The 460,316-nt window shown below is 46.5% G+C and overlaps 9 protein-coding genes, 2 long non-coding RNA genes, 1 other non-coding gene and 4 pseudogenes across 17 annotated transcripts; 9 read left to right on the top strand and 7 right to left on the bottom strand.

Annotated features, from left to right (window-relative positions):
• The first annotated feature begins 23,535 nt into the window (after positions 1-23,535).
• Positions 23,536-26,157, top strand: LOC135903263 (uncharacterized). The gene is made up of 4 exons (XR_010564772.2): positions 23,536-23,624; positions 24,780-24,814; positions 25,736-25,810; positions 25,875-26,157. It is a non-coding gene; the product is annotated as an uncharacterized lncRNA (long non-coding RNA).
• A 26,303-nt stretch (positions 26,158-52,460) lies between these two features.
• LOC135903262 (uncharacterized) lies at positions 52,461-53,214 on the top strand (annotated as a pseudogene).
• A 14,126-nt stretch (positions 53,215-67,340) lies between these two features.
• LOC135903221 (uncharacterized) lies at positions 67,341-101,715 on the top strand. Of its 2 annotated transcripts, none has more exons than XR_010564755.2 (3): positions 67,341-67,674; positions 79,792-79,836; positions 98,683-101,715. It is a non-coding gene; the product is annotated as an uncharacterized lncRNA (long non-coding RNA). The 2 variants fall into 2 exon arrangements; XR_010564754.2 differs by lacking the exon at positions 67,341-67,674 and adding an exon at positions 68,640-68,804.
• Positions 83,160-83,287, bottom strand: LOC135903283 (U5 spliceosomal RNA). The gene has a single exon (XR_010564779.1). It is a non-coding gene; the product is annotated as a U5 spliceosomal RNA (small nuclear RNA).
• Positions 101,716-120,271: 18,556 nt separating the features above from the next.
• Positions 120,272-120,449, bottom strand: LOC135903282 (U2 spliceosomal RNA; annotated as a pseudogene).
• Positions 120,450-123,796: 3,347 nt separating this feature from the next.
• On the bottom strand, positions 123,797-123,925 carry LOC135903284 (U5 spliceosomal RNA; annotated as a pseudogene).
• A 1,657-nt stretch (positions 123,926-125,582) lies between these two features.
• Positions 125,583-125,711, bottom strand: LOC135903285 (U5 spliceosomal RNA; annotated as a pseudogene).
• Positions 125,712-135,143: 9,432 nt separating this feature from the next.
• Positions 135,144-144,226, bottom strand: GluProRS (Glutamyl-prolyl-tRNA synthetase). Its single transcript, XM_065433628.2, has 2 exons — positions 140,936-144,226; positions 135,144-136,665 (listed from the first exon to the last, which is right to left on the bottom strand). Exons 1-2 carry the CDS (start codon positions 144,065-144,067, stop codon positions 135,211-135,213), a joined length of 4,587 nt encoding a protein of 1,528 aa, XP_065289700.1. The 5' UTR covers positions 144,068-144,226; the 3' UTR covers positions 135,144-135,210.
• A 293-nt stretch (positions 144,227-144,519) lies between these two features.
• Sbds (SBDS ribosome maturation factor) lies at positions 144,520-158,753 on the top strand. Its single transcript, XM_065433627.2, has 5 exons — positions 144,520-144,885; positions 149,249-149,378; positions 151,347-151,547; positions 154,231-154,398; positions 158,224-158,753. Exons 1-5 carry the CDS (start codon positions 144,758-144,760, stop codon positions 158,350-158,352), a joined length of 756 nt encoding a protein of 251 aa, XP_065289699.1. The 5' UTR covers positions 144,520-144,757; the 3' UTR covers positions 158,353-158,753.
• A 20,576-nt stretch (positions 158,754-179,329) lies between these two features.
• Mvk (Mevalonate kinase) lies at positions 179,330-215,441 on the bottom strand. Its single transcript, XM_065433626.1, has 9 exons — positions 215,047-215,441; positions 214,505-214,649; positions 212,797-212,947; positions 189,827-190,059; positions 188,357-188,405; positions 186,653-186,743; positions 185,681-185,794; positions 180,551-180,722; positions 179,330-179,660 (listed from the first exon to the last, which is right to left on the bottom strand). The coding sequence occupies exons 1-9, from the start codon at positions 215,122-215,124 to the stop codon at positions 179,554-179,556; spliced, it is 1,140 nt and encodes a 379-aa protein (XP_065289698.1). The 5' UTR covers positions 215,125-215,441; the 3' UTR covers positions 179,330-179,553.
• Positions 215,442-215,616: 175 nt separating this feature from the next.
• On the top strand, positions 215,617-243,456 carry LOC135903216 (3 beta-hydroxysteroid dehydrogenase type 7-like). Of its 2 annotated transcripts, none has more exons than XM_065433624.2 (7): positions 215,617-215,893; positions 216,974-217,083; positions 226,946-227,088; positions 229,836-230,000; positions 235,392-235,607; positions 238,448-238,593; positions 241,983-243,456. In XM_065433624.2, exons 2-7 carry the CDS (start codon positions 216,995-216,997, stop codon positions 242,400-242,402), a joined length of 1,179 nt encoding a protein of 392 aa, XP_065289696.1. In that variant the 5' UTR covers positions 215,617-215,893; positions 216,974-216,994; the 3' UTR covers positions 242,403-243,456. The 2 variants fall into 2 exon arrangements, with proteins under 2 accessions (XP_065289696.1, XP_065289697.1); XM_065433625.2 differs by lacking the exon at positions 215,617-215,893 and adding an exon at positions 216,346-216,700.
• LOC135903214 (uncharacterized) lies at positions 243,024-248,355 on the bottom strand. Its single transcript, XM_065433623.2, has one exon. It carries the CDS (start codon positions 245,265-245,267, stop codon positions 243,963-243,965), a length of 1,305 nt encoding a protein of 434 aa, XP_065289695.1. The 5' UTR covers positions 245,268-248,355; the 3' UTR covers positions 243,024-243,962.
• A 3,720-nt stretch (positions 248,356-252,075) lies between these two features.
• Positions 252,076-252,863, top strand: LSm1 (U6 snRNA-associated Sm-like protein LSm1). The gene has a single exon (XM_065433622.2). The coding sequence runs from the start codon at positions 252,249-252,251 to the stop codon at positions 252,654-252,656; it is 408 nt and encodes a 135-aa protein (XP_065289694.1). The 5' UTR covers positions 252,076-252,248; the 3' UTR covers positions 252,657-252,863.
• Positions 252,864-253,001: 138 nt separating this feature from the next.
• Positions 253,002-304,469, top strand: LOC135903212 (clathrin heavy chain 1-like). 4 transcript variants are annotated; one of them, XR_010564753.2, is made up of 9 exons: positions 253,002-253,403; positions 253,563-253,663; positions 254,544-254,622; positions 264,090-264,242; positions 269,695-269,813; positions 270,079-270,372; positions 275,537-275,707; positions 293,554-294,773; positions 294,826-304,469. XR_010564753.2 is itself a non-coding variant. In XM_065433621.2 (8 exons), the coding sequence occupies exons 1-8, from the start codon at positions 253,326-253,328 to the stop codon at positions 293,653-293,655; spliced, it is 1,149 nt and encodes a 382-aa protein (XP_065289693.1). In that variant the 5' UTR covers positions 253,002-253,325; the 3' UTR covers positions 293,656-304,469. The 4 variants fall into 4 exon arrangements, 3 of the variants coding, with proteins under 3 accessions (XP_065289693.1, XP_065289692.1, XP_070389756.1); XM_065433621.2 differs by having other exon boundaries at positions 254,492-254,622; positions 293,554-304,469; XM_065433620.2 differs by having other exon boundaries at positions 293,554-304,469.
• Positions 304,470-306,934: 2,465 nt separating this feature from the next.
• On the top strand, positions 306,935-411,776 carry SppL (signal peptide peptidase-like protein). Its single transcript, XM_065433618.2, has 13 exons — positions 306,935-307,952; positions 366,362-366,439; positions 370,797-370,852; positions 374,393-374,512; positions 384,472-384,550; positions 385,798-385,910; positions 390,040-390,146; positions 393,962-394,033; positions 395,341-395,429; positions 398,351-398,396; positions 399,833-399,980; positions 400,436-400,545; positions 402,393-411,776. Exons 1-13 carry the CDS (start codon positions 307,936-307,938, stop codon positions 402,459-402,461), a joined length of 1,104 nt encoding a protein of 367 aa, XP_065289690.1. The 5' UTR covers positions 306,935-307,935; the 3' UTR covers positions 402,462-411,776.
• A 6,168-nt stretch (positions 411,777-417,944) lies between these two features.
• Positions 417,945-457,690, top strand: unc-119 (unc-119 lipid binding chaperone). Its single transcript, XM_065433617.2, has 5 exons — positions 417,945-418,368; positions 434,820-434,942; positions 441,187-441,307; positions 444,698-444,870; positions 455,107-457,690. Exons 1-5 carry the CDS (start codon positions 418,179-418,181, stop codon positions 455,226-455,228), a joined length of 729 nt encoding a protein of 242 aa, XP_065289689.1. The 5' UTR covers positions 417,945-418,178; the 3' UTR covers positions 455,229-457,690.
• The last annotated feature ends 2,626 nt before the right edge of the window (positions 457,691-460,316 follow it).

The following is a 460,316-nucleotide window of genomic DNA, read 5'->3' on the forward strand; positions in this document are numbered from 1 at the left end:
AGACTTTTTCTCCCGGTATATTTCCCATTTACCGGTTACTTCATCCTGTGGCAACTGCGCCTTCTTTGCCTGCCTGTGCTCTCGAGATGCTTTCTGTCTTTCGGCGATCGCTTCTCGTATCTCCTTGTTCCACCAGCTTTTCGGTTTCTTTTTTCCTTTCCAATGAACGTGTTGTTTCTCTTTCCGTATTTCTGTCGTTACTACACTTAGAAGCTCACGGCGCCTTCAGCGCCGCCCTGGCGGTCAGAACGTGCACAATGCAGCCTCTCCCGCGGACGAAAATTGCGTTGCGTGCCCTTAAAGTCGAAGGAAAACAAAAAGGTGCCGACGATACTGTTGCGTATACAAGTATCACAAATGCATCCTTCTGCGTCTTTCCATCTAAATCCTACGAACAAGAACGGAGGCGGCGTTGGATCCAAGCAGTCAGGCGAGCGGAGTAAGCTCCCGTCTTGTCGCCTTGTCAAGCGGTGTCGGGCTGGTTTCTAAATCAAATTTCGCGTATATCCTTGGTTTATTCGATAGTGAAGACGGTCAGTCACGGCAGACAGTACCAAACAGCAGAATCTGCAGTCGGTATTTCGTCGGAAACAAAATGACCAATAGCATGCACCGGTCCGGCATATGTACAATTTTTCCTTCGCAATGCCACCGCCAAGCCCCTTCCAACGCCACCGCACCAAGTGAACGATACGAAAGGTAAAAATTATCCATTCATTGCCAAGAATTATGTGGGAGGGAAGCTGCCTTGTAATACGAGTTCTATGCGCATAGTGCCGGCGCACGCGCGACTAAGCCACCGATATGTTTATAAAAATGCGCATGAGGATGAGGACTCGGCGCTGAGATGCATCCGGCAAATTTATGTAATTAGTGCTAAACGTAGCCAGGATTGTCACGGATCAAGCAGCGGAGCACTCAAACCTTTGCTTGCGCGAGTCAGCTGATGCGATAAAGCTTTCTTCTCCATTGACTGCTGTGGCGAAGTAACATCAGAATTTTTTATGTCTAGCCACAGAAATATGGAATATCTTCAGGCCAACTAACACTTACGAAACCATAGCGCAGCACGACCGGAGCCATAACTGCTAGATTTGCGAGGCAGGCAGCCACGCAAGCATGGCATCGATACACGACGCAACCGTTAAAGAAAAACACGTGCTCGCCGCGACGCACTGTGAAAAATATATAAAGCTTAAAAAGCTTCTTTCGTCATTTCTTCACTTGATGACGCTAGCTTCTTTACAAAAAAAATGGCTGTGGCTTAGGTAAGGTTAAGCCCAGGATGCGAAGCATACTAGCCTTTATTTTAGTTGTTGAACCACTGTTTAGCCTGGTGAACTGCTGTTGCTTGGCTATATTTGGTTCGGCTAGACGAAGAAACAACTCATGCATTACTTCTTCGCCTTCAAGAGTGGAACGCGACAGCGTTCCCGTCGACCCGCCAAGGGGTGTAAGACAATGGGCTACAGGGCAGCGACTACGCGCCCCGCATTGGACGCGGTGAGCGTCGAGCAAAGCAGCGTTCGGCGCAGCAACGAAATGTGCGCCTGAGCAAGAGACGCACGCCTTAGAAACAGCGCGTTTCTAAGGCAACACCGCATTCACTAGAGGCGCTTTTGTACCGCTTTGAAGCGTTGTACTCGTGGCTCAGTGGTAGCGTCTCCGTCCCACACTCCGGAGACCCTGGTTCGATTCCCACCCAGCCCGTCTTGCAAGAGTTGAGCCAAAGCCACTTCTCCTCTGTCGTGACGTCACGGTGTCACGTGATTTCATGGTCACCGCCGCGCCTGAGGAGCTGGGTTGAGCCCTCGTAATATGCTTCGCATAAAACTCCACTTGAAGCGGCGCGAAAACGGCACATACGAACTATAATACGGCTGCGTATGTGTGTGTGTCGTCCGTCTGGTTGTGTGGCTGGAATATGCCGCGTTTCGTCGCCAGGGCGGCGTGCAACATACTCTTTTACACACAGACTGGGTACACAGACTCCACAGGTAACATGCTGCTGGATATGTGTCAGAGGCTTAACTTAGTTGTCTGTAACTCTACTGAAAAGTGTGACAGGGATCATAACATGGGAGGTAGGGGGTCGACACTCGACAATAGATTATGCGTTAATGTCACATAGGATGTACGATAGATTAGGAGCCATGATTATAGATGAACAGGGCTCCAGAAGTATAGGTAGCGACCACAAACGTATCAAGTTGAGTTTTAAGAGGGAAACTAAAGCACGAACGACGCGCGAGGAAACGCCAGATTTGATTTTTTACTCAGAAGACGAAGTGGAAATAGCGGCCAAACAAATTGAAGAGGAAATATCAGAGGGTACTGAAACTGATTGGACTTACCCAAAGTTAATGAGACTATTTGAGCGTGAGCTAGGTAAGGCGCGAGTCAGGAAAACAAGGCAAGGGATACGAAAACTCAAGAGCTGGTGGGATGAAGAGGTTAAGAAGGCCATAAAGAAACGTCAGGAAGCCTCCAGGGAACACAGGTACTCCAAAAGTAAGGGAGAACCTGAAGCAGAAGTAGAGAGGAAATGGGTAAACTGCATAAAATGCAAAAGGGAAGCATGTTATTTGATCAACGAGAAAATCAAGACAAAAGGGTCCCAATGGCTGTCAAAAATAAGCAATAAAAAAGATAAACAGGCAGCTAGAAAATTCTGGCAACAGCTGAACTCCTTGGGTAATAGGACAAGCCTAGAGCAGAGGTATATAGTAACAGCTCAAGGTACTCGGTTAGAAGGAGAGGCGGCAATGGAGCATATAGGAACCATGATGAGGGAAAAATTTGCAAAACAGACAAATGGTACATGCAGTACGTCGGAGAGGGATAGCCCGGTCAACCCACTGCTTTCGCTTGGACAAAAAGAGTGGGAAAGGGCGGAGAAGAGGGTACCAAGTAGCACATCGGCAGGCCCCGATGGTATTCCAATTATGTTAATAAAGAAATTGGGCCCGAAATCTAAGAAAGCATTGAGGGAGGTGGTGAGCAAAATGCTAGTGGATGGTAAAGTACCTGACGAATGGAGGCTAAGTAGGATGACAATGATATATAAGGGAAAGGGGGACAAAGCTGACTTAAATAACTACCGGCCTATAACAGTGACGTCAGTGGTTTACAGGGTGGTTATGCAGATTATAAAGTACAGACTGCAGGCATGGGTAGAGAACGAGGGGGTACTTGGAGAGCTACAAAATGGGTTCCGGAAGCATAGGAGGCAAGAAGACAATCTGTTCTCGCTAACACAGTGCATTGAAATAGCTGAAAAGGAACACAGACCCCTATGGCTGGCTTTTTTGGACATCAAGGGAGCCTATGACAGTGTACTTCAAGAGGGCTTGTGGGGCATTCTGGAAACTTTAGGAGTGCAAGATGGAGTAACCAATTTCTTAAGAGATATCTATAAAGGTAACCGGGTGATTATACAATGGGAAAAGCAGGTTTCGGAGCCTGTGATGATTCGGCGGGGGCTTAGGCAGGGGTGCCCATTGTCACCTCTGATGTTTATGCTGTACCTACAAGGTCTAGAGGCCAAAATACAGCAAAGCGGACTCGGCTTCAACCTATCATTTCTCAAGCAAGGAAAATTGATTGAACAGTCATTACCAGGACTGATGTACGCGGATGATATTGTATTAATGGCTGACAATGCAGAAGATCTGCATGAATTAATGGACATATGTGGTACAGAAGGAGACAGGTTAGGCTTGAAGTTTAGCAAAGAAAAATCAGCAGTCATGATTTTTAATGATAACAGTTGCGGCGAGCATAAGATACAGGAGGCCACGCTGGAGACAGTCGATAAATACAAGTACCTTGGGGTGTGGATAAATAATGGCATTGAGTATCTGACAGAGTACGAAAAATATCTAACGACTAAAGGTAACAGAAGTGCAGCGATTATGAAGAGTAGGGCACTGTGGAACTACAATAGGTACGAGGTAGTACGAGGGATATGGAAGGGGGTAATGGTACCAGGCCTGACTTTTGCCAATGCAGTTCTATGTATTAGAACAGAGACCCGACAACAGTTGGAAATTAGGCAACGTGGTGTGGGTAGGCTCGATCTGGGAGCACATGGCAAGACACCAAATCTTGGAGTGCAGGGGGATCTGGGATGGTCTTCTTTCGAGGGCAGAGAGGCTAGTAGCAAGATAGCATTTGAGGAGCGATTGAGAAAAATGGGGGAAATTCGGTGGGCTAGGAAGGTTTTCAGTTACTTATACACGAGGAATGTTGACACGAGGTGGAGGAAGCGAACTAGAAAATTGACAAGCAAATACTTGGGCAGTAGCGGGGGAACAAGTAAGGAATCATCTGTCAAGAAAAAGGTTAAGGAGGCAGAGAGGGGTATGTGGAGTACAGAGATGCAAACCAAATCGGCATTGGAGACATACAGGACGTTTAAGCAAGAAATAGCCAAAGAAAATATTTACGATAACTCTAAGGGAAGCTCATTGTTGTTCGAAGCCAGGACAGGTGTACTGAGGACTAAAACGTACCGAGCCAGATACCAGGAGATAGATTTGGTGTGCGAGGCGTGTAGAGAGGAGGAGGAAACGGCGAAACACCTGATACTTGCTTGTAAACAACTTCACCCTGCAGTTGAATCTAACGGGGAACTATTCAAAGCCTTGGGTTTTAAAGACAGTGAAAGTAGAATAGACTTTGAACAGGTAGAAATAACTAAACGGAGGCTATCTGATTGGTGGACAATATCATCATCATCATCATCATTATCAGCCTGGTTACGCCCACTGCAGGGCAAAGGCCTCTCCCATATTTCTCCAACAACCCCGGTCATGTACTAATTGTGGCCATGCCGTCCCTGCAAACTTCTTAATCTCTTCCGCCCACCTAACTTTCTGCCGTCCCCTGCTACGCTTCCCTTCCCTTGGAATCCAGTCCGTAACCCTTAATGACCATCGGTTATCTTCCCTCCTCATTACATGTCCTGCCCATGCCCATTTCTTTTTCTTGATTTCAACTAAGATGTCATTAACTCGCGTTTGTTCCCTCACCCAATCTGCTCTTTTCTTATCCCTTAACGTTACACCTATCATTCTTCTTTCCATAGCTCGTTGCGTCGTCCTCAATTTGAGTAGAACCCTTTTCGTAAGCCTCCAGGTTTCTGCCCCGTAGGTGAGTACTGGTAAGACACAGCTATTATACACTTTTCTCTTGAGGGATAATGGCAACCTGCTGTTCATGATCTGAGAATGCCTGCCAAACGCACCCCAGCCCATTCTTATTCTTCTGGTTATTTCGGTCTCATGATCCGGATCCGTGGTCACTACCTGCCCTAAGGAGATGTATTCCCTTACGACGTCCAGCGCCTCGCTGCCTATCGTAAACTGCTGTTCTCTTCCGAGACTGTTAAAGATTACTTTAGTTTTCTGCAAATTAATTTTAAGACCCACCCTTCTGCTTTGCCTCTCCAGGACAGTGATCATGCATTGCAATTGGCCTCCTGAGTTACTAAGCAAAGCAATATCATCAGCGAATCGCAAGTTGCTAAGACATTCTCCATCAACTTTTATCCCCAGTTCTTCCCAATCAAGGTCTCCGAATACCTCCAGTAAACACGCTGTGAATAACATTGGAGAGATCATATCTCCCTGTCTGACGCCTTTCTTTATTGGGATTTTGTTGCTTTCTTTATGGAGGACTACGGTGGCTGTGGAGCCGCTATAGATATCTTTCAGTATTTTTACATATGGCTCATCTACACCCTGATTCCGTATTGCCTCCATGACTACTGAGGTTTCGACTGAATCAAACGCTTTTTCGTAATCAATAAAAGCTATATATAAGGGTTGGTTATGTTCTGCACATGTTCTATCACCTGACTGGTAGTGTGAATATGGTCGATTGTTGAGTAGCCTTTACGGAATCCTGCCTGGTCCTTTGGTTGACAGAAGTCTAAGGTGTTCCTGATTCTATTTGCGATTACCTTAGTAAATACTTTGTAGTCAACGGAGAGTAAGCTGATCGGTATATCATTACTTCAACACTAAGGTCCTCTTCCTGAGTTAAAGCCGAATACCTGTTCTGTAGCTTGATCTGGAATTGCTCTATTTTCCCTCTTACCGCTAACTCATTGATCGTCTTCTTATGTACCAGTTTCTTCCGTTCCCTTCTCAGGTCTAGGCTAATTCGAGTTCTTACCATTCTGTGGTCACTGCAGCGCACCTTGCCGAGCACGTCCACATCTTTTATGATACCAGGGTTAGCGCAGAGTATGAAATCTATTTCATTTCTAGTCTCGCCGTTCGGGCCCCTCCACGTCCACTTTCGGCTATCCCGTTTGCGGAAGAAGGTATTCATTATCCTCATATTATTCTGTTCCGCAAACTCTACCAATAACTCCCCGCTGATATTCCTAGTGCCTATGCCATATTCCCCCACTGCCTTGTCTCCAGCCTGCTTTTTGCCTACCTTGGCATTAAAGTCACCCATTAGTATGGTGTATTTAGTTTTCACTCGACCCATCGCCGATTCCACGTCTTCATAGAAGCTTTCGACTTCCTGGTCATCATGACTGGATGTAGGGGCGTAGACCTGTACAATCTTCATTTTGTACCTCTTATTAAGTTTCACAACAAGACCTGCCACCCTCTCGTTAATGCTATAGAATTCCTGTATGTTACCAGCTATGTTCTTATTAATCAGGAATCCGACGCCTAGTTCCCTTTTCTCTGCTAAGCCCCGGTAGCACAGGACCTGCCCGCTTTTTAGCACTGTATATGCTTCTTTTGGCCTCCTAACTTCGCTGAGCCCTATTATATCCCATTTACTGCCCTCTAATTCCTCCAATAGCACTGCTAGACTCGCCTCACTAGATAACGTTCTAGCGTTAAACGTTGCCAGGTTCATATTCCAATGGCGGCCTGTCCGGAGCCAGTGATTCTTAGCACCCTCTGCAGCGTCGCAGGTCTGACCGCCGCCGTGGTCAGTTGCTTCGCAGCTGCTGGGGACTGAGGGCCGGGGTTTGGTTGTGTTGTTCATATAGGAGGTTGTGGCCAAGTACTGCACCAGGGTGGCCAATCCTGCTCTGGTGAGGGAGTGCGTTACCGGTTCTGGTCACCGGGATCAGGCCACACTCCAGGCCTGTTTATGCAATTTTATGAACACGCGGATTTTTTTTTTATTCCGGTGGAAAATTGCCGGCACCGGGATTCGAACCACGGACCTCTTGCACGCGAGGCGGGTGTTCTACCCCTACGCCACCGCTGCAGGGACAATATCAACGCAAGAGTAAAGGAGTAAATACGTAGGTATGCATGCATATAGAACCATTAAAGGCTAGGTGGCGCGCGCCGCCGCCGCCCGATTCAAAGGGTTGAGCCACAATCATCCATCCATCCATCCATCCATCGACGCGCCGCCTATCCAGCGCTGGTTCCCCATAGCAAGCTATAGCTTCTGCACCGCCCAAACTACACGAACCGCACGTTTCCAACCTATCGCAGTGGCGTACTTATCGCACGTATTGGTTCCACTGAACAGTCTGGCCATCTTCACAAGTACGTAATCACAAGTGCGCTAGCCTTGTGGCCACTATTCAGAACGCGTACTTGCGTCGCAGGCAAACTTTTCATTACGCCTACTCGCGTTTCTTCCTTTAGTTCCTACAGGACACGTAGCTTAAACGAGCAACTAAACTTGCGTAACCCACGCACTCCGCAGAACCCTTAAAAAAATTGCGTCTGCTAATAACTCGTTCTACGCACGCTCAATAAAGTCAGAATACGGCTACCCTCAACACACACGAGCAACCCAGTCATAATTCTGCTTCCTTCCTTCCACACAGGACAGACGCTAAATGAACTAAGGACGCTTCTCAGAGTAAATCATGCACTCACTGAAAACCTACGCGGTTAACCTTAGAAAATAAAAAAAACGCATAAAAAGAAGAAGGTTAACTAAAACACACACGCGTTACCATAGGCCTCTCATCGATAACCTTGACACTCAGGTTACTCACACACACAAAAAAAGAAAGCCTATATACGCATTAATGAACACCTCGCGAGACTAAATTTTTACCTAAAAGGCATCTTTCCAATGTTCAAAAATAAAACAAAACATGTCACTTCTACTGAAGCTCCCTTGGCCTCCCGTTCCAAGCATTTACAACTGACTCATACCTTTGAGCCGTACTCGAGGGGGTCGCGGTCCGAAAGCTACTCTGGTTACCGAGGAACAACAAATGGCTGACTCACTAACAGCTCCCCCGAGACGTTACAATCCCCTGCCAATTTGCGTCCTGGCGCCCCGCTTTCAGCATGACCTCGATTGACCGCGTCGCTACTTCCCACCTGGTCTCGTCTTGCCACCTTGCGCTTCTTTGTACTGCACGCTGAGCTTCGAAAAGAACGACGGAACGACGAGGAATTTAACTGCCCCGTGCCCTTTGTCCGCGTCCGTGCAGAACATGCTTCTCGGTCCCCTTTTGACCGGTGGCTCGAACGTGTTTGATGCGTCAACATCGTCCGTGACGACCGCACCTTTCTTTTCGCTGCGCCCTGCCTTTTCGCGCCTGTTGCCGTCTTTGGCTTCGCTACTTCAGCCATCGCATTCCGATCCTTACGGCGCTTCTTTCTGCGGCGCTTTCTCTTTGAATTCTCCTTCATGTCGCCTTCTGACGCCTCGTGCTGGCCGTTACACATCTCATCGGCCCGGATCGGTCTCTTGCCCGCACAGTCTGAGTGATTATCATTTAAATCGACTCTATCTTTGCCTAGACTGGCGGACAGCTCAACCGACTCTGGCACAATGCAGCAGGCTTTACTCGAGTTATGCAACTCGCACTCTTGCGAACTGCCCTCTACTGCATTGCCCAGCTCACGCTGTGCATCGACACACAGCCCGTCGGTCTCGAGCGCTGTCTCACACGCACAGTCCGAATGATTCCTAATTAAATCATCCATCTCTAGGCTACCTAGACTGGCGGAGAGCCGCACCCATCCCTGAACAATTCAGTTGTTCTCTCGTGAACTAGGGAGCTCGCCACCACGAGAACTACTCTCAACTGCATCGTCCAGCTGGCACCTCACTTCGGTACGCAGATCTGACTCGACCTGGGTGCTCGCGTCTGTCAAGTCCGCAGTATTCTGTACCTCGCTAACGACCTCGCTACCATGAGATGCGACGCACACGCGCGGTAACTGTGCCAATTTGTTCGCAGCTGTCCTAGCTGTCTCTACTGTCCTCTGTTGGCACAACACCTCATCGCTCTCACTCTGGCCTTTAAAGGCTTCTGTTGCCACTAAGGCATCGTTAGCAGCTAGCCCTTTCTGTTCGCGTATGAATGGGCCGCTAATCTCACAGGCAATACTTTTCTAGTCGGCTTTTGGCGAAAGTCTGCTAGATACATTCTCATTCTTTTGCTCTGTACTGCCTACAGAATTTTCAGACAGGCGTTGTCTTTGTTCTTTTAACTGCTGAAAATATTGTATCTGCTTTTTCAATGCCGCTACCTCTTTCTCGTGCTTTTGCTTACGTTCTTCTTTGGCCTCACGTGCAGCGCGCTCGCGCTCCTCTTTTTCCCCTTTCTCTATTCGCTTACGCTCTTCCTCTTTCTCTTTAATGCTCTCTAGGCATTCCGTCAGTTCCTCGTCGTCTGCCCCGGTCGCTTCGATCGCCTCAATGATCTCCGGCTTTCTCTTTGATTCGGCAATTTGGAGGCCCAACTCTTTGGCCAAGCTCAACAATTCCGGCTTCTTTAGTGCCTTCAAGTTCATGGCTGCCCTCAGTGCTGCTAAACCTTCACTCTATACAACCTTGACGTACTTAAACTTCCGTCAACGGTTTAAAAAAAAATCACTGCTATGTACTTTCCAAAAAATACGTAAAAGCCAAGTGATATCTCAGTGAAGAGAAGCGCACTCACCATATGCAGTCATGATCCAGACACCTTCTTTCCGAACGTTGTCGCCAGGACGAAGAGGCTACGATCTCGTAGTTGTCGTCCAAGTTGGGGTCTCCAGGATTCCGTATCCTAATCGCTGCCAGCCAGTCTGTTGCGTACTCCAGGGTAGCGTACCGTACTGCTGCCGAGAAGTAGCGACGCCTGCCTATCGAAGCTCGACCGACATTACTTATTGGGTAGCGTGGCGTTGTCGGCGGGCTGCAGGCATCCGGTAGACCATGGCGACCGAGCAAGGGCGAGACGATTTGCTGGTGCGAAATTTGCATGGTTTATTCAAAGGTAGTTGAAATAAAATGAAAAGAGAATGAAGTATATCAAAGTACATTTCGGAGCCCCTTAAATAGGCTCTCTACAAGTGTGGGCGCGATCTTGCTTCCGTCGATGTCACGTGACAGGCACAGAGAGAGGGCCCCTCCTCCTGCATTACTGAGCACGGGAAGGAGAAGTCAATCCTCTTTTCGCCGAATCCTGGGAGAAGGCCCTTTGTGCGCAAGCTGACTGATGTTGACCTTTGCAGGAGAAGTCAAGCCTCATTTCGACGAAGCCTGGTAGAAGGTCGGGTGAACGACCTGTCGCCCGAGGTGTCCGGCCTGGTAGAAGGTAGGGGGAACGACCTGTCGCCCGTGGTATCCGGCTTGGTAGAAGGTAGGGGGAACGACCTGTCGCCCGTGGTGTCCGACGCCAACCCTAACATTGCCTTCCAAATTTCTTTTTTTTTTTGGCTTGCACTTTGTCAATGTGACCGACCACTCTGGAGCAGTCTTTTTTTTCTTCTGGCAGATTTAGAACTCCAATTCTGGATGGTCAGCACATAATGTGAGTCTGGAACTGAAAGAACATCACACTGTTTCTGCCATTAAATTAAACAGCTAAACTCCAGCCACTTGACATATGTGTATCACCGCTGGTAAAAGGCACAGCGTGCCTTTTTTTTTTTGAGGATTTGACATGTTTTTTAAATAAAAAGGCCCCAGACAATGCACTGACATCCTTAGGATGTCCTGCTTAGAAGGTGTGGAATGTGCCATAGAAATCCCCAAATCCTCCTATATGAGAAAAGAAAAACTGCATCCGCTGGGTGTACACCCAGCCAGATGAGCTTATGGACCACGGGATCTCGGAAAACATTAGATTGCCGAGCAGCCTGTAATAGTAGCCAGTCAAACTGTATACGACAATGTTGGTAGCATATTCTAGTCGAGGCCCGAAATACAAATACCAGGCTGCGTTGTGAGGTTGCGGAGATAATCAGCTTTTTCTCAGATTTCATGGTTCGTAATATTTTGTGGCCAGCTGTACATGAAATGTCCTCTCCGGGAGATTCTGGGATCATATTTGGATATTACATATTCCACTGTTTTCAGAAATTAGTGGTGCATGCAGCATTTTAACGCACGTACCCACAAATCGAAAGAATTGTCTTTTTGAAATTTGTACATTTCTTCAATTATTTGCAAACTTTAATCACCCTAACAGGCTCTACCCGAGATGCAATTCGCTTGTCTTCCTGCATTTTCCCATCTACAAGCTCATGGCCTTCAGTGCTTCTAGCGTTTTCCTCTTTATGTGTATATCTACGTAATCTTGGAAGCAATGGAAACAGTGCTGTGAGGGCGGAGACACACACAGCTACCTAACACAGCACTGGGTTTCTGGCAGTTCCTAACTTAAAATGAGGCAACAATGAATCTTGCTTTCCATGATTCGATTCCAAGCCTGAAGCAAGAATTTGAAAATGCTTTCAGGAGGAGGAACAGGTAGACACAAATGACAAGAGCACTTTAGGCCATCATCCTGTAATAATTCTAGAACAGCAATGAGTAATAGAAAAGGCAATGGGACAAGTGCAGTGCATATAATGGAGTTTTCTGAAGGTGAATCACGTCTAGAAATGCATAGACTAAAAACTGAATTTTTTTTCAAACATTTGGATTTCTTGTCGTAAGTGTGAGACACCAATGTAATGTTGAGCAATGAATTACAAATGAAAAGTTTGCCACAGTTAAACTTTTGAAATGTATTCTTTATTGCACATACACTTCCCTTAGAAAATGAGCTCATTATAATTGAGACACATTATTTTCACAGGTGTTGTTAAAAAAACTACTGTAGAAGGCAGCTTGTTATATGTAAAAGTAAGACAAGCTAAATCAACATTGATGAACACCATCGAAATGTTATAAGGTAAACAGAGCAGTGTTCCCATGATAAAGCAAAAATCACGATGTTAAATAATGTTAAGTGAGTTCGATTCTTTTCCACAACCCGTTTTCACGGCTGCAGTAAGTTGCGTGGACACATTGATTGGATGTAGTTCCGTGAACAGTGAGCGACAGATGGTTTCTGCCGCCATTTCTTATTCTTTGAGAAACAATTCGCACTCTGTCGTCGTATAACTAAGAATAACTCAAAGCTCAGTCACCGGAGCCGTGGCCGCGTGCATGAAGAAGCAGCAGCCTGTGGTACGGTAGGCAGTGGGCGCTAAAGTTAGAATAGCGCTCGCCACCGGTGGCATGTGCAGCCGAGGCTGACCGAGGAATTCGTGTCAGGGCTTGGGCTTCGAACAGGTTCGCCAAAGCCTAAGATCAGGGCATGAGCTGACATATCGCTTGAAGGGGCGACATGGTTCGCGCGGTAAGTTGAGTTTCAGAACATCGCCACTTTTTTTTCTCGATTTATTGTAATAAGTTGGTGTTCTCTTGAAGTGAGTTCAATTCTTTTCCACAACCCGTTTTAACGGCGGCAATAAGTTGTGTGGCCACATTGATTGGATGTAGTTCTGTGAACAGTGAGCGACAGATGGTTTCTGCCGCTATTTCTTATTGTTTGGGAAATAATTTGGTATCCGCAGTCATATAACTCAGAATAACTCGAAGCTCAGTCACAGAAGTCGTGGCCATGTGCATGTAGCACAAACATGTAGCTCGGTAGGCAGCGGGCACTAAAGTAAATATAGCGTTAGAAACGGGTGGCATGTGCAGCCGAGGCTGGCCGAGGAATATGTGTCAGAGCTTGGGTTTCGCACAGGGTCTCCAAATCTAACATCAGGGTACGAGCTGAAATATCGCTTAAAAGGGCGATATGGCTCGCGCGGTAAGTTGAGTTTCAGAACATCGCCGCATTTTTTTCATGATTCGATCTAATTCGTTGGTATTCTCGTGAAATGACTGCACCACTTTTCCACAACTCGTCTGAACGACCGCAATAAGTTGCGTGGCCACAGTGATTCGACGCAGTTCCATGGACAGTGAGCGTGAGATGGTTTCTGCCGCTATTTCTTATTCTTTGAGAAACAATTCGGCATCCGTAGTTATATATCTCAGAACGAATCGAAGTTCAGTCGCCGGAACCGCGGCTGCGTCCATGAAGCAGCAGCCTGTGGTACGGTAGACAGCTGGCGTTCAAGAAAAAATAGCCCTCGCCAGCGGTGCACATGGCATGCGCAGCCGAGGTTGACCGCGGAATTCGTGTCAGGGCTTGGGCTTGGAACAGGTTCACCAAAGCCTAAGATCAGGGCATGAGCTGACACATCGCTTACATGGGCGACATGGTTCGCGCAGTAAGTTGAGTTTCAGAACATCGCGGCTCTTTATTTTCTTGATTCAATGTAAAGTGTTGGTATTCTCTTGAAGTGACTGCGATACTTTTCCACAGCTCGTCTCATAGACTGCAATAAGTTGCTTGGCCTCAAATATGAATACCGCACAAGAGAGCAGCAGGCAGCGTGTCTCATCCGGAGCAGCTCAGGCAATCTCGAGCTCATGCCTCCCGGGCGACTGGCGATGTGGCTGCGGCTCCGGGCATTCCTCTTCACTACAATTGCACCCCACAGGAAAAGTAGCCATACTGGCCACTCATGGTGAACGTAGAATAATAGGGTCAGACTACGGCTTCAGGCATTGTACATGGATGGTTTCACGACCATGACAGCGTTGGTCCGTAAGTGGCGTGAGGCTCGACAATATATTTCACAGGCGATGTCTGCGCTACAACACGGTAAGGTCCTTGATATTTGGAGACAAGCTTGGATGAGAGGCCAGCAGGAACGGTGGGAACCCAAAGCCACACAAGGGAGTCCGGAAGAAAGTGACAGTGCGGGTGATCATCGTCAAGTCTAGATTTTTGTTCCCATTGGTCGACGGCTGTAAAGGAACGGGCGAGCTTACGGCATTCCTCTGCGCGGCGGGCAGCTTCAGAGAGGGGCGTACATTCGGATGAGTCGCGTCTGTACGGAAGAATGGTGTCGAGGGTAGTCGAAGGTTCGCGGCCATACAAGAGGAGGAAGGGGGAGAAGTTTGTGGTTGCCTGTGGTGCAGTGTTGTAGGCGAACGTGATGAACGGCAAAATGAGGTCCCAATCAGTGTGATCAGAGGCGACGTATTTTGGAGAGCATGTCGCCAAGGGTGCGGTTAAATCTTTCCGTCAAACCATTAGTTAGAGGATGGTAGGCTGTGGTGGTGTGATAAACGATGCGACATTCAGCAAGGAGCGCGTTTACGACTCTGGAGAGGATGCCACGTCCTCTATCACTTAAAAGTATGCGATGTGCACCGTGACGGAGAATAAAGTTTTTCAGCAGAAAGGATGCTATATATCGCGAACGGTGGCAGCAGGCAGAGCGGCTGTTTCTGCGTATGGCGTCAAATGGTCGATGGCGACGACTATCCAGCGGTTCCCGGAAGCCGTGCTCGGAAGGAGTCCATACAGGTCAATGCCAATGCCATCGACAGGCTTGCAGGACACTGGATTGGTTGGAGTGGACCAGAGACATGCTGAGCAGGAACCTTGCGGCGTTGGAACTGACGGCACGACCGAATGTACTTGCACACAAAGGTGTACATGCCACGCCAATAAAACCTGGAGCGAAGCCGGGTGTACGTCTTGAAGACACCCGCATGTGCACACTTCAGGTCAGTGTGGAAGCCAGAACATATTTCACCACGAAGATGTCGAGGTATGACAAGCAACCACTTGCGGACGTCAGAGACGTAATTCCTGCGATAGAGAAGTTCATACCGAATTTCGAAGTGAGATGTTTGACGGCGCAAAGCTCGAGGAGGTGAAGGAACAGTCGACGAGTTAGAAAGGAAGTGGATAAGAGTACTAATGCAGGCATCCTTGCGTTGCTCCGAAGCCATGTCGCAGCCTTCTGGGAACGAAAGTACTTGGTCAACGGCAGAGAGGCAGGCATCGCTTTCGGTTAACACGGGTGAAAGGGAAAGCGCGTCGGCATCGGTGTGATGGCGGCCAGACCTGTAGACAACGCGCACGTTGAGATCTTGCAAATGCAAAGCCCAGCGAGCTAATCGACCTGAGGGGTCCTTCAACTTGGACACCCAACAAAGTGCATGGTGGTCTGTAATCACGTCGAAGGGACGGCCATAGAGGTAGCGTCGAAATTTACCAAGTGCCCAGATTATGGCCAAACATTCCTTCTCCGTAACGGAATAATCCTTCTCGGCTTTGGTTAGAGTGCGGCATGTGTATGCAACGACGTACTTGTCGAAACCAGATTTGCGCTGCGCGAGCACAGCGCCGAGTCATACACCGCTGCCGTCGGTGTGTACTTCGGTCGGAGCTGTCGGGTCGAAGTGACGCAGTATAGGCGGCTAGGTCAGTAGACGACGCAACTCTTGGAAGGCATAGTTACAAGCGGACGACCATGGCGTAGTCATTCGTAGAAGCTGATTCAAAGGAGCGGTGATGGACGCGAAATTCCGAATGAAGTGGCGAAAATGAGAACACAGGTCAAGGAAGCTGCGAAGCTCTCTTACGGAGGAAGGTTTGGGAAAATCAGCAACTGCACGGAGCTTGGCGGCGTCAGGAAGGATACCGTGTTTGGATATTACATGGCCAAGGATGGTGAGAATACTTGCGCCGAAGTGGCATTTCTTCAGGTTGAGCTGAAGGCCGGCGGCAGTTAGGCACTGCAAGACTTCCTCCAGCCTAGAAAGATGGCTGGGAAAATCGGTCCAAAATATAACCACATCATCTAAGTAGCACAGGCACGTTTTCCACTTGAGACCACGCAAAAGATTGTCCATCATGCGCTCAAATGTTGCGGGGGCATGGCCATGCCCGAAAGGTATGACACGAAATTCATATAGGCCATCTGGTACGAAAAGGGTTCTACTCAAATTGAGGACGACGCAACGAGCTATGGAAAGAAGAATGATAGGTGTAACGTTAAGGGATAAGAAAAGAGCAGATTGGGTGAGGGAACAAACGCGAGTTAATGGCATCTTAGTTGAAATCAAGAAAAAGAAATGGGCATGGGCAGGACATGTAATGAGGAGGGAAGATAACCGATGGTCATTAAGGGTTACGGACTGGATTCCAAGGGAAGGGAAGCGTAGCAGGGGACGACAGAAAGTTAGGTGGGCGGATGAGATTAAGAAGTTTGCAGGGACGGCATGGCCACAATTAGTACATGACCGGGGTTGTTGGAGAAATATGGGAGAGGCCTTTGCCCTGCAGTGGGCGTAACCAGGCTGATGATGATGATTATGATCTGGTGTTACAAAGGCCATTTTAGGTTGATCGGGTTTTAGGTTGATAGGGTGCCATGGGGACTTGCATATAGCCGCTGCGCAAGTCGATAGAAGAGAACTCCGCGCCTTGGAAACAGACAAGGGCTTCGTCAATTCTCGGAAGAGTGTAAGCGTCTTTACGAGTTATTTTGTTAAGACGACGGTAATCCACACAGAATCGTATCTTCTTAACAAGAACAACTGGAGATGCCCAGGGGCTGTCCGAAGGCTGAATGACGCCGCGCTTAAGGATGTCAGCTACTTGGTCGTCGATAACACGGCGCTCTGTCGCGGATACGCGATGTGGTCCTTGTCGCAGTGGCGCACTGGTACCCGTGTCGATGCGATGACAAACAGTTGACGTGCGGCCCTAGGGAACTTGCTGGCAGTCGAAAGAAGTATGGAACTTGTCGAGAAGGCGTAGATGCTGGGCGCGTTGAGAAACAGTCAATTAACGTGTCGGCGATGGAGCTATGTAAAACACCGGGCGAAATCGGCTCCTGCGCGGGGTTACAGGTAACTCCGGCGACCTCATGAGTGGCGATGGCACCAGTTAGCATGTCAGTGATGGCAGCAAGGTCTACACACTGGGCACGGCCAACGCACTCCCCACGAAGCAAAGTGAGAGGACAGGATAATCGGTTGTCGAAGAGCAATCTGCTGATGCAGGCATGAACGTCCAAAAGGGGGAAAGGCAGAGGGGAACATTTGCGACGAGCCAAAATTGCAGATAAAAGGTGCGCTGGCATCAACAACAATGTTGCATGTAAAAGTTAAAAAAAATTAAATTATGGGGTTTTACGTGCCAAAACCACTTCCTGATTATGAGGCACGCCGTAGTGGAGGACTCCGGAAATTTCGACCACCTGGGGATCTTTAACGTGCACCTAAATCCAAGTAGACGGGTGTTTTCGCATTTCGCCCCCATCGAAATGCGGCCGCCGTGGCCGGGATTCGATCCCGCGACCTCGTGCTCAGCAGCCCAACACCATAGCCACTGAGCAACCACGGCGGGTGCATGTAAAAGTGGCAAGGGCAGATGAGTGCGGTGGAATTGTAACGTCTTCGGCAAAAAATACTTTATCTTCAGGTTCACGAGCGACAAGGAGTGGGGCATTACACGCCGTTTAAATGCCACTTCAGCACGAGAACAGTCGATAACGGCCTTATTAGCGGAAAGGAAGTCCCAGCGCGAAATAAGATCGTGGGTGTTCGTGGGTGACGCAGTTAATTCTTGCCTCTGGAACTGCGGCGACTATTTTTCCCGTTCCGGCGAAGAAGGACGACGGCGCATCGGCGAAAGCGAGCGGCGGCGAGGCGATGGCGAACGGCGGTAAACAAGAGGGCGGTGGTCCGAGTAGGAAGACATCTGGCCGGAATTCTGAGACGCGGAAGATGGCGGGTATGGGGAAACGTATGGTGCGGCGTCAAAGCTACGGCGGTAGGACGTTGCGCGGCGACGACAAAATCGTGCAACGTGGCCAGGTACACCACACGCAAAACATATTGCCTGGTTGTCAGGAGTGCGCCATTGTCCACTGCTGTACCGCGGCTGAACGAAGTGAGGAGCTGGACGCAGTGGCACGACCGATGGGGACGGCCCAAAGGTCGGAGCTGGTGGCCGCGCGAGAGCCTCGGCATAGCTGAGAGGTGCAGTCACCTCGGGAAAAGCAACGGTAGTCGGCGGAGTCTCGCGGGAAGAAGGGAGAGCTGCGCACACTTGCTCCTGGATGACCTGGCGAAGGTTGGCCGGCAAAGGCGAAGCTGGTGGCGTGGCTGAGGACAGCAGCGAAAGCTGACGAGCGACCTCCAAAGCAGGGAGTCCATCTCAGGAACTGCGGTCATGCTCGCGAGAGTTTCGTCGGACGCAGGAGGGCGCCGCGTGAGAAGGCGCTGCATGAAGAGCTCGTCGAAACTCTGGCAAAGCTCAATGACCTGAGAGACAGTGCCTGGGTTTTTGGACAGGACCATATGAAAGGCATCGTCGGAAAGGCCCTTCATGATGTGACGTACCTTGTCGCCTCCGCCATCGTCGGGCTGACACGCCGCCAGAGGTCGACGATGTCCTCTATGTAGCATGGTGAGCGTTTCACCAGTTTGCTGGGATCGGCTTCGTAGGCCTTGTTCAGCGCGAAGTTTGCGCATTCCAGGGCGGCCGAAATCTTCTGCGATGCCGGTTTTGAAGCTAGCCCACGTGCGGAGATCGGCTTCGTGGTTTTTGAACCACCGCTTGGCGACGCCCGATAAATAGAACATCGCGTTGCCGAGCTTTAGGAGATCGTCCCATTTGTTGGTGTTGCTGGCGCGTTCATATACGATTCCAGCCAATCTTCAACGTCTTTCTCATCGGTGCCGCTTCCTCATCGGTGCCGCTGAAGATATCAGGATCCCGCTGACGCTGGGCACCGGCACACACGATGGCTGGAGTAACCGGTGGGGATGTCGGGCTGGGTTCGTCAGGCATTACGGATGGCAGAGTTCGGGTGCGTAATTTCAGGTTGGGGAAAACCGTAGCACCTCCACAAGAGTCAAATATGAATACAGCACAAGAGAGCAGCAGGCAGCGTATCTCAACCAGAGCAGCTCAGGCGATCTCGAGCTCGCGCACCCGGGCGACTGGCGATGTGGCTGTGGCGCCGGGCATTCCTCTTCACTACAGGCCACATTTATTCGTCGGAGTCCCGGGGACAGTGAGCGCAAGATGGTTTCTGCCGCCATTTCTTATTCTTTGAGAAACAATTCGGAATATGTTGTCATATAACTAAGAGTAACTCAAAGCTCTGTCACCGGAGCCGTGGCCGCGTGCGTGAAGAAGCAGCAGCCTGGGGTACGGTAGGCAGTGGGCGCTAAAGTTAGAGTAGTGTTCGCCACCGGTGGCATGTGCAGCCGAGGCTGACCGAGGAATTCGTGTCAGGGCTTGGGCTTCGAACAGGTTCGCCAAAGCCTAAGATCAGGGCATGAGCTGACATATCGCTTGAAGGGGCGACATGGTTCGCGCGGTAAGTTGAGTTTCAGAACATCGCCACTTTTTTTTCTCGATTTATTGTAATAACTTGGTATTCTCGTGAAGTTTTTTCGATTCTTTTCCAAAACCCGTTTTATCGGCGGCAATAAGTTGTGTGGCCACACTGATTGGATGTAGTTCTGTGAACAGTGAGCGACAGATGGTTTCTGCCGCTATTTCTTATTGCTTGGGAAACAATTCGGAATCCGTAGTCATATAATTCAGAATAACTCGTAGCTCAGTCACAGAAGTCGTGACCATGAGCATGTAGCACAAACATGCAGCTCGGTAGGCAGCAGGCACTAAAGTAAATATAGCGTTAGAAACGGGTGACATGTGCAGCCGAGGCTGGCCGACGAATACGTGTCAGAGCGTGGGCTTCGCACAGGGTCATCAAATCTAACATCAGGGCACGAGCTGAAATGTCGCTAAGCGCGATGCAGAATAATTAAAGCTACGACCAACACTGTGGAGGTCACTTCGCGAGTGCGACTACAAAACTGCTGCGTGAGACTCTTTCGGGCGGCGGCGTATAGCGGCCGCGCACGCAGGAGCCTCGAAGGAACGATTCTCACTCGTCGGGGTACGCTTCAAGACTGAACGTTTAGTCGATCAAAGCTGAATGCACCGTAATAAAGCCGAGTCCGAGGATTAGGTCATGGGGACGATTGGTCAGCACTGTAAAAAGAACAGGAACGTGGCGGTCGGCAATACTGATACGGGAAGTACACATTCCAGTGACTTCAACAGTGCTACCATTGGCCACGAGCACGGCTCGAGTATTAGGAGGCGTGGGAACCTTCTTCAGTCGATGACGGAGGTTACCACTCATTATGCGTAACTGGGCTCCAGTATCTATTAACGCCGTCAAAGGGACACCCGTCGACATGAACATCGAGTTCTGGTTCGTTGGGAGCGTCAGTGGAAGATTTCGACACGACGAAGATAACGCAGCAATATGACTGTACAAAAGCTTAATGTACGTAACCTAGTGAGGGTGTGAGCCTTCAAGTATGGCTCATATCCCAAAAGAAAGGAGAGTGCCGCACATATGAGAGCTCATGAGTGCGAAGAATGGATAATTATACATGAGCTGTGTATACATTCCTTTAAACATATAATGAGTGACCGGGGAATAAAATTTTCTGCACTTAACTGTTGCAATACAGTCGCAGAGGTCGAGTTCATGGGTGACGTGGGTAGAATGTTGAATGCCGTACTGGTTGCTGTGCACTATGTACCACAGCGACCACGAAGCCATCAGGCATATTCGGTCGGCTAGCTTTCGAACCCAGCGCAGATTGCCTCCAAGATAGGACGAACGTGACCGCGCTTAGCCGCTGTAGCTGGAATGGTTGGGATGAAGCGCACTAGCCTGTCCCCTTCCCCCCTCCCTAGCGAGCGTGAGAAGACTGCGCGCACCCTCCCCGCCTTCCTCCCTTGTGAGTGCGAGAAGAGAACGCGGCATCAAGCAACCATCTTTTTCACCCTCGCCAGCTTACGCTCGTACCTGCAGTGGTTACGATCGGCCAGCGGGGACAGGAAACTTCTAGGCACTCATGATTTGCTTTGACGCATTTCTTCAGCATTGTGAAGCTAATAGTACGTCCCACCAGTCAGACCAGCGGCCATACCATGGTGTGAGACGTTCGACGAATACGTGGTTGGTGGATGCCACTTGGCCGCCGACCGCCAGACGAACCAGCTAATCGCTGGACCATTCCATGAGCCAAGGGGCGACAATTGAGACAAGCCCGAAACCTTCTGTCAACGAGCGTCCCCTCCTTTCTCTGGGGCAGTGAACCGTGTGCGCCTGAGGGCACTTCCCACGTCGTGTTCAGTGAACAAAAATGCCGGAGTGATTTCGCGCACCCTTGCCCTCAAGGTGGAGCCTTCGGCGAGTCCGGACGCTCCGTTCCTGGAAGGTATGACCGCAGGTTTCCCTGGCTTATAGGGATTTTGGGAGGACAATGTGCTCCTCTGGTGTGCTCTCCCGAGCTGTAGTAGCTGACACGCAGTTTCTGCGTGCTACGATATATTGGGCTCCGTGCTCCGGTCAGTACGAGACGTACGACCTTTCTATGTAAATAAGTTTGCCTCTCCTATGTAAATGTACCCCCTGTTCCATTCCTCCAGCCTCTCGACCTCGTACTCTTCAAGAAAGGAGCAACCCTCGTCGGGAAGGCCCGGACGACGGAGGCTCGGAGGCCACGACTCCCGAATCCCAGACGGCGCGCGGCCGCGATGTTATCGTACTTGGGCTTTATGCGGAGCATCACCGTGATGGCGAAAATTCGCGCAGAGTGTCCATAATAAAATTACGCTGCTGCTCGCCGTTCTGATCGCTGCCCCTAGCTCTTACGACGCGCCGCACGCAAAATAGGCTGCATCTTGAGTCATTTTCCGCCTTCCTCTTAAGAGGAAGCTTTAGCTCGGGTGCTCCTATCTAAATACATGTAAAAGGAGAATTCGTTTTTCTCGGCAACCACTGCACTAAATTTGACTGGGTTTGCTGCATTTAAAAGAAAAACTTAAAATCTAGTGACTGTTGGTTTCGAATTTTTGAGTTAGGCCGTCAATATTTTATAAAATATTGACAAAAATTGCAAATTTTCAGAAAACGAAACTATCAAGTTTACAACTCTGTAACTCAAGAAGAAAACATGATATCGCAATTCTGTGAATTGTATCTGATAGCACATCTAAAGCGGACAACATTGATATGTTACACATGAACCTAAAATAATATAACAATATGTAATTACAAGTTTTGCAGAACCCTCGTAAACAATGTAACAAATTCACGTAAGATGTAAAATGACACATAATATTTGTCCGCTTTGAATGATCTAATGGATGCCGTTTACAGAACCGCGATATCTGTTCTTGATGCAGAGCTATTAGTTTGTAAACTTCATGCTTCTATTTTTTTCAAACTTCTGAATTTTTGAAAATCTTTCTAACAAAATTCAAGCCCTAAATCAAAATTATGCTTCCAACAGTCACTAGAATTTATCTTACTCTCTCAAATGCAACAAATTTCATCAATATCGGTCCAGGGGTTATCTCAGAAAAACGTTTTTGCGTTTTTACATGTATTTGAATAGGCCGCGTCGGAGCTGGGCCCGAGCTAAAGCTTCCTCTTAAGCGTAGCATACGTAATTAGTGCTTTTATTTCGTTGTAAAATCTTACTTGATGGAGTGGTGATAATTGTTACGACGTCATGTTAGCATAACGCAAGCCCGCCCGTCTGTCTGGCGATTGGCCGGTTGGTCGGTCGGACAATTTGATACTTCAGATGTAATTATGCAAATAATATGATTAGGATTCTTTGGGAACTTTAGCCAATTTGCGATATGAGTCTATGTCGGTATCTAACCTCTTTCACTCCGACTTGGCTAACTGGGTAGTCCATGGTCTAATGGGTATCGAAGCCAATTGGGCTGCTGTGCTGTGAGCCGGTTTCGAAACCAACCTCTGGACCAAAGTTGGTCACTGGGTTTGTGACACTGCGCGTGTGACACTGGGTATGTACCGCTCTTCAATAACAAAGAAAAATACTTTAACAATCCAGTGCTAAGTGTATTTGAACCCACGTCATGTATATTTGGACAATCTTATCTGAATATAAATTCAAACACGCGCCACGCGCGAACTTCGCGGCGGCGATGCTAGATGGCGCAGCGTGCCCAGAAGAGCGCAGAAGCCCCGCTGCAGTACACGCACCATAGAGTTAGTAGAACAACTCTAGAGGAAAAGCTGGGCCGGAAAAGTGGGAACCTCTAGGGCGCCGCCCTGTTGCTACTGGTCAATGTGGCCAGCACAATTACTATTGAAAGAGCTGAGAACAAGTACAGGTCACCTTATGCTTTGTCACCTAAAAACGCATACCTGATGGCTTTATGAAGGTGGTACGTTAATATTAAGTTTACAGAAAGCGATCGCTAAGTCCGTGACTTATGTAAATCACGATGTACGCATTCATGCAATAAAGGATGACGCGAATTTCGGTTTCGAATCTGTTTTTTGGATGCGTAGTAGTTTCGTTTGACATGCGATCGCGCGTCGACATCGGACGCTATGACACACTCGTGCCTTATGTGCCACCGAAGCCCCGAAGTGGTCTGGCATATACCTTCACATGTAAGTAAACGAATTTATCTCCTTGTTGCGAATATCACGCGAATAGGCAGCTCTTGTGGTACATCACAATCGTTCGAGAAGCGTCACAGTAGAGCATTTTTCTGCATGCGGAGCGGTGTTTTTATTTGCAGGTTTCCCTTCAGTAGGAAATTGCTGGACAGGCGGACCAGCGCACCGGAATTGTACTGGCGAAGCCACAAGCAACTCAAAGAATCTGTTTAATTGTTGCACTTTGAACAATCATGCTTCTACAAAGGCCACAGCAGAAAAACAGCCTGATGACCGAGTATTTCTGTGCCACGAAGTAATCAAGAGGCGAGTGCCTAATGCGGACGAAATAGAGTGCATCGAGACTTAGAACGACAGAAAGCTGAGCTAGTTTGTAAGGATTCATTATGCAAAACAGAGGTGAGGCGTGCAGACAGGACACAAGAGTAGAGAAGTGGGCGGCGCGCGTGTTGTTTGCTTGTAAATACTCTACTCTTGTTTCCTGTCTGCACGCCTCACCTCCGTTTTGCATAACGAGTGCATCAAGCCACATATTAATAGCTTAGGCGTTTTATTAACTGTGCAATATTTTCAACACTTCCTTGCATGCCATTTCATGTGGCATATCTTTTCTGGTCACAAATTTGTGCAGCGAATCTATTTGCATGATCGACTCCGGGCCTGTGGGACCGTTCACTTGCACTTGATGCTGAGTCTTTTACATGTACCCATAAACTGCAGATATGCACATCAGATCCCTGCGAGCACTTTCAAAATTCAATTATTTTCGACAACAGGCACATATGCAATACTGACATAATCCGGAATACCACTAAGCAGCTGGGACACATTTTTGTTGACCATACTCGCAGGTAAAATAAGTACATCATGTGGACAGCTCCAGCTCATTTTCCTTAAGTCAGTGTGTACAAGGGTTATGCAAAAATAATTTTTTTCTCGCGCACCGATCATTTTGCTTTATAAGCAAGAGAACCCACCACGTTAGTGTAACGTATCTTGTGCATCACACTAATATGTGCTTTCATTTACCAAGTGAGATGAGTTACTTTTATGGCTCATTCAGTCATATCACACTGCAAGCTGCATTCATCAATCTTCAATGGGATTTTGCAAATGTTTAATGAAACATGTTTCCCTTTTATGCAGATATGCAATGGCAAGCCCTTCCGTCTGTTCCAAAGGTAAAATTTAAGCTCTAAATTAAAGAAGACATTTCTAGTCAGAAACAAGCAAAAATAGTGAATGCAGAGTATCAGAAGCCCAAGGTACAGAAATTATGAGAAGTGTCGAATGATTTTAAGGAAAGAGTCGTATTTAAAAATGCAAGACCCTTTAGTGGAGGTCAAACAAGTCAATATAGGTAGAATACTCTGCAAAATTATGCGAGTGAGGGGATGTCAAACAATGGGTCAGGAAATGCATTGTTTTTCTGCAAAACAAAAGCTGATTGCCATTACATAAGTCACTTTAGCATCATGATAAATTCAGAAATAAACCAAAAAACAAGACACGCAAAAATAAACAAAACATTTAATGATATTTCAGCAGAACTTTTTGTTGGGCTAGTTGGTGCATATTACTGAACTACTATAGCGCCAAACAGACGACACAAGAAGAAGAGACACGGACATAAGCGCTCGTCCGTGTCTCTTCTTGTGTCGTCTGTTTGGCGCTATAGTACTTCAGCCATTTAATGATGCTCTCTCCACACTGGGATAAATAAAAACAAACACATCACATCTAATGTGGACATATCAGATGCCTTGTGAAACATAAAGGAACAATTCAGTTTCGAGCTATGGCACTTGCCGCATAGATGTGGGGGGGCCTTGCACCAATAGTGATAGTTACCACTGCATTTAGAAATTGAAAGCATTCGTGCAGACAAGGATGATTCTTTATATTTTTGGCTACCACTTCAAATGCCTCCACCAAGTGTTACAATGCTGCACGCAGCCATACTAAGGATCTCGCAACAACACCTGCAGGTAAAAAGCAGAAGCAGTCAAAGTGCTCTTTTAGGCAAGAAGAGTGCAAGAAGCAGACATAACTGCATTTATTTCCATAATTCCCCATTTAAATGGCCTTTTCTTTTTGCTTAGACAATGCCTACGCCTAGCCACAGCAGCTCCCTCATACAGACTCCGCAAACCAAGAGGCCGTGGAGGCAAATGCAGGTAAGAGGCAATAAACAATAGCACTGGTATCGACATTCATCTAATTTCTTTTTATTTCGTTTAGGCAGCCAGCACACCTCGAACAGCCACCTTGACTGCGGGTGTGTCACCCTAGTCGCCAAGGAAACATTTGAGGGAAAGTGACAGGCAATGTGAACAGCCACTCCTCCATGTAAACAATACTCTTTCTCTCGGATGACTCCTACGCCTCACCACGCCAGCACACTTGTGCACAAAGATGCCGCAGAGGCACGTGCAGGTCAGAGGCAAGAAGCAGTGGCACTGGTGTCGACATTTACCCAATTTCTTTTTCTTACACTGAGGCAGCCAGCACACCTCCAACAGCCACCTCGACTGCGGGTGTGTTAGTTGATCCCTGTTGTACATATGCTCATAATAAACTTCAGTAAACTTGAACTTCATAATAAACTTGAAGGCAAATGGTACATTGATGCATTGTATTTTTGAACATTTATTGTACACATACAATATATGTTATACTATGCAATGCTACAGAGCGTATTTTGAAGCTTCCCCCTATATTTTGCACCTTTAATTACGTATGTGTTGTGTGGCCCTCAATGCAGTTCATGTTGTAGCAGCTGCTTTGTCTGTGTATCGCACATTGGCTTAAGCTCGTGATATCCACATACTTCTCTCACATATACAAAATAAAGTTCTATGTAGTCCTCAGTGTTACAACAAAAAATGAAAGTAAACAATCCGATCGTGGAATTATGTTTATTACAGTGATTCCTACGACAGTTACTGACAAGTTGACAACTTGAACTGGTCAATCGGTCCATAGCCTCCTCTATTTTTCAAAAATAAAGGAGGCTATGATCCGTCATGGCAAGGAATTGTATGTATACATAAAAAAAAGGGGGTATGTTTGTATTTGTAGTGGGGGTATAGGATTAGGGCGGTACGAAAAAATGTACCAACACCGTCCTCTAGACCTATTCCGTTGAGGTACCGTAACAAAACGTATTATGCATAAAGTTCATACAACCAACTCTGATATTACTACAGACGCCAGGCGACGCGAGCTACATTTGTCATGATGCATTCGCGACTGCACCGGATGCCCTCCACATTATTCTCGTTAATCGTGCTCACTGCGCCGAGGCAAAAGAAAGACCATGGGCGCAGGTGCCTTTAAAGTATCTCGACCTTGCGAGGCACGGCTGCGCGTGCCAGGGGAGCTGTCCGTGCGAACACTCCCTGGCACACACCTGCCTCGGCGGCCCCAACCTACGTACCGTTCTGCTTCGAACTTTGATCCCCCCACTGTCCCTCGGGTGCCCTGGAGTTCCTGCGCCGCCTGCTCTACTACCATCTCAGGTGCTCTCCTGAGACTTCCGTTTGTCGGTTACATGTGCCCTACAGCTGGATCATTACTTATAATAATAAAAAACCCGATCTATCGTCACGACGATAGATCGCGAAAGCGGCTTTTGCAACATACCGCGCCCGTGCGAAGATAATTACGGAACGCCAACGAGGAATCTGACCACAGCTTCGAGCTCGTAACGTCGTCGAGTGACACTCCTGCAACAGGCGTGACCGCTGAAAACCGCATACCGCCAGAAGCTTGAACAGGATCATCCCTCGGTTGCATAACTGCCAGCTCTACGGCCAACATGGACCACACCCACACCATCCCCCAAATAAAGAACCGACTTATGAAGCCCAAACACACGGCTGCACGCACACATCACAACACTTCAAGCGAGACGCCATGCTACTACGCTGCTACTGTTGCCGGATTAAAACTGACTACTGTCACCAAGTCTAGCAAGCGTCTCAGGAGCTGGCAACCTCGGCGCGTAGCAACATGGCGGCGCTCTTGAGGTTCCCGATTTTAATGCATGGGCCCTATGGGTAGCTTGTCCTCTAGAGTCAGTATAGTAACTCTATGACACGCACTATACAGGACGCGTTTCAGAGGGGGCCGTACGGTGTACCGCTACATTGCTTAAATGTTAATCGCATTAACGTCGACAGTATTCCTGAGATGGCTTCTGCCGGAATCTATTTTCAATTAGGAGTGTGCGAATATGTAAAAATTTTTAATACGAATCGAATGGTTCCCTGCTGCTTTATTAGAGAATTCGCTATTCGAACTTGTCGAATATTCTTATCTTACAAATGCATAAGGTAAAAAAATTGGAGGACGCTTAAGCTTCGCCTTCAAGAGTGGGACGCGACAGCGTTCCCGTCGACCCGCCAAGGGGTATAAGACAATGCGCTACGGCACAGCGATCACTTACGATGCGCCCCGCATCGGACTTAGCGCCCACCTATCACGCGGTGAGCGTCGAGCAACGCAGCGTTCGCCGCGGCAACGAAACGTGCGCCTGAGCGAAAGAAACGAACCTAAGAACTCGGTGTCTCGGAGGGGAAACGATCTACGCCAGCCGTCAGCCGCCAGCCGCCAAACGTCGTGATCGGCACGGGCAGAGAGATAGATAGTAATCTAAACAGGCAGCACGGCGAAGCGTCGTCAGGGGAGAGGGAGTCCCGCGACGCGCCTGGCAGCGGTACAGTGCTCTAGAATATGCAGCGGTCCCAATGCGCGCGCGGCGCGCCTCCTGTCGGGGCAGCGCCGTACATTGAGAGGAGGGGGTCTTCTGTGTTTGCCGCAAGATGGCTCTGCGTGTGCGGAAAGCGCAGAAGAAATGCAGCGGAAACGCACTTCGCAACTCGTGTAATTGTGACTTCTGTACGTTACATGTTCATAATTACCGATATACACCGCAGTATAACTTTCCACGGCTCGTTTCGAAGGCAACACCGTATTCACTAGAGCCGCGTTTGCACCGCTTTGAAGCATCGAACTCGTGGCTGAGTGGTAGCGTCTCCGTCTCACACTCCGGAGACCTGGGTTCGATTCCCACCGGGCCAATCTTGGTAGTTGCTTTTTATTTATGAAGCGCCTGCCGTGATTTATCGCTCACGGTCAACGCCGCCGACGCCGACGCCGATGACACCGGCTTTTCTGCGACACGAGCTCCTTAACGCTATCGCGTTAAAAACTGGAGACCCGAGGGAGCCAGAACGACGGATGTGACGACTGTGCCGAATTGCGCTGCTGCAGGGTAGCCGCGGCTGTTCATCAATGGACGCCAGTTCCCGAGCCGAGTGCACGGGCAGATAACTTATTCTGCTCTTCAATTTACAATAAGTCAGTAAGAATGACCTCATTTTATGTTAGGCAGACTATATAGGCAGTCGTGCTTTCCTGTACGTATACGAATTTGTTCCGGACTATTATTTAGTCAGTCTCGCTATGTTTGCATTCATTTAAAACAATGTGCTCTGCTGTGGTATGACGCTCTCTCAAATAATGGAAAAGAGTTGCTAATGGCTTACAAGCTTCCCAGTTATTTGGGCGTGTAATTGTGAAGAATGCACTGTAAAATAATGTACCCCCTTAAAAGTGAATAGAATGTAAATTTGTCTACAACCCACACCCTTAGCAATAAAAAGGGCGTAGAGGTGTGAGTTATAGACACACTTACACGTTTAATTTACTTTAAGGGCGTAAGTTATTTATACTGGGTGTAATTATTTATTACATATGTAAATTATGTATGCATGCATGGGGGTATCAATGTGTATAACTTAAGCCTATCTTGTTCATTGGTTTCTACACTCGCCGTACAAACTTCATATTTCTCGTTGCTTTAGAAATCAGGAAATATTCGGTTCAATTAGATTGAGAAGTTTCACTATTCGAGCAACCCTAACTTTAAGTGTAAGAAATGGCAATATGTAAAAAATAAGACGAAAAGAACAGGGCAAGAAAACAATGCGGAATCAGATACAAGGGCGCTAACTCGATACGCCATGCAGTTTATTGCATTCCAAGATGTTAACCTAAGGGAAAAGTTTAAGCAACCTGGAAGCATCTTCCTATTTAACGAAAAACGAAAAAAGAATTGACAGTCATTTTAGCATACGCCAAAGAGGGTGACTGGGGAAAGCATGCGCGCTCAAGAGAAATCCATTAACTTACTTGACAAATAGTTATGGGCTGTCCATCGGGCCCGCGACGCAGCAGAGAGGCTCGGCCTTTCTGTACCGGCGTGGGAGCGGCCCGCTACGTGCTGATGCGCGTTCCGAAGGACCAGATTAAAGTTTTACCATATCATACCATTCTCATTCGAATGCGTTGTTACTTCTTATTGCTTGTTTTCTCCCACGAAAGGTCGTGGGTTCGAGTGCCTGAATTAACTCTGCGATGGAGGACTACCAGATAAGAAGCCGTTCGGAGTAAGATTCCTAATCCATAATAAGGGCGTAGCGGGCAACATTGACGAATTCTACAGCATTATTGAGAGGGTAGCAGTAGTCGTAATAAAGCTGAATAGGAGGTATAGAATAATGGTAGTAGAAACCTACGCTCCTACCTCCAGTCACGATGATGAAGAAATAGAACACCTTTATGAGGAGATTGAATGGACATTTTGCAAAAAAGCTGCTGCGCATGCGTTAGCGCGCCGCTCGCGAGCGCCCCCTACGCGGTTGGAAAGCCAGCAGACGACTTCCCGCCTGGCTGGGCATTCCGGCACGCTCAGGCAAGCTCCCGTGTTCACGTTTCTGAATGCACTGCATCGCGTAACTACGAGTTACTGCGGCAAGAATAACGTTTTATTTTTATTTTCTTAGTTGTTTCCGTCCGAGTAACGGTACCTACTAAAAACAGCGTCATGAGTGAACGCTCTAAAGCCGTTGAATGCGCACAGCTCAGTGTACGAACCAGACGAGCACTCGGGGATTCGGATTCGCAGCGAGCACTTTATAACAGGTATTCGTCATGAATTTTGGCCTGTAACGAGTCCTTTCTATTAATATTTGCCCTTCTTCAATTTTTAGACCGGTCTTTAAACTTTTCTAGCCGCTCTGACTACGTGCTAACTGTTTCTACATACATCCGAACTTCCGGTCAAGCTGCAGTTATGCCGCACGGTCGTTGCATGGCTAAAGAAGCATTCAACAGCACGCACGTTAACTACAGCGAAGTAGGATTTCGTTGTGGCATTGCGATTTGAAATGAAAATGAAAAGGCCGTATTTGCTAACGATTATTTAGAAAATAGTGTCATACCGTCTCGCACGTCGCTACGCTTCCGATAGCACATAGATTGACTACTCGATACGACGAGTTATACGGCATAAATGCAATCTGTTGGAAAATATGGCGCTGAGTCCGCGATCATTCTATGCTGCCTCTCTAAGTGCGAGATAAGTGACCGATATAAAGCAAAGGCTAGCCGACGGAATGCAGCCTGCTTCGACAGCTGACAACACGACAGGTTGTATGTGTTAGCGTCTACCCAAGCCGCCGGTTCATCCCTGGGCTTCATTTTAGTTTTGTTTTAATGCCTACATGTAACAGCATGCACAGCAGTGAACGTGCATTGTAATGTATTTAGTTCAGCTTCTACAACACTGCAGGAAGAGAAAAGCAAAAGTGAATCTGCAGACGTCAAACCCAATGGGGCAGGTGCAAGCTGGCCGAACAAGACCCACTTGTGGGTCACTGGCGCTCAGATGAAGCGTAACGTTCTTCACACAACCCTCTTCTTTAAATGCCCAACCACGATGGACCTGACGCACGGTCGCAGTTGTTGTGTGCAGGGAGCTCCACACCTGGTCGCGATCGAGCATGGCGAAAAGTCAAGTCCATCCCGTGTCCAAAAAGAAAAACGGAATGCAGCCTTCCTCCATCAATTTGACATGTCGTAAAACGACTAAACAAACAACGTGAGCTGAATTTTACGCCATCAAACTCGATGACACAAGTAGCAACTAGGCGACAACGGGGAATGTTTTCCCACACAAATACTCGCGCACCCAGCGCCCCGAACGCTTCTTCACGCCTACGGCAGGGGGCGCTCATTTTTTGCAATGTGTCCATTTGCGATGCCAAAAGCGCAAACTCATTATACTGTAGTCATGGGCCACTGCAATGTAAAAGGGGAGAAAAAGCAGGCTGGTGAACAAGCAAGTGGCAACTACGTCGTGGATTCTAGGAACACTTGTTGGTGTTGGGCTGCTGAGCACGAGGTCGCGGGATCGAATCCCGGCCACGGCGGCCGCATTTCGATGGGGGCGAAATGCGAAAACACCCGTGTGCTTAGATTTAGGTGCACGTTAAAGAACCCCAGGTGGTCTAAATTTCCGGAGTCCTCCACTACGGCGTGCCTCATAATCAGAAAGTGGTTTTGGCACGTAAAACCCCAAATATTATTATTATTAGGAACACTTGAGGAGAGATGTTGGTAGAATTCGCGGAAAGGAATAAGCTACGAATAATGAGCACCTTCTTGCGGAAGCATAGGAACAAAAAGTGGACCTGCAAATGCCCTAATGGTCAAAGAGGAAATGAAATTGATTTCGTACTTTCTGCCAATCCCAACATAATGCAGGATGTAAAAGTGTTAGGTAGGTTCACCTCAGTTTGAAGAAAGAAAAGTAAATTCGGTCACGAACAAACATGCCAACCTAGGCACAGTAAGGGAAAAGCAGACCAATTCAGCCTGGCACTTGAAAACAAATATGCAGCCTTAGAACAGGGAGATGAAGATGACATAGAGGCAATGAATGAAACCGTAAATAGGCTGGCTTCAGAAGCAGCAGTTGAAGAGGGAGGTAAGGCACCAAAGGTACGAGTAGGTAAGCTCTCCCGAGTAAAAAAGGAGCTAATAAAGAAACGACAAAGAATGAAAGCGTCCAACTCAAGAGATCAGATAGAATTCGCGGTGCTATCAAAAGTAATCAACAAGAACAAAATAAGGGATATTCTAAATTATAACGTGAGAAAGACTGAGGAAGTAGTAAAAAAGTGGACGCAGCCTTAAATCAGTGAGAAGGAAACTTGGCATCGGACAAACCAAGATGTATGCACTGAAAGATAGGCAGGGTGGTATCATCAGCAATCTTGAAGATATAGTAAAAGGAGCGGAAGAATTTTATACTGACCTGTACAGTACCCACAGCATCCATGATACCTTCATTCGAAGTAGTAATGAACAGGTTACAGGGGCTCCTTCTATAACTAGCGATGAAGTTAGAAGGGTCTTGCAAGAAATGAAACGGGGAAAAGCGGCAGAAGAAGAAGGACTACCAGTCAATTTATTCAATGAAGGGCACACAATGCTTGAAAAACTAGCGGCCCTTTATACGATTTGTCTGTCGACTTCAAGGGACCCAGAGAACTGGAAGAATGCCAACATTATACTAATCCACAAAGAGGGAGACGGTAAAGAATAGAAAAAATTGTAGAGCCATTATAGCTTACTTCCGATATTATATAAAATATGCACTAACATGATCTCCAATAGAATAAGGGCAGCACTGCACTTTAGTCAACCAAGGGAACAGGTTGGTTTCAGGAAGGGATACTCTACAGTGGATCACATCCATGTGATCAATCAGGTAACCGAGAAATCCGCAGATCACAATCAGCCTCTCCATATGATTTTCATAGATTACGAAAAGGCATTTGATTCAATCGAGATACCAGCATTTATAGAGGCATTGCGTAATCAAGGAGTACAGGAAGCTTACGTAAATATCTTGGGATGTATCTACAGAGACTCCACAGCTACCTTAATTCTCCACAAGAAAAGTAGCAAGGTACTTACGTATAAAGAAAGGGGTCAGACAAGGAGACACAATCTCTCCCACGCTATTCACTGCTTGTTTGGAAGAAGTATTCAAGCTATTAAACTGGCAAGGCTTTGAAGTAAGGATCAACGGCGTATATCTCTCCAACCTTCGATTTGCAGATGACGTTGTCTCGTTTAGCAACACTGGGGACGAGTTACAAGAAATGATTGAGGACCCTAAAAGAGAGGGTATAAGACTGGGGTTGAAGATTAATATGCGGAAGACAAAGACAATGATCAATAGCCGGGCGAGGGAATAAGAGTTCAGGATCGCCAGTCAGCCTATAAAGTCTGTGAAGGAGTAAGTTTGTCTAGGTCAATTACGCACAGGGGACCGTGATCATGAGAAGGAAACTTACAGAAGAATAAAAATGGGTTGGAGCGCATTCGGCAGAAATTGTCAGATCCTGACTGAAAGCTTACCATTGTCATTAAAAAGAAAGGTGTACAATCAATGCATTTTGTGCTGACATATGGGGCAGAAACTTAGAAGTCTGACAAAGAAGCTCGAAAACAAGTTAAGGACCGCGCAAAGAGCGCTGGAACGAAGAATGTTAGGCATAACGTTAAGAGACAGGAAGAGAGCGGTGTGGATCCGAGAGCAAACAGAGATAGCCGACATTCTGATTGACAATAAGAGAAAGAAATGGAGCTGGGCAGGTCATGTAATGCGCAGGTTATGTAACCGGTGGACCATTATGGTCACAGAATGGGCGCCGAGAGAAGGGAAGCGCAGTCGAGGACGGCAGAAGACTAGGTGGGGTGATGAAATTAAGAAATTCCCAGGTGCTAGCTGGAATCGGTTGGCGCAAGGCAGGGATAATTGGAGATCGCACGGAGGGACCTTCGTCCTGCAGTGGCCTTAAAATACGCTGATGATGATGACGAATTAACTTTGCTCCTTTTTTTTTTTGGCATGAGAAGCGGCATTGCAGCCAGCTGTGAAGAAGACGACGGTGAACGTGAGAGCAGTGGCACGAGCGCGTGTCTGAGCGAGGCGTGTTCACATGACTTTCTGAACCGCACGACACGTTTTCGAGACCATCGGGGATATGAGCCACATAAGTCTTTCGCCTTGTTATTTTCTCGCATGAGAGGATGCCCTAGGCAGCCCCGATCTCGGAGCACAGCTATGGGCTGTTAATCGGGCCCGCGACGCAGCAGAGAGGCTCGGCCTTTCTATACCGACGTGGGAGCGGCCTGCATACGTGCTTACACGCATTCCGAAGGACCTGAATAAATTTTTACCATACCATACCATGCCACGAACCAGGTGTGCCATTTATATTTGTCCCCGCCCTACGTGCGTTATCTCTGTTTTTCTAACGTGACTAGCCAGTACAAATAATGAATGAATAATGCGTCACGAAATATAAAATGCTATTTCCCTTCTCGCTCGTAAAAATGCCAAAATCGTAACTCTCTGCGATAGCAAATTTTGCAGGGTATGTAATGTGTAGTTATTGCCATGTTTTTCGCTGTTTACATCTATGGGCGCCGCCGCCCGATTTCGATGCTCCGACGACACGCTCGTTAACGCTAGAACGTCCTGCTGCGTTCTGGTTAACGATCCGCGACATGCTACGCGCCGGCCATCCCTTATGCAAACGCGCAAATGACACGCCCTGCGCACGAATGAGCGCAGCGCGCTCGTGGCCTCCATTAACGCTCGTTGCTCAGCCTACTGTAAACTGCACGATATTAATTGACCGGTGGTACAATGCGGAAGCTATATATATAGGCGTGCAACTCGGGAAGGGGTGAAGGTGGGAGAGGGGGTGCGGGAGAGCGGGCTCAATTTCCCGTGCCCTGACGCCGCAGTGCTTGCACGAACGTCGTCTTGAGCCACATGTACCACGTACGCCCATTTCTACGAAGTTGTCGAGTTCTAGTGCAAAACGGTAATTGAATTGAATTCTGGGGTTTTACGTGCCGAATGCGCGATTTGATTGTGAGGCACGCCGTAGTGGGGGACCCCGGAGTAATTTTGATCACCAGGGCATCTTTAACGTGCCTCCAATTAATGCACAGGACAAGGGCGTTTTTGCATCTCGCCCCCATAGAAATGCGGCCGCCGCTGCTGAGATTCGATCCCTCGACCTCGTGCTGAGCAGCGTAGCACCATACCTGCTAATATTAAGACGTAAGCCTTTAGTGGCTCATGTGTATCTGTGCACGGTCCGTGGTGGACGCAGGAAAGCGGTGGTCAATCGCAGCCCGTGACAGCTGTCATAGCGCTTGATGGGTGACCCCAGGTGAACAATGGGTGTTCCATCAAAGTTTACAGGTGGTTCCGAGGCAAAAAGGGACATAGATATTAGCAACCACGGCGGGTGTTGCAAAGCGGTAATTGTCATCGTTCCTCTTGTCCTTTCATCAACGCTGCGCTCCCAGCTTTTCTTACACCTCGGCTCCCAGTAATTTCCTCTCGGCACCGACTCGCCCGTCAGAGAATCGTCAAACTACATGAAGCGCATTTACAGCACGTTTCCAGTACATTAACGCGATAGCATTAAGTTCCCTGTGTTGCAAAAAATCCGGCATCGTCGCCTTGCGGTGAAAATCCTTTCGCGAAAAATCATTCCGAACCGCAACCACGCAGGCCCTCCGCGTAGCGTAGAGGCCTTGCTCAACTGGTTGAATTTCTCAAAGTAAAATGCGTCAGAAAAATCCTAAAGTACAGCTTACACATAACCTACAGGCATAATAGCGTCGGAGTGTAATTTGAATATATGAGCGAACATAATTTTGTTACGCGGAGACTCAACCAAACTCCTTTTCCAGCGTTACGACCATTCACAGCGCGGCGCGCGCGCTCAATTCCTTGCAACTGCATCCTGATGGCGCACGACTCCAGGCATCTGCGCGAAGGTGGATAAAAAAAGCTGCGCTTGCCGGGAAGCGTGACAATCAGTCACGGATCTTTGACTGCTATCGCGTTCCACTCTTCAAGGGGCCCTCACCAGGTCTGGCCATGTTGAGCTGACGAGCGCAGAGCATACATTGCGCGATAACGATCGTGTCTGCAAAGCATTACACCGCTACGCGCCGCGGAAAGATCTGAAATTTCCAACCGAACGCTGTTTTTTCTTCTCGCGGCCACCGCGCTCCAAGCCGGGCGGTGACGTAGTCGTGTCCCTGCGCCTACGTAGTCGTGTCCGCAATGCGACGTCGCTCGTGGTGACACGTGACTTCGATAATTATTCAACACAACATCTGTTATCTGTGCGTTCTGTTGCTTGGATTGAGGGATTGAAGTTTGGAGAAAGATTAAAACACACAAACAGAATCTCTGCGTGTGTGTGTGTTTTTTTTTTACTTCGCACCGAAGCAAGGGAGATGTACTTCCGCTACGTCTGCTTGTTCCCACGATCACCCACCGTGGTTGCTCAGTGGCTATGGTGTTGGGCTGCTGAGCACGAGGTCGCGGGATCGAATCCCGGCCACGGCGGCCGCATTTCGATGGGGGCGAAATGCGGAAACACCCGTGTACTTAGATTTAGGTGCACGTTAAAGAACCCCAGGTGGTCAAAATTTCCGGAGTCCCCCACTACGGCGTGCCTCATAATCAGAAAGTGGTTTTGGCACGTAAAACCCCATATATTATTATTATCAACAATGCCAATCAACATTGATCACCGTTCGCTTAATACACACCGTTATTCTTTAAATGCTTGACTACATTTAATAGGAACAAGTGTTATACACAAAAAGAAAACAGACCGAGGTATAACGTTCCAGAGAGAATAAACTTTTTTTTAAATTTGGGAAAAAATGCTTCAGTGGCTTGAGACACTGCTCGGCGCGCGTCTTTTTATTTTCTTCAAGTTTTCAAATTAATCTTTAGCCCGAGCAGGCCAAACTAATTAAACAGTCAAATGCCTCTACAACGAACGCCTACGGTGAAATGACCTCAATAACGAGGGAGTGATTATGTTTCGAGTTGCTGTCTTTCGCATGTATTGTAAAAAGGCTTAAACAAGTTACAGGAAAAAAAGTAAGCAATTACAATCGCATCTTTAAAAAATGGAATTAATTCCAGTTATCAATTACTTCACCGCGACATTAAATTGAGCCGTCACTAAAAAGTAGTCGATTCCTTTAACCATATCATAGGTAGCCAACAAACACACCAAGGACAACACAGGGGAAATTACTTGTACTTACTATATGAAATAAACCCGCCGTGGTTGCTCAGTGGCTGTGGTGTTGGGCTAGTGAGCATGAGGTCGCGGGATCGAATTCCGGCCACGGCGGCCGCATTTCGATGGGGGCGAAATGCGAAAACACCCATGTAGTTAGATTTAGGTGCACGTTAAGGAACCCCAGGTGGTCAAAATTTCCGTAGTCCTCCGCTATGGCGTGCCTCATAATGAGGAAGTGGTTTTGGCACGTAAAACCCCATAATTATTTTAAATGAAATAAAGAAATTATAAATTAATGGAATTGTAATTAAGTGAATGAAAGAACTTGGTGCAGGTCAGGAACGATCCCACGTCTTCGCATTACGCGTGCAATGCTCTACCAATTGAGCTACCGCGGCGCCGTCTTCCCATACACTTCGTGGGGGTATTAATGTGTTACTACTAGAGCTAACCCTGGGAGTGTTAGCCAGCGCCACCACTCAGAAGGCTTAGCGGCGGATGTGGAACATCCTTTCTGCAGCAGGCGCCACGAGTACGTGATCTTTTTTAGCGTGAAGGCAACTGGTCAATAAACCCACGCGTGCTACCTGAAGGCATCAATGCTGCCGGATTCGAAACCCTCGTTATGTAATGAATGAGAAGAAACGGGGTTAACCGAGGGGCCCGAATTATATTATTCATATCACAAGAAGCCAGCGAACAAAGACATCAAAGACAATACAGGGGAAATTACTTGGGCTTACTAATTGAAATAAATAAATTATAAATAATTATAAATAATAAAGAACTTATAAATAAAATATTAAAAATTATTAATTAATGGAAATAAAAGTGGGTGAAAAACCAACTTGCCGCAGGTGGGGAACGATCCTACGTCTTCGCATTACGCGTGCGATGCTCTACCTATTGACGCGGCGCCTTCTTCCCTTGATAGGGCATCGCACGCGTAATGAGAAGACGTAGGATGCTGCTTTTATTGGGTTATGTGTTTATATGTTTAGTGGTGGCCCTGCTAGCTGTGTATCTAAAGCTTATATATATATATATATATATATATATATATATATATATATATATATATATATATATATATCTCAAGCTTAAAAATACTCTTCCTCTGTTACAACGGAAAAAGGGGTGTATTTGAGTCACGTTACATCAAACTGATAGAAATAAGTGCGTTCAGCATAAAAGAACGAAAAACTATCTAAGGCAGCTTAAACGCGCGTTTAGAGAGAGACAGCGAGAAATCTATTATGAGAAAAAAATGTCAGAGGTTGGATTTCCAAAAAGGTCTACGACTTTGCAGGCCCGCTGTGTTCAACACGGTTGTTCTTTCGGAACAATAGTATCAATGCATCTTATGCAAGAGAGCGTTTATGTCGTTTCATTAGCGCGTGTTCGGAGAGGAGGCACAAAAGCCGAACCTTAGTGCGTAGGCCGCACAAGTCTGCTAATGACAGCAAGGTTTGCAGTTTTACCGCGATAGCGTTAAGGATCCCATGTCGCAAAAAATCCGGGGTCGGGGTTTAGAAAACGTTTATTCATGCAACAAGAGACGATACGAACACTGAGTCACAATCGCGGCACAATTCCACTAGGACAATTACATATACAATGTACGAAGCTCTGTATACACGGCACGTTTTCAAAGAAATGTCCGAGTCCTCACTCACTAAGACATAACCACATAGACCCGCGCAACACACAGTTACACAGAAACTAATTGTCAGGTTATATAAAATGATGTTGATATATACAGTGTGCAAAATGGTTATGTACAATGATGATGCGACAGAGACATTTTACATAATTTTGAAGTGTTACTATGAGGTGAATATATACAGAAATGATCAGGTATACCAGATCACGAACACACAGAAGTTTCAGGCACCTACATTCTGTGGGGTCCTGCGTCCAGCGTCAACCGTCAACCGATTGTGTTCCTTACGTCTAAGACGGCTATATAAGTGCGTGGTGTGCCTCCGATTAAAGCAGTTATAAGTGGCGCTCTGTCCCGTCTCCTTTCTTGTTTCTCGATGTGTTCGCGCCTAGTACCCACGATGAATTGTGACCAACTCGCCCAACAAGACGTCCATTAAAAAAAAAACAACTAGTAAATATTGTTTCCAGTGCAGTGGAGTAGCTTCAAGTAATTATTTCGTTCTGAAATTTAATTCGACAATTGCAATTAATGATCTAATTCGTGAAGTACTGTCCTAACTATCAAAGTGTCAATGAGTCATTTGTAAGCACCCCAAAATAACATCTGACTGCTGTGTTTTCAACGATGTATTAAATGCGTGCAATTTTTTTCCGACTGGCAAACAGACCTCACTAATTACGAAAAACACCACGTGATCCTGCACTCCCACCCGCATCCCACAAAGCAGCGCCCTTGAATAAGCTGATTGAAAGCAACTGCGTTGCCTGTCGCAAACCCGGAGAGACAGCGCATCACCTTGATAGTGGTACGGAAGGAGCGCCAACAGCAGGTTTCGCGGCTTTGCAAGTTATTCCTTCCTCTCTACGTGAGACTTATTATCCGTCTCTCAAGGCCGACTGAAGACATCGCTAACAAAAGCCGCTTTATAACACGGCCGAAGCGCCGCTCTTACCACTCACAAAACGCGAAAAGCCATGTACATAGGCATAGCACGTTTCAAAATCCCGTCTTTGCTTGCACCGCATTGACAGTGTGCGCGCGCAGCTATATTACGCAGCAGAAACATGCGTCGGACCAAAGCCAAATTACAGTGATGGTTTTAGTTTTCTCGAGAGTGTGCACGTGCTGCAACAACAGGTTCATGGCATAAAATAAAAGCGAAATAAACATACCGGGAGGCGACCCACGTGTAGAGAAAAGGCAAAACCAATGCGCTCACGAAAAGTAAATAACCACTTCTAAATGAGCCGAATTGGTAGTCCGGACGCCTGCACAAAAAAAAAGAAGGTACATCAAATTTGAATGGGCCCTTATTATCTATGAATTCGTAAGCGCCGTTGAACACCAGCTGCTGCCTCGAGGACGCGATCGAATAGGTCTCCTTCTGCAGATACGCAATACTGACTCCGCTTTATCACGTCTTCAGTGGCTTTCTTGATGACCGACGCCCGAATTCTACGGCGAACATCCGTTATCCTTGTCTTGAGCTAATCTGACGTCCTCCTCGATCATGTAAGCACGATCTTTCACATAACCCAAAAGAAAGAAATCTAGTGGAGAGAGGTCAGGTGACCTAGCCGGCAAATTTACAGGCCCGCGCCTTCAAACCTATTGTACATGAAATGTCGCATCCAGCTAGTTTCGTGTTCGGCTACTGCCGTGTGCTGGCGCCTCATCTTGCTGATAGCACAGAAGTGGAAGACGTGACAGCGATACTTCTGTGAGAAACTCATCCACCACTCCTTCAAGGATTGCTTCCACGTAACGCTGTCCAGTCAGAGTGTGGTCGAAGAAGATGGGACCGATTAATTATTGCACCAGCGTAAATTCCACGGCCAATATTGAACGACCACTGTTACTGGTGCCGATTGCGCTTTACTCAGAATGCGTTGTAATCACTCCAATAGTGTGCATTATGTGAATTTACCTGGGTGTTTCTGGGAAAATTGGCTTTATCTGAGCACAAAGTCCGGTGGCTCATCGGCTTTTGTGAGAACCCAGTTCGAGAAATCTAGATGATTCTACAAATCCGTATCTTCCAAGCATTAGTGCTGGTTAAGGTGGTACGGGTGAAAGCCTTTCGTTTAGAATCCTCCGCACAGATAACTTATAACTTGGTACCTGGGCGGTCACGTCTCGCACGCTAGCATGAGGGTTTGAGGCCATAAATGCTAGAACATCCATGCGTATAGGCTAGGACTCAAAGATGGAGTCCTAACGCTACTGTTTCTTGAAGCTACCGGTTTGTCTCGGGTTTTCATAATTTCTGATGACAGTCGGCGCGTTTGGTCTACCTCCACACTTCCATCACTGACATATATTTGCGGCCTTCCTCTTGCCTAGATTTGCAGCTCCCAAGACAAGGATCATTTTCATCTTCTGCTCATTAGAGAAAGACATGGCGACCGGGACGAAACAAAATGCACCTTTACACATTTGCACTGACGTTGTCAATTCGCTTTGGTGGTGGTAGGTCTTGTGGCAAAAACAAAAGAGCTATCCGCGCACTTTATCTACCCTAAGACAACAGCTATCACAGCTTGTTTCCAATCAATACCAAAGGCGGCCTGTTACATCGGCCAAGGCGCGGCAGATAAGGCACTAGCTCGATCAAGATGTTTTACAGTGAAGCAGTCTATGGCTAGCCGATTCGTCTGTCCGTCTGTCGTCTGTACGCCAAAAACTCCTCCGGCGCAGGTCCATGCGAATGGGCAAAAAATCGAAAGAGAGGCGCATGATTGGATGCGCCAGTAGTGACGTCGTTGCTCTCCGTCACAGCCGAACGGGCACGCAGCAGTTTCTCTCCGGCTCCGAAATGGGTAGGCCACGCGTCATACTCCTGAGGAGCAGGCAGCTTTCGATCAGCAACGCCGCGAGCAGGACAGGGAATGAGCTCGTCTACGCCATCGCGATGCTGCAGCCTGGGCGCAATAACAAGCTCGGGCAGCCGAGCGCAAGCAGCAACTGCGTACCGAGGATCCGGCAGCGTGCCAAGCCATCGTTTAACACGGTCGGGATTAACCCAGTGATAATCACCGGGAGCGCACGTTTCAGCTTCGCTGGTTAACCATCTGTACGGATTGCTTGGTCGGTGATTTTTTTCCCCTTCGTATCGTACGGTCTAACTCGGAAGGAGCCTGTACGAGGGCGCTGCTCTATGATGCGGGTGGGAGTGCAGTCCCGTGGTATCGTCATATTTCGCACGGCTTATTTATCAGTCGGAAAAAATGAATACGGAATCAGCACATTGCTGAAAATACCGCAGTTACATGCCCCTAGGTTGTGCCTACAAATGCCTCATTGACATTTTGATATTCATGATTACACTTCTCGACTTAGATAATTAATTACAATTTCCGAATTAAATCTCAGTAACGAAAAAGTTACTGGCAGCTTCTCCAATGTACTGGAAACTATATGCACAAGGTTTTTTTCCGAATAACGCATTGCCTTTCTTTTTTTTTAATCTTGGTGCATGATCTTTAATTGGGACACCCTGTACATATTTATGACCTCTGCATGCAAGGGACGATGTTTCCATCCCTAATAAAGGTTGTAAATTATGAGAAGTGTTCTTTGATATAGTGGTTAGCTTTGCTTACTGGAAAGCGAAGCGATGCTAATGGATGGATGGATGCGAAACTTTAATAAGGTCCTGAGGTACGCGACTCAGCGCGCTGCGGGCCGCTCCCACGTTGGGACAGCCAGGCCTTGCCCGACCGCCGCATCGTGGGCCCTCTGGACAGCCCATAGTTGCACCCCGGCATCAGGGTTCTTAATAGCGGAGAGCCACTTGTCTTCATTGATTTCTTCTGTGCCTCGTAACGAGGGGCAACGCCAGAGCATATGATCTAGGCTAGCGATGTCATTGCAATGCCTGCAAGAACTAGTGGCATAGGTGTCGGGATAAATTTTGTGGATTAAAGCCGGGCTGGGATATGAGCCTGTTTGCAGTAATCTGAGGGTCAATGCCTGCGCTCTATTTAACTTCTTGTGTGGAAGGGGAAACTCTCTCCTGCCGAGATAAAAGTTCTTCATGGTCGCGGAAAGTGAGACCTCGCGCCTTGGAGTGGGCCAGCTCGTTGAGGTTTCTGGGGCCTCCCGTGATGGATCCCATGTGAGCAGGGAACCACGTGAGAGTGTGGGTGGTGATGGTTTTGCCGTCGAGGATGCGACAGGCTTCCTTACACACGGCGCCAACGCTGAAGGCGCGGATGGCTGCCCTGGAGTCGCTGAAGATATTGGCATGTTCGTCATCCAGGAGGGCCAAGGCAATGGCCACTTGCTCCGCCGCACGCGACGACGTGCTTCGTACCGAAGCCGCGTTAACGGTCGAACCCCTGTGGTTGATTGACACTACGGTGAAATTGTCGCTGTTGCCATACTGGGCCGCGTCAACGAAGCAGCTGCCGCCAGGGAGTTCTGTTGCGCGGCGTAGGAGCGCCGCCGCTCTGGCCTTCCTTCTTTCTACGTTGCGCTGGGAATGCATATTGCGCGGGGCGGGCGATATGATGATGTTATCTTTCTGCTCTTTCGGAAGGCCCTGGTAGGCGTCTTCGACAGTGGCCGGGGGGACGCCCATCTCAGTTAGGAGTCGTCTGCCCGCCCTGGTGCCGGAGAGCCTGAGAATCTGTGCCCTTTCTTGTGCTTCTGCAATCTCTTCCAGGGTATTATGAATACCCAACTGCAGGAGTCGGTCGGTGCGTGTGTAGTTTGGTAGTCCGAGCGCGCTCTTGATCCCCCTCCTTATCATGGCATTTAGTTTGTCTCGCTCGGCCCTCTTCCAGACGTGCATGGCCGCTACGTACGTAAAATGGCACAACAAGAAAGCGTGGACTAGCCTTAACAGATTCTCTTCGCTCAGACCTCTCCTTCTGTTAGCTACCCGCCTGATTAGACCGATGACGCTATCCGTCTTCTTTGCTAATTTGTGAATGGTGATGCTATTTGTGCCTGTCCCTTCGAGTGTCATTCCCAAGATTCGAATGGACGCGACTTTGGGAATGGGATCTCCGCAACTGGTGTAGAGATTAATGTCAATTTCAGGGGGGGTTCCAGTTCTGTGGCTTGCGGCCCTTTCTACTTGGGCTGTAGAGAAGGAGCTCCGATTTCTTTGGGGAGCACCGGAGTCCCGTGTTGGTTAAAAAGCGCTCTGTAGTGTCGACAGCTTCCTGGAGAGCGGCTTCGACTTGTCCGTCACTGCCACCCGCGCACCAGACAGTGATGTCATCCGCGTAGATCGTGTGACCGATGCCCTGGACCTTGCCTAGATACCTTGAGAGGTCAACCATTGCGATGTTGAAGAGGAGTGGTGAGATGACTGATCCCTGGGGGGTGCCTCTTCTACTCAGCTCCATTGTGTCCGATTCCAAATCTGCAGCCTTGAGGATGGCGCATCGTTTGCTCAAGAAAGACCTGACGAAGGCATGGAAGGACGAGCCCAGGTCGAGCTTGGAGATGGCGTCAAGGACGAACTCGTGACGGATGTTATCAAAGGCCTTCTCCAGGTCCAAACCAAGGATGGCTCTCGTGTCCCGAGTGCAGCGTTCCAGGATTTGGATCTTGATAAGCTTCATGGCGTCCTGAGTGGAGAGGCCTGGCCTGAAACCTATCATGTTGTGAGGGAAAAGGTCGTTGGTCTCGATATACTCGGCAATTCTGTTATGGATGGCGTGCTCGGCCACCTTCCCTACACATGACGTCAGTGAGATTGGGCGGAGGTTGTCCAGGCTCGGCGGTTTACCGGGCTTTGGGATTAGTATGACCTTCGCCAACTTCCATTCTTCAGGTACAATTCCCTACTCCCAAATCCGATTTATCTCATCTGTAAGAAACTCGATCGATGCGTCCTCTAGGTTTCTGAGAGCCTTGTTGTTAATGTGATCCGGGCCTTAGCGATGCTAAGACACATATAATTCACGTGCATTTCACACGCCGTTGATGAAAGATTATGCCGAAAGAATCACCGAAGTTTAGAGGTTTTTTTCAGGGTTAAAAGATGCACGCAAAGCATTTTGAAGCGAGGTGAATATACAGCAACATATTCATTCTCTAGGCATAAGCTATGCATACCTAAAGAAATCATTGTTCATTGGCTACCTCCTTCTCATTAAAGATAAAATAAACTTTTCTCTGTGTACATACTTAAAAAATATTGTGTATGTGCATGGTGCTTACAGTGGAAATTTAAAACAATGCTCAAGTGAGAAAATACAGATGAAGTAGCCGCCGCTCGTTCTAGCGCGCTTGTTCTCCTATTGTCAGGATTTGCAGAAATAAAACAAAGTATGAATTAAAATCCGTGCATGTCCGCGCCAATAATGATTCAGTAAGCTATTAGCCTCAACAAAATTTTAAGCCAAAAGATCGTCAAAAGATATAAGTCAAAAGAAACCTAAAAGGATGTGGGTGACAAAACTCTGGCAATGACACTTTAGGAGATGGAGGGGGGTAAGCTTCGGCATCGCCTGGGATGGGGGGGGGGGCTCAGTCCACGCCAGAAAAATCCGGAGGGGGTTCAGTCCGCCCCCCCCCCCCCCCCTGTAGTCGGCGCCTATGACACCAACCCAAACCGGAAACTTCTTTTTACGAAGAGCTTCTAAAATTATTAAGGCATGCTGTTCGGCGGCTCGCCTATAAAAAGTTTTTCTATAAACCTGTTGACTATGCTTCCATAATGTGACCCTTTTACTCAAAATGATGTTGGCAATTACGGAAAAATAAAAAAGGCTGTCCGCTTTGCATATGACATTTTTGCACGTTCTTGAATAACAGCTCTCTTGGCCAAGGCTGAATACCTGTCTTAGAGAAATCGCTGTTACCGACTGAATTCTTGAACAGCTAGGTAATGGGCACTCCAACACTGATAAACTAATCTCACTCATTCGGATAAGCCACTAGACGAAAACATAATTTTAATGTAACTCCCTTTCACACATGCGTTAATTTATTCAAGTACTCCTTTCCTAGAGTTGTTAACGAGTTTGACAGAATGATCAAGTTCTTCACTCAGGAGTTGACTCTTTGTTTCGAAACTAGCGTCGTGAAATTGTGTTGATTTTTATTTGTAAGTGTGACTTGTGCGCTATTGCATTTCTGCAAATTTTGTAATCAGTTTTGATTTGCAACCAATTCGGCGAAAATCCCCAGATACAATTTCAGGATAAATAAATATATAAATAAAAGCACTCTAACACCTCCTGGTAAGTGTACTGTTTTTCCATAACCTCCACGGAAGTTGGACAAGCGTGAAACGTCGATGTAAATAATTTACTTCACGTTAGCTTATAGTGTCCCAAAACCTCTCTTATTTAAAATTTACTTGACAGTTTTAGTGGGACGTTTAGCGACTCTCTTGTTTCACTTCAGCGATGCACTGGAAAAAATTTTGTCAACCCTGGACTGTGATTGATTACGTGAGATTAACATTCAGGTTTGCCAATGAGAAAGATTAATCACTGATAAAATGTTCGGCCTCTTTTAATCCAGAGGTACAAATCACACACACACACACACACACACACACACACACACACACACACACACACACACACACACGCACACACACACACGCACGCACGCACGCACGCACACACGCACACACACACGCACGCACGCACGCACGCGCGCGCACGCACGCACGCACGCACACACACACACACGCACACACACACAAACACACACACACACGCACACACGCACACGCACACGCACACACACACACACACACGCACGCACGCACACACACACACACGCACACGCACACACACACGCACGCACGCACGCAGGCACGCTGAAAGATTGTTTCAGTTTGCTTCGGGTTCGGGCTCAGATTTCTGGATATCTTTCGGTAGTTTCAGCTTCAGCGGCAGAGCAAAAATACTGAGATTTGAACCGGTTTTAACCGGTTCATATAGATTTAGAACTGCGCTCATAGATGGAAGTAGATTTTTTCGAAGACACACGATCTGCAGGACTTCATTAAAGTTTTACCATACCATACCATACCGTTTTGAAGCTCGCTCTTCAATGTATTTAAACAAAACACAAATTATCTTTTTTCTTACGCTACGTGGACCTATCTGCGAGGCTTTTCTCAAAAGTTCGTGCAGTGAGTCGGCGAAAAATTTGAAAAATCGGTTTGGAAATACCGATTGCAGAAATAAATGGTTGATGGAAGCATCGGTAGCAAGAGCAGAAATGGATAAAAAACAAAGAAAGAAAGAAGCACGCGAGCAAGCAAGCAAGCCAGCAATTGGGAATCCCACTATCATAAGTACGAAATGTCATGATTTTGACTCCAACTTTATGCTTTTCGGAAAACAATTTGATAATAGTTGAGTGCATTCAGATAAAATACTTTCTATTTCGAGCAAATTATTTCGCGTGTTTTCTTTGTTGGCAAGACTGAGGTGTATTCTAAATGCTAAGTTGAAAAATTGGACGTAAAAATGGGTCCGAGGACGGGGGTTTGCTTGACACAACATGCTCGTATGAGATTTGAGAAGTTGCCTCCAAAAGTAGCTCTGGCAATCCAGAACGAATGTTTGGGTTATGGTTTCAACAACCCAAATAATTGTTCTGGATTGCCATTGCTGCTTTTGGAGATAACCCATACAATTGTTCTGGGTTGTCATTGCTGCTCTTGGAGGTGACTTCTCGTGCGAGCATATAGTCTCAAGCAAACCCCCGTCCTCGGACCCATTGTTACGTAACATTTTTCCGCACGGTGCTAACTACGGAACCCTTCCGCCGTGGTGGGCCTTGCGCAGCCCCAGCCTCGGTGACCAACTCTGGGCCGTCCAGCAGGCCCGCGAGGCGGCGGCGAGGCGACACCTCGACGTCCCCACGTGGGAGACTTCAGGCCCCGTCGCCGAAAGCTCTGCAGGACTATAAATAAAGTTGTTACCAACCAAACTGAAACCATTAGCCTAGAGAAAGGAAATGCTTCTAAGGAGGGGGTACTCCCAAAGAACCCAGCGACCCTAGTGACTGTAGCATACCAAGCTGATACACTGGAGACTAACCCTTAACTTCCGGTTCCCGTTTACTGGGTACCGATATAAGCGGGCAGTTTGAATGCGCTGCTCGCGGTAACGGGAATCCGCACAGTATTTCGATGTGCTTCTATATTTTTAGCGCGTCTATCTTAATATATAGTTCTCAGCTAGTTGACTGCATGCGTTTAAGGGCAAAGATTTATTTCTTAAAGGGACCCTGAAATGATTTTGACGATTTTGTACAAACGTAGAATCTTTACAGTAGGTCCTTCTGATCATTAATTGACGCATCTAAGTGCTCCGTGGAAAGCGTGTATTTTATTATAATGTTTTAAAAATGGACATCGCTGTTTATCGCGGCACACTGCTTGGCGGAATTTTCAGCCGCCCCTACCCATACACGGCCGGACTCGAGTTCGGCCGTGACCCATACGACGTAAATCACCCAATAGACGTCAGTAGGGCGAGCTATCTGATTCGCTGCCCAGGGCGCGTCGTCAATAATTTTTCCACCTTTATGGTGAACAAATGATGTTCGTAATGGCTGGAATGATAGTGAGTTTGTTTCTATAAAAAGAAAGTAACAGAAAGAGAATGCACAAGAACAATTTCTCGCTACACTTAAGCACTTCCGGCACACAGCAAGCGTCGTCTGCTTCTCATACAATGTGCTCCATTTTGACGAGAGCGCGGTGCAGAGTCGGTCTCAGTCTTTTCGCGAGCACTGTGATTCAACTTTGTTGCGTTGTGGACTGCAAACGTAGTGACTGGCAATATGTCAAGCTGCGACATCGTGTCCCTCTGCAAGGCAGCAGACGAGCGGACTGGCTGCAGCGCATCCGACTGCCGCTACCCGATCGGCGCCATGATTTGCGTGTTTGCGGCCGTCATTTTACACCGGAAGACGCAATCGCGTTTCGCGAGTCCGGTATTACAGTAAACGCAAGCGCAAGGGGACAGGGCCTGGCTGTTTGACTGTATGGAGGAGGGTAACTTGCAGTCACCCGTAGCTCTCTTAATATGAGACGTTTCACACAAAGTGGGGCGCGAATGAGGCTCCTTCGCACGCAGGAGCCTCGAAGGAACGATGCCCACTCGTCGGGGTTCGCTTCAAGACTGAAAATTTATGTTACAAAAGACATCGCAGTGAAGCGAAAAGGAAGAGAAAAGAAAAATACAAAATACAAGTTGTCCGTTGGCCACACCGACGCCTTCGTCCTTCTCGGAGGCGCCGGCCATTCGCGCCCAGCAGGCGTTCCGCCGAAAACACGGGGCACTGATCATGTTGCGGGTCGAGGCGCTGGTCGGGACGCCAGCCCTGCAGGGCGGTGCGCCTCTCGTCCGTTCGCCGGCTCCCACGGTGCGTCGCCGGGCCCCCAACCATGGTTGCAAGAAACGTGCGACGGTCGCTAGCAATTCTCAACAGAAGCTACTGTTGAGTGTGCAAGCACCTGGCACAATTTGTAGCGATGAAGATGACGACCGAGTGGGTACGTGCAGAACGTTAAAGACCGCACCTGCTCCCGACCTGGATAGCGTGAAGCTTCTCCTTTTAAATGAACAGTGTGAGCTGGAGAAAAAGGAATTGTTCATGAAGCTCCTAAGCCACCGGCGCTGGTGGGTACTTTGGGAGAACCGGAAGCAGGAGTCAGAATTTTACACAACGGTGAGTTCGAACTTGTACAGGAAGCTTTTGCTCCGGGGGGCTCCTACAGATAAACATGGAAAAGTAAAAATCGTTTGTGCTGTGCAGCTGCCCTTGCTGATGTCGCGAGACAAGGAATACTTCAGAAAGTATTACAGAATGTCACCGGAGGCCTCTGAATCTCTGCACTCACTTGCCGAAGCAGGTTTGATCAGGTCGTGCGCGAACCACTGCCCTTACGTGCGCGGCTCGTTATTGCACCCAGGTAAGCAAGCTATACCTAAGCAGCATTGGTCTCAGTCAATGCCTGGCACCACTTGCGATGTAGTTATCTCATCTTACTATTTTTTTAACCGTTTTGACGCCGTAACTATAGTGATGTTCAGGAAAGAACACTGAAAGCTGATTCTGGTATATCTGTCTAAATATTCTGTTTCATTTCGGCAAGACGTCTTGAAAAGCCGCATAAAATAACATCTTACGCTTATAGATCTCTTAACGTGTTGCATTTATAGGCAAAGGAAATGCTAGGCTATTTCTGCATGCAGTTAACTTTACATAATTACAAAAACGGCGCCGAATAAAACAACACACGAAGAAGGGAAACACGAGACAGCACGTAGGCGCGAAACACGAAACACGAGACAGCGCCTACGTGCTGTCTCGTGTTTCCCTTCTTCGTGCGTTGTTTTATTCGGCGCCGTTTTTGTAATCATGCTTAACCAACTAGCCCACCAACACATGCTCAGTAACTTTACATACACCATTATTCTTTGGTCAAAATAGAAGAATGATGCAGAACACGAGAAGTTGCTCTAACCTTGTATTTTTGTGTTCTTGTATTTATTTAACCGCACATGCGCATTCAAGACGCCTTGCCTATAACATCGGCGTTGCTTAGAAAAAGCGAAACGAATCCTCGTGTGGCCGGAATGGAGAGTGGAGACGACATCAGCTCGACGGAGGCAGCCTTTGCCCTCGGGGTTTGGTAAGGGCAGGGCGTCGCTCCTGTTGTGTTTACATCTTGGAGCAGGGGTGGAGTTTCGACGATGAGAGGGGACGGATCGTGCACGTGTGCGTGTGCATGTGTGTGTGAGAGAGAGGGACAGACCCTTTGTATCTGATATCCATTGGAAATATTAAATTGGTAAGGTATGTTCCAAATTGGCGTATGGTTGTCATGTATCGCTAAAGCCCGTCAATGTTTTGACCCTCAAGTTTTGCGGATACTTTGCTTTTATACAAAGTAACCTTTATTATTGTTTACAGTCTTGGGGCAGTACGTACAAAACCTGTGTAGAACCTGTCGTCGGTCTTCAAAAACGGGCGCTACGAATAGTTACCTTTCCTCAACATGCTCATCCATGTAAACATCTGTTTCGATTGTTTCGTGTTCTGCCGTTCAGTGTGGCGTATAAAGTAAGAGTTGTTCAGGTAGTTAATGCAGTAATACGTTATAATATTCGCTACCTATCACAATATTTAATTTTCCGGCACGAAACACGAGGGTAGCTAGTAACAACTGTATTAACTTACCACCATGTCACAATTTATATGGACAGAGACTCGTGGAGTACAACGGTGCTCTAATATGGAACGCACTCCTACTCAGTATAATGACCAGCCGATACTTTGTGCAATGCTTAAAAAACTTCTTTCATGAATGCTCACATGGTCTTTCCATTTGTATCCCCTGATGTCATGGCAGTCTTTTGTTTATTCTATATTTTCCATGTAAAAATGCTTTCATAACATGTGTTTAAGTTGTCTCGTACTATAAGTACGCTGTTCTTCTTATGTCTATATTGTTATTGGACCCCAAACTAGCCGCCAAGGCTATGACTCCAAACGGTATTGTGTGTATGCAATGAAATAAATAAAAAATAACAAACGACCGGACAGAGCAGACGTTGTGTCTTACGCTGTGATGTTTTCCTTCGTTAAACAGAACATAAGCTTCCTTTAATTTTTTCTTTTTAAACCGAGTGCTGTGTTATCAATCTTAGCACCTTGTTCTTCAGGTACCTCGCATCTGACATCTACGTGCAAAATGTTGCAATAAGCTTCACGGTTGGCATCTCAACGGTGGCGACCATTGTGCATCACGTATGCAGACTGCTGTGGAGAACAGGGCAACCTTTATACCTAAAGGTACGCATTTAGCCACTAGACATGGAGGCTGTTTACTACCGGAACTTACAGTGTGGTTCAAACTTCGACTCCTTGAGCTAGTTTTCTAAAGTACCTGTGCGCATGAACTAGCTTGCTTCGGGTGCGCTTCTATCGAACAAATCTTTTTTCACACGCTAAGAGCGACTTTTTTTCGTTACTGAGCTGCAGAGTACTGGCGCCTGGCAAGAGGTAGCCCAAGAATTCGAGGAAAAATGGAATTTCCCTCACTGTCTTGGTGCTGTCGACGGCAAGCACGTTCAGATACAATCCCCTCCTAATTTAGGCAGCTTGCATTACAACTACAAGGTAATTAACGCTGTAGGTCATATTTTCATAACATGTGTTTATAGTCTTATTTTATTACAGGGCACATACTCCGTCGTCCTCATGGCCGCTGTTGACAGCAATAAGAAATTCATATGAGTTGATGCTGGGGCGTATGGACGTCATAGTGATGGTGGTACATTGTGTGCTTCTAGCTTTGGAAAATCACTGGGCTTGCTCGGCCTTCCACTTCCTATAAGCAGCTGCCTGGCACAAACATCGTTGCTCCTTACGTTTTCGTTGGAGATGAAGCATTTCAGCTTCGTCCGGATTTCCTGCGGCCATATTCTGGGAGGTGACAGGATGAAAACAAGCGCATCTTTACCGTCTAAACAGAGCCAGACAACCAAAAGCACAAAATTTGCCCGTCATTATGTTGAATTTTTTTTTTACTTACGTTTGCAGGAGGTGCGTTGAAAATGCTTTTGGATTGATGGTCTCCCTGTTCAGGATCTTTCGGCGTGCCATCAACCTGCGGCCACAAGATGCAGACTGCGTTGTCATGGCATGTTGTGTCATACACAACTCCTTGCGTGATGCCATGATCTACATGACGGCGAACTATGTGGACACTGAAGATGCATAAGGCAACATCACCAGTGGCCAGTGGCGCACCACCCAGGACAGTGGCACCTCAGCAATGTTCAGTCTGCGTCCTCCAACTGGGCACAATTATACAGTGGCAGCGGAAACAAGAGACCTTTTCTGCTCATACTTTGTGAGTAGGGAGGGTTCTGTGCCTTGGCAACAGGCATTTGCTGGTCTGCGGCCGTGAGAGACAAAAGAAGCAGCCACCAGGAGTTTGCTGGATGTGCAGTTTGCAAGCCGATTCTTGTTTGATGTATGCCACAGTGACACTTAAGCATGTAATGTAAATAAGAACAGGCATTTATGTGGTTGGCTATTGAAATGCGTGCACGAAACGTGAATTCTGTACTTTGTGTACTCCTCCTGTTTGAAGGAATAGTGTCGCATATTATGTCCCACTTTGCTATCGAATAAAATGTTTAACAGTGCACACCAGTTGTATGTTTTATTCGACTTCCGTGTTGAACCTTTTCGTTCATTAATTTTATTTTACGTTGTATATCTATATTTATATTTACGGCCAGGCCAGTGCATTTGCTACTTAATGCACCACTCCCTACCGCCCCCCCCCCCCCGCTTCCATTTGTGATTTCTCAGCTAACAGGCAAAACGGAAACCATTTATTTCTTTTTTATAATGTTAATTTGCTTTGCTTTGTTGTATTGTCACTGGACTGCAAACTGACAAATTGTATTTTTGATTTTTTTATTGCTTCAGTGTGGTTACAAGTTTTGACGGATATGCAATACAACAGTAGGTCCCATGGTCAAAGGCTGTATTGGGGCCTCCGGTCAAGGTTACGTGGTCAGTGGACTTACTATGCGGCAGCGAATTAAAACAATATCACGACATTAACATACAGTTTACAAAAGCATCTACAAGGAGGCCACTTTTTAGAACGACCTCGGCCGACTCTATGTCATGCTAATCATTTTTCAACAACGCTAAATCGGAAGTGCTGTTTCATGTACTTTTTTTAAACACGCAATGACGTTGTAATCGTACTGCAGAAATTGTTGTGATGCCGTTTTCTTCCTAAAGTCACTGGGCCTGGGAAGACATGTGACTGCTGTGTACAAAGGCTTTGAAATCGGTTGCAAGAAAAATCGCGCGCATGTTCCCATGTTTCTGAGACAGACTAACACAAAAGTGGTCGTTTGCGCCAATGCACATGCACCTACTAAACAATACGAATGACACTCAACATCCCCGAAATGCTATTAGCGCTCTTCGCATTGGAAATAAATAAACAAGCAGTACTTAATCTTCGTTTCACACATTTGTAAGCCTGGTGGCTTCTTTTGCATTGAAGTGGTGTATACCGTAAGCTTTATGTTGCAGAAGATCTTGTTGCCGAGGCGCGAAACATACTGGGCATTTGTGATTACATCTTATCTCCACGTTTTAATTAACACACCACACCGAGAGGCGCAACATACGCTCGCATTTCTTGGGGTTCCCTCCGCGAATAGTGCCTTCTGCTCAGCTTCCGGAAGTGACGCTTCTGCCACAACTTCCGGAAGTGGGCGCTATAGTTTACGCATTGCTGTTTTCGAATCAGTACACACGCTACTATTCAACACACAGCGACGCGAGCGCCACGAGTGACGAGAGAGAGAGAGAGAGAGCACGTGCTCTGCCGTAGAGAGACAACCCCCAGTGGCACGGTGACGCGACCTCAAACAGAAACTTTCTAACATTGGAGGCGCTTTCAAGAGGTCGCAGTAGCACCACCTGGCGGAGGTTGTGAAGTCTTTCAGAGCGCGCTGTACCGAAATCTTCCAGCTTCCGTAACGCGTGCTCTGATAGGCGAAATTCGTCGCGACACAGTTCCTAATTGTATTTTTCCGAATCCAAACGTCGATATGACTTGTATGGAGAGCTCACTTAAACTGCTTGATTACGAGGATCCCCTTGAAATTAAACGTCTAAAATTATTGGATTCTTCTTTTCTTTTTTAGCAATCGCTAAAGAAGAAAAGAAGAATCCAATAATTTTAGACATCTATCACCCCAAGGTTACCGCCGCTAACGACATGTCTCAGGATGAAGCGCACTTTTATTTCAAATTGGCTATTTCAAATAGTACTTAGTCTTAGTAAGAACTCCAGGCATACCTACCAAGTGCGACACTGAATGTAAAGAGTAGGCTATATAGACGGTAACAAGACCTTAAAAGGTACTTTTTCATCTAATTAGTTCGCCATATTTGACCACTTTATATTTTACCTGTCATATTCAAAATGAAACACAAATCTTCCGATAGTGAAAATGTAACTAATAAACCGTAACAATAGAACTGTAAAAAGAAGTTGCATCGTTAACTCCGGGGGTTAAGAGGGGCTGTATTGGCTTCAGCAACTTTTGGTGATATCTGCAACAGCTGCTTCAGTCGTTCCATGTTGAAACGGTGAAAAACGATTACAGACAAAAGAAGGAATCAGTGAGATGACAATACCGATAATTGTTGAGGCGCTTGTCTTCAACTTCCCTATGTTCCTTTAAACAACCTGCACATCTTATCTGTGTAGCTCAGTCGTAAATCATAAAATTTGTTACCTGCTTTAATTCTGACCTTAGGAAAAAAGGAACGTTCCTATTACACAGAATAAGATAAGGCAGCTCTGAACTGGAAAGCAGTGATTGTGGCGAAAATTTATGTTTTGCTCTAGCTTATTGACTGTTGCTCCAGACAGCACAAGTTTGCAGTATTCGCGAGGCCAGACACTGGTAAAGAATTGAGCGGAATAACATCTATAACACATGCTACCAAGACAAGACATCAGTAATTCAGTGGATACGTAGCATGCTGACCATGGTGAAGCATTTCATTTAAACTGCAACTTCAGTGTCATACAATGGAGAAGTCTACATATCAATATAAATCTTGTGATGAGGAAGTTACTTTTGAAATCCGCAGTAGAAGACTATATTGCTTTTTCTTTTAGGCTAATGCTTACCATGCATAACCCCGGCCACGGCGGCCGCATTTCGATGGGGGCGAAATGCGAAAACACCCGTGTGCTTAGATTTAGGTGCACGTTAAAGAACCCCAGGTGGTCAAAATTTCCGGAGTCCTCCACTACGGCGTGCCTCATAATCAGAAAGTGGTTTTGGCACGTAAAACCCCAAATATTATTATTATTACCATGCATAACGAGCAGCAAACTTGTTCACGAGGGTTGCAATGTGGGCTTGTTGGTAATGCATCTTCAAGGGGAGTACGGTAGCGCGATTCAAAGACGGGACAAAAGAAGACGCTGTGTGTGTCCCTTTGTGTCTTCTTTTGTCCCGTCTTTGAATCGCGCTACCGTACTCCCCTTGAAGAAGCAAACTTGCGAGGCTCGGAAAGCAAATTTGTTCCCCGAGCCCAGCTGCACAGCAGTGCGACCGCCTTAGAGATGATGCGTTGGAGCACCCTGCGAACTGCGTCTTTTGAATCACTGTTACCAATTAGGGGGAAATGGCTAACCAGCAACAAAAGTGCAACAAATCAACAAGAAAGTTCAGCGAAGAAATGTTACGGTGTGCTTAAAGGGTCTGACATACATCTAAACCATGCCTTGCCATGCCAAACCGTGCCTGCCTAAGTTCGAATAGGGAGCTTGGAATAGAACAGCAAGTGCTATTCAATTGCAATAGAAAAAATTGAATATTTTCACTTCCCCAGTTTACCAAGAACATTGAAGAAACCAATTACCAACTTCTAATGACGCACGAAAGTAGGGGAGAGCGAGGGTTCAGTAATTATTTGCGCCACTTCTAGTCAGTCCAGACGTGAAAATTTCGCCACACATTACTGATATTCTCCCTATTTTCGCCAAATTTGAAGTTGGTATCTGGTGCGCTTGTTTTAGGTGTTTGTAAAACATTGCGAATCACGGAAGTACGCCACTCTGGAACGCTGGAATGAGTAACTTTCTACAAAGGCTATTATTACTCTCCACGGATTAAACATCTTATCTTTCGTTACTCACAACATGCTTACTACTTCAACTAAATGTAAAGAATGTGTCTCTCATAGCTCACTCAGCAGACAGCGAAAAAGGCAAGGATGAGAAAAAAGAAGTGAAAGACGGGGAGATTAGCCAGTGTAAGTACCGGCTGGCCACCCTGTTCTAAGGAAAGAGGTAAGGGGAATAAAAGGTGATAGAAGAAACAAAACAAAGTGAGAAAATTCACAATATAAAGCGATGCTACGCGCTACAACATTCAAAGTCAGTCGCGCAATTCACAAGTCCTTAGGAAGTTGAGCAGAGCACTTAAGGCCTTGAGTGCCCGAAGCAGCCTGGAAGAGCGTCCTGGAACTTTTTCCTCCGATAGCAGGAAAAAGGGGGCGATCGCCCAGTTTTTCTATCGCGGTCGGGAAAACTTTTCTTGCCGCATTGAAACGGGAACAGCCACCGAGAAGGTGCTTGATCGGCTCCTCACAGCCACAGCTGTCGCTATCAGGGCTGTCGGCCATATCAATACGGAAAACATTGGCATTCGTGAATGCCACGCAGAGCCACAGGCGGCGCAGAAGTGTTGCTGCCGTTCGTGGTAACCCAGGTGGAAGACGGAGTTGTAGACGTGGATCCAATCTGTGGAGACGTACATTGGTAAATTCAATCGTGTTTCACAGAGTTAAGCTCGCATGCGAGGGAGCGAAGCCTTGTGGCTTCATCTGTTGTCGACAGTGGTATTGATATAAAAATGGGCGCTCTGTTGGATCGATCGGGCAGCAGCATCCGCACTGTCAATTCCAGAAATTGAACAGTGACCCGGTACCCACTCGTAGATGATGTGGCAACTGTCGCTTGCGCGATGATTAAGTAGTCGGATGTATGCGACTAACTGCAGGCTAGGTCCGTGGTTGAAAGGGAACAGCAGACACTGTAGAGCTACCTTCGAATCCCAAAAGGTGGATGATGACTGTGATGGGACGTGACCGATAAACTTAAGAGCGGCGTGGATAACTACGAATTCTGCAGCCACCCGGTCAGCCCATAAAGAAACCCTGACAGTTCCTACACCCTTATCAAGAAACGAGGCCGCGAGGGGTCTTGGTTTACTTGCTCAAACCAAGACTGAAAGTTCATGGAACAGCCCGATTTTCTCCAAATGCCACCTCCCCTAGCTGGATCCTACAATGAAGCTGCAGATTCCACGGAACTTCTCCCGCCGTGATGAAAATTTATTGTTCCGCCTCTGGTTAAGGGTGACTGTTACGAAAGCCTACGCATTCCTTATAGGCACGGGTGCGGGATGAGTTTGGACTGGTGGCGCCTTCATGCGGCGGTGCCACGAATGCAATGGCATGTTACGGCCGGGCCGGACTCAGCAGGCGCTGCTGCCAGCTACGTTGGTTTAATATGTTCCGTCGTTTATTATTGTTACTTTTTTATGCGAAGCATATTACTGGAGCTCAACCCAGCTCCTCAAGCGCGGCGGTGTCGCCTTCAATACCACGTGACACCGTGACGTCACGACAGAGGAGAAACGGGGCTCCAACTCGCGCCGTCGCTCGCGGCGACGCCTTCAAGGCTGACCACGTGACACCGTGACGTCACGACAGAGGAGAAACGGGGCTTCAACTTGCGCTGTCGCTCGCGGCGTCGCGGCGGTATATAAGCAGCTGCGCTTGCCTCTGCTAGACACTCACGAGGTGAGATGCCTCCTGGAGACAGAGCTGCTCGTTGGAATGAGAAGCGAAGGTTGCGGCGTGCTACAGAGACTGTTTCTAGGTGGCTTTGCTACGGCGCAGCGACTACGCACCCCGCATCGGACGCGGTGAGCGTCGAGCAACGCAGCGTTCGGCGCGACAACGAAATGTGCGCCTGAGCCGACGCCGACGACACCGGCTTTTCTGCGACACGAGCTCCTTAACGCTGTCGCGTTAAAATAAAGGCTAGTATGCTTCGCATCCTGGGCTTAACCTTAGCTAAGCCATAGCCAGTTTTTTCATTGCTGAAATAAAATACCCACTGAAATCAAGTCTGATCAAACATGCTGCGTATTCCGTCGCACAAACAGTTACTGAAACATGAATAAAGCAGGTCAGGCCGTTCACTTCAATCGTTTTTCATCGCGGCCTCACCAGATGGAACGGAGGAATGACCGGATATGCGCAGTCAGTACGAAACAGTACGTATATTGCTCATCAACTGAAACGCGATACTCCAAGCGCATGGTCGCCGGCGCTTTTTGCAGCGACCGTAAGCGCTGGGGACATCTAACTGGTGCATCGTGGCATACACTAAAATCGAGAACCTTTATGAAGCATTCTGATTGCATTTGGTCTCACGGCGATCACCTAGTGTTCAACTGTGGCGCAAAAAGAAAACTCAGTACCCTTCCTCTCTGTAAATGATGACGAGCGAAGCTGAGTATACTCAGCTTCGCTCGTCACAGGGGCACATATATGTGCCCCTTAATCGCGAACTGCACCTCGTGTGGGAAGTGCTTAAAGCCTGCTTCATCTCCGCCGCGGATCGGCCCGGCATTGCACTATCTTCGGGATCGGCCCATGTACGGGGACGGCTTAACGCCTGCTTCACCTCCACCCCGGGTCGGCCCGGCTTTGCACCATCTTCGGGATCGGCCCATGTACGGGGAGCGCTTAACGCCTGCGTCACCTCTGCCGCGGGTCGGCCTGGCATTGCATTACGTTCGGAATCGGCCCACGCATAAGAAGTGCTTAACGCCTGCGTCACCTCTGCCGCGGTTCGACCCGGCATTGCACTACGTTCGGAATCGGCCCACGCATAAGAAGTGCTTAACGCCTGCGTCACCTCTGCCGCGGTTCGACCCGGCATTGCACTAACTACGGGATCGGCCCACGTACGGAGAGTGCTTAAGGCCTGCTTGACCTTCGCCGCGCGTCGGCCCGGCATTTCACTACCTTCGAATCAGCCCACGCATGAGACGTGCTTAACGCCTGCGTCACCTCCGCCACGGTTCGGCCCGGCGTTGTGCTACCTTCGGGATCAGCCCACGCATGAGAAGTGCTTAACGCCTGCGTCACCTCCGCCACGGTTCGGCCCGGTGTTGTGCTACCTTCGGGATCAGCCCACGCATGAGAAGTGCTTAACGCCTGCGTCACCTCCGCCACGGTTCGGCCCGGCGTTGTGCTACCTTCGGGATTAGCCCACGCATGAGACGTGCTTAACGCCTGCGTCACCTCCGCCACGGTTCGGCCCGGCGTTGTGCTACCTTCGGGATCAACCCACGCATGAGAAGTGCTTAACGCCTGCGTCACCTCCGCCACGGTTCGGCCCGGCGTTATGCTACCTTCGGGATCAGCCCACGCATGAGAAGTGCTTAACGCCTGCGTCACCTCCGCCACGGTTCGGCCCGGCGTTGTGCTACCTTCGGGATCAGCCCACGCATGAGAAGTGCTTAACGCCTGCGTCACCTCCGCCACGGTTCGGCCCGGCGTTGTGCTACCTTCGGGATCAGCCCACGCATGAGAAGTGCTTAACGCCTGCGTCACCTCCGCCACGGTTCGGCCCGGCGTTGTGCTACCTTCGGGATCAGCCCACGCATGAGAAGTGCTTAACGCCTGCGTCACCTTCGTCGCGCGTCGGCCCAGCATTGCACCACCTTCGGGATCCGCTCACGTATGAGGAGTGCTTAACGCTTCCTTCTCTTCCGTAGTGGATCGGCAAGGTATAGACGGCGATAGCGAAGATAGCGTGAGGAAGAAAGCGATGGAGAAGGGTATGGCGAAAGCGTAGGGCCGCGCAAGACGGTATCGGCGACGGCTACCGCTACGAAATGGCGCCATGGAGAGCAGTGCGCCGTCGTCTGTTCACCAAATGCATGCGGGGAGCGCGTCCACCGATACCATATATGTAACAAAGCGCTGTGTGAGCGGAGGTCTGCCTGCAGCGGCTGCTGTGAATCCGCCTCTCAATCACTCACACGCATCCCCTCGCGATCTCCCGATAAGCGATGTAGTCGCGCCACATTTCGCTCCGTCCGCAATGTGTGCCCGAAACAGATTGTCCGCGCCAGCCAATATATCGCGAAATGAAAGCACGTATATATTTGGCATTAGGGAGTATCATCATCTTCGGTGAATTTTTTACTCCAGAAAGAAACGGTGCACCCTGGCCGTACCCGAAGACAGTGCAATGTCTCGCAGCGTCTTCGTAGCGTTCTGCTACGAGGAAATGACTGGGGGATGAGAGCCGACCCCGAAGGCGCGGTCCAGTTTAACAAATCGTCCCAAAGCGTTCGCTGCCACGAGGCGATCGAGAATGTGCCAAATTGACACGCTCCCGCTAATGACGCAAGGAAAAAAAGTCATTCATTCTAGTCGCCGAATTGAAGCTAGAGCGCACACAAGTGCTATGTGGTACGCCACGTATACGTGTCCGTCGTGTCAAACAAACGTAATACAGTCGAACGCATTTTTAATCGCTCAGCGCATAGCTCACACAAGAACAAGGACGGAGTTATTCTTTCGTTATACAGGTCATTCCGTTTTAGAGGGGTTCGTTGTAGAGGGACCTGACTGCAGTTTGCGTCGACATGAGATAAGCCTGCGTACGGTTTGAGCGCCAGGCCTGGCCCCGCACACTCAAGTTCTAGCGATCGCCACAGAGGGCGAAAAATCAACCGCGGCGCGTTCCAGCATAAGCGCTGTTGCGTGTGCCGAGGTATGCGTGGCCGGCAGGTGGTCTGGACCCCGCTTCACGCAAAGTCAGAGACGAGGAGAGCTTTCTCGGCGAAGAATTCTATATAAAATGTGTACAAGTTGGCGTGGTTATCAGGAGAGACCAACAGAGCAGCTGCAAGCTGCTTAAATAACACTTCCCGTGCCCAGATTCTCCAGACAGTCCCTAAGGACGAACAAGGTCGAGAGAGAGAGGGTCCGAGCAGCCTCCGTGGACCCAACGCCGCTTTCTGTGGCCGGCGCCTCCGGGCACCGCGCTGCGTCGTCGGGCCAATCTGGCGCTCGGTCGGAATGGTGCGCCGGGCAAGTTCAATGGCCCGGCATAGGACAAAGGGAACCCACTGCAAGGCACGGTGTCGAAACATAGGGGTGGGGGGGTGCAATGCTGCCCGCACGAGGAGGGGTCGAATAGCAGTCCGTTAGCCGGCGGCCGCTTCCGTCGTTGACGCCGTGCAGCCGCGAGGAAACCCGAGCCGCGCACGTAGTCGTCGTGTGCGCGAAGCGGGCACCATGTGAGGACGAATGCTGCCTCCACGGTCGACACACCAATGCACTGGCCTCCCGTCAGGCAAATGCCAAGGCACAAACATAACAGCGCGTAAGTCGAGCTACTGTAATTTGGTCGCTACTTTGTATTTTTTCTGCTAGGGGCGCTCAACGTGGCTCAATATTTGATCTATATATGTACGCATCATATCCGTCAAACATAAGTTAACGTGCGACTTTCTGCAAAATAAACAGACAGTTGTTTTTATTAAACTTATGTTATTACAGCCTCTGCTTTATTACTTGAATAAAGGTTTTGAGACCTCACTGATGTGTGATAAGCAGCAGCCCGCTGGTAGCGATTGCAGTCCGTGCCGTTTATCGATTCAAATTTTAGGCCGGTTACAGTTACGAACGGGGTGGTCGTTTCCTTTGTGCGGCATCAGGCAGGTTCGTCTTAATTAGCCAACAATAATATCTCAGCCAGTTTATGCATCCGACATTCGATAGCCGCTACCAGACGATCGTGTTTAAAGGCGGTGGATTTTATCAGCTGCGGCGTTTCACTGGCGTAATGGGTACATACACGGCTTCCGTCGTCAGTGGTCTGCCGCGTCTAGTCGCGTAATGACGGGTTGCTTGAAAAAAAATATGCTAGCTAGCGTGAAAACTCGTCGCTGGAACCGAGCACAGTCTGTCTGGAAACTACCCAAGAAAGCGGATTAACCTGGCAGCTTCTGGGTGTCTGTAGCGGTGAGTCAAAAAACACTGATTCGCATTTTCAACTTTCAATTTCTTCGGGTGTAAGGCGGGTAAAACAGATTGCTGTAGTCACTTTTTTTTTTTTCAATGTGGAAAATCACAATAAGGTTATTGCTCTTCAAAGGCAATTCAAACAAGGCTCTTGTTATTTTGCCACGTTGCTAAAATTCCTAACACGGAGTACAGTATAATAAATAAATAGTTTTGGCTGTGTCTGCATGAATGATACACTGCGATAAAATCGCAGCACATTAGTGCAAGTGTACTTCTGGTGATGAAGTTGGATTAATATCCTTTGATACATTACAGAATTACTGTGTTTATTACATAGTCGCTGGCAAAAAATTTAATCGAGGCTTCACAAAGCACAGCCCGCACAAGGACACCATTGTAATGCACACTCAAAACAGTGTTGTGTCTGTGTGTTTTCTGTCATGGAACGTTTTGTGCACTGTTCTTAGTCATACATGAATCACAAACTCACCCACGCTTTCACTATCGTAACTGCGGCTTTCTTCTTTTGCCTCCAGCCTCCAAGATGCTGCTCATATTTGATCACCACTTTGGACTCTATTGTCTCTGGACGCACAAGTCACCAGTGAATATGTCACCACAGATGCAGAATCCTCGCAAGGTATGCTTCTGAACACTTCAACTAGAACTGTGATTTGTTCATTCATTGGACAAACTTTTGTTTCACCATTCTTTGCTTGCATGTTTGTCATGGCTTCATGATTTCTCTTTTCAGGAAGAAGGACAAAAGAGAGATTATTGGTTTGCAAGCTGCCCACACCAAGCCATAAGAAGCTCAACGGACACCATAATGACAACAGGTCCTCTTGAACTACGTGACTAACCATGAAATGCTTGCAAGTTTACCAGATAGAGGGCTGTGAGCCCTATCAGGAAAGCAGCAGTCTACAGTATTGTATCGTACCGAGCGGGAATGCTTAAATTTGACATACAAGGTTGCTTGATTTTCAGGGCATTTTATGACAATCGGACAAGTAACAAGTTGAGTCCCAACTTGTTTCTTTTCTCGTCATGCAGCAAGCTCCTCCTTGGTAATGCACAAATTCTGTCGTCTGCTATTTTAAAATCAGATTGACGGGCATTACCAACAAGTATCACATGCTCCTTCATAGCGCTAATTTGTTACATGACACTGCACAGAATTTTAAAGCCTTCAAGACTGCTCAGTGCAATTTTGAGGAAATGATGCTTCATGTTCACTGAAACTCTGGCAGTCACTCTTCACTTTATTATTCTATTCTTTATTTAAAGTACGCTCAGGGCCGTATGCCATTAAAAAGGGGAGTGGTTACAAAGCGGTAGGGTAAAACAAACAAACAAGAGCCGTGAGTTTTGGTAATACAATGATTCTCCTGATTATACAATGTTAGCTAATGTTTTGCAAAAAAGTTTGTTATCGGTGATGGCTACGATACTTGAGGGAAGGTGGTTCTATTGCTGAGATGTACGGATATGAAAGATTGAAAGAAAGACTTCGTGTAGCAAGAATCAATCCCTGTGTTACTGCGATGATCGATGCAGTTTGATATGTACTTGCAAGTTGCAACCCCACCAGCCGCTTCTGGAAAGGTGTGTGATGGTGTGTGAGTGGTTTTAAAAGGGGAAAAGGAAGAGATAAGTACAGCGCTGTTACTGCCTCTCGTGCGAGGGCACCTCCACGGATTCTGGAAAGGTGCAGTTCCCGTTCTCCAAGTTTCTATGGGTGTTCTGTGGTCAGGCCGCTACTTCGCTCGCTAGACTGCCATTGGAGCCGATGAATGCATGCACAAGCCTACGAGTTATCGCTCGTAACCGCCGCAGTTGATCTGGCAGTCTTTGTAGTCCTCTGACAAATACATCGTCATTGTATGATTACCGAGAAATTTAGAGCAGTATTCGTGAACTGCTTCGTTAGCAACGAAAGCCTCTTAGCTCAATATCTCCCATGGAAAACCCTTAAAGAGCACAAATGCGATATTGAAGGCCATGTTTGGCAAGAACACGCTTTTTGAGAGCCGAAAAGACCACAGCGTCGACGCCTACCCTCATTTGCAAAGAAAATCACATTACGGGAACGTCACCGTGTAGGTGTTGTCAGGATTGGGGGTTCAATCCCACCGTTCGTAACTCGTTGTCAAGATTGGAGTCGGGCATGAATAGTAGCTGGCCCATGCCGTCATCCAACTTATCCACGCTGAGGACGTTGTTGAACGGAAGGACTGCTTCTCATCGAGAACGAGGAATATGTGTTTATTTACAGTATCTACATCAGTCTAGCATGACTGGGAGAGAAAGTACGTCAGTCTAACATGACTGCGAGAGAAAAGTGCATCAGTCTAACATGACTGCTTGAGAAAGTACCTCGAGCATCCACACAACAGCGGTTTATAAACGCTTGGTCCCCCCTTGATTCCAAAGTGACGGAAACGTTCGTTCACACGTACTCATACTTACAGGCACTCAGCCACCTTCATATTCACGTGCATTCGCACTCACGTTCACACTCCCGCCTACTCACGCTCACTGACACTCCGTCACGTTCATATTCACGTGCATTCCCTCTCACGTTCACACTCTCGCCTACTCATGCTCACTGGCACTCACTCACGTTTACACTCACGCCTACTCACACTCGCTCACGTTCACACTCACACCTACTCATACTTACAGGCACTCAGTCACGTTCATACTTACACCCCAATCTTACACGTACTCAGTCCCGTTCATACTCATGTGCATGCACACTCACCGGCCCTCACTCACGTTCGTACTCACGTGCAGTCACACGTACCGGCCCTCGTTTGCGTTCACACACACCTAATCACACTCAAACGTACTCACTCGCGTTGCCACTCACATCTACTCACACTTACAGGTACTCAGTCCCGTTAATACTAATGTGCATCCACACTCACCGGCCATCACTCAGGTTCACACTCACGCTTACACATACAGGTACTCAATCAGGTTCATAGTGACATTTTTTTTTCAATTTTCAGTACACGTCCAATATAGAGTGACCCCCATTTTCTCAAAATAGGAAATCTTTGCGGTTTTTCCTCCTCCCAACCAAGTGGCATAACATTTTACGCATTTCAGATAGTGCTTATAAAGGAGCGATGGGATTAGCAATTTTTTAATTACCGCCTAATTGACACACAGTTCAAAATTTGTCATCGTATCACCCGTAACATTACCTCTCAAAGTACGAATTTCGTGAGTGATCCACTTTGCTTTTTATAAACCGTGACAACACGATAACATTTTCAGTGCTTGTAATCTTTACAGCTTCGCTGTAAGAACCCTTTTTATTAAATGCTGCTTGTAAAGCTGGCTTCTCCACTAATATAGTGTTTATGCGCAGCAGCCAACCCTACCTTCCCATTTTAGGCAGCTGGTTGTGTGTGTGTGTGTGTGTGTGTGTGTGTGTGTGTGTGTGTGTGTGTGTGTGTGTGTGTGTGTGTGTGTGTGTGTGTGTGTGTGTGTGTGTGTGTGCGTGCGTGCGTGCGTGTGTGTGTGTGTGTGTGTGTGTGTGTTTGTGTGTGTGTGTTTGCGCGCACGCGCGTCACTGGGCTGTCCGCGCATGTAAGCGAAGACTATTCCGTGTCAGACAGCGCTCATTTACCCTCGCGTTATCAAACTTTATTCAACTAACCCTGAGGGCCCGTCTGTAGGATCAGTATGCACTGGGTCCTGAAGTCACGCCTCCTCTCCCTGTGTCACCGACTCCCTTTTCCCCGTGTAGGGTAGAAACTGGACCAATTAGTCAGTCGCCAAGCTTTCAGCGTCTGTAGCCTCACCCAAAACCTGGCAACGCCGCCTCTCGGAGCGATAGCGTGTATTTTACCACGACGGACAACATCTGTGCACCGCTTTAAAAAAAGGCGCTCGGCGTGCGATGTATACTACTGCCGGTCGCAGTGGCTTACCGCCGTCGCTGCCCAGCTGCAGATCCCACGAGTTCTTAGAAGGCGGAAATTCGATCCCTCGCGCACGCAATGCACGAAATGGAAATGAATGCCGAGTGTTACATTAACCCTTTCGCTGAGTGTGGACACCAGCAAGCGCGCGAGCAATGTAATCCTTATCGGGCACCTCAACTTGTTCTTGTAAGAAAGTGTCGTTCGCCGAGCATCGACCCGCCCCTATCCCGCTGCCGCCTTTCCGAACGGCCCCACACGCCAACCCCTACGAGGCCCACTTTCACCGGTCATCGACAGATCGCGCGGCAAAGCCCCGACCATACAATCAATTAGCGCTTTTCGACGGAGAAAAACCGCGCCGAGAGGGAAGCGAGCCAGCCCGCTTTGTCCGGGCGACGGGGCCCCCCGCCGACACTATAGCTTCGGCGCGCCCAAAGAGGCGAAAAGAATGCGCGCCGGGATGTTGGGCCTGCGCTTCCCTCGCTTCCCCGCGCGCCCGCTTTTCTTCTGCGCAGCGGGCCGGCGCCAATCGATTGAACGGCGCACTGCGTTCTCCCTGGGACTCCAGCCCCGAGGCCAGGCAGTCGGCGCGGCAGTCCGTACCGCGCTCTCTCCGATAGGCGACGACGAGGACGCCGCGGTGCGCGAGCCGGCGCAAGCTCTTGTCGCGCGGCGTCACCAGTAGTTTCCCATCCGCGCTCTACCGGCGGGCAGCCATGTGCGTCGAGTTCGTGATCTTCGTGAGCAACCTGGGAGCCCTGGTCAGAGCCACGGTGGGAGGTCACTCCGTCGATCGGCCTCAGGTACGCCCCTTCGTCGTTGCCACGTCACCCTGCGACGCGACCGCTGACGGCGCCGGGAAGGAGGAGGCGTACGCGCCCGCTGGTGTGCGTGCGTTTCTGTCGGGGTCTCACGGGCATGCTTCTTTTTTACACGAGGGCGTTCGCACAGCGGCTCGCCTCGAAACGTTCTGTCGTCTAGCGATCCGAGTGTCACCGCGTAGCGCGCGGTCGCCCGAGTGCAGCGTGTGTCCTGGAAAGAGATCGCCCGGCCAGCGACACTCTCGCGGATTGCGCAAGCGGTGGCTACGTCCTACATGAAATGCCTCGACCCCCCACCTCCTCCGTCGTCGCCGTGTCTCCGACGTGCTCTAAGCCCCGTGCCGCATGCTGCATGACGTCATGCGCCCCCGCCACATGGCGCGTACGACGACGTGCCCGATGACCCGGTGTGGAAGGAAGAACGGACGCTGTTAATGACTCGATCGGGGGCGCCTCCGCGCGTTGGTCCCCCTACGGCGAGTGCGCCCTTCTTCCTTTCCGCGAACGGGAGACGCCGGCGCCGCCAACTGCGTACGCACACGCTCCGCCGTCGCTGCGCACTTCTCCTTTGTCTCCGGCGCGCACTTTCCAGACGCTAAGCCCCCGGCGCATCACGTGTTTCACGTCTCAATCGGCGCCGTAATGACCGCCGCGCGCGGGCACCCTTTTCTTTCTTCTTTCTTTTTGTTTTCTTTTGCGTCGTTTCTCTTGCACAGTATACGTTCAGTGCGACAGATTGTCACGCGCGTCTTCCCGCTTCCCGATAAAGCTTCTTTCGGCAATAGCGGACGAACTGTCAATCTCTCCTTTGTAACGATACTTCGCGGAAGGTGTGGAACAAAGGACATGCGTGCTAGCGTTACTTTTCCGGTCTTTTTTTCTTTCTTTTTTTTCTTCCTTTTGGCCCTTGCGCTTGCTTCGTTCGAAAGCAGGCTGTGGGGAATAAATGTTATTGCCAGGCAACCGGGCTGCTAAGCGGACAACTTGAGGATAGAGGCTCATAGTGACAGCCGTGCACGCGCGAGTCCGGTGGGTTGGAGCCCGATAGAGTTTGTGGTGCGCTTGCGTGGCTGATCGTTCTCGAAAGTTCGAGTTTTGTGCTTCTTCCCAGGGTGAGTTAATTTAATTTTGTTGAAATACGTCGACCAACATTTAATTTCCTGTAGCATTTCCTCTGCGATTACTCGGGTCCTGCTTCAAGAATAAAAAAAAAAGGAAAGACTGAGAGCAAACCAGGAAACGCTCTTTCAATAGAAACCATGCCACCTGCTTCGAGCGCTAACGAAGCGTTATAGCAAGAGGTTACACAAGTCGCGCTTCCTTCATGTTTATTGAGGGTGTGCGAATACTCGAAATTTCCAATCCGAGTTCAATAACCTTTGCCATTAGATTCGCGTTCTATTCGAGTATTCACTATTCAAAGTCGACGGCTCTTGACTTCTTTCAGTGTGAGAGGTGGCACTTTTTCGGAGTATGCAGGAAGAAGGATGTAAGTGGTGAATGTTGCGTATGATCCTGCCCTGATACAGCCGCGGTTGCTGCCCTGGGATTCCAGTCGCTGCGCGAGCGCACAGAGTCGCTAACTTCTGGTCTGTAATTTGCAGTCATTCAATAAGGTTAGCTCGGCTGTAGGCAGCTTACGAAATTGTTTTCTCGATTCCGACGAAGCAATATATTAGTTTGGCAATCTCACCACGTTCGCATCCCTCTGAGATAGTGTGCGGTGCTGTGGTATTACACTTTGCACATTTCAATAGTACGGTAACGAGATGTTTCTCCGTTTCGCTACAACGATTGTGATAGTGCGCCAGTTGTTATAAGATTTTAGTTGTGTCTTCTCATTTACAGGTTTCTAACTTGACTGTGCGCTAATTAAGTTGTGAACGGTATCAGATGTATCAAATGATGAAAATGAGCCTCTTTTTTTGCCTTACATACGGGACTATACGCACGACCTTTATATTTCATTTAATACAGAAATGGCATATTCGGTATATTATTGGATATTCAGGGGTAATTTATTTCTCTCAGATATTTGCACTCGATTTGATAAGAAAATTTCGCAATTCGAAAACACCTAGTTTTTATTGAACAAAATTTTGAGGTCTCGCTACGTATTTGCAAGCTCCTTGTCGGTTAGTGGTCGTTTTGTTACGCACACTAATTTAGACATTAGTTAGGCTATTAAAGGAAGTTTTGTATGTGCTGTCAATAAATTTGAATCGAAAATGTGAATTTGACTTAGGGCACCGTCACGGCATGAAATTGCATTCTTACATTCGACATATATATATATATATATATATATATATATATATATATATATATATATATATATATATATATATATATATATATATATATATATATATATATATATATATCGGGCAAGTTGGTTTATGATTAGCGGTAGCACAAGGGACAAGGACGAAGCAAGACGACAGACACGGCGCTGAACAGGTAACTGGATGTTTATTAAAGAAAGGAAAAATACATGAACATATGTGCACAGTGCACATCACGTGATTTGCAACAAAGACGTCGTCATCAGCAAGGCATCCCCCTCTCCCAGTTTCTTTTATCGACTAGTGCAAATCGTTTGCTCAACGGTGACACGTGAAGCAGGTGTAGCTACGATTAGTATAAGAGACGCGCGCGCTCGTATCTATCTATCTATCTATCTATCTATCTATCTATCTATCTATCTATCTATCTATCTATCTATCTATCTATCTATCTATCTATCTATCTGTATATATGCCTCTTTATCTCCCGGCTATTTCTCTCTTTCTCTCTCTCTCTCTCTGCACGTGCGCGCGTGTGCGTGCGTGCGTGTGTCCACTGCATACACTGCAGTACCAGCTGATCCAGCAGTCGCCTCTCAGTGTAAAAAGTTTCGCCATGAACAGTAAATGATGGGTCTTCTCGTGCAGCTGCCGCTGATGTCGCCCTGCCTCTCGTTATTTGCACAACGCCGTGATCCTCGCGTGTTCTTCAGGAGTAGCTGACCTTGAAGTTTCCTTTAGTCTGGGCTCTTGGCCCCCGGGGGCCGACCCCGTGTTACACGTCACGGCGCTCGGAGCGGGCGCTGGTCGATGAAGCCGTGCCGCTGCCATATATAGAGGAGGCATAGGGCTACACTGCTAAGGAGGCTGTAATGACTTGCCTCACGCACGTGGTGTCGCCTTTCCTTCGCCTTTCATATCGGCTATTTTTTTTTTCATAACCCGCACGTACGTCCCGAGGCATTACGGCTACATTCATATCGTTCACGCGGCCCAGCTTCGAAGGTGCGCAGCTCGATCGGGGTAAAGCGCGGGCGTGTTTTGGCATTCTGTCCGTAGAAGTGAGGCCACGCCAAAGCTCTACATACATAAGGCTTAGCTATAAAGTGGGTAATTAGTTCTCTGCAGCTGGACATCTTCAGCTAACTTAAGGACGCGTGTGGAGAACTACGCGTTTCATCGTCTTAATGGTCTTCTTAATCGCCTCACTTCTACTTTTAGCGCTTGCCCTGTGGTAATCATTAAGAATAATAGACCGGCGAGCAAAAACTGAGATATCCATCAATGCGGCACCCAGGGACGAATATTTTTTTTTTAACGGCATGCGGAGGGATCTTTCTCGCTCTGTCGCTTTGAATAATATAATCTTTGGTTAATAGATTTATATATAGTTTTGTTTATATGGATATGGAGGACTCATAAGGGTTGTGGTGACAGGTGTAATGCATTGAGAAGTGCGTCGATGTCTAAATACATTTAAGGCTTCTGTACCCCTGGTGCCACAGTAGCACGTACTCTTCCTTGAAGATTGGCCAAGAATAGGCGCCTGCCCAGTTGCATGTACTCACATACTTAGTGGGTCAAGTTGCTGTCTACCAGGCAAGACATCAGCCACCTGCAAAGTGGGAAAAGGAAAGTCAGGGCTTCGCTTTAAAAGCTAGGTTTCTTGACTGATCGGCTCTTCGCGATGTCACCGCATCTGCGGCAGCACATGATTCGGCTGGATTTGCAGCCAGCGATAGGACGCATCTTGAACGTGACCATTCATGTCGGGGGGGTCGCACGCCCGGGAGCTAACAATAATTGCCTATCTACTGTTTAACGAGTAAATCGCACATTGCTCCCTTACCGAGCTTTCTGACATTTCTGGCATTCTACCCTGGTGAGGGTAGAATGCAAAAAATGCTCGCGTTTTGGGTGCGCGGTAAAAGGGGCCCCTAAAAAAGCAACACTGTATCACTTTCCATTGGTAAAGCCTATTTTCGAAAATCTACACTCTTAGGCAAAGTTACACCCTTTGGAGTGCCCCTTCTGCCACACAACAATAATCGTAATCTGCCTTGATGCGCTTCCTTTCTTTAACGCTGCGAGCCCGGTACTTTCCAGTAACGAACGGTATGCGCGTTATCAGCAAGATAGTATTCCCGACAGGAAAGTAGCGGGCCCGGCGCATTCAAGAAAGGAAACGCATCAAGGCAGATAACGATTATTGTTGTGTGGCAGAAGGGGCGCTCCAAAGGGTGTAACTTTGCCTGAGAGTGTACGTGTAGGTATTGGATCGAGTATATGGGTACTTAATAGTGAAAAAATGAAGGTTAAAGCTCGGCTTTGTGTTTTTATTTGGCGTTCCCACACAAAGTGAAGAGCCGGCATGGTTGCAGTGTGACTTCCTGGATTTCAAGGCACTTTTGTTTGTACGGGCCCTTTTCCTGCTCTACTTTTTAACCTCGTTTTAATGCGAAAGCATCACATGCCCCGTTGCGCGAAAATTCTGCGTTGTAGTCGGCTGCGTGACCGAATGATGGCACCAAAAACGGCCGGCGGCAAACAGTAAAAGCACATAACGAAACTCGCGTTATTACGGTCCGGGTGGGAATCGAACCCGGGCTTCCTGGGGTGCGAGGCGAGCACGCTTCCCTAAAGCCACGGCGGCTTTTTTTATTTTATTTTATTTTATTTTTTATTTTTTTTTTGCCGTGAAGCCACGGCGGCTCCACGGTTTGGGCCAATGTGCGCCTATAGCGCGAGTACGTCGTTGCACCCGTCACGTCGTAGCCTTCTGGCTGACTAGACGTGTGGCCTAGTATGTACGTCATTGGGCACGTGACGACGTACCCAATGGAAATGAGGAGGCGCCACGTCATGAATGTATAATATTTGTGTATAAAATGAAAAAAAGACATTGATGTATTAATGATGTATTAATGGCGCATTTTCATTTCGCCTTACCGAGGTGCAGTTAAAACGCGGGCGATAGTTTTCGCGGACGAGGAACGCGCAGAAAAAGACATTTCGCCAGTGCGACTACAATGTTTTCATATTCCCACACGCAAGCAGTCTTAATTGTCTCTGCCGAACTTTTTTCTTGCGCGAGACCTTCCCAAAATTCTCTTTAGTTTCACTCTTTGGCCGCTTTCTAATGAAACGAAACGGTTGTCCAACCGCAAACAGGCAACCAGTCTCGAGCAGACGCCGTCAAAACTTTATGACGTCAGGTGTAGCTAGTGCGAAAACAACACGGTGGCGTCGCTACCCGTTTATTTTATTTGCGTATTTTACGTCTCTTATGATTCGCCGCTCAAAACAAGACTGAGCGTAGCGGCATTTGGGAGCTGTAAATTCACCAATCCATCTTGACTTTGTATTCCTCTTTATTGGCCCTTTCATTATCCCCAGGAAGCCAATATTAATTAGAAGCACCGGCCCTACGGCGCCTCTGATAGCTCATGTGTTTCTTCGAAACGTTAATTCTTTTCGCCCAATCAATCTGTCACACATTGTTGAGTCTCATTCAGTCAATTCCCTTCTGTAAGACCCAAGTGCCCCGTATACCATAATTCTATATGACCATGTGGGCTTATGCGCAAACACACGGACTTTGATACAAGGTCCCGCATGATCATATAGGACTATATATATAGAGGACTTCTGTTAAGCATACGTGCTTCTTCATTAGTACGCGCGTCACCTATTCTCATCTATCTCACTCTCATTCAGCCAGTCACGTTATTATCTTTCTTGTAGCGAACGCATTTCGTAAAGAACACAAGCGTCAGAAAATACGAGCAAATCCCAAAGCAATGAATGCCAGGAAATCGTGCCCAGCCGGTGCGTGGGGTCTACGAGGGCACGGACAATATAGTGGACAAGATCCGGCTTGTCGCGAGCACAGGCTCCACGGTGCAATGTCCAGCGAGTTCCGTTGCTGGCAGCCCCGGCATACTTGGTGCTTCGACACTTGACCCACTTTGTCACGTTCCGAAGAAATGCGCACGCCCGCAGTAGAGCCCGCCCCTCTCCCCAGCTGCTGTTGCTGCTGCTTCCTCTATCGTAACTGCACTGCCTGATCAAATTGAGATGAATGCCTCTCCGCGATGCATGTCGTCTCAGTTTCAGCGTATAATACACGCTTGTTCCTCCGTTTCTTTTTCTTTCTTTCTTTCCTTACTTCTCTTGTCTCATGGTGCGGGGAAGCTTCTTGTTGACATGGCTTCTTGTTTATCTTTCGCAACACAAGACGCATCGATTTTTTTCCTTTTTTTTTCTGGAACGATACGGTTTCTCGGATCGGCGCCGCTGGTCTTCGAGCAGTGGCTTCAATCTTCCTCCACAACTTGTCCCCTTCCTCCAATGTGACCCGGCGGACGTGTGGCTATCTATATGCGCCTTCTCCTCGTCGAGTTTTCGAAAGCTGCCACGCATTGATCTAAGAGAAAGACTAAGAAAAAGAAAAACAGCGAAAGCTCTCGGCCTTGCAGCGTTTAGTTTGGCAGCTACCGAACCCCACTCTCGGTAGCCGTCTCACGGCCCCCGTCCTGTCAGACAGGAGCAAGTTGCGGGAACGGCGTTTCCCTCGGCTCTTCTTCCGGAACACAATCCATTGTTTAAGGCACTCAAGGGCTTCTTCGTTGAACCGAGGTTGAACGAGCACAGCGATGTTTTGTTATAGCCATTGTTATGTTGTGTGTTAGCTGCGACAGTTCAGAAAGTTTGACTATTCAAGAGTCGGCTATCCCAACATTTTAGCTAAAGATAAGCAAACAGAAAACACACTAAACAACCAAATAATGCAGATAGAAAAGAATGCCACTTAAAAATTTTACAATTCCATAAAGTAACGGAAACTCGAACTACATGCTAGAAATTTCACATAAGTTCGCAAATAACGTGCGTAGCGCACTAACCCCCTCGTGACCTGTTACAAGCATCTGTGATGAGTCTCTACATATGCTCAAATAGTTCTGTTCACAACAAAGCGCTTGAAAAATCGCTCTTTCACACGATTGCATGTCTGACACATACCGCTTGATTATATATACACGTTCGAAGAATTCACAGCGCACACGTCTCAATGCACCGTTTAAGGAATTACCCAGCATTCTTCGCATCCCCGCGAAAAACAGCACGAAACAAAACACAGTTTGGGTACAGCTCATCTACGGTGGCCATCGAAGTACGTGAATAGCAGAATCGCGTCATCATGCGAGCCGGGTGCTGCAGCCCGGCTCCTCTCCCCCGCGCTTCCCTCTGGACACTCGGCGCCATCTAGCGAAGCGTCCTGGATGCCCGCCTCCGAGATGCATGGAGCGCCAGTGCGTGGAAATAATACCCTACCTCTCCCTAGGCATTTGCGGTGCAGCGCGCTAAAGCGTCGAACTGCTGTGCTTGTTGGGACTCGCGTGACGCCGGTTCTAGTCCGTCCATGCGCTGGAGAAATGTTCAGAAATTTTAGGCTACGTTACCTTCGGGATCGGCCTGCATTATTAGACGGCACTCACGTTCAGAATCGGCCCATAGAAACGATCAGAGAGGTTAGATAGCTGCAATGAAACTTGGACAGACAGGCCAAGAATGCTATTCGCATTAAACAAGAACAAGAAAAAGTTCAAGAAATTGTAAAAAGAAGTCAGGATAGCAGCCTCTCCATGCTGTGAAGCAAAAAAATCTCCACATTTCTATTGAATAGACGATCATTCTGTTTAGTACCTGTACTTTTATACAAAGGACAGAAAAAAGAGAGGCAGGCTCACATACATGTGTGCAATTTGTAATTGCACATTACTCACATGTGTGTCAGTCTCTCTCCCTCTCTTTCTCTCTACAGATATATATATATATATATATATATATATATATATATATATATATATATATATATATATATATATATATATATATATATAATTTATTTATTCATTTATTTACTTATTTATTTTCGTCCGTCGTATGACAGTATAGCGCCGTAAACAGAGCGATATGTCATACCAACTAGCCTCAGTCGAAGCCTTAGTGCATAGACGAGCTCACGTGGATCGCAATCGCGCCTGTAGAGTACGTATGTCAAGGAATGAAATCGAGGGTATCACGGAATCCCGTTGGCTCAGGACGGAAAGTTATGAAAGTTGAAGACGAGGACTGGCCACAAAAGATTAAGGAAGGCTGACTGTTTGATTGATCTTCCCACGTGCATCCTGTGATCGCTCTTTTCCTCCCTCTATTGCCCCATTTCCCTTACCAGCAAGGTAGGGTAGCAAACTGGATGCTCGTCCGGTTCGCCTCCCTGCCTTCCCTCTCGCTGCTCTCTCACTCTCTCTCTCTCTCTCTGTCTCTCTCATTGCGGTATGCATCGCTGGTCCTGACCACCCCATAAGTGCGCACACCGAACATTGCATGGCATCTATCACTTTCCTCCTTTTGGCGTTCTTCCTCACTTTTTTCTTTCTTATTCCTCTTGTTTTTCTTCAACCTTTGCTGCTCTTTTTGTTTTCTTTCGCTCTTTTTTTTTTCATTTGACTCATTTCGAGAGGTCACCTGATCCTCCAGGCTCATGCGCGTGCACAAGTGAGGGGAGATGCCTCTACATTTCGGCCTGAACTTTCGCTCTATATACAAGTACCGATACCGCTCAGGCGACAGCTCGCTCGCTCGCTCGCTCGCTCGCTTGCTTGCTTGCTTGCTTGCTTGCTTGCTTCTTCTCTCTCTATTTATTTCTTGAGATGCTGTCCAAGTAGACCATATAACCAATGCTAACTAAAACAGATCGATAACACCTCTAAAAGACATTCAGGCGAAATATTGAGCGGGAGATAAGTGGGGTGGGTGTGCAAGGTCACCTTTGGAGTGCAAGTATACTGTACAAGTGCACAACAAAAGTAAGACCGCGCACAGCGTAATGCGCAGTCGAGGGTGGTTTGTGGTCGCGTCAGCGCTGCCTCGCTACCGCGGCTCCAGCCTAAGTGCACTTGGGCCGTATCGCGGTGTTCCGTGCGCTTTTTTTTCGCTACCTGAGGCACTAAAATGTCTTACAAAACATCAGACGGCTGTGTACAGAGTCCGCTGACTTTATTGCGCATGTGATCAATTTTCAGCTGAATGATGATGATGATGAAAAACTTTATTTATCCCTCTTTAAAGGGAAGGGGGCAATGGAATAGAGGGTGGAGGGAAGAACTACTTGAAGTAGGCCTCCTTTATCCTCTCAGCCCACCCCAGGATGGCCTCCTGGAGATCGGGCCTGGAGCTGCGCAAGGCAGCCTCCCACTGCTCCTCACTAGATATTAATTGCTTGAGGAAAAGGGGAAGCGGGTGCTTAGGGCACCCCCACATGATGTGGTTTAAGTATGCTTTGGGAGAGACACAGAATTTTCCGACAATAGGAAGGTGCCTTGAACGCTGATGTCAATGCTTGTGGCCCGTATCAAGACGACCACAGCGAACAGCGTTGCTTTAAATTTGTTATTTGACAACTATTTGAAAAGAGTGGAACGCTTGGTGTACAGCGTACACAAAATGCTCTTGTATGGACTTCGTTACTTCGTTCAGTTGACCCAGTTGAACAATCGGTTTATTTTTATGAGATGTGTGTGTGTGCGTGTGTGAGAGCTTGCGTGCGTGAGTGCGTGTATCTGCGTGTTCTCTTTCTATGGGTCTGCTTCCCTTCTCTGCTTTCCATCTTTTTGTCTCCTGTTACCCCTCCCCAAGTAAAGGATAGCAAACTACCTCTTATCTCATTTATCGCTCTCTCTCTCTCTCTCTCTCTCTCTTGCTAGTTACTTATAGCCTCTTCACTAATGATGATTATTGGAGTTTATTGGCGCAACGCCTCTTTAGTAGCTACCACAAAAAGTGCAGGCAAGCAGATAATTGACTTATTAAAATTTGATTTCACGCTGTTTCAGGAGCTCACGGAAAACAATTGGTGACATAAAAATTATTTTGAAGCAAGCGAAGTCGCAGTTTCACCGGGAAGGCGTAGCATTAATTTACGTAGCAAATTGTTGGACAGCTATAACAAGTAATGTTAGTAGTTTTATCGGTCGTACAACGTGCACGAAACATTCGTTTGCTGACTGACTTGACAAGGGTGGCGTCACGCGCGCACAGGCAAACACGTACGCATATCACTCGATGACTGCGAACCCTCGTTGTCAGAACACTGACGTGATGAAGAGCGGCAAAAGTGGCGAGTGAATTCTATTTCGTGCTGCGTCTCGCTTCAACGCCAACTAGGCGCATGAGAAAAGAGCGCAAATGAAGCCATCAGACATCTCGGATCGCCTAAGCCTTGCACCCGCCGCAGATTACATCCAAGATAGGGCACGGGCGGCGTATGCCACCCGTACGCCCATGCGCAGCCACGGCCGGGCTAGCGGAGAAGCACGCTCACCGGCCCCCCCCCCCCCTCCTTGAGCGCGCTTTATCACGCGACCTCTAACGTTTGGCTCGCATCAAGCCGTTATCCTTTTCGTTTCACCCTCACACGCTTTTCCTAGCACCCACAACATAGGGCATGCGGGGCGCGATAGGATCATATCGCACTTAGACTATTTACAGAACCTCACGGGGCACACCAACACCGACGGTGAGAAATTGCCTGTGCTGTCCGTGTAATTGATATTGCAATAAAACGTCTAGAAGGTTAACAAAAGAGACAGGGCATATAAGGTAACGTGTGCATCAAGTGTAAGATTGCGTATATAAGTGTGCAACGTGTACATATGTAAGCTTTGAATAAACTTGTCAAAGAGATGTACATTAGATTGAACAAACTTAAATGTGTGTCTCAGTGCATAGTGCTTAATTAAAGGTTTCAAAAAAAGCTTCGCTCCAACATATGCTCTGGATCTGCGTGATCATTCTTTTACCAACTATGAAAGAAAATTCAGCCATTACTGATGCTTTCTACGCACTCATTTAATATGCTCCAATAAATTTGCAATATTCTGGCTTGACGCACTTGACATTCATTGTTTGCGTGTTTATCATAGGAGCCAAGAGAAGCCCACATCTCTACAGCATCTCGCTTCTTTGATGGCCATTCGCGCTAGCGTAGACGCTGTGGCGTATTGCATGCTGAGCTCGGGGTCGGAGGTGCGAATCCCGGGGCCACATTTTGATAGCGGCAAAATGCAGAAACGATGGTGCGCCTCAGTTTAAGTGCGCGTTCAAACATCCCCAGGTGGCCAACCTCAATCCAAAGCCCTCCGTTGCGGCATGCTTCACAATTACACCGTGGTTTTAGCGCGCAAAACCCCCCGAATTTAATTGAATTTCTCTGATGGTGATACGCACACGCAGTAATTTTTTTTCCGGGACAGAGGCAGACAAAGAAAGCCAGCTGCCAAGTGCCTTACTGAACGACGCGGATAGAACAAAAAAAATCGATGTTGCGAATTTTGGGTGAAAATAGAAATGCAGTGGTAAGCACAAAACGTTACTTTTTACACATTTTGTCTATTTCTCTCTCTCTCTTGTAAGGGGATAAAGTAAAAAATTAAGGGGCACTTAGCATCTTCCCATTCGTCCCGACGTGGATGAATGCGAAAGCATTGCGACCACTGCTCGATGCTTAGACATTATGCGACAACACAAGGTCGTGGGTTCGGCTTCTACTGTGGTTGCGGGGTCGATGACCTTTTGGACCATCGGTGGTCACGCCAAATCCACCAACAATGCCGGATTTTCCGCCTCAAGAGGCATATAATGCTTTCGCACTAAAAGTGCAAGTCGTTGCTCGCTATATGTTTAATCTAGCTATGGCCAGAATATTCTGATACCTTACAATTACTTGGCCCTTTTCTCTTGTTCTTTGCAGCCAATGGACACACCCGAACTCGGCGGTCGTGTGGTTGAGCGATCGGTAAGTGTAGCGCCTTGCGTCGTTCTTTGCCGCTTCACGTTTTCCGTGTTTCTGACTATCATGTGTTTAACGGAGAACGTGCGTCCATATATATGGCAGGCACGCTGTTCACGCAAGGGTTAAAGCTGCTGGAGATTTGTGTGTAGGTGCATGTGCCACCAATATTCGTCGGCTTTGTGAGTGTATCAAAAAAAAAGTATACTATAATGCGGCTGCTGTTGCTGTACATTCCGACGAGGAGAACGAGAAAAAATTCAGCAACAAGCAATGTTTTGCAAGAACATCGAGAATACGTGCGCGCAACGCTTGCTGGAATTGTTCAAGAGCTGTACATCGAATAAAAAAAGATGTATACAGTGATTGAAGCATTGCGCACCATGTTCGCCGAGTCTGATAGGTCACGTGATGGCCTCATTTTAAGGATCTGCGGGAGGTGAGGAATAGAGGGAAAACGGTGTCACAAAAACATGGCTCCCGAAGGAGATGTGTGTCAGAGTGGCGCCGTGCTTCCTCCTATACATTCTCTCCTTCCTCCGCGGTTTCGGGGATTTCACTTTGAGCGCACCCTGATTTTGCTGCGGCAGCAACGGCGGGTGTGGCCAAAAGGCACGTCCCACCCATCGTCGGCGTTACGTCTGCGCATCTCATTACAGGGGCGTGTTGGCAGTGTCGCTGCCGCTGCGGTGGGACTCGTGTTGTTCGACGCAAAAAGCGAAAATATTCCACGTGGGTCATATATCGGGGACGCTGGCCCAGTTTTTCTCATTTCCGGGATGTCCGATCCCTTTGGTGTTGCTGTCGTTTTTGTTTCCGCGGCAACTACTGAGAACGAAGCCGCGGGTCCGATTCGCGGCTGCTGCGGCGCATTCAATGGATGACGCCGCTCAAGAAGAAAGTATGCATAAAAATAAATATTCGTTCGAAAGAATGGTGGCATACAACCTGCGTGAGGTTGGCTTCGTTCTCTCTCTGCCCTTTTTTTTTTCTTTAAGGCGGTGGGGAGTGGTGGGATTCAAAGGATGGGATTACATTCGCTCCCCTGGCGAGAAACTACGGAACAGTCAGGTGTCCCTTGAGTGCACTGTAAGTTCAGAATATGCAGTGCTATGTGATCTTCCTCGTATTTGTTTGTTACTGGGTCTAGAACTGGGCATTAAAAAAGAAAACACCGTCATGAGCACAAGTAGGCGAGTAATACCACAGCGATGTTAATTACTTGGCGCGTATGAGCGCATTTAGAAACACTGTATTTGCGCGGGCAAGTATCGTGTCTCGCGGGCGTTTGTGAACGTGTATCCGCTATAGCGTTTGTGAAAGCAGGCGTGTCGGCTAGACCGGCGCCATCTATAATATCGTGACACGGCTCTGTGTAGGAGCATAGAAAAACAGCGAGAGGGGCGGGCGCAAATGATTGGCGATCGACTGTGTCATTTCGCTACCCTTTTCATTATTTTCACGCTGTAGTCAAATCCATCACATCCGTTGCAATATTCAAGTAGGGCCAGATGGGCTTCGAGGGCGACGCGGAGTCAGAGCCCCGTTGCGCCCAGAAAGTGATGACGCGGCATTTATCGGCGAACGGTATCGACATGCATTGCGGCACTCCATTTTCTCTTCCGACATACTTGCATGCAGTAAAAGGTACAGATATCTTAAGCTACATCGCATACGTACGCTTTGGCTAACGGGTGGTCAGTGTCCCCGAAGGAAACCGTATCTCTATCGTTATCGGGCGCGCTGTTTTGAATGACGCAGAGGTGCGAGAGAACACGGTACTTCTTACTCTGATTGGTTGACATTACTGCGCGCGTTGCTCGTCCACACTGTGCCACGAGCACGCATGCCGGACCGCCAGAACTTTCGATCGCAACGGCACCTTCATAATGACGAAAAGCGAGAACAACGGGAAAGTGAAAAGAATTATCGGGAGCTCCTATTTAAATACATGCTAGCTAAAAAAAATCCTTTTGAACAGCACTTACATACTGCATCGAACTTGATGGGCTTCGTTGCATATAACGAAACAACAAGAAAATGTAAGATCTAGTGACTGTAGGAAGCGAATTTTGTTGTTGTTGTTGTTGTCGTCGTTAACGAAAAATTCGGGAAATTGCAGAACTGAAAAGTAGCTGAAGTACGAAGTTTCGAATTATGTAATTGAGTAGTAAATAACTATATGACGATTCTACAAGCAGCGCCTATCAAGATACCTGAAGCGAACAGAAATACATTAAGGACTACCATACTTTATTATGCGTCGTGTTTCTATGCGCCATGCACCTCTTCATCTCCCTTTATTCCTCTCGACGAGCGTCGTGCGTCGCCTTCATGACATCGCTTCGTCGACCTCTCACACTGTGCCTCCGGCTGATTTGCCGTTTGCATTCCGGCGTAGATTGTGACCGGTGTGTAACGCGTACAAATAAGCATTGACATTACGCTTTAGCTAACCAATTGTTCTTTAATTACCGAATTTGTAATCACTAGCTATAACGCGGCTTACCTCCCTGTGTTTGTACATCTAAAATACTGTACAAAAACCACCGACAGTAATTGTCAACGTAAGCGAACAGCCCAGTGCTTCTAGAAAGCTATTTGTTTTACTGAAGTGGCTTTTATATACTTGGTGTCTCTTCCAAACTTGCGATTTCGTGAACACTGTGACTTTTCACCTCGAGTGAGTCAAGTGCTGGTGAAGTCCGCCTGAGACGTTATATAGAAATGTGCGACCGATGGTGGCAGCGAATTGCTCTAACCATTATAGCCACGATCACACGCATGCTTCTATCGTGCCAAGGAAGCGCTTTGAAAGGCTTGGCGCGTGCGTGAGACTATAGATTTACAGCGAAGCTGTTGCCTCTGGTTCGTCGGGATTTTTCGTCGCCTGCTCACCCCCCCCCCCCTTCAAAAAAAAAAGAACGGCAGTGCACATCATTCTTATTTTCTTCGTGACAGCCCCCAAAAGCTGATCTGTTAAAAATTATGGGGTTTTACATGCCAAAACCACTTTCTGATTATAAGGCACGCCGTAGTGGGGGACTCCGGAAATTTCAACCACCTGGGGTTCTTTAACGTGCACCTAAATCTAAGAACACGGGTATTTTCGCATTTCGCCCCCATCGAAATGCGGCCGCCGTGGCCAGGATTCGATCCCGCGACCTCGTGCTCAGCAGCCTAACACCATAGCCACTGAGCAACCACGGCGGGTAAAAGCTGATCTGTGTAGTGGAATAACACTACTATAAAAATGCGACGAGCGAGTGTGTGATGGGGCACAGAAATGCTCATCTACCACGGGATCTGTTTTTAGTTTGTTCATTCGGCCCCACCCAAACAGGTAGGGCCTCCCAAAAATTGGCCTATAGGCTCATTGCAGTGTCCCTCCCCACGGTAACCTTTAGTAAAAGGCGAAAGGTTAATTCGTGTGGGTGCTGAGGAGAGACCTGAGCGAGGATATCGAAGATTCTGGGCCAAGCGGCGCCGCATTCGAACAGACCCTCGCACTTTAACAAGTTTATCTGTTATATTGACGTGAATAATTGATTTTATGTTCCATATTACGAATAATTATTTAAATAAGCTGACGGAAGCAAACTCTGCCTGCAAGATCTTTATTTGAGTTTCATTAAATCCTTACGTTTTATAGCGTATTATTGCAGATAGTGTTCAGCGGCCCCATGCATCAGGACCTCGGAGCAGCGTTGGCAGTTTCAGCTCGCGACGAAAGCAGTTTTTAAACCTTGGTAGAAAGCTGGTGAATGAATGAATGAATGAAAAACTTTATTGCCACAAAGAAGGTATACCGGCGAAGGTGGAGCTCTCAGTCCAGGGCCCCAGTGGCCTTTGCCATCTTGCTGGCTCTGTCGATCAGCTTGAGCTGTTCTTCGGGCTTCGAGCAGGATAGCGCAGCCTCCCACTGCTCCGGTGTTGGTGTTTTGTGTAATGGCGCTACCTTTGGCTTTTGGCAGGCCCATGTAACGTGGTAAAGCGTTGCGTGTTCACCGCATAGCGGGCATTTATTGTCGTATGTTGACGGATAGATTTTGCTGAGCAGACTCAGATTGGGGTATGTATTAGTCTGCAGTTGTCTCCAGGCAACCGACTGCTCTCTACTAAGGTCTTTGTGGGGAGGGGGGTAGATCCTCCTTAGGGCTCTTTGGTTTTCTAAAATTGCTCCATAGCGTCTGGTGACTGTGTCCGGTTCCCGGTCGTGGTGCGCCCCCCGGTTGGCGTATGCTCGGGCGTTGGCGTGGGCACGCTGGTTCCCTGTCACAGTTTCATGACCTGGTGTCCACGTAATGAAGCATCTCGAAAAGGTTATTTTTCTCGTCTTGAGTATGCGGATGGCCGCAGTGGATATGCGTCCACTGCTGTACCTTCTGCACGCTTCTTGCGAGTCCGTAAGTATTGTTGTAGTGGCCTCTTCGCCCTTGTGGGTGATGGCGAGTGCGATTGCCGCTTCCTCGGCCTCCAGGATGTTGTTGCCTTTGATCGAAGCGCAATTGATTTCTCTAAGCTGGTGATCAACAACGCTGACTACCGCCCCGGAGTGCTCATTGTATGTGGCCGCGTCGACGTATAACACGTCTTTTCTCGCCGAGAAATATGTGTTGTGTGCTTCTGATCTTGCCTTTCTTCTGGCCTTGTGTAAGTTAGGGTGCATGTTTCTCGGTATCGGGCTAACCTCAATGATCTCTCGAATCTCTTTGGGTATGCTTTCCGTGCTGTTAATTTCTCTGCAAGCATCTGGTGAGTGACCCGCCGTGGTTGCTCGATGGCTATGGTGTTGGGCTGCTGAGCACGAGGTCGCGGGATTGAATCCCGGTCACGGCGGCCGCATTTTGATGGGAGCGAAAACACCCGTGTACTTAGATTTAGTTCACGTAAAAGAACTCCAGGTGGTCGGAATTTCCGGAGCCCTCCACTACGACGTACCTCATAATTAGGAAGTGGTTTTGGCACGTAAAATCCCATCATTTAATTTTTTTAAAGCTGGTGAGTGTGTTATGTGGGGATTTCTAGCGTGCGTTTATTAAACAATGGGTAGAAAGCATCGGGCCACTGTGCTTCGGGCTGCTGTGTTTAGGGAACCGTGTTCGAGAATAATTTTCTTTTAATGTGATTAAGATCTTCCACCTCCCTTAGCCATATTGAGCATATCATATATATATATATATATATATATATATATATATATATATATATATATATATATATATATATATATATATATATATATATATATATATATATATATACGTGTGTGTGCGTGTGTGCCGACCTTGTGTGCCTCTTGGGCCACTAGGAGGTATGTACTCGTGGTCTTCATGCCGTTGTAGTTGTTCAACCGTCGTCATTCCAACTTAGTCGTCCAACTCTCGTCACGCCATCGTAGTCATGCATTCGTTGTTATAACGTCGCTGTGATACCGTCGTGGTTTTCCCGTCATCGTCCCTCTAGCTTCGTCATCCGAATCTCGCCATGCCGTCGTCGACACAGTAATGGTCACACCATCATCGTCATACTGTTTTCAGATATAGCCTGAAAACGCCGGAAGAGTTGCGAAACTGACCGAGTCGACCGAGTCGCAACCCGTGAATAGACAAGAACGGCACCGAGAGCGGCGCTGCTGCGCCGGCGTTGAGAGCGCCGCATGCGGAGCAAAATTCTATTAGCCGGTGGTACCCCTCTCCCATCTCTCGTTCGCGCCGCCTTGATTGCCTCCTGCACTGCGCGTGTTTGGGCACGTTTCGCGCCGCGCGCGGTGTGTGCGCGTGGACATTTCCTTCGAAGGGCGGTGTACAGTCTCTCTCACATTTAGGGGAAAACTCGAAGCGCAGCAGCTCGCGCAGATGCTCGAGGGGCGGGATCTTGAACGGCGTCGTCTGCTACGGCGGCGCACGCTGGCCGCATTGTCGAGAAACGTTCTACTGTCAGGTGCAGGGCGCTGATCACATCGTTACTGCGTGAAAGGAGCCGGTATTCTTTGCTAAGCGTTGCGCGACGCCCACTGATACGCCTCGAATGTAAGTTCATCGCTGCACGGCAGTCATAGACGACGTACTGATTCCATACATTCTTGACGGCCCGTTTCTGGAAGGCGACTATATATTCTAACGCGATAGGACGCCGATCCACACTGCTCGTGCTGTGCAAGAACTGCTAGAAGAGCGCGCAGTCACTCTCTTGGAGCGGCCGCCTCAATCCCCGGGCGCCAACATCATTTAAAATGTCTGGGGCTCGTTGAAAGTATCGCTGGCGCAACATCCCCTCTATCAGTCGCCCGAGGATAGGCTTCGATCCACCATCGTCAGTGACTGAGACGTGCAGCGAATGAACACATCCCTGATCAAGTCATTCTACACTTCACTGCCTTCCAGGATGAGCGCTGTCATCGCTGCCGCTGGGGACATGACGAGATACTAACTGAAGTTCCGAGCGTGACGTGTCCAATTCCCCACCGGCGGGCAGGGTCTGTCTGGTGTAGCGAATGATTATCGAGAAAAATCACTTCCAGCTCATTGTCTGAACCTAAAACGTTCATTTAATCGTGTCCGTTTGTTTCACCGTGTTCGACTCCCATTGTTGAGTGCTTTGTTTTCCTTTCGAGTCAAACAAAGACTGAGCACGTTGCGCGCACATCTTGGTGCGTTTTGTCGCTGCTCATTACGGTAGCACACACAGTGAAGAAATATACGTGCACACGCTCAGTACTCCGGCCGTTCGAAATTACAAATGAACGATGTTGTCAAAAGAAGTTTGTGGAACTCCATTAGCGCCAATGAAGGATCAGAGTGTGGCGACGCACAACGTTTAGTAAAGAACATCAGCTCAGTTCCCGCAGTACCGAGGAAATCGGTGCACTGCCCCTGACAGTACCACGCTTCCCGAAAATGCGGCCAGCGCGCGCCGCCGTAGCAGACGACGCAGATCACGACCCCGCCCCTCAAGCGTGTGCGCCTGCTCGAGCTGCTGCCGCCGCACGACTCCATTGCTTGCCGCATCGCGATGCAATACGTTCCGAGTTTTCCCCTTAGTGTGAAACAAACTGCACACGCTATATTTGCCTTTAAGAAGATCGGTACGCTTGACGATTATTTTTATGGCTGCAATGCGGCGAAAGGGCAGCGTCTGCTTAACCATGTAAGGGACGCTGAGCAGGTAATTGGAAACGACATCGTATGTGCCGCCGGAAAAATCGTCAGCACATACGATGCGGCACATACATACGGCACCTACGAGCTAAAGTCATTTTTGCAGTTTCTCACATTATGTTTGCTACAAATCCGTGTTGTCTCTGATGGCGACAACGGACTTCTATCGACACTGTGCGGAAATAAACAAGATATATCGCTGCATAGCACAAGTACGACATGCGCACACAATTTTAACTAGTACGTCCCCTACAATATGGAATAGAGGCAGCAATTTAGACAGCTTGGTCATTTTTTAACAGTACTCAAGAGACGGAAGTTGAAAGTATTATTAATCATTCCTGCTTCAGCAATGCCGGCGCGACCAAGACGCGGGTGTGTATCGTCCAGTAACCCGATCGATCGGTGCAGTGGTGAAGCGGGAATGAACTCCGGTCATGTTCAATGCATCATGCACATATTCAATTTCTCGGCACGCGTGAACTTCGGCCACTGCTAGCGCATACAACAGACGTGGTTTCCATTCTCAGACAGCGCACACACAAACGAAACACGAGAAAGAAGACAGGACAAGCACTCGTTGAACTTAAAGTTTTTGTATGAATAAAAGGATTATGTACCGAGTAATTATTAATTTCACGTGGGTTAGATATAGAAACTGTCATACACTCAGGAGTGATCAATAAACGATCTCGCTTCGTTTGCCAGATGTTTACTTCGCTCGGCGCACCGCAGTAATCCATGTCTGTCGTCTGCTTCTTTCGTACCATTTTCTTGTGAATCGGTATAATTTCACTGGTGGCATCAACCTTTTCATGTTTACATTGCTGTCGTGACAGTTAACAACACAATAATAATTTCCGGTCATCCGAAGAGGCGCCGTCGCAAACAAGAGACGTTTCGCGCGCAGCGCGAACTGAACGCGGGCGCGACCGCGAAGGGAAGCAGCGACGGAAACCTACACCTTCTCGCGTGCAGCGCGGAACCGGCGGAACCGGCGGAAGCAAACCCCCGGGGGATTGGAAACCGTGCCGCCAGGGGAGAAACGAGCGCTGGCGTCTCGGGCGAAACTTGGCGTGCGCTCGTCTATAGGGTTGCGACGAGACCGAGAAGAACTATTTTTGGATTGACGTAGTAGGATATCTGGAATTCCGGGCTGCGCGCGGCCGCACTCGAGCGGACCCTCACACTTTAACAAGTTTAGATATTATATTGACGTCGTTCTTAACTGTTCATACTGAATTATACAAAGCGTTGTTTCAGCCAACTCAAAGAAACTTGTAGTGCCTGCACGTCCTCTAATTAAACTTTACGGAAGCTTTAGAGTTCAGAGAGTAGTTTTTCAGAAAACATTTAGTGTACCCGTGTACTTAAAATGGGTACCTCACAATGGGGGAGGGAAAACAGCCCCAGATGACATGCGGGCTGTTGAGGTGGTTCCAAGAATGTCTTCAAGGTGGAAGGTATTCTGTGAGGAGGCCACGAAGGAGGTGTATGCGTGCAGGGTCGAGCAGCGTGTTAGTGCCTGGCGAATGAGGGTCGCGAGTGCGCGAGTGAGGCCAGGCCAAAGCGTTGGGAATTTTCTTCGCTCGTCCCGATACGGGTGCAGCTTTTGGGCTGTCGCCACGCGATCGCCTGGGCTTGGCGCAGGGATGTCGGGAGCCTGGAGTAACATCTCACAGGCAAGCTGGTTAGCTCGTTCATTCCCCGACAGTCCTCCGTGACCAGGGACCCAGGCGATCTCTACTGGGCTATGTATGTATGTGTTCGTGCAGCTGTTTACCAATGGGTGCCGGAGTTTGTTGCGAATGATTTTTCTGCACGCCGCCATGGAGTATGTGAGTATTATGGGGATGGTATTGTAACTTAGGGGGAAAGTGCTCGACAGCTCTGCCGTTGTAGGGTATCGGGTTGGGACGAGTGAAGTGCATACGGTAGAGGGGGAGTGGTCAGCCATGGCAAATGCCGAGCCTTTATCCCTTCTGCTTGCATCTGTGTAGTAGTACATGTCTTTTTTTGAGTTGTGCGATGTGTAGCATGTGTAGTATGCAACTCGTTGCTGTATGTGTGCTCTTTCACGTTCGGGGTGCTTGTGGCGGGCTAATGGAGCAATTTTAAGGAGAAATACAGACGCTGGTGGCAGAGGTTTGGATGCTGCAGAGGTGGTTCCGTGCCCATACTGCGCAATATTCGTCGACCTTGCACTGAGCTGGAGGCGTAGCTCTTGGCATTTGTGGTTTATTGTTATAATTTGACGACGTTGTGGTGTCAGAAGTTGTGTGTTTGCACAGTGAGGCAGGTCCCATGGCAATCTTCATCGTTTTTCAGACAAAGGCGTCGAGCTTGTTGAGGTCTTGTTTACGTAAATTTGTATATAAGGTGGTATCGAAGTCGGGACATGAGCAAAGCATCACGCAGCCGCCGCATATCTCGTTCTTTGAGGCCTCTGGTGCGGTTGGAGACACGACGCATCATGTATGTCGCATGTAGCCGAAGCAACGGAAGTCTCAAAGACTACTGGGGATTCTAAATAAACGTGTTTTCGCAAATACGGTGTGTCGCTAAATTGCTTGAATGGTAATCGTATTACCGTAGACAGTCAGCATGATATAGGTTCTGCTGCAATCTCTTACAGCGAAGCTGTATACCTCTACCGCCCAAGGAAATTTTCGTGTCATTGGTGTGGTAAGAAAAAAACTCACCAGACGTGGGCCAATCCCAAAGATAGTGCAATGCCGGGCCGACCCGCGGCGGAGGTGAAGCAGGCGTTAAGCACTCCCCACACGTGGGCCTATCCCGAAGATATTGCAATACTGGCCCGACACGCGGCGGAGGTGAAGCAGGCGTTAAACACTCCCCAAACGTGGGCCGATCCCGAAGACAGTGCAATGCTGGGCCGACCCGCGGCGGAGGTGCAGTTCGCCATCAAGGGGCCCACATACACAGCTTCACTGGTCATCCTTCTTCGCAGAGTGGAAGGGCACTGAGTTTCTTATCTTTTTCCTCCACTGTGTACTCGCTATCATGTGGAAAGGCGTAGCAGTCCCGGATGTGGGTCTTGTAAATAATTTGTAAGTCTATAGTGTTAGGCTCAACGAAAGTAGATGCCCACGCGGTTAGTGGTCGTGCACACGTGGCTTGTCGTAGACACGTGCACTACTTATTCTTCGAGGGAACAAAGTGTACCTGGAGAGCGCCGACAAGGAAAGAAGAAAGTCACGCTGACGCGCTGCTTCCGTGAACTCGGCGTACGGAAGGGCGTCATCATCGACAACTCGGCATTGAAAATTAAGCGCAGACCTGGATCTGGTTCATTGAGGAAGGCAGAAGCCATCATTTCGACGGGCAATCTAAGTACGCTTTGTTTTGCGCTGACCAATGAAGGAAAAGGCCAAGCGCTGCTCGGAATGCGGCAGGGCTTCGCAGCCTACGAATGCGCTCTAAACCTGCAACCGTGTATCGGGCACAACAGGGGCGATATCTGTTCTTAGGGGACCGCGCGTTGTGCAAAATGGCAGGACATGCCCGCCGTGCTAAGGTCGCCCACACCCCGCGTGCAAGACCGCGAGCCATACTATATGGGGCACGGCGTGGCACTTTGGAGCCACCGCGTTAGCGGAAACCTGAGGTTAGCGGAAAGAACACACACACACACACACACACACACACACACACACACACACACACACACACACACACACACACACACACACACACACACACACACACACACACACACACACACACACACACACACACACACACACACACACACACACACACACACACACACACACACACACACACACACACACACACACACACACACACACACACACACACACACACACACACACACACACACACACACACACACACACACACACACACACACAAACAAACACACACACACACACACACACACACACACACACACACACACACACACACACACGCGCGCGCGCGCGCGCGCGCGCCAGCCGCTAACCCGCGAATATACGCAAAGTGCATCGAGTGGCCAGTCGCGCGGCAATTTTGCGTGTATCCGCGGGATTCTTTCACGCTCGCAAAAACACTTTTATGTAGAACGTAATACGCAACAGAAAGCTGTATCGGGAGTCCTCCTTGTTGCTCTACAATTTTCTCATTGACGTTGCTCATCTAATCGTAATTCATTAATTAATTAAGATTAGTTATGTAATTAGGCCGACTGGAAAAAATAATCTGAGTATCCCCACGCGACGGCACACAACATTAGCTTTGATCTTTCCGGCTACGTGGCACATGCGTATTTCTAAAGCTTGATGCATGGTAGTTGGGACGCCCTGTGTACAATGTGTACAGCCCTGCAGCGGAGGCCTGCAGGGATTCGCGTAGACTGGCGTTCTTGCGTGCATTCTCCAATTGTACGCAGCCTTAGGGGCCGGGCGTCGAACCCGTCCCCATTGCAACACAGTCGCGCAAAGCCCTAAGCTACTCTGCTACTCCGAAGTGTGGAAGTGAATTCACAACACGGCGAATATAACATAGCATAGTTTTAGTTATAGAAAGTGACATTCGATGCTCATTCAAACTATATATATATATATATATATATATATATATATATATATATAGAGAGAGAGAGAGAGAGAGAGAGAGAAGGTGCGAAAAGTGACATTTCTCAGCAACGTTTGTGAATGCGGAATTGGTCAAGGTTAAGCAGCTTGTTTACGACGCTCAAGCTTTGGCGCAGATACGCATCATCGCATTGGGAAACCGGTTACAAGGTTTTACAGCTCGCTTGCGATGAAGTCAGCGGACGTGGCGGCGTTCCGTTTGTCTAATAATAACCTCGCACGTGCAGTCGAGGCGGTCGCTCTCCAACAATGCCGCCTAAAGCTTTGTTTATGTCCTCGTCGGCTCGCGTAAAAGACAAAGTCGGCACTGCTGTCGACGTTCCGCTTTCGTAGAAATCTGCGCACGTTGCACTGGTCGTCATGCGCGTGAGTTCACTTTATTATAAAAACAACGCGCTCGTACCCGTCGTCGCCCGTAGCACTTAGAAGTTGTTCTGTATTGTGGTTTCCTTGTGCGATGCAGATGACGCCCTGTTTCTTCTTGTTGTTTTGATCCTTGACAGCAGGTACTTATTCCTGTGTCAAGAAATAAAACGCTCAGTTGTTAGTTCGCCTACGTGGTTGTCTCGTGTCTCCTTCCTACGTCCGTTGTTTTATTTGGCGCCTTCGTTGTAATCGCGCTCATATTCAACGCAATGTCGAAATATAAATGACGCGAAGCTTGTGTTAGCAGGCTAATAGCCGTAGCTGATGTCACGAGCGCAGCCTCGTGACATCAGTGACGTGATCAGTCATAGTCATAGTGATTAGTCATAGTCATAGCAGCCTCGTGACGTGATCTAGCTGCTAAAGCTCGATCTGTGATGCTAGCTTATAGGGAAGAGTGGTGATCACCATAGCTGTGTAAGGGCGCAGAGGGAAATGCGACGCATGTGTAAGAACATGCAATATTTCTGTGCCACTCGTGTCACAGCGGCACATACCCAGTCTAGGGGCTGTAGGCCAAGAGCGGGCACATCGGCACGCACCCAGAGGCACATATCCAGCTGCACATGTCGCCGTCTGTTCGGGCATGTACGCAGTTGCACGTACCTATAGTGAGCCACGTTGTGTATTCGGCGGGAAACCTGCACACGAGGATGTGGACGCAACGCTCAGCTGTTTACATACGTTGCTGCCCTGGTGGTACCGCGCCGTCATTGTGACTCAAGATGTTCGCGTCGCCTTTTTGTTGGAATGAACATTTTCTAAACATCTGATATTCCTTGCCTATACAATACCGCATTCCGCAACCTTTCTTAATAGAACCATTAAATATGAATATTAGGTTAGGCTCCATTTGTAAATCACACCTCTGCAATAACAAAATAGGTCACGTTTTATCGTGAAGAAAGGCCTGGTAAGCAAGAAACGTCGGAAAAGAAATAGTAAAACAAAATAACAAAATGAAAAAAAAAATGGCCCGAGTGATCACGTTCCCCCCACTAGCACGCCGTGATGTCATGGATCTTGACAGCATCTACGCGTGGACCTACGTTTATGTCTATCTATAAAGAATGGCTGAACTGCGTACTCAACGACCCGATGACTAAACCTAGCAGGTTTTGAGAAAATTAATTTCGAAAGAAAAGTCAAAATATTTGAATTTCGTGGCCTCACGATGGCGTACATCACTGGGACTTCGGCCCGAGGCTCGTGACAGAGAAGTTTGACATTCATTCTCCCCGGTTAAATTCAACCTCTTACCCATTTTTAATAGAGACACGAACCTATTTTTTTTTTTAACCTATCGCCTGTTTAGCCTGTCAACCTATTTTTGTTAATAAAAATAAGTTCGAGGCCTCCTAGATTCTGTTTGGGCTCTCGGAGTAGTATTTCGCCATTCGCAAGCATCAGAGATAGGACGAGAAATTCCACATGACGTCTTCAACACACAGTTTAAATATGTAGCCTCTTCACGACAGCGACTGCTTTAAAGAAAAAAGTAATTCTGAGGTTTAGGAGCGAAAACCACGATATCATTATGAGGCACGTCTTAGCGGGGGACTCCGAATTAATTTTGAGCACCCGCGGTTTTTTAATGTGCACCCATCGCACGATATACACAGTCGAGTTTCTTTTTTCTTTTTTTCATTTCGCTTTCATTGAAATGCGGCCACGGCGGCCGTGATTCGATCCCGCGCCCTCGGCCTTAGCAGCGCAACGCCAAAGCCACTATACGCCATCACGTGGAGTAAGTGCAATGCTTAGCTGGAACGCACTGTGTCCGCAGACAAGAGAGAGAGAGAATAACTTTATTGAATTGGGGAAAGGAGGATAGGGGATTAGGAGCATGATGGGCGGCGCCCCAAATCCAGGGCTCCACTGGCTTCTGCCGCCACCCGAACGTGAACAAGAGCTTTCTGCACCTTCGGGTCTGAGCTGGCGAGTTGTGCCTCCCATTGCTCCAGTGTGTTGCTCAGATTATACCTAAGTATAGGCATTTAAATTCGGCGGTCTGTTTTGGCATCCCCATGAGATGTGGTACAAAGACGGTGGCGAGTCGCTACACCACGGACAGGCACGCCGTTGGGAAAATTTTGGTCAATCTTAATAAATTTGGGTAGACCCCCGTTTGAATTCTGCGGAGATCTTTTTGCGTCTTCCCCTATCAAAAATGTGTGTGGGGCGCCGTATCTTTGCCGCATACCGCGCTGGTGAGCAAGAATATCGCGTGGTGCCATACGTGCCGGATCGTTATCCTCCTCCTCGGGACGGCTTTCCTGTGTAGTGGCGGGTTGTGAATGGGAGGGTGATAGTTGCTCCGCTCGGTTCTGAGCTCTCGAGCTAGAGCGTCAGCCCTCTCATTCCCCTCCAGGCCTGCTAGTCCCGGATACCATATCAGTTTGTGAGTATTCTTGAGTTCCATTACCAGGAGGTGGTTAACCTTGAAAGGGAGACGACCGTTCATAAAGAAGCTGCACGCCTTCTGAGAGTCTGAGATGATGGTTTTGTACGACGGCTAGCAGGCATTGATCTAAGCAAGGTGCAATAAATGCCCTTGTGATTGTTTGCACGACTGTGTTGTCGTTCCTTTGTCCCAAGAGTACGGAGGAGAACCCCACATCTGGCCCCGTCCGTTCCCGGTCCTTGATTGCCAAGGCGATGGCGAAGCATTCTGCCTTGGAAATAGAGGACGTGATCAGGGAGGCGCTTGAGATTAGGATAGTCTTGCCATTGCCTATAACAGTGACTACCGTACGTTTCCAGTTGTACTGAGAGGCGTCAACATAAACGGTATTTTCATTATTTCTGACTAGTTTGCCTAGCCATTTCACCCTCTCTTCTCTTCGCTTTTTGTTTCTGTCTTCGTGCATATTTCTCGGGAAGAAGCCTAATTGTAATGTTAGGTATGGTTTAGCGTATAACTCGAAGCCGGACGGTGTTCGATGCGTTTCCGGTACACCCGCTTTTGCGAGCAACGTCGACATCTTCACTCGACAGTCCACGTGCGCGAACAAACGCGCTGGCGCTCGCCAGCGTCGACGACTCTTGTAAAGCACGTCGTCGCTTTTAGCTCGGAAAGACAGCGTTGACTCGCACAGACGTTGCACTTGCGTAGATTAATTTAGTCTCATGGGCACTTTTAACCGCGGACTCGGGGGTATTCATTGCGCGGCAGCAAAATATTGCAGTTATAACCGGGTTTCGCGGCGCGCATTCAGCACGTAGTATCCCATTTTTAAAAGGACACTAAAGAAGAAGAAAAATACCTAAGCTGAGCTGTACCTTTTTTTTCTTTTAATTTTATTGCATGATATTTAGGAGATGTTAGCTGCTTTTAGGGGGCACCTACTACTCCTTTGCTCGTACAAGTGTATACTAAATATGACATCCTTCTACGATACCGAAAGAACCACTACTCTTACCATTACATGATGCATGTTAGACCAAAAAAAGAAGAAAAATACGCCAAAGTGAAACAAGACTGGCAACACACCGCTCTAAAGTTCACACGCGAGTTCGCCGTGACATCATGGATTTCGGCACCGTCCCATTGCGATAGGTAATTTCTTATCGGCAAATATATTTACGTCATATTCTTTAAAAAAAAACAAAGCTATAGGTGCGTTGTAACAGTGAAACTTCCGAATCGAATCGAACAAGAATATTCGAGGGAATACTACCAGCGAATATCGAACCTTTCCTCTTGTTTTGCTTGTGTATCCGGGCCCCTATAGCTGTACCCGTCGGTACATATTAATTCTGGAGGATTGGCCAAGAATGTTCGCGTACCTAGTGTCAAACGCATGATCAGTTGCACATATACAATGATCCAATACTCAATGGTAGATACCCAGTGGTACAATGGTACAATACAATGGTAGATACCCATTGATCCAAGTTGGCGTGAGGTAGTTTAGATAACGGACATACGTCATATACATATCGCAAAATATGTGCAGTTCCCCCAAAATGCCAATCGCGTTAAAAAAAAAAGGGACAACCACTCCACTCTGAGAAGATGAAATGGCAGCGAAAGCTGACGACAGTCAAAGCTCTCAAACGAAAAGCAAAGTGCTTTTGCTGCCATTCCAATCTTCACAGAGTGGAATGGTTGTCATTTGTTCGTTCGGCATCGCGGGAACCTTCTTCGTCTGTGGTCGTTTCGCGCCGGCGCCGTTTACATTCCCGTTGCTTTTCCCTCCGGCGCTCCTCGTACGCACGTTCTTCTTCGGCTGTACGAACTGTATTCGTCCGCCCCATCGATGACGGAGCTGTCTTTAGCGCCGATACCTATCCTGCTTATATGCTGCGAGAACCTTGACTTTCACGGCGAGCGTTCTAATCTGTTCCGCATTTTGTCATCTGCGCCGCCGCACTGCACCCGTACGTGATCACACACAAAGCAAACAATGAAACCCATTCTGTATGGGTTTGTTAGAAATCGCTAAGTCCGTTTGTCTTGCCGGACGCCGAAAAATACCGCGGAAGGTTAGTCATGTACAGCTTTCGCTGTAAAAGAAAAGGTCGGCCACTTTAGAGTTTATTTAGTATTACTTTTCGTGCTGTTTGAGTCCAACAGACAAAAAAAGACAAGGAAGGCATACGAGAAATTAACTCCGTTTCCAATTGAAGTGTATGCACGTCATAACGAAAAAAGGGAAATGCAAGTGGAATAAAAGTCAACTTGCCGCGCGTGGTAGCAGAGCCCACAAACTTCGCATGAACATGAAGCGCGCTATGCTCTACCACTCGAGCTAGGGCAGCGGCTGTGCCTAACGAGGACTCTTCCTCGATGAAGTAATATTTCACAGCTTACCCGAGCAGTTACTTTGTCGCAGTTCATGTGGTTACTATACTCGTGAAAACTCCAGCCCTTCAGTTCTCCTGTTTCCTCGCACCCGTTGTGTGCAGTTCGTATAGCTTACGTATATGAGTGTGTCAGCAGCCGAGAGTTTTAACGGCCGAGCAGCAATCCCGCCATCGTATGCGTTCGGGCTTGTCGGTAATCCGTGGCGCTTATATAACGCGGAAGAGCGACAGACAACGCGAAACATTGCATTTGTTTATGGATTTTGCACGGTTCGGCTCTGTATGTACTTACTTCATACATCGATAAACCTTCTGTGTGCACTTTTTTTTTTCATCCGCCAATAAACCCGTTGGATCCCTGCTCTCTTCTGTCTTTCCCGCGCTAAAGGCAATAGCTATAGGGGTCCCTTCGCTCTCCGTGTTGTTACTTGTTTAATAACTGTAAACATATGGAGAGATAACCTATATTAGAGCCGGCGACTCCATAGCACACAAGCGTCGCATGAAATCCATTTTTACCGCTTGCTCGGCGTCAATGGGCTACGCAAGACGCCGTTGTGGGGGTTGTTGTTATGATTCCTGTAGACAACACGCTGTTGGTCATGCGCAAGAGTGCAATGCGAGAGCCACGCTTGGAAGATGGTCGGAGGACACTTCCAACGCGATGTCGGGCGCTGCCAATTTTCCCGCAACGAGCTCCCCTTGTCAGAGAAGAAGCGCCACACAGGGAAGAAAGAGTTGCCACTCCAGGGGAGGCCGAGACGAGACGAAGGGCTCATGGACGTTTCCCGGAAGAAAGACGCTCCGAAGTGGTGCCTGCCCATTACTGAGAAGCAGCGGAGAAGATTGAGGAGTAACAGATCTCATCTCCCATTCCCACAGTCGGACCCTCTCTCCGCCTTTGTGCCCGCTGCGACTCGGTGGGGCCACCGGTCCGATATTCCGTCTGCAACAAGGTTAATTGGCTGTCGTCCTGGTGGGATGGAAACTCTGTGTGATTGGCTACCGCCAGGAGGAGGGGGTTGGAATAGAGGTGTTTGAATGGCTGCGCGGAGCGAAAACAAGGTGCTCTCGGACATGGAAACGATGCTCATCCAGACGCTCGTTGCTAAGCACTTGACTTTTTTTTCTGTTTTTCCTATTCAACGACGTAAATAGGTTTTGTTCAAGTACCAGTAAACCTGTTGGTCTTCGTTTTCCGAGCTTCTGATTTCTTCAACCCGAAGCCTCCGCCACGCTACCATATGGAGCCGGGTGCGAGATATTATCTAGCGCCGCAACAGGGTCATCGAATTAATTTTTTTTTTTCTTCGACCTGCTCACTAAGCTCCGCATACGAGTGAATCCTTCCGCTATAGTTGTTTGTGCTCGTGGCACTGTTTACAAAGCTAGACACGACGAGGTGATACAAGAGCTTGCTCTTTTTCTGTGGTGTCCTACTGCCTTGCTTTTTGCGCTATGCCACAATAAGGAACCGCGGCATACGCGAGCATATTCTGAATTCAGCCCCTATACTAAAGCAGACGCCTTAGCAGGGATTCGAACCCGTGACTTGGTGCTCGGTATCGCAAACATGCACTGGGTGCAGATTTCGTGCCCTGACCTTTTAACCTCCACTCGAGGGAATACAGGGAGGCCACGATGCCACTGCTGGCATGAAACTCGCCCCCTACCGAGCCAGTGGCGGTAGCCTGCTCAGCGGGTAAACGCCGTAGCCAGCGATTAAACGCGGTGCAATGTAATTGGAGGACAGCACCGCGTGTGATGCACACGTGTACGCGACTGTAATTGTGTATGGCGAACCGTGACCGTTATGTTTCTGTCTCTCCGCTTTGCAGAGTCGGGAGGTGGGCACCAAGGTGAAGGAGTCCTAGGCTGTGACGTAGCCGTGGCCGGTGCAGCTGCGGGTACCCTCCTCGTTCGTGACCACTAACACCACCACTACACCACCACCTTCCGCTGGTTCCCGGTACGGCGAGGCCTGCGCGGGGCACGTGACTTTGCCGTCTTTTGGGCAGAAACCGAGATCTCCGGCGCCGGGCTGCCCACCACATCGTGGGCGGAATCGTCGGTTGTAAAACATGATGGTTGTTACATTGACGGTTGTAAAAGCATGAGAAACGTAGCACCCACGTGGTCTCACGTACACACCCACACACCTTCGTCACACGGCAGAGTTCGAACTTTCGTTCTTTCAATCAAAGCGCCGATATAGAGCGAGACAGGTACCGAAAACGTTTAGTAATGCGGTCCGGTAATTCCATATGTTTGCGGAGTCATCCTCGAGGAAATCGTGCGGAATCTGCGCTGGTGTGCACCCCGTGTCCAAGTCGCGAAGAATAACGCTGGAAACATACGAAATTATTCAGATGTCTACGGAAATGGTACAAGGGGAAAAAGAGTGAGGAGGTGGCAGTGCAACTGAACGACCGTAGCACATAGCTTGTTACTGCACGGTCAGAGACAAAACGTGGACGCTACAGAATATCCTCCTGAGACCGGGCAATAGGAAATTTGTCCAACAATTCTCACAGTCAAAATCTTGGTGCAACAGTTTTGAAAGCAGCTCTTGAGACCACACTCAAATACGTTAGTCAGGTGGTATTACCATGCCAATACCACTACCTGCACCGCAAGCCTGTGAGTATGGTCTAAATCCCATTGCTCCACGCCTTACCCCTGAGTTCCCAATCTGGTAGGGATCACCGCGATTGCGTTTTGCTGTGACTGTCGGGTGCGTTAGTACGTGTAGGCGTATTTTGGCATGTACTTTCGCATCGTTTAAGGGGACACTAAAGATAAAGCCAAATGTACGATGTATTAGTGAATGTGATGTATTAGTGAACGCGACAGGGAGGACGTCCATATTGACTACGAGCGGAGACTTGGTAACACGGACAAGGGGCGCTAAACCCAGACTGCTGGCGACGCGGGTCCAGTTATTAATTTCGTAATAATTAAGGACCACCGTTGCACCTATATAAGAATGAACTACTCAATCTAGCAGTTCTCGATTACATTAGCGGCTGTAAAACAGCCCAAATTCTAAAATATATTTAGAGATCGGTGGCAGCGCCCCGGCGTTGAGGTTAATCAGGGGAAAAAAAAAGCGAAATCCGGCCTTCATTTCCTCGATTATTGGTCAAACTTTTATGCCAAATAAAGGAATATAGCGTTTAGATCTTTGCTCTTGGGTCCTCGATGACGTCATTTTAACGCATTTGTCAGTATTGATAACAATACAACAATGTTGCAGAAAGACGTATTTGAGGGCAAAAAAGTACCTCCAGATATACAGCGGACGAGGACCCATCGTAAATTTCGAAACGTCTGCACAGACGGAGCTTTATTTATGTTAACCTTTTTATTGTTTTTTGACCAAATTAGCATAATTGGTGCAACGAAATTCAATTTGGCAAACCGTAGTATATAGGGTGTCCCAGCTAGCGTTAGCCAATCCGTTCAACGATAAAAAATTATTGATAAAGACACGGCGCAAGATACAGTCTTAAGACCTGCGGTGTTCGATCATCAGCGTTCTGACAGCTTAACACAGTATGTCTGAAACCGTGTCTTGCACCACTTTTTATCTTTTTTAAACAACTTGGCTAAACGTTAGCTGGGACACACGGTATAACGCAGCGCTTGCACGCTTGCACCCGCGATCTCACGCGAGTGGGCCGACGTTGCCGTTATGAATCACGACACGAGCTGTAGGTGCAACAATTCGACTAATTCAAAGTGCTATGCTATTGAGATACGTGGTCAGCGACGGTCAGTGAGTAATGACGCATTCGTGCTTTCGCCATGCAATGTTTCGGCGACGGAAACAGTCGAACCACTTGTCAAGCACGGCCTCCGATTCCGGGCTGCGCGCGCCGACATCAACCCAGTGGACATTCCGTAGATTGGCTTTCTCTTCTTTTGTGTCTCACAAGGACGCATCCGTCATTTCGTGAGCTTCGACCATCCGGTGACTCGATTGCTGCGGCGAAAGTGACAATTTCTTGCGGTGCAATATTTGTTTGGTGCTTCTTTTTAGGGAATTAAATGCGAAGTATACGTATGCTGCATCGTTTCTCTCTCGCACACGCTAGTTTGCAGCTGTATGAGTATGTCCCTTCTCCCGACGTTCGAGTGACATAACGTTGTGCACCTAACGAGTTAGTGTCTGCACTGGCTGCTGCTCAAGTTCGATGTTCCATTACCTGCAAGGGGGTAGCTTTCACACAGGGGAGTAGGTAAAAATGCGCGGCATTCCAATACACCAAAGTGGAGAAAACGATAGGAACGACACTGTAGCGTAGGTGTCGTGGCATAGTTTCCTCGTTTGCTTAGCTTAAATACGATAGCAGAACTACCTCTACTGTACCCGAGATCTCATTCAGTCGTCGCCAACTGCCGTGTGGCGCAGGGTTTGTCGAACCTATACAGACCACACATAGAGACACATAGTGAAAGCTAAAAAAAAAGCAAAGCATCGTCATCCACCTCCTGTCTCGTCGGCGTATCATATCTGTCGTGTATGTGCCCCAATCCATGCCCGCGGACTGCGTAGGTGCCCCCGCCCCGCGCACTGTGTGGTCTTGTGTACTTTTGTGCCACCCGGCACCTATTGTCTCGGTTGCTCGTTGGTGATCATCATCGCACCCACTTGTATCCCCTCACCCTCCCCCCTCCCTCCCATCGCGCTCAAGTTTGATGGATCCTTTGTGAACGAGAGTGACGACGAGCCGCCGCCGCTCAGATGCATCCAAAGTAACATGTGTGCACCCACTACACTAACACGTTGTTTATAACTCCGACTACTGTGCACCACTTGTTGTTCGTCGTGCATAGAGGAAAGAATAAAGGCCGTCTCCTGGTTGTCAGCTGGTTGTCATTCAATAATTGAGGTCATGGCGCTAGATTCACGCGGACAAGAAAGACGACAAGACGTCCGCTAACTATCAATTGATTTTATTTAAGAAGAGCATGGAGCTTACACCGACAAAACGAGTAGAAATCATCGCACACTCGTCCGCTATGACCTCAATTAATGCAATGAATCAACAGGCTCAAAGATCAGCGCTCCTGTCATTTGTTATATATTACTATTATTAGTACTACGGACGCATGATTCCCCCCCGTGGAGGGTAACAAGTACACTTAGAGTGAAAACCAGCGAACACTGAAGAATTATGCATCAATGAATAACACAAAATTATTATTGCAAGGTCAGGACCGGGACCCAATAAAAGAATTGCATTCTGGTATAGCATTGGCGATAAAAGAATATTTGCATGTTTTCATTCGTGCATGAAGCAGTCTTCGTGCGTCCCGACTACGATGATAGATGAGCCTTTTATCGATAACTGCGCTAAATATAGAAATAGGTAAAGGAATAATATGTTAGCACAAAGTGGGCTTTAGGAATACGGGTCTCCGTCTAAGTTATAGTGATTGAATGTCATTAATTCTCATTATTTCTCTCGGAGGAGGAGATATTGAAATTTTGTTGAATATAAAACAGCTTTTCTCTAGCCTCTGCATTCTCCTCTTCTTCATCCCAGCTCATACAGAGAGGGAGACAGGGTTACAACGCCTGGTTGGCTACCCTGCACTAGAAGAGGAGAGATATGGGAAAGGGAAGAGAGATTTGTCATAACACTTTGCAGTCCGGATGGTTAACATCCTGGAGGAAAAGAAAAGAAAACAGGAGGAAGCGTGAAATGATAATCTTAAAGCCTAGTCACCAATAAAAAATGGCTGTGGCTTAGCTAAGGTTAAGCCCAGGATGCGAAGCATACTAGCCTTTATTTTAGTTGTTGAACCACTGTTTATCCTGGTGAACTGCTGTTGCTTGGCTATATTTGGTTCGGCTAGACGAAGAAACAACTCATGCGTTACTCTGCTTCGCCTTCAAGAGCGGAACGCGACAGCGTTTCCGTCGACCCGCCAAGGGGTGTAAGACAAAGGGCTACGGCGCAGCGACTACGCGCCCCGCATTGGACGCGGTGAGCGTCGAGCAACGCAGCGTTCGGCGCGGCAACGAAATGTGCGCCTGAGCAAGCGACGCACGCCTGAGCCTTAGAAACAGCTCGTTTCTAAGGCAACACCGCATTCACTAGAGGTGCTTTTGTACCGCTTTGAAGCAGTGGCGTAGCCAGAAATTTTGTTCGGGGGGGGCTACGCCACTGGCCCCACGTATATATATATATATATATATATATATATATATATATATATATATATATATATATATATATATATATATATATACAGGGGGCCAGTGGCGTAGCCAGCAATTTTGTTAGAGGAAGCTTTAGCTCGGGTTCTCCTATTTAAGTACATGTAGAAGGGGAATTCGTTTTTCTCTGCAACCACTTCACCAAATTTGAGGAGGTTTATTGCATTTACAAGAAGTTTAATTCTAGTGACTACTGGTTTCGAATTTTTCATTTAGGTGGTCAATTATTTATTAAAAATTGGCCAAATCGAAAATTTTCAGAAAACGAAACTATCAAGTTTAGAACTCCGTGACTCAACAATGAAAAATGATATCACGATTCTGTGAATTGCATCTAATAGTACATCTACAGCGGACAAAATGGATATGTTACACATGAATCTAAAAAAAATTAGTATTGTGGAAATACGGCTTGTGCAGAACCCTTGTACACAACGTAACCAATTCACGTAAGATACAAACTGACATAGCAAACTTGTCCGTTTTGACTGTTATAATAGATGCCGTTTACAGAACCACAATGTCTGTTCTTCATGCATAGCTATTACTTTGTAAACGTCGTGCTCCTATTTTTTCAAACTTTCGAATTTTTCAAAATATTTTAAACAAAATTCAGGCCCTAAATCGAAGTTGTGTTTCCAACAGAACTAGGATTTAACTTTCTCTCTCAAATGCAACGAATTTCAACAAAAGCGATTAGCAGGATAATCTAAGAAAAGCGTTTCTGCGTTTTACAAGTATTTGAATAGGCCGCGTCGGATTGGGCCCGAGCTAAAGCTTCCTCTTAAACAATTTCTCAAGGGATCAAATCCATGAATAATAACTGCATTGTCATTTCCAAAGATGCTGCAAACGAATGCTTGAACGCTACGCACAGTCAAAACAATAAAATATGTATTTTTTCACAAAAGAATATACTCGTATGTGCCAAACATTTTGCCCAAAATAACTGGTATCAATGCTTCCATATTTTTGTCTATTTAGGTAAAGAAAATATCACACGAACTTTAGAACTACATCAGTTCGAACCCAGGAAAGCAGTGCATGCCACTGATATGAAAAATTAAAAGGCAATGAACTGAACAAGTTGAGGACAAATATGTTAACGAAACTTTGTCATTCAAGAACCGTGCTTACATTCTTGTATATATGCAATGGCCAGTGAAAAATCTCAATGACGCTGTAATTTGTTTTAATGTATTACGCAGGAGCAGCTGTCACCGGTCGTGTATCGTGAGTAATTGCACCGAAATCATAGTCGCAACAGAGGGCACGTATAAAAAGCAGGAATTCTGCAAGATATACGAGGGCGAGTCAAATGAATGTGAGCCAACAACGGGGTACTTTATTTAAAAGTAGTCTTCATGAGAATTTAGACATTTGTCCCATTGACTAACGAGTCGCGTGATTCCCGTATTATAAAACTCCTTGGGTTGCTGCTTCAAAAAGTCTGTATCTGGTTCCCTTGAGCTGTTTTTTCGGCTGCCCCAAAATGTAGAAGTCGCAAGGCGAGAGGTCTGAGCTGTATGGCGGATGCTGCAGCGTTTCTGACTTGAATTTTGCCAGTTTTGTATTAACCACATAAGCGACGTGGGGACAGGCATTGTCGTGGAACAAGATGACCCCATTCGTCAATTTTCCACGTTGTTCGTTTTTGATTGCGACACACTGCCGTTCTGGCGTTTCACAATACCGGAAACAATTGATAGCCTCTCAAGATTTAGCAAATTCTATCAGTAATGGACCCTGACGACCGAAAAAAAAAGTCAACAACACCTTTCCAGCGGAAATGATGGCCTTTGCGTTCTTTGGGTGTGGTAAATTCGTATGTTTCCACTGTAAGATTTCCCGTCCTGTTTCAGGCTCGTAGTAGTGGCATCAAGGTTCGTCCCCAATCACAAATTCAAACAAGAAGTCGTCATCCTTATTGTGATACCCGATCAGATGAGTCAAGGCAGCGCGGAACTTCTCCGTCTTCTCGCGATGGATCAAAATCTTGGGGATCCATTGCCACCAAAGAGCCGATAACCGAGAAGCTCATGAATCATGGCGTGAACCGAACCGTGACTGATGTTCAGACGGTCTGCCAGTTCATCGATGCTTATGCTCCCTTCTTGTTTCATCAGCTCATGAACCTTTGAAATTGTGTGGGAGGTGATTGCACGATGGTTTTGGCCCGGTCTTGGAATGTCTTTACAATGTCCTTTAAACCGTTTGCTCCAACGCTTCACAGTGGTCAATGAAATGCCATGTTCAACGTAAACGGCAGCCATACGGCGATTAATTTCTGTTTTGGAAACACCTTTAGCTGTCAAAAACTTCGCGACACCGAGCTGTTAAACTTTTGAAGTGTCCACCATGCGACGCAACCATATTCAACCCAGTGTATGAGAGCATTAAAGAACAGTTATCTTCATACCTGCGTGCCACTTTTGTAAATGAGACATGCTGTTCTCCTACGCGCATGCCTCGCAGATAATGAACCGAACCATTATTGCGCGGTTAGGGTAGGCTCACTTTCATTTGACTCGCCCTCGTACATTAGAAATGCAAAGATACAATGGCATATACAAATGCGAAAATACGGCTTGATAAAGGACAAAAAAGTGTCACTGGAAACAAAGTTCACTGCATGTATACACAAAACCTCGCAACGAGATATCTAAGTATACGTATAGGTCTCCAATGAGTCTACGTATGTAAGAAAAAGTAACTGTATGTAATGCGTCAAACAAGGCAAATAAACATGTTGCACAATCATACATTCACAGAATCCTAGATTCCGCCCCCATTCCATCCACTCCCCCCGATGTATTGCGCGCGACGGAAGGCGGCGCGCTTGCTCCCCGCTTTTCTCCTTTGCGCACACAAGACTGAGCCACCATCGTCGGCTCACCCACTCCACCTCCCCTCCTACGCTTTCACTCGCACATACAGCATGCAGGGGGTAGTCACGATTTTATCACCCTTGGACTTTATACGAAACATGAGGGCGACGGCGACGGCAGGAATGCGCCTGGAGTGTCCATATAATTGCTTTCGCAATAATACAATAAACGTATCCGGAAACTGAAGCGTCCCGTCGCCCATTACTTTCCGCAAAAGAAGTATCAAAATCGAACTTTCACCATGCGACAATTCGCTGCGCCGCAACAATGTATTTTTTTTCTGTGGGGCAGAGGCACCGAAATGAAAAAAGAACGCATAGGAAAGTATGTTGGCCAGAATCGAATGCCTACATCGGGCACCTAATGGGGCTACGGAATTAATACCGAAGAAAACATGAGATGATTGGCCCATTGAGAACCATATACGCATACTGCTCAGTATCCTACACCGGCGAAACAAGACTTTCCGGAAAGGTTCCGCTCAAGGAACGCGGTGCTATCCTTCGAGTCCCCACAGTGATGGCGGCGAGCGACCATTGTTTTTTTTTTTTTTGCTCGTCTGCTAGCCAGAAAGCTTCCAAAACTCTGTAAGGGAAAAATCCACTCGGCCAGAGCAAACCCAACGCCCACCGAAGTGCACCGCGCGGTGGTCGGGGCCATACGAGAAAAACATATGCGCTCTGGCTCGCTCTGGCAGCCCGCGGGTAGGGTAGCGAGAACAAAAAAAAAAAATTGAAGAGGCTCAATGTGTCCTCGGTGAATAAAAGCCAAAGTAGAAAAAAATAAATAAGAACGTAGTTACTTTGGCTGGCTTTAGTGTCTTGACATGGATGTTCTGGCGTAGGTTAAAAAAAATGTTGGTAATTTTTTATGTGACATGACGGCACAAATGAACCACCCCAACGCATCGTCTCATTGGACCTCGCTGCGTGCTTTGTCAACTGGTCTGCTAGTGTGTTGATTTGGCTTGTCTCGTTGTATGTTCCGATGTAAGACTTTAGAAAAGTCAATGGACCTTTGGCGTCAAATGTTTATAACCACATTAAACCCACAAAGTTCCGCAATTGAAAATTTAAAGCACAACTTTGGAAATGTCAATGCACGTTTCACATCTAGAGCTTATGAGATTTATACCCATAAAGTTTCGCAATTGATATCCATGCGCTCCATAGATTCCGTGGCCTCAGTGAGATGCCGCGGCGAGCCCGCTCACCATCAAAGCGCCCTTGAAACTTTGTGCTCGGATGGGACTGCTTGGCGTTATATGACTGCCGGTGTATGGGCGTTGCCACGAAATCCAGCCCGAGTTCGCAATCTTCGCGGTTAAATCTCTTTTCGAGCGTCAAAAAGACATTCTAGACAAAATATAGAGTGATTTCCGGCGCCAGGGGTCGCTTTGGTCGGCGGTGCATGGACAGCACGAAAAAATTTCGGGGGGGGCTGAAGCCCCATAAGCCCCCCCCCCCTGGCTACGCCCCTGCTTTGAAGCATCGTACTGGTGGCTCAGTGGTAGCGTCTCCGTCTCACACTCCGGAGACCCTGGTTCGATTCCCACCCAGCCCATCTTGCAAGAGTTGAGCCAAAGCCACCTAGAAACAAGCGCAGCTGCTTATGTACCGCCGCGACGCCGCGAGTGACGGCGCGAGTTGGAGCCCCGTTTCTCCTCTGTCGTGACGTCACGGTGTCACGTGGTATGGCATGGGGTCAAAGGTCATTGACGGTGACACCGCCGCGCCTGAGGAGCTGGGTTGAGCTCTCGTAATATGCTTCGCATAAAATAATTTTAAAGGTCCGGCGCACTCTGGGAATCAATTTTATTACAGCGAAAGCTGTATATGACTAACGTTCAGTAGCTTTTAGGCGTACGGCAACAAAAATGTTTCATGCACGTGGGCCGATCCAAAAGGTAGTGCAATGCCGGGCCGACCCGCGGCGGAGGTGAAGCAGGCACTAAGCACTCCCCGTACGTGGGCCTATCCCGAAGATTGTGCAATATCTGGCAGACCCGCGGTAGAGGTGAAGCAGGCGTTAAAGGGACACTAAAGTGAAATATGATGTCTTCTGCATCAGTAAATTACCGTTCTAAAACACCAAAAACACCACTCTTACAACGATAAGACGTTTGGTAAGCCAGAAAAAGCGCAAGAACGAAATACGGGTGGCGACGCCTGCTTAAATTCCCGCACCTGGGGGCTGTGACGTCTTGGATTTCGATGGCATCTTCTAGGGCCTACTAATTATATACAGCGGTACAGATTAACTACATTGTGTTCTAAAGGAACCAAATATTAAACATTGCAAGTTTCTGGAACCTTTATTCAGCCAACGCGATGCAAATGCGAAAACATACTTTGCAATCCCTGACGTCACGCTGACGTAACGGCGCTGGGGTTTCGGCGCGAAATTCAAACACTGATACTTGGACTTTCATTTTCTCACCTAATAATCAATCTATTTTTTTAATGATTGCCTGCAGGGTTCTCAAACAATGCTTCATTAGTCTAAACTGATTTATTGTTTTACTTTAGTGTCCCTTTAAGCACTCCCCATACGTGGGCCGATCCCGAAGATTAAGCAGTACCGGGCCGACCCGCGGCGGAGGTGAAGCAGGCATTAAGCACTGCCCGTACGTAGGCCGATCCCGAAGGCAGTGCAATACCGGGCCGACCGGCGGGGGAGGTGACGCAGGCATTAAGCACTCCCGATACGTGGGCCGATCCTGAAGATGAAGCCATACCGGGCCGACCCGAGGTGAAGCAGGCGTTAAGTACTCCCCATACGTGGGCCCATCGCGAAGATTGTGCAATACCGGGCCGACCCGCGGCGGAAGTGAAGGAGGCATTAAGCAATCCCCATACGTGGGTCGATCCCGAAGATTGTGCCATACCGGGCCGACCCGCGGCGGAAGTGAAGGAGGCATTAAGCAATCCCCATACGTGGGTCGATCCCGAAGATTGTGCCATACCGGGCCGACCCGCGGTGGAAGTGAAGCAGGCATTAAGCGATCCCCTTACGTGGGTCGATCCCGAAGATTGTGCAATACCGGGCCGACCCGCGGCGGAAGTGAAGCAGGCATTAAGCAATCCCCTTACGTAGGTCGATCCCGAAGATTGTGCAATACCGGGCCGACCCGCGGTGGAAGTGAAGCAGGCATTAAGCGATCCCCTTACGTGGGTCGATCCCGAAGATTCTGCAAATACCGAGCCGACCCGCGGCGGAAGTGAAGCAGGCATTAAGCAATCCCCTTACGTAGGTCGATCCCGAAGATTGTGCAATACCGGGCCGACCCGCGGCGGAAGTGAAGCAGGCGTTAAGCAATCTCCTTACGTGGGTCGATCCCGAAGATTGTGCCATGCCGGGCCGACCCGCGGCGGAAGTGAAGCAGGCATTAAGCAATCCCCTTACGTAGGTCGATCCCGAAGATTGTGCAATACCGGGCCGACCCGCGGCGGAAGTGAAGCAGGCGTTAAGCAATCCCCTTACGTGGGTCGATCCCGAAGATTGTGCAAATACCGAGCCGACCCGCGGCGGAAGTGAAGCAGGCATTAAGCAATCCCCTTACGTAGGTCGATCCCGAAGATTGTGCAATACCGGGCCGACCCGCGGGGGAAGTGAAGCAGGCATTAAGCAATCCCCATACGTGGGTCGATCCCGAAGATTGTGCATACCGGGCCCACCCGCGGCGGAAGTGAAGCAGGCATTAAGCAATCCCCTTACGTGGGTCGATCCCGAAGATTGTGCAATACCGGGCCGACCCGCGGCGGAAGTGAAGCAGGCATTAAGCAATCCCCATACGTGGGTCGATCCCGAAGATGGTGCCATACCGGGCCGACCCGCGGCGGAAGTGAAGCAGGCATTAAGCAATCCCCTTACGTGGGTCGATCCCGAAGATTGTGCAATACCGGGCCGACCCGCGGCGGAAGTGAAGCAGGCATTAAGCAATCCCCTTACGTGGGTTGATCCCGAAGATTGTGCAATACCGGGCCGACCCGCGGCGGAAGGGAAGCAGGCATTAAGCAATCCCCATACGTGGGTCGATCCCGAAGATTGTGCCATGCCGGGCCGACCCGCGGCGGAAGTGATGCAGGCATTAAGCAATCCCCATACGTGGGTCGATCCCGAAGATTGTACCATACCGGGCCGACCCACGGCGGAGGCGAAGCAGGCCTTAAGCACTCCCCATACGTGGGCCGATCCCGAAGATTGTCAAATACCTAGCCCGCCCGCGGCGGAGGTGAAGCAGGCATTAGGTACTCCCCATACGTGGGCCCATCCCGAAGATTGCGCAATACCGTGCCAACCCGTAGAAGAGGCGCAGTTCGCCATTAAAGGGCCCACATGCACAGCTTCGCAATGCATCCTTCTTCACAGAGTGGGAGAGCACTGATATTTTTATGCGAAGCATATTACGAGGGCTCAACCCAGCTCCTCAGGCGCGGCGGTGACCATGAAATCACGTGACACCGTGACGTCACGACAGAGGAGAAGTGGCTTTGGCTCAACTCTTGCAAGACGGGCTGGGTGGGAATCGAACCAGGGTCTCCGGAGTGTGGGACGGAGACGCTACCACTGAGCCACGAGTACAACGCTTCAAAGCGGTACAAAATCGCCTCTAGTGAATGCGGTGTTGCCTTAGAAACGCGCTGTTTCTAAGGCGTGCGTCTCTTGCTCAGGCGCACATTTCGTTGCCGCGCCGAACGCTGCTTTGCTCGACGCTCACCGCGTCCAATGCGGGGCGCGTAGTCGCTGCCCTGTAGCCCATTGTCTTACACCCCTTGGCGGGTCGACGGGAACGCTGTCGCGTTCCACTCTTGAAGGCGAAGAAGTAATGCATGAGTTGTTTCTTCGTCTAGCCGAACCAAATATAGCCAAGCAACAGCAGTTCACCAGGCTAAACAGTGGTTCAACAACTAAAATAAAGGCTAGTATGCTTCGCATCCTGGGCTTAACCTTACCTAAGCCACAGCCATTTTTTTTAAATAATCTGCTGCAGATATATAGCTGGCAATCCAGCATATCGTTTGGGCTTCCGCAAAACGTTGCTGGGTGGAGCGACCGTAAGCCGAGCAATTGTATCGTGCATGTGTGTCGACAGCAGCAAGACGATGACAGTGACGACGATCTCGTGACGGCGACGGCATGATGACTTCTACTCCGCGGTCGCTCGACGCGAGTTAACAACAAGCCGAATGTTGAGTTCTAAGCTCTTCTTGACTCTAGTCAATGCTGCTGTCATCAGAAAGCGAATCTCGTATGGAACGAACGCGACTATAAGACGTGGTGCACCTAAACGAACTCGTGTAAAGCAACACTGAACGTAGTAATGGGAATCCAAGCTAATGTTAGCCATGCTATTAAATTTTTTTTTAAAAATGACTGGTACATCAGACCTCTTCAGCCAGCAACGTAACTTTTTGTGAGCCTAATTATCACTTGAATAATTAGACAAAATATAATAAAGCTTGGAGACGCCGTCTACTTTAGTGGCTAGGTGCATTGCGCCCTTATTTTCTGGCATCCACTCGCACCTCTCGTTACTATATAGGATGGCTGATTCGTGTGTTTTACCTGCGAGTTGCCGGCACGGCGCGGTATACTGCCAGTCACTGCGCTCTCTCAGTGCGGCCCAGCGGGCAATGCGCACGCTGACTTCGCTGCTGGTTCGGCAAATGGCAACTCTTCACAGTAGATTCCGACACCTCGACACCTAACTTCTAAAAGTGACGGTTCAGCTTCACCGTCTTGCCTTGCGTGGCGCTCGCAACGTGCTATACAAGGACCATCACTGAGCAAGCCTGCGCACGTCCATTCGCACTTGTCACCTAATTCAGAATTTCCGCACGCCGTGAGGCCTGGACAAGCGTCACCGCATGCATGTCTGCAACGGTATTCGCCGGAAAGCGGCCGGCGCAAGGAAGTATGCTTCGTGCATAAAACAAAGCGGATGGGGTCGCCGTTATGCCCTGCGTGTAATGTGCGAAAAGACGTCGCACACTTACTCATGCTCTTGCAACCCCTTCGCTATCCAAAAGATCGATGCCGAACGTACCTCAGGGCTCGCACCTTGGGCTACAAGTGTTTGCACCACGGACCGGTGCGCATCCTGTGCGTCCCGCACCACGAAGGCGCTTTTAACTTTCCTGCGAGCCACTGGTCTCACTTAGATACCTTTTTTTTTTTTATCGCGCATCTTTTCGGCCGATACTGCTCTCGAAAATCGGGTGCGAATTCAACAAAACACGTTGCATAATCAAAACAGTCAACTACAAAGTCAACAGCCACTCATCGACAAGCTGATCCAATGCAAACAAAAACAGCAAGACAACATAAACAGGCTTCTATGGAAGTGCGAGGAGCAAAGGGATCTCATTGACAAAGTGCAACAGAGATGTACGAAAGTCCAAGAGAACATTGCACGGCCGCGACCCTCAGTTCCCAACGCAGGTGTCGAACCCATAGTTGACGCAAGATTCCAAATCCTCCTAGAAACTCTCATGAAAAGTGCCCACGCCACAATTGAGAACATCGTCCAGGCAGCAATAGCGAATTTCGCCGCAGGTATAGCCAATAGGATTACCATGCTAGACGCCAAGGTCGACGGACTTGCAACGCAGCAAGAGAATTTCATAGCCAACGTCAAGAAGACCTGCGTAACAAAAGGGCACCTCAAGACGTCATTAAATGACATTACAGAAAGCAGCCGAGAGCAAACGGCCGAAGTGCCTCTCGTTCAGTTTCACCTACCCGCGAGCGCTGGCAGGGAACAGAATCAACCAAAGATGGAGGTCCGTAATCACAGGACCACAAATGCGCTCTCGACTCTCTGCATATGGAAGCGAAACTGTCGTTCCTATCGACCACGGCATGCTACCTTATAATAATTTGTCAAAAAAGACCCACCCGACCGAAACAAATACGCAAAAAGTCTGGCTACAAGGGTACAACGCCCACGCACAAACAAAACGCATTGAAATTATCACTAAGAAGAATCTCACTCTACACGAATTGGAACCCGTCAACACACCGATCGAACAAACCCTAATAGAAATCATGACGGAGAGGAAATCGCTCAAGAACGTATTCGTAGTGAGTGCGTACAGCCCTCCCAGAGACCACCTTTAAGACTTCGACCACCTTGCCTGAAAAATTAAGAAACGCGTCATCAAGTCATCATAGTACGAGACTTAAACGCCCCACACATGGCCTGCGGACACCAGACCACCACGAAGAAAGGAACCCGAGTATACGACACTGCACAACAGCACAGACTCACCATGTGGAATGACCCACTCCAAACAACGAGAATAGGCAATAGTGTCTCCAGAGGCACTAACCCGGATCTCACCTTCATGCTAAACGTGCCCTTTGCAGAATGGATCTTACTTACAAAAACCCTGGGCAGTGATCACCACATCCTCCAACTAACCGTGGCTCACACTCGCAAGCCCGCTAGGGTTGGAACGGCCCGGGTAAAGGAGTGGAAGTCATTTAGGGACATGCTAAATGTCGAGACCACCATCGATACCATAGATGACAAGCTGAGGAAAGTCCTCGACACGGCAGAACGCTACACCAAAAGAATACAACTGACAGAAGTAGTGCCAGTCGTCGACACGCACAACCTCCACCTCTGGGAAAACAGAAAAGCTCTCCTCAAGAGATGGAAGAGGCAGAAGCGAAACAAGAAATTGAAGAAGCGAATTGCCCTCCTCACCGAGCAAGCACTGGCATACGCGCGGAGATTAGGAAGGCAGGACTGGCACGCATTTTGCGACAAATTCCAGGGAACCCTGAGCACAAAGACGACGTGGCACCTCCTGCGCGCCCTTCTCGGCAACGGCCCTACGAAGATGCAGCAGCGAAAGCACCTCTGTACGCTCGTGCACAGCCACGCCGGATCGAAAGAGAACTTCCTCCGAGAAATTCAGAAGAAGCTGTGCGGCGACCCACCCGTCAATACGATGCCACATGACAAAGTCTACGGTGGGAAACCAAATCACGAACTTGACCAACCCTTTAAGCATGCTCATCTCTCTGCAGCACTATCGACGCTCACCGGAAACACCAGCCCGGGCAAAGATCGGATCATTAAAAAGCATCTCCGGAACCTCCCGCAGCAGGCTACCGCAGCCTTGCACCAGTACTTCAATGCATGCTAGGAGAAAGGAGAGCTACTGGCTGCCTCGAAGCACTCGGAGATTACCATGATTCCCAAACCAAATAAATACCTCAGCATTGAGAACTTGTGCCCAAATTCCCTTACCTCGTGTGTAGGGAACTTTTCGAGCATATGATACACAACCGGTTAACCCTTACCTCGAAGACAACGGATATTTTCCAAACACTATGTTCGGCTTCGGGCAGAACCTGTCAACGCAAGATGTCTTCCTACTACCGAAGGGAGACCTCATCAACCACCTGAGCACCAGAAGCGAATCATCGATTTTAGCCATCGACGTAAAGGGAGCTTTTGACAATGTCAGTCACGAAGCTATCCTCTACAAGCTCGAAGACTGGGTTACGGGTCTCGGACATACAACTATGTCAGGAATTTCCTCACGGGCTGTACGGCCATACTTGGAATATAGAACCTGCGCAGCGACAGCTTGAGACTATACCTTTTACCCCGCAGGGTTCGGTCATATCGCCGTTGCTCTTCAACGTCGCCATGATCAAACTGCCCAGCCTCCTGGACGCGACACCAGGCCCAAGACACGCTTTTTATGCAGGTGATATCACGTTATGGACAAGGACCTCAAACACCGAAACGCAAGAAACACACCTACAGGAAGCAGTAGATACCATCGAGAGCTACTTGCAACAATGCGACCTCCGCTGTGCTCCCGAGAAGTCGCAACACCTCGTCCTCAAGTCAAGAACGAGAGGCAGACCACCCGGCTACGATGAACCCGTTCCCAACGTCACCCTCAATGGAACGCCCATTCCAAAAGTGGAAACCCTATTACTTCTAGGGCTACACATCCACAAAGACGAGCCCGGGGCGGCCACCCTCCCGCGACTACAGCGAACGCCATCATAGCTCACGCATCTCGTCGGGAGAGTTGCAAGTCATAGAAACGGACTTAAAGAACAAGACACTACGCGGGATGCAAGCACTCCTTACCAGTCAAATAAAATAAGGCACGCCCTACCTCGCACTGAAGACTGCAGAGGTAGAAAAAACATTAAAATACGCAAAGCCACCAAAATAGCCCTGAGCCTAGCATCCACGGCTTCGACTACGAGACTTCTGACGATGGGCGTAAACAGCACGTGGCAAAAACTAGCTGAAACTCACAAAGCCATTCAGTTAGAACGACTGAAGCTCACGCCCACCGGAAGATCAGTGCTGCAACGGCTGAGCTTTGGTGAAACCTTTATAGCCACCATGGACCGAAAAGAAAGAATTCGTCCAAAGATACGCGAATCTCTGCATAGCATTGGATTGGATATGAGCAAACATTATTTGTGCCTGCAGTTGGGCGCTCGCGCACCCCGAAGAATGCCTACGTCATTTAACATGTAACATGCACGTCATGTTATGACCTACGTCATGTAACGTGCACCCCACGTACCACAAGGAAAGAAGTGGATGCCTGAGTGGATACCCTACGGCGAAGACACAGGCAAGATCCGGACGCCAGATACACCGACGCAGCCAAATACCCACAAAGAAACGTTTACGCCCTGATAGTCGTAGATTCTCAAGGAAGAGAACTAGTGTCTGCCACACTCCGCGCACAAAACCCTGGGATTGCAGAAAAGACTGCGATCGCCCTAGCACTACCTCCTGCATAGACGCAGCTATCGTCTTTTCTGATTCTGAAGCATGCAGCTGTGAGGAACTACGCTAAGGGTTGCGTGTCGCAGAAGCACTAAACATATTGAAGCACCGCAGCACTCCGATCCCTTACGCCTGCGTTACGTGTGTTCCTGGGCACCAGAGGCTGCAAGGGAACGTAGCAGCACACGCAGCGGCCCGAGGCCACACTTGCAGGGCCAACCCTTCCTACTCTTGAGATGCCCGGTCTGCGTCAGCGGGGGCAGAGACCGTATCCATCACCTACCCAGCTATCCTTAAACATCACAGGCTGGAACGCAGGGTGTACCCACCACCTGACTGACCCAAAGCTCAACAAAGAAGAAACCACCACATTCAGAAGACTACAGAGTAACACTTAAATACACGGAATATACTCATGCACAGACTCTACCCAACAGCACCAGGATAACACTGCCTGATATGCGGCGTAGCGCACACCTTGGTGCATCTAATCCTCGAGTGTCCATGGCATCTAGATGCAGACGCAGCCCCTTCACCGAAAGGCTGTAACGCCAGACAAGAAAGCGAAGACCTGATCGAAACGTGGGAGGCCAAGCTCGTCTCCGAAGATTTTGAACAACAACGACGCCTCGTCGCCAGGGCCAAAGAGGCAGCGAAGGCCAGATGGTTCCTGGAATGAGGAGACCTCCCACCTAGAGTAGAACCGGGGCTTACCCCGGGATACAGTTTCGAAAATAAATGTTTATTCCCCCTCCTCCTGCTCCTCGCGCATTTTATGTGTGTTACATGTCTGTTGACGTAATAATTCTGCGGAAACCCGCAAGGTGGAGAGAACTAATTAACAAAGGGAAAATCAGGCATCCATCCGTATGTAGCAATTGCTTATACAAGGATCTCGAAAGAAAAGCCTCGCAGTTGAAGAAAAATTCGTCCTGGTCCGGGGCTCGAATCCGGGATCACCGCAGTTCTGGGGCAGCGGCTCTTCCATCTGAGCTAACAAGGCGGCTACAGACAGCAAGGCGAAGTCGAATTTGTCGACAACTCGAAGCAAAGGCAAGAATTTGACGTAATAGTTCTGCGGAAGTCCATAAGGTGGAGAGAAATAATTAATAAAGGGAAAATCAGACATCCACCCAAATGTAGCAATTGCTACAAAACCTCTACAGTTTTCACTAAAGAGCCCCTCACCAGGTCTGGCCATTTTGAGGTGACAAGCACAGAGCATACGTTGCACGATAACGATCGTGTCTGCAAAGTAGTACTTCGCTACGCACCGTGGAAGCATCTGAAATTTTAAACCGAACGCCGCTTTTCCTTCTCCTCGCGGCCGGCGCGCTCGAAGCCAGACGGTGACGTAATCGTTCCCCTGCGCCTACGTAGTCGCGTCCGCAGTGTGACGTCGCTCGTGGTGACACGTGACTTCGAGAATTATTCGAGACAACATCTGTTATCTGTGCGACCTGTTGCTTGAATGGACGAATTGAAGTTTAGAGAAAGATTAAAACGCACAAACGAAATGTATGCGTGTTTTTGCTTTACTTCGCACCGAAGCAAGAGAGATGTACTTCCGCTTCGTCTGCTTGTTCCTACGGTCGTGTGCTCACGTGCGCAGGTACCGAAACCATGCCATTTTCTACCGTGTTCCAGTGCGTGATCATGCTCTGCGATCCGCTTGCTCTGCCTCAGTATTCGTGTAGCACTGAATTATACCGCTAGTCTTGTTTCCTTGTGCGCAGCGGGCAGTATCGCGCACTGCGCGGACGAGACAGCAGCTCGCGCGTGACGCCGTCGGCGGAAGTGCGTAGCGCCGAAAACAAAAAGTGAGGAGAAAAAAATGAAGGCGGGGCCTGTGACGTATGCGTCACGCGATCCTCGAGGTCCGGTATGAGACAACGTAGGGAAGGAATTTTGCTTGCGGAGGCTAGACAGGGCGAGTGAAGAGGGCGTCTTGCTTGGCAATGGAGCCCGCCTGCTGAAATCATGGGTTCGCAGCACGGAAATCTCGGCTATTAATGAGCCGGTTTTTAAACTTTTTTGCGGCAGAACACTCCCTAGAGGACACGTAACAACTGCCAGTGTATAACCACAATTTGCTGTGGCCTGGTGAGGGGCCATTTAAAGAGTAGGTGTCTCTCTCTCGCTCTCTTTCTCTCTCACGAGTTTTACCAGCCCAAAGAAACACTGGGGAGAACTTCATTGAAGGGCTCCGGATTGATTTTTACTCCCTGAAAACATTTAATGTTCACTCAAACCTAAGTACCCGAGCAACTTTCTTTTTATTTTTCAAATTTCGCCCCCTGATACTTAGGAGCATAAGTAATAGGGAAACCATAGTTAGGAGGACGTTATCGAACACCCTGTGAAAGAAAGAAGAGAGAGCACTTGATAAAACCCAAGCGTCGTGTGGGTTTGCTCGAAGTCTCCATGGTACGTTTCCTTCCTAAAACTCTCTGCTATCTAACTTGACAAAGGTAATCGTACCTGCCTGGACAGCATGAGCGCTAAGGGAAGATGTATTTGCAGCGCCATTCTTATTAACGATTCGTGGGGATCCACAGAGCTGTCAGGAAAAATGTGCGTGCGATGGCTAAATTGCGCCATCATGTGCTACATAGTTAAAAATAATAATAATAATAATAACAGGACGCAGTCAAGCATTGTGGGCTTTCTTTCAATTTCTAGGGTTGTTGTCATAGGTTCGTCTCACAGAAAGAACAGCCGCAGTGTAAGGTCTGATTAAACGGGGCGCTGAATGTTTGTCGGGAGGTGAACAAATGGCTTGCGAAAACGCTATCGATGCCAAGCAATTTTTATTGTTGCTTGTTTCTTGTTCTTGCTTTCTTTTTCGTGTCCTTTCATGTCTCTTTCCATTTCATTTTTCATTTTCTTTCCTCTTTCCTCCCCTCCTTCCTATCTTCCATCTCTGTGTTTCTGCCACCTCCTTTCTGAAGAGTACAGGCAGGCGTTGTGCCCCTTCTGGCGGCAGTCGCCAGCCTGCTGCTCGCTTTCCGTTTTTTGTCAAATGTACATATGTTTTCAAAACGTTCATGTCTGTTTGATCGCTCCATCTAAAGCAGCAAACAGTGTTCAGCTTTCATTAAACTCTCTCTCTCCCTCTTTCTCTATTCTGATTACCCGGTATGGCATTGTGTTACCACAACAGAGGGGCGCGATATCTCATGAAAAACATTGATTTGCACACCATCGGTCTGCAATACATGCGGAGGTATCATTGCGCATGCGCTTTTCTCCTCCGGCCAAAAATAATGAAGAGCGAGGGAAATAAGCACTCTCACACATTCGACGCCGGTGTGGTGCCGGCGCAAGTTAGAAGAGCTCAGTGCTGTTTGCGTTGCAGACATGTGGCGAGGTGAGAGAGAGAAAAAAAAAAGAACAGTTCATTGTTCGTACCCGATGTCGGGTGAATTCGCTTTCTGCTAGCGCGCCTCGTGGCTTCATTGTTCTTTCGTATATCCTTCCCTGCCACTCGGCGCAATGAATGTCGCGAATGTATCGCGCTTTCATTGGCTCAACGTGCTTTTTTTTTCTTTTTAACGCGCGACGACACGACATCCAGACGCACCCATTGTTCTTAAATGCAAGAGAAAGCTTAACGACGGCGAAAAAACCGAGGTTGGGGTAATGTAACGAATACATTCGAATGGCTTTTTCCTTCGCCCTTTGACGTTGGTCCGAGCGACGCGCCGCCAATGTTGTGAGCCGGATCGGCCGGATCATAAGGCAGTTCTAGAATCGCGCGAGGTCTCGCCGAAATCGTGTAAAGGACGGCGAAGTGAGGGTTCAGCGCGAGTTCCTGTTAGTTCTGATGTGTAGTTCAGCACCTTGTGCGGTGGCGTCTGCCGAGATTGGCGTGTCCCGTATTTCCGGTGTGAAACAATCGTACAGTTAGTATGGGAGTATAATGCACGACACACTGTCAATCCCGTGTACTGAACGAATGCGCGCGCAATAGAGTGCGTTGAACAGATAACATTCGACACCGATGGGGGGCGAAATGCGAAAACACCCGTGTACCTAGATTTAGGTGCACATTGAAGTGGTTCATAAAGTAGTTCTGGCACGTAAAACCACATAATTTAAATATTTTTTAACATTCGGCACAGCAAGCACGCATTTCCGCGCAATTAGTGTGTGGTCACTAAGCTAACACTTATTACGACCCGAAAGTGTACAATCGCACGTTTGTGTTACTCTGCCGTACCACCGTTCTCGAGGAAAAATTTTGGAGAAGCGCTCTCTACTTGCTTGGAACATCATGAATTCTAGAGGTGGGCTTCTCCCGCAGCTCTCCACATTTCGAGAGAAAACAGCTTTGACGAACGTCTTTCAGTTAGCCACACACGTGACTTTGATATCGCATCGTGGTTCTCCTATCTAAGAAATTGAGTACCAGGCGCGAAGACTCGGCGCCACCACTGAATCGCTGTTTTATTTTTATTATTTTTTTATTTTTTACAGGCAAGTTGTAATGGCTAGTTCCCAGCGGATCGACTTCCGTGGACCAAAAACCGTGGGCCGATCCCGAAATGTGCAATACCGGGCCCACCCGCGGCGGAGGTGAAGCGGGCTTCAAGCAATTCGGCAACTTGCAAAAATAAGCTTAACATCTCGGGTCCAAATACAACCCGTGTCAGACATTAAGCTGCTAAGAACAGATACTACACTTTGACCCACGTCGGCCATGTCTACTTTCGCACCACCCTCTCTTTGTCGGCGTTCCACGCGCTTGCGTGTCTCATTTCCTTTCCTTCCGCTCTCCCGGTGGCGGTCCCGTCGAAGCGTCACGCGTGTCTATTTCCTCCGGCTCCTCGGGCCGGCGGTCCCGTCGTCCATGCAAATGTATGTAAAAGTTATAATACGGTAAATGAGTTCATAATTATGTTCAAATTTATGTGTCACATATGTGTCGTATAATAAACAGCTTCGCTGATCATCCACCTTCACAGAGTACAATGGCTCATGATATTCTTTTTTTCTTCAGTTGTCAAAATTTAGCTTTCTTTCAATAATGCAACAAATCTTATTTTAACCGGTCTAACAGTTGTCTCGTGAGAACATTTCTTCGCCTTACGTGAATTTCAATCGGGTAATCAGAGTTGGCGCCGAGCTAAAGCTGCCTCCTAAACTGCGATCGACATCGCCTAAGGAAGCAACAGACACAGTACGTATATAGCACGCTTTAATACAATCGCCATATGCTCCGCGGTGTCGCAATGTGCCGATAGAGAGAGAAAGCGTGATTTTGTTTGTTCGGGCTTTGTTATAAACGAAGAAGCGAGTCCAGTCAGCATACAGCTACTGCCATAGTCCAAACTAAAATTGCACGTGAGTAGAAATACGCGGGCAAGCGAATAGAGAACCACAGCTACGCAGCATGTGTCGCCTGTCGCGCTAACTTATGAAACATTCGCAGCGTCGCTACCACAATGCTAGGCTCGTTTAACGCAGTCGATGTGCTGATCTCACTATCTTCGCCTACCTCGGGGTTTTTTAAGAGTACGAGAAAGTTTCTTGCCCAATAGACGACTCGTATACAGCACTTAAGTTCACCGAGAAAATAGTGCCAGTGAGCTCACCTCTGTTCTGGGCCATTGAATGTTAAATCACGACATAGAACATCTACGTGCTATAATATAGGCTACGGGCATCTTAATGTAATAGCGCATGATATTCAGCAACTCGTTTGATTTTCTTAAATTTCTTGTAATTTTACCCATCCATAAAACATTCGGTATATTCCCATTCCAGGCAAGTCCATAACATGCGTATGTGCCACTGTGACACGAGGAGCATAGAAAGACTCAGATATGTGTCGTAGTTTTCCTCGCATACACATCTACGATCATCCGCTCTACAAGCATCATACATATATCATTCGTCCTGCTGTCATCGCTGCGTCGACGCTGTGCGTCCGCCTGATATGGCGTTTGCATTTCGGCGTAGGCTTGCGCGCGATTTAGTGCACAAACATTGTCACCACGCACTGCAGAACCAAGCAATGCGTAAGTAAAGCGTTACCTTCCCTTTGGCTCTTTGACCGTCATTGGCACTTGCGCCATAAAGCACCATATGCATATCATCACCTTCCCTTACTTTATCCCCTAAAAAAGTCGCAGTTCCGCCTGAAAGGCGAAGTATTGATTGCGATAGCAAATTATTACGCAGCTGTACGAAGTAAGGTTAGTCATTTTATCAGCTGCATAAAGTGATGTGAAGATTCGCTTACTATTCAAATTAGCAAGCACGTTGTCATGCGCGCACAGGCAAACACGAACACATCTCACTCGATTACCGTAAATACTCGCTCTCAGAACGCTACCTCTGTGAAAAGCGGCAGCCGTCTCGCGCTCAACTCGAACTGGCCGGACGAGAACACAGCGCACATGAAGCCACCAGCTATGTCAGGTCTACCAGCCTTCGAACCCAGCGCACATTGTCTAAAAGATAGGATACGCACAGCTACCTCAGCTACTGTAGAAGATCTGCGTACTAACCTGGCCCCTTGCCCCCACCCTCTCCCCTAGTGCGCGCACATCTTTCGTCTCCCCCCCCCCCTTGAGGGCGTGAGGAGGCGGCGCGCACCATCCCCACCTTCCTCTCTTGCGACCGCGAGAAGACACCGCCACACCAAGCCACCATCTTCCTCGGCTCCCCCTCGCAAGCTTTCGCTCGCACCAACACACATCGCGCGCGGCCGCGATATTATCGCACTTGAACTTTACTTGGAACATCACGGCGATGCCGACGACGTAAATTCTCCTGGAGCGCCCGTATAATTGCTATCACAATAAAAAAAATTACGCAGAACTCGTCTCACGATGATTGTTCGCGGTAATGCGATTAGCATTCGAACGATGTAGCGACACATCGTGTTGCACTGGTCAAGTTTATTTCAAATGTGTAGTGGTCATTCGGAGAATTACGTTCCTTTGACTGCGACATACGCTGTCTCCAGTTTGGCCAACTTTGCTCGGGCACTCGCTTGCCAATATCACCCGTGAATGCGACGGCATATCGGAAACTGGATGTCGACGACGCAGTGGCGACAAGGGAACGACAAAAATGAATGAAGACGATGGAATGACGACGACGGCACGATGTCTATGAGATGACAATTATGAAATTATGCAGATGGTATAACGACGTTTCACGCATTTCCAGCGCATTAAAGAAATAGGACAAAAATAAGGTGATTTTCCAACTAGCCCCACTGTCCCCTTTATGCATAACGATGGCAGCGTGACGATCGCGGCACGAAAACAATGGCGTGGCGACGAGTGCGTCACGGCGATGGCGTGACGACAACGGTATGACGACCACCGAGTGACGACGACGGCGGGACGATGACGGTATAAGAGCGGCATGCATGGCAGCGACTGTGCGCAATGACGGTGATAGCGTGAAAGCGGCGACATGATCATGATTTTATCACGATTGTGTTAGCAAAACGAAGAAGGAATGATGTCGATGAAACGACGGGGGCCACGTGGTGACACCGTGACGACCATGGGATGACGTTTCTGAAGCGATGACAACGGTAAAACTACCGCGTGATGGCGACTGTATGACGACACTGACATGACGAAGACCGAGTAAAAGGCGATGGAATGACGACGATGACGAAACTTGAATGCAGACGACAAAGGGACTACGATGGCATCACGACAACCGCACGACAACGAATGCATGATGACGACTGCATGGCAATGACGCCTATCACATGACAGTGGTATAGATGAGAACAACGGGATTGCAACGAGTGTATTACGACGACTGTATCAAGAGTACTGTAAGATGACCGTGTGAGGACGACGGCATGAAGAGAGTGTGATGGCGAAGCTGGAGCGACGACGATGAAACGACCCTGACGGCTTCATAATGGACGGCAAGAGAACGAATGCACGCCCAAGCGGCAGACAATTTTGATCACTGCGCTGACGTGAGACGCTATGCAAATGGGCTCAAGTCGCAACCCATAACTAAGGAACCATGAGGGAACGAAATGAACTACTTTTTTATTGACGTAGTAGGCCCCACCCAAACAGGTAGGGCCACGCAAAAATTGGCCTATAGGCTCATTGCAGTGTCCCTCCCCACGGTAACCTTTAGTAAAAGGCGAAAGGTTAATTCGTGTGGGTGCTGAGGAGAGACCTGAGCGAGGATACCAAGGATTCTGGGCCGCGCGGCGCCGCACTCGAACAGACCCTCGCACTTTAACAAGTTTATCTGTTATTTTGACGTGATCAAGTAATTTTGTATACTATATTACGTATAATTATTTATATAAGCCGACAGAAGCAAACGTTGCCTGCAATATCTTTATTTGAGCTTCATCAAATCTTAACGTTCTTTGGCGTAGCACTGCAGAAAGTGTTACTGGCCCCATGTACCAGGACCTCGGAGCAGTACTGGCACTGCTAGCTCGCAACAAAAGTTTTTAAAGGGACACTAAAGAGAAAAATTATTTGTTTTGCATCAGTAAATTACCTTTCTAGAACACCAAAAACACCACTCTTACCACCACAAGATGCCTAGTAAGCTACAAAAAGCACAAAAACGAAGTACGGGTGGCGGCGCCTTTTTGAAGTTCCCGCACCTGGTAGCTGTGAGGTCATGGATTTTGATGGCATCTTCTACGGCCTACGTAAATATATAGCGGCACAGATTGACTACATTGTGTTCTAAAGGAACCAAATATTAAACATCGTAAGTTTCGGGAACCTTTGCTGAGCCAACGCGGCCCAAATGCGAAAATATACTTTGAAATCTCTGACGTCACACTGACGCACCGGCGTTGGGGTTTTGGCGCGAAATTCAAATCTGGGTACTTCGACCTTCATTTTCTCATCTATTAATCAAAATATTATTTTGACATGACTGCCTGCAGGGTTCTCGAACGATGCTTTATTAGTCTAAACTGATTTATCGTTTCGCTTTAGTGTGCCTTTACACCTTGGTAGAAAGCTGGTTTTCTAAGCGTGCACTTATTAGACAATGGTGGGGAAAGCATCGGGCTGCTGTGATTAGGGAAGCGGGTTCGAGAACAACTGTACAACTCTACCACAAATAATTTCCTTTCGATGTGGTATATATATATATATATATATATATATATATATATATATATATATATATATATATATATATATATATATATATATATATATATATATATATATATATATATATATATATATTACAAACGAGAAGGAAGGGGGTTAACCGAGGGGCCCGATTTTTATTAGTCATATCATAAGAAGCCAACAAACACTGACACCAAGGACAACATAGGGGAAATTACTTGTGCTTAATCAATGAAATCAAGAAACGATAAATTCATGGAAATTACAGTGGATGAAAAAACAACTTGCCGCAGGTGGCAACCGAACCCACAACATTCGCACAACCTTCATCCACTTTAATTTCTATTAATTTATCGTTTCATATATATATATATATATATATATATATATATATATATACATAATATATATATATATATATATATATATATATATATATATATATATATATATATATATATATATATATATGTGTGTGTGTGTGTGTGTGTGTGTGTGTGTGTGTGCGTGTGTGTGTGTGTGTGTGTGTCCGCGACCCTAGTTGTTTACTAGCTTCTACCACTAGGAGGTGTACTCTTGGTCGTGACGCTGTCGTTGTTTTTCCGTCATCGTGAATCTAGCTTCCTTCCAGACCTGCTCAAAACGCCGGAAGAGTTTTCAACCTGGCCGTGTCGCAACCCGTGGATTGGGAACAACGAGACCAAGATTAGCTAATTTTGGATTGACGTTGTAGGCCCCACCCAAACAGGCAGGGCCACACAAAAATTGGCCCAAAGGCTCATTGCAGTGTCCCTCCCCACGGTAACCTTTAGTAAAAGGCGAAAGGTTAGTTCGTGTGGGTGCTGAGGAGAGACCTGAGCGAGGATACCTAGGATTCTGGGCCGCGCGGGGCTGCACTTGACCGGACCATCGAACTTTAACAAGTTCAGATATTATATTGACCTGATTCTGAACTGTTCATACTAAATTATACAGAGCTTTGTTTCAGCCAACCGACAGAAACGGGTACTACCTGCACGTTCTCTAATCAAACTTTATGGAAGCTTTAGAGTTTAGAGCGTAGCTCTGCAGAAAGCATTTAGTGTCCCCATGTACTTGAGATGGGTACCTGGCCACCGTGCGGTAGTGCCAGAACGCGCAAGTTTTTAAACAAAAAAAATAAAATAAACATTAAAGTATGCGGTTTTTACGAGGCGAAACCACGATCTGATTATGAGGCACACCGTTGTGAGGGACTCCAGGATAATTTGCAGCACCTGGGGTTCTTTAACGTGCACCTAAATCTGTGTACATGGTTGTTTTCGCATCTCAGCCCCATCGGAATGCGGCCGTCGTGGCCGGGATTTGATCCCGCGACCTCCTCCTGTTTTTAAACCAAGCATTATTCATAGAAAGATGGTAAGGATGTTATGGATTAATAGGCATACATCCAGGTGTGCGTCCATGGTCTTGTGCATGGTCTAGAGGGTAGATGACGAGGCTTCTGTGCTAAGGGAACCGGGGTCGAAACCAACTTTGGACATGTAATGTTATTGTAATGCTCACACTTTCTAAGTATCTGTCTGACAAAATATGTGAGCCGATCCCGAAGAGAGTGCAGTCTAGTGGCGTAACACGACCCCTTTCGATCGCGTCCGAATTCGTCGACCGGTATTGGCTCCCTTACTCCGTTTGCGCTCAATCGCGATCGAGAAATTTCATCCATATCGGTTTCGATCGCGATCAACAGGGTGCCGTGTGACACAGCCTATACCGACCCGAATATGGACCGATCCCGAAATCACTGCAGTCACTGCAACGCAACAGAGCGCCTCGAAGCGCTAGCTGGCCCGCCGTGGTCGCTTAGTGGCTTTGGCGTTACGCTGCTAAGTATGAGGTCGCGGGATCGAATCCCTGCCGCGGCGGCCGCATTTCGATGGCGGCGAACTGCCGAATTCGCACCCTGTCTGTTTTCATTCACCCCTCCCCCACCACCACCACCATGCATGCTCATTGGCAAGAGATACACACAGGTGGAGAGGCAATATATGTAAACATCCCTTTTATTTGTTTCTGAAGTAGAACGAATATGCTAAATAGAATGACCGCATGGTCCTTAAGATAATAAATAAATAAATGAAAGAAACTGAAAAACACGTACACTCTGGGCAGGCATTCATAACGCCCTTAGTCGAAGTGAGGGAACACATTGGGCACCACGAAAGTTTCCTCAGCAAGCTAACAATTCAAATATTACAAACTCATTACCATGGACGGACGACACACGGAGAAGCAGAAGAACTTGATTTATACGACTCTTCAAAAGCAGTTCAGTAACGCACACACAGAAGTAAGAAAAGCTCCGCTCTCAGCTACCAAAGCTCACTAAACACTTGTGGCTCAGCTCGCAGAGCTGACACAACACTTAACACTTGAGCTCAAAGCTCAAACTTCACGGCTTCACAATCCGGGGTTGTCTGCTTCACTGCTGGAAACCTGGCTTGAAAACCAAATAACAACATGCAGTACGCCGAGCACGCTCTTATATAAGATGGCCGGAAGACTCTAACATTGGGCGGCGGCGCTGAGAAAATGAGCGGGCTCCGCAGCGCGCCGCTTAGTTGCTTCTCTCTCCCCCTTATCTCCTCCAAAAAACTCTAGCCTTCTCGAAGTGTCTCTCCGCGCGTGCGTTACGTCGTCAAAGTCGCCGGGAGAGGAGGGCCTGTGCTCTTGGACGCACTCGCGGGCATGAAAATTCTCTATCTTTATCTTCCCCCGGCAACCGCGCCGAAAACGTCCGGCGTTACCCATACCGGCCTTACAAGTCGCTTCCAGAGACAACTTTGGCATACCTTTCACTGAGCAGAGCAGGAGTGACGTCGATCATTCGCAGAATATGCAGCCGTCGCTTGTTGAGTCTGCAGTCTTAATGGCCACGTTGATTCCGGATGTCGATGACGCACTCGATTAATATTTTTTTTTTTGACCCGCGGTAGTTGCGATTCGGACAATCGGCGGCAGGCTTCAAGTCAATTTAAATCGCTCTGGTTGACATATATTCTCGGAATCCGAAGGGGAAGAATAATAAGTGCCGTAACTGCTGCGTAACAGGCTGCCACGCCACAGTGGCGAAGGAGACCCAGGCGAGAAATGACGGCTTCCAGTAGAGACCGTGGGACGAACTCCCCCGGAATGCATCACTCTTCACAGAGCGGTGGGTCGCCCTTTCTTGAGAGGTGCCTGTGGGTTAAGTGTGCGCGGCCTATTCCCGGAGGCACAGGACCACCTCGTAGTCCTCATTGTCTGGCACTAGTCGCGCATTCGCTCAGGACGGGTTTAATGCTGTGAAGTTTATTGTGGAGTCCCATTCATTTTGCTATAAAGATTTTAATTATATTCGCAAGGATGACGTGTAGTGTGTACTGGGCTTATTTTTATAGGTAGTTCATAGTTGAAGTTTCGAGTAAAGAGTTTTATTTCGCCGTTCGGAAAGGGTTCGAAGTCTTAGAAGAGTATGTGCACGAAAGAAACAGTCGCACTTATCAAGGGGCCGTTCATTTTATTCCGCACAGACTTGGAACAGTAGACGTTTGGACAGCTGTCGTTACCAGTCGGAATCCCTGATGGTGAACTGGATCTAAAACTTTTCTTGTTGTCGTCCTTCTGCTTTGCTGGCGCCAGACAAACCTATGTAGCCGCGGCAAATTTAAGGTTGTGCTATTCTTTCAACTTTCAAGCCACTTTAGTTCTTCCATCGATTTGTCCAAAGCCGTACAAAAAAAAAAATACGTGGTGCCCCCCTGACCCCATCGCTAATATCCGGAGTGGGGAAGGGGGGGAGTGCACAGCCCACCGGAAAAAAAAATTTCGTGGAGGAGGGGGGAGGCTCGCGCCCTCACCCGGACGTAATACGGACGAAGATCGTGCCGCAAACGCCAAGCGTATGCACCTTTGCTTGGATCACCCCTACCGACTCCACTCCCATCGTAATTGTAGGTGGCTTCAACATAGACGTTTCTCGGTCAGATGGAAAGTGGTCCGTGCCGTTTCTCTCGTAAAGGTGCGGCGTTCAAAGTTTCACAAACATCAGCGTGCCCACGACGCGTCATCGGTCGTGTACAGTCTTCACGTTGGCAGAGAACCTTTCCAGTGTCACCACAGAGCCCCTGGCCGTATAGTGGTAGTAGTAGTAGTAGTGATAATAATAATAATAATAATAATAATAATAATAATAATAATAATAATAATAATGCCTTTATTTTCTATCCCAAGGATGTGGGAGGGGGAGAGAAAAAAATGGCTGTGGCTTAGGTAAGGTTAAGCCCAGGATGCGAAGCATACTAGCCTTTATTTTCGTTGTTGAACCACTGTTTAGCCTGGTGAACTGCTGTTGCTTGGCTAAATTTGGTTCGGCTAGACGAAGAAACAACTCATGCGTTACTCTGCTTCGCCTTCAAGAGTGGAACGCGAGAGCGTTCCCGTCGACCCGCCATTACAATGGGCTACGGCGCAGCGACTACGCGCCCCGCATTGGACGCGGTGAGCGTCGAGCAACGCAGCGTTCGGCGCGGCAACGAAATGTGCGCCTGAGCAAGCGACGCACGCCTGAGCCTTAGAAACAGCTCGTTTCTAAGGCAACACCGCATTCACTAGAGGCGCTTTTGTACCGCTTTGAAGCATCGTACTCGTGGCTCAGTGGTAGCGTCTCCATCTCACACTCCGGAGACCCTGGTTCGATTCCCACCCAGCCCATCTTGCAAGAGTTGAGCCAAAGCCACTTCTCCTCTGTCGTGACGTCACGGTGTCACGTGGTATTGAAGGCGACACCGCCGCGCCTGAGGAGCTGGGTTGAGCTCTCGTAATATGCTTCGCATAAAAGCTAGATATCCAGCTTGACGGGCTCTCGCCTCCCCGATTGCGTAGCGATCATAAAGTGATAACCACCTTACTGACCAAATAATAAATAAAAGCAAACAAATTAAGGTTAAAAAGAAGCATTGAGTATACAATTTAGAAAAACGACAAGAACATCATGAGAAAAACGAAATTCATTGTGGTCATCATCAACCTGTTTTATGTCCACTACAGCACGAAGGCCTCTCCTTGCGATCTCTGTCCTGCACCAACCGGTTCCAACTATCGCCCGCGAATTTCCGAATTTCATCGATTCACCTAGTCTTCTGTCGTCCTCGATTGCGTTTTCCTTCTCTTGGTACCAATTATGTAACAATAATAGTCCAACGGTTATCTAACCGGTACATTACATACATGCCCAGCTCCATTTTTTTCTTTTTTTTTTACATGCGAAATATGCGACCGCCTTTGAATGTTGTAGCGCGTAGTATCGCGTTACTGTGTGATTTTTATGGTTTCCACTTTTTTTCCTCTGCTTCTTCTTTCTCCTTTTATTCCCTTTACCCCTTTCCCCAGCACAGGGTAGCCAGCCGGTACTGTTAGGATTGGCCTGCAGGGGTAGTGCTCTGCAAAACTATCTCAGCCCGCTGCAGGTGCTTCGATCGATCCGCGGTGGTGCCGCCCTTCAGAGAACCAGCGAGAACGACAGCGCTAACCAACCATGAACTACCTTTGGAGAACTTGACTAAGGCGGCGTTAATCCACCATGCGCATCGTTCGGGAAATCGACGACTACAGGAGAAAGGCAGCTCTGGAATTTAGAGGCGCCGGACAAGGGACAACCGGCGGCCACGCGGCTGGGGTTGGGCGTGGCCACCTGGCTACGGGGACGCAAGACAATGGACACCACGACGGCCGCGTTGCGAAGGTCAGCTCCGAGTGCTGCGAAGGTCGTCTGCCCTCGGAGGGGGGCAGTGAAAGTGCGTACGTGTGTGTGTGAGCCCTCCTCCTCCAAAAAGGCGGAAAGTCTACGAGGACGTCGAACGACGACGTCGAACGGAGTGTTTATAAGCAGCTGTTTGTCGCTGCTACAGTGTGCTCGTGCTCGTTGTCGTGCTCTGTGCTCGTCAATGTACTCGTGAGCTGTGTGCTCGTAAGATGTGTGCTGTATGCTCGTCTTGCGTGCTCCATTTGGGAGCCACGCATAGGCTGTCGAATGTATCTCTTGTTTAAAGGGGTTGGGACACCAAATTTTGAGGCGATAAAAAGCATGTTGTAGGCTGCTTCCGTATGCAAGGACACCCAGAACGAGGTATTGGACGCTACAAACATTTCCAGATAATTTTAATTCAGCTCCAAATAGTAATTAAAACCTCCTTCTCGTTGTCGAGACCCATCGCTAGCGCAGCAGTTACTACGTCACAGAGGAGGAACGAAAATATTGACGTCATAGCACACTAGCACAAAAACGTGACGTATGATGAGTAGCGATGAATTGCCGATTACGGAGCCTGCTGAGCCAAGCGACCGAGCATAGCCTCCACTATGACCGAGCTACAGGCATATAGAAATCCTTTCTTAATGCAAAGAAGGGGTAAGGCGTGCAGACACGGACACAAGAGGAGAGAAGTGGACGACACGAACGCCGCACGGCGGCCCGCGAACGGCAAACTGCGTGCGGTGAGTTGCCGTGCGGACGGGCCTTCACGTTTGAGTCCGGCCGACTCCGAAAGGGACCAGGATATGCGGCGTTCGTGTAGTCCGCTTCTCTCCTGCGTAGTCGCATAGTTCGGCAGCTCGGAGCGGTCTCTCGTTCGCATGGCCTTTCTCAAGTCCACGTTGCCGGCACGGAAACTCGCCGCACGCCGTTTGCCGTTCGCGGGCCCCCGTGCGACGGCGGTTTTGCTCGCGAACGGCGAGATTTCTTTGCCGTAGAGAGGACGGTCCCGGGACCCATTTGTGCGGCAGCCGTACGGCGAAGCGGCCAATCAGCGACCGAGAAATGGTCACTCTGGCACCGACGGCAGCTTCACCGCCTCTGATCACTCGGCGCCGCCGATATCGTCGCTAGGCCTTTTCTGGTTCACTTGAAAGCTAAAGCTTACGGCGCTTCGCAATGAATCACTGACTCTCACAAGCCGCAATATTTTCTTACCGTTGTTGTCGCTCTTCGCAATAATTATAATAATCGCGACATGCACTTCGAATCGCCAGTTGTTGACCTCTGCTGGCAGAGCACGCGTATGCGCGAGCAGACGACGCAGCATAGTTTTACGTCACTATATTTTGCGGCCCACGTGACCAAGCCATGTTGCGTTTCCTCCTCTGTGACGTCATAGCATCCCCCGGAGCCCAGAAACCGAAACCGAAATCGCTCGGTATAATAATGCTATTATTAAATTATTTATCGGATATATATGAATCCCGCTGTGTGTATCGTGCTCCCTGAAGCATGACGCAACGTTTGAATCAACAAACACATGAACGAAAATTTTGATGTCTCCACCCCTTTAAACTGTAAATACTGTAAATAAACCCTGTACGCCTAGTTCCTCCCAAGTTCCTCTCTACGACCTTCAACCCTTACAAATGGTGGCAGCGGCGAGATCGTCCGACAACTCCTACAACTGGTAACAGCGGTGGGATCGTCCGACAAATCTTACAATACTTACACTGGCTAACCTCTCTGTCTTTCCTCCCCTTTGTCTCCTCCTCCTCCTCCATTTTTTCCTCTTGATCTCAATTTGAATATCGTCTATACTCGTTTGCTCTCTGATCCAAACCGCTTTCTTTCTGTCTATTAACGTTATGCCTAGCAATCTTCGTTCTATCGCTCTTTGCGCGGTCCTTGACTTATTCTCAAGCCTTTCTGTCAGTCTCCAAGTTTCTACCCCATATGTCAGCACTGGTAAAATGCACTGATTATTATTGATATATATATATATATATATATATATATATATATATATATATATATATATATATATATACGAAGAGAGTAAAATACGCAGCTGCAACAAGCACTGTATAAGCAAACAACGTCGACAGCATTTTCGTAAATGGTTGACTATGCCGAAGACCCACGGCTATCACCACTGTAACATCGCGAGTCTGGAAAAGCAAGCACAGTTGCCACATGTCGCGGCAAGGCATCCTATGCGCAGAAACAGCTCGAGGAAAGGAAGATAACATTCGAGCTCGCGCATTTTACAGCTGTGGTTCCGTCTATTTCAGATGCGTAGCACAGCGCTATCGAGGCATTTGAATGCGTCGATTTGTATTCAGGTTTCTGCAGTAAGATTGAACGTTCACCGCTTAGACACACGTACCATAAAGTTTCAAACAATAATTATTGTGTGAAACTCTATAAGACGTACACACATGTACGCACGGACTATGGCTGAACTAACGCCGTGAAGGCGAACACGCCAACACACGCAGTACAACAGCTATCTAAATACACGGGAAAGGATATTTCTTTCCTTTCTTTTCGGAATCCACTGTACAGATGATGATCAGGTTTGTTGCATTTCAGAGGACAACTCTACCGACTTTAGCACGTAGATTTTCAATCTATGCCATCGATTTCCTTTAGAAACGCTCTTGCTCCAATCGTGACCTTAAGCATAAAAAAAGAAAAAAAAAGAAGGAAACTGCCGTACGAAGCTTAGGAGTGTAACTCGTCAATGTAATCCCCCCTGCTGTAATGCCCGCATGGGCGATGCAGGTATCTAATAAATAAAATAAATTAATAATAAACATTATCATATTTATGTAAAACTGCATATACGAAACAAAACGTCCAACGAACAAAAATATGATGCGTTGTACATTGTTCCGAAATATACCCCAAATTTGCGAGTGTAACTTTTGCAACAGAATCGTAAGCATTGTAACAGTTTCAAGTAGGCTGCGAACTTACACCTCACGTTTGACCGCTTTCGGTGCTACGGCAGATGCAGTTAACAGGTCTCGGATGGGAAGTGTTCTTTGTAGTTATACGTGACACCGTGGGCCAGCTCTGCCGTTCGTACCTTATCGGCGCCGACGCCGTGGCAACGGAAGCTACGCTGATGTAAACCTGTATATCATTTTCGCCAGCGACTTCTGCTGTACGTATTCTTCTTTCGCATGCTTTACCACAAAGCCTGACATGGAGGGTCCCTACCAAGAGGAGCGGAGCGGTGAGGGGGTAGGTAGATAGATGCCGTTTTAGGGGCCGCAGACCAATTAATAATGACACGTTGATTTACTGTAATATGTCCATTTGGAGGTTATAGTGAAGTTGATGTTCACGACTGGGCAGATCATACGCAGTGCGGGCCCAGCTCCATGGCACGTGCATGAAAAAATCGCCTCAAATCTGGGATTCCCGTTTTTGGTGCAGACTCTTAGAGTTACGGTTTTGTTAACTTCGTGCTTCTTTTTTTTTTTTCCTGAAGCCTTCCAATTTTCGGCTTGTAAAGACTACAAGGCCCTAAACTAAAATTCTGCTTGTACAGTGGGTAGAACCGAACATAAAAAAAAAATTACTAAGTGTCATAAATTTCGTTCAGATCGGTTCAGCGTTTGTCTAAAACGCGATCACTACCCACGCGTCTTGGCGCACGAATGTAGGCAGATGCAGACAGCAGCGCGCAAACAAAACAAAAGCGGAGCTGACGCAATACATATTCAGTGGTCGACGAACCTCCACGTAGCGATATACAGAACTTGGCAGTGAAACCAAGTACCGCTTTGAAGAAGTAATCGCGATACGGGGGCTCGCGAGCAACCTTCGTGGCTGAACCAACGACTGGGACGGTTACGTGAGAAGGTTGGACGAGCAGGTGCGCTTGCATCACTCGATCCGCGTTCGCCTCACGTGGTGCCGGCTCTGCGCGATACGTTAGCTGCCAACATGCACTTATTGCTCAAGAGTGGCTACAGCAATGACCCCATGAACTTAAAGGGGAAAAAATGGCTTCGGTAGAAATTAAATAACTCGCTTTCTAGCCCATACCTGTACAAGTCAGTACCTTTACGCATGCATAATTGCGCGCGCCTAAATTAATTCGACTGTAACAGAAAGAAAAAAGGTGACCGTAATGCATGGCACGTGCATTATCGGTTTTTCATAGATTCCGTATATCGCTGGAATGATTTATGTGACGGGCACGTTTGAGCTGCTGTACACGCACTGGTGCATCATGATGGAAGGGGGCAGCCTCACTCAGCCCCTTGAGGTTACCGTGGGCCGTACCTGGCTGCACGTTAGACCACGTCCAGCGACCGATTCAGCGTTTCCGGGGCTACAGGTAGACCGCAATCACTTGGCATTCCTTATTTCGCGCACCGCAATCCCAAGACACAGACAACTTTGTATTTCGTGTCCACCAGACTGCGTAACCGCCACGCGAAACAAAACCGAGCCTGCGACGCCACGCGAGAAGGCTGTAGAGTACAACTAGAACGGGAAAGCTACAAAAAACGAAAATCTCATTTATTGCGTCAGATCCTGTTAAATTAAGAAGCGAGATGAGTGCCGATCAATAGCTTCGTCCGAACATTGTGTAAAACGCGGGTTTTCTCGTGCACCCGGGGTTGACGCACTTGTCTCCCTCCTCGACCTTAGCCGGCTGGTCGAACGGGATGCACAGGCTCTTGGCACCCATGGCCGGTGCCCCGGGCTCCGCCTCTACGCTGTCCTTGGCGCTGTTCTTCTTGATCTCGTCCTCGCAGTCCATGTCGCCGCAGAAGGGGGCCATGATGACGCACTTCTGCTCCAGCTTCTGCAGAAACACGTCCCAACTCTTGGTGACCGCCTGGAACTTGACCTGGTCCGCCTTGGCCCGATCGTACATCGACTTCTGGATGGTCTCCAGCAGTGCCTTGATGTCCTTGACCGCGGTCGCAGCGCTGTACGTGATCTTTTCACCCGTGTCCCTCCGCACGGCCACGAACTGGTTCTGCTGCATATCGCGCGGACCGATCTCCACCCTGACGGGAACTCCCTTGAGCTCCCAGTGGTTGAACTTCCATCCCGGCGAGTAGTTGTCCCGGTAGTCGCCCTTGCACCGGACACCCTCCTTGCTGAGCGTGGACTCGAAATCTTGGCAGAACTTGATGAGCGCCGCCTTCTGTTCCTCCGTCATGGCGGCCGTGATGCCGCACGGCACGATGACGATCTGGTAGCTGGCCACGCGGGGAGGCAGCACCAGTCCCTGGTTGTCCGCGTGCACCATCACGAGCACGCCTATCGTCCTCGTGGTCAGACCCCACGAGTTCTGGAACGCGAACTTCTTCTCGCGCGTCTCCGGGTCCTCGAATTGGATCTCGAACATCTTGCTGAAGTTCTGGCCCAGGTGGTGCGACGTGGCGCCCTGGATGCCGCGACCGCTCGCCGGCACGTAGCCCTCCACGGTCGTCGTGAAGTCGGCGCCGGCGAACTTCTCCTTCTCGGTCTTGCGGCCTCGCACCACCGGAATCGCGAGCAGCTCTTCGTAGACGGCCGTGTAGATGTCGAGGATCTTGTAGACCTCCTCTACGGCCTCCTCCCTGCTCGCGAACGCCGAGTGGCCCTCCTGCCAGAGGAACTCCCTGGTTCGCAGGAACGGCTGCGGGTGCTTGAACTCCCAGCGCACGATGTTGCACCACTGGTTCAGCTGGAGCGGCAGGTCGCGGTGCGACTGGATCCACTTGGCGTACGACGGGTACATGACCGTCTCGCTCGTCGGCCGGATGGCGATGGGCTCGGCCAGGTCGCTGTTGCCGGACTTGGTGACCCAGGCGACCTCGGGGGCGAAGTCCGCCACGTGCGTCTTCTCCCGCTCCAGGGCCTGGGCCGACACGAACATGGGGAAGTAACAGTTCTGCACGCCGATGACCTTGATCCTCGAGTCGAGGAACTCCTTGATGTTCTCCCAGATGCTGTAGGCCCACGGGCGCAGGATGTAGCAGCCGCTCACGTCGTAGTACTCGATCATTTCGGCCTTTGTGATGACCTGCGTTTTCGGAAAAGAAGAGAGCGGTAGTTCACGAGCGTCATCTTACATGATGCCGTACTATGCGTAGCAGCACGTGGCAAATGACACAAATGAAACGAACAAAGGGTAGGCACAATGTAAACAGGAATCGTTCATCATTTTGTACTGTTCTAGTTAGGAAAACTTGACAAAGGGCGCCTTTGACAGGGTTACTGAACATTCAAGGAGAAGCTATCACAGCAACTAACTGTTTTACAGTGTTAGCACAGTAAAGACGTGTACCAATAGGACATGAGCAGCAACACCAGTTGTGACAAGCATCACCAAAGCTCTCTTTGCAATCAAAAGCATGCAGAATATTTATTGCACTCGCAATGTGCACACTGATTGGCTAGCCTAAAAAGCAAACTGCAATGCTATATTCGTTATGAGCATATTTCCTAGATGTCCTTTTTAAAGGGAGGAATCATACAACACAAACATTTCTAGCCTGTTATGCTTGGTCAAAGTGCCACAAGTTGCTGTATCAATTCTGCTGTTGTCAGATATCTCTCAGGTATTCCAGTAGACATCTATACTAGTATGTCTCTACTATGCTAGTACTGTTTAAATGCCACATTTCTCAATCATTCTGCCACGAAATGTTAGGCAATATGGTATATACTTTTAGTATTCAAGCATCCGTTTAACACTCACTGCACCACTCAGGGATTCCCTATAAGACCTGGATGGAGTGAGGTCACAATGAAAACACTAGATTATCACCAAGAAACTGCGTATATTGCTTAAAGGAATACTAACATAAAATGTTTTTACTTGTCATTTCCTTGCGTTAAACAAAGGTACAAGCCCTCTAAACCATAGAAAAAGTACTAACACTTGTCAGGGCACCCTAAATAAATTGTGGTTTGCTCGATTCAGAAAAGGTGCATGGCACCACAAATGAAAAGGTGCAGGTGGTGCCAGTTATGGTGTACCAGGCTGCACTCACTCCTTGCAAGGTTCAGGGGTGCACTGCACTGCGGCGGCACCTTACCTTGAATCACGTTCAATCGAGCACAAGGGTGCAGGGTGCACCACTGCACCTCAGGGAATCAAAGGCCTAGGTGCAGAGAAACTTGGCTTAATCAAATACTATAATACCTTATTTACTCAAGTAAGGCCCATCGTCATCCCATTTTGGAGTGCGAAAGTTTGGGAACAGAGTTTCATGTAATGTCACAAGCATACCTGAGGTGTGGTGAATGCCCACAAGCCACTGTAAGATGGCACTAGCCCATGTCCGAAAATTAAGTCGGCGACTGTAAATGCATCCACAGTTGGCCACCAGGGGTCGCATTTATATGCATTAAAGTTAGAGTGCAGTTAAGGGCTTCAGTGAGTAGTCATAAGCCTGGCTCATTTAACGGCCGTACTTAGTACAAATTCTTTAAGAACAAGACTGCGGGCCTTACAGGAAAAAATACAGTACTTGTTTCTACAAACAAGCTTCGGTTTTAAAACACAGGAGGCGGGCACATCACGACACCACGATACACTGTCTCGCTCTATTTCTGCAATCCCTGCAGCTGCTACAAGTGAGCTTAGGCAGCATAAATGGGTGCAGCATTGTTGTTTAGCTTTCTTATGAGCAACGTCATTGTATGCGACGTTACTGATACAAAATGTCTGAAAATATTGCTCCATCTCATGACGCCGCGATAATGTCGATGACACCAGGCCCAGCACTTTAAAATCAACTTTAGGGTCAAATATTTTATAATCACTTCTCAACATTCATACTTGTTAAGTATCATCCATACATGAGCAACAAGCATGTGGTAGAGTTTCAACAAATTTGAAAATATGGCATGGTACTCCATTATACTACTTCACATGCAACACAACACCCCTGTACTATTTACACATTTTTATAATAAAGGCCAGTGTCACGCATAAATGGCTTCATGTAGAACAGCTTTTGATATCCTGTCACCTCTTTTACCATTCAACTTTAAAATTTTAATGCCTGCTATTTTAAAGTGATAGCTTTCTTTGGCTCTTTTCCTCACTTTGAGGTTTGTCCGTTTCTGGCCGTTTAATGCGAAATTGGGACACGGCCTGTCACTAGATGTGGAAGGCGCCAGATAAAAGTACCAGCAAACAGGCTTGCATAACTCTTTTGTATGCCAAGCAAGTAGGCCCACCTTTGTTCCGCACAGCCAAAAAATAACTGCCCACAAAAACCCGAACATATAAAGACGGCTCAAAGCACACTGATCTGTCAATGAAATGGTGAGTCATATTCACCAAACTCTTTGTTTTAGCCACTCAGTATGTGCCAGTGGATGTGGGCCCATTCCAGGCCAATCCTCTAGAATGGGTATGTCCCACTAAAATATTTACATAAAACTACTCAGAGCAAAACAGCTTTTGTACAGCATCAAATAGACATCACCAATAAACATAGCTTTGCTTCATATTGATTACATGTGTATTGGATCTGCATGCAATATTAACGGGACCAGATTGAAGAGGTATCAGAAGAAAATCACACGGAACAAAGAAGAGAAGAAGGCATGAACATTTAATGGAAACCATTGCAAAAAAAAAAATATGAAAAGAAATCAATGTCAACATGCACGTACGGAAACACGTAGCATGTATACATACTGTATACTATATGTGTGTATGTGTACTACTAAATAACATGCTGTGCTAAGGGACGCTTAGAAAGATATCAATCCTATGTTTGTTCTCCCTGAATTTTGGGGGTAGAAGAAGATAAATGTCCTAACATGATGTTTACTTTTTCTTATGTTTTGTATGCCAGGCAGATACGTAATGCTATTGTTAATGTACTGTGCTACAAAACGTGTACTTTGATGAAGTGTGAAATGTCATGTAAAATGGACTTTGCTGCTAAACTGTACAGGGGCTAGGGAGCTCTGTTAAGCTCTTTAGGGCTTTATTTCCTGGCCCTGGGCTCTTTGAGGTGGAAATAAACTGATTTATTTATTTATTTACTTATTTGTTTATTAATTAATTTATTTGTTTATTGACTGATGCTTGAAAATACTCACTATCTTCCAATAATCCTCATCTACATCAATGACTTACCTGCTAACATTAAGAATAAATTCCATCTTTTTGCGGACGACTGTGTAATATAGTCCCCTATCAAAGGCTCAAATGACGTCACCACACTACAACAGAATCTCGATTCCATCGCAGTATGGTGCGAGAAATGGCTCATGCCGCTTAACCTTACTAAATGCAAAGCTCTGTCGTTCACCCACAGCCACAGCTTAATCAACGACACCTACACAAAAAAAAATTCAGCTCCTATCTATCATGCCCCACCTTACATATACCTTAGCGTTCACGACATGGACACTATCATGGTCAACTCATATGGACACTACCTGTTCTAATGCTTCACATACCCTTGGATATTTAAAACGTAACCTGAAAACAACATTACCAGAAATAAAAAAACTGGCATATCTATCATTCGTACATCTGCAGTTAGAATATGCGTCATCTACCTGGCACCCTTCCCAATCATATTTTACCTATTGCATAGAAGCAATACAAAATCGTGCAGCTTGGTTTACAACTTCCAATTACTGTCGTGAAACCAGCACAACTACACTAAAACATACACTTGAACTACTATCACTTGCTTCTCGCAGGATCATCTCTCGTCTCTGCTTGCTTCACACCTTTTCTTACCATCCACATTCCAGGCATTCCCTGTTCAATCCATCCTTATGTACATCCTCGCTCTTAAGCTACAGTCGTCCCATAGCACACGTTATCACCCAATCACCTGTCATGAACACTTCATTCTTTTCTGACACAATAACCCATTGGAACAGTCTCCCAGAAGATATTGTCTCATGCACTGATGGCAAATCGTTCTGCAAAATGTTACATGACCACACTGCTTAATTACCAATCCTACACACCCTTACTCCAACACGATGTCCCCCTTTTTTCACAATTGTTCCTGGCTTGTTTTTGTTTATTGTTGTTTCCTTACTGCTCTGTACATTTGTTCTAACATTGTCGCAAGGATTAAAGCCCTCCCTTATGTAATGCCTCCGGGCCCTTAAGGTGAAAAATAAATGAAGTGAAATGTGAAGTATTTTCCTACCTGATAAGTAAAAATGCAATTTTTACCAATCCGTGACCCCATGTGCCTTCATAAAGAGTCTGAATGTAAACCTCCAATGGAGCAACTTCTTCAACAGCAATGACTAAAGGAACATAGATGCCAGTTGTGAAACTGCATGGCATGCCCTACCTGTGAGTACCAGTCTGGAAGGTTCTCTTCCTTCTTGGCTTCCAGTCCAAGACGAGTGACCTTCTTGGGACCGTCCTGTGGAGTGGGAGTGCTCTCCTTCGTCACCGGTTTCTTGGCCTTTTCTGCTTGCTTAGGCTTGTCTGCTTTTTTACTTTTGTCACCTTGATCCTTTTGCTTTTCCTGGGATGACAATTTCGTGCTGCTACTTGACGACTGCTCCGCTACTGCTGGCTTCCACTCCTGGCCTGTAACGGCCTTGTAATCTGCCTTCAACTGGAGCAGGGTCTTTACCTCAGGGTCAATGGCATCTTTGGCAGCCTTGCTAGCCTTGAGGGCCCTAATCTTGTCTCCTTGTGCTTTAATTTTTTTGTCCAGTTCCTGCGCACCTCCCATCGCTGCTGAAATGTCACCCGTGCCGGAAGCAGGTGGCACGGTGGGATTGCCAGGCTTCCATTCGTTTCCAGTGGCGGCCTTGTACTCTGCCTTCAACCTCAGCAGCTCCTTTATCTCAGGCTCCAGTGCCTCCTTTGATGCTTTTTCTGCCTTCAACTTCCTGACTTTGTCTCCCTGTGCTTGGATGCTTCTGTCCAGCTCACTGACAGAAGCGGAGTTTTGCACCGCAGGGTTATTGTGTGGGTTACCTTGTTTCGCAGCAGGTGCTGCCAAGTTTGGCTGCCAGTCCTTACCACTAAGCTTCTTGAATTCGGCTTTTAACGAGAGCAGCACCTGAACTTTAGCATCTATTTCTGGCTTCTGTGCTTTGCCCGCCTTTAGCTGCCTGACTTCGTTTCCAACATCCTGTATCTTGCTTCCCAGTTCCTCCAACTGTCCAGACTGTGCGACCACAGGTTTGCTGTCTTCGACAGGAGACTTCTCGAATGCTTTGCCCTTGGTTCGTTGCTGCTGTTCTTTCAGGCTCTCTCGTGCATCGTAAAACTTCTGGACCACTTCTGGAAGTGTTGACGTCGACTGTGTTCCGTCGGGAATGTAGAAAAGCACTAAGGGTCCCTCCACACTGGTGTGTCGTGCCGCTTCTGGATCGTACGGCTGATCACAAATGAAAAATCCTTTCCTTTGGAGCTGAATGATGTCGCATTTTTTAAGGTTCGCTAGAAGAGGATCACCCAGCATTGGCACCTCAAGGCGGGTGTCTTTTCTCACAAAATCTTTGAAGTCATCATCTTTGCCTAACACTTGCTTTGAAAGAATGTGGTCAAAGTAAACACACTTGCAGGGCACCAATGGTGCTGAGGATGTCTTTGCAAGCCATGTGACCTTGAGTGTGTTTTTATAGTTCTTGTCATCAAGATTTGGCTCTGCTATAACCTTGCTTACTTTGCCCTCAGCATCCTTTGCTACATTTTTTATTTTTAAGTTGCCAAGTCCAATGAAGGTGACGTTATCACCAGCCTTCATGACCTGAGCATCAACCTGGTCGACGAGCAACTGCGGTCCCACAACAACTTCACGCTGTCCAAGAGCTGGGTTCTTTGGGTGAACTACAACCTGGAGCCTCTCTTCTTTCAAACCTGGCACATCAACTACAACAGCATTTTGTTTCTCCACAGCTGTGTGCCGAGGAGCCACCGGGTCAATCACCTTCTTGTTGAATGCCCAGATTTTGTCCCAGTCCATCATCACAACAGACCTAGATGACCCTTGAGCAATGATGAACTGTTTCAGACCTTCTACGGTCATGCCTCTGCGAAGAACTCCACGAACAGTGGGCATGCGCGGATCATCCCAGCTGTCCACAATCTTGTTTTCGACAAACCACGTAAGCTTTCTCTTTGAGAGCACTGTGTTCATCATGTTGAGCCTGGAGTATTCGTAGATGTGCGGCTTCCTCATACCTAGACTGTCGAGAACCCAGAAGAACTGCTCATCTCTGTCATGGTACTCAGTAGTCCTTAGAGCATGCGTCACGCCCTCGATGCTGTCAACGATAGGGCACGCAAAGTCATACGTGGGGTATACCTTGTACTTGCCACCTGTCCGTGGATGGTCCATGATTTTGCACCGATACAAGGCAGGGTCCCTCATGCAACCGTTGTTTGAATTCATGTCGATCTTGGCCCTGACGCAGCACTTGAGCCCACGCTCGCTGCCTTTCTTCATTTCCTCCCAGAGCTTTAGGTTCTGCTCGACTGTATTGGCCCTGTTCTTCGACTCAACCCTCTGCTCACGCTCGGCTTTCATCGTCTCCGCGTCGGTGTCATCGACGTAGGCAAGGCCCTTCATGAGCAGCTCCTCGCACTTCTGGAGCAACAGCTCGAAATAGTCCGACGTGAACGTGAAGCGATCGGGAGTGATCTCGAGCTTCTTGACGTCGTCCAGAATAACTTTCTCGAAGTCCTCCTTCTCCTTCTCTGGATTGGTATCGTCGAAACGCATGATGAGCTTGCCCTTGAAGGCCTGCTGGTAGTACTGGTTAAGTAGGGCCGCCTTGGCGTGACCCACGTGCAGGTAGCCGCTCGCCTCGGGAGGGAATCGGACCACCACTTTGCCCATCTCAGCTCCCGGGAGATCGACGAACTTGCCTTCCTCCTTGCTGATCCTGCTGGCGTCCGCAGCAGCCGTCGCCACCTTGGGTTGCTCGCGCGCGGCGACATCGGCCGGCAGGCTGGCGACGACGTCTTTCACGTTGGGCTGCTCCGCGATGAAGCGGTACCAGCGGGAGACGTTCTGCGGGCATCTCTGCGCTTCCAGCGCCGTGTGCCACGCCGGGTTCCCGTAGAGAGCCTCCCAGACGAGGATGTCGGCTAGCGTGACCGCCCGACCCACGAGGTAGGTGACCGAACCGAGAGCCTTGTCAAGGCATCCGAGCGCATGGGCGAAACCGGCATCGGCAGCACGGGACAAGCGCGCGGCTGCGAATTCGATCCAGTGGTCGACCTCAGTGCGTTCGAGAACTGTGTTGCCGTACAGCTGGCCGTCCGGAGCGGCACGGGCCAGGTAGCGCGAGATGAGCGCCGACGATCCGAACGACTTGCCGCCGTCGAGCTCCAAGCACGTACTACTTGTACTGCTGTCCCAGTCCACGTTGACGAGGACGGCCGGCTTGACGTACGCGGCAGTGATTAGGGCACCCACGAGGGGCTCTGTTTTGCTGCAGCTTAGCTTGAGTTGCATCTTGGAACGCGATGCGCCGCCTGTCACAAGCAGAAAGGCGGTACTGTTCCGACTCCAGAGCGCAAACTCTGCGGAGCGGATGCGGTGCGTAGCACCACGCAGACACGGATTGCCGAGAAAGGAATATTGAATGGGATGATGAAAACTTTCTTAACTTTCGCTTCCTCTGGGGTCCGCGAGCAGGGGCCGCCACTAAGCAATCGACTGTGCAATAATGCTTCCTGTAAGTTCTTTCAACATTAGATTAAAAATAAATTAATATTAAGTAGTTGGAAAATGTTTGCATTATTGTGCTTTATTTGACGCGAACGCACGTGGAGCTCACGAACTAACCAATGCTAACCAAGGGCTTTCAAAAGCGCGTATTAAAGGGTCAATCGACATCGAAGTCACTGTTTCGTCAGCCATTCGTCAGCAGACGCGTCTCGGTCGCCTAGGCAACCCCGCGCGTGCGCAGAGTAGGCCCAGCGCTTTATACCACGTGACAGGTGGAATGCGCTACCGAAATGCTCTCCGCCTCTCATCCGCTTTTCGTGTGGTCGTATCGCTGAACACCTAGGTCGGCAATGCAGGATTTTGGCTCATTTGCAAACAAGTTTTTGAGTAACAGCTCTTAGGCATACTCTCGCTGTGCACGGTAGCCCTCGGTTGTCCCATTTAAAGCGTTTGTTTATTACTTAAGGTTTCAAAATGTCGATATTTACGCCAACTAACCAGATACGGTTGACCAACGTTGCCGTAGTGCGCATGAAGAAAGGTGGCAAGCGCTTCGAGATCGCCTGCTACAAGAACAAGGTTTTGGCTTGGAGAAACAACGTGTAAGCTTGGTTTCTGTTCTTTTATCTGTAGGCGACGGGCGCCATGGTCTACGGCGCAGGAATGGTGGAAATGTTGCGACCGCCCATATGAGCGCGAGGCAGTCACGTTCGGTGATGGTGTTCAGGCACAGAATACGTTTAAGTTTAGTTTCTTCTCTTCTGTATATAGGGGACGTTCCCACAGGCCGCCGTCTGCTTCCGTGAAATGAAGCAACATTAGCGAGCTATTACCGTAGGCGCGTGGCCTGCAACATATCGGCCAGAGTTATTGTTTTTGTTGCTGTCAACTGCATGAGACGGGCGGAGGCGTTGTGTTGGGATGCTTGCAAGTAGTTTAAGCCTCGTCAGCCGGCTTTGCCTGTACAGTTTATAGAAATGAAAGGCCGAAACCAAAATAGCTTTGAGTACACTACAATCCTTCTAATGATAGCGATGAGTCTGTACACACGAACCTCTGCGTTTCTAACGGATAGGTGTGTTTGTGCAACACGTGAAAACGGCAGCTCAATTTTCAAGTGGTACGTGCCCAATTCGACGGAAGCTTTCTTAATAAGACCGATTATGTAGGTGCTTTTGACTGCCCAATTGCCTGCAGGTGATTATACAAGTGCTCTGACGGCTGTTGATATGCTTAACTCGTTCATGGTAAAAGATATACGAACCGCATGGACTTCACCTTACTCTGAAAACGCACATGCAACCTCACAGAGGACAGGCGGATAAACACCTGCCTTAGTGCTGTTTAGTGTTGGGCTAAACAGGTATTTTGGGGAACAGAAAAAGGCATTCATCTGAGAAGCTTGTATTGAGACCGCATCTTTCGCAAGTCAAATATGGGATAATGAACCCTGAAATCTCTTCATATGACACTCTATTAGCTGCACATTGCAACATGCGATAAAGTGCTGGTCAGGTCATTAACCAATGCTAACCTAAAGGACCGTAGCTTCAAGGATAACAAAGAAGCTTGAGAGGAATCTAAGGGCTGCCCAACAAGTGATAATAATGATATCTGGAATGTTAAAGGACAAGAACAACAGAGGTGTGTGGATGAGAGAGCAAGCTGAAATTCTAGTTGAGATTGATAGAAAGAACCGAAGTCTTGGCGGGTCGTGTGATGTGGAGAAGGCAGTCAAGAATAGCAGATTTCAACGGTTGGTATCAGCGATTTCAATTCCAATGATACTATTGCTCTCGAGACAAGCATGTCACCACAGCTCTCAAAGAGCGCATTGCACGAGAAAGAGAAACGGAGAAGTACACCAAGCAAAAAACTCGGTGCCCTTCCACTCTGTGAAGAAGGATGACCAGCGAAGCTGTGTATCTGGGCCCCGTAATGGCGAACTGCACCTCCGCCGAGGGTCGGCACGGCATTACGCTATCTTCGGGATCGGCCCACGTATGCGGAGTGCTTAACGCCTGCTTCACCTCCGCCGTGGGTCGGGCCGGCATTGCACTACCTTTGGGATCGGCCCATGTATGGGGGGTGCTTCGCGCTGTTACGTTTCGCCTACGACGCGCGGTAAAGCCAGCGCGGATGCAACGTACGCCGGAGCTTCGTTCCAAGCGGCGGACATTTTGGCCCGTTCGGAGCGGCCGCGAGCGCGCCCCGCCGAGCGCGTCCCGGCATGTTCAGTGCCACGTGTCTTTGTGTGTTCGTGTGTGTGTGTGTGCCCACGCTTGTCAAAGCGCGGCAGCCGGGGAGAGGAGCTCCCCCAGTGTGAAGCGAGGAGGTCTGTCCGGCGCCGGCCCGGCTGATGCGTCACCTCCTTGTCCCAACGTGTCTATCAGTCCGTCCGTCGCCGTTGTCACGTGGCGTCATCTCGTGACCTTCCCTCTTGCTCTCAACTCCGAGAGTATAAGAGCAGCTGCCCCCGGACGCCAGGAGAGAGGCTCCGATTTCTGCTGTTGAGTAACGTGCTCTCCCCTCTCTCTACTTCGGTCGACCTGACCGCCCGCTCTTTGCGATGCTAGAATAAACAAGTTGTTCTGTTAGCAGTCGCCTCATGTTTTGCTGGGACCTTCGGATGCTTCCAGTGTGCCCCGGGCCGCCAGGCCTACGCTACCCTTGGGGCTTGCGACCCAGTTGCAATAACGGGCGTCAGCACTGAGGTTCCAACAGCCGGTGCCATCGGTGCGGTTCAAACAGCGCCTACTTCACCTCCGCCGGGGGTCGGCTGAGTGTTGCACTACCTTCGGGATCGGCCCTCGTATGGGAAGTTATTTGCTTGCCACGCCAACACAATAATTTGCTTGGATGGTAGAGGTATACAGCTTTGCTGCAAAAAGAAAATGACATGTCGGCAAGAGCAAAAGGACCTGTGTTCCTTGCTAGTTCTGATACACCGGAAATGTTGCTTAGACCATTTGGCATGCATTCGCTTGGTCTGTGAACTTTGTCAACCAACTGCACAAGATATGTGTAGAGCAAACACAAGCTTAACTGATGTCTAACATACTTGGGTGCAAGGCAGGGAAAACAAAGAAGTCTTTTTCTTTTCGTACGTCTCTAGCAAAGCTTTTAAAGCCAAAACACAAGTTTGGTTATTCACTGTGAATATTCATGAGTAGGATTGTACATGTTATTGCTGCATGTTTATTCAATGCTAGTGATATGCAAACACAACTTGTGTTTTGGCGAAGACACACCAACATGTGAGAAATGTAAACAGCCACTAACAGTTATGCACATATTACTCACATGTACGCAGATTGAAACACACAGACGAGCACTCTTGCAACACAACAACAACACATACCGTTACACCCTGCTCTAATTTTAGGCGATGATCCACTAGTCCCATTTTGTGATGTCCGTAAATTTTTAGATGACACTGGATTTTTACATAAAATATAGATTATTAACACAGTCTTTCACTTTATAAACTGTATTTTAGAACACCTCGTGTTTGGCGCAGCATAGCCTTAGCTGCTTTTGCGCCATTAAACCCTATTAAACTAACTAACTTGTGTTTTGGCGATGTTGAATTGTAATATTTGTTCTGAGATCAGTTGGGTAAGCAGTCGGACTACTCTTTTGCAGGTGCTTGCATAGCTGTCATTAGAATGATCATAGCTAGATCATAGCTGTCAATTCCTTCACTATAAAGGTCGCCTATATGAGAAGTGCATAATTGATCTTCAGCTGGAAAAGCTTCTTACAGTGCACACTTAAAGCACTTTAAGTAAATGGCATCCGCTTTATTGTGCAATTGTATTTGAAACATTGTAGACAACTTTGGCTGTGGCTTAGCTAAGGTTAAGCCCAGGATGCGAAGCATACTAGCCTTTATTTTAACGCGCCAGCGTTAGGGACTCGTGTCGTAGAAAAGCCGGTGTCGTCGGCTCAGGCGTGCGGCGCTTGCTCAGGCGCACATTTCGTTGTCGTGCCGAACGCTGCGTTGCTCGACGCTCACCGCGTCCGATGCGGGGCGCGTAGTCGCTGCACCGTAGCAAAGCCACCTAGAAACAGTCTCTGTAGCACGCCACAACCTTCGCTTCTCATTCCAACGAGCAGCTCTGTCTCCAGGAGGCATCTCACCTCGTGAGTGTCTAGCAGAGGCAAGCGCAGCTGCTTATATACCGCCGCGAGCGACGGCGCGAGTTGGAGCCCCGTTTTTCTTCTGTCGTGACGTCACGGTGTCACGTGGTCAGCCTTGAAGGCAACGGCGCGAGTTGGAGCCCCATTTCTCCTCTGTCGTGACGTCACGGTGTCACGTGGTATTGAAGGCGACACCGCCACGCCTGAGGAGCTGGGTTGAGCTCTAGTAATATGCTTCACATAAAACAACTATTGAAGTTACTTTTGTGAAGTTACCTGTTCCTTGGTTCATTTTGGGGGGGGGGGGGGGGGGGGGGCTCTGAAAATAGAAAATTGTGACAAAATGGTGAATTCACTGCATGTGTGCTCTTCTGGATTAAAGCTCCTGTCATGCGCATTTTGAAAGAATAAGACCAGCACACTGGCTCAAAGGAGCGACTTGCCTCCAGCATTGGCCAGGCAGCCGTATCAGCAACTTTGTTCCAAACATGAGTGACCGCTGCTGCTATGTATATGCAAAATAATGTGTATAGACTATTGTACAGAGAAAATAAAAATTGTTTACCATTGCAACATGGTATTACCCTGCAAGTTGTTCTCGTGATGCAGGCTTAGTCCAGATTGAATTCACAGTATTCCCTGCACTTGCAGATGAGGCGTGCGCATGGGACTGGTTTGAACCTCTTCAAGAAATAAGCTATAGACTGGCATTGTCGATCGATTACAACTCTGGTGCTTGCTTCACCTCTCAACCATCTACAGAGTGCCACTTTCTTTGTTTTCCTTTCGTTTAAATATTTGCTCTTATTTTTTTTTGCACAGGGAGAAGGACATTGATGAAGTCCTTCAAATGCACACAGTGTACACAAATGTCACCAAGGGCCAGGCTGCCAAGAAGGAGGACCTGGTGAAGTGTTTTGGTTCAGATGACCAGACCAAAATCTGCAAAGAGGTAATGGAACGTGTTGCTGCATATGCTGTCACTGGCCAATGAAATGTGCAGAGTAGCTTAGCTTAGTAATGTTCTGTCTTCGGTGTAGCATTACCTTATCGCAAACAAAAACAACTCTTGTTAGGGAAAGTCAGGTTGCTCTTTCAGGCTTTTGAAAAAGTGGGAAATGGAAAGGTGCCATGCTTGGCTAGCTTGTAAATGTCAGTCCAAACCTCTCTCAATATTGCTAGCTGGAAATGACCATAATCCAGAAGACAATGACTCTGGCACCTGGGTGCGGCCTCTGGGATTAAGCTGCACCTGCGGTGAAATGTAAGTCTTGAAGCCCACGTTCTAGAATCTGTGTCATATACATTAACTACCAGGTACCAACATTGTCTGCGTAGGTACTATTTAAGGGCCAGCTGCAATGAAATTGTGGACTGTGTAAAAATGCCTAGTTTCTGAAAGTCTACATCACAATACAAAGCAAGAAAGCATATGCACATGCTCAATCAAAAGCAGGGTATCTGAGGTTGCGGAGGAGGTTGCCATCACTCTGGCTATTGCTTCTCCCAAATGTAGACACATTATTGGTGACTCTCAATCGGCTGTACGAAATTGTGCCAGAGGATGGATCTCAGTTGAGGTTGCAAGAATTCTTAACAGTAAAGTCAAACTCATATCATCTGAGGAATTTCATGGCAAGGCAATCACAGCCACCCCCAACCTTAATGAGTCTGTCCATTGTGTTGTGCGAGCACTCATGAACTGTGCCCGATAAGTGGGGGGTTCTGACTGAGGAGGAGGTGGAACGGAGGGATAGACTCTTATTCAGTGACATTACCGAATTCTGTAGAAAGTCGAGATGTATATATCCACCTCCTAGCCCGAAATCGGACAGGTCTCAGGCGGTTGACTGGAGGCGCCTTCAAACCAAAACTTACACAAACCCGGTACATCTTAACCGCATATTTCCAGAATTATACCATGTTGCCAAATGTAAATTATGGGAAGATAGGGGAGCCACCCTAGAGCATATACTCTGAGGTTGCGAAATACTTCAGGTAAGAATTGCAGTCCCCCGGATGAACTAGAGACATGATGCAGAGCAGCACTGACTTGCTCAGGTCTTCAAGACCAACTTAGGGCCATCCAGCAAGCTCATGATGCTGCCGAGAGACACTCTGCTGCCCCCTGCGCAGCCTAGACCCAGGCAATCAAGATGCAGGATATTTAGTAAAGTTTTGTAGCTTCCGTGCAGTATTTTACATTTGAAGTATAACTGGATGTGTTATAAAAAGCTTGTAAAAGTAGATGTTTTCGACACCAAAATTGAAAAAAAATGTGCTGCCATTACTGCTTTCCAGAAGTGAAGCACAACCGAGAGCAGCCGACTCCTTGGCATGATATATGAGAGTGGGTATCACCCACGCTGCGCTGAGAACTCTGATAGGCAATGTGCTTATGTTTACATGCTATACACTAACCAGAAGGTGGAAGTGCCTTCTGCTCAGGCTGTTAATCAGAAAATTAGACAATAACCAGCGCTGCAACTTTGCCACGATTGCTTTGCTAGTATGTACTGCTCATTTGATACGTGCAGCTTTAAGAGACATGAAGACAGCGGTGTGGATTAGAGAGCAAACGGGGATAATCAATATTCTAATTGACTTTAAAGGTGAAAAAATGGAGTTGGGCAAGACATGGAATGCGCAGGGCAGGTAATCATTGGTCTATTAGAGTTACAGAATGGGTGCCAAGAGAAGGGGAGTGCAGTCTGTGATAGAAACTATAGATGGTGTGCTGAAATTAGGTTCGCAAGCACCAGGTGATGTCAGTTGGCGCAAGACGAAAGTAGTTGATCACTGGGAGAGGCCTTTGTCCTTCTGTGGAAATAGACGTTGACTGCCTATTTATAACCAATTTAGCTGGAGTGAAATACTGTTGCAATTGGCCTTTGACCCTCGCTAATCAATCCACGTCCAGATCCTGGCCAAGGGTGAGCTGCAGGTGTCAGAGAAGGAGCGACACTGCCAGCTGGAGTCGAACTACCGGGACATCGCCACCATGGTGGCCGACATGTGCATCAACCCGGAGACCAAGAGACCCTACCCTGTCACCATTGTCGAGAAGTCCATGAAGGAGGCGCACTTCTCGGTGCGGCCCAACAAGAGCACTAAGCAGCAGGTGGGAGGCACTTCCCAGATGGGAACGTACATCGGGTTGCTTTATGAACGCAAACACACGGGCATGTGGCCTGTGCTTTGCGGCGGCTGCTTTGAGTGCCGGCAAATGGCAGCAGGACCAGGCACATCCTCTTGTGGTGTCAGCTATACATGGCCGGAATAGCCAGGCACGACCAATGAAAAAGCGTGTGCTAGACCCCGCCCCTGCTCGCCAACATAGTTGCGCAAGAGGTGGGGCTTGCAGCACAGCGTCTGCTGCTAGCAAACCCTGCCCTTTTCTCAACCATCTTTAGGGTGCTCTGGCATGCACCCTAAAGTTAGCAGAACTTTTTGTAAGCTTTGCGCCTTCTTTCTTCCACTTTAGAGCACAGCTCTTAGGCACCCGTTCCTGCGTTGAGCATTGGTGTCTCTCGTAACCAAGTGAAAGAGCGCAGCAAGGAATGAAAGAGCATATGCAGAGCATAGCAGGAGATGAAAAACGGTGATGGTGAACAGAGGTGAATAGAGTGCGAGGAGGAAAGCGGAGGTGGAGTGTGCAGCGAAACCATGAGGAGAAAAGCAGGGGTGGATACCGTGGAGGAGGAAGGGTAGTGTCGCACGAGACATGCTCCATGGCAGAGACCCACTCTGCATGCACTACTTCACATATGCCGCCTCTGCTAGAGAATGCGCTCCACGCGCATTTGTTTTCTTTCTTTCTGAACAATCAGCGACGTAACCGGTGGAAGTGGTTCGTCTACCGCTGCTGCCAAACAAGCTGCACGAGCAGAGGCTCAGCACTGCTGGCGATGGTGTCCTGCTGTTCAGATTCAAATTCATTGCCTTAATATAAAGCGAATTCAAGACACCTGAGCAGCTGCACTCAAATTTCACATTATGAAGTGTCATAATTGTTGGTGCATATTTTTGCTTGCCAAATTTGGCCAATTTCTGTAAAAAAAAATTATGGGCTAAATCAAAATTATTCTTCCTAGAGTCACTATAATTTAATTTTCTTCGTTATGTGCAACAGTTTTCATTCAAATCGGTTCAGAGATGGCCTCATAAAAGCATTTCTGCATTTTACATGTATTTGAATAGATGGCGTTGGAGCTGGGCACGAGCTAAAGCTTCCTTTTGAACACCTTAACGCTCAACAAAAAGTCAATTGTAGCATTTCCGATAAGCTATGGAGAGGGTTTTCTTTTGGGTAGTTCAGCAAACCAATTATTAGTTAACTACCGTTGTAATTATTTACTACTAATTGTTTCATTTTTCTTTTGCAAATGTACTCTCCGCATTCCTACTAAAACATTCCATATGCCATTCCAATAACTCTGCATGATTTTCATTATTTTCCTCCGATTCTTCATGGATTCCATATATATCTTGTGCAATTTCCATAAGAATATATTGAAAACAAATGAATTGTTGGAATGCATGCAGAACGTTTTAGTAGGAATGGCCAGAAATTGATGTGAACAAGTTGTTTTAATTTCATTTGATGTGGAATGGTGCTTGACCTTTCTCAGGTTAATTCAGTACAACAAGACTGACCTTTTTCATGCACTTGAGCTAACATGCAGTGCATTCCGTTTGTCTGCAGACAAGCAGCAACATAGCATTATGCCAGAAGCACAGCCTTCAAGGTTATGGTGCTGCACATTGCTACAACAGCGGAAAGTTGCAAATCTTGAAGGCTACGAAAAACTTTTCACGCATGCAAAACATTTTCAGTCCTATGAAGTTGAACAGTACTTGCTAGTACGTATTAATGAAAGTGTAATGCCTGCATATCGCTTACAAACCCAGCTGCTTTGGCAGTTAACAAACTGTGGCACCAATGTGATAGTTCCCACATTTATGTTTACCTCCTTTCATTGTCAGTTCTTATTAGTTTGAGAAAACCGTTGCACTGGGGTTGGATGCTTCTTACTTGTAGATTTTAACACTCGCAGCATGTTAACATTTTAAGGTCTTAGAATTTTTTTTATTTACCTGGTAGCCCAGAGAGCTTATATTGCCAGCATTTTTTGGTGTGTGGGGAGATTGTGTATAAAAATGATGCTTGAGTGTTTCTCATTTGCACAGTAAACTATTATTGCATTAATAAATTCAAGTTTTTCACTTGTTTTGGCCGCTGGAATATTGTTGATGCAAGTATGGAACAAGCTCCAATAGTGCTACTATGAAGAGCACCGATCAGTCGAAAAAATATAATAAAGTAGGAAGAGGGATGAATTGCTATGAACACGGTGAGTGCGTACAAGTGTGGTTAGGCACTTCAAAGGCATGATGAAGTAAAGCTTTCACAAAAGCCTCCCAATGAGCAGGAGCACTGTATTGTTTGGTTAGCACACAGGGGCCACCTTTACTGGCCATTTTTCTCTGACCTTTGTAGGAGGTATCATTCTCTGGACATTTCCAATGTTGTCACAGGTTCAAGTCAGCCACGTGCAATGTTACGAATTCGACTCCCGACCGCTGTGACCATATTCTGTTAGGGGCATAACGAAAAAACTTGTGTGTCATGCTTTAAGCATACAGCGAGGGACATCAGGTGGTTGAATGCAGTCCACACACACACACTTCAGTGTCTCTCGTAGTGTCTACGCTGTGTAGTGTCTACCCTGCGTCGTAGTGTCTACCCTGCGAAATGAAACTGCATAATTGAATTTAATGCTGTGTTTTAATGTCCAATGCAGGCACTGGAAGCAATCCGTCAACTGCAGGATGTCATACCCCTGCAACGGTCGCAGATGAAGCTGCGCGTTGTGGTGCCCCAGGGCAAGGCTGTGCGGTCGCGGCTGGAGGCGCTCGCGTCCTCTGTCGAGATGTCCACCGTTCTTGGTGACACGGGCACCCTCGAGATGGTCTGTGCACTAGTGACCTTTGTTGTTATGTCTAGCATGCGTGGTCTTTCAAGGTCGGCGGCGAAGCATGCTTTTTACATGCCCGAGAATCTTTCATTCCTGCTGACAAATGACGGCACGTAAGACCAACGGTGTGACCAGAAGATTCACTCATCCTCTCTTTGCTGTCAGTGGCTTCCGTGTAAATTTCCATGCATAAGTCGGCCTGAAATATCACTTAACCTGGACTGTTCGGAGGCCACTGAGCCCACCAAAAGAGAGGAAAGAAAAAGACACATCGAAAACACAAGTCCTGACAAATTTATTTGCCCTGTCAAAGTTGCAGCCCTGGTCACTACTTGTTCAGGAATATTGGGCCTGTGTTGGCATTGGTAGAGCAAAGGCTTTAATGCGTAGCATTCTACTCCTGTCAAGCCAATGTTTGTAGTGGTACATCATGTATCATAGGCTTCGAATAATGAATGCCTTCTTCAGGAAGCACAGTAACACGAAGTAGGCCTGGAAAAGCACTAGTGGAGAAACAAGAAATGTAATAGATTTCATACTCTATGCCGATCCCAGCATAGTGCAGGATGTAGAGGTGTTAGGTAGGGTAAAGTGCAGTGATCATAGGTTAGTGAGAGCTAGGATTCACCTCAATTTAAAGAAAGAAAGGATAAAATTGGTCAAGAAGAAGCAGGCCAACCTAGATGCAGTAAGGGTAAAAGCAGACCAATTCAGGTTGGCACTTTAAACAAATTTGCAGCCTTCAAACAGGGAGATGAAGATGACATAGAGGCAATGAATGAAACCATAACTAGGCTGGCTTCAGAAGCACCGTTTGAAGTGGGAGGCAAGGCACCAAGGCAACCAGTGGGCAAGCTCTTCCAAATAACAAAGGACCTAATAAAGAAACAACAAAGAATGAAAGTGTCGTACTCAAGATATCAGATAGAATTCGCGAACTGTCAAAACTAATCAACAAAGAGAAAATAAGGAATACTCGAAACTATAATGTGAGAAAGACTGAGGAAGCAGTAGAAAATGTACGCAGCCTGGAAACAGTGAGAAGGAAACTAGGCATCGGACAAGCCAAGATGTGTACACTGAAAGATAAGCAGGGTAATATCGTCAGCAATTTCGAAGATATAGTAAAAGCAGCCGAAGAATTCTATACTGACCTGTACAGCACCCAGAGCAGCCATGCTATCTCCATTCAGAGTAGTAATGAACAGGATACAGAGGCTTCTTCTGTAACTAGTGATGAAGTTAGAAGGGCCTTGCAAGACATGAAACGGGGAAAAGCGGCAGGAGAAGATGGGATAACAGTCTATTTAATTATGCAACGAACAGATATCATGCTTGAAAAGCTTGCTGCCATTTTTATGCAGTGCCTCGCGACTTCAAGTGTACCAGAGAGACGCACATTAAGCACTGCATTAGGTGTGCAAAAACCGTCGTCACGCGTCGGTAGCAACATGCGTGCCGCTTCAAACAGCCGATCAACAAACAAGATGGCAACCATGACGTGTTTCCAGCTCAAGCAGTCACTTCCGGTGCTTGGTTGTTTTTGTAAACGAAAATGGCGGTGCCCGTGCAAGTATAATTTGGTGGTATTTTACACAATTTTAGTGCAAAGCAATTGCATTTGAGTACAATATGGAGTCTGCTAGCCTTGCGCAAGCAGGTAATATGTGGGGTTACGTTCTGGCTAATTTCGTTGATGCGGAATTGTAGCACAGCAACATTTCGTTGTCAAGAAGTACGAAATGCATTGACTCCTATGGGCATTCACCGGGGATACGAAAATATTCCGTTGTCGCGGGATTTCATTATTGCGGGTTTTGACTGTACAATGAATGAGTGCAGATGACATCGTCTTGTTTAGCAACACTGTGGACTCATGACAATGAATGATTGAGAACAATAACCGAGAGAGTGTAAGAGTGGGGTTTAAGATAAATATGCTGATGACAAAGGTAATGTTCAGCAGCCTGGCAAGGGAATGAGAATCCAGAATCGCCAGACAGCTCTAGAATATGTAGAGGAGTACATTTATCTAGATCAATTACTTACAGGGACCCTGATCATGAGAAGGAATGTTATAGAAGAATAAAAAGGGGTTGGAGTACATGTGGTAGGCATTACCAAATCTTACCACTGTCATTGAAAAGAAAAGTGTACAGTCATTGCATTTTACCAGTGCTAACATATGGGGTAGAAACTTGGACGTTAACAAAGAAGCTCGAGAACAAGTTAAGGACCGCACAAGTAGCGTTGGAATGGAAAATGTTAGGCGTAACATTAACAGACCGGAAGAGAGTGATGTGGATCAGGCAGCAAATGGGGATAGCTGATATTCTAGCCAATATTGAGAGAGAAAAAATGGAGCTGGGCAGACCATGTAATTCGTAGGATAGATAACTGGTGTACTGTTAGATTTACAGAATGGGTGCACAATGGGTACAGTCAAGGACGGCAGAAAACTAGGTGGGTGATGAAATCGGGAAATTTGCAGGCGCAAGTTGGAATCGGCTAACGCCAAACAGGGATAATTGGTGATCGCAGGAAGTGGCCTTCGTCGTGCAGTGGACATGAAAATAGATTGATGATGATGATGTCGCAGTGTATCTCGATGTTTTTGTAGGTTAATGAGCAAGAGGCCGCCTGGATTTGCAGTTGGGATGAGAAGTAGCCAAGGCTGTGGTTAGCAGCCATGAAGTGGTACGACAGAGGACAGCCAGCCGAGCACGTTCAGTGTGAACTCAATGCGCATGTATGACGCATTCTGGGAGTGCCTGCTCTTATGACACACCTGTTTGTCCGCTTTCGTATTAGCTGGAGCAAGAGAGACACTAATGAGCTTCAATAGCAGAGACTTGGCTCATGTTCGAAATCGGGATCGCCTGCAGCGCTCTCTGCGACCGTGCGCTATGCGCTTTTATAATTTTATAAAGTGCTCTGTGTAATGTCATTTCTGTCGCCGAATGATGCAAACTCGCATCTGAAATTTGTTGTTGTCCAGAGCCATCTTGACTAGGTACAACACTCGTGAGGTGGCTGCTGTGTGCTGCAATTGTAGTCTCCAGTGAGCACGATTGAATGGCACTTCCCCTCAACTCCTTCATATGCCTCCCTCTAGTGAGGTTCATCTCGGGTAGCAATCCGCAGCAGCCACGCTTCTGAACACTCGTGTCATCTGGCCCCCCAGCAGATGCAATCCTCTCCACATTTGCCTTTGCGAATTGGAAGGCATGCGCTTCAGGGACGTGAAACACATGACTACTGAAGGCACACGGCGTCACAGCTGATCCTGTGATCCCACCAGCTACTCTCTTCTCATAGCAATGCACGCGCATCCAGCAACCATTGTTTGTGTCTCGAGGTTGCCTCGCTGGGGAAATCAATTTGGATGATTGGGACTCGTAGAGCCTTTCTCTACAAAACATAAATGCCTTCAAGTTACGTAGACATCAACTACAGTTTGGTCTGCCGCTAATTTTTTTAATGCTGATCAGCACTACGTTGCAGGAGAAAAGGTGGTCATTCCGTATAGGATACAAAGAGTGATAAGTAATGCTACACCTATGCACCTTTCCAAATGAAAGTGGGCATGTTGACTACGGTGCGACCTGTATGTGGCAGGATCTGACTTTTCTTTCTTTTACATTCAGATTTCTGCAAAGCACATTGCCATGCATACAAAGAGACTCTGTTTACAATAAACACTTTCTAAAATAAAGCCTAAAAAGAAAATAAAACATTCTAACAAAACATTGCAAATGACAGTCCAAGAACAAGTTCTACTCAAGCATCTGACTTTTGGCATATGTGTCGGTCGCACAGGTGTTCCTGACGGACCCAGGCAACTTCCGGCAAGTGGACGAGCTTGTCAGTAAGGAGAGCAGAGGTCGTGGTCAGGTGGAGGTCATCAGCCTCAAGGAGATCCAGGAAGGAGATGAGCTGCTCGAGTGATCACCTTGCCATCTCGTCGGCCACAGCCTTTGGATTGTGTGTCATCAAGAATGTCCCCACTGTATGCCCTTCTATATGCGTAACCACGACTGCAGTGTTGAAAGACCCGACACCCGGTGTTGCTGCTGAGGTGGTAGAGTGGAAGGTGCATATAATGGTGGAATGTAGAAACCGGAGGATGTTGTATGTTGGTTGTATCTGATTTTGTTATTTGGTACTGATTCCCGTAAAAGACTTGCTCGCAAGAGGGTTGTTTGCTTCGTTACAGCTGTTGTGATGGGACATGCCAACAATGCGCATAAATCTGCTATAAAGGTGGTTACGGTGAACTATGAAAAATGCTGCTTGCATCATGTTTTGTCATGCACTCTAGAGGAAAATAATAAACTTCGTACAGGTCAGTGACGTGTCTGCCTCTCTCCGTGTCAAGGGTCCTCGCACATATAGGTATGGAAGTGCTGCGCCAATTGCGCCATCTTGCACCAAACCATCAAGCTGCGCCAACCTGCTCCAACACACTAATTTAGAATGAAGTTGCCAAATTTATCAGGATGTGCTTATTCAGTGGCAACCACACAGCCCACAGACACGCGTTGGATAGCACTTAATCCTTCAATCCAAGCCTAAATAATCCATTTCATTGTCGGCGTCTTGAAGTGTGGGTGCGTTTGGTGTCATAATTGTAACTAGGCCACAAGAAAATGAAAACTGTTTTGTGCTATACAATGCATTACGAACATTTTATAAGTGTTATGCGTTTGGGTATATGCAGACCAGCTAAACATGTGAACTGGCTGAACTCGCCCAAATGTCGATCCTTCTACATGTGAAGTGGCACTCATTTCATCGGGTGGTCAAGAAGGAGAGCAGCACTGAACAAATAAGGTCGTGCAGTCTCCTCTGTGTGTAGTAGCTCATCAGTTTCTTTATACATTTTAGCACTCAATATAACGCCCTATTGGTACATATGTATCAATTAATGGGTGAACGCCGTGGACCGGACGTTGTAAATCTATTTCACACGTGCACCACATCCGCTTGCCAAGATGATAGTGTGACACGCCAACAAATGATTGGCTTGCTTTCATGGAACTTCTTGGTCGCAAATATCTAATGGCAATCGCAATCGTCACCCAAGTTTGCACTCGGGCTACACTGTTTATGCCAGGCCACACCACACAAAATCGGGCTTTTGCCGTCGTGGAACACAAGCCAAGGGTGTGAGGTTTCGTATTAATCTTGGCGGCCAAATTGTGGTCGTAATTAAACTTTCAGCAAAACCACGAACTCCCGAAATTGCATTCGCGGCAATGATGTTCACGACACAATTAGCACAGATAGAGTCCAAGAATTCGAATAACCATCGTTCGGTGCACAACATATCAGTTTCCATTTTGCACAGGGTTGATGGCGTCTGCGGCGGAACCGCGAACAATTGAGTTTATTCAAAATATTAGGTGACGATGCAGGCTGGAAAGCCAGTGAACATTTTTATCCCGTGGTTGTTTTCAAATACACCTTGGAGCATTTTCTCAACAAGTAATGTGAAATACTGGCAAATGTGCAATGACCAGTATGTCACTTTACATTTATTTTGCAGTATTCTGCGATTTTAACCGAAGGTTGCCGAGAATCAGACATTACCAGTGGGCACTACGCAAACGGCATTCACTCACCCTTGGTGGGTGTTCATGGTGACCACTGTGAATATTTCTCGTTCACTGTGCACAAATGCGTTTAATTAGCTGAGTTTATAAATTTACCTAATCGATGAGATGTCAATGAAAAAGTTGTGGAGGATGTTGACAAATGACCAATAACGGCATTTAAGGAAACCAAAGATTCATGAAGACGTTCTTTAACAAGAAAGAAAGCCTGTTAAATAAATGGAAAAGAACACAGAAAAAATCGCTGTGACCGTGACAACGCTTCTGTGTACCAAAGGTTGCATCAGTCTATATGCAAACCTCTTCAAACAGTGGCACTGGGAACAAGCAGCCACTCTTCTTTTTTGCCGCATCAGTTGTTTTGGAACGCATATTGTCTCTATCGCGTGCGAAGTAGGGCGATCTTGTAACGGTTCGCTTTGCGAACCAGTTGCAAGTCCGTGGCTCACGTTTGACATTCGTAATATACACAATGCACTGGTGAAATTTACGTCTGAGACCACATATTACTGGTGCGAGGATCCGTTGTCACGTGGATTGAAAACAAAAAAATTCGCAAGCCTTTTTTTTTCTTTTTGGTAAAAAAAAAAAAGACCACGCGAGACCTAGGTCGCTATATATGTTATCGGTCATTTCTTGAATTTCTGCACCTATTCCACAACCTTTGCATTTACACCTTATTGAATAAGTAAGGTAATAGATGTTAGTTCATAAAATTAAGTCTTAGTTGCATGAAAAAAAACTTGATTAGCATAACAGAAGCCTATGAATGGAAAGCCTTTTGGTTATTTTTTTCTTGGCCACATTTAGTTGGCGCATCCAGTATGTCACTTTATGGTGGTTTTTGACAAACCTGTATGGGTTTCTTTGTACCTTCATGTTACAGACCTGTGGATGACAATTTTTCCTTGTCATGAATTTTGCCCACCTTGCAGGCTTCTGCAGGAACTTGTGTGCCGTAACCTAAATGTTCTGCAAAGTTAAATAAGGAACACATTTTCTTCCTATGCCTGTATTCACTCATATTGACCTTTACCAAGCTGTTCCAAAAGGCATGTTTACCACTATCCTCGGGTTACCCTCATACATTTTCACTCGCACCCAAAGCGTACAGTGTGGGGCACAATAGGATCTCGTCACACTCGGGCTTTTTAGGGAATGTGATGCTGCCCTGCTTTGGTTGTCCCTCTTGGTTACATGGTGCGCGATTTGAGAGATGTTTCCAAGCAGCTGCTTATAAGTTAAACTCTTCACCATCTGCGGAAGTTTCATTTATTGGCTGAGCGCTCTTTCAAAGTGGGCGTGAAATTTTATTGTATTGAAATCATGTGTAAATTCACTTCACTATATTGAGGTTCTAAATACATAGTGTTCTATGAACAAGAAGTTAAAGTTAAATACTTTGTTATGTTGAGAGTTTCGTTATATCAACGTTTGACTGTAAAATATTCATTTTAAGCTGGTCTATATCACATGATCATGTAGTGGCAAGATTAATTCTAAATAACCATATTTCGTATAATTCATTTTATGTGCATTATAGTATGGAGGTTTGATTGCATTGTAAGAATTCTTGAGCCTTAATTTTTTTTTTTTTCTAAATGCTGATAAAACTAGTAAAACATCTTTATTTGCTACTGATCGTACTGGAGATAGATCCCCCAACTGCTAAAGCTCATTGCAGTCAACGAAGCAGTCTTCGAATCGAATGGCATAGTAGATACGTCCCTGTAAGACACCCACATTGCATCAACTTTCAAGCTTGGCACCAAGACTCTGATGAGAATAAACTTTTTCGCAACTTCTGTGCTACAAAAATTATAGTGGTCAGTTACAAGGTTCATGTATGTGCTTCAAGTCACGTTCATCTTGCTGGAAAAGCAAAAATCATTTTTGAAAAAATGCTCAATGTTAAATCCATACATAAAGCTGCTGTCTAGAGATAAAGCAGGGTAGGTGTCCTGTGCCCTTTGTGCCATTTTTATATTCGAGCAAATTACTACGGCAAAAGTGAGAAGGATGACCTAATTTGTGCCACACTGTGCCAGAACATCCTTGGCAGCTTTGGCTTTGGCAGACGCCAGCAAAAGATCGCCGGCTCGGTGAAGAGTGGTGTGTCATTGGTCTCGAAGACCATGTAAATGTAGCTGTCATATTGCTACGGAACAATATGTGTGATCACGAAAAGGCGAGCAGTGTGAAGACGACGATGATTAGAAGCTAGCGCGGGCTGTTGCCTCTTGGCCAAGCGCAGCGTATCTTCTTGTAAATATACTTGTACATATCTTTTCGTCTGTGTCTTCCTACGTAACAATATTCTGGCTACCAGTTGGCATGAACAGCTGCACGTGATTCCTCTGAATAAAACTCAAGGAAGAGATATTCATTTTATCATCCTGCCCGAGCCGGTGAGCGAGGAGGTCCGAGGCTTATCTTTGCCTCCCTTGATGGAGCAGATGCATGTGGTTGCGGTGGTGCCACTTGCGCAAAAACCCGCATGCTGCCTGCCGTATCTTTTGTTTTTATTGCGATCGCAATTATACAGACACTCGTCGCGCATTTTTGCCATCACCATGGTGTTCCGTATAAAGTTGAAGGATGATAACGCCGTCGCCGCAGAGCGTATGCTGTATCTACGAGTGAAAGCATGTGAGAATGATAAGCGGCCCAATCTGGTGCCTGTGAGGAATGAAAATGGACAGCAAACGCGCCATCTTCTGTCACGCAAAAGGCCGTGTGGGGATGAGAGGGAAGGGAAGGGGGGGAGGGGCGACGGCATTGTGCTCCAGCAGCAATTGCATATTTTGTGACAGGGCGCAAGGGGAACTGACGCTCAATCTGACACGCGAAAGGGAGGGAAGTGGAGAGGCAGCGTGGGAAGGAGGAGGCGCAGCTTCTACTCTTCCAGAATCTTCATACAATGCGTGGTCGCACAAGCCATATCTTGAAAGTGATCTTCAAACCGCTCGTACCTTTGTGTGTGCTATGTTTTCGCCACTCAGTTTCTGTTTCTAGATATTTCTGGGTACTTCATTTTCACTGAAATATTGCCATCTTGGCTAATAATACCTTTGTCACACACTCACTTTCAATGATCATTAAATCTAAAGACTTGTGGGAGGAAGCCGATGCGTGTTGTCGACTTCGATGGTCTTCAGTTCCAGTGGTCATTGGAGGTGAGCATGCGACAGCTGCATAATGCACACTTCTGGTCTGTCACCTACCCGCTGCAGTGGCTGTGGTCTTCCAATGCCAAGCACGATGCATGTCACAGGTTCAATTCCTGACAGCAGATAACATATCCCAAAGAGGGCCAAATGCAGAACATTCTACCATACTGAGCTTTCGTCGCACATTAATGCGTTCGCTATGGCAGCACTTTTCGAAGTCTCGATTCCTGTGTGTGATGACCCACTGGTGGGTCCCCTGGGAGTTGTGCTTCTATGAAACTTCGAGGTGCAGAAAGATGGTGCCACAGCACGTCTTATCTCCACTGATCTTTAGCTAAACGATGTCTCCTGCACCCAATAGGAAAGCGCTGCACAGAGGAAATATACTGCTGTGATCCACCTGCGACCCACGTTACAGTGTACGTGCTAAATAACATCAGGTGGTCAAAAATAATCCGGGGCCTCCACCACAGCATTTCTTACAGCCTCTGCGTTTCTTTGGGTTGGTAACCCCTTAGTCGTTCATCAAATTCCTTACTCAGAATGGTTCTTTTCAGCACAATGCGTTGGCGGGCTAGTTGGTGCGAATCCATAATTACTTGGTTTAGCGCAAGATGGACACAAGAAAGATGCCTTGTCCTGTCGTCTTTCTTGTGTCTGTTGTTTTGCGATAAACCAAGTAATTACGGTTGTTCTTTTTATTGCCGATTGTGAATATCCTCGTTATGAAAAGTAGGTTTTCGAGACAGGAAAAAATAACTGGTATATACAAAAACTAAAAGCAGGTTATTGAAGTTTAACTACACCATAGTACAAGTTCACCAATCACCTGCTAGTAATCAACAAAAATTATGGAAGAAATATATATATGGAGATGTTTATATTAGTAAAGTTAGCTGAGGATGCTAACAGTGCATTAGTTGACTAAGCAAGTTAGAAAGCATGTGGTTTAGCTATATACAAAAGATTACGCAGTCACATTTTGGTTTGTTTCATTGACTACTGCCAAAACCAACTTATCCCCCAGAAAACACTCAATATATTCAAACAATTCAGCTGGCTAGCTTACAGTAAACTTCTGACAGGGTGCAGAAAAAAAAGAAAAACACTGGATACTTTTGCAGAACACTGTTTGAATCAATTTTTGTCCACAGATGCACACATCCAATGTCCTCCTGTGACCTTCCTCTTCGTCCGAGAAGCTGCTGACCTCAGTCATCATCACGTTTGTCTTCCCTTCCTAAAACAATGAACTCTAGATATCTGAACCATCATCATTGGAAGAAGGCGACAAAGGAATGCCTATTTTGCCAGTGATCCACGCATAACCTCTGTCAGACGCCATTTTGAAAATACCACTTGCGACACGAAAAACATGCTTCAGATTTAGAAGAAAGAAATCACCACGCACGTTCTGCCATCTGCTGACTGAAACGCCACTTAAGCCACAGATGAGTGTCTCTCGGAACACTCAAGGAGAAAACAAATATCGCAAGGATGAGCCGCACTCATACTAAACGCTTTGGGGATACGAGGGGTCGAATGAGCAGGGCTTGTCCAAATTGGTTAAGGGGTTAAACCTTGTCATCTGTTGCCTGTCATGTGAATAGGTAATGTCCATATCTACGCCCCAGCTTTCTGGTGTGCCTTGTAGTCAGATCGCGGTTTTGGCACGTAAAACCCTAGAATACAATATTTTAGCAATGGCTCTCTCAGAGTAACAGGTACTGATCTCTAAGGCCATGCTTTTGCTGACTGCATGCTTTTGCTGACTGCATGCACCAGAAGGCACTGCAGAGTTGGAAACATGTCGTAGATGCCGTTTTACACACCACCTGTTGGTGTTCTAGTGTGTGAAAGCTGATGTACACACACGCACACAACAAAAGAAAGGTGCTCGAATGAAGTGAAGCCCATTTATTAGTCTAGAAATGCTTTCAATAAATACATAGTCTGGAGATTACAGTGAGTTACAGCATGCAGCTGCTGTTTATGCATTGTGCACCTAATTGTACGTACATCACAGTATGAACTAACTGGCCAGAGAGGCCAAGTTGGAAAGTGTATTCAAACAATGTGTGGAATTTATGAAAACTTGTTTCTTGACACAGTGCAGCCAATGACAGCTGTCAAATTGTCCACTTCTAAATGTGTGTGGATCAGTGGATTTGCTTTTGTTAAACCACCTCTTCTGTGAAATGGCTTCTTTGTGCAAGAAGTGTTTGCATTCACTTCTGTAGCATCGTATCTGCAGAAATGCAACGTGGTAAATTTAGGGTAGGCTTTTTTTTTTTTTTCAGGTAAGTGTTAGCTTCAGTGTAGCACATACTATGTGGCGCTCTGATACACCCGGCGACCAAAGTAAAAAATGACCTTATGGTGTGTGTGATGGCTCAAACTACCTGCAGCTCTCTCAACAGAAGTCCACTTTATTGTTAGCATAAACAATAATACTTTGTGTACAATTAGATCAATGTGGTTGTCGTCCATGATGGCACAGATTCTTCTGGCTGTGTAGCACAATGTTAAAGGAGTGCTGACATTTTCGAAGTAGTAAAAACTTCTTGCACATAAAAGATGGACACTTAGCAAGGTTGTATATTAATGTGATACTAAGGTTAATCTCAAAATGCCGTACCTGACATCATCATTATCGCGATGTCATGACGCATAGCAAAATTTGCTGATGTCATGTAGCAATAAAGCTGTGTGTGACGACATTGATCAGAAAAAGATATCATGCAAATTGTATGCACATGTTGGGAATCTATGTGAAATGAAGCTTTAATGAAGTGGTTAATTAAATGCTATACAATTAATGTCAATGTGCACAGATGTGCTTGCTTTCATCCTATGCAATGCGTTTTCATTGGTAAGGTAAAAAGTTGGGTTGGTGGGTGATCCTGAATATGCTTACATATTTATTTAGACACGCTGTAAGTATATTCAGGATGTAATCTCATTCTGTTTGTGTTTGTGCACCACAAAGGTCACAACTTCAATCTTGCATGACTCTTATGTCTGTGCACTGCACCTCTCACAGTCTGTGCAAAAACTCAAATGCCAAATCAGCTTGATGCACAGTGTGACATGTAAATGCAGTGATGTCGCAAGGACGAAGGCAATGTATGATGCATGTCGAGGAGAAAACTGTGATGACAGGTGTGTGCACAGAGATGAAATGACACACGTCTAGCTACCTTTAAGGATTCTGTAACTTTCGTGTCGCAGTGGCACATGCCCATTCTTGTGGATTAGCCAAGAATAGGCACACACCCTCAGGTGCATACTGAATGGCTAGCTAAAATAAAGTCAAGTAAATCAAAGGATCCCATTGAATAATTCAATTATTACATTAAGAGGTCGGTTTGTTTGAGATGCCTCTGAAACGACATTATATGTCCAGTTTTTATGTAGGAATTTACTTTTCTATTGCGCAGTACAGAGGTGCGCTTACAGGCACAACTTTGTCGGTATCAGTCAGCATACAGAGTTTATGTAAGCTTGTTTGCTGGTATACTTGCATTCAACACGCATATAACCTTCATATACCATGTGTCCTATGTAAAAAGGTGTAAGCAACTAGTCGTCCGGCACTTTTTTCCTGCTTTCCTACTCATGGTATTAAGTACAACATGATGGGACGCCGAACTTAAGCCTAATGTCCCAGAGGTCTACACTTGTTAGGTAAGGCACAATAGATATGCAAGCCCATTGCTGCAGTATGTGCATCATGCAAGCTGCGTGCATTGATTTTATGTCCTTTTTAAAGCAAAGCTTTCTTTGCCTCTTCCTTCGACTTTCCCACTACTGCTGCTGCTGTCTGGCACACCGCGTCTGGAGGTGGTTCAGAGCGTGTACATACATTAGGAGTGCTGCAGAGAGGAAAGGCGACGTGAGAAACTCGTTTGGACCTTTGCACCGTGTGGAATGTGCACAATCCCTTCTGAAGCTCCCTGGGCGTTGCCACATTAGCATCTTGACAGCTGTAATTAGCCATGACCCCCACGAAGGCATTGTGCAGTGCTTACCTTCCTACTAACATGCGAGTCCAGAGGGAAGCTAGATAGAATGATAGGGAGGAGGTACTAGGAGGGGTAAGAGGAGCCAGACAATGGGTAGAAGCAACGCAGTCACAGAAACGAGTGAATAACACCTTGCCACTCTTTGCTCACAGTTCCTATACAAGCGGGGGGGGGGGGGGGAACGATAGGGAAAAGGTGATGTAGAAGGCAAGAAAAGGCTAATACTAGAAACGACATTGGTTGCGCGGAAACGGGATAAATTGAATTTCAAGGCTCGGTACAGTGCGTTCCTGCTATTTCTGAAAAATAAACACCGTGTAAATACGTCAAGCGGACAACTTACGCAGGGCATGCAGAAGCAAAGCTGCATTAAAGTGCACCATAGGTTCTAGACAACACTACAGAAGTGGTTGCACATCAAATCAACAATTCTGTGCCCACCACGGTAGCTTTGCGGCTATGGCATTGCTCCAGGTTGCGAGTTTGATCCCGATCGTTGCAGTCGCATTTCAACGGGAGCAGAAAAAAAAATGTGTGTGCACTTAGGTTTAGGGACACACTAAAGAGCACTACGGTGTCAAAATTATTCCGGAGTCCACCATTACAGTGTGCCTCATAATCTAATTGTGGTTTTGGCACGTACAGCTACATAATTCAACTAAAGTTTAATACTTCTGCCACGATTCAATGTGCCATGTGAAGCAATGACAATGCTCAACCCTCTCAGAGGTTACTAAATATGGCACACAACAAAGCCTCAAGCAAACACATCTTCCTATGTGTTCTGTGTACTAAGCAGACAAACAGCAGTGGTGTATACAAGGTAACATTTAACATCAACTCACCACTCTCGTGTTAGACTAAATGTTGAAGAAATCAAGCTTTTGCCGTGAACATCACTGCTAACTATCGTCAATTGAATCAAACAGCACAGAAAACTTCACGCACATAGATTCCTACAGACCGTGGAGTCCGCATAATTTTTTTGTTTATTTATTTACGTCTATGCCTCGCAACAAACTCATCCCCAAACCAACCATTGGCATTAATAGCACTCTGTGCTTTGCTGTTGGAACTAACTTGTGCTACGATCCTTCCACCTCCTGCACTTCAATACTCATGATCTGTTCTTTTTCTAAGTTTAGGAAAAAGGTGCCGTTGCACCACCCTTTCTGTCCAAAACCGCAACAAATAGCTGGGAAAATATGGCAGGGAAAATTTATTTGCTTTTTCTATGCACTCAAAGCATGCATAGTCCAGCAAAGGTGGAGCTATATCAGCAGCAGCAGGTCACATAGCCTACAACCTTTTGTCGACATCAGTGCATCTCACTTTTGTGCATCTCTGTTCAGAAAAATGGTTGCAGTGTGAGAGGTAGGTTCGCCATAAGGAGAAAAGCACTCGAATTTTTCAGCATGCTACCCATGCAGAAATGATGGCAAGTTGACATTCAAAATCGAAAAGATAAGCTTTGATGTGAGAGGGAACAGCTGGCATGTGAGGCGAAATTTTAAAGCTTCAGAAAAAGAAAAGAAAAACAATAAGAACAAAATGCTTGGTGACTATTCACCAAAATAGCCTGTGCAGTTGTCAAAGGAGAAATTCCCTCGCATAAAACGCAGACAGCAAGTGTCGCACTCTCAGATGTACAGTATGACCCACCTTTGAAGCGTACACCAAATTAAATATGGCTACTGACTACTACTGCTGAATCATAGCATGAAGGCAGACTACATTTTAATGCACATATGTCGGTCTCGTGCATCCTATCCATGGGACAGCAAACAATGCGAGTAGACTCACTCGCGACCATATGTTCCCCTGAGTAACTTTGACTTAGTACCACAAGTGAGACATATTTAACTAGCGCTAAAAAGAGGCAGGATGACAACAAGAATCACTCAGGATGTGAAGCTAGTGGAATTCTTGAATACCATAGACCTACCAGTGAAACCAGTCAATAAACCCACACATGCTGTGTGGGTTTATTGACACACATGCTGTGTGGTTTTATTGACTGGTTGCCTTCACACAAAAAGATTACATTCTCGTGACGCCTGCGGCAGAAAGGATGTTCCACATCCGCCGCCAAGGTCTGTGAGTGGTGGTGCTGGCTAACACTCCCAGGGTTCTACTAGGAAACATTAATACCCAAGAAAGCGGATGGGGAAATGGCACCGCGGTAGCTCAATTGGTAGAGCATTGCAGGTGAAATGCAAAGGTTGTGAAATTGTTCCCTACCTGCAGCATGTTTTTTCATCCCCTCTCATTTCCATTAATTTATGGTTTCTTTATTTCATTTATTAAGCACAAGTAGTTTCCCCTATGCTGTCCTTGGTGTCAGTGTTTGTTGGCTTCTTATGATATGACTAATAAAAATCGGGCCCCTTGGTTAACCCCTTTTCTTCTCGTTTATGATGTAGTGAAAGTAATTTGCTCAGTTCATTTGCCTCTAGGATTTGCAGCAGTGCTTGTGTGGCCTCGTGCAGCTGTGATGTGCAAGGCCAAACGTTTCACGATCTCGTCCAATGAGAAAGGTCTTCCATCTAGCTGGTTTAGGGTGGTGTGGAGGTCAAGCCTCTTAAGAAGGGTAGTCGTAGAGAAGGTGTTCTACAGTTTCTTTACCACCACAGGCATTGTATTCAGCGTTATCGGTAATTCCAATGAAGAATGAGTGTGCGTTAGTGAGTGCAATGTCGTTTTAAGCTAAGCAGTACTGTTTCTTAACTTTGTGGAACACCAGGTAACAGATGCAGCTGCATAGAGGGGTCGAGTGAATGCAATCAATGGTGAGTGACGTCAGGCGTAGGCCACTGTTGCAATGTCATATTATGCAGTAGCTTGCTTAGGTACTCGGCTGCGTCAGTCTTCAACAAAAGTATTGAAACAAGATTTATTCCTCCATGTGTTTTACTATCATCTTCATCAGCGAGGTTTTTGCCATAGATATCACAATAACCTGGCAACAACTGAAACACGATGTTGTGCCCTTTCGAGATCACACACTGGTGCATTTCTCATATATCCCATACGAGTTGAACACAGGACCCACAGCAAATAGCTGACAAAAGACACTCTAGGGCCGCCTTTGACAATGCAAAACGTGGCCCACTGATTAACCAGTTGTTAATCAATATAATCAACAGCACCTCAGAGGTCAATAAATTCTGATCCTGTCGGTGTTGTGATGTAGGAAATTTTGTACCTGATGCTGATTGATCATGATGGGACAACCACTGTGCTGATGAAGTTGTTCAGAGAATCAAGTAGCTTTATGTGGGTTCTAACAGTAGTGCTCAGCACACTGAAGTATAATGGCTTCCTTCTTATTGATTCCATTAATTGCTGTTCAATATTGTTCCATAGCTGGTTTTCTCTCCACAACCCCTATCCACTTATGTTGTTCTCCCAGTTCAGTTGAACACACTTTCCTCTACCATTGTCTTCACACCTATAAACATCTTATTTACTGGCTAGTTCTGTGACATATTTGCACATTTTCTCCACTCCAAGTCAATGTTCTTCTAAAGTGCCAACCTTTTCTCGTGTTATTCCAATGCCCTCTTACAACAATGCGAGAGAGGAGTTTGTTGTAAATATGGAAAACCACCGAAGTCTCCCACACTGTTTGCATATTTTTTAAAGTGTCTACCGAACGATTGAGGGCAGTTAATGACAGCCAGCACATTCTCTTAGTCGGAGTGTTATCTGCTGTTGTACTGCTTCTTTATCTGACGAGTACAAAATCAAAATGTGTCTTTTGCAAAGCCATCATCAGCAGTGCATACTGCTCCAAGTCAAACTTTAACATTCGCTTGAAATTACACACACTTTGTACATTGATACAAGCTCACAAGCCGTTGCAATGATAATGATAATGAAGATTTGGGCATCTCATTTGAAACGACGTGGCGGTAAATCTCACCAAATTTGTTCCTTCAACTTTTTGGTGTTTCTACATATTTAAGTGCCTTGATACCCTACACAACATTTGCATTCATATAGAAACAAAGCTATATAGTGCAATGTATTTTTTACAATTTTTTTTATGTCTGTAGAATGTGCATGAACGGTTCAGTGCATAATATGCAGGTTATGCATTGAAGCCTAATGTGCGGCAACTGCGAACAAATACAAATGAACACATAGCAAAATAACATGTGACCCGTATAATGATTGTGCCATAAAAGCAGTACGTTATAACAAGTGTGTGAGTGGCATCATTTCATCATCATGCTGTTGTATTATCATGCAGTGATCATACCATTATCACACTCATAATCATGCTGTTGTCATTCGATTGTAATCATGCATTCATGGTCAGGCTGTTGTTGTAATGGCATAGTCATCGACAGTCACTGTCCATCCAGCATTGTCATCCAATTGTCATCACGCCATCATCATTCCAGCATCATCACCTCACTGTCATCCTGGCATCGTCACGCCATTGTCATTACATTATGGTCGTCATTCCAGTATTGCCTCCAAATGTACAGTCATCGTCGTGCTGTTGCTGTCATTGTTATTCATCATTCCATCGTTGTCGTACCATCATAATGTCATCACCAGGCCATTATGGACATTCCACTGTTGTTGCTCTGTCATGATTACAGTGTTGTCATCCCATAGCCATCACGCTGCCATCATCTTAACATTGTCATCATTAAGTTGTCATCATACAGTTACTGTAATGCCATTATGGTCATTCCATCTTTGTCATCTTGTCATTATCCTTCTGGTGTAGTCAACCATTTTCATAATTTGTTTGTCATCATGTGTACAGTCCACATGTGCGAGCTTTTAGCACATATTCGAGAACAAGTTTATGTTGAGCGAGCTGTTTCTCAACAAATATCTGTCCAACTTGTTTGTGTACGCTATGCTTAAACATTATTGCAAGAACAGCAGTCAGTGAAAGCTTTGCCGAAAGTTATTCCCACATATGTGGGATACACTTATTTTTTCTTGCTTTGTGAAGCCCTGCTTGCTGCTTAAAGGGAGTAATTATTCAAGAACAATTATTTAGACACAACTCGTTTACTTTTCAGTTAACTTTTATTTCTTGCAGTACAAACTGCAATAATGAATTTAGTGATTTTTTTTATATTCATATATTTCTGCTCAGACAATATTTACGCAAAAATACTATATGAATTGTATGCTGTTATACGAACAGGTGCGTAAATGATTTAAAGACAATAAAATTAAGCCAATCACCAGAATTCTCACCATGCCAGTGAATACAAATATATTGTTGACTTTCAGCACATGGAAATCTATTAGCGCTTACATACCACCTGCACCTGCTTTGGAAAAAAAGTAATATTTCTGAAGGCTGTGCATTGAAGAATGTATTTTTATTGGCAACACAAGTTAAAGCAAATATCAGTAAGTGAATGATAGATACTAATCAACTAATTACAGTTGACTCCCGTTAATTCAATAATTTCATCATCATCATCAGCAGCCTGGTTACGCCCACTGCAGGGCAAAGGCCTCTCCCATACTTCAACAACTCCGGTCATGTACTAATTGTGGCCATGTCGTCCCTGCAAACTTCTTAATTTCATCCGCCCACCTAACTTTCTGCCGCCCCCTGCTACGCTTCCCTTCCCTTGGAATCCAGTCCGTTATCTTCCTTCCTCATTACATGTCCTGCCCATGCCCATTTCTTTTTCTTTATTTCAACTAAGATGTCATTAACTCGCGTTTGTTCCCTCACCCCATCTGCTCTTTTCTTATCCCTTAACATTACACCCATCATCCTTCTTTCCATAGCTCGTTGCATTGTCCTCAATTTAAGCAGAACCCGTTTCGTAAGCCTCCAGGTTTCTGCCCCGTAGGTGAGTACTGGTAAGGCACAGCTATTATACACTTTTCTCTTGAGGGATAATGGCAACCTGCTGTTCATGATCTGGGAATGCCTGCCAAACGCACCCCTGCCAATTCTTATTCTTCTGATTATTTCCGTCTCATGATCCGGATCCGCCGTCACTACCTGCCCTAAGTAGATGTATTCCCTTACCACTTCCAGTGCCTCGCTACCTATTGTAAATTGCTGTTCTCTTCCGAGACTGTTAACCATTACTTTAGTTTCTTGCAGATTAATTTTTAGACCCACTTTTCTGCTTTGCCTCTCCAGGTCAGTGAGCATGCATTGCAATTGGTCCCCTGAGTTACTAAGCAAGGCAATATCATCAGCGAATCGCAAGTTACTAAGGTATTCTCCATTAACTTTTATCCCCAATTCTTCCCAATCCAGGTCTCTGAATACCTCCTGTAAACACGCTGTGAATAGCATTGGGGAGATCGTATCGCCCTGCCTGACGCCTTTCTTTACTGGGATTTTGTTGCTTTCTTTATGGAGGACTACGGTGGCTGTGGAGCCGCTATAGATATCTTTCAGTATTTTTACATACGGCTCGTCTACACCCTGCTTCCGTAATGACTCCATGACTGCTGAGGTTTCGACAGAATCAAACGCTTTCTCGTAATCAATGAAAGCTATATATAAGGGTTGGTTATATTCCGCACATTTCTCTATCACCTGATTGATAGTGTGAATATGGTCTATTGTTGAGTAGCCTTTACGGAATCTTGCCTGGTCCTTTGGTTGACAGAAGTCTAAGGTGTTCCCGATTCTATTTGCGATTACCTTCGTAAATACCTTGTAGGCAACGGACAGTAAGCTGATCGGTCTATAATTTTTCAAGTGTTTGGCGTCCCCTTTCTTATGGATTAGGATTATGTTAGCGTTCTTCCAAGATTCCGGTACGCTCGAGGTCATGAGGCATTGCGTATACAGGGTGGCCAGTTTCTCTAGAACAATCTGCCCACCATCCTTCAACAAATCTGCTGTTACCTGATCCTGCCCAGCTGCCTTCCCCCTTTGCATAGCTCCCAAGGCTTTCTTTACGTCTTCCAGCGTTACCTGTGGGATTTCGAATTTCTCTAGACGATTCTCTCTTCCATTATCGTCGTGGGTGCCATTGGTACTGTACAAATCTCTATAGAACTCCTCAGCCACTTGAACTATCTCATCCATATTAGTAATGATATTGCCGGCTTTGTCTCTTAACACATACATCTGATTGTTGCCACTTCCTACTTTCTTCTTCACTGCTTTTAGGCTTCCTCCTAACTGAGAGCATGTTCAATTCTATCCATATTATACTTCCTTATGTCAGCTGTCTTACACTAGTTGATTAATTTTCAATGTTCCCAGTTCTATTCTAGCTGTAGGGTTAGAGGCTTTCATACATTGGCATTTCATGATCAGATCTTTCGTCTCCTGTGATAGCGTACTGGTCTCCTGTCTAACGGCGTTACCACCGACTTCTATTGCGCACTCCTTAATGATGTCCACGAGATTGTCGTTCATTGCTTCAACACTAAGGTCCTCTTCCTGAGTTAAAGCCGAATACCTGTTCTGTAGCTTGGTCCGGAATTCCTTCATTTTCCCTCTTACCGCTAACTCATTGATTGGCTTCTTATGTACCAGTTTCTTCCGTTCCCTCCTCAAGTCAAGGCTAATCGAGTTCTTACCATCCTATGGTCACTGCAGCGCACCTTGCCGAGCACGTCCACATCTTGTATGATGCCAGGGTTAGCGCAGAGTATGAAATCTATTTCATTTCTAGTCTCGCCGTTTGGGCTCCTCCACGTCCACTTTCGGCTATCCTGCTTGCGGATGAAGGTATTCATTATCTGCATATTATTCTGTTCCGCAAACTCTACTAATAACTTTCCCCTGGTATTCCTAGTGCCTATGCCATATTCCCCCACTGCCTTGTCTCCAGCCTGCTTCTTGCCTACCTTGGCATTGAAGTCCCCCATCAGTATAGTATATTTTCTTTTCACTCTACCCATCGCCGATACCACGTCTTCATAGAAGCTTTCGACTTCCTGGTCATCATGACTGGATGTAGGGGCGTAGATTTGTACAACCTTCATTTTGTACCTCTTATTAAGTTTCACAACAAGACCTGCCACCCTCTCGTTAATGCTATAGAATTCCTGTGTGTTACCAGCTATATTCTTATTAATCAGGAATCCGACTCCTAGTTCTTGTCTCTCCGCTAAGCCCCGGTAGTACAGGTTGTGCCCACTTTTTACCACTGTATATGCTTCTTTTGGCCTCCTAACTTCACTGAGCCCTATTATATCCCATTCACTGCCCTCTAATTCCTCCAATAGCACTGCTAGACTCGCCTCACTAGATAACGTTCTAGCGTTAAACATTGCCAGGTTCATATTCCCATGGCGGCCTGTCCAAAGGTGGCCTGTTCAATAATTTAGAGAGGGAAATATTTGGTTGAATTACCCAATAGGTCAAATTAACTAATGGTGGTAAAATGAACTAATTGAAATCTTTTTTATTGCTTGAAATAGTCTGTAATGTCTTTTTGTTTCTCGCTCTTGAAATGAGACTCAATCAGCATAAGGCAAAGAATGCAACATGTTTAAACGCTGCTTCAGCGCGACACAACATGAAACAAGTGGGAACAGATGGCTTCAAGGGCCGAAGGAATGCCAGCCACTAAAGGACAAAAATACATTTAAATAAAACGGCTTCATGACCAGGGAAGCAGTAGCATTGACTGCTGAATTTCTTGTGTTTTCAAACTTTTAGTAACTGTTGCGACACATGAGGGGGCGCCGATGGAGGTCGTATTAATTGAAGCAGCATGTTTTTGAATTTGAACTCGATGAGTTTTCCTTTCGTAGAAATATAGGGTTTCTTGCCAAGGCTTTCCAGTGCATTCGAATTAAGCAAAAATTTGAATTAATCGAGTTTAAATTAATAGGAGTTCACTGTATTTGCTAGTGATTAGTTGGTTACTAGTACTACATCCTGCGGCAACACTAGCAATGCATCGCCGCAAAAAGGACAATGTCAAGGACAAAGGACAAAAGGAGAAAAGCCTGTGAACTTGTCTCAATTTAGGTGATGCAATTTAGTATTTAGCCGATTTCATAGCATTTTGAATGATGCGCACTGCTGCAGCATAAAACTTCGGCTACCTTAAGCAAACACAATTCCACTACATGACCTAGGTGACAAGCCGCTCCTTTGTTTAATGCTGTCATTGTCACTGGTGCACCGAACATGACCAACTTTTATTTATTCTTCATTTAGAAGTTTCCCAGTTCACCTGACATCCAGTTGCCGACGTCTTTACGTGTACCGATTAACTTCAAGAAGCCTTCTTCATCTTTCGAAAGTACTCTATGTGTAACCTTTACACCTTGCTTGGGAAATGTTAATTATTTGATTCCATAGATGAACATTGTTTTTCTCACACATTCATACTCTATTAGGGAATTTTCATCACTCACGCACTCCTAATTAAACTGAAAAAAATGTCAAAAATATACTACGATTTATATAGAAATTTGGCTTTAATTTTGAAAAAACATCACAATTTGGTGCAGGAAAAAAGTAGAGGCAGGTCTTTTGGTCCAAATTTCTCCCTTTAGGCCATATAGCAATGGTGGGGTCAAAATACGGCTTGGAATTGCAACTTGTATCAGTAACACATAAAACCATAATCTACACTTATTAGATGTACAAAGTGGTTCCGATCAAAATAAAATTAAGTGGGGTTATTAGGTTTTTCTTGGTCATGATTCAGTGAGGCATTTCGAGTAATTATCATGACTTGATGGGCATCTCTTTCTCCTTGCAGCCTGCCTGTCAGTCTGTTGATTGTGATAACAGTACATCTAGAGCTGACACTGAATTAAGGTCCGAGTTGATTCTGAATACTTTTTTTCAAGAAACCCCTAAAGGCCCCTCACAACGAGGGTATTACACTGGGGGGTGGCAAAAAATTTCATGACAAACAAGAAAAGTGCGATAAATGAATAAGCAACAAGGATCAAAATGTGGCAGAACAATAACACCCAATAAAACATTGCATGACAAACAAGAAAAGTGCAATAAATGAATAAGCAACAAGAATTAAAATGTGGCAAAACAGTGACACTCAATGAAACATAATGAAAAAAATGCATCATAATAAACAATACAAACGAAAATAAAACACATTGTGGTGAACGGAACTACAAGAACTAGCAGAACTAGAAGAAAAGCTATGCATCGCTTTCTTCTTTTATAAGTTCATGAAAATTTGTTGCATTCACTTCAATTGCAAATGTAGCTGGTTCCACTCAATAATGGTTTTGGGTATGAATGATTTGGCAAAGGTTGAAGTGTGGAATGTATTTTGTTTGCTCTTGAAAGGATGATCATGGCGTGGAAAGACAGCTGAGGGTGAGTGAAAGAAATCCTCATGAAGCAACGGATGATGGTACATTTTGTGAAAAAAAGTAAAGTGAGCAAGTTTACGACGATGGAAAAAGTTATAGAGACCAGCACGAGCTTTTAACGCCTTGACACTAATGAAATGTGAGTAATATGAAAAAAATTAAATGAGCAGCACAGTTCTGCGGGGATTTGATGTTATCTATGACGTAGGCTTGATCCGGGTCTTATATGGCTGAAGCGTACTCTATTTTAGGTTAGATTAAGTTAATATAAGGAAGTTTACACACTTGCACAGAAGCATGTCAAACATTACGTTTTAAGATGTCAAGAGAATGGTTAGCAGCCACTAGAATCAAATCAATGTGATAGTTCCAGGTTAAGTCGGACTAAAGGTGATCTCCTAAATATATTTGTAAGTGGAAGCCGTCTCAACTGTTATGTCATTAAGAGTGTATGTGGTTGGGATGCGGCAAGAATTTCTTGTAAAGGAGACGAGCTTTGTCTTAGAGTCATTTAAAGTCATTAGCTATGATGAACACCAAGTGCTAATTGAATCAAGGTCAGTTTGTAAAGATTGGAGGTCACAGCATCACTTTTAATGGCTCGGTACACAACCCAGTCGTCAGCAAGCAGTGTAATTGGGGAAGATGCACAATTCGGTAAACCATTAATAAATCTTAGAAAGAGCAGGGGACCAAGCATGCTCCCCTGCAGTACACCAGATGTGACTTGAGCCATTGAAAAGTTAGAACCATTAACAGAGGTGAACGCGAAATAAGAGGAAGTCTTCAATCCATGCTAAAACCTGAGGGTGAATATTAAGATGCGATAACTTGAGTAGTAGTCTATGGTGGGGGACCCAGTCAAATGCCTCGGAAAAATCAACAAGCAATGTGTCAACTTGAATCCCGACGTCTATTAAAGTAAACGAGTCGTTAGTAAATCCAGCAAGCTGAGTGTCAGAAGAAAACCACTAGCAAAAACTGTACTGGTATATAAATACGATGCTTTGATCTTCAAGATAGGTAATGTAATGATATGGGTGTGTATGATGTGTTCAAGGAGCTTGGAGAAAGTGCAAGTCAATGAAATGGGTCTGCAGTTTAGAGGATCAAAGCGGATGCCCGATTTGAAAATTGGCATTACTTTAGCTACTCGCCAGTCGTGAAGGATGGAGCCAGATGATAATGACTGCGAAAAAGGTGAAAATAGGACTTCAAAAATACTCTGATAATGCTTTTAAGCATTTTGTTGTTAAAGACAAGCAGATCCGTACTTTTAGTATATTTAAGGTTAGTTAATAAGGACAGAATACGATCTTTAGTTATGGCTATTGAGGGCATAGAATAATTATGAAATGAACTGAGAAGTCGAGAAGGGGTAATGACTTCATGACAGAAAAACAGATGAAAAAGTGTAGTTAACGAGTTGAGCAGAATGGGCATCATCCAGCTGATTGACAATAGAATTTGCCAAGGATGAATCAGGATGTGAATGTGGGTTAATTAAGCTCCAAAATCTTTGGGGGTTATTAGATAGCACAGTAGGTAAGACGTGCTGTAAAACTGGCACCAGGTAGCTTTAGGCAATCTTTGGCAATCCTTGTAGCTTTTCTGTAGATTTCCCATGTAGTTTATGGATTGTTAGCAACTGCCTGCCTATACAGATACTTTCTATATTTACTGGCTCTTCGCAACTGCTCATAGAACCAAGACACACTTTCACTGCACCTAATTAAAATAATGAGTATAAATCTTGAAATGAGGTTAATTAGGAAAGTGTTGAACAGCGCACAGTTCTGTTCAATGGAACGGAAAGAACATTCAGCTAAGAACCACCCAGAAAAAGAGGTTAATATCCTTTTCATTAGCAGCTTATTCTGAGTTGGGTCTAGTTATAGTACATCTTTGAGCCCGAGTTCATGATTCCGTGAGTTTGGGCGAGTCTTATGGTTAATTCGATGGGTTGCTTTCGAGCACTCTAGAGTGCTCTCACAGTGCAGTTTACATTCCGCTGACCTAAAACATGCTCTGGCCTGAAGTTAGTTCCCTTTGATCAATGAGCACAGCTCAGTCTAGCGTGACTCCAGGACAACCCAAGTCCACCTCCCAGTACAGGAAGCCTTCCTCTTCGAGCTGCTTGCACACTGCTAGCAGTTGAGCTTCACCACTTGCACCTGCACAGAATTTCATTTGCAAAAACACGGCTGTTATTCCCTGTAGAGGCAGTGTGTTTCAGCTGAAGTGTTCAAAAACGCAAAACTGCAACATATTTAAGTGATTCCCCTGAGAGGAACTTCAGCCACAGTTGTGGCCTTTCAGAACACCACGAAGCGAATAATTAAACAGATAGTTAATAAAATATAGTAACTAATCTTTCTATTGCTAAGCAATATGGGTACTTCCGTAGTAACAATAAACTTGTACTTAGTACTCATTTCTAGGTATACAACATAACCTGGAAATGAGTACAAAGCAGAATGAGTACTGCACCTCTAGCTGCTTTTGACATAAGTCCCAGCTTATATGACAGCCCTAGCCAAAATGGAGGGCGTTTTGAGCATGTCTGCCATGCTTGAAGAAACCCCTGTCAGCAACATACGACCTGCAGTTATGAACTTACCCCCCCCCCCCCACCTCTGTCCACATTACCGTGGCCTCAAGCCACAATCAACCAAGAGTGATTTGCACGACATCACTTTCAAACATTGCTTGGCCAATGTTTAAATAATGAGAGAAATGAAAATGACAGTGGACATAAAGACAGTTTGCCACTGGTGGGAGTGCAACCCAGAACTTTTAACATTACACATGCAGTGCTCCATCATTAAGCTATGCTGTGATGAACTATTCATCCCATTGCACATTTATTGCCATACCATTCAAAGAAGGTGCCTGGGCAAAGCAACTGCTGGCATGCCTTTGTTTAGAAGGACAGATTCAGCCGTATCTGGCACCATCCCCCTCCCCTTACAGCGGTGGCTCCCCCTGATGCATGCCTGATATATGTACTCTGCATGAATGGGCTGCGGTCAGGACTGTTGGTCTTTAGCAAACCTGTACGCACCCACTCCATTTTGACAGCCAACACGGCAGAGGAGCAGCGCACAGCCACCACCGCCTGCCCCCGTCAGCTTTGCGGCAAGACCGTTTTGGGCAGCAATCTCAGCAACCCTGTCCAGTCGCGGGTGGCCTACTCCGAGGCAGTTGAGCAGGGACTGGTTCATCTCCACCAGTTCCTGCATCACACACATATGCAAATTCAAATGCAAAGCAAAAGAAAACTCGTAAGCCCTCACGCTTCAATCGAGTGACTGCAGTGACAGTGTGAGATTCTGTATAGCTTTATTCCCTACTGGCATCCGCAGGAATCCTACTGAACTGAATAGAACAGTGAAAAAGGAGGACAAAAAATGGACAAGACAAGACAAAGCGCTGACAGTGCTTCGTCAGTGCTGAATCTTCTCTCGTCTGTCCTTCGCTTTCTGTTCGTGCTGTTCTATTCAGTACGGATTACTGAAATGCCCATTTGTATATTCTGTTAAATGACTTCTCCTATCTCAAAGTCACCTGTGAGTTATTGTGGCATTATGATATACAGGTGCTGTCTACATGAGTACAATGACAACAGCACCCTGCTAGTTGCTCCACCAGTGATGCACCACTTCTCTACATTGCTGAATGCCAAATTCTGATCTGTATAGTAATTCCATAGCATTAAACTCCAGTAAGGACGCTAACCCGGTGGCACTGCCAGTATGCGGCACGCAACCCGTTTGCATTCATTGTACAGCTGTCCTTTGGCCTGCTGCTTCATGCCGGGGATGGAGGCACTGCGCAAGCCGGGGCGACCAGGGCGGCGCAGGAGCTCTACGCTACCCGATGCCACATGCTGGATCCACCACCATACTCATCGTGAGAATTGCATCGTCAACACCGGAAGATAGCATGCTCAGAGATCTTGGCCCGTGATCTGCGTTCAGCGCCACTGCTCTCCGCTGCTTTAAATAGCCTGCCTGGGATCGACTCGGCCACTGGACACGGTGGCACTGCCAGTATGTGGCACACTAACCCGTTTGCATTCATTGTACAGGTGAGAAAGGATTTTGGATATTGCATCCGCTCAAGCGACCCTTTCTTGCTAGTGCTGCCGTGCCCACCGTTTTGTATTCTGGTTTTTGATGTCGCCTTGGCCTTGACAAAATTGCTGCTATTAGGTGGTGATATTGAAACTAACCCTGGCCCCGATCTAACCCAAATTTCAAAACAGCTCAAGGATATTGCAGCCGAGATCAAAAATATTAAAGAAGAACGTTTAGTAGATATAGAAAACAAGCTTGACCTCCTTGCAGTCCTTGAAAACAGAGTCGAATCCTGTCAACAAGAAATTGCCTGTATGAGCGAAGTAATAGACATTCTTCAACATAAAATTGACGACCTTGATAACCGCAGTAGGTGATCTAACCTAATTATCTATGGCCTAAAGGAAAAAAACGATGAAACTAGCGAGTCGTTAGAGCAAACTGTAAACAAAGAAATTATCGAAGACACCCTGGGACTAGAAAAAGTTGCCATCGAGCACATACATAGGTTGGGGAAACGCGCCACAGATAAAACTCGACCGGTAATAATGAAGTTACTTGACTACAGACAAAGAGTGGCAATCTTAAGCCAAGGTTTCAAACTAAAAACAACTGACTACTTAATTGGTGAAGACTTCCCTAAAAGAATAAGAGACATACGGAAGGAACTTTGGGATAGTGCAAAACCAAACCGTGAAATAAAGGAAAAAGTATCACTTTCTTTTGACAAACTTTACATTAACAAATGCGCATATATTTGGTACGCAGAGAAGAAGGACAAAGTATCGATGCAAAAAAACGACGCAGAAACAAACCGCCGAATAACCCGCAGAGCCGCTTAAGCGGCAGTCAAAAGGTTAACATTGATAAATGTAAATGCCCGCAGTGTCCTAAATAAAACAGAAGCCTTGGAAAGCCGTCTAGTAGATTACGAGCCCGATATTGTGGCCATCACGGAAACATGGCTATCACCCGCTATGTTCAACCACGAGATTGCCCCGCCAAACTACACAATCATCCGAAAAGACCGACCTTCACGAGGTGGAAGAGTGGCCTTACTGATAAAAAAACTGTCTTCACCTTGCCCTTCTTCCCGAGGTGAACAACGCTGCAGCCATTTTTTGCAAGCTTTTGTGTGACGGGACGTCAATCGTAACCGGTTGCGTTTATCGGAGCCCTTCCTCTGACAATGCATGCCTTTCAGCAATTCAAAAATATATGCAGCGTCATGTCCATCAATCCAGGATTATTCTTGCGGGCGACATTAACCTAGCTGACATAGACTGGCCCACAATGCATCATACATCAGAAGCTTCAGAAGTGCTAATAGACTTAATGCTAAATTTTAACCTACATCGACTTGTCACTCGTCCTACCCGCGTTCAAGGCTCAACGAAAAATATCCTCGACCTCATATTTCTTAGCAACCATTTTTCTACAAGTCAAGCACAAATAGACATTATTGAAGGAATATCTGATCACAGTATACCTATGTGCACATTCCAGCTTGATCATTGTATCACTACCCAGTCTACAGTAAAAAGCTTGTTTAACTTTCATAAAGCAGATGACGCCAGCATACTAACTTATCTGTCGCATGAATTCAATTCCTTTTCGGAAAAAGCATCTCAGGAATCTACTGATGTAGATGCATTGTGGCTACATTTTAAGAACATTGTCCTGCACTGTATAACTAATTATATTCCAATGCAAAAGAAAAAACAGCACCTTAAGAATCCATGGATCACACACGAAATCATCCATGCTAAACGGCGCGCAAATCAGCTATGGAAGTCAAACAAGAATAACCCAAAACCATCTACAACCTTGAAGTTAAAATCTGCAGTTATGCATTTCAAGCAGAAACTAAAAGATTCAAAACAATATTACTACAGTGTCACTCTTGCTAGCTTCCTAAAAAATAACCCACAAAGATTCTGGAAACATCTGCGCAGTACCGAGCAGACTACAACCAAACTAACTGAAGAAGAAAAAAGTGCAACGGCAAACAAATATAACAATTTCTTCAAATCAGTCTTCACGGAAGACAATGGTACACTCCCCCCTCTTCCATTATCCTGTACGTCAGTGCTTGATCGGTTAATAATAACGAACGCCGGAATCCACAATCTTCTCCTTAACATTGACCCTAAGAAATCAAACGGGCATGATGAAATTCCAGATGAATTCCTAAAAAAATATGCTGAGTGGTGCAGTAGATATCTGGGACACATTTTTCGTAAATCACTAGCAACTTCTAATCTACCACACGACTGGAAAAAGGCTAAAATAATACCGATCCACAAGAAAGGAGACAAAAATAATGTTGCCAATTTCAGACCCATATCTCTCACCAGCACTTCGTGCAAAATACTAAAACACATCATTCTAAAACACATGACAGTATTTCTAGAATGTGAAAACATGCTATCGCCTCACCAGTATGGTTTTCGATCTAGCTTGTCAACCATCACTCAACTAACAGAGGTAGTTCATGACCTTGCTCTTAGTACTAATAATCGTTCTCAAATTGACATGATTTTACCTGACTTATCTAAAGCTTTTCATTGCGTGAGTCACACTAAGCTAATTGCAAAAGTAGAGCAAGCCATAGGGAAAGGAGAAGTTTCTGCTTGGATAACAGCTTTTCTAACACACCGCTCACAACTTGTTATGTTTGACCACACGCCATCTGATGTCGTTCCTGTCACATTTGGAGCATCACAAGGCTTGGTACTCGGGCCGCTGTTATTTCTGATTTTTGTTAACGATATAACCAATAATATAGGGTGCAAAATCAAACCCTTCGCGGATGAGTGCGTGATATATAAAGAAATTAACAGCCATAACGACCATCTCGATCTTTCTGATTCCCTTAACACACTAGCCGAGTGGCGCTCCCAGTAGCAAATGTCTATTAACGTCAATAAATCAGTGGCAATGACAGTAACAAGAAAAAAAAGCAACCCTCTCATTTTGCCTATACCGTTAATGGCATGCCTCTTTCCATGGTTGAGCAACAGAAATAATTAGGGATAACACTGACATCAAACCTCAATTGGGAAACACACATAACTAATATTACAGCTACTGCACTACAAAAGCTATTTTATCTAAAAAGACACCAAAAGATCGCTACAACGAACATTAAGCTTCTGGCCTACAAAACATTTGTGAGACCTATTTTAGAATATGCTAACACAATTTGGTTTCCTTACACAACAACTAGCATAGCTAAACTTGAAGCTGTACAAAGAAAAGCCGCAAGGTTCATTCATAGCAAATATCATTCTACTGACTCACCTTCACGTCTCTTAGCTTCCTCAGGCCTCAACACATTATCGACGAGAGCGAAACAAAGTCGACTAAAATTTCTGTTTCAAATGCTGCACTGTCAGTATAAAATTGATACCACGCGGTACATTTCATGTTCGCAATCTAGAATAACACGGCATCAACACGAACATACGCTAACCGAGTATTCCTTTTCCAATGACGCATTCAGGTACTCATTCTTTCCTCAAGTAATCAGAGAATGGAATGAACTTAACTCGTCATTAACAGCGACAAATTCTTTATCCCTGTTCGTTTCACAACTGGAGCTCACCACAAGAGATTATTAACGACTTCTCATGTTTGTTCCCTATTCTCTTTATGTTAAACTAACAGTACTTAGAAAAAAAAATGTACATGTATACACTTGTTTGTTCCTAAATACTTCACGTTTTTGCTTTGACTATGATATGCCCCGGTTGTTGTTCATTTTATTCTGCTTTGTTTAGTGTTCTGTTGTATAGCTTATCTACCTTATCTTTTGTATATTGTTGAATATCGTTGCTTTTTCATTCTTTGTGTAGCTCGCACATGTATTTATGTAGGGAAAAGGAAGTGTTCACGCCTGTCTGCTAGTCTCTCGGCTGAGAGCGGCAGTATTGTAAAATAAGTAAATAAATAAATATCACACGCTTGTATCAGATTTGGCCTAGCCATTCCCTTGAGTACACTGTAAGATTGGTCCACATTGCAATCTGGGTACATCAATGGACCAATTTTGATCCATTTAATCATTGCTGATTGTGATCAGCACTCAGTGAATAGTTTTGGTAGAGGCTTACCAAGGCTTTGGAGAAAATGTTCTCTGCCATCTCAGGTGCAGTCTTCAGGAGCTTCCAAAAGGTTTCAGAAATTGCTTCGATGGATTCCAGGACTGGCTTTATAACTTCTGGAAACTGAAGAGGAAGACAATTACTTCAATTAACTGATCAGAACATTGTTGGATTTGACAGTGACTGAAATAGTAATACAGAAGGTTATAATTATGTCGCTGACTGTGGGATTACCTCATAACATTGTAATTAAGCTGAGTCTAGTAATGAAATTAATTATGCAGAAACCCGCTAGGTGTAGACTTATTCACGAAAGAGGCAGTATCACATGGGGAGAAATTTTATTTATATTTTTATGCACTCGCAAAGATATGGATGTACAAAATACTAGCAAACACATGGGGCTTACTTTGCCCCAAAATTTATCCATGAGCTATTCTGATTGTTACATACTGTCACATATCACAAAGATAACAGAGATCCTAAACAAGAGAGAGGTTCCCAGGATGATGGAGGGTTGAAGCGATTAACTGTGGTAGAACAAGGAATGTCGCTCAAGCCAAGGTTTCAACAAGGTGAGTTGTCTTAATTGGGGTGTTGCTTCCCTGACGAAGGGAAGCAACACACCTTGTCAAAGTGTTGGCTTCAGCCAGTGGCGTAGCTAGGTCACGTGGCACCCGGGGCCCTTAAGTCTTCTGTCACTCCCCCCCCCCCCCCCCCTCTGGGTGTAGCCGGCGGAAAGAGGGGTGTCTTCAGACGTATATGACACCCCCCCCCCCTCCCTCACTGGCCCCTTGCACCCGGGGCCCACGGCCCCCCGGCCCCCCCTGTTGCTACGCCACTGGCTTCAGCGACATTTCTTATTCAAAGATAACAGAGGCAGGTTTTCACCACTGTAATGAAAATGATCAGACTAAACATTCTGATTTAGACAGTCTAGACATCTGACAGCATTCGGAAGGCACACTGAACACACGTTACCTGGTCGTGCCTCTTCTTGACACCTGCCACCAGAATCTTGGTGTTTCTGGGAACTTGGGTGTTCACCAGCAATACCTTGTAGCTGGGAATGCTGAAAAAAAAAATGCCTTATAATGCTGCCATGAGAACATTTACGTGCTGAGCAACTGCCTTGGTATCAGAAACAACTAAGACCCCAGAAAAGGTCTATGCATCCCTATGAAAGAAAGTTAATGCTTAGTCCCAGTGCTGTTACCTTTTTTCTGAACAATTCCATCACGCTGTCTCATTGTTTTCCAGCGGCAACACTGACTGGGACAGCCTTCAGCACAGAAGTGCCACTGCAACATTGCTACACAATGTTGCCATACTCACCTGCTTTGATTAGTTTAATAAACTTGTATGCATTCATCTCAGTTATTAAGTACTTGCACTTTATTCAGTGTGCATGAATGCATACAAATGTGCACACATCCACACGTACACTTTTCATTCTCTTGTTCTCTGCATGTACTTGCATATATGCCCATGTCTTATGCAATTGAGGGAAGCCTTTAAGGTAATAAAATTAAGCGAAATATACAGTATTTCAATAAAATTGTTATTTCTGTTTTGTCATTGGCATGCTTTGGCTTTGCTGGTGGCAGCAACTTGCTCACTTTCAATCACGATACCCGAGACAAACTAAATTTTTGCCAAGCCCTCACGAAACAGTCAGGCAAAACTTCATTATATTTCTGCTGCATGCACATATGCCGATTTGCGGAAGAGTGTAGGTGGAACGCGAGACTGTGACACAACCACATTCACATTATTATGTTTCTGACGTGTCCTCCCCGCCACAGACGTACATGTGTGCACATGCTATTTCATTTTCTTCGGTAACACGAACAAAAGCACTTCACAAAAGCCACATTTGTCCACATAATCAGTAATAGGTTGTAAAAAGCAACACTGTTACCTGTTATTTTATTATTGGGGGAGAGAAGAAGTAAGTTATGTGCAGCTTGTATTTTCTAGGTTTCTGAAAGAAAAAGCCGTCATTCACTTGATTTGTAGCACGAATCTATTGCTACACACGTGTGGTATTTGATGGTTTGAATTAGGCGCGTGGGCGCCATCACTCGAGAAAAGAGGAGAAAGAACAAACTGGGCTCGCGCTGTGAATCTAACCAGTCAGCGCTGCAACCGCCATTGTAAATATAACCTGAAAATAGTTGTTCGTTTTACTGACTCATCCTTTGCGTAACACTATGAAGAATGCCCATGCGGGTTTTTCAGAAAGAAAGCTTCGCAGTTGAAGAAAAATTCACCCTGGTCCAAGGATCAGACCCAGGACCAACTCCTTTGTGGGGCAGTGATTGTACCACCTGAGCGAACCAGGAGGCTAGCAGATTGCATAGTGAGGCCAAATTATTCGGCAATTCCAAGCACAGGGACATTGAATACAGAAGACCAGTTCTGCAAAAGCCCGCTAGGTAGAGGAAGGTTCAGAGCTCAGATGGTAGAGTGACTGCCCTGGAAAGGCATTGGTCCTGAGCTCGATACTTGGAACAGGACGAATTCTCCTTCAACTGTGAAGCTTTCTTTCTGAGAAACCCATATGAGTTCCTGTTGCAGCTTCGTGCTACTGTTTAGTAGATGACAATTTTTCCCTTTTATGAGTCTTCCTCTACACTGTGGATTTCCTGCAGAACTGATATGCAATTACTAGGTTTCACTCACCTCTCAAGAATTTCACTTATTTTCCCACCCTTGAAAAGCACGGCACCTCCTGAAAAAAAAAGTGAAAGTCCGTTTTATATGATTTCAGCAAAAGCCACTTACTTTTTTTTCAACTCTTAGATATCAAGGTTGGGTCCCTTCAGGAACCATGTATGACATGGCTGGCCATGACCGTAACCGATTTCAGTTAAGGCCACCTCTGTGGGTTCGGAATAATAAAATTCACCAACAATTATGATATTCCATAATGCGAAATTTGAGTGCAGCTCTATACATGTTTTCCTTTCATGATATATTGTCGGGCATGCACAATCGATCTCGTGCGGCACGTTGCTAATGGAGTGAAGTGCATCGCCACTGCCTTGCTAATCTTGAGATCGCAAGAGGCAGCGTGTGGGTGACACGTGGGCACGATTCACAGCCGCTGCCACCGCCGAACCTCCCAGACGACATACATTACTCTGGTGCCATCTCATAGCTATCATCTCCACACTACGCTTTTCTTCTCACACTTTTGCCATACTCTCCTCCCCCCTGTTTCCACCTCATGGTTCTGTTGCGCCCTCCTATCCGCCTTAAATCCTCCTTGCACTTCTCCCTTGCCACTTTTATTTGTTTCATCTCCCGCTGCGCGCCACATTCACTCTCGTCTTTCATTGTGCTCATTTGCTCGGTTATGCCGAAAAAGCTGACGCTCACTGCAGGAATGGGTGCCTAAGAGTTGTGCTCTAAAACAAAAGTATACATAAAGATCCAGTCAAATCAATTCCTTCCTAACTCAAATAACGTTTTCTTGAGTCAGTACAGAGTAAACATGAAATTCAGCAGCGTGAAAGCAAATTGGGAAGTTACTGAATCATTGCTTTATCATAGGAAATAAGTTAAATGAGTTAAAAAAGAACAGACACAGCTGGGACACGAAACAGCACAGCCGTTCACTATTAACCAAAGTCATTAACACCACCACAGGTTGTGTGTGTGTGTGTGTGTGTGTGTGTGTGTGTGTGTGTGTGTGTGTGTGTGTGTGTAAAAGAAAGCAAACTAACATTACTTGTAAACAAGCACCTGTGCTGTTCCCTGTCTTGCCCGTGTCTTTCATTGCACTCCTATAATTTATTTCGTGTAATGAGCCAACTTTAACAACTGCATACTTCATACTGCAGTCTTCATAAACACCCAAGGGCATGGAGACTGAATACTACTATCTACGACAGCATACTTCATAAGCACCCAAGGACACTGAGAATAGCAGGCTCAGCCTGAAGCCATTGCTCTATTAAAATAGTTCATCAATGGTCCTGATGACCATGATGATGGTAAGGACCATGTTGAAACGCTGTATTCAGGCTGTAACCTTGCAATGTGATCCTCTTGCCAGTTCTTCTTGCCTGTCCTTGCCCTAAGCGAACATATAAATGTATCTATTCATGTATTTCGTGAAAGGAAGCAAATCATTTAATTGAGAAGTACCGTAGGTGCAGATGGTGTTGTCAATGCCCGAGGGCTGACCGTGCAGGATGCACTCTGCCTGGAAGGCCCACAAGGAGATGAGCTCGCGGTCCTTGCTAGAAAGAGTATGTTGCACAGCTCCGTATTTTGCCAGGAGCACCGTCGCCAAGGCCGTGCTGTAGGATGCTGATGATCCGAGACCAGCCCCCAGTGGCAGCCTTGAATTGACAGTGAACTTGGCAGGGCCAAAGTGTCTGCATCATTCAAGCAATATTCCAGCTCAAGTTACGTCACCGACAATATTTAAAAGTACGAGACTCGTTCATGCCGGAGCTAGAGTAGGTGAACAAAGAAGTTGCAGCTGGTGATTAAGGATTTTCAAGACACCTTCTTGGATACCTATTAGGCTAATTGTGTGCTGACCGCAACCCTTGTGTTCTTTTGTGTCCTTAGGAGTAATAGTTGGAGTGTTATTGTACTGCTTGGTGACTATTAGTAAGGAAGTTTGGTGACTGCGTTATATTTGAATGCCTAGCTGGGAGTTGTGTGCTTTGTTGTCTGTAAAGGGCCTCGAACAATTTCACGCTACTGAGTAGTGGCTTTCTATCTGGGCTAGTTTCCCTTAATTTGAAAACTAAGGGTACTACAACCTTGAAGCAGTCCTAGGCATCATGACTCGCCTATTTCATATCCACTGCAGGACGAAGGCCTCTCCTAGTGATCTCCAATTGCCCTCGTTTTGTGTCAGCTGACACCAACTTCTGCTTGCAAATTTCCTGATTTCATCACACCGCCTAGTCCTGAGCCATCACTCGACTACCCTCCCCTTCTCTTGGCATTTATTCTATTGCATGAATGGAACATGTACCAGCTGACTGCCCTACGCATTACATGGCCTGCACAACTCCAATCCTCCCTCTTAATCTCAAGTAGAATCAAGTAGAATATCAGGTACACCTGTCAATTCCTTTTGTCAGTTCTGTGTCTTCACCGCGATTCACAGGCATCAACAACTTGCCCAGCTCTCGATCTTATCAGCTAGGCCTGTTTGCTGCCTAATTTATATTGTGCTTTTTCCATCTCTTTATGTTACATGAATAATTTTTTGTTCCATTACTTACCGCACAGTCAGCATTTTTTCAAGCTTTCTTTTGTTTAACCTCCAAGTTCAACCTTGACAGGTTAGTAGATAATCCATAGGTAATGAAAGTGTGCCCATTTAAGAAGGACGTGGCAGTTATAACAATGTATCACTGGTGAGTGACATTGGAAATTTTACATATGATTGACAAGGTGACACTTCAGACAATATGCAGGACCAGATACCAGCAGTGTAGCAATGACAAGGAAACCCAGAGGCAGCAAGGCCCAATAAAAGAAAGAATGGAAAAGCAGAAAGTCATCTGTCAAACAGTTAGCAGAAGTTGTTCAATTGTGCTAAGAGACCAGAAAAACATTTGCACCTTAGAGCCACTGAAATTTGAGCAAGCTTGTAGTGACCTTGCTTTAAAGGGCACCTAAACTTCCTCTGATAATTCAAAAAGCAGTTGTGTGCTTCTTTCCAGGCTTTTCGGGTAATTTTTTTGTGCATCATGATGCTAACAAGGGCATACATGCGACATCACCAGGGCTGTCACTTGGCCTGCATATGAGGGACATCAGTTCCAATCCATCTGCTGACACGTGTTTGGCATGCAGTCGTGTACCCATCCTTACTCCTCGTCTCACTTGCCTGTCATGTGCAATTAGCTGATTTCACCTCGCGTAGCGCGTTTAGCACAGCACGTGTGGTGGCAACAGTGTGTAGCCAAGAACTGTGGGGTCCTGATAAGCAGAAGTTGACGGTGCTTTCAAATGAGAAAAGAACTCCAACATGATGTTCAGTGCTGATGTAGTGTCCATGTGTCTTCTACAGAAGTACAGAAGTATGTGGCAAGGAGAAAAGGGCACCCGTGGCAAGGTAGTGGACTTGACAGGGAAACTGCTCACTCGCCTTTGAACTCGAAGCAGTTTAGAGGCCCTGTAGGCTATACCATTGCCAGACGTTTTCCTTTTTTCCTGCTTACATCTTCCACGCATATCAATATGTTCACCAGAGGAAGTGTGTGCTGCAATATATAGTTGTTTCACAGGGAGTCATCAAAGAATGAAGTGGAAAACGATGCTGCGTTAAAAGAGAAAGCAGGAAGAAAAAGAAAAATATCAAGGTCTCTTATCGGAATAGTGAACTTTTCAGCAATTATAACCCCACGAGAGCTGAACAGATGCTGAGCGGCGAAATTTTGACATATGCCTGAAGCATGGACATAATGGTGCAAGATGTGCTGCCATGTGAGGTATGCAACATATTAAAAAAAAAGAAAGCTTTAGAAACCAAACAATTGGAATTTTCTTTTACAAGCACACAAAATAAAAAGTCATGTAGCCCCCATAATTTACACTTGTTTTGAAAATCCTTGAGTTGTTCCAGATATGTTGCGCACAACTCGAAAATGCACCCATAATTTTGTTATTTTCACTGCCGTGAGGGTGCACAACAGTTGTGCGTGACTGCAGTAACAATTTCAAAAGATGAAGCGCCAACAGAGACAGCACGCCAATGAAGAAATAACAATGACAGAACAAGGCACTACTTGCATCTGTTTATTGAGCTTCAAAAGTGGCTGAATATGTAGCCATGGGGAGAGGGGGAAGAAAAAGAGGGAGCACTGAATGGTATGAGTATGAATGGTAATGTGTGAGAACACAGAAGATGTATAGGAAAGGAATCACAAGATTAATCAAAATCTAAAACCTACCTAAAAACACATGCTTTCATTTCTGTAAATATTCAGAGACACAGAAACAGGATTGACAAAGATGTCCCCTCTTTTCTTAATCTGGTTGGCCTCAAACAGTGCACGCACCACAGCATCTTTGCTTTGAAAATGATTGTTGCATCATGAAGCCTTGCTTCACATACTTGCTTATTCTCATTCCCACAGGCCTTGCAATGAAGTGGCAAGTTTGAGCTATACCTAACCATTTTTCAGCGAAAGCTTGTGTTCCCGCAGGTGTTCATTAATACATTGGACAGTTTGACCTTTTCCCACAGTTCAGCGGTATGTGGTATGCGACCCATTATTCACATTTCACAAAAGGGTTTGTATGTTTAATAGAAAATTCTGCTTTCTTAGAGTCATCAGATATAATCAGGCGGCAAAAAGTAGCAAGTTTCCGAGGCACAGAAAAGAAACCCGGAATTTGATATTTCACGGCGACGTGTTCAAGATGATGTGCCACTTTGTGAGAATGCGGTATCACCACTGGTTTAGCTTTCTTTTCCAATGCTTGACCTTCTTCACTGCTTCTTTTTCTTTCTCTTTTTGCCTTCTTCAACAGTGCCTCCAAAACTGCCCTCAAAACCAAACAAGAAAAAACAGCCTTTCTTAACTTCAAAATCTGTTTGTCAAAGCTTTCATGTTCAGTTCTTGTTCAGTGCCCCCTCTTTTTCCTCCCCTTCTCCCCATGGGTATATACTCAGCTGCTTTTGACCTCCATAAACAGTTGCAAGTAGCGCCTTTTCCTGTCATTGTTGTTTCTTCATTGGTGTGCTGTCTGTATTGGCCCTTCTTCTTTTGAAAGCTATGAACCAACTAGCCCCACAACATGTTCTACTGTATCAACAAGCACTTCTGTGTATATAAAGGCTGTAGTTTTAAATGCAAATGCATTATATAGCTCATGAGGTGGAAAATCCGGCATAGTTATCAGCATTAGCATGACCACCAAGGTCCAAAAAGTCATTGAACCCTTGACCTTTGGTGCGAGTCTAACCAATTACCTTTGTGTTTAATTAAGGTAAAGCTAATTAATGAACAATTAATTATGATAGAGTTAATCAAGGTACTCAAACCCACGACCTTTGGTGGGAGTCGATATCTGGACCTGTGGTGGGAGTCGAACCCACAACCATGCGTTGTGCACACCTTGTGGTGCGCACCGTTGGTCTTGTTGGGACACTTCTGCTGATGTGGCCACTTGAGTCACATGACTCCGCCAGTAGTGCCACTGGATGTCACCACACTTCTGCTGACATGGCCACAATGCTTCGCATTCATCCACATGGGGATAACTAAGTGCTTCTTGAATTTAAAAATTTTTGTTAGTGTGTGAATTTTCATCACTTCTTTACCAAATTGGGTCAGGCGATTACATGTAACGATGTATATTTGTTGGATAATTAATTTGATTTGGATACGCACTTGGCTCAACCAAAATACTTAGAAAACCATTATTGTGTATGAGCCTAGCTACAGAAAAGCAAGGCCAGGCCGGCAAACAGGCTAGGCTTGATACATTGCACAGACAGGACAGACAACTAGATGTGGAGGGCCAAGACAGCATTCCTTCTCTCATCTCTTACCATTAGCTCATTGCTTTAGTCATTAGCTCATCTTCATAGCTGGCTTCAGCTTTGATGTTATTAAAGGGACGCTAAAGACAAATAAAAAGTCAAGCTAAAGTGATAGATTACTGCTCAAGAATCTCTAAGGCGTCAATATTATAGTGAACAGAGCTTTAATAATCGAGAAGTCGAGGTAAATGCAGGACATGATTAGAGACTCCCCTGGGGCATTCAAGCACTTGCCCGATGATGAAGGCACTCCTCAGTTAAATTCTGTCTCTAGTACTCAACTACTCATTGCAAAAAACATCCTCGTAATGTGTTATAAGATGAAATAAAATGCTACTTGTTTAGTTCCATTTCATGGTCAGAAAAAAGAACTCATTGAAATTACCATTGACAATGACGTGGGCGGTCGAAAGATTTTGTTTTCACTCGACTCTGCGCCACCCATGCTTTCGTGTTTCAGTACTTTCCTGATCGCATAGTGCTGCTGGTTTTGCTTGCTCGCGAAACTTGTACAAACTGCAAATAGCAGAGAATTCAACTTCCATGTGATGTCGCGGGATGCCCGAATGGTCTATGTCACTTGACCAAAAACAAGCTGCAGTGGCGAATTCGCCGCTCTGTCTTGGCTCAGTGCCGCCATCTGTCAGGCGCTGTTCTACTCACCGACAGCAGCAAAGGGCGGTAATAGCATACGCAACGTCACCACTCCCCCAGTTGGATGGCGGGAGATTTGAATTTCGAAAAAGGTATTCAGACCATTCGGATACAATTTTCTCGCAAACTAAGTCTCTTCTTGGCACTAAACAAGCGTTTCAAGGTTTCTGGAATGGTATTTAAACAGTCCACATCGACTTAGTATTTGCCTTTGGTGTCCCATTAAATTTCCACACAACAGCTTTAATGAAGCAAAGTGACGTCACATAGGTTTCACAGCATGTACCTGCATAGGAAAGCACAAACTAAAGTACATTTGATTCTTTTTTATCACATAGATTTCTGTATAAGACATGTGTTAGGCTACGGAGTCCAATACAAGCTTCAGCCACATATGGTAGCACTATGAGAAAAATCATGGCTATAAAATTGTTGTTCACATGATCATGTTTGGACACATTCGCTTGTTCTTGCACATTTTCCTTTCATTTAGCAATGCTATTTCGTAGTTGCTGAAACTCAGTGACAGAGGTGGTGTCGCTCGAATCACACCCCAGTTACAATAAACGAGAGGAATAAAGAGGCCCGAGGGACTAGGTTTTTTTGTTAGCTACAACGATGTGAAGAAGACTGACAATGAAGCCAGAGAAAGTAGTGGCAAATTAATTGTCATGTTTAATTGAAATCATGGAAATAATAAAAGAAAAATGGAAACAAGAGTGGACGAAAAGGCAACTTGCTACAGCTGGGAGCTTAGCACAGATGTTCCACATTACACATATGGTGCTTTAATTACCAATTATGCTGCTGCAGCGGCTATTCTCTGATCCACTTTCTTGGATATACGCGTATATGTGCAAGATTATCCCTGGTAGTGTTGCCCAGTGCCACTCAAGGCCATATTAGCAGATGTGGAACACACTTTTTCACCGTAGGTGTCACATAGTGCGTGAGCTTAGGAGCAGGCCACTGGCCCATAAAGCTTCGTATGCTACCTCATGGCATCAAGGCTGTCAAAGTAAAGGCCCTCGCTATGCCATGAGCAAGAGGATCTGAGGGGCTTCATATTTTTGTTGGTTACAACCATATGAAGAAGACAGACTATGAAGCCAGGCAAAGCATAGGGAAAATTGACATATTTAGTTGAAATGCAATAATATGGAAAGAAAGAAATGAAAGTGGACTGCACTGAGTGAAGATAAAGGAAGTGCCAAGATGACCAGGCGCAGAGGGACAAGAAAAGGAAGAGAAGGATGACGAAGTGTGGCAACAGGGTCCCACTGTGGCTGGAGCACATATGCATGTGACGTGGTCAAATGAGCAGTGACCTCAGCCTGCTGCGATTAGGTTATGCGTGTGCACAAAAGGGCATGGTCACTAGACAAGCTGGAGGAGAAGAAAGACAGTGGCTGTCAGCCGAGATAAAAAAACACATTAAATTAAGGGGTTTTATGTGTCAAAACCACGATCTGATTATGAGGAACACCGTAGTGGGGGACCCTGCAAATTTGGACCACCTGGGGTTCTTTAACGTGCACCTAAATCTAAGTACACAGGTGTTTTTGCATTTTGCCTCCACTAAAATGCGGCTGCCGTGGGCCGGGATTCGATCCTGCGACCTTGTGCTTAGCAGCCCAACACCATAGCCACTAAGCAACCGCGGCAGGTAAACGATATTGGATGCAGCTGACATTCCTGGGGCCCTCAACAATCTAAAGCAGCCAACCAGGTACCACTCAGCAGGAGCGAGGTCCAAGGCTGTCTCGCAGTTCTGCGGTAACGGGAACTGGCAGCCAAAATCCAGGACGGCTATGTGGGCAACATCCACAGAGTACCAGGCCGAGGTGTGTACGGTTGCCTGGGACAACTATTAGGCAACTCTGACTAATTGCGACATGATAGACTTCATAACACATTATCTTAAAATCCATTACACAGTTCATTGAGGCAAACAATGTCCTCCATCCATGCCAACATGGCTTCAGGATCGGTCTGTCTACCGTTACTCAACTCGTTGAGATACTACATGATTTTGCCAAAGCAATTAACGACCAGAAACAAATAGATGTAATTCACCTAGACTTCTCAAAGGCCTTTTATCGTGTCTGCCATGCTAAACTACTTCTAAAGCTTAAACATATACTAGGAGATGGGCCAATTTTTCGTTGGATTAGCAATTACTTATCTGACCGCCGCCAGTTTGTTCAGTTAGGCTTCCACGCTTCTGAATCTGTACCAGTACTTTCTGGTGTACCCAGGGTTCCGTTTTGGCCCCTATCCTGTTTCTTTTGTTCATAAATGACATAACTAATCAGATTGAATCCAAAATTAGGTTATTTGCAGATGACTGCGTCCTGCATAGAGAAGTACTAAACCAGCAAGACCAAATTAGTTTTAACAAGGGTTTTTCTTTGATAGTCCAATGGTGTGAAAACTAGCAAATGGCCATCAACTTCGATAAAACAGTTTCAATGTCAGTAACAGAAAAGAAATCCAAGCATACTTTTTCATACGGCTGTGATAATACTATACTTAACACTGTCACTCAGTACAAGTACTTGGGCGTTATCATATCATGAGACTTAGGATGGTCGGCTCATGTAGAGCACGTAGCAAGTAAAGCGATGCGAAAGCTTATGTTCTTAAAACGGGCCCTGCGACACTCTACGAAGGAAGCCAAGCTCTTGGCCTATGTTACAATCATACGTCCTGTCTTAGAATATGCGAACGTGGCGTGGTTTCCCTTTGCCCAAAATCAAATCGCTACTCTTGAGGCTGTCCAGCAAAAAGCCGCGCGGTTTATCTAACCGATTTCGGCGCACTGACTTGCCTACTCAGATGCTATCAGAGATCGGCCTTCACACACTAAGCAGTCGTGCGATGCTGTACCGACTCAAATTTTTGTATCTCATCCTGCATAATAAGGTTCATGTGGATTCTAACACCTATATTTCCTATAACACATCCAGAGAAACCCGTAACAAGCATCACCTTACACTCCAAGAATATTCTTGCACTAACAATACATTCAGCTTTTCGTTCTTCCCGCAAGCTGTTCGTGATTGGAACGCTTTAGCCCAGATGTCGCACAGCCCACTGTTGACAAATTTGTTGAATTTGTTGGCCCAACAGTACTCTCAATCATAACTAAATGATGTTATCAACATTCTCTTTATCATTGTATTAATTATCAAATGTTTTTGTAAATGTGTGATGCGAAATGATGGATGATGTTATCAATTGTATAACCATGTGCTTATCCTTCTTTTCTTCCTTTTTGTCTCTTTGCAAAACATCATATGTAACTGAAATAAGCTCTTTGTGTGTTGTGTTTTTGCCATGCTTATTGCTGTTAACACAGGTCAATGAAATTCTACGCTTACTAAGTACCCTTTTGTATTCTTATGTAAATGCCTGTCCTACAATGTCTACAGACCCTTCTAACCCACTCCTGTAAAAATCCCTGATGGGATTGACAGTATCACAAAATAAATAAATAATGACCCCCTCTCCTCTGCTTGCCATCACCAGCCTATAGCATGAGCCCCGCCACACCTGCTCATCTGAGTACTAATACAATAGGAGTGTCAAATCTAGTTTAACTGCATGTTAGCAGTTCATGTAGGAACGTGTGGAACTCCTTAGTATTGTAGAGACCAAGCTAAGACTTTCCGCAGTAACCTTGAGCTCCCAATGTATGCTCCTACTGTGTTTTATGTGCATGTTTTGTTTATTTTCTTTTTCTGATACTTTAAAGAGACTTGTGCATGTTTTGCTTATAGTGAGTGCCCTGTCTGTCTCTTGTGTCCATTTCTCGATGCACTGCACAAGCATGGTGAAGGTCCACTAAACGACCACACTACTTGGATAGAAAGATGAATTGCCAAAGTGGCAGTAATAATGCCAATTGACAGCAGGAAGACCCTGCTAAACAAAGAGAAAACAAAGAGAAACAAGAATGACTGAATATATCTGAGAATGTATGACTGAACTGCTGGAAAGTTGCTTTGCACCTTTCAATTTTTCACTCCCCCAATCTTAGTAGCAGGCTAGACTCTTCCAACTGACACCTAGACCAATCAGAATACCACCACAGTCATCTCTAAGAGACTGTACCCTCGACTGTCACTTAGGATATTGCCCTGAATCCAGCACAGCAGTAATATTCTTATGTTGGGAATGGTGTTTACACATTGGTATGTGCACTTTATGTGACATGCAGAGGTCACATTCATGATTTACAGTGTGCAAAAATATGGAGACAAGGAAATGTAGGGGGTGGTCACTGGTATTCTATTTTAACTACAGGTTTATCGAAAATATGTGATGTGTGAATATACAGAAACACACACGCACACACGAAAAAACAAACGAAGAAAGCAGGGAACAATATTTGGAGCACATGTAGAAAGCACATGTAGAGACGTTTAGAAAGAAAAGGTAACAAAATCGGGATCGACCTGGGGTGACGTGTACCTGCATGGGATCTAGCTAAGCAATCTCATTTTCAGTTAGAGTGATAGATTCCCCGGTGACACAAGATTGTGTATGCTTTTCAATATAGATAGCTTTGACAATTTAACATGTCTGCTGATCTATGTGCCTCGTTAGAATAAACCTTTAAATGAAAGTCAGTGCTCCTGTCTTCCCTACTTTTCCTTGTCTCTGTCATTCTGCGCTAAAAGTCATGGATATGTTCCAACTTGCCTCGTGCTACAATCTTGTACAGAACTTACACAGTGCTGTGAGTTATGTCATGTGCCTCAAACTGTAGACCGAACAGTATGTGTTTGCCCTCCATTACGTGCACTATGGACCAGACATTAGCTATTACTCTTGCCTTTCTCGGCAGCCAATCACCGTCGGAGCAAGTTAGTCGAGAGCCCTTGGCAGGACCGTAAGTATAGTTTTCAGGCCTTTCTTACCTGACTTCTCAAAGAGCATGGGTTTGGACTCCAGGCTTTGAGCAAATCAGTCCGTCGCATGCCTTGCCTCTTCCCTCTCTCTCTGTCCTTGTCGCCGCCCTCTTTCTTTCTCTCTTCCCCTTCCCATAGCACAGAGTGAGTGGCTAGAGAAACCCAAACAAAACTGCATTTGACAGGAAAATGCAGGCCTGAAGTGATCAACTGTGGTTGAACAATGACTGTTGCTGTAGTCAACATTTCAACAAGGGGTCCTATGTTTGTCACAGCAGCAGCTGCTTTCCTTAACAGAGCTTGCATACACATAGCTCGCTCTGCCCCATCCCCACTAGTGGAGGAGAAGGAGAATAAGCTGGTGCAGGGTAGGGTGATAGAAGTTGGGGTGTTCAAAAAAATAAAAAGTGGTTTGGCATTTAGTTTAGGAACGGGCTCTTTCCTTTTAAAGTGACAGCTTTCTTTATAGCTAGTTTGGCCACCTTGGATGGTTGGACCATCTTGCAAAATGAACAGTGGCACACAAGCAGTGACCCAAGTTGTCTTCACTAGCTTTGGCCTCTGGGCCCGCAGAGACGACTTGCTGCTGTCTATACAACTCCGGTCACTGGGCACATGCCCAGACAGTACTGCATTATGTGATATAGGTATGTGACCATTCTTGGCCAGTCCCCAACAACGGCAAGGTGACACATGGGGTATGTAGGCCTAAATATATTACAGCAATAGCACCCCTTCTGCAAGAGATACCTCCATGTCAAGCATGGCCACTTGCTGGACAGCCATTGCGATGAAGTTGCAACCAGGATACTAGTGACAGTGGGGGTTACTACGGAGTTTCAACTGAGGTGCAGTGATTACAACAAGATGCACTGTGTCCAGGCGTCATTCGGCATTGTGGTTCCCTGAGAGATTGCCACTTCGTGCATCTGCTTACCCAAGCAACCCTAGCCGACTGCCGATGCTGGTCCGATTGTTGAGAAATAGTCGGAAGCCGGCTTCACTGGCCACCTGCCTTCTGAAAACAGTTGGCCCGACATCTACTTCCAGCTACATCGGCACGTGGCCGGCCACACGGGCTGGGCCCCCGTCAGAGCGCGACTGGACGGCGAGTGCGCCAAACGCTCGTCGGTGCGACAAGCCGGCAATGCATCAGGCCTGCTTTAGTTGCCAATTGAGCTTTGGGTCCACACATTTTTTTGTTAGACAGCATAAAATATATTGCACTAAGTACATAACTACGATCATAACAAGCGTTTTGCATGCTGCCACAGCTGATGCAGACTGCAGAAGCACCAGACTGCGACTCTGGACTTCTTTAAATCCTTTTTTAATGACTTTGCTCGTACTGCTGCTTGGTTTCAACTCATTTTTTGCTAAAAGGCTGCATTTTTTTTTTGTTCGCACTGGTAAAACGTTTTGCATTGCTGTTCAACTGGTTCGTTCACAGCTGGTTCGGATCGACTGGGTAGGAGGTGCCTTTTCGCATGAATTATGGCAAGAAGAAATACTAATTAAACACTGTGAAAAACGCAAGAACCTCTGCAAACTTTGAGTGCGAATGAACAAGCAAAGTAAAGGATTCTTTTAAAGCTTGTTAGAGCAAACGCGCATGCCTACTTCCAGCGACAAGCTGATATACCTTCTGGTGGCTCGGGCTAAGCGAAAATAAAGAGAAGGAAGTAAAGGAAAACATGATCTTGGATTATAGCGCAAAGTGACACAGACAAAGACTAGAAGCAGACAGGACGTATCTGACAGGACGGTCTGTGTTCATGTCACTTCGCGCAACAATCCAAGATCATGTTACCCTGCCAACTCGCCCAATTTTCTATCCTTTTGCAAAGGAAAACAGTCCAGCAGCGAGAAAGAATGCGGGCAAGAAGGGAGAACTGAGCCCAACGTCGGGTAGCGTGGCCGGGTAACCACAGTATGGAGCTAGGAGGGGAAAGAAGAAAAAAAGAAAAAGAAAAAAAATGTGCGCCACCAGGGAAGGCAGGGGAGAAGCGCGCGAAACTTTTCTTTTCGACCGTTTTTATTTTCCCTCCATGTTTTCGACTAGTCTCTGCAGCTGCATGACATCATCTGGAGTTGTATGCTGCGCTTGCGGCAGAGAAGCCAGCAGTGTCTGTCGTCAGTAAATTTTTACTAAACGGTGCAATCTATCTGAGCCCAAGGTGAAAAATTCAGAAACATGGCCAAGGCAGCACCACAAAAGCACTTGCATGCGGAAAAAATTCACATTGATGCATACGCTATAGTGCATTGCAATAAATGTACAGACTATTTGGAATATCTCTTTTTATTCAGCATAGTTTTACCTATACAGCTATACCTAATATAGTTATAAATTTGCCTGAAACCATGGAATGGCTTAGAACAGGCATTATTATATAGGTTTCTTTTTTCTTGCCCATCAAAGCTGCTGTCAACTTTATATGCTTTCACGTATAGCGCTTTCATACATCGCTCTTTGCCAAGACGACGGAATGACACCACTTCCCAAACGAAAGACTGCGCGCTGCATGCAGGCGCCCACATAACCTAGCTCCCACATAACCTATAGCTCCCATGTGAAAGAAAGCTTTGCCATTAAAATATCCGACTCATGCGTGTAGTGCCTCAGTATACGAAATCGCATCCGTGGGAAGTCTCATTGTGGATATCTTATATATGTGAGTAGAATATTACCCTGCACTTCTGGCACATTTACGAAAAAAAAGAGTTGTTCAATGTGATCGAAATTTCGGTTTCCGCGTTAGGATATATATGTTTTCTGGTTTGTATATGAGGCTATGATGTACTGTCATGCTAAATATGAGCTACAACGCAAATGTGCGTGGTAAAGCGGTCACGCATTGTATTTCGCACTGAGCGTGATGGTACCTGTCAAATCAAGACAACCGAATGTCCGAAATAATGTGTACTTGTTAAAAACATATACCATAATGCATAAACGGAGATTTATGCCTAAATGAGCATTTGTAGTTATTAACATAATGGAACGAATGGGTACAACCACACACAGAGACACACCTAGCTGGAGTGCCTGGATGCTGGCGTAAGTTGACCATTGTTAGTGTTTACTTTGTACAATTAAAACAATATGATCAAATAACAATACTATAAAAGGTGGTGGTCTTTGCGTGCTGCTACCAGTGTCATCGGGTATAGTAGAGGTTCAATTCAATTCAATTCAATTCTTTATTTGCAGACATAGAACACACAGAAATACCAGAACTGGTTGGACCCATAGCCACAGGCTAGTGTCGGGTCCAATAAAAAATGAACAACAATTGCAAGTACAAAGCAATTAAAATACATCACGTGCATACACGTATTTGTCGCATACCATTAAGTTGCACGGGCGTACACAGTGAAATGCGAAGCAGTGAGAAGCATCTTATACTATTAAACATTTCTAAGTAAATACAATACACTAGTTAGGAGAATTGCAGGCAAGCTTCTGCATTATTATGAACACACAATATTAATCTAGACAAAATCGAAACTCTGCAGGTGTCAGCGAGTTACTAAAGAAAAGAAAGGACATCATGATTGGTACCATTGAAAAGTATTATTGAGGCTAAGCAAGTATTTCTTAAGTACCGATGAAAAATTATTTGCTTGTTTTATTTCTGCTGGTAGTTTATTCCAAATTTTTTACCCTGAAAACTGTAGCAAACGTTGTCCGTAAATATTTTTAGTTGGAGGAAGATTAAAATTACCGCACGTTTGATTTCTGGTCGCACGATTAGATGAGTAAAATATAGAAACATGAAAAGGGAGGTTGTGTTTAACAATGTTGAAGACACACGTGGCAATTTTTAATTCGTGTATCTTGTCATACGGCAACACATTCATTCTATTAAATAAAATCAGACTTGGTTTATCGAAACTTGAATGGGTAATTATTCTCAGGGCGCGCTTTTGTAGTTTGCGTACAGGTTCAAGATAAGTTTTGTATGTCGTACCCCATGATTCATTACAATATGCGATATGGCTATGGATGAGTGCAAAATATAAAATACGCAGTGTGTTAGTATCGAGACTATGCCGTGCTTGTGAGAGCGCATAGCATCCTGATGCGAGCTTTTTACAAACTGCGCTTATTTGTTCCTGCCAGTGCAGATTGCTGTCGAAAATCACGCCAAGATAATGAAATGAGTTGACTTCGTCTAATGGAAAATAGTTTATTTCTAAATTTAATGATTTAGCAGGAAAGGTATTGTTACGCGTTCGAAATACCACATACTTGGTTTTACTGACGTTAATCGTAAGTTTGTTCATTGAGAACCATTCACTTGCTTTTTTCAACTCTTCGTTTGCTTTAGTTTCAAGATCACAAGTGTTATCGGCTGTTACTACAATACAAGTGTCGTCGGCGTACATAAGGGTTTCACTTGTACCAAAAATAAGTGGGAAGTCGTTAATGTATAATGAAAATAAAAGAGGTCCAAGGACGGATCCTTGAGGGACTCCAGTGCGCACATGCTTAGGCGATGATGCAATATTGTTCATTCTTACTACTTGAACTCTTTCACGAAGGTAATCAGTAAGAAGATCTAATGAGCGACCGCGGAAGCCATAATGTTGTAGTTTATGTAAGAGTATGTTGTGATCAACTGTATCGAATGCTTTTTTTAGGTCCAGGAATATGACACATACAAGTATATTATTTCGCAAAGCTTCATTAATCATTTGAGTTAGCGTTAACACTGCTGACGAGGTTGAATGATTCGGACGAAAGCCATGTTGCTGTGGGCACATAACCTTGTACTTATCAATAAATTTGTGGAACCGATGCGTTAGAATTTTTTCAAATATAGTATTAATGGTACTGAGCACGGATATCGGCCTGTAATTGCAAGGGTCATTTCGGTCTCCCTCTTTGAAGATAGGGACAACCTTAGCTATCTTCAGCTGAGACGGATATCTAGAACAGTTCACGGAGTGGTTAAACAAGTGGCATAATACTGGCCCTAACATATCTATATTCTCTTTTATCATTCGAATAGAAATACCATCTAGTCCGGAGGCTTTAGAGACTGACATCTTATTGACTGTTGCCATCACGTCTTCAAGTTCAATGGTATACATAACGAAAGTGTTAGGTACGGGACTCTGGAAGATAGATATATTTTCTGATTCACTAAACTTTTCAGCCAGGGATGGACCGATACATGCGAAGTATGTGTTAAAATTCTCTACAACGTCATTATCAGTGGTTTCGGGAAGCACAGTTAGCTTGCGTTGTTTTCCAGTGATTTCGTTTACGATTTCCCACAGCTTTTTTGTGTTACCAGCGGTCTGTGTAATTAGGTGAGCATAATAGGCCCTTTTGCGCGATCGAATCATAGCGACAGATTTATTCCGCTGTTCTTTGAATTGCTTTAAGTAGTATATGTTATCTTTATTATGGCGCCATTTGTCATGCCAGTATTCTTTGGCCTTAAGTGTTTCAAGTATGTGCTTTGTCATCCAAGGGCACATGGGCGTATCATGTCGACCCTTCGAAACCTTGCGATTACTCCTATCTACGGCGATATTAAGATATGCAATTAGGTTATTTATTTCAATGTCGATATCCTCGTGCAAGATGTCACTGAAATTAATGCGAAGTATTTCTTCTCGTAATAGCTTGTAATCTATTTTCATTCCAATGCTGTTTCTTATTTCTTTGGTACTAGTTGGATGATCTAAAGCGGCAAAGATAGGTAGATGATCAGAGATTGGCTCTTGGTAAACGCCTCCGGTAACCCCTTTGTGTAGATTTGTTAATGCGTGGTCAATTAAAGACGAAGATGCCTTAGTTATACGCGTCGGCGACGTAATTAAATTACGATAGTTGTAAGATTGCAACAAATAGCTGTAGTCGTGGTTGTGCATGTCATACGTGTTTATGTTCATGTCACCTACTGTAATCACTGGTTCATTTCGCTGCTTTGACACAGCGCAGAAAATTGTTTCCAGCTTATCGAGGAATCCTGCGAGGTTACCACTCGGTGGCCGATAAACTACACCAATGACGACGCCACACTCTAGCCGAATGAAAAGGGATTCAATGTCATTGCAACTATATGTGGCCGCTGGAACTTTACTATACGATATATTATCTTTTACAAACAATGCAACGCCGCCCCCGCGTGAACGTGAGTCGCGCGCGTTTGATTCTGTTCTGTAACCTGGAAGCCCGATTGTTTCACTTTTCCGCAGCCACGTCTCAGTTGTTGCAATTACACTGAACGAATGTTCATGTAGCGACAGGAAAGCAGAAAGCAAGTCTACGTTTTTATTAATACTACGGATATTGCAATGAAAAACTGATGTAGATTTTGCTCTAAAAAGATTGTCAATCTCTTTGATTGAATAAGCCATTGTTAACGAAAAGGGTGTGCAAGTTATAAAAGTACTTAAACTATTTCTGCTAAGTCTTCTTCACGTGTTAGATGCACTACTTTGGAGTTCTCAGATTTCTGCATTAGTATTTTCCCCTCAGAAACCCATGCAAATTTCCATCCTTTCTCTCGTTTTTGTTGAATGGCTTTTCCCAGCAAGATCTTGTTTTCGGGGCACAAGTGTTCGTTTACGTACACTGGATCGCTATTCTGAAAACCCAGCATGGCTGTATTCAGTCGCTTCTTTTTGGCTGCCTTCAACAGTTTGTCACGAACTGATCTGGATGTGAACTTCACAACTACGTTTGGAGGCGTATTGTTCTTCGATGGGACGCGGTGAGCTACGTCAATGTCACCATCAGAAAGCTGGACGGACAAGGAAGATGCGACTTTTCCGATTGTTCCGAGGACGTCTTCATTGTCAGCCTTTGGTATACCTCTTAATTCCAGGTTATTACGCCTGCTGTACTGCTTTAACTCAATAAGCTGCTTTTTCGTTTCCTGAAGCTCTTTGTTTAGCCTTAGGTTCTCTTTCTTGCATTCCAGGCCCTGGTTTTTCACTTCGGTAAGCTCAAGTCGAAGACTTTTCATTTCTTTGTGGTAATCTTCAAAGTTTTCGTTCATGTACCCGATTGATTGTCTGATGGAAGTGAGCTCAGCTTTCACTGAGTTATTCGTCTCATCAATCTTGTTCATCTCCTTTTTTAGGTCACCCATTGCGTCAACAAATTTAGAGGACATCTCAACGAGCACCTTTGATACTTCTTTAATACTAGCTGGCGCCTTTTCAACCAAGGCCTTAGCAATATCCGACAGAGCGTCAGTCTTGCTAGAAACCATTTCTACAGTTAACTAGGCACACTTGCAAACCTTAACACAACCGGGTAAACACTATAGAGACACACTGTGGTACACTGTGGCAGCAGTGACAGCAAAACTTCAGAAGAAGTTTAAAGAGGCAAAAGAAAAAACAAATGCTAACCTGCAATGTGAAGCAGGAACCGTTTAGCAGATGCACAGTCGATGCTGTCACTGCTGCCAAATGATGTCTCTCCGGAGCATTGCCGTCTTTATAAGCTGCAAGTTGGTCACGAGGTCCTGGTGTCCAGCGCCGTTTGAATAGGAACGATCCGGCTTTGCGCAGTTGCCCAGCTCAGTCGGTCGTCACCTTTATCGTAGGCCAGTTCGCCAGCGATGCTGATACGGTTTTCGGGCTTTTGTAGGCGGCAAATCTGCAATGTGAAGCAGGAACCGTTTAGCAGATGCACAGTCGATGCTGTCACTGCTGCCAAATGATGTCTCTCCGGAGCATTGCCGTCTTTATAAGCTGCAAGTTGGTCACGAGGTCCTGGTGTCCAGCGCCGTTTGAATAGGAACGATCCGGCTTTGCGCAGTTGCCCAGCTCAGTCGGTCGTCACCTTTATCGTAGGCCAGTTCGCCAGCGATGCTGATACGGTTTTCGGGCTTTTGTAGGCGGCAAATCTGCAATGTGAAGCAGGAACCGTTTAGCAGATGCACAGTCGATGCTGTCACTGCTGCCAAAATGACAGAGGTTGTGCAGCATGAGAGCATGTGAGCTACAGAAGAGACGACACACGAGAGATACACATATTATAATATATAATATACTAATTGCACGAATACAGCGCGAGTTTTTTCCCCAAAATTTCCAGCCTCGGAACGTGCCTCGCTATATATTCGGGTTCGTGACATGAACATAACGTGTTCTATTTTTCCTTTACTTTATCTAGTGCTGAGATTTCACCGTGTGCAAGAGCGCGCGAGCTGGGAGTCGCCACTGTGCATTTCGCACCGCCTTTATTCTCCCCACTTTAAAACGCTTTTAGTGCGGCATCAATGTGGTTACAGCGTATTAATCGAAACCTTGTGCAGGACAATTGGCAGTGATGTGTAGGTGCACCAAGCGAGCAGCCTTCGTCATACAATGCGTGAAAGGCTTTGCCATGTTCGATTCTATTACGGGCATTTCTGAAGCGCTGCCTGTCGAATAACTGAGGTCGCATGGGGAGCGGAAACAGTTCCCGCCGATGGTGACAAAGAAGTCAGCAGTAACAATGAGTAATTCTGCAGGCACTCGTGCTTTCACGAGTGCCTGTATTTTGCGTCGGCAGTTCGCAGTAATGAGGAATAAATTGTGCCTTGCAAGCACCGACTTTTATGCATCGTTTCGTGTTTCCTTGCAGCATGAGTCATATATATATATATATAAGTCTTCCTAAAAGTTGTCGTCTCTTTCCTGCTTTCCTGCATGTGTATATCTATATCTATATATATATACGCACACACACGCACACACATACATATAGTGTTTTCTGAGACCGACAGTCCACTCTTGCGTTATATTCGTGGTCGCGTCATTTACGTGCATATATGGTAAGTGTTTAGTTGGTTTCTGAGTAATGTGTTACACGGGACCATGCACACAGTCCTACAGCGGCTGAACCAATTCTTATATTTTAAGCTGCGTAAATGCAGCTTTGCCTTGCAGAGGCCGCCAAATTTAATGTCTTGTCATCGGTCACAAGAAAAGTGAGCATAATAAAGTAACGTGGCACGAAAAGTCTTTACCAGTGGTTCAGGCAGGAATTGAACACTTTACATTGAAATTGAGCCTTTGGGCCAATGCATTCACATGCACCAGTGCATTCCGACAGGCTGTGCAGTGCTTTGAAGAAGTGAGAGGCAGCAATTTTTGTTGTTGTTTCCGCGTAATGAATGTTGACAGATGAATATATGATGACGGAATATAGACCAGCTATATAAAAGCAACAACGGCGGTTCGTTACATGGGGAAAACAGCAACCTTCACATACAGGTGCTAGTGACAGTTCATCTGGCAGTTAGATCAACTTCTGGCTAAAGGATGGGTCTGTGTTTTATTCTGGACTAATCAAACCCTAGTAATTAGAGGGAATTGTGAAATCAGAATCAAATTTATTTTCGCCATATATGCGGGTGCGCACGAAATGACCACTATTATGAGAGCAAGAGTATGTGGAGACCAGTGTGCAACTTGCAAGAAGAAGACATATCACGGAAGTATTACATTTCCTTTACCAAAAATCACAAGATTTCAATACTTCGGAAAACGGATATGTTTGCAACACTATTATATTGTTCATTATTGCTTTCTTTTTTTGTAGGTAAACTATAGAGAAAATAACTATTTAAGGGGGAACAAAATATAATAAAGTGGATATTGCATTATATAATTCTCGTAATAGTCATCTGCACAGCGGAAAGAGTCAAGCAAAATTGTTCGCGGACGGTGTGTTAATTGTAAACGGTCCTGTCGCATCTCAGTAAAAATCGTCAGACGATATAAGTGCAGGCGACTCGTGGACTGTACAGTTCAGGAAAACATTTCAGTTGGATGTTTCCACTGGGGAGTGTGAAAGAGGTGATTACACGAAGCCTAATGGTGAACTGATGTCAAAATCTGCAATTTTTGCAGCTATTGTGAATTCATCTAAGAATAATTAAGGCTGTATATCTCAGTCAATGTCAGTCATACAAATGGAGCATTTCTGCTGTCGATGTGTATTTGATTGGGAAGAACTAGAGTCAGATCAAATTATTCCAACGTTTGCTCAATGAACTAATGACCTTCAACAATCAAGCAGTTGAGAATTAATAAATTTATGGTACATCATGAGTGTTTTTTCAAGCTCCATCTCCTGCTAGGCATATCTACCATTTTTGTTCAAAGCTCCCTAGAAGTTTGCATTAATAAGATCTTGATGAGGGCTAGTTGGTTCATACTTAGAACTGAGGTTTAAACAGCGCGAGAAAGACAAGGACACAAGGAAACAAAATACCACAGACAAGCGCTGCCTGCCAACTGGAAGCTTATTTGAAATTCACCGGACATTTATACCTTTTTCAGCATAGGCATGCGCATACCAGTCACAAAAACGTCTGCAAATCAGCAACATTATAATCATTCATCCAAAAATGTTATTTCTTTTCCCGACAAGGCAAGAGAGGGAGTGCTTTCCATGGAGTGGAGCTGCCGTGTCTCGCTGTGCAAGATATACGCACTCATAAGTGGCATTTTAATTTCACGTTGAGTAGTGCATGACCGCCTTTGTCAAGTGAAAAAAACTAGCTTTGTATTGCGCAAATGGTTTTGCAATGTATGAACTCCTTGTTTTTTGTCTTTTTTTTTTCTGACAGTAAGAAAAAAAAGAAGAGCTTTATATGAGAACAGGTCAAGTGTTAATTTGAGGTGTACTTTCAGGTATATATTTTTAATATTATTTTTTCATCTTGTAAGCAAGGCATATTTTCTATTATTTTTTTCTAGGAAACACTGGAACGACCCTGCTTAAATCGAAGCATGGTGTGCGAATGACCTGTTACACTCAGAACTGTTATCACCATTCGGGAAGAAATCGGGTAAGACGCTTGTCTGGTTGTCATTGCGGAAAAGTCATAATTAATTCAAAGTCGCTTTTGCTCCTTCCCACATATTAACAAACAAAACTGTAAATACCCAGTACTGTAGGATATACGTCTGCTGCATTGTAGGTAAGAATGGATTGTGTGTGGCACACCCCCGCATGTGGACTAGAGTAGATCTAGGAACATCGGACAAAAAGACACATACGTGAAACACTGTGGATAACCCATATGTAAGTTGTTCCTCAACTGTTCTGTTGTCGCATTTTCATGGTTTATGTGTAAAACTTTGTCACCGCAGTCTCGACGTGATGTAAACCTTTATACTTATCTCATGGCAGTCTTCGTGCTATTTTGTTTGCGCATGACATGTGTTGTCGTATTCATTTATCGCGCTCCCTGGATGTATATCTTTTTCAACTATATTCTGAGCCAAGCCAGTAAATCGATCCTTCCTGTCCTCGTATTTCCTTGGGTGATCCTAAAGCGTGAATCACGTCACAGAAGTTGAACGCACTAATTTTCACTGGAAGCGCACAGTATATGTCTATTACATGCGTGTGCAACAACAAAATAATAATTTTGTCTCTGGCTGTACCAGGATCAGGATTTCTTGCACACAAATGTGAAAAAGTCCACTAAATCATCTGCATGGTTCACAGAGTTATTCATTATTATATTATTTGTTTGTTTCAGTTTGTATGAGCACTGTAACTATCCAAGTTACGCTCTCGATGGGGACAGAGAAATGCCGGATACTGTACCATTCAGAGCCAAGAACATGGGAACGGCTGAGAGAGCCTCCCAGGTAGTATGCGAAACTCTCACAGCAGACCAGCGCTGTCCTTTAGCTGTGTCATACTATTTCAGTGAACCAAGACTGCTCGCAAATTGTCCACACTGCTGCACGAAAAAATTATAGTACTTTATAGTTGCAAAATAAACACCTAAAGAGAGAAAACATCGCGTTCACATGTTTCTTTTGTTGTGGGTTACGTATTTATACTAACGAGTACAGAGAATAATTAGTGGTGTTTAATTATGTTTCACAGGTGAATTACGTGCATATTGCATATATTAATTGCCAGCATGGGTTAACGCCTCAAATAAACTGTATATCGTTGACCTAAAAACGCAACATGCAGCAAAAAAAGAAAAACCTGATGTGTTTTTTTTATATATAATAAAAGAAATAATAAAAAAACATCTGCACCCAGCCGATGGCCCACGGCAAACCAGTGCTTACAAAATGTTGGGTTGTAGTCGGCCCATGTGCAGTGTGCACTTGGCCACGTCGGCTACAGAGGTCGGGACTAAGTCACTTGCTGATTGTCGCTATACGCGAGGCCATTGTCAATCCCCGATGACGGCCCCCCCTTCGGGTGCCGAGGTCGGGCCAACCGTTTTGCAGTCAGCCAGAGACGTCAGACCGATTTTGTAATGGGGACTTTCTGCTGCTTAAGTATGTGTCCACAGAATTTCATGATTCACGGATGGCATGGGGATATATGCAGCAGGTTACACAAAAAAGCTATCGCTTTTCATGTTTGATGGTTTCTGCCACTATTTTTCCTTGGTTATTTCTTGGTCGGTGGCTCTTCCTTTTTTCTTCTATTTTTACTGCTCGTTTTTAAAACATCTGGACCGTTTATCATCTGAGTTTTTGTTTTTTTGAAAAACTGGGCACACCTGCAGATTGACAGTTCCTGCTTACAAACATAAATTCTTTTCCATTTTTTGTTATCCAAACTTTTTGCGGGAACCGACAGCAGTACCCCACAGTGCTTCCTCTATCACAGCTGAACAACAAACTCCATTTTTCTTCCTTTGTTCTTTGAACACTTCGACTTCACCTACCCTACTCTATGCATCAGCTTATTCTTCTCCTCCTCCCCCATTTAGGATGAGGGAGAGAGAGAGAGAGCTACCTGTACATTGATGCCGCAAAGGAAAGCAGTTGCTGCCCTGGCAAGGACAAATCCTCTTGTTGATGCATTGGCTACAGCAACATCTTTGTTGAACAACTCTGGCTACAGGAATGCCCTTTACTTTTCATAAGCTTACTCTGTATCCCTCTCTCCTTTGGCTGACTTATGATTGTTTTTTGAAATTTTCTCTCTCGGTACTGTTGTGTGCAGACTATTTAATTATATAGTTATATCTGCATGTAAACTACAACTGCGGTTACAGTGCATTCGTACCTACCCATCGTTGTGCCTTAATGTGATGCCAGTGAATAAAAAGAGGAATGCAAGCTTCGCCTGGTCTCCAGGTTTGAAGGACCTTGCATCAACGTCGAAGGTGCTGCAAATATCTGGCAGAAGGGTGGTGAACGTGATGACACTGGCCGTGTAGCCTGCAAGAAAATTCTGAATATGTTTAATGTGTGGCAACCATGCTGCCATATGGCTTTAAGTCACATGCGATCAACTTGTGCTACTTTGGACTTGTGTCTCACTTAATGTCCTCTTTTATTTTAACTCTTCCCTTATTTTTCTCCATTCTTCCACTCTGTATCTTCTTCCCTTACCGTGGGGCATGTATAAGGTGTCCACTTGGAAGTTCAACAGTTATTACACTCGTGGCTTTTTGTTCCCCACTCCCTCCTTCCTTTTCTATGAATACAATAAATTACTACAACTGCCAAATGCTCTTGTTCAAACTAATGTAAGTGTGAACTATGCAAACCAAAAAAATGGCTGTGGCTTAGGTAAGGTTAAGCCCAGGATGCGAAGCATACTAGCCTTTATTTTAGTTGTTGAACCACTGTTTAGCCTGGTGAACTGCTGTTGCTTGGCTATATTTGGTTCGGCTAGACGAAGAAACAACTCATGCATTACTTCTTCGCCTTCAAGAGTGGAACGCGACAGCGTTCCCGTCGACCCGCCAAGGGGTGTAAGACAATGGGCTACAGGGCAGCGACTACGCGCCCCGCATTGGACGCGGTGAGCGTCGAGCAAAGCAGCGTTCGGCGCGGCAACGAAATGTGCGCCTGAGCAAGAGACGCACGCCTTAGAAACAGCGCGTTTCTAAGGCAACACCGCATTCACTAGAGGCGCTTTTGTACCGCTTTGAAGCGTTGTACTCGTGGCTCAGTGGTAGCGTCTCCGTCCCACACTCCGGAGACCCTGGTTCGATTCCCACCCAGCCCGTCTTGCAAGAGTTGAGCCAAAGCCACTTCTCCTCTGTCGTGACGTCACGGTGTCACGTGATTTCATGGTCACCGCCGCGCCTGAGGAGCTGGGTTGAGCCCTCGTAATATGCTTCGCATAATAAAATATGACCACAAATATATTCATGGGTTATCACACATACACTAACCCGGCTGCAGGTCACATTCAAACAGATACGTACAGTCAGAATAGATACTTGCATGGATACATGCATGGGTCGTTAACAGTGCTTTGTTTTTTCACAAATACCAAACACGGGCATGTTTTGGCCAGTGATTCCCTTAATAAAATGCACTCTCGGCCTGATAATTCTTGTCAGTCTTGCTCCACCCCTTGTGAAACAGAAAAAGTTGAACATCACACTTTAAATTGTTTGAAATAATTAAGCGACTTCTGGACATAGCAGCACAAGCAAAATTTCGAGGTTTGTTTGAATTAACTGGGATTTTGAATTATCCGCGTTTAGATGTCGCGCGATCGAGATCAGTATGCACTATATCTATCTATCTATCTATCTATCTATCTATCTATCTATCTATCTATCTATCTATCTATCTATCTATATATACATATATATATATATATATATACATATATATATATATACATATATATATATATATATATATATATATATATATATATATATATATATATATATATATATATATATATATATATATATATATATATATATATATATATATATATATATATATATATGCGGATGTTCAACGCACCTTCTTTGGGAACAGTGAAAACTTCAAACTTGCTGACGGGCCAGGCTTCGACGAAGTCGAGATCCGAAGCTTCCAAGACAATGAACGACTCATGCTCGCAGCGAGTGACGCGGGTCCGCAGGTTGACGCTAGCTGCGACCGCGGCCTCGAGAAAAGGGGTAAGCAGAAGAAATATTAAAAGCCCTCGACAGATACATATATATTCAATGCGCGACACAAACGACATGCAATCTATATGAAACACGGCCCACTCGATCCGCAGCTAAAGCTCGATCGAGCAGCACGAGGGGAAAATATATACATATATATATAGAAATGAAAAAGAAAAGATAAACCAGCGACGGCGACGAATATCGAGTTCGAGGAAAAAGTGGCGCGTTTTGTTTTCCCAAGCAGGACGGAAGCTCACGCACGAGCGAGCTAGCTTCGGCTCGGTGGACTCAGCGCATAGTACAGGGAAAACGCCGGCTAAAGTAAACTTTGTTGAGATCCGCCTAGACGACAGGAAACACCAAGTATATTGCGCAGTACTGCAAACTCACCTTGCCGTAGACGACGGCGTGCTCTCCGTGAATTATGGTTTTTCCCGGCGCTGATGCTGCAGTGGTACAGACGGCCATCGTAGCAGACGATGCCACGCGCTCGAGTCACGAAACAAAAGCGCGATCAAACCGGCCTACAACATACTTAACATGCGCTTTGTTTTGGTTTTGGTTTTTTCCATTGTACGCAGACTGTAGTTGCTTTCTGGTCTAATTTGGCGCGTCTTAACTTTACAAAGCATACCTAAGTTCCTAGCTGTGGGTGACGTCTTTCAATACACTTACCGTAATATGTGTTCTTATATTGAAATAAAAGCAAAATAATTAATACCTTAGAGAAGCCTCACAAACTGAGGCTTCATTTAGAAAAATAAATATATCAGAGTAGACTTACAACTTTACTGAATCCATAGTTCTAGAATAAATATTTTTAATGTCGCTTACGGTTAAGTTTTGCTTACTATGAAACTTTACAAAAATTGTGTTACTGCTACGACGTTTGTAACTCCGCGGCCTAAACCAGCGTACTTGTCCTCCTCTCTACGCCGCCACGCCGCTTGCTTTCCTCCTTGCTCATTTCGTTGACGGTCGAGCGTGGGCGCGACAGCGCGTGTGGTTCGTGTTTCGGTGGAGAGGCGGGCTTGCTAGGCCGGTTGTTTTTGTATGTGCTGGAGCAACTTGCTGCAGAGTTCAATCGAGTTTATTCGTTCCTGCGGGCCGGCACCGTTGTCAGGCTGCTCAACAGGTTACGTCAGCTTGGGTTCACCGGCTGTCATCACCCAAGCACGCCAACGTCGCCGGAACAGAAACCGTCTCGTGAAGCGGCAGGAATATAAAGTCGACGAAGGTGAGCTGCTATAGAAGTGGACCGATGGAATCTCTTAAGGTCTGATGTGTCCTCCGATTAGAAAAAGGAAAACTAGATAAGCAAACGGTGCACCGACGGCGCGCAAATCGGTGCGGGGATCCAGCAGCGTACCCAACACTGCATCGGCCCAGCATGAACGTTTTCCCTCGATCGTTATCAAGCTTGGCCTTTGCGGTCTCGCTGTTCTCGCCGGCTCAAGAAACACCCAAGGCTAAGCAGAGAAAAAAAAAGTTGGAAACTTTTCGTCGGTCGGGATATAGTCGTGCGCACTTGTTGAGACCGCGCTTTCCTCGAAGGGAATGGGGTATTACTTTATAATTGTGGACTCGCGCGATAGCGTGTTGCGTGGCATCTATTACGGTCGACCTTCGCGTGAGAGATGCAATCGTTGTCTGTCTTCGGGCAAGAGGAAAAGCAAGGGCCCCGGACGGATGGTCTTCGCGTTCATTCTGTCCGCTGCGCGCGACGCGATTGGTCGCTGCTGTTGCGCGAGAGCAGACGGTCGCTCCTCACAGAAACGTGCCGCCGCGCAGGACAGTGAGCGAAAACTGAAAATCCGCTACCGTTTAACGGCGGTGTTATCCCTATGCACATCCTCTGCGAAGCCGTCGCGACCCGTTGCAGATAATTGCGTTGCGTGACAACCGGTTGTAGATGATCAAGTGCTTCCGAGTTTGACTCTGCAGTGGATTCACTGAGTGACGTGTTTATCCCGTGTGTATTCTGCTCGTTGCATCATATATCACCTGCCTGGCGCTTTATTGCGCGCACAAAAGCGTGCGCAGGGTACGTGCACTCAGTGCCATGATTTCTTTTTTGCTGAACTCGCAACCCTTATAAACACCTCTTTTCTGCTATACTTGCTTGAAGTTCATTATGTTTTTGCATGCCTCGATATTCACCTATGTCTTTCCTTCTCTAGAACATTGAATAGCTGAAATTTATATACGTGCGCATGTGTACAGCAATAAGCTATATACTAAGGGTGGCAATTCTTGGTGCACTGAGAACTCAAAGCAAGACGTATGTTTCGATTAAACTTGTGGTGTGTGCTGGCAGGCTGAAGCAAGCTGAAGAAAGATGTCCTTCGACCCTGAGCGCAGCAGCACCAATGGCAATGAGAGCCCGGAGCTTGAAGATGTGGATTCCCCGTGGGCAGCACCCTCAGCGTGAGTGGCTCTCTCACCATGTGTGTGTGTGTGTTTCAAGTGCATACTTACAGCACGGCAGGTGTACAGGTCAAGTGAGCACTGTTTCAGGAAAAGTTAAGGGTCAGGACACAATGCGACATATGCTTGCACACATTCCATTGACAAGCAGCATATATTCTGGTCACGGTAGCACCAAAGTAAGCCTGCAGTATGCATGGGCAACGAAAGTTTTTGTTTCACCGTTTTGAAGCTGGCACTGTTCCTTAGGGAGGGGGAGAGAAGATTTGGCAAAAGGGGGAAAAAAAGGAGGAAACATATCGCCCAAATGAACATCACTATGGCCTGATGATCATTGTGCGACTAAGAATGTAGACGATGATGAAAGGGCAGAGCGAGTTAAGTAAGTGAAGTTGAATGTGTAATATCTGCAGTTTCTACAGTCAGTTCGCTCACTAGCATATGGTGCATATGAAATGTTAATGCAGTATATGTGAAAATTATGTATGCATGCAAGCTATAAACACCATGTGCTCAATAGCACAAAGTTATGCAAATGCAATTGAGTATGTCATCTCCCTTTGCACCCATGCCACAAGGGCACAAAAAAAGTTATATTCACTGCTGTTTAATTTTGTTCGTGCAGTACCACATGGACATACCTAACAGCGTTAAAGTTAATGCCACTGCAGCCATAGTGGCATTCTCTCAACTCATTTATTTGTCGAATGCGTATTTTTTTGCCCAGTGAATTACATTCAGAAATGTATGAACAACACATTTATGGAGTAAATTAATGTGCATAAAATATGTCAATTAACATCTTTAGTGCCATTTCTTGGACCTTTGTCTGCAGAACAACTTTTTGATGATGTTACTATTGCCAATTGAAATAACTGGATTCACTGTAGCTGTCATCATTGCGATATTTAATGGCCTTAAAATGTGTGTGTAGCAGGAACTTGACACATAATCGCATTTTAAGGAACTTAAGGTCCTAGACACTTGATGGCACTTTACTTCATCCTGTGGGAATAACAGTTTCTGCATCTAATTTTCTCGGGAGAGTTTGACTTGTTGTGATGGTGGTCTTGTCAAACACCTACTTAATCGGGCTGTCTGGCATTTTTGGCATGTAGCATGAATTGCCCAGCTCCTCTACTGCCTAAAAATTGGCATATGGCTTTCATGAAATAATTGGTCAGCGGAAATTTTATTACATCTGCAGTGTGCTCAGCATGGTTCTTTAGCAATGTGTAGTTGGACTTCACTACTGGCTTTTTCCGTTGATCAAGCCAGAGATCGATTAATGCTGTCAATAAATGTTAGTGTCATACTGTTTTCTACTTAATGCAGGTAGAGAAAAGAAAAGCTTTAGTGTTCTGTGTGTTGAAAAAGGCACAAAAATTTATGCTAGATTGCCCCCACATTCAGTTAATAGGATAAACTGTTCAGATGTGCTCGAAACAATTCATAATAATAGGCTGTGTTGCTGTACTTGAAAATGCTAATTATGTGAAATTTTCTCCTCGGTTGCCTGTAGTATCCTGACTAGCCAATAGGGTACTAGTGTAACATCTTCAATCTCGCCGTGTGCTTCAGCTCTCCGCTGGAGGTTTATGTATGAATAACATTGAAAAAAAACAACGATCTGCCAGCAAGCTTGTGTTGTCCGTCAGACACGTCCTGTGTTTATCACCTGGCATCTCTGCTTTGTGTAGAGGCACTTCAGGGTGAGCTATTGATAAGACTGCCGTGTCCTCGTCCTCTGCAAGTTGCAGTTACTCACATTCTTATCTTTTGGAAAAGATCACATCTAGCAGGAGACTGACGAAGGCTGCTTAGAATGGCCACAGTACGCCACTATCTCTGTTTGGTTATGCAAGACCAAGGCAGCTCATGGCTTTCTTTGGCTTTGCCTCAGCGATCCAATAAGATACGATTAGTGCAAGGCATAGGCACCCAGCAGTGGTTAAAGATTTTTGTAAGGGCTTGAACTGTATGTGACTTTTCTGACCGTAGTAGCTGCATGTTAAACAGCACAAAATAAGAAAGTCCATTTAGGTAGTTGTTGAGGTCCAGTGTACGTATTCTCCATGTGGCCTTTGCTCCGTTTCACACTCGGCAGGCAATGCTGCTAAAGCTATGGAAGTAGTGAAGCTATGTAAGTCTCACTCCAAACAATTTGCTGTTGTACTAGACCTGCAGCACTTTCTTGAAAGCAACCGCTTCAGGTATTGCAACTACAGCATGCAAACGTAAGGTTGCATCAAATCACACTTTATTTGTGCACTTTAGTGCTTGCAGTATGTGTGGTTCCAGTATTTGTTGGTCGCGGGCCCAAGTGGTGCGCTGTGGTTGCCGCTCACAGAAATGCGTCACCCTACTTGTTAGGTGGTAAATAGGTTCAGATCTGTGACACTATTCATTTAATAATTACGCCACACCTTGCAACGTCAAATTATCAAAAAAACAAGGACCTGATTTACAGGGAAATGGAGGCTTGAAGTGATAAACACTGGTGAAACAAGTAACCTTGCGAAAGCCAGTGTTTTGACAAGGGCACTTGTCTTGGAAACTGCTTTCCTTAGCAGCGTCTTTATGTATGCGTATCAATCACTTTCCACAACCCTCAATGGGGGAGGGGGAGGCGGATAAGAATAAGCCAGTGAGAGGAGTAACCGGAATTCAAATTGTTCGAAGAAAAGGAAAAGAGTGTTGGGGATGGCGTTTAGTTCTTCTAAAGAGGCAACCGGTAAGGGAAGCATTGCTGTCAGAAACAGAGCTGACAAAAAAAGGAAACGAATCTGAACGTGCTGCAGCACTGACAATATGGTGGACCCATTTTTGCACAGAACAGAAAGTAAAAAGGTATGCTGTCTAAACACAGGAAAAGAAAAAGAGAGAGAAAAAAAAAGGAAGTACGAGAAGATTAAAACTGGTAGAAGAAACTAAGTTTTAACAAGACATGTTTGGTTGGGTGTGAAAAAAAATTGGGCAGGAACTCCACTGGAGTTGTCCAAGTATGTGTAAGCATACCTCCAAATTTAAGTTGGCCCACCTGCAGATTTCAGCTTGGCCCACCCCCATATTACAGTTGGCCCACCCCTACTGTAGGCTTGCCCATGCATTTTTATGGAGCCCTATGTATCTCTATGGGCATTCTCTCTGATCAATTTTTTTCTGGTTTCAATTGTTCCTTATCTCTTTGTCAAGGTTCGATTAATGAAAGCAACTTGAAATAATATCTATATCCATATTTCCTTTGCAGAGAAAAGATGAGAGCGTTTGATTTCAGAAGTGAAGGAAGAATGTACACTTGCACAAAGAATGCAGCAAGAAAATGCAGACATAGACAGAGGGAAAAAGAACACTCTACACTCCTTATAATAGACACGGTTTCCAGTAGCTAAAACAAGACATCGAACAACAAAGTTAAATGGTCATTTCAGTTCACACCTTACAGTTCTATGAGTGTCCTGCTACACAGACAGTGAACAAGGGTTGGTGCGGCTCACCAGCAGTTTAGGCACTGGTCACATAGCTGAAGAATGCTGAGACGTCGTCGATGGAGGGTACTGGTCGCTCCTTGAGCGAACTCCAGGTTGTCACGCGGTAGGACCTTGTACTGGCTCAGGAGGTTAGGCAGTCCAGGTTCTGCCGGTAGGAGTCTGGAAGTTTGTGCCCACGGCCCGGCGGCTCATTCCAGGGTCTCTCCCTCACCTCCTCTTCTTCCTTCTTTTTCTCCTACGTCAACCACCAAGTACTGTCCTTAATGGCCGCTTCCTTCTTTATATCCTTTCTGATGGTGCATGAGATTTTGCACACGTGGCTTCTTCTTCATTGTCTTCTTGCGCTCGTCCATTCGTTCTGGATGTTCAGTTGTCTTCGCCGCTCTACTCGCTTTATGTACACCACTGGCTTCGTGCACTGTCACTTCCCGATAACTTGACACACAACACTCTCATAAAACTGCCAGTCATCTGCATTTATGTTACTATAACAATTAAACGTTCTAACTTTGCAAATTACGCATTTTTGTACAGATACAAGGTATTACAATTTTCGCCTGGGACAGATTTCGCTGGGGTACTTGCCAAAGAATGCTTACGCGTTAACACAAATCTTTTTAAACGCTGATGGAGAGAGAAATGAGGCTGACCAAATATTAAATAAATGACACAGTAAACTTGTACTAGAGGACATAGTAGATTAGCAAAGCACTGCTTATGAGAAAGAAATATTTTTGAAGTTCAATAATTAATAATAATAATAAAAAAATATGTAATGACATAATAAATTGGGACGGGTGATGTGGTCTAACCAGCTGCAAGACCACAAAAAATTAAGGGCTCCTTATTATATTTGTGCCATTGGCGTAATGAATGGATTCAAGAACTTTTGAAACATTTATGTCTGTTGGTTACAGTGTAATAAACTTGTAAACAAGATATAATTCTCTATATTTTCTGTCTCTGGGCAAACAAAAATGTGATTGTAGGATATCAATTTTAAGTTCGTCGACATTGTGACCTGGCAGGTTATAAAATTATTGCTTTCGGAAGATTTTAGCCGCGCCATTGCGATGTCCATCTGATCCAACATTCATTGGCTGTCCTCTTTCACAGCTGTATTGTTTGTGGCAGAACAAACATTCCAGCAAATAAATGATGCTAGATCCCACGAAGGTAAGACTGGATTTAATTTTGCGCACATAACGTAAAAGTACAAGACTTGCACTGCATCTTATCATGCATCTTTGTTACATGCTGGTCTCCTTTTCAAATGCGGCACACTATGAGTGCGAGCAGACAGAGAAGTTTTTGTAGCATTCGTAGCTTTGCCTGCTACTTATGAAAAAAGAAAAAGAGTATACTATTAATCCACTGGCCTTTCACAACATGGTCTCACATAGACTAGAGGAGAAAAAAAGGTCTAAAAAGCAAAATCCTTCTGCTGCAACATTAATATATTGGTTCAATCATTTCATGATGATGAACTTTGTTGAGATTAGGGATTGCTTCTGTGCATCTGTTTCTTTGTTACATTTAAGATGGTAGTGAATGTTGGAAAACAGTTTGTCTCATTGTAAGCTGTGGTGGATCGGCACGAATCAAGACTTCCGAGAGGCTGGTCGGCACGTGAAAGATACACTGCAAAATAAATATCAGGTTAAGCTGGATCAGCAGATCACTCTTCTGAAATACCAGAAACGCTGTTCTTGCTGTAAGCAGGATCTTGGTACAAAAATGTAAGGTGGGCTTCCCAAACCAGCTCCTTGTGACATCATGCTATTAGGACAGCATCTGGTGACAGCATCTAGTCCGGTGAATGGATTATCCGGAAACAAGAGTCGCATTACATTCTATGAAATGGAACACTCAGCCTCGTGTGCTATAAGGAATTTTCTCGAACAAGTACAGCCCATAACCACAGGAAAGTACTTTAAAACCTGTGATCCAACACTGAAGTACTGGCTGTCTGATTCAAGCTCGAATTTCCAAAACGGGAGGCTTTGACCTTCGCTTTATGCACTGATAACGAGCCTATTTCCACCAAGTAAATGTCCATTGATGATCAGGCTAAACTAACTTAGTCTTCCACCTTAATGTTCCTTTAAGGGGGGATGTGGGTTTAACTCTGTATGCTTTGAGGTATAGCACTGATAACTTGTACATATATGTAACATTATGTGCTTGTTTGAAATATATGGTCCATTTTCATTTATTTCCTTTGTTTCAAATTTTATGCGAGCTTTATGCAATTTTATGCAAAGTATTTGATCCTGAAACTTCGCTGAACAGGGTACCAGTGGCTTCTGTACGATTCAAGGAATGCAATAGACCAACCTTATTGCTCTGTCTTACCTATAACACGAGTTGTGAGGTATGGACTTTGGAACTCTGAAAAGTGTTTTTCTGGTGAATAGCTTTAAAGTTCTGCAACTTTTGTTCTAGGTAAGGCAAAGCAATAATGGTTGGTCATATTGCATTCTTTGAATCATACAGAAGCCATTGGTACTGAATTTAGTGAAATTTCAGGAACTGATAGTTTGCAAATCTTTGCTAAAAATTATTTAATGGAAGCTTGCATAAAATTAGAACCAGAGGAGATAAACAAACGTGGACTGCATATTCAAAATAAGCACATAATGTTACATATATCTAAAAATTTTCAGCACCATTTCTCAAAGAATAATTTTTTTTCTAAGACCCACCACCCCCCTTTAATAGTGCCCGTGTTGGCAAGGGGGACATGCATTTGAATTGACATGCTGGTAACTTTAGGTTCTTGAGTGGTTTGCACATCTGTTTTTTTCTTCAACCCATAATGTGTGCTTTGTGTCTATCTGACATACTGTGTGTATTTGCATATCAGTTGCCTAAGTTGTTTACAGCCAACACCGCAGCTTTTTTAAAACGAAGAAGATAAAGGACAATAGGAAGAGCTACAGTCGGTCGAATGTTGTGCAGTGACTGAATTTCACTAGCAGCCATTGCCGTGATCATGCTAGTGTAGCTTTTAACCTGCTGAATGTATAGCTGCCTTTGTTTAGGCACAAATGCTGCAGTTCAGTAAATGGCTTTATAGAATTGCAGGTAGTAATTCATTGCTAATTTTGTTTTTGCTTTTTCTGCTAACGCTTCTGCTTCTGAAAGGATTGTAAAAATGTTTGCAGCTTGTAGATTTGCCCCACTCTTTCTTTCTTTCTTTTTTCTTTTAGAGTTTGCGAGTACATTTTGAGTGCTTGGGAAGCTAAGGCACTGAAAAAAAAAAGAGAAAAGATAGACATTTTTATATGTAGTTTCTTGAATATGGAAAAAATTCTCAAGAATAGCTACATTGTACATACATGCATGCACACACATGCGCAGTATGAGCTGGAGATATTGCCCGTGCACATCAATGACCATTGTCGAGCTGTTTTTGCTATGCGATATAGCACGGGAAAAGTTTGCAGTCGCCGTCTGGCCTTGTTATCTTCAAGCCTACCTTAGTCCACACCCCATGAAATTTCAACTTTCAAGCTTGTGTAATCCGTGGAGGAAACTTCAGGACGACAAGAAATCTTATTGCCTTCCAGGTTGTTCACTCGGTTGGCATGGTCAAGGAAATGAAAATGGAATTACAGGTAGTCAGTCTGCTATTGTTGCACATGCAACGTGCAACACTTTTGCCAAAAGAAACTAGCAAGAAGAAACTAGTCGTGTACTGATGTAAAAGTAAAACCCAGCTTAACATCATCAAATCATGTGCTTTGACGTGTCGGTTTCATGACGTAAGTGTCACAACTGTTGGCCTTTGTGATTTCTAGGTCTTGTCAAATGTAAAAAAACAGGCAGGCATAACTTTCGCAAGAAGCTTGGCTACTCAAGTTCAACTCATTTGTACGTGCATCTTCCGTGTCAGTCATTAGCATACAAAAGGTGGCAGCCCATAGCAGGTGCTCTTCTAACATTAACATTCCAGGTGTACTCTTCCTTGACACTAAAGTTAACCTCCGCAGAAAAAAAGGGGGAGAGAAGGGGGGGAGAAAAACTTTTCCTTGAAGTGTCTGGAAATTGCTTTATTCCTTCTAGACTGGTTGCTACTACTAATGAGAACAGATGACGTCATGTCCCTGATAAAGTTGCGCCCTACTTGCACTGGAAGCTAGTAGCAGTCCCTTCTTTTCGTTGGTTTAATTCCATGCAGCATGCTTGTGATGTGAAGATAAAGCACTTCTGGGTCACCCAACCTTTTGTCACACAATGCACACCTTGCAGGGCTATGGAACGAATTGTGCTTAGCGTTTCTTCACAGGATTCTCCAGCTGATGTTTGCTGTACTGCTTTTTGTTGCTGTTTTTATTATTTTAGCACATGGGGGCTTTTCATTTATTTAATAAACACTACATTAGTGGCTGCTATTATGTTGGCTGCCGTGCTCCCCCACGTGAAACATACTTAGTGTGCATGTAGTAAAGGGATGCTAAAAGGCACCAAATTGACAAATTGGGGCTATATGTTGGATAGATATGCACTACTTCTACGAAGAACAGTGGTCTTATTAAGCGAAAAAGTTGAGTAAACTTAAGATAGCATTGGTGCTGTCAGTGTGAAAATACAATGTCATTATTCCATGTCATGACATGGTGGTGTAAACAATTTTAGTGGAATTTCTGACACAGTAATTTGCTGATGCTATCTCTTGAGACTGTTTTATTGGCACTATATATACAGGTGTGTTGTGCCCTCTCTGTGTGAGCACCTGACTCAAAGTAGCTGCTTGTGTCCGCCAGCCAGAGCATGACCTTTTACTTAGTCTGGGCAATATGAAGTGCAAAAGTGTGCAACCCTTTAATTATGAAGTCTTAGCTTTCTCTAAAACAACTTGATGAAAAGCAGTAATCTTTATGTAAAGCAATAATCATGAGGTTTTTAAATGTGGGATCAAACAGCCTAGATTGATTTAATCTTTGCTTGTCTTTGGTGACATTTCAAAGACCACAAAGGCCGTCTAAGAACAGAAGTATGCCATCTGGTTGCTTTATGATGCTTAAGCCCACCAATTTGGTCGACATTGGCATCAGTTTTGAGCATATTTCCATGTCTTCTCTGTCTCATCCAGCTATCATACATGATGTCCATGCTAAACCAACTTGTAGACTGTACTGAAGTTTGGGTAAAATCTCATAGCCAGGTTGTGACTTTTGAATGTAAAAGCCGACAGCATAATTAATTAAATTTTGTATATTGCTGATGTCATTGTTAGCATTACATTACCTACTGGATGTGACCTACAATTTGGCTGTTTCATTGTCTCTTGAATGAATGAATGAATCCTTTATTCATCCCAGTCAGCTAGGCAGTGGACTCTGATCAGAAAGCTACATAACAGTTTTGTTACATGTAATTAACTGAATCTTCTGCTTTATAAATTAGAGATGGTAGTGTTGCTTGCATTATTGCTTTAATAATATTAACAATAATAGCAATGATAAAAGGACTGCGAAACTAATAGCATGCTGCTCTGGTTCTGTTTTTTTTTTATTCTTTTCTTTTGATTATTGAAACTAAGCATGTCCTACTTGCACACTGTCTCGCAAATTTTTTCCTGTGCAAGTGTGAAACAGAGGCCTATAAGCCTTGCTGCCCACTGATGGCTATTATTACTGTAGTACACAATGCCAAAAAAATTCATACACAAATAATTAAAAGTTTTAGTTAGTTACTACAAACAAAAAAAAGAACTTCTGTTGGCTATGTTGTCAGTGCGTTTTGAAGTCACTTAGTTTGAATTAGTCAAAGAGGAATTCCGGAGTTAGAAAAACTAGTTAGAAAAGTTAGGATTTAGAAAAACAATTTTATTCTTTGCATTGTGCAAGGAAGTGGCATTAAGTTGCGAGGCTAACGTGCCTGCATGTAATTATCCTGTGTCTGGTTTTGTGTCCTTGTTCAAGTACGCTAACGCGTGTGCCGAACAGCAAGGAAATTAAAACGCAGACTCACAATTTTACTAAAACCTTTACACTATTGGCAATAAAGAGCGTTAGAAACTGTAGATAAAAGCAGCCTGCGTATGCTCAAGGACAATGTGCATGAAAGAGAAGGTTAACTTGGAATTAGCACCTTGGAGGAATTTTGATTATGTGGGATTGTTTAAAATGCACCGAAACAAGAATGCAGCATAATGACACAGCCACCGTGGTTAAGGCAGTGTTTGGTATTACTCTAATGTTGCACTAGTGAGAATCTTTTTATTATTAGTGACTACTCCTAATTCAAGAGGCTGTGTTTATTTCACTATTCTACACATGTTATACTGGCCTATGTGTGTAATGCTTACTTGCTTCTGAAGTGAAAATGAGTGAAATGTCTTCGCACCCTCTCTCACTGACCAGGGACAAGCGCAAGGTTGAGGTGGTGCTCGTGACCGGTTCGAGTGGCTTCTTGGGCCAGCACGTGGTCAAGCTGCTGCAGGAGCACGACAAGAATGTCAAGGAAATCCGCCTCTTTGACATCAAGCCCTACGAGAACAAACTCAGTGGGTGCCGTTCTTCCTATCTTAGCGTCACTTACCCTCCTCTGTCATCCTGAAGTGTGTGTGTGTGTGCGTGTATGTGTGTGCGGGTGTGCGTGTGCCAGCACACTCTTGAGATTGTACAGTCGACCAAAAAAGTTTACGGACCAAGATATCTGACAAAAGGCTGAATATCTCCTCAGTCTCAAGACACAGCTTGTTATTCCTATTCCCAGCCTTTTGTGGCATATGCGAACAACATTGTGATGCACAATTTTACTGGCTGCTTTTAAAGGCTGCTCGTATATTTTGAATTTTCTGAGATCCTGTGGTCCGTAAACTTTTTTGGTCGACTGTACATATAGTGCCTGGTAAATGTGAAAGCATCTCATAGCTCTTCCTACATATGGTGGTGTCAGTGTTTCAAGCAATATTAGCATCACAGAGCTGCTGCTGGCGTTGTCTGCTCTGCCAGAGTTGCTCGAAGATGGCCAAGAGTTTGGCCACTGGCCTAGAAACCACAACATCATCAAAAAGCGTAAAGGGATTCATTGTTGTGCTTCTATACTTGCGGACAAGTAACCGTGGCAACGAAGGATTGACACTTCTGCATACGTGTTACTGCGTCGAGCATTCTGGCCGCATTTGACAGTGCCTTTGGTCTCTTGGAACAGGTACTGGGAATAAACGTAGCTTCCACGTGCAGCGGTTTTGCATTTGCGCAGGCACGGAAAAGAAAAGAAGGAAAATAAGTCCGATCCCTCAGTTGTCTATCTTGCGTTATATGTTTTGTTGTAAAGGTGTTTATGTTTCCTCTTCCTCAGCTTAAACTAATGCGTTCCTGAACTAACGTGCCTGAACAGACAACTTCGACACTGTCTGTGTGATAGTGTATAAGTATTTGCCCATTCTTGGCCAATCCCCCAGATTCGGTGCATTCGGTACCGGTGATTCGGTACACCTCCTCGGCAAGTGCATTCGTTTCATGGGTAACCATTTCAACGAAGTTGCAGCCAGGATAGGGGGGTGTTGCCAAAGATGCAACTGGGGTGCAGTGATTATAAAAAGGCATACGGTGTCATGGTATCATTCAGCATCCTGGTTGGCAACGAGAGGGCCACTTCACATGTCTACTGATGTGTCCATAAGGTTTTGTGATTCACGGATAGCATGGGGATATGGCATGGAAACATAATAGTAATCATAATAATCTTTATAACATATGAAACATACCACTGCCAATTACACCCCCATCATAAGAAAGATTTCTAAAGAATAGTAACTGCGAGTCGGCCTAGTTGGAACAGATTCATCTTAAAACTTTTTTGTGTGCAAACAAACAGGGACGAAGAATAGAAGAACCACAAGGATGAGCGCTTCCTAACAACGGCCTGTTTGTTTGCACACAAAAAAGGTTTAAAGATTTCTAATTGCATTAATGTTGCCAGCAATCTCCAGAGGACAGGTGCACCACCACTTATTTTCTGTTCATCACATAAGTTTGCTTCCCGACTAGGCGAGAAGTCTTGTCGATTTCACTGAATACCACATTGCCTTGCTGAAACGATTCTCAGTGATTTCTTCGATGAGGAGTTAGTTCGGAAACTCACATTTATCCTAGTGCATTTGTCTTGATGCCGAGATTACATTCTTACATTTTTTGGTCAGGAAACATCACAGGGTGTCGTTGAAGTGCAGTGATTACTCCAATTGAGAGGTAGTGCTGCCACCCACTTTCTTGAGTCAAAGTGGAATGTTGAGTGGAGGGGGACATTCTAGAATACTGGGGCGAGCGTGCCCCAAGACCAGTGGCAAGCACTCATAGTACGGGTGCCTGTAAGATTCGAAAGGCACTTTGCTGGGCAAGTCTGTGCAGTTTTACTGTGCATTATTCTTCTGTGCTGTGGAGCAGACGTCACGCACAGACTGGGAGTGTTTTGAAAATGGTTGGTAGCGGCACTTGTGTGTGTTCCCATTCTCTGTATGTTGTCTGTTTCGCACCATTGAAAAGGATGCCTGTTAAGCCGTTTCTTCTCTCCATCGTCTTTGTTTTGCTTCTTGCTGCCATCGTTGGAATGTTGCAACCTAATCAAGCATTCAAACCCTCACCAGCCACAGCTGTTGCAACACGTGCCAATTTGCTTGCCTGTCAAAGTGCCTCAGTGGCGGGTGTGACGTGCTGCTAAACATGAGGTTCTATTCCCAACCGAAGCTGACTCATCTGAATAAATCAGTATGTAACCATTCTCATCTGTCTCACTTTGGGTACCCATTAAAGGAACCCAGATGGTCAAAATTATTCTGGAGCCTTCCAATATTGCATCCCTCCTAACCCGCTGTGCAGTTTTGAGACAATGAACCCTGTAATGAAAATTAAACTTGGCTTCCTTTTCATTATTTAGGCATTTGATGGCTGGCACATTGCAGTGTAAAAAAATTTTGAGCAGCTAAATATATAGACAGTGAACAGCTGCCAGTGTCGTTTAACTTCTTTGACCTTTTTTGCTGGTCTGCATGCACTCTGGCATGATGTGGCAAGGGCTGTGCTGCACCAAAAAGGCATGGTGTGAGAAAGGGTGAGCAGTTTCAAGGCACAGGCAGCTGAAAAAAAAAATGAGAGAGAAGTTGTTCATTCAGGCACGGTTTTAAGATATCGCAACATTTTGAGATCAGAAACTAGAAAAAAAATGAAGGTCACAATGTGTTCATTAAAATCGGGTATGTCAGGGCATGAAATGGCTGCAGTAAAGGTTCGAATTTTATGTCCGCAGAGCACAGCACAGAGAAGCCCATGAAGGCCACCGTGGGCGACATCTGCAATGCCAAGGCGGTCCAGGAGGCATTTGCGGGCGTCGACTGCGTCATCCACACTGCGGCCCTGGTCGACTGCACCATTTTTCCCGATGCAGAAGCCATGGAGGCTGTTAACGTCGAAGGTACGGCACGCTGAACAGCTGTGAAATACTCGGTAACCAGCACAGAAAGTTGTTGGCTGCAGTAAAGAAGGTCGGTCTGTTTATTTGGCATGGTGTACGTAAGCATTGCAGAACTGCTGCTTAGTCCTGCTCCACCAGAGCTACGCTGAAGATAGACACGAGTAGGGCCACTGGCCAGGAATTGGAGCATTGCGTAGAAATTGAGAGGAAGGACGGGAGCTTGACTTCTGCGTGTTTCTTTGCATCGTTTCCAAAGCACTGTCCGTTGTCTCTGTCACCGCAAAAATTGTTACGTGCTGATTGTTGTGTCTCAAGCAAAGATCAGAATTAACACATGTTTGAAGGGACACTAAAATGAAGCAATAAATCTGTTTAGACTGATCAAGTATTCTTTGAAAGCTCTGTTTTCGTTAATTTCACGAATAGTAGGTCGATTAGTACAAAGAAAATTAAGGTCAAAGTTCAATTTTCTTTTATTTCATGCCAGAAGCCCAGTGCCGGCGCGTCACTGTGACGTCACAGATTTATTTATTTATTTATTTATTTATTTATTTAGTCATACTGTTAACCCTCACTTGAGGGTCGTTACAGGGAGGGTCAGTAATACATAGAACAAACATTGAAGATCATTTGGAGAACATTTGTAATACATAGAACATTTGTAGAAAAAGAACACACAGCTACATACAAGGAACAAATATAAGCTATACAGTGTGAGCGAAATACTTGTCAAGGCCAACCTCAAAATCACTCATAGCATTTTTTTGTACCAAATCATTCGGTAATTCATTCCACATTTTAATAGCGTCAGGAAAGAAAGAAAAGCGGAATAAGTCTGTTCGAGCTAATATTGGTTGCACGAATGTACTGCGTGTTGTTCGTGGTAACCTTTTGTGAAAGAGCGTCAGATAATCATCCTTGTTTATTTTCACATCTGCGTGTAGTATTTGAAAAAGCAATTTCAATCGCTGCTTCTGCCTTCTTGATTCCAGTGGTTCCAAGTTACATATTTTTAACATTTCAGTTACCGAGTCATGTCGTCGATATTTAGAGCAGATAAAGCGAACTGACATTCTTTGAATACGTTCTAGTTTATGTTTTAAAGCCTTTTGATGTGGGCTCCATACAGCACCAGCGTATTCTAGGCTCGGACGGATATATGTCTTGTAAGCAATCAACTTGACTTCTTTCGTTGCCTGGCGTAATTTCCTTCGCAAGTAGCACAACTTCCTGTATGTTGATTGACAAATATTTTCAACATGAGGACGCCAATTCAATTTATCTGTTATGGTTATACCCAAATATTTGAAGCTACATACTTTTACCAGTATATTATCAGCAATATTATATGTGAACGATAACACTTCCTTTCTTTTTGTTATGTGTGTGTAAGTGGTTTTTGTTAAATTAATTTCCATACCCCATTTTTGACACCATGAGCTTAAGTTTTGAAGGCACTGGTTGAGTTTAAATTGATCTTCCCTGCATGTTACCGGACAATAAATTAGGCAATCATCTGCGAAAAGCTTAATTCTTACAGGTGATTGGACAACCGCTGAGATATCATCAATGTATAGCAGAAAAAGTAGTGGCCCTAGTACGGAACCCTGCGGCACGCCCGAATACACCTGACGATTTCCTGAAATAGTATCTGTCACTCGGACTGCTTGTTGGCGATCAGTTAAATACGCTCCTATCCAATCGAGAACATCCTCACTAAGACCGACATTGCGAAGCTTGTAGAGCAGTTTATGGTGTGAAACTTTGTCAAAAGCCTTCGCAAAATCTATGCATATAACATCGACTTGTACACAGGCATCTATAGCAACACAGAAATCATGAATCGTTTCGATCAACTTTTTTAAAAGTATTTACTCATACTTGGGCCGCGTTGATTAAGTAGAAGTTGCCTCAACTTGCCTTGTCGAAGCTTTGGCTCCTTTAGAACACAGTGTAGTCTATTTTTGCCACTGAAAGAATAACTAGGCCCTAGTAGCTGGCACCATCAAAGTCCAAGACATCATGGTGAGCGGGAGCAGTTAAATTCAAGGCGGCGGCGCCACCTGTTATTACTTTTTGGCACCCTTTCTGGCTTACCACGTAAAGGGGTAACTTGCTATTGCATTTGAAATAATTTTTCTCTTTAGTGCTCCTTTAACGAGAAGTGACAGGTAATGTCAGCGCAGGCAGCATGGCAACCAGATTAAAAGTCTACATCCGCGAGCTGCCAATTGCTGGGGATGGGGGAGCGCGGCTCAAGATGTCCTTCCCCAAAATTTGCTAGAAAATGGTTGGTGTTCCATTTGAGATTGCACCAAACTGTTAGAGATATGCCTTTAGGAAAGTTCAAACTGGGAGTGCCAATGTATTCTGTTGCACGTTTTAAGGTCGCATGTCTCAAAAGTGGTGCTAGTCTGAGGGTTGCCGCCAAGCAGACACAAATTCACTGCACCTCCGCTTCAATTATGCAATTATAATGTGCATGCTAAAGTTAAAAAGCTAATTAAGAAAGTTATCGTTGAATGTTTCCTTGCTGGTACTGTCTGCCTAGACACATAGCCTATCTGCAAGAACAGCAGGGGCCTAGACATGACAGTTTCTTTTTCTTGTTTTAAGTGTCTCACACACACAAAAAAAAATATGCACACTATATATATGCATACACACACACACACACACACACACACACACACACACACACACACACACACACACACACACACACACACACACAGACGAAAATCACAATTTCAAATGTCTGCGACATTGCTGCATTGCACAAGTGGGAGGCGGGATTGGCTTTTTTATATCTTGCAAACTTTCTCTTAAATGCATAAAGACAGAGCCACACAAGAGATAGCCCACTGCAAACGATTGAAATTAATGTTTTCGAATGAGTGCTAAAACATAGTGTCAGCATATCTGTTGTAAAGTGTATTAAGGAGTTAATTAGTCATTGCAGTTTAATTAATTATGACCAGCACAAGAAATACTGAACAATACTTCAGGTTGTTGTTAACATGCCCATTTCTAATTTCACACTTACAGAAAGGCTTTCTTTAAAGCTTGGTGCATGATAACCATGATGCACTGTAATACATTTTGTTTGACGCTCGTAACCTGAGGTAAAATAAAAAAGTACATCACAAATTTAATGCAAGAGCTCCTCAACAAAGTCTTTTTAATTATTTGTACTAATGGTCTGGCAATCCAGGCAATTATAAAGTGTTTCATGCAGATTTCACATATTTCATTAGTTCTTATGTAGCTGCTGTGGTTCTTGAGTTGTGTCCTACACAGCAGCAGAATATAGCGATCTTAGTGGACACTTCTTGTGCCCTAAATTTTTTACAGAAAAGCATTGTGCTGTAGTTTATGTAGCTCTTTGTTGACTGCAAAGTGCCAATATTTATCCAAACAGTGTGTAAAGTTGCTGGAACTATAAAAAAATATTATATAACACTGCCCCTACTTTTTTCACAACCCCATGAAAATAACCTTGTGCACTTGTGCCCTATATTACTAATGAAACTTAGCATACATATTTTTGAAGATATGTAGTATGCTAATAGCTACTTGAAATAGCAATATTTCCTAGCAATAGTTGTGAACATACAATGTGATATTTCAAGGAATTGTGAAGAAAAATTTGTTAAAGTATCCTAAGTTTTGCACATTATTTAGCTAGATATCGGCACTTTGCTGCTTACAAAAAGCTAAATAAGCTACAGCATGATTTTTTTTCTCTTTTTTTATTTAGTGTATAAAAGAAGTGCCTGCAGAGATCTCTATCTTTTGTCATTGTGTATGACATAGCTCAAGAACTATAGCAGCAATGCAAAAACGAATGAAGTATTCGAAATCTGCATAAAGAACTTTGTTGATTGTTTGAATTTTTAAACCTCTAGCTAGTAAAAAAAAAGGTTGTTTCGAGGAGTGCCTTCCCTTAAATACATTTTCGCTCTAGTATAAAGGTTCAGCTCAATTTGTGGCGATTCCTCACTTTTGTCATAAACTTTTGGGATGGAAACATGCATTTTCTTCTCTGGGACTACTCGGTCAATAGTATGCAGATGTCATTGGTGATCCTGACCTTGCTTCTGCAGCTGGTTAAGGCATTTGTTTGCCAAATATTTCAGTGGGACTTTCAGTTGATTCCTGCACCTAGTGGGACTATAATGCAGACAACTCCCAAAGACTGATTAGGCTTAGTAACTGAGCAAGTTGGTTAGGCTTAATGTCCAAAGTGCAGTGCAGAAGCAGACAATGATATAAAGAAGAGACATGATATTATCAACTGGAAATTTTCTTTTGATGGAAACTTAAAAAAGAAAGGACTGAAGCCAGCAAATTTGCAGTGTCCCAAGTACAGTCAGCATCAAAAGCTTGTGGACTGCGGGAACTGAAAAATTTTATTTCTGAGGTTTTACATGCCAAAACCGTGATAGGATTGTGAGACCTGCCATAGTGGCGAACTCTGGATTAATTTTGACTAGCTGAGATTCTTTAACATGCACTTAAATCTAAGTACATAAGCATTTTTTTCACTTCACCCTCATAGAAATGTGACCTCTGCGGCCAGAATTGAACCTGCAAGCTTGAGCTCAGCAGGGTTGGGCCATGTCCACTTGCCTGCTGCGGCGAGTAAGACTGCAGGATCTGATAAGATTAATTTCTGAGCATTTTGTGACTGTAGCCAGTAAATACCCTACAGCTCTGTTCGCACACACAAGTGGAGAACGGAAATCCGCATACCAGGCTGCAGAAATACTCGGTTTTTATGCGAAGCATATTACGAGAGCTCAACCCAGCTCCTCAGGCGCGGCGGTGTCGCCTTCAATACCACGTGACACCGTGACGTCACGACAGAGGAGAAACGGGGCTCCAACTCGCGCCGTCGCTCGCGGCGTAGCAGCTGCGCTTGCCTCTGCTAGACACTCACGAGGTGAGATGCCTCCTGGAGACAGAGCTGCTCGTTGGAATGAGAAGCGAAGGTTGCGGCGTGCTACAGAGACTGTTTCTAGGTGGCTTTGCTATGGTGCAGCGACTACGCGCCCCGCATCGGACGCGGTGAGCGTCGAGCAACGCAGCGTTCGGCGCGACAACGAAATGTGCGCCTGAGCAAGCGCCGCACGCCTGAGCCGAAGCCGACGACACCGGCTTTTCTGCGACACGAGCTCCTTAACGCTGTCGCGTTAAAATAAAGGCTAGTATGCTTCGCATCCTGGGCTTAACCTTAGCTAAGCCACAGCCAGTTTTTTTTTTATCAGACACCACGGTCTGTAAACTTCCGACACTGACTGCACACGCGTGCGTTGTGGCTGCAGGCAACATGACCTTGAGAATGTTGCATAAGATTCCAGAAATCTTCCTTGATATCGTCTGCCGCAGGTACACGGACAGTGATTGATGCCTGCATCCGACAGAATGTGCCCTACTTGGTGTTCACGAGCACGGCAGACGTGGTCGTGAGCAGCAACCACATCTTCTTCGGCGCAGAGAACACCACCTTCACGCCAAAGCACTTCCTCATGGGTCCCTATGCCGAGACTAAGCACCGTGCCGAGCAACTTGTACTCCAGGCCAATCAGCGCGTGCTGGCCGATGGTGGGTTGTGCTGCCACCTTCTTCCTTCCCTTGTGAAGGGACTCCCCTCACTGGGTTTCACTCTTAACGACAACACTGGAGAAGCTACGCGAATACTGACATTAAATGCATGCACATGAGATGGAATGAGGCCCACAGACAGAGTGAGATTGTCAGCTATGTTGCGTGCACTTCGTGATTGTCATAATAGGAAAGAGGAGACATTCTGTTGTACGTTGACGTGAGGAAGCTGCTGTAAGTTTTTGAGTTGCAGCTTCTAGCAAGAGACAGTCACCCTGCTGTGTGTCGTAGGCTCATCATCAAGGTGCATCAGGCCATCGGTGTCACATTAACGTATGCAGGTTTTACTGATAAAATAATTGTGTTTGATCTTGTCCCTCCGAAGCTGAAGGCAGTCTGTGGGCTATACAAGTAATGAAGTGCGAATAAGAGAAAGTGCTAGACAGTGTCGTTAACTTTAAGGCCCCCTTTCCTTGTTTGTGTACTTGCGGTTAGTTCCCACAAACTAAATGTACTGGCCATGTGTCTAGATGCGATGAAGCTTACAGAGTGTTTCCGTTGTCTATGAAAACGGCACATTTAGACTCCCAGTTGTAGTCTGACTATCCCGGCTACTGGTGTCGTCCTAATTTCGTGCACGTTAGTGTACCATCCTTGGGTCATTGAGTGCCACACTGTTTTCTTTCTCTCTAGCTGCATGTGCATGTTGTTTTCATTTTCATGCTGCATACATTTGTCCCGTCTGTGTTGCTATTTCATTTATATTACTCCTTAATTTGCTATTTTTTGCTTCTTTTCGAAACTGTCCGCTTTCCTCACCAGCTATCTTAATTTGAATTGCCACCTTTTTCCCTAATGGCTATGGCTGTCCGGTACTGAGCACGAGGTCGAAGGAATGATTCCCGTCTGCTCCTATCGTGCTCTGATAGAGGCAGAATACAAGGAAGCCCACATATCAAACTTGCGTTGCACATTAAAAATACAAGGAAGCCCACATACCAAACTTGCGTGGCATATTAAAAAAAAAGAGCTTTCCACTTTGGCGCCTTTCATAGCCCCTGGTGTTACGTTGAGATGTTAAAACCAATCAAGTTATCAATAAAGTAAACAAACAAATAAATAAATAAATAAGCCTGGCTGGCTATAACCTTCGCTTGAGCCCAGCAGGCGAGCGGGCAATTCACTAAATTCTGCAAGTAGACTGCCCTGCAAGTCTTTGCTTCAGTTAGGAACTCCTAGACTGAATTTTCTGCACCAGTGTGAAAATTTAAGAAGTACTGACAGAAAATTTCATGCCGATATTATTGCCTTATTAGATAGCTGTTCACCCAATGGTCACTTTATGCAGCATTAATACCTCGAAAGTTACCGTTAATAAGGCCAGTTAAAAATGCATGCCAAGTGTAACTGACTCCTCATGTGATGAAAGAGACTTATCACATCATTGAAACCTGTTATGGCGGTCTTGTGGTGCCAGGTACCACTGACGTAAATACACACACTATGGCTGTGCTGCAGATCATTTGACCGGACACAGCCAATCACTGATGAGCCAACCATAGAAACATGTAAGCAACATGCTTTCTGTGATGGCTTGCACCTCGTTATCACAAAGTCTGGCGGTAAATTTTTGTCACGGCCACACTGTCTAGCTTGTTACGCCTTAATCGGAACTGCGTCCTCAGGTGTTGGCGAGTAAAATCATGTTTTGGTGCCAAATTAATGCAGATCTATTTGTAGGGGTCACATGGTGCTCAGAAAGCCAACAAACCACTTTGCCAATGAAAGTGAGTGTACCAGGTGACTATTGCTCATAGCAACCATCTCTGCGAAACACTGTACGACGACCTCTTGTTTCAAACACTGCTCGTAGGCACACATCAGTCTCTTCTCTAACTTTGAGCAACTTGTCAAAAGACTAGCTTCAGATTCAGATTACGGGTTCGGAAATGTGTGCCACCCAGCTGCATACGCATTTACACGTACGATAGATGGACGCGGACAAAGGAGAAGGGGTGGTGTTACGTGTTTCTTGCTGCGGGTCTCCCAATTTGAGAACTTATGCCAGGCAGCAGACGAAGTCAAACCCAACAGTGAAAAACCACCCGACGACTGCACGAAGCAGTGTTGAGTCACGTGATGCACTTCCCCGCTTTTGTCTCGTGCAGATTGGCCACAATGAGATGGCAGTAACCCACAGAAACCACCTGCCATTTAGATGTAAAAACCATTGTTTTCTGAAAGAAACCTGGAAAGCAAAACTTTCCAAGTAGTAATAGAAAATCACCATAATAATTACACCTTGGGTAAACAGTGCAAGGCAGACCCAAATGTCAGTTCCGTAATATTAATTACAGTATGGCCCACTATTAAACTAAAAATCTGATTGGTATTCATAGCAACATAACAAAATGTTTGCAATACTAACGGGCTGTATGAAAGACGCTGCAGTTAATTATTTTGGAGTCTTTGTACCGTATCGATGGAGTCGACAGCTACCTAAATAACAGAGACAAAAAAAAATGCATGACACCATTTTCATGTCAGTGCTCCATCAAGGGACAAAGCGTGAGTACAAAGTGTTGCTATGGGACATTAAACCCCGTGAATGAATCAGCCTCTTTCCCTTCAGAGGCTGTGCCCTTTCTGGTGGCAGTTGTCAGCCCCAGGCCTTTCCTCTTCTCTCCCTTTCATCTCTCTGTGATCATTTTTATGTTTGCGAACCTAATAAGAATGACCAGTTTGCGTGGGACTGCATCCCTGTTCCATTTGTGACCTGGATCAAGTCAGAGCAGCAGCAACGGCTTGACGCACGCTGCTGTCGCCCTCTCATTGTGCAGGCCACACCAAGTTCAGCACGCTGGTGCTTCGGCCAACAGCAATGTACGGGGAGGAGGACCAGCACTTCGTGGTGCAGTTCTTGCGTGTTGCCAAGTCCTGGAAGAACACCCTGACCAAGATTCGCAGCGTTGATGAGCGCTTCCAGGTACGCACATGTATTGCCACTTTACTACTACAATAGCATCAACATCTTACAGGATGGTACTTTGATGTGCAAGTGCTGATTAGGAGAGTTCAATCTTTAGACAGCACCACAAAACATGGGCAGCTAAGGTACTGTATGTGTTGCTGATCAGGAAAAGTAGGAGTAAGAAGTGTCCTGAGTGGGGTATTGTGTGCCGTGCTGAAACAGGATGATATACATTCACGCTCAATATGAGCTGCAACCTGGTGCCTGTGGTTAAAGGAGCTCGAAAACTAAACAAAATTTTAGGGTAAACGAAACTGTATTCGGTTCTCTAATTTTTTGTATGTCAGCTCCACAGTGCCATCTTGAGGCCTATAGTGCTGGAACGAAGTGCAAACAAGAATAAATAAATAAGCACACTTCATTTGCCTGATTGCTTGAAAGTGAGATGTGTGATCATGCTGCAGCTGTGCGCTAAGAGCATGCTGGTCTTAAAACTAAGCCTTCGTGAATGAATCATCCGATTGTCACAACCAGTGGTAAACGTGGAAAGGTAAATCCTCCTTCTAAGTCATTTTCTTAAGCTTGCATTTTCATTTGGGGTGATTGTGTGTTTGTGACAACTTTATTGAATATCCTGCAGGTTGATGGCCTGGTTCTAGGCTGCACCGGGGGCAGCAGAGAGACCCTGTCTCTCAGTAGCTTCCCGGGCTAGCTGGATGGCCCAAAGTTGGTCGTGGAGATCTGAGCTAGTCGGTGTGGCCCTCCACCGCACCCCTAGACCATGGGGGGTGCTGCAATTCCCCTCTGAACTATTTCGCAATCCCAGAGTATATGCTCTAGGGTGGATCCTCCATCATCACATAATTTACATTTGGCATCGGGGTATAATTCCGGAAACATGTGGTTAATGATGTGCCGGGTTCGTGTAAGTTCTGGTTTGAAGGTGGCTGCACTAAACCGTCTGAGACCTGTCCACTTTTGGGCTAGGAGGTAGATACAACTCGACTTTCTATGGAATTGGGTAATGTCACTGAATGAGAAAAGTCTATCCCTATCCTTCTGTTCCATCTCGTCCTCGGCCAGAGCCCCCCCCCTAATTGGGCGCAGTTAATGAGCCCTCGCGCAACACGATGGGAATATTCGTTAAAGTTTGGGGTGGCAGTGGATTCGCACTCTGTATGGGCTGGGAACCAGATGACTTCCTTGTAAAATTCCTCAGATGATATGAGTTTGACTTTATTGTTTGGAATTCTTGCAGCTTCAACTAATATCCATCCTCTGGCGTAATTTAGTATAGCCGATCGAGAGTTGCTAATAACATATCTATATTTGAGAGAAGTGGTAGCTAGAGAAATGGCAACCTCCTCTGCAACCTAAGAGATCCTGGTTTTGATTGCGCACGTGTGTAAGCGTTCTTACTTTGTATTAATTGCTACTGCTGTAAATGCTTGGTGATTTGAATACTCCACGGCATCCACGAATAGCGCTTCCTTGTCATTGCCATAGTGTTTGAGTAGAGCATTAACTCTGCCTGTTATCCTGTTCTGATTGAATTCCGGGCGCATATTTTTGAGTAAATTTGAAATTTGAATCCTGCTCCTGATCTTTCTGGCCAATGCAACCTTGGGTCGTTGCTCGTTATGGTAATTTATTCGTAATTTAGCAAACTGACGACTAATATCTGGTTAACCTCCCTGCCTTTGTCTTCATCTCTCTCTCTCTCTCTCTCCCTATTCGTAATTTATCGAGTATACTTCTGTCAGTCCAGGTGCTGGCTAGTCTTTCCAGCTGGGCTATCTGCTGAACTTCTATCAATTCTGAGGTGTTATGCATGCCCAGCTATATTAATCTATCTGTACTGGTGCCTTCAGGCAAGCCTATGGCCTGCTTAAAAGCTTTCCTTATGTGCTTATTGGTTTTATCCTTTCCTACCTTGTAGTACCAGTTGAAGTACACAGCCACGTAAATGAGGCGGCTTATAGAAAAATTGTTAATGAGCCTAACAATGTTAGCCTCCTTCATTCCCTGATACTTGTTCGAGATTCTCCTGATCAGCCTAATGGAATTAGTGACCTTGGTCACAAGCTTTCTGAGAGTTTCAGCATTAGTTCCCTTTGACTAAATGTTGAGTCCCAGGACCCTAATTTGTTTAACGATGGAGATGGCCCCGCCATTCTTTATACGAATCTGTATATCCTCGTACTCTCTCTCCTTAATGTATTCCTTGTGTGGCCTGTCCTTGAGGGTGGGTCTGTAAAGGAGAAGCTCTGATTTCTCTGGGGAGCATTCAAGCCCCGTGCCTGTCAGGTACTGCTTTTACCTACTGCTTCCTGTAATTTCTGTTCTATCTCTCCGTCACTGCCTTGCGAGATCCATATGGTAATATCATCTGCTTATAAGGAGTGATTGATTCCTTCAATGTCCTCGAGCTCTTCCGATAATCCTATCATAATGAGGTTAAAGAGCTTGGACGATGTCATGGAGCCCTGAGGTATACTCGAACTGCCCATGTCCCTCAGCTCGGACTTGAGTTCCTCCATGGTGAGGGTAGCTTTCCTATTCGTTAGGAAGTCTCGGATGTAATTGTGTGCCCTTTCTCCTGGGGATAGGTTGCTGAATCGACTGAGTATGGCCGAATGTGCTGCTTTATCAAATGCTTTCCTGAGATCCAACTCTAATATAGCTCTGTTAGATCTCACTTTACTGTCTAGTACTTGCTGCTTGTTTTCAGCATAACGTCCTGAGTAGAAGAGAGCCCAGCCCGAAAGTCCAACATAGTACTTAAATATATTTTGTTTTCTTCCTGGTAATTGTTTCCGGGTAACTAGCTAGTTTGGCGGAATGATCACTACAGCCAACATTGGCCAGTTCTTTTTGATAGCCTGAACTCTGCTTTGCCTACTGCCACTGCAGTCAGATGACAAATGCAGGCAATGAAGTGTATGTACCTTTAATTACATTTCAGTTTCAATGCTGGCCAGTGTAGTCTGCATTGGTAGTCGGAAGCAGCCAGTGCTAACTCAGTTTATGTTTGCACATAGAGGGGCGAGGACACTGCTGCCCTCCCCTTCCAACCCCACAGAAGGGAGGGGGGGGCACAGATTTGGCTCATGGCATACAGTCTTCTGAAGAACTCGCAGATGGCTGTGCCTATGAAAGATGGGAACATTCTGATCTGCAATGATGGTTAATAGTGCTGATTAATGAGCACAATGAGCTATTCCTCAATTTTCTAAGATGTAGTATTCTGAAATGGCTGCATTTCTTGGGGTGCTTAGAAAATTTTCAGATTGAGCTAGCATGAGCCAACAAGAGTGTTGATGGGGGTTCTTATCTATCCAGTAAACCACCTAGCTTGTTTCGCAACCTCATTTCCTTCTGATTTGTTTTCACTGTAACAACAGGTGACATATGTGGGAAATGCTGCCCTGGCACACTTGCGGGCCATGGAGAAGCTGGCCATCGACGAGTCGGTGGCAGGCGAGGTGTTCTACGTGACAGACGACACGCCCCTCGAGGATATCTACGAGTTCCTGCGGCCGTTTGTCGAGTGCCAGGGCTGCCGGCTGTCGGACTACACGGTCCCCTACCTGCTGGCCATCCTGGTGCTCATGCTGCTGGCACTGGTGCTGCGGCTGATTCGACCCCTGTACCGGCCGCGCTTTTACGTGCCTCCACCCTCGGCCGTCACCTACATATGCACCTCGCTCTTCTTCAACCGCACCAAGGCCACGCTGCGGCTCAACTACTACCCTAACGTGACGCCTGACGAGGCTGTCCAGCGGTCTGTCTCCTATTACAAGTCCCTCCAGTTTCCAGGATGATGGCATTGTCTCGTCGTTGCCGATGCTGCCCTTGCCTCTGTGGGCACCACACCACGCCACACTCTAGAGGTCCCTGTTAAGCTTGTGGAAGTGCTCACTGGTCGTTCCCAAGAGTTCCTAGGGGCAGGTTGGGGAAGTACTAACGTGATAGGAGTTGCGGGCAACCACTGCTGATAGTATTTTCAGGCTCATTCCCTTCTTGTTTGCATCCGAAATTGTCATTTTATAGCGTGCTGATTAGCTGGAACCACGTATTGTGCATATGACACTCATAAAATATACCACACTCAGTAGATCAAAGAGGCACATTGTCAGATACTCATAGCATGCGCATACTTGAGCTGAAGTGGCATGGCTGTGGTTGTTGCAGCCACACGGCATTCCGCATCAAATACTGGCTACTTCTATATAACTGATGGACGCTTGCTTCATGGGAATGGTGTGTTCTTATACCAGGGTGGCGCTTGCTTGTTAGTGCTGGACTTAGCTCCTTGGTTAGCATGAGTTTCCAGAAGAGGTAGTGCTAAGCCTGCTTTTCTTGCATCTTGCAAGAGTTGCAGTAGCAAGTCGCATGCTCCCACAGCACTCTGTCATGGAGCGTGCTGTCATCGCTACCACATGTAATCGCCAGCCTCTGCCAGAATCGGTGGAGGAAAGAACTGCCACCAACAGTCTGTATCTTCAAAGCCGCTAGAAAAAGAGCACACCACTATCACCATGGCCACTCAGGCTCGGAGAAAAGCCAGGCCAACCATCGGGCGTCTCCTTCCACATGTGTTGTAGCACACCACTTTTGCTCTACGCTCGGTTGGCATGTTGTCATCCCGAAGCCCGTGAATGACTCGGTGCTTCTGAAGCCATGGTTTCACAGGACCGTCTGCCTGGCACTCCCTTACCCTAGAAATCACCCTAGAAGTCTCTAAAAATGCCCTCATTAAGGGGAGAGGCTCCTCGAAACAACTTTTTTTTTATTATTTGTACCAGAGACTTCAAAATTCAGCCAACTGAAGAGTTTTTTATGCAGATTTCAAATATGCAATTAGTTTTTGTGTAGCTGCTATAGTTCTCGAGTTATATTATACTGAAGTGCAAATTATAGGGGTCTTTACGGGCACTTTTTTATGAACTAAACTTTCACAAAAGGTATCGTGCTATAGCTTATTTAGCTCTTCCTAGATAACAGAGTACCGATATCTAGTCAAAAAGCGTGTTCAGTTATAGGAAGTGGGAGAAAAAAATTTTGGCACTTCGACCATTGTTTCTTTTAGTTCCCTGAGACATAACTTCGTACTATTGTAATTACTGACGACTGATATTGAAATTTCAAGTAGATATCGGTATTCTACATACCTTCAAGAGTATGTGTGCCAAATCTCATTAGTATACACCAATTCTAAGTGTACAAAAGGCTTCCCGGAAGACACGAAAATATAAAAAAAATTGAAAATGAGAAAAACAGGTTTGAAAGTTTCAAAACCTTCTATTCTTCAAAATCCAGTTGTTTTTGCATTAATCTTTGTCACACTCAAGAGCAGCTTCACAGAAAGCACACAAAAGTTTCTAGAATGCTCCTGCACTGTAGCTTGGCCCTTCCCGGCTCCTACTGTTGGTCTCCTCGGTGCAAGCCCTTTTCACTGCGCTACGACGGTGCGCCCTTGCTTCTGCGGTTCGCTTCAAGTTCATTTTCTTTACGCGCATGTCATCAGAATGGTCGCTATGTGTGACCAACTCTTCTGGGGGAAGTACTCCAATCTCTTGTAGGACTTCTTCAAAGCCCGCATGGTCTTTATTGTACCACAGCACGGCAATAGCCGTGGCTGTCTCCACAGATGTCCGGGAAGCAAATTTTGTTTTTGGACACAGCAGCCATATCTTGCTGTTGAGTGACTCTGCTGCGTTTTGCGTCTTGCCATGAAGGCACCGAGCCAGGAGCTTCTCATCAGTAAGGCGCTTATATATAGGCATAATTGCCAAGCCCTGAGCTTTTGTCAACAAGGGGGTGTGGCGTGGTGTAGGCTCCCCCAGTGCTTCAGCACGCCTATGTTTGCACCAGGAATTTGGTTCAGCAGGGCAAAATTTGTGGCTGCTGGCCCCATCACTGGAGCAACAATGAAAATATGAGGCCCATATAGCAGTGTACATGCTGCGCACACTGCCCTTGTTATTTGTTATGGCTATTTGGTAGTATGTCTGCAGTTTCTGGATGGCTGCGACCGTTAGCTTTTCACCTCGTGGCAGTGGCGTTGTCATTTTTCGCAGAGCAGTGCCTAGGCGTTTTGCAACGTGGTTGGTGCACTCTTCTTTTTCGATGACAGTGTCACCGTACACCTCAGCCCCACAGACGGCAGTAAAGGCTTTGCTGTCCCCATCACTCAAGAAGCTTGTGAAGCGCAGTGGGGTCTCGTATGACAAAGTCCTCTGCCATATGCGCACTGCTGCTTCAGGTTCCATTGCATGGGATGAACATTCGGTGTTTTTTTCACATACAGGACGATGAAAGGCTTGCCATACCTCATCATCATCACCCATGTCCTTGTGGATACTGCAAGCAAGACAGTAATTTGAAAGGACTTCAAAGTCCAAGCAAAGACCTGTGTCCAGGGAAACAGCTGTGCCCACTCCGTTGTGGCTTTTATGGCCCCTTTTTTGCCAAGTGCCGTCAAACATGACTGGCACATCGCCGCCGTCAACGGCGTCTTTCGTGACTTTTCGCGCCAGTTCCAAGTTTTGGCTAACAGCTTCCATTGCAGCACCATGGAGCTTCTTAGAAATAGCATGGAATGGCAGAAATAGCATGGAATGTGGACCCACTGCACAAGCTGCATTTTTTTCTAGGTGATAACCTAGATGTTTGTGTGAGAACATTCAGGTTGTGCATGGCTGCACGTCTGACCTCTGTAACCCTGAATAGCATACATCTAAACTCACTTCAGTGGGAAGTATGCGCTGACATTATGGAGCTTTAGTAATATGGGATCCAAGATTAGGGGACGCTATAGGCTGAGCGTACAAAAGAACCCAAGATACAAAAGAAAACAAAAGGAGTGCAAAAGAATAGGGTGGGAATTTGGGTACGCAAAGAGGCTTGTGGGCGGTATTTAATAAATTAGCTACTGCTGCAGTGGCTACCATAATTTACATCTGCTATGGTGAATGGTTGCACATTGTCCTGATCTGCATATGTCTGCTTTATGTCCAGCCATGCTGCAGAAGCAGTGAATAGGCCGACAATACAGCTCTCATGATGTTGCTTGAATACACCAAATGAGTACACCAAATGAAGTTTCACTGTAGTGAAAATACACCCGATATTCATTATAAGCATACTCGCTGATGTCATTAAAAGAATAACAATTTCTCGGTTGAGTCTAAGCGAAAGGAATGCAAGCATGATGCCTTCAATGAGACAGTTAAGGCTCTGTCAATTTTAGTGGTCTGTAGGTACCTTACCATGGTGATACGTGGCACGTAAACAGCTCGAAATTACGAATGCCTTTTGTACCATTACTCCGTGATGGTGTGGTTGATCCAGTTGTACAGAATCGGCACGTTGGGGCAGGCCAGCCAATTTGAGCCATTGGCCCAAGCATGCATGTCCAGAATGTTTCATCTCAAATTGCTCTTGCCGAGTATTTGACATTTCTGCTACCGGAACGCATACTTTGAGCTGTAGGCATACTACTATTCGCTTCACTGTAACCAATATTATCTCTTATTTAGATTTTCCAGTTAATTCGATCCCAACCGAATTTCTCAGCCAGCGCACATGCATTTCGATGGGCCCAAACAGGCATTATTTCGATTCTAAAATTGACCTTCACCAGGTAATTCAAAGTTGACCATTCAGCATGCATGCATTTGACCCCTGTGGTAACACGATTAACGATCCCTTTCGTGGCAGCATCTGTCACAGCAGAGCTTAAGGAACTGTGAATGCATTGAACACACGTCACCTCCCGTCGAAAATGCTTATTTCCAGCCAGCCCTAGGAAAATAGTCAAGCAACAATGGTAGCACGTAATGTCTGACTATGGTGTTTACCCGATTCTAAAGCGCGCCTTTTGTTTTCCTAGGAAATTGTGGCGAAAGTAGCCTGCATGGTGCAATCAGATACGAAACCAAAACTGCCCTTGTGGCATTTGTACGCTTTACCTCAAAACACAGCTGTATTGCGGTGAAGCGAAGTTTAGGAAACTTGCCACCATCCTAAAAAAATGGTTTCACTTTTAAAGGTGGAACACGATATCATTCAAAGATCCCTGGGCTTCACGCATCCCGGCAACTGCAGGTAATGTTTTCCTGGAAATGCTGGCGGCAAACGTTATGCATGTAGGTTCTTTTATTTTGATGGTGTTGCAAGGCACCAAGTGGGCCACACCACTCCTACTAAGACAAACCTCAAATGGCAGTTGGAAAGGGGGTTTGCGTTTGAGTTTCCGCATAACAGAATGATGCTTTCTTGCATATTCAAATTACAATCTGACGCTATCATGTCTGTAGGTTGTATGCAAGTCGTACTTGACAAATTTTCTGATGCATTCTACTTTGAGAAATTCACTTAGTTCAGTAACGCCTATGCGTCACGCAGAGGGTCTGCATGGTTTGGAATGATTTCCTTGGCTGCGGACGCCGTCGCCACATTTTATGCGACACAGGCCCTTAATGCTCTCGCGTTAAAATCGGGTCCGGATTCTATTTATACTTTGTTTAGGAGCTTTAATTTCATTTATGCTTTAGTTTTCTACTTCAGATGCAGATATTGGGTGCGCATTTGATTTGGCGGTTTGTTAGACTCGGGCAAACGCAGTCAAATGTATCCGCAAAGTGTTTTGGGATTTTCTGCATCTTGTTTAATTTGACCAGCCAGATAATTCGATCAGTTTCGATGGTCTTGTCAGGCTTGAATTAACTAATGTTGTCTCTATCCGTGCTTTCTTTTATATTGAGGCTTCACTGTATTCCCTATATCGTAAGTAGCTGATGTGACTGCCAAGGAAACAAACGAATGAAGCAAAGTAGAAACTAGGTTTTAGTTCTTGTCAATTGTCCTGTTGCCGTTAGTGCGGTGTTTTTATGTTGTATCTTTATCCGATGATTACTCCTAATTACATTGTGCCCTCATATATATCATAATTCTTTATTTTTTTAATACGGTCTACCTCGGTGGAGTGACCATTCATAGTGGTGATTGTTTCACTGGTATTGTTGATCGCACATATGCATTTGTATACACTCTTATGGTGGAAGCTACATATTGTTTTACATCATGCAAAGGCCAGGGTCTGTACAGATTATCTTTGTTTCAACTCCGGAAGGGGCCGGACCTCTCTGTGTGTGCTGTTTCCCAATATTCAAGAAATGTGTCACACTGTTTTCACTGTAGACAGAATGGTGATGTGCCTTCTTTTTTTTTGCAACAGTCATCCATTGTTTATTGCAACTTTTGTGCGCTGTCATGTTGTTAACCCACCGTGTGTCACACTAACATGGCTATATCTGGGTGATTTCTCGAGGAATACATATCCAAACGTGTTGAGCGTGTTTTCAGGGTAAAAGTTGTGATGATGCATTGGCTGATGCTGACTTTGCACAAACAATTAATGATTGCACACAGTGCATATCAGTAAAACCTCGAGCACATCGTCAGTAATTAAAAGTTTGTGGGACCAAGTGCAGTCAAAGCCTTTCCCATAGAAATGTAAACTGTGATTTATGGAGTTGCGCTGGTTTTTGATGTTCTTTACTAATGATTATACTAGTTCTTTTATATGGATATTTTTCTACGATATTTTCTTTGCCGAGCTCTGGCCTTCATACAAGTTTACAACTCTGTGCTCGTATCTCTCTGGACAGTGGAGTCAATTTTTATGACCATGTGTGTGTGCTGAATGGTGGAACATGTTATCTTCAATAAAAGCTATTTTTGCAAATGAGTGTACCCGTAAGTGCCTCAACTTACTTTGTAAGCGAGTCTTTGGAAGCTATCAATGACTGGTGTGCTACATGGGACATGAAAATTAATTTTGAAAAAACTACCTTTGTGACAGTTACAAATAAGAAGTCCCCCTTACAATATCCACATACCATTAATCAGAAAGAAATCAAGCATTCCAAGCATGTAAAATATCTCAGGACTTTCTATTACTGATAATTTGAAGTGGGACAAAGGTATTGAGTCATTTGCGGATCTATCCAACATCAGCTTGGTTTCCTAAAAAGGAAGCTACGGAATGCCACTCCTGATGTCAAACTCGCGGCATATAAAACTATAGTAAGGCCAGTACTGGAATATGCAGGTATCGTTAGGGATACCACACAAACCGAAATGAGTAAATTAGAGTCTAGAGGTCAGGTTCATTTTTTCGTGCTACGACAGAAAACAATCCATGACTGCGCTCCTTGACAGGAATGGTCTAAAACCCTTGTCTCAATGAAGAAAAATAGTGCGGCTGAAATTCCTGTACGAGCTTTGTAATAAAAACTGGAAAACAGATCCAGACGTATAGCTACGACATCCAGTACGAGCATCAGTTCATACAAATCACCCTCTGGCCATTCAGTCTTGCACGCCAAGGGCTGACACATTCAAATTTTCATGTCTCATTCGGGCCATTGTTGAGTAGAACAGACTCGACACCAATGTGTTCACAGGATGCCACTCAGCCGAGATGTTTCAGCAAGAGGCTGGAAATGCTTTTTGTGTGAATGTGTTTGAAATGTTCTTCTCCCACTCTGTAATGCCCTCAAACTCTGTAAGGGCCTAACAGTATTGGGAATAAAAACGACTAAATGCTTTATTTTATAAGTTTTCGCAGTAATTTAAGGTTTAAATGTGGCCAATGTTTAGGGTTGATACTTAAGCAAATACCAGATTCACATTTAAAGCTGGTAACTGCCCTTGTACCCTTAGCATACATTGAAACGCTAACAGTAAATAACTGATCAGAACACCTATTATGCGTAATAGTTGTGATCATTAAACTATTATACGACTTGTAATCACTCCGTAGCCAGTTTCTAAGCGTGTAGTAGTCCACTGAGTAGTCCTGACTACATAAAAAAAAAAAAATTGTGGGGTTTTACGTGCCAAAACCACTTTCTGATTATGGGGCACGCCGTAGTGGAGGTCTCCGGAAATTTCGACCACCTGAAGTTCTTTAACGTGCACCTAAATCCAAGTACACGGGTGTTTTCGCATTTCGCCTCCATCGAAATGCGGCCGCCGTTGCCGGGATTCAATCCTGCGACCTCGTGCTGACTACCTTTCAGTCTTATTTAAGCCACTGTGACAAACGCAAGTGAACCTGGAAGGGAGATAATGTATTGGAGTACCTTCAGAATTGTTTGCATTTCAACTTATGCTGATAGTACCCGTATTGATGCAAACTAAAATTCCGCAGCAGGGATTCTTCAACATGAGAGTTATAGAGCAAATAACCGAGTATTGTTCCCATACTTGTGGCATGTCCGCAGGATCGCGATTGCAAATGACCGTGTAGCAACACCCGATCAGGATAAAGCTCGATCTGGATTGGCCCCGGCATATATAAACCGGCATAAAATTCCTTCTCATTATCAGGGTTCACTGTGAGTAATTGGCCTAGGTAAATGAGCGCCTTCACAGACTCTAGAGGCTGGCTGGCAATACTGAACTTTGTTCCCTTGCTTGACTGTTCATCATTATCTTTGTCTTCTGCATATTAATCTTCAACCCCACTCTTACACTCTCTCTGTTGAGGGCCTCAGTCATTTGTTGTGTCTCGTCCCCATTGTTACTGAACAGGACAATGTCATCTGCAAACCGGAGGTTGTTTGGGTATATTCGCCGTTGATCCTCACTCCTGAGCCTTCCCAGTTTAATAGCTTGAATACTTCTTCCAAGAGCGCAGGGAATTGCATTGGAGAGATTGTGTCTCCTTGTCTGACCCCTTTCTTTACAGGAATCTGAATTCCTACTTTTCTTGTGGAAAATTAAGGTAGCTGTGGAATCTCTGTAGATATTTTCCAAGATATTTACGTAAGCATCCTGTACTCTTTGATTACATAATGCCTCTATGATTGCTGGTATCTCTACTGGATCAAATATGCCTTTTCGTAATCTATGAAAGCCATATAGAGAGGCTGGTTGTACTCTGTGGATTTCTCGATTACCTGCTTAATGGATGTGATCCATTGTTGAGTATCCCTTCCTGAAGCCAGCCTATTCCCTTGGTTGACTAAATTCCAGTGTTGCCCTTATTCTATTGGAAATTATCTTGGGGAATATTTTATATATTACAGGGAGTAAGCTAATGGGCCTATAATTTTTCAATTCTTTAACGTCTCCCTTTTTGTGGATTAGTGTAATGTATGCATTCTTCCAGTTCTCTGGGACCCTTGAAGTCGACAGACACTTCGTATAGAGAGTTAATTGCCAGTTTTTCAAGCATTATGTCTCCTCCATCTTTAATTAAATCGACTGTTATATATAAATATATCTAGGCACGCAATACATTTTGTGTCACAAATTTGGAACATGCCCATTCTGGAGAATTAGCCAAAAATGGGCACATGCTTTACCCAATGGCCCAAGAATGCGGTAGCCCAAATATATAAGAAAAGCGGAGTACCTGTTGAACGTCATGCACTATCCCATTAAGGGGTGTACGTGTGTTTTAGAGATACCTAGGAATTAAGTGCCACCTTATGTATAGGTTAACTTGCAAATAAAATTTTATGTTAAATAGACTAGGCACAAAACGGACCAGTTGGCTCGAATAATTAAGCCAACTGAGACACAGACTGATTTTGTTGTACGTCTGTTGGCAGGTAAGACTTCCGAATAACAATATATAATATAATAGCAGCGCAGACCAACAAATGTAACTCAGAACATTCCTAGCTTTTATTTTGGTTTCCGAGCACAGCTGCTTCGCACATTGGCACAAATGCGCTGTTTCACGGAGTATAACAAATGAAAAGACAGAAAAAAATATTGTTACAACAATCTTTTTTTGAAGTTGATAGAACAAGAACAGAGGTTCCTTGAGCTTTACTAGCTACTTGTAACTACTAAAGCTCAAGTAGTTAGCAGTAGGTCACATTCCTACAGTAGCTGTTCAGTAATCATTTTTGTTTTGCGTGACAACGTACGCAGTGGTTCAATGGACAGCGAGTAGCCTGAAATATTAAACTGACATTGGACCAGTTTCTGACCCGTGATACGCTTGCTAAATTATAGCAACTACGCTTCTATAAGTTTTGTAGTTGTTCAGAAAATATATTTATTTTCATTGTGCATGCAACTTCAGCAACAATGCGGGCCCTTAAACGTAAGAGTGTGTTTCTATTTTATCGCGACCGCCACATCACTCGTCCTTGCGTCTTTTACTTAGCACACTACGATAATTAGAATGAACAACTATGATACAGAATGTTCGAACTGTTGCTTAAACTTAGTACTTGTCTTTGAAGTGTTTCATGCCGTCTGCTTCTAAGTTCGCGGCTGCGGGGTTGTCACAAAATGAGAAATGGAAGGAAAAGATTTCTGCATGATTTCTCTCTCTGAAACAAACATTTTCTCACAATATATAAACACAGCGACATAACCTAACTAAAAGATGAAGCTAATAGGATCAAATCTACAATTCGCGAGTTCGAGAAGCGAAGGCAGCTAACTCAATTTGTGCTCAATCGCCTTTTGGAAGCCGTAAACAACACGTGATCGCACGTTTCTCCGCACGGAGCGCCGGTCGACGACTACGGAAGTGTGGTCATGGTTTAGTATTTTCTCGGTTTAAGACATTTTTCGGTTCTCTTGTGATGCGAGGACTGCGGTGTGGACAGTCGTAAGCAAAGTACAAGGCAATGACGCTCTTCTACTTGCCCGGTACGGCGAGCCTCCTCGAGGAGCTCGACAAGAAGCTTCTCGTGTTTCTCCGCGACGGACGCACCCTGATCGGTTACCTACGGAGCATCGACCAGTTCGCCAACTTGGTCCTGCACCAGACCATCGAGAGGATACACGTGGGCAAGCAGTACGGCGACATTCCTCGGGGCATCTTCGTCATTCGCGGCGACAACGTCGTGCTGCTGGGCGAGATCGACGAAGACAAGGAGAAGGACGCCGACCTCGAAGAAGTGAGCGTCGAGGACATACTCGAGGTGCAGCGCATCGAAGCGGACGCCAAGCAGGAGCTCGAGAAGCAGAGGGCGAAGGCAATGAAGGACAGGGGAATGCACTACCACCAGGAGATTACTCACGACGATTACTGACGACGACCCCTGCGTGCGCGCTCGCTGGTCGCGAGTGCGTTTGTGCGTGCATTCGTAGTGAATTTACTGGCGTTGAAAACGTTCCGTTGCCATGTGTGGACAAGGACACGCTTGTTTCTCATTTTTAAGGCTCACGAACGAAAGCAAGTTCGTGGTTAAACAAGGCGCGATTGTTTCGTTCATGTGAATAAAGATTTCATTCAGTCACGGCTGGCTTGCTGTACGTGATTGACAGGGTGTGCTGCGAATATTTATTTCGTGGCCGACACCTTGTCAGTAGATATCTCTTGCTTCTCGTAAAGAGTCTCAAAGCACAAATGCATGTTGGCTCGGTAGATAGGGAACGAATTCTTATCTGCACCCCTGCTTTTGTTGCAGCTCGCGCGATGACAGTTGTCAAGTGGTTGGGACGACGATACATGTCGCCATGGCCATCGTCATCAGCATCACCGCCGGCCCGAGAAGTTTATGCGGATGTTTGCGTGCGCCCCGGATCCCGTTGCTTGAAGCACTGCACGTTGTGTAGGGTGTCCCGCTGGCGGCAACGCCGCGGTTCGCGTTGACATAACGCGCTACTCGATGCCCCCATGTTCATGTACCGGCCTCCTCGCGACAAACTGTCATTCGTTGCCAAACGCGACGACGTCTGTCCGATGACAGCGGCCGACGATGTCCGCCGTCAGGAAAAAGTCGACCGCCGACCCGAAAAGCGTTACCCCTTCACTCTGCGTGACAGAACTTGTCCAGGTAATTCTCAACTGCTTCCCCGAGCTCTGCACTTAGCAGAAAACACCCTTGGTCCCCTTGGCGGGCCAAAAGAGTCGGCGTGTCCGGACTAGCGCGCTGTTTATCAGCGACGCCGCGGCACCAGATCTGACAGCTGCGTTCTCTCCTGTCGCGTTTCAGCTGACTCAGCTGGGCATTCCGCTGGAGCACGTCACATGGCCGCGTGTCACGGTCACCCCGAGCCAGTGGCTCTGCATTCGTCACACCATGACCTGCCGAAAGTGAGTGTACGGTCGCACCTTGCCCGCGGAAGCTCGCGAGCGTGGCATCTGTCGGGGGCTCGCGCTGCAGGTCCACGCGCCCCGGTGCGCACGTTCTCGCTGTGTCAGGCACCTGGAATACGTTCACAAGCTCAGTCTGCTGAAAAGTCCGAAAGCTGCGCACTAATTGAAACACGAGAGCGGCAGGTCTGCGCTGGGACCCATCGCCTATGCTCCCTCACGCATGCGGGGACACTCACGCGCTGAAATGGGACATCTTGGATTAGTTCGACATCGAGGAATGTGCCCACATCAAAAATACGTCCTCAAGGGTCAAAGAATTTGCATGGTTGCCGCTATCTTTGCTGATATAGCAGCAGTGTCTGAAGGAAACTTAACTTTTGCGTGGTCCGCAGGAGAGACAGAAGTATCTTCAGCCTTGCAATTTGTCATCTCACACTACTTTAGTCCCTGTGACATGCATACATGACACAGGTTTGGAATTTCTTCGACTTACCTTCAAGGCTACATGGGACACATCTTTCACATAAAAACAATTTTGGAGTGGCACAGAGACTGTGGAACTTTCATAGAGAGAACAAAGCCACAAACTGTGAATATTTAGAACTTTAGCATGATGTGCAGGTGTCAGATAAGGCTTTGGAAACCATGTTTGTATGTAGCTGCCTGAATCCTGACCTTATCACCCTTGTTCAAGAGCAGTGACATGTCTCCCCAGCTATAGTGTGCCAATTTGCATGTTGATCGGAAGCAGGAAAATGGTTTGTCAGAGGTAATTGGAACTGACCGGCACAGGGGGCGTGACGCTTTATATGTCATTTGCTGCAGTGCTTCCAGCAGCGCCGACAGGTGCTCAGTGGTGACTGTGTTCAACCCACAGCGATCTGCGCCGCAGACTTACAAGGTCGAGGCACGCTGTGCCAAGCTGAATCCAGACAAGCCCCTTTTAGCCATCACAGGTAAGAAATACATCATTGCAGTTAGCGACTTTGGGCATTTATGTAGCTGAAGTATCATTGAAGGAATGTTCACAGTTGTGCTCAGAGATTATTCATGGGGTGTTGGAGATCATCTGACGAAGTGGTTAAAGGAGACAAATCAAGGCAAGAGAATGCCAGGGCATCAAGCGGTGCTGTGAAGGAAGCAGATGGGCACAGATGACAAATGGAGTAAGTGCCAGAACATTGCTTGTTAAAGGAGTGCAGACACCAGATTCTCCGGTGATATTTTTGGTACTCTTCGATAACAATAAAGTCCGGCACATGCATGATCATGTACCCAGTAATTCAATATGATTTTCATCACGCAGTTCCATATTTCATAATTCCCACCAGCAGGGTTGGATAGCCTTTGGGCCTCTTTGATTATGCAGCCCCAGTTTATCCGCAAATTGTCTGCAGCTTCCGGTCTGACTAGCCCTGACAGAATGGCATGTCACAGGCATGTGATCCAGCTATCGGAGACCATATCTCGTATCTGAACCACATACCTGAACAGCAATCAGTGAGGGTTCAATTGCATACCACCCCAGCTATCAGTGTGAAATAGCCACATGCAATATGGTACGCTGGCTCGCACAACAGTTTCACTGACCTGAAAAGCAAAATTCACCTATTTACTACACATATAGCAATGAGCGTGACACATTTAGGAAATGTATCAAAAAAAGCAAGCATGTGCACCTGGTTGCTGTCCTTGTCTCTTAAAAGAAGACAAAGACTGAAGCTGCAGCGATTACATGGCTCATGAAAAGCTCGCATGATGGCACACAAAGCACCAATGTAACAGATGCAATAGCTGAGTGCACGATATTTGCCATCTGGAATGCGCAAAGCATGCAGGAGCACATGGCATCTTTTACAACATGGCGGCAAATGTCTTGCGGATCTTTTTCAGACAGCTGTTGTCTGCTAGCTGCTTGCGCTTGTCCGAGCAAAAATCTGCTGGCAGCTCCAACAGTCTGTGGGCAGTCCAAGACATCCGGTCCATGAAAAAAAATGAACACGTTTCTGACAACTCTTGAACTAGTGGGTGGAGCTTCCGAAGCTGTCAGAGCAAAATCGAATGTGGCTCAGCAGTCCCAAGCAGTCTGGGACTGTCAGGGACTGGTAATCGAAGAGGCCATCTGTTGTGTGATGTAAATTATGAGCAACCGAGGTCACAGAGTTCTGGTGAACCGCCACAGTGTTGACGAAAGCATTTGTGTCTCCTGGCTGTGTTTCAGCAGATGCACATGCAGCCACTCTAAAAATGTGCTACCACCATTGTCTTTAACATTGCACTGTTTTGGTCTCAACAATGACGTTTTCATGATGGCTGTCATAATGAGTTTGTAGAAGGGAGCCACATTTAGTTTGTAGGCTTTAAAATTGAAATAAATTGCCTTTTAGCCATCTGCTGTCAGTCATACTTTGTGAGAGCATTCCTTGTAAGCATGGAAAGCTTGCATTGTAGTCAGTTTAGCCTCCAAATTTTGTACGTACACTCCTTTAATGCTTTATGGCTTGTATATGCACATGATCGGATGTTATAGCTTTCAGTGGCGGTGATCATTGCTTTACATGGCAGCAGTGGTTATGACACTGGCTCTCCATCAGGATCCAGCGACACAGACGTAAAAATTCACGTTGCACTTTCACAAACATGACAGCACTTTGGACAGTATAATAAAAAGAAGGGTGTGATGACCCTAATATGGGGACAAAGGTTCGTGTACTCGAAAGGTTCTGATCGAGAACCAAAAGGTTCAGATCAGAGCCTCCGAGAACCCAATTGAGGACAAAGCCGTTCGTTTCGAACACACAAACGTTTAATGGAACTAAAGAAGGCTTGAAAATAAATACAATAGCAAACATAAAAGAAACACTCAAATACACATCAAGACACACATTTGGGGCTAGTATGGAGCTAAGTGGTGCGCGAGTCCGGGCTTGCCACGACGGCAGGGATACATAACAGTCTCGAAGCTGCGACGCTGCGACAAGTTGGTGAAAGGAGCGGCGCCTGTCTCACCAAAGGTTCTGGTATAAGTTGGTTGACCGGGCGACCGGAGCTGGCAGCTCTGGCTCGGAGAGGTAAACCAGGCGGCTTGGTGGCACGAGCAGACGGCGGCGGCGTTCTGGCCGGGCAGCTGGGTGTAAAGCTCGGGCCCGTAGCCCGACTGCTCTTGTCCTGCCCACGGGCACAGAAGCTCAAACGCCGACCTCGGGCAGCAGGCGGCATGACAGACGGGGGCGGCGTTCTGGCCGGGCAGCTGGCATAGAACTCGGGCCCGTAGCCCGACTGTTCTCGTGCTGCCCATGGGCGCAGAAGCTCACCGGCCTTGAGGAGCTGGCGGCACGCTCAGGTAGACGGGCGACGCACAGGAACAGGTTGGCAGGAGGCCCCGGTCGGGTGAAGTCCTGGTGGCTCGGGTCCGGAACCTGACGGCCCGTCTTCAACGCCCGCTCTGGTGGTTGACCTCCTCCTGCCGTCGCTTCCTGGGACTCTCCTGGCGTCTCCCCTGCGTCTCCCTGCGTGTCGTCTCTTCTGCCAGCGCACCATGCTTTTTCTTCTGATCTGGCCGATTTGGCATTTTCCGATTGGCTGCCTGACTCCCCGTGGTCTTTCCTAATTGGTTGCTTTTCTTCTTTTTGTTGTTTTTCATGCGCCGTGTGTTCTCGTGCCGGACGCTCTTCGGCGTCGTTTTCCTTCTTCCAGCATGGAATCCGCCTCGGCGCGCGCACTCCTTGTCGTCTGCTCTTGACCGTCCCGATCACCGCAACATGTCGCGCACCACACATCACGAAGGGACACGGACAGACTAGAAGCAGACAGGACGAGCGCTCACACTAACGATCATGTCACCGTACCAACTCACCCAACTTTCTATCCTTCTGCACCTCACAGAAGTTCCTCATTGATGCAGGAGCCCAGGTTAGCATCCCATCAGCGGCATGCACGGATTGTACTATAAATCGATGCAGTACTTGCAAGTTGTTAATGGCTCTTGCATACGTGTCTACAGGCAGCGTTCACTGATATTGAACCTGGGTTTCCGCGGACCTTTTCATTGGATCTTCCTGGAAGCTGACGTAAGATGCACGATGATTGGTGCTGACTTCCTTACAGCCCATGGCATCCTTGTCAATATACGACAGCATCGTCTTCTCGACCCCAAGACATTTTTTTACATTCAGGGCACTACTTTGTCGGCAACTATCACTTCCATGCCTTCCTGCGCTTTAGTTGTCGATAGTCCTATCACGGCTTTGCTGCGCCAGTTTCCAGAATTGACTGCCCCACCTGACTCGAAGCAGTCTGTTCACCACGAGGTGGTACACCACTACATCACCGCTGTAGATGCTCCCCTGTTCTCTTACCCTCGTCACCTGGCCCCCAACAACCTTAATGTTGCCCATGCTGAATTCAAACACATTTTGGAGGGGGCGATACTCCATTGCTTGATGACTGCATGGAGCACAGAAATGGAAAAACGGTGAAAACACAGAACTTGCATATTTGACAAGAGAAGCACAGAGCTGGAAACAAATAGGTAGCTCCTTTTGATTGCACAGTTTCTGTCACTCAAGGGGCCCTGCAACACATTTTGAACATGGTAAACAAACCTACCTTGTCGCTAGACAATACTATCATAATTATTGGAACACAATATTCTTGCTATACTCTGCGGTGAATTTATGTCTCCTTACAAATATATTTCAACTCCTTTTTTTTTTTTGCAGGCTATATTTGTGAATTGTTTTGAACTCTGCTTGTCTTTTTTATGTATAGCTCAGTTTGCAAAAGGCACTAATCTCATTTCCCACTTGACCTTCTCCCTGTTGGTTTGTGCATGGCACAAAATAAAAAATAAAAAAAAATATGAAGTTCAGCAGCATGTTACACTCCTGTAACACAGGAAGGTGAAAGTCTGCTGCACACATGGTAATGCATTAAGTTATGCAATCAGAGGGGTCAGACTTCTTGTAAGACGTAACAAGTCGCAGTGTGAAATAAACGTATGGCACTGTAGGTCAACCTCCTCAGCGACACATGCGAGCACCTAATGCACTACCTAAGTGAGTGAGTAAAAACTTTATTGAATATAAATAGTAATAAATATAAATAATATAAATATATAATATAAAAAAGAATATAAATATAAAAGTAAGGCACTATGGTTGGGACCCCTATTTCAGGGCCTGTAAGAGTTGGAGGACAATCCCACCGCTGGCAAACAGTTGTATGAGTTGGGGTCGGGCATGAAATAGGTGGTAGCTGGCCCATGCCGTCGTCCAATTCACTCACGCGTATGACGTGGTTGTAGGGAGGAACTTGCTCTCATCGAGAACTAGGAGTACGAGATTTAATTACAATATTTACGTTACGACAGGAGGTACATTTCAACAGTCAAGCATGACTCCCAAATGGAGCCCGAAAAACGAAGCACACAGCACACGAGCATGCTGAGCAGCCAAAAAAACTGCTGCTTAAAAACCCTCTGCCCTCCCTAGATCCCTAGGTGAGGGAAAACTGCCGTTCAACCTCCGTCCAGTCGAACCGTCCAAAGTCATCGTTGGAGGTGTAGTCGACCCGCCTTTGACGGGGAGGGCTCGCACTCTCACACCTGCACTTTGGATTCACAGAACACACCGAGGTGAGCGGGTCCTCGTAGACATGGGTTGTCACGCTTGACCCCAGCCGGTGCCTCTTGATTGCAGAGTGAACTCCTCAGGTAGCCGTCGCAACTGTCAGCAGACTGACAAATTCTGGGGCCCATGAAAACGCACCGCAAAACACTCTTTTCCATGCGTCCTCTTGCTCCAAGTAGACCGTGAAGGCGACAGCAAATCAAGTAACAATACTCGGTCCACCGAGCGTGGCTAGCCTTGCTGGCATCGCCGACTCTCTGAAGGAGGCGCATGGTTGATTAACTTTGCTGTGGTCGCCAGTTCTCCAAAGGAGGTGCATGGTCGGTTAATTTTGCTGGCGTCGCTGGTTCTCCGAAGACGCTCATTGTTGGCTCTCCAAAGCCACTTGTCGCAGCAGGCTGGGAAGAGTTCGAAGATCGCTACCCCCGCAGGACAATCGAAATAGCTGTGGGGGGCCGAGAAAGGTTTGCAGATCAGTATCCCTGCAGGCCGATCATAACAGGCCCCAGTGGCACGAGCGGCTCGCTTGGCTTGGTCCAGAAGAGCCAATTGGCTCTCCCGACCCTCCTCCGCAAGCCATGCCTCCCACTGCATATTCCTCATTAGTGGATGTTGGTGTAATATGGGGCTGTCTATGTGTGGAGGCCTCCTGGGGCACTCCCATGTGATGTGTCTTAGTGTGTGTGTCTGTGCACCACGGGCACTCGCCAGTGAACCTTGTGGGGTGTATTCTGTGTAGGTGATGCAGGTTGGGGTATGTGTTCGTCTGAATACGATGCCAGACCCTCTCCTGTTTGCCGTTTAAATCGAAGTGAGGATGTCCAAAACTTCTCCGCTCCTGCCTTTGCTGTAGGAGGATGTCACGAGTATTTGGTGGAAGGTCGTCGCTAGGCCATGCCATTGCTTGGATGTTTAATCCTCGAGCAATACAGTCTGCCCTCGCGTCTCCTACCAGTCCCTCGTGTGCCAGACACCATATGGTTGTGTGGTACCCTTCTAGTTGATTGTCTAAAATTTTGAGTATTGATTGGGGTGCCGTTTCGTTTAGAAACAGTGGCAAGCCACTTGCGAGTCGGATAATATGACAGCTGAATTGGTTTGGCGCTCGGTGTCCTGAATGGCCAAGGCGACGGCTGCAGCCTCTGCCACACATGCAGAGGTGATATTGAAGGGTGCTGTCGTTATGTTGTTCTTACATGTAGAGACTATGGTGAAGGTGCCTGAGCTGGTTTGACTGGGATCCGTATAATACACTCCTGGTCCCATGCCAAAACGTTTGTGAAGAGTCTTTATCCTTGCTCTGTGTCGTCCAGGATGACACTTGGGGTGCATGTTTTTGGGAACTGGGGCCACTGCGATGTGCGATCGAACATTGCAGTCTATCTGTGCCATTTCCTCTCCGCAGTTCTGGGGTCTCAGGGGAAAGCCTAACCTCGGCAATACTTCCCTTCCCTGAGTTGAAGAACTAAGTCGTTCTTTCTGAGCATGTAATGTCGCGCCTGCATACTCGTCAAAAGTGTTGTGCAGACCCAGTCCTTCGAATCTCTCTGTGCTAGCGCATTCGGGGAGACCAAGGGTGGCTTTGAAGTCTTTTCTTATTATTGTGTTTGCCCGTATGATTTCTTGGTTTGTCAAGGCCTGATGAGGAAAGGCGTATGTGATGCAGCTAATTACGAAGGCGTGAACCAGGCTGATGGTCTCTCCCTCACTTAGGCCGTCTCTGCTTCTTGCCACTCTCCATATCATTCTGGCCACGTTTCCTGTGACCCCCTTCAGTTTTTGAAGGGTGTGGGATGTTCCAGCATTCTTCTGTATCCACATCCCCAATAATCTGAGTGTCTCCACTTCATGAATCCTGATTTTTTTTGGTGCGCATGCCATGTCCTCCACCCTCGCGTATTCCACGACTGCGTCTATAGCCTTTTGAAGAGTTTCTTGCTTGTCTCCATAGGATCCCTCGTGAGCCCAGAATGTGATGTCATCGGCATATATCGCACAGCCGAGATTTGGGTCTTTATCTAGCTCTGGGGCTAGCTTTCTCATCCCCACATTAAATAGCAGTGGAGAGAGTATAGCTCCGTGAGGGGTGCCTCTGTCTGGACAGTTGAATGTGTCGGAACTCATGGAGCCTAATCCGATTGTGGCCGTGCGGTCACTGAGGAACGAGCACACGCAGTTATAAATTCGTGTTCCGCAGTTCACTGCTTCCAGTCCCTCCAGTATAGTGTGATGGGAGATGCTGTCGATGGCCTTTTTGATATCCAATGCCTGTACAAATTTGTTGTCCGACCTTCTGTTGGGGTGCAGGACCTTGTAATTTGGTAGTAGAAAAACGTCCTGTGCCGATACGTAGGGTCGAAAACTGAACATGTTGGAGAGGAACATGGTGTTTAGTTCTAGGTGGTCTGAGAGCCGGACCTGCACAACATTTTCTAAGAGTTTTCCTGCACACGTTAGGGAGATGGGTCGAAAGTTGTTGATGTTACAAGGCTTACCTGGTTTAGGAATGAGAATAATTTTTGCTTCCTTTCATTCTTTTGGAAGAACACCGTCCTCTGTCCAGACCGTGTTGTTAAAGAATTTGGTCAAGCTCTCTAGTGTGTCGTCACTTAGATTGCGAATCATTGTGTTCGTGACCTGATCTGCCCCTGGGGCCGTGTTTTTTCTTAAGGAGTGTGCCGCTGCATAAACCTCATCAAAGATTATGGGGGCGTCCAGTTCCGGTTCGTCCTGACCTTCGTAAATGAGTGCCCGGTCGGAACAGTTCCTACATATATCTGTTTAATTTTGTCTATCATGTCGGCTTCCCGACCTTCAAACTAATTTTCCAGCAGCTTGAGTGTGCGATTCGCAACTGTTTTTGTTCCTCCCGGGTCAATCATACTTCGAAGAATTCACGATGTTTTCTTTGTAGTCAACGTGCCCCTAAGCAAGTCACTGAACTGACGCCGATTGCTCTCACTTAACTTTTGTGCGTATTCGTTAGCTTCCTGCTATCCGTATCCTGAGTTTGTGATTAAGCTTCTGCCTTTTCCATCTTTTTGTGAGGCCTCTCCAGGCTTCCCAGAGATGCAAGAGGTGACGGGCCATGGATGGAGCATCCGTTGTTGTTTCAATTGTTTTTGTGACCCCAGCATGAATAACTCTAATCCACTCAGCCCATTCCCCTACATCTGTTACGCTGCCAACAATTTTCTGTTTCTCACGAAATTTGGTCCAGTCAGATAGCTTTTTTCGGGTATCATAGCTTTTTTGGGGGATGCAGCTTTTTTGGGGGATGCGGCTTTTTTCAGGTATGAGCCATTGCAACAAGCCACTTAAAGGAGCCCTGAACCACTTTTTATCGAATTGAAGAAAAGCATATGAAGTGAAAATAGGCTATTTCAGAAATACTTTGCCTAAATAAGTACTTCAATACTTTCAGCAGAAGCGGAATTATTTTCAATCAAACATGACCTCCGCCATGCTCCTGTTCCTTCTTCAATGCCTTGCACTGCAAAGGCTACGGCGCAGTGGGGCTTGCCCACAATGCTCCGCCTTCTAAGTGTCACCATGGCATGCAGTTCAAATTTCCTTTGGGATGTTAACGTAGACAACACAACTTGCCTACCACATGCTAAACATAAGTGAAACGTGGTTGTCCTTAGCAAGCCAGAGTGCGCTTAGCCAGTAGACTCATGGCAGCACTCCGCGGCGGCCGCGGTATCTACACCATGTAGCTGACCCCAGCTTGATCGCAGCTATTCGCCAATAGCAGCTGTCTAAGGGAATGATGAAATAGTGTGTCCGATTGCAAAATAGTGTGTCTAGAAGAGAGTGAGGATAGGGCCTTCTGTTGAAGAGAGGGCATTTGAGAGAAAGATGACCATGATCTGCTTGCAAGCTTCACGCACTGCATATGACAGGAAAACTTGACTGAGATGTTCACAGCAGCATGTACTATCCGTGGACTATGCCGTTTCACCAAGCCCAAGGTGTGGTTCATGGCCCCTTTAAGGCTTTCACTTTAATAATATTTTATAATCTGCCTCATCCACCATCTTTCCGTTGGCCACATGTCCTATTGTCTCTGCTTTAATTCAGTGACAATAATGGTACTTCTTCAAGCTATGTAGTTCCACTTTTTTCTCTTTTCCCCCCATAAATATTGCATGTTTACTGTGATTGTGGCTGACATGCAATTGTGACTGTATAGACGTAAAAAGGCATGACTTAATGTAATCAAGTCCAATTGCCGCCAAAAAATTGGGCAGTGGTTCTTAGTAAGCCATTGCTAACTCCTCGAACCCTCTTTTCATTGAAGCTTTGAAACATATCTGAATAATTGTATGTGCATACTGCTTGACAAATGTTGATGGCTGTGTATGTCAAGATCAGGTAGAGGTGTCACCAGAAGCTTTATGTTTGGCTTGTGGAGGTGTCACGGCCCCAATGTCTTTGACAGCAGGCCTCATCCATGACTGAAGCATTCCTCTTACTTACAGCCATGATGCTACTGGGACTGTTGTCTAGCACTGCTTGCATTAGCAATTCCTATATGCTGAATGCACAGTGAAAGCTTGCCTGTTGACGTGAAATTTTCTTCCATGCTGTTGAAAAGGATTCTAGTCGAGGTTTTAAGTAGTTCCTTTTTTTTTATCCTCGTGTAGCTTCTGGCTTGGTTTGACCTACTCTCGTAGCTGAACTATGTTTCATTGAGTGCAATGCTGTGTGTGTGTCGCCAGATTTGTGGTTGATCAGGCATGTGTCCTTGTGGTATCTTGCTCACTGTTTCCCATTGCCGTGGTGCGCAGACCAGTGGGCGCTGTACCTGTACAGCACGCGCACCAAGAAGCTGCTGCACAAGAGTCGACTGGAACGAGACCTTGTCTACTGGGCCTGGGTCACACCATCCACACTGGGACTGGTCACACGCGATGCTGTCTTCCATTGGGACTGCTCTTCGGGTGGGTGATACCCCCGATGCTGGTCTAGGAGATGCGGTTGGAGTGGAGTTGAGCTGGACTTCTTTCTCTGTGCTGAGCAGTTATGCGAGCTAGGTATTCTAGTTCTTTTTGCCAGTGGTCTCGTGGTTCCTGGTAACATCATGGCTTCTTGTGACTTCATTCTTATAGCCTCGGAAACGAAAGTAAAGCTTAGGATGTATTTGCCCACTCGTAGGGGCGCAAGGTGACAATATAGCAGTGACGTTCAAGCGAAGGCCAATCTTGAGCATAGCTTATGTAAACATTTGTTCAGTTGTATTACTTGGGTTGCTAGGTCATGGAGCTGCTTAGCGCACTCATTGACTCCAGGCTGCCTGCACTGTCCTAGGTTTCTTTTTTTCTTGCAGCTGGTCCTGTGGCATAGAAGTTAGACTTGCTGCTTTTGTTTGTCCATGATGCGCAGCTAATGGAATCTTAGATGTGTGGTCTGTTTGTAAAGTTTGCAAACATTGCAAATATAACTAAATGCATGGTCTGTTTGTAAATTTTGCAAGCTTTGCAATTGTAAGTCAGTGGTGGAACAGATGCGCCAATTGCGCCAAACGGCACCGAGAGCAGTCTTTTGTGCCATCCTGTGCCAAAACGGCATTTTAGTAGAAAGTTGCACCCAGCCTGTGCCAAAGCATGTATAAGAGCGAAACCCTTCTCTGTCTATGCTTCGCAGCTAGCACAACTGAAATCAAAGCCTATGATTATCATAGCTTGCTATCATTATCATCATAGCAGGAAGCACAGGCCTGTCAATTGAGTTTCTCACTATATAGTTAGAAAGTCTGTGGGCCCATCAGAGTCATCCAGTTCGTCATCCGCACATTTTTCTCTGACGGATGTACAATGTAGTGTCGCTGTACCGTCTTGCTGGTGCTTTATTGCGGTGTTCATCAAACCCACCCAGGTGGTACCTCGGAGTTTATATTTTAGGATTAAAGATCAGTTTTTTCATTGTCTGTGGGTGGTAGCAGGGCTTCTCAAAAGAGCCACTGCGATCAGAATTTCACGTGGTGCATAATTAAGAATGGTATTAGTGAATGAGGTTGAATGTGGTACACCGTGAGAGCTGGCACTTCGATGGGTGGCACCATGTTCATTGACACAAAATATTTGCGTTGAGCTTGAGTCGCTGTGCTGTTTCGGTGAAATAGCATCGCTGATGCAAGCGCAAAACCGTACTTGCATCTCGCGCATGCGCAGTGGTGCTGACGCTATTTTTTTTAGCAGCGCAGAATCTTTGCTGCCCCTACTTGCAAAATCTGTAACGTGCATGGCATGATGTGAGTATATTGCATGATATCATGTTCAGTGCAGGCGTGTGTGCTCGATCGGTCTTGCAGTCAGCCTTTGCCGACAAGCCGTGGCTGTCATACTATGTGGCATCATGAGTTAATAAACACGCATTTGTTGACAATCTGTCTGTGGTGCCTTCTCTGCGCCATATTGACAAACCCTGCCACAGTGGGCTTTGTGTGTCGTGGTGTGGAGGAGCATCACATCCTTTCCTGACCACGCTTGCAGGGTAAGCCTTGTGCAGACCCATCTCGACAACATATTGATAGTATCAGTTAAAATTTACATGGTATATGGTAAACACACGTGCATTGGACCCTGCGGGAAAAAGTTCGCATGGTGTATTGTAAGCAGATGTGCCTTGGACCCTGCGTCAAAAGTGCTTGCTGCTGCACCAAATCGGCTTTTTGCCTGTGCCAGGGCCTGTGCCGAAAGGTGAAATAGCTGTTCCACCACTAGGTTGGCCGGCCTGTTTCCCTGGCAAGCGCAGGAACGCCGACAGCGACGAGCGTTGTTTCCAAAACGGCGGTGGTAGTAGCAAACACCAGACGTTGTAGTGGATGTTTCATTGCGGGTGCCCGTGCGCCTTGATTTGCTGGAACTATGGCTTTGTGGGTGATGAGATGTCGTGCGGCGATGTTCCGCTCCACAGATGCTGCGTTCCAGGCACTCAAACAAGTAGTCGAGCGGAGATTGCGCTGCTGAAGAGCAGGGAAGGATTTGCAGGGCGGTTGTATTGTCACCCGGAGACGATGCCATGGCTGCGATGGTTGGGGTGGCTAAGTACATGACTTTGTTGGCCAAAGCAGCAAGTCCAGTAAGGTCCATGGTAGAGGCTGTCGCCAGGACCATCTGCACGTTAGCCGGGAGTCGTTGCAAAAGCAATTCGCGCAATAGCGCGTCGTCAGTGGATCTCGCGTTGTTTCCGAGCAGCTGCCTCATTCGGCGAAGAAGTTGACTAAGGCGTCAGTCACCGAGTACTTCAGCGGACCGAAGCTGCTGGATGCGAGAACGCTGTGAAGCTGCTGTGCGCTGTAGCAGGGCTGCCTTGATATCGTCATAGGCAGCTGTAGACAATGGGGAGTTCAACAAATCTGCTACTTCGTCAATGGCGGCGGGCGAGAGCGCTGCAATGGCATAATAAAACTTTGAGGCTTGAGAGCAGATACCACAAACTTTAAATTGTGATTCAGCCTGAAGACACCACGCTGAAGGATGCTGTTCCCAATACTGTGGGAGGCGGACAGCGATGGCCGAACAGGAAGGCTCACCGCGTTCCTTGGAAGGGTTCTGGCCTTGAGCTCTCGTAGCGTTGGTCTGGTCCATGGTTGTTTCTACCACAGGAGCGTATGGCAGTATCACGTCCGCGGTCATCAAACTGTGGCGACGAGCGACCACGTAGACCGGTAAAGTCTCGGGCTCTCGCGGGAGAGGAAAAACTGACACTCCTTCTCTTAGCGTAGCATTCTTTTTAATTAATGCCCATTGGAACGCTAGCCCGTGCTGGAGGGTGCCAGCCGCTCGTGCCTCGTGTAGACGCGAGCACCTACATAATTCTCATGCGATGCCGATGCTGAAGTTCCAACACAACTCTCTGCTGAGGCTTGCAGAAATTGGCACTGTGCTTGTTTTCGAATCTGATACATAGCGCTCAATCTATTATTCCATCACATGCAGCTCCACACATCATCGTGCTCACCACCATGATAAGGCTCGATAGGTGGCTTGTGGGTTGTGGCCAGGATAGCGAGGGGGCATTCTCTGACTGGTGTCAACCAAGCACCCAATGTGAATGAGCAGAATTGAAGCTTGTTTTTCATTGGGAACCCTGGCCATATTTCACTCACCAGCAGTTTATGAGAGACAAGCCCGCTGCAACGTATATTCCAAATTTAGTAGCTATGTAATGAGATAAATGCGCAGTGAGTGATGGAACAAAAAATTTTAGGGGTAACGTTAAGAAACAGGAAGATAGCAGTGTGAATTAGAGAGTAAACAGGAGTAGCCAATATTCTAGTGGAAAAAATCTGTGGATCCCAAGGGCTGTGGGAATCAGTTTAAGCGACATTTTCATTGGTGTTTGTGAAGAACGCTGTTGCTGTTTAGCAATCATTTGCAAGTAGAGACGACACAATACAGATTGCAATCATTTCCACTGAAAATGGCCTTGCTGAACAGAAACTCTTTGCACTCGGTCATGCCTTTGACACATGATGACTAAGGAATAACAAAGATGAAATGGCCATGACAACATGAAGATGACTGTGTGAATGACGAGGAAGGCAGGATAACAATGGCATGACGACACTGGAATCACTACAGCAGCATGATGGAACCACCAGAACAGCATGACTACTGCATGATGACCATGGGATCACGCTGCTGGAGTAAGGATGATGGCATGACGACGACGGGGTGCTGACCATGGGATGGCGACACTGGTGTGACAGTGATGATGGGATGACTGAATGACAACCATTGGATGACAACAGTGGTGTGACAACGATGACTCTGGAATGACAACCATGGCGTGACGACGACTGCCTGATGACCATGGGATGACGATGCTGAAGTGACGACAAAATGGCAGCCCTGTGATGAAGACAATGGCATGATGATATGACAATGAAGAAATTATTACAGTGGGCATGAAGGCGATGAAATGACGATGATGGCACGATGACGGTGTGTCGATGTTGGAGCTCACATGCATCACTTGCTGCTGTGGGCCGCCTTAATTCGCACTATATCCGGTGTTTGTTTGCACTGTGTTCAGTACCATGGGCCGCCATACTTTGCATTATATTCACTGTTTGCTTGCAATATGTCTGGTATCATGGGCTGCCTTATTTGGCACTACATCCAGTGTTTGCTTGCACTATGTCCTGCACCGGCCAATCGGGCTGCCTTAATTTGCTCTGCATCCGGTGTTTATTTTCACTGTGTCCAGCACCGACCAATTGTGCAAGACTAGCCAGCAGCTAGCAAGGACTGCAATGGTACAATGACGATGACATTACATTTAGTATGACGCATGCATTTGGCGAGACAGCCTTCACCAGCAGAAGCAGCAGCAGGAAAGTCGTTGGAAGAGGCAAAGAAAGTGTTGCTTTAATATGGAGCTGGACAGGTCGTAATAGGACAGATAGGACTGGATAGGACAGATAACCAGTGCTATAATAGAGTTACAGAATGGATACCAAGAGAAGGGAAGTGCATTCGATAAATTAGGTAGTGTGATGAAGTACGGAAATTTGCAGGCATAGCTTTGAATCGGCTAGCACAAGACAGGTGTAATTGGAGATCGCTGAGAAGGGCCTTCGCCCTGCAGTGGACATAAAAATAGGCTGATAATTATGATGAATGAGAGAAACAGTTACCAAGCGAAATAAGAGTGGCTAGTGCATGCGAAGGTGATAATCAAGAATAGCATCCCTACCACCAACAACACTGGAAGGGTCTTGTAAAATATGTAGTACACAAGGCTCATGTAAGGGAAGCTGGTGCATTAAAGGGCCCTGAAACCACCTTTGAGATGTTTTAACTCATTTCAAATAACCATGCACATTGTGTATAGAATCGTGTACATCACAAACATGGCAACACTGCGTGCTGCAGGGAAGCTGCAAATCCAAAAAACAATTGTGTTCTCCCCCTCTGGGCTTTTCTGGTCCATTCTTCAGGCATTGTGACACCAGCAGGGTCATGCATGGGACATCACCAGGGTAATAGCTGTCGATTGGTACAGCTGTGAGGAATGTCAGTTCTGATCTATCTGCCGGCATGCATCTGCGATGAATTTGCACTCCCGCTCTTCCTTGTCGTGTTGCTTGCTTCTCATGCGCAGTCAACTACTTTCACGTCGTGTAGTGTGTTGTGTACAGCAGAAATTGTGTGTAAGCAAGAAGCGTGGAGTTCTGGTAAACAAAAGCTGATGGCGTTTTCAAACATGGAAGGAACACCAACGGGACTATCGGCATTGACGTGGTGTCCCCATGCTTCTTAGATAAGTACACTGGAAAAGTAGCAAGGATGAGGGCTCAGTTGTTTAGCAGCCCTTCATGTCTGTGGCACAACTCGCCAGAGTGTTGTAGAGTATAACACTATCTTTTCCTTTTGTTGATTCCAGCCCCAACAGAGCCGGCGTTCATGTTTTCACTTCATGAGCGCATACGCAACACGGAACTCGTAGGCTACATCACAGACCCAGGCCTCAAGTGGCTGGCAGTCACTGGACTCTTTCAAGAGGTTGGTCCAAAACACATGCTGTCTTTTTCTTTCTTGTTTGTGTTTTCAGGCATAACTCGCATAAAGCTTACATTTTTAAAATTTAGCAGTGAAGTCGAGGTGCAGGTTCTGTGCAAATTTCACCTTGAAGTGTTACTTCACGGCAGTGCAGCCATGAAGCCACACCTCAGGGCAAAGTTCTTCACATCCAATGATTTGTTATCTCCAAGGAAAAGCTAGTGAGAGTGTAACCTTTCTGTCCTGGCTCCTTCCCTGGGCCGTGCAGGAGCAGGTGGTCTCTGGCCTGGTCCAGCTGTACAGCGTGGACCGGCGAGTGAGCCAGCTGCTGCCCGGCCAGTGTGCGCAGCTGTGCAGGCACCAGTTCCAAGGCCAGGCACATGCTTCGCAGCTGCTTCTGCTGGCGGACAGGGGACCCGCGGGGCAGCGGCCCGAGGGCCGGCTCCACCTGTCCGAGCTGGGCCCGCCTGCCAGCACGGGTGGCGCCCTACGTGGGCCCATCGCCGAGACGCTGGAGTTCTTCGACCCCCTCGACAAGTTCGACTTCCCTGTGTGTCTGCAGGTCAGCTGGGGTTTTTGTTTGGCTCATTTGAATGAGCTTTCTTTAGAGAGATGCCACATAGGGGTAATAATTTAAAGGGTCCCTAAACTACCTCTTGCATTTTACCCATTTTAAATTAAATTCATGCACCATGTGCAGAGTACTGTAATGATTATCTTTGGCAAATATGGCAAACAGAAAAAGCCTCAAATTTTAAAAAAATCTCGCAATGAAAGCTGATGTCGCTGCAATTATCATTGAAGAAATGCACCGACACACCGTATTGCAAGCGCTGAAATATGCCATCTATAAGGCGTGTGCGCAACCGGTGTGCTCTCTCGTACTGCACCATCCGGCACTGTCGCAGCATATTGCCCACATGGGGTGTGTGTGTGTGAATATATACTCGGACAAAATTGTACGAATACTGATGATGCCATTCCGACTCCAGCCACCCCCATAGAAATTCTAATGATTTCTTTTTGTCCTTGAAGAGCAGCATATATGCAGTGGCACTTACACAAGTTCGCAGCAAAGAGGTTCATTGAACTGTGACAGATACCTAGCTTCACATACCTAGTTATCCAAGTTGGGGTGAACGAGGTTCACTGAAAAATGGCACGTTACCCAATAGCACAAGTTGGCAAAATGGATTAACTGATGACTGGCACATAACCAATGTCACATACTGAGTGACCCAAATTGGCCACACGATTGGTTTTGAATTTGGTTCCCTCATTACAGCAACATGATGCTCTAACCACTAGACCATAGACTACCCTGTGACGCAAGTTGGGAAAACGGTTAGAGACGCCAACAGACTGCCAGCCAGCCAGGCAGGCAGCCCCTGGAAAGTGTCTGAAGTACCCTAATGATGCTAATCACATTAAAGGGGCCCTGAGCCACTTCTTATTGATTGAAGTTGAGAAATGCATTTGAAGTTAAAATAGACTACTGCAGAAATGCTTTGCTGCAATGAGTACTGCAGTGTGCTCTGCAGAATCAAAGTTATCGGTTGTGAAAGGTCGCCTATGATCCCCTTCGTGGTGCTTCCGCTCCTTCTTACAATGCCTTGCACTCAAAGGCTACGGCGGAGCGCGATGTGCCCACAACGCATTGCCTACTGAGCATCAGCATGATGTGCTGTTCAAATTTGATTTTGGATGTTCACATTGAGCTCCACTATTTCCAGTTCAGTGCCTGTGACGCGCCAAACGCGGTTGTCCTCAGCGAGCCTCAGTGCGCTCAGCGAGCAGGCTCGTCCTGGTGCCCCGTGGCAGCCACGCTATCTACGCTGCTTAGCAGACTGCAGCTACTACATGGAACTGTAGTGTGTGTGCACAGTGTTTGTATGTGCACGACAGGGTCCAAGTGCGCACTCTGTTACGACTGGCCTGTGGGATGCCGCCAAAGCCACAATGAAAGCCCGGACGTTTCAAAAATGCCGAGCTTCCCGCAACCCTTGAAAGATGCCGTGAAGGCTGCAACAGTGAAAACATGTTAGCCTTTGCGCGCGCATTGTTGCCTCCTTCTCCACAGCATGCACGATGCCCTAATGTCTGCGTGGGCTCGCCACTGTTGGAAAACCGTTGCACTGACTGCCATGTACCGAGCAGTGGCCGCAAGTGTGGAGAGTGCTTGCTCTCTCCTTCTCCCGAGTGAGGGCGCTCTGAAGACGCTATAAAAGGTGCCTTTGCCAATGGATTTCAGCCTTTAGCACAACCTAGAGCTTTTATGTGACACGTTCGTGTCGCTCAAGCAGTCACCTTGTAGAGCTGAGTGCTTCGTAGTGACGTTATTAAAAGTGCTTTGTTACTCATTCGTCAATCATCTTATGTCTCTGCCTGGGCCCCTCCCTTCTGTCAAGCTCCAGGTGTAAAAGCTTGTGCTCATATGCTCCTGCCTGACCCTGCTACCTAATGCAGACCGACTTTGTCCTGCACCAGCTTGACCGACGGATAATAGCCATATCCAACTAGCGCATTTTGAAGCGCTGTCAATAGCTCAATACGAAGCCCTGTCTGCCAAGGCATCTAGCCAGGAGTGACTAGGAGTGAGCATGTGCTGGCAAGTGTATGTGTGGTCTGACTTTAAGTTTTACGTGGTTTGAGGAAGTTTAAAACTATTAAAAATTAACTGAACAAGTAATTTAGTGCAATAAAAATCACAGAACACAAGAAAGGTAGACAAAGGACAAGCGCATGCTTCTCTTTGTCCACCTCTCTTGTGTTCTCTGGTGTTTATTGTGCTAAGTTACTTGTTCAGTTATAGAAAACCAACTAGCCCCACAATCAACTCTTCTGGTACAAATTAATTAGACCCAATGGCGACGACACTGATAAGCAGGGTGGCCAAAGTTTAATTTGTATGCAGGCAGCTGTAGCCGAGTGTGAGCAGATGATAGTCGGCTTCTTCCAGAAGTATGTAATTGCTATCGAAATTCGAAAGCGGATTTTTGGTTACTGCAGCCTGTTTATTAAACTTTTTTAATAAGTAACAGTAACAGTAGGAAACAGTAACAACAGTAACAATAGGAAAAAGCGGCGTGATCCAGACACCCTCCTTGATTGATGTCAGCTATTGACAAATAGCAGCTGTGTATGGCAGTCTGCTATACGATGAAACATAGTAGCCAGAGAAAAATGAGGAGAAGCCTTCTGTTGGAAATAGAATGGGAGAAAAAGGTGACTCACTCCTCCACTTGCGAGCTCCATGCGCCATGCCCGACTACAAAATTGGTCCGAGATGTTCACAGCAGTGTATGCTATCTGCCGACTGTGTTTTTTCACCAAGCCCAAGGGGCAGTTCAGGGCCCCATTAACAACAATGCCATACTCCTCTCCGGGCTTTCCTGGTATCTTCTTCGTGCCTTGTGATGCCAGCCAGGTCATATGCGTGACGTCGCCTGGGTAAATAAAGGTGTCGATTGGTCAATCGGCAAGAGAAAAAATTGCCAAATTTGTCAACAGCTGGCCATGTGTCCTGAAAAGAAGGGGGGCTCGCCCATTATGTGCCACTTATCCTTCTGTGAAGCTACTGTTCAGGTGGCGTAGTGTAGAGGGCAATGAGAGGAGCCCTTCTGGTTCTGCGACGCTGCACATAGCTTTCGCTGCACTGCATGGAACTACTAAGTAAGAATTAGGGTGTGCCTGCGGAGATGGTTGTGAAGAGAGCGAGAAACTGGGCAGCCACGTAGTCGTCCATCGAATGCCTGCGACCTCGTTATTACATTATTCTGAAAAATTTTTGCAGCTCTGCGTTCATTATAGAATGGTACACAGCTGCTGCAATAAAAAGGATTTTCCAGCTTAAGGGGGTTAATGGGTCCTCTAACTTGTAATAAGTAAATTACGCTTTTGCAATAGCAAGAAGGTTTCTCTTGTAACGAGAGGAGGCTTTGTGGTCGAGGAAGGATGCAAGAAACTAGGGGTGGGTTGTAAAATGGTAGCGCTGAATTTCCCGCACCAGCCCACTGTGATGCCATAGATATTGACAGCTTATACTCGGCTTTAGTTAATTGTGTGTCTGTGAAAAAGGATGGCACTGTATGCTACAGGAAGCAAAGGCTCTACCTAGCAAGTTCCCAGGACTTTCTGTGCACAAGAACGACTCAAATACTAGAAAATGCTTTGAAATCCGCAATGTTACACTGATGTAACTGAGCTGTTGTTTTGTCACAAGATTCAGTCAAGGCACATTTGGCCCTTAATTTTCTTCAATAAATATTAACCTGTCTTGATCAAGAGAATGAAAATAAATCTCGTAAAGAATAAAAAGTCGCCTTGCATTACCATACGTACAAGTTTACAATTTATGTTGCTGAGTCCACCAAAGCATCAATGTTGCGTTGTTTTATTGTAAAATTGTCAAATCGGATGAACAGTTGAAGTTTTTCGGATAGTACTTGTCATTGTTGGTAGAAGAATTGCAATGGAAATGTCTAGCAACAATGCCTAGAAAAACTTTCGATCAAATTGTTCGATTTCTATAGGTGTGGTAACAAAAGAGTTTACCCCTTGTCCGTGGACAGCCGCATAGAACTCGCCATGCAATGCAAATGAGTTCCAAGACAATAGCCATTGTCTCGCTGAGCTGGCCAGGATTTTCCAGATAAATTACAATCATTCATACTCAAACTTCAGTCAGACATGACTTTGGCAATAGGTATTGCTTGTTGCTATTTATCAATGCCAGAACTGTGTTCTCGTAGGGTTAAATCTGAATATGGTCAATTGTAACCATTTTGATATCACACAGGCACCATTTACAGTGATCGAGAAATAGTGCTTTCTCTGTTCTACCATTGCTGCAGTCAACGCAAATTTTCACTGTATTCTCGAAGATATACACAGATGCTAACGGGCTGTTGAAATTGCTTTTCGAACGTTCATTCCGCTACATGAAAAGCATGGATCCTCTGAAGAATTCTGCTTATCTGTTTATACCGTTCCATTCAGGCTTTTTATAAACCGTTCTTCATGATGGGCAGTACTATAATGACAGAAACTTGCTAATGTAGCAAATACTCGGATGTCAATACTGATTTATATTAACGCTTAAAAAGGCTGTCAATTATTCATACACTATAAGAAAAATTTTGATATTCAATTTGGTTCACTTTCGGCACTATTCTTGTTTCTTATTAGATTCAGTCTCAATTAGTATTTGCACAACCCTACACCTAACTAAATGGATACTATAAAGGAAATTAAGTTTAGTGCAACAGTTAATGACTTTCAAAAAATACCAAAAGACCCATTCTTGCCATGAAAGGTATCTTTATAATGCTAGAAAACTGCTAAAATGAAAGGTGAGTGCTCAGGCTTTGTTGATTTTCATCACATAAGATGGACTATATATTGCATTCTAAAGGAGCAAAAGATAGAACTCTGCAAGTTTCGCAAACTTTTACTGCATAAGGGAGCCGAAATATGAGAAGACACCTTGAAATCTGTGACGTCACATTCGAGCGCCATTGATGAAGTTTCAGTGCAAAATTCAAGAAACTGAAGTTTGGCCATCATCTTCTATTCTAGTAATCAACCTCTTACCGTGAAATTAATGAAAATAGCTTTCAAATGGTACTTTTTTAGTCTCTATACTGAGTTAGGGTTTCCTTTTAGTGTCCCTCTAATCATCGGCATGTGGCATGTGATCATGTGGCAATGGTGGGCTTTCTGTTCAGGTGTCCAGCAGCCAGGGCCTGGTGTACGTGCTGACCAAGTGCGGGGTCGTTCACTTGTGCGACCTGGAGACAGTGACGCCACTCTGTCTGCACGTCGTGTGTCCCGACATCACTTTCACTGCCTCGATCACACCCACTTGCGGGCTCATGGTTGTCTCACGCAATGGCCAGGTGAGCTTCGGAACTGGATGTCAGTAGAAGAAATATACAAGAAAAACCTGTTGGAAATGAAAGAGCAGTTCTTTAAAACATTCGTCGACGTTAGTAGTGCTCTGTAATCTTGCTTTTAGAGAAACACTAAAGAGAAAAACAAATTATGTCAAAATCCGTCTTACAATAAATGTTGACGTTAAAGGGGCCCTGAACCACCCCTCGGGCTTGGTGAAATAACATAGTCCGCTGGTAGCATACACTGTTGTGAACATCTCGGCCAAGTTCTGCTGTCGTACGCGGTCCATGGAGCTCAAACGCTCTTGTTTCAAAAACCCCATGATCCTCGCTTTTTTCTGTGTGCTCTATTTCGTCATAAAGCACACTCGAATACACGGCTGCTATTGGTCGCTGCGCTCGGCTACACTGCGGCCGCCGCGAGGTGCCGCGACAATTCCAGTGACTTAAGCGCACTGCGGCTTTCTGAGGACAGCCGCATTTAGCTTACGTTTAGCGCGGCATGCGCACCAAATCGGAAGTTTTAACTGCGCGCCACGGTGACGTATCCGCCGTAGCCTTTGTAGTGCAAGGCATTGGAGGAAAAAGGGGAGCACAGCTGAGGCCGTGTTTGATTGCTGATAACTCCACTTCTGCTGAATGCATTGAAGTACTTTTTGCAGCGAAGTGGTTCTGAAATAGCCTATCTTCACTTCACATGTCTTTCTCCACTTCGATAAAAAGTGGTTCAGGGCCCCTTTAATGCAGTTAGCATTATAACAATGTAGCGACATGTCACGTTTGCACCGCAAAAACGTGCCGTGGACAAGGCGTGTATGGAGCTGGGCTCTTCTTACGTGCTTCGCTTTGAAAGGTCCTCTATCTCCAAAAGTAGCGCCAACCACTGCCCTCCTCCTCCGCTCCATTCCCACGCTCGGCGTGGCCTCGACAGTGCTGACGCCTATGCTGGCCCTGCCGTAGCAGACGACGGCTAACGCGCTACCGGAGGAAATCCATGGAAAAGTTAGTTCGAGCCCTGTGGAGCAGTGTTTTGAGGCAACATTTTCCTTCGTGAGTCGGTAAAGGGCCTTGATAATGTCGTATTGGAATTGCGCAAAAAAATAAAGAAAAGGACCATTATTTAAGGAGTAAAGCGCCCGCACATTGAGAATTTGTGTTGTTGAAAGACGATGCATGCACTCGGTGTGCTCAAACACTTTTACAGATGTGTGTAGCTCACGCACGGGTTGTGGCGGCCATGAGCAACATTTTCACACGTAAACAGTATTGATAATTTGAACAACGTTCCAGCACATGAAATTGTTTTTTATTTATTTATTACGGTGCAAGTGGTTGGAATTTGATAGCAAGAACGAACTTGATGGCGTAACTGAACAGAGGTTCTGAAAATAATTATCCCCCTCCCTCTCAATAGCACAAGTAACACTTTTGTTTAAGCGCTCATTTTATATCTGTATATACGTGCGTCTGTATCCTTATGCATTGTAAGTTTTCGCAGTGAAACAGTGTTGCTTTAACTGGAACACTCAAGGCACACGAGACAGAGAAGAAAGATTGATTCTTGGTTTTTATGTGCCAGAACCATGATATGATTATAGGCATGCCGTAATGGGGGACTCCAAATTAATTTTGGCCAGCTGGGGTTTTTTAACACGCCCCAAATGGACGGGACACTGGCGTCTTTGCATATCGCCCCCATCAAAATGCGGCCACCGCGGCCGTGATTTGATCCCACGACCTCCCGTGATCAATCGATCTGCGCGCACTTTCGTAGTACTGGGCAGCAATGGTGGTTGGAGCACTCTGGAAAGAAAATATATACAAAAGCGTGACGTGTGCTTTCACGTGACACAGATTGGCCAATTGGGGAGAGGAGGAGGCTGGGGCGACAGGAGAGTGGAGGAGGAAACGCCAGGGTGAGCGGGGTGGCAGAAAGATCTAAGAATGGTGCTACTTTTGGAAAATTGAGGGGCTTTATTCGCTCTAGACATGCTGCGCCATCTAGTGACGCTTCCGCGAAGCCTGCATTTACCATGGGTGCAGGTGTATCGGGTATGCGAGGTATTTGAGGACATAATGACCACAGAAGGGCAGCGGATTGGGCGAGTTGGTGTTCCATGGTAACAATAAAATTCACACAGCGCTAGACGACAGAACCAGAAATAGGAGATAAACACGTGTTTGTCTCCTCTTTTTGGTCCTGTCGTCTAGCGCTGTTCGAATTTTATTGTTACCATAATGACCACTTCAGGAATAGCATTGACATTTCATACAAGATTCGGTACACTCGTTCCAAAGTGCTTCTTTTGCTGCTTTTCTTTAAGACGGTTAAATAAAACCATCTCCAGCCTCAAATTATGACAGCCTCAATTATTAACTGAGTAAGGCTTCAATAATGTCTATATATTTGGGCTAGGTAGTGCGTGTTGATGTTGTGCAGTGCTTCCAAATAACAAGATTTAGAGAGTTTTTGTCATTGTGTGGCTGCTTGTTAGTCTTTCTCTCAGTGTCGCGTGCCATACATAGCGGCTCACGGGTTTAGATATTCGGAACTAGGATGCCATAATGAGGGTGACGTGACTGCAGAAGTTCGCAGCCAGACATCCTTGGGTGACACGGGTGTGGGTGCAAGCTAATCTATAACTTGGGAGTGGTGCCTAACGAAATCATGCACAGGAAGCTTGATTTTTTAACCCTTTAACCCTCAATTCCAAGCTGTACTCTTCAAGGGAACTTGTACCAATATCACCAATGACGAGTCAAATTAGCTCAGCCCAGTGTGCTGCTGCCTCCACCAAAGACAAGTTACAGTCGACATTGACGGAAAACTGCCTTTACGAGCAGTTCTTATAAATTTTTTTTAATTCTAACAAGAAACCACTTAGGTAATATAACTTCAGGATCAGAATGTCATAAAAAAAAATATGACTGCATAAATAAAATTTGGGAAATTCGGTATGTTTTTCTGGAAATAATTCTGGGTTTAAAAGGTTAATTTGCCACTTGAAGCTGATTGTCAGTGGCCATAATCGGGCTTTTCAGGGTCCTCTTATCATGACCTCCATTTTCTGGAGAAATTCAACCTTCTGAATCAGATCTGACCACTGGCAGTGCCCAATTGTAACTTTGTCACAGGTGATAATTGCCCACGAACTCTTGTCTCAGCCAGAACACAAACCATTTTGTACATTCAAGAAGGTAGTGATCTCCAAGCACAGCTTCGTCTCCAGCACCAGACTGTGACCATGGCTTAAATTCGCTCAACAGGTTACAGAGGGGTTGGCATGGACTATGTTAAGTGCTTAGGCAGATGGAACGAGGGTGTCAATACCTATGGCGATTCTAAGCGGTGTCCTCAAATGCCTCGCGCACCCGATATAGTTGGACAAGATTATGTGAATATACTACGTGATGCGGGTTCGATTCCTCCCAGCAGTGGAGAAATTTTAGAAGGAGGCTATTTTGTCACTTAAGAGTGGCACGAACCCAGTGACCCAAGTTGGTCTAATGGTTGGTTTTGAACCTAGTTTCCTCAGAACATCAGCTATGATGCTCTGGCCATGAGACTATGAATCACCCAGTGACGCAAGTTGGCAGGAAAACAGACACAGACAGACAGATACACAAATAGGTAGTCATTAAGACACCGGAAAGTGCATGAAGTTGAAGCATTGAATTTGAGAGTCTGCGACAAAAGACAGTTTTATGCCGTGTCTATGATATCTTCACAACAACGGCACGAAGCAAAGCTAGCAATGCTTTCATTTCCACTCACCCTCGCAGCTGATAGCATTGCCTGCAGTGGGACAACGCTATCGTGAAAAGCTTGCTTCGGCGAGTCTCTGAAGGCCGAGGTTACGCCTCCAGTTCTAAACACCACACCATCTCGGCCTGCCTGCTCTTTGCACACGAGGCAACTTACCTTTAAAACACAGTGCGCAGGCTGCGTGTGCTGCCGTCCCCCCCCTCCTCAGGCACACTTGAGTGTGTTGCTGCAAGCTTGCTCCCCTCCCCCCTTGCTCGCGCGGGAACAAGGCGCAAATCAAGGCCCCATCCTTCTTGGCTCACTCTCGCAAGCCTTCACTCACACCAAAGCATACAGCGTACGAGACACGATAGGAGCTTATCGCACATACTTAATATGAAACGTGACACCGCTCCACTTTGATGGTTGCTCCTGGTCGTGCAACACGCTTTAGAGGTGTGTTTGCCAGCAGCCGCTTGTAATTTAACCAATTTACCATCTGGGTCCGCAGTCGTTTCCATTTATTGTCGATGTATTCTTTCGTGGCGGCAATGAAATTTCATAATATTGATATTGTATATAAGTACACTTTGTTCTATTGGAGATCTAAATGCAATGTCTTCTATGTACTAGGAGTTACAAAAAGTTAAATACAGTAAAGTCGAACCCGGCCATATTGAACTCGCAAAAAAACGCCTATCAGTTCGATAAAGAGCATAATTCGACATAAGCCTGCTAAATAATTGGGTGTCATGAAAACACATACCATTTATAAGATCACTTTATTGATGAAAGTAGCTTGTTTCGCACGAAATAGTCCTGCATTTACTTCCGCTTGGGCAATTTCGCTGCCTCCAACGCATGCGCTTCTCCGCATTGTCTAACGAGTCGGAGCAACTGAGGCCGCAACCTTCTGCATTCGTGCAGAAGCACCGGACTAGTGCAAGCGCACCAGTCACTTCGGAAGATGTGGGCGAAGGACCGTCGTTGCTTTCCTCATTGTGCCCACTTTCACTTGTGCTCGGTATGATGTCGGCAATGTAGTCTTTGTTTTCGGGCTCTCCCACAGTCGAGACACCATCACAAACTCACAAACTCGTCCACTGTTCATTCGTCAACAGCTTCCAGAAATTATGACAGCTCGCTCCAAACTTCGGCAACACCAGCAACAGCTTTGTCGTATTCATCAGAATTTACAGTCATCACCGAGCATGCGGAAACCGGCACGGCTGAAGCAATTTCGAATGAACCACTCGTACACGGCCATGAGCACTCGTCGGGCACCACGGGCACTGGGTCGCGAGTTTGGCCGCTTTAGCCCTAATCTCCCCCTTATTCTTCAAGATCGTGCTGACAATGCTCCTCGGAATCTTGCACGCTGTGGGGACATCCGACTTCTCACTGATTTCGACCCGATTTATGATTTCAAGCTTCATGATGAAAGGCGAATTCTGCCGCTCCAATACAGCTACACTGTGGGTACACCGTGACTGCGGGAGAAGGCCCACAAGGCACACACACAATGAACCAGAAAAGCAGCGAGACAACTCGCACTTTCACCATCTTGCACGACGAAAGCACAAGAGCCTCTGATTGGCTGTCTGAGCAAGTGTTGCGGGTGGGCCAGGATCATTTATTGCAGGGGGGTTGTCGACGGCTCGCTCGATGCAGCTTGGTCACGGTAGGGAGAGCGGTTAGATGGAGCCGCGCCGCCGGGTTTGCCCACCACCACGAGGGAAAGCCAACTTCTGGGGTCACTTTTCTGCTATTTTGTTCGCTGCTATTTTTGTTCGATGTAGGCATAATGTTTGCTATATATACTCATTGTAACTATACCTTGTCCAGAAATTGTTTGATATATAGAATAATTCGATGTAAACAGGTTCGATATAGTCGGGTACGGCTGCAGAACCTTGTTGATACATTCCCGTTACGTACGTTTTCCCGGCGCCAACATTAGCAATCAAGAACACAAAAAATTACCTAATAAAGTTACGCTCATGTTTTACCGGTTCACATGTTCTCTGAAAACAAAATTTTTCGGCACCAAAGTTCAGTATGTCGCCAAACTGCGATTGTATGATACATTTTCCAGCCACTAGATCCCATATAAACAAATACATGCATGAGGCACGCGCGGTCGAGAACAGTATACAGCTGCCTGCTGTGGCAGCTTCACTGCAATACTCGCCCGCCCGTGTCACGTGAGAACACTGGCCTGCACACAGTTTCTCCGGTACCAGCAAATCTTCTCCGGGGTCCTCGCACACAGCATTCACAGCTGTCATCGCCAATCCTCTTGTGATAAGCATCTTGGCCTATCTGTTCCACAGCGCAAAGTGCCATTCCAAGCATAGCGCACACTTTTAACAGGCTGTAACCGAAACGCGCGGCCTTTCCCTGCTGCAGACTGTGATCGTATCAATTTTCTGCCCGCTAGATTTCATGTGAACAAGAAAAGGCGCGAGGTGCGTGCAATCGAGAACACTATACAGTGAAATCTCGTTACTACGAATCCTACATTAAAGATTTTCTCAAATTTACGAATATTTTAAAGATCCCCGCCAGAGTGCCTATATTTTCAATGTAAAAATATTTCAGAGCTATGAATTTCAATACAGCACTTATTTCAGAATAATGCGCATAGTTTATTTTCCCCTTTATAACTAAGGAACAAATTCGGCCAAAAGTAACAGTGCCGGAACTCTCGCATGAAACAGAAAGCGCAAGTGCTGTAGCTATCATCATCACATGTCAATTGCCAACTGCTTCGCCAAGAACTTCATGACAAAGGTTTGGTGATGTTCGCGTGAGATCCAACGATGAATGCAGCTAGCGATGGCGCCAAGAAGAAGCGAAAGCATAACTGCGAGTCACCCTAGTTGGAACAGATTCATTATTTAAAAACTTTTTGTGAGCAAACAGATAGGGACAAACATAAGCGCTTGTCCTTGTGTGCTCCTCTTCTTTGTCCCTGTCTGTTTGCGCACAAAAATTTTTAAAAAGCGAAAGCAGTTTTCGCTGCAGGACAAATTGTACGTATTGCAGGAACTCAATGTAGGGAAAAAGCAAATCGACATGTGCAGACAGCGTGGCATTGCCCCATCAGCCGTCGCGACCATCTTGAAAGACCAAGGCAAGATTGTCATTCTTCACCAGGAATCACAACTTGCTCCTACGAGGAAATGGCTGTGACTGGGAGACTTTCAAAATGTGGACCAAGCTGTTCTCATGTGGTTGAAAGATGCCAGACTGCAAAACATTCACGTGCCTGGCCCAATGCTCCAAGAAAAAGCCCGCGAATTTGCTGATGCACTTGAAATAACTGGGTTCAACACCACTGCAGGTTGGCTTTTTTGTTTCCGCCAAAGGAACAGAATAACTTGGCAGGTAGTCTCAGGCGAAGAAAAGGCTGCTGACAGAGAAGGCACGGATTCCTGGCGCAATGATAGTTTTCTAGAGGTGGCTGAATCGTAGTCTGAACACAATATTGTTATGCGAAGGACGAGTCAGTAAGACGAGCAGCTATTTACAGGTTATATTTACAACAGCGGTTGCAGTGCTGGCTGGTTAGATTCACAGCGCGAGCCCAGTTTGTTTTTCGTCCTCTTTTCTCGAGTGATGGTGCCCACGAGCCTCGTTCAAACAATCAAATACCACACGCATGTAGCATAATCCCCCGGTAGCAGAAGGGATGTCCTGGAGTGTCTAAATGTCATCACTGGGAGGGTCATATTGCTTCAGTCGTGTAACGTGCACAGTATCATTGGACTGGGAAGCAGATGGGGCATCAGGGGCGATCTCGTAGGTGACGGGAGTCATGGCATGAAGCACTTGGTATGGGCCTGCGTAACGACACCGCAGTTTTTCTGACAGGCCAACCTGACGCGATGGAAACCATAGAAGCACCAAAGAACCAGACGGGAAGTGCACGTCTCGGTGTCGCCGGTTGTACAAACACCTTTGACTCTCCTGGGATTTCAGAAGGCTGTCACAGGCAATTTCCCTTGCGTGGGCACAGCGGCCGATGGTTCCAAGTATATATTCACTGGTTGGTGCCGCGTGAACAGGGAGGGTTGTGTCGAAGGGCGGTGCTGGTTCTTGGCCGAACAGAAGGAAAAATGGGGAATAACCGGCTGTGTCATGGCGCAAGAAATTATAAGCAAACGTGACTAACGGTAGAGCGAGAGGTCCCAGTCAGTGTGGTCTGAAGAGACATATTTCGCGAGCATGTCTGTGAGAGTGTGATTGAGACGCTCCGTGAGGCCATTTGTTTACGGATGGTATGACATGGATAGCTTGTGCCTCGTGGCACAGGACTGCAGGATGTCCGCGATAACTTTTGATAGGAATGTCCGGCCACGGTCTGTGATAAGTTGTCGCGGATCCCCATGTGATAAAATCACGTCGCATAGAAGAAAATCAACGACATCTGTGGCACAGCTTGTAGGCAGCGCTCGGTTGAGGGTGTAGTGCGTGGCGTAATCCATGGCTACAGCGATCCACCTGTTCCCAGAGGTAGAAAGAGGAAAAGGGCCAACCCGAAAGAATGGTTCCGTGGGGAATGTTGAGTGTTTGAAGGTACCCAGCAGGGAGCGTTGAGGGTGTCTTGCGTCGCTGGCATTTCTCACACGCAGCTATGTATCCTCGAACGGAGTGAGCAAGCCCTGGCCAAAAGAAGTGTCGGTGGATCCGGTCGTAGGTACGTGACACACCCAGGTGACCGGCAGTGGGGATGTCGTGAAATTCGTGGAGAACAGCCGAGCAAAAGTGTTAGGAATCACAAGGAGTAATGCAGGGCCATCGAGGTGAACATTGTGGCCGTAGAGTAAGCCATCTTGAAGTGTGAATAAGCAAAGGGAACTGCTGGCAAGTGATGATTCCAGGTGGTCAATTATGATACGCAAGGACGGGTCACGGCGCTGCTCGTCGGCGACATGGAGCAGTGGAAAAACAGAACACAGGCGTCGGTGTCAGTATCAGACGTAAATGTCACGTCTTCAGCTGGGTAACGAGAGAGGCAATCTGCGTCCCGGTGTTGGCGTCCCAGCTTGTAAGTCACTGTGTAGGTATATTCTTGTAGTCGGAGGGCCCAACGACCGATCCTTGAGCGATGAAAGCCAACAGAGCGCGTAATGGTCTATGATACTGGGAAGGGCTTACCATATAAATATGGGCGGAACTTTGAAACAGTCCAGACGAGAGTAAGATATTCGTGCTCGGTAATCAAATAGTTGCGCTCTGCAGTTGTCAGGAGCCGGCTAGCATAGGCTATAATGCGGTCATGTCCGTGTTGGCGTTGTGATAAGACGCCGCCGATCCCATAACCACTGGCATTGGTTCGGACCTCTGTAGGTGTGGAGGGGTCAAAGTTGGCCAAGATCGGTGGATTGGTGAGAATAGTGATAAGGCGTGAAAATGCGGCAGCCTCAGGGGAACCCCATGTAATAGGCACGTCTTTCTTCAGAAATTCAGTGAGTGGTCTAGCGATTGCTGCGAAATCTTTCACGAACCGTCAGAAATAAGAACAGAGCCCCACAAAACTCCGAACGTCTTTGACAGACTGAGGTACAGGAAAAGCCGTTACTGCTTGAACCTTCTCCAGGTTGGGTTGTACTCTGGAAGCATTGACGAGATGGCCTAGCACTGTAATCTGTCGGTGCCCAAAGTGGTACTTCGATGAGTTTAATTGGAGCCCAGCCTTGCGGAAGACGTCAAGGATAGCAGTGACATGCTCAATGTGCGTCTCAAATGTAGAAGAAAACACAAGGACGTCGTCGAGGTAACAAAGGCAAGTTCACCATTTGAAACCTTGAAGCAGAGAGTCGATCATCCATTTGAACGTGGTGGGGGCATTGCATAAACCGAATGGCATAACCTTGAATTGGTAGAGGCCATCTGTCTGTGACGGAAATCTGTCAATAACTAGATCGAAGGTCGATGGATGAAAAGTATTTGGCACCGTGAAGACAATCAAGAGCATCGTCGATTCGTGGTGTTAGGTAAACGTCCTTTTTAATAATTCGGTTTAGGCGGCAGTAATCAACGCAGAAATGCCACGTGCCATCTTTCTGTTTGACGAGCACGACCGGTGACGCCCAAGGACTCGACGAAGGCTCAACAATGCCTCTGGCAAGCATCTTGTTTCCTTCCTGCTGAATAACTTGCCGCACTGCCATGGACATGCGATACGGTTGGCGGTGGATGGGAACAGCATCCCCAGTGTTTATCCGATACTTAACAAGGGACGTCTGACCAACTGGTCGATTGTCAGTGTCAAATATGTCGTGGTAGCAAAGCAAAAGGCTATGTAGGGCAGCTGCTTGGTCAAGTGCGAGGTCTGGAGCGACTATGGGATGTAACAGGGCGTCGAGGTTCAAGGCGTCCTGCGGGTGATCAGGAGGATCTGGAGACACGTCAGTTGCAAAAGCAGTGACGTCACTGACCGGAGCGTGACCACCGCTATGCCTTCAGGTAACACTTGCTTTGTCAAGCCAAAATTGATAACAGGTAGAAAAATCCTATTAGCAGCAAGGGTAACGATAGAGTGTGGCACTGAGATATCACGCGCCAGGTGGACATCACGAATAGGTGTGACGACATAGTCGCCGTCAGGCATGGTTGCCGTTGAGGTTGATGCGACGAAGGTTAGGGCTTTTGGAGGTAAGCGAACAAACGCTGTAGTGCAGAGGGTGTTTGGTTATTCAGGGCGAACGTCTGAAAGAAGAGGAAGCTCGAGGCACAGCGTACTGGTGTAACAGTCGATGAGGGCAGAATGCGTCGTCAGAAAGTTGAGCCCGAAGATTAGGTCATGAGGGCAACTGGTCAGCACGGTGAACAGGACTGGAACTTGGTGGCCAGCAATTCCTATGCGAGCAGTGCACATACCCCTGATGGCAACAGCGGCACCATTGGCGACGCATACGGCTCGAGTGATGTCAGGTGTAAGAACTTTTTTGAGGCGACGACATAGGTTAGCGCTCATTGGGCTTCAGTATCAATTAATTCCGTCAACGAAACACCATCTACGTCTACTTCAATTAGGTTCGTGTTGGTGAGGAGCGTCAACGGAGGATTTGGACAGGACGAACATGATGCAGCACTACCTCCAAGAGCTGCATGGCCTAGTTTTCCGTGTCCTTCGGTTTGGTGAGGAAAAGCGGCGAGGTTTGGGTGACGAGGAGCGACGGCGTTGAGGCGATGGCAATCGCACGGAGGAGTGGCTGTCAGGGGCATCAGAAGTAGGGTACAGACGGCGAGGTGAATAACGGTGAGCGTCGGCGTATGGGCGAGGAGCAGGGAATGAGCTCCAGTAGGGCAGCATCCAGGTGATGCGGCAGTGGCGGGATACATGACCAATGCGGTGGCAGCGGAAGCAGATTGGCTTGTTGTCTGGGGTTCGCCATTCAGCAGGATTGCGTGATCTGGGAGCGAAATACTGGTCATTACAGGTTGTGGACATGGGAATGGGTGCCAAATCAGGTCGGGAGATGGAGCAGGCGGTAGGGATGCCAAGGTTTGCAATTTTTTGCAGCCCAACTGCTTGAATAACAGAGATAGCGGGGCCGCTTGGTCAAAGGTACTGTCAGGGGGTCGTGGATGCAGGGGGGCCGGACTCGCCGCTTCAATCTCACGGCGAACAATACGTGTGACATTCTCTTGAAATGGCCGTGTGGTGGCAAGAGCGGAGCATGAAGACGTGGCAGGGGTGTTTGGGAGCCAGGAAAACTGTGGGACGATGCAGCGGCTTTTGGCTGCCTCAACGCGGCGGCATTCTTTGACGATGGCGTCGATGGTAGAAAGGTCGTTATAGACGAGCAAATTGAAGGCGTCATCCGCAATGCCTTTTAGGATATGGCCCACCTTGTCAACCTCGGTCATGTGCTCATCGACTTTCCGGCAAAGCGCGAGCTCTTCCTATATATAGGAGACATATGATTCTGTCGACGACTGGACACGGGTGGCAAGCTCTTTTCGTGCGGCCTGTTGGCAACCGGACGGGCTGCCAAATAGGCCGCGAAGCCGCTCTTTGAAGATGTCCCAGCTGGAGAGCTCTATCTCATGGGTGCGAAACCAGACACGCGGTGTCCCGTCCAGATAAAAAATCAAATTGGCAAGCATGATGGTAAGGTCCCAGTAGTGGCTTTGGCTAACACACTTATACATGCTCAGCCAGTTGTCGACGTCAACGTCATTATGGGCGGAGAATGTCCCAGGATCACGGAGACTAGGGATCGTAACGTACGTTGCGTTGGCGCCGCAGGTGTAGGTGGCAACGGGGTGGTTCCATCGGAACCCATGGCTGAGAAGACGATAGTGCAGCCACTTCGGAGCTCCGTGGCGAGGACGGGGAACGTTCCACTTCCACCACAATGTTACACAAAGGATGAGTCAGTAAGATGAGCAACTATTTACAGGTTATATTTACAACAGCGATTGCAGCGCTGACCGGTTAGATTCACAGCGCCGAGCCCAGTTCGTTCTTGCTCCTCTTTTCTCAAGTGATGGCGCCCGCGCGCTTTGTTCAGACAGTCAAATACCACATGCGTGTAGCAATATTTTTAACACGGATGAGACCACATGCTTTTGTCAGCTCCTGCCAGACTTGACGATGCACTTTGAAGGGCAGCAGTGCAAAGGAGGGAAGAAGTCGCATCTTTGTGTGACAGTCTGCTGCAATGCAACAGGCATGAAGAAAATTAAACCGCTTGTCATCGGCAAGTGCGCAAAGCCTCACTGCATGAAAAACGTCATGTCCGTGCCAACAAACATGTACTGCATGCTTACTGCATGTACCATGCCAACAAACGAGCCTGGATGACCAGAGAACTCTGTTCCGAGTGGCTCATCACACCACAACCAAATGACTGAAGAATTCTACTGGTTGTCTAGGGTGACCGTAATGTGAGAAAAAAATATTTTGCGTTGGCATATATGTACTGTTTATTCATGAATAACAACGATAAAAAAGCAACAAAAAAAAGAATTAAAAATTTGATGCATTGTTATACACATAAGGCTTAGAAAATGCGCACACGAGAATATTTCAGAAGTGTCAAATGTTCCGGCTGTTACACTAATATTTACGTCTATAGCATAATCGAACTGCGTAGGTGAGCACACTCAAGAAAACTGTGGTTGTGTGCCCGTCAAAAAAGCAAAACATGTGACAAACTTCCGCTAATCTTCATCTTATCGCCAACCAGAGGCAATTGGTTTTCGCGAGTCTCCAAAAAAAGAAAACAAAAGGAAATGCATGCACGGCGGCATCTTTCTTATGCGCACCCCTGTGAGCACTAAACGAGCAAGAAACAGGCGGTCGCCCTTTGTGCGATTAGTAACGAGGTAGCCATCAATTTTGCGAGGGCAAGAAGCTTAAACCACCCGCGGAACAAAACCCAAACCGCCGCCCACCCGCGTGCGAGCGGTAGTATATAGACGCACCGGAGCAAACTAGCTCTAAAACAAACCATTCAACGAAAACCGAGGAAGGGAGGCACGACAAAAAAATTCCTTGTATTCCCACATAATGGCAACACATGCCAGAAAAGAAAAAGTTAGGAAATGGCGCGCATTTCAAACATACAGATGGTGCCGTAAATATACGGCATCGACCATTTTGGACATTCTCGCGGCGCCGTATATTTACGTCATTCACCCTCAAAGGGTTAACTGTATTGCAAAAATTAACGTATCTTCAAAAATGGTTGTCCAAGAATGCGGCCCAAGTTTACCAATGCTTTGCTTCACGTGCACATGCTTGCTTTGGCCTAGACATTCCATGGCTGTGATTTTCTAGCAATGCCTTTTGTGCTATTCTGTTTCATGCTTTATACACTTCGTCAGTAGTCAGAGCAACAATTTGCATACGTTACCAGACCCGCCATGGTTTCTCAATGGCTATGTTGTTGGGCTGCTGAGCACCAGGTCACGGGATCGAATCTCGGCCACTGCGGCTGCATTTTTATGGGGGCGAAATGTGAAAACACCCGTGTACTTAGATTTAGACACACATTAAAGAACCCCAGGTGGTCAAAATTTCCGGAGTCCTCCACTACGGGGTGCCTCATAATCAGAAAGTGGTTTTGGCACGTAAAACCCCACAGTTTAATTTTTGCATACGTTACCAGTGGAACCGGCTGGCCATGAACGGCTGATGATAAGAGTGGCATAGAATGAAGCGGAAGGCTGTGCTACAAAAGTGCGGCCCGTATCTTGACAATTGTCATGCTGTCGCTACAGATAGATGAAAGTACAGTCAATGCATGCATTATATTCTCATCGGTGACTACTAGATTTACTAGACTTCGCTAGTGTCGGTTTCAAGGCGCCAGTGACATGGCGAACGGCCATGCTCATATATCAATATCTTCATATTGTTACGTAGGAAGACGCAGACGACAAGCTATGTACAAATATATTTACAAGGAAAATACGCTGCGCTTGGCCAAGAGGCAACAGCCCGCGCTAGCTTCTAAATCGTCGTCGTCGTCTTCGCACTGCTGGCCTTTCGTGATCGCACATATTGTGCCGTAGCACTACCCCCGGCTGCAAAAGCGCCGTCCCAGAGCGACTAAAGATCGGACTCGGAAGCAGTGTAGTAGGCCTTGAGCCTACTGACGTGTACGACATCACTAGATGCCACAGGAGAGGACGAGCTTGAGCCCACAGGAGCAATTTCCTAAGTCACAGGCGTCACCTGGCGCAGCACGCGGTAGGGCCCTGTGTATCGCGAAAGAAGCTTCTCTGAAAGTCCGACGTGACGACAGGGCGACCACAGGAGCACGAGCGCACCAGGTGAAAACTGTACGTCACGATGGCGGGCGTTGTACTGACACTGCTGAGTGGTCTGTGAGGCCGTAAGTCGAGCACGGGCAAGCTGGCGTGCATGGTCGGCGAGGGCGATGGCGTCGCGCGCATACTCGCTTGTTGAGACCGCAGCAGGAGGAAGTGCCGTGTCTAGGGGCAAGGTAGGCTCGCGACCGTACAGTAGATAAAAAGGAGAAAATCCGGCGGTGTCGTGCCGGGAAGAATTGTACGCAAATGTTACGTAAGGAAGGGCAATGTCCCAGTCGTGGTGGTCCTTGGAAACGTACTTGGCCAGCATATCGGTAAGAGTACAATTTAACCGCTCTGTCAGGCCATTGGTTTGAGGATGGTATGAAGTAGTCAGTTTGTGTTGAATGGAGCAGGAACGCACAATGTCAGCGATAACTTTCGAGAGGAAGTTTCGACCACGGTCAGTAAGCAGCTGTCGCGGGGCGCCATGAAGCAAGATAATGTCACGCAAGAGAAAGTCCGCGACGTCAGTGGCGCAGCTGGTAGGGAGAGCCCGAGTGATAGCGTATCGGGTGGCGTAATCAGTCGCGACGGCTACCCATTTGTTCCCAGAGGATGACGTGGGAAAGGGACCGAGCAGGTCTAATCCAACACGAAAGAACGGTTCCACAGGGACGGTGATCAGCTGATCGGCGTGATCGCACATATTGTGCCGTAGCAATATGAAAATGAAGATATTGCTATTTCTGCTCAACTCGGTGGCCAAATTAGCAATGGCTACGCCGTCAAAGTCTGAATTATCGCGTGGCACGCTGTGAGGTGTCCGAAACTTCTGTCGTCCTTATACATTAAGTCGTTGGGGCTGTATGGCAGTGCCACAGAGCTTTCTGAATAGTCAAGCATGTCTGTCTTATCGGTCAGCGACTATATTAAATGTGCCACTCTTGCCACAAGAAGACAAGAAGCTTACTAAGCCAGAAAAGGCAGAAAAAATGAACTATTACTGGTGGCAATGCCACTTTGAATTTCCCACACTGCTTTGACATGCTGTCATGTATTTTGGTAAGTTAATTTTTCTGCTGTAAAGATGGACTGTATTGTGTGCTGAAGGAGTGAAAAGCTGAACTTAACAAGTTTGAGAACTTTTACTGGACTGATGACCAAAATACAAAAAATACTTTGAAATCAGCAACACTGACAAGAGCTGGGGTTTCGATACAAAATATTTAGGAATGGTACTTTGACAATCATTCTTTCTCCAGATAACCAGCCTATTACCGCAGAGGTAATGAAAATGTAGTTTTGAAAGCAAACTTTGTTGATCACTCTTAAGTTGATTTAGCTGTTCTGTTTGGTATTGCTTTAACTTAGGGGGGATGCCTGCTCTAGCGTTCAGAGGAAAGGAAGTGTGACATACTTAAGCCAGCATTTCGTGCTCTCTGCCCAGAAAGGGAATGAACTTTTGCCAGCTTCCAGAATTTCTGTGCTCAGGTGGGCTGCTGCGAGCCTTGATATGTTTTATTGGATCTTGCCGTTGAGTGCGGGAGTCGGCCGATGTTGAGGGGGACTTGGAGGGGTGAAGGTTTATTTACATTATGTACAGAATTAGAAACAGGTAAAATAACAGCAAAAATTCATTGACGGCCGGAAGCAAATTGTATGCTGTGGCCCGTGGCAAGAACATCTCTCCCTTCCCGATGGTTCTCTGGCTTATAACTCTCTTCAGTCTGTCATTTTCTGTCATTTTCAGCCATTCGTTGAGCCTGTGCAGGTGTCGTCATTTTCATCCAATTGTAGGGTCCATGCAAAGTGGCGTAATGTTCGGACAATGGGGACACTCCCTGGACTCTATCCTCGATGGCCGCATCTGTCCAGCGTTGCCTCCTTGCCTGGTCGTCCTTGAACGACCTTCCAGTGCTGCAAAGTAGCTTTTCTCGGGACTAAGGTGAACTACCTTAAACCGTGCCGAACTCCAGGTACACTTTCAGGAAACGTCACTCAGTGGGGGGGGAGACAAAAGCTACACGCGCGACACACGAGGGCGGGATAGCCAGCCTGTCTGGTGGGTCCAGTAGTATAGTCGACACGCACTGGTGCACCATAATTAGAATGCAACGGCAAGTGATTGTGCCCAAAGAACTTGATCAATGCTAATCAATGGTCTGTATCTAACAGTATCGTGAAAACAGCTCCGCACAATGAAAACAGAGAACCTAAGTGTAACAGTTTACAAGGACTGGACAGAATAAAGAGACAAATGCTACAGACAGCTGGAGTGCTTTATTGTGTCATCCCAATTGTGGGTGTATGCTCTGTGTGAGGCTAGGGCGGAAGGCGAGCTCCGGATCTAGCCACACACAGTTGTTCCATAGTACTTCCCAATCCGTAGCGCGTGTAATTGCAGCTATGTTGGGTTTAAGTGAATGAGGCAACCAGTGGTGTTTATTTAACATTTTTTGTTACAAGCAATAAGGAACACTTTCAGAGGGAATTCCACTCTGTAGTAAGTAACAAATAGGCTTGCCTCGTTGTGCATAATAGTCAGGCAACGAGGTCACTAACGGGTTGTGGCAGGTATCCGTAACTGACAGGTTCGAGGTCGAGGCGCCAGAGATCAAGTCTCCCCCGGTGACGCTCTTTTATATCTTTTTATCTTTGTGAGAGGTATGTCCTCCTTGCACGTTGGGTACCATTCCTTTTCACTCAAGTCGAGGGGTGGAGGTGGAAGGGTGCATGTCGCGAGAGCGAGGGAGGACCAGGAGAGGGCGTAATGGGTCTCTCCCATGTCTGCACCAGCTCTCGACACATCCGCAACATGCAAACGCGACGATGCGAGTACACGGGAGGAAATGGGCGTGCATGCTTCCCACTCAATAAACACAAAGGAAACATGAAGGAAGCCCTTAAAGCACGATGACAGACATGTGTCTGTCAGTTTAAAGTCTTTCTGTTATATGGTCATTTAGCTTCATTTCTAAATGTGCATTCCAGCACATGACTATGACTCTGCCGAACTATAGTTTTGCAGTGAACATTCGTCTTTGTCACACACGGGACCAATCCTGCCTTTTTTCTATCAGGGCAACGAAAGCCCCTCCCCCTCTTCGCACTTTGCCTTCTTCTTAAGTGGGCTGATTGCAGCCCTTGTTGTGCTGTACCTCAGTGAACCGGCAGTTAGTTATTCGCCTGAAGCAAGGCGAATGGGTTTGGGCGATTCATGTTGCTGTTCGCCGTGCATGTGAAATCTGTAGCTGCTAAGTGTTGCACAAATGGATGCGAGCTCACCGAAAACTCGCTTCATGTGTTTTTTGGTGGGCATGCGCAGGTTCTCTTGGTGGAGATCAAAAAGGCTGCGCTTCTACGGCGCATCATAGAGGTGGTGAACAGACCGGCCATCGCCACTCGACTGCGCCAGACCTTGCCCTGAGTGTGCACCCTGGCTGCCCCGGCACTGCCCAGAGGCAGTGCAAGTGCTGCACTGGGTCAAAGTAATGCTCTTGTGTTTGTCTAGTCATCGGGACTGGGTGTGATGGTCCATCAGGGTGCTGTGAAGCGTTTAATGTGTACTTACTCTTTGTGCCACTTGCTTTTCTAGTGCGTGTAAGGTGCAGAGTCTGCCTTAGGTCACGGGCATGCTCTATTCTGTTTGTGTACATATAACCAGCACTGCACGCAACTTGTGTGTCCAGTTCAACTTCAAATGAGAGAGCAAACAAAGACTCTGTCTTTGCAACTAGCACCGGTTGCACAGTGTTAAATTTTTGAGAAAGGTGATCTTCAAAAGCAATGTTGTCTTTTATGTTTGGTCTTTGTTGCTGCTACTTCTGCTAGCTGCTAAAACGTGGTATGGCTTCTGTACAGTGAAAGACGAATTTGTGTGCAAACCTTGAATTCTAATAGAGTTGCATGACAGAGAGAATTTCGCCTTTAAATGCAGCTGCATGGCAATGGGTATGGCATTGCCTTGGAAGCCATGTGTAAGGGGGAAACAATTCTAGTGTAACCTGCACTTCTGCTTTGTACTTAAATTTATTTAAATTTTAGTGCTCATTATGCATGAAAAAGTATTTTGAAGGGCCTTGCTTTTGTTGCATAGGATTACTGCGATAAAATGTGTTTCACGGGGATTTTGCTTCATATTCATGATGTAAGGGCATTGTAAAGGGACCGTTAACTACACTGAACAATGTGGTGACTCATTTAAATGGAATTGAGCTGCAATTAACATTTGAATGCATTAATCACACAAGTGGGTTGTAGGGAGTGCGTGAAACATTGCAAGTATGTTGCTGAGGCTTTTCAAAAAACAGCTGTGATTGAATGGCTGCGCTGCTTTCACTGGCAGCACTGGCACTGCCCAGCGTTCTGGCTGCTTCTTAAGCCAGACTGCTGGCTATGCATCTTCTCGCGTATAAAGCAGGAGGGCTGTCTAAAAGCAAGGACCAAAGTTTCCGTTTCATCCTCGTTCAGCATACATGGCTGGCTCTCAGTTTTCTGCCCGTGCTTTCCCTTTCAAAACTGCTGCACTTTCTTAAGTCGTGCAGGGTCTGTTTACTAGTGTAGGACCTTGCATACGAGGTGTTTACTAGTGTGCAAGGTCTGTTTACTAGCATAGGAGATGTAGTAAACCAACCCCATGGGCCTGCCCTGAACACAGAAGTCTTTCTTTGCAAGAAGGCAAACTTTTCGCATGTTCAATGATTTTGTCAAACATTGATGTGTCTTCTTTTTATATCTATATATATATATTGTTTGTGTTTCGTGCTGTGTTTCAGTCTGAGGATTTCATGCTGCAACACTCTGTGCGAATGTGTTGTGTCATAAATGCTTCTATAATTGTTTTCACTGGAGCTGCATTGCAGCATGCTTGGGAAGTTACACGTTTTCAAGATTGAAGCAAAATGACCGCCCTTTCGTTGTTGTACTTACTTTGATCTATTGCATTTCTACTAAAGGGGAGGGGGGATATTCTATAGCAGTCCACCTAGTGAACTGTCCATTTCGGCCACTGCTGATTGGCTGGGGCTGCTCGTCTCCCCCTCGCTTGTACAGCTGCATTCAATCAGCAGTGGCCGAAATGGACAGTCCACTAGGTGGACTCCCACAGAATACCGCCCCAGTATATTTTTAGGCTGCTCTACGAAAATGTTGTGTAGATAAGGAAGCAGGATGTAAACAGCTCTTCTGGCGAAACCACTGGCCTCTTCACACCAAAAGTTCACACGAAGTCAACATTTTATGGTGCATTTTGTTTACTAATATGTTTGGGTGGAGCTACTCGACTGTTTCAGGGTGGATAAAATGCAACTTCATGTCACCTTTGGCGATGCAGAAAAAAGTAAAAGTTTCAGGGAAAACTATGGTGGCACCATCTGTGGCTGATACAGCAAAACGCAGTGTGTGCCCTGCCTTGCTGTAGCAGTGGCAGATAGAGGTGCCATTGCACAGCCGAGAAAACCTCTCTAGCACAACCACAGATGAAGCGTGCTTCCGAATGATTCTGAATAAAAGATCCAAGTACTGCACCCAAGCATGCTATTATGCGGAATGCAACTCGGAGTGTTTACCTTTGGTGTGAAATTTGACTGTGAACAAGCCGGTGGTACAGTTTGAGGGAGTGCTTATATACTTGTTTCCCTTATTTATGCAACATGCTGTAGACACGTTAAAACAGCTGCATTTCTTTTCCTCTCTTGTTTTGGAATCAAGTAACTTTTCTCTCTATATGTTAGTATGTTTACCTTGATTTACTTTTCTTATATATTTGTACTATATATATTGTTTTATGCCACCCTATGTTTAAATATGTGAGCATGCAAGTTCTGGTTGAGATGTCATTGCCTTTTCTAGAATTGCTGATCACCTAGGTGTTGCCCTCAACGTCTGTTACTTGTAGGCACCACTGAAGCTTATGATGTTGTCAGAGTCTGCCGTTGCGGGCCTTAATCCAGCAACTTCATTTTTTCTGTGCTTGGGCTAACTTCGAATGCGAAGTGACAGTGAAAAAGCTCGGCAGCATTAATTCTGTTTTATTCTGCTATGCTTTACCAATTACTAAAGGCAAAGATGCTATATCAGAAAGGCTGCAAGTGTATATTTCATGAAGTTTTCTTTATGGTGACTGCTTTTTTTAAACACACGACTTCCATGTTTTTTAGGGCGATACAAGCAGGAATGTTCGTCTAACACTTGGCGCCGCAAACTGCACGTCGAGTTAGCAATACCTGCAGTTCATTTTCAGCTTTGAGCATTTTACAGCAAGTATGTAACACGTCTTTAGTAGCAACGTCCTTTTACGAACACCTCGCGTCATATGGTGTTGCCGCGCCTATGCTAACTCGTGCACCTCTTGGAGGGGGGTCGGACGTAAGCAGACACATTTTTTAGCCATGCCGAGCTTTGAGTCAGGCGGGTGCCAGACTTTTGCCTTTAATGAAATCGAATGAAATGTGAGCCTGTTGCGAGGAGCTGGAACCGCACTGTGGGTGCCAAGTGTTGCCGATTTCACTGTACTTAATCTGTGCTAATTTAGTTATTGCTGGGTAATGATTAGCTGATACCATTTCAGAGCGATTGTGTGGCTTGTCATGTTTCATACACTCTCCACTGGCTCACTTGTTTAGTTGCTTGTAAGTGAAAGTTCTTTTTTGTGTGTGCGCGCAGTGTTCCGGATACTGTATTTTCTTGAATTTAATCTCCACCCCATTTTTGTTGCTTTGCTGTTTACGACAAAAGTGGGGATACTGTTTAGAATTAGATGTAACTGAAAGACTGTTACTAAGCCCCAGTAACCCGCCGGCAGATTTTAAGAACAGCTCTTTGTGGGCAGTTCCTGAAACATCTGAGAAACACTGCAAAGCAGCTGCCTTGCCCCCCCCCCCCTCGCATGTTGCCTTTGTTGCAAGGTATCCTGTCTTGGCTGACGATTTTGTCTTTCAGTTTTGATGAGCAGTTCATGGGTCAGTGCTGTGCATCTTGTTGGCAGTTCGGTCGCTTTGTGCGCTTTGTTTAGTTTTCACCATGTTGCCCTTTGTTCATTTACTGGTTGCTTAGCCCTTCAGTGTTGAAGCTTGCTGTAGTGCTGAACGTTATCATCTCTCTCACTGTAGACAGGCTTGACTCAGTAAGTTGAGACTGGATGAAGGGAACACCGTGGGTTGGCTGTGAAGACAACAGGAAGTGCGTCGCATAGTTTGGCATTTGCCAGTCAGTCACTTAATAGTGGGTGACCTGGTATCTTAAAGGGACACTAAAAGCAAATACTAAGTTGACGTGGACTGTTTAAATACCATTACAGAAACCTCGCAGCGCTTGTTTCGGGCCAAGAAAAGACTTGGTTTACAATAAACTTGCATCTGAAAGGTCCGAATACCTTTTTAAAAATTAAATCACCCACTACCCAACCCCTGCAACAGGGAAAGTTGGGTGGTGGGAGGTGACGTTGCATACGCCATCACCACTCTTTGCTGCCGTTGGTGGTAAAATGGTGGCCGACAGACGGAGGTACCGAGCCAGGTCAAGTGGCGTAGACTGTTCGAGCATTCCGTGAGATCACATGGAAGTTGAATACTCTGCTACTTGCTGTTTGAGCGAGTTTCGCGAGCCAGCAAAACAAGTGCAGCACTATGCGATAACGAAACTACTACAACGTGAAAGCGAAAATGAAACCTTTCGAGCACCTGTGTCGTCAAGGGTAATTTCAATGAGTTCTTTTTTCTAAATATAAAATAGAACTGGGCAAGTAGCATTTTATTTTGCCTTATTATACAATACAAGGGTGCTTCTTGCAACGAGTGGTTGAGTACTAGGGACAGAATTTAACTGAGGAGTGCTTTCGTCATCGGACAAGCACTTAAATGCCCTGAGGGAGTTTCTAATTATGTCCTGCATTTACCTCAATTTCATGATTATTAAGCCTCTGTTCGTGGTAATATTGACACCTTAAAGATTCTCGAGCACTAATCTATCACTTTAGCTTGACTTAATATTTGCCGTTAGTGTCCCTTTAAGCAAGTATGCATCCATTGCATTAAAACACATAGGTGCCAGAATGCAAAGAGTTTGGAAAAAAAAAGTGCTTTCATCATGCTTTCTTTTGCCTTATGGTTGTCTCAGATGTGCTGTAACTTTTGATCGGGTTCTTATGGAAGGAAGCGGTGGTATCAGTTAAATGAGAAATTTGAGCTAGCTGATAACTTAGAGCATGTCATCATGATTTACCGGTGTTAGATACACTTTCATTTTGCAGATTTGCTTTTAAGTAATATATCAGCTGTGCTTAGTTAATTATAGTGCAGCAGGTACCCTACTGGATAGCAATGGGTATAGACTCCAGAATAAGCACTGTCATCACACCCACTTTGCTTGGTGTATTTTTTATGATATGCTAGTGTCGCTGACTGGCCTTTCACTGCCAATTTAGTCCACGAGTCTACATTTGTATGAGAATTTATTTCACTGTGCTAGAAGCTTATGATTTAGTCATTCCTGGAACCAGGTGGGCTCTATCACCTATCGACATCCTGGTGCCAGGCAGACTGTATTGTCATTCATTTTCGTTGTTATTTATTTCCTTGTGTTCACCTCTTATCACTTTCTGTATTTTTGACACTGTTCGTGTTGATGGCGCTCTTTGTGTTCCTGTATTTAATGTGTAAGCAACTTTCACACCAAATAAGCCGGAGAGCTGTTGGTGGACCCCTTCATCTTTGTCAAAGGGGCTGATGCATATTGCGCTTCTTTTTGCGCCAATACTTCCGTAGCTCTCTGAGAAATGCGTTGAACTTTTAGTGTACACACAATGGTCTTGTGCTACGCTAAACCACGTTATGTTTGAGTGAGGCACATTATTGACTACACTGTACTTGGGAGAAGCTGTCACTGAGCACGTGATTTCTGACATACCAAGATAACAACCTCAATCACCTTTGGCGGCACTTTCGCCACTCTTGCAGCATGTAACCCTCAGCTTGGTCCCTGTGTCTGGTAGGGCTATTGTAACCTGTTGTTGGGGTCATTTCTATCATCGATCCTTTTAAATAACTTGCCAGTGCATTGTCATCACGGTCTGCAGCCTCGTTAAGTTGACCTGCACGACAAAGGTCTTACCCGGAGTTCCACCATCACCCTCGTCACGCATGAACCCAACCTGCATATTTCGAAGCTTTATCGCTCTAATTATGGTATGTCATCAGCTGCATTTTTCATCCTCTTGCAACTCCAGTCCATTACCCTGGCAAGCCACACTTATCTGCTTGTGACATTGCAGCGGCCTGCTAAGCTCAGTCTTTTGTTTAACATCCACAATGATTGTGCAGTTTTCTTTTCAAGGATAGCGGTAAAATTTCAGTATTCTTTCAATTTCTTGCCCTTGATCCGAATGCCCTGTGACTACAAATTGGCCATTCATGCATTCGTGATTGACACCATTCAGTAAACAGTAATTAGCGAAATTCAAGTTCATTAAGTAGGTTACTAGCAGTCATCACCCAGTTTTCTGATTTGTACCATTTACTTGAATTCCATTCCGCAGAAATAATTGCTTTGTGTCAACTTTGCTATGTTTAATAATTGGAGGTACATGTATTTGTTGCTTGAACGTCCTGTATATCAACGTTTAGGGCTCACGAACGCGCCCATTTCTTGCTGAGGTCGCATTCCATGCTGAACCACTACACGTATAGGGTGCTTAAAGACTGGTTGGCTGTACTTAACACCCTTCTTTATTCTCGCAACCTGCTCCCATGGTAGAGATCAGGTATATTTACTTTGCAGATGGAAAATGTAGTGCATGCTAATTTCTACACACTGAAAAACACACGCACACAAAATAATAATAATAAAAAAGAAAGTAAAAAAACATTACCTGTTTGAGCAAATCTCTGTTGTTAAACTGCGACCGCGTGGAATTTTTATTTAATCTTAAGAAAAACCCGAAAAAAACAAACGCTCCAGCATTCTTATTTATACCTGAGACACAGACAGTATTTGTGCTAATCTAGTTGCAGACCACTGTACTGCTTCACAGAATCCGGAGAGTCTAAATTCATTTTTATAATTCCTTTTCCGCAAGGCATATCTTTTTTTTTTGCAGTATGATTTCTTGCTAGAAAGATACTGTAAATTGCTTACACAATTGTCTTATGGAGATTGTAATTTCCATGTTGTTTACACATAGCCTTAATTTGTGGGAATGCAGAGATGCGATTGGGGGACCTCCCGGAAAGGAAACAAAGCTGCTGACCATATAAAAGCCAGTTTCTTATGCTCTGGAATAGCATGCTTGAAACTCGCTTTGTGCAGAAAGCTGATGCATCTCAGCATTGTTGTAGAACTTTTCTCTGTAAGAAAAAGTCTAAATGAAATACTGTAACTAGCTGGGCCAGTTGGTCTTGCATCATTTTTGTGTCAAGTGCGAACGTTTAACAGAAGCACACTCGTGTCTTCTTGTTTCTGTGTTTCTGAAGAACTTTCGTTAAACTTCAAGCGTGAATTGTACTTCCTGTTTGCTGCTACTGTTTTGCCCGCTATTTGCACTTGTCAGAGCTCCCTGCGGGCTAACAGCTCCTCATAGATATAGATAAAAGTTGTGTATTCACAGACTCTTTGATGGCTGCCAACTCTTTTGATACCCTGTCTCTGCTTTGGAACATGTGCGTTCCATTAGAAAGCAGTCACTCAGTGAATGTCTGCTGTCTCTGCTTAGGAGTTTATCCATAGTTTACCCTGTGTCGAGCTACCTCGTGTGGACCACACTGCTTTTAAAGGGCCCCTAAGCCACCCCTGCCATTTTGAATATGTTGTAAATAAGCATGCACATTGTGCACGGAATGCCACGGTGATCATTCGATGAACATGGAAGCACTGTATGCTGTGGGCAATCCACAAACTAAATAAAAAGAACAATCCTGTGCTCTTCTTCAGGCTTTTATGGTCCCTTCACCCGTTGTTATGCCAATAGGTCCACACATGCGATGGCACCAGGGTTAACTCTCTTGATTAGTCGGTCAACAAGGGACAAGAGCGCCAGTGTGCTCAGAAATGGCCTGGTGTTCTGAGAAGGAAAGGGGTTCGGGATTGCCCATTGCGTGCCGCTGATCTTTCCATGAAGCCTCTGCACAGTATGTGTCGTGCGTAGGGCGATGAGCAGCATACTATGAAGGAGCCCTTCTTCTGGTTATCTGTTCTGGTTGGCTGATGCAACCGCTAGCTTTCACTGCACTGAGCAGAGTTGGTGAGACAGACTACAGAGAGTGCCCGTGGGGAGGGGTAGCAAAGGCGAGCATGAAACTATGGTGGCTGCGTAGTCATTCATCAGACACCTATAACTTTGCTATTACGGCACCATTTCCAAAACTCCTGCAGCTGTGTGGTCATTGTAGAATGGCACACAGCTGCAATCATACAACAAATTTTCAAGATCAGAGTGGTTTAGGGGCCCTTTAAGGTACCCAGGATGACTAGGTGTATTCTGAGGTACCAAGAGTGGCAAGCAGCCGTCAGTGCTTTTAGGATGTCTTTCTCAATCTGAGGTTTGTTGTAGCTTTCTGAATCTGTGGACTGTACCTAATGCTTTTGATCTGAAGAAGTCGGGTGTTCAACACAACATTGGAAGCTGCATGTGACAAATGTGTGCTGGGGATGGCATTTCTAGTGTCAATCAAGGAGACTCGGAGAATTGAGTTTTCACAGGATACTAACAGCCGCTCTTTAAGCCGCATTTAGCACGCTTTCATGACCCATATTGTACACAGCAGGTTATCTCATCAGTCTCGCTATATGTTTCTGTGCTTGCTTTGCAACACTAGATTGCTTTTGATTTTACTAGCCCCGACAGCTTAAAAAACAAAGACTGTGTTTAGGAAGGTGCCTGTCATTGCATTAAAACTGCTGCGCGCTGGTGGGTTGTACAATGTGACTAATAACCAGCATTTGCAAGGAAAGTTTTCTGGAGAAGCAAACACTGTTAAAACATTAAGGTGCATAAATCTACAAATGAGCAAGTGCATGGTCATTGCACATGATAAAGCCTAATGCATCCTGGCAGCATGCTTTCATTGGTGCCTTCCAAAGTCAGTTTCCAAAACTACAATGAACTTATCACAGATGGTGATGCCAAGCTTGTAGCAGTCTCTTGGACTGGAAAGAGCTATAGCCCCTAAATGGACCACAATGTTACATTACATCTAGTCAGGAAGCACACCTTTTCGTTTGCTATGCCAGGCATGTGTCTTTGCCCAGCTTTACATGCATTTCCACCACTGTCTAAGCTTGGGCCTATGTTCAAGGCAGGCATGGTGTGGGGCGAGATTTTATGCATAATGACTTTGAGAATTGATGCAGGTGAAGACGTGGTGTAACATATGCCTGTCATATGTGAGGTGTCCCAACTGATATGCAGCAAGTTTTAAAAAAATGAAGTGAAACCTGCTGCATGGATGACACTAACCGTGTATTAGCAACCACTTGAAGAAGTTTCGTGCGCTTATTGAGCAATTAGCACTGATTAATAATGTAAGTCTTTGGTTATTAACTTCATGGCCACAGTGTCAATATGTGGCTTGTGAGGCACACTTAAGAATGCCACTTTCACTTGTTTACGGTGTGTTACCTTTTGCATAGCTCTTTCTTTTGCAATTGAAAGAATGATGTTGCGATGTGCGAGTGGTGGGCTACATATGGTTGTAGAGCATTTTTTGGGCTGTCATTCAACTTCGAAAAGAAAGAGCTGTGTAAAAGGAAGCAGATCATGAAGAACTGAAAATGGTGTTTTCAAATGTGCTTTACAAACCATACATTGACATTGTTGTCATAATGTTGACAATCAAACACTTACTTTATTGATAGCTAATAAATACTTAGTGAGAACACCAAGCATACTGGAGTCTTCTTCACGAGGTAGCTAAAATGCAGTTAGTTTCATCCACACAAAAAGCTTCATTTCTCTTTAAAACTTGCTCCATGTTAGCTGTGACACCCGGAACATGCTGTGACAGAGGACGACAAAGTAGTGTGGTCCCCTCCTCCTCGATCTTAAGGTTTTCTCTCGGTGCCGTCCCGCTGGAATAACCTTATGCTATCTCGTCCATAACTGTGCCAAAATGGTCGTGCCTGCGAGTTGACGTGTCCGTGTTCATGTCCAGTAAGAGTAGGTTAAGTTTTGTAATATCCCCGACACTTGATTAAACTGTGGAAGACGATGACAGACACCGCATAGGTTGTCTTCTTTCACTGTTTAATAATGCATCTAGCCTAAGAAGCTAACTATTGCTAGCTACCCTTGTTATGCGGGCAGTTCTGATCGTCATTGAACTCTATCTGTATTGTAACTTTCCAAGTGCAATCAAAGCACAAGGAGGATCATAGCTTACTGCGATGAAGCTCAACAGTGCTTGAAAGCGGCCATGTAGCAGTGCACCATATGCACTGAGCTCCATACACTTCTACTCAAGCATGCTCGAAAGTGCGTCAAAAATGTGTGGCCAGGGCTAGATGCATCTTGTAACTATCCAATAAAACTTAGTCAACCAGTGTGCTTATAACTATTCAATAAGACTTGGCCAACCAATGTGCTGTTTGATGCTTTATCGCCGAAGAAATAGCGAAAAAAATGTGATGGTGTAAATATACCCCTTGTCGGTTGACTGCAGTTCAGTTGTAACATTTACAGTATTGCAGTTGCAAACAAATGTGAACTGAAGTGCAGTGTGATCTGAATGGGAAACAAACACCAAAACTTCATGCACTGTGTACAAGTGGGTTGTGTACACAAATGGCTTGCCTATTAGTCTGGCAGTTGGCAATCACATCTCTCCTTGACTGAAGCAGTGACAACCTCCCTCTCCCTCTTTTTTTATTTTGGTCTTGGAAGTGTAGTGCTTCAGGCTTAATGTGTTTGTACTCATCTTTTGTGGCCTTCAAGAACTGCTCAGTGGATGGATTGATAGAAAGTGTCAAACTATGACATATATGTTCAGTGTTTGCTGTTACATGTATAAATGGTAAGAGAGCACCTACTATTTAGGCATGCCATTTGTATGTGCTTCTTTTTTTTTTTCTTCAATCGTTATTGAATGGACAGTGTTTGTGTGTATACATATATACCTGTGCAGTCGCTTTGAAACTTCTGCCTTGAAGTATTGCAGCCTGCATTTGATACATCTGTGTACCACCTTTGTAAAAGACATTTGATTTGTTAGCAGTCACCAAGCACCTTGACGTGAAATAAAAGTGTTACCTGCACTAAGTAGCCTGCGAGTTTTATTGGGTGTAATTTAGGTGCGTGAGTGTTAGATGTGCGGCCATAATTAAGTGGCAAGAATTCATTATTCTTGTTACCCTAGGGAAAACCATGAATAAATGTGCAGGAATGTTGCGTTTGTCACAGTGTAGAGTCAGAAACCAACCATGCCGCTCATCATTTTTGGTGTATACGATATCAAACACAATAAGACAAATGTGCTAAGTTGATATTATTTGCTATCCACATGCACCTTGCTTTTGAAATGCCTGGAGTCATAGGTAATAACTGCTCCTCGATGTAAACTAAATTTAATAAATATAATACCTTTATTACTTGCACTTTATTTTTTTCTCTCTTTAATGGGGGCTGATATGGGGCAGAAGGCTGTATTTGGATGTGGCTTGGCATTTGAGCGTGTTTAACAAAAACAAGTGATTAACCCAACAGCTATAGAGTTCAGTCTCTTCAGGAAGAAATTTCATGGTTCAGCTGATGTGTTACTTGGGGAAGTAAAATTTATTGTGTACTCTACTACAGGCGTGCAGAGATTTTAACCACGGGGGCCAAACTATATCGCAGTGCTTCCTCTCACGATCCACTTTCTTTTTCGCGTGCTGTCCACTGAAGTTCATTTGGTGGACATTCAACGACAAACGAAAAGCAACTATAGAATATAATACTTATTCAGTATAATTGCTTGTCACACTTTTGCAATGTGCTAGTGCAATGGGTATTCACAGCTTTTGTCCAAATGACCTGCGACCATGCACTATAGCACAACTGGTGCGAAAAAATTTTTTTTCTCCTTTGGTATGAAAAAAACCTACATGGCATTGATTGTCCCGCAGTCTTCAATGTGTCAGTTTCTTGTCAAAACTCTCTTTGTACTGCGAGGCTAAAAATTTACGTGTTCCTAGAAATTAAGAACAGCTCCACAAAAATTTTGCGTCGTGCTTTTTAAGGCAGTAAGCATGAACAACTAAGAATGCAAACTAACGGATAATTTGAGTAAAGGTTTAGGCACTTGCACCTCATGTCCTTGCCCAATTAAAGAAAAAGCCCGCGCTCTTTTGACAAGCCAAGCACTGTTATTAGATGGTGCATTACCTTGCTCAACAAAAGGCAAAAGTGTTCATCAATGAACAGTCACAGGACGCGTTAACTGTAGTGGCTGTGCACTCAATAATTGCGCCTTCTATAACCCCTAAGCAGGCCAGGAGTGGGTTTGTGGCTGCCCTGTACGCATGCCTATCTACATACACTGCCGCCGCTGCTTCCACGCCTTTCAGTTAAAGCTTATGACGTCACTCGTAAGCATATACTATGCGCCAACTACGCAGGGGGTATGAGGCCTGAGCCCCCTCTGAAGTTTTTCGGGGGGTAGGGGGAGACAGAGCTAGCTTCCCCCCTTAAGTATTATTGCCAGAGTTCTGTTACCCACATCATTTGAGGTTTCTTTTCAGTTGCCTCTACCTTTTCACTTACAATTTTATTGTAGCTAAAAGCTTATTTCTGCATCATTGTCAGTGCGGACGTGCACAGCCTTTAACTCATACTTTTGCTGCATTTCTGTAAATCCTCACAATAAGAGGACAAGCGCAATAGGAGCACCAGCAGCAGCTGTCTCATATCCACTGTCAATATATTTAAATATACAGGGTGTCCACCATATAACTTTTGCCAAACTTTTAAAATATGCAAATGCTACGTCGCTGGACAGAACAAAGGTAATGTTGTTTGCCGTCGCTTGGAGATGCTCAGATTAATGTTTTCATTATGCCTACTTACATAATTAGTCTTATTTAATTAATCAACTTCTCAAATATAGTTCAATTAATGAAAAGTGTCAATCACAAAATTGTAGAGGAACATGAAAAACTCCCGATAGAGCTTTAGTTTGCTCAATGCGTGCTATATAAATGTTTTTCTATGCAATATTGCCGCGTGACTGGCCGCTCAAAGCGCGCTTACCCGGCACCGCCACCAAATGCAGTGAGGCTGTTTGCCTATAGCAGCACTTGATCTGGTTTTGTGATATGTATATATCGCAGTTGCATTCGCTCGCTTCAAACGACGCCGGCGCGATGGCTCCGGCTTTATGCAGAAGTAATTAATAAAGCCGCTTAGTAATTAAAGGAAGGCAAGCCCTCTGGTGATGACTGTCGTCTGCTGTTGCGCCTGCAGGCGCCCCGCGAGGTCCCGAGGGCGCCTTTTATGTATGCGTGTACGTAGCGGCTGTAGCTATTTTGCCACCAGTATGTCTCCGATTTCTCTGCGCTGTCGAATAAACACAGGCGGCAACGCGGGGGATTACTTGGCGATGAACACGCGAAGCCAGAACATGTGTTTTGTTTCGCTCAAATTTATCCCGCTGTAGCGCGCGCGCAGCGCTCTCCATTGTGTGCGAGGAATTGTGGGTAGACATCTGAGGTCGCCATCTTTTATTTATTTTTTTGATCACGTGACCCCCTCGGTTGCGTAGTGAAGGCGAGGGAGGCCGGCAGGGAGGGCAAGGCGAGCGCGATCAAAAAGCTTGCCGCGGCCTTTAGTGGGTTTGTGCCGTGTTGTGTGACGCTGTGGTGGCCGCTGCACGAGAATGCTGTGATGTAAGCAACGAGATTGAGGATCGTTTGACCCGAGGACCGTGCTGCTAGCTCGCTCTGCTTCCTCTCCGTGTGTGTGTGTGCTGTGTTGTTGGCCCCGCGCGCGGTGGTAGTATCCTCGCTTTTTATCACAGGGCGCTATGCGACTCTCGTGACCGTCGGAGACGCGGAGCATATCGTCGCCCGAGACGCTGGCCGAAGCGGCCCGCAGCGGAGGAGCTTTCGAGTTCACGCTCTGGCGACGCTGGTGCTCTAGCAGTCTCGGCTAACCCCCGCCGGGCAAGGCGGCGACGGCGGTGGAAACAGTACCGGTCCTGTGCGATCCGCGGCAGCAAACCGTTTCACGAAGGTGAAAGACCTTGGAGAGAGCTGCTCGTCGTGCCGTTTTGTTGTCGGGCAGCGCGGATTCGTCAGCGCTCTGCCGTTAAACACAAGGGTAGACGGCAACAGCGGCTGCAGGAAAGTGGCGCCCGCTGCTTGAAACTCGACTGCTCCTCCGATCGACCTTCTTTTACATTTTTTTCTTGGTTCCGGGTCCGTCTGCACAACGGTGCGGGCCGAACGGCCGCAACAAGCGTCGTCCCTTGCCGCGCCGCCGAGTTTCGTGTGTGCGATCGGTGTTGTGTGCATGTGCTTCGTGTGAGACCTGCTTGGATTCCCTGCGACGAGAAAGGAAAGCGCGCTGGCCTCGCGGTGATGTCGGCGGGCGCAGCGGGGGGACAGCACCGGCGGAGACGCGAGTTTTGGCGGCGGACGCCGTCTACGGCCCTGTGATTGTGCTTCTCTCGAAGGGGGACCCCTGTGCCCCCCCAAGAAAGCATCCAAGCTGGCGTCGTTCAGTGCCCGAGAGAAGGCGGCCGTCATGTCCGAGTACCAATGGTGAGTTGCCGTTTTTAATCTCCCTTCCCCTCCACACTCCAACCGGACCAGCGCGCTTTGCAGCTGAGCAGCGGCGTCTGCCAAAGCTTGGTCGGTTGTCCCGAATGCGGCGAGATCAGAGTCTCGTGATTCCCATGTTATAGTGACAATAACCGTGCCACGAGCTCGAGTTGCAGCCTGTCGCGGCGACGATCTCCGTGTTTGATCGCCCCGAGAACAAAGGCTCGGGTACGACTCGATGTTGCGTGCAGCTGTTAAACACGGCGACCCGTAGCTTGCAATGGTCCGGCGTGTCTCAGTTTTATTTTCCCCTCCCTAGGCCTAATGCTGGGCCGAAACTGGCCCCGGCCGTGTGAACGGCGTCCCCCAAATGTGGGTCAGAGGCCGCGTACGTCAGACAGGTGTGAGTGGCCGCCGTGGCTGGCACTGTAGCACGCTCTATGGAAGCCGCATCCTGTGATGAAACGGGCCCATCGTACGAGCATCCTGGTCCTTGCGTTGTAGTTTTTGGTCATCCGCCCAGACACCCGGAGTCTGTCGGTATCGCGTTTTGTTTTGCTTGCGGAAATGGCATCGCCGGCGTCTAACATCTGCCCCGCGATGGGAAAGCGCGACGGAGAGGACTGCGCTGCTGAGAGGGGAAAGGGCCAGCCTTTGAGCGGGTGCGCTCTTTGAGAGGAAGTGCTGCTCCCTTAGGGTCTGTTTTTCTCACGGGTTCTTTTCACGTGAGAGCAGCGGAGCACTGTTTCCCAGATTGGATGTCTTATCTTGCATGCATGCGCCTCCATTGACTCCGGGCTCACCGCTGGATGGGGTCGATACGAGATTAGGAGGGCAACGCGTGAGACAGCAGACGCGGTTGGGAAGCTGACTGGTGAATCGGCGCGTTGAAACCACTCGATTGTTCCTTTCTTGCATCCTTCGGAGGCACCTGGCGGCTTTGTTCCCATTGCCTGTTGATTTCGATCGTTTCACCCTTTGCGTGGGTGCGTCAAACACGTCAAAACGGGTGGTTGAAACTACGTTTAAATATCTCGATGTTTCATGCACAATTGCCAATTTTGTTGTTTTGTTGTCTGTTGCAGACGCAAAACAAAAAGGAAATAAATAAAACGTAAATTTAGTCGCCGGTCGATTCTGCTGCAAAAAAAAAAAAAATGTGAACACTGTTTTATCGCATCCCGTCAACGATCGCGAGTTACCTATTATTATTTATTTATTTCATAATACTGTGAGCCTTTCTCGGGCTCTGACAGGAGTGGAATGTACAATAGGTGGTACAACAGATTTGGTGTTCCGGAACATGAATGAAAAGATACATAACTTATCTTGCTTGCATAACTTTCTTGATCGTAGCAGCACTTTTGAACGGACGCCGCTTCAAGAGTGCATCTGAGCTGGAGACGTGAGCGCCACGAGCGCTCCTCATGGTGTAGCTGAAAAAAGGAAGTGAACCGAGACGTCGTTTGATGGCTGAATCACCGCCGATTGCGCTTCGTCGTACCAGTGCGTGCCGCGCACGCTCTCTCGCAAGACAGTCCAGAGAACAGCCTGCCAGGCTAGTTGATCGTAGTACTATACCTTTGTCATCTTTTAGTGTTTGGACAAATAACCAACTGTCGACACACCGCCCATGATTTGTCAACCGTAGGCCATGTGGCAACATAAGGACGGCTACGGGGCAGACCATCGTCTGCTACGAAGCGCGGCCGGCCGGGGGGAGTGCGAAGGATAAATAGTAATGAACCGAGGCCTTTCAGAAGGAGCGCGTGTGGTTAACGGGTGCCGTCAAAGAATAGCTCGAGCGTTTATCGCGCAACCCATCGAGCGTCGTGGTCGCGCAAACCCGTCCTTTGTCAGGGCAGTTCGGTCAAGCCGGAAAGCAGCAGACGGCTCTCTCCATTGAGCGGCCTTCCCTTTGTTGTCGTTAACGAGCGCTGTCTCGCCCGGGTCAAGAACCCAAAGTAGCGGGACCGGTCGAACGTTTCGGCGTAGCCATTTCTCGTCAAAAAAACAAATAAAGACCGGGGACCGTGGCCACGCCGTCGCAGACGGTTTGCCGCGCGCCCGACCTGGCCCTTCGTGGAATCTGGGTTGCGGACGGATTCTGCGGAAGGAACCCCCTTTTCCCAAGTTCGAGTCACGGAACCGTGCCGCCACTCCGCTGTTGCAACCCGCGTTGTCATCGCGAGAGGTTGAATACGTGTGATTTTACACTGTATCGATAAGCATCGGCGGAACGTAGCTGACATGGCTTCCCCGCGCGGTTGCCTTGTTCGGAAGTATTCGAGTTTTCTCGCCAAGCGTTGCGCAACGCAGTGGACAGGCAGGTCGTACGTAAACGCGTACTTCTGCGAGTCTGGTTGCAAGTCTAATAGAGGTCAGTTGGGCTTGCCAGACCGATTATCTAAAGATGGCAGGCATCTACAAGACTGCAAGTCTCGCATTCGCTCCGCAAGCCTTCTGGAAACGCCATTTGCTTTTTCGTACGCGTTAGACCCAGAATGCAGTTAGAACAATGAAGAAAATTGAGTATCACACATGGAATAGTGCAGCCACTAGCCTACTCGCAACGCTGACAATAATAGTACCGCATTTTCGAAACTCGCTTGATCGTATTCTTCGTGACAGACCGCTACAGTGGGCATCCTGTCCGCTCCCTAGTATTTTGCACTGAAATTGATATCCTCAAAAGTGATCGACTGATACTCAGAAGCATCCACACCATTCATAGCCGCTGAATTGAGAAGTACTGACATTTTTTCTTCTCTCTCTCGCGCGCGCCTTATGGCAAGTGTCAGACCGCCCTAATAATACCGGTGTCAGGCGGTGCATTTTCGATGGGGATCGAATTTCTCGACCGCAATCGGCCTCCCTTCCGCAGCGTGCGGAAATGATTCAATCACGATCGACCGGAAACGTGCCGCGTGACAGTAGTTTCGGTACCCTGGGTCGCGATCTGGGATCGTTGCCCGGAGCGCGCCGCTGGAGGAGTATGCGTACTGACGTCATCGTACATTATTGGCTCGTTCTTTTTGAGCGGATTTAGCGGGATTTCTAATGGATTTTAGCGCAGCCAAACCAAACTCGCCGGAGCATTCTTATTTTCTTGCTTTCTCCTTCTTTTTGTGTGTAACATCGTCACAACTAGCCCTACTGCTACGTATCGTCAGCCAGTTTGCCTATTAGTGACGACGTTATGATGATGTCGCTGTCCGGCATTTCGAGACCAACCTTTGCATCGAATTAATATATGAGCTTGCCATCCTCCGCACCTGGAAAGCATCGTCATTCTATGCGCGAGAAATGTGCGGCAGAGATCCTACGAGTCCGCGTCAGTATGCTCGTCTAATTAAAGCCCCGAGCCCGCCCTCAGAACGGCAGAGAAAAGAAAAAAAAAGTTTTGTGGAACCGTGCGGATGAGCTGCGTTGGCAGCCGTGAGCCACACTCGGTACAACTGCTTCTGCTGGTGATCTGCGGAATATTCGAGATGGCGTATGCAAACGAATAAGCTTGTTATAGCGGTGTCTGGAAGGTGGGCTTTAAATTTTCGAAATGCAGCTTCGTTGAAGTAATACGGCTAATACAGCGAAAGACGTTGGGTGTGTATACATGAACGGGAAGAAAGGAAACAGAGGGACCCAACTTTTATTAAATTAAATTATGGGTTTTTACGTGCCAAAACCACTTTCTGATTATGAGGCACGCCGTAGTGGAGGACTCCGGCAATTTCGACCACCTGGCGTTCTTTAACGTGCACCTAAATCTAAGCACACGGGCGTTTTCGCATTTCGCCCTCATCGAAATGCGGCCGCCGTTGCCGGGATTCGATCCCGCGACCTCGTGCTCAACAGCCCAACACCATAGCCACTGAGCAACCACGGCGGGTTCCACATTTATTAGTCATATCATGACAAGCCAACAAACAAAGACACTAACCACAGCATTGGGGATATTACTGGTACTTATTAATCTAATTAAAGAAACGATAAATTAACGTAAATGAAAAATCGATGAAAAAACAACTGGCCGCAGCTGGCGCATGAACCCACGTCTTCGCATTACGTGGGATAGAGCATCGCATGCGTAATGCGAAGACGTGTGTTCGTACTCCACCTGCGGCCGGTTTTTTCATCCACTTTTCTTGCCAATAATTTATCATTCGTTTAAGAGGAAGCTCGAGTGCTTCTTAGTCCAGGTACAAGGAGAATTCGTTTTTCTCGGCAACCACTGCACCAAATTTGGCGAGGTTTGTTGCATTTGAAAGAAAAACATAAAATCTAGTGACTGTTAATTTCGAATTTTCGATTTAGGTCGTAAATATTTTATTAAAAAGTGGCAAAAATCGAAAATTTTGACAAAGCGAAACAATCATGTTTACAACTCTTGTAACTCAGGTATGAAAAATGGCATCACAATTCTGGGAATTGCATCTCATAGAACAACTAAAGCGGAAAAAATCGATATGCTACACATTAATCTAAAAACATTTAGTAATATGGAAATACAGCTTTTGCAGAACCCTTGTACACAACGTAACAAATTCACGTAAGATATAAAATGACATATCAAATTTATCCGCTTTCAATGATCTAGTGATGTCGTTTACAGAACCGCGATATCTGTTTTTGATGCAGAGCTATTAATTTGTAAACTTCGTGCTTCTATTCTTTTAAAACCTTCAAATTTGTGAAAATTTCTTAAACAAAATTGAGACCCTAAATCGAAATTCCGCTTCCAACAGTCACTAGAATTTAAATTTCTCTCTCAAATGCAAGAAATTTACTTAAAATCGCTCGAGGGGTTATCTCAGAAAAATGTTCTTGCGTTTTACATGTATTTGAATACGCCGCGTCAGTGTTCGGCCCTAGCTAAAGCTTCCTCTTAAATTAATAAGTACAAGTATTTCCCTAATACTGTCCTTGTTGGCTTATTATGATATGAACATATATATATATGTTGGAGATCGCAGAGAGAGGCCTTCGTCCTGCAGTAGATTTACAATAGGCTGATGATATATATTAAGAGAACCTTAATTACCGAAGTAGTTTCATGTCTCGCTGTGCTTTTCTCTGAAAGTGTGAAAGCCGCGTCGTGCTTATGTCTGTATATTTTTCGAATTCAATTGAGTTCTTACTTTGGATTGCCCGGTTTAAATACCTTTCGGAAGCGCAAAGTACTTATTATCGCAAGTAAAGAGAAGGCAGCCGAAGCATGTCTTCAATTTAAGGCCGGCCCATCTGGAAACTGTAGCTCCAACAAACTGCACCGACAGAAGTTAACGTACAAAAAATTAAAAAATACATTCTTATATATATATATATATATATATATATATATATATATATATATATATATATATATATATATATATATATATATATATATATATACATACATATATGTAGTAGGCAAAGACGGTTTCTTCAGGCTACCTTTCAAACGTAAAGAACTTGAGTGGTGCTACAAGGTAAACAGAACAAGTATTTATACATATATATATATATATATACACACACACACAACGGGTGTCCTTGGAGTGTGGGTGGGCTTGTTGGCATAATTGTAACTGGGCTGCAAGAAAAATTGAAACCGTTTCGTGCTATACAGTGCGTAGCGAAACGTATTACATAAGGGTCACGCGTTTGCGCATACGCGGACCAGCTAAATGTGATCTCAACTGGCGCCCATCTCGTGGGCCGTCTGGGAAGGAAAGCCGCGCTGAATGGATGAGGCCGGTCAGCTTGGCCAGCGGGCAGCTCGTCAGTTTCGTTTGACATTTTAGCGCTCGATGTTGGGCCCTACTGTTACGTCTGCGTCGATCAACGGGAGGACGCCGTGCGTGAGTGACGTTCGACATCTATTTCGCACGCGCACCAACGTATCCGGTCACCGGGATAATAGTTGGCGGCAAACGACCGGCTTGCTTTGGTGTAACGTCTTGGTCGCAAACAAATACCCAGTGGCAACCGCAATCGTCACTCCAATTTTGCACCCGGGCTACACTGCATTCTGCACGGCCACACCACGCGAAATCGCGCCTTTTTTTCTCTTTTTTTTTTGCCGCCGCCGCCGAAAGTAAGCGCAAGGATGTAAAGTTTCGTAATTAGACAACCTTGTCGGCCAGATGGCGGTCCTAATTGAAATTTCGGCGAAACCGCGAACCCCCGACGTTGTGTTCGCGGCAGCGATGTGTCACGACGCGGCTTGCGCAGGTTTGAGTCCGAAAATTTTAATAAACCATCGTTAATATCGGCTGTCGTTCGGCTTTATGGCGCCTGTGCCAGAACCGCGAATAAGCCCGAATGATCGAGCTTGTTCGAAATATTGGTTGGCGAAGCAGGTCGGAAAGCCGTCGAACATTTTTATCCCTTTATTGTTTTCAAAAACATATTTGAGTGTTTTTTTTTTTTGTGGGCGAGCGGTGTGATATACTGGCCAACATGCAATCACCAGTATGTCACTTCACATTTATGCTGCGGTATTTTGCTGCGGTATTTTGCTGTTTTAACTGAACGTCTCCAAGAATTAAAGCTTTATTACCAGAGGTATACGCTTCGCGAACGGCGCTCACATTACCTCGCTGGGTGTTCATTGTGGCCACTGTGAATATTTCTCGTTTCACTGTGCACAAATACGTTTAATTGGCTAAATCACCTAGTCACCTAGTCAGCGAGGTGTCAATGAAAATTTTGTGGATGATGTTGAGAAATGACCGACAATGTCCGCTTAAAGCTAACCTGCAGTTCCTAAAGATTTTTTTTTTAGAGAAAAATAAAGCCTGTGACATAAGTAAAAATAAATAAAAGACACCGACGTGACCGTGACGAGGCTTCTGCGCACCAAAGATTGTATCAATCTTTGCGCAAGCCTCGTCGAACAGGGACACTGGGAACGAGCGCCCGCGCATTTTGCTCGACGCGTCAGCAGTTTTTTTTTTTTTTTTTGGCGCGTATCATCACCACCATAAAAACTTTATCTTCGGTCCTTATTAAGTCCTTGTCAAATGCGAGGCAGCGCGATCTTGTGACGGCTCGCTTTCCGAACCGTTGTAAAACCACGGCCCAGGATTGCGCGTTCATAATATATACGCGATGTACTAGATGACGACGTCTACCCCTGAAACCGCTTTTATGACTGGTGCAGCGAGGATGCATTGCCACGTTAATTTTTTTTTTAAATCTCGCAGGCTTTTTTTTCCCCTTGCCTGTTTATGTAGAAAGGACTACATAAGACCTAGGTTGCTGTATACGCTGTTATCAGTCATTCCTCGGCGTATTGCACAACCTTTTCATAGGAACCTTATTCAATAAGTAAGATTATAAATGTTACCTCATTAAACTTAAATATGTGTTGCTTGTTCACAATGAAAAAGAAAAGTGTGAAAACTTCAACTGAGCATGGACTCAAGCCCATAAATGTAGGCGTTGTTCACAGAAAGGCCTCGGTTATTTTTTTCTTTGCCACCTTTAGTTAGCGCACCCGGTACGTAACTTAATGGTGCGGTTTCTGAGAAACGCCTATAGGCTTCCTTTGTAGTTTTGTCCTGCAGTCGGGTGTATGACAACTTTTTCCCTGTCACGAATTTTTCTCGCCTAGTGGACTTCCGAAGAATAGATTTACCGTCACTTGATAGTGTTCTGCAAAGTCAAGTAAACCACACATTTTCTTGATCTGCCGGTACCTCACTTACATTGACATTGACCAAGTTGCGCCAAGACGCGTATTTGCTGCTCCACAACAGTCACTTCGTGCCCTAAACCTGTTCCAAAGTGCCTAGTTTGCTGCTCCAAAGCATCATTGGCCGCTTCCGTGCCTGCAATTGCGAATATCGATCCCAATTGGAAGTGTGCACCCTGTGACTGAGGGGTTGGAAGAAGGGCGCCAAGGCATTGCATTGCAATGGCCACGATAACGCTCGCCTGGTTAGATTTAGGTGCACGCTAAAAAAGAAGACAAATACCTCCAGCTGGTCAAAGTTAATCCGGAGTCCCCCTACTACAGCGTGCCTCATAATCACATCGTGGTTTCGGCATTTCAAACCCTAGAATTTCATTGATCAGGAAGAAGGTGGGCAGCAGAATAAGGCCAGATGATTATTACCGCAAACCCACTTCTCCGCGTCTTCTAAATAAATTCTCTCTCTCACTCTCTCTCTAACGCGCCCAGGACAATGCAGGGGAAATTACTTGCACTTACTGATTAAATTAAAGATATGATAAATTAATGGCAATGAGAGTGGATGAAAACACATCTTGCCGCAGGTGGGGAATGATCCCACGTCTCCGCATTGTGCGTCCGATGCTCTAAACAGTTGAGCTACCGCGGCGCGGTTTCCACATCCTCACATCCACTTTTTTGGGTACTTATGTTTTACCACTCACAAACCTTGACACAGTGGTGGCGCTGGCTAACATGTTACTCCCAAGGCTTGTAGTAGTGAACATAAGCAACCAAGAAAGTGGATGGGGGCTTGGGGAAACCGCGCCGCGGTAGCTCAACTGTTTAGGGCATCGGACGCGCAATGCATAAACGTGGGATCATTCCCCACCTGCAGCAAGATGTGTTTTCATCCACTGTCATTGCCATTAATTTATCATTTCTTTAATTGAATCAGTAAGTACAAGTAATTTCCCCTGTATTGTCCTGGGCGTGTTTGTTGGCTCCTCGAGGTAAGATTAATAAAAACCGGGCCCCTTGGTTAACCCCCGCTCTTCTCTTTATATATATATATATATATATATATATATATATATATATATATATATATATATATATATATATATATATATATATATATATAAGAAAACGACCCCCTGAGAAGCCAATTAATTATGTCTGGTGAAAATTTAGTTTCACCGCATTTCTCGCATCTTCAGGATCTTGAAAAGCGCACATCTGTAGAACGAATTAAGATTTTTTTTCAGTTATTGAGCGAGTTTCGTGGAGTTTACGGAATGTAGACTCCACGCGAGAACTCTCGACAGGAGAACACCGGACCCTCGATTCCTTGCAGCTAACCTCCCTTCAGTGTCATGGACTGATAGACTGCCGAGAAATTTTCTTAAACATTCGTGGAATCGGGGAAGTTGAAAGTGGTGACGTAATAGACGCGCGCCCCGGGCTTGGTTCAGAACTGCGTAAAAAGTGGCAGTGATCTGTCGTTCGGCCGGCACTTGAACCTCAGAGTCCACAGCCTGTTCACGCTGAAAGGGGGAAAGCCCCGTGGCGTTGACTTATTCGTAGGCGCGCAAGACGCGCTCGACGCAGAATGAAAGTCAGCGGGCTTGCATACTGTCAGTCTGGGTCATTCCGCGAACAGCCCACCCTCTGTCGCCTTAGCAACCGTTTCTGTTCGCCTCCCGCGGTTTCGCAATTGCCGTCGTGTCTTCCACACTGTACGGCCACCGGCACCCTTTGGAGGGGAAAAAGTAAACGAAAGAAGCCGTTGGTGGTGGACCCGCTGGGAACGCCAGCAGCCGTGCCTCGCCGGCCAGCGGGCAAGCGTGGCCACGATTATTGTACGCGTCGTTTGGTGGCCCTCGAGGAAGTCGAGGAACTGCGTCGATAATGCGCGCGCCGGGTTTCCGAGAAGCATAACGGACCCCGAGGGTGTGCGGCGATCGCCCCCCCCCCCCCCCCCCTGTCGCCCGGCGCGCACGCACGCACGCACCAACAAACCAACCCCGAATCGTGGCGTTATTTCCCGCTGTACGGAATTTGGGGCTGCGGGATAGCGCGTGCCGGAACGACCCCGCGATCAGCCCCGTTTTCTTCATCCTTTTTTTTTTCCTCGCCGCATAGACCATATTTGGGCTTCCAGACACCTCGAAGGCGTCGGGAATGTGAACCATCCGTCGACTGTGGCGAGTGCATCGGAGACATCATCGCGCGACGCCGTCTTAAGCGTCATTCCGGCACAATTCGTTGTTCTGGCTCGAAGGAAGGAGACGGGCCGAGATGGTGAAAGCACGACGTCAGGCAGCCTCCGCGCAAGGCAACCTCCTCCTCCGACGCCGCCCTTCCCACTCCTCTCTTCGGGCCCTGTCGTGCGCGCCACCCGCCGTGGCGGCGCAGTCTCTCTGACATTGCGCTACTACTAAAAGCCCGAGGGCGCGGGATTGAATCCCAGCCGCGGCAGCCGCATTTCGATGCCGGGGGGGGGGGGGATGCGAAAAACGCCCGCGCGTTGTTGTGTGCACGTTAAAGAACCACAGGTGCTCAAAAAAATAATACGGTGTCCCTCACTCCGGCGTGCCGCGTAATCGAGTCGTGGTTTTGGCCCGTACAACCCCAGTGTTTTATTTATTTATTTTTTGTCGGCCCGAGGTTTTGTCAGCCGCGCGGTGGAAGGCCTCGACCTAGGTTCAGAGAGGGATCGCGTGCTGTCGTTTCACGAAATTGCTATGCACTACCGCGAAGGTAGACAAAAACAAAACAAAACAAAAAAAGACCATCCACATAAATCGCAGGGTAAACTGCAAGAGGCTACGGGCAGACAGTTGCAGACTGGCTCATTTGCGAACCCTATACAAGTATTCACTCATATATCCGGGCTGCTTCTCAGCTGAATGCAAAAAACTGCGACGCCCACAAGGCGGACCTGACACATACGTCGAGTGACTTCTCCGGGCTAAAAACATGTGGCGGAACTCCAGCTTAATGGCGCTTCGGACTGGTAGGTAGCGGTGTCCAGCTCGGATCCCGCGGTCCAGCTGCGGACCGTCAACTGGGCTTTGGGGAACGCCCAAAGTGAAGGGCTTACGCCCACCTCACTTTGGGCGTTCTCACACCGCCTGCCAGAGCAGAGAACCCAGTAATTCAAAGAACTCTTTAACATGTGACGAAAGCAAAGTTCTTCCTCCCCCTGCTGTCCGCGCGTTGGCTCTTTGGAAGTACGCCTTTCACGGTTGTCGGATCTCTCGAGTTTTTATATTTGCTGGGACATGTAGTTAGCGGACGCGCTCGTCACCATCAGTAACTCAATCAGTGATGGAAATTTGTTGTTAAGCTTATTTGCCGTCGGCCCTCGCCACCAAAGATGCTATAGCTTTAGCTTAGCCGTTATTCGGGTAAACGCAAGCCTACTGGACATTTTTCTGGAAGGGCCGAGGGAAACGTGAGCGGCCTGCACGGTGCAGCCACTTGGTGGTGCAGAGCTCAACCAAACACAGAGCTAATGTTGCAGTAACCAAGTGCATTTCACTTTGCTGCGGGCGTAAATTTTCGGCAGCAGCACGATTACGTCACTGGCGAAAATTTACACCCGCAGCGAAGTAAAATAGGCTTCGTTACTGCAGTATTAGCTCTGTGTTTGTCTGGTTTAGCTCTGCGCCATCAGGTGTCTGCACCGTGCAGGACGCTCACGTTTCCCTCTCCGCCCTTCCAGTAAAACGCCCAGTCCGCCTGCGTTTAACCTAATTCCGCCATGCTGTCAAATTCGCGATATTGTCAGTTTTGATTGGCCCAGAGGGCTACTACGGCCTCTCTGATTCGCTCAAAATGCCGCCATTACAGAATTTGGCAACATGGTGGAATTGGACGACGTACAGAATAGGCAACTCCTGCTCTACTCCCCCCCCGCGCTCGGCTGCTAAAAATTACCGCTTGCCTATCACGTGGGGAGGGCCTCCTTGCCCCGTGAGCCTTTTCTGTACATTTTTTTTATCACTAGATTGTAAACATTGTCACGGGGCGCTCCCTCCTAGTCTTTCTTTTTCTTTCATTCCTCCATGTATTCTGGGCACTTTCAAATTACATCGTGTCGTGAATTCCGCCTCCTTGGCGTTTTGAACCAATCAGGGAGCGCGTAGCAGCCAGCCCCGTGGGCCAATCAGAACTGGCAAGATGGCGGAATTTTACAGTGTCCAGACGATGCCGGACTGGAGTACATAACTATGGTGCACCATAACATAACTCCTGTTCAGCTCGCGTAGACGCTAGTGCCAGAGTTACCTCTCGTAATTTTTTTAATACTATTTCTTAGGACAACCGGAAGCTACAACATGTCGCATCGTGTGGAGGTTGTCAGGATTGGGGGCTCAATCCCATCGCTCGTGATCCGTTGTCAAGATTGGATTCCGGCATGAATTAGAAGGTAGCTGGCCCATGCCGTCGTCCAACTTATCCACGCTGAGGACGTTGATGAAGGGAAGAACTGCTTTTCATCGAGAACGAGGAATATGGGTTTATTTACAGTATTTAAATCAGTCTAACATGACTGCTTGAGAAAAGTGCATGAGTCTAACATGACTGCTTAAGAAAAAGAGTGTCAGTCCAACATGACTGCTTAAAAAAAGTGTCTCGAGCATTCGAACCACAGCAGTTTCTAAAAACACTCGGTCCTCCCGCGATACAAGGTGACGCGAACGTTCGTTTACTCATTGTAAACTCGTCGCCGCCCCGCAGGACAGTTTACACACACAAAGGCACCCACGGGCGAATGTCCGGAACCGACGTCAGAGGGGAGCCGTTCCGGGTAGCTCGTTGTCCTGCGTCCCGGTCGGCGCGTGGGAAGCAACAAAAACGCCGCCGACGCCGACACCCGACGCCGACGCCGACGACACCGGCTTTTCTGCGACACGAGCTCCTTAACGCTATCGCGTTAAAAACGGCTTTCCCGCGGCAGCTCGCGCACGCTTAGCAGATCAGGTCCGCGCTGGGGAGTTTGGGCACAATAGTTCGCCCGCCGAACTCATTCCGTCACAACGGCGATTTAGTCACGCTGTGGCTAGAAGTTGGCGGCGAAGCTCCCGGTATCTTGGTTTCCCCAGTCGTAACTGGGTGGCAATCTTGCATTGCAGCTCGCCATTCTTCACAAGGTCAATACGCCTGTCTACAGGACGCGCTACTAGCAGTCAAATCAGCTTCCAGGGCGAGAGAAGAAGACAAGGGGGTATCATGCAAATGTAGCAGCACATGCTCACATCCAGACGGTCTAGCACGAGTTGTCATCGCTAGATTTCGCTGGCGCAGCCCAAAGGGCGCGGCTCGGACGTTCCATGATAAGTGTCGTGACATCTAGGCTCTAGCGATTCTCCGCGCTCTCACATATTTTTGCGCCGATGCAAACGATGTTTCGCGCACAACGAGCGCATTGCGCTGAGGCAGCGCACCATTTATAGTGGATCTCGGAACTTTTAAATACTGTTGAATGTCGAAATGCCATTTTTTGAAAGGCTCGAAGATCCTCGCCCGAACGTGTGATTGCCGTGGCGTGATGTTAAGCGGATCCACCAGTGCGTGGCCGGTCGCGCGGGCGTATCTCGGAGGCCATGGCTCGACATTACTATACGGCGACGTGCTTGGAGCTGGAAAATGCGTGTTGCAGCATTCGCTCCATAAATACGCGAGTGAAAGTGTGATCGCGCCTATACGCTGAAGTGCATGTGTTGGGGCGTGTGCTGACTTATTCCTCTCTCTCTCACTCTCTTACCCTGCTCCTTCTCCCCCGAACTCGTTGCTTTATCAGTCACTCTTTCTTTATTTGCGTCGTCTTTTTTGCGGTCGAGGTTGTCGTCGCTTCAAAGTGCGACTCCTGCAGTAACCTCATCGCTGCACCTAGGAATGTTTTGCCTCTACACACATCTGCACTGACTGCGAAAAAAAAAAAATGTTTGCGCGGATGAGCGCGCACGCGTGCTCAGTTGCTGTGACGTGTTTGCATTTGCGCGTTTCAGCTCAATGTTTAATGCGCCACGAATTTAACCTCCGGCTCTATGTGGGATAAGCACGCGCGCGCAGCAAATAAACAAACAAACAAATAGAAAAAGAAAGAAACGAAAGAACAGGGAAATAAAATGGCTGCAAAGTAAAAGAAAGGGAAAAAAAATGAGGCCAAGAAGGTCGAACGGTTTTTCGTTGCGGCGCGTCTTCCTTTATTGCGGCCCGCTTGCCTCCTTCTTTCTCTCGTTCTTCATGCGCGTTGCAGAGCACGGTAACCTCGATCGCTCCTGTGTGACGCGATATAAGCACACACGCACAGTCAAAAAGGAAAGACCAAGGCTAAAACAATGCCCGGTCGTGCGTCCTGGTGCGAGCACAAGTCGTTTCCCTAAATCTATCCGACCCGCGGCACCCATAGTACACACACAATATATATATATATATATATATATATATATATATATATATATATATATATATAGAGAGAGAGAGAGAGAGAGAGAGAGAGAGAGAGAGAGAGAGCGACAGACAGATGACACCTTCCTTCAAAACGGGCCGGTGACAAACACTGACCTATATACAACTTCTTCGGCAAGTTGGTGCGATTTGGAAAACGTGATTTTTGGGACCTAAAAAGACACCCAAGGGAGAAGAAACACACACACGCACTGCACTACTGCAGTGCTGTCTCCGCTTCATGTTTTCTTTCTCCTCTGTATCGTACGGCTAATCAGTCATGCCTGCAACGGCCCTCGATCTATCGATCGAGGACCGTTTCGTTTTTTTTGTCCACCAATGTACACTAAACGTTTCTTGCATGTCTTGACCGCTCCCGGGTTAATCCTTCTATCCGCTTTGAAACCAAGTGCTTTCGGCAGGTGGACGCTCTCTGTACGGTTTTTGCTGAGTGAATGGAGAGTTTTCAATTAGAGAATGCGAGTAGCACCGAAGCGTTGGAGGACGCGCACTCCAAAGTGAGCACTTCGCAGTCTTTTGTGTTCGCTTTGGCTTCTTTGGGAAGCTTTGCACGGCCAGAGATTTGCGTCCCCCAACGCTTGGGTGCGGCTTGCGTTCCCTAGTCTAAAGCTATCTAATATCTTGGCATTCCATTACGATGTGTCGAGTCGTCTCCTGGCTTTTGCGGCATTAGAGACAAGCCTCATACTGTTGCGAATATTTCCTCCTGTGTGTTTTTTAGAGCGCAGCCCTTTGGCGCCCGTTCCTGCGTTTCGCATCGCCGTTGTGCCTCGCCGTCATCATCCGTGCACTCCTGGTGCCATCTGTCGCTCGCGGCGCGAGTCTTGCTCTCCCCTTGTCCTCCAAAGCCGGTTCACGTGTTCTCGCCTGTCCTCTCGCCCCATTGCTCTGTGCAGCGCCGTTGCGGCGACTCTCGCCGCCCGTACACTCCGCCCTCGCCGTCCCTTCTCCCGCTTTCGCGGCACTGCCGAGATGCCGGCGGCGTGCGCTCCTTGCCGCCTTGCGCGTGATCCACCGCTTTCCGCCCCTCCGTCTCCCCGTCGCATGGCTGTACGTCTCTCAGCCGTGTCTCTCGCTTCCCCGCTTGCCGGGCGCGTTCCTCAGTGGCATTTGTTGCCTCTGGCAGTGCTTGCGCCTGGCTGCTGTTCTCCCGCCTCCACTCTTGCCCTATGTCTCCCCTTATCTGGCGCAGTGCCGTTGCGGTGACTCGAAAGACAGTAGAGACTTCTAGCGTGTCCGCTATTCCGGCAAACCGGGGCGGTTTGGGATGATCGGGGGCGTGAACGTGAGCGGCTGGAGCGGTGCAGCCGCCTGGTGTTGTAGAGCTCCATCAGACAAACACAGAGCTAAAATTGCAGTAACCGACTTTATTCTGCTTCACTGCTGGTGCAAATTTTCGGCAGCGGTGTAGTTGTGTTCACAATTACGCCGCTGTTGAAAACTTGCACCCCAGCTAAGAAGAATGTAGTAATTGGCTATGGTGTTTAGGTGGTTGAACTTTGCACCACCAGCTGGCGCCACCAATCTGGCCACTCACGTTTACGCCCTCGACCATCCGGTAATCCGCCCAAACCGCCCCGGTTTGCCGGAATAGCGGACACGCTAAAAGTCTCTAGTTATAGCGTTTCGTCCCCTTCTACTTCCCACCCCAACCTTGTGCGGCCACATTGAGGCCTGTTGTGAGTGAATGAGTGTGTGACCACTACTCAATACCCCTACGCTCCACCCGTGACCTCATCCCACCTCACAAGGAACATTAAATAATTGCTAATCCCCCCCCCCTCTCCGCGACGGTGACCCACTATAGGATTGCGCGTCGCCGGAGCGCCGGCTCGATAGCGGCGGATCGCGGTGTGCGCTGCCCAATCCGAAACGCAGAACCGCCTCCGATCGGCACTGCGTGTTCTGTACGCAATTGCCTGTTGTTGAGATAAGGCAGCAGCTGCGCTCAAATATCGCTTTACCAAGAAGCGTAATCGTCGGCCCATATTGTTGCCCTCTGGTAGCCAGCTCGGGTCTCGAATAGCAAGGCACTGGCCTTTGTAGGAACCGAAGTGTGTGCCACTCGGATTCAGCTTCAGGAAATGGGGACTGGCTCGGTTTGTCCATACCCGAAACGATTGTCGCTCACCCTATCACTCTTTCTTTTCCCGATAATGCAGTGTTCGCATTCCTTTTAATTTTGAAGCAACCGGGAATGCTCTTCTTCCGGCACAGACATAATTGCTTCCTAAAGAAAGTACCGTTAATAAACTGTCGTTGCCAAGCGTTAGAAGAGACAAGAAAGTACCCTAGAGGTAGACGTTTCTACGTTTGAGTACATTTAGTCGCGTTTAATGGAACCCTCAACTGTGTGGTCTGTACCCTCAGTACGACCTTCACTTAATGTCTTTTCTTTCTTTCTTTTTTTGAGGGGGGGGGGGGGGAGACCCACGCCTACCTGTCTGTTCTGCGGCGTCTTTAGTAAAATGACGCCTGTGTCATGCAAATGACAATTGTATGAACATCGTTTAGGGTTTTGTGGCTGACCGCTGCATTGGTCTGCTCGAAGAGCCACATATATGCGTCACTCTTCTCCCTTCTTTCTCTCTCATCCCGACTGGCTGCGCGCCTGCGGGCCATGTGCGGTGGCCGTCGAGGGATACATCGGCGCAGTTATGAAAGCTACGAGGGCGCCGAGTTTTATGGCGTGCTTTACTGTCGCGGCCGGTCATTAGACATGCACCGACCTTCACCGAGAGGGCCACTCGCACGGCCCGCTCCACTCTTTTGAGATGACGCACGTCTAGAAGCTATTCGCCCCGCGAGATCGCATCATCATCAACGCAGGCGCCAGCACCGCGCCCGAGCGTCGTGGAATTTGGGGGACGGGAAGAGGCGCGCATCCGTTCACCGCGAGTCGCGTGGCGTCTGTCGTAATCAGTGCGGGGCCCATTTGGCAGAAAGCGTGGAAGGTCGCCGTCGCAACGAGCGCGGCGACGAAGGTTCCAGAGTTTTCTCAGCTTTGTTGAGGCCCGACCGAACTCCCTCTCGCGCTTTGTTAACAATTAGGTATTGGTCCGTTTGCGAATCTCCTCGGTCGTACGATTCCATCAGCTGCGAAATAACTCGAACGAAATGTGACTGCGAAGATACGAGTGGTTCTTTCTGCATTCCGATCTAGCATGCGAGTCCGTCGTAAACTGTGCAACCCCTTAAGTCGCAGCAAGCCAGAAGTCTTCTTTTTTACCTTTAGGTAGCGTAAGGTATCGTGTGGTGTGAGAATTTACGTTAAGATACCTTTTAGAAGTCCTTTGGAGAAAGTCCCAAAATAAGAGGTCGTCCTTGCAGCTAATAAAGCAGTGTTCTATAGTTTCCGGTACATCGCAGATACGAAAAGCAGTCTGCGCCGCGGTTGCTTAGTGGCTATGGTGTTGGGCTGCTAAGCACGACGCCGCGGGTTCGAATCCCAGCCACGGCGGCCACGTTTCGATGGGGGCGAAATGCGGGAACACCCGTGTACTTAGATTTAGGTGCACGTTAAAGAACCCCACGTGGCCCGAATTTCCGGAGTCCCCTACAACATTTTTTTGAAACAGAACATCGCGGTTTTCACGGGGACAAGCAGGGAGAGACGACACGGACGAGCGACACCGACAGCGCCCGTCCGTGTCGTTTCTCCCTGCTTGTCCCCGTGAACAACGCGCTGTTCTGTTTCAAATATGGCTTACCAACTCGCCCAAACGTCCGTTTTAATGAGTTCCCCTACTACGACGTGTCTCATAATCAATAAGATCGTGGTTTTGGCACGTAAAACATCATAATTTACTTAATTCATAGACTAAAAGTAAATTTGCTGTGAAGGTCTACGTAAATAACCACGGCCTCCGAGATCTTGAGGCTTGCGCTGTCCTTGAGAGGCAGAGCGCTCCGCCCGATTTTGGAGGACACGGAATAACAATCCTGGGCATACAAAATACAGCGACGACGCGAAGCGCTGCTTTGGTTTGTTCAGTGCGAATGAAATTTCAGGGCTCGAAAGGTCCCGCGGGTGCAGAAAAACAAAAGTTTCGGGTCTGTCCAGACAACGAAGCAAACAAATTTTTAGCACATGGACAGGAGCTGGGCTTTTACATAAAGTGCGGTGCCGATTAAATTCGATTATCGTTTTTGGTCGGAGTATCTTCGTTTGCCATCGCTCTTGTTTTTAAGGTACTTGTTACTGTTCATTCGAGCTGACTGCTCAATATATTTCTGCTCTTCTTACTTTCATTTATTCATTGCGAATGTTATAATCTTTAATTAATTTTTCTAACACATATGTTTAATACATTCACGGAAGGCACCCGACTGTTGGTCAGTGCCCCTACTTGGTACGCCCCACTGCCAAGATCATCACCATCATCGTGACATTTGCATTCATCACGTATAGGGTGTTGTAATCTCAGTGCTGACACCCGTTATTGCAATCGCACCGCTGGTACGAGTTGTTGCAACTGGGTCGCAAGCCCCAAGGGTAGCGTTGGCCTGGCTGCCTGGGGCACAACTGGAAGCATCCGAAGGTCCGAGCAAAGCATGAGTCGACTGTTAACAGAACAACTTGTTTATTATAGCATCGCAAAGGGCGGGCGGTCAGGTCGACCGAAGTGGAGAGACGGGAGAGCACGTTACTCAACAGAAGAAATCGGAGCCTCCCTCTTGGCGTCCGGGGGCAGCTGCTTCTATACTCTCGGAGTTCAGGGCAAGAGGGAACCTCACGGGACGAGGCCACGTGACAGCGGGGCACGGACAAGCTGAGAGACATGTTGAGACGAGTGTAGTGACGCATCAGCCGGGCCGGCGCCGGTCAGACCTCCTCGCTTCACACTTGGGGAGCTCCTCTCCCCGGCTGCTGCGCTTTGACAAGCGTGGGCACACACACACACACGAAGACACGTGGCACTGAAACATGCCTGGACGCGCTTGGCGGGTAGGCGTTGCGGCAGCTCCGAACGGGCCAAAATGTCCGCCGCTTTGAATGAAGCCCCGGCGTCCGTTGCATCCGCGCCGGCTATACCGCGCGTCGTAGGCGAAACGTAACAAGGGCTTGCGTGGCAACGCGTATGCTAATGCATGGCGCGCGCGCGTCGAGACCGGCCGTGGTTACGTGGCTAATTTTAGTGTTGCGTTTTTTTTTCGGAATCCGTACGGTGGTGCATGTCAAGTTTTCTTGTTTTTGATGTGGCTTTTGGCAGTGACTGCAGGGGCGTATTTGCCTTATTCAATACGTGGCGCTGCCGTGGCTTTTGCTTCGGTGGTCGCCACATCGAGCCTGATTCATGCCCACTGCAGGACAAAGGCCTCTCTGCCAGCGGTCTCAATTTGTCGCTGTTTCTCGTCCCTGCGGCCGATTTTGTCCTATACATCTTGGGTTTATCCCCGTTGAAGGCCGTTGACCCGCTCGCTGTTGTCGAGGCTGGGGCGGTTGACCTTTGGGAGATGCACGGTATCGGGAATGCGTGGGCCTGCCGCTGCATGCGTGCTGAGCTTCCCTGTGGGGACAGTAGCTTTCAGGGGCGCACCTTTCCTCCATCATCTTGATTGGGCTGCTTGCATTATAATTATTATTATTATTATTATTATTTTTTGCCAGCTCTCAGGCGTCGGACGGGAGTTGAGGCGAGAAACGTCATTCAGAGCAGCACACTCGCCGAAGGACCTTTGCTCAGAGGGGAGGGATACGCATACGTAACGGCGTGGACATTTTCTCGTTATCCGTTCTCATATTCCAACAGATCAACCTATTATCCGTTCTATGCATTACAAGACCTGCCCATTTGCACTTCTGGCTTTTCGGTCTGAACTAGACTATCAGCCACCCCCGCTTGCTCTGTTAAACCATGCGGCCGTCTTCCCTTCTCTCGAACGTTATACGCCTGTCGTTTAGCGCTCCATCGCTTGGTGCGTGGTTCTTGGTTTCGCCACAATGTTTTTTTCTTGTCCTCGCAGCTACGGCCGAGGACGCACTGGTTGTGGGCTTCGTATAAGTTTATTCGTATCTGGTTTTACTCGAATGTTTCCAGGTCTTTGTCTTCTCTTTGATCACCTTCTTGTTCATTTCATTTTGTTACCTGACTAATTATATATATATATATATATATATATATATATATATATATATATATATATATATATATAATCACTTTCCGTCAGCACTAACGCTCGAACGCCTTAGTGTGAGCAGAGCGGGCGAAAGGGAACACCTGCTCCGATATCGCGCCAGGTGTCGCGTGAGGGGAGAGTGCATCGCCGCGACGCCACGTCACCCTTGTCGTCGCTTTCGGAAGCCTCTGTTATCGGCACGTTCCTTGCCTGCGCAGATGCGAGCAGACGGCGAAAGCGATCGGGAACATCTGTGTTCGATGTGTTCCAGTGCCGAAACTCAAGTTCACGGCGCGGCTCGTCTCCGACGAGGAGAGCAAGAGAAGCCGGGGTACACAAGACTGCAATTCGCCTTTGTCTATATTGGATACAAAAAGCTAAAACGAGTACAGCTCGGGATCGGTAGTTGAAGCGTTAGACGTGTGTACAGGATGATCTTTCGCCCAACCATTCCGGCCTCGAGAAATCGGAATCGATGCCAGCGACAGTGCGAAACATGCAATCCGTACAGCGTCGGTTGACTTGCGAGGATTGAGGGGGCGGGCTAGGTGAGGGTAGTGGATGGGAGGGGAAGGAGAGAGGGAGAGTAGGCGCCGTTTTTATAGCACGAGTTAAAAACGGGATTCGCGGGATTCGCCAGCCCGGGGTCCGAGCGGTGTTCAAACTTTCATACTCAATCTTCTTCAGCCGTGCGCCCGGACCGCTTTCGCGTCGGACGTTCGTTCGGCGCACCCGTTTCCTTCGTGCTCGCCTTAATGCGCGCTAAATTTTAATCCGGCTCTGGGCTTGGCGATGTGTCGTGGTTCCGTGGGGCACGGGCGGTCGCGACCAGCGGCGACTTTGCCAGAAGGCAACCGCAGCTTGCCGCGCATGTTTGTGCGTGCGTGGGCTGCGGCTTCGAGAGAAACAACAACAGCGAGCGCACAGCAGGGAAAACCGACGAGGAAAGCTGCTGGCGGTCGTCTGCCCGCGGATGCATAATGCAGCAGGAGGCGCGCGCGTCGCTCTGCGCGGCTGGCGTGTTTGTGCGCGTTCACGTAAATATGGGAGTGCAGTGCTTTGCCCCCGTCTTGCCCGCCGGCCACACTATACGCGTACGGGTGCGAATGTTTTCTTTCTGTCTATCTATTTCGCGTGCTCTGAGGCTCGCCATCGAGACGTCGAAGGCGATTTGTCGCTTCTTTTTTTTTAATGTATCTTGTCGCCTTCACCCGATCTTTCTCGTTTTTTTTTTCTCTCCTTTTGCTCCTTTATTTCCTCCACAACCTTACACGGCCCCGCTGAGGAATCGGAATGGTTGGTTGGTTGTCCGTGCCTTTCCGCTGCTAAGGTGTCGTTGATGTCCCCTTTTGAGCCAAGCGCTTGTACCAGCGATCGAGCCAGGGCTCTCAATCTCGTGGGTTCGGAACCGGAGGGTGCTGACGGCAACGTTAGCGACCCTCGGTCGGAGTGTGAAAAGATAAAGAAGAAAAATAAAGTAAACGTTTGTTTAGCAGATGTTGACGCAGGGGCCGCGAGCTACGGCTAAAGACACCGGCAAACTTCCGGCACCGTCGTCTCTACTATTGTGTGAAGATGATGTTGTTCTTCTTCTGCACAAATGGCACGTAGCCACCGCGGGGGATCGGCCACGAATTGGTGGGCGGCTTGGAGGAATTGGATGAAAAAAGTTTAGAAAAAAAAAAAGAAACTAGGGGAAGTCGGATTCTGCTCTGTGTTCAGTGACACAGTCATCATGCTAAAGTGGACCGAAAGATAGCTAAATAATTATCGTAATTTACTGTTTTAGGAAGGCAACCGATTGGTGTCGAGAATAAAGTCTTTCATCGCGATGCTAAAAATCATCACGCCGTTGTCGTCGCGAGCCGATACGGCACGACAGGGAGGCCATCGTGACTGCGGGAAAAATAGTCCGCTGCCCTATGAGGGAAACGGGGCGTTCGCTACATTAAAAAAAAAAACGAAAGAAAAAAAATCACTGAAGCAACATTTTTTGACGTACTCCTTTTTTGTCGTTATGGGAAGTTTGTAGACCTCGAAACTCCATAGAACAAAGCAGCAGACCTCAGCGATACCTTCTGCTTTGAACAAATGCACTGAGACAGCATCATTCTCCCGCCGTGAAGACCGACATGTTATAATCCGTACTTTTCGGTATTTAATATCGCATTTATAATTAGACTTGAAACCTTTTGAAATGCTTGCTTTAAAGTGATCGATAAACAATTTTCACGATATCATCTTTTTTTTAGTGCAGTAGAAAGCTTACCGGTCAAGAGTGCCTAATCACGAACTGCAGTAACGCGGAAAACGCCGTGGCACATCATGTGAATTGCGCTGGAAGCAGGCTGAAAACTCGTCCTGTGTGAGCGCGATAGCGATTATACGCCGGCATGGGTGGGAAGCAGACAAGTGCGGCCGCAAATGTGAGAAAAATGTTATTCCGTTTATTAAGCCGACGTCCCTGCGATTCGTGTTTTCCTAAGTGTTAAATTATTGATGCGAAAACATTCGACTGGCCTGTTCCCTGAAAAGCAGGGAACACCTGCTTTTCAGGTAGCGCTACAGGCTTTGCGTGAGGGGGAGGGGGCGTCGCCTCGACGCCACGTCACAACTCGCCGTCGCTCTCGGACGCCCCTGTTATCCGCGCGAACTCTCGCCTGCGTTCTAACTGCGCCTTGGTGAGGCCGAATCGAAACGTGCCAAGCTGGCCAAGCGCCTCAACGCGCTCGCTTGCCCGCGATGAGTTCATTGCACGAAGGACAGTTGAGCCGCGTTCAATTGGACATTAATGCTTTCGCATGCTCAACTCGTAAGAAGTGCTTAGGTGTCCTCAGTTCTTCTTTTTTTCTACGATAATACGTGTTTTCCTGGATTACTGTTCTACTGATTTGGTCAGTAACCAGTCAAGAGCGTTCTTTTTTTTTTTTTAGCCAAGCCTAGTTATGTTCTCGAAAGCGAAATGGCGCTTTTACCCGTGATAGTGTAGTTAATAGTGTTGCCGTAGCGACACGTCTGCTAGTATTGTAGGGCCGGCACCCATTTACGGCAGAACTAGTCGATGGCATTTTCTCTCTCACGGGGAGACCGCAGAGCTTTGGGTACTTTACTCGCAAACTCGCGCGCGTACAACGGCATGTGCGTTGCCATGCACTGTGGTGAATCGTAGTTGTAAATGTGATATTACGGAAGAAAGAGAAGTGCGAGCTATGAAAGTTTCGTAGAAAAGACAGTCAGGCGGCTGTGAGTCTTGTCAGTAATTTCTTCTCACAAGGAACACGATCGTTTAACTACACACTAAGGAACGCAGCCAAGGTCAACACGCAAATGCAGCGTAATTCCCAGAAAGTAATCTTGCACTGCTTTTCCGGAAACCGTGAGACACGTATACAGACTTGTTTGCAAAACTGTAGGTAGCTTTCCCCCGACGTCACGGACGCGGCATCTCACCCGAACATGGCCGCCACGATGACGTCCGTGCACGACATCGTCACGCGTAACTCGTTTCGCTTTTCGACAACAGGGGCGCCATTTATCGCGGGAACCTCACTGTTAACGATTTGTCGCTGGGCGCAAGACGGTACTTTCGTGCTGTAGTGTTTATGCAGCTTCTAGACTTGATTGTGCCCCAATATGGCGGCCACGATGAGGTCGATGCAATTGTTTAGCATTGGAGCCTTCTATAGTATCGTGGCTACAAACGAGCGGCGCTTTTGTGAACAAACGGGTACTGCCTTTTTTCTTGCCTGTTCGCCTCTTGGAACAACGAACTGTCTTTGTCAAATATAAGTTTTCAGAACTTGACCGCATAACTCATGTCTTGCGAGAAAATATACGTGTTTACCGATTTTTTTTCTTTTTTTTTCAGCATGAAATCTAGCATTTTTCTGCTTTACCGCTGCTGTGACGCGCGCGATGTTGTTTTGCGATGACGGACGTGGCCTGACGAGGTTCAGCTCATGTAACATTACCCTCTTCTCATGGGGTGCTACTACAAGCACTTTTTCTTAGTATATATATATATTTTTTTTTTGCTTTAGTCGATAGCTGGTGGTTCGACAATCACTACATGTGACCTCAATGTCTTGAACGCGGAACAGATCTTTAATTGCCCCGTCGTTCAAATGCGACCAATTCAGTACGGTGCCCCCAGTGGAGCGTGACTTCTGGCGTGTCGAGCAGGGATCCTTCCGTACGTTACGGAAACCGTAGGTGGTGGCCATGGTCACGTGGTGTCGCGAACGGCGTGCGCACGTGAGTTAGGGTGTACCCACGCGAGTCCCGACGCACTTTCGGCAGGCCGCACCGTGACCGTCCAGCAGTCTCGTCGATGTTACAACAGGGAGAGGGGAGGTATGGACGCGAGAGAGCGTCGCAATCGGAAGAGCGAGCTTCTGCGCACAGGGCCAGAATTAACGGCCAATGCAGCACGGTGGGTGTGGCTCGCGTACTGGACAGACCGGACCGGACCACAGCGCCGAAATGGCTGAGGGGGGGGGGTCGGGGTTTCGCTGTGCCGCGTGACCGCCAGTTCCCATTTCGGTGGCGTAAACGAGCTCGACACACACACACCCTTCGTTACGATTCCGCGCTCCACTTGGCGCGCGTTTTTTGAACGGGCTGCAATGGCCAGACATTTGTTGCGCCCGTTCGAGGAACTAAGCTCCGTGCCGTGATTATGGAGTCGGCGGCTAAATGTCCGATAAAGCTAAAGAAGAAAAGGAAAAGAAATACGCAGAGTGTCGGTACTGTGTCATTACCCATAGAGATTCCTTCAGTTACTATAGGGGTAACTCTGGCGCTGCTATCGTTCAACTACTGTGGGAATGATGCGGGTAGTATACACGGATTTGTCTAATCTTTGCGCTTGGGGCTTCAGACGTTCTTGTAGCTTCGTTTGTCACTCTCTGTGTGGGCCTCAATTGGACTAATTTTCGAAGCAATTTGTGTTTTCTTTTTAATGCGGGAAGTGATAAGACTTCGCGAGCACGCATAATTGCTGCTATTTGCAGTGGTTCCGCGTGTCCATGCGTCCGTGGCGTAATGGTTTCAATATCGGGCTTATGTGCTAGAGGTCCTGAGTTCGAATCCTGCCGTCGGGCAGTCTTAATGCGGTTCATTTAATTACCTACGACGCACTTCTTTCTTAAAGAATGATGACGTAGCCCCGTTTAAAGCCAGAAGGACGAAGTTTAGGCAAACCCATGTACTACCCGTCATTCCCATGCTGGCTATAAGCGGCTCTGCTTGCTCCTCCCGCATACACTATCGCAACAGTTCCCGCTAGTAATTGTATGAAACTCTGGGTACGTTCGATTCGCCTGCACTATTTGAACCAGTTCGCGAGGTGCTGCACCCTGCCATTCGCTTCAGCGGTTCAGCAATGGCGCCCGCAGAACCACGACGTTCGTTTCAAAAGGTGCAGGAAAGGTGCAGGGCTGGTTCATGATTTTGCTGCACCCGCTCCACTGTCGGTGCCGTCTTGGTGCAGGCGTACAGGCGCGAAGCAGCGGCGCAGCACACGGGCGCGAGCACCGTTAAAAGCCCGCTTACGCACGTCTGGTGTGTCTAGGCAACTGGTGTGGTGTGTATTTACGCCCCAGAAAGCGATCATACCTGCAGTTCAGGACCTCTCAAACTTACGCACTCCGTGCACATTAGTCTGACATAGCATAACGTCTACACCGCGTCTGCACCTTTGCATTCGTTTCGAGTGTTTCGCTGAATGCGAATCGAACCCAGAGGGTCTGTTCGATTCGTATTCGCTGGCTTCTTTCACGCTCGGAAAAACACTTCTATGTAGCACGTACTGAGCAACAGAAACCTGTGTCGGGAGTTTTTCATGCCGCGGTACACTTTTCTCGTAGGGAGTTTTAATCTAATTGTAACATTTGAGAAGCCAATTAATTAAGACTAATTATCTAATTAGGTGGGATGAAAAAATGATTTGAGTGTCTCCAAGCGACGGCAAACAACATTATCATTGTTCTGTCCGGCTACGTGGCATTTGTATATTTTTAAGGTTTGGCTAAAGTTACGTGGGATAATACACCCTGTACAGAGGTGCCCAGCCCCTATCCGGATGGTTGTTGGACCGCGTATAGCAGCGATCGTTGTCGATCGCGATCAGGAAATTCGATCCCGATCGGGCCCGATGGCGACCTAAAGTGACCGTGTGACACCGGTATGAAGCATCCAACTAAAGAATAAAATTATTAAAAGGAAAAAAAATGCCAGGGAAGGAGGCCTGGCTAAACGAGGAAAGACGCAGGAGCGAAAGACGCGTGACGGCGTCGCGCGCAGCCCGTCGTGACGTCACGGATTTCGGCGGCTCTGGTCTGTATAGTAACCTTTTTCACGGTGACAGCACTACAGGCGGGCTTCACCCACCTTGGGTGGTATCACCGGCTGCTCGGGAAACGTGGGCCGATCCCGAAGGCAGTGCTGCTCAAAGCGGTGTCCCGCCACGCGGGAAGAACCAAAGCCACCTAGAAAATTTCTAGGTGGCTTTGGAAGAATACGTGGAACTGGACGTTTGAAAAGAGCGCCTGTGGGCACGAGAGAAGCGTGCGTGCGACGGCCGTGGCCGGTGGTTAAAACGTCGGGCTGACGTGCCGGACGACAGAGGCTCGATCCCACCCTTGGTCGCGCGTTTGTTTATTTATTTATTTATTTATTTATTTATTTATTTATTTATTTATAGTGTTATAAACCGACTCTGCCCAATTTGTTGGAGAATCACAGCAGAGTCCTTCCATGTTTTTGGAATGGAAGGACTCTGGTCACAGGGAACGCGAGGTGTGTAGAGCGTTACGCGTGACAGTGTTCACGAAATCGCGGAAGAGGTGCGAGCTATCTGCAGAAACGGCGCCCTGGTAAACGAGCGTGCGTGAAGTGCAAGGTCACTCCTGACGCACGCGCGGGCGGCCGTCGAGACGGTCACACTCTTGAGCGCTGCGATAGCGATAACCGTACTCGGAGAGTTAGCGCTGCTAAGTTCTTGGCCAGTGTTTTTTTTCTTTTCTTTTTTTTATCTGTTGAATTGGATTACAAGGCATTTTATGAAAGGATCAAATTCTTCGCAAATTTTGTTAAGCTTTATTGTTCCGCGCCGGCCGATATCGGAGAGAAACGAGTCGAAATTCGTGACGTCGCACTGACGTATACCGGCGCTCACGTTTTAGCGCGAAATGAAAGAAAGATCGAGCTTATGACCGTCATTTCCTCATCTCGTAATCACCCTCTTGCCGCGAAATCGACTAAAATAGCCTCTCGAAAGGCTGCTTTATCGGCCCAATCTCGTTCGGTGCGTCTCCCTTCGTGTGCGCCTTTTAGATGTCCGACCGTGTAGAAGTGCGCTCGCATGTCGCGCGGCTGCGCTTCTTCTAAAACAGATGCACGAGTGATCGCCCTTCGCCGCTGGCGGTGTCCAACATAAGCTCCCCTCAAGGACGTCGTGCGCCGACATATACGGGCGCGCAGCTGCCGATTACAAGACGCCCACGTGGTTTGTGTGGCCGCCGAGTGGGGCCGGGATTGCTTCACGCAGATAAGGCGAACAGGAAAGGACAGCGGTCTCTGGAGAATAGGTTGCGGAGCACTTGGCAGTTCGCGCGCGGGGGGGGACATGTAGTCACATCTTTATGCAGAGAGAGAGAGAGGACCGCGTAAGCTTCAAGTCTGCTGCAAGCGCAAGTGGTTTTCTAGATTGCTAAAATACGGGGTGACTAAAAGGTGTAATTGTTATAAATAGCATTATTTAGGTTCTCTTTGCCGTGTTTTATCTTATTTTCCTCCCGCCGCGTTCGCCCTCTCTGCTTTCTCCAATGCCGTCCACTTTCCTCGGCCGTCGCCTACATACCGTGCGGCTGGCGGAATTCGCCGCTCCTTCTCGTTCTGCTCACAGCCGCAGGTAACAAATAATAATAATTAGAAATACTCCCTTAAGGTACAGCGGTCGCCAGTGAGAACTTGTTCGGGTAATAATTAATCTCGTTGAGAGGTAAGATTCCTCGTTGTCCAGCGTATAACGTTATGGCTGAAGCATCCCTCTCTCTCTATATACGACGTTTTCCGGCGGCAATGCAAAAAATCTGCGGAAGGTGCGTCGACCAAAAGGGATTCACTTGTGCGGCGTCTTCGAGACCACACTTCTTTCGGGACGCCTTCGCTATTCCAGTGCTGCCCCACGATAGAGTGTGTACTGAACGAGGGCGTGGAAAGAAACATATACACAGGGACAGCGCCACTTTCAATTGTCGATTTTATTTTCGCGTGCATCGATAAATATATACCGTACGAGCGGAAACAAACGAGACCGCGAGAAAGAACATTCAGTGGTGCATGTCGATGAACGGTACACGTGTCCAAGGCATGGTCAAAACATGCACTGCAACGGTTACAGCGATAAACCGAGGAATCGTATCTCTTTTTCAGACAGCGACACTGATGACTTGCTCACCTTTCCTCTTAAGTTTGCAATTTCGTATGCCATCACAATTAATCTCCCTTAATTGTGATGGCATACGAATTTCCTCTTAAGTTTGCAATTTCGTATGCCATCACAATTAATCTCCCTCGTCATCCTGCTATGAGCCCTATACAAAGTAGAAGTACTTTGAAACGTGGGTTTGCTGGGACAATCTCGGCAATCAATTCCCTGGTGGCCCGAGATTATACCTGTAGTGACGTTATATTTTATACTCTTTTAGTCTCTGATCGCTGCATCTGCCAGTTTGACAACATACGTTCTTCCGCGCGAAAGCGGAATGGCATATACAGCGTTATGAGTGCAGGTTACAAATTGTTTGCGATGCTGAGTAGAACATGCGTTCCTTTTGTTATTCTCTGAATTAACCTGTTTGCCTATATCTTCTGTAGACGCTCAGGGGCAGAGAAAACCACGTTCACTCCCGACCTTGCCGCAATTCTTCTGAGATTATGTGAAATACATTGAATGTATGGTACCACAGCAACTTGATTTCATGCATCAACGACAACGGGGACAACACTTCAGGGAACGAGGTTACGGTTTTTGAAACCACCGAGTCAAAATTAACTCCCGTAGGTAATTTCATGAAGTTTTAGACTTGAAACTGTACTTTTCACCACAAAAGGCCTGCTAGAGTTATCAGCCGAGAGGCAATAAGCCTGTCCTACCGTTTAATTCCGCTCATTCAAAACTCGTAGAACGCGCAGTAGTAACATTGTGTATCAAAGTGGAAACCAGTTTCAGAAATCTGGCCAAGCGCCTGGCAGATTCTGGTTACCCGATGCCTATGCTCACCTCTGTCGCGGAGGGCTTGAACAGGAAGTGTACAGACGCATTGAACGGAAGCAGTACCACTGCTACAGCAAAGTTGTGGTACCATACATTCATTGCATTTCACATAATCTCGGGAGAATAACGACAAGGTCGGAGGCTGACGTGGTTTTCTCTGTCCCTGAGCGCCTACAGAAGACATATGCAAACAGGTTAATTCAGAGAATAACAAAAGGAACGCATGTTCTACTCAGCATCGCAAACAATTTGTAACCTGCACTCATAACGTTGTCTACGCCATTCCGCGTTCGCGCGGAAGAACGTGTGCTGGTCAAAGTGGCAGATGCATCGACCAGGGACTAAGAGAGCATAAATATGAATCTCGGGCCGTCTGGGAATTAATTGCCGAGATTGTCCCTGCAAACCCATGTTTGAAGGTACTTCTACTTTGTATAGGGCTCATAGCAGGATGACGAGGGAGATTAATTGTGATGGCATACGAAATTGCAAACTTAAGAGGAAAGGTGAGCAAGCCATCAGTGTCGCTATCTGAAAATGAGATACTATTCCTCGGTTTATCGCTGTAACCGTTGCAGTGCATGTTTTGACCATGCCTTGGACACGTGTATGTGTACCGTTCATCGACATGCACCACTGAATGTTATTTTTCGCTGTCTCGTTTGTTTCCGCTCGTACGGTATATATTTAACGATAAGTGCGAAAATAAAATCGACAGTTGAAAGTAGCGCTGTTCTCTGTGTGTCTGCTTCTTTATACGCCCTCGTTCAGCCGCGCTTACACACTCTATCGTGGATTCAAACCAACTAGCCCACCAACGTGTTTTTACTAAGTGCTGCCCCGTTTTCGAAGTTGTCCGCGCCGGTCTCCAAATTAGTCGAACGCCTTTACAACGAACGCCTCTACAGCGAGATGACCTGTATAGCGAAAGATGTATAGCGATACAGTTCCTATGTATGGTGGTCGCCCCTAAAACGAATTCGCCTCTACAGCGAAGTAATTTGATGTCCTTGGCAGCTGATTTGCTGCTTTACAACGAACGCCGCGTAATAGCGATTGCCGTCACCGAGGTGTACGCTCTGCCCTAGCACTAACGGCAGTGCTATTAGATGCGTACTTGACGAGCGTGCCTATTTCAGAAGTAGTCGTGCTGCACTGCTCAAAGAAATCGCTCAATTCGTATGCGCGGCGTATTGTAACTCACAAGCGGGTGCGACGGTTGACGAATACGTCGCTTTTGGTGACGAGAAAATAATGTAATCGTGACTGACGACCGATGACCTCGGTAAAACAGTCTAGGGCGGAAAGGACGCGGATGTGTATACGCAGGCCGGCAAGTGACGAAGATCCTGTAAGCGAACCGCGAATTTTGACGCCGAGGGAGGCGATCGATAGCAGCGTTGGGCGATCGGCAGCTTTGCTTTGCCTCCCGCTTTTCGCCGCCGGGCATGTTGCGCTAACCTCGATGCGATCAGGTTGGCCGCAGTCGTCAACTCTGTCACACGGATTGTGCACACACATACACAAAAAGTTACCAACTTATTTCACTAATTCTCTCTTGAGTTTATGCTAGATAAATGATTCTGTTATTGCGCATACCTGTTTCATCATCAGCATCATCATCATCATCATCAGCCTGTTTTATGTCCACTGCAGGACGAAGGCCTCTCCCTGCGATCTCCAATTACCCCTGTCCTGTGCCGACCGATTCCGACTAGCGGGCGCGAATTTACTAATTTACTAGTCTTCTGTCGTCCTCGATTGCGTTTCCCTTATCTTGGTACCCATTCTGTAACCCTTATGGCCCAACGGTTATATAACCTGCGCATTTCATGACTGCCCAGCTCCATTTTTTTCTCTTGATGTCAATTAGCATATTGTCTATACCCGTTTGCTCTCTGATCCAAACCGCTCCCTGTCTGTCTCTTAACGTTATGCCTAGCATTCTTCGTTCCATCGCTCTTTGCGCGGTCCTTAACTTCTTCTCAAGCTTCTTTGTCAGTCTCCAACTCTCTGCCCCACATATCAGCACTGGTAAAATGCACTGATTGTACACCTTCCTTTCCAATGATAATGGTAAGCTTCCAGTCAGGAGCTTCCAATGTCTGCCGTATGCGATCCAACCCATTTTTATTCTTCTGTGAATTTCCTTCTCATGATCAGGGTTCCCTGTGATTAATTGACCTATAGGTAAACGTACTCCTTTACAAACTCTAGAGGCAGACTGGCGATCCTGAACTCTTGTTCCTTTGCCCGGCTGTTTATCATTATCTTTGTCTTCTGCGTATTACTCTTCAATCCCACTCTTACACTTTCCCTGTTAAGGTCCTCAATCACTTGTTGTAACTCGTCTGCATTGTTGCTAAACAGAACAATGGCGTCGGCAAACCGAAGGTTGCTGAGATAGTCGCCGTCGATCTTTACTCCTAAGCCTTCCCAGTTTAATAGCTTCAATACTTCTTCCAAGCACGCAGCGAATAGCATTGGAGAGATTGTGTCTCTCTGTCTGAACCCTTTCTTTATAGGTATCTGCCTGCTTGTGTAGAATTAAGGTAGCTGTAATTAAGATAGCATTAAGGTAGCGCTTGCGGTCGCTTGTACGACGTCATCGTCGCTTTCTTCGCGGTCACTGCGTGCCCGCGGAATGCACGCAACGGTGGGAAAAGAATGCCACTCGGCCGTCGCGCGCTGTTGGAAAAAGGCGCTCGTGAGGGCGAGGTCTGTTTGCCACACCCGGAAGATTTGAATTAAAAGAGTTGGCACCGAAGCCGAACTGGATGCGCGTTCTTTTACTATTTCTCTCTCTCCCTCTCTCGTTCTCTCTCGTTGCGTTTAAACTAGGTCGCCGGGGGAAAGACGAGCCTAGAGCGCGGCCGGGGTGTCATGCCCGACGGCGGTTCGCCACTTTCTTTTTTTAATTAAACGGCGCCGCTGCCCCTCGAGGAGGCGGATGGAAGGGGGAGGCTGTTGCGGCCGTTCTCGCCACGGGGTTCATCTCCTTTCGAGGCGGGCTGCTTCGTTGCGTAACGAGCGCCGCGCCGCGTGCTTTCTGCGAAAGGCGCTTTGTCGCAAGCGGTCGCGTGTGTGTTTGTGGGCGGGTGCTTTGGTACGTGCGCGACTGGCGCCCGGCTGTCCCCGGGTATGCGCGGCGCTGGTCGTGCCTCACACCATTCCACGGCTTCATTACGAGGAGGTCCGCGCGACCGCCCTTGCGTCATTCGCCGACTCTGCTATGCGTCTTTCTTGGCGTGCGTGTACACACGCGCGCACACACACGCACACGCACACGCACAACGATAAAGGAATGAAAACGAAGTCGACTTACGCGTCGGTGTTGCCGAACGACCGTGTTCGGAGGCTTCGAGAACTGTCGAGGCTTTTTATTAACGCATGTACAGCGCCTATACTGGGCCGGGGGACAAATACGATTGCTCGTTGGCAGGAAGTCTTGGCGTCTTGGCAGACCACCTGCTGCGAGCAGCTTTTATATTTGTACGAGCGTGAAGTAAAAAAAAAGACAAAGCAATGAAAAGCAGATTTAAACAACACATTGCTTAGTCGACGTCACCAGGTAACGTGCTGGGGGGATGTGTGCGGGACCGTGTAACGAAACGACGTCTGCGACGATAAGTTCGCTAAGCCACTACAGTCTCGACACGAGAAAACGGCTACGGACTGTGAAGTACGCATCTATTCTGCGAGGCAAGTACAGACGCACACAAAGTGTGAACTGTAAGGGTAGGCGTAAACGATCTGACCAATTTGACTTAGTCAAGGACTCTCCGCGCTGTGCGATAAAGTCTGTCTGTGACCTTCAGAAAACTTGTCGCTCATTTTTCGCACCGAGGTTTGCCAAGGAAGCAAAAGTGCTTTGTGACGTGCAGTTAAGTATAAGCACATTCTTCCATCCATTCTCGATCCCGATTCATGAAGTGTGTCTCTAGCACCTCCTCCTGTATTTAGAAACCTGTCGTAACAACATGTGTCAATAATAAAACTTGGGTCTGATAAGTATAACACGCCTCGGGCGTCGAGCTCATGTACATAGCTTTCTCGGGCATATTTCGGAGTAAAATTCACTTATCACGTTTCTTAGCTACACAGCAAAATAGGTGCCAGTTAGATCGTCCTGTACTGTCAGGCTATTGCAACTTGCTGTTCTCTTGGTTACGCGCTAAATGGAACTCTAAACTGGAAGTATTTTGGGACCTCTCGGTGTAATCATGAAAGTGGTCTGTATAGCTTCGTAAACAGTAGTCCTTTATATACTTCTCCTCCAGTTGTCTCTCCCGATCAGTTAGTCCCTTCCTTAACGTGGTGTAACAGTCCGCACCACTCGGGCCGACCTCGCCACATTTCTCTCTCACTCTATTTATTCCCATACACTCACCACTCTGCAGGCCGCCGTTCACTTGTCAGCAGACTCGGATACAGTTGCAGCGCGGCCAGCGGTAATTCACTCCTTCGTTTTCTTGTTTTTGTTTTCCTAATAAATAAAAAATTACTACTAGCACTACGAAGAACCGCGTCAGGTGTGAAGCGGGAGTTAAAAAGGCCCACGAGTATTTCCAAACGCAGTCTTCGGCCAATGCTGGTGAATCCACATATATAAGGCGATCGCGAAAATGTTTACGCGATGACGGTTGGACATTTTGAGTAAGCCCTTCGCCCAGTGGCCTCGCCGACCGCTTTTCCAGGGTCCCTTTAATATTTGTCGATTATACGGTTTGCAGGACTTTACCAGGCAATCTTGGGGACCTCGCTAGGATCCACACGAGGTCTACTCCGTCTGCAAGTTTCCACACTTGTCCTGCCTGAAAAGTATTTTTGCCAATACGTTTACGGGGACGAAACCATTCAAGCCATCTAACGCGTCGGATGACATACGTACAGTCACCCGCAAAAGTTTACGGGGCACGTGCTTCACGACAAATGTGTATTTCTGCTCTGTTAGGGCGTAGCGCTTCTAATTTAATGGATCACAGTGCAGTTCGCTAGAACTACCCGGCCCACGTGAACGATATAACTAACCAAGCGGGTTGCGACCCTAACGAGCGGGCCAACTGCCTGGCGCGTAAATTCACGAACCGCGCCCGAGCTAACGGTCCGGCTCTCCTGCAGGATTGCCCCTTCAACGATCCCCTTGCCGCATATCACGAAATTGCGTCGCATTACAGGCACAGCAGGAGGAAATTACCTCCCCCCAGCCCGAAACTGAACAGGGCTTGGACCGTCACTTTAAGGCTCCTACAGACGAGATCCTACCTCACCCCCAGAGCGCTTAGTTGTATAGACATCAACTTCCCGCAGTCGTGCTCCAAATGCGGTCACGCATGCTGCTTCTTCGATCACATGCTCTGGCTGTTCCCCTACAACGCGGACTCCGACCTTCAATACAAGTCCAAGTAAGACGCCTTGCTGAAGAGCTCGGATTTCACAAACCAACTACAGGCCGTCCAGAGGGCCCGCGACGTCGCGGAGAGTCACCAGCTCCCTGTCCCGTCGTGGGCGGAGCCGCCTGCTTGACTGGGGAGCCTTCGGTTCCCCGTTATCAAGTTTTTCAGGAAACTCAAATAAAGTTCTTGTCACTGTCACTGCTACGGATCAAGGCCTTTAATTAAAAGCTACGTGCACAGGCTTCGCGGAAATTTGGCTCTTTCGCAAATCCCGCGCCTCGTAAACTTTCGCGGGTGACTGTACATGCCTGCTCCACGGCTGGAGTGCGTCAACGGAGGCTTCGCGCTGCTGAGCTCGTTCGGCAAGGCGATGTGAGAAAAAGAAAGGCACGCCCGCGTGCCTTTCTTCCGCACTCTCCCGCTACAGCGTGCCTCATAATCAGATCGTGGTTTTGTAACATCTAACCAGAGAATCGAATCACGTTGCCGGAGGTTTTCGTTTGTGCGAGTGGACCATATGGAAAGGTCGGAGGTGTCGAAGCGTGCGTCGAGCTCTTAACGGCCGACGTAGAACTCGGCGCGGCCAAGTGAGCAAACAGCTTGCTTGTCGGCGTCATCGTAACAAGCGGTGAGGCAGAGGCCGCGTCCCCGCGTGTATGCTGATGGAGGTAGGGTACGACGGGAAAATGGTTCTGGCGGCCGCGGCTAGCGGTGTGTTGATCACCGAGCACGGCCCTCTTCAAATGCCGCGCTCTGCGTCATCACCTTGAGGCGAAATCCGTTTAGGGGGAAGAGGGCGAGGGGCCGTGCAGTCGTGACGGGGGTAGCGAGAGTCGGCGCCGAATGACGCCGCCCGCTCCCGGGTCCCTTTCCTGCACGGGACGGCCGCATTCCTCCGACACGGGCTTCGGCAGCGCGGCTGCCTCCTCGCGCTGGTTGTTCGGCTTTCGGGCTATCGGCCGCCGCAACGGAGTAGGGAGGGTGGGGGGGTGCCGACCGACCGGAGCGAATTTGCATCGGGAATTGGGTTGTGCGCTCGGGCCGGCCCGAGTGGAAAACAATGGCTCTCGAAAATTGAGTCTCGTTCCCTGGCCATCTCTCTCGCTCTCCTGTTCCGCTTCGTGATTGGAAAAGGGCCGACGTTCCTGTTCGCGTGGCATGCCGCGGTGGCAATGCAGTCTTGACAAATGCGGAGGGTGGTTTGGCGTCTCGTTTAACACCGCGTACGTACTACAGTAGGGCTGCGCGACTTCACCCTATTTTCTTCACTCTTCACTACACTTTTTTATCCCTTTCCCCTCACCCGTACAGCGCCGTGGAGGTGCCCTCGCACGAGAGGCAGTAACAGCGCTGTACTTATCTCTTCCTTTTCCTCTTTTAAAACCACTCACACTTCCCGTTCTTTCTTGGAGTTGCAAACAATGATTCGTTTTCCGCGTACGAGAGCGGGCTCTTTCGTTTTGCGTGCCTCTCGTCTCATTTCGGGTGCTGAGAGACTCGTGAGCAATAGCGCGTCTATCTATGCAGGGCAATGTAGCCAAATTGGAAACGCCTTGCAGGTCGTGAAAATGGGGGGGGGGGGGAGGGGGGTAGAAGAAAAGAAAACGGAAACAAAAGAAGTCGAACTGGTAAATAATGTTCTCTATACCCTGCGTCAAAATAATAATAATAATATTAATCAATGCAATAAATGAATAATGTACACCTTGATTTGTCGATCTGGCCTGCTACAGAGAAAGCTCTTGCGTCATTTTAAATCCTGCGTGACCTCGAGCTTTCGTTGAAACATAATGCGCGAAAGTCATGTTATCATGGATTGGCGTTCAATTCGTGCTTCTTCTTGCTTAGTATTAGTCCTTTTTCTTGTCGGTGTACGTAATATTAATATTCTCAATGTGAATTTATTCGCAAGGTCGTAGGACGACTGTTGTGAATGTCACATGCTTAATGCTGCTCGTTTACAGTGTCCTCCGCCGCTGTGTCTTGAGTGGCTGTGTCGTTGCGCGTCTGAGCTCAAGGTTAGCGCTAGCAATCGCGGCCGAAGTGCAATAACGATTGTGAACTTCGATTAACGTGTACGTTAAAGAATCCCCCTGGGTGGTCGAAATTAATCATGAGATCCCCCCGATACGGTGTGTCTCAATCATATCGTGGTTTCGGCATGTAAAACTCCAGAATTTAATCATTTATAGTAAGTATCACCCTGATCCCGTAAGATAAGTACTATAGTTATACAGCTGAGCTGCATGTTTGACTTATTTCGGCAGGACGGAATGATTGTCGTCGGTCCTCATATATACCCTTTGAACGTAAATATAGATTCAGTTGGTAGTTCAGCAACGCGTCGTCGTCTTCCTTCCGGCCTGTCAAAATAAGTCTGTGCCTGTCTTAGAGCGCAGCTCCTAAGCGCCCGTTCCTACGTTGAGCGTTGGCGTGCCTCGGTGTCTTACCTCGCAACCGGGCGAACGAGCATAGCGAGAGCGAACGAGTAGCGCAGAGGAAGATGAAAGAAAGGCGCGCGAGGAGGAAAATGCAGGCAGGAGGAGGCTACAGCGAAAGCATGAGGCGGAAAGAGGAGGAGGAGAGGAGGGGAGACGGCCTGCGCATGCGGCGAGTTGCCGGCGTGGGCGACCTCACCTGCGCCTCCGAGGGGGCGGCGTGAGGTGGGGAAGTGCTACCTACGCTCGTCCACGGCGCCAGCTGCTGAAGTCAGTCCACGGTAAACCAGCGTGTGTGACGGGTTTCACTGCTCCTGCAAGGGGCGACGGCGAGCGGCTGCTAGCATAGAGTTTCTCACTGTAGCACCTAGAGGGTAATCTGGCGCCACCGTCTATGGGGGGGCACCGTGTCGGCATGGGAATGACGGTATATGTGTCTGCGAGGCTCGTGTTGGCTGGTGTTGTAAGAGGCTTCGTCTAAAACGTAGATATGGCTACGCAAATAACGCGTTCTCAAAGTAAAATTTTCATAAAATGTTTCCATTCACGCATATTATATCTTTACTCACCTACAATGCACGACCAAGCGAAGAAAAGCAAGAACAGACGACCAACTGTTTCAAAGCGAGCGCGAACCTTGTCGTCTGTCCTCCAACTTTAGCGGCCCGCTGATAGTCTTTACGTAACATGTAGTCGTACACATAATAACGAGTTCTCATAGTTAAACAAAACATGTTTTCGCGTAATAATAAAGCTAAAACAGCTTTCCACGTGCTGTTCTAGTAGAAAATGAATCATTGTGACAGACGGAACAGTACTTGCCAAGCGCGTCTTCAAGGCGTTGTTAGATATGGCGCCGTTTCCTGAGGCTACTTCGAGTTCCCCAGACCACATCGGATGGCAGCACAGCTAATTGAGGAATGCAGAAGCAGGAAGCGCATTCCAGAGAAGCGGCCGAGCAATCAAGTTTACGTGCCAACAAGTTCGTGCGCCGCCGGGATTAGCAGGTGGGCATCCGACAATGAAGCAGGTGCAGCCCTCCCTTTCTCCTCGTTCGAAGTGCATTGCCAGTCTGCGAGGCAAGACTGCAGCAAGCCGCCAGGTGTGACACCACGACACGGGCGCCTACCATTGGCTGAAAGTGGCGTCATCGGAGTGGACTCTCCCATTGGTCAAACATGACGTGACTTGCAGTGCTCGAAGGGTTTATAAGAAGCCTTCCAGAGAGACCTGAGATTCTGGGACATGCCCTGTTTCCCTGTTTCACCTCTCTCGAACTTCTTGCCGCGGGCCGCAGCGTCCGAGTTGCTGCTGGCCCGTAATGTCAGTACGTCTGTTAGTTGACGCTCACCTCCCTGTATATAATATGTAAATAAATCCCTCCCAAGTTGTGGGTATTTCATCCCGGAGTCCGTCCCTCCAACCCCTACATCTGGTTGGCAGCGGTAGGATCGCCTCCGAATACATCAGCTGGTGGCAGCGCTACGAATCAACCTTCGTCGAGAGAGATCGTAAAGAACCGGGAAGAGCGAAGAAGAGAGAGCCTTCGTCGAAAGAGGTCCGAAGAGACTGGGAGTATCGAAGAAGGAGCGAGCCTTCGACCCAGGGAGTCCGGAAGGAACCGGCAACAGCGGACGAACGAACCGGATGGCAGGGTGCTGCAACCGTAAGCGAGCGCGTGGTTTTTTTCCTTATGATTCGCCAGACTCAAAGGTTGTGTGTTCAATTTTGATAGTTCTGGGAATCGGGAGTTTGTTGCATTGTGTGTTTGCACAAATTAATTAAGGAAAACAGTTTTAACCACCTGTCGGGGCAGCTGCCATGGATCTTAGAAGGTTGACGAGGTTAGACTTGTTGTTGGTGTGCGACGATTTGGGAGTTGAGGCGGACGAACGGATGGAAACGCCAGCTATCATAAAGGCGATTAATGATAGTGGCAATGATGGCAAAAGCATTGAGCTTGCTTGGGAGGTGATACAGGAGCCACGGGAGCGTGTGCGTCGTGTACGTTTGCGAGAGCGTCGTGAGCTTAGGAGTGAGCGTCAGCGTGAAGAACGCGAGAATGAACGGAAGCATGAGCTTCAAGAACTTACTCTTAGGTGTGAGCGTCACGGACGTGAGAATGAACGCGAACGTGAGCGAGAGGAAAAGTATGAGAGAGAGAAGGCAGCACTGATCAAAGAAATACAGTATTGTGATCAGTTATTGGCACAGAGACAACGGCTGTCTGAGAATTCTGTAGGTAGTACAGAGCGAAAGAATGAGGAAGCATCTAGCAGATTTTCGCCAGAAGCCGACGAAAAGAGTAGTGCCTGTGAGATTGGCTGCAGATTCATAGGAAAAGGGAAAAGGCTAGCTGCTAACGATGCCTTAGTGGCAACAGAGGCCGTTAAAGGCCGTAGTGAGAGCGACGAGGTGCTGTGCCAACAGATGACTGTGGAGACAGCTAGGCCAGCTGCGAACAAATTGGCACAGTTACCGCGTGTGTGCGTCGCAGGTAAGGTTAGCGAGGTTGCTAGCGAAGAAAAGGGTACTTCTGACCCGACAGAAGCGAGCACCCATGTAGAGCCAGATGTGCGTGCAGAAGTGAAGTGCGAGCTGGACGATGCAGTTGAGAATAGTTCTCGGGGTGGCGAGCTCCGTAGCTCACGAGAGAACAACTGCATTGTTCAGGGATCGGTGCGGCTCTCCGCCAGTCTAGGTAGCCTAGAGAGGGATGATTCAGTTATTAATCATTCGGACTGTGCGCGTGAGACAGCGATCGATACCGACGGGCTGTGTGCCGATGCACAGCGTGAGCTGGGCAATGTAGTAGAGGGCAGTTCGCAAGAGTGCGAGTTGTCTAACTCGAGTAACGCCTGCTGCATTGTTCCAGAGTCGGTTGAGCTGTCCGCCAGTCGAGGCAAAGAGAGTGTAGATTTAAATGTAAATCACTCAGACTGTGCGGGTAAGAGACCGATCCGGGCCGACGAAATGTGTACCGGCCAGCACGAGGCACGAGGCGACATGAAAGCGAGTGCAAAGAGAAAGCGCCTTAAAAAGAAGCGCGGTAAAAACCGAAAGTCGGTAATTAATGTAGCGCCGCCAAAGATGGCGAGAAACCCAAAAGGGCAGGGCGCGAGGAAGAAGGTGCGGTCGTCTAGGACGATGTTGACGCATCCAAAATGGTCGAGCCACCGGTCAAAGGGGGACCGCGAAGAATGTTCTGCACGGACGCGGACAAAGGGCACGAGGCAGTTAAGCTCCTCGTCGTTCCGTAGTTCTTTTCACAGCTCAGCGTGCAGTTCGAAGAAACGCAAGGTGGCAGGACGAGACCAGGTGGGGAGTGGCGACGCGGTCAGTCGAGTTCGTGTTGAAAGCGGGGCGCCGGGACGCAAATTGGCAGGAGACCGTAACGTCTTGGGGGAGCTGATAGTGAATCAGCCCTTTTGTTGTCTCTCGGCAGCCAGAGTAGCTTTGAAACTTCGCCCACCTCGGGTCAGGCTGAAAGTATGAGTCAGTCGTAAGTAATCGGGAACGGAAGCCAAGAGAGCTTCCGTAGAAGCAAAACGTGTTATTTGGTTTTATTTTTGAGCATCGGAAAATTTCGCGATTTGAGACTAGAGTTTCTTTCAATGTGTAAGGTATGAGCTCTGTTTGTGTTTTGTTAGAGAGGCTCGAGCTTTGAAAGACGCGGTTTTTTGTAAACATGTAGTCTCGCGAGATGCTCATTAATAAGTAAATAGGCTTTTTTTGTGTGTGTGTGAGTAACCTGAGGGTCAAGGTTACTGTTGAGAGGCCTATCGTAAAGCGCGTGTGTTATTTAACCTTCTTTCTTTTTAAGTGTTTTTGAATTTTGTAAGGTTAAGCGCGTAGATTTTCAGTGAGTGCATGATTTGCACTGAGAAGCGTTCTTAGTTCCATTAGCGCGTGTCCTGTGTGGACGGAAGGAAGCAGACTTTATGACTGGGTTGCTAGTGTGTGTGTGAGGGCAGCCGTGTATTCTGACTTCTTTAGTGAACGTGCGTGGAAAGAGTTAGTAGAAGACGCATCATTTTAAGAGTTCTGCGGAGTGTGTAAGTCCCGCGAGTTTAATTGTTCGTTTACGTCACGTGTCCTGTAGGACTTTCAGGGAAGAAACGTGAGTAAGCGTAAGTGAAAAGTTTGCCTACAAAGCAAGTACGCGTTCTGTTTAGTGACCACAAGGCTAGTGCGCTTGTGATTACGTACTTGTGAGGTTGACCAGATTATTCAGTGGCGCCAATACGTGCGATAAGTACGCCACTGCGATAGATTGGAAACATGCTGTTCGTGTAGTTAGGCCACTTAAGTTATGTTCGGCTGTTTTCATTTGTTGTTTGCATCGTCAACGACCCTTTTGTTTTGCAACAACAATAGTACTCTGGTCTTGTCGGCAATCGAGGAGAAATGGATAGCTGTTTGGAAGGGTGGTTACAACTGTTTTGTCGAAATTGGGGAACTAAAAGATCAGGGTTCATTTTGACTCAGTAATAGCCTGGCGAGTCAGGGGTGAAGAGCCTGCGCTTACACGTGGGGCAGCGCTGTGTTATTTGGTTTGTTTGACGTATGTTCTCCAGGGCCCAGGATCCCGAGGGTTGTCAAACGTGGCTCGACCCCAGTACCCTGCAGCTTCTTTCAGCGTTCCTCATGGCCAGCGAATTGAGTTCACCGGCCATTCAGAACTACCGGGGCGAGGACGAGCTGTTAGATATGGCGCCGTTTCCTGAGGCTACTTCGAGTTCCCCAGACCACATCGGATGGCAGCACAGCTAATTGAGGAATGCAGAAGCAGGAAGCGCATTCCAGAGAAGCGGCCGAGCAATCAAGTTTACGTGCCAACAAGTTCGTGCGCCGCCGGGATTAGCAGGTGGGCATCCGACAATGAAGCAGGTGCAGCCCTCCCTTTCTCCTCGTTCGAAGTGCATTGCCAGTCTGCGAGGCAAGACTGCAGCAAGCCGCCAGGTGTGACACCACGACACGGGCGCCTACCATTGGCTGAAAGTGGCGTCATCGGAGTGGACTCTCCCATTGGTCAAACATGACGTGACTTGCAGTGCTCGAAGGGTTTATAAGAAGCCTTCCAGAGAGACCTGAGATTCTGGGACATGCCCTGTTTCCCTGTTTCACCTCTCTCGAACTTCTTGCCGCGGGCCGCAGCGTCCGAGTTGCTGCTGGCCCGTAATGTCAGTACGTCTGTTAGTTGACGCTCACCTCCCTGTATATAATATGTAAATAAATCCCTCCCAAGTTGTGGGTATTTCATCCCGGAGTCCGTCCCCCAACCCCTACAGCGTCCTGTCTTACGAGAACGATGCCAATCCGAATCCACAATATACCGGCATTCCCATGCATACCACAGCGCAGCAGCGCCAGATTTCTCTCTAGGTAATGTAGTGAGAAACTCTATGGCTGCTAGCAAGGCTCGATGTGACGCTCCCTTGGGCATGGTCGGCGCTGACACTGGTGGCACGATTTCGCCGCTCGCGTCGTTAGTGGAACCAGCCCGTGCGAAGGAAAGCGGTAGTGCCTCCGCAAGACGGGCTGTGCGGAGGCGATGGCTACGATATGGCGTCAGAGTAGCGCGCGTCGTCTATAAGGGAACACAGCGCTGCATGAGCTGCTGTTGTGAATCGCGCCCATGCGCTGCCTCTCGCGATCTCCCCATTAGCGAGGTAGTCGCGCCATTTGCAATGTGGCACACGAGGCAGATTTTCCGCGCCAGCTACGCTACTGACAGCGTTCCGTTCCTAATACAAACTGTGTGCCTATACAACCATAATACAAAATATTGACACGCGAAATGAAAACACGTATAGAGCTGCGCTCAAATTTCGCATTAGGGGGTATCGTAATCGTTGGTTAATCTTTTTTTTTTTTTTGAAAGTTGTACACAGAATACACTTGTCGGTGCTGTTTCGGTGTGCACTGTTTTTTCACGACCCCATTGTCAGCTCCTTTCTTTCTTTAGCTCTCTCTCTGTCCTATCTGGTATGAGAATGTGTTCAGTGAGGGGGCAAGGGTTTCCCTTCACTCTCTTATCTTTACTCGGCAAACATCGCGAGGCGGGTGCAATGCCCTCCGCCCCCGGAGGACGACGCGAGCGCGCGATGGGAATTGTTTACAGCGGGCGTCGCCTTTTCTTTTCTTTTTTGTTCGCACCGGCTTAGTAAACGTATTCCGGTTGTGCCGCTGGCGTGCTACTATGTGAGCAACGTGGTCTTCAGTGTGCGCGGCGAGCGCTGTCGGCTTTGTTCAGCGCAGTATTGTGGCTGGGTAATCGTGCCGGACGGGCATATGACGGGCAAACGGGCTCCAATGAGAGTTATTTCGTCCAACGAGGTCGATAAATTGTGCCTCTCGAAGAGCGATTAGGGGCGCTACAACGTAAAGCTATTCCAAACTTTTCTATTCCAATTCTGCAATCAGCCCACCGCGATTGGTCAAAAACATTTTTTTGGACCACCCCCCACTTCACCTGTCTGTCACGCGACGTCACGAAAACCTGATAGCTCCCCATCTGATAGGACGTGTACACACTGATTATGCACAGTTCGACTGAACAAAACAAAAATTGTTATTTCTGATTCGACGTCTTTCTGCCATTAGCGCTCGGCTGTTGGCGAAAGTTTTCGGCCTGCACCCACTTCACCTGCCTCTCACGCGACGTCATAAAACCGCAAAGACTTACCGCGTCAAAGTGACGCGTACGCGTTAAAAATGCATTAATATGCCAAACAAAACTGAATTTTCTTTAGTATAGCCGCCGGCTGCCCCGTTCCGAAAGGAATAAAAGATGGCTGTCGCCGATCGCTCCGGCACTGGCTACTCGCCCCTGCCGGAGAGCATGTGTTTATATGCGTGTAATAAAACGTTTTGCGTGGCCGTGTAACATTTTCGAGAACTTTCAGCACGTTTACGACCTCGTTCTGCCAACTCTTCTTTGTTGAGGATTCGTTTTAGCGTCATTCTTAAGCTTCCGTTGCATGCCACCGCGATTGTCGACGAGCCATCACAAGCTAAGTAAGAGAAAGCGGACGATTCGTAGACGGCGGCACCACCCTCTTCATCCGGTTATCGATATTCATTGCAGTGGCTCGGCCCCATCGAATCCCTCTGCACTTGAGCATGCTCCTCGCCTCTTGTCAGCCAATCAGATAAGACAAGCCGCTCAGTGTAGGCAATGTTATTCGTTTTTCAAGCAAACAAAAGTGACTTCCCATGTACGAAGTGAGCATTTGATTGGTTTGTTCAGACAACCCTGCGGGTGACCGCCCGATGTTTGCGTCGGCGGTTACGCAAATTTGACGTCAGGAGAGTGGAATAAAAACGTATTTCAGATTGCGTCTTCTCGAGGGCGCACGCCCGGTACAGTTCGGAAAGACGCCAACAAGGCGACGAGAGGGAGGCAATAGAAGAAAGCAGAAATGAAACCAATGGGGGTTTGAAGAGAAACAACGCTAAATAAATTCAAGTAAATGATAAAGTATTCTCTCATATCTCTTTTTTTTGTGCGTGTATGTGTTAATATGTTTATTACTAGAAGAAAACTTGAAGTCCGAGCTTCCTTCTTTCTTTTTAGTTTTCGGATTTCGCGCTGAAACCTCAGCTAGGTACGTTACTGTGACGTCACTGATTTCAAAGGGTGTTTTGTATTTTGGCCGTTGTAGCGCAGTAAAATTTCTCGAAGCTTTTCCTTTGGCTTCCTCTAGCTAGAATACACTAGTCTATGCTTACGTTGCCTAGGCCTGAGCAGACTACGTCAAAATACATGACGTCACGGTGAACTATAGTGCGGAAACTTGGAGGCTGAGTCGCCACCAGTCTCTTCTGGTTTATCGAGCACGCGGAGGTGGTCTAACCAGCTCTGCGCACCGAAAGTTAAGGGGGACACGAATCGTCGGGCGTACACACGAATGAGAAAAGAAGGCATACAAAGGTAACGCGGAAACGGCGTCAACGAGCTTTGGGCATACGCTAAGACGCTTGGAGGTGTTGTTTCTAAAACTCCCCTATGGCTCTTTTTGTGTTTTGGTATTGTAAAAGAGTAATTTACTATTACAGCTAAACTTTTATCTGTCTCTAGTGCACCTATAACGTCCCAAATTGGCACACGGGTTACGTAGTCGGGGGTATTCAGTGTTTAATTTCGACCACTCGGGGTCCTTTTACATGCACCTAAGAACACCGGAGCTTTATTTTTTTTTTTCAATTCCCCCCCCCCCCTCTCATAGAAGTGATGTAGCTGCGACTGGATGCTCTCGAAACAAGAGAGAGTGCGCTGCGCGTTCCTACGCGCACCGTGTGTACCACGTGTACCAACCACACGTGCTGCTAGACGAGTCCCGAGCTACGTGCTGTACAACGTGGTGCGGGCTTGCACGACGTGCAAGCGCATGTTCTGCAGAGGCCCGTCGGGGTGTTGTGCCTGCCACATGCTCCTGCTCGCGGCGGCAAGACATAACGCGTGTTCAGTTAAACGTGCTTCCGAGGGGATCGCCAGTATCGGCACTGCATTCAAGCAGTGAAGGCTGGCCGTAAGGTGATCTCGAATTGGCTACGTGAGAGCGTGTACAGGAACACTGTGGTAATTCTCGCCGCTGTGTGGTGAAACCTAGGGAGTTCCATAAAGGCTTCCTTCTTTCTTTTTCTTTCTTTCTTTCTTTCTGAAATGCAAGCTCCCGTAGTTTTTTACCAGCGGAGGTAAAGGCAGCTTCCGCTGTACTTCACTTCCGCTGGTAAGAAGCTATACGGGAACTTGCCTGATATGGAGTGCGCTCACATATTGTGGGAGATGTGGGGTTCTCCTCCGTGCTCTTGGGACGAAGGAACGACAACACAGTAGTGCAAACAATCACAAGGGCATTTATTGCACCTTTCATAGACTAATGCCTACTAGCCGAGTTGCTATCCACAAAACATGCCGATGGGGCGCGCGACAAGTCTAGAAGTCCGACTCACCGCGACCGGAAGCGAGCGAATATGTTCGCCCCATGCTGGATCCGAACGCCTGGTCGTTCGCGTGTATGGTCACGCGAATCGTGGCGCGTTCGAAGGCGGCCACGCGAGGCGGTCTCGCAGAAGCATGGGTCGGCGCGCACGCGGGAGACGTCCCCGCCGTGCGCCGACCCGCCGGGAAAGAGGGTCGCTGCACGTGCGGCACGGCACGTCCGTCCCGCTTGCTGTCTCGAACCCAAGAGAGAGTGCCTTGTCTCTCCCGCACCCAAGTAACCCCGCAGCAGCGCAACACTAGCGCCATCTCTCGGACTGCGCTTCAACCACATCGACCGCGCGGACGTCACGCAGGCCACGCGGCGAAGCGGGATTACAGGAGACGCGCTATGCGGGAAAAACATCAGGGGAGGCGCGAGGGTCGCGCATCCCCACAATATCAAGGCCTTTAATTCGGTTAATGTAAGTGCTATATTATTGGATTAATGTAAGTGAATGGGTAATTGAATTGCAAGTGTAATTAACGTACATTATTGAAACCTTGAGTCAAGCCGTAAAGCTTCTACATATACGTGTCGTCTCACGTAGGTGTCTCTAAAGCACACATATCTCTTAGCGGAATAGCGCATGATATTCAACGCTTCCTTTGGTTTCCTTGTGTTTGGTTAGAACACGTTGGCGGGCTATAGTTGGTTTGAATCCACAATAGAATGTGTGAGCGCGACCGAACGAGGACGTATAGAAAGACACAGACGCACAGAGAGGGCGCTTGTTCGGGCTGCCGCGTTTTTTGCGCCGTCGTACGTGCGTGGCGCTGGGTGTGTGCCCGTTCCCGGCCGAGCGTCACAGTGACACAAGCTGCATGCTCATGTATTTTCCACTTCCCCGTGGATATGTACACCTCCCGTCGCCATTTTTCACCCTCGACAAACGCAGGGTCGCCTTCGCCGTCGTGACACCTCAACGTCGACGTCTTGGTTGTTGCTTTCATTTCCGTGTTGTAAACCCACACCTATACCTAAGGTTTCAAGCTCACGTTGGCAATATTGAAACATTTAAAAACAAAAAATGCCCCAGCGAAGAAAGGAAACGGAAGAGGCCGGATTTTGTGCAGTCCTCCATTTTGTCCTTTTCGCAAGACGTGTGCTTCGCAGCGGCTCGCTGTCTCAACTGTTCGCGCGCCCACTGCGCTTACACTTTATGCGGGACGCTGTCCACGCGGGAGCGTGTTTAGACCAGCTGGCAGTGTGACTTAAGGGTATAAAGGTAATTAGACACCTAAATGCAGCACAGTGTTTTGAAAGGGCGAGCTTGAGTTTATTATTTATTTGCAGCCGCGTCTTGCTTATTACATTGTGTTACCAATGTTTTTTTTTTTTAATTTCTGTGTTGCTTTGCCGCTGACTGACCATTGTATTACCCGGGATGTTGACCGTTGGCACGAGGCATGCAATGCTTGGCCTCCTTTAGTCACACTTCGTGGACATGTTGTACAGAAAATGTCCGAATAAACTGAGAACGAAATTGGGTGGCACGCATACACCGCCGTTACCACGTTTTAAAAGGGATACTATCATCATCATCATCACTCCTGAACTATAGGGGAGAATGAGTCGCCCCTTAGATCAAGTTGGGCCGGCCGCCAAAAAACTCTGCCATCGGCGCTTGCAGGTTCCCGCCGCGGGCGCGGTCCGTGCAGGGCTGAACAGAGAACATTGTTGAGCGGCAAGCAGCCCACGAGAACCAATTAGGCAGCAGCAGCAGCAGCGGCTCCTTATCTGCGGTGGTGCAGCCCCGCATGCCGTGCCGACGGTGTATTATTTAGGGTTGCAGGCTTCATTCCCTCCTCCCTGCGCAGCTGCCGTGAAAAATGGAAGCAACAAGCCCCGTCGTCGTGCTTGTTTTCCTGCGTGCGCGCATTGTTTTCTTCTCTCCCCCCCCCTTTCTTTTTTTTTTTTTTCGCGCTGCTTACCGAATACAGTGCGTACGGTACATACGGCGGCATGTAGGGCGAAGCATTGCTGCTGCCTGCGTCCGGCTTTCTCGAGAAGTCGTCGTGTCTGCGCACTACTCTGAAGTACTTGTTTAAAGAAGGGGGTTGACGTCGTGGTCGAGGGGAGGGTGGCACGCGCACAAAGGACTCATTACGAGAGACCGGTGGCTCTCTCGCGAGCTCCCTTTTCTTATGCAGAAGAGGGTTAGCGGGGCGGCGGCGTCGTCTGTCGGTCCCGGGGACGAATGCATCTCTACACGCACACACGCGCGCTGGCCTCGTCGTCTTTGTCGTCGAGTTTCTTTTATTTATTGTCTTTTTTTTTCACGGACACGATTTGCTCAGGCCCACTGCACCACTAATTCACGTTCACGCCAAGTCATCGGGGCCACGGAGGGGGGGGGGGGGGGACGCAGTTGAGGATGGTAGGGCAAGATTTCTCAATGCTCAGCCGGAGGTGCACACAGGGTCTTGTCGCAACGGCGGGGCGCCTGTGGCACAGCTTGCGCGACTTTCGTTGCTGCTCCGGGGGAGGGGGCAGCGAGGAGGGAAGGTGTCGCAAGCAGACGTGCGCAGGCCCGGTGTTGGGACAGTGCCGTGGAAGAACGACGCCGGCCGTGTACGTCTGTCTCGTTCGTCTGCTGCCCGCCACCCGGTTAATGAAGGAAGGAGTGGTTTGGTGGCGAATTTAAACAACTGGTAACGCGAAGTACTGCGACTAACGTGTGCGCCATGAGCAAAGAACGGAGTCGGGGAAGTTTTTTTGAGCGGCGTGTCAGCCGAGAGGCAAGATCGGTGCGGAAAGAAGCGAAGACGTCGACTGTCTTTGCCTGCACGTGGGAGAGCCTTTGGGACGTCGCCGAGGTGGCGCGGGCTTTGTAATCAACTCCGGGCAGTGTTGAAATTAAGCTTTAATTTCCTCGTCGCTCCTCTCGCCTTCCTCTCTCGCGCTGTCAGTCCGTAAGCGGATTTGTGCCGGGCGCTTTCTCATAATTACCGCCGGCGTTTCGACACGAGCGCGCACCGGTTTTGTGTGTGTGTGTGTCGGTGTACGTCTTGTCGCAAGTGGGGCGGATTTGACTCTCTGGCTTTAGAAGTGGAGACGTTCGCCGTTTCCTTTAGGTCTGCCTGGGTTCCTGGTGTTACGACGAGAAAGGAGAAGCGACGGCTCGGTTTGTTTTGCATTACTGTCCGGAGGATCCGAAACTTCTTCGCAGGAACTGCGCGAGTCGATGGCGCGCCGTAATTACGCGATACGGCAGGGGAAAAAAAAGCAGAACAATGCTTAGGAACAAGACAGCAGTGCGCTGACTTTTCTGGTCCCGAGGCCTTAGCCCGTTCTGGAAACGAGTGAATAGCTTTATCTCAGACGCGACTGGTACATATGGTATGTTGTAATACATTCGACTGGCCGCTTTAGCGCTCTGTCTGCGCGCTTTACATTCTACAGGTCGAAATCGAGCGTTCAGAACGCATTCGTCTGGGGCATTTGGAGCGCCAAACTCCAGCTCGGAGCGCGCGGAGGTGTTCTCATCTTCGAGATGGGAGCGCGACTGAGGTCCGACATGGCTCCTCCGATTGCTCTGAAGGTTCGGTTTGTGTCTGCTTCGTCTTTATCCAATCTGGTGGACTCCGAATTGCTGCAAACCAAACGGAGCTCGGTAGGAACCAGTCAAACGTACCACAAGGATGCCGAAGTGCGGAATCACGCTGGATAAGCTTAACACATATGTGCCATTTGGCCAGGATTGCGCCGCACCGGATCTCCACAGCTGGCGCCTCACCCAGTCGGAAGCACGGTTGTACGAATGCACGTGACCCTCCGCGTCAGGGTGTCGTCGTCTGCTCAGGCGCGAGTAGCAGGAGGCAGATGTTATTTACAGCAAGTTTCCAGAAGGGCCCCGCGCCTGCCCGTGCACGTCCCTCCCAGCTCCCTCCCAGCTGTTAGCTTCTGTGCAACCGTTAAACGAATATATGGCACAACAACAAAAAAGGTGGGAGGTTGGGGGAGTGACAACTTATCGTTAAGCGGCCTCAATACATGGCCCCTCCTTGCTCTGTCATGGAGGGTTCCGCTTCCGGCCAAACCTTATGGTGAAGCATAGAAAACAAGAACGTGTGCTGCAGAAGCTAAAGTATAGTGCACTAGAATCCATCATTTTAGTGTCCATGGGAGAATAAAGAATGTTATACAGATACGGGCCTTTCGTAACGTGCTGTAACGAACCTTTACTGCAGCAAGAACTTGTCTGCAGCGATAAATTCCACTCGTCTGCGCTTCCTGAAGTGGTCGAGGAGGCGCCTTCCGTTCCATCTCGGTGAAGGTTCCATCCGGAACGAGTTCATGGCATTCCCTGCACTTGAGAATGGCGGGGGGGGGGGGGGCGCAGAAGTAGTGCAAGGCGCGTGCAGGAGGTCGTGCCTGCACGAGAAGTGGCACTGAAGTTGCTCACGAAGTGCTAGGCGCATTCGAGTGCCTGTACTTACTCTGAGCCCTGATTGGTAGGAGTGAGTGGACAGCTAGAGGTACTGCGTACGCTCGGAGGCCTGAGAAAATCGATCCTCGCGTTCACTGCAATTAGCGAGGCTTCTTTAGATGCATGTTTCTCTCCAACGATCACCACAACTTTGACCAAAACAAGCTGCCTGTGGTTCCACTTTCTCGTACTGCTGTCGTGTAGTACGCGTGTGTGGCTTCTCCGAATCATTTATTCTATTTCTGCAACCATGCACAGAACAGAGGTGTCCACTTCGAAGTCAGTACATATGCCTACATGCAAACAAGAGAAAAATTACTCGCCATCCCGGTCCTGCGGCAGCGTACGTCCAGCGAAGCTGTGGAAAACCGCCACTACAACCGCTGAAGGGGTTATTGTTTATAAATGCAAAATCATTATACGGCCCATGACGCGAAAAATCCGGCGTTGACATCCGCTGGTACCAAACTCACGTGACCAAGCGCTGACGTCACGTTTGACATGATTGCTAAAGAAATTGCGTCATTACCTCAAACGTCGCATGGCGACATTGCCACGTCATACGTTACGTTACGTGATCACGACATCGTCACGTCGCTATATCACCCAATGAGGTCATCACGTCAAACGTGACGTCATCGTTATGTCACCTGATGACGTCATGTGATGCCTCTTGGAGAAGCAACACACTGTGCGCTTCTCGCTTCTTTGCACTGTCTCTGGGATCGGCCCACATTTTTGGTTTAGCAGAGGTTGCGCACGCAGACACGACAAATCCCCGACCAACTAGACGCTAACAGCTTCGCTGTGAAACAAAGTGCCAGATGAGACGCCTAACATAGGCCCTAGCTCGATAATAAAATGAATCTATTGCTGTCCCTTCACACGCTTCGTCAGTGGTTCCAACAGCGCTTCGTCTACATTAACGCTATAGGATCGGCTGTTCGTGGGCGGCGATCGAATGATGAGAAAGCAAGACTCGAGCGAAAGCAATAGTTACCTGATCCTATAGCCCCGTTATCTTGTAATGAAATGTATTAGTCCGCATATTCCTACGGCAAAATTTATTCGGTTGTAGTGCCTGTATGGCCAATGCGGTTCCAGGTCAAAGCGCTCCCGTGTGGCCTGGACATGGAGAACCCAAGCCCGCTGGCGCGCATCTATTGTCTGTGCACAAAGGCCTATAAAAACCCTTGAAGCCATTACACTACTCTCAGCACCGTTGCACTATACCTTATCGCCATTGTATAGTTGCGAGCGCCTCAGCCTTGAAACATTCGCGACGGATAGTACTCATGCAGCAGTCGGCTAGCTCCTTTGATCTCCGTCTCTTGCGAACACCACCAACAGCAAAAAGGTTTTACCGTATCTTCCGGCGTATACGTCGCTGTCTTTTCCCAAAATTTTCGCGTATTATACAACGGTGCGACATTATACAGTGGGATCATTTTTAAGCTTTACAATATTTCTTAAAGCAAGCCTGCTGCAGATAATATAACTCTAGTCCGTGAGCTGGATTATTCACAGAGGCGGACATTACATGCACTAGAATTTGAAACACCTATTCAAGTAGTTTTCAGAAATTCACCAATTATCTTCTGAATCAATTACTCTACGGCACATATTGCGATTTACGAATTGTAGCCGGTGAGTTGGCAAAGCGTATCCACGTGGAATTAATTTTCAGAATGACGCCAGCTTGGAGGTATGCACCATCAAACTCGCCGTAAAAATCCACTGTTATTCTACTTACACGCTCTCTTATGCGTTGAAGCACAACAGTAACTGGAACGCCCATGTATTTCGTCCCACACATTGGGAAATAATATCTCGAAGCGGCTGTCATCCTGGAAATTCATTTCAAGTGGATACGTACCGCAAGCTCACCGGCTACAATTCGTTAGTTGCACTATATGGGCCGTAAGATAATTAAGAAATGAATTCGTGAATTTTTGTTAACTAGATGAATATCTGTTTCGATTTCTCGTGCTAGTAATTGTCACCTCTACGAGTAATCCAGCTCAAGGACAAGAATTATGCTACCTGCCACAGGCGATTTTTACAAATTCCGTAAAACTTACAAATGATCATCCCACATATATATAAAAAAAGCATCCGTGCTGGCGCAACCAATATCTGCGGTTCTTCTTTTTTTGGGGGGGTGGGGGTGGGGGGTGTTAGTGCTAGAAACCGTGCGCGGAAGCATTTTAAAAGAAGTGGAATCTTGTATTAACAGTGCCGTTCGTAACGATGTGTGCAGGCAGCGCGGCGGCAGCAGTAGGGTTCAGCAGCTAGCAGTGAACATAGGTGCTTCCCATATTGTAGGTCGTGCTGTTATAGTTTAGTTTCCCAAAGAAAATGTTAAACCCGCAGAACTGACGCAATAAATAACCAAAGGGTGCAACAATTGTTTACTGTTACGCTGTGCCGCACGTGTTGCAAATAGCACCACTTGATTATCATCAGCATCAGTTACCCGTGCGACAAGTCCCTGTACTTGCGGCTTCCGGTCGCCATTTCGCTTTAATTGTCATCGCAAGTATATGGACACTCCAAGCGCATTTCTTCCGTCGCCGTGATGTTGTGTATAAAGTCCTAAGGACGGTAACACCGTCGCCGCGTGGTGTGCGAGTGGAAAGCACGCGGGGGAAGCCGACGATCACGGCTCAGTCTGGCGCGCGCGGAGGAAAGCGGGGAGGAAACGCGCCGTCTTCCGTCGCGCGGAAGGCCGTGGGGGATGTGAGGGGGGGGGGGGGGGCGTTGCGCGCCGTTGGGGGCAGGCGGGAAGCCAGCGTGGGAGGGAGTGTGTGGGTGGGGCTTCGACTCCGCCAACAATTGCGTGCCTTGTACGGTCGCGCGCGCTGTATCTTGAAAATGATCTGCACACGGCTCGTACCTCTGTGCGCGCTGTGTGCTCGCCGCTCTTGCGTCGAAGCCGAAGACCGCACGAAGGCCACTTCGCTCGCTGCTGCTGCCGCCTTGCTCACACCAGCGTTTTGACAGCGGCTGTCCGCGCTCATCGTGTGTTGTGTTCGTGTTCGCTCGTGCGCGCAGATACCACGTGCTTGTCAATTCAGTTAGTAAGTGAATGTTTCTAAGTTTATACGGCCGCTAAAGCTACTATCCCTACTTCGTATAGCTGTGCACTAATTTGCTATCGTAATAGATGGTTCGCCTTGCGGGCGAAAGTGCGGCTTTGTGCATGTATGTGTGTGTTGGAGTAGGATGGCTAATTAGAGGGAAGTGTAATAAATATTGGTTTAAGAGGAGCGTTGGGTGTTGGTGGAATATTTTTCCTGCAAGAATTTGCGACTCGTAAAAGTTCTGCTTACAAAACTTGTGTGTTCTGAAATGGATAAGTTCGGAATTTCGCGAAGAGTGTGCATACTGGCATGGTTTCATTATGCCAAGCGAGTTAAAATAGGCCATTTGCTTTCTTAGGAACTCGAGAAAAATGGCGGTGAGTGGGGAGGGGTGTGCGACTTATAATCCGGAAAATACGGTATATCGAGCCGCTGTTTCAAGGACCATACGACATCAAAGTTTCCGCTACGGCGTAATAAAAAAAGCAAGAAAAAGAAAAGCACTTCTGAGAAAGACAAAGCGATATCCTGGTGTGTCTTGCCTACAACAGCGGTGAGCGGCGTACGATAACAAAGCCTTCGGCCGCTTATCTGGTTGTCGTCTCTCCTTCCATTCCCTTCCATCTGCGGCGGAGCGGGCGACAGCAAAGAGCGATTCCTGACCTCGCAGGCACAAATCAAGCACGACATCGAATTGCATTGCGCACGCTTGTTTCGCCTAGGGTGCGCGTCGGCAGGGTTGCCAGATCTTCGGGAGAAATAGTAGCCGAGCATTTCCGGAATGTAGCCCCCAAAAAGTCGCCAATTGTGGTAAAAGTACAGTTCACTATAGCAAAAGCTTTATTTGGTAGCCGAAAAAGTAGCCACAATCACGACAAACCAAGACTTGTAAATATTTGACACAAAAAGAAAGATAGCAATAAAAAAAAAAAACTAGTTTTCTTCTGCACTTAGGGCAAACGAGAATCACAGAACAAAAACGTAAGCTCTCTGTGTGCGGTCCTTGCACCACTACGACATCTCTCCAAACGTTCCCATGCAATCTGTATGACATAACACACGTTCTACTCTCCTTGACGTGCAGTTGCAAGCACCTCTAAAAGAAACTTGCATACACACTGGCACCTGTAATGTCATCGCTGCCATGACATGTTTTCGGCTGTTGTCGTTTCTGGTGCCAAGAAGCATGGTCTTCCAGATTCTCTATTGAGGTAACTGTTGCTGGGGGTGGGATTAGGAGATCACCTATTGCTTCTGTCCAATGCGGCACGCAAAAGCATAGTCTTGAAGATTAGTTATTTTCTGTTACTCAGCGAGAACTGCTTCAATCATCCGTCCCTGATAGTACGGACTGCCCGTGGCGGTGATTTCAGCTAATGAGGGTTGCATATGAAGTGTCTCGAGCAGTTCTGGACAGACCGGGATGACAAGCTGAAGAGGCCCGCTGGTCATATGGCAGCCATGATATATTTCCAGCTTCTGAATTTGCTTCCGGCTTTTGCAAAACACAAAATCATTGACTTCGATATCTAGCTTTTGGGGCTATTGCTTCAAGGCAGCTATCAGAGGGAGTACAATTTGAAATTTACCTATACCAGTTACCACCGCCAAAAGTAGCCAAGTCGCTAACTACAATTTTTGGCCACAAGAAGCCTCTAAATATAGCCAATTCAGCTAACAGTTGTCAAACCTGGCAACCTTGCCCATGGGGGAATGAAAAAGACTAAAAACGAGCGTCGCAGGACAATATTGAAGCCTAGTGTCGCGGCTAGAGTAGCTTCAGGGCATGGAATCCACCAAGCCCATCGACTACGACGTCAAGTTTAGAAAATGAAGGAAAAAGAGTTTATTTAGCTTAGTTACACGGGTCTAGTGCGGAAGCCCACTCCATGCAGGAGCATGTTAACGTCTCAGTTCACATCAGGACTCTCTGTCCTCACTCTTGAAAAGTACCTGCTTTTAATCCTGTTGTCTTCCCTAGGCAAGTCGACTAGGGAATCTGAAGACTGTCCAGCAGCAAGTCACCATCGTCAACTCCGTTGCGATACCACGCCCATGCTATCTATAACCCGCAAGAAACTGGTTTGGAATTTGGGGAAGAAAAAAATCATCCGGTGACACGTGGTCCGTTCGTTGTTGCCCACCCCGTTCCTCGCTCAGTCTGGCAGGCGAAGTTTAGGCTGAGGGCCTTTTGTGGAATCCTGCAACAGCCGGTTTACACACTGTCTTTCTTCTTTGCTCTGTCAGCCAGGGTAAGGGCGACTGAGGTCTTTTCGTGGAACCCTGCAGCAGCCGGTTTATACACTGTCTTGACGGCTGGATAAGTTCTGAGGGATGGTCGGTGATTTCACTCGTCTCATTAACTGCGCATATCCATTCGTTGTCGTGTTTCCTTCCCGTTCATCCTTTTCTCTGGTTTCTAGGTAGCGGTGGGGTGAGCGCTCTTTGTCATTGTCCACGTTATGCAGACGTATGGTTAGGAGGTGCGGTGGTTTGACACGTAGCAAACGTTCAGGTTCATATGTCTCAACACCCTTGGTGGTGTTGAGACATAACACTAGTCATGAAAAATATTAACAAAAGTTCATGGGAAATAACCCCTAACCTGCAAGGAGAGTGTGGAGAGAGCTGAGCGGATGGCGAGGGCTGACCTTCAGAGGGCGTCTCAATATGTATTGTAAGGTTTGGCACCCTTGGAGGGCCTACTTCCCTATCGTCAACTCGTAGGTAGGCCCCGAAGAGAGGGAGGGACGGTGTCAGAGGAGGTTGGCTTGCCAAGGATAACTGTCTAACATCATTCTCCCTCCTAGTTTCTTTTTTTTTTCTTACATGTATGTATTCTGGACATTCAAATTCTGTGTTGTTGTCAAATGCCATCATGTTGGTGTTTTGAGCCAATCAGATAAAGACTTAGCTGCCCTGTTAACCTATCAGTGCTGACAAGATGACAGAATTGTACGAGTGGTAGCCATTACGGTACCTTCAGATGGCTGCACCTCTACAGCGGTTATGGAGGCGGGAAGGTTTTATAGCATAGCATAACCAGATAATAATGATGCCGAATGCAACTCAATACCATGGCCAAACATGAATTTTGGCAGGCGCTGGACCTGAACCGAATTTCTTTGAATGTGCCAGAAAAGAAAGGTACACCTAATAACAATTACTGGTCTGGTACAGGATATTCCAGCTATGTTGGGTGACAGCCTTCTATTTTCGGTTTTCTATCAGTGAGTACCTTGTGCACTTTTACAGCCTAATATTTGTGTTTGCTCACATAACTAGCAAGTGAGGCACTTTCCTGAGCACGGGAAGCAAGATTTTCCTTTCTGTCATGTACAGTGTGCAGGTGGTATATCTCTTCGTCATCATTGCCACATGAATGTGGGGAGGACACATGCTTAATGCGAAATAAAAAGTGCATTGTGTAAGCAGTTCCAAGATGCAAACAATGTAAGAAGATGGCAGTGTGTTGTGGAAACTGAGGATCTAGCCTGTACTCAAGATGTGTGACAACTGCATATGAGATTCCTAAGGCCTCGTAAGATGGACTGTTTGTCAGACGGAGACAGGGGATTAAGACAGGTCTCCAAACTGTCATCAGCCACTTTTGTAGATGAATCCACAATTTCATTTTCTTTCATTCCGCAGTAGTTTGCAACCACTGGAATACTTTTTGTTGTCTTAACTCTGCAGCTTGAGGAATATCTTTTAGGGATGCGTAGGTCACACACATGTCTATTTGTTCTGAAGTGGTATTTTCATTTTAGTTAAAGCCACCAAGGATTCTGTGATGATGACCCTATTTCACGGCTCCTTTGACAAATTGATGAAGCCGAAGGCTAGTAAAAAGGGCTATAAGCTCTGATGTCATTGAAGATGAATGTCCTTACCAGCACACATATTCTTCATGCAACTCTGGAATGACAAATGCTAATGTTTAATTTTCTGTGGCTTGGTTTTGGGTTTCTCAACCATGAACTTGACTTCATAGACCAGACTTTTTTAAACAGCAGCTGCGGCAGATTTTTGCCATCCGTGCTGACCGCTCCAAGGTCGTGAAAAAGAAGCTTGCCAAGCATGTTCAGCACACCAGTGAGTCGTACACTTCATATATAGAAGATGTCTTTGCCCTTTGTCACCGTGTCAACAGCTTCATGGTGGAGAACGACCACGTGCGGCATTTACTCAGAGGCATTGGGACCGTTGCATTTAGTACCCTTGTCGTGAAGAACCCCACTACTGTAGCTGACATCATCGCTACATGCCAGCACCTCTATGAACTTCATTGTCATATGTCATTCATATGTCAGCCTTGTCCGCGTGCAGACCAATTGGTGGGAGAAAATAGTTACCTTCAAGTGTATAGCATCTTTCACAGAGCCAGTTGGCAGCATTGGAAGGTAGAACCCTGCAAGTTAAAAATATTTCACATCATCTCCGTGTGATTATTGTCTTGTGCTGTTGTGATCACCGAGTCTGAATCTTAATACTGCTGTGCCTCTCTTTCTTTTTATTCTTGCCATGCAGGGCGTACTCCTTGGTGGACTCATCACGCGTCTCCACCTTCCTCATCTCTATTCTGCTCATGGTGTATGGCAGCTTCAGGTGAGGATGCTTGTCATGTACACATGAAAACCACTCAGAATGTTGGTTCGGTACTCTTGCCCACTGTCATGTGTTCGGGTGTGAAATTGTTTTCCTTTTTTTTTGCTTAGTCATGGAAGTGGGTGACAAAAAAGTGCTGACACAAAAATTTTGTGCGCCGCTTTTTTTTTCTTGCTTTCTTTTAAATGTGACAGCATCAAATGAGGCATTAAGCGAAATAGCTGGCACCTGTCATCTGGAGCAGTGAAACGGCACCTAAATTCCCATTAGCTGTGCCGCCGCATCACGAGCGTGCCTCAAGACTGAGCAGAGCAGGTGAAAGGGAACAGCTGATGCCACGGTAGCACAGCAGGTGTGCGTGAGGGGAGAGGACATCGGTGGCATGTGGCTTTGGCACCACAGGCTGCTGGTGCTTGCTGGCTCGGGCAGCACGTACTGCTATGGTACATGCAGCACAAAACTTGAAGGACTGCTCAGCAGCATTCAGTTGGACATTAATACTTTTGCATTCACAACTCGTAAGAAGTGCCTAGGTGTCCTCGGATTTTCTATTTTTTCTTAGTTAGGTGTCAACACCATAACTGTAGCATGAAGCCTCATTTGCTTGAGGGCACCATAAATAATTATAGCACCTTTTACACGATCCATTCTATATGTTCCCCATGTGTTGCATGGCTTCGAACGTAAGTGAAAAGACTATTCACTTCACCAAGAGCGGAAGTGGCATTCATGTTGTCTCACAAACAACTCGAGCGTGCGCTACTGGCACACCCCTGTCAGGTGGTCAGTCATCCGGACGCTGTGGTTGAAGGCCATACAGTGATTCTGTTGCTGGAACCTGCCGAATTGGCCTTTCCAATTGTGCGCGGCCACCACATCGGGTTTCAGTGACATGAATAGTCTCCTGTTCATGTCCGAAGCTGCACTGAACTTGGCGTGCCTTCGAACTGGCCACCATAAAAGGTAACATAATTAACTGTTTGTTGCACTCTCAATGAATTGAGGCTCCATGGTGTAATTAATGGGTAGGTAGCTATTCAAAAAGGAAATAAATATCAGACAAATATTTTCTGTCAGTACTCCTTTAATACAACCTGAGTTCAATTTTCTACAGATGTGTGCGGTACTGTCAGAAATGTATAAAAACTCCATTGCATTGAGATGCCATTGCTCTGTATGGTCAGTGCCAGTACACGTTTATTTGTGTGTTGAGGGAGCATGTAGGAGGCACATCAAACCAGCAGAAAAAATATATCTTTTATTTGCGAGCACATGCGGCTTGAGGAATCAGCATAGTACCAATTCGTCTGCTGGATGCATAATTAAGAAAAATCTAGTATAAATTAGTCTTTAAATTGAACTACTAGCTCTTCTGCACCCATGTCTTGCCCAGAAGTGTCATTGTGTACAGTTTCTTCATTTGATATAATATTTTGGTGCTGTACCTGCCTGTATTGTCTTGAGTTGCCATGGTTGGCATTGGTGTCAGATGAAAAATGTAGATTTTCTCAGTGAACGAACGGTGCCGTAACCTGTCACTGTTATGGCAAAAGTTGGGGTACGCCACAATATTTGTTGTAACAGGGGAGGATGGCACCACTGTTTTGTTGAGGCAGATTTTCAGCCCCGCGCGATGCATAGTTGTAGTTTATTCTGGATGAATTGGGTGATTACTGCATCCAGACAATGGTATTAAACAAAATGCACTGCATATTACCTATATTGCACAAATATATTTATCAAAATGTTTATTTAAAAGAAAAAGAAATGCAGAAAGCGAGTGGGTGGAGCCCCTAGTCCAGGGCCCCAGGCTTGAGCGGTCCGCCGTGCTTGTTACAGCAAGCTTTGTTACAAGCAAGCCAGTGGTTGATCTAGATGAGTACTGTACATCCAGCTCCCTTATTTAAGCATCAGCAATATGCCAAGTGCTGAAACAGCCTTATTTAACTCCTATTTAAGTCCTTTGCTCTGCGACTGCCTGTTGTAGAGTGTCTCCAAAGCATTGTAAGGGCACACTTTTGCTTGTTAAAAACTGGTGTCATTGCGGAAACTAAAAGGGTCCTGCAATATTTATAATGAAAGGCATGGAATTGTACACCTTAAAAAGAGCATCTCCTCCTGAAACTTTTACATCAAAATGTTTTTAAATGCACCTTGTACTTATGGAGCTACCAGCTATTGCTGCCCCTGTCATGGCTATTGTGGCCTTTTTCAGTCTTTTTGTTGATTATATGTTGTGTCCAGAGGTGTACCGCCACACTGTTGTGGAATGACGCCCACTTTGCTCTGGCTATCACTGCGCTGAGCTTTGGTATCAGCATGGTCTTCCAGCATGAAGGTCATAGTATATCGGCACAGTGATATCACTTTGCCCATCTGGCAGGAGTATTGTTAGACAGAGATTACGTTTGTAGTGTTATTGTATTGAGTTCAGTTGTTTTGAAACAGGTCATTAGATAGCATGTTTCTATTGTAGTTTAGCAGTGTATGTATTGACAACAGACTGAAGGAAAAAACATAGCGGGTATAATTACTAGTGCGCAGTGTTGACAAATAAGTGCAATGTTGCTCACATACAGGGCGCATTGATTGTTCTTGTTTCACATACACATATAGGAGAGTGGAGTATCGTATAGACTCGTGAAAGGGCTGGACCCGTGGAAGGCCACATACGTGCATTGGCGAATTTTCGCACGCCTTGTACTTCTACATGCCACTACTAGATGGTGAGAGCTGCGCATTGAACTCTGATGCAATAAATAGTGCATCTGGGGATGCGGGGTATGCAGAAGTGAAAGCTGCACTGGCACAATTTTGACCAAACGGTTCAGTCTCACGTCAGAGTCGTACCTCAATAAAATTGTGGAAAAAATTAGGCGACTATTACAATACTCACTAATGCGAAATTTGAGTGCAGCTCTATGCATGTTTTCATTTCACGTGTCAATATTTTGTATTATGATTATATAGGCACACGGTTTATATTAGGAAGAGACTGCTGTGAGTAGCGTGGCTGGCACGGACAATCTGTCTCATGTGGCATGTTGCAAATGGAGCGAAGCATGGTGCAACTGCCTTGCTAATTGGGAGATCTCAAGAGCCAGCGCGTGGGTGACACGTGGGCACAATTCGCAGCAGCCATAACAGGCAGACCTACACTCATGCAGTGCTTTGTTTCTACATATGGTATCGGTGGACGCGCTCGCCGCAAGCCATCGATGAGGCAGATGACAACGCGCTGCTCTGGCACCATCTCGTAACGGTCATCACTGTAGAGCCCATCTTGTGCGGAACTATGCCTTCGTTCTCTCGCTTTCAACATACCGCCTCCTCCACTTTCCTCCTCGCGCTCACCACTATTGCCGTCTTTCATCCGCCGCTGTGCTTGGCGTTCATTCTTTCATATTTCGCTGTGCTCATTTGCTCGGTTATGTCAAGGGACACCGCCGAGTGATGCCGACGCTCAATGGAGGAACAGGCGCCAAAGAGCTGTGCTCTAAAGAAAGTGCAGCCCTTATGTGAGTCTATACGGTACGCACACTGGCTCTGGGAGAAATGAGAAATGTGCACTAAGATGGCAGTGAGAGCTGCGCTCTAAAAAATAAAGTGCGGCCCTTACACAAATTTATACGATGTGTGCACTTACTTAGGGAGAAACAAGAAATGTGCTGTAAGTTGTCAGTACGCTTTGTGACCACATAGTTGACTATAGACTTCCACTTATTATGTTATATTGAGTTTCCTTATTATGGAAATATGCATTGCTACAAGTAACTTAAACATATAAGAAAATGTGGGGTGCTTCTGGCAATCCTTTGTGCTTGACGTGTCCTCACTGCTTCATGCAGAAACATCATGAGTAAATTTGGAAGTTTTCATGTCAGTACATGTTAGTTCTCGGTTATTGCAAGAAGCAGCTAGTGCGTCCAGAATACTTCTCGTCATTCTTCTCTTCTGACTCATAACTACCGTCACTGCAGGTAAATGTGAATCACAGTGTCTCCAGCACTGTCATGGTGACATTTTGGTTTCAGATAGGTCACACATTGAAGATGTAACTGTAGGAGGGCACAAGTGGTGGAGGGGCTAGTTGTTGAAACTTGACGTTAAAATTTAGAATAGCACGATGGGGCACATGACAGTAGAAGGATGGGACATTACAAGCACTAGTTTAGAGCTTAAGGATTCTTTCAAAATGCCCTCTGTATACTTGAAGTGCATGTGGGGACTGAGCCGAGGCACTATAGCAGAGATGAATACTGTATTTAGGTGTGGCAATAAAGGTTTCGCACCTGGATGCACCTGGTATTGCCATGTTGCGTAATGGAGTAGTAAATGGTATCTCTTTTCTATGCAGGTCACTCAACATGGAGCAAGAGCAGAAAGAGCGCAACGGCCAGGGAGCTGAAAATAGTTAGTGGCCTCCTTTTATCGTTGCATTTGATTTCTGTTCATTTCTGAAGCTTCAGGTGCTTGCTGTTTCATTCAAGCTTTGCATTTAGTGTTGCTCACAATGCCATCACAAAAACTCGCATGGAAGCGATTGGTTTGGAGGAAGGGTGAGATTACGATTTGTTGTGTACAAGATTCAATGGGGCACCTAAGAGAAGTATTATTTGAATGAGGTAGGTAGATTATACTTCTGGAATACTAAATGATTCTTGTCATTCTTGCCTTGATTGTAGGTCTAGTAAGCCAGATAAGAAATTAAAGAAAAGCAAAAATGTATGGTGAGGCCGCATTGAAATTGCTGCACCAGCTCTCCGTAGTGTCAAGGAATTGCACAGCACCTGTACAGGACCAGTTAAGTTTTATTAGTAACAAAATATTAGGACACATCTGGAAATAAGCAGAAGCTCAGCATTATAACATTTGTCACTTTTTTTTTTCGCGCTAAAAGTGTCATGTGCACAAGAACACCATAAGATTCATGATGTGCTGATGTCAGTGACAGTGCAATTAATGTCTGAAAAGTGTGGCATCCATTTTTCTCCCCTATTATTCAGCCTTTTTCTTGCGCCAGGAAATGCATATGAAGTTCTGAAAGGATGCTCTGATAGTTTAAATTGATTTAGCCTCACTTTTTAGTGTCCCTATAAGTTAGTGAAAGGTTTCAATGTTGTAATACTAAAACGTGCAAGAGATTTACTGTGTGCCGTGATGAAGCAGGATCACAATTGGGTAGGTCATGTTGAGTCAACTTCACTCTTACAATGGATATTGTAGCTTTAGTGAGGAAACTGTCTGCTTATCTGTGTGAGTGGTCAGTTTTGCCATGCCTATTCTTGTCATGGCTTCTGTAAAATTAGCTAGAGTGCCCTGTTTCTTATCTTGGCATCAACAATCCAGTATTTGTCTAGCAAGAGTAGACATTGTTCGTTTTCCTTTTTTTCCCCCTTGATTGCCTTTGTACCTGAGGTTGTTATCTAGAAGTAGCTGTGTGATTCCTGATAACACGGGGCCACGGACTTCCAATAAATGAAACAGGACACTGAATTTTTGTACTTGCATTCTCTTTCTTCCACCTTTACCCATAAAATGATGTGAAATGCATCATTGTATTCAGGATTTACATTTATTCACTACAAGTCTTTTGAGTGTGAAATGTGCCACAAAGGCTAGGATTAACAAATTGTGGAAGTACCGTGCTTAAAAAAAAAAAAAATTGCCTAAAGCAGCATTTCAGCAATAAAGAAGGAATTATGAGTGAAATAGTGGCTCAAATGCAAGCCTAGGTTTTAGGTATGAAGTGTAGATTACACTGACTAATACACTCGTATCATGCATGTTTTTGCCAAGAATATTTTATATTACCTGGTTGTATTGTTATGTGCTGGTTTTGTTTACATTTAGTTTCCTGCACCTAATTACCAATCTTAGTCACCATTGTGAACTTTTCTCATATCAATGGGCCAATTTTTCGATGGTGCTTTTGATCTTGTGAAGGAATTTGTCCAGGTGTAACGGAAGTCGCAAAATGTTGACAGGCCCCTTTGAGGATTGTGTGTTCCTTTGGCTGGCTGATCTTTGTACTACTTGTTTCTTTTGGTTGTTTCTATTGCAGTTTGAGCCATTTCACTGGGCACTCTGCAAACATGAAAGATGCAATCCATTGCATATACAAGTTACAACACTGTGAGCAGTGTGTATAGCTGTATAATTTCTGTCTAGCCATATATATAAGTTTGCTTTTGCTGTTTCTGCTGTCGTCTCATAACTCGGCAATCTTCATAAATCTGCGGGTTGCATTTCATCTTTCATTTGTCATTTAATCTCACATAACTGCTGCCTGAGATATTTTGCTTCTGTTCGCTTTCAGTTTAAAAAAAAAGAAAAGCGTGAGCTTAGACTGAAGCACCTGTAAACTCGACAGAGGCTCTGACTGTCAATAATAAATCACACAACAGTGTAAATGTAAGACTGAACAAATGTACACAGGAAACTGGAGATTTGAAGTGATGACCAGTTCTAGAACAAGGAGTGTGACGGTGAGTATACTTGTCTTTGTCTAGGCAGACCCTTCTGAAGACAGGTTCATTTGTCAGAATGTTGAAAGCTGCCTTGTGACAGTGCCCTTCTGACAGTTCCCTTGTAACATACAAATAACCATACAGTGACAAGTCCCCTTGCCACTGTTGATCAGTTCAAATGTACCAGTTCTTGCTAAATCGTAAAAAAGATGCCTAGAAGCTTATGGTATACGGAAACTAATGTATCAAAGCATGTCACACATTGCAATTTGATTGTTTGATAACACTTTGCCGTAAGTGCTGAAGCATTTCTTTTATATCCAATACCACAAGTTTTACAGTGTCACTATAATGCCTTGCCACATGATGCTGAATACACAAGTTCTTGTTGCATCACTGAAGCAAACCAGCATTGTGTTTGGATAGTACCTAGGTGGGAAACGGTGCCGATGGCTCCCTAACTACCACGAAATAGTTAAGATGTCGAGCTGGAGCAACATAATTACGGGGTCATTGGCAGGGCTTGTTCCTCTGCCTGTGCCCTTAACAAACATTGTTAGACAAGTTTGAACAGTCTCTTTGTACAGCGCAGTACGTACAATTGCAGTACACCATGTAAACTATGCACATTCATTTGGAAAGCTTGTGCTCTTGTTGGAAGGGCAGGAAGGAAAAGATGTGTGATGAAACGTTCAGAGCAATTTCTTATGGCAAAACCGACTGTGCTTTAGCTTAAGTTTACAATGTGCAATTTCAACTGAAAGGATAGACACAGGCATGGGAGTGGTACGAATGTACACAATTTAGCAAAAGCCATCAGCTGAATGTTCCATGCTCGCTGTGTAGGCGAATGAGATAAACGTGGCACAAGCAGTAAAAACAGATAAGAAAAAAGAAAATTAATTGTGGACAGTAAGCTATGAACATGGCTTAGTAAATTGAGGTACACTAGGAAAGCGAGACCGGGCAAGTACCAGCACTGTGTCACATAAGCATATCCATACTGAACAGTTATGCCACCACCTTCACACAACTTTTGCTATAGTTCATAATCCCTCTCTGTGGTGGCTCAGTGGCTGTTATGCTTTGCTACTGACCACGAAGTTGCGCATTTGGTTTCCAGTGGCATCAACAGCTGCACTCCGACAGAAACAAAATGCAAAAACTTTCCACTACAGAGTTTTGGGGGCACGTTAGTAAAGCAAATTTTTTGATGTGTGGAACTTTCTTTGTCCTTGATTTTTTTTTCTGCTAGTAATTAACAATTTCTCACGAAATAAATGAAATTTAAAGAAAACTTCACAATTCTAAACTGATTTATTCTTTCCATTAAGTGACTTGCTAAAGGTCGTAGATAAGTGAGGTCTAGCCCATAACTACCTAGTCCAAACTTCTGTTAATCCTTTGAGTTGTCTTTACAGCTTGGCAATTACATACGGCAATGGTCTGACCATGGGTTCTCTCCCCCTGTGTGTGTACGCAGATGTGCAGACACTGGACACGATGCAAGCTCTATGCCTTCCACTGGGCGCTTCCATCTCCCTTCTGGTCATGTTCTTCTTCTTCGACTCCATGCAGATGCTGTTTGCCATCTGCACAGCAAGTGAGTGCTGCACCCCGTTAGCCTATAATTGACATAGTTTAAGATTTTGAGGTGAGAGCAATATTATGGCATTTTGAGGTGAATGGGAAAGGGAATGCTTGCAATGTACAACAGTTGATCTCAGATATATCAAAACTCGGATATATGGAATTATTGTCTGTATTCAACAGTTGTAAAATCGCCTTGAATCCTATGGAGAGGTATAGCAATGTACTATGCATACATCGCACTCCTGTCCACCGCCACATTCTATATATCGAAAGCTGTGCATCTGCAAGTGTACTTCTCCCAATGGCGTCGTGATAACTTCTCGCATTGTCGGAAATATTCATGCCAACGAAACGGCACTGTTTTGGCACATGCTGTCAAATAAGGCATTGAATGTGAAGGGCAGTACATGCCATGGAGGAAAATTTAGCAAGGTATGTGTCTCAAAATATGGATGGCTCATGCATGAAGGGTCTTATTTGCACTCCATAATGCAAGATTTTCTTTAGTAAGCTTCGCCGCACAACACAGTTGTGTAATGTGGTGAACCAGTAGAGGAAAGAACTAACTGCCGAGCAGTGAAGCACACACTACCTGTGCCCTTCTGGTATTGGGAAGGATATCGCCATGGTGCTTCAATATTGCAAAAGGTTTCCCTGTCCAATACGCACATTCCACAAGAAAGCGTGGATGACACTCAATATCTTAAAGTTTCTGCAGAGGACATCTGACCTCAACTCCCACTTGGACAGATATTTATAATACAGTTTGGATTTAACAAAACCACTGCACGCCATATCCGCATCACCTGGAAAGATGTGCCTGTATGTGCCTTATTTTGACTAACAAAATACAGGGGCAAAGACTTTCCGACTCGGTCTCATAAATGTGCAAAGCACATCAAGAATAGCATAATCAACAGAAAGAAAAATTTTGCAGATATTTTTTCAGTAATAGAAGGAAAACCCCAGACGTGAAACCGGAAGTGCAATTCACCCCAAGCTACCTGAGGCTTCATTCTCAATTTGTATAGACAGATCTCATCATATGTGAAAAAGACCACGCACGCTCGTCGAGGTCAGACGTGCCTAACCGCTGCTCCACGGCACGTACTTCGACTCGAACCGCCGCCCCCAGCCGGGGGCCCCCGAGGCACCGCGAGCGGCACGGCTGGCCTCGAGACCCCGGCGGCTCCGGCTCCCCAGCTCCGTGCATTTTCATCGGATGTTAAGCGTCACCTGAGTGAGTACTACTGCTATCTGTACTCTAACCAACGAGGCCACATCGCTAATCACTGCGTTCGAAATAGCAGCTAAGACAAAAGACACCACGGCTCGGTAGGCCCGGTCAGTCAGTGCACAGCATGGACACAGACGAGCCTACGGGCGACACCGAAGAATCAGGAGCTGCATTCACGCTGGTCACTTCGATCAGACGCACGCAAGAAACACAGAACGTTGTCCTCCGTCTCGGAAACCGCATCAACCTCGCTACCGCATCGGCATTCCACCTCACAAACGACATAGTCACGGCCGCCGCACTGACTGCATCAGAAACCAAGGACCTCGACATCCACATCAGGCGACATCAGAACTTCATAATCGCTTCCACGAAGCGAGAATCAACGCTGCAGAAAATTCTCGCCTTGCAAACAGTCGTTCACAACGGCACCGAACACCAAGCCACAGCTTACAAAGCCAGCGAGCCAGGAAACGCTCGCGGAGTAGTTCGAGGACTACCTATAGAAATTCCGGAAGACAAAATTAGCGTGTACATCACCGTCAGGGACGCCGAACTTCTCAGAACACGGCGCCTCAGCAAGAGTGAATGCGTCCTGATCACAGTAAGAGGCCCAAAGCTCCCGCGCGTCGCACTAGTGGGACGGGTAGTCACATCGGTGGCTCCCTACAGGCCCAACGCGGTTCAGTGCGCATTATGCCACATCATAGGACACCGAACGGACGTCTGCCCTACAGCACAAGATTACATTGCATGTGAAGGATGCGGCACCCAATTCAGCCCAGGAACTGACCCTAAATACACACCCCACGACTGTGACATGAAATGCTTAAATTGTGAAGGCGCACACAGCTCCCGAGACCCCACCTGCCCCAAAAAACAAGCCGCCGACAAGGCCACTCGAACAGCTGCCTACAGGAGAGATCATCCAGAATCTTCTATACCAAAGCCCAAGCGAAATCAATTGCAGGCAAAGGGACAACAGCCGCCGCACAATACAAAAGATAATTTCCCCCACATAACTACCCACAACCGCTTCGCAGCACTGGAAGAAATAGAACAAATAAAAAAATCCATCGAAGTGGACGCGCGGACACAGGACAACATTCCAAAACAAGCAGAAAGAACAAAGCAACACGACAAAACTTATGCCATGGCAGCCAGGACCATAAAGCTCAAGCCCGTGCAAGGGGACATCGTACGGCCTCAAACACCAAAAACCGCAGGACCATTACAACCACTGGAGAAAGGGCCAACGTCCGCTCGACAGCCGCACCAAACAGTCATGCAAGGAGGAACATCCAAAGACAGAAGTGAGGACCGTCCGACCGACCAACCGCCTAGGCCACAACCCACGCAGGTAAGTCAGTCAGCCACTCCGACACCACACGACAGCCATGTTCCCAACTACATTACTGACATCTTGCGCAGACTCGACAACGTAGAGAAACGGGAACGCGACCGTGAACACGCACATGAACTCATCACAAACCAACTCACAGTGAGCATAGAACAACTGACCTCACGCTCTGAGCAACCTTATACCGAACTAACTTCACAAATGAATATGCTAGTAGAGAGCATTTGTACTCTCAGACGTATGGTAGAAAGCATGCAGCAATCTGTACACGCACTCGAAACACAACAACGGCATCTTCGCAAGCGAACAGACACAACCCCAACTGAGGGCCCCAGCAAGAAGGCCACACATGACACCGACAGTGAATCCACACACGAATATGGCCAGCCATAAAACAGAGACGCCCCCCAACACATTCAATTCAACCTCAAGCCACGTGTCACCCCAAATAACAATCTGGCAATGGAACTGTAGAGGTATCCGTCGAAAAAAGAACAACTTCGCTCAATTCATTCTCACAGCACCACACAAACCAGATGTTATCACCTTGCAGGAAACAGTTGGCCCAATAACCCTTCCAGGATACACCGCCTACTCGAGCCCAAGCATTACACAAAAACTAAGAAAACGCTCTCTCGGCATGGAAACAACACCGTCGACTCACACGCCCACTATGACAACCACACTTATAGCGAACAAGCACCCTACGACCCAAATCTCCACAGACTCCATCAACACGGCCACAGAAGAAACAGTACACACGCGCAGCTGCTTCTACGGATCGTACAACCTAGATGTAATAAACACCTATCGCTCCCCAAAAGCACTGAGGTATAACCCACAATGGCGCAAACACCTCAACAATTACAGCAAACATGATACCATCTGGTTGGGAGACTTCAATAGCCAACACATAGAATGGGGCTACACCTGTAACAAACCCAATGGAAAACAACTCCTACTTCTCTCCGAAGAATTCCACTTCAGCCTAGCTAATGACATCACCCAACACACGCGCACGGGAAACTCAGTAGAACGCGACACCAACCCAGATCTCACCTGGACACGAATAACACACGAACCGAAATGGGAAAACAAACAGGAAACACTCGGTAGTGACCACTGCATCATCACTACAAGCATCACAATACCAAAAAAGAAACGCAAATGCACAAGCAACAAAGGATGCCCAATTGGCCCTGCTGCACTGACGGACTGGACAAAATTCCGAGCTACTCTTGAAAACCTTACATCATCCACGTGGGATGAGTGGACGCAGAATGTAACCTCAACCTGCACCAAACATACCGCCGCCATACAACGGACAGAAGAGCTCCCCGAAGTAGATGGTCATCTTCTGACCCTCTGGGACAAACGACACAAATTAGTGAAACAGTGGAAAAGAAACAAACACAACAAGCAACTACAGAAACGCATACAGGAACTCACAGAAGAAGCTGAAACATATGCCGATAGCCTTGCCGCGTCCAATTGGATACACACATGCGAACAGGCAGGGGAATCATTACACACAAAAAACCCTTGGACACTTTTTCGCAGGCTTCTGGGGCAACCCCCGCGAAAGAACCATCTTGCCGAAATCCAACTCACTCACAATATAACGGATGAAGAGCTTGCCAAACAGTTTGCAGACGTATTTTTTCCGACGGCCAGCTCACAGCCAAAAACACCACACTTACAAACTCAACAAAACAACCTACCGCATGAAGCAGATGCGCCGTTCACAATGCAAGAGCTTCTCACGGCAATTAACAACACCAAACGCAACACAGCCCCTGGAACAGACGGCATCACTAACAAGATGCTGGCCAATCTACCGGCGAAACAACAGAAAAAACTTCTCGAATACATAAACACAGTTTGGGAAACAGGCGAGATTCCACCAAGCTGGAAACACGCCTCTGTTATACCAATTCCTAAACCTGGCAAATCACCCAACAACCCAAAACATTTCCGACCTATATCACTGACCTCATGCGCAGGCAAAGCCATGGAAAAAATGGTTGTAGCACGTCTTCACTGGCTCCAAGAACGAGACCAAACATCAGACCCGAGATTCATAGGATTCCGCCCTCATATGAACACACAAGACGCCATGTATATGATATACCAAGATGTATATGCCACAGAAAGTATCAACCAAATCAGAGCAGTTGTGGGACTTGACGTCAAGGGCGCCTTCGACAATATCACCCACACTGCTGTACAAGAAGGCCTCCGAAGACTTAAACCAGGCCCGCGTATGACACAATACATACACAATTTTCTTCACAATCGCACAGTCAGCGTCAAGGTAAATGGAGAGGAATATCAGAAGCGTTATCTCACGCGGGGAGTACCTCAGGGATCAATCTTATCCCCGATTCTCTTCTCCATGGCCTTGGACAGTGTCAGCGCGCAGCTGCAAAACGTACCTGACCTAGGATACAGCATCTATGCAGACGACATTACACTATGGGCACATATAGGGTCTCCAGGTGACATCGAAAGCATACTACAACAAGCGATCAACATCATCCACTCCCATCTCAAAGAAATTGGTCTTTCCATCTCACCGGAAAAATCAGAATATATCGTAGTTACGAACCAAAGAGGTCACTCAGCAAACCACTACCGTAACCTCATCCATCTCCGAATTGAAAATGAACCAATTCCAAGACGCAAAACAATTCGCATTCTCGGATTCCACATCCAAGATGATGGCAAGGCCGACACTTGGATGCAAAAAACTACACAAAAACTTCACCAATTTAAACAACTCCTATACCGCATCACACGGAGAAACAAAGGAATTCGCGAGCGCCATCTATGCAGAATAGTCACAGCATTTGCAGTACCCACTATTCTATACCAGCTGCCATACCTTCACCTCACAAAAACGCAGCGCACGAAACTGGATAACCTGTACAGGCAACTCGCCAAAATCACTTTAGGACTTCCAAGATACGCGCCAAATCACAGAGTAAGCCAAACCGACATACTTCCAAATCTTAGCAGACTATTGGACGTCCACACAGAGTCACAAATAAATAGATTAAAACGATCACACCAAGGTCAAGCGCTGCTTAAAGATCTCGGACATTCTCAAGACAACATGCCTGAAATAACGCTGCCACCTCCACCGTGGCAAACGCTTAACAACATTCACACGTTGCCGATTCCCCGAAACATGGACCCGCAAACAGACCAAGGAAGAAGACAAGCACGCGCAAAACGCACCCAACATGATCCCCCGGACACCACTGTGTACTACACAGACGCATCCCCGGGTACAGACCCCACAACACACCGCACGGCGACATACAACGCCACGACCAATGCGTATACCCAAGGCCTGTACGCAGGCCTCCCTAGCCAAGTAACGGCTGAAATAGTGGCAATAACTGAAGCAGTCACAGCGCCGCAGCACACACACACCAGCATCCTCATTCGCACAGACAGTCAAGCAGCATGCCGAGCGTTCCTCACCGGAAACCTGCCCAACCCCATCCGTGAAATCCTGCATCGATATACGACGAATAATCCTGCACACCACATCACTATTCAATGGGTACCTAGCCACTGAAACATCGAGGGAAACGAAAAGGCCCACGCTCTATCCCACGCAAATATTCCGGGACCTCCTCTTCAGTGGACAGACGCACCCAGTTCTACAGAGTTAAAACAAATATCTTCAAACATGCGCCGCCTAAAATTAGAGGAATGGCATGAACAAGATACTACTCTCCCAGCTCCACCACACTCCTCAACACGCGAGGCCGCTGCCACCTGGCGCCAAGCCCAAACACACTGCCTACCCACACAAAACATTCTACACTACATAGCTGGAAAAGACGGCTCCCCCAAGTGCACACATTGTGGAGGATATCCCAATACACCCCATACACTCTGGTACTGCCCGGGAAGTCAACACGCACTACAGTCTATACTTAGGACGCTACCAAAAAGACCACACACATTAGAGGAGTGGCTGGCTGACCCAACACCACGTAATGTGGCCGCGTTAACGGAGCTCACCATGGCGCTTGGGATTGGAGTACCCCAAGAAGCGGACCCAGCCCAATCAAGAGTCGACGCCACCAACGTCGCACCTTCGCCCCCGTTTCCGGCAGCCTCTCACCACCACCCTAACTCCCAGTAGCCCCGGACAGGGGGCCGAAATGAAATAAATGTTTCTCTCTCTCTCTCTCATCATATGTGAACCATAGGCGTACATTTCATTTGCTTTACATCACAATGTGTGACACCACTGCAGCAGGATACCTTGCATCACCCCGTCTCCTCTGACCTTACTTTCAAAAGACAGTGAGTTGTGTGGCAAACTTCTTTCTCGTCCTGTGTTTTGCTGTCTGTCATTCAGTGTTGGCCGAATACATTTAGTGAGAAACTTTGTACTGAATACTGAAACTCGACAAAAAAAATAATTTTCGGGTAAGTTGCCTGTAGTAGGCAACACTCATAAATACAGGGTTAAATGTTTTCAGTAATCATACAAAATTGTACTTTCTTGATTGATACTGTATTCTTATTAGTACTGTTATCCTCAATAGGACGAACATGGGTCCAACAAATTATCTGATATAACAAAGTAAATATAAAGTGTTTCTTTAAGATATAATGGGGGTGTTTTAGTGTTTGATGTAGCTTCATTATCACGACGTTCAACTCTGCAAAGCCTACAACAATTTTTTTATTCAGATCTTGTAGGGATGCGTGACTCACGCGTCTCCTGATTTCTTGTTTTCCCGCGTAGCTCCCGTCTCCTGTAACCCGGCTTCGCCGCGTGGCTTGGTGACCGCGTAAGTTGGTGTGGTTGAAGCGCATTGCGAGAGATGGCGCGAGTGTGGCTCTGCTAACGCCACCTAACAGCGAAGTTACTTGGGCGCGGAAAGGAGAAGGCTCTTCCTCTTTGGCTCGGGGTTGGCAAGTGGCGCGGATGTTCTGCGCTTGCGCTGATCCATGCTTCTGCGAGACCATCTCGCGAAGCCTACCCCGGAAGGGACGAACACAGTCGTTCGAATGCACCACCATTCGCTTGACCGTACACACGAATGACCAGGCATTGGTGTCCAGCATGGGGCGAACATACTCGCTCGCTGTCCGGTCGCAGTGAGTCGGACTTCCGCGATTTGTCGCACGCCCATCTGCATGTTTTGTAGATAGCAACTCGGCTAGCAGGCATTAGTCTATGAAAGGTGCAATAAAGGCCCTTGTGATTGTTTGCAGTACTGTTTTGTCATTCCTTTGTCCCTAGAGCACGGGTGAGAAACCCACAATATTTTCTTGTGTCTTAAGATTATATTGGTACATATTTTACAGTGAAGCTGTAAATGGATAGCCGATTCGTCCGTCCATCCATCTGTCAGTCGTCTGTATGCCAAATACTCCTCCGATGCAACCCCATGCTCACGTGCACAGAAAAAATGAGAGAGAGAGGCGTGCAATTAGCCAACACCTAGATAGCACAAGGCCAGTTTACTCTGATCCATGACGTCACGCTACCTGGCCCGAAATTTCCATTGACAAGGCTGGCTTGATGAAAGCGGTGACGTAAAAATCACTGATGCCTAATTGGGAGCATTCCCATTAGATTCTATGGCAGTCAGGCCAGGTAACATGACTTCATGGATTGGAGTGAAAAGGCCTTGTGCTATCCAAGCGGTGTTGGATTAGCTGCGCCAGTAGGGATGTCGTCGTTCTCCGTCGCAGCCTAATGCACATGCAGCAGTTTTGCTCCAACTCCAAAACGGCTAGGCCGCACATTATATGTACTCCTTAGGAGCAGGCAGCTTTCGATCAGCAACGCCGCGAGCAGAACTGGGAAAGAGCTTGTCTTCACTGTGCTGATGCTGCAGCCTGGGCACAAGAACAGGCTTGTGTAGCCAACTGCAAGCAGTGACTGCGTACAGAGGATCCGGCAGATTACCAAGCCATCGTTCAATGAACCGTCGGGATTAACCCAGTGATAAGCACCTGGTACGCATATTTCCGCATCACTGGTTAACCATCTATACGGAGTGCAAGTGATTTTTTCTTCTTCAGTATTCCTTGCGGGCATTTCTGATGAAAATAGTGAGCTCTGTTTGTTTAGATAACCTTGTGGTCTGTAATGTTTACCGTATTTTCGCGATTCTAAGCACCCCCCTATTCTAAGCACCCCCCTCTATTTTCGCGAAAAAGTTTGGAAAAAAATTTGCATGCGAATCTAAGCACCTCCCTATTTGTTAGGAAGAGCACGTAGCCAAGGCCGCCAAACACGCTTGCTCACTCTAGAATCATTGCTCGGCGGACCTGCAGGCACGCGGTCGATGCTTCTGTTGGACGCGTTTCGCGGCCATCTGACCTCAGAGGTAAAGACAAAGCTTCGGAACATCAATAGCAACGTGGTTATGATTCCGGGTGGCATGACGCCAGTGCCGCAACCCCTCGACATTTCACTCAACAAGCCCTTCAAAGCCAATCTTTGACAGGAGTATGAAGAGTGGGTGCGAAACCCTGACTGGAAGAAGACGCCGACGGGAAAGCTGCAGAAAGCGTCCTCATCAACCATCGCAAAGTGGATTTCGGACACGTGGAAGAGGGTCCAAGTGGACGTTGTGGTCAAATCATTTAAGAAGTGCTCGATCACAAACAACTTCGACGGAACGGAAGACGACCTGCTGTGGTATACCGAGAGCAGCGGTTCAAGCGGTGCGACGAACTCGAGTGGCAGTGATAGTGACTGAGCATCCTACACAAGCGGTTTGTTCACTGTGTGCGCCGATTTTTCTTTTGGATATTTGCAAAATAAAATGTTACCTCTCGCACCCATCTCGTCACGATGTCGCAGCGAAAAGAGGGAGGGGGGGGGGTCATTCTAGATTTTTCGATTCTAAGCACCCCCCCTCACTTTGGGCATCGCGATCGTGAAAAAAAGGGGGTGCTTAGAATCGAGTAAATACGGTATATATTATTTGGAAAATTTGCCTTCATAGTATAACTATGCATCTCTCGGAGTGCACGAGAGATGGAATGGGAAAGGATAGGCCTAACATTTAGAAATATAGACAAATGGCAGAGCAGATTAGAGAATAAACATTGGTAGCGGGTATTTTAGTTGAAATTAAATGGTAGAAAGGCAGGTCATTACAATAACCATTGTTCTCACCTACAGCAACAGATTGGGTGCCAAGATAAGCACAGTCGAGCCTAGCTGGGGACTGATTATATGAATGAAATGGCGAGATTAGGAAACTTGCAGGCATAACCTGGAGATGGCTGACACCAGACTTTGGTAATCGGAGACCTCATTGGTCTGGTGATAGTGATTATAATGTTGTGACCCTCGTGTATTCATTTTTGTTTTGTGCAGTAATCGCCACCATTGCCCTAGCCTTCCTGCTCCTGCCCATGTGCCAGTACCTCATAAGGCCGTGCTCCAGTGGCAAAAAGTAAGTCAGCCCCATACATACACCACTTGTGCCTTCAGTTGGCAGCGGAGTGTTCTGGCTGCCTGAACCGGTCAAGCAGGTCAAACAGCCAGTTAATTGGGTACAGCCAGACATGTATGTAACCCCATGCCTAATGACTCTGTGTTGGTATCCCAGAATGCCTCTGGGGTTTTAAACAGCCGCTCCCTCTGCACACTGTATCTCCTGCCTTATGACTGCAAATTGCAGCATTACACAAGCTGACCTCGACAGGCTTGGAACAAAGGTGTACAAAGTGGCGGCTGGAAACTGTCACCAAAAAGTTGCACACACATTCTGCGCTAAGGAATGCGTCATGTTCAACTTGCCACCCAGGAATTCAAGAATCAAGCATGTCGCAATTGAGGCCTCTAAGCTTTGAAAACAATGTTGGACTCCGAGGCCTAATTAGGATGTGCCCAACACAATTGCTCCTGTTATGCTGACCTGGATTTTGTGGAATGGATTCATGAGTATCGGTTTGACAAAGCGGGCAAGGAGGAACACACAGTGTTTTGCTTCTCACTGAACACAGCTGCTTTTTTATATTTGCTGGATAGTCGCCATATCAAGCCCTGTTCAGTCCAGACGTAGGTGGAAAAGAAGGCGGCATCTAAGTCTGCAACAGTGCAGGATACTCTAGCAAAATCCATTAGCAGTTTCACGTAGAGTGCATGCTTATTTGCAACATGTGTGTAATGCTGAAGTAACATGTTAGTAAGACAAGAAGAAGGTTATAACCATGGTGCCTGGTTTTCGTAATTCACAACCACATGAAGCCAAAAGACAGTGACAACAAGAAAAGCGTAGGGGGAACTACATGTTTGGGTAATTGGAAATGTAGAATTTTAAAATATATAAATGAAATTGGATGAAAAAACAACTGACTGCAGGTGGTGGTATATAAACCCACATCTTCGCATTACACGTGTGAAGCTTTTACCAATTGAGCTACTGCAGTGCTGTTTTCCTGTACACTTCCATAGGTATTTATGTACATGTACTATTAAAGTTAACCATAAGAGTGTTAGCCACCACCACCACACACGGCCTAGGCGAGAGCTGTACATCATCTCTGCTGCAAGGTGTCACGTGATACGTGGAGGTGTCATGCATCATGCGACGCCTTTCGGCAGAAAGGATTTTTTACATGGTGCTGCATGGTGGCACTGAAGTGTCCTGTTGCCGCTGATATCTGTCCCTCTCTTCCTCTCTTCTTCCTATTGCAGAATTTCATTTGGAACGTGTGGCCGCTTCACGGCAGCAGAGCTGGTCTCTTTTTCGCTCTCCGTGGCCATTGTGTGTGTCTGGGTGCTCACGGGACACTGGTTACTCATGGACGGTGGGTATTGCCCAATTACTTCCTGTTCTGTTTTAATAAGCAGGACACCTTTGACGGCTTATAACAGTTATAAGACGGCAACACAGTGTAGCATATTCATAAATGAAGCGCCGAGGCTGTCAAGATCAGAGTGAGCTGAGAGTGGATGCATTTTGAACGATACAGTTCGTCGAGCCACAGCATGTTGCCGGTCTTGTAGGTATGCGCATAGTTCTGAATTTGATAAATTTGTGCGCTGTGGTTTCAGTTGTCCAGGTAGAGGATATACAAAGCCAAACTTGTGTGCATTGTATTCAGGCTCAACATCTCACAACTAGTTTATCTAGTTTGCAGTGTTTGATGCAGTATTTTCTGCAATGTTTCCTGAAAGAGCCCCGAAGCTTGTTTTTTCTTTATTCTCATTCTTTTTTCCTTCTGTGCTTTGGGTTAGCATGGAATTCAGTAGTAACAATTTCTTTTTCTTGAACAATTGTTGCATTAGTGTTGTGCTAAGGCACCAAAAATGTTCACTAACTTGACAGTTTTTCCGTGCCTCACAATTTTGTGTCTTGAGGCAATTGTTTCACACAAAAACTTGGACATTACATGTTTAAGTAGCGGAGGTAAATGTTACCTATGTTTCCTATGGTTACAACAGAAAAGCTTAAAGTAAAAAGTAACATGAAGAAAACAATAATTGAGAAAGAACCTAGAGGAGTCAAAATGGCAAATGTCAATGTCTGATGCCAAAGCAGTATTAAATTTCTATCAAATTAGAGAGAACAAAAATTCATAGTGAAACTGACATTTGCATGCATATTATGCTCATTGTTATAAGTGTATGTGAGCAAACATACATACAAATAGTATGTCTGGCCAGTTTAAGTAATAAATAGTTGCATCATTGAGGCTAATATTGATTAAAGTAATGTGGGCTATATTTTTGTCACTCAACTTTACCTAATAGTATGTGGCTATCTAGTTGCTTATGCCAGTTCAGGGTGCAACTGTGGTAGTGAACTGCCATTTTGCCTTTTGGGAACAATGATGCAATCTAGACTGCCTAGGTACTAACATCTCTGTTCATTGAAGAATGTAGTTCTTGTAACGGCCTTATTTTGTTGCAGATGCAATTATTATCTGCAAGAGCATGCATAAATCAAGTTCTCATTTAAAGTTCTTCCAGTTTCAGATTGCACTATCAAAAAGAGTATTGCTTATAGTGATGTCTTAGTGCATCTAAATTTTAACAGAGGAGGATGTCACTGCTACCATAGTTAAAGTGCACTGACCGCCCTTTAGCTCGAGGTCACGATTATACTGTAGTTGCATGAGTAAAAGTCTTTTGCAACAATAATTTCTTACAATGTATTTTTATCCGTTAGCAACAAACAAAGAGAGCTATAATTCTCTAAGCACAGCACTTTGTTTTGTACTAACAAAAAAATTTGTTTTTCGGGTCCATTTACAACACAATACCAAATTTTAGTGAAAGTGAACATGTAGATTACATAAGACTCTGCGATCGATTACAATAATCTCTTTGCTGTTTGTCTTGCATAGTTTGCAGTTTAGCATTAGCCAATGCTAGATATCTTAGTGGAACCTTGCCCATGTGCCTGTGCTTAGTTCATGACCTCTTTTGGTACCTCTTTTGATTGACATCCCTGCCTGCTTCTTTCTGTTTTCACAGGGCAACGGTAAGCTAAACTAATCATTTTTGTATCCTCGGGATTTTCACTATGCATGCCGGAGAGGGAGAAAAAAATGCGGGAAGTGGTGGTGCGTATTTGCCTGCCGATGTTTGGGATCACTCGGGTTTGATGATGCAAGCTGTGTCTTATTGTCATGCCTGCACAATAGAGAGCTGTGAAACATTTGTGGTATTAGGTGTACATTTCTCAGCTGCACTAGCTTATCTAGTTTCTGGCATTTTAAGCTCAGTGTCTTACCTGGAGAATATGTGTGTAGGACATAGGCATATGGGGCTGAAGGGGGGATTAGGAGGAACGTGATGGGATAAGGACAAGGGATAGAGTCTGCAAATGGTAGTTGGGGCCAAATTGTATATTGCTGGAACAGACCTTCGTGCTTCAATAGATGCCAAATAGGCTGATCTTATTATGAGGAGGATACCACAGTATATCATGAACTAGGCCAGAAAATGCGAGTCACTGTGGAGGTCTCTTGATTGGCCAGCTTGACCCCTTCACAGTGGGGATACACTTACAGAACACTTGCAACAGAAATAGTATGTGCAGGTTAAAGTAACGAATACTGTAGTAAAACAGATACATGCTATTTTCCGTGTTCGCTTTTTGCCTTGATGTCCTTTCGTCTTGAGACGTTTTCTTTTTTGTCAGTATGCAAAATGCACCATTTCTAGCATTCGCAGGTTAAAGCAAGCAGCTGTGAATTTAGTGCCATGTACGAGTAATGTTACTATCCCAAAATGACACATCTCAGCACAGCCACACAATGCACAATTCCTGCCTTAGAATCTTGGGTGATGTTTTGTGTGGTTATGCAATTTTGTTTGTGTTTCTGTTCCTTAAGGTCCTTTATTTGTGGAAATTTCTTGTTTGCAACATTGTCATTATGTTTTTGTGCATTCACTGTGATCAATGACACCTTGTTCCTGCAGCGTTTCGCAAATCATGGTGGTGCAAGACTGTTGCTAACTAATGGTGACAAGAACAGACATTGTGACAGGAACAAGTGACACAAATTATCAGCTTGCCTAAAATTACACATAGCTTCACAAAAACGGGACATATGGTCAACTGTGGCATAAAAAGAATGCAAATTTTTTTTTTGCCATAGAAGCTTGTATTGCGCCATTGTAAAAGGATGGGCTTCATGCATATTCCGGCTTCAAGCTACAGCTACCTTATCACATTCAAATCTTTTGGCTCTTGGTTAACTGTAGTAGTTGTGAAATTTTGTCATTTTTGTTGCTTATGCTCTTTTGGCCTGTTTAACTGAGAAGCAATTTTGGAAGTGTGCTGTGTAGAGTGTGGCAAAGGGCCTACCATAGGAAGCTTCCTGTGATGTAACTAATAAAAATTGGGCCCTTCCGTTAACCCCCTTTCTTGTCATATAAAGGGCATACCAGTGACTTGTAACAGTGTTTTGCATTTTGCATCTAATTCCGATGCTACTTGCATAAAATGGTGGACCATATTAAAAGGCAAAAGAGCACTAGGGGACCTATTGGTGGGCCCAAGTATCCATGTTGGTAATTTCCGTTGATGACACTAGGACTAACTTGTTCTTTTGTTAGTGCTTACGGGCCTGTGCTGTCATCTGTTGCTGTCTACTCTGCCATTCTGTTCTTCTTTTCTTGCGTTAATTTTTTGCTTTTTAGTGGTTTTGAGACATCGGGGCAAAATGGAAGTACATCTGCTTTAGCTTTGTTTGTTTGTGCGAAACCTTTCCCCCTTTCTTTTTTTTTCTTTAAGAATAAGAAACAGAGTGACCATAAGTTGATCAGGTTATTTGACAAGCATTGCAAACTGTTGCCACAGATGTCCATGATGTTTGTGCATGAACACAGCACAAGAAATTTTTGAATAGTACCATGCATGTCACACGCCACCAGATCAGCCAGGAAGAAAGTGGGCCAGGTTACTGAAACAATGCGTGAATAACATCCAGGAAGACACAAACTGGGGTGGAGCTAAGCAGAGGGAGAGAGCCAGGAATGATTCAACATGCAGCGTCCATGTTGCACGACGTGTCTCGATCAAATGCACTTAAGGCGCCAAAGTAGGTGTCCCTGTCTTACTTCATCATTTTTGTTTTCTCTTCGGAAGTAAGGCTGTGTGACTTACCACAACTGCGAAGGCCATCTTTCAAAGTTTGGCTATTTGTGGCAAATCATGCCACAAATAGCCTAACAGAACAGAACAGACAGCAAAAACGACAGAGACATGAGAAGTGCTTCCCTTATCACCTCCTTTGTCGTGTTTATTCTGTTTGCATTATCAGCCATGAACATTGACCAATGGGTGCAGGCTTGAGCGTTGTGCTGTTTTGATTTGTGTTTGAGCACACACATTTTGACCACTGCAACTGACTCTGCCCCCTTTGTTTCCCCCCCCCCCCCCCCCTCCTCTGGCCACCTCCACCCACTTTCTTGATGATGCAGCGATGGGAATGGGTCTGTGCGTGGCGTTTATAGCATTTGTGCGACTGCCCAGCCTCAAGGTGTCCACTCTGCTCCTCACGGGGCTCCTCATATACGACGTCTTCTGGGTGAGTGTGAACGACCACACAGTGCAGAAGGGGGGGGGGGGGCATCTTTGACTGCGCCATTCCCGTGCATTCTGCATTACGTACCCATCATCTATAAAGTTGTGAACATCTTACCATTGAGTTTGTTATGTAAAGGAAATCTTTGTGTGGAGTGTTAAAGCTGCCCTTTGATTTCTGCAAGAGAATATGATGGCACTGTATGTCAGCATTGACCTAGTCATTTTTTGGCACATCAGTGTGCCCTGTGGTGCACTGGTTCCAGCATGAAAGTTTTAGTTAGATGGTGCACTCATATATTTTGACATATGGCATTAAAGAAGAATAAATGTCCCGATATTGTATGTATTTGTTTCCTCATGCCTTGAACACGTAAAAAGTAATTTTACACTGGTGGATGAATGGTGGAGAACATTGCGAAGGACCCCTGGTTCTGCAAGAATGTGTTTCTGTATCCATTGCTGCCCACTCTCTGGAAAAAGGTTAGTGCGATCATCCTCTAGCTCTTCAATTGAGTCTTGAATACAAGAGTATGCTTTTTGTACAAACCACAGCAATCTGACTGCTTTGCAGCATTGTTCAAATTCGATGCATCTGTGTTTGGCTGTATTGAGAGCAGCGTTAGCAGTAGCAGGGCTAATGGTACTGCGCTTGTACACATGCATGACTATGTCTAAGTAGTGCACTTCCTATATTTTTTAAATTGGTCATGGGTACGAAAATTGGGATTGGCTTAAAAAGTGAAAATTATGCATTCAAAAACAAAGCACTATTTGTTGAAGATGCTCATGAACACCCAGCGGTCCAGGAGTGTGAAGGCTATAATTGAGCTACCTGTGTCATTCATTATGACCACATTGGTGCCCAAATGCGAAAGTTGGATGCATTCTCCCTTTTTGTTCTCTTTAATAACTTCTCTAATTAAAATTTTTCTTCTATACTAGTTTTGCATAGAAAGCATAAGCATCCATAGCTGGTCTGCAAACAAGATGGTCAAGGTAAAAGTGGAACGCTTGAAGGGCTGATGTTAAAGAGACAGTAAGGCAGTCAATAAATCAAGATGAAGCAGTAGGTTATTGTTGCAAGGTTTCCAGAGCAACAGCTTTCTTTAAGACGGAGCTTTTGAAAGCAAGAAAATTGCATAGTGATAGGACTAGGACAGGATTACCACCGCTGCTGAGAAAATGTGATGCCACCTCCTTTGGATGTAACATTTGCCATTTATGACAGGCAATTTGCAGTCAGCCATTGATAATAACATAAGCTCATTTCAGTAGACTCTCGTTAATACAAATTCAAAGGGACTGTAAACATTTATTTGTTTTATCAGAAGCTTGTTTTAGCAGAACTGATCTCCGATCCGTGGCACCAAACTGTCTGCAAAATAAAACTGTCAACTGAAACAACATTAAAACAAAAAGCCAGATCTAAAAACAAAGTTATTGGATTTGCATGATACAAAGAATTGCTTTATGCAACCCTTATGCAGTTGCATAATTCTTTCTTGTGGACGCTGTGCAAACCTTTGCACTTACACAGAAAGCCGAGAACTCGCCTTGCTTGCTCGGAAAATTCTTCAGTGCCCTTATGAAGAAAAGCGCACAGCGGTAGTCGGGGCATTTTCAGCGGCACCGTGTCTGAACACCTCTGGTTCTTGTGGTTTATGGGTATTATCCTAACAATAATTATTGGCCTGCAGAAGCACCATGAGCATCTCCTCAGTTATTGTTTCTGTAGTGCTAGCCCTGCATATTTTCCTATTGTCTTCAACTCTGGCGTAGCTGTTGGGGCTCACTGACACCTGCAACTCGAAGAGGTCGTGCAACCATGTTTTTCGTAAAGCGGCCAGTCGCAAATGGTTGCTTTGGTTAAAAAGCAACTGTTCAGTCACTTTTCGACGAATGGTCAGTCGCTCGGCACTCGACTTTTTAGTCGTGCGACTGCTGTTAGAAAACTGTCAAACGAATAAGCAGTGCAGGCGCTGAACGTTTGTACACGTCTATATTTATTTTGCATGGCTATGGTGGCGCAAACGGACGGAAATGGTATCGATCACGAGACATTTCGGTGTGGTGATAGGTAGGTTGGGCCAGCCAGTGTGAACGTTGGTCACTGTGCGTTGCCCTTTGGTCGCCAGTCGTGGTTGGTCACACGACTTCTGTCAGTCACCAGTGTGAATGAGCCCTTTAATGTTCACAAAACACCATTTGCCTTTCATGCAGCTAGTAGAATCCCTGTCTTGAACTCTGCCCATCTGTGCCTCTCGCCGAGTCGAGCATCAAGCTCCGATGATGGCTGCAGAAGTTTGGCTCAACTGAATTAGCAGTTCATGTTAAGCAGAATGTCTTTGTATTAGGGCTTTGGGGAACCAAGCAAACGTTTGCACACTGTTTGCCATACTTGAAAATTTGGCTTGACTGGGTTCATCTTAATGGCAGTCTACTGTACATTGCATTTTGCAATGTAAGAAAAACAACAGTGTGGCCAGTTTTTGTTCAGTTTTCCTGTAGATGAAGTCACTGCTGTTACGTCTTTGCACTGTTGTGTCTGCACTGATTGCAAGAGCATGGCGCCCTCTTATATTTGAGCCTTTGACTCGGAAGCACATGGTAGAGTCGTGCAGAACATGACCTAGGCGATCACTGGCATGGCTGCATGAGAGGCCTCAGCTAACATTCTTACTTTTCTGAAATATGAAGCTGACACATGAAGCAATCGAAGCATATGCAATCCATTCAAAAAAGTTTGGAAGAGCAGATTCCAGCTAATCGTTATGTTTGACATATTGTTAGTGAAAGCTGGTGGCAACTGGTGAACAGCACTTGTGAATGGAAAGCTTTGTGATTTCGGTGCCCCATTGTTTGCACAGGCTCGAATTACAGAATAAGCTAGCACTCTATTTTGTTGCAATTTTCTCTGCATCTAAGGCATCCCTTGGTGATAAAACAAACATTGCGGGGATTCTAAAAGGGTAGTTAAGTATTCTAGATTTATTTGATGCTTGCCTTTAAGCCTTTAATGACGGCACAGATGAATACCCACCAAGAATTTAAAAAATTTCTGTCTAAATGTGCAAAACACATAGAGAATAAGCATAACCAACGAAAATAAAAAATAATTTGCAGAAACTTATTCAGCAGCAGGAGAGAAACATCAGGCAGAAAAGTGTAAGGGAGCTTTGCCCTAAGCTACCTATGGCTCCGTTTGAAATTTGTAGAGACAGCTCCTGCCATACGTGAACCATGGGTGTACATCTCATTTGCTTCACATTGTGTGTGTGACATACTGTGGCAGCTTGATATCTCACATCGGTCTGTCTCTTTTGACCGTGCTTTCAGAAGAAAGCAGCTCTCGTGCCAAACTTCTTCCTTGCCCTGTCGTTCAGTTCTGAACCAAGAAATGATGCTTGCTGCCTGTTTACTCCGCAGCAGCCGAAGACATTTAGCCAGAAACCTTTAGACTCAATACGAAAACTCTGCGAAAAGATAAAAGAATATGTATATATGTATATAATATATATTTGTGCAGTGTGGTATCTGCAGGCAACAGTCGTGGGTAGCTATATCCTCCCTTTAATCTCAGCAATCTCTCCTTTACTTTTCTTTTTCAGCTTTCTCAACGGTCACTGCTCGCACTTTGTATTGTCATTATGTAGGCAAGCAGCTCAGGCATAGCCTGTGCTAAAAGTTACTGTACTAATAATAATCTACGTTGGTGTGACAGGGTGGAGTTACTGCATGTTTTATGGTGCCCATACTGTGCTCAACCCGTCTGCTCCCTCAAATAGCAATTGTCTTTTTGTCTCGTTCTCTGTGCAGGTGTTTTTCTCCTCTTATATCTTCAATGCCAATGTCATGGTCAAAGTGGCCACGCGGCCAGCAGACAATCCTGTGAGTGTTTGCTTGTTTGGTGTTTCTTGTCACGATTTTTCGTAGGTTGGGTATCTGATTTCAGCAGGTTTCTGCACTGGGTCGGTTGTATGTGTGTGTATGCATGTGGCGTTGTCTCGAACACGAAATTTTTTTTTCTTACGCGTTTGTTCTTGGTTAAAGGGATGATAATCACATTTCCAGACCTTGTGGGTAGTACGCAATCAGTGAGCAAGTCTTGCATCCTTTGCCAACAAGCATTCCAAGCAAATTGTTTAGCTATCGCTTTCTGAAACCCTGGAAGTTGCTGTCACAGAGAATAACAGTGACATCATGTCAAGAAATAAAATGATGTTTCTTTATTAGAAGCAAGTCTATAATGGACGTTTTTGCTTGGTTTTGCTCCTTGCTGTGTCTTTTTCCTTCCTATTGCATGACGGTCGGCACACGTATCCCTCGTGTGCAATAAATATCTAGCAGGGCCAGTATTCGGTATGAACAAGCTTTTTGGATGTCACTTTAGGATGATACCTATTGACGAAGACATTGGGCAGAATTCCCACCACTCTAAGGAGGTTCCGCAGCGCAAGCCACGTCACAAAAAACTTTTGTCCATAAAAGTGATTGGTTGAGAATATAGCTGCAGTTGTTAGTAGTGCTCTATTTTCATCTTTTATGTCGTCCACAGTGCCATCTCGACACCATGCTGTACACAACAATATCGCGACCAGTTAAACAGTTAAGATTTTATCTCGATTTACGTGGTCTTTAAAAACATTGATTATCCAAATGTGTGTTGTACTTGATGTGGCCTGTTGAATTGCATTGTACTTTCACTAGCTGCACGCAGGCTGCCAACAACTCTTGCTGCTTCTTAACACTAGGGCTCTGGTTGACCAGATGGCTTTGAGGGAAACGGGCAGATAACCTGCCGCAGGCAAGCCCAAATAAAAACAAATCTTGCACAGAAATATCCCAATATGTACCATGTCGCATCCAAGTATATTTTAATATACCACATTGTTCTGATTAAATATACTTACTGAATGCTATACCTATATCTATGTAAAGTTTGCATGAACTGTGTGGCAAAAGCATAGGTAGAGAAACGGCCAAGGTAACAGTCACATAGTCTTTCATGAATGCCACCTTGTGACAAGCATAGATGAGGAATTGGCTTTGGGTTGCTGTCCTCGTTTCCGCCACAAAATGTGTTCCTGTCCAACTGAAACCGAGTTTTGGCTTCCAAGCCATACTGCATCGCACACAGCGCTCGTGTTCTGGTGATGCGTGCTCACTAACCGCCCTGTTTTTTGCCCCCCTTCCAGGTGGGCCTGGTTGCCAAGAAGCTCCACCTGGGCAGCATGGTTAGGGAGGCCCCTAAGCTGTCGCTCCCTGGAAAGCTGGTTTTTCCAAGGTGATTAACCACACATGCATCTCGTGTGGTACGAGGAGGGTCGCATCCTGTACCGGACTTCGCAGGACCATCATTAATGCCGCTGGAAAGTCGACTTTTGAACTTGTGGGAACATTCATCTGCCTGCGGTTGAGGCATGATGTGGTGCAGCCAAGTGGGCTAGTTGGGAACAAGTTCGCAGCTGTGTTTAGCATGAACAGAAAACAAGGACAAGTGACAGAAGACAAAAACACAAGTGCTTGTGTTATTCCCTTCTTTCTCTTGTGATTGTTTTTTTCTTGCACATACACAGTTACGAATCCCTTCAGAGCAGTTTTGTATGGGCTCCATCTGTGCCGGTTGTCTTGACATTGTTGAAGCTGTTGTTGAAGCTGCTTTTTCTGTGCTCGTCAGCGATGGTCCTGTGCAGAGGGTATTTATGCCTATCATGAAAGTGTTTCTCATAGAGGCAGCATAGATCAGTTGCATACGGTACACATTATGGTAAAACTTAGCCAGTCAACGTGAGTGCAAAATGGGACCAATTCTATGATGCTGTAATGCGAAGCTCTCAATCAACATTGACACCTCTTCAGTTACGGTGCATTTTCTTCTACCATTACCTGCATCCGGGAAACTAAGAGCCAGTGTTCAAGTGCACATGGTATGCAAGTCGTTACTGCACTGTACGGCCTTGACCACATGATGTCTGATGATTGATCAATGGCACCGCAGTGTTTGTTAATTGTTGTGGCATTGAAAGCGAATTTGAAGAAGTAGTGTGAAGCTTTTACAATTGTGGCTTTAATGAATTCCTTGACAGAAAAATTGGTGTTCCTTTCTGTGACAATGTTGGTTGTGGGTCATCAGTACTGTGTAAATTTCCGATGACAGAATATTTGAAATGGAATCTGCTGTGATGGTTATTTTGAAAATGTCATATACAGTATGGTCAACCGTTTAATGTTAAAGGGAGCACTCACTTGGCATTCTGCCATCAGTTACGGCCTAGATATGACATGGAGGCGTGCCGAAAACACATGCTCATACGCACGCACGCATATCTAATATTATGGCCCAGCTGATTGTAGCATGGAGCTACAAAGCAGCTTGTAGCTTTATGTTGCTCGTAGGTGGATGACAGTGCTATTTCTATTTTGTGAAACTTTCTGCACCTTGTTGGTTTTCGCAGCACTGATTTGACCTATTGGATAAATGTTTCAAGTATATTGGTGATAAGTAGGGGTGTGTAGATACCGAAAGTTGATTCCGATTCGAATATCATACCGAATCAAGAAAAAGAGAAGCCGAATATCGAATCGAATATGAAATATCAGAAAATTTTACAAAAATTTAATGCTTAAAATTTTGAGCAAGAAAATGTGGCGCTGCACATGCTCGGGAGTCTCCTAGCATTGCATAAACAACAATGTAAACAAGCTGTCAATAAAATAGGGACATAGAAATCAAGTTATACAGTGCGGTCTACTCTTATTAATGGGTACACCAGATTAATATGCCAGCACAGACCACAGCTCAGTTCTAGAATAGGAAGGTCTGGAAGAAATATATTTTTTCTTTATAAATAGAATTTCTCTCGAGTAGAATCAAGTGATTTTTTCTTCTGAAACTAATGAATTAGCGACATTGTGTTGTACTGAATACCAATGAGGTTCTCGGTTTAATAATGAACCTGTGTTTTGCAGCAATCTTTTATTTATTGCATAAAAAGTTTTGCTTTCCTGATTTTCTCCAAAATGCAAAAAGACTATGCCAACTTTACGGCAGGCGGGTTATCGTAAGGCCAATCTGCGCGACGAATGAAAGAATGGCGCATCATGTGACTCAATCAGCACTCCGCGTGTAGCTGCCACTCGTTCACGCATTCGGTGTTGCTTGCCACCTGTCAAAGGATCTGAATTCTGGAGGGTAACGGCAAGTTCATGGACGCTTGTGCCGAGGTCGATGCAATCCACGCATCGGGCTGGTGTCGGGGAGCGCTCGCAGTGACAAAGTCCACCGCCCCGTCAGCCGAGGCAGCCCGCCCTCGCGCGCCGCGCTGCTTTTCAACCGAAAACAAAGAGAAATGCTTGAGCACGAGCATGAGCACGATGGCATCAAGCACGATGGGCTTGATGCCACCGTGCGAGTCTCTACACTGAATATATCGAATATTAAAAAAATTGAATAGTAGATAATTAGATTCGCGAATAAAATTATTTGGACGTTCACTATTTGATTCGATTCGGTGATATTCGATATTCGCACACCCCTAGTTATAAGTGTTCCTCCACAGGAGTGGGCTATACTACTGTGCAGTGATATGGTAACATGCAGGCTTACCATCTTTTTATTCACTCCTGGTTACCTTTTATTGCCTAAATTTGCTTCTATTAAACTTGTGTGAGTAATACGTAAGAACAGATGAGCAGGGGTCTGCTTGGAGCCTATGTTTCGACATGGGGACTACACTCGATCGAGGCTTACAAAGCCGCTTGGCTGAGGATCCCCTCGTTTGCTCACTGCTGGTCGATTCATGTCTCCGGCTTCCCATGATCCTTATGTCATACGTAGTGGCAGGCCAAATAGAGTTAGAGAGAAAACGAATAGAATAGAGTGAAAACATAGGACTTCTATTTTGGTTCATTGATTGAATGCAGGGTGATAGTGATCCTGGCCGGGACAGCATGTCAAGTCTGTTCCAATTCTCTTCATTTTGAAGCTTTACCAGTAGTCTGGGTGGGCCTCAGCATGTTTGACTGGTTTTAAGCGGTAGATGATGAGAAAGGAATAAAATCAAGTGAAAGGAGTTCTTACATTGTGTGCTGGTGCATATTATACAAGGGATTGTTGCCTTTGTCTTGTGGGATGTGTTTAAGTTTTCCTCCGCCACACGCCACATTCTCTCATCCTTGTCATCTCTCTCCCTCTCCTGACTGCAGTGTGCATAGCAGTGGCCACTTCTCCATGCTGGGTTTAGGTGATATCGTGAGTACCCTCTCTCTTCGCCTTTTTCCCCCCCCTTCGCACTTTTCCAGCTTGAAGTAACACTAAAAGATATGCTGCCCATTCTAATAAATCACTCCTCCCAAAACTGTCACTTTCACTTTTTTGGTTGAAAAAATATAGGTTATATTAGTGGACAAAATGAAGACCAAATGTGCTGTTTCTTAATTTGTTGCCTGAATTGTGGCACGAGGGACGTCATTATCGCGGCACTTTTCATGATATTTTCATGTACAGTTGAACGTCATTTTAACGAAGTGGCAGTCAATATGAAAATGTCTTTGTTATTTCTGACATATGCTATAAGCTCATTGCATGCTGATATTGCCAAGACACACTTCAAGTTTCGTACTTCATAACATCCGATAATTCGTTACATCTGTGCTGGCTATGTTGAGATTCGATTGTATTCAGACCCGTTCAGTGTGCGAAAAGTGTAATGAAGCTTGTCATTTCAGTTTAAGTTTACCATTTTTTAATGCAGCATAGTGCTCCCTTGTAAGTGAATTGTTAACGGGGCTACTAGCACCTTCCAAAATCTTTTAGTGTTAACGAAGATTTGGTGTGGCTATATTGAGGTGGCGTCTCCACGTGCCTTTCATTCTTGCATCTTTTTCACCGTACCAGCCTTCCACTGATGGTAAAACAGACCTGTTCGGTGTTCTAGAAATGCCTTCTACTAATATAGCCTAACTTCATACCTTCTTAATTTTTAACGCCATTTGGTAGTGTAATTTGGCATATTGCGCCCAAGTCAACATTGAAATCGCTTCAACAGAAAATTTCATGCAAGTGCTTATCACATTTAAAATTCCATGAACTCATGTTAAACGCATGCACTTCTTTTTTTGTGTGCTGTTTTGTGTACCACGCCTGCAGTCATTGCGTGTCACAATCTTGTTAGAAGTTTAGTAGCCACTGTACCAACTGCCATGCGCAGCATTTTTTTGCACCAGTGGTAACTGAGCAGTGACTGCTACACCAGTAAATATATTCGCACACACTTTCACAGCTCTATGCATGCTTGAGAGGACACCGAGTTCTCAACAAATGTTCGCAAACTTGCGGTCATAATGATCCTTTTGTACATTACGTAGCTGTCATGGTCTGCAATCTGCTTAAGTACTTACGAGTCATGGAATAGCAATTTGCATTTGTAGTGCCGCATTTATGCTAGGCATTCTACAACCACATGCGTAAACTACATCTTAAGGTTCGTTGCGCCCGATACCTCATGATTCGCTACAGTATGTGCTTGCCTGCCGAGCTCTGTCTGAAGGCACAGTTCACGGTGTCCTTCTATCAGAGAAGAGGAGGAGGGAGATTGCCTGGTGATTAGCAGCACATTGACCTGCCTTGCTAAGCTCAGTCTGGGCATGGTCGTCCTTGCCGCTGCCACGCTCGTGTCGTTTCTGCAGGTGATGCCAGGCCTGCTTCTGTGCTTCGTGCTGCGCTACGACGCCTACAAAAAGGCCCAGCTGAGCTCGGCCGAGACGGGCGTGCCGCCGCCCAACCACCTCAACAAGATCTCCTACTTCCACTGCTCCCTCATCGGCTACTTCCTGGGTGGGTCTCTCCTCTCGGTGACGTCACTGTTGTACCAGTTGCGCCAAACTGCGCAGAGAGGCGAACCCTGCTACATCCTGCTACATTTCAGCAAAATATGAGAAGCAGAGAGAGCATAGTGCAAAATTTTTGTGTCACTGCACCCTTTATGAGCACGGCTGACTGTTTTGATAGCAGTTGAAGAGAGCTCAGTAAAGGCTAGGAAGCCATGGGTTTCAAGTGTCGTGTTACCAGTTGAGGCATGGCCCCACTTCTTGATGCTGACTGACCATTTGATTTCTTGACTTTGCTACAACTGGTTTACAGTGCTGGTGGCGATAATTCTCTCCTGCGTTTAACTTGCATGCTTTTCTCTGAATAAAACCTGTTTGAAGTTCACTGCTATGTTTCGTCCCTTCTGTGCCTGTGGGTGTTTTTTTTTTCTGCGCCTTCAAGTGAATTCCTTAAACTGGCAGGCCTGCTGACGGCCACGGTGTCCTCGGAGGTGTTCAAGGCTGCCCAGCCTGCCCTGCTCTACCTGGTTCCTTTCACGTTACTTCCGCTGCTCACCATGGCCTACCTCAAGGTGAGCTCAAGCGGGACGTGTACTGAATGTGCTGTCCAGATGCCCTTACTTATGCGCACGTACATGCGTCTGTGGTTTATTCTGTTTATGGCTTGCTTGAATGCAGTAGGCCGATCGCATGGGCAGCAGGCTGAAAGAAAGCATGAACTTCACGGAAGGAGAAGGGATCGGTGCTGGTCTCATTTCGAATTTGAACAGTGCAACACTGGACAAGGACAAAAGAAGTGGATGCACACAGTGCTAACTTCTAGCAACTTCTTCATTCCGAAAGAGCAGATATACAGGCAAACCTCGATATAACGATAGTCATGATGTAACGAACTATTTGAATTTCCCGATCTTAGTTCCATTGAAAACTGTTTTTTTTTTCTTTTTGCGATTTAATAAAGTAATTTCATTACACGGTTTCTATTTAACGAATGTTTAGGTCATTTTAAGCATGTACTTGGAGCCTGTATGGCTACTAAATTTAGCAAAAAACTAAAGACATGTCCGCCTAGGCAAAAGTTATTTCAGGCGTCCTTCCACATAAAAAATGTGAGTGGCAAAAACGCTGTCAAAGTGTGCGTGCCGGGAGGCTATAGGCAAGAAACACCGCTGCGTCATTTGTCGCGGGATGCGCGACAGCTCGCAGGGCTCAGAGACATGATCAAGCATGCACTTAGAGGGGGAGGGGAGGGCATGAATGTGCGCCTCTCTGCCCTCTCCCCCACCGCGCCCATGTCTCTACCTTGCACACGACCATGCGCAGGCCACGTGCCATATCTTGGAGGTAATCTCCCTGCGGCAAGTGCAAAGTGCGAGCTGAAACGGTTGGTGCGTTGGTGCGCATTGGGTCCTTGATCGTGTAATGTTGGCGGTCACGTAATCTCAAGTTTCCGAGACACAGTGCAAAGCACTAGCACATGTTGTGACAGTGAGTGCGCGGTTATCGAGTGAGATCTGTTCGTGCTTGCCCGATTGCGCGTGACACCAATAAAACTATGACTCTTTTACTTCGTGCGGTTGTCTTTTCGGTATATAGCCATCAATGCTCCGTTTATTTTATTTTATTTTTGTTGCTCAGGATGAATATCCGTATCATTTTACACTTTTGTTTGTAATTTGTGGGCGCCGGCTATGGACGCTAAGCATGGTCAGCCATGGTGTTCATGATTTACGGCGCCGAGCGATGCAGCACACACAAATCTCGGACGCCATGAGCTATGTCGATGCAATACTCTCGGCGCGATTTGCACCGCAGGCACTGGCGCTCATAACCGCACTGTCTTATGAGCCGTCCTCGTGGCGATTTGTTTGCAAGTGCTTACTAACACGATACTATCCCCCAGGAATGCTCTGCGAATTTGTGAATTTGTTTTTACTGCTGAAACTTTAAAACCTTGAATTAACTAAATCGCAATTAACAAAGTTTTGTGTTGCAAGTTTAGCTTCATTATATCAAGGTTCGACATATATAAAACAGATAGAAATATAGAACAAGCGTGGGAATATGAGATTGATTGAAACTGATATGTAATCATGTCATGTCACACTCTTGCCATAGACACCCAGATAATGTAGCTCTCCACTGGGTAGTGCAAGTGAAGACTGATCTCACTTGCTTCAAGGGTTTCACCAGTCAACTGATTGCAGTGCCTGTGAACAGTCTTCGTGGGCTTAAGGTCCAGGCTGCCACCACACTGCTGGCAATGACTTACCATTCTGGTATTGTCCTCTTACGTGCAAGGAACATGTGTTACAGAGTTTCTACAACCTCTAAGATATGTCGGTACTCCTTCAAGCTGGACAAGTGCTTTCTAGGCAATGATGTGAGCTCAGGTTCCCAACCTTGGTTTCTCTCGCAGGGTGACTTGAGGCGGATGTGGAGCGAGCCGTTCATCAGCAGCCCGCCTTCCAAGCATCTGGACGTCTGACAGACCTCGTGTGCACGTCTGTTTCTTCTGCCGCTGCCGTTCTCGCCTACTTGCCCACACATCTGAGCACATGCGTGTGTGTGTGTGTTTGTGTGTGGGACATTGACTGACAAGCTGCATGCGATAGTGCTCGGAAGAAGAATGCATCGACCTCATCACTTCAGCACCTCACGCAACCTGCCTCTCATCGTCATCTCCCCCTGGGGACAATGACCGTTGGCCGTGACTGGAAGTCATTGCACTGTGGCTGGTCTGTTGGGGTGGGGGGCCACGTGCACATTCATCATCCCTTCATCTCGAGGTTTGGGTTGGACTCTGCACCCATCTGTGACTGGCTGGCACATTGCTTATAGGCCACTGTGAGGGGAGGAACGGAGTGCGGCGGAACCTGTGCGCATTGACATGTCCGGAGTCATGCCGCGGCTGTCTTGAGCAGATGTTTGTGTTGACGGGTGAAAGATGGAAGTCGAAAAGAGGCGAGCCTCAGGTGCATCCTAGGCAGGAGCTACCCCATAGTTTGTGCCTGTCATGCATGGTATTTCTTTTTCTTCTCTTTAGTATTGTCTGTTATCTACCCCAAGTAGTAGACGTTAGCACACGTGAAAGAGTCCAAAAAGAAGAAAAAGAAAAGAAAGCGACAGATTGTAGAAGGACGGCGAATCAGGGACATTGGAAGTTTTCCATATTGTAAGCATCGCACACGAGAACACGCGCTCGTCTTTTGCTCTCCTTGAGGCAGCCTTTCCCATCTGAGCACTGCTTCCAAAATGGTAACTTATACTGGTGTCACATGACCACTTTTGATCGCGATCAAGCCCGATCCGGATCTAAATGCTCTATGGCGATTGGCTCCCTCGCGCAGCTTGCCCAATGGAGCCAATCACCGTCCGAGAAATTTTATTCGAATCGGGCTCGATCGCGATCAAAAGTGTGCTGCGTTACACCTGCACTACATATTGCCTGTTTCAATAAGCTTCTACAGTCCAAAGTGGTAGAGTCGTGTGTATTCTAAAGCTTTTAGAAAAAAGAAAAATTAGGAGGATGGCATTTTGAGGCATTCTTGCACTGGGCTCAACTGCACTTGCCAGTGCCATCTCGAGCTCGGAAGAGGCTCCTATGTGCTCTGTATACTGGGTGCATTGGCCTGTCTTGTTACAAAGTCTGAGGTGGCAACAGGTAGCAGGGAGAGTGCGCGGTTGATAATGTTTCTGTTGCTTGCCAATAGGCCATGTCCAAAGCATGATGACCACGATGTGTTTCCAGCTCTGAAGTCACTTCCGACACATGCAGTTCACGAAAGCAAAGCCTTCGAGATCTGTTTCAGTTACTGTGGAGATACGGATGCTAGGGGCTGGCTTTGAACGCTACCTGTTCCACCATTCTCGCTTCGTTTCTCCCGTTGTACTGCATGCTCATGCTCTTTGACCGTTTAGCGTGGAAGGCAGGTCAGTATGCCAAAAAAAAAAAAACTTTTTTCTAGCTCGATTTCATGAGATGTGAAAGGGTTGGACCAGCAGCCTGTCCTGTTGGCAAGCAACAGGAGATTGACATCTGAAGACGGTGTGCTGATCTTGCCCATTGTCGTCCCGCCTGTGGCCAAAGCTGGCAGAGCAGAGAAAGTTGCTGAGCCACTCAAGAGATACTAATAGTCTGGAGCACAACCAAACACTCTTAGTGACCCCAGAGCCACACTACCTGCATTCTCTATTCACAGCTAAGCTTCATTTCTTTACTGATTTGCAAGCCGTTATTTGTTTTCTTTTTTCTTCACAGTAGAGTCTTGCAGGTATGATTGCATTTCTTTGAGGATGCAAAAGCCTGTGCTCTTTGATTGCCTCCTGAATCACCCCATGTAGTCGTGAAAAGATACATACTGGCGTGTTACATTGGTTGCACCTTTGCTGTTGAAAGAGCAGGGCCAATTTAATTAAGTATGTATCTTTAGTCGTCTTGCCAAGCTGACTTGCAAGAGCAACTGCAGGGCGTTATGCCATCTTTTGTAGAAATGTTACTGTCAACCAACAGCTGCAATATGTTCGTATTTTTTATGGAAAGCACGTAGCAAAAGCTTGAGCCTGGGCACCTTGGCACTCCCTATCGCTCAGATTGATTAACTCTATTCATCACATAAAAGTTACTGAAAACTTGTTCATCAGGGTCATGGCGCAGTGTTTCTATAACGCTGCACGTAACTGTTCCAGGACAGGCACCATTCTGCTCGCTTTCCTGTGGAAGTGGCACCAAAAAAACATGTTTCGCCCTAAGTATGAAGCAGTTACAGTGATAGCTTGCATCTGTGCATTGTCATCTGCTGCCTGCCAAATGACATGCACATTATATTGGAGAAGCTAGTCAAAAATACCTGATTAGATAAAGTGCTACAATAGACGTTATGCAAAATCTGAAGTGCGCTTCACCACACATCTTCCTTTCACGTAACCAAGATGGCAGACTTCTGGCTAAAATCGTAATTGAAGTGTCAACATGCTGGATGGTGACATCGTTCCTGCCACCATCAATTCCCCGCACCGTCCAAGCTTTAGAAACACGTTTCTCAGCTTTGACAGCGCCACTAACGTGGGAACGTGGCCACATTGGTTAGGGCAAGGCAGCTGTGTGGGAAAGCCTGCGTACGGACTTTCACATATCGTCTATTTCGTTTTTTTTTAACTATGTTAGCATAGACTAAGTCAAAACAGCACATTCTGGCTGAATGTAAACATCATAGCTGACACACAAAAAAATTTTGTCTCAGCGTCAACATGTCGTCACAGATGCTGTGACACAGATTCAACTGTCAGGCGACATTCAACCTGCAAGTGTTACAGTCATTGAACGTCCAAGATTTATGGGTACTGTGACAGCGCTGTGTGCATCTTGTCTCTCTGTCTCAAGTTGGATTGTTCAAAAACGCTACAAAGTGCTGTGAAGAGCCCATAATAGCTGTTGGATCTTTAAGGAAAAGTGAATTGGCATGCATGTAACACGTTCCACTGCCGCTGCTTGCAAAACAAGCGTCTTGCTTTTGGGGCAGCAGCTCTTGCCCCATCCAGTTTCTCCGTTAAGCCTTCTGCCAGACACGGCCACCTTGTGCAACCCCCTTTTGTGTGCTGCGACTTATTTATGGAATCATCGTCATTTGTCATGCCCGCTCATTTTGCTGCAGCTATGTGCATTTCTTGTGCCGCCTATTGCAAAGTGCAGGAGTGGCCAAGAATCTTACTGCTGAAGCCTGCTGCCACATTTGCTTTGGGTACTATCGGTTCTTGGCATGCAGTTGACGAATGCCTCACTCAGAGTGAATTGCCCGAGCATCGTCTGCACATTTGCCGAGTACAGTTTGCACAGTGCCGCATTTAGTTGTTCTGGTTCACTGCCAGGTTCAAATGTGCTTGGAGTGCCTAAAGCAAATTCAATGGCCAAATGTGCTGTACTTGCTGTTGAGTTCGCCAGCTGTATTGGGAATCACTAAGCTGAAACTGTACTCGTGCCTCAACGTGCAGTGGAGGCGATGAAAGAGCTTGAGAAAAGGGACTCGAGCCTGATGTTCACCCCATTTGAAGAGTTCTGTGGTGTTATGTGAAAATTGAGGATATCGGCACTTCGTCACACTTGATTACAAGGTAGCTGTTGCTACTGCATTTGTGTAGATCTTTTAGCATTGTGGTGTTGTGGAAGCAAGCCTACTCTCATTAAGCATATCGCGTTTCTGCACACCTTTAGCCTTTAATGTTACGCAACATAGCTAAACACTAGTAATGACACCTTTTGCAAACTCTGGATCGAGGTCTACAGAAGCTTCCAAATCGGCCAGCCATCAGCACGTCAGTTACGCCTTGTTATGTTTGCTGCAGCTTTCTGGTTGCGTGAACAACATATTCGCTCTCAGTTTCCCTCCTGTCCTTTATGACCTTAGGTTTTGTCTTGGCAGCACAATACAGCATATCACCTACTGTGATGGTTGTCTAAAAGCTTAATACCAGTACGGCACAGGTCCTCTGCACATTATGCAGTCTTCGACCATCATGCATGTTCAGTAGTGTAGTCCAGGCCATCAAGACCTAAGCCAATGGCACCCATAGCCAACTACAGTAAACCCTTGTCATAACGAAATAGCTTTATTCAAAGCATTAGAGCACAGCTCTTAGGCACCCGTTCCTGCTTTGAGCGTTGGCGTACCTCGGTGTGAAGAGGAAAATGGAGGAGGAGGATATGGCAAAAGCGTGAAAATAAATGCATAATGCTGTGCGAAACATGTTCTGCGGTGGCAATGCTTACGAGATGGCGCCAAAGTAGTGCGCGCCGTCTATTCACCGATGACGCCATTGATAAGGCATGCGGCAAACGCGTCCGCCGATACCATATATGGAAACAAAGCCCTGCAAGAGCAGAGGTCTACCTGCGGTAGCTACTGTGAATCGCGCCCACACGTCACCCATGGGGTACCGCTGCCTCTTGCAAGCTCGCAATTAGCGAGTCAGTCGTGCCACATTTCAGTCCGTTTGCAATGTGCCGTGCAAGACAGATTGTCCGCACCAGCCAATATATCGCAAAATGAAGACCCGTATGGAGCTGCGCCCAAATTTCACATTAGGGAGCATCGTAATCACTGGTGATTTTTTTCGTGGTTCCGACCAAGAAAGTTAAAGAAAATCTGCTGGAGTGGAAGTTGCCTATGCCGGCCTATGAGCTCAGGTGAAGCTGGTGGCGGCAATCTTGCGGAAAGCAGGAAGCAGCCTGCCAAGAGCTTTGCTGCGTTTTGCGCCAACTTTTCTAGCAGTGTTTAATTGCTTAATGAATTTTCAAATTCTAATGCAACACTGTGGGCTATAAGGCAAGCCATATTGAAGGTATCCGGATTGCAGATATCCGAGTGTTGGGGCATTTTTCTATCTTAATGGCATCAATATGCAGCTGCCGCAAAGTAGACAAAAATTCATGCAATAATTAGCGTTTATTCACTTTCTTTAATGCAGTGTAGAAATTGATAAATCATGAAAGCTGTCAGAACAGAAAACAATTAAAAACTGGGAATGTAGCATAAGAAGTAGCAGTACATGCAACAAACATAAGTATTCATTATTATCTTCAATATGATCAGGTCTTGCCGGTGCTTTACCATCCTCGTTGGATGGATGTTCTCGGAACTGTGATTGCGACTGTTTCCTTTTAGCCTGGAATATAAAATTTTTCCTTTAGTCTAGAGCAAGGTAATGCTAATCTGCAACCTTATTTAAATGAGAATAATGATGTTAATATGTCAACTGCTTGTACGTCAACTTTCTCATACACACCCAAGCATGCTAGCACATATTGGGACCCGCACAGCACCGCGCACAGCAAGATACAACGGCCCGAAACGCATGAGCTGCGGCGACTGCCGTGCTTTTGCCCCCCCCCCTCACAAGATGGCAATTCAGCGGCTTCACTTGACAGGCACTCACTCCACTCCAGTGGTTGTTCTTTAACCTCCTTGGTTTCAACTAACTTACTTGCTTTGTAGATTGGATTAGTATTCGGAGTTATGATTGGCACAGGACTTTGGTTGGTATGAAGTTCATAGTGGGAAAATTTACATGGGGCCACTCATTGCAGCATAGACAGCGACCCTTTGGTTTTCTTTGTATCAACCTGGAAAGGCAAATAGTCCTGCAAAGGCATTTCTACCATGTGGCAACAGCTCCTTGGGACTATGACTTTGTCATGCCATACTAGCAGGCAGAGGAGGCAGCTCTTCACTGTCATCAGCAGAATTCTGCCATCATCATGTTGTATTGTAGTTTCGTCTCTACGTACTTTGTTATGACAAGTGTTCACTGTTTTCAGACTTCTCTTTCTACATGTTCTGTGCACAACAGTGACCCAGTGGTGTATACCTCTATGCATGTTGCCCTGCAGGGTAGCATAATGCACATTCACATGCATTTGTTTGCTGATGTAAGGAAAATAGCTGTGGCTTTTTTCTGCTGTATAAGATTTGTGCAGTTCGGTGTAGAATTGTTTGCTGGCCTGTACTTCATTCCAATGCTTTGATTTTCTTCTTTCAGACTTTGGCACAAAACTTAACAGGGGTATTAAAGGCGAACATTACGTTGAGCTGGAGAGATAGAATAGGGTTCCAGAATGTCCAAGTGTCACTTTTATTGAGAACAAAGCTTTTTTGCAAGTGAAATGGTGACGTAAACATAAGACAGTGTTTGCTTCGCCATTGTGAACGTATGTCTCATTTGTAATTGCTGAAGGGTAACTAAGTAGATATACAGCTGTTAAATTCTGGTGTTAAAAATATAATTACGTTGCAATCGAATGTAAAGAGAAGTGCATTTGCTCGATCAAATATAATGCCGTAGAAAGAGCTCCTTTTCGAGGCAGCATTTGTTATTCTTAAAGTGGCTTCCCCTTCATGTGCGACCCACTGCAGAAATTGGGGCAGAGCGTGACCTCTAAAATTGTCAGTGCAGAATAGGACATGTGCATGATGCAATTTAGCCTAATCTTTTCATGCTATGGGCTTTGCTCAAAACATGCACTGTTTTTTCAATGTTGTTTTTTTGAGTGGCCAGTGGTGTCTTGGCAAAGAACAAGTGAACCATAAGCTATGTCACTCTAACCTGACATAATGTTTGCCTTTAGTTCCACCCGAACCTTCGGAAGCTTGCACACATTTTCAGTGATACTAGCTTTGTGATGGTGTTATGAAATGCACATCTTGCCTATCAAAGTCTGCATGAAATGTTAAGTGACTAAAGGCCAACGCACCTCAGTGGTTTAAATCTGAGCACACCTCATTGTGTTACCAGACGTTAGTGCACAAGCTTTTGAGGCTTAGGTACACATCTCTCGACATGGCAGGTGGCCTTTTTCATCTCGCCTGCACTGTCAGCACAGCCCAAATGTCCAGGCTAACATAGCGCACAGGGAATCCCAAACTCTTCTCTGCTTTTGAGCAAGAACGTTTTTTTCTTGCACCATTTTTCCAGAGAAGCCGGGTGTTCTGCAGAGTGTAGGCCTTGACAGCTAGCAGATGGGGAACTTGATGCAGAGGTTGCAGTTGCAGAGCCCCAGATTCAGCATCATGCTGTGTCAGAGAGTACAGTTGAACCTCGCAATAATGAAACCGGCGGGGGACGTGATAAAATTCGATTTTGCGAGAATTTTCTTGTTGCGAAATGAGACAGCACAGATAGGTAACGCGTTGCAGAACGAAACTTCACTGTCAGAATTCTGTTAGTTTACATTGGCAAGCTTTACTCTAAGATATAGAACCGGCATTGACGACAGTACAAAGTGTGCCACATGCGTCGATTGGCATGGCAGTGGCAGCACTGCTGTGGAGCAGTATTCTCGTTCACTTGCTTTTTGAGATGCAATCACTTTTGCGAGATTTTACATAACTCGACACTGGGCGCAGAGCAACAGCGATCCACGCCATGTTGGCGCATCTATTGCCGAGCACAAATGTGATCATATCTTGTATAACCGAAGGCAGTCTAGGTTATGGCCCCTTCGCGCGAACGTACATATGGCACTGAATCCGCATGCGATGCCTGTCGAGTGGCACCAAAACCAGCGTATTGAAGCAAGGGATGCATATTTCCGGACGACCACTCAATCACGGCCCAATGTGTGGCACTCCATGCTGTGACCGCCATTTCAAGCACCGTAAACAATTCCGCATAGGCGGACGTGGATTTTCTTGTCTTTGCTGCATTTCTCACTGAGACGCACAGTACACACTGCACAGGTCTGCAAAAACAGTCATCACATGCCTATAGCAACATGCGTGTTGCCTCAAACGGGCGATCAACAAACGACGTGTCCGGTGCTTGGTTGTTCTTGTAAACAAAAATGGCAGCGCCCGTGCAAGTGTAATGCAGTGGTATTTTATGCAATTTTAGTGCGAAGGAATCACATATGAGCACATTTTGGAGTCTGCTAGCCTTGCGCGAATAAGTAATATGCAAGGTTAACTTATGGCAAATTTCGTTGATTGACAGCAACATTTTGTTGTCGAGAGGTACGAAATACATTCAATCCTATGGGCTTTTGCCAGGGATACGAAAATATTTCGTTGTCGCGGGATTTCGTTACCGCGGGTTTCGACTGTACTAGCAGCCATTGCTGTGACGGTTGGAAAAAAAAAAAGAAAGCTTGCTTCTTGTGTGATCAGAGGCCGCAGCCACTAAAGAGATGAACTGCAGTGCTTAGACAATGCTTCTTGTGAAGATACAGCATTGGGCGTGCAGCTTCAGCCACTCCAGTGACTGCAAATCCTTCATTCCTTCCCCATTGCACATTTCATAGCAGACGTGCACACTCAGCACGCCTTATTTCAGTTGAACGCACAGGCCTCTTTGTATCTGCTACCAGAAGGTTGGAGAAAGCTAAGCTTAGGGGTTGAAGTCCCGCAACCCTCTGTCCCCCGGTCACACCTGCAAGCATCGCTAGTCCGCCAGAGATCATTCGCATCGTCGATATTTGATAGGTTCTTGCCCCTCTGTCTAAGAAGGCCACTGGCCCGCTTGCAATTTGCAGTGGAGGTGTCTGTTGTGTGGCAGCTTTGTGATCTTTCAGTTAGTCACTTGGTCGTCGCAATCGTCTAAAGCATTTCGTCTTTCCCAGTCTTCCCGGGGTTTCTTAGGAACGCGCCAATGTGATGCGGCTTTCTCCGAGTGTTGTTCTTTTTTTTGTAGGTCGTTGATTATTTATTGCATTCCTGTACACACAGTTGAGAACCAGGTGACAGCAGCTCTACGCGCGATATGTGATGCTGAGGGCACCTCTATCTCTCTCTCCTTTGAGACTCGGATCGTTTCATATTAGATTATACATATTATATATATATATAAATATATACATATGAAATGTGTATATACATATGATGAAATGTGAGTTTGCGGCTTCCAGTTGGACAAAGCCATGGCGATGTGCCACTGCGACTTTTATCGTTGTACTATTGAGATTAGCGCTTGACAAAACATAGAGTGAGCTGCAGTGGCAAAAGGGTTTTATATCCATGTGTCTGTGTGTTTTGTGGCTTGTTCCTTATACATATATATATAAATATATAACAAATGTTGTAAGAGACCTTAATTCATGTCGAAGCACAAAAAGTGTATGTCATGCCTGATTGTGTGAATTGCGTGGTGTGGGCTACAGTGTGATTGATCTGACGCACACCTCGGTGTCTCCTAATTAAAGGCCAAGCACAAAAAGTGTGTTGAGACAAATGAACTGCTGTTGTTTTAGACTCTTTTCTTTTTGTGTGTCTGTGTGTCTGTCTGGTTTTTTTAATAAAGCCTCACTGCTGCTTGTTCCCTGCTGCTTGTTTTGCACTACTCGGCATTGCCGAGAATCTGTGCCATTTCACTAATGTGCCTCCATACTGTTGCTGCGATGATATGTTATGAAGAAACTCCCGAAGTCTTCGGGAACTGAGCTGAGCAACGCACCGCCAACAAAAGTGTTGGCACTGCCCTGTTGAGCTCGAGGTCACAGTTTCGATCGTGGCTGCCACATGTCCGTGGAGGCGAAATAGTTCACTCGTGTACTCGTGCACTCGGAGTTGTCGGAGTCGCCCACTGCGGCGTGCCTCATAATGAGATCGTGGTTAAACAACTTTTGTCTACTTACTATCAGCTTTATGAGTGACAAGAGAATTGTGATTGGGTTAGTTATGCACTAAAAGAGAATTCAATTATACAAATGGTAGAACAGTTGATCTGAAACAGTGGGCACTGAACTCTGCACGCAGAGGGAGCAAAGGAGAGATGGTGATGACAGTACAAGCGATTCACTATTAATTAAGTCTCGTAGAATGAGAATAACACATTGTGCACTGGTTGGAGTGTTCCATGTACAAGCTTTAGTCTATCTTCATTCTGTTGCCATGAATTAAGTATGACATTTTCATTTTATTTCGATACCGCCTTCATTCTAATGTTTTGAGGTTTGCGGTGTGTAGAAGGAATACTTGCTTATGTGTGATGTCGATAGGAAATTAAATCAATCTAATTGACTTTGTTTGGACCTTCGATAATATTGAGTACGGGTGTCAGTAAAGGTTGCATATTTTAGTAGAGGCCGTATAAATATTTTGTAAGCTAATAATTTGATGCCACTCGTAGATAACGTTCTCCTCAAGCAGCCATGTTTCTTCATTGACTCTTTTTTAGTGTACAGTACATGGCTGTTTCAAAGTTTAAGGTCTGACGTGATCACTAATCCGCAGTATTTGTACTCGCTGACAGAAGATAAACAGTGACCGTTAACCGGTTATACATAGGATACTGGTCTCTTTTTTCATGTTGTTGTTGACACTGTTTAGTCATGGACTCCCATAATAGCCACATGCCTAACTTTCAACAAGAATTATTTTTTTAATGCAGTTAGCAGTCTTCGGAAATTTCATGCACTATAAGGGGTCAATCTATCTGCGTCTCTAACCATTTTCTTGGCGACTTGCATCACTGGGTAATTCATGGTCAGTGCCACTGGGCATAAGCTGCCTCTTCAACGAAAAAAAAAAATACTTTCAATTTCACCATTGCTGAACTATTCACACAGGCACCCATACGTCAACTTCGTGGCAGCACCACTAGATGGCGCGGCATGTTCAGTCGGAAGTGCGAGAGAGAAGCCCAGCTGCATGAATGCCTGGTATGTGACACATTTCGGTGGTGGCAATAGTACAGTGCGGCACTACATTGTTCCAATGCTAATCGCATTAAAATCGACAGTCATCCCGGGATGGTTTCTGACAAATTTCTTTTAATTTAGACATTTTTCAATGCTGCTCAAGTACTATAAGCTACACCCCTGAACTTGGCAGGCGACAATTTTTGCCCCTGTAATAGCCGCTTGCCGATATTTTGTGCAAAAATTAGGAAAAGGAAATTTCGGCGACGATGGTGATACTCCCTAATGCGAATTTTGAGTACAGCTGTTTATATGTTTTGGATTTGCAGTATATTGTGGCAAATAATTTGGTTCTGAAGGAGAAGGTGCTCTCGGCGGCAGCGCTGAGCCTCTGCTCGGGCAACTTGTTCAGCAGCTGTGGCAGACGAAGCATTTCCACTGGTTGCATCGCTCATTGTTCAGAAAGAAAGCGGGAACACAGGAATGCGTAGATCGCACGGAGTGCATTCTCTAGCAGCGGCAGCGCCGCAGGCGAAGTAGCGCATGAGCAGTGGTTCCGAAGCCCACGCCAGCACTTTGCTTCCATGTTGGCTGCATGCCTGGTCGTGCGGCACTCCCCTTTCCTCTTCACCCTTTTGCCATACTCTCCTCTGCTTTCCACCTCTTGGTTGCGCTGCACCCTCCTCTCCACTTTCCTCCTCTTGTCTTTCATCCCTCCGCTGCGCTCTGCAATCGCTTTGGTTTTTCGCTGTGCTTGTTCGCTCGGTTGCGGTGGCGCCAAGGCTTGCCGCAGGAACAGCCGCCTAAGAGCTGCGTTCTAAAATAAACGTTTTATTGCGACCAGTGCTTAGGCAATGTGGACAAGGAAGAACAACAAGGACAAGTGCCTGTCCTTGTCGTTGTTCCTTGTCCTCGTCCTTGTCATTCTTCTTTGTGTGCATCACCTAAGCGCTATGGCCCCAATAACTATCAAACCAACTAGCCCGAAAGTCTGTAAACAAATCTGTCTACCATACAATTCTGTATTGGCTATCGTTCAATTATTGCAGTAGATAGCTAGAGATGTGGGCTTGAAGATGAGCTCATTAAGCTGAAAAAAAAATAGCACACTTAAGCAACCTCCAGTGCAACTTCTACTGCAACAGCAGTTACTCCACCAAAGCCTCAAACTTCGTACAAAGCTTGTGATGACCAGTGGTGTAGCAACAGGGGGGGCCGTGGGCCCCGGGTGCACGGGGCCAGTAGGGGAGAGGGGGGGGTGTCATATATGTCTGAAGACACCCGAAAATTGTCGATATCCCCGCCTTCCTCGACTACACCCAAGGGGGGGGGGGGGTGACAGGAGAGTTAAGGGCCCCGGGTGCCAGACGACCTAGCTACGCCACTGGTGATGACCTCTGTGAATGCACTCAACTCTGTACAGCAATGACGACAATGGTGGTAAAAATGGCAGTCACAATTGCGATGGCAGAATGAAAACATGCTAACAACGATGGTGGCATGACAATGACACTTAATTGACCGACATCTAAGACAGCAGAAAGCCAACCTTTGTGTGAGGAAATGTTGAGAATTAGTGCAGCGCTGGAAGGCTGTGCTGCATACGACTGCTGCATCACTTGCTAGTCATGATGCACGTGCGCACTGCCTACTGTTGCTTCCGAAACACGTGCGCAACTAGCGCATTACTGACTAGAACGTGTCTGTGCCACACACGTGCTACAAATCGTGCGCCAATTGCCAAGCAAAAAAGTTGCGTGATAGCACCGTGGTTTGCGTGCCGAGCTCCTAACTGCATGTTGCTTGAGTTGCATTACTTTTACCTCCAGCTGCGGTTGTGAACCAAGTTTTATCTTTTTTTCGCCATACGATGAGAGGGCGAGGAGATGGTGTGACAACGGCAGTGTGAAAAATGGACAACAAACAAAAATTACAACATAACAGCCACACAGACGGATCAGACCTAGCTACAGGCTCTTCTCCGCATATCACAGTAAAGTTTAGCCAGACAGGGCTTTTAACTGCAGCCAATCCCCTGCAAAGACCACAAGTAAGCATGAGGTACAATATACTGGCCTTGTAAATGTCTCCAAGGGATATGCACTACACATTCCTGCATTGAAAGTCACATAAGCTTCAAGCAGGAGATGCACGGAATGGCTCTGTGCACAATCCCAACGTAATACTTCTACCAACAACTGTGTCTAACAAGGTAACGTCTGGCTCCAGCCTTCTAGCTGCCTTTTAGACAAGTTGCATGATGCACAAGAGGCTTCAGACAAAATGATACAAGACCAGCGCAAATACTTCGTACAGCTTGGAGGTAAAATTTTGTGTGACTACACGTGCGTCTCCTACTTGCAAGACTGTCCTGGACACTTGCTAGCAAGCTTGAAACGAGTTGCAGGGAAAGTATTTGCGGGATATTTTCAACACGCCTCAGGGCGCACATAACGCTTAACAGTACAAATGTTGAATTTTTATGTAACTTGAAATGTTGGCATAAAAAGAAGATGCTGGGCCTACAGACAAAAGTGCTCTGTTTATTGTGCAATTTTTGCAGCACTTCTTCTTGCAGTCTAAAATCATGCATACAGCAAAAATTTGACGTCACATTTCCACACACTAATCATTGTGATGTATTAACAAGAAATCACCCACCGTGGTTGCTTGGTAGATTTAGTATTACGCTGCTAAGCACGAGGTCGTGGGATCAAATACCAGCCACAATATGCAAAAACACCCGTGTACTTAGATTTAGGTGTCCGTTAAAGAACCCTAGCTGGTCAAAATTAATCGGGAGTCCACCTACTACAGCGTGCCTCATAATCAAATTATGGTTTTGGCACGTAAAACCTCATAATTTAATTTTTAATTTAACAAGAAATCCTTAACCAATGTACAAATATAACTGCAGGCGCAATATAAAAAAAGGTTGAAAAAAGGAAGGCTGACAACAAAATCGCGTGAGAGTAATGGCACTATGTCCTTGTAGTGACTTGGGATTACAATTTTCACAGAAAAGTTTCCATACTGAAGAAACCTTTTACAGTACAATCCTTATTAAACCAAAGGCCATTTGTAAAATCCAGACTAAAAGCCCTATGCATAAACTGCTATACTGAAGACTTGTAGTAGCAACTTTAGGTCTCACTTGCACACTGCAACACTGACTCTCATGCCTTTGCTCATGAGTCGCTGCTTCAGGTGTGTGTTGACGAACTCGCATTATTGAAGTTTGGAGACTGTAAGGCCAAGGTGAGCTGTTTTCAGCAGAGTGATATTTGGTGCTTCTAGAACACATGTGGCAAATGTTTATCATTGCTCTAAGGACATATTTCAGTGCATACCTTTGTGTTTTGTTTTCCCCACATTTTCTTGTGATGTGACATGACACTCGAGAGGCCTAAGACAAAATGACAAGAACCAGAGAAGCAACTCAGTAAAACTTTCAAGCAGGATTTTGTATGACTAGACATCTCGGAAACACTTATATGACACATTTAAGAGGCCTCAGATAGAAGGCTTCATGAAGCAGTGCAAACGTCGAGAATAAAAATTAATTGTAATGGTAAATATAAGAGGGGTCATACGAACAACAATACTATTTGAGGACAAAACTAGCATAATCTTCACATGTTTAAAGTATTTGTCAATTTAAACTTAATTAGCTGGTTCCGCATAATTCGTGCTTGTACGCAGTGTAAGCAATGTTGAACTCAACTGAACAAAGTTAAAATATGAATGAAAGTGGAAGGGATTAATAAAGGGATATTGACATAGGGGTGCATGACTGTGTTTTTTTGGAATAGTGCATATGGACAGCAAAATGGCAAGAAGAAAAGAATTTATACCTGCCGTGGTTGTTTAGTGGCTTTGCTGTTGCGCTGCCAGCGCGAGGTTGCGGGATCAAGTTTGCTCTTTATTCTATGGCCGCATTATCGATAGGGGCGAAATGCAAAAAACACCCGCGTACTTAGATTTATAGGTGCACGCTACAAGGTACCCCAGGTGATCAAAATTAATCCGGAGTCCCTCACTACGGCGTGCCACAATATCAGATTGTGGTTTTGGCACGTAAAAGCCCATAATGTATTTCTTTTAATTAAACAAAAATGAAGTAGGTGAGTACATGGCGCAGACAAATATTGGTAAATTTTTGTTTAGATTGCTTCATCGAGATAAAATTTGCACCGCGGGCGCTCGTTCAAAACACACAATGTGCGTCGCGTTAAAGCGGCCGTTATAGTGTAATCAACAGCTGTGGGGTACAAATGTCCTTCACGCTCGTAGCAGCTGCTTCCTTACGTATGATACGCTCAAAGGTCGCGAGATTGTGAAGCGGCTCATATTGTGAACTCTACATTCGCCGCTTCATATTGTTATCTGTGGTTGACAAAGAGATCGACAGAAACACAAATACCACGCCGCCAAAATAGGACAAAAAGCAGCACGGCACAAAAAGTAACTGGCATCTGCGGTGAACGCATTAGCAAGGCAGCTACATTCCAACTGCGTGATGGCTGCGTGGACCTTGATGAGCACAGGACACATCCTGTCTGCTTTGGCGAAGCTAGTCCAAGATAGGCAGGCCACTCAATTGGGACAACACTGATGAACTTGCTTATCAACAATTCTCACACGCAGCCTGAGTCACGCGCGCCTGAATATCTCTGTACGCGTATACGCGTGCTGCGCCGTACGGCGCGCGTTTCGGTTTCGCATGCGCGGAACAAATCCGCGAGATGACGCCAGTGACGCTTTCTTTCTCCCACATTTGACATCATCATCATCATTGGCGAGTGTTTCGTTTTCTTTGTTTTTGTGCTTTTCTTGCTCCAGCGCGCAGCGCGCGCTGTCGCCATGACAGAGTTGGTCTGTTTCTTTTTCTCCGTCAGGTTGGCCGGGCGCGCAGGCGGCGGCGATTTATTTTTCCTCGTTCTCACCTAGGATGTGGTCGGGCCGGTGAGAGGGGAGCCCGTTGTAGTAGCAAGCGAAACATCAGCGGCGGAGCGCTGCGGCAGAGCCTGCTCTGTTTTAAGTACATATAACGGCTGAATTTTTCTTCCGAGCGGCGCGATGAGTGCGGTGAAGAATTCGAACGTGCCCAATCCGCCGAGCTCCAAGAAGCGCAGCGGAGGCTTTCTCCGCCAGGCCAAGTCTCGAAAGGACCACCCGGCCGACTTGGAGCCCATCACCGAAGAGGAACTCGCCAAAAAGGACTCCATCTCCCCGGAGGACGTTCTCAGACTACAGAAGATCACCGAAGGTAAGGGCGCCCGTGCACGTTCCCTTGGCGAACAGCGTTCGAAGGTGTGAACGGCGGCGCCTCTTTCGAGCAATGTAGTACCGTTGCAATGCGGTGGCGCCCTGCTGACTACCTGACGCCGCGCTCTCATCAGCTGTTTGTTACCGTTTTGCTGCTGCCGTGTGACGACGCGCGCTGTGACGCGCGCTCGTCTGCTAATAGCAGTGGCGCGTGTACTGTACGTGCTGGTGCTGCCGGCTCGCGCGTTTTATCAGTGTTATTGATCTGGCATCGGCCTTTCTTTTTCTCTCCTTTATTTGTGGTCGCGGCCGCGCTCGCGAAGGTCGCCGTTCCCTACTGCCGTCCTTCTCTTCGCAGAACGGGTGTTGCGGCCGGCGTTTTATGTATTCCGTTTGCGGCGATCTATACATCTCGCCGACGCGTCTACATCGTGTTCTCGTATGGTCTTGATGTAGCCGCTACGTTCAGGGCGCTAGTCCAAACATATGGCGCAGCGACTCTTGAGCTGAGGCCTTAATTCTTTAATTATTGCGGGCCGCCTGCATAAACAATTGATTTGAACGCCTGTCATAATGCAGCGCGATCTTGGGACGGATGCCACGGTAAAGGGAGCTGACATCCGAAACTGCTGCGAAGATAATGGCGTTCCGTGAAGCCTGTGAGCAGACGCGCGAGATGTGCTGCTGCGAAGCCTTCTGGAGGGTGAATGCGAAACCGCGACGAGACGCAAGGTTGACCTCGCGCATATGTTTCGTGTCGAGAGTTGGCCTATGTGCGACGTTTGCATCTCTTGTTGGACTTGGCACGACTTCGCGAATGCGTCGATTACTTCCTTTATGAAGAGATAGCTATAGCGTGTTGCCAGAGCTCCTATGCGGCAGGTCCGGACCTCGCACATCCTTCGTGTTTCTTCGAGCTTTAGTCCACCGATTATGTCCTTTAATTAAACGAGCGCGAGGTCGCGCTTTAGAGGCGCTCCTGTGTAACGGCCGCATCTTTCGTCACGGCTATGCAATAGCGTGCACACGCACTGTCATTGTGTGGATGCGCTTGCCGACCCTAAAACGTTGTGGTTTCGACACCACTGCGGCGACGACCGGCACGGTCAAGTTTCGCAATGCGATGATGCACCTCTCTCGCGCTCGCTTGCGCTCGCGACAGTTTACGCCGCGCGGGATGTGGTGTGCGGGAAGAATAGGATGAGGGGCGTGTGGCCGACCCGCGCCTCACTACGTCAGCGGTCGTTTCCCGTCAAAGGAATTCGCCCACCGCAGCGGAAAGCAGCAGATGATTGCGAGCCGTCTCGAACGCGCGCGTGTGTTTCGGTTGCCACACGGAAGTCCCAGCTCCTTGCTTTTGTGCCTTCGGAACTGTGCGCAGTAGGACCTGGCGAACGTGCGCAGGCGGATCATATGTACCGTACTACGTGCCGCGAGGGCTGAGTAATACGGTAGTAGTGCGAGGAAACGGATGTTGGCTGATATGCCGTCTGCGCTGTTGTCGGCCGCTAATAAACCACACGTCGTAGCGGCGATGCGTTGTTGCGGTCGGCGCGCGGTACGCGTCGCATCACTTGGAAGTGGTTTGGAGCGTTGCGTTCGGCTGAAATGGCATAGCGCTAGGATTGCAGCGCTAGGAACGCGAAGTTAACAAAAAATAAAAGAGGTTCACTCACAAACATGGCACTGAGGAGATAATCACGCAAATCTTGTTGAAATGTCTTAATTTATATCCAAAAGGTAGATAAAAATGCGGTCGATCTCTACGAGTCTTTGTAATTTCAAGACAGCAATGAACGGGTAAGCATGAGCGCGGTAAACGTATGCGGAATAATTTTGGAACATTGGTGATACATCTGGATAAAGAAGAACCAGAGTGATGTCGAGTAAAGATTGGCACTTGTGGCCTCAGAGTTACGTAATCGTAGATTTAATATAGCCATTAGGTAGAGTGGAAATTAAATGACATATAAAAACAGTATAGTTGCGTATGAACTGAAATAATACACAGTCGAACGCCTTTATAACGAAGTGCCGAAGGAAATAGAGGAAACGCCGACTCAAAAGGGATTTGTGAAGTTTTTGAAGACGTTTCGGCTTCCGCACGGATGGAAGCCGAAAGTTCTTAACAGCTTTTTGACTTATCCTTTTTGGTAGGCATTGTCATTATATATATTTCGTTCAACATGCGTCCTCCCGACCAGACGACATGTCGACAAATCATTCGCTATATTGGTCACTTCGTTGTAAAGGTCGCGCACCGTGCCGCTGCCAATATAGCAGGGTATACGCACGTTCGACAAAAGAAAATCTTTGTCTATAGCATGAATTCAATAGAGATTTAGTGAAGTGTGGTAATTTTAGTGATGCTAACCCTGTACCGATGTCGTAACCCATGCTAATGACCAATAATTAGCTTCCATAAGCTAAGAAGCTTTCTTTTATAGCTGCCGCCATTTTCATGCATGAGTGCACGTGGCCACTCGGGGAAGCTTTCAAAATGCGGAAACCACGGAAGAACTTGTTTTTCTGGCAACGAAAGCCTACAAGCACAGAGCCAGTGCTGGCACAACTCGGCGACGTCTGGTACAGGTCTTATCGGGCCTAGCGAGTGTGAGACGCGTCGCCGTTCAACCGCTTTTGTTCCGCAACGGTTTATGGTGGGCCGGCGTGCGACTAATTTATATGCGCGGTTTACTAACCAGTATTCAGTTTCTCTTCTTTCCTTTTTCTCGCGTCGAAAGTAAGCTGGGAGAATTTTACGGCCGCGGCGGGAAAAGTAGACGCTGTGGTACAGCAACGGCAGCCTGCCAAGGCCTGTGCACTCCATTCCATATGACGTCTTGCTACCTGTCCGGATTGCCGTACAATGTAATGTAGAGGCTCCCAAGTAAGTCGCGCGCGGTGACTTTGACGTCACCTCTTTCGTCACGCAGAGCTTTTCGGGCTTAGTAGCGTGACGTCATAAATCAGTGCACGGGCCTCGTGGCGTGACCTATGAAGGAGAGGGCACAGGCCTAGTAGCATGACGTCATAAAGCATGATTGCACAGGCCTGCCAGCCACGACGGCGCTCGAACGCAGCAACTGCAGGTGCTTTCCAGCGAAGCCGTCAGTCAACAGACATAGTACTTCAGATAGGCGGAGAACTCGCTCGTATAGACGGCGCTTCGCTGTATCAATGTTCAGATCGGCATACATCAGTGCAGGATTTTTTAATGCGGTAGCGTTGTACGTAGGTGGACCTCTCGCACGCTTTTTGGGTAACCGTCTGGCGAAAAATGCGGGCCGATCCCGAAGGCAGCGCAGTCACTGCAGCCTAACGCAGTGCCTCAGAGTACTGTAGCTGTCACGGGGGAAGAATGCGAGAAAAGGCTGGGCACACGCGCCAGACGTTTGAAACGGGCAGGCACCGTCAAACAGAGAACTCGAGGCGTGTGGAGCGTACGCGATGGCGTCACAGTGCGCGCGAAATCGCAGAATAGATGCGAGGTACGCACGGAAACGTCACTTTGATGGATGAGAATAACGTGCAAGGTGGCACCTCTGACGCACGCGCGCGCAGCTGTCGAGCGAGTCTAGGCGTGCGATAAACGTCAGATACACAAGAGAGTTAGCGCTGCTAAGTTCTGGCCTAGTTTTTTTTTTTCCCCCGTCTATTCTGTACGGCTTACCTTAATTGTCCTCGTCGTCAAAATTATTTGCATCGGAAAACTGTGCACTATTGCCGGCTTCATACCCCTCACAGCGAGCGAACACTTCTTCTAAAACAGGTTTGAGTGCCTCATACACGGTATCATAGGAGAAAGAGACAGTCCTGCGTTACAAATCGCACAAAACGTCACAGTGGTGGAGGGTGTAAGACTATACGTATAGACACACTGTCGCACGCAAGAAAAATTTTGCGCCACTTATAGGGATAATCTTGTCCTCGGGCTAAGAGTCCATCGTCATCTATCTAGCGTGTGTATAAATTTCTTTAATTAGGGCTGAGCCCTCCCGGTAACTTTCGGGTCACGAACGGCATGCGCGTGCCAGCGTGAAATTGCATTCCTGACAGGAAAGTAGGCGAGATCGATGATGATCATCGTCGCTGGACAGACTAAGCCACACGGGACGCAGAATTCATTAGGGTTTTATGCTCGTAGATAAACTTTGTTTCCCTGTGGTACGCTCCTAAAACATTCCAGACGTTTCCGCGTGATCGTTGTTCTCGAGGACGTTTTTCCACGAACGCCGTCTGTCCGGTGCCTCCACGAACAATGTGCGCCTCTGAGCGTTCCGTGGCCAAAAAGGAAACGTGGCTCTAGCCCCGTACTTCGGCTATTTCCGTACGTTTGTTGGTCTGAAAAGGCGCCCGGGCTATATTTAGCGGAGAAATATCCGAAGGGGAGATATTTTTCCGGTGATTTCCCGGCCCTTCAATGCGACGACATGGTCGCGGTATTCGCGTATATATCACTTAATTTCCTTTTGCCGCGTGAAAGAAGCTGTCATGTTTTCGTCTATTTTCAAAATATAATGTTTTTTTTTGTTAATATAGCTATAGCCGACAGTTGCTACCACAATCCATGATACCACTAACAGCTTCTGCAGCAGTTTAAAGGCAGTTGACGCCGCCTGTATTTTGCTTTTGTTGTGGCGTTTTGCTGCTCAGCATTAGGTCGGAAGTTCGATACCCGGCCGCAGCGGCCGCGTTCTCTGAGGGGGCGGAGTGCAAAGGAAAAGAAGCACTGGCTTGCTTATTATTTCGGTACATGCTGAAGAACTCCAGGTGGTCGAAATTAATCTGGAGCGCGTGGTCTCGATTTATGTACGGAGGGATCACTTCTATGTTTTGCGGAATATTAAAAAAAAAAAAACATGCTTGTGGCAGATATGTCATAATTCTAGTCCTCGAGCTAGATTGTTCAGAGTGGCGGACATTGCTGCAAGGGAAGTCGAAACACGTACTCAATCAATTAAAACGTAACTAATTAACTTCTTAGTTAATTACTTTACCACATGTTGCAATTTACCAGGTGTAGCCGGTGAATTTGCAACGCGTATCCACTTCGAATGGCATTCCAGAATGACACGAGATATCCGCCCTCAATCTTGCCGTAAAAATGTACTGTTGCATGTACGTTTTTGACAGAATGCTGCTGTTTTATGTGTTGAAGCACAAAAGTAACTGTAACACGTGCGCATATGCGTTTTATCCCACACTTCGGGAAATATCTCGGCACTGTTGTCCTCCTGATTTCAAGTGGATACATCTTGCAAGATCACCGCGGCTACAATTCGTAAATAGCAATATGTGCCTTAATGTAATTAAGAACTTAATTAGTGCCTTTCTGTTAATTAGCTGAATATGTGTTTCGATTTCTCGTGCTAGTAATGTCCGCCTCTTCCAGCTTTGGGACAAGGGTTACGCCGTCTTCCTCAGACGATTTTTTTTTCTAAATTTCGTTAAGCTTAAATTTGATCACCCCGCAGGTACCTTGACGCATTGTCACGGGGTCGAGAGAAAGAACACTTGAATAGAAAAAAACACGAGCACCAAGTTTCTGGCTTACTTTATGTAACCTCGTAACCCGCAGCACGCCATATTGACCAGCGTGTCCCAGGCCCTTCGCGGCATTGCATTTTACGGCAATTATTTCTTCTTCTTCGTATTATTATTATTATTATTATTATTATTATTATTATTATTATTATTATTATTATTATTCCGCATTTCTCAAAATAGCGCCATATAGGCAGAGTTTTCTAGCAAGACGTTGCTCTTTGACCATTGGCTGACCTCAATTCTGCGATTGTGTTCATACCGACCATGTTTTATGATTATATCGTAAACTTACGATATTTGGTTTGCGCGGGGTTTAGTAAACATTTTTTGTTCCCCCGAAACAATGCGAATGCAGACCCCGGTAGATCTCCAGAGCCTCATTTTCCGGACCCTCTCGATTATTAAGGCCCACCCGAAGCAGCGCCATCTGCTCCACCAAATCAATTTATAGTGGCTACTGAAATCTTGGCCGCCGTTGTGTGAATATTTCATGAATAAACATGAATGTTTTCGTTTGTTTGTGACACAAATCATTATGGCTGCGACTTGAACAGAGGAGGGCCTGCTCAAAGCATCCGTGCAGAACCAATGCGGTTGATTACCTTAACAAACAAAGAATATATTGAGTAATAAAACAATTGTAACGTTTCTGACCAAGAAATTGGTTTAAAAATTTGGCTTTGGTATGTATCAAATTTCAAGGTTGGCTTGCCTGCGATTTCGCTGTTAAAAAGCATTGGTATCCATAGGTGGTCCGCAAGCAAGACGGCTAAAGTAAAAAAAAAAAAAGGAATGCGTTTAACGCTGATGTTGAAAATGACACCAAGAGAAAAAAAAAATGTTGAGCGATGCCGAAGTGGTACGTTCCTGCTTCAACGTGCAGGGATCCCGGAACGTTTTTGAGAGTGGCAGGGGGGGAGGGGGGCAAGTGTTGTGTTTGTATGTTGTATGTTGTTTGTTATTTATTTTTTCTCAATATTTTCCATTCTCATTTGCATTTTATTATTTTGATAATTAGTGTAATTTTAATGACAACAATTAACGTTTTCATTTATTTTAGCCGTATTAAATGTTAAATATTTGCATCCTCGCTTATTCTGCATTGGTTTACACTTAAAAAACGGTTGGAAATTGCAGAAGTACTGAAAACTTGCGCTGACCGCGCTTATGACAAAACGGGTTCGAAAGTTGCGAAAAAGTCATTTTTAATATTTCTGCATTCGCTCCCGCAGTGAAGCAAATGTGAACCGACAGAAATACACAAATGTTATTCAAGTAGACAAGAAAGCAGGCACTCGGTACAAAGCTATATTATCGCAGACTGACGAGTAGTGGCGTAGCTAGGTCGTCTGGCACCCGGGGCCCATGGGTCTTCTGTCACCCCCCTCTCCGGGTGTAGCCGGTGGAAAGAGGGGTGTCTTCAGACGTATATGACAACCCCCCCCCCCCTCACTGGCCCCTTGCATCCGGGGCCCACGGCCCCCCCCTGTTGCTACGCCACTGCTGACGAGCTTCGTGGCTGGCAGGAGCAGGAGAGGTTGTCGAAGGAGGGCGAAGGTCGCTGTTCGTTCTACCGTTCTAAACTCTTTCTCAACGGCATCCAAGTGCCGTTCCGCAGCTCTCTTTTTTGTGCACGTGGAGGCGCAGTAGGTGCGTCAGCCTCCGCTGCGTCATTCGATTGCGTAAAAATGTTTTTACTCGCCTCGGAGCACTGAAAGATCGCTCTCCTGAAGCAGCTGACGCAGGCGCAGAAAACACGAGCTGCAGGTACCGGACAACCTAGTCCATCGTCTCACGCATATCTGCAGACTTCCCGTGCAGAATTTGTAGAAATGCGCTCACTTGCGGCCTCGTCACGCAGGAGCGTTCGGAGAAGCACGAGTTGCGCTGAAAGCCTGCCGATGTCAAAATCTGCAGCGTGTTCTCCTAAAAGCTCATTTAGGTCGTTTCCCGCGAAGTTTTTTCGACCTTCAGCAGCGTCATTCAAAATGCGCTCGAGGCTATTCAGCTGCTCCATGCCAGGCTCTTCAAGTCGCCGTCGGATCTCGCTGGTAATACGATCGGTAGCGGCAAAAAACTCATTTCTCTGTCACGACTTGCCGTCATGCGCTGCAGGCTCCTCAGGCTTGCCTGTGAATTGAAGCGTTCTGAGCGGCTGCGAAACTCTGGGCACACGAGGTTCCTTAGACCTAACTCTGTTGCTCTTGAGTTCGTCTGCTGCCATAGGACGTCAAATGAGGCACCAGACAGAGAGTATTTGCTGCTGCTTCTGCTGCTGCAGCGCAGGAGCAAAATTTCAGCGTAAATGGTCGGAACCCTGCCCCCTCTGGGAAAATGTTGGGGAGCACCCCCCGTGGTTCAGGAGTCCCTGTCAAGGTGTCCAGAACACCACCTTTACTAAGAACACAGCTTTCGAAGGGATATGAAATGACATAAGCATAGCACTAGCACTGGATCGCCTCCAGCAGAGTTACGGAACACATGTGCTAGCTCCGTTGACGTAACGCTTCCTATTTCGGACAGTCTGTCTACGGTCTGCCACTGACAATAACAAAAGCGTTCAATTGTAAGGTTTCCTTTCGCGAATGTCATTGATTTAAAGAAAAGTTAATTAACGACATAATGTTAGTTCATAAATTGTACTGGCGATGATCGCGCGCATAGATTCTGATGTCCGCCCTTGCTTGGTCAGCAAAAATTATTGAATGAATGAATTAAATTAGTAATCGGAAACTGAAACACGCGGTATAAATGACGTCGAGACGATGGGAACACGGACAGTTCAGGCACTTCTGTTCAACAGGATATCTTTTTACAGCGGTTCGTCGCAAATGTTTGTGTCGGAAGCAGTTCTTCGAAGTCTGGGAAACGTGCAGTCGGCGTCGAAAGTTTACGGTCCGCAGTGGGATATAAGAAGAGGTTTTTCGAGTGGTTTGTTACCGTAGACGGTGCAACAGTACAGCACTGTGCTGGCGCATGCACAATATAGTGTACCAGCACTGGCTGAAAATACGAATACCTCGCTGAGGTCCGAGGCTGCGGAGATATTCAGCGTTTTTTTCTCAGATCTCGCGGTCCGTGAACTTGTGACATTGACCGTATACGTGACGGCATCTGCAGGAACGAATGTAGCATTCTCGTCGACACTCATTCAGAGTAACGGTACATAAACAGCACGACGTAAATTTCGAAAAGCGAAACATTCTTTCATTTATTACGTGAAAGAAAGTTTCCTTACTATAGCGGTAGCTCTAAAGGGACACTAAAGTGAAAAATGATTTCTTCTGCATCAGTAAATTACCGTACTACAACACCAAAAACACCACTCTTACAACGATAAGACGTTTGGTAAGCCAGAAAAAGCGCAAGAACGAAATACGGGTGGCGACGCCTACTTAAGTTTCCGTACCTGGGAGCTGTGAAGTCGTGGATTTTGATGGCATCTTCTAGGGCCTACTAATTATGCATGCGGTACAGATTGACTACATTGTGTTCTAAAGGAACCAAGTATTAAACATGGCAAGTTTCGGGAATCTTTATTCAGCCTACGCGGCCCAAATGCGAAAACATACTTCGGAATCCCTGACGTCACGCCGACGTACCGGCGCTGGGGTTTCGGCGCTAAATTCAAATACTGATACTTGAACCTTCATTTTCTCATCTAATAATCAAACGATTTTTTTAGATGACTGCCTGCAGGGTTTTGAAACAATGCTTCATTAGTCTAAACTGATTTATTGTTTCGCTTTAGTGTCCCTTTAAAGACGAAGTTTACCGTTGTGACTTTCGCGCACAAATGGCTTCACTCGTACGTCATCATTGTCACGTGACAGACTCGTCTTTCCGAAGCGCTTCGCGTGTCCAACCGCGCTTGGTCGGAAGAAGTTTCCAGTTCTCGTCAGGTCTAGTCCTTGGTTCTTTTAGGATGCAACGCATTCATTGTTTATCGATTAACTGTAGTTCCGTGCAGACGCTGTCAAAATCCATGACGTCACGCACAGCTAGAGCGCGAAATTCAAGGCGGCCTCGCAACCTGTCTTTCGTTTTTTTGCGTTTTTTTATGGCTTACTTAGATTATGCTCACGGTGTAAGACTGACGTATTTTTGCTAGTACTTAAGTATAATTTGTGTCGTCTTGAACTGCGCGAACAAACTTTCAATTTTGACGTATGCTTGTGTCGTTCGGCATCCGGGATACCTCTGCAACAAAGCTTTGAACATCTGTTTTTTCAAACCACGTGGGCAGTTGACTTGGAACTATGCGGCAGATCGCGTCATCGACATAAATTGGATGTCGCGTGACGTAAAAGATATTGCGTGACGTACACTTTATAGGCTGTGGTAGAGATTTCGTGACGTTCAGCCAGCATTACTGACCAGTGACGTCACAAGCGAGTGTTGGGACGCGCTCCCGCGTGCAGTTCGGCAGGCTTAGCATTCTGCGCCTGGAAAGTGCACCGCTTGCGCACTTTGTCACTGCGCGCGTTATTCGGCGCGCAGCAGCAACAAACGTCATTCTTTAATTGTGTGCCCCGCACAATCCTGCCAGGAACTGCCTGGACAATGGAGGCGCGGACACAGAAACGCTGAATAATAATTATTAAAATGAGCGCAGCTAGGGGACGGCGATTATTTTGCTTGACCTGTACATTTTGTGAAGTAAATTTACACCATCAGCTTTTTTTTTTCTTCGGTAATCGCTCGTTGACAGACGAAGAACAAAATCTGCATGATATCAAATGAGCTGTGCTCGGCCGTGACGATAGCTTTGTCCAAAAAAGATTAGACCTTTAACAAGCTTAAATTTTCAGTACGTGACCATGCAGCTAGCGCTTAGGCACAGAACTGGTTCGACAGTGTACATTGCAACCTTTGACACCTCCGTAGATATCGCGCAATTTTAGCCTCGCGAGCGGGTCCGATCGCTCCAATGATTGTTTGCGTCGCTGCAGGTCTTGCGGATAAATAACCGTTCCGGTTGAGCGGACAGCGTCGCAGCATCGACGATATGGAAGTTTTTTACCTTTTAAACCTGGCACCATAGACAATATCAGATACCGGATGTATGAAATGTCCGTGCCAGATAAACGTGCAAATGAACCGGCCGGGATCGGGCCAGCAACCATTATACGCAAAGCCGGATGCACGTGACAGTTGCTCAATGAAACGTGATGTGCATTATGTACTCGCTCGCATGCGCGTCGCCAACGACTCGATGCAGCGTGCGCTGGCGTCGACGCGGTCTACATATATAGCAGCGCCTTTAATTCATTCTTTGATTGACGTCTGGTCGCATGCACTGGCAAAACGACATGCACGTGCGACTCAGATGCGTGCAGCGTAGGACTGTCGCGTTATGCTGAACCTCTGGACAAATGTCACAGCGGCAGGAACCAAGAGGTCTTTAAACCTGTATAGCTCCTTGGACGGATCACACTGCGCGCGCGCCGTAGCACGCCAAGCTTCCGGCGCGAGGGAGTTTTTGGCCATGAATCATTCTCCGCTGTGGCCGCAGCCACGCAGTCTAGACGTCGGCATGGAGAGTTTGGGCGACCGCGGCGGGGGTCGGAGAAAGGCGCGCTCGTCATAAATTAACCGTTAATGCACGCGTCCTGCAGCCGTCTTGGCGCTGGCTTTATTTTGGTCCGAAGGCTCTCCCTCCCGCGCGACATCCATATTAGTCTGGGCGCGCTAAAACCGTGCAGTGTAGCGAGAGCCGCGATGCGGCGCCGCTACCGGAGGTGAAAGTAGTTCCGGGCATTCGACGCCTACCTCGAGGGCGCACGTGTGTTGCTGCAATGCCGTATTCTCAGTATTCCCAAAAGCGGAGTCATGCGAGGCAGTCATAAGATCACTCGGACCACATTGGCATGCCGCCGCACATTTTGCACCGTCGTCTGCGTGCCGATCTGGAGAGCCGCATCCTTGGCGCCGCGGAGGTACACAACGCGCTCGCTTCAGCGCCCGCCGCACACTGCACGGTTTTAGTGCGCGGAAGCTGCGGCAGTTCGGTGGCGCGGAAACAATGGCCAGCTAGCGTAGCCAGCGTGCAGCCTCCCCGCAGCCTTGCGTGCTACGCTGCGACGGCTCGGTGAAGATAAGGAGCCGCGCGCCCTTTCTCGATTCACCCTCCCCTTTCCCAGTCCACCTCCATCTGGGTCACGGCCTACATTTCCGAGGGCCGCCGCGGTGCCCGCGAATTTCTTTTGCCATCGCTCGGCGCTCTCGCGAGACGCCTGTAAAAACCTTTTCGAGGTGTCATTGATAGCTTGCAGTGCATGCTGCCGTCGTCACGGACGGACGCGTTTTCGTGTCTGCAGCGAAGGAGGTAAATGCGCGGCCCGACCTTTCCGGCTTGACACGATTCCCAACGTATTATTTCCTTGCGCTGACGCAGCGCCGTGAAGGTAAAGTGCGATCGTGATAGCAGAAGATAACCAACGGAGGTCAACGCTCGTGCAGCCTGACGGCTTGGCTGCTTGCTATCAGTGATGGATCGCCTGTGAGAGACCAACCCACGTTTCAGAATCGGACTGCAGGACTTTAAGTGGCTGTTTCATAGGGTCGGGCATCCTGAGTTGCCATTTATTTTTAGCAGATGTGAACGTCCCAAATGGGCTCTGGGTTGTGAGAGTTGTCGCAGTTTAGTGCTGACGCGTAAAGAACATTATGGGAGTTTCTGAATACTGCCCACATAGGATATGCAGTCGTCACAGGCATAAGTCGAACTCACAATCTCGTGCTTATGCTGAATTCAGTAGTAGCCTTGTGTCAAAGTGAAAATTTCGTATATGTTTCACTGTGTTGTTGTCACGTGTAATATTCATAGTTTTTCACTTTCATTCACTTTTTTTTTGGCATTGGATACCTAAAGCTTTGCCATTTGTACCTACATTTTTGCACATGTATGCTGCTCCTAAAAGATATACAGCCTATACACTTCACACAAAGAAAGTTCCTTCTCAAGTGTACCAAAGCATACACCTCAGAACGCCGAGTGCTTCTTATGCATGTTACTTTAAAATGAAATTGTAGATATATATGCACCAAGTTGTTTGTCGTAATGAGAACAAAGAAAAACTGCGCAAAAAAGAACAAGACAGAGAAAGAACCACACATTCCTAACGACACATGAACGTATGTTCATGTGTCGTACTAGGGGTCAAATTACTGCTTTAAAAACAAAACAAAAAAAAGGAGGAGAAACCTGACTCAGCCCTGTGCTGTCACAGCAAGCTGTGAAGATAGTAATTAAAACCAGAAGCAATGTTAATTAGTTTCACAAGAAAGTGTGTGCCTAACCAAATAACCAAGCAGTCTCTGTTAAGTTCAAAAGCCATGTAGCCATGTAGCAACCTTAACTTGAAAATGTTCACAAATGTTCTCTAGTAGTGGGCCTTAATGTGAACATTTTGGCTATGTTTAACAAAATTATACACGGTTAACATGCACCCATGTTCTCGAATAGATTGTGCATAGGAAACTAAGGAGACGTATATCCAGCATGAAAATGCCACGCGTCAATGACTCGCCCCTTACATATGGCACTCAAGAGCATAATACTTGTACACAGCACATTCATTCGTTCAGAGCATTATCAACTAGGTGGAGCCCAGCCATCCACCGAGGTCATCGAGCACTTTCATTCTTCAGGTCCTTAGAGAGTGCCTCTAGCTCCTGCCAAATGCATTGAATTGATTAGCAGCTAGAAGCAGACGTGTGGTAAGCGGGCCGCCCAGCAGGGGGTAGACTCCTCCTGCTGAATGGCATAATAAATTAAACTGTTGCAGTTATGAATGTGTACTCTGTTCTGTAATGACTGTTTTGTATTTTCCTTTTCGGTGAGAAGCCGAGGATCAGGTGAATGCCTTTTTGAATTGATGAAAGCCTCTGCATCAAAGATAGCTTGTTGTATCACGAGCAAGTTTGGTGTTGTTCTTTGTCTGCTATGAACCAGCTCTGAGTGAAATAACTGCCACAGGCAGCTGGCAGAATCGTAGACTGTTGGCTTATATGCATTCTGCAAACTCGCCTTTCCGTGTAGTTTTGAAAAACTATGTGTTCCAGTGTTTGGCATCGAGAAGCATTGGAATAGTGCGAGAGCTAGTTACAACTAAGACGTGAAATTGTGTGTCAATGTGTGTTGACAGTGACACATGAACAACACATCACATTGTCGTTAGACAGTGCTTCACATAGCATTATTTCCTACAGATGTGGGATTTGAGTTGCTTTCTTAAAGATGGAGGCATTCCAATCTGTTCAACTTGAAGACAGTTCATTGTGCCCTGTGGGAGAAATTTCTTTTTTGTTACTTTTTACTGGCTACAGCCAGTCCTCCGCATGTGCTGGAAGTGTTTCATTGTCTTCAAAGACCATTGTACTGGCTTTGCACGTACATATTCCAGCTGTTAGAGCAGGGGACGTTGTGTGCGTATGCCTGCGATAGTTTACTTCTAGCTAGCAACAGCTGGATCCACCCTAGCAGCCTGCAAGCGATGGCCCTTTGTTGCTATGTGCTCACAGTTTCTGAATTTTCTAATCTGGCATGCTCTGTGGATAGTGCACCTTCGAAGTTTTAGGGGACAATGGGAGTGCGAAAATGGCAAAATATCCTCAATAAATCTCATTGCAGATTGACCCCCCCCCCTTTTCACTTGCATTGTTCGTGCACACACTGTACTCTGATGTGGCAGAAATTTGAAGCAAATTTTAGGGAATGCAGTGAAAGGCACATTTAGGGCTGAATAAAATGCACATTTCTTTGTGACTCAACACCTGCCTCTTAGCACTTCTGGTGCCACTGTACATGGCAGTTGGTGAATAGAGGAAGCTGCCTGCTATTGAAATGGATCACCTGTGAATTTTGTATTTTAACACAAAACAAAGGCGACATTTTTGTACGTCATCTCGGTAGCCTCGCATGACGTCCAAGTGAATTTTTTCCCCCTTTCATGATACTAGTTAGCATTGAGCAAAAAACTGTATTCAGGGGCACTCAGGGTTTGAATTTTTATTATTATAAGCATACGAAAGCCAATGGCGAGGGCCATTGAGTTGGAATTGAGGTCTTGTTCACTGTCCTTTGCATGCGTACTTGTTTTACTGCAGTAAAGTTTTATCATGTTGTTTGAAATGTGCTTAGTGTAAGTATCAGTTGCTTTATACAAAATCTTCAGAGTATACGTGACAAATAAATGAACAATTCGTTTTCAACAGGCAGTATTCAATATTATCTTCTTAAAAAGCTTTGACATTTGTAGAAAAATTTGTATTGATAAATGGTAATTAATGAAACAAAAAAATTCCCAGATGTCCTCGGCTATCGCCTATGAAACGCAAAGGTGAAAGCCTTTTAAAGCTTACTATAATTCATCTTAATCCACCTTAGTAATCCTAATTCCACCTTAATCCTTCTTGATCCACTCTAATCCTCTTTAATCAACCTTACCTTAATCCACCTTAATCCAACCACTAATCATTAATTAAGTTTGCTAATCCTTAATCATCCCTCGTACACGGCTGGACATGCTTTGGTTTACTTGTGGCCTTCCTTGGGTCATGGGATATTTTCTGTACCTCATAGCGCGACCTTGAAACATAGTGAAATTATAACTAGTGAAAGAGCAGACAAAAGTAATGGAAAACAGGGAGGAAACGATTGCCTGTCAGAAACCGTGCAGTCGAATTAAATATAGAGGAGCAATAAATTTGCAGTATACAGCCTTCATATTCTCATTCAACAACAAGATAAATGAAAGTGGAAGAAAACACACCTTGCCGCTGGTGGGAGCTGAACCCACAACCTTTGCAGGACATGCTGTGCTGTACCAAATTCAGATATGGCAATGATTGTCCTTCTGTCCAGCTTTATCATATTTAGTGATAAACATGTATTTATAACCTTTTCCTGGTAGTATTAGACATCGCCACTCGTGGTCATGACGGCACGTGTGGAACATCTACCAAACTTTAGGCATTGCGCAGTCTATTTTACCTTTGGCTAATCAGGCCTTTGCATGCCACCTGAAGACATCAGGGTTGCCAAAATTTAAACACCCTCACCATGTGAAAAGTTGGAAGCTTACTTCAAACTTAATTCAGAATGGACTCTGCATTCCACTTTGCAAAACTGCTTTCCTTGCCTGTCACGTTCATATTCTCCCAACCGTGGTGCGAGTATTTTTGGCCGAAGCTCCCAGCCTCTGTTAAGCATCACGTTGGAAACTCGAGGGACAAACACACTAGTCAGCAGGAACAGTATAACAAGAACAGTCTGTTTAATACCGTGCGATAGTCACTTCATCTTTGTCTTCTTCTTTGTTATGTTTCCTTTAAATGCCGATTTATCCTCTTATCGTCATCGTATTTGCTGCACTACAGACAATATGGTTGTTGCAAGATATGGTGTCCCTTTGTTCATTTTATTTCATCTCGCAAAGGAGGTGGTTGAAGCACATTTCACAGATAGTCGATAATTTGTATAAAAGGTGGGTCTTGTGAATTTTCTTCAAGGCTAGTTTTTGTAGTAAAGGTCCCTCAGTTAGCTCATGAAGACCTTTCTTTCTTTCTTTAGTTGATTCTTTCTGAACAGGAACTGGAAAACTAGGGCAAAATATCTTTTGAGTTAATATGGTGGCATACAATGACTTCCGCTGAGGATACCCAATTTTTGAAATAAATTATACCATGTGTTTAGCACATGATAGCCTGAGTTGCTTATGCGCCATAAAACCCAATACAATACAATACAATGAATTTGTTGAATTTAACAGAGCTTGTGGATTAATGACTCTTGTAGTACTACAGTAAAATTATGTTTGGTGAATATTGAAAACTGGAGATATTGAGTCTTAATTTACCTAATCGCACATGTTCTTTCTTGCCTTTCTTTTTCACCAGGATACCTCTGCTCCCCTGATGCCAATGTCTACGACATTGACTTCACACGCTTCAAGATCCGAGACATGGAGAGTGGCATGGTGCTGTTTGAAATCGCAAAGCCGCCGCCCCCGTCTACACCTGGTGAGGATGGATTCGTGATTGATCAATTCATATCCAAACTGTGTTGGGCCTATAAGACACTGTAGTCAGGGGCTCTGAATTAATTTTGACCACTGGGAAGTTTAACACGCTGCTAAACCTAAGCACATGTTCATTTCTGCACTCTGCCCCCATCAGATTATAGCTGCCTTGATTGTGAATTAAACCCATGACCTTGTGCTCGGCAGTAGAGTGCTGTAGCACTTAGCCACTGTGATGGGTATGCTTTGTGAGGGAGGGCGAGTTTGCTGTGCATGTTTTTGATCCTGGGCATTTATGTGTCGGACTGGAAGTGAGTCGGCATTGTTGCTTGCCCGGTGCAGATTTGAACTAACCTGCAGGCTTCAAACGAACGGGGTCAACCTAATGCTGTTTCTCAGATGCTTACAAATTTACCGGCTTTTGCAACAATGGCACCAAGCAGTCTTTGGCTGGCAGTTTGCAGCTTGTGCACTTAATTTATTTACTGTACTGATGTCTCAAAACTGGTGACTTTTTTTCGTTTCTGCCATTTATTTATGTCCATTCACATACTAGGCAATCCTTTTGAGGCAGTATCTTTTACCAAGGTAAAACCTCACCCAGCCACTGCCAAAAGCTGTAATACAATTGACATAACTGCTGACAACCAATTGATTCATTGCACTTGTTGCTGTCCATTTAAATTTCCTTGTGCATGTCCCATAAATGCACATCAAGTGCATAGGTTCTGCGCTGAAGCTACTCTGATTCTGATGCGCGAGTGCTATGATTCTTTTCATGGCTGAAGCTTTTGCCTCTTGCGCTTGGGCATGCACTCACAGCTCTGACGCGTGCATTTCATCAAGTCTGGTTTGAGAAAATGTGTTTTCTGGCTGCTGGCAAAGCAGATAGCGCATACTCACACAGTAACCACTGAGGCAATTTGCTTGCTCCATGATATGTCTGCAGATACTGTACGGTGTCAGGTGTGGCACGAGCTGTAGAGACCACGCAGCAGTCATTACTGTAGCTGTATGATCAAATGAGCCTCGCACTATCCAGTGCTGCAGAAGACTGTTTGATAGTCTGCAAAGACTTGCAGTGATTTGCAGTGGGGCCTTTAACACTGGGATGCCCAAGCACAGCACTGCATCAAGGGAAATCGTAATAACTTGCCCACCTTTACTTTTGGCCATTGAGAGTGCATTAGTACAAAATAAAACAACTCTGAAATGTTATTTGAGTTACTTAGTACAGTAGTTGTTGCATTAGTAAGTGGCTTGCTGAACTATCTACAACTGTAGAGGGACTTTCTCTAGCATATTAGAAAAACTACTATGTATATGCTGTGCATTACGATTCCTGTGCTTAAATCACGATTTTGAGGTATCAAAATGGCTTAGCATGTATGGTAAATTGGACATTACAGGGTTAAACTTTTGATGCAGATGGCACTGTGGCTTATTTGCACCTATTCAAGGTTTCTTTGGTGCAGCAGCCAAGTTTTTCTATGGTGCGCCAATGCACAGGATACAGGTATGAGTGTACCATGGCTGGAAATGCCATTGGGGTTGCTGAGCTTGGCTCAACCAGCCATTTAGGTGCTACTGAATTGCAGCAGCTGATTTATACTCTTCCCCATGCTTTTCTTGCTTCACATCATATCACACAACAAGGAGCCACTACTTCCTTAAGATGATAACTACATGTGACAATGAGGCAACAAGTGAAAAGTAGGATTTAAAGCTTTATTACTAAGAAAAATGCAGTGTGGGATACTGTTCATGGTCCTTTTCCGGTCTAGTCGCGCCACAACCTGCAGAAATGGATAAAAAAGAAAGACAGCATTGTGTATGGAATCCTGAAAAACCTGTTGCCCTCAAAAGCTGGCAAGACAGGCAAGCTGATATTGGATAAAAAGGCCCCTCAATTTTAATATTCAGCAATCCAACCAGGTTGAAGAGAGTCACAATCTGCGGTTTATGCAGCTAAGGTTCAAGCAGCAAATGGAAGAAAATTGTTCTATTCAGTATATATATTTTGCTGTTCTGTCAATGTCAGCAATGTTCTCCCCCACGTAGTGATTCATACGTTTCACCAGTGCTGTCACGACGCTCTCGGGGAAACCTTGCTTTTAAAGAAACGCTCATGCAATACACTTGAAGCATTTTTGTCGAAATTAGTTCAGTGCATCATGCATATTTGCTACATTATGTATACAATATGTATACATATGTATGTATATATGTACATATGTATATATATATGTACATATGTATATATGTATGTATATGTACATATGTATATGTATACAATATGTATTTTGTATACATTATGTATACAAAATGTATACAAAAGCGTATACATATATCTATGCAATCATTTAACTCAAACGAATGTGCGTGACCCCTGCACTCGTGTAGTGCAGTAATGCAAATTAATTACAAGAGCTTTGGAAACGCGGAAACTTACCTCCGATCTGCAAAATTCTGGCAAGGTAGTGGGCACACGTGCCGGCCGCGTTTGTCCACTTCACCATATAAAAACCCGCCGAAAAGTCGTCGTCAGGCTTGAAGTTCTTTGTCTATCACTGGCACAATTGCCAAATGTTTGTCGATTTCGTGCCGCACGAAGCACGCAAGGTGATCAGGACAAAGCGCAGAATGCAGTGCAGCACGCATGCACGACTGCCGGCGACTGTTTTTTGTTCCTGCCATGGTTGCTGCACACACGAGCACATGTTGCTAATGTTGATGTTGATTATGCTGTCCCGTTTGATCACCAAGGAAAAATGACGCTGAGACAAAATTTAATTCCAAGGAAGAATTATTTCACAGATGTGAAATGTAAAATTTAAACAATATTGCTAAATTACAAATTGCGTTATGCCTAAAAGTTGTTTGAGTCGTGTGTTTAAGAAACACATAAAACAGTACAAGTTTTTTTCTTTTTTTTTACTGTTTAACATAATCAATACATCGCGACCACTTTTTTTTACGGTTGTTCCCCATTTACTTAGCCTCCAAATGCCAAATAGTGTCTTCCAATCTCACGAATCCAACCTCGAATCTTGCGTCCAAACTTCAAAAGAGAAATCTCAAAAGGAAAAGAGAAATCCGCAAATTTTGTACACAAGAGACATTAACATTTTCTCACTTAAATTTTATCCAAATGGTTTTCATAACTCCAATTGGACCATGTGGCAATTCTGATTTACCCAAATGGTCCTGCTGGAGACTCCATCTGGCCCAATTGGAAGGGAGGGTTTCCATATGAACCAATTGGCCGTTCTAACTGGTCCAAATGGTCCTGTTGGTGATAACACTTGGTCCAATTGGAAATTGCCGTTTCCAGTTGGACCCATTGGTATTTCCAAATGGTTTCAATTGTTTTTTTCGACTGGGTAATTCATTGGCTTTTGTCACTGTCAGGCACCAGCCACATGTTCTTGGTTAAATAATACACGTACATTGATATAAAAGAGCAACAACGAATTCTATCCATAACATGCACTTGTAAGATGTCACGGATTCTTGTATAGCTTCTACTAATGTAATGTACAGCCTCTACTTAATCGCATATATTTTTGCTCAACGGACAAGATGACCTGAAGCTCTATTAAACGTTGCAGCAGCCAAGCCAGTGCATTGAATTTAAGTTGCATGTCAGGCAGGGTGCCACTCTTGTTCACTGGACAGTGTGACAGAGTGTAGAAAATTAGGTGCAATGGGAAAACAGGTACAGTCACGTTCAGTGTGAGCTGCAGCACGGTGCTCGTGGTCCAAGGTGCTCCAAGACAGCGCGACGGGGCCAACATACGAAAAATTGGTTTAACAAATTTCAGTAATTCGAATGGCTTTCTTCAATTTGTCATATGTACCGTATGTACTTGCATAATGATCGCACCCCTGAATTTTGTCGTCAAAATTCAATTTTTGTTCTTTCCCGTGTAATGATCGGACCCCGAACTTGTCACAGCGATATGTCGTGTGCCAAGTCTAGCTAATGATGATTGCGCTTACCATCTGTCGAATACTGTCGAATGCTACACGAACGACTCTCAAAGATGTACCAAGCGGTCTGCACGCACCAAACATTCTTAAGCAGATGCCCCATTCCATTCCTCACTTCCCGCACTTCCATGAAAAAAAAAAAAAAAAAGCTACAACCAAACTTACCTTGGCTTTATTATTTGTAGTCTTCATAATGGTTTTGGTGAACAACAACAACAAAAAAGGCACCTTTCGATTCTTCTCGTCTGCACTCGTGGCCACGTTTACATATACGTTAAAAATGTACCCTATATATATGCCAACTCTTGTAACACAGTTAAGATATTCCCCCACCCTTAACGGAAATGTGCCGTATCAGGATAGTAGTGAAGACAAATGCCGCAGTTTCCGCAGCATGCCCGCCATGTGTTTCTATGTCACTGGCAGCTATGTGCGCCCATCTCTGTTTCTATCCCCTCAAAGTGGACATAGCTGCATTATTATCGCAGACTTGCCGATATTAACAATATTATTCAATGCTGATACGAAAGAAACAGTTTCAATGCGCGTAATGTACTCACGAGAAGAAAAACAATTGCGTTCGGTGAATTTGGCTTGCTTCGCTGGCCGCCATTTTTGTTTTGGTGTCCCGCACTGTTACAGCGGAAGCCGCCTGTTTGTTGACCTGTTGTCAGCCCGCAGCAAACGTGGGATGAAAAAAAAAAAAAAACGTTTTGTAGGAAATTTAACCCTCATAATGATCGCACCCCTGAATTTGGGTCAAATTTTTTTTGACAAGAAAGTGCGATCATTATGCGAGCAAATACGGCAATTGCCACTGTGCAGTCCTGATGCCCCCTCAACCATGGGCACCGTGTTGCAGCACACATTGAATGCGACTGTACATAACGTAAGCCTGGTGGTGAACTCTAATATAACAAACATAAATAATAGCAGGTTATATATAATGAAGCAAATTTAACATTTTTGTCACTGATGATAGTGTGTAAGGAATATATGCTTGTAATGAATATTATGGAGGTATTTATGTATTGGATGCAACTTTGTTATAATGAGGTCTGACAGTTGTGGTAGTGTAAAGAGGTCTGATTGAGGGCTGTTGTGGGCAGCACTGCATGCACGCTGTCACTGCGTTGAGCGACCATGAACACAAGGAACATTCATTCCAGCATCATACAATGCAGCACTACTATGCATTTGCATGCTAATCATTTAAAAAGATGTCACGCTTACTGCTGCTTCATTCTTGCTCAGATTTCGTAGCAAGATTGCATAGTTTAGGCCCCATCATTCATCAAAGTACTTGGTGCCATTGTTTGCATGGTTTTTCGGGTCTTCTAGTTACGAACATGCAATGAAAGCCAGTCCACGTTCCTACATCAGCCTCCATTTCTCATGGCAAGATGCACGTAGAACGGTGGTGCATAATTTTTTTTCTTCGGGAAATGGACAAGCAGAGATGCCAAGTGTTTCGTTGAATGATGCAGACCAAGATGCACGACCTTGCTGCAAAATTTTAAGGAAGATGCAGTAGCAATAAGCGCAGAACCTTCTTTTAAAATTGTTAGAAGGAAGACACAGCCCACTCTGCACATTGCCTATTATGAAAAAGGACGCACAAGCACATCTGCAACATTCGGCAGGGGCCTCTTATTGCACCATCGCTAGGTGACTGCGAGAAGCTTTACAGATGTTAGCAACAACAGGTGGTGCTTCGAGCTTTCATTGCTCAACTGTAGCTGCGGCTTCACATTCGTAGTTCTTCTTGGTGCTCATTGGTGGCTCTAGTAGCTGTTGAGCCTTTCCTAGTTGCAATTTGGTGGTTCCTAGGAAGCCGACGTGTGCACAGTACATTCCCTTTCATAAAGTCGTTGCGCGTACTTGTGTGCAGCTGTGCTATGGTAACTGCTGTTGGATCAGGAGCACAAGCCCTTTTGCATGGCCATGTTGCTCTCATTCTTGGGACAGTGTGGCATAGGGATTTTTTGTATGGGGTTTCTTCATTAATTAGGTAAAGCCCCTTTCGTGCAACAAGCAGACCTTCCTTGCCGTGGGGGGATGTACCTTTTTGACGCAGAATTGCAGTGGGTTGTGCCAAGCTGCAAGAGCGAACTCACGTTCACATCCCGCTCTTTGTGCAGAGCAAGTTTGCGGGCAACTCGTTTGCAAACTGCACCCAAGGTTTTCATAGTTTGGGTTAAGGAGGAAACCCTGGGCTGTGTGCATCAACTTTGCATCTTGTACGCTTACAGATGGGGACGACGCAGGTGAAGAGCAGCAGCTCGAAGGCGAGTGCCAGGACCCCAACGCAGGGCGCTTTGTCCGGTACCAATTCACTCCACAGTTCCTCAAGCTCAAGACGGTGGGGGCCACGTGAGTCTCTCTTCTAAACGTTTCCCCATTTAGCAAAGTCAGCATTTGACACAGTATAGCGGAATTATTGCTTGACTGGCTTATGGTTTACAGTGTATAAGGTGCATCAGTATGAAGAGGAACACAACTTAGTAATGTATCGCAATCTTTCAGCACTAAATCATGTCACTGAAACATGAAATAAACTGTATTGAATTGAAGTCTGTCCCTTCTACAATGCCACAAAGACAGCACCGGCGCCTTTTTAAATTGCTAACTACTTTTTGTGGTGATGTGGCCAGCTGTACTTGTTTCATGCAATGTAACAAAGGCCATTGTTCAAATAACTAGTAATTTAAAGAAAGGTAATTACTGCTCCATCATAGTAACAGTTGAAGAAGGGGCCAAGTTGTTCCCGATAAGTTGGGGCACATTAGTAAACACTCTTGCCTTTAGGCGCAAGCATAACTAGCCACCTCGTGAAATCAGTGGTGTCTGTCTGAAGCTGCGAAGCAAGCGAACAAGGAAGGTGCCCAGAGGGGAACAGAATTGCGTGCCGAGGAAAGTACAAAAGAGGGCGCTGAGTGCGCAGTAAAGTAACCCCACCTAGATTAATGTGTTGCTAACACTGAACAAGGTGGGGATGGAGAAACGAGGCGAGGTGTCACGGAGGAGCAAGGTGCACGCTGGGTTGACCCTTTAGGTTGACCTCCTCTGGCATTCGTTACAGGTTTTCTGTACCAGGTTCGTCTCGTGATGACGTCGTCCTCGCGCACCGTAAGCTGTGTGTGCGAGTGAACGTGTGTGACGGTAGGCCGACGATTGGCTCAGTCTCGCATGCGCAAGGGGAGGCAGCGCACCGTATTTCATTGCGCACATGGCACCGAGGGTAGGAGGGGGACGTTGTGTGCGGGTTTTATCTTGAAAGCGATCTGCTTCAGGGGCACAGTCTAGGTGGGCCGATGGCTCATAGCATTGCGTGCGCTGTGTTCTCTCCGCTAAGTCTGCCTTGAAGCGATAGATAGTACGAAGGTCACTTCGCTCGCTGCTGGTGCTGCAATTCCTCATGCCAGTGTTTTGACAGTGAGTGTCTGCAGTCGTCAAGTGTGGAGTGTTCATGCTTGCCCGTGCGCGCTGACATGTTAAGTAATTAAGATAGTAAGCGAATTCTTGCTATGAGGCGTTCTACTCCGGCGGCTGCTGCATACGGTGCTGTCGCGCAAGCCCTGTCTTGTATACAATCTGCGATGGAGACAGTGCAGGCATCTAGGTGCACCGAGGGCCGATAGCGTCGCGTGTGCTATAGCACCCGTAGGCTTGCACGTCACCCGTGTATGCAACGTAACGAACCTTTTACTTACGTTTTCGAAAGTGTATAAATTTTTTCAGATATATTATTCCTTGCTCAACTAGACTAATTTCTAAAGAACATAATAATTCCAGGGTATTACGTGCCAAAACCAATATCTGATTATGAGGCAAGCTGTGGTGGGGGACTCCAGATTAATCTTGAAACTCTGGGGTTCTTTAACATGCACTCAGTGCAAGGTAGACGGGCGTTTCTGCATTCTGCCCCAATCGGACTATGGCCACTGCGGCAGGGATCGATCCCATGACCTCGAGCTCAGCAGCACAACACCATAGCCACTGAGCTACCGTGGCAGGTCAACGAATTTCCAACAAATGTTTACATTTAACACTAAATGCCTATGTTTAACACTGAATTTGCATTTCAATTCACACATTTTTGCTGTTCCTGTGCTGAAATAAAAGGAAGGATAGATTTTTGTACAAGAGAACTACTGCATGTACTCGTGTGAGGTCCGCAGTTTCTTTTTTTTTCCAGAAATTTACAAGGTGCGGGATTTACACAAGGTTGTCTTATGACTATTCGCTGAAACATGAAACTGCGCCCAGACTGCTATGCAGAGCAACACGACCATTGGTGGCTGACAAGGAACCAACCAATGTTTTGGACACAAATTATGCAGTGAAAATGTCAGAAAAAAATTTTAAATAGGATTGTTTGTTTTTAGTGTGCCAAGACAGTGGAAAATGTGCTTGCAGACTTTTGTTTGGTGTTGCGCTGCATTAAAATAAAATTTGTTTGAAATTTCATGATGGCAAACTCTGCCGGTATAGTTCACCCATCATGTAGCCCAACGTGCCTTGAGGGTCGTTGGGAGTTGCAGATACGGCGTATACTCCAATGTCACTCTGCCAAAGCTTATGGTTTGCGAGTGGTTGTTTGATTGGAGCATTTTCGTGTTTTTCATGTAGTACTTGAATAAGCAAATCACAGTTTGCCCTGAGCTATTTAGTGCAGTAGACAGCCTGTTGGCCTGCGAGGTAACATGTACAGCAGGAGCCTGGGCTCTTGTCGCTCATATAACTGATCCTGGTAAGCGCGACACATTTCACTCATTTGGAATAGCCTGCAGAAATCCATAAGGTGGAAAACATTTATTGAAAGGGAAAATTGTCATCCACCTGAGATTAGCATTGAGCCACAAAGGAAACCCAAATGGGTTTAAATGGGCACTGCAACAACTTTTTGAACACGGTAAGAAAACATTCACGATTTTAGACACGGTTGCAATGAACATGTCTGCCAAATATTATTCATCTATATGCAGCAGGGAGCCCACAATCCCGCATAAAAGATTACTCATTCTCTTCTGTGGCTTTCAAGGCTATCTATGACTTCATAGACCCATGCGACAGTCCATAGATGCCAGCCATGGAGTGAATGTTTGTGATTTAAAGTTAATCCCAAGCAAAAGCTTGCACACGTGTGCACGCCACTCCAATCTTCTAGCAAATGAGGAAGCGGCACTGTCAACATGTCATCCCAACACCACTTCTTGGTCACACTTCAGCACTTTTGTCAGACATCAAACTTTAAAGGTTACCATTAAGTGTACCATGAAAAGAAAGAAAAGAAAAAAAACTGAGGAAGGAGCAATAAGCAGAGCATTGCTATCAGTGTTGCCCCAGCTGAGAGGAAACATTGTGTCAAGGAGGAATGGGGTCAGTAAGCATTGCAGTCTTCAAATCTCTATTATTAGGTCCTTCTCCAAAAATTTCTCTGGGAACGTATTCATCGAAAGGCATTTTGCTCACTCCAGTTTGTCAGTTTTTGAAAAAGGGTGTTGCAAGGCTCCTTCAGGGCATTGGTCTCAGGTTTGATATCTGGACCAGGACGAATTTTGCTTCAACTGCTAAATTTTCTTCCCAAAAAAGCCAGTTTCGGGCTTCCTTTGTTGCTTTATGCCGCTCTTAAATGAATGACAGTTTTCCCTTTCACACGTGGAACGTGCTGCGGTGCACACAACGCGAATGTGCTTGCTGCATGGTGCCTGGCATTGCATTTCATTGTCCTCTCTCGCATTTTTATTCCTGGCCTTTCAGAGTGGAGTTCACAGTGGGGAGCAAGCCCGTGAGCAAGTTCCGCATGATTGAGCGGCATTTCTTTCGTGACAAGCTGCTCAAGACATTTGACTTTGAGTTTGGCTTCTGCATCCCCAACAGCAAGAACACATGCGAGCACATCTACGAGTTCCCCTCCCTCTCCCAGGAGCTGTGTGAGTGCTGCATGTAAAAGTGAACACTTGCCTGATTGGCTCGTATCACACCCAGTCACGCAACAGTGGTAAAAAATACGTCTCCCGTGACCCCGCATCCAATAACCTCATATCATCGTTTGGTATACCGTATACACAAATGCCACAACCCTTCTTTTTATCCAGTACTCCCATATGATCAAATGGGACACCATACAAAAGCCCCTGTGTTCCCTCATGGGTATATGCGTTTTTTGAATATGAGAGTTAGAAGGAAGTTTTAGCTCGGGAGTTTCTATCTAAATACATAAGAACAGGGAAACGGATTTTCTCGGCAACCACTGCACCAGTCATGCTAAGGGTTGTTGCATTTAAAGAAAGAAGTTAAAGTTAGTCACTGTATGCGGTGGATTTGTGCCAATAATTAAATAAGTATTCTTGGAAATTGCAAAATTTGAATGAACTCATGTTTCATTTTTGAAACCCTAACTCGGTTCTAACAGCTGTATATCAGCAATTCTGTAAACTGCATCTAATAGTACTTCTGTACAAAGTTTATATATACATGCTCTGTAATATGGCTCTAATCTGTGACTAGGACTTTTATGAAACCCTCGTAAACATAGTAACAATTTCACATACACGTTAAGCTCATATAGTATCAGATTTGTCCCGTTTGAAATTCTCTAACAGATGCAGTTTATGGAACTCCAGTGTATGTTTTTGTTGCGGAGTTACAGATTTTGAAACTTCATGCTTCTGTATTTGTGAAATTCACCCACCGTATTTGCTTGAATCTAGGCCGGCCCCAATTCTAAGCCGACCCCTGAATGTCCGAAGTCTGAAAAATTTTATTAAAAACTTATCTCGAATGTAAGCTGAACAAAAAAATGAGAACAGCGTTCACAAAATGAAAACAGTATTTATTTAATATGAACATACCGAGCTCATTCTACGTGATCATTGCTGTTAGCCTCGTATCCTTGCAAGCTCACATGCACGGACAGTGCGGCACGGCTTGTATGCGTCGAAATGCAGCGCGATCACGGTGAACAGCTCCTCTCTGTTATTATGTGCTTATCTTCCTTATCGCTAGCATCTCCTCATTGCAGCACACACGAAAGGCATCTCTCGTTGCCCTCTCCAATGACGGACATTTTTCTCATCAATGCTAAAGTCCCAGCCGGCTTGAACGTTTGACGAGGCCTCTGCGGCTAGCGCAACTTTTCGTTTGTGGCATTTGCCTGTTTGGTGCCATTACAATAACGCCGTGCCTAACGCCGTTTTAGCCACAGTACCGATACAACCACGACCTACTGAACGCCAGACCTGCATAGATGACGAGAAGTTCATTTGAGTGATCGCCAGCCATTTGTGCACGGGCGCGAGTAATAGTGAGTGCGAGAGAGAAAATCTGGGTGCTTTTGCTCCTTGAATATATTTCTGTGCCTAGGCACTTTGGAGGAGGTTTCTTAGCGTGTGTTGTATGCGTTTGTCCCTAGGCATGCCGGCATAGTAGTAGGCATAGTTGGGTCGAGTTTACACTCGGATGCTGGCTGCCGGCGCAGTGAAATAGGTGAAACAGCGGGCACTGATGCCCCATTTGATGACCGCTGTTTGGTGACTGCTGTGACCGCGTTGACCTGTGGCTGGTACATGGCGTCATCAGGTCGTCTTTCGTCAGCGTATTCTTTGTTTCTAGGCTTCGTCGGGATGGCAGCATCTCATTGATATAGCATAGAGAAAGACTTCGGCGTCTTCATAGATGGTGGAGTATCTTTGTCAGTTCAACGAACACTCACCGCACCTCCATCGGTTGCTGCTTTTAGTTTTTTGGATATGGGCTCACAGACTGGCCCCGGGCTAGGCCAGTGTATGGTCGGTGCTACAGCGACAAATAGCGGCCTGGTGACGGCAAACGGCACGGTCATCGAGGGCTCCACTGAGTGGCGGCGAGGTAGTCAGCGATATCTCGAGGTCATACGCCAAGGTGTAGTCACAGCGTGTTAACGGCAAACTGTTACAGTCCTACCTCCAGGTATGCGCATCGGCAGGAGATGAGACCTGCTTCTCTGCAGTGATAGCAGAGCGGGCGGTAGTCGGGAGCGCGCCAGACATCGGTCTTCCTTGGGCAGTTTCACTGGACGACGGGTGGGCATGATGGCGACAGCGGTGGACGACAGAATTGCATTGTTACAGGGCCCTGACGTGGTCGCGGAGGGGGACCTTGACGGCAGCCAACGATGGCGTAGGTCATCGCTTCTGGTTGGGTCTGCGTTGATTATGGTTGCACCTCACAAACTTCAAGTGATCGCTGAACCTCTTTTTGACGATGTCAGCGATTGAGGCCACCTCAGGCTGCGACCTTGGAAAGAGCTTCTGGAGTTCCTCGCGAATGACCACTCTGATGGTCTCCTGCAGGTCGTTGCTGCCGAGGGCTTGAGCGTCGGTGCCGTTCGGTCAGCGGTCGGCGATTATATTGCTTTGTCCGCATATTGAGCATCCTCTCAATTATTGTGGCCTCGGAAATAAATTCGGTAACAGTCTTAGGCGGGTTGCATATCAATCCGCCGAAAAGCTCTTGCTTCAAACCGTGCATCAAGAAGCGAAGTTTTTTCTCTTCCGCCATGTCTAGGTCGGCGTGTTGGAAGAGGCGAGTCATCTCCTCCGTAAAGATTGCGATGTTCTCATTCAGCAGCTGCATGCGGGCTTCCAGTAGAGCTTAGGCTTGCTCTTTGCGCAGGATGCTTGTGAACGTCTGCAAGAAACCGTTGTGGAACGGGTCCCACGTAGTCGGGGTTGATTCCCGGTTCTCAAACCACATCATGGCAGAGTCTTCTACAGCAAAGTACACATGCCGGAGCTTGTCGTTGGAGTTCCTAGTCGTTGAATGCAGCAACCCTTTGATATGTTTCCAGGCAGTTATTCGTGTCTTGGAATGATAATCCACGGAAAGTCGGAAGGCTTCCTGGGCTATTGCGGCACGATGGGGTACACTGGGGCTGCCATGGAGGTTGACTTGGCAACAATATTCCTTGTCCTCTCAGGCAAAAGTCTGTGCTCTGGGAGCATTACTTGCAGCCTGCGGTTACCTCGCTGGTTCTTGGTGATGTTGGTGTCGTCTTCCGCATTCAGGCTTGGGTCACGGCTTTGTCGGGGCGTCCGGTACATCAACGCAAAGCACCTCGACCAGATGTCACGTAGTAGTAGTGACAGTGAAGAAAGCAGCAAAATTGGGAATGGTGAAACTAGTGTTTATTGGGTGAACTTGTGCCCTCAAGGGCAAGCTAGACTCAAAGAATGGCAGCAGCGAAGACAGTTGGTGAGTGTCGAAAATCTCGTCAGCATTTCAAGCGTGTCAGCTTTTACACATCAGCCATCAAAGGTTCCAGAGTAATCGTTGGTGCTCGCGTGTCTTCCAGAAAGTTCTACACAACTCGCGTCGCATGTGCAATCAGATTACACGAGCTTGGGTGACCACAGACAGCAGAAAGAACAATCGATAATCTTCAAGAAACTTTCGAAACATGCGGGCGCATCCCGTGCTGAGTGATAGCATTTGTTAGATGGTAAAAAGCGGTCACCCGATAAAGATATACAGGTACACGTGTCAATATCGATGTCTGCGATCTCAAAATGAAGAAGAAAGTAATTTTGTCTTCGCTCTGCCTATCTACACATGACAGCTGCATGCAGCTGTGTCTGCTGCGCGTTGCCTCCTAGACAGCAGCAGCATGCTGTGTTGCGTAGTCTACTGTGACCTCCAAGTAGTGCCATGAGCTTTCTTGCTGCCGAGACACTCAACATTTAGGCGCGTCTTTGCTCCTTTGGCTCCCTCCTTGTGCAGCTTTCAGGGCACTAGCAGAGAGAAAAAAGTGAGAGGAAGCTGTGCAAAAGTGTGATAACTCCGTTTATGCTTGAATTATTAGAAAAGTCTTTGTGGTGTGCAATTCAGGAGACGAAGACCTTTAATAGTGAGGCTATTCTATTAGATAGAAAAGTGTTTCAGAGCCCCTTAAAGGAGTACATATTGAAGCAAAATTTTTTATGCTCTGCTTCTTCAGCCTAATCAGTAGCCATTGACCCAGTAATCATGGTAAAGAAACTAGTTTTGTCCAGTGCACAACACTGTTTTAGTTATATGCTCGTATGTGTTATTACCGGTCAGGGTTTCGATCTTGGAGGACACTTCGTGCCCCGTGATGTCAGAGGCATACTTGAAAACGATAATCACGTAAGCTTGTGGACCTGTGATGCACACTCATCTACCATGCCATCTCGGCTCCTGTAGTGTGCTAGTTTGGTGGGAAACCTGTGCATTGCTACACCATCGCAGTGCTTTATTGGACAGAAGTTTAATATGCAGTATGATCCTGACTTTAGAGAGTTTTAGTGTGTCTGCAAGCTTCTTGCTATTTGTGGTTCACTGGGTAACCGGAGAAGTGTACGACAGGAACTATGTAATCCTGTTAGTGACATCTGGTGACACAGTGTCTAACCAGAGTGCATGCAAAACTAATACTGCAACTTACATATTCTACCTAATTTCTGGTATAAAGAGTTGGTAGCAACATTATCATTAACATACTGAGCTTTATATTAATTTCCTTCAAACATAACACTGAAGTGACAAAAAACATTTTTTTTAATGCATTGTACTAATGTAAAATTTCAAGCAAGCGTCCCCCCTATAATGAAAGATAATCCAAGAAAGTTTGTGGAGGGGGAGAGTGAGAGGGCCCCTTGCTCGGTTGCAGAATGAAATTCAAGGGCTACAGGCCCCGGATCCAGCAGCCAGCAAGCTAGGCCTATACTATCTCCCAGCAATCACATGCTCGCCTGGGTTGCTTGTTTGATCACTAAAATCAAGTGTATTGTAATTTAAGTGCAACATAATAGTGTATATGGTGTGCTGACCAACATAGGCACTTTATTGCGAGCTGCATGTGGTCATGTCGCAAGCGCCACTGGTCTCTGATTCGACAGCCCAGCAAGCTAAGCCTGCCAGCTCCTAGTCATGGGCAGCTGTCAACAGAGCAGACAGTGCGGACGTGACTTTGCGGAAACACATATTGGCATCTTGTTTAATACGAGAGATCTGTGCAAACACGTTTGTTTTCACTTTATTTGCAACGTCATTCCGAGCGTCCATGCAGGGGCGCCAGTTCTGGGCGAAGCTACGTGCTGCTAGCTCATTCATACCGTGTGTCCTGAATTGTCGTATGCAGCAAGTTGGGCTCTGACACGTATGCCAAGTCGGATTCCTGCTTTGCACGTTTGACCAAAACGGCGACTGACGAAGGCCATGGTGTGGATATGGCTATGCAGACACCTAGCTATGGTGAACAATCGGGCCTCGGCAGAAGTGTGCCTAAACACTAAATTTCTTTCTCACCAAATTGTGTCATTTTATGTAATTTAATATTGTTACGTAGGAAGACGCAGACAAAAAGCTACGTACAAGTATATTTACAAGAAAATACGCTGCGCTTGGCCAAGAGGCAACAACCCGCGCTAGCTTCTAATCGTCGTCGTCGTCGTCTTCTTACTGCTCCGCTCTTCGTCATTGGAAATACTATCCCGTAGCACTACCCCCAGCGGCAAAAGTGCCGTCCCGGAGCGACTAAAGGCTGGAGTCTGAAGCAGTGTAGTAGGTCTTGAGCCTACTGACGTGCACGACATCACTAGAGTCCAGAGTAGATGACGAGGTTGAGCTCACAGGAGCAATTTCGTACGTCACAGGCGTCACCTGGCGCAGCACGCGGTAGGGCCCTGCGTATAGCGAAAGGAGCTTTTCTGAAAGTTAGACGTGACGAGAGGTCGACCACAGGAGCACGAGCGCACCAGCTGAAAACTGTACGTCACGGTGGCGGGCGTTGTACTGACGCTGCTGCGTGGTTTGCGAGTCCGTCAATCGAGCACGGGCAAGCTGGCGTGCATGGTCGGCGAGGGCGATGGCGTCGCGCGCATACTCAGTTGTTGATATCGCAGCAGGAGGAAGTACCGTGTCAAGGGGCAAGGTTGGTTCGCGACCGTAGAGTAGATAAAATGGAGAAAATCCGGCGGTGTCATGCCGGGAAGAATTATAAGCAAATGTGACGTAAGGAAGGGCAACGTCCCAGTCGTGGTGGTCCTTCGAAATGTACTTGGACAGCATGTCGGTAAGAGTACGGTTTAACCGCTCTGTCAGGCCATTGGTTTGAGGATGGTATGAGGTAGTCAGCTTGTGTTGAATAGAGCAGAAACGCACAATGTCGGCGATAACTTTCGAGAGGAAGTTACGACCACGGTCAGTAAGCAGCTGTCGCGGGGCGCCATGCACTAAGATAATGTCACGCAAGAGAAAGTCTGCGCAGATGAAAAGCTATGTACAAGTATATTTACAAGAAAATACGCTGCGCTTGGCCAAGAGGCAACAACCCGCGCTAGCTTCTAATCGTCGTCGTCGTCGTCTTCTTACTGCTCCGCTCTTCGTCATTGGAAATACTATCCCGTAGCACTACCCCCAGCGGCAAAAGTGCCGTCCCGGAGCGACTAAAGGCTGGAGTCTGAAGCAGTGTAGTAGATCTTGAGCCTACTGACGTGCACGACATCACTAGATGCCAGAGTAGATGACGAGGTTGAGCTCACAGGAGCAATTTCGTACGTCACAGGCGTCACCTGGCGCAGCACGCGGTAGGGCCCTGCGTATAGCGAAAGGAGCTTTTCTGAAAGTTAGACGTGACGAGAGGTCGACCACAGGAGCACGAGCGCACCAGCTGAAAACTGTACGTCACGGTGGCGGGCGTTGTACTGACGCTGCTGCGTGGTTTGCGAGTCCGTCAGTCGAGCACGGGCAAGCTGGCGTGCACGGGCGGCGAGGGCGATGGCGTCGCGCGCATACTCAGTTGTTGAGATCGCAGCAGGAGGAAGTACCGTGTCAAGGGGCAAGGTTGGTTCGCGACCGTAGAGTAGATAAAATGGAGAAAATCCGGCGGTGTCATGCCGGGAAGAATTATAAGCAAATGTGACGTAAGGAAGGGCAACGTCCCAGTCGTGGTGGTCCTTCGAAATGTACTTGGACAGCATGTCGGTAAGAGTACGGTTTAACCGCTCTGTCAGGCCATTGGTTTGAGGATGGTATGAGGTAGTCAGCTTGTGTTGAATAGAGCAGAAACGCACAATGTCGGCGATAACTTTCGAGAGGAAGTTACGACCACGGTCAGTAAGCAGCTGTCGCGGGGCGCCATGCACTAAGATAATGTCACGCAAGAGAAAGTCTGCGCAGATGAAAAGCTATGTACAAGTATATTTACAAGAAAATACGCTGCGCTTGGCCAAGAGGCAACAACCCGCGCTAGCTTCTAATCGTCGTCGTCGTCGTCTTCTTACTGCTCCGCTCTTCGTCATTGGAAATACTATCCCGTAGCACTACCCCCAGCGGCAAAAGTGCCGTCCCGGAGCGACTAAAGGCTGGAGTCTGAAGCAGTGTAGTAGGTCTTGAGCCTACTGACGTGCACGACATCACTAGATGCCAGAGTAGATGACGAGGTTGAGCTCACAGGAGCAATTTCGTACGTCACAGGCGTCACCTGGCGCAGCACGCGGTAGGGCCCTGCGTATAGCGAAAGGAGCTTTTCTGAAAGTTAGACGTGACGAGAGGTCGACCACAGGAGCACGAGCGCACCAGCTGAAAACTGTACGTCACGGTGGCGGGCGTTGTACTGACGCTGCTGCGTGGTTTGCGAGTCCGTCAGTCGAGCACGGGCAAGCTGGCGTGCATGGGCGGCGAGGGCGATGGCGTCGCGCGCATACTCAGTTGTTGAGATCGCAGCAGGAGGAAGTACCGTGTCAAGGGGCAAGGTTGGTTCGCGACCGTAGAGTAGATAAAATGGAGAAAATCCGGCGGTGTCATGCCGGGAAGAATTATAAGCAAATGTGACGTAAGGAAGGGCAACGTCCCAGTCGTGGTGGTCCTTCGAAATGTACTTGGACAGCATGTCGGTAAGAGTACGGTTTAACCGCTCTGTCAGGCCATTGGTTTGAGGATGGTATGAGGTAGTCAGCTTGTGTTGAATAGAGCAGAAACGCACAATGTCGGCGATAACTTTCGAGAGGAAGTTACGACCACGGTCAGTAAGCAGCTGTCGCGGGGCGCCATGCACTAAGATAATGTCACGCAAGAGAAAGTCTGCGCAGATGAAAAGCTATGTACAAGTATATTTACAAGAAAATACGCTGCGCTTGGCCAAGAGGCAACAGCCCGCGCTAGCTTCTAATTGTCGTCGTCGTCTTCTTACTGCTCCGCTCTTCGTCATTGGAAATACTATCCCGTAGCAATATGCAATTTTGTAAAAAGTTAAAGAGCTGTAGCCAAGCGGTCCGGTGAAAGTGCACGAAGCGGTGAACAGGGTGAAAAAAGGGAGAGGGCGCTTGCTCGGTAGCTGGTGTCAATTTCAAGTTACTCAAAAATGGAGGGGGGGGGGGGTGCATTTGCACGGGTAGGGGCGCTTTCTCAGAATTTTACGGTAGTTGGACAAATTATCGCAAGATGTCACCTCCAGATTTGCTACTTATGGCCACAGCACCAGTAACCTGGTAATCCGTAAATGATAAGTGTTCATATACACTTGGTGTACACACGTACATACTCTTTGCTTGCAGTCAGTGCAAGATACCCAATGCAAATAGTGCTGAAATGTTTTTTGAATGGCAACTCAAGCCAATGATATCGCATGCTACTCAAATCAGTTGCCGAAACTCGTGAAGTAACATTGTTTACAAATAGGTTTTACGCTGATGATAGAGGTCCAACCTAGGACCTCCTATCTTGTGCCTTTTTACTTTGGCTGACATGTGTTGTGTGATAGCGGCAGTGATGTTTTATTTTTGTTCTGTTTTTATAGCATTCATTGTACTTTTTTAAATCTTGGAATGTTCCCCTACTACAGTAATGCCCTCTGGGGGCATGTAGTGATGTTAATCTTAAAAAGAAAGTTCTGCTTTTACCTCCTATTCTCCACTTGCACCAACCTCAAAATTAAAATTTGTTCTAAGCTGCATTTACTATTGATACCTTACAGATGACACCTATGAGCTTGCAGCGATGAAATGTTCCAGTATCTTGAGCTAACATTTAATTTGTCGGTATTCCTTTGCAGGGACAGACATCCGCGAATTGCGATAGCTCCGCCAATGGAAAGATTGCCTATCGCATTGGCTAAAACGAGCCCTGTTTTGCTCATTAAATGTAAATTTATGTTTTTTATTCTTCACTAAAAGTCATGAAAAATGACCTTTGTTGCCCCATGCAGCAAAAACATGAATATGCATAAGTGACCTATCACATGACCGTCTGCTAGTGTAAGCGGTTCTTGGTCATTTTATTCATACTGAAATGCAATACACTTTTTTCTATTGGAAGTTGTTCTAACTTACAATGTACAAATAAGCCTTGGTTTGTAATGGGTAAAGTGGCGCTTGCCTTCACTTGACGTTTTTGGCGAGTTGGCTTGGCGCATCTATCGACAGAATAATGATGCCGGGGGACAGCCACCAGTCATGACGTAGGCGGGTACTTGGGGAAAGATGTGGTACAAACGTAAGGAAGATCTGTACAACAATGCAAACTTGTATACCAGCCTGTTATTTTCAAAAGTGGTTGAGAAGGTATAAGTGCAGGTGGTTAACCACAGTTGCAGTCACTCCTGTGGAAGCAGAATGGTGGGCCACTTTCACAATATGCGAGGCGGGCTATCAGCATCGGAGCTCCCACTTCTCACCGTTGCTGGAGGAGCGACTCTTTCTTTTTTAGAGGCTGCTTAGATCGAAAAATTCGGCTTGCTAAGTATCCACACATTTTTGGAAGTAACCACTGCAGGTGTAAACATTACAGAGAGTGAGCTTTTTGGTATGCCATTAAGTAACTGCGTCCTTAAAAGTTGGGAGTTGATCCTTTTAAGGTTCACATGAGGTTTTTGCATAGTATCCCATGTGATCATGTGGTATTATTGAATGTGGGTTAAGGGGCACGTGTGTACAGTAACCGATATGATCCTGTGGGATCGTTGGATGTGAGAGTTATGGAGCTATGATGCTTTTGTATAGTACCCTGTATGATCTTATGAATCTCATGGTCTTGTGACCTAATGAATGTCCATGGGCGTTGAGAGGCACATGAAGTTTTTCTGTGTATCCTGTGGTACCGTGTGGGATTATTTGTGTTTGTGGTGCAATGTACGCTTACACACTCTCACTCTCTTGTACATTTCACTGCAGGTGACGAGATGATCGCCAATCCATTTGAGACCCGGTCGGACAGCTTCTACTTCGTGGACGACAAGCTGATCATGCACAACAAGGCAGACTACGCCTACAACGGGGGTCTCCAGCACCAGTAGAAAGCCCCGTGGCGGCCCTTCTTTCCTCATTTTCTCCGCTCTGCTGCCAGATTCGCACACCACTTGGCTGGGATCACCAGGGGCCCGACGGTGACACCTGCATCTCGCCTGCAGACTGCCCGCGCCCCGTCTAGGACACAGCCCGCGCACGTACGCACACACACATACACACACTCCTCTGCGCCTGCCATTAGATCATCGCCACACGCACACGGCTTTGTTTGCCGCATGGGAGGACGGGCTTTCCTCCTTTCTTCTCCATTTCGTGCCGGAAGCGGCAGCACAGTTGTAGCTGTCGACCATAAAAAGATGTGTACAGTCCTCGCACAAGAGCACCTTGGCATGTCTTGGCTGAGTAGGAGTTTCTAAAGGTGGGCACGGATCATTTCTCGTGCTAGCCTGCCAGTCTGCGGCACATGCCTTCAAGAGACAAGCTTGCGACGGGCGGCTGCAGTTGGAAAAAAAACTAGAGTTGATATTGTGTACGTCATCTTTTAGTCAATGCCTCACTTTTCTTTTTCTGGGTCCGTTGTTTGTTTGTTTGTTTGCTTGTCGGTATGTTTCATAACAGTATTTTGTGGGGAGCTTCAAAAGAAAAAGAGTTGAGTGAGAAAGAGTGAGAAAGTGGAGAATAAGATATGAGGAGGAATAAACACCTCCCACAGGGTCACCAATCATTTCCTGCATTTCATCAATTGGGCAGTATTGACATCCTAAACATAACGTCACCATGCCAATGCAACATGAGAAATATACTACAATAAGCTGTATCCGTTATCGCAAGTTTACTGCAATGTAGGCAACTCTTGAATGCTTCTCCGGGGTGCTAAGCTTTACAGGTAGGTATGGTGGGAAGGAGAATAGCCTTTCTTTTTTCTGTACGAGTGGTCTCATTCAGCGCTTGCTGTGTTGAGCCACGCATGACCACATTCACTAGTCTGGTGCTTGCTGGCAGAAGCACTTGTCCAAAATTACTACCAGCTCGATTTATTTAAGGAGCATTTGTGGGGTTCTCAATGGTTCCTGCTAGGCAAAAAGCTTAAAACTCAAGCTCAGCAAGTATCGAGAGCTATACGGCATATGGCGTGCGTTTGCAAAACGAGGGAATATTTGTTTCTTTGCGCTTTTCTGGTGTGCCCACAGCTTGAAAAATTATTATAGTGCTGGCAAATTTCAGTGCTACAGCTTTAACCAGTGGCACATTTTGTGCATCATTTCAGTTTGGTATATTAGGGATCTTGAAATACTTTATAGCATTGCTATGCACACTTTTTGTTTTCAGTACCTAGTTTTCATGATGGCCTCTTTGAAGTAACAGTGGAGATGAGTGTCCTTTGACATTCTTTCGCTGTACAGCTATGTTTAATGGCTGTGGTCTGCCTTGGAAGCAAACTCATTACGTAGTGTCACATATGCGGTGGTAATAATGCAAGCTCAAAAATCATCCGAGCGTGGCCAGTTTAACCACATCACCATACTCTTGTTTCTGTTTTGATTCTGCTATGCTTTTTCTTTTATAAGCTTTCCTCGGTTCAGGTATCATCATTAAAGAAGAAAGTGTAACTAACTTTAAATCAACTTGTGGTGGGTCACAGAGATTGCTTTTCACTGTCACGTCACATCATGTGAGAAAAGAATGTGGTTTTATTGCAGTGGACAAGCATCGCTACAAAAAATGCGAGTACATATTGCAAACTCTTGTTTGTCTTTACTGTCAGTTCCGGTGAACAGAATTGTTCGTTTAACTTACGGGCCCAGTGTGCTGAAGTAGCCGTTGGTGCAAAATAAGCCAGCTTTTGCAATAAAATGATGAACCTTCACTATCAAGTATGCATTTCTGTCTAATAGGACTTCTCTTACTATTTCCGCTGCAAAAACTGCTTGTGCTAATGTCAGAAAATGCTTCCTGCCTCAGTTTGAATAATAAATTTGGAGCAAAATCAGCGTCACCACCTTGCGGCAGAAACACAGGTCACTGGAACAGCGTAAGCAGGGTGATTTTTGTTAAACTTTTTCTTTTTTTCCGAAAGGAGGTTACAGTCTAGCAATAAAAGACAGTTATGGCATAAGAAGCAAGCAGCATGACTGTTTGGTAGTTAGTATGCTGCTAACACAGAGCATAAGCATGGTGTTAAAAGTAGTGCAGGGATGGAAGAATTACAAACCAGAAGAGTCATTGCTATGGCTGCCAATAGAGAATGGTTGTGAACATACTCTCAGCGATCGAAGCTACCATTGAGTCGCACAAAACTGGTGGTCGGATTGAGGAAGTGTGCACATGCACACGTTAGAAATTGTGCAAATTCTTTCCTAATTGTTTACTTCTCTCCTGTATTTTGTATGGGGATACCGTTTTGCACCACCTGCGACACCTGTTTTTCAGTTTTTTTTTGTCAGCGTTTATTTAATTGTCTCAAGTTGTGCTTTTGCTTTTCATACAATAAAGTTTTAAGTTGCCGTAAGCTTGGGGCTATTTTATTGCTTGAAAAGAAGGGCGAGCTTTTCGCCTGCTCTCGGCTTCCGCAGGGCTTCACTTCTGTGGAGTGAAAGGCCTGCTCTGGCTTGCCGAGTTATGCCATGGTGGTGCGTGACTTGGCATATTGTAGGGAAATACTATCGCTGCAAAACTTGCGGCACAAACAACCAACTGTTCTATGTACATGTGCTCAAGGTGGTAGTCGCTAACATGACACAGTATATGTCAGTATGCAATCTCAAAGAAAAACAGATCTCGTAAAGTAATAATATATATGTAGTCTGACATGACTCATGGAGCCGCGTTTGGCGTAGTTTAATAGTCTTAAACAAAAGCACTTGAACTGAGGGCAAATAATAGCTTTTGAAATGTCATGTGCAAGCAAAGGAAGCTTTTGCTGCAGACTGCTTACATGAACTGCTTTTGAACAATATATGTATGTGTGTGTTTTTTATGTAGAAAGAAAAGAAGTGAGTTAGATGCTGGGAATAGGCACGTAGCCAGGATTCTGGGGGGTGGGGCTAAGGTTGCATTATTCTCATGCTTGGTGCATAATAATACAACTATTACCTTGGACGACAACTGGCCTGCTTGAAGGCATGTAGCATCCTGTAGTTTTCTAGGGCAGGCGTTCGAAGGATATGCGCTTTCGGAAAAATTTGGGGGAGGGGGGTGCTGAAAACCCATAGCCCCTTTCCCCCCTTGCTACGCCACTGGCTGGGAACCGATTGTTTAATAACATGCGAAGCACTTGCACTTTGCATTGGTACATCTGTCGCCATGCAGGATTGCCAGGTTCCAAACATGAAAAGTAGCCTCGAAGTGTATGAAAGTAGAAAAAAAAGTGGCAAGTAGCCAGCTCAGCCATAGGTGACAAAAGAATCGAGAAAGGTAGCCAAGGTATACTCGGGAACATTGATATGTGACAGTTGCACTGACCTTGACACTTGGATGTAACCTGGACTGGTGCCATAAATGGCATTGCAGAGGCACGGACAGGATCAGTTTCAACATTGTGGTGTGGTTGTGCTTTGCTCTCTTCAACCCAACTTTCTGCTTTCTTACACAATGCAAGTACAACTGCTGAATTTGCAACTTGTCAGGGTACGTTAAATGCGCAGGTCACGCTGAGACAACTGCATCATCTGTTGCACAGAGGGTCAGAGAATGCGCTGTGAGGGGGATCAAAGAAACTGTGCACATCATGCTAAATGTGTATGCAAGTGGTCTGTGCCTGTTTATTTTTTGTAGAGGCACTGCGTAGTAGCTTGAGCAGTTTCAATAGGAGTAACAGGAGGACGATAATAATGCCTCGTAATTTGTGACAAAACATGGCAGTGTACAACTGCCCTGCATTTGTTGCAGCCAGCTCGCTTCCTTCTTGCCACGAGGTGTTGGAAGGGATGCAAACGCAGCATCAATTTGTGGCAGTTTCAAGTGTCCGTGGGCCTGATGAACAATGGCTCCTGAATAGCCCCTGTACAATGGTGTTGAGATGCACAAGCTTGTGTGGTTGTTTGCATGCTTGGGTCATGTGTGATCTGCGTATGACTTTCAGAGATGCTCCTCCTTGCACAGCATTTGGTGACTGTGCTTCATTGCTCACAGTTTTGTAGTTTCACACTGCCTCTTGTGGTTTTGTTTGCAGCAGTGCACACTGTGTGATACTTAACAGAGAGAGAGTGGAAACAAAATAGGCAGTATAGTTTGCGTGGCGCAGGACTAATGCAAGTGGCAGGGTTACCAGATATCAAATGCAAGAAGCAGCCAGACAAGCTTGTTGATGAGAATAGTAGCCAAGCTGCAACTGAATGGTCACCTCAGGCATACGTGCTCTGTGCCAGTAATTGAGGATGCCTTGCACCAATAGCAAAGGAATGAGGGTGATACGTATTAACATTACCTCTGGAAAGAGAAGTTACAATTGTAGAGTAGCACTGGGTATCCTGTTGGTGTAGTGCAAAACAGAAATGTGTTATATATTGCAAACTAATGCCTGCTGAAGTACTTGATAGTGAGGTGGTGGTAACAAGGGGAATGCTCCAGCATTCACCTTGCCCACGTTTTGCTCATCGTCTTGAATTTCCATCTCACGCATTCCCTGTCTTTTCTCTTGATAGTGATAGATTTTATGTGGGTTGAGCGATTGATTCAGTGATTCATTTTAACGAAACTAACCCAGCTAGTAAGCAGCCAAGCCAGTTTGGTGCAATGTAGCTGAAGCTGGCAACCCTGCCTGTCGTTGTGTGCAGTGTGATGAAAGTTCAGTGGCATGCTTTATCAGTTCAGTTTGCATCTCCACAGGATCTTATTCGTATTGATGCACTCCCTGTCAAGGGTTTGATGATGAAATTGCTCTTCCATGTGTTTTGTCTTAATGCTTTAAGCCTGAGATGTGACCAGGATGCTTGTTTGTTTGCCTCGCGTTGTACACTTTCCAAGCTGTGCCTTTTTTGAGGCTGCTTCGATACACTAGCTGTCTGTGTTTGAGAGCACCGTCTTCGAATGGTACTTGTATCGCCACTATATATTTTGCTTTAGTCATGTTTGAGGCATAATGCTGATTTTGCCACACACTGTTGTGTGATGCACATTTTACAGTGGTTTTATTT

The sequence above is a fragment of the Dermacentor albipictus genome, chromosome 2, assembly GCF_038994185.2.
Source record: "Dermacentor albipictus isolate Rhodes 1998 colony chromosome 2, USDA_Dalb.pri_finalv2, whole genome shotgun sequence".
In the NCBI taxonomy this organism is placed as follows: domain Eukaryota; kingdom Metazoa; phylum Arthropoda; class Arachnida; order Ixodida; family Ixodidae; genus Dermacentor; species Dermacentor albipictus.

Excerpts from the sequence above, each read along its gene's own strand:
- GluProRS (XM_065433628.2), bottom strand. The coding sequence starts at position 144,067 with ATGCAACTCAAGCTAAGCTGCAGCAAAACAGAGCCCCTCGTGGGTGCC. Across the intron at positions 136,666-140,935 it reads TTCCAGACTGGTACTCACAG|GTCATCACAAAGGCCGAAAT; the intron begins GTAGGGCATGCC and ends CCGAAAACGCAG.
- LOC135903212 (XM_065433620.2), top strand. The coding sequence starts at position 253,244 with ATGTTCATGTACCGGCCTCCTCGCGACAAACTGTCATTCGTTGCCAAA. Across the intron at positions 264,243-269,694 it reads CCATTGGGACTGCTCTTCGG|CCCCAACAGAGCCGGCGTTC; the intron begins GTGGGTGATACC and ends TGTTGATTCCAG. Across the intron at positions 269,814-270,078 it reads TCACTGGACTCTTTCAAGAG|GAGCAGGTGGTCTCTGGCCT; the intron begins GTTGGTCCAAAA and ends TGGGCCGTGCAG.
- Sbds (XM_065433627.2), top strand. The coding sequence starts at position 144,758 with ATGTCGATATTTACGCCAACTAACCAGATACGGTTGACCAACGTTGCC. Across the intron at positions 149,379-151,346 it reads AGACCAAAATCTGCAAAGAG|ATCCTGGCCAAGGGTGAGCT; the intron begins GTAATGGAACGT and ends ATCCACGTCCAG. Across the intron at positions 151,548-154,230 it reads ACAAGAGCACTAAGCAGCAG|GCACTGGAAGCAATCCGTCA; the intron begins GTGGGAGGCACT and ends TGTCCAATGCAG.
- LSm1 (XM_065433622.2), top strand. The coding sequence starts at position 252,249 with ATGACGCTCTTCTACTTGCCCGGTACGGCGAGCCTCCTCGAGGAGCTC.
- LOC135903214 (XM_065433623.2), bottom strand. The coding sequence starts at position 245,267 with ATGTTCTCACACAAACATCTAGGTTATCACCTAGAAAAAAATGCAGCT.
- Mvk (XM_065433626.1), bottom strand. The coding sequence starts at position 215,124 with ATGGCCGTCTGTACCACTGCAGCATCAGCGCCGGGAAAAACCATAATT. Across the intron at positions 190,060-212,796 it reads ACATTAAGGCACAACGATGG|ACACTTTGGCCCTGCCAAGT; the intron begins GTAGGTACGAAT and ends TGAATGATGCAG. Across the intron at positions 180,723-185,680 it reads ACATTTTCTCCAAAGCCTTG|GAACTGGTGGAGATGAACCA; the intron begins GTAAGCCTCTAC and ends TGTGTGATGCAG.
- LOC135903216 (XM_065433624.2), top strand. The coding sequence starts at position 216,995 with ATGTCCTTCGACCCTGAGCGCAGCAGCACCAATGGCAATGAGAGCCCG. Across the intron at positions 217,084-226,945 it reads CCGTGGGCAGCACCCTCAGC|GGACAAGCGCAAGGTTGAGG; the intron begins GTGAGTGGCTCT and ends CTCACTGACCAG. Across the intron at positions 238,594-241,982 it reads GCGTTGATGAGCGCTTCCAG|GTGACATATGTGGGAAATGC; the intron begins GTACGCACATGT and ends CTGTAACAACAG.
- unc-119 (XM_065433617.2), top strand. The coding sequence starts at position 418,179 with ATGAGTGCGGTGAAGAATTCGAACGTGCCCAATCCGCCGAGCTCCAAG. Across the intron at positions 418,369-434,819 it reads ACTACAGAAGATCACCGAAG|GATACCTCTGCTCCCCTGAT; the intron begins GTAAGGGCGCCC and ends CTTTTTCACCAG. Across the intron at positions 441,308-444,697 it reads CTCAAGACGGTGGGGGCCAC|AGTGGAGTTCACAGTGGGGA; the intron begins GTGAGTCTCTCT and ends CTGGCCTTTCAG.
- SppL (XM_065433618.2), top strand. Across the intron at positions 366,440-370,796 it reads ATGGTGTATGGCAGCTTCAG|GTCACTCAACATGGAGCAAG; the intron begins GTGAGGATGCTT and ends TTTTCTATGCAG. Across the intron at positions 370,853-374,392 it reads CGGCCAGGGAGCTGAAAATA|ATGTGCAGACACTGGACACG; the intron begins GTTAGTGGCCTC and ends GTGTGTACGCAG.